General features: G+C 39.8%; 8 protein-coding genes, 1 long non-coding RNA gene and 3 pseudogenes across 37 annotated transcripts in view; 3 read left to right on the top strand and 9 right to left on the bottom strand.

Moving 5' to 3' along the window:
- The window catches only part of FRMD3 (FERM domain containing 3), a 310,077-nt gene extending 240,825 nt beyond the window's left edge, over positions 1-69,252 (bottom strand). The window contains exon 1 of one of the 2 annotated variants that reach the window (XM_059141925.1): positions 68,642-69,252. In XM_059141925.1, the coding sequence (XP_058997908.1) occupies positions 68,642-68,788 (147 nt within the window). In that variant the 5' untranslated portion in view covers positions 68,789-69,252. The remainder of the gene's footprint in view (positions 1-68,641) is intronic. The other variant, XM_059141924.1, reaches the window with a different exon arrangement.
- Positions 69,253-128,824: 59,572 nt separating this feature from the next.
- IDNK (IDNK gluconokinase) lies at positions 128,825-140,858 on the top strand. 4 transcript variants are annotated; one of them, XM_059142230.1, is made up of 5 exons: positions 128,825-128,947; positions 133,103-133,133; positions 133,499-133,585; positions 138,151-138,194; positions 140,176-140,858. In XM_059142230.1, the coding sequence occupies exons 3-5, from the start codon at positions 133,550-133,552 to the stop codon at positions 140,519-140,521; spliced, it is 426 nt and encodes a 141-aa protein (XP_058998213.1). In that variant the 5' UTR covers positions 128,825-128,947; positions 133,103-133,133; positions 133,499-133,549; the 3' UTR covers positions 140,522-140,858. The 4 variants fall into 4 exon arrangements, with proteins under 4 accessions (XP_058998213.1, XP_058998209.1, XP_058998211.1 ...); XM_059142226.1 differs by having other exon boundaries at positions 128,828-128,984; XM_059142228.1 differs by having other exon boundaries at positions 128,888-128,988.
- An 11,511-nt stretch (positions 140,859-152,369) lies between these two features.
- Positions 152,370-204,502, bottom strand: UBQLN1 (ubiquilin 1). Of its 2 annotated transcripts, XM_059141355.1 has the most exons (11): positions 204,321-204,502; positions 177,191-177,342; positions 175,046-175,161; positions 168,619-168,881; positions 167,994-168,152; positions 167,583-167,817; positions 161,283-161,425; positions 157,953-158,036; positions 156,588-156,703; positions 156,187-156,358; positions 152,370-154,373 (listed from the first exon to the last, which is right to left on the bottom strand). In XM_059141355.1, exons 1-11 carry the CDS (start codon positions 204,498-204,500, stop codon positions 154,221-154,223), a joined length of 1,773 nt encoding a protein of 590 aa, XP_058997338.1. In that variant the 5' UTR covers positions 204,501-204,502; the 3' UTR covers positions 152,370-154,220. The 2 variants fall into 2 exon arrangements, with proteins under 2 accessions (XP_058997338.1, XP_058997340.1); XM_059141357.1 differs by lacking the exon at positions 157,953-158,036.
- Positions 204,503-234,672: 30,170 nt separating this feature from the next.
- GKAP1 (G kinase anchoring protein 1) lies at positions 234,673-319,942 on the bottom strand. Of its 4 annotated transcripts, none has more exons than XM_059141212.1 (13): positions 319,588-319,942; positions 318,337-318,470; positions 307,712-307,964; positions 306,126-306,269; positions 295,390-295,467; positions 291,072-291,195; positions 288,512-288,534; positions 262,191-262,344; positions 251,436-251,533; positions 247,922-247,985; positions 244,714-244,784; positions 237,339-237,416; positions 234,673-234,999 (listed from the first exon to the last, which is right to left on the bottom strand). In XM_059141212.1, the coding sequence occupies exons 3-13, from the start codon at positions 307,919-307,921 to the stop codon at positions 234,952-234,954; spliced, it is 1,092 nt and encodes a 363-aa protein (XP_058997195.1). In that variant the 5' UTR covers positions 307,922-307,964; positions 318,337-318,470; positions 319,588-319,942; the 3' UTR covers positions 234,673-234,951. The 4 variants fall into 4 exon arrangements, with proteins under 4 accessions (XP_058997195.1, XP_058997192.1, XP_058997194.1 ...); XM_059141209.1 differs by lacking the exon at positions 319,588-319,942 and adding an exon at positions 318,928-319,228; XM_059141211.1 differs by lacking the exon at positions 319,588-319,942 and adding an exon at positions 318,583-318,735.
- A 918-nt stretch (positions 319,943-320,860) lies between these two features.
- Positions 320,861-384,587, top strand: LOC131812098 (uncharacterized). Of its 4 annotated transcripts, XR_009346274.1 has the most exons (9): positions 320,861-321,157; positions 321,657-321,766; positions 332,526-332,563; positions 348,803-348,894; positions 361,079-361,156; positions 366,900-367,029; positions 372,561-372,664; positions 373,680-373,774; positions 384,459-384,587. It is a non-coding gene; the product is annotated as an uncharacterized LOC131812098 (long non-coding RNA). The 4 variants fall into 4 exon arrangements; XR_009346272.1 differs by lacking the exon at positions 348,803-348,894 and having other exon boundaries at positions 320,890-321,157; XR_009346275.1 differs by lacking the exons at positions 320,861-321,157; positions 321,657-321,766 and adding an exon at positions 329,865-330,006.
- Positions 334,221-427,362, bottom strand: KIF27 (kinesin family member 27). Of its 3 annotated transcripts, none has more exons than XM_059141206.1 (18): positions 427,238-427,362; positions 420,038-420,421; positions 408,564-408,764; positions 404,607-405,565; positions 398,780-398,923; positions 393,097-393,303; positions 384,449-384,618; positions 383,873-383,976; positions 382,004-382,159; positions 379,078-379,283; positions 373,343-373,540; positions 366,079-366,192; positions 359,433-359,609; positions 352,405-352,620; positions 347,606-347,812; positions 345,979-346,177; positions 342,633-342,830; positions 334,221-337,081 (listed from the first exon to the last, which is right to left on the bottom strand). In XM_059141206.1, exons 2-18 carry the CDS (start codon positions 420,333-420,335, stop codon positions 336,597-336,599), a joined length of 4,239 nt encoding a protein of 1,412 aa, XP_058997189.1. In that variant the 5' UTR covers positions 420,336-420,421; positions 427,238-427,362; the 3' UTR covers positions 334,221-336,596. The 3 variants fall into 3 exon arrangements, with proteins under 3 accessions (XP_058997189.1, XP_058997190.1, XP_058997191.1); XM_059141207.1 differs by having other exon boundaries at positions 342,666-342,830; XM_059141208.1 differs by lacking the exon at positions 408,564-408,764.
- Positions 427,363-437,836: 10,474 nt separating this feature from the next.
- QNG1 (Q-nucleotide N-glycosylase 1) lies at positions 437,837-452,810 on the bottom strand. The gene is made up of 4 exons (XM_059142380.1): positions 452,245-452,810; positions 451,478-451,737; positions 442,782-442,977; positions 437,837-438,656 (listed from the first exon to the last, which is right to left on the bottom strand). Exons 1-4 carry the CDS (start codon positions 452,579-452,581, stop codon positions 438,424-438,426), a joined length of 1,026 nt encoding a protein of 341 aa, XP_058998363.1. The 5' UTR covers positions 452,582-452,810; the 3' UTR covers positions 437,837-438,423.
- A 7,208-nt stretch (positions 452,811-460,018) lies between these two features.
- Positions 460,019-461,590, bottom strand: LOC131812153 (phosphoserine aminotransferase-like; annotated as a pseudogene).
- Positions 461,591-468,877: 7,287 nt separating this feature from the next.
- Positions 468,878-480,497, bottom strand: HNRNPK (heterogeneous nuclear ribonucleoprotein K). Of its 7 annotated transcripts, none has more exons than XM_059141144.1 (16): positions 480,340-480,497; positions 478,290-478,364; positions 478,071-478,155; positions 477,570-477,667; positions 476,823-476,879; positions 475,338-475,381; positions 474,390-474,462; positions 473,723-473,794; positions 473,109-473,222; positions 472,647-472,775; positions 471,728-472,035; positions 471,542-471,596; positions 471,128-471,227; positions 470,701-470,783; positions 470,136-470,305; positions 468,878-469,415 (listed from the first exon to the last, which is right to left on the bottom strand). In XM_059141144.1, the coding sequence occupies exons 3-16, from the start codon at positions 478,126-478,128 to the stop codon at positions 469,382-469,384; spliced, it is 1,395 nt and encodes a 464-aa protein (XP_058997127.1). In that variant the 5' UTR covers positions 478,129-478,155; positions 478,290-478,364; positions 480,340-480,497; the 3' UTR covers positions 468,878-469,381. The 7 variants fall into 7 exon arrangements, with proteins under 7 accessions (XP_058997127.1, XP_058997131.1, XP_058997128.1 ...); XM_059141148.1 differs by having other exon boundaries at positions 468,878-469,355; XM_059141145.1 differs by lacking the exon at positions 480,340-480,497 and adding an exon at positions 479,982-480,125.
- A 55-nt stretch (positions 480,498-480,552) lies between these two features.
- RMI1 (RecQ mediated genome instability 1) lies at positions 480,553-504,066 on the top strand. 10 transcript variants are annotated; one of them, XM_059141135.1, is made up of 6 exons: positions 480,553-480,856; positions 483,740-483,907; positions 487,066-487,126; positions 489,745-489,927; positions 495,717-495,805; positions 496,755-504,066. In XM_059141135.1, the coding sequence occupies exon 6, from the start codon at positions 496,762-496,764 to the stop codon at positions 498,664-498,666; it is 1,905 nt and encodes a 634-aa protein (XP_058997118.1). In that variant the 5' UTR covers positions 480,553-480,856; positions 483,740-483,907; positions 487,066-487,126; positions 489,745-489,927; positions 495,717-495,805; positions 496,755-496,761; the 3' UTR covers positions 498,667-504,066. The 10 variants fall into 10 exon arrangements, with proteins under 10 accessions (XP_058997118.1, XP_058997123.1, XP_058997120.1 ...); XM_059141141.1 differs by lacking the exon at positions 489,745-489,927 and having other exon boundaries at positions 480,554-480,856; positions 496,755-497,281; positions 497,492-504,066; XM_059141143.1 differs by having other exon boundaries at positions 480,555-480,856; positions 497,056-504,066.
- LOC131812152 (UDP-N-acetylglucosamine transferase subunit ALG14 homolog) lies at positions 490,638-495,722 on the bottom strand (annotated as a pseudogene).
- A 41,366-nt stretch (positions 504,067-545,432) lies between the features above and the next one.
- LOC131812151 (ATP synthase subunit ATP5MJ, mitochondrial-like) lies at positions 545,433-549,403 on the bottom strand (annotated as a pseudogene).
- Positions 549,404-576,716: the final 27,313 nt, after the last annotated feature.

Genomic DNA, 576,716 nt, shown 5'->3' with positions numbered 1-576,716 from the left:
TCAGAGAGGCAGTTAAACTACTGACAGCTCTTTCTGACGGACACCCTGCTCCTGTGAAATGGGCTTTCACTCCCTTTGAAAAGCCCTCTCCACTTGGGACATTAAAATTGACTGAAGATTAACAAGATTCTTTGGAATAGGACCAGCAGATCCTAGGGACGCTGTTAAGCTCAACTGGCATTTCATTCTTTGTTCTTCATTTTTATACACTTTCCTTTCAGTAGCACAGCTCTCTCCTCCTTAGTGTAGATGCCTCACAAATCTTCCTCCAGGACTTTTTGCTTGATTTTCTTTTGCTTTTCATTTTTCCAGCGTTCTGTAATTTTATGACCCTCTGTGTACCCAAACACCTTGGGATGGGTAAATCTGCACGTATGTCAAATAAGTAAAGATGACATGAAGACAATAGAGGACCCAACAATGGTATCCATCCACAAAGCTGCCCTTTGTCTGCTTGCTACTTTGGCTAAGCTGAAATCGTATCTCTCAGTTTTAAAGTCAGCAGAAGGTGGGAAAGAAAGTACTAGAAACTATTGTCTATTTCCCCCTGAACCAACTGAAGCAGTGTTCAACTCACTTTTTTTTAATTCAAAAGTCTTAATCATGGGCTGTAAACCAACCAAAAAAAAACCTCTCAGGCTCTTGAGATAAATCATAAAATGCCTGAAAAGGCCCATGTATTCAGACCATGCCGGGATTTTCTATAAGAAATGGTTACCACTTAGAAGTCCCTTTTCTCATTCACAGCCACCAACCACTATGACTCAGGCAGTAATCAGTTTCTTCAATATCCTATAACAAGAGGACTGCAAGCATCCAGTCTTAGGAGCTAAAAGAGAGAGAGAGAAAGACACAAGCAGGGCTATCAAGACCCTGTTAGTGAACCTGGCCATTAGTGGCATTCTCTGTAAGTACTATCAGACCTCTGCGGGGAGCAGAGCTACTCTCTCTCAAATCAGCACAACCAGTAGAAATGGGTTTGATTTTTCTGCATTTTATTCCTTTGCAAATTTGCATTTTAGTTTGAGCCATACACCTCCAAAAGACAATACGCTCTTTTTCCAGCAACAGAAGTCACCTACCAAGGTGTATATTAGGTTGCCAGGGCTGACATAATAAAATCCCATAGACTGGTGGCTTAAACCACATTTGTTGCCTCAGTTCTGGAGGCTAGAAGCCCAAGATCAGGGTGTTGGCAGAGTAGGTTTCTTCTGAGGCCTCTCTCCTTGGCTTGTAGATGGTCACTATCTTCCTGTATCTTCCCAAGGTATTTCTTCTGTATGTGTCTATGTCTTAATCTCTATTTTTTTTTTTTTAAGAACACCAGCCATATTGGATTAAGGTAACCTATGACCTATTTTACCTTACTTACCTCTGTAAAAGTTAGTCATTATAAGGTACTAGGTAGGACGTCAACATTTGAATTTTAGGAAGATATAAAGTCAACCCACTAAGAGGGTAGAAAAATTCTTGTAAATTCCTGCTTCGTGCAGAAAGGCTGCAAAGCTGGGTTCTGTGGGGCTCAAAGTACAAGGACTCTGCTATCATGTTTGCTCGCTAAGCATTTCTGAGAAAGGAATCTCAGTATGGTCACCAGGGGAAATAGCAGGTTTCCACACTGTGTGCTGAGCATTTACCTAAACAGAGGCTGCATCCCACCAGGCCACTCTAAGAGCCAACCTTTTTAGGTATCCCAGTTGATAGAAAGATTTGCCCAGTTGGTATGGGCAAATATTGAGAGTTCGAAACAACATCCGGAGGTGTGTCATTTCAAAACAGAACTGTGTCACGTTGAATTGCCAAGTGTGATTCCCCGGGAGCAATTGAGAATAATTCTAACATCTCTCTACACACACAGCTGTGCATGCGTACCAGGCATATATGGGCAATTAACTACAAAATGCCCAGTCGTTCAGTAAATAAGGCAGAAATGGTGAGTGTTTGTGAAAATGTTGAAAATGGAAGAATGTGAGCCACCCAAAACCAAAAAAGATCCTGAAAGTCCAGAAAAAGCACATTCCAACTGCTGATAGACAAGGCTCTGTCTACCTTTTTCTCTCCCTGCTGTGGGTAACTCGTTCCCAGACCTCAATCTGATAAAGAAACCCTAAGACCTGTATTTTAATATCCAACAGGTTCTTAAGCATCTCAAATTTGTTAATCCTTTGGGAAGCCACCAAACTATTTATTGTGAAGAGATCAGGAAATAAAGCTTTGGCGATACAGAGACTTCTTTCACAAGTCATGGATTTAATGGCAGGTGTCACCCAAACCAAAAGATGTCACTTGGCTAATTTTTATCTCCATCTTGACCCCAATGGGAAGCTCTGCAATTGAGTCCCTGTTGTCTGTGCTTGGTCAGGAAACAAACCTCCTTCAGAACTATTCTTACCATAGGAATTTGGAGATGTTTTACTCTGAGAGAAAGAGAATATAACACAGGAATTCTGGCCTGGTTTCTCAAAAGACCACTAAGCAGAATGAGAAGACTCCTCCAAGATACCCGTTGGAAGGTTTCTAAAAGGTCTTCCTGAATTTCACACTCCTTCTAATTTGCTTCAGAAAAATAATGCACAGTAGTCAATGTTAAATAAAAGCATACCTGTACAGATTACACTTTAACAGATGGACATATCCTTTTGAAAGCCGTCCAAGCAAAGTTCCTTTTGCCATGCCAAGACCCGCTGGATTTGTTGGCTGGTGATCGCCCAGCACTCCAGAGTCCCGCCAACTCGTCTATAGTCTCTGGGAGCCCTAGGACTCCATTCAATGTTTCCTCGAGTTTGACTACTGTATTGTTTACTCAGAGATTTCACTGCCACCAAAATCCTATTTCCTGATTTCTGTCACAGTACCAGTTTGGTGGTTTTCTGAAGGATGAACAAACACAAGAAGTTTTTAATCATGCAGGGACCTGTTGGATATTAAGAAGCAAGTCTCACCTTTCCTCCGGCAGACAGCATCAGATGGCTGTGGGTCACACTTAAGACTCAGTTCCAGCCACCATTAAGGGAAAAAAAAAAAAAAATCTTAAAAATTCAGTGGGAACAAAGACATCAGCCAGAAAAACAAAAACAAAAACAAAACACCTACTTCTGAGCCCACCATCAGTAAGACCTCCAGTTAGAAACCAACTGAAAATGACATTGTATAGCACTAAGGCGGTTAGATTCAACATAGGTTTGCAATCATATCAGTAAGAAACTGTAATGTAAGTTTTGGAATCATCTGAATCATTTCTAGAAGAAACTTAAAGACAAACCCAAGACAACTCCTTTGCAGACTTGACTTTAAGAAAACAAGATATGCCTTAAGTCGTTTCTGTTATGTGTCTTTCCCAAGAATATCATCCAACACGGTAACAACCACCTGAAGCTGTTTTCTCAAATTACAGTAAATGAATGCTTACTATATAGCGAGAAGCAACCAATCCAGGACTTTGGTGTGTGCAGAGTTTAGAACCAAAGAATTTTGGAAGCACATGCCCACAGGGTTGCCAAGGGAGGTCAGTACTGTTGATCCAAACTTCAGGTTCTGAAAAGATCCATTTCTTCTATTAGCCATGAGGAATGATGGACTCAGGGCCTGGACAAGTCAAGTCTGGCTGGATTTAGTTCCCAGAGCTACGATCCACCCCACAAATCCCTACTGCTCCTCATTCTTCAGGAAATGTGAGGCTTGGTCAATAGCTCCCACCCTCCCCCACAGCAGGATTAGTAAACGTGGCCATGGAAATCTTTGGATAATTAACAGGAAGGAGAAACACAGCCTGGGCTCCCCAGAATTGGCAGTCCGCTGACCTTTGCTCCAGTTCTGGAACAACAGGGACCTGGGAGGTAAGCCGAGAAGGACAGGGAAACTCCTCTTCAGGGCCAAGCCCATGATACAGCCAAGCAGCCGAGTAGCTGCCATGACGTTGACTTCTAGCAGCCCCCCAAAGCACGAACAGCATGCTGGCCAAGTAAGTCTGTGTTCAAGCCCTCCAGCTTGATAAAAGGCATCAGCACAGAAATGCCCAGGGCTGAGAGGCAGCCACCACCAAAGCTAATCCAGGCAGGTCGCCCCGATCCTTCTACCATGACCAACTACATAGCAGAGCATCCAAAGAAGGTCAAACTAAAACATGACAAGATACGGATGAGAGGAAGGATGAGGAATTGCTTGGTTGGAGTCCATCCAACACCAAGACAATAAGAGCCACCTAAGTCAGAGACAGGCAGATAAAAATTGAGACTCTGGTTTACCCAAAGAGAGCTGGGTAGGGACGCAATCTCACCTCCACAGCTGGTAGACAGAAGTTCACTGCCAAGGGTTAACTACCATCCAGGTCCCTCAAAGGGCTCAACTGTGGCAAAGTGAATCCAATAGAGACTCAGTCAAAACATGCCCCTGGTGGGGGGCCTGAGTGTTTCAACTGATTCAGTGTCCAACTCTTGATTTTGGCTCGGGTCACAATCTCAGGGTTGTGAGATCCAGCCCCGAGTCAGGCTCCACACTCCGCACTGAACATGGAACCTGCTTGAGATTCTCTCTCTCCCTCTGCCTTTGTCCCTCCCGACCCCCTGCTCTCATTCTCTCTCTCTCTCTAAAGAAAAAGAAAAATGTCCCCAGTAAAGCCAGTACTAAGAAAACCAGCACGCTTCTTGGAAAATCTCTAAACAGTGTATCTTTGGATCAAGAGTCTTAAGGATTTCATATGTGTCATGGAGAATGTGAATTTCCACAGGGCAAAATAGCAAAGGCAAGCTAGAGTAAAGGGAGGCAAGAAAGTGTCTGGTGAGAGAAAGGAGTCATATCTTATTTATGAGGCTATCACTGGTGGAAGAGAAACCAAAACCAAATAATCGCACATTCTCAAAGTCATTGACAAAGAAAAAGTGCATAAGCCACCACACTGAAAGCATGGAATCAAGTAAGAACAAACGTATCCTTTTTTCCCCAAAAAAAAAAAAAAGAAGAAGAAGATTAAATTGGAGAAGAGAGAGAGGAGTGAATTCAAAGCCAAGATGGAAATTCAAAACCAATGGCTGTCAGGTAAAGGCTCCATGGTCATACATAATTAAAACTCATATGGCTGGTAACTCCTCAGCCATGGGATGTCTCAGAAAACTAAGATCAGGGTAGGGAGGGAAGCTGGATGAGCACTAATGAGTTAGAAAGGCCAGAATGAGTCATTGAGGGTCCGTCAGTTCTCAAACTCTGATACACACTGGAATCCCCTGGAGCTTTGTAAAAGCAGACATTCCTAGGACAGAGACCTCCAGGGTTAGGACTGGGCAGCTGGACTTTTGAAAGTGCAGCTGGTCCAGGGTGTTGAAACCATTAAGGCTGGCTGAGAGGAGCTATGATCTCATAACCACTTTCAATTTTCAGGAAAAAATGATGCGGCAAGTTTAAAAGATTTTTTTTTTTAATGAAGAAGAGGTTCGACTACCCACAGCCCCCAATTCCAGCCGCCTCAAAGCTCCATTTGCCATTCACCTTCCACCAGAGCACATCTAGAAATGCCCAGAGAAGGCTCTGGAACCTGTGCTACTGCACTTCATATCAGAGACGCCAGTGACAACCCAGCTCTCCAAGTCTGCAGGACACCAGCATATGCCTCAGCCAGAGGAAGATGCTGTTTTGACATCTCAGGAGGGTCTGGATTCATGGATGGGACACGAAGACTAATCTAGGATTTGATATGATGATTCTTGGTGTTCAAGATCATGCATAGTGCCTTGAATTGTGCAGGTGAGCAAGGAATGAAAAGTTGTGGGCTGGGTGGCCCCAAGAAGGCTTGAGGATAACCTGTGAATTGCATTTTAGGGTGATTCTCTTTTTCCCTCACTTTCCATAAAAGTAACTGAAGGAGTCTTAAACAAGCTGGAACATTCTTCCCCATCTGTTTAGTTTCTAAGTCTTTAAAACTAATGAATTGTTACTAAGAGAACATAGAGGCAAACAGTAGTCGAGAGCAACTTTAATGGGCCTGCCTACGTGCTGGAGGAGAACTGCTTACCTCTGACGTCACCCTATAAAGCTCCAACTTTAGGGATAGAAGTACCATCCTCCTGACTCTTTAACAGGTAAGACAAACCTAAGAAGAAAGGATGAACAAGCACTCCCATGATAAGGTCCACTCAGAACAGACCCAGCACTGGCCTTCTGCTCTCCTGGCCAAATGGGGACATGTCCTAAAGAAGCAGGAAAAAAGAAATGGAAACGTTCTGAGCAACTCAGAGTTCCTAGGCCCATCAGAGAATCCAGCAACCTGTCAAGCAGCTGGAAACAGAGGCCATTATCTGCATATCCCTGTGCCATTTCTACATGTCCATGTTTGGGCCTTACATGGTGAGGCTCGGGAGGTGTCTGCACTCCTCTGTGGCCATTTGGAACTAGTATTCCCAATGCGAGGGCAGCAACACATGGCCGTGGGTGGGTGAGTGTGGGTGGGTGGTGCACCAGCTCTGGGAAACTGAAGGAAGTAAGGGAAGGGTGGAAGGAGCAAGGTCCACAAGGGTCCGCGTGGCTCAGTGCCAAAGAAGGGAAGTGTCAGTGGGCGCTTGTCCTCGGGGTCCTCTCCCATGGGGAAAGGTTGAAAAAGAATATTAGAGACTCACCTTTTTCTTCTCTGACCACAGAAAATGAAATCAATCCCTTCTGAAACTATCCAGGATGTGTATTTTACCAGCAGAGGTATTTGTATTTCTCTAAGTGGTAAAGCACGAAAACTCTGTGATGGGACAGCTGCTGTTTTATTGACAGACCCTAAAATCTCACTGGACAGCTAGCAAAGAGGTCCTCGCTTGACTTGGGTTGGTCTGGACTCCAGTTCTGGACCTGCCATTTCCTACTGTGGAGCTTTAGACAAGTGTCCTCACTCATGGAGCTTTGGTCTCTTTAGACCAGCGCCAGAGGGCTGTTGTGAGGTTTGAGTGGGAGAATACATGTAAAGTCCTTGCCAAGTGACAGCACACAGTGGGGGCCTCATAGACCTTCACTTGCTCATTCGCTGATGGGGCTAGGCTGCCATCTGGGAGGCCACCAGGAAGAAATGGCTTTCCCACCCTGGACTTGTACACCTGCATGTTAGTAAGTGTCGTGCAAAAATGGTGTTCCATGGTCAAAGAGTAGAGGAGATAATGGGCTCAACATCATTAAACCATTTTCTTCTCTTGCTCAACTTCTCAGGGCCATTAAATATGCTAATTTGCCCTGGGTTCTCCATATAATACTCAGGGCAGTGAAGAAAATATGCAGCATTTCTCAAACTTAATTATGTAAGAAACTCATTTTCTGACACACACTGACATACCTAGGAGAGCGTTTCATGGCCCACAGCTCAGGCGATGTTCATCCAGAGCAAAGGTCAAAGACACATATGAGACAGAGGCTCACCCAACCACCGTGTGGGGTGTGGTATTTGCTGACTGGCACTTACCCAGACACCATCATGAGGGAAGAGACATTCTGGAGTCACGAATGATGGTAATGCTACCAAAAAAGGAGAGTGCCAGCCAGAGGAACACCACACCATCCCCTGTGAGCCATTACTGTCCATCCATGGGAGGCCAGGCCCATCCCAGCTCCTCCTCAGTAGAGGCTCAACACAACATCCATTAGGGGCCTGTTTTGTTTTGTTTCGTTGTTTTCAGGAGAACATATACTAAATTTATAATGCAATATCAACAGAAAAATCAGACATTCCTTACTGAAAAAAAAAAAAAAAATCACTTTCTGTATGAATGGATCCACTCTGTAAAGTATAGAAATCTGTACCATTAGAGTGGACTATTTGACACAGGTGAGAAGGAACCCTAACATTTAGGGTTATTTGAAAAATTTTCCCATAAAATCACCTTTGTTAATATTTTTATGTTATACTACTTCAAATGCACATAATTTATGTTTGCATAAATGTCAACAGTCTCTACTCCTAGTCAGTCAGTCACCAGTGTTCTTTCAAAAGCATTCTCCAATCTGCCATTTCGTTTTCCTGTTCATGTCACCAACCCTCACCACACTCAGTAGGATCATAGAGAAACCACCCACCCTCCATGCCCACCATATTTCCCCTCCCAAATCATTCTGCATGCTGTTAGTTCAACCTCCCTAAAATAGTCATTACCGCACTCTCCCACTCAGAGACCTTTGATGCCCCCCTTTGCTTATGGGATGTCCAAACCCAACCCAGCAACTGGCATTTGAGGCTCTCCACAAGGGTAATTCAGCCTCTCTGCCCAGGTCTTCCCAGTAATCTTATATGACACTTCCTGAGACTGTAAGCCTGCCTTGCTCCTCTCAATCCCAAGGCTCTGTGCCTCCAGTCTTCCTGGCAAACATGTTAACTCTAAATCCTCAAGAACCCCCAATCCTCAAGTCTGGAAATCTTTCTACATGCCTCTAGTCCAGTCCTTCCCCTAATCAAATTTCTATAGGAGAGTCTTTACTCTCCATTAAGTACTTCATCTTTTATTACCCTCTATGACTATTTAATTTTTTCTATTGATATTTAATTTTTCACATATCTTTGACTTGGTTCCACACAACTAAATTCCAACTTTCTTAGAGACATAAGGCCTATCATCTGCTTTCTTTGTAATCCCACTAAAAATAACAACAATAGGAGGAGGGAGAAATGGTAAAATTCACCCCTCTGAAGGAAAGCATTCACGCCAACCTCCAATCTCCAAAGGACCTGGACTTCTCCTTCACAATTATCACAAGAAATTGCAGCTTGGCCTCCTTTGGGTTCTAGATGCACCACTGGCAGAGAAGGAAACAGAAATAAACAGGGCTAGATGTAGCTATACCAAATAAAACAGCAAAGTGATGAAATCTCAGAGCCATAAACTCCTGCCAAGCTTAGCAATCCTTGGTTTCAATTTGCTCACCTATCCTAGAGGATGAGACTTCAGAGAACTTATATTTTTGCATTCAGTGACATTTTCAGAACAGGAGATACCAAAAAGGGCCTGTGGTATCACATGTGTTCCCATGCACACGTATTACTGAGACACCAACACAAATGCAAAGAAGTAGCATTGAAAATACTTCAAAATATATTATCACACCCTTCAAAACTGAAAGCCCTAAGTACAAAATATAATAAAAATATCAGCATGGTAGGGTACCTGGGTGGCTCAGTCACTCCCCCTTCCCACTCCCCCCACTTGTATTCCCTCTCTTGCTGTCTCTCTCTGTAAAATAAATAAATAAAATCTTTAAAAAAAAAAAAAACTGATGAGCATATTTAAGAAAATAGATGACAAGATCAGACACTCACCAAAGAACTGTATACACACACACACACACACACACACACACACACACATACACACACACACGAATCAGATGGAAATTCTAGAACTGAAAAATATATTGTAACAGAAGAAAGTAAAAATGCTATTGATATCCAGGATCTTCAAAGAACTCCTTAAACTCAACACACACAAAACAGATGATCATGTCAAAAAATGGGCAGAAGGCATGAACAGACACTTCTCCAATGAAGACATACAAATGGCTAACAGACACATGAAAAAATGTTCATCATTGGGGTGCCTTGGTGGCTCAGTGGGTTAAAGCCTCTGCCTTCGGCTCAGGTCATGATCCCAGGGTCCTGGGATCGAGTCCCTAATCAGGCTCTCTGCTTGGCAGGGAGCCTGCTTCCTCTGTTCTCTGCCTGCTTCTCTGCCTACTTGTGCCCTCTGTCTGTCAAATAAATAAATAAAATCTTTTAAAAAAAAATGCTCATCATCATTAGCCATCAGGGAGATTCAAATCAAAATCACAATGAGATACCACCTTACACCAGTTAAAATGGCCAAAATTAGCAAGACAGGAAACGACATGCGTTGGAGAGGATGTGGAGAAAGGGAACCCTCTTACACTGTTGGTGGGAATGCAAGTTGGTGCAGCCACTTTGGAGAACAGTGTGGAGATTCCTTTAGAAATTAAAAATAGAGCTTCCCTATGACCCCTGCAATTGCACTACTTGGTATCTACCCCAAAGATACAGACATTAGTGAAAAGAAGGGCCATCTGCACCCCAATGTTCACAGCAGCAATGGCCACAGTCGCCAAACTATGGAAAGAACCAAGATGCCCTTCAACGGACGAATGGATAAGGAAGATGTGGTCCATATACACTATGGAGTATTATGACTCCATCAGAAAGGATGAATACCCAACTTTTGCATCAACATGGACAGAACTGGAAAAGATTATGCTGAGTGAAATAAGTCAAGCAGAAAGAGTCAATTATCATATGGTTTCACTTATTTGTGGAGCATAAGAAGTAACACAGAAGACATGGAGAGATGGACAGGAGAAGGGAATTGAGGGAAATTGGAGGGAAAGATGAACCATGAGAGACTGTGGACTCTGAGAAAAAATCTGAGGGTTTTGGAGGAGCAGGGGATGGGAGGTTGGGTGAGCCTGTGGTGGGTATCATGGAGGGTACATACTATACTGCATGGAGCACCAGGTGTGGTGCAGAAACAATGAATTCTGGAACACTGAAAAGAAATTTAAAAAATAAATAAATTTTTTTTTTAAAAAAGAATGCTATTGATGGATTTACAGCAGAATAGACCTAGCTGAAGAGAGAATTAGTGGATCTGGAATATGATAGTTCAGTAGAAAGTGTTCAGAGTGGTAAATAGAAAGAAAAAAGAAAAATCTGAAGAAAACCAAAAGAAAGAGTATTTGAATCTGTGAAAAAGGACAAACATTTACTGAATACATACCGCAGGCTAGACACAATTGTTTTCAAGTAACTAAGTCTGCTTTCATAAGACATTCTGATTTGTATTTCACAAATTTGAGGGAAAATATTCAGAACTGATGCTTAAAAGAGTTTATTTTAAATATATATTCATAATAATAACAATGTTGAGAGCACCTTCTGTGAATGAAGTGTGAAGCCTAGTAAAAGAACATAATGATCTTTAAAGTTGGAAAGAACTAGGTTCCAATGCTGCTGTTATATTTACCTGAACATACTGTAGATCTCAATTTCTCTATCTATGAAAGGCAACAATACCTTTTAAAATGCTACTGGAAGGATGGAATACATTAAAGTACATAAAATACATAACAAAATCCCATAGGCTAAGTGAATGTTAATTCCTTCACTCCCCCCCAAGTCTCACTTATTTAAACAGCATTCAGTGAGTTTGTGATTTATCCCACTTAGGTCACCTATGAATCAAACACATGTAATATATACCCTTTTCAGATCCTATGGCAAACCTTAAGCCAAAAACAGTCAAGTCCCTGTCAGTTAAAAGAAGATGCTGGGTTTCACCCAAAGAAATAGTGGTGGCATGTCAGAAATGTGGGGAAATGGGTTTGATGAAGAGAGTTAGGAGTTTGTCCCAGAATATGTTGGATTTTAGGAGCTAACGTGTTCCTAATTGGGAAATGTTCACCAGTAGTTGGAAACCTTAACCCAGAGCTTAGGAGAGAGGCAGAAGTGCAGATTAAGTGAACGAAAGTCAAAGGGTTGGCTGAAACCACCATGGGAAAAATGTACAGCGTCAGGAAGAAAGCATCAGTATACTAAATATAACCAGTGCTCTGGGAAGCTTCAGGAAGAAGTCAGTGATTTCCCACAGCCAGAATGAACATCAGAACACAACACAGGTCTCTTGGGGCTTACTTTACCTCATGAGTCACAATTATGTTCCACTAACTAGATCAAGGCTCCCTATCACATGGTTTCATAGCACCCCGTACTTTTCCTTTGGGGTCCTAATCATAACTGTATTTAAGTAATTCTTGTGAAATAGTTGGTGTATTGCCTCTAATCCTAGATTTTATGATCCTTGAGGGCAGGGATCGCCTCTTTCTTGTTCACCACCACATCCCCGGTACCTAACTAGTAAAGTTTCTTGCAGACAGTACCCTTCAATAAATGTGATGGGTAAAATCAGCTCAGTGGCCATAAGCCTAAAATCCTGCTTCTGAAAGTGTGGTCCAGCAGCACCACCATCACCTGAGTGCTTGTTAGAAATGCAAATTCTAAGATTCACCCAGATCTACAACCCCCAAGTAATTTTTTTTTTTAAGATTTTATTTATTTGTCAGAGAGAGCGAGCACAGGCAGACAGAATGGCAGGCAGAGACAGAGGGAGAAGCAGGCTCCCTGCCGAGGGACTCGATCCCAGGATGCTGGGATCATGACCTGAGCCGAAGGCAGCTGCTTAACCAACTGAGCCACCCAGGCGTCCCCCCCCAAGTAATTTGTATGCACATAAAAGTTTGAAAAGTACTGGCTCAGTGTGGACACTTTTGATAACGAGGCCAAGAAAACCTCCCCTTGAATGAGTGGAGGAAGAGGAGGGAAGTAATTTTGACTCAGTAGCCTGTTTTCAACCAAAATTATTGGGGAACCAATAGTTTTCAAAGACAACTAGGAAGTGTAATGATTACCTAATTGCCTGCCTTCAAATCAGAGGGTCCCATTTTGGCTGCACTTTAGCAACAATGGAGACTTTTAGAAAATACTGATGCCTGGGGGCACATGGGTGGCACAGTTGGTTAAGTATTGGACTTGGTTTTGGCTCAGACCTCAATCTCAAGGTTATGAGATCAAGCCCTCCCTCAGGCTCTGTGTTCAGCATGGAGTCTGCCTGAGATTCTTTCTCCCTCTCCCTCTGCTTCTTTACCCCCCACCATGTGTTATTCATCGATCTATTATCTCTCTCTCTGCCTCCCTCTCTCAAATAAATAAATAAACCTAAAAAGGAAGAAAGGAAGGAAGGAAGGGAGGAAAGGGAAACAGAGGAGGGAAGGAGGGAAGAGAAAGAGGAAAGAAAGAAAATAAATACTAATGCCTTGATCCCACCTCCCCTTCCCAGAGATTCTGATTTATTGAGTCTGGAGGTTGGCTGGGCCACAAGGATTTATAAACCTCAGATGGTTCTGATGTGCAGCCAAGGTTGAGAACCACTGCCCCAGATAATTCCAACTCCTACAACTGGAGCCTCTGAACCAGGTGTGCCCCAGACTGTACCAAGCCTCTCTCTAGTTATGGGTTACGCTGAGCCCCAAGGAAGCAGATGATCAGCTCAACCCTGAGCCAGCTGGCTGCTGATCTCACTCTGAACCCTACTGTTTTCTGATCCACTTCCAAGGAACATGAAGGCTTTGTTGCCAAGCTCTTCAATGACTGAACTTCTCCCAGTCAATTACCAAGACCTTCCCATGTCAAGGTTCTATTACTGATGAAGAAAAGTTCTGTCTCACACACCAACACATTTGATTGAACCTGTAGAGAAAAAAGCATTCTGCTATGCCACAGTACTTCCAGATAGCATCCATGACTCAGTTATTAGCTTCTTGGCCTCGTAGCTTCCATCTCTTTACCATTCCCCTCTCTGCTTTCAGGCTTCCTTGATGCTACCCACCTGGACTCCAATTGTCCACACTATTACCATTCATTTTAGACATTCCAAGCCTTGGACTTTGTTTAGATCTTCCCTTAAAAGAATTCACATATTGGGGCACCTGGGTGCTCAGTGGGTTAAAGCCTCTGCCTTTGGCTCGGATCATGATCTTGATCCCAGGGTCCTGGGATCGAGCCCCACATTGGGCTTTCTGCTCAGCGGGGAGCCTGTTTCCCTCTCTCTCTCTCTGCCTGCCTCTCTGCCTACTTGTGATCTCTGTCTGTCAAATAAATAACTAAAATCTTTAAAAGAAAAAAATATATTTTAAATAAATAAATAAATAAACAAATAAAAATCTTAAAAAAAAAAAAAAAGAATTCACATATTGCTTGTCCTTTCCCACTGTGACTTGAGCTCCCAGTATGAGAAAAGCCATCAGACTCTTACCTCCCCCATGGGTTCATCCCCAAATTCCAAATGTTTGCCCTGCTCTAAAGTTTAGACAAATCTTCCTCATCTAGACCAGAGCCTTACTCATTTTCTCAGAACTGGCCTTCCTTCTTTATCTTCTCCCTCTCACCCCAAAAACTACATCCTGAAGAATGTCTGCTCCTGTGTCCAGAGCTTTTATTTCAATTTATAACTGTCAAATTCTCCCACGTCTTAACAAGTCAAAACCATGCAGTCCATTCTAAGCAATGGCTTAGAGAGAGCTACTAACTATAATATTAAACTTCCTCCAATAGGGTTCTTTTTTTTTTCTTTTTTAAAAAATGATTTATTTATTTTAGAAAAAGAGAGAGTGGGGAGGGACAGAAGGAGAGAGAGAGAGAAGATCCTCAGGTCAACTCCCCACTGAGTGTAAAACCCAACACAGGGCTTGCTCTCACAATCCTGAGACCATGACCTGAGCTGAAATCAAGAGTCAGACACTTAACTGACTGAGCCACCCAGGTGCACTTCCTCTACTAAGGGTTCTAAACCTGGGCCTGAAGCTTCCCTTTATGGGCATCAGGGGGTCTGCACTGGCTTCTCCCTTTGTTGGTAGCAAAATGTGTGTGGTGAACACATGTGCACTTTTCTGTGCAGAAAAGGCCATAATTTTCATAAGAACTTCAAAAGAGTCCTGAAGCACATAAAATTCATCATTTGGAAAATGAAAATCAAAACCACAATGATATACACTTTACACCCATTAGGATGGTTATTATAGGGGAAAAAAGAAAAAAAAACTAAGGTTGGAAAGGATGTGGAGAGATTGGAATCCTTGTGCACTGCTGGTGGGAATGCTGTGGAAAAGAGCATTGTGGTTCCACAAAAAATGAAGCACAGAATTACCATATGACCCAGCAATTCCACGTCCAGGTATATATCCAAAAGAACTACAAGCAGGGACTCAAGCAGCTATTTGTATACCCACATTTATAGCAGTATTCACAATAATCAAAAAGTAGAAATAACCCAAATTTCCATTGATAAATGAATGAATAAACCAGATGTGATATATTTATATAATGAAATATTACTCACCCTTAAAATGGAAAGAAATTCTGATACCTGCTACCACATGAATGAACTCTGAAGGCGTTATTGCTACATGAAATAAGCCAGACACAAAAGGAAAAATATTATATTATTCCACTTATACTAGGTACCTAAAATAGGCAAATTCATAGAGACAAAAAGTAAAATAGAGATTAATAGGGGCTAAAGGGAAGGGTACATTGGGACTTATTGTTTAATAGATACAGCATTTCAGTTTGGGATGATGAGAATGTTCTGGATAGATAGACAGCAGTGATGGTCACACAACATTATGAATGCACTTAATGTCACGAATTGTACGCTTTAAAAATGTTAAATTGGCAATTTATGTTATGTTTTTTACCAGAATAAAAAGTGGCTTAGGGGCGCCTGGGTGGCTCAGTGGGTTAAGCCGCTGCCTTCGGCTCAGGTCATGATCTCAGGGTCCTGGGATCGAGTCCCACATCGGGCTCTCTGCTCAGCGGGGAGCCTGCTTCCCTCTCGCTCTCTGCCTGCCTCTCTGCCTACTTGTGATCTCTCTCTGTCAAATAAATAAATTTTTAAAAAATCTAAAAAAAAAAAAGTGGCTTAAATGGTAAATTTTATATCACATATATGTTACCACAATTAAAAAAAAAAGAGAGAGACCTAAACCCAAAAAAATATATAAGCATCCACCTTGAAGAAGATAGGCCTCAGACCCCTTCACCTGTCACATATATTTGAAAGGTTTGAAACACTCCCCCATTGCCATCCTGCCTCACCGGTTTGGTAAATTACCCTTCAAGACTTGGCTCAAACATCACAGCCTGTGTGAAGCCTCCCCAGGTGCCTTCAAGCAGAAGAAGGTATATCCTCCTCTGAACTCCCCAAGGTCCCTTACATTATATCGGAGAACATGGCCTCATCACTGAATGATAATTGAATGAATTGAATGAGTGGAAGAAGGAACAAACTTATAAGTACTTGCTCCTATAGTTCTCCTTGACAGGGAAAGAGAATAACAAAATTTCCAAGTTGGAAGAGCTCTTAGAAGTCATTTTCCTAAGATACCCAGTGATTTCAGAGAAAAAAGCATGTAACTCAACAAACATTTGTTTTCTGTTTCCTGTCCTCTCTTTCTTCTAATTTTATTTCTCTCACCGTAATCACTCCTAGTCAACGACGTCTTGGAGGTCCTAGCCACCAAAATTACACAACAGCAACAACAGCTACCGGACTCGGAAATGAGGAAATAAAATTGTTATTTTTTTGCAAATGATGTTATCGTCTGCCCAGAACACTGAAAAGGATCTGCAGACAATATATTAAAAATAATAGAAAAGCTTTTAGCACAGTTGCTGGATATAAAAGTAATATACAAATACCAGTTGCATTCCTATTTGACAGGAACAACGAGAAAAAGGAATTAAAAAGAAAACATCATTTACAGTAGCACAAGAGAATAGCAAGCCTCCAGGAATAAAGCTAACAAAACATGGTATGATCTCTGTAGGGAAATGCATAAAGCTTTATTCAGAAATATTAACTTAACATTATGAATATGCCAATCTTCTCCCAAAATGATTTAATGATTCAGTGCAATTCTAATCAAAATTCCAACAGGGTTTTTAATGAAACGTAAGATGACTCCAAAATTTATACAGAAGAGTAAAGGGCGAAGATGAGGCAGAACACAAATGATAGAGAAAAACAGAAAGAAGATACTTGCCCCGTAGGTATCAAAACTTACATTTAAAAGATTTTATTTATTTATTTATTTATTTAAGAGAGAGAGAATTAGCAGAGAGAGCAACAGAGGCAGAGGGAGAAGCAGACTCCCCACTGAGCAGGGAGCCCCATGTGGGACTCGATCCCAGGACTCCAGGATCCAGACCAGAGCCGAAGGCAGACACTTTAACAACTGAGACACTGAGGTGCCCCGAGGTATCAAAACTTATCATGAGCCGCAGTAATGAAAACAATGGGTATTAGCACAGAAATGAACAAAGTGAGCCACGAAATAGAAGGAAGAACCCAGAAACAGACATTTATACATAGGGAATTTGAATATCTGATAGAAATGGCTTATCCTGTCAATAAAGACAAGAGTGATTTTTTTTCACTATACAGAGCTCAGAAAACTAGTTCCCCATAAGAAAAAGTATGAAATTGGATCCCTACCCTATACTACCTAAAAAAAATTAATTCCAGATAGGTCAAAGATTTAAATGTTGCTATAAGCTGATGTTTGTGAATGCCAGTTAAAAAGAAAAAAAAAAAAAGCGAACCAAAATCAGTAGTGCTTAGGGAAATGCAAATCAAGACCACAGTGAGATACAATTTTCAATGATTCAACTGGCAGAGTTTTAAATCCTGATAATACTGAGTGTTGGAGAGATGTGGAGCCACAAGATCTTTTACACACTGCTAGCAAGCATCAAAACTTGCAACTTCTGGGGAAATGGCTGTATATTATTTGCTAACACGGTACGTTTTCACTCCGTCAATGCCACACTCGCACATCTACTTCAAGAGATTATTGTTGAAGTACAACAGAAGAGAAAATCTAGGAATGATCACAGTGTCTATCAACAGCACAGAAGATGAATAAATTGTGGTCTATTCAGACAATTTAACGTTTTTCAGCAGTCAAATCAAATTAATCCAAACAACCACCAATATGACTGAACCATAACAACATAACATTAAGGGGAAAAAGCTAAATTCTAAGAGATGACAGAGCAGAATATCACCATTTTATAATCTGAGAAACAACTAAAATGTTTTTAAACTTTATAGGAAAACATATAAGAAAGAATAACTAAATTCAAAGATTCTTGATAAAAAGAAAAAGAAAGGAATGATGAGCTCAGAAGTCAGGATGGTGGTACCCTCGGTAGAGGGAAGTAGGGAGACAGCGTGAGGAGGGCGCATATAGTTAGAAGTCCCTAACTGTTAAGGTTCCAGGTTTATGGATGCTTATTACATTCTTATAGACAGATTAACAGAGAAGAGGGATCCTATGCAGGCTCCAATCATATGAGTGTGTAGTGAACTAGGGGTTATGATTAATCCAATTCTAGGTATTAGAAGTATTTTAAGGAAAACAAAAAACCAAAGGGGGAAAATGGTTTTTCTCAGGGTATGATAAAAAATGACAGCTATTTTCTTAAGAAAAAGTCTGCTTCCAGATCTTTTAAATTTATCATTGTTTAGAAGGCCATCCGTCCACAAAGTAAATGCTACAATAACACCATTAAAGGAAAAATCAAGTAGCACCAGGGTGGCCCAGTTGGTTAAGCATCTGCCTTTGGCCCATGTCATAATCCAGGATCCCAGGATCGAGCCCTGCATCGGGCTCCCTGATCAGCGAGGAGTCTGCTTCTCCCTCTGCCTCTGTCACTCCACCCACTTGTGCTTCTGTGTTTTCTTGCTCTCTCTCTCAAGTAAATAAATAAAACCTTAAAAAATAATACTAATAGTCATTATTCCCTCTTATGACTCCTAATATTTACTTCGGAAATGTTATTGCGTTTTTTGCTTTTTTGGCTTCTTTATAAAATAAGTTGATGAGGACAGTAAAGGAGAGAAACCTAACAAATGAGTCTACAAAGCAAAGATAACAAAAGTGAAGACGGGGGATGGGGGGGGCTGGGTGGCTCAGTGGGTTAAAGCCTCTGCCTTCGGCTCAGGTCATGGTCCCAGGGTCCTGGGATCAAGCCCCACATAGGGCTTTCTGCTCAGCAAGGAGCCTGCTTCCTCCTCTTTCTCTCTGCCTGCCTCTCCAACTAGTTGAGATCTCTGTCTGCCACTGTGATCATTTAAAAAAAAAAAAAAAAAAGTGAAGATGGCACATCACTTGTACTTGGCCAGGACATCTTTTGTGGCTTGTCGCCGTCTCCAGGATAGCTGCTGGGCCTCAGCCATCGCGGACCAGGCTTGCACAGGAGGAAAGTATTCACTTACACCGAGTTCCACCAGGTATATTTTTGGAGGTAGCACCTCATCTGTTTGAAAACTTAAAAGGATATTTATTTGCTACATTCTCTATGCTATGATTTCAACAGGAAGCTTTTTGCTCTGTGTAAAAAGCTCTGTATGACTCACAAAATACTTGTTTGTTTGTTTTTAAGATTTTATTTATTTATTTGAGAGAGAATGAGAGAGAGCATGAAAGGGGAGAAGGTCAGAGGGAGAAGCAGACTCCCCATAGAGCTGGGAGCCTGATGCAGGACTCTATCCTGGTACTCCAGGATCAAGACCTGAGCTAAAGGCGGTAGCTTAACCAACTGAGCCACCCAGGCATCCCACTCACAAAATAGTAACGGACAAAGAATTTTCTTTTCTAAAGACATCAATAGGTACTACACTCTGTCTGAAAGGAGGTTAACACCATCTAATAAGCCCTTAAAGAGGGCCAGTGTTTGAGAGAAATCAGACTCCATGTTCCATGCACTGTCAGTAGAGCCATTGCTAAAAGTAGTATGGGGGTGCCTCAAAAAATTAAAAAGAGGGACGCCTGGGGGGCTCCGTCAGATAACTGTCTGACTCGGCATGATCTCAGGGTCCTGGGATCCAGCCCTGCACAGGGCTTCGTGCTCAGTAGGAAGTCTGCTTGAGGATTTCTCTCCTTCTCCCTCTTCCTTTGCTCCTCCTTCCATTTGCGTGTGCATGTTCTCTCTGTCAAATAAATAAGTAAGTCTTTTTAAAAAACTGAAAATTGGGGTGCCTGGTTGTGTCTCAGTCAGTTAAGCATCTGTCTGAGCTCAGGTTATGATCCCAGAGTCCTGGGATCGAGCCCCGCAGGGAGCCTGCTTCGCTGTCTCCCTCTGTCCCTCCACCTGCTTGTGCTCCTTCTCTCTCTCTCTCTCTCTCTCTCTCTCTCAAATAAATAAAATCTTAAAAAATAATTTAAAAATTAAAATTAAAAAACTACCATAGAATCCAGAAATCCCAATACTGGGTGTATCTCTAAAGGAAATGAAATGAGTATTTCCGAGACACATGCATTTCCATGTTCATCGCAGCATTATTCACAACAGCCAAGATATAAAAGCAGCCTAAGTGACCATTAACTAATGAATGGATAAATTGTGGTTCAAATACACACACACACACACACACACACACACATGCATACACATACACAAACAGTGGAATATGATTCAGCATCTTAAAAAGGAGAAAATTTGTAATTTTTGACAATAAAAATGAATCTGAAGGACATGATGCTAAGTAAAATAAGCCAAACACAGAAAAATACTGCATGATCTCACTTACATATGAAATCTCAAAAAGTCAAATTCATAGAAACAGAGAGTAGAATGATGGTTAGCCAGGGCAAGGGCTGGGGGTACAAAGTTTCAGTTATTGGAGGAATAATAAGTTCTAGAGATCTAATGCACAGTGCAGTGTCTATTGTTAATAATATGGTGTTTTACACTAGAAGTTGCTAGGAGAGTAACTCTTCGGAGTTCTCACAGAAAAAAAAAATAGTAACTGTGTGAGGTGATGGATACGTTAATTAGCTTGACTATAGTCATCATTTCATAATGCATAGGTCTATGAAAGCATGATGTACAAGTTAAGTATATACAATGGTTAATTTTAAAAGGAAAGTTTTGTAGGACATTATGACATAGGAAAGTTCCTGAAGCCAGAAGCTGTTGAAGATGGACTCCTGAAAGAAGTGAGCCATCTTGGGCTATGGCTCAAATGAAGGGTGATGGTGATGGATCAGGAGGGAAGGCACAAAGGTCCTGTGGTTAGGGGAAGGGCACATGCAGACACACAGGCAGAAAGGAGCACAAATGCCCCCAGCAGACCAATTTGAGTCAGAGAATCCAAGCATGGCCACCCAGCCTGTGCCACGGGAGCCATGTCTGTAAGTGTTTACAGGGTAGCAAGGCAGGAACTGTTCTGGAGCGGGAGCTGTCACAGGGGCACACAGCCTGAGTATGGCAGGAGCAGCAACGCCATCAGCTGTCTGGTTCTGCTGTGTGCTTTGGAGTCGTTCCTGGGAGCTCAGCCCTGCCAGTGGGCCTGGGAGCTACCTACCGCACTTGCTGAATCCTTCAGCAAGTTCACTTGCTGAACTATCGTGAATTCTAATTTTCAGGGTTTAAGAAGAAGTGCCTATTCCTGAACAGAATATGTTTAAAGGCCTTCATCATAATCATAATCAGTATAAAACTCTCCTCCGCAATCCCTACAAACTTTCTGAACGATTTTACTAAGATCACGCAATCCTTGTCTGTTTCCACCCGAACTGTGGGAAGGGGTGTTATGGAAGTCTGAGGCACCCGTGTGAGCGCGTTTCTAAATGACAGTTCTCGCCAATTCAGAATACACATATATGTTGAAATTTCTGCAAGTCATAAAACTCCCCCAGTCGTGGGGAAATGTGGCAAAGGACTAGGCAGTCGTGTGTGTGTGTGTGTGCGCGCGCGTGCACACGCACAAGGGTGTCTACAACATGCTGCCAATTTTTGAGGGAGTAGAAAATGTCAATTCTTAGACAAGCAAACGTCTCTAATCTACCAAAAGGGAACTCATTCAGGTTTGAGAAATATTTTTCCACAACCTAGTAAAATCAAAGCAGTTATAAAAAGAAACCACAGAAAAACGCTCTCTTTGGGGTGCCTGGGTGGCTCAGTGGGTTAAGCCTCTGCCTTCCACTCAGGTCGTGATCTCAGGGCCTGGGATCGAGCCCCACAACTGGCTCTCTGCTTGGCAGGGAGCCTGCTTCCTCTTCTCTCTGTCTGCCTCTCTGCCTACTCTCTCTGTCAAATAAATAAATAAAATCTTTTAAAACAAAACAAAAAAACAACACTCTCTTTTACCATAGAAGGCTAGGGACACAGAGAGTATGATCATTATTTTTTAAAGCAAAATAGAGTCCACTGTTGTGGATACTAACTAAATAAATATATGTCAATGACTTGGCTTCCACGTACGCTGAAGGACTGCTATAATTCTGTCCCTAGGGCCTCAGCCAGAGAAACGAATATCGATGACTGGCTCTGTCTGGGAGTTCACTAATAAATCCTCACGGAGAAAGCAGACAGAGGAACCTAAATCAGAATTCTATGCTCAGGGCCCGGGGAAGATCGTACATAGACAACAAACCTGACTTACGCTGTTTGCTCCCTCGAGTGTAGAATTACATGTACTTACAGTTCACATTTCTGATGTTAAAATGCCCTTCAGTAATCTGATGTGGAAAATCAGCTGGTTTGCCTTCAACATTAACATCCGTCTCATTAGACTGCAAGGTAATTCATAAATAATTTAACAAGCCCATGACTAATTTTCCAGTTCCCTTTTGATCTCTGGGAGATGGGAGCTCTGCAAACAGTGCCTCATTCTTTACTGTAGCAGAGCACTTAATTACATTAAGCAATTTCATTAAATCCGAGAAAAATAATTTAGAAGTATTTAAGTCCTTCATGTCATTAAATTCAGAGCAAGAGAGATGTCACATCTCACATCTAGAGCTGGCTTTCCTGTCGAACCCCTGGGGATGGAGGGCATCCTACCCCAATTTCAGGGAAGTTACGGGACATGCTGTCTTGAATCACTGGGTTGGCTTTCCCACTAGTGGGAGTCCCACCACCCAGATAGGACTCAGGTCAAGCAGAAAAGGGCGAAGAAAGAACAAGCTGGTGTGCAGTAATACAAAGTAATACAAAGAATATGTCAGAAGACTTGTGTTCCGGCTCCCATTTGGGCATTAGTGTACCATATGATACACACACACGTACATGCAAGCACACACGTGCACACACACACGGAGAGAGAAACTACTTCTCTATAAAAATCAGATGAATTTAACCAAGAGAGTTCAAAATACTCTTAGAGGCCAATGATTCTAGAACACCTTCAAAAATGTTTTAAGGGAAGAAAAAAACTCTTTTATCAGTTTCCAATATGTTACGGTATACATTGTATAATATGTAATGCGTTATATATATAATATTATATACAATGTAACATATACTGCATCAAACATGCTAATATATTAATGTATAATCCTACAGCAGAGAATTATCACCTCCTTGCAATGAGCATAGATCATATTGACCAACAGTGAATAACATCTTATGCCTACTTCCACAAACACATAGGCACAAGTCTGAAATCTGAGACCAACCGAGCTAGAAAAACCTACCTTGCCCAGGTCAGGATTCTGAGAGCTCACCAAGGCTGACCATCACCAAGCATGTCTTCCTGGCTATACTGTTTACAAAAGCCTAAGGTGGCCATCAGGGTCTCCACAGTCCCTTGGGAAGTACATTCCACGGCCAGCAGGCAGCAGAGAAATGTCCTTTCCCAAAGGACGACACTCCAGGATGCCTGCCCCTTCGGGGGGCCGACGCTTCCTCAGCCCGTCTCCTCAGCTTTCGCGCGCTTCCAGGTGGGCCCACCTTGTTCCAGCGGCCTCTGAATCTACATCTAAGCCATTTATTAAAACCTGAAACATTATGGGGGCTTACTCTGTGCCTTTGCTTAAAGGCACATTAGTCAAAGTTACAATTTATACACATACACACACACATCCCCACTAAGTCCTTTGATAGCAATCACTGAATATTCAGCTCTATGCCTGAGTTTTAAAACATGAATCATTGAAGTAAACTCTCACATTAACAATGGTATCTTGAACCGACAGGATGCCATAAACTGATTATGAATATTCTCCCAAGAGCCACTGTGAGCGTGTTTTGTCTAAGCATTTGGTTAGCAGGGATCCTCGCAACACAGTTTGCATGGCAAATAGCATCTTGATTTCCCATCTAAGCCTGCCATCCACCTCATCTGACATGCTGCTCATTTTCAGCAGAGTGAGGAAGGGAATATTAATGGTGTCACCCAAGCTATCATCACCAGGAAGCAAAATTTACACCAGTGGTCACAATCCTGTGGGGAAAATACCATTAGCAATGGATCATAGGCAAGGTCACTGAACAGTCACCTTTCAAAATGAATCCAGTGACTTCTGTTAAAAGCACTTCTGCATTTTCTCTTCTGCCTAAAAACCAAGACTTCACTGCCTCCCTCCAACTCCTCACCCCCAAAACCTATCTCAGTCAAGTAAGAGAAAGCTAAAGACCATATGTGGTATATTTCTCTCTACTTGTAAGGAATTTAATTTTAATACAAGCCACTTTTCCTCATCTCAGCAATCTGCTGAAAGACTTCTGAAGGCATCGGTGGGATATAAAAACAGATCTCCGGGCTGCTGCTGGAGTTGAACTTCAAACACCACAGTAGTGGCTAGGCTCTCAACAAACACATTTAACACAACAAATATTTACTGAGCATGAACCAGATGGCAGCCCCAGTCTGCAGACTAAGGAATGCAGTTGTACTGGGAGAGCCCTCAATCGGTGGTCCAGTCGGGGAGAGAGACTTCACCATAGATTACTTTGTGAAAGGAACAGCAAAGAAAATAGAAACTATTTTCTATAGTTATAGAAAGAGGAAAATAGAGAAGAAAACAATTAATTGCCCCAGGGGAGTACGAAGAGACTTCTCAGGACCAACTACACACCACAAAGGTTTTGGGACACAAATAGGGCTGAAGTTTGAAGGGAAAGGATACAGCATTCCCAAAGTGATAAAAATTTCACCAAAATGTCTTCACAAGGAGCTTCTCATGAGTTAACTGTCCATTGCAGTGAGGTAAGGCTAGTTCAGAACAAATTTGTATTCAAGTTCCAATCAAGAACAATACCCAGTGAATTTCACCCAGTGTTGGTTGCTGCCAATTAGAAATAGACCTCAGGGGTGCCTAGGTGGCTCAGCTGTTAAGCATCTGACTTCAGCTCATGTAATGATCAGGTCACGATCTCAGGTTCCTAGGACCAAGCCCTATGCCCAGCTCCATGCTCAGCGGGGAGTCTGCTTGCTCTTCTCCCTGTCCCCTTCCCTCTGTTTCTCCCCTAACTCGAGCTTGCGCTCTTTCTCAAATAAATAAAACCTATATTTGGTTTTATTTATACTCAAATAAATACATATATATATGTCCCAATCTATTAAGTATAAAATCTTTTTCTATCAGCATCACTAGTCATGAGACTGCTTAAACTAAAATATATACTGCTTTTGCTGCCTTTTAAAAGATGCACACTTTAAAAAAAAAATTAAAGAAGCACCCTCAACCATTGAGGCATTCCCACAAGTCTATTTCAGTTACCTAATTTACATACAACTAAATAATTGGCATTTAGGATACACAAACATCTCAGCAATGTGCTCCCCTTCAGCTCAGCTGCTAAAGAAACGTAGCAATGCTCAAGAAGGAAGAACAGAATAAAAGCATGTTGTTTGGAGCCCCACGAAAAACCCCCCTCTGCATCAGTCCTGAGCGAACATTAATTTTGCACAGCTTCATTGACGCAACCATTTTTAAAGGCACATTTAGTCACAGATGCCACCAAAACCCAAGTGGAAATTGATCAACAGTGAAGGAAATGCTCCCCTGCTTGAAAAGGTGCACTAAGACATGGGATTACCAAAGAAGATTAATGGTCAATGAAACCGTAACAGAATGTCTACAATTTGGAAAAGGGGAACCCTGTTTTTTAAAACAAAGTTGGGTGCAATACTTTCACATTCTTGATATATTTCAATCGTCCTCTCCATTGCTTGCCACACTCAAAACTCCCTATTTCCATGAGGACAGCTCTGGCTAATCAGAGATCAACCCACTCGACGGCAAGGTTTTGCAGGCAGGCATCGTCTTCATTGACAAGTCTCCTTCCCTTCCCCAAACCTGATACTGGACATCAGCATCACTCTCACCCAGTGTTTGACCTATGAGTTAAAAGACATGAAAAGCAAATGACCTCAGACATTGTCCATATTACATAATGAAGAAAACCCTACAAGGAAAGTGGGGAAGAAATTAAGTAGGCTACAAGAAATAGTTGATTTTCAAACCATCAGGATGTCTTCTGTTTCCCCCTCAGTGGGAGCTCAGTCACCCAGACATATATGCATTTTTTAAACAACAGGACTCTTATCAGGACTCAGGCCATTTTAACAATGCTCTCAGGTGGCCTTGCTGTGACCCATGGCAGAGACCCACAGGATCTCATATTAAGTAAGCAGAGATGGAAAGAAAGAAAAGTATTCCAGTTGCTGTGCTACGGGAACTCAGCACCATATTTTCAGACCGCTGGAGAGAGAAGCACTTAGAATAATAGACTAATATAAGCTCATCACGAAACTCAGCAAAAGCACCTGGGTGGTCTGACTGCCCACATTACTCTCTGTCTCAGACATTTTGTCACTGAACTTCTATACAGTCCTATTGAATTCATCACTTTTGAAGTTATTATTTGTGATTCAACCTCAAGTAGCCATAGAAAATGATATTAATAGCTGTTGTTAAAATAATACTATTAAAAAGGTTTAAATAAATGCTCTTAAAAAGGTAACAGGGAGCTATCTATCCAGCAGCTATCTACCCGGGTAGATGATTTGTTAATCAGAATCTAAAGGAATATAAAAACCAAGTACAATAAACACAGAGAAACAAGGGGTCTCACGTCTTACACCCCGCCTCCCCATGTCAGACACCCCCAGGCACTGAGATTTCAAAAACAAAAGGGCAGCCAGACCCTGTTCCAATCCTAATAAATATGATTTACATTTCCTGCCCTCCTGCTCTTCAATTCTTCCAATCCTAAAAAGTACATAAACGCCCAACCTGTTTTTTTATATTCTGTCACCTTGCTTTTTTATCTGCTAATTGTGCCTCTTCCCCCAGTCATTACATTACAGGAACTTCCCTGGGCTCTGCTCACCCCAGAAGCTGAAACAACTGCAAATCTGTCAAAAACACTGGATCGTTAGCCGCCAAGTCCATCGGAAGACGGCCGGCCCGGATGCTCCTAGGAAAGCTCGCAATGGAAAAACAAACAGACATTTCTCTAACTTCCTTTTGCAATTCCACATTCTGTAATGGAATTAGCATTTAATCTATCTGGCACAAAAGAGATTTGGAAAAGGTTGGAGACAAATACTAGGAAAACAAAATCCTTTTGGAAAAAAAAAAGGAAAAAAAAAAAAACCTTTAATGAGCTTTCTATATAATTTCCATACTGAAAAGTTTGTAAAAAGATCCGCTTTGTCTGTCTGTTTCTCTCTCTCTCTCTCTCTCTCTCTCTCACACACACACACACACACACACACACACGCACCGTGCACACATACCCACACAGCTCCTTGTTGTTGCCAATACCAGCCATTTAGATAGCAAGTACAATGAAGTAAAAAGTGCATGGAAAGTCAAAGTCCAGTCCAGCAGAACCCAGTGTAACTTGACCCCATTGTTTCACGAGATGCTTCATTTTTCAAAATTCCAGGTCGTATGACTTTGATCATCACCACGTGTATATTTCACTCCCGGAGAACCACAATAAACATTAGCATATCAAAGGCTCTGTGAAGTCCAGCCATTTCTTTAAAAAAAAAGAGGGGGTGGAGGAAATTTATTTAACCCTTATATTCCCATGAAACCCCTTTGCTAGTAGAACACCTAGACGATTTCAGGACATTTGAATGCACTCACTTTGCCCTCTCCTAACTACCCTGATTACCCTGGAGTACAGAAACTTGAGATAAAAGAAACCTTACTGGGGCACCTGGGTGGCTCAGTCAGTTAAGTGTCTGCATTTGGCTCAGGTCATGATCCCAGGGTCCTGGGGTAGAGCCCCACGTCAGATTCAGCACGGAGCCTGCTTCTCCCTCTCCCTCTACCTGCTGCTCCCCCTGCTTGTGCGCTCTCTCTCTCTCTCTCTCTCTCTCTCTGTCAAATAAATAAATAAAAGTTCTTTTTAAGAAAAGAAAAAAGAAACCTTACTAGTTTATTTACTGTTCCACCAGGAGCAACAGGGGAAGGGCTGTGGTAATAAACTGAGCCCCAAACAAGCAAGTGTAACTAGAGATAACATGAAGATGGTGCTGCTGGGTTTCCTCACTCCTGGGACTTTGAATGTTCCCTGCTGGGGTCTGGGGGACATGTATGCCAAGGAGCCTCTGCTAGCAAGAACTTGGCCCTGCCTGAGTGATGAATCTCAGCATGCGGCCAGTGACAACCCGCTCCCCCCTCGCCCCCACACCTCGGAAAGAGATGCCATACACGGCAGAAGGCACCAACCAGCATCTCCAGTCTGTGAGGAGCAGATCCAGCAGGGGCCACTTGCCTGGAAGATTCTGTCACATCGGCAAAAAGCTTTAGCCTTAGTGACCCTTGTCCTTCCATACAAATCTTTGCGGGGCCAGCACAATGGAAAAAGGAAAAGTCAGCCAAGAAAACCTCCTTGGGGAGAGCTCCTGACCCCGACCACTGGTAGGAAAGTGATTGCATTACATCAGTCAGGAAGTGGTATTTTGAGCTCTCGTCTACTTAACTGGATACAGTTGCCTGGAAAAGTTATCCTCCTCAGCGGGAATTAGCATGCAGCTCTAACACCACATTCGGGATGGCTAGTGATGCTGGGAGGGGCAAAGGGAGACAGGGAGCAACAGGTGTCTACAAGGAACTTGTGTCTTTGTGAATATTTTTTAACATACTGGGGCGCCTGGGTGGCTCAGTGGGTTAAGCTGCTGCCTTCGGCTCAGGTCATGATCTCAGGGTCCTGAGATCAAGTCCCGCATCGGGCTCTCTGCTCAGCAGGGAGCCTGCTTCCTCCTCTCTCTCTCTCTGCCTGCCTCTCTGCCTACTTGTGATCTCTCTCTGTCAAATAAATAAATAAAATCTAAAAAAAAAAAAAAAAAAAAAACCTTAGTTTAACATACTGTTCATGCGCTATTTCTCAAGCTGGAGGGTACTGCGTGGTGTTTGTTATCGTCCAATCCTGTATGTATGTGTGAAATACATATCTTCACTTTTAATTTAAAAACATAGATGCATCACACTTTGGGCCCCCAAGGAAAAAAAGTCCCACACACAGGTGTAAGTCAAGAGTTCTGTCATTCTCCTAGGTCACTCCGGGACAATCTAGCTATAAATTAATTACTGCCCTAAATGAAAGATAATTTGATTAAAGCCTCTTCCCACTGGAACCTAAAAGGGATACCCTGAGAGAGTGAAACAGAAAGATAACAACGGCACGGTGAGTTCTCTTCCCTCAAGGAGGGGATATGACAGAGCCCCTGCTCCGATCCATGGAGAGATCTTGTCTCCCGGAGCTGCAAACATGGCATGAGGTTGGGTTGGAGTTTTTTCTCAAAAATTGGCCCCAAATGTGTTGCATCAAACTCTACTTTCCTACTAGGTTCCTTAACATTAACAAAATTCCCTAAATTTCCAGCCATTCCCACATACTAGAACAGGTCCGTATGGGTATTTAAGATACAGTCATGGGGCACCTGGTTGGCTCAGTTGGTTAAGTGTCCAACACTAGATCTCAGTTCGGGTCTTGATCTCAGAGTCATGAGTTCAAGCCCCATGTTGGGCTCCATGGTGTGGAGCTTACTTAAAAAAAAAAAAAAGAAGAAGAAGAAGAAGAAGATACAGTCCTAGTGAGAGTTCAGCCTCCAGCTCAAGTCAAAACCAGTGACTCCAGCAACAGAGTGGAAGGGTTCTTTCCATACCCGACCCTCCTTTCCACCCTGGCTCCTCCAGAGTAGGGGCAGCAAGGAGCCATAGAGGGTGCAGGAAAATGCTGATCTCCCTCCCCCTGACTGGCCACTGAGGCCTCCAGGGGATAGACATCCCAATGCTCAGGCTTAAAGCATTCTTTGAAGGGCTCCCCTGGGATCAGACTCCCCTCCACTCAGTTCCAGGACACAGGAAAAAACAGCTGTGCCCACCTCTCCCACAACCCCCATTAGCCAGAGCCCCTGGCCTCCTGGGGCAGCCCTCCTGGCGGATGGCAGTTGCTAGCTCAAACTCACCCAGTCACCCATTGCCCCTGCCCAAGCTTGCCCTCATCGCAGCACCCCTCCACCCTGTCTATTCCTCTTCTCTGTTAAGGGAGCAGAGAGGTGGGACAGCAAGTTGGCTACAAAACAAGTCTCCCTTCTTGCAGATGCCCTCAACGATCCAGGGGATCCTTCTGGAGTGCCCCCCTTGACTCTGGGGAGGAGAAGCACCTGCTGCCTCTCCCTCCCCATCTCCATGGACACTGCCCTCCCACAAACCTTTCAGCTCAGCCCCCTCCCCCCTAGTCTTATTCCAATCATCTCCTTGCAGTCCCAGGAGGGTGCACTGGGGGCGGGTTGGTAGTGGCAGGGTTACTTTTCTCAGCAAGCCTGCAGGGAGGGTGCTGGCCCCAACTGCTGGCCCCTCTCAGGTCTACAGGATCCTGCCATCCTTGCTTTCCAATTAACACAGTGCTTCTCAAAACCCGCCGCAGGGAACACCAGCTCAACAGATGTATAGCTGATAATGTATAGAGAGGGCGATGTGGCCAAATAGTTTTGGGAAATCCTGAGTTAAACATGGTCACATAGTTAATAATTAGACAGGTTGGTTTGTTGTTGTTGTTGTTGTTGTTGTTGTTTTAACTTCAGGACTTCTCAAAGCTTTTAATATGCCAATGTGACTTGTGAATTTACAAGACAAGGATACAATGCACAGTAGTTATCCAACCTCTTATTCATAGAACACCGAAGTACATCTCAAGGAGCAGACTTGGGAAATGTAGATTTTACCCAATCCCATCATGCTCAGTTCAAGTCCCGCCCCTCCCTGAATCCTCAGGAACCCTCACAGTTTCCCTCCTGAGGCTTTTCCTGTGATGCTGCTGTCATTATCAGTTAAGGCAGGTGTATTACCCTATAACTCTTCTTTTGCACTAAGCTTACTTTGCTGTAATTCAAAAGCCATTCCCAAGGCCCGTCTTCATCATCTTTCACTATAGATGCTGGAAAAACTCAATAGTCACTTTCCTAGCATCCCTCATAGAAGAGTCCATGTGACAACAGTGCTGACAGTGGAGGGGTTCTGGGAAAGGTCTGCAACCTACTCTTCTTCCTGCCTTGACTACTGATGTGATGCCTGCAGCTTTGACAGCCACGTTGTGACCATGAGGAAGAAGTCAAGGGAATTTCAGAGAAACCTTAATTCCCTGCCTTCTGTGAGCCCCTAGATAAACCTGCAGCCATCTACTTCCAGATCCTAGTTCTGTGAGAAAATTAGGCCTGTTTCTGCCTAAGCCACTAAAAATTGTCTATCGTAGCTGATTTCCTTCCTAATACATTCACCAATTAAAATTACAGCTATACTGTGGTGAGAATTACACCATGTATTTCTTTGTGCACTGCATGGCAAACAGGACTCCATCTTTTTCAGGAGTATACTGATTTTTTAAAAAACATCTCGATTCACTCCTCTCTCATTTGAGTTGCATATGTTTGTATATGGTCATAATATTATTATTTTTATTGTCATTAAAATGTAAAATTGGGAAGATAGAGGAAATAATTTAATCGTTCTCAATTCTCTGGAGTGTGGGGAGGGGATGGTATAGTACTTTTTCAATTACTTGCATTAACAAAATGGAGCAAAATATTTTAAAATAAAGGACTTGGAAAATCACATTAAGTTTTCCAAATGTATTTTTCTTCTAACACTAGAACATGAATGTCTTTGATATCCTTGGAATTTGTGACAATGTAAACCAAAAAGACAACATCAAAAGATGTGATTCAAAAAGATCTGGAATGTTTCCCCCTTTGCCATACTGTTCCCTGGAAATCAACTCTCAAGGAAGCAGGTCTTTCTCGGATCTTTACAGGTTTTGCTTTCTTTTTCAAAAATTATTTTCTTTATAATAATAATACATATTCCTTTGGAATTTTTTAGGAAATGGTTAATATTTGTTAAAATTGTTGTGTATTTATACCTGCCTTTTGTCCACACATATACATGCTACACATGTGTCTGTACGTGTACATGTGTGTTTATGTGTACATGATCTTTTATAAAATTGCCTAATTCTATAAACACAGCTGTGTGTCCTACTTGTATTTAAAAGATCAGCGTCGGGGGTGGGGGTGGGGGACACCTGGGTGACTCACTGGGTTAAAGCCTCTGCCTTTGGCTCAGGTCATGGTCCCAGGGTCCTGGGATGGAGTCCTGGGCTCTCTGCTCGGCGGGGGGCCTGCTTCCCCCTCTCTCTCTCTGCATGCCTCTCTGCCTACTTGTGATTTCTCTGTCAAATAAATAAATAAAATCTTTAAAAAATAAATAAATAAAAATTAAAAAAAAATAAAAGATCACTAATGGGCGCCAGGATGCAGTGGGTTAAGCCTTTGCCTTCGGCTCAGGTCATGGTCTCATGGTCCTGGGATTGAGCCCTGCATTGGGCTCTCTGCTCAGCAGGGAGTCTGCTTCCCCCTCTCTCTCTGCCTGCCTCTCTGCCTACTTGTGATCTCAGTCTGTCAAATAAATAAATAAAATCTTTTTTAAAAAAAACACAACATTTCCAATATCATTCATTATTCTTTAAAAAACTGTTTTCCCAAAGGCGCCTGTGTGGCTCAGTGGTTTAAAGCCTCTGCCTTCATCTCAGGTCATGGTCCCGGGGTCCTGGGATCAAGCCTCACATCGGGCTCTCTGCTCAGCAGTGAGCCTGCTTCCCCCCTCTCACTCTGTGTGCCTCTCTGCCTACTTGTGATCTCTCTCTATCAAATAAATAAATAAAATCTTGAAAAAAAAAAAAAAACTGTTTTGCCAGTTCCATTATATGGTCATTTCATGATTTATTTAACCATTCTTCTATCACTTCCAATTGTTTGTTTATAGAAATTATGCTGCAAAACATCCCTCTACATTCATCTTTGTCCTTATCTGTCTTTATCTGAGTCCGATGTAAAGCGGGGGAGAGGGGGAAGACCCAGCCAAAAGGAGTGAGAAGTAGAGGCCCAGAGGCAGTAGGAAATCAAGGTGGGGGAAGAGAGTTCGAGAAGCCACTGGAGAACCGGTTTCCAGGAAGTGAGAGCATCCATCTGTCTCAACAACTGTCCATCAGTCAAGGCAGATGAGCTCTTATATCTGACCACTGTATTAAATAAAGTAGAAGTCACTGATGCCCATGATAAAAGGACAAAAGGATGACCGAAGTAGGTTAAGAAAGCCTGGAGAAGGGACATACCTTTCAAGGAATTTTGTCCTAACAGACAGGAGGTTACTAAGGGGGGAGCAGGAATTAGAGAGGGTGTTAGACTGGTGGTAAATACAAGAAAACCGAAAGGATGTGGCCATCAGTCAAGCTGGAATTATTGCTAGTATTTTAAATTGCCAAAAATACCGACAATCCACCCATTTAAATTTATCTCACAGAATCATCCCCAGAACATAGAAAATGTTCAGTGTCTGAACACAGAGGTACAGATACTTACTTAGTGATATGTACACTGAGGATCGTTTCTGAAATAAAAATCATGGTGGACAAACTTAGTATTTACTACACCAGAAACAAAAATAAACCAGTCCATTTGGAAACAGTATTTTCATGTGTGTAATCACCATAAATAAGCATAGAGATGGGCATACCCACCTAAAGACAGGGTCACACAAATGATTAAATTCACATCGTGACGTGACACCTATTATCAGTTGAACATGTGATAGTGTAAATGTTTTGCTTTGATTAAGGCTCCTACTGATGGCTTCAATGAAATATAAATGCTTGAGTCTTCACAATCACGCTTCTATGTCTCAAGCTTCCATGCTGTAACTCCGTCAACAAACTCATAAGCTGACACTCCTAAGCAAGATACCTTCTTACACTGGAACAATGAGTTACTCTACCTCACATGCCCCAACTATGGTGCAGGCTTCATATGAGCACTTGAATTAACCTGAGGTTGTACACAAACACCTTTTAGTGTTAATGTTGTGATTTCACAGCATAACATTTCCAATTTAAATAAGTCGGTTTTCATAATTGGAAGGAAAATGTAGGTAGCTGTAAAAACGGTATGAAGCCATGAAAAGGTTGTAGAAATGGCGGAGCGAGGACTGAAGTTGGAGAAGCTGATGAACTTCCACCCAACAAGTCAGCTGTTCTTTGGCAAGGGCACTAAGGAGTACTTTGTCATCAGTCTGACTTTCATGACAAAAATCTGATGACCTCCCCTTCCTAAACCTGGTTGGTTGCCTTAAAATAAAGATAAAGCAGCATTCCCAAAATAATGCAAAGAACCATCAAAAAGTATTTATCAAATATACATTCTTAGTTAGACTCTGTCTCAGACCCATTGAAAACAGGGTATTCTGCATTTTTGACAACTGCCTTGTGATCTCTATGAGCAGGGAAATTTGGGGTATAATGACAGAAAGCATGTCTCTATAAGCTCCATGGGATGAAAGAAAAATGGTAAGTTGAGGAGAGAGGAGATTTAGGAAAATGCTTGCCACTTTCAAGCTGGCTGTTGTGAATGAAGGATGCATTTTGCCATGATCCATAGTACACTGAGTTTTGCAAAACTAAAAATAAAGAAAACAAATCACAGGCTGCTTTAAGAATGTCATAGTAATGGCCAAGTTCAGTACAAGCTTGAAGAAATTGCGTATGATACCCTTTCCATTTGTTTCCATTCATACCCCAAAAGATGTGAACTAAAATTGTTCAGCTAGATAGCGAAATCATTACCAAAACTTTTTTTTATGTGCACCTGTGTCCAAAGAATCTCAAAGTGAATAAGCATTGTAAAAGCAAATGTTAAAAAGGTTTAAAAAAGAAGAAGAAGAAGTAGTTGACTTTACGGGTAAGTAAATAAGGTATTCAAGCAAATTCCAAAGAGGAACTGAAGCCCAGAAATAAAATATTCTGTACGACCTCCCAGATTATATCTGATTGACTTGATGGAAATAGTTTACAATTCCAAAATCATTCTAGAGTGCTGGAATTTGTTAAGAGAAAAACATTTGGTATGGAAAAGACATTGACCATCCATCCAATATACATAGGCTCCCCCATATTCCCCAACCTCCTTCCACAGTCAGGTCCATGGTCAAGTGCTGGTCAAGGGAGTGTGAACAGAAGAGACTGTATCATTCTGGGTCTTTACTAATTTGTGAGCTGAAATGGATCCCTCCTGTGCCCTCTGTTTCTCTCCTGCATAAATCCAATGATGGGGAGCAAAATGGAAACAGCCAGGACCCCTGAGTGACTGCATGGGGAACAAATGCCCAAATGCATTTTGGAGGTGTGAGAACTGAGACTTTGCGTGTTAAGGCCCAGAGATTCCAGGGTGAACTTGGTGCCACAGCATAACCTAGCCAATCCGGACTAATATACTTGGCACTCACCTGACTTCTCCAGTTTCCAAATCAGAATTCTCTAAGCAGAAGGAATGCCTTCGATGGCTCTTCCTACATCACATCCACCACAGAAGATAGCTATCTTGAGTGTATCCTCTCTGTGGTTCTCATTATATGTGGGAAACTAAAGCTCAGAATGTCCTGGTCCCTTATCCTGGGTCACAGGGCACACCAACATCAAGACCAGAATGTTGTGTTCCTCAAACCTCCTATGCATCATTTACAAACTTCTTGAGAACCATATAAGGCCCGACTAGACACAGAAAAATCAGGAAGCATTTTTAAGGAGTCACCTCCAATTCCATGATGGATTTTTTCCAGATTAAGTTTTTTCAGATTGAGTTTAGTTACATCTCCCATAAAATCTCTGTAATTCTGGCAGAGGGAAGGATAAGCCACTTGCCAAGCAGTTTCTGCACCGCCCCCCATACATTCCTCAGCCGCTAGCCACAGGGGGGCTCCTTACAGTTACATTTAAATTAATTAAAACTAAATAAAATGAAAAATATATTCCTCAGTCATACTAGCTGCATTTCAAAGGCTCAGTAGGCACATGTGGCTCGTGGCTCCCATCCTGGATGGTGTGGGACATTTCCATCACCAGGCAAGTTTTACTGGGCAGGGTACGAACTAATTGGCCTAGGATACCCTGATAAGATTGACCCCCAGAGACATACCCAGCTGACCCCTGAATAACAGGTTTGATCTGTGTGGTGGCACTTACATGTAGATTCCATCTGATAAATACGATTCTATACTGTAAATGTATGTTCTCTTCCTTATGATTGTCTTCATAACATTTTCTTTTCTCAAGCTTACTTTACTGTAAGAATACAGTGTATGATACATATAACATACAAAGTATATGTAAATTGGCTGTTGAGGCTCTTAGTAAGGCTTCTGGTCGACAGGACGCCATTAGTAATTAAGCTCTGGGAAAGTCAAAAGGTATAGCAGACCCCCCACTCCACAGGGACTGATGCCTCTATCCCTCCCCATGCACCTGCCATGTAAAAACAGTTCTAAGACGAGACTCCCAGCCCCCTCTCCTCACAAATATTATTAATGGGGTAAAACTGAGAAAAGCAGGACTTAGGAGAAATATCCATGACATAACAAAGAAAGGCTTTCCCATGATATCCGCCATGTTAGCTCTTCAAACAGAGGTTGGCGATCAAGCCTGTGTGCAAGGTGGACACGTTATCTCTAACATGGAAATCTCCTTGTAGACTTATGGGGTCTTTGGTTTTTAACACCATGAGGCAAAATGTCTTCCAAAAACAAGTAGAGTTGGTGAAGTTGATGATTATGACCATTGCTGACACCGACACTCGTCAGGGTGCCAAGGCAAACTCAACAGAGCGAGCACCATGGGACTATCTAAGTAAACAAAACCCTGGGTGATGTACTGTCCAAAATGACAGCGGAAGACATCTTACAGCAAGATGCTTCTCCCCTGAGAGCAAATCAGCCGCAAACTCACTGCACTGACAGTAAGATAAAAACCCCAACAGGGCCGCCCCTTTCAAACTGAGGAAGTGTGAAGGAAGTGCCGTAGAAGGAAAGACTCGCCTTGACCAGGGGAGTTGACAGGGGGCCTCCAAGGGCACTCGCCCTATCTGACGCTTGACTGAAAACAGCTATGTTCGTGAGTAACGATGAGGAGGAGGAAAACTATTTTCTGAACCACACAGGCTCAGAATGCATTAGCAGATGCTGCAGCTGTCTACCCCACCCGTCTGTGCAGTGCACCTGTGAGGCGTGCGTGCCGCACATGCTTCACCAGAATCATCCTATGAGGAGGTACCGCCCCACAACCCATTAGCTACAAAACTCCAATGCCGAAGGCACTGGATGCTGGTAGGGGGTGTGGAGCAACAGGAACTCACTCACTATTGGTGGAAATGAGATATGGTAGGCGCTTCGGAAGACAGTTTGCCAGTTTCTACAAACCTAAACCTTACTACGATCCAGCCGTGGTACTCCTTAGTGGTTACTCAAGGGAGCTGAAAACATATCCATATATAAAAACCTGCACACGAGTGTTTCTAGAAGCTTCATTCATAATCGCTACACTTGGGAGCAGCCAAGATATCCTTCAGCAGGTGAACAGATAACCATAGCACATCCGGACAATGAAGTATTGTTCACTGATTAAAAAAAGAAGAAAAAGAAATGAGCTATCAAGCCACAAAAAGACATGGAGAAAACTTAAATGCATTTTGCTGAGCGAAAGAACATATGTATGAATGATTCCAACTATATGACAACCGTGAAAAGGCAACACTATAGAGAGAAGAGTAAAAATATCAGTGGTTGCCAAGGGTCTGGGAAGAGGAAAGGAGGAATGACTAGGCAGGAAATAGGATTTGAACACTATTCTTTATGACACGGGTGGTTTTATGACATTATCCCTGGTCCACACCAAGAGAACTACACAACAGGAAGAGTGAACCCTAACTCAACTATGGCTTCAGTGAACAATAATGTGTCAATATTGGTTCATCGATTGTTACAAATGTACTACAGTTATGCAAAATAACAGGGAAGAGCAGGGACAGAAAACAAAGGGTAGACCTGAACTCCGTACTTCCGGCATAATTTTTCCATATACATAAACCTGCCCTAAAAAATAAGTCTATTAATTTTACTGAAATCATTCTGCATGTCCATTTACTATGTTAGCATATCCCAGGGCCGTCAGCATGTACTCAGTGCTCACACACACACACACACACACACACACACACAAATGTCAATGTTGGGGTAAAACCACGCATTAAGAATAAATGGTCTACAGACTCATTAAAGGTAAGGCTCCACTCTATGACATCACTATCTCAAAGAGGTATGTGCACCTCATGTTAATGGCAGCATTATTCAAAACAGACAAGACATGGAAACAACCTAACTGTCCGTCAACAGATGAGTGGATAAAGAAAATGTGACATAAAGGGAGAGAGAGTATTTTTCAGCCATATAAAAGAAGGAAATCCTGGGGCACCTGGGTGGCTCAGTCATTAAGCCTCTGCCTTCATTTGGCTCAGGTCATGATCCAGGGTCCTGGGATCGAGCCCCGCATTGGGCTCCCTGCTTGGCAGGAAGCCTGCTTCTCCCTCTCCTGCTCCCCCTAATTGTGTTCTCTCTCACTGTGTGTCTCTCTCTATCAAATAAATAAATAAAATCTTAAAAAAGAAGAAGAAGGAAGAAGGAAGAAGGAAGAAGGAAGAAGAAGGAAGAAGAAGGAAGAAGAAGGAAGAAGAAGGAAGAAGAAGGAAGAAGAAGGAAGAAGAAGGAAGAAGAAGGAAGAAGAAGGAAGAAGAAGGAAGAAGAAGAAGAAGAAGAAGAAGAAGAAGAAGAAGAAGAAGAAGAAGGAAATCCTGCCATTTGTGTCAACACAGAGAAAACTTGAGGGCATGACGCTAAGTAAAATAAGCCAGAGAAAGAAAATACTATATGATATCACTCATATGTAGAATCTAAAAAAGCTGAACTCAGAGAAACAGACTGGGGGTTGCTAAGGAGCTGGATTGGGAAGATGTTGGTCCAAGGTTCAAACTTCCAGTTATAAGAGGAATACATTCTGAGCATCTCATGTACAGAATGGTGACTACGGTTAACAATGCTGCGTTTTATACTTCAAAGTTGCTAAGAAAGTAGATCTTAAATGTTCTCCCCACAACAACAACAACAACAAATGTTTAAGATAAGACTGCTGTTTCTTGTGGTGTGTTTTCTTCTCTCCATCTCTAGTGCTGTGATCTAAACAAAGGGAAGGCCCAGGACAGGCTCGCTGGGTGAGTCAATTCCTTAGTCAATGCATTTGGCCAAAAATGTTACCAAATTAATATATTTTTCAGACTCTAACAACGTGCCAAAATCTAGAGACAGCAAAATATGCATTTGGAAGACAGAAGAAGAGTGCAGAATAAAAGTTAGCTTCTCTTTAGCATTTTATAACTTAGAGTTCAGTGCTCTGTAATTATCTGTCAGATAATTATTAGTCACACTTTTGGGAAAGATAACAAATAAAGAATTAAACAACCAACATCCCCTCCTTAGCATGGTTAACTCTATTTTAAAAACCGATTTGCATAATATGTGTGAAATAGGTTATGTCCAGATCAAAGTTGTCGAAAACAAGCTAATCTAGTTTATTCTGATGTTTATCAAACATTATGAGATAATAAATGACTATTTTCTAATTGCTTTCCGGCAGATCTTCTAAGATACAACTAGACATCTTCCTTGAAAATCCTACTTAAAAACTGCACCTCTTCTCTTATCACAGGAATCAGTAAATATCTGTTGAAAGGAAAGATAAGTGCTAGAGGATGAGGCAAGACCCCTTATCGTTCATATAAGGTACTCCATTTATTTTTCAAAGAGCAGAACTACACCCTGAAATTTTTATAAATGTGGAATGTTCTTTCATGGGAGCATTATAATACATTCAGGTTTTATAGAGCTGAGCTCCCAAGCTAGTGGCTATAATTTGCAATTTCTTGCAGATAAAATTACCTACATTTTTCCCATAGAAAAATGAGACCAGTGTGTCGATAACCACATTATACAAAGCCACGCATTTTCAACCAAGCAGTAATGTTCGAATAGTGCAGCAGATACCCATCATGAAGACCCAGATTTGTTGCCTCTAATAAGGTGATTGCTATGTACCCAACAGCAAGGCAATCACATCTATTTTTCTTGGGAGGAATTTCTTATTGTTAGTGGGGGTTCATTTCCAGCTCTGGAACAAGTGCCCGCATCGAGAGAGGCATCTGATTAAATGACTCCCTGCACTTATGAGACAGGAGAAGGAAAACCAATTCCAAGTTTAATGTGATCCTTTTTTCTCTTGTGAAGGATTTACCTCCTCCTTCTCTACGCAGCTCTGAATGAGGGACAATTTAAATCAAGCACCAAAATTTGTTACTTAGGAAAGCACCTTCTCTCAAGTGCCTGAATCATTAACTGGTTTTATTTATCTATTTATGCACCTGGTCCTGGAAAGGATTTAAGACAGAAAGCATTCACTGTTTCCAGGCAGACTGGGGATGGCTCACAAGACTGAACAATGTCTACTGGGAAGACACCTCATTTCCAAAGGAGAGGGCATCAATAAATATTTATTGGTACCTCCTACGGGCGATGACATGTGCTGGGAGCCAGAGAAACGCAGGTGAGTACAACAGGGAAGTTTCCCACATTCGGTAGGTGTGTCCAGCGCCAGAAGTGAACATTATGTGCTGGGTTGCTCGTGACAGCTGGAGTCTAGTTGGGGAAGAGATATTCCAAGACTTGATATCTGCCTCTACACATGTCTGAATAACCATAATTTTTTTGAAGATTTTATTTATTTATTTACTTACTTATTTATTTGACAGAGAGGGACACAGCGAGAGAGGGAACACAAGCAGGGGGAGTGGCAGAGGGAGAAGCAGGCTTTCAGTGGAGCAGGAAGCCCAATGTGGGGCTTGATCCCAGGACCCCGGGATCATGACCTCAGCCGAAGGCAGATGTTTAACAACTGAGCCACCCAGGCACCCTGTGAATAACCATAATTTATAAGAGAAAAGAGTCATTTGGTGTGGCTCTAGGCCATAAATGGTTATGCTGGGTGAAAATCAGAAAGAAGCCAACATGGGCCAAGAATTTTTTAATAAAAAGACCTATCCAAGAACAGAATACACCGCATTATAAGATAATGAGTTCACAATCGTGGGAGCTTCCAGCAGACTTGGTAAGTTATCAGAAAATTGGCTGTGATGGGGATCCCTGGGTGGCTCAGTCATTTAAGCTGCTGCCTTCGGCTCTGGTCATGATCCCAGGGTCCTAGGATCAAGTCCCACATCAGGCTCCTTGCTCAGCAGGGAGCCTGCTTCTCTCTCTGCCTCTGCCTCCTACTCTGCGTCCTACTCTGCCTGCTTGTGCTCTCTCTCTCTCTGACAAATAAATAAATAAGTAAAACCCTTAAAAAAAAGAAAAGAAAGAAGGAAAGAAAATTGGCTGTGATGGATATAAGCAGGTTCACAGGAACATTAGAAGTTACTCATGCTTTATGATTCAGAAGACTCTAATCAAACTCCAAAAGCACCCTATCTCAGGCCTCAAAACATTAGCCTTAACGAGAAGCTGTAATGATCATATAATGACATAATAAGCTGGAATTTCCTGGGTTCCCTGCCATTCAGAGTCAAAAGAAACACTAGGCGCTGAGTTCTGATTGTTAGGTTGGGTTGTGGGGCATTGAGTGGCTTCAGAATGCCAATAGTCTCCCTAAAAAAAGACAGAACTTGAGTCCCAGAAATAAAAGCTCTGTAGTAACTACCAAGTTACACCAGTCATGAGGGCAAGACAGGTACCTGAATACTACTTATACTGAAGCAAAAGAATCTGTCAAGGTAGGCAGAATTTCTAAATTTCCAGTGATGTCCTGCCCAATCCCCAGAACTATATGAGGAGAGTTCACTTCCATATGCGACATGGCGCAGCTGACCTCCAGATGGGGAGACTGTCCTTGGATTAGCCAGGCGAGCCAAACATAATCGCATGAGCCCTAAAAAACAGACAGCTTTCTCCAGCTGGTAACAGAAGAGACTCGAAGAGCAGAGAGATTCGAAGCATGAGAGGGATGTGGTGCACCACTGCCGGCTTGAAGATGGAGGGGGCCACGTGACAATGAATGTGGGTGACCTCTAGAAGCTGAGAGTACCTCCCAGCCAAGAGCCAAGAGCCAAGAAAATGGGGACTTCAGTCCTACACGGACCAAGCAGTGGAGTCTACTGCCAACATGAGTGGCCTTGGAAACAGATTCTTTCTCTGAGCCTGGGGCTAAAAGCCCAGCCCAGCGCAAGCTTGACGAAGGCTTTTTGATTCCCTGAGCACAGAATCCAGATGAGCCCACAAGACTTCTGGCCACCAGAGCTGAGAAAAGGCTGCTGCTTTAAGGCGCTCAGGATGTAGTCGTGTTACATAGCAACAGAGAAGCAATACAGAAACCAAAGGCGCAAGTGAAGCACTGGAAGCTCGACGTAAGGCTTGGAATGGCCAACACCCAGGAGAGACGCCTCCAGCAGCAAAGTGAAACTGGTGAGTCCAGACCCAGAGAAGTCTGAGGAAAGCAGCACCACCATTGACTCCATTGAAGTCATGGCCAGAAACGGCCCAACTCCACCTCACACCTGGTAGAATGGCTATCATAAGAAGACAAGAGGTCACAAGTATCAGCGAGGATGTGGAGAAAAGGGACCCTCGTGCACTTTTGGTGGGAATGCACCTTGGCTCAATCACTATGGAAAACATTATGGAGGCCTGTCCCTCAAAAAATTAAAATAGAGGGGCTCCTGGATGGCTCAGTGGGTTAAGCTTCTGCCTTCGGATCAGGTCATGATCTCAGGGTTTTGGGATTGAGCCCCGCATCGGGCTCTCTGCTCACCAGGGAGCCTGCTTCTTCCTCTCTCTCTGCCTGCCTCTCTGCCTACTTGTGACCTCTCTCTGTGTCAAATAAATAAATAAAATCTTTTTAAAAAAATTAAAATAGAACTATATAGGACCCAGCTTTGGGGCATATATGCAAAGAAAGTGAAAACAAGATATTAAAAGATGTCTGTACTCCCTTGTTTATCGCAGCATTATTCACAACAGCTAAGGTACGGAAACAACCTAAGTGTCCATCAATGGTCGAAAGAATAAAGAAGACAAGGTATATGTATATATACAGTGGGATACTATCCAGCAATGAGAAAGGAGGCATTTGCAACACCATGGATGGAGGATCTTGAGGGCGTCATGCTAAGAGAAATAAGTCAGACACAGAAAAGACATGATATGATATTGCTAATATGTGAAATCTAAAAAAGCTGAGCTCATAAAAACAGAGAGTAGAATGGAGGTTACCAAGGACCAGGAATGGGGAATGGGAGGGATGCTGTTTAAGGATACAAACTTATGACTAGATGATGTAGAAGTTCTGGAGAGCTAAGCCAAACAGAGTGACTAGAGCCAACAATATTGTCTATTACAGACTTCAAAATCGTTAAGAGACTAGATCTTCAATGTTCTCGCCACCAAAAAAATAAATAAATAAATAAAAGAAAGAAATGATAGTTATGTGACATGACAGAGTTGCTAGCTAACTACTATGTAAATGGTGGTAATCATATGGCAATATATAAATGTATCAAATCAACTCAATATGTTGTATACCTAAAATCCACACAATCTTATATGTAAATTATATCTCAATTAAAAAAGAAAGGAGGAAAAGGCCAAAACTTATTTTGGCAAGAAGGAAAAGGAGGAACCCTCGCTTGTGGATGCTTTGTGTGACTACGCTGGGTGAAACTCTCTCACTGCTTAGAGGAGGGGGCTGCTCTGCAGCTGGTGGAGTGAGGGTGAAGGAAAAGGATATACTTGGGGTCCTACTGTAAATTCAGGGGTGCACCAAGGGCTGATGACACCCAGATGCCACACCGCTTTGCTGGAGTTTGTGTTCTGGGTGATGGTCCTCAGAGGGGAAGGGCATAGGAGGCTGCAGCCTAAGGAAGCCCTCACTACCTCTCTCTGCAAAGCCAAGATGGTGTTCATTCCTAGGCTTGAAATTCACACAAAAGTAGAATAGTGTATTCCGGACCACTAAACATTCTGGAAGCCTTGGGTGTTCAAGGCTTCTCGCCACACAAGGGAACGTCTCTCACCTGGAGTTGCACACCAGCCTCCTTACGGGTCTTCCTACTCTTGTTCTGTCCCCCTGAGCCTATCTTCAACATAGCAGCTGAACTATCCTCATAGAAGACATAGGTCTGACCATGCCATCCTCTACCAAAACTTTCCAATGGCTTCTACAACACTTCTGGTGACCTATAAGACCTTCAGTGTCGACCCACCATCACCTCTGGGGACTCCTCTCCCGGCCTCTCCTCTTGATTGCTCTACTCCTTCATGCTCCTTAAACAAACCACACTCTCTTCAGTCTCAAGACCTTTCAAACTCTTTTATTTTCCTGGAATGTTTTTTTTTTTTTTTTTTTTTTTTTCCCCAGATATCCACTTCCCTCTATCCTCACTTCCTTCAGGCCCCGTTCAAATTACCACCTTATCTGGTGAGCGAGATCTTCCCAGACCACTCCGTAAAGAACACTACCTCTTCCTTACTCTACTTCATTCTCTAATCCCCCTTACCCACTTTATTTTCCACATAGAATTCATCATCATCTGTCAAAAAAATTTTTTGTGTAAGTGCTTGGTTATTGTCAGCCTCTCCCCTCTCACATATAATCCCGATGAGCTTATATTATCTTGTTCACGGCTGTTTCCCAAGATCCTCTTGTACTACCTTTCACAGTAAATATTTGATAAATAAATAAACAAGTGAATGAAGGACTAACAGGAAGTCTAGGAGACGTTGAGTTGTCAGACTGAGGCAGTCAAACAACAAGCAATATTGGGTTCAGGAGACCCCAATATAGCTAAACATCAGAGTTACTACAAGACATTCAAAGACATACTCTCCTTACTCATTCTTTCAGCAGACAATTTCCACACGTCCACCCTGTGCCAGGTATCTATTCCTGCCACAAAAATTTCTCCCACATGGAGGAAGGAGAACACCCCTCCCACAATAATGCACCATGAAAGCAGTATTTTACCACAATCCTCATAGTAGCAATGGTACAGTCTTGAAACAGCCTTGTTATTGGGAAAATACAGCATATATCTATAAACAGGTGAGAACACTAGGAATTACAGACTTAGAAGGCTGCCTTCTCTCTTGCTTTCTCTACCCTACTAATTTCCTCAGTCTACCTGCTTGCCTTCTTAGCCTCCTCAGTTTAGAATGAGTCCACAAGGAGGAATGTCCCCCTCCAGCTGAATCGAGAAGTTCTCAAGAAGGACACAGAGACTGCAGAAACCCCATTTGTGTTGGGGTTGTGTTCCAAGGTGAACCAAGGGCTGAGGCCACCAGATGGGAGGCTGAGGTCATGTTGCTGACTGAAAGGATGGCTCGCAGATGGTGGTGGGGAGCACACGCTGGCTGAGCAGAGGGGTGACAGGACGGGTGACCCAAAGGGGCAGGGAGAAATGGGAGAGCCACCAACCTCCTCCTAAAAAAAGCGATCAGATTTCTACCTCATGACTCCACAGCTGCAGAGTACACCTGGTCTGCATTTTCAGCACAAGGACCAAGTTCCCGTAAAGGTCAGTTTCAAAATCATCAAAAAGGGATCTGATCAGGGTAGTAGTACTTGGGCACCTCACGAAGAACACTCTCAAACCTCTTTCCTTCTCTGGGCAGATTCCACCTTGCACTGTCTATGTCCTTACTTGGATGTGGGAAGAGTGTGGCCTAAAAAAATATAGTTTTCCTGCATCATGGGTTTACGGGTGTAAAAGACACAGGTCTCCTTGACCCCATGAACCATGGCCATGGAAGCGGACCCTCCACACAGGAGCCTCGCTCTGGAACAGACAGACAAACATCTGCTGGAGCAATGTCAAAGGGAAAGGTAGAGTGTCCCAGTGATGGCTTAAGGAAACCACGCCAATTCATGACATACGCCCACTGCACAGCTGGGCCTGTGGGCAGCTGCACTGCTGGCCGGCTCTGACCTCTTGAGCTGCCACAGGAAGCCAGCAGCCTCATCCCTGGACAAATCTGGGAATGGTTAGGCCTATCTCATTTCCAACATTTGCAACTGTTTTCCAAACATTCCAAAATCCCCTATTTGGCTAGCTCTGTGACACTTAGGAGTTTATTATTTATTTAAAAGTAAAAAAAAGCTGAAGCTAACAAAGCAGGTTGTGATGGCCCAAAGTGGAAACAACAGTAGGAAAAGTAACTTGGGGCGCCTGGGTGGCTCAGTTAGTTAAACATCCAACTTTTGACTTTGGCTCAGGTCACGATCTCAGGGTCGTAGCAACCAGCTGAGCCCAGAGGTGACTTCAGATTCTCTCGCTCCTTCTCCTTCTGCCCCTCTCCTCTCTCTCTCTCAAATAAATAAATACAAAAAATCTTTTTTTTAAGTAACAAAATAATATCATATTCATACAACTGACTCCCATATGTCAATGACAATTACAGAATTCTAACTATATGCAGCAACAAGGAGGAATCTCAAAAACAGAATGCTAAGCATAAGGGGGGGGACCAGATGCAAGAAGACAGCAGAGTGCGGACCGCACAAGGCTTTTCATGGAAAATTATATGAAATTCAACAATGAGCATGACTAACTTACGGTGTAAGGAGCCAGGATGGCAGTCGTTCTCTAGGAGAAGTGCCTGAGCGGGAGGCCCAGGGAGGGCTCCTGAGGTGCCCCCATGCTGTGTTTCTGGAACTAGGTGCTGTCATCCAAGAGTGCTCACTTTATAAAAGTCTGTCATGCTGTAGATTTATAATTTTGCATACTTCTCTGCATGCATGTCATGCTTCAGTTGTTAAAAAAAAAGTTCAGTGATTAATCTTCTGAACATTCTTAATCAACACGTATTAAGTTTACATTGGCCTACAAAGCCCCATCAGATGGGTCCTACCACCTCTTCCCACCTCATCTACTCTTTTACTTGTTCAGTCAACTCTTACTGTTCTCTCAGGTCAGTCACAAACCTACCTCAGGGCCATTGCACTGGCTGTTGCTTCTGCTTGGAATGTTCTCCCCCACAGATATCCACAGGGCCTACCATATAATCCACTACCTCAAAAAGATACTTGTAACCCCATGCCATTACAGCACTATTCATAAGAACCATGACCTGAAAACAACCTAAGTGTCTATTGACAAGTAAATGAATAAAGAAAATGTGGTATACACTCACACACACACACACAGGAATATAATTCAGCCATGAGAAAGAGGGAAATCCCACCATTTACAACATGAATGGACCTATACTAAGTGAAATAAGACATAGAAAATGACAAATACTGTATGACCTCACTTACATATGGAATCCAAACAAAACAAAACCTCACAGATGAAGAGCACAGTTAATGGTTATTAGAGTTAGCGACCTGGGGGTGGGAGAAATAAGTGAAGGGGGTCAAAAGGTACAAAATTCCATCTTTAAGATAAGTCCTGGGGATACAATTTACAGTATGATATTGTTCTAGAAGAGATATTACATATAATAATTATATTCTAGAGAATATAGGCTCCATGAGGGAGGGATTTCCATGTGTCTGGGTCTCTAAATGCATCCCTAGCACCTCAAGCAGTACCTAACACAGACTTGTAACTTTATAAATATGCACGAATTAATGAGGGCATCACACTTAAATGATATACCAGTATTTCACAGACCAATGTTATCACCTTTAACTCATTTATACTCTTTGCCTCACTGAGAGGATTTTGATTTCCCCCGCGTGCGTAGGTCTAAGTTAAAATGAGATCTTTGGAAGGCTTAATTTCCTTTAAAAGTTCAGCGGATTAGGGGCAGCCGTTGATTCAACATGCTGAAAAGATTCAACATTAGCATCCAACCCTTAAGAACGGGGATGAGAAAGGAGAGATAGTTTTATTAGGTGTGTCCACTTTAAGCCAAAATAAATCGCAAAGCGGAATAGGCTCCGTCAATAAATAACCCCTCCTCGGAGCAGCTCGTTTGAAGGTAGGGTCGTGGGTCCTCGTCCTGGGAAAAGCAGGAAACTGATGGCCGCAGAAATAGTTCGAATTCTTGGCACTCTTCCAGACTTACTTTCCAGTCCCTCAGTAAATCATTTCCTCCCACAGTTAAACAGTTCCAAGGATGGGATCTCTCGGTAATACTTTTCACAACTGGGTATGAATCTACATCTCAAAATGAAGAGCTTAATTTCAAAAAATTACATTAAAAAAAATGAAATACCCTAAGGATTTGGCTCTGCTAACCTATTCATTTCTTAGAAAACACACCCCTTCTTCTGCGCTGTGGGCTTGATGTACAGGGTCTTCAACAAAATGCTGTGACCTTCAAGAATATTGTAACTTCAGTGGTAGATATGACAGGATCACTTCTGCAACTGACTTTAAAAAGCAAATTGCACTTCTTTCATTTGTCTTGTGGATGGTGTGATAGGAAAAATGGCCATAAAGCAGAAGGCCAGCTCTGAAGGTAGCTCACTGAGGGAAGGCGTGGGCCGTGGCTCAGTCACAGACCACCACCCAACAGCTATCCAGGTAGAGATGCTCAAGGGTGAGGGACATCCCATGGACGTGAGGCCACCTGAGGAGAAATGGGCTCCAGAAACAGCCAAGCTATCCTCACCTGTTCAAGGTTAACCCCCAACAGAACGTCTAGCATCCTAGGAAAAATGTATTGTCCAGAGGCTGGTTGATACCATCAGGGAAAGACAAACCCAAGCCAGACTGCAAATCCACTTCACCACCTCACACCCACATGATGACAATGATCAAAAAGTGGAAAAAAAAAAAAAAAGTCAGTAGTAACAGTGTTACTGGTGAGCATGTGGAGTCACTGGAACCCTTGGACACTTCCAGGAGGGAATGTAAAATGGCGCAGTCACTGCGGTTAACTGCCAGTCCCTCAAAAAGGTAAACACAGAGTCACCACACGACCCAGCCATGCTGCTCCGAGGTAAATGAAAACAAATGTCCACATAAAAACTTGAACAATTTTCCTAGCAACATTATCCATACTAACCAAAGCCTGGAGATGACCCAAACGCCCACCCACCAACAAACAGGTAAACAAACAATGGAATACAACTTGGCAATGAACAGAAATGAAGCATGGATACACACTGCAACACGAAGAAGCCAGAAAACGTGCAGCTAACTCAAAGACGCCAGGCCCAAATCATATGATAGAGACAGAGAGGTGATCAGCAGTTGCTTAGGGCTGGGAGAAATGCAGGGGTTGAGGGAGTGACAGCTAAGAGGTCTGGAGTTTCTTCTGGGGGGTGATGAAATGTTCTAAGTTTGAGTCTGGTGATGGCTGTACAATTCTGTGATATATGCTATCACAGAGTTACAAATAAAATGTGTAATCACTTTAAATGGGTGAATTGTAGGACTCCTGGGTGGCTCAGTTGGTTGAGAGTCTGACTACAGGTCTGATCATGATCCCAGGGTCCTGGGATTAAGCCCTGCATCGGATTCCACACTCAGCAGGGAGTCTGCTTCTCCCTCTCCCTCCGCCCCTCCCCCTACGCATTCACACTCATGCTCTCTCTCTCTGTAAAATAAATAAATAAAATAGTTTTTTAAATAAACAAATAAATAAATGGGTAAATTTTATGGTATGTGTATTATATCCCAATGAAGCTGTTTAAAAAAAAAAAAAAATTCATGTGAGAGACAATGAATAGCACTAACCCTCATTAAGGAAAAAAAAAAAGAAGAAAATACGCTTTGTCTCTCTTAAGAAGGTCACCCTGGCCAGGACTAACTCTCTAAGATAACCAGGGGTGTTGGGCCTGGATTCCTCTGAGTTCTCTTCCTTCCCTACTTAGTGACTTATTGAGAAAAAGACCAGTAAAGTGAATATAAAGCATTTTACAAAATATAATGCACTGTACAGATTCATAGCAAGAGGCTCAAGTGACCCTCAAATAGCAGAAGACCCCATGAGGCGGGACGGGACAGCTAGTGAGGCCTGCAGACGGCCCAGCCATGAGGCAGTTCGTTCGCCATGATGAGGGCGCTCATTAGGCCTCTGATCTCTCTCGCATGGCGCTCTCCTGGTAGGAAAATGGATGGAAATGAGCCATCCGTGGCCACCCAGAATGGAGAAAATGACTCTTGGGTATTTTGCTAAATACAACGTAACCAAAATAAAGAGACTCACATGTCCTGTGGGGCCCCTTGAAGAGCCAGGAAAGACTGAGAACAAAGGTGAACCATATGGCTGATGGCTGAAGGGTTGCTTTCTCTCCCCTCATTCATTAACACAAAAATAACTAACCGCTGAATCTCTTGACTTTAATCTCATGCACAGTTCTCATTAGGGTTCAATGCGAGGAACTGTTTCTGCCTCACACCTAAATAATTCACAACTGCTCAGAACATCTACCTGGAACCCCCATCAGGGATCAACCTGCTCCACAGGACCATGTTGGCGGGCTGTGGGGGTGTCTCCATCTAAATCCCGGAGGAGCAGGGGCCTGGTCTGCTTCTGAGCCCCTGGCACCCATCTGGAAGGCAGAAACCTCCTGCTGTGGGCAGGTTTCCCCTTCCTGACGTCTCTGTCCAACACTGACATCTCTGGGGATTATACCTTCATTTACTGAACTTACACAATGAACTTAGGGGTCTTGAACAGGGTTCAAATCCGACCTACCAGGTGTACTGTTGATTTGGGACTGGATGTATCTCAGTGACTCATCTTCCTAACCTTTAAATAATAAGATAAACAAGATAAAAGGTGTTTGACAGAGGGGCTGGCCCACAACCAGTGCTCAACAAATGGTAGCAATCACTGTCTTCTGATTTGGTAAAGAGTGTGTACTTATGTAGTCTTTTAGCTAACCAGTGTTTGTCCTCAGCACTTACAACGTCCCAGGCAGTGGGCATGTTCTAGACACTGGGATACAGCCGCATGCCTCCGCTTGCAGAGCTGCAGACACACACAGCAATGAACAAAGCAATGAACAAATTAATAATCAGCCACAGGTGCTACGACGAATGTGACCAGGAGCAATGTGATTTGGAGTGGCACTTTAGAGAGAAGCCTTAGCTAGTGTGCACGGTGGGGCATGAAAATTCTGTTGCTTTGTTAAAGGTTTCCTGGCTGATCAATGGATCCTTGGGGAGATCTTTCTAGGCCCTCCAAAAACTAAGCACGGGATGCAGCCGGGTCATAGATCCAACCAAACCTTCACGGCAAGACACATTCACACACTATCTGAGAAATCTCTTCCCTTTCTGCTCTCCTCCCAGAGGTCAGGCCTCCTTTCTTCTTGCCCCTCAGGCTCCGGGGTCCTCTGGGATCTAAGTAAGTCACTGCTCTCCGGAAGGAATGTCACGCGTCAGATGTCTTTCAACGTCTCTGACTGTTCTTCACACATCACTGAGGGAGTAGAATTTTAAACAGAACCCTTGGGAGGAAAGGTCCTCTTTCAAGACATCCTAAGTGTGCAGGACAGGGAGGCACACAGAGAAGGGGAAGAACATTTATTCCAGTCACACGACAGAGGAGGGAACTGAGATGACAGGATGGAAAAAGAGGTAAGGACGCTCCAACCCCAGAGGTGACCCTCTACCATCCAGCGCATCCGTGCAAGACCGCCAAAGAGAACAAAGGAGCTTAGAGAAACATAAAGTCGGCTCCAACATTTCTGGAAGCATACAGAGCCTGAGGCAAACAAACAAAAACAAAACCACATTTTACGCTTAGTTCTAGAAGTGTAACCAACGTAGCCCTAGAAAACAATTCTCTAGGTCATGTGGCCCATACAAACTACATCCCCAAAGAGGCTGTATTACTCCTTAATAAAAGGTGGTCAGTGCTGTTTTCTGAAAGGAAACAGAAAATTCTGGAAAGAATCTCTCTGTCAAATAAATATTTTAATTAATTAAAATTTTTTTAATCTCATGAATCAATAAATTCAGCAAAAGCATATGACAATATCCAATAGCACTCATGATACAAAAAAAAAAATTCAGCAAACTAGGAATAGAGGGGAATTTTTTCAACTTGATAAAAAATTTCACAAAAAACCCTACAGCTAACATCATACTCAATGGTGAGAAACGCTTAAGTTTTCCCACTAAGATAGGGACAAGGCAATGATGTCCCCTCTCACAAGTCCTTTTCAACTTGGTACAGGATGTCCTTGCCAATGCAAAAAGACAACAAAAGAAACGGGAAGGAAGTAATAAAACTGTCTTTGTTTGCAGATGACATGACTGTCTATGTAGAAGATCTGAACACATCAACAGAAAAGCAAGATTAACATGCAAAAGTCAACCTCTTTCCCATACATCAGCAATAAACAGTGGAATTTGAACCTAAGGCATTGTATGTCTCTTATTTCTAGGTACAGAGAAAAAAATAGCAACACTGACTGAGCTCAAAGAAACCAGGCCTTATCTCGAAGTCGAAAGAACAATGAAAATGGATCTGGATCTCTGGGCCCCAGCCCTGCTGGTCACTCACTAGGGCAAGTAAGTGTCTTCTTTTCTCTGGGTTTCCTGCACTCCCGAGAAGGGTGTAGTTCTTGAACTAAAAATCAAAACTCTTTCCCAATTTTCTAAGTCCTCTAAGAGAATAAAGGCACACAGATCTTGCTCAAAATGTCTTGTGCTTTTTAAAATTACAAAGCTACAAACCATGGGCTTACCAAAAGTTCAAATGGCACAGAAGTACATAGAGACAAGCAAGAAGGCTTCCAGGCATTGCCCCCCCCCACCGGACTCTCAATTCCTCTCTCCTTCCAGAGTTAGTCACCGCAAAGATGCTAAGCTGTGTCGTCCAATACGATAACCACAAGCACGTTAGCTATCTAGATTGAGATATTTAATGAATACAAATGAAGTAACATCAGAGTTCAGTTTCTCAGGCACATACGTCACATTTTACAAGCTCAACAGCCACGACAGCTAGTGCCCACCAAGTTGGAGGGCATAGACAGAAATCAGTTTCAGCAGCACAAAAGCTCTATTGGACAATGCTTGTCTGAAGTGCAGAAGGAGGGCTTTTTCAAATCATCTCACTTCTGTTCAACACTCACTTCCTAGAACCCCCACAACGATTCCCATCAGGCCCTCCCTGGCTGGGCTCAGGACTACCCTAACAGGGTGAGTTGCCCTGGAAAGGCTGTCAGTTTTCTGATCCCTAATTAAGAAAGACTTGCAGGGCACCTGGGTCGCTCAGCTGTTAGGCGCCTGCCTTAAGCTCAGGCCATGATCCCTGGGTCATGGGGTGGAGCCCCACATCAGGCTCCCTGCTTCCTGCTCAGCGGGAAGCCTGCTTCTCCCTCTCCCACGCCCCCTGCTTATGTCCCCTCTCTGGCTGTGTCTCTCTCTGTCAAATACATAAACAAAATCTTTAAAAAGTAAGGAAGGAAAGAAGGGAGTGAGGGAGGGAAGAAGAAAGAAAGGCAGACTTGCTTTACCACTGGGATTACCATCCCAGTGACACATACAAGTTTAAAACTTTCCCTACGAACTTGAAAACTTCAGCGTTTCTCAGGGTGATGTTTTTCAGGAAGTACTGAAGCCTTCGAAGCCTGTGATAAAGCACCCAGTGTGCCTTTCCTCCAGCTCTAGAAGTAAAGCTAAGCTGCCAAACAGTTCTCCAGGTCATTCTGGCCCAGGCAAACCACGCCCCAACCACTGCCCAGCAAACAGTAGCCATATGGTTTTCTCAACTCCGACTCTCCACCCTAGTGTCTACACCATCTATGCTGGTAACTGTCAACTTTCCACTGCATAGAACACGCCTCTCTGTGGATACATAAAACCACACTGCATTTCCTTTTTTTTTTTTTTTTTTTAGATTTTATTTATTTATTTGACAGAGAGAGCACAAGTAGAGAGGCAGACAGAGAGAGGGAAGCATGCTCCCTGCTGAGCAGAGAGCTCGACACAGGGCTCGATCCCAGGATCCTGAGACCATGACCTGAGCCGAAGGCAGAGGCATAACCCACTGACCACCCAGGCACCCCCATACTGCATTTCTATTAGCTTCCCACAAACACCGTGCCTTTGCCTATGCTCAGTCTTCTGCTAGAATGCCCTTCCTTCCCTAGCGGTACCCCTTCTGAACACAATCCCCCAATTTACTGGCCAGACAATGCCTACCTTTTCTTTAAAACTCATTTGAGACATCATCTCCAGAAAGCCTTCCCTGTCCTTCTCAGGCAAGAAGGAGCCCCGTGGCTACTCCAGAATTTCTGTATGGGGGACACCTGGCAGGTGGAAATCTGGTAAGAAGCAGCAAAGGGAGTTTGTGACTTCTCTTGAAATCACATTTTACAGCAAGGTACAATTTTGGCTGAGATATCTGCGTGAAGAGCCAAGTTCTCAAAGATGTTCTTATTCACAAGTAAATGTGATCCTTTTCTAAGAACATCCTTTGGGGTAGTGACTTTGGAGGAGAGCAAGCAGAGATTAAAGGAAGGACAGACCTTCCTTCCTGTTGGAGTCTAAGGGCTCCAACAATATCCTGGTGTCCTCCTATCAGCTGTACCAACTTGAATCTGTTTATATGTGCATCTTCCCCACTGGGCTGCAAAGGACCACATTTTTATCTAACTCTGTATCTCTAATACTCAGGCCAGTCCTTAATTGGGGTGCTCGATAAATGCTTGTTGGATGGAGGGTAGGTGGCTGAATGGGTAGATACGTTGATAGAAGAATGAACAGATGGGTGGATGCATGGATGGACAGATGGGGCCGGAAAAATGGGAGGAAATGCTTTCTTAATATTCAATTTTACCTTCACACCAAAGTAGTTTCCTAAAGAATAAAGACCTTGAATCTCAAAATCAATGATCTCTCCCACAATTTCTCTCTCTCCCTCTCTGTCTCTCCCTGTCTCTTCTTTTCTCTCCAAGTCTCTCTCTCTTTCTCTTTCTCTCTCTCCATTTCCCACAACACTTTAAAAAAAAAAAAAAAAGTTTTATATTTAACCACCGCTCAATACAAAGGCTGGCATTCTCCATCCAGTGAGTGTATTAAAGAAAGACTGGGGAGAAAGAAGAAAGAAATCTTTAACAATAAATATTGGATCATAGCATTAAAAGCCTCCCTTTCTCTAATGGAGGTACAATTTGGAGATAAACCTAAACCACCTTCCTCTCTGTGGCATATGATTAAAATCTGCTTTGTTCTTCTAATTTGCTCTTCTCAAATTACCACACTGCTGCTAGCGTTGCAAACTCAGACTTCACAGCTGCCCTTGAATCCACTCTACAACTTTTTCTCCTTTTCTTTTTCCTTTTAATCAGCACTGAACCAAGGTGCCACCTACACTTGGAGAAACGATGTCTCCAAACCTGGAGACAAAAGGTGCCTTTCAAGGTGCCCCTACCATCTCCCCTGCGCCATGATGGCCCTCAGCGGAAGTGCCTCTCCTTTGAGGTTTGGGAACCCAAGAGGTGAAGTTACCCTTGACAGGGCTCCAGGTGCTACGGACTATTTCTTCCGCCCGACTCTAGAGCTCTTATTCTGCCTCAGCGTTCAAAACAAAGAGAGCCTGACAAGGATATGGCTCTTGCCTAACTAACAAATGCTTTGTTTTCCTACGTTTCCAGAAGAGCTCTAAATACCATCGTCTGGCATTGCTAAGATCTCAGCTTCCAGAGTCAGTTTCAAAACTAGAAGGTAAATTACCATACAAGACAGAAAGAAAATTCTATTGACATCATCCTTCCTCTTTTTTTTTAACCCCCTTTCAATTTTTAGGAGTTCCTTTGAAATTTCAAACTACAAGCTATGTCTATACCAACATGTGAAGAGAAAGGGAAGGTATCTTTCAATGATCTAATTATGTTACACAGCAATATATGCATAAATACATAATAAGTTGGTCACAATTCTCATGTAGCTATAGGCTGAATGACATGTTGACTAAAAGAAAGTAGAAAAGAACTAAAACTGTGTCCTTGGATGGCAGTTCTAAAGTGTCCATATGCTTTCTGGTCAGTGTATGGTTTTCCCCTTTGCTATTAGGAAAGTTGCCAATGAGGGGCACCTGGGTGGCTCAGGAGGTTGAGCAGCAGACTCTTGATTTTTGGCTCAAGTTATGATCTCAGGGTGGTGAAATCAAGTCCCATGGTAGGCTGTGCTCAGATGGCATCTGCTTGGTATTCTCTACCTCTCCCTCTGCCCCTCCCCTCACTCACATGCTCTCTCCCTAATAAATAAATAAAATCTTAAACAAAAAAGAAAGAAAGAAAGAAAGTTTCCAGTGAAAAAGAATCGCATCATTTAGACTACCAAAGAAGATTCAAAATCAAGATAATAGTATTTAGTATAAGTTTAGGAGCAAACTTAAAATTCAAGACACCAGGTCCCATCTTAATTTTGCTAAGTATGTGACCTCAGGCAAATCACATCACCTCTCTGGATCTCAACTGAATCAACTAGCTAATGCACATTATTAACATACTACTCAAGGATATCAAGAGGCATATGAGGGAAGGGAAAGAATGCTACTAAACAAAGAATAGTAAATACCCAACACCATCACACCATTGCAGATAACACCTACATACACACACAGATCAGATCACAAGGACAAGCGTTATTTTCAGAACAATGAGCAACAACAATACATACACAGACCAGCCCCAAAAAACAACATCAGCTAGTAACATCAAGGAGGAATCATTAGCCAACTTATTAAATAGGCTTTTGTCCCCTCTTCTATTAATAAGTCTCAGTAGTTACTGATAGTTTACACCTGCTTATTTTTATTAATAATCCATTAGTAAATGATACTGTGTTTGAATTTTCAGTTTATATGTCAAGACCCTGGTTCAATCTTTTCTTGAACAATGTGGACCAGCAAGTCCTAGTGTCTTAAAACAAAAATTACACCTGTAAAGGGAGAGATAATAAGCCAGACCCTAATTGGTTAACATACTAATTGCTTTCCCCTGCTACAAAATAATCATACTTCAAACCTTAGCAAGATACATAGATATATATTTTCAGACAAAAACTCTACTGTACACCTAAGATCCAAGTCATTACATTACTCATCATAGATTATTTCTTGGAGTAGTTTTACAGAACTTGAATTCACTTTAATTAAAATTCACAATAATCCCCTGGGAACTAAGTACAAAAAAAATTTTTGCTAAAGGAGCTCTCTAAGATATAAATTAATATTGAATAAAAGATCAATTACAAGTTTACATAACTTGTAAAGTTGCTCCTCATACAACATGTTTACTTTAATTATGTACAAGGTTGAAAAGATTTAAAAATGTATTATCTATTTAATGGTCATGACACCGTCAAGGGTGACTTCTGTAGCGTGCAAATCCTATGCTTTGTAATCAGAAGCTTCCAGCTGAGAGGGGACTTGACTCATTCAATAGTCCAAGCAAAGAAATGAGGATGAAGAGCAGAAAAATGTTTTTCCACCAGTAACTCTGATTTGTGTGGCCTACTTGCAGAAGAAAATGGAGAAGCTCCTACTCTGGTCAAAGTTGCCTTACAAAGTTAAAATGATCAAGTACTCTTGGAGAGAATTCCAGAGCTCAGAATTCATTGGTTTGATCTACAGGGATGTCCCAAGCAGAAAGATAGACAAAAAAGACCCATCCTGATGGTTTCATTCACAAACCCACATGGCTTCTACCACTATTTGCATGAACACAAAGGATCCTCTGGTTGGTGTCTCCATGCCAGACCTCTCTGCTGACTTTCCTGCTTATTTCCAGCTGGGATTTCTCCATTCAGGTGTCCCACAAGCTCTTGGAGTAGTGAAGAGCCCAAAATGAATCTCACCATCACCTCCCCCAACCTGTCTCTCCTTTATTCGATCGTCTCAGGGCCAGCTTCCTGGGTGAATCGCCCATGCTCAAAAGGGCCCTGCACTAGGTTTTCTTGAAATTCTTCATTTTTGAACAAAGGGTTCCATATTTTCCCTTTGCACTGGGCCCCAAAAATTACGTGGCCAGTTCTGCCTCTCCTTCGGGGGTATGGCCATTACCTTTGTTACGGAAACCAAAGCCCCGGGACTTAATCCCAGACCCTCCCTTCATTTCATTTCTGTATCTGATCATGCTGTTTCATGCTCAGGGTTTTATCCCAAGCAAAGGCTCACCTTATTTGAAATGCCTAAATGCCTTTTTCTCCTCCTTCAAAGAATTGATTTCCACTTGTCCTTTAATTATTAATCAAGTTCATCTATACCAGAAATACTTACTGATGCCCGAGCCTGACACAAATGCCCCCTCCTGGTCCTCCACTTGCCCATACCTGTCCCTACGGCTGTGGTTTTGTCCTTGTGCCACACTATCTTATCTCTCTTCCCCCAAATGACTGGGAGCTTCTTAATGGCTGATAATTTTTTCTATTTCTATTTAGTTTCCAGCTCTGTACTTGGCATATGGAAATATTTTTGAAATGCTTATCAGTATTATTTCAAAAAACTTCACTAATTCATTTGGGGGGGGGCGGTGGAAACTGCTTGATCTACGTCATTATTCTTTCCTCTTAGAATAAATTTCACTTATTTTTCTAAAGTATCCCCTCTTTCCCTCCTGAATCTTCAGGGAAAGCCACCAGAACAAACAGCTTCAAAGCTTATGTTACACCTCGAATGTATTTTCCATTGTCCTCCAGGGTCACTGTCCCCTGGGGTCCTTTCGCAAGTGAGGACAGCTGGGTTCCCTATTCCTCCAGGAGCTTCCAGGCACCACTGGCTTATACAAAATGATTTGTTTGTGTCAAGGAGTTGCCAGAGTTTCTCTGCAAGGCCACTGAGAGCCCAGGATACAGGAAAGCAAAAGTGGGACGTGTAGCCCAGAGCAATACGGAGTCTCTTATTAACCCAGGGCCCCTACGTGCTCTCAGATGTTCCATACTTCATCAGATTGGCCATCAAAGGAAATCCTGCTTGAAAAAACAGACTTGTGATTTGCCGGCAGCTGGGAATCAAAAGGAATCATGTCAGCCCCGGGATCAGTGTCTAATCAGTATTTCAGTCTAGCATGATACACGCACCTGGATGGGTTCCTTTATTTATTCATTCGTTCACTTACTCAAACATTCATGGACCATCTACTGAGGGAAATGTGTCGAGTGGAGGGTTATTAAGGGAGATAAGGGCCAAAAGGTCCCCACACTCAAGGAAATTAAGAATTTGATTATGAGGGGCGCCTGGGTGGCTCAGTGGTTTGGGCTGCTGCCTTCGGCTCAGGTCATGATCTCAGGGTCCTGGGATAGAGCCCCGCATCGGGCTCTCTGCTCCGCAGGAAGCCTGCTTCCCTCTCTCTCTCTCTCTCTCTCTCTCTCTGCCTGCCTCTCTGCCTACTTGTGATCTCTGTCTGTCAAATAAATAAATAAAATCTTTAAATAAAAAAAAAAAGAATTTGATTATAAGACAGATAAATTCCTCCAACACCTTACTATTCCAAGTGTGGTACACAGACCAGAAGCAGCATCTAGAATCTTACTAGAATGCTGAATTCCAGGGCCCACCTCAAGACCTCCTGGATCAGAATTTGCATTTTAACAAGAACACAGAAGATCCACATGAATATTAGTGACCAAGAACTATTACACACACACCGCCCCCCCCACCTAAGAGCTGAACACCAACTCCTTTGAATCTGAATTAAATTCAACTCCCAGTTGCAAAACCTGCCCTAATGATTCCTGATAATAATCCCACCTTTCCCCATCTCTAGACTCCAAGTCTGGCTCTCTGCTACTTCACAGAAGCAACTTCAACCCTTCATCACACAGACTGGGAACTAACAGGGAACGGTGCTATGTACCAAATGCCTATCTCTCACGCACATGAATCTCGTATTAGATTCTCTGCAGGACACATTCTGGTAATTCCATCCGGGCAACCTTTGTTTCCCCAGAATGCCTACTTAGAAAAAGAAGGAACAACTTAAGAATGCAAGTGACTAACAGACTGCATTCAAGTAGTTTACATTTTAAATTCTTAACGCATGGTTACTGCACATTTTTCACAATCAAAAGAGGGGTCTCAAGACATGGCTTTTAATTGCCAGAGGTGAAGGATGCAGATTCAGTTGGAAAGCAAGTACCACCGGGAAATGCTTACTCCAACGGAGCCAGGCCCTGTCCTTTGCTCAACACTGCCCCCCCGCCCTCCCCACACACAGGCACTTGGTTATTACTAAGAATTCCAAATATGCATATACACATTTTCCATGTACACGCTGGTGTTCTTGATTTAGTTGATATCATTTCAAATACCTGTAACTTGTCAAGTTGGAGGCCCAAGATGCATTGGGAATTCTATTTTGTTTTATTTGGTCTTTTTTTTTTTTTTTTAAATATTAAATTCAACTCCCAGGGGCACCTGGGTGGCTCAGTGGGTTAAGCCTCTGCCTTTAGATCAGGTCGTGATCTCAGGGTCCTGGGATTGAGCCCCACATCGGGCTCTCTGCTCAGCAAGGAGCCTGCTTCTCCCTCTCTCTCTCTGCCTGCCTCTCTGTCTACTTGTGATCTCTGTCTGTCAAATAAATAAATAAAATATTTATAAATAAATAAATAAATTCAACTCCCAGGTGCAAAACCTGCCCTAATGATTCCTGATAATAATCCCACTTTTCCCCATCTCTAGACTCCAAGTCTTGGACTTGGACTCCAATGTCTTGACATTCAGTAAATTGAGAGTCACCAAAACTGCAATTCTTAATCTTATTGGCCTCAAAACCCCTCACACTGCAGAAGATCTATAGAGTTTTTATTTGGGTTGGGTGTGTCAATTTCCTGAGAATTCTTCTGAATATTCGGTTTTTGACCCATGTAAAGATAATAAAGCCACTGCACATTAACAAAAATTGCATATTGTATTTAAAAAACACCTGTATTTGCAAACTAATAACTGATGGAGTGAGAAAAATAGCACTGTTTTACATTTTTGCAAGTATCTTTAAGGTTTGGCTCAAAAGAAGACAGGTGGATTCTCACATCTGCTTCTGCATTTAATGCATTTCTGTATCACATATCATATAGCCTCTGGAAAAATCCACTGCACACTTGTGAGAGAACAAGAGTGGCAAAGCAAACATCTCAAAAAGGATGATGGGGAAGATAATCGTTCCAAACAATGGTGCTGGAACAGCTGGATATTCACACGCAAAGGAATAAAGGTGGACCCCCTACTTTACACCCTATACAAGAGTTAACTGAAATTGGATCAAAGATGAAGAGTAGCTGTGTGTTACTGTGAATTACAATAAAAAATATATATTTTGTCTTTGTCCTCCCTTCTGGCACAGAGCTCATAAAAACCCTTGCAATTTCTTAAGTGAGGTGAACAATAAATGTGTCTTTTGTCATGTTAATGAGGTGACTTTTGGAAATCCCCTGTGGACTGGGGCTGGTTGCCAGGAGAACCCACCATGTGATTAGAGGGTTGGAACTTTCAGTCCCATCTCCCTGACCTCCAGGGAGGAGCTGGAAATTGGGTTCAACCACAACCAGCCAAGGATTTAACCAATTGTGCCTGTGTAATGATGCCTCCATTAAAACCCAAAAGGACAGGATTTGAAGAGCTTCTGGGTTGAGAGTGTGGTTAGCATGGAGAGGTGCTAGGAGATTGGTACTCCTGGAGAGAGCATGGAAGCTGTACCCCCTTCCTCCCTAACCTTGCCCTATGCATCTCTTCCATCTGGCTGTTCCCTGAGTTACATACTTTTATAATAAACTAGTGATCTGGTAAGTAGAATGTTTCTCTGAGTTCTGGGAGCCACTCCAGCAAATTAATCAAACTCAAGGAGGAGGTCGTGGGAACCTCCACTCTACAGCCAGTCAGTCAGAAGCTTAGATGACAACCTAGCTTCGTGACTGGCTTCTCAAGTGGAGGTAGTCTCTTGGGACTGAGCCTGTAGGATGTGATGTGATCTCCAGGTAGACAGTGTAAAAATGGAGTTGTAGGTGTAAGTGATATCAGAGAATTGTCCGGTATATGAGAGGAACTCCCCTCTTCAAACAGTGGAATTGGAACCGAACACTCTTGGACTGTTAATGGGCACAGGTTTATTCGGGGGACGATGACGGCCTTCAGGAAATAGAGTAGTCATTGTTGCACAACTTTTTGAACATACTAAAATCCACTGAAATGTACACCTTAAAATAGTAAATTTTGTGGTACATAAATGACACATTAATATAACAATGAATCAAAAACCTAAATGTGAAACTATAAAACTGTGAAAACATAGGCATAAGTATTCATGACCTTGAACTATGCAATAGTTCCCAAGCTACGATATCCAAAAACACAAGCAACAAAAGAGAAAAGAAGGTAAATTTCACCAAAATTTTAAAATTTCTGACACCAACAAGAAAGTAAAGAGACAGCCACAGAATAGGAAAAATATTTACAGGTCATGTATTGCATAAGTATTCAGAATATATAAAGAACTCTTGTAACTCAATAACAAAAATTTAAAAATCCAATTTAAAACAGGGCAAAGGATCCAAATAGACAGTTCTCCAGAAAAGATACACATAGGCCCCCTGGCACAAGAAAAGATGCTCAAAGTCATAGGCACCAAGGGAATGAAAATCAAAACCATGATAAGATACCACTTCGCACCCACTGAGCTGGTTATAATCAAACAGACAAATAGCAACAAGTGTTGGCAAAGATATGCAGAAATCAACACCCTTGTGCACTACTGATGGAGACGTAAAATGGCACAGCCACTTTGGAAAACGGTTTGACGGTCAGTCTTCCAAAGGTTAAACATGGATCTAGTAATGTCACTCCCAGGTATAAACCCAAAAGAAATGTGTCCACACAGAAACCTGTAAAGGAATGTTCACTGCAACGTTATTTGCAACAGACAAAAAGTGGAAACAACCCAAATTTTCACCAACTGGGGAAATGATAAAATGTGATCTATCCACACAACGGAATAGACTATAGCAATGAAAAGAGAAGTACTGACTCATGCTGATCTCAGGGACCTCTGGGGTTTGACACAATTTGAGAACCACTGACCCAGACCAAACAGCTAGCATGGGTATCATGGGTAATCTTCCCAGCAGCCATTTCCCTACCCTCCCTCTCAAGAGACCCCTGATTTTTAGGCATTGACCTCCCCCCCCCCCAGGCCAGCCACCTCCTGGAAGGAGGCTAACTCCATGCTGAGTCCCAGGGTCAAGTTCTGCTCACTTTAAGCTAAAAGGTGCATTCCCTCCCACCAGCCAGAGTCACTGGTTCAGGGCAGACCTGTGACTTAGGTCTGATCAGAACGGCTGCAGGACTTTTGTGGGAATGCTTGGATGGAAGTAGTTCCCCTCTGCCTCTGGAGGGTGCCCCATGAAAAGGTGAGGACTGACATTACCATAACCATCTCACGGCCAGTCTGAGGATAAAGCCTTACAGAAGTCAGGAGAGTCCTTGAATGAAGCCCTTAACTCAAGACATCAGGATATAAGAGCCAGTAAATGTCCTCGATGTTCGAGCCAGTCTGAATTAGAATTTTTCAGACGTAGTTACAAGCACCCAGCAGACAGACAGTCCAAAAGAGGGGGAGCCCACAGTGTTACATTCTCTCTGCACTCAATACAATACACTCAATACTCTGCACTCAATACACCCATTACTTTGAGGACATCAAGAGATAAGATCTTAGCAGACCATTGAAATAACATTACTTTTTTTTTCACAATATACTTAATACAAAGAGCTGGCCATGTAATCTAGGCCTAAAAACGTCAGAGCTGGGCCATGGTATTTAACAAAGTGTCTCTCCCTGCTATTCCTTTTGTGTCTGATTTTCAGTGGACTCTGAATGGCATTCTAGGTGAGTTCGACGGAGAAAAGTGTTGGATTGTCCTTATTATCAGAAGAGGTGTGGCTGTGAGCCGGACCCCGATTGGATTTCACCACCTGGATTGACATAGGACCTGATACTCGGCACATATGAACGTTCGCATGTGATATTCAAGTACCTGTTCCAACAGGTAAGAAACTCAAAGAACAGTAAACTACTCTCTTTTTTCCCCCAGCTATTAAAGTGGTGTTCTACATTTGAGTGATGTTTCGACATTTACGATGCGTTTCATTTTACGATGCGTTTCATGTACATCCTCCCAACAACCCAGTGGAGATTGGCAACTGGGAAATTACAGAGGAACAACAGGGACCCAGTGACTTGCTCAAGGTCTTGCACCATCATAAAATGGAATTTAGACTTCAAGACATTAGATTTAAGCCAAAGCCTCCCCACTATTGAGAATTGTCTCAAATATACCTTCACATAATAGAAAGATAACAGTCAACATTGTTTTGGCTCTCACTGTGGGCCAGTTACCAAGCATTACAACAACCCCATGAGGTCTAGGCCATTATTATCCCCACTTTACAGATGAGCAAACTGAGACCCAAACTGGTAAAGTGAGTTGCCCAAAGACACCTGGCTAGTCAGTAGTCAAGCCAGGGTTCAAAGTTCTTGACTTCTTGGTCATAGGGCTTCTTCAACGAGTAGAGCTGTACCAGAGGTGGTTGCTCTATGTCAGATGACTCGGAGCTACCAAGAACCCACCAGTTCAGTAAGGACGGAAGTGATCCTTAACGCAAACAACAAAGGACAATCCGACAATTCTTCTCATTCTGGAATTTGATCACACCAAGATTGCCTATAATAAGCCAGGACTTAGATAACATCTTATTAAACTTTGCTGACAGTTCTATTCTAACAATAATCATAATTGGGAATCAGGAGATGCATGGTTTAATTATGTTACCATTCCCCAAATTGACTTATTTGAAGGACACTACTGCTTGCTTATCCAATAGTTATCCCTTCCTCCCACCACAGGACACACACACACACACACACACACACACACACACTTCTCCACTGCTTCCATAATGCCAAAGCCCTCCTCCCACTATAGAAAGGGAAGAGCATAAAGACCAGAAGCACATTCCTAGACTCTTCTGCAGCTAGAGCACAGGTGTATGATCGAATCCCACCTAACGAGATCTGATGGGAAGACTGATAGGGGCCTCTGGAAAAGATCTTCCTCGTGATAAAAAGAAATGCATACGAAAGTACCACCTCTGCAATGGTAGATACGGTAGCGCCTGACTCACATCCACAACTATGTCCACCACCTTGTAAGAATGACCACTCTAAGCACCACAGCAGATATGCTGAGGTTAACAGTGTGGGAAGATGGAAAGAGCCTGGGTCCATGCAGAACCGCCGAGCAACCCTGTAGCTGGCCGAACTCTGGACTTCTCATTAGGTAAGATAGTTAGTGTACTTATCATTTAATCCACTTTAACTTGACTACTCTCTCACTCTCGCCCAAAACATCCGAACTCTCAAGTCTCAAGAGGCAGCTACTGAGAAGAACTCTGAAATTTTAGTCCAACGACCAGGGTTCTAACCTACCTACATGCCAGATGATCCAAATTGCTTAATCTCTCTGACCCTTACTTCTCCCATCTAAAAAATAAAGGCCACACTCCATAACACAATATCATCAATAAAATGGAGGTATGAAAATCATGGGATAATGTGTATCCAACCACTCTGTTAACAACAGTGTTTCACTCAAATAGTAATTAAATCAGATTTATTAAATTGGAACTAGCCATCTAACCCAACTCCCTTATTTTACAAAAGAGGAAAAGAAACATTGACTCCAAATGTCAACTGACTTGCTCAGTGTCACAAAACCGGTTGATAACATAATTAAACCATGCACCTCCTGATTCCCAAACCAATGTCATCATGTTACTCTCATGATGATAAGTAATGACCTAGATTAGATACTGAGCACTCATTCAATCAACAAGTGTTTGTCGAACAGGATTATATGCCAGGTACTACTCAAGTATTGGGGAATCCTTAATAAACAACCACCACCACCACAAAATGTTCCTACCCTATGGATTTAACAGCCTACGAAGGAAATTAGTCAATCTACATTTATGAGTATTTATTCAATACCTATTATGTATTAAGCACTGGACTAAGATTTCTGTTCAAACACAAATCAAAATTCCCAGCCAATTCCAATAATATCAACCATGTTTACGAGGCTTTGCTAAAGAATGTATAATGTGCAAAGTCTCCATTTTACTCAATAAAAGTCATATTGAAAATGACAAGTTCATTAGAAGGAGCTGTGACTAACCACGCCAGCCTCTGAAGAAAGTGGATAGAGTGGGGAACATGGCTAGAATTCCACCCTACTTGAAGCACCAAGACTGAATAAAGGGGGTTAGAATTAACTCCCTCTATGCTATCCAGACTTCAAAGGTTGGGTCAGTTGGAAAAGCCCAGTAGGGAATATTCAGCCACTCCTTCCATTCCCCAGGCCTCCTTCAGTGCCCCAAACTCTCCTTTTGCTCCCTGATTATTTGGAATTCCTCCTCCTCTGACCTAAACATTCACACCCTAATAACCTGATGGGACAATAACCTAAACTCTTTGGAAAGAGACAGAGCAAGTGACTTTCAGCACTGCCTCTGGAAATGGATCTCAGGCAGCTGAGACTGGGCACTCAGTTGTTTCTTTGTAAGTTTTCTCTGTCAATTATATAATTTGAGACAGAATAATTAAAAGCTGTTGTTTTGTGGGGGAAATTCCATAAGTCCCATTCTGTGCAGGTCATGGCGTGAGGATGTGTGATACTGGATGACGGTCCATACACTTCTTTAACTTTGTGATTCCCTGGAAGAAAGGGGGGAAAGGCAAGCAGGGAAGGAAGAACAGGAAGCTTCCCCAGGGCATGGACGGGTTCCTCCGAGAGGTTCCTTTTTTCAAAATACCATTTTGTTCTAGTGTTAAACACATGGAAGTTTGTTTGTGACCGTGTACCCAGAAATACAATTTCACTTCCTGGGTTTGGATAAGTCTAGGAAAGTAAGTTCCAAAATTAACAATATAGGATCTTTGAATTCCCCCTTATTGGTTAAACAATCATCACCATTTGTGGACAGAAGGAGCCAAAAAGATGGACCACAAAATGAACCATGTGAGTTTGAAACAATTCCAAAAAAATTAACATTTTTTAACACAGCATTTTAACCTCTTTGACCTCAGTTGGGCCACAAAAATTCTAACTTGCCAAACTATTATTAGCCTGGCTACAATTTATTGTTTCTCGGACACCAGACAACAAATACATGCCCTTTGGGGTCTACTTATCTATTCTAAGGAAGACTAAGTTCGGAAAGGGATAAAACCCAGTGGTGTCAACTCCAAGTGGGACAGGACGGGGCACACAGAGGGCTGAGAAAGCAGAGGAAAACTCAGCATCCCTAACTCTCTGCTGCTGATCCCTCCGTTATTTACATATTCGATGCGGGTTAAAGTATCTGTACATCCACTCCAGGACCTAAGGCAAAGTACACCAACAATTACCTCTGGATCACAAGACAGTACATGCCAAAATGTTTCTGTGCAACCCTGTGGCAGGAGGGAAAACTGCCTAGCCTGCTAATCCCTTTATTATTAAGTTTAGCAGCACTGAATCACTAAGAATGAAATTCAAGATCCTCCAGAAAATTCACTGGGCACCTACTCTCCTGGGACATCAGGTGGGGCACCACGTTCCTGCCTGGAAACTTGTCCAACCCTCTGCTTACGAATTAGTTGCCACTGTCTCTGTGTCACAAACTTGCACCGGCAAACAAACAAATGGGAAAGACCTTTCATTCATTGATTCATTGTGGGGTTAACACAGCCTAGAGACCTATTCCTGCCGCTGAGAGACGCTGCCCCCATTCATTTCTCAAGGCAACTATATAGTGTGCTCTCTATTTAAAAAACAGCTCAGTCCTGTAGCCTCAAGACTCAGGAAAGCGAGAAGAGGAAATCCCAGAGAAAAATAAGCAGATAGATTTAAAAGTCAGAAGGTAATCGTGCTGAGCCCTGACACAACCTTTCCAGATTGTGCGTGCCCAGTGGGTCAAAGGAGAGGGCACACATCTGCCTACATATACGCGCACCAAAGGTGCACGTGCGCGCGCGCGCACGCGCGCGCACACACAAACACACACACACACAAACACACACACCCTTGCAGCTCACGCTACATCTCCTGCAAGCTCAAAAGCACTTACTACCCAAGGATGAGGCCGCCAGGAAAGCTACCTTCGCCCAAAGAACTCTTGCTTTCTCCAACTTGAGCAATATTCCACCAATATTCCAAGGGGCGCTTCTTCCCGGGACCCAGGTCCTGCAAGGCTCCCTCCCCGCTGGCTCCACAACCCTTTCCCTTTCTCTAAAGCACAACGACTTCATGATTCCTTTTGGGGTAGCTCCAGTTCCGCGCAGCGCGCGCCCCATCCCTCAAGGCTGGAGCCCAGGTCTGCCCAGCCTCTCTCACTCCCAGGAAACTTCCCCGCCGCACCATGCGGAGTAAAGGCCATCGGTAGGAGGGCGGCAACGAGGGAAAGCGGGTCCCTGGGGCTGAGGGCCCCTTTGGAGCCCGGGCGCCAAGAGAGGAATGAGTGAACCCGAGCTGGTGCATGCCTTCTCCACGTGGAGGAAGGGAGGAAGGAAGAATGGGCGACATGCAGGTGTCCCTCTCGGCTCCCCGAGCTCCCATTTCCTGGCGGGGGAGGGGATCGAGGGGTTAGCCTCTCCCTGCAGGAAGCTGCCCCGCGCCCCCAGCCTAGGCGCGGCGAGACTTGCGCGCACCTTGCAAGCCTGGGAAGGGATCCCGTCGCTGATAACGCGCCCCATCCCTGGGTAGGGCTCCCAGCCTCACAGGGCAGGGAAAGAGAAATCTGGCTTTCTAGCAGGCCCCCGCATGGGTTCTCCCGCCCCTGCCCGCGCACGCCCACCCGCAGAGGCCCCCGCGCCCTCGCCCCGGGCAGCCCGCACCTGGATGTGGCAGGAGATCTCCGAGTCGTCCAGCAGCCGGATGGTGCATTTCATCTCCTGGCTGAGCGATTTGACGCTGGAGCTCCGAAAGTGGATCATTTTCATGGTCCTCCTGCCTCTCGGCACACAGTGGCAAGAGGCGAACATGCACCGCGGCCCGGGGGAGCGAGCGGGAGGCTCGGGGCCGACGTAGCGCTCGCCCGCGCGGACAGACACACTCGCGCACGCACTGTCCCGGACACCCGGGTGCGGCTCAGCCCCGGGACAGCGGCGGCGACGGGCGCCTGCGGCCACACATGCCTGGCGGCCGGGGCGCGGCGGGCGGGTCCCTCCCTTCGCTCGCTCCCCTCCCTCGCCTCCGCCTCTCCGGCTCCTTTCCCCGCCTCCGCCCGTCGCGCGCGCTCCTGCGCCTCCCTCCGCCCGGGCTAGCGTGCAGAGGATGCCCTGGGCCCGTGACCCTGGGCGGGTGCGCGACACACTCACTCCCACGCGCGGGGAGCCGCGGGAGGAGGAGGCGGAGGGGTGGCAGGCGCTGGTGGCCGGGGTGCCCTGGCAGTGGCCTGCTTCGCCGCCGTCGCCGCCGCTGCGTCAGGCTGGGCCCGGCCGCCTCCTCCCTCTCCGGCCGCGATCGCTCCGGCTCCTGGTCACGCTAGTCCCTGCCCCGGCTCCCCCACGCGCCTGACAGCGCCCTGCTCTGCTCGGCCCCAGGGACCTGGCTGCGGGTGGGGGATGGAGGGCGAACCCGACCTGCACCAGCAGGGAGGATTCCACCGCGGGAGAGGATTCTTGGACCAAGGACCAAACCCCCTCCCCCCGAAAGTGACAGGAGGGCCTGGTATGGCTACCCCAGGAAATGGCTAATTGTAACAATCTCTGGGACTCATGGATATTTTTTAAAGCCTTTATTTTATTTAATATTAACTGGGAGTCCATCTCCTTACAAAAAAAAAAATCAGGTATGCCTGCCTGCTTCTGTCAGTAGAGCATATTGCACTTGATCTCGGAGTCGTGAGTTCGAGCCCCACCTTGGGGGTAGCGTGTACTTTAAAAAAAGAAAAAAAAAATTTTTTTTAACAACAGAGCTTTTCTTTTTTTTTTTTTAAAGATTTTTTATTTATTTATGTGACAGAGAGACATCACAAGTAGGCAGAAAGGCAGGCAGAGAGAGAGAGAAGGAAGCAGGCTCCCTGCTGAGCAGAGAGCCCGATGAGGGACTCGATCCCAGGTCCCTGAGATCATGACCTGAGCCAAAGGCAGGAGCTTAACCCACTGAGCCACCCAGGCGCCCCACACCAGAGCTTTTCTTAAGCAATTTCTCGTTTCTAACTCCCAATACCTCAGTATGATTTGTGGTACCTTAGACCTCAGCTAGAGGGTCCCTAGCCTGCACCTCCCCCTTTAGGGACCTTGCTCCTGCCTCCCCTGCATAGAGATGTGTCCTGTCCTGTATTAGACCAATCTCTGGGTACTGGGGACCCTAGAATTCCCTGCCACCACCAGGGTAGTGGGGATAGGGGATCTGCTGCCCCGTGTCTAATCCAGGGTGGATCAAACACCTCTGTGGTGTAGCCATAGGCCCAAGGGGCAGCTGAGGGAGGTCTGTGGAGGCAGGTGTGCAGGGGTTGGATGGGGGTGGGGGGCAGGCATATCCAGGCGCAGGAGGAAAGTCTCTCCTCCTGCTGCCCTTTCCGAGCTGTTCAGCTTGTTCAAGGCAGTATTAAGGAATATTGTTAGAGGAGGGACTTTGCCCAGGGATCACCTCCCGCTGCAGCTGCACAGGTCCCCCTCATCCAAAGGTCCCCTGTCCCCTCAGGGGACTCTACTGGGCTAGATGTCCTCTAGGACATCCCCTGGGGTTGTCTGTTGTTTGGTGACAATTGCACTGGACTTGGACTCCTCCCTCTGCCTGCTTGCTTCCTTCTCATGTTGGTCACTAACGGATATCCCACGGCCAAACTCAGCCTCAGTATCTGCTTCTGGAAATGCCAAATTATGACAGGTGTCAAGATAAGAAGATTTTACTTAACGGTCAGTAGCTTGATTGTTGCTTTTAAAAATGATGATAGTGTGTGGCCCTCCAAGTGTACTCTTGCCCAGGGATGGTGAATATTAGGGCTGGGCCTACCAGGGGTGGGGGGAGCATGAAGGGTCTGGGATGATGAGGATTTGATTCTTGATCCAGCTCCTGGCCAGCCCTGGGGACTTTGGGAAAGTCTTTTCCTTCTTTTCTGAAATTCGAGGAAGAGCACATCTGCCTGCCTCACAGGTGGCTGAGACACTGGGCTGAGGCAAGTCTAGTAGAGGGCAGGTTATAGTCTGTAAAGCCCCACATGCGTGTATGAAGGGGCAGTGATGGGCCCCAAATGCTACTAGGATTGAATCATCTCTCCTAACCCAAAGAACATATCTAAGATAGACTAGAAATCAAAGAAAAGTCACCACCCAACACAGTCCAGGCTTTTCTTTTGAGGCTACCTTCTGGTCCATTCTTATTACCATGACCTTTTGGCTTCGAAAGAGTTCATGCTCAATACCCCAGAACTGTTATCTCAAATTTCAAGAAAGCTGAATGAGACCAGCAAGGACGGTAGGAAAGAGGACAGAAGAAAGATCACCCAAACTAGGTCTGCAAGGAACAGCATTTTGAGAAAATGAGAAGAATCGAGAAGAATCTGGGATTGGTTATCTGACCAGGTTTGGGATGAAGGCTGAGCGTGGCTAGTGTATCCGGAAGCCTTCAGCAGGTGTGGAAAACAACTAGGTAAGTTACCGCATATGTTCACTTGGACTGAAGCATCCACTAAAGACAAGGCTTTGGGAAACCAAGCAGCCATGTTCAAAAAAATAATGTGAAGAGAGAGAGGAATTCAAAGATGAGCTCAAGAGAGGAGTTGAAAACTGGACCCTTAGGGGCATGAGACTGGCTCTTGATGCAACTCCAGAGGAGGCGGTTGTAAGTTCCAGCTCCAGATTGGGTGTAGCGATTACCTCAAAACAAAACAAAAAACCCTGGGCCACTTAAAGCAATGGCACATTCAGAGTCCTAAACTCTCAGCTCAAGACTCAGAAACTATAGTCTTTCTACGGCAGAGCTAAACGAGTTTTTTCATTAATTGAGCTGCAATTGGAAACCAAACTCAAAGTCAATTGAATTAATCCGTCTCACCCAAATTCATGAGTGAGAGGTAATTATCATTGAGAAAAGAGTGGGAATCTGGGACTAAAAATGTGAAAGGGGACCTGGATAATTCCTAGTAACTCAAACTCCCAAAACACAACTGGAAGCAGAAGCAAATCTTCTCCCCTTATATGAGGCTGTGCCTGCCCTGTTTGAAGACCCTGTTCTGATCTCACCTGAGGCAGGTACCTTGGAAATGGAAGCCATCTCATCCCCACCCCTGGCCCCCACCTCTGAATACTCACACTGTTAATACTTGAGTCAGACCCAGGCAGACCGTAGGAAGCCAATTACAAAGTCACCCCCAGGAATAGAAAGAATTGCAAGGTGTTACTAATTTAAATTGAAAAAGCTGTGTGTGATCAAACCTAAATTTGTCAATATGAGTGTACTTTCCAGTGACTCTGGTTTCAGAGTACTGTCTGAATTAATTGACTGATTTGGACCCAGCTAAATGAAAATGAGGAGGAAATATCCTGATTGTTGTTTAGAAAAGAATCCAAAGCATCAAGGAGATGGAAATATTGAAGTGCATTTTCATATGTGGCCAGCTTACCTCTCTTGTCAACTTGTCTCTAGAAGGAGCCTTCACCAAGGCTTTCAAAGAATCACTGGTGAAGGAAGCAGCACCATCTTTGAAAAATACCACAGTAGCTATTCCCTGTGACCAGAGGCTGTGAAAGACATGGCAGTTGAAAGGAGCTCCCTGATTTTATTGGGGACGATGAGAGTCTAGATTAGCAGAGGGCAAATAATTGTACTTACCCTTCAGCGCAAGAAGGACATGAGGACAGACATGAGCAGTTGGACCCAAGTAGACTTCAGAGTGATATGACCAAAGGGATTTGCTAATAGCTAAGCATCCTACTAAGATCCTATCTGGTCTGTAAGACAGACAAATTGTCTAGGTCTAGTGAAAAAAAGTCTGACTACCCCCCCCCTCCTACACACACACACACAGAAAATTCCTCAGTCTGAGTCTGGTCTCACAGACAATCAGAAACACTTGAGTAAAGACAGGTGGGTCTACCTGAAGAATAAGAACATTGGTCATACCAGTGAAGAAATGACAAGGTCTCGTTCTTAATAAAGACATGTCAATGGGAGAGATTGTAATATCTCATGCTCAGTGTATCTTATGCTCTTATAGTATCTTATGCCTCTCCTTGTCCTTCATAACCCATGGGTCACAGCTCTTTGGTGAGCCACAAACAGAAAACAGGTGGTCTGCCACAAGAGATCCATGGTTGTAAATATTGAGCATTGATAGAAAAAAACATTTTAAAACATTTTCACAGCCATCAAAAACTGGTAATTGAGGGCGCCTGGGTGGATCAGTGGGTTAAGCCTCTGCCTTCGGCTCAGGTCATGATCTCAGGGTCCTGGGATCAAGTCCCGCATCAGGCTCTCTGCTCACCAGGGAGCCTGCTTCCCTCTCTCTCGCTGCCTGCCTGTCTACTTGTGATCTCTCTCTGTCACATAAATAAATAAAATCTTTTTTAAAAAACTGGTAATTGAAAAAAGAAAGACCTAGGTATAACTCTAACAAAATATGTACGAGGTTTATCTGGGAAAACCAAAATTGAAGATAGACATCCAAGAACTAAATAAATGGCAAGATATTCCATGTTTGTGGGTGGGAAGGCTCAACACTGTTAAGATGTCAATTCTTCCCAACTTGATCTATGGACTCTGTACAATTCAAATCAAAATACCAGCAAATCATTTTGTGGATACCGACAAACTTTTTCTAAAGTTTATATGGCAAGGCAAAAGACCCAAAATAACCAACACAATAGTGAAGATAAACAAAATCGGAGGACTGATGCTACCTGACTTTAGGATAACATAAAGCTACAGTGATCAAGACAGTGTGGTATTGCAGAAAAAAATTAAAAAGACAAATAAATCAATGGAACAGAATAGAAAGCCCAGAAATAGACACATACACAAAACAGTAAACTGATCCTTAAGAAACAAAATCAACCCAACATAGAAAGGTTAGGGTTTTTACTATTATTACCTTTTTATGTGCTGGAACCGTGGGCATCCACATGCAAAAAAAATTAATCTAAACACAGACCCTGGGGCACCTGGGTGGCTCAGTCTGTTAAGCGTCTATCTTTGGTTCAGGTCTTAATCCCAGAGTCCCAGGATCGAGCCCAATGTCAGATTCCCTGTTCAGTGGTGAGTCTGCTTCTCCCTCTGCCCCTCATCCTGCTTGTGCTCTCTCTCTCTCAAATAAATAAGATCTTTAAAAATAAATAAACACAGACCTTAAGCTGTTTATAAAAATTAACTCAAAATGGGCCACAGACCTAAATGTAAAAGGCAAAACTATAAAACTTCTCAATAAACAATGAATTTTGGATCAGTGAAAAAAATTTTAATTTAATTTTTTAAAATAAACCTATAAACTAGGAAAAAAAAAAGAACTTCTCAAAGATAACATAGGAGAAAATCTAGGTAACCTTGAGTTTGGTGATGACTTTTTCTTTTCTTTTCTTTTCTTTTTTGGTGATGACTTGTTAGATACAACAGCAAAAGCACAAGTAGTTGGACAACATTAAAATTAAAAACTTCAGGAGGGAGGAGTCAAGATGGCGGAGAAGTAGCAAGCTGAGACTGCTTCAGCTAGCCGGAGATCAGCTAGATAGCTTATCTAAAGATTGCAAACACCTGAAAATCCATCGGCAGATCGAAGAGAAGAAGAACAGCAATTCTGGAAACAGAAAAACAACCACTTTCTGAAAGGTAGGACCGGCGGAGAAGTGAATCCAAAGCGACGGGAAGATAGACCCCGGGGGGAGGGGCCGGCTCCCGGCAAGCGGCGGAGCAACCGCGCACAAAATCAGGACTTTTAAAAGTCTGCTCCGCGGAGGGACATCGCTCCAGAGGCTAAACCGGAGCGAAGCCCACGCGGGGTCAGCGTGGCCTCAGGTCCCGCAGGGTCACAGAAGGATCGGGGGTGTCTGAGTGTCGCAGAGCTTGCGGGTATTGGAACGGGAAAGCCGGCTACAGAGACAGAGCCGACAGTAAGCTCGCAGCTCCGTGTTACCTTGAACCGGTCGCAGGCTCGGTGAGCTCGGAGCGCGGCCGGAGGTCAGGCAGACGGGAGTAACTGGGCGCTGTTCTCTGAGGGCGCACTGAGGAGTGGGGCCCTGGGCTCTCGGCTCCTCCGGGCCGGAGACCAGGAGGCCGCCATTTGTATTCCCGTCCTCTGGAACTCTACGGAAAGCGCTCAGGGAACAAAAGCTCCTGAAAGCAAACCCGAGCGGATTACTCACCCCGGCCCCGGGTAAGGGCGGTGTAATTCCGCCTGGGGCAAAGACACTTGAAAATCACTACAACAGGCCCCTCCCCCAGAAGATCAACAAGAAATCCAGCCGAGACCAAGCTCACCTACCAAGGAGTGCGGTTTCAATACCAAGGAGAGCAGCAGAATTCCAGAGGAGGAGAAAGCCAAACACGGAACTCATGGCTTTTTTCCTGTGATTTTTTTTAGTCTTGCAGTTAATTTAATTTTTTCTTTTTCATTTTTTTTTTTTTTCTCGCCTTCGGGTAAAATTTTTTTTTTTTAACTGTTACCTTTTTCTTTTTTAACGATTTTTTACTAGTTTATCTAATATATATATATTTTTTTTTACATTTTTCTTAGGTGTTTTCTTTTTTAAAAAAAAATTCTTTTTTTTTTTTTTTTTTTTTTTTTTTTTCTTTTTTCTTTCTTCCTTTTTGAACCTCTTTTTATCCCCTTTCTCCCCACTCACGATTTTGGATCTCTTCTAATTTGGCTAAAGCATATTTTCCTGGGGTTGTTGCCACCCTTTTAGTATTTTACTTGCCCCTTCATTTACTCTTATCTGGACAAAATGACAAGACGTAAAAATTCACCACAAAAAAAAGAACAAGAGGCAGTACCGAAGGCTAGGGACCTAATCAATACAGACATCGGTAATATGTCAGATCTAGAGTTCAGAATGACAATTCTCAAGGTTCTAGCCGGGCTCGAAAAAGGCATGGAAGATATTAGAGAAACCCTCTCGAGAGATATAAAAGCCCTTTCTGGAGAAATAAAAGAACTAAAATCTAACCAAGTTGAAATCAAAAAAGCTATTAATGAGGTGCAATCAAAAATGGAGGCTCTCACTGCTAGGATAAATGAGGCAGAAGAAAGAATTAGTGATATAGAAGACCAAATGACAGAGAATAAAGAAGCTGATCAAAAGAGGGACAAACAGCTACTGGACCACGAGGGGAGAATTCGAGAAATAAGTGACACCATAAGACGAAACAACATTAGAATAATTGGGATTCCAGAAGAAGAAGAAAGTGAGAGGGGAGCAGAAGGTATACTGGAGAGAATTATTGGGGAGAATTTCCCCAATATGGCAAAGGGAACAAGCATCAAAATTCAGGAGGTTCAGAGAATGCCCCTCAAAATAAATAAGAATAGGCCCACACCCCGTCACATAATAGTAAAATTTACAAGTCTCAGTGACAAAGAGAAAATCCTGAAAGCAGCCCGGGAAAAGAAGTCTGTAACATACAATGGTAAAAATATTAGATTGGCAGCTGACTTATCCACAGAGACCTGGCAGGCCAGAAAGAGCTGGCATGATATTTTCAGAGCACTAAACGAGAAAAACATGCAGCCAAGAATACTATATCCAGCTAGGCTATCATTGAAAATAGAAGGAGAGATTAAAAGCTTCCAGGACAAACAACAACTGAAAGAATTTGCAAATACCAAACCAGCTCTACAGGAAATATTGAAAGGGGTCCTCTAAGCAAAGAGAGAGCCTACAAGTGGTAGATCAGAAAGGAACAGAGACCACATACAGTAACAGTCACCTTACAGGCAATACAATGGCACTAAATTCATATCTCTCAATAGTTACCCTGAATGTGAATGGGCTAAATTCCCCTGTCAAAAGACACAGGGTATCAGAATGGATAAAAAAACAAAGCCCATCTATATGTTGCCTCCAAGAAACACATTTTAAGCCCGAAGACACCTCCAGATTTAAAGTGAGGGGGTGGAAAAGAATTTACCATGCTAATGGACATCAGAAGAAAGCAGGAGTGGCAATCCTTATATCAGATCAATTAGATTTTAAGCCAAAGACTGTAATAAGAGATGAGGAAGGACACTATATCATACTCAAAGGGTCTGTCCAACAAGAAGATTTAACAATTTTAAATATCTATGCCCCCAACGTGGGAGCAGCCAACTATATAAACCAATTAATAACAAAATCAAAGAAACACATAAACAACAATACAATAATAGTAGGGGACTTTAATATTCCCCTCACTGAAATGGACAGGTCATCCAAGCAAAAGATCAGCAAGGAAATAAAGGCCTTAAATGACACACTGGACCAGATGGACATCACAGATATATTCAGAATATTTCATCCCAAAGCAACAGAATACACATTCTTCTCTAGTGCACATGGTACATTCTCCAGAATAGATCACATCCTCGGTCCTAAATCAGGACTCAACCGGTATCAAAAGATTGGGATCATTCCCTGCATATTTTCAGACCACAATGCTCTAAAGCTAGAACTCAACCACAAAAGGAAGTTTGGAAAGAACCCAAATACATGGAGACTAAACAGTATCCTTCTAAAGAATGAATGGGTCAACCGGGAAATTAAAGAAGAATTGAAAAAAATCATGGAAACAAATGATAATGAAAATACAACGGTTCAAAATCTGTGGGACACAACAAAGGCAGTCCTGAGAGGAAAATATATAGCGGTACAAGCCTTTCTCAAGAAACAAGAAAGGTCTCAGGTACACAACCTAACCCTACACCTAAAGGAGCTGGAGAAGGAACAAGAAAGAAACCCTAAGCTCAGCAGGAGAAGAGAAATCATAAAGATCAGAGCAGAAATCAATGAAATAGAAACCAAAAAAACAATAGAACAAATCAACGAAACTAGGAGCTGGTTCTTTGAAAGAATTAATAAAATTGATAAACCCCTGGCCCGACTTATCAAAAAGAAAAGAGAAAGGACCCAAATAAATAAAATAATGAATGAAAGAGGAGAGATCACAACTAACACCAAGGAAATACAAACTATTATAAGAACATACTATGAGCAACTCTACGGCAATAAATTTGACAATCTGGAAGAAATGGATGCATTCCTAGAAACATATAAACTACCACAACTGAACCATGAAGAAATAGAAAGCCTGAACAGACCCATAACCAGTAAGGAGATTGAAACAGTCATTAAAAATCTCCAAACAAACAAAAGCCCAGGGCCAGACGGCTTCCCGGGGGAATTCTACCAAACATTTAAAGAAGAACTAATTCCTATTCTCCTGAAACTGTTCCAAAAAATAGAAATGGAAGGAAAACTTCCAAACTCATTTTATGAGGCCAGCATCACCTTGATCCCAAAACCAGACAAGGATCCCACCAAAAAAGAGAGCTATAGACCGATATCCTTGATGAACACAGATGCGAAAATACTCAACAAAATACTAGCCAATCGGATTCAACAGTACATTAAAAAGATTATTCACCACGACCAAGTGGGATTTATTCCAGGGCTGCAAGGTTGGTTCAACATCCGCAAATCAGTCAATGTGATACAACACATCAATAAAAGTAAGAACAAGAACCATATGATACTCTCAATAGATGCTGAAAAAGCATTTGACAAAGTACAACATCCCTTCCTGATCAAAACTCTTCAAAGTGTAGGGATAGAGGGCACATACCTCAATATCATCAAAGCCATCTATGAAAAACCCACCGCAAATATCATTCTCAATGGAGAAAAACTGAAAGCTTTTCCGCTAAGGTCAGGAACACGGCAGGGATGTCCATTATCACCACTGCTATTCAACATCGTACTAGAGGTCCTAGCCTCAGCAATCAGACAACAAAAGGAAATTAAAGGCATCCAAATCGGCAAAGAAGAAGTCAAATTATCACTCTTCGCAGATGATATGATACTATATGTGGAAAACCCAAAAGACTCCACTCCAAAAGTGCTAGAACTTATACAGGAATTCAGTAAAGTGTCAGGATATAAAATCAATGCACAGAAATCAGTTGCATTTCTCTACACCAACAGCAAGACAGAAGAAAGAGATATTAAGGAGTCAATCCCATTTACAATTGCATCCAAAACCATAAGATACCTAGGAATAAACCTAACCAAAGAGACACAGAATCTATACTCAGAAAACTATAAAGTACTCATGAAAGAAATTGAGGAAGACACAAAGAAATGGAAAAATGTTCCATGCTCCTGGATTGGAAGAATAAATATTGTGAAAATGTCTATGCTACCTAAAGCAATCTACACATTTAATGCAATTCCTATCAAAGTACCATCCATCTTTTTCAAAGAAATGGAACAAATAATTCTAAAATTTATATGGAACCAGAAAAGACCTCGAATAGCCAAAGGGATATTGAAAAAGAAAGCCAACGTTGGTGGCATCACAATTCCGGACTTCAAGCTCTATTACAAAGCTGTCATCATCAAGACAGCATGGTACTGGCACAAAAACAGATACATAGATCAATGGAACAGAATAGAGAGCCCAGAAATAGACCCTCAACTCTATGGTCAACTAATCTTCGACAAAGCAGGAAAGAATGTCCAATGGAAAAAAGACAGCCTTTTCAATAAATGGTGCTGGGAAAATTGGACAGCCACATGCAGAAAAATGAAATTGGACCATTTCCTTACACCACACACAAAAATAGACTCAAAATGGATGAAGGACCTCAATGTACGAAAGGAATCCATCAAAATCCTTGAGGAGAACACGGGCAGCAACCTCTTCGACCTCTGCCGCAGCAACATCTTCCTAGGAACAACGCAAAAGGCAAGGGAAGCAAGGGAAAAAATGAACTACTGGGATTTCATCAAGATCAAAAGCTTTTGCACAGCAAAGGAAACAGTTAACAAAATCAAAAAACAACTGACAGAATGGGAGAAGATATTTGCAAACGACATATCAGATAAAGGACTAGTGTCCAGAATCTATAAAGAACTTAGCAAACTCAACACCCAAAGAACAAATAATCCAATCAAGAAATGGGCAGAAGACATGAACAGACATTTCTGCAAAGAAGACATCCAGATGGCCAACAGACACATGAAAAAGTGCTCCATATCACTTGGCATCAGGGAAATACAAATCAAAACCACAATGAGATATCACCTCACACCAGTCAGAATGGCTAAAATCAACAAGTCAGGAAATGACAGATGCTGGCGAGGATGCGGAGAAAGGGGAACCCTCCTACACTGTTGGTGGGAATGCAAGCTGGTGCAGCCACTCTGGAAAACAGCATGGAGGTTCCTCAAAATGTTGAAAATAGAACTGCCCTATGACCCAGCAATTGCACTATTGGGTATTTACCCTAAAGATACAAATGTAGTGATCCAAAGGGACACATGCACCCGAATGTTTATAGCAGCAATGTCCACAATAGCCAAACTATGGAAAGAACCTAGATGTCCATCAACAGATGAATGGATCAAGAAGATGTGGTATATATACACAATGGAATACTATGCAGCCATCAAAAGAAATGAAATCTTGCCATTTGCAACAACATGGATGGAACTAGAGCGTATCATGCTTAGCGAAATAAGTCAAGCAGAGAAAGACAACTATCATATGATCTCCCTGATATGAGGAAGTGGTGATGCAACATGGAGGCTTAAGTGGGTAGAAGAATAAATGAAACAAGATGGGATTGGGAGGGAGACAAACCATAAGTGACTCTTAATCTCACAAAACAAACTGAGGGTTGCCGGGGGGAGGGGGTTGGGGAGAAGGGGGTGGGATTATGGACATTGGGGAGGGTATGTGATTTGGTGAGTGCTGTGAAGTGTGTAAACCTGGTGATTCACAGACCTGGGGATAAAAATATATGTATATAAAAAATATATGTTTATAAAAAATAAAAAATAAAAAAAAAAAAAAATTAAAAACTTCAACTCTGCAAATGACACTATTAAAAGAATTGGAAGACAAGCCACAGACTGGAAGAAAATATTTGCAAAACACATAGTAGACAAAGGACATCTACCCGAAATACACATACAACTCTTAAAACTCAAAATAACAAAAACAAATAATCCAGTTTTAAAATAGGCAAAGATCTAAACAGATACTTCACCAAAGATACACGGGTGGCAAATTAGCATATGAAAAGATTCTCACTATTACGTCATTAGGGGATTGCAAAATTAACAGTATTGAGACACTACTACACACTTACTAGATAGCTCAAATTCAGAAGAATTTTAGAAAAGCTAAGCTGTTCACTGTCTCCCTGCATGTGAATGCTGAAATTATGCCAGACATACAGCATTTGGGAGACCAATTTACGGCAGAGTAATCAAGATCAAACACTGGAGGATATCAAGGAATCATACATTTTTTGACAGTTCCTAGGAAAACCTGCATAATAATACTTAAGATGTGCCAGATGGCAAGTTGTTGGGCTATTTCTATATTAATAAAAATACTCACAGTTTGTTTTAATCAATAAAAACAAAGGACACTGACTCTCATTTTTTTTAAAAAAATAGTTAAAATTCAAAACACTAATAATACCAAATGCTGGCAAGGATGTAGAGCAACAGAAGGTCTCAATCATCACTGATAGGAATGTAAAATGGTACAGCCACTTTGGAGGACACTTGGGTAGGTTTTGTTTGTTTTGCATTTTGTTGTTGTTTTTATTTATGTAGTTTCAGAGGTAGAATTTAGTAATTCATCAGTTGCATCTAACACCCAATGCTCATTACATCAAGTGCCCTCCTTAATGCCCATAACCCAACTAACCTTTCCCCTGACCCCTTCCCCTATAGCAACCCTCAGTTTTGTTTCTTAGAGGTCAGCATCTCTTATGGTTTGCTTCCCTATCTATTTTCATCTTGTTTTTACTTCCCTTCCCTATGTTCATCTGTTTTGTTTCTTAAATTATACATAGGAGTGAAAACCATATGGTATTTGTCTTTTTCTGACTGATTTATTTTGCTTAGCATAATACTTTAGCTCCATCCACATGGCAAGATTTCATTCTTTTTGATGGCTGAGTAATATTCCTGTGTGTGTGTGTGTGTGTGTGTGTGTGTGTGTGTGTGTGTGCGCGCACACTTCTTTACCCACTTACCAGTTGATAGGCACTTGGGCTCTTTCCCTATTTTGGCTGTTGTTGATAATGCTGCTATAAACACTGGAATATATGCATCTCTTTGAATCTGTATTTTGTATCCTCCAGATAAATAGCTAGTAGTACAATTGTTGGGTTGTAGGGTAGCTCCATTTTTAGCCTCTTGAGGAACTTCCATACTGTTTTCCAGAGTGGCTGCACCAGCTTGCATTCCCACCAACAGTGTAAGAGGGTTCCCCTTTCTCCACATCCTCACCAACATCTGTCATTTCCTGTGTTGTTAATTTTAACCATTCTGACAGGTGTGAGGTGGTATCTGACCATGTTTTTGATTTGTATTTCCCTGATGATGAGTGATGTTGAGCATCTTTTCATGTGTCTGTTAGCCATCTGGAGGTCTTCTTTGAGAAAATGTCTATTCATGTTTTCTACCCATTTCTTAACTGGATTATTTGTGGGGGTTTTTTGAGTGCTGATTTTGTTAACTTCTTTACAGATTTTGGAACTATTCTATAGGCTGCATTTTAGTCTTACTGATTATTGCCTTCATTGTGCAGAAGTTTTTTTTATCTTGATGAAGTCCCAATATCTCATTTTTGCTTTTGTTTCCCTTGCCTCCAGATACCTGAAGTAAGAAGTTGTTCCAGCTGAGGTCAAACAGTTTGCTGCCTATATTGTCTTCGAGGATTATAATGGTTTCCTGTCTCACATTTAGATCTTTCAACCATTTTGAATTTATTTTTGTTAATGGTAGAAGAAAGCAGCCAGTTTCATTCTTCCATATGTTGTCCTCCAGTTTTCCCCATACCATTTGTTGAAGAGACTTTTTCCAATTGGATATTCTTTCCTGCCTTTGTCAAAGATTAATTGACCATAGGGGCACCTGGGTGTCTCAGTCGTCAAGCATCTGCCTTCGGCTCAAGTCATGATTCCAGGGTCCAGGATCAATCCCTGCATCGGGCTCCCTGCTCTGCAGGAAGCCTGCTTTTCCCTCTCTTGCTTCCCCTGCTTATTTTCCTCTCTCTCTCTCTCTCTACCAAATAAGTAAATAAGATCTTTTAAAAAAAAAAAAAAGATTAATTGACATAAAGTTGTGGGTCCATTTCTGGGTTGTCCTTTCTCCATTGAATGGTCTTGGAATCTTTGTCAAAAATAATTTGACCACACATGTAAGTTTATTTCTGGGCTCTCTCTTCTATTAGTCTTTACGTCTGTCTTTATGCCAGTACCACACTGTTTGGATTATTGTAACTTTGTAGCAAGTTTTGAAATCAGGAAGTGTGGGTCCTCCAGTATTGCTCTTTAATAGTGCTTTGGCTATTCAGGATCCCTCGAGATTCTATTTGAATTTTAGAATGGGTTTTTCTATTTCTGCAAAATCCATCATTGGGATTCTGATAGCAATTAAATTGATCTGTGAATTGCCTTGAGCAGCACTGACATCTTAACAATATTAAATCTTCCAATCCATGAACTTGGGATGTGTTTTCATTGATTTATATCTTCGTTATTCCAGCATGAATTGTAGTTTTCAGCACAAGTTTTTTGCCCCTCTGCATAAGTTAATTTTTAACTACATTATACTTTCTGATGCTTTTGTAAATGGAATTATTCTTGTAATTTCCATTGTGGATTGTTCACTGTTTGTGTATAGAGATGCAACTAATTTTGGCATGTTGACTTTGTATCCTGTTACTTTACTGAATGGATTTATTTGTGTGTGTGTGTGTGGAATCTTTAAGGTTTTTACATATAACAACTAGTGGATCAAATAAGAAATTACTAGGAAAACTAGAAAATACTTAGAGATGAATGAAAATGAAAACATACCTATACTTATGGGGCACAGCGAAAGCAGTGTTAAGGGAGAAACTTACAGCTATAAATGCTTACATTAGAAAATGAGAAAGATCTCAAATGAACAAACTAATTTTGCAGATTACAGAACTAGAAAAAGAAGCTAAACACAACAGTAAAATAAAATAGTAAAGATGAGAGAGTGAAATGAAATAGAAAATAGAAAAACATGAGAAAATCAGTGAAACAAACTTGATTCTTTGCAAAGATCAACAAAATTGTTGAATCTTAAAGCAGGAGCGCCTGGGTAGCTCAGTGGGTTAAGCCGCTGCCTTCGGCTCAGGTCATGGTCTCAGGGTCCTGGGATCGAGTCCCGCATCGGACTCTCTGCTCAGCCGGGAGCCTGCTTCCTCCTCTCTCTCTGCGTGCCTCTCTGCGTGCTTCTCTGCCTGTCTCTCTGACTGCTTGTGATCTCCGTCTGTCAAACAAATAAATAAAATCTTAAAAAAAAAGAAGGCCTAAAGCAAAATGCTTGGAGGACCAGTATGTGTTCCACAAGCAAAGTGCCAAATGAAACTACTACAGATGAAACAATTGAGGTAATAAGTATGTGTTTAATAATGTGTGGTCGAAGCACTGCACGTGTCTGTGCACTCAGGATTTTGCTGCAATGTCAGGAAGATGGAGGCCCTTTTCTGAGGATCCCCCATACTGTTTCCACAGTGGAAAAATGAGGGTTCCCTTTTCTCCACATCCTTGCCAACACTTAAGTTGTCTGTGACACTAGCCATTCTGACTGGTGTGAGGGGATAGCTACTTGTGGTGTTGATTTGCATTTCCCTGATGGTCAGTGATGTTGAGCATCTTTTCATGCACCTTTTGTCCATCTGTAGGTCTCCCTTGGGAAAATGTCTATTAAGTCCTCTGCCCTTTTTTTCTTTTTTTAAATTTTTTTATATTTTTATTAACGTATAATGTATTATTTGTTTCAGGGGTACAGGTCTGTGAATCATCAGGTTTACACAATTCCCAGCACTCACCATAGCACACACCCTCCCCAATGTCCATCACCCAGCCGCCTCATCCCTCCTACCTCCCTCCCCTCCAGCAACCCTCAGTTTGTTTCCTGAGATCAAGAGTCTTTTATGGTTTGTCTCACTCTCTGGTTTCATCTTGTTTTATTTGTTCCTCTCTTCCCCTATGATCATCTGCCTTGTTTCTCAAATTCCACCTACCAGTGAGATCATATGATAATCGATACCATCTCACACCAGTCAGAATGGCTAACACTAACAAGTCAGGAAATGACATATGTTGGCAAGGATGCGGAGAAAGGGGAACCTTCCTACAGTGTTGGTGGGAATGAACAGTGCAGCTACCCTGGAAAACAGTATGGAGTTCCCTCAAAAAGTTGAAAATAGAGCTACCCTACAATGTAGCAATTGCATTACTGGGTATTTACTCCAAAGATACAAGTGTAGTGATCTGAAAGGGCACGTGCACCCCAATGTTTAAAGCAGCAATGTCCACAATAGTCAAACTATGGAAAGAGCCCAGATGTCCATCAAGAGATGAAAGGATAAAGATGTGATACACACACACACACACACACACACACACACACACACACACACACAATGGAATATTATGTAGCCATTAAAAATGAAATCTTGCCATTTTTAATGACATGGATGGAACTAGAAGGTATTATACTAAGTGAAGTAAGTAAGTCTTCTGCCCTTTTTAATTGGATTATTTGTTTTGATGTTAAGATTTAGGAGTTCTTCATTTTTTTGGATATTAACCCCTTATCAAGTATACCATTTATAAATATTTTCTCCCTTCAAGTAGGTTGCCTTTTTGTTTGGTTTCCTTCACTATGCAAAAGCTTTTTGGTTTGACATAGTTACATAGTTCCAATAGTTTATTTTTGCTTTTGTTTTCCTTGCCTGAAGAGACGTATCCAGAAAAATGGTCCTAAAGCCAATGTCCAAGAGATTGCTGCCTATGTTTTCTCTTAGGATTTATAGGCCTTTAATCCATTTTGAGCTTGTTTTTGTGTATGGTACAAGAAAGTGGTCCAGTTTTCCCAACACCATTTGTTGCAGTATTATTTACAATAGCCAAGATATGGAAGCAACCCAAGTGTCCATCAGTTGATGAATGAACAAAGATGATGTGGTATACACGTACAATGGAGTATTTCTCAGCCATAAAAAAAGAAATCTTGCCATTCTTGGCAACATAGATGGGACTGAAGGGTATCACACTAAGTGAAATAAGTCTGACAGAAAGACAAATATGATACAGTTTTACTTATATGTGGAATACTAAAAACAAATGAACAAACAACAAAAGAAGCAGACTCATAAATACAAAGAACTGACTATTGATTTCTGGGAGGGGAGGTGAATTAAGTGAAGGGGAAGAGATAAAAATTTCCAGTTACAAAGTCACAGGGATAAAAGTATAGCATGGGGAATATAGTTGTAATATTGTAATAACATTATTTGGTAACATATAGTAACTGCATTTATCATGGTGAGCATAGCATAATGCATAGAATTTGGGGGTCACTGTGTTGGACACCTGAAACTAATATAACGTGGTATATCAACTATACTTTTTTTTAATTTTTTATTTTTTATAAACATATATTTTTATCCCCAGGGGTACAGGTCTGTGAATCACCAGGTTTACACACTTCACAGCACTCAAAAAGCACATACCCTCCCCAATGTCCATAATCCCACTCCCTTCTCCCAAACCCCCTCCCCCCAGCAACCCTCAGTTTGTTTTGTGAGATTAAGAGTCACTTATGGTTTGTCTCCCTCCCAATCCCATCTTGTTTCATTTATTCTTCTCCTACCCACTTAAGCCCCCATGTTGCATCACCACTTCCTCATATCAGGGAGATCATATGATAGTTGTCTTTCTCTGCTTGACTTATTTCGCTAAGCATGATACACTCTAGTTCCATCCATGTTGTCGCAAATGGCAAGATTTCATTTCTTTTGATGGCTGCATAGTATTCCATTGTGTATATATACCACATCTTCTTGATCCATTCATCTGTTGATGGACATCTAGGTTCTTTCCATAGTTTGGCTATTGTGGACATTGCTGCTATAAACATTCGGGTGCACGTGCCCCTTTGGATCACTACGTTTGCATCTTTAGGGTAAATACCCAGTAGTGCTATTGCTGGGTCATAGGGCAGTTCTATTTTCAACATTTTGAGGAACCCCCATGCTGTTTTCCAGAGTGGCTGCACCAGCTTGCATTCCCACCAACAGTGTAGGAGGGTTCCCCTTTCTCCGCATCCTCGCCAGCATCTGTCATTTCCTGACTTGTTGATTTTAGCCATTCTGACTGGTGTGAGGTGATATCTCATTGTGGTTTTGATTTGTATTTCCCTGATGCCCAGTGATATGGAGCACTTTTTCATGTGTCTGTTGGCCATCTGGATGTCTTCTTTGCAGAAATGTCTGTTCATGTCCTCTGCCCATTTCTTGATTGGATTATTTGTTCTTTGGGTGTTGAGTTTGCTAAGTTCTTTATAGATTTTGGACACTAGTCCTTTATCTGATATGTCGCTTGCAAATATCTTCTCCCATTCTGTCAGTTGTCTTTTGATTTTATTAACTGTTTCTTTTGCTGTGCAAAAGCTTTTGATCTTGATGAAATCCCAATAGTTCATTTTTGCCCTTGCTTCCCTTGCCTTTGGCGATGTTCCTAGGAAGATGTTGCTGCGGCTGAGGTCGAAGAGGTTGCTGCCTGTGTTCTCCTCAAGGATTTTGATGGATTCCTTTCGCACATTGAGGTCCTTCATCCATTTTGAGTCTATTTTTGTGTGTGGTGTAAGGAAATGGTCCAATTTCATTTTTCTGCATGTGGCTGTCCAATTTTCCCAGCACCATTTATTGAAGAGGCTGTCTTTTTTCCAACTATACTTTTTTTAAAAAACTGAGTTGAAACAGGGGCGCCTGGGTGGCTCAGTGGGTTAAGCCTCTGCCTTCGGCTCAGGTCATGATCCCAGGGTCCTGGGATCGAGCCCCACATCAGGCTCTCTCCTTGGCGGGGAGCCTGCTTCTCCCTCTCTCTCTGCCTGCCTCTCCACCTACTTGTGATCGATCTTTCTCTCTCTGTGTCAAATAAACAAATAAAATCTTTAAAAAAATAAAAATAAATAAAAATAAAAATAAAAAACTGAGTTGAAATCATAATTTTTTATAAATGAATCTCACTTTGCAGATTTGTTGAGAATATTCCTAACTTAAATAAAATAGCTTACTAACATTTCCATTCATCTGGTTAAAATTGAAATCTGCCAGTTTTTAAAATTTCAAAATGTGTAAAATATAAGGGTGTGTGTGTAAAGTATTACGGATTCAAAAAAAATTGCCAGCTTTGATGCAATGTAAGTTAAAATGGGTCACCTGTGATACTTAGTCAATGTTCTTAGTGAATTGCTAAGATTACAATATTGACATCAATATGTACTGAAAGAAAAAACTTCACCTTTATTCTGAAATACTATCAAACTTTGCCTAATGAAGTATTAGCTTGAACCACAGGAAACTGCCATTTTTGCAGGTCCAGAATGACCTCATACTGACAGTGTCATACAGTTCAATCTATCACTTGAGATCTATCATTGTTGTTGTTATTTTAAAAAATCTCCACAGAACTTGAAAGGAGTTTTTTCAGGTATAAAATTTGATACCTAAAAGTCACTTACCACATTGTCAAAAGTCATCAAATTGTACACTTTAAATAGGTATAGTTTCATACATAAATTATACCTCAATAAAATAATTGGGTTCACAGAAGCAAACTCAAGTTTCTCACATAAAATTGAAAACGTTTTATTTAGACACATTATATTTATTCAGTATATTCTATCTTCCCTGATAGTTTGTATTTCATCTTACCACAAGCTTATACTGAATTTTTTTCACCAAGTCCCCAGTAAATGGCCCCAAATTCCTTCTAATTCATTTCAGTATGCTATACAAATACTATGAATGCCAAAATATGAAAAAGTTAGATTTGGCACAGATTTCTATCTATGCATCAAAATACATTCTTCCCTTAATTCACAGGGTATAGGTTGAATTACTGTTTTTGGCTCTCCATGTTCCCATGTATCAAAATTATACACCCACATCTTTGCTATAGGAGTTCGCAGGATGTCCCGTAGAGTAGACAGTATTTTTCCCATCCTGTTGATGTTGGGCTTGTTCCTGTGACTTGCTTTGACCAATGAAATGTGGGTGAAATTTGACCAATGAATGTAGCACTTCTGGGAAGAGTCTGCCAGGATAGCTGACTAACATACATACTAAGAGTACTACTGCTTGGACACGTGGCTACCTCACTAGACTATAGTCACATGTCTATACCTAACTGCAAGGGACACAATTTCTTTTTTTTTTTAATTAACCTATAATATGTTATTTGTTTCAAGGGTACAGGTCTGTGATTCATCAGTCTCAATTCATAGCGCTCACCACAGCACATACCCTCCCCAAGGGTTCATAATTTTTTTTTTCAGATTTTATGTATTTATTTGACAGAGAGATCACAAGGAGGCAGAGAGGCAGAGAGAGAGACGGGGAAAGCAGGCTCCCTGCTGAGCAGAGAGCCCAATGCGGGGCTCGATCCCAGGACCCTGGGATCATGACCTGAGCTAAAGGCAGAGGCTTAACCCACTGAGCCACCCAGGTGCCCTGGGGTCTTAATTTCCTACCGATGAAACACAGATAGAAGTGTTGGATACCACTTTCAGATTTGGGCAAGACTATGAATGTGCTTCCCCCCTCTTCCCACTGACTAGAACCTGGACATGGAAGCCACTCAGTTTTGATCGTTCATAGGACAACAAAGCCCTAAGGGATAATGGATAGGGTTAACACCCAATGAGACAATGGCTTGCAAGCATTCTGGGTCCCTGGACGACCGCCAACCTAGACCACTCTCCTTGGAACTGTTACATGAAAGAGAAGTAAGTTCTATAGAACTTAAAACTGTTGTATTTTGAGTGTCTTTGTCACAGCCATTTATTTTTACTCTTACTAATGGAGCTGGGAAACACTGCCTTCTCAGAGAATTTCTGTGGTGTTCTTCCTGGAAACCTAGCCCCAAGTCTGCTTCTCTTTCCCACTGCCCCCTCCCCAGTGGTTCTGTGAGCCACCCAATACCCTCTTAATATCACTTCTTTTCTGGCTCATCAGCAGAATCTGCTTCCAAAGCTTGCGTGTGACATAGGCAACAAAGAGAAGACAGAAAGAGAAACAAAAGCACTGTGAGCCTTTCCTGCCAAGTTCATCTGGAAAAGTTCATGGCCACCCTTCTGCTGAACTTCTTCACAAAAGGCCTTCTAGACCCCACTGAACCTCTCTTCCTCACTCTCATTCAAGCCCATCTAATCCCTTCAGCGCTTTAGTCATTCAACAACTTTTAGGGAGCAGCTACTGTGCACCACACACTGGGATACAAAGACAGAAGTACATCAGTCAAAATGTACTAGGGTATGTGGCACTAACCAAGGACCCTGTAACCTCAATAATTTTAAACAATGTATTTCTTGCTTAATCTGAATGACCATCCTTTGTCAGCTCCACTTCAGGTCCCAGACTGACAGAACAGCCCATAATTGCTAGACAGGCCACATTCTGGCTTCTAAATCTTCTGACTCAAAATGATACACATCATCGAATTGGCCAAAAGAAGTTCCATGGCCAAGCCTGACATTAATAGAGGGATGTATATAAACAATAGTAGGGGAGTAACTTTGCCACAGAGAAGAACAGTGTGTATTTGCAAAGAACAGCACAGTCTACCACAAAGAAGACCTCAGTCCCTCTTTTCCTGTGTCTCTGCAGTATCTCTTACTTCTCTGTCTGCCCTTACCTGCGTAGCACCATTAACTGATATGTGACCATCCCTTCTCCAGTATCGTGAGTTCCACATGCCAGGGATCATGTGTTTGTTACGCGCTACCCCAGCCTAGCGCATCTCCTGGTGCCAGGTAGCCAGCATCTACTGGAGATTAAGGGAGTAAGTGAGTGGATGAAATTAAGTGCTCCTGGTCTAGAGAAGGTGTGAGATCTGCAAGTGAACATCCCAGAACAATCTGACTAGATATTAGGAAGTACTAATGGAAGGACCAATTCAATAGGCTTCTTCACCTGGAAGGTTGGAAAAATACCTATAAATGGAGAGAAGAGTAGGCAAGGGATTAGCTTGTCAGAGGGATCATACTTTACTATTTGAGTTTGTTGTCATTCTTTGAAGGAAGGTGGCGGAGAGGGAAGGAGGAGGAAACAGCCCGGACTCTAGTGAAGGCGGGGCAGGCCACACCAGGACCTCCTGGGAAGGAGGAAGAGCAGACTCTGGCCCTCAGCAAGCTGCACTGTGGGGAGACGTTGCAAAACCTTCACAAAAACCACAGCCCAGGCAGGCCACCCCGGGGCATTCAAAAGCAGTGCTCAATGTGACATCAAGCAGAAGCAAACACAGGAACCAAACACCCCACTGCCAAGCTCCTGGACGTGGTTTTTTTCTCGCCTTAGCCTCTTCCACCACAAGGGGCTCCAAATGCCCTTTAGCCATTTCCAAGTATTGAAAACAATCTCTCAGGACAGGAATTTGCGGTCATTGAGCCACAGGTTCTATGAAAAAAGGGTTTTATTTTATCTTCTTTCCTTTTGGGGGGTGGTGGTGTGCCGGGCTGGAAGACAAGAGATCACATCGGACTTGCTGTAATAATAGAATGAATAGAATGACAGAACATCACGATTGCTGGGAACTCACAGACCAATCACGTATATCTCTCACTTTGGAGCTCTGGGCTGGAAGTTTCTAGATGACAGAGCCATGATGGTGGGTACCCAGAGGCCAGTGCAGGATCTGGGCTAGGAATGGTGCTCCAGAAAGTTCACTGAATAAGAGAAGAGTATGAAAATACTTGTTAAGTGAAAAAAAAATTTTTTTAATTAAAAAAAAGTCTGAGAAGGAATGAAGGCATGCGAGCTGCAAACCGAGACTCAAAGCCCTGCAGCCTTGCCCCCAGGGAATGCATGGTAACTTAGAAGCAGGCTTGTGATCACAAACCAGAAGCCCTAGTACTCAGCCAGGGCCTTACCCTGTGTTAACCAGTCCCAGCTCAGGGGCTTCTCTATTGTCCCCCAGCTCCCACCCCTACACTTCCCGGCATAAGTTTGGGGACTTTCCCTTCATTCCCTGGGTGCCTACAGCCCTACCACCACTTCCGTTGGTGTCTGGAGCGAGAGCAGGATGAAGGGACCTGTCCTTACAGTGTAACAATCCTGCTGTGCAGCCTCTGATTAAGGTGCTGGTGGCTGTGGAATTAAAGGCTTTAAAGACCCCCCACAAGACACTGGGTTAGCCTAGCCCCTCGGCTCATACAGAGAACTTGCTCCCGCAGGTGCACACTCACTGGGTTCCCAGGTGGCTCCCAGGTGCTCAAACCAAGCACACCTTGCCCCTCCTGGACCTCAGAGAGGGAAGCCTCCCTCCAGTTCCACTGCCCCTGTGTTCTCTTGGCACCCTGACCCGACCCCAGCCAGGTCCCAGCAGGAACCTCTCCTGGGCTTCCCAACACACCAGCCGAGCCCCAGGCCCCTCCAGCGGGAGAGGGCATGGGCTTTTGATGTGCAAAGCCAGGAGGAAACCTGCTTTTCTCTGCTCTCTGCTAAAGAGGGAAAAAAAAACAAGCAATGGGGAATGACACTGGGGACAGGTCAACATCTCAAACATGACGCTGCACAAAGCACTTGAGAGTCTTCAGAGAACTTTCACTGGCGTTATTTTATCAGAATAAAAACATATCTTCAGAAGGGCACTATTTGAAACAATAACATGTTTCCTTGTATACATTCTGATAGGTTTATTTAAAATTGGTCTCCTGGGGCACCTGGGTGGCTCAGTAGGTTAAGTGTCTACCTTTGGCTCAGGTCATGATCCCAGGGTTCTAGGATAGAGTCCTACATCGGACTCCCTGCTCAGCCAGCAGTCAGCTTCTCCCTTTCCCTCTGCCCCTGTTCCTGCTCGTGCTCACTTTCTCAAATAAATAAAAATTTTTTAGGATTTTTATTTAAATTCAATTAAGTAACATAGTATATTCTTAGTTTCAGAGGTAAGTTCAGTGATTCGTCCATGTGTATGATACCCAGGGCTCATTACGTCACATCCCCTCCCTGATGCCCATCCCCCAGTCAGCCCACGCCCCCACCCACCTCCAGCAACCTTCTTTGTTTCCCAGAGTTAAGCGTCTCTTATGGTTTGTCCCTCTCTGTGATTTCGTCTTTGTCTTTAAACCTTTTTTAAAAAATTGGTCTCCTGACAATATTCCTACCTAGCACTGCCAACTCAGTGTGCTTACCTCAGACAGAACTTCCTCACCACGGGCCCTTCCTTAGTCTTTACCAGTGTAAATTCATGGTCTTGATATTGAAAGCCTCTTGCCAGGAGTCCCAAGGCTGCGTCTCTGTCTGAGCAGTCCACAGGCATCTGGAAGTACAGTGGCCACATCTAAAGTGGAGACCACAAGGTTTGTTAACTGACTTACTGAGAACATTGCAATTCATTCAATTTTCTAAAAAAATAATTGCCAATGCTGTACAGACCTCTAATTTTCTTTACTTACTGCCTAAATATTCCTTTCCAATTTCACTCCACATTAGTATAAGGAAAGGGTAAGAGGGAAGGATTTCTAAATCCCTAGTAAATGCCAAACTCCAAGCGGTCCCAGGAAAGACAGCAGGGGCAGCCCAGCAGTCTGTCTCTCCTTATGTTTGCACATTTGCAAGACGACAAAGTCTCTTACAACCAGACTGTCTAAAACTTGACAACTTAATAAAGCCCAACGGAGAGCGGTATGTGAGTAGAGGGCTGGTTTTCCTAACACCAGGAAACGCAACCCTTTATCCTCTGTGTTTCAAGAAAACAAATCACTCGTCTGCCTCAGTTGTTCAAATATTCCTGTGACCGGGTCTGTGCACAACGGGCCAATGTTGGACCATTTCTAAAAGAGAGAAACATACCCCCTTTCTGTGCTCAAAGCTAGCACTTCAGGCACCAGAGAGTTCTGTCTGCTGGCACAAAATACACAGATTTCCTTAAAAACTTCTGCTTAGCTTACCAAAGGGGGTGTTGGGGAGACGGAAGGAGGTGCAGCCCAGGAACCGGGCAGAGTGGGACGATTTGCTTTTTAACACCAAGCGGCCGGACAGTGGAGCAGGCTGGCCGACGTGGGGGCACAGAGCAGGCCAGAGTTGGGAGATAATCACCTCAGAAGGCAGAGGCAGCAGATGTTGGAAATCTGTTCTCTTTAAGGCTCTGTGGCTGCCCCGGGAGGCACTGGCTGCTTCTCAGGTCATGCACCCAAGCACATTTAACTTCATTTTCCCCATGTAAACACTGTGTGAGCTCACTAATCCAGAGAGCCCATTTCCCGGGAATAATACCAATAATAAGATTTGATTGGGCACACAATTATTCCAGTTGCCTTCCTTACTCCATTACTCTGCTGAAGTATTCCAGAGACCAAGGATGCTATTTTTGAGAAGGAAGCAGCGGGCTGAGACCATTGCCTGCCGCTCCTGCTCCTTCAAGTCCACTCTGCCCCCCATCACCAACCCTCTCCCCTCGCCCCCCAGGACCAAGGCGTGGCAAATGGATGGGAAAATGAAAATGCCCGAGACCGGAGATTTTCTACTGCATCGGAGGTCACTTTGGGTGACTGAAAGCACATGTGATCACTTCAGAAGAGGACAATAAGGAAGAGCCTATTTATTTCCAATAAATAGTCTGACTGAAAAAAAAAATGTCAAAATATACCAAAGCTCATTTTAAATTATACTCAGTGAGAAAAAAAAAAAATCAAAAGAGTATGTATACTATCATTGTAACTCTTTTTAAAGCACCTAAAGATGGATAACATTTGACCCAGTACTGGAAAATGTCAAGAGCTGATCTGAGCAAGGGGTAGGATTATAGACCCAGTTTTGTTTTCTTGAAGGTGTCCACTTAAACACTTTTTTTTCTTTTTACAAAGATAATAATCTTAGAAAAGGAAGGATACAGTCAAAAACATTCTACCCTGAATGTTTCAGAGGTTCTCTGAAGGTAGATCAACTAGATTCTTATGCTCAGGTACTGAATTGTGTCAATGAAACAAACAGAAATTTACTGCCTTTTTTTTTTTAATTTAAAGACTCCCACCATCTTTTTCATGAAGCATGTTTATGTTTGAGAGACCGTGGTAGAACCCCACCTAACATTAGAAGAGAGAGCTCTCCTATTACAGAGGGAACTTTCTAGATAGATAGATTTTCCTGAACACCAATCTAAAGAGCCCTCCCCCCGACCTCCGCCCCTGGTCCTGGGGGCTGAGGTGAGAGTGTGCTGTCCAGCACCAGTCTCTCCTCAGAAGCCTGTGATGTTTTCTTCCTCCGTCCTGCCGTTAGCCTCAAATCAAGGAAGTAAGGAAAGTGGCTATTTGATTGTTGTTGTTTCCACTTCTAATTTGTTCTCTTCCTTTTTTAAGCAGGTGCTACACCCAGCATAGAGTCCAGTGCAGGGCTTGAACTCATGACCCAGAGATCAAGACCTGAGCGGAGATCAGGGGTCCTATACTTAACTGACTGAACCACAGGTGCCTCTCCATTTCTAATTTTCTAAATTTGGCTTGCAGATTTTCTGGCCTGGTCATCTGAGAGTAAAATCCTCTTGAGAATATTCCATGCAAGTTTTTCCTCAATTGTTTATGCTAAATCAAAACCATTTCAACAAAGAATCTAAAACTCCCTAGAATGCTGCTTTCTGGAAAGCAGGTGGGTACAGAACTCCCAGGATTGGTTGGTTGGCTGGTTGTTTTTTTAAGTGCCCACCAGATTTTTTGGGTGAGGTTTTTGTCCAACAAAGTGGTTTAATTCCCACTTCCTCCTCCTATCTCCATTCACTCATGCGACGTTTTACAAACATTTATTGAGTTTCTACTATTTGCCATGCATTCCTCTAAGCACTGGGGATATACAACATGAACAAAACACATAAAAGTGTCTGGCCTACTTATAGTGAGAAATCACAGATAAACAGAAAAATAGTAAAATTGATGGTGATTACATTCTTTGTGGGAAAATAAACAGAGAAAGGAAATTAGGGCTTTGAGAGCAGGAGTGGATGGTGCAAATTATTAGGCAGAACTATAGGAAACTATCTTCTTAGAGGTAGGATAGGATTGACTCCCAGCAATTTTCTATCATGCAATTTGCATTGGTTTTCTGTTGTTGCAAAACAAATTCCCACGAACTTTGTGTTCTTGGCAAGAAGTGCAATGAGTGCAAAGATCCTGAGGCAACTGCCTGGATTAAGGTCTGTGTGGCTGGAATGGAATGAGAGAGCAGGAGAAGCACAGGGCCACAAGTCCGGAAGCACTGTAGCGTAAGTAGATCATGTAGAAACGTCTAGGTAATTGAAAGGATTTTGACTCTTACTCTGCAAATTGGGAAATCAATAAAGGATTTCAAGCACAGAGGGGACATGATGTGACTTAAAAATTAATAGGATCACTTGCTAATGTGTTGAGAACTCAGACTGAGAAAGTCAAGGAAGGAATCAGGGAGACCAATTAGAAATCTGATTCTGTAATCTAGACAAGAGATAATAACGGTGATTTCGAGCTCAGGGGTGGCAAAGGAGATGAACAGGAGTGACTGGATTCTGGATATATTTTGGAAGCAGAGCTGAATTTTTCTTTTCTTTTCTTTTCTTTTCTTTTTAAAGGTTTTATTTATTTGTTGGAGAGAGAAAGAGAGAACACAAGCAGGCAGAGTGGCAGGCAGAGGCAGAGAGACAAGCAGGCTCCCCACTGAGCAAGGAGTCCAATGTGGGACTCTATCCCAGGACCCTGGGATCATGACCTGAGCTGAAGGCAACGGCTTAACCAGCTGAGCCACTCAGGCATCCCAGACCTGAATTTTTCTAATGAACAAAATGTGAGGTAAGAGAAAAAGAGAGATGTCAAAGAGGACTCTGAAGTTTTGACCCAAGCAACCAAAAGGAAGAAACTACCATCATGAAAATAAGGAAAACCAGAGGAAGAGCAGGTTTGTGTGGGAAATATCAGGCAGTTTTAGTCAAAGTGAATTTCAACTTGCTGACCCCCAAACTGAGATTCCATGAAGACAGTGTATATACAAGTCTGGGGTTAGAGAAGACGTCTCACGGAGATAAGAAGGGAGTCTGCAGATAGCAGTTAAAGCCATGAAACTATCATATCACCAGGGAGTAATTTCTGGATCGAAGTCCAAAGACTGAACCCTGGGACGTTCAAGATGTCGGGGAGATGAGAAAGTACTGGCAAAGGAGATGAAGGACAATTAGCCAGTGAGATAAAGAGAGAACCAGGGGTCCAGGGTGTCCTGGACAAAATTCTTTTCTTTGCTTGCTTGCTTTCTTGCTTTCTTCCTTTCTTTTTTTTTTTCTTAAGAATTTTGCTACTTTCTGGTACAAGATGCTCTGGCTCCTCTTCTATTTTCCCCATCCCAGCCCTAAAATCAGCTGTTTCTTCAAGGAGCCCTGGTTCCTTTTATTGGAGAATGGTAATAGAAATAAAATCTAGACCTTGACTGTGCTCATTGCTGCTGGGGCACTCATGACCCCTCCGTGCTCTCAGCAGACAGGGCTAAAACATAGGATGTGTGCTCATCCGTGAATACACACATACCTACAACGGTTTCTGTACCTATCCATATCCGCATATATGGTTATGTTAACTCAACCTGAAGTTCATACCCCTGTCTCCTGACTCTATTCCAGGACCACAGGGATCACTGTAGCCTTCCTGTCTTCCTTCTCTAACTTTCCTCCCTGACAATGAAAAACTTGGCTCCTACCAATGAAGTCATTCTTGACCTTTCCCCAGCAGTTTCTGAGGAATGCAGGGACCTAAACTTGCCTGGACTGTGCTTAAGAGAGAATGAGAAGAGAGGAACTGGAGTCAGCAACTATATGATAAACAGTCGTTCTCAACTCTTAGCCTGCAGCAAGATTACATGGAAGATTTGTTAAAGGACAGATTGCTGAATCCCACTGCCAGAATTTTTATTCATTACATCAGAGGTGGAGCCCAAGAATTTGCATTTCTAGCAAGCTCCCAAGTGATGCCCGTGCTGCATCTCACAGTGCACTTTAGGAAAAAAATGGACTCAAAGCATTCTGCCTGCAAAGGAAGGTAAGAAACTGAGCCATAGGTAGAGGATGAAGTAGGTCAAGAGAAGTCCTTTGGGTGTAGGTGTGACTGTGTGTGTGCATACATGTGTTAAGGAAAGAAGTAATGAATGACACATCTGCAGTCTAAGGAGAAGAGTCCAGTAAAGAAGAAAATAATAAGTGGGGCACCTGGGTGGCTCAGTCGGTGAAGCATCGGACTCTTGATTTCAGCTGAGGTCATGGTCTCAGGGTTGTGAGATCAGCCCATGTCAGGCTCTGCACTGGGCATGGAGCCTGCTTAAGATTCTCTCTCTCTGGCTCCCTCTGCCCCTCCCTATATCTCTAGCTCTCTCTCTCTCTCTCTTTTCTTTTCTTTTTTTTTATTTGAGAGAAAAAAACTTTTTTTTTAAAAAGAAAATAATAGTGATGCAAGAGATGAAGATGATGGGGATGGCAGGGTATTGCTGGTGCAAAATCCTTGAGCTGGTGAGAGAGGGCAGAATTGGTTCCAGGAAAGAGCCAGCCTTAAGGAAGGACACATTTGGCTCATTCATGGTAACAGGAGGAGAGGCAGAGCACATTGGAAGAAGATAAGGAGAGGTGGAATCTTGTAAATTCTCTTCTGTTTGGCTCTCATTGTTCATAAAAGAAAATGCAAGGTCATCAGCTCCGAGAGAGACTGGGGAGACAGTGTTAGAGGCTGGAGGGCCAAGGATGAAATGCTCACCTAGGAGAATAGGAGCATGTGTACATTCAGGAAACAAAGAATGACTGCCGCATAACATCAGGGGCCCTCCTGGGGGTAGTGATCAGGGAGACACAGTCAGAAGTGCAGGAACAAGAATGGTGTAAGAGAAAAATTGGTTTTGAGCAGGATGTAGTTTTGCAAGAGAAGGCAATATAGCAGACAGGAGATTTGCCTTGTTGGTGATGATGAAAGCACTTTCCATTTCTGTTTGCTTTATGAAATATTCAGGATAAATACTTCCTAAATTTATCTTTTCCCATATTGAAGTAATAATAGCAGTTTTGAAGGCTGTGAACATCGTGGAAAGGTAATACATGGTTTTGGGAAAAAAAGTAGAATACAAAAGTAGGTCTGTTCTAGGATTATACTTAAATAAAAATAATGAAAGAATGATGACAAACAGGATGTTAATCTCTTTAACAGAATGCATTGTAAGTAGCAGAGACACTAAGATTACCTAAAGCAAAAAGGCAGATCTGTACAGCATGGTGTCTTCAGGTAATATGGAATTGCATATTTGAAAGTTGCAAAGGGATGCAACCCAATTTCAATAACATGAACAAAACCCAGGGATTTATTTAATCCTAATCAAAACTCCACTTCCAGTCAGCTTCACCAATGCCTCTCACTGAACAAAAGTTTTCTCTCTTTTTCAGGCAATGAGATGGCAAATGTGACTGCCAAGAGCTTCTAGGTTTACATATTACTGGTCTATGTGACTAGAGGGAAAATAGCTCTTTCTCATCTCTGGTCAGATGGACCAATGAAGGGTAACTAGGTAGCCTGAATCACAGCATATGATGTGTGACTAGACTAGACTAGACTAGAGAATTTGGTCACTATAACCAGAGAATGGGAGTGGACAAGTTCCCAGATATACTCGGTCAACAAATATATTAAACTATATTCCAACAAATTTAGATAACTTTAGATGAAATAAATTCCTAGAAAGACACAAACTATAAAACTGACTCAAGAAGAAATAGAAAATCTGAATAAACCTAAAACAAGTAAAGAAGTTGCATTAGCAATTTAAAAACTTCCCACAAAGGAAAGCCCAGGCCCAGATGGCTTCACTCATGAATTCTTCCAAGTGTTTAAGGAAAAAATTGCCAGTTAACAAACTCTTCCAAAAACACAGAAGATAAGGGGACATTTTCCAACCTAATCTACATGGCCTGATTCTAAAGCCCCACAGAGATATTGTAAGAAAATTATAAACCTATAGAATCTTACAAGTATAGCCATAAAAATTCTGAACGAAATACTACCAAACCAAATCCAGCAACACATAAAAAGGATTAGTCACTGTAACCAAGTAGGATTTATCCCAGAAGGCAACATTGGTTTTACAGCCAAAAATCAATGTAACATATCATATCAAAATAATAAAGGACAAACCAAAATAATAATCCTGATATTCTTCTGCATAAAAATGCAGAAAAACCATTTGACCAACTAACAACTTGTCTTAATAAAAATACTTCACAAGCCAGGAAAAAAATGGAAACTTCCTCTGCCTGATAAAAGCGATCTACAAAAAAAGTCCCGCAATTAATGGTCAAAGACTGAATGCTTTTCCTATAAGATCAAGAACAAGACAAGAATGTTCCTTCTGGGGCACCTGGGTGGCTCAGTGGGTTAAAGCCTCTGCCTTCGGCTCAGGTCATGATCCCAGGGTGCTGGGATCGAGCCCCGCATCGGGCTCTCTACTCAGCGGGGAGCCTGCTTCCTCCTCTCTCTCTGCCTACCTCTCTGCCTACTTGTGATCTCTCTGTCCAATAAATAAATAAAATCTTAAAAAAAAAAAAATGTTCCTTCTTACCAATTCTATTCAACATTATATAGGAGATTGTGGCCAAGGTAATTAGGCAAGAAAAAGAAAGAAAAGGCACTGAGACTGGAAAGGAGGAAATAAAACTATCTTGATTTTGAAATGATTTTACATAGAGAAAATATAATGAATTCACAAAAAAGCTATTAGAACTGATGAACAATGGGGCGCCTGGGTGGCTCAGTTGGTTGAGCGACTGCCTTGGGCTCAGGTTATGAGCCCGGACTTCCAGGATCGAGTCCCGCATCGGGCTCCCAGCACCTTGAGGAGTCTGCTTCTCCCACTGACTTCTCCTCTCTCATGCTCTCTCTCACTCATTCTCTCTCAAATAAATAAATAAAATCTTTAAAAAAAAAAAAAAAAAAAAGAACTGATGAACAAGTTCAGCAAGGTTGCAGGACATAAGAACATAAAAAATAATAATAAATCAACTGTATTTTCATATGCTAGCAATGAACAATCTGAAATTTAAAAAATATAACTCCATTTATAATATTACCAAATAAGAAACCTAGGAATAAATTTTTAGAAATGAATATAATCTCTGAAAAGCATAAAACATTTTTGAAAGAAATTCACCTAAGTGAATAGCAAGACCATCTATCCCATGTTGCTGGTAGAAAGAATACTGTTAAGATGGCAACAGTCCTCAAATTGACCTACACATTTACTAGAATCCCCATCAAAATCCCAAATTACTTTTTTTTTTGCATAAATTGACAAACTTCCCCTAAAATTCATTATTTAGAATAGCCAAAACCATCTTGAAAAAAGAACAAAGGTAGGGGCGCCTGGGTGGCTCAGTGGGTTAAAGCCTCTGCCTTCGGCTCAGGTCATGATCCCAGGGTCCTGGGATCGAGCCCCGCGTTGTCGGGCTCTCTGCTCGGCAGGGAGCCTGCTTCCTCCTCTCTCTCTCTCTCTGCCTGCCTCTCTGCCTACTTGTGATCTCTGTCTGTCAAATAAATAAATAAAATCTTTAAAAAAATAAAATAAAATAAAAAATTAAAAAAAGAACAAAGGTAGAGGACTCACACTTGCCAATTTCAAAACTTAACTATAAATCAACAGTAATGAAGACTATAGTAAAGGAAAAAAATGATATGTAAGTCAAAATGGAATAAATCAGAGTCTACACACCAATCTTCATTTATGGACAATTGATTTTCAACAGGGTTGTCAACACAGTTCAATGAGGGCAAGAATTGTCTTTTTAACAAATGGTGCTGGGACAAAGGCTATCTACATACAAAAGTATGATGATGGACCCATTTCTCAAGTCATACATAAAAGCTCCAAATGGGTCATCATTAGATCAGAGACCTAAATGCAAAAGCTGAAACTACAAAACCCTTAGAAATGAAAATAAGGTAAATTTTTGTGAGATTAGGTTAGGCAAATCCTTTTTCAATTAGGAACCACAAGCACAAGCAGCAGTGGAAAAAGTTAATTAGACACTATCAAAATCTTAAAACTTTATGCTTCAATGGAGGCCATTAAAAAAGTGAAGACAATCCACAGAATGGAAAAAAAAATTGCAAAACACATATCTCATAAGAGACTTGCATATAGAAAGTATAAGGAACTCTTACAATAATAAAAAGACAACCCAATTTTTAAAATGGGCAAAGGATCTGAACAGGCAGCTTTCTGAAGATGTACAGTTGACCAATAAGCACACAAAGAGATTTTCAACATTGCTAGTCATCAGGGAAATGTAAATCAAAGCCATAATGATACAGCACTTCACACCCACCCGGATGGCTGTAATCAGGCATAATGTTGGCAAGGGCAGAATCATTGCAACCCTCGTACACTACTAATAAGAATGATAAAGGAGAGGCACCTGGGTGGCTTAGTGGGTTAAGCCACTGCCTTCAGCTCAGGTCATGATCCCAGGGTCATGGGATTGAGTGGAATCGAGCCCCACATCGGGCTCTCTGCTCAGCAGGGAGCCTGGTTCCTCCCCTCTCTCTGCCTGCCTCTCTGCCTGCTTGTCATCTCTCTCTGTCAAATAAATAAATAAATAATCTTTAAAAAAAATTTTTTTTAAAAAAAGAATGTTAAAAAATGCAGACACCTTGGAAAAGAGCTTGTCAGTTTCTCGAAGATTAAACATAAACCTTGTGTTGATACTCAAAATTTTTTGAACATTTAAAAAGTATTAAATTTTTTTTAAATTTTTAAGAATATATTTATTCATTTGAGAGAGAGAGAGAGAGCAAGAGAGGGGAAGGGTCAGAGGGAGAAGCCGAGTCCCTGTCAAGCAGGGAGCCCCATGCAGGACTAGATCCTGGGACTCCAGGATCATGACTTGAGCAGAAGGCAGTCGTTTAACCAACTGAGTCACCCAAGCACCCGAAAATATTAAATCTTTTTAAAAATATATAAAAGGAGCACCTGGGTGGCTGAGCTGGTTAAGCATCTGACTCTTAGTTTCAGCTCAGGTCATGATCTCAGGGTGGTGAGATCAGCTCTATGCCAGGCTCCCCACTCAGAGCAAGGTCTGCCTGAGACTCCCTCTCTCTCTCTGCCTCTTTCCCACTCCCACTTGTTTGCACATACTTTCTCTCTCTCTCTCTGTCTCTCTCTCTCAAGTAAATTAATTTTTAAATAAATATTTAAAATACAATTCAGCAATTTCACTCCTAGGTGAGTACCCAACAGAAGTAGGCCTACATCCCCATAAAAACTTATACACAAATGTTCATAGAAGCATTATTCAAAATAGCCAAAAAGTGGAAACAATCTAAGTGTACATCAGTTGATGGATAGATGAAATATAGTATATTCATACAATGGAATATTATATGGCAGTAAAAATAAAGAAGTGCTGAAACGTGAATTTTGAAAGAAACCAATCACAAAAGACTACATATTGTATGAAGACCACATATTGTATGAATTCATTTATATGAAATAACCAGTATGGGCTGGAAAGAAATGAAAAAGACCACTAATGGGTACAGGGTTTCATTTTGGGGTGATGAAAATGTTCTAACTTGAGTCTGGTGATGATTGCCCAACTCTGTGAAAAACCATTGAAAGGTATGCTTTTGACTGTATAGTATGTGAATTAGAGCTCAATAAAGCTTTTCTTAAAAAATAAAAAACAATATCTTAATCAAGACTAGAGATAAGACCCCGATCAGAAAAAAGTTGAGACTGGAAACATTCCAGGTTTAGTGAAAGGATATCCACTGGATAGTCAAGAAAATTTCCAATTCCTAAATTCAATTACAGTGATATTGCATAACTTATTTTCCCTTAAACTTGCTTTATTAGGGAACTTAGCATTTGTTCAAGCTCGGATATTTTAACAGAGTTGTATTTTTATTTTAAAATTTTAAGAGAGGAAAAGATATTAAGCATCCTTATACTGGGAGACACCCCCAAATCACCTGTTTTCACATTGCTCTAGCAACAAAATTGGAGTTACAGAACTTTCTAGAATGGAACCCGTTAACCCAAAAGAACAAAAACACAACAAAATTTACTCGTGTTATAAGTCATTGATAATAAACTTAAGGTGAGTTAAGTAGTTAAATGAAATGTTGGTGAGATGCTAGGCTCTAAATTCAAGGCCTGTAATTGGAGAGCTTTGGAGAGCTTCCCAACTTGATTTTATAGTGCCAGTCACTTTCTCAAACTTAAGTTTCTTCTATGATTTAGAGTTGACCTTAGCTACAACTAGTAAAGTTTCTCAAACATATCCAGAAAATCAATCTCAAACTGTAAGAGAAATTCCAGTTGAGATAAACCTTTGCCCACAAAAGCTTTGAACAGGGAACACGAACATCCTTAGTCATAACGAAGCAATGTGTTTTAAAAACTGAAATTGTTCCGCTAAACACGAAGTCCTTTTCAGCTGATACTTAGAATCCCCACTTGCCATGACTTAGAGGATTCCTTTCCAGAGCCAAGAGTAATTATTTTCCAGCCTAAATAATTCTGTGACTTTGAAATCTCCTCTATTTTTGAGAAGTCATTTTAGCGAAATTTTTCTTTCCTCCTTTTACTGCCTTTTCTGTCCTTATAAAATTTGGTTTGCTTATACTATTCATCTCCCAAAAAAGAATATGCTGGCTAAGTTTCACTTTGGAAAACATCAGTGTTAAGGATTTAACTTAGTTACACTACTCACACTCGGTCCCCTTAAACATAGAACCGCCATGCCTGATCCCTACCACTAGAGGGAGAAGCACAGGTCCTTTCCAGCCGTACTCTGCAAAGTTTTTATTTTTTTACTCTCAGCAATATTAAAATGCAAAAGCTTTTTCTTCTTCTTCAAAATTTCCCATATTCCTGAGCACATTTCTATTATAGTTTTTCCAAAGGGAAAATACATTTCTATCGTTTTTCTTAAAGAATAATTTAAATCGTGTTACCAGATCCACTGGGCATGCTTTAGTCCACACCTTAGAAGGTTGGCAGCTCCCTTGAAGACTCTCTTTTTTTCTCTTACCTCTCTGGCCACACCTCCTCAGTCTCCTTTGAAAAAGACTTCTCTTCTGACTCTTTGGGACCCCACAGGTCAAGATGGAGCTCTTGACCTTCCTCATAACAACCTTCCTCCTCCACTCTTTCGTGTCTCAATAAATGGCATCTCCACCCGCCTTGGTTTCTTAAAGCAGAAACCGGGATGTCATTCTGAACTCCTCTCTTTCACTTAAGGTCTCCACATCCAACCAATCACCCAGTTCTATCAACCCCTTAATGAATCTGAAATGCATCCATTTTCTCCCCCTCCCCCGCCACCCCCCAGGTCAAAATCATCAGCATCCCAGAACGCCCCAGCCCTAATCCTCCCTCCTTCAGACATCGCATTCTCAAATCTCCAACTCTCAGCCCCTAACTTCAGTTTCCCTCTCTTGCACCCAGTTTCTATTTATTAATAAGTTAGTACAAGTAGTTTCCGGGGTCCCCACACCCAAAACAAGCAACTCTGGGACTCCAGCAGGGTCTCGGGGCATTCAACTCAGTTGTGACCCACTCTACCAGGAGACAGCATCAGATTCCACAGGTGAGCACAGTTAAGGGCTCAGTCCTACAAGATCGCCCCTGACGCCTGGCTTCAGATGCTAATCGCAAGCCCAAGCTATCCCCTGTGCCCTGGCCAAGTCTAAACCAAAAAGTTCCCATGACCTCCTCCTTGGGTACAATGAAATTGCTAGAGCAGCTCACAGAACTCAAAGAAACATGTTACTTACTAGATCAGTGGTTTGTAAAAAGATACTAACTCAGGAGGTGGAAGAGACGCATGGTGCAGGGTGTGGGGGGAGGGGCGCAGATCTTCCACGCCCCCTCCAAGCGCACCAGCTCCCAGCACCGCCCTGCTCCTTTGGCGGTTTCAAGGAGGCTTCACTCCGCAGGCAAAGTTTATTAAGCCACTGGCCGTTGGTGATTGAACTCCATGTCCAGCCCTTCGCCCCGCCCCCAACTGTGGTGCTTTCCAAAAGTCACTAACAGGAGGAAAGACACTTTACCATTCTCAACACTTAGAAAATTCCAAAGGTTCGGGGAGCAGTGAGTCAGAAACAGATAAATCGTAATGAAACAAGGTGGGCTTTTGTTATTGTTTTTTGTTTGATGATTGCTTTTTTCTCTATACCAGCGCTATCCAAGGAAACAGAATGTGAGCCACCTGTGTGAGTTAAAGTGCTTTAGGAGCCACAGGTGAAATTAATTTTAATCCTTCTTTAACTCACTATATTCAAAATACCATTTTACCTTGTAACCAATATGAATATTATTAATGGATACCTTAATTCTACTTATATACTAAATCTTCAAAATTTGTTGTATATTTCACATGTACAGCACTTTTCAGTGTGGGTGAGACAAAATCAAGTTTTCAAATAGTCACTTGTGGCTAAGGGCCACGATATTGGAAACTAGACTGTAGCCTCCCTAAGGACACGAGAAAAAACTAAAGGCCCAAGGTAGGAAGGAAGCCATTCTTGATTTCTAAGTCAACATGCTTGTTCATAAACTTTGTTTAAGCCAAAAGCCTGATTTGTAGCCCACAGTGCAAGCCTTGTATACCTGCTCTGTGAATGAGTGGCCTAAAGGAAAACCATCTTGTCCTTAAGATATCCATCAGTGCTCCTACGCCCTGCCTATCTCCTAATCTACAATCTTTTGAGCCTTTAGAAGATGTAAAAAGGTACATAACCCTCTAAAAACCGTTCATTCTCCGGAGCACTTTCTTCCCTGTGAAAAGGGTTTCCCAGACAGCTGTTCTATCTTGGGCTCCAATAAAATGCATTTTTACTCTCAGAGATTCTAAAACGTTTGTTCATTTTGTGTCAACACCGAGAACAAAGACTATGTCTGCTTTGCTCCCCATAGAAGTTACGGCACTTAGCAAGTACCTGAATATGGTAAGTAGGCGATCAGCATTTATTAGATGAATGAATTAAGTCTCCAAGCACTTCTCTACAGGATTGCTGTCAGTGGAGTGCATGCTAATGTGACATCTTTGACTTTCACCAGAATCCTTCCCAGAAATAACCGTGTTTAATCTCTCCTCTGTATATCAAACTGCTCTCAAAGATACTGTTATCTTCTTGTCAGTATTTCTTGGGGGGAAAAATGTCTATTAAGCTTTTCTAGAACTTTCTTTTAACAGTTGCTCTAAGTCATCCTGATAGCAAGAATTCTATAACCTGGAACTTGAAGAAAAGGATGCTTGGTCACATCAAATGTATTAAACATTTGCCACTGTGTTTTATTCCTCGTTTTAATTATCTTGGTTTTTCTGATTTTTTCCACCTGATTGTTCACATATGTTCCTTCTTGTGAGCCATCTCGTATCTCTCTTTAAAAAGTACTTAGGTCTCAAGTCAATTGTAGAAGAAGAATTTGACTCTTGATTTCAGCTCAGATCATGATCTTGGGGGTCATGAGATCAAGCCCCACATCAGGCTCTGTGCTCAGTGTAGTCAGCTTGGAACTCTCTCCCCCTCCCTCCCCCAGCTCACGCACTCTCGCACTCTCTCTCCTTCCAAAAAAAATAAAATCTTTTGAAAAACTGTTTCAATATAAATTTTTAAGTAAACAATTGTGAAAATTGAGCCATATGCTAGGGTTTGGCTGATTTGTTCCTCATGCCTTCTCCCCTTTTAGGGAAACAGCACCTGTTTGCTTTTGGGAACTCGTCTCTTTATGGGTTCATTAGGGTACCTTGCCCAACCTGAGCCAAAGGGAGGGCACCTGGTCCAAGCTAGGCTAATCAGACACCTTGTCTTTGGGATCAGACCCTTGAGCAAAGGGACAAGACCGACGGAGGAGGGTTGAAATCATTTTCTCTAAGTGCTACCTGAATTTTCCACTGGCTCCTGACCCCACAGCCTTCTGGTTCCTCTCGGTTTCTCAGTCTATTCTTCAGCCACCTGTGGGTACTGTAGGCTTCCAGCCACCCTTCCAGATTTCCTTTGACTTGAGTTCACCAAAAAACTCCAACTTAAATGCATGCCCTGCATATGAAACCTGGAGGACAAAGCTCTCCAGCAGGATCTGGGGGTGGAAGGGTTGCTCAGGCAGAGCCTGCCTACCGGTGCTCTTAGAAGCATTTCAATACTTTAGTAACTGCTGCAACCCTAGAGTTGGGAACCAGCTAGGTATCAGCCCTTGAATATATGCTCAAAGACAGATCCAAAGGAAACACATTTAGACTTTAGCAGCAGGCACCAAGGGGAGAGGAAACTCATTGTATGCGCTACAGAGGCTCATACCAGTTGAATATCTTACACTGAACGTATTCTACTTTGTGTGATTTTTTTCTTTTTTACCCTAGCAAAAATGGCAAAGATTTGCTGCTCTCCATCATCTTCTGGAAGACCATCCCAGGTTCCCAGGAAATTATTAACCAGGCATTGTATAAAATATGAGAGCCACACTTTGACTGCTCCAGATCATAGTAAGAGAGGACTTCAAGTACCCACCTATGTTTTGATCTCAAGTCTGTGATTTCTAATTAACTTCTTCTGTCCAGCTAGTCTCTTAACTCAGGCAAATGATCCCATGGGCAAAGCATCCCCTGATGGGAACTGAACTACCCTCTCAAACAACAGGGACTGCCCTGATGCCAGTAAGATCCCACGTCATTGACCCAAAACAGTGATCCTCTGACCTTCGCTGTGTACCTGCACGTACGTACCCACTGACCTGTGTCCCACATTCTGCTTAGATAAACCTACAGGTATCGTCAGCACTTTGGAGACAGTCGGTGTCCCTGACAAGTTGTCCTCCCTGAAATGAACTCCTTTCTTGTTTCGCCACCACTAGTCTCTGGGTCTTTGGGGTTCAACAGCGGTGAGTGGCCAAACTTGGTCTTTTGGGGACCCCTGGAGCAGGTGCTCTTGCTTCCCTGAGCCCCAGTTACAACAGTATTGATAATGAATAAACAAAGAGAAAGGCAAGTTCTGGGCCAACTAAGTAAGCGCTGAATTCCTGTAACTTAAGCTGAGTGGGAAGATGTTGAAAAAGACGCTTGGAAATTCTCACCCTGGCACCTTTCCTTCCCTTTTCCTCTGGAGAGGTAAAACAGAACATCCACAAAGTTGGACCATGCTCCAGGAATCCCTCGGTCTCCCTGGAATGCCTGTGTGGCTGGAGACAACAGGGACAGCTGGCGGAAGCCCTGAGCCTGGCCACCTGTGGAAGCTGAGCCACGGCTTCAGAAAGTGAGGGCAGCGGCCTGCAGAGCAGTGCTGTTGGGAGCGTGGCCCCTGGACCAGGACAGCACCCTCCCATGGAATTTTCCAGGCTTGTGAATTCTCAGACCCCACACCGGTGGAATCAGCAAGACCAAACGTGGGACAATCTGTGTTTTAACAAGCACCCCCATCCACCCCAGAGCACTCTGATCCTTGCAAGTTTGGGAATCTCTCTATCTTGGGACATCTGCTTTCTTTTAAGGAAATCCATTGCTGGAGGTCCCTTGAATGAAGGAGCCCTCCGTGAGATCCAAGGAGCCTTTGCTCTTGAAGGGCAGGAAGGAATTCTTCTCTACCCTCAAAGTCTTCCAGCTACTAAGAATTAAAGTGACATGAGACAGATTAACAGGAGAAAAAAGTTTTACTACATGTTCGTGGGGGCCCAATAATGCAGATAAGACCTGAACAGATGACCAAGGAAGGCAGCTATTGTGTTTCCTAGACATGGAGACAATAAGCCTGGGAGGAACTGGCAGGACAAAGACAAGTTAACTTTGGGAGCTTCCATTAGTAAGAAACTACACAGAATTTGGGCTGGAGTAGTACATTAGTAAAAAGTAACAGATGAAGGGGCCCTGGTGGCTCAGTCATTAAACGTCTGCCTTCAGCTCAAGTCATGATCCCAGAATCCTGGGATCGAGCCCTGCATCGGGCTCCCTGCTCACCAGGAAGCCTGCTTCACCCTCTCCCACTCCCCCTGCTTGTGTTCCCTCTCTCACTGTGTCTCTCTCTATCAAATAAATAAATAAAATCTTTAAGGGGGGAAAAAAAACAGTAACAGGTGTTGTTTATCCAACTTTCTGGCTCTGAATCTCCCACCTCTGGTGATGAGAATGTCTCTTTACCTCCTGGTACAGGGGTGCACCTTCCACAGGGAGAGATCTTACCTGCTCTCAGGGGGAGCGCCTGAATGTCTGAGTATCTCTTGAGTAACTTTTAAAATAACCAATATGCCAAAGTGGCACATTTTGGGGCAGCCTGCCCTTGGCCCGTATACTTTCTAAGAGGAAATAGGCTTCCCCCTTGAAATCTGGGTGAGAAAGAGTATATTCTGGCTGTGTTGTTTGGGTATTCTGTAACTTGTAACTCAGGGACTTTGAAGCCTTATCATTATGATATACAATAAAGAAAAATACAGGATTTTTTTTTTTTTAACCAGAGAAAAATGTGCCTACAGAAGGGCAAGTAAGAAAGTTGGATCTGAGATTGTAACCGGAGCCCAAGGATGCAAGAGCGTCTGCTCCAGGGGTCCCCAAAAGACCAGGTCTGGCCACTCACCGCGGACAAAACCCAAAGGCCGCGAGACTAGTGGTGGCGAAACAAGAAAAGAATTCATTTCAGCGAAGCCAGCACTGGGAGGGCAGCAGACGAGTGTCTCAAAGACTGTTTCCAAGGTGCAGACGATACCTGTAGGTTTATCTAAGCAGAATATGGGACACAGGACGGTGGGTACGTGCAGGTGGACAGTGAAGGTCAGAGGATCACTGTCTTGGGTCAACGACGCGGGATCTTGCTGGCATCGGGACAGTCCCTGCTGCTTGAGGGGGCAGCTCAGTTCCCATCAGGGGATGCTTTGCCCACAGGGTCATTTGCCCGAGTTAAGAGACTAGCTGGATAGAAGTACTTAATTAGAAAGTACAGACTGAGGTCAAAATGGAAATAGTTGAAGTCCTCTTTCAGAACGATTTAAGAAGGGACTTTCCGAAGAAACAATGTCTACCCGCACAGGCTTCATCCATGCCTACAATTCTATGGTGGGATGCCTGCTCCTTAGGCATGGCCCTCTCAGTGATTGCCAGCCAATGGGCGTGTCCATCTCAGTGATTGCCAGCCAATGGGCGTGTCCACCTCAGAGACTGCCAGCCAATGGGCGAGTCGGCTTCAGTGCCGGTGAGCTAACACCTCTGTGGTGACGAGAGCGTCTGAGAGCCCAGAGCAAGGTCCTCTGAGGAATAAGAGGGGGTGGGCCGAGTGTTGAAAGGGAAGTTGAGACCTGAGACACGTGAAGTACCTCCTTTGCTTTCTCCCTAACTCTGAACCCTCCGATGGGGATGATAGGGTGAACACTAGGAAGGAAGCTAGAAAGTTATGTTGCCCGAAACCAGTATCTTGGGAAATTTCAAGCAAGTTTCCCTTTGCTTTCAAAGTTGTGCCAGAACTCTTCCAGGTTTCCTCGGAGGCAGGATGGAGGAGGACCAGCGATTCTCTCAGGACAGGAGCTCAGGAGTCTGCCACTTACTGGCTGTGTGAGCTCGGGAAGTTCCTTAACTTCTCTGTGCATCAGTTGCCTGGTGTGTGAAATGAGGCAGTAACAGTACAAGCAAGACGCCCAACCTGCAGTAGGGGTCAGCTGTTATCATCGCATCGAGACTTCTGTTACTGAATCAAATGAATCAAGACTTCACAGCAGCCACTGAAAGATAGGGGCAACCTGGGGACAAGTTCACCTCGTGTTTATGTCTCGGGTTTCTCAATCTAGAACCACAAGAGAATCCTGAAAAGATCTTCTTTTCTCATTTGGAGCCTCTCAGGGGCCTGGCAACATCCCAGGTCCTCCCGTGTTATGGTTGGTTATAAGCTCTGTGTGTGGAGGGGTGGGGGGTGGCCTGCCGATCCCCTCACAGGTGAAGGAGACACAAGTCGGGAAACCTACAGTTGGCCACAGGTCAGCCTCATTATATACAAATTGCAGACCTCTCTCACCCACGAGGAGTAAGGTGGTCCCCTCATACAGCAAGATGAGTAGCCCAGGATGGAAAGCCTGAGAGCCAAAAGAACCCAACAAGAAAGGGAGCAGTCTTGAAAGAAATGCCAAATACACATAGTAACAGAAACAGTTATGTATACACCCATAAACAGTGATGACAGTTCCCAGGAGCCTTTGAGGTTGGATGTGGCTAGGCATCTAAATTTTGACCAATGAATGTAAGCAGAAGTGAACTTACACTCTCCTCTTCCCTGCTGCCTGGAATGCAGGCATGATGGCTGGAGCTCCAAGCAGCCATGTTGGACCACGAGGTGATCTTATGTCTGGAAGCCTCTGCTAACACAGACAGGAGCCTGAGTCCCTGATGACTGTGTGAAACTGCCGTCCTTTCCTAAACTGCCTACTTCCAGATTTCTCTTTTTTTTTTTTTTTAAAGATTTTATTTATTTATTTGACAGAGAGAGATCACAAGTAGGCAGAGAGGCAGGCAGAGAGAGAGAGAGAGAGAGAGGAGGAAGCAGGCTCCCTGCTGAGCAGAGAACCCGATGCGGGACTCGATCCCAGGACCCTGAGATCACGACCTGAGCCGAAGGCAGCGGCTTAACCCACTGAGCCACCCAGGCGCCCCCAGATTTCTCTTATATAAGAGAAATAAATTGGCAATTTATTTAATCCACTGTTACTTTTGGCTCTTCTGGTACAGGCAGACACATGTAATCCCAACTATACAGAAAAATTTAACACTGGTAAGTTCTCTAATTAATATTTTTTTAAGTTTATGTGTGAACAACACAAACAGGGAACCTAGATATTGATGCTGGTTTTTGTTGGAAGGGATCGTGAATAACCCAAATGGCATATCAGAAATAGAGAACTTTCATAATAATAAAAGAATAATTTCATCAGGAAGATTTTTTAAAATCTTAAATGTGTATGTACTTCACAGCTTCAAATTAAATAAAACCTGACAGACTACCAGGAGAGAAACAAATCCAGTTTTTAACAATTTCTCCTAGTAACTGATAGAACAAGCAAGCAAGCAAGCAAGCAAACGAAAAAACAAAAGAAATGCAATAATAGGAAGTTTAAATAATCCAGTTCCCTCCTGGGTATATTCCAAAGAAATGAGACCTTCTGTGCTCCCAAAGGCATATTCAAGAATATTCACAGCAGCTTTTTTTTTTTTTTTTTTTTTTTAAGATTTTATCCATTCACTTGACAGAGAGAGATCACAGCAGGAGAGAGGAAGGGAAGAGATCACAGAGAGAGGAAGGGAAGCAGGCCCCCTGCCGAGCAGAGAGCCCGATGTGGGACTCGATCCCAGGACCCTGAGATCATGACCCGAGCCAAAGGCAGCGGCTCAACCACCTGAGCCACCCAGGCGCCCTTCACAGCAGCTTTAATTAGAATAGCCCCCAAACTGAAAAAACCTATATGGTTCTCAGCAGCAGAATGGCTAAATGACTTGTGTTATGTTAATAGAATATTACATAACAAGGAAAGGGCAATACGGTTCAGGTTCCTTCATCAATCACAAAGGTGTGGGGTGAATGAGAGAAATCAGTTACAGAGTGCATATTCTATGATTCTGGGTACATGGAGTTCAAAAATAGACAAAAATGATATATGATGAAACAGGTCAGAATGACATTTAAGCCTTAAGGGGTTAGAAGCAGAGCAAAAGAGTCTCTTGGGATGATGGAATGTTCCGTATCTCTATCTGGTGATAGAGTGATTATATATGGATGTAGATTTGTGTAAAAATTCATCAGATTTATCTGTACACTATACTGTATATAAGCTATGTCTCAATAAATTAAAAAAAAGAAGAGGCATTATTTGGAAGTTTTACACAAGTTAACTATTCCATATCTTCCCAAATGTCTAGGATTTTATTTTCTTATTATAATTATATAATGAAAAAGTAATTTTTTTTCACCAAGCCCCATGCATACACCCTCAAATCCCTCTAGTTAACACTTCAGTGCAATAAAAAGGTTTCATTTCCTCTACATGCCTTGACATGGAAAGGCTTGAAACCCCTGCTCTGGGTAATAAGAAGCCAGTTAAGTTGCAAGAGGACCAGTGACAGAGTGTACTGGGGATTGGACTGGGGAAGCGTAAGCTAAGGGAGGTGTGATGGACAATTTCACGTGTTGGCTTGATTGGGTCACAGGATGCCCCGCCGCATAAACATTATGTCCATGCTCGTCAGTCTGTCAGGAGTGTTTCAGAAGCGATTTGCATTAGAATCAATGGACTTGGTAACAACAGATGGCCCTCACCAAGAGGCGGTGGGCACCACGCAACCCATTAGGGGTCCAAACAGGCAAAGGAAGTTTGAATTCGCTCTCTCTGATTGAATGAGCTTAGTCTTCTGCTGCCGCCTGCTCTGGAGGGATGTTTAGGAAAGAGCCTTGTGAAAACTGCTATTGAACCATCTGTGAAGAAGGAATGGAAGATATGGGCCTCAGCATCTCTCATGGGCCCGTAGGTAAGGACCCAGCAGGAAAACCTCTCTCGGGCGCAGCGATGGGAAAGACTGGGCTCTTTTGAGAAGCTGGTTTGGGTTTACCTTCCGGTAAACTCTTTTCCCCCACTTTGTCCTGGGTGCTAAGGAACTTGCAGGCACAGCAACTAGAGAGGATTTCAGAATGCACCTGTGCGCTCTCCCTCCGGCTAGCGTCACCTTCTTTTCCTGCTGGTGCTTCCCTTTACCCCATTTCCTCAGCGATTTCATTTTGTCTTCTTAGACCTACCTTTGGAGGCTGCCACGACTTTTAGAATAGAGGTAGGGTATAAATAAACAAGAAAGGAGATGGACCAGGAAGAGGGAGGCAGTCCACCCAGACGGAGAAAGGACGAGCAAAGTGAAGGCTAACTGGCCATTACTCCAAAGATGACATACAGCCGCCAGCAAGCATACGGAAGGAAGCCTGACATCACAAATCATTTGGCAAATGCGAACCAGAACCACAACGAGACATAGCCTCATACCCATCATGATGGATCCTATCGAAAAAGAAAGGAAGGGAGGGAGGAAGGATGAAAGGAAGGATATAAGTGTTGGGGAAGATGTGGAGAAAAAACCCTCATGCACTGTCGGTGGGAATTTAAACTGGTACAGCCATTTTGGAAAACTGTACGGAGGTGCCTCAAAAAATTAAAAAATTGAACTACCATGCTATCCAGCAATGCCACTTCTGGGTATATACCAAAAGAAATGAAGGGTAGATTTCCAAGAGATGTGTACACCCATGTTTACAGCAGCATTATTCACAAGAGCCGAGAGGTGGAAGCAACCCAACGGTCCAGCGACAGAAGAATGGACAAACAAATATGATATAGCCATGCCATGGAATATTATTTAACCTTGAAAAGGTTGTCACCTGATACCACATCGATGAAGCCTGAGGACATTACCTAAGTGAAATAAATAAGCCAGTCACAAAAAGACAAATACTGTATGGTTCCACTTATATGAGAGATCTAAAAGTATCAAATTCAGAGACAGAAAGTAGAATGGTGGCTACCAGGGGAGGTGGGGAGGGGCGTTGTTGATGAATGAGTACCGAGTTTCAGCTTGGAAAGACAGAAAGTTCCAGAGATTGGTTGCACAACAATGTGAATGTACCTAAGCTCCTGAACTATACACTTCGAAATGGTTAAAAAGGTCAATTTTACATTGTGTGTCTTCTTTTAATTATGTGTAATTTTTTTTTTTTTTTACAGTCAAGACAAGAGGGGTGGCGCCTGGGTGGCTCAGTCCGTTGTCTGCTCAGGTCATGATCTCAGGGTCCTGGGATCCAGCCCCACATCGGGCTCCTGCTCAGAGGAGAGTCTGCTTCTCATTCTCCCTCTGCGTCTCTCCCTGTTCATGCTCTCTCTCTCTCTCTCTCTCTCTCAAATAAATAAATAAAATGTTTAAAAATAAATAAAAAATAAAGACAAGAAAGACTAGCTGAACTTGTCACAGATTTGCTCAGTGCGCTTCCTGATCTCAAGTTGAAAGAAGCTGGTGGTTTCATTTGGAATCTGCCCATCCATCGCACCCCAACCACTCAGGCGAGAGAGAGATTGAGAGAGAGAGAGAGAGAAGGAATTTGCATGGAGCCTGGGACAGGAAGAGGAAATTCAATCCCCAGGCTTCCATGTCAATAAATCTTCAGGATTTGCATGATAATTCTTCTTAGGTTTCCTTTCTTCCTAAGTAAAATTGCCCAACAGTTGTAACTACTCTCCTGGAATACATAATCAGAACCACGTTTACCAGACAGGATTATTTTTCCCCTTTCTACTTCTCTCTCAACATCTACCCCCTTGTTCTTACTGCACTCATGACAATGTACCTCCCACACACAACTAAAGAAGCACAAAGTTTAAAGAAAGCGTTTTCTATCAGGATCCCCGTTCTTTAACATGGAATCAAAGCGAGCTAATGGAGCGAGCAGAGGAGAATATAGGTCAGTGAGTCAATACCATTCGAGTTCATCTGAGGCCCGGCAGCGCTTCCAGATGATTCATGTTCCATTCACTTTGATTAATTCACGGGTGCTTTACGCTTCCTTCCAACCTACAGGCCCCTCTAGTGCCTGGTCGCCATGCCCTGGCTTTTTGCAGCTTTATATAATGTTAAAACTTGGTAAGTGTGGTTCAGATGTCTGGTCTGAATATCATGTGATAAAAGCCAGAAATCAACAGACACAACCAGAAAAGAACATATAAAATATACTGAGTTTTCTGTAAATTAGAAAAGCAAAAAGCTGTTTGCTCCATCTGACACACAAGTACAGAGACCAAGTTCCATTCAGATGGAAATCACACTTGCTCTGTGACCTTGGGAGCATCTTTGACATTCATCTAATTTCTTCCACCCATAAGGTGATCAGTAATAATATAGACTTCTTTTTTCTTTTTTACAGCTTTTTTTTTTTTTTTTTTTAAGTAGGCTCTAAGTTGGGGCTTAAACTCAGGACTGTGAGATCAAGACCTGAGCCTGGATTAAGAGTCAAACACTAAACTGGCTGAGCCATTCAGGCGCCACAATGATATATACTTCTAACTCAAGACATCCAACTCTGTTTACATTTTTTTTTTTTTTTTGGTCAGAGAAAGTGAGCACAGGCACACAGAGTGGCAGGCAGAGGCAGTGGGAGAAGCAGGCTTCCTGCTGAGCAAGGAGCACCGATGTGGGACTCGATCCCAGGACGCTGGGATCATGACCTGAGCCGAAGGCAGCCGCTTAACCAACTGAGCCACCCAGGCGTCCCCCAACTCTGTTTAAAAAAGAGAGGATGCACCGAGGTTACCAAAAACGTTGAAATTGCTGGACAGGCAGGCAGGTAATGAGTCTTGTTAACCCAGGTTGACAGTCATGGCGGTCAAGATCTTCCCATTTTGTGCCCATGGTGGAGACGGCTTCGGTGGTGCTAATATGGGACCACAAACCCCATCCACATACGTAAGTGGTCTCCAGAGGCCTGTCAAGTGCTCTTTGATAGTGTGGTCATCCCGGAAGGAAGCGAGATCAAACCATTTGGTTACATGGATTGTGGAGACTTGGAATGTAATATTAAACCACAGGTTTTGCAGGCATCCTATTGCCTTTTTTTTTTTTTCTTCAGGTTTTAAAACCTTTTATTGGCAGAGTCAAAGTCATGTGTTCCGATAATTAAGACCATTGGAGCAAAAACAGCAACAAAACGGCACTGATTAAACCGCAGCTTACAGCCTACAGGGCACCTTGGACCAGCTTTGTTTTCACTCTAGATTTCACTGTCATCCCAGAGAAATCCAGACTTCCTTCACCAATGTGCAGGCTCTCTTCCTTCCCTGCCAGCCAGCCAGCAGGTGGGAGAGACAGGCATGGCTCCTTGTTGGTAGTTCCCCACTCTTTGATGTGTAAAGGGGTGAAACAGTCATTTAAACTTGATCCAACCTCTTTGCACAAAATTACAAAGTTAAAAACCACGAAAAGCAGTAAAACACGAAGGCACTGCCTGTGGAAGTTGCAGCGCATGTTGGCAGCGCCCGCTTCATTCCGACTCACCTGCTCGCTTCTCCTGTCTACTGGTTTCTTTTGTGGATAGTGGGTTCTTCTCTTGTTTCTGTCCCCTTCCACTGCCATCTGGCAGATTTCCCAATCTCAGCCATATCAGGTTTTTTAGAGAAGCTTGCAGAGGAAGCAGAATGAGGCGCCCAAGTCAGTGGAGTCCAGTCTGTGCAGTGGCCACCGAATGCTCACCCTACTACACTCTCAACAGTTACATAGCTATTTTTAAAAGATTTTATTTATTTATTTATTTGAGAGAGAGAGAGAGCAGAAGCAGAGGGAGGTGCAGAGGGAGAGGCAGAAGCAGACTCCCTGCTGAGAAGGGGGCCCGAAGCAGGGCTCCATCCCAGGACCCTGGGATCATGACCTGAGCCAAAGGCAGATGCTTAACCGACTGAGCCACCCGAGCATCCCATAATAATTATATTTTTTAGAAAGCTGCTTGTGACGCCTGGGTGGCTCAGTGGATTAAGCGTCTGCCTTCAGCTCAGGTCACAATCCCAGGGTCCTGGGATGTGGGACTCGATCCCAGGACGCTGGGATCATGACGGCAGGATTCTCCCTCAGTGGAGAGCCTGCTTCTCCCTCTGCCTCTGCTCCTTCTCTCTCTCTCCCCCCACACCCAATAAAAAAACAAATCAATAAAACTTTAAAAAAAGAAAAGAAAGTTGTACATACACTTCAAAGGTTTTGTGGTTTAATCGTGGAGTATTGTCACTTCACTAGCATCTTACTCTCAATAAGTAATATAGTGATAGATACTATAAAAATATATAGTAATGTAGCATAGTAACGAAAATAGTATCTATTTCTGTGATATAGTAACACCTAATACGGTAGCTAAGAGAGAAATAGACTTGCATTTGAACAACTTTTTTCTAAATTGTTATCAACTAATAGAAGCTGCCAGCATGTCTACAGCACCTTACAGTTTACAAATGCTTTCAGCTTCACTTCACCAACGCTGCCAAGGAACTCAGCTCCCCAAATTTAAGCAGTGTGCCCAAGCACAATCAAAATTTGAAATATTCCGTCAGCGAATAGAGAACGTAATCTTTTCTTTTCTTTCTTTCTTTCTTTCTTTCTTTTTTTTGAGAGAGAGCAAGTTGGGGGCGGGGAGGAGAAAGAAAGAGAGAATTTTTAACAGACTCCACCCCCAACAGAGTGATGCATGCGGGGACTGGATCTCACAAACCTGAGATCCTGAGATCCTGACCTGAGCCGAAATCAAGAGTCAACTGCTTAACCAACTGAGCCACCCAGCCACCCCAAACCTAACATTCCTTTTACAGAGATGCAGGATGTAGAGAATTTGGGTTTGTTTTCCTTTCAGATCACTTTGTACTGAGGATGAGGAACGATTTTCACTCGAACTGCCTCAAAAAATAATTTTTTTGTTTTATTATACTGTTTGTGAATTAAGCAAGGCATCATATTTTTCAAAGACAAACATTATTTTATGATGCCAATAATGCAAAGTAAGGATTGTTTTTACCATTTCAATTGGCTTGTTTACTAGTCCTCCAGTGAACTGCCTTACCCATTCCTTCAGGTGCAAAATGGCTCAAGTTATAATGCGGCAGGGGCGGAGGGGGGGCAATCAGGAGATCAGCAGAGTAAGGGACAACTGTGCAAGCAACTAATTGTGAAGTTTGGCTCTTTCCCCACATTTGCTGGCTCTTCATTTGTTCAAGAATAAAATCAAGGGCATGTTGCTGGGCATATTTTCACACCATATGCAGATACTTGTGGAACATGAAGAATGACTTTCCAGGACTGAATGAAGCCAGATTGGAGTAGGAACCCTTCTCCATGGCAACATATGTGTGACATGCCGCTTGGATTACTCTCTGAACACAGCTACCAGTGAGCTCTGTCCTTCATTTCCCTGTGATCCAACACCATGTGACAGGCATCCAGCACCTGCTGTCAGCCTGACTCATCACCGCGAATCACTAAATCCATAGAGGTCAAGTCTAAGGAAATAAACCAATAAAGGTATTGAATTTAATGTAGTACTTCAGCTTTTCATCAAGGTATATATAGATACCTCGTGACAGATATCAGTGTAATCCTTCTCATCAGTATGAAACCATTATCACTAATTTTTTTAAAGAGGCTCCACACTGGGCTCTCCTCTGGGCTCCAGGGAGGGGCCTGAACTTAGGACTCCAAGATCAAACCTGAGCTGAAATCAAGAGTCAGACACTTAACCGACTGAGCCACCCAGGTGCTCCAATTATCATTCATTTTTAAAGATTCAGCTTTATGTTTATTATTTTAAAACTTGTGACCAATATACTTTTTAATTAACTGAAAATTTTGGGTCCACATGTCTCCTGAATATCCATCAGAGACCCCACAGAGTAAAAATTCAAAATTATGACATAGAGGTTTGTACTGCATGTTCCCAAGAAACACTCATTTTCCCATGAGATGGACCAACTAAAATCATACAATGACAATTCATATTTTATCAATCCACAGAATTAAAGTAAATTTATGAATAGAATTTTCTCAAGGCTGTATTTTTCTTCCATACGTTTTCTTTCACTTTGGACACATGCTAATCTTGTCTATAAATAAGCATTACCAGTAAATGATTAAAATTATCAACTAATAACAAAATATTTACTAATCTCTTAATTACATAACTTTTCTGATAGGCATCAAACATTTTTCTGCTGGTAAAGTGATTCCTAGTTGATATGACAGAAGTAAATATCAAAATACTGCAGCGTATTATATAAAAGTGCCATGATTTCTAGTTTCACTCAAAAAAAAAATTTCAGGGGTGTCTGGCTGGCTCAGTGGGTTAAAGCCTCTGCCTTGGGCTCAGGTCGTAATCCCAGGGTGCTGGGATCGAGCCCTGCGTGGGACTCTCTGCTTGGCAGGGAGCCTGCTTCCTTCTCTCTCTCTCTGCCTGCTTCTCTGCCTACTTGTGGTCTCTGTCTGTCAAATAAATAAACAAAATCTTAAAAAAAATTTTTTCAGCATATACATTAGATAAAAATCTTGGACTTCACCAGGCCAAAAAGAAAATACTATGAATAAAGTAATAAAAGAAAAAAACAAATTGGAAACTATGTTACAAACATTAAAGGCATTTCCAACACAATAAGGAAAAGACACAGCCAATAAAAGACAGAGGAAGGACACGAATGGGTGTGTAACTCTGAGGAAGAGCTACAAATACAGTCTGTCATTCCTGGCACAGGAAAGAGCGCACAATACAGAGTACTGAACTAGGGCTCATTGGACTCTTCACGGCTTGTGGTAAGTATCTGCTGAGCCCACTCAATACGTTTTTCACTCCGAATCCATGCTCACCAAGAAACTTCTGATTAATGATTTGTTTTGTCAGGTGTTTGGAACCGGAATAGGATGAGCTAAATCATAAATCACGAATGCATAAATTAGCTCTGGGACCGATACATTAGTCTTATAGTAAAAGAAACTAGAACTACTTGAAACTAGCAGGTAAATAATTCCTGGGGATCTCATCACAGTGCAATGATTACAGACAATACCGTATTACAAACTTCGAAGTCGCTAAGAGATAAGATCTTAATTGTTCCCATCACACAGAAGAGATGGCAATTATGTGACATGATAGAGGTGTCAGCTAAGGCTATGGTGATGATCATATTGTAATATGAAAATGTATACCTTAAACTTTTACAATGTTATATGTCAATTACATCTCAATTAAAAAAAAGGAACTAACACTTTGTAACAGATTTATAGCTAACAAAATACCTTCACATTTGTTGCGGACTGTGTTTGCATCAAAATCACTTCTCTGAGCCTAATCAACTCTGGAGCCTGATAGAAATCAATTTTACAGGGATGCCTGGGTGGCTCAGTTGGCAAATCGTCATGATCCCAGGGTCCTGGGACGGAGTCCCGAGTTAGGCTCTCTGCTCAGCAGGGAGCCTGCTTCCCGCCCCCCCACCCCCTGCCTACTAGTGATCTCTGTCTGTCAAATAAATAAATAAAATCTTTAAAAAAAAAGGTAATTAGAACAGAAGCTAACCACCTCATCAGTAGTTAATAATCAACTCTTAAAACAGTTCTCAAAGTAAGGTCCCCAAAACTCTCTGATCCCTTGGGAACTTGACAGCTTCCCAAGATTTAATGACTTTTCTAAATAAACAAAGACATTAACAGACACAACTTCTTTTTTTTCCTTAAAGATTTTATTTATTTGACAGACAGAGATCACAAGTAGGCAGAGAGGCAGGCAGAGAGAGAGGAACAGAAGCAGTGCTCCCTGCTGAGCAGAGAGCCTGATGGAGGCTCCAACCCAGGACCCTGGGATCATGACCTGAGTCGAAGGCAGAGGCTTTAACCCACTGAGCCACCCAGGCATCCCAACAGACACAACTTTCTAAGGAGATCAGTGGTGATATTTAAATATACCCTTTCTAAGGATATCAGTGGTGATGTTTAAATTTGTTGTATCGTGAAGTGTGCTAACATCTGGATCATTTCCATCAGTGAATCCACATTTTCCAAATGATCAATGCACAATGTTACAAAATCGTGGCATGGGTAAAAGATCCATTCGAAGTACAAGGCAGGTGAAGGTATTTTAATGTAATAGAGTACAAAAAGTTCATTTGTATGGTTCCAGATTCCACATTGCAACTAGACTTTAAGAAACCATATATATCAAGTTTCGATATAACAAAGAATATGGGCAACTCTCTTTTTTAAAAAAAGATTTTATTTTATTTATTTGACAGACAGAGATCACAAGTAGGCAGAGAGGCAGGCAGAGAGAGAGGGGGAAGCAGACTCCCTGCTGAGCAGAGCCCAATGCGGGGCTCGATCCCAGGCCCCTGAGATCATGACCTAAGCGGAAGACAAAGGCTTAACCCACTGAGCCACCCAGGTGCCCCAATTGGCAACTCACTTAAAAGACTTGTAAAATAACCCCACTTCGACCCCACCCACCATCTTATTATTTTTTATTTTTTAAAAATGTATTTATCCATTTAAGAGAGAGAGGGAGAAAGCAGGGGGAGGGGCACAGGGAGAGGGAGAGAGTCCCCAAGCAGACTCTGAGATGAGCCCGACACAGGGCTCAATCCCACGGCCCCAAGATCACAACCTGAACTGAAATCAAAAGTTGGTTATTCAATCAACTGAGCCAACCAGGAGCCCCTCACTCACAATTAATTTATTTATTTATTTATTTATTTATTTTTAAGATTTTATTTATTTGGCAGAGAGAGACACTGAGAGAGGGAACACAAGCAGGGAGAGTGGAAGAGGGAGCAGCAGGCTTCCAGCTGAGCAGGGAGCCCAATGCAGGGCTTGATCCCAGGACACTGGGATCACGACCTGAGCCAAAGGCAGACGCTCATCTGACTGAGTCACCCAGGCGCCCCACACTCATCATTTTTAATGCATGTCCATGAGGTGCCATATTTTCTTCATTTATGCCAAACAAGAACAACATTGATCAACCGCAGAAGTAGGTACCTCTTAAATATTCATGTCTGTTAAGCCAGACATGAAAGATGCTCACAAAAATATAAAATAATTCCACTCTTCTCATTAGTAATTATAGTTTTAGAAAACATAGATAATTTTTTAAAAATAGTTTATTTATATTAGTGTGTAATGGGTTTATTATTTTCACTTTTATTTTTATTTTTTTTAAAGATTTTATTTATTTATTTGACAGAGAGAAATTACAAGTACACTGAGAGGCAGGCAGAGAGAGAGAGAGAGAGAGAGAAGGAAGCAGGCTCCCTGCTGAGCAGAGAGCTGGATTCGGGACTCGATCCCAGGACCCTGAGATCATGACCTGAGCTGAAGGCAGCGGCTTAACCCACTGAGCCACCCAGGCGCCCTTATTTTCACTTTTAAACAAATTAATAAATAGTTTTACATTTCTCCATGGTAATCTTTAATACGGTTAATACCAATAGATACCATGCCTTTACACAGAAGTTCTTTGGAGTCCTCCCTAATTTCTAAGAGTGAAAGTGGCCTGAGACCAAAACCTTTCAGTACCTACATCTTAATGGAAGGATGGAAGGAAGCAGAGGTTCTTCTGTCTCCACGGATGGGCAATGGAATTCAGTCTTCTGCGGACTGCAAAGGAGGCTGTGCGTGGAGGGCAACCTGAGATCTGAGAAGAGGCCAGAAAGTTTGAGAAGGTCGCTGTGGACACCAGGAGGGTGCTGGAAATACAGTGTGACGGTGCCCTCAGGCTTCTCTTAGGTGCCTCCTTTTGGACACTTTTTCTGAGGCCAGTGGCATGTGTGCCAGGGCTTTCTTGCCTGAAGAGCTGTTTCTAGATGACCCAAGGCTGCTGGCCCTCCTGTTGTGACAAACCCAGAGCCACGCTGAGAGCCAAGCAGAGGTGGGCAGGGCATCAGTCTTGTTGAGTCTAGTCATCCTAGTGGGCATGAAGTGGTATCTACGGTCATTTTAATTTGCATTTCCTTCATGGCTAATGATGTTGAACATATTTTCATGTATTTATCTCCCATTCATATATCTTCTTCAGAAAGGTCTGTTAAGAGTTTTGTCCACTTTTTAAAATAGTCTTTATTTATTTATTTATTTATTTGAGAGAAAGCGAGCAAGAGAGCAAAAGCAGGGGGAGCCACAGAGGGAGAAGGAAACCCAGGCTGCCTGCTGGGTGGGGAGCCCAACACAGGACTTGATACCAAGACCCTGAGATCATGATTTGAGCTGAAGACAGATGTTTAACTGACTGAGCCACCCAGGTGCCCCTGTTCATGTTTTCACTGGATTACTTGTCTTATTATTGAGTTGTAGTTTCCTTTATATATCCTAAATACAAATCCCTATCAGATAGGCGACCTGCAAAAATTTTACATCGTTCTGTGGGTTGTTTTTTCACTTCCCTAATGGTGCCTTTTCCAGCATAAAGTTTTTAATTGTGATGAAGCCTAACTTGTCACTTTTTTTTCTTTTATGTCTTGTGTTTTTGGTGTCAGATCTAAGAAATCATTGCCTATTCCAAGTTCACAAAGATTTATGATTATGTTTCCTTCTAACAGCTTTGGGGTTTTAGCTCTAACATTTAAGTCTTTGATCCATTTTGATTAAATTTTGTCTATAGTTTAGGTAGGGGTTCAACTTCATATTCATGCGGATATCTGGTTGTCGTGCCATCATCTGTTGAAAAGATGATTCTTTGCACATTGCATTTTCCTGGCAACCTTGTTGAAAATCAGTTTCCCGTGAATGTATGGATTTATTCCTAGATCGTCAGATCTAGCCCATGTGTCTGGATGTGTATCCTTATGCCAGTACCACATTGTTCTTTATAAATATATAGGTATAGCACGTATTGTAATTGAAAACTGTGAGTCCTCCAACTTTGTTCTTTTTCAAGATTGTTTCTAAAAAAAATTATATATTTTTTTGTTTCTATATCCTTTAAATTTCTATAAGAATTTTAGGATCCATTTGTCAATTTCTGTAAAGAAGCCAGCTGTAAAGAAGCCATTTTGATGGAGATTGCACTGAATTTGTAAATCAGTTTGGGGAGTATTGCCATCTTAAAATATTACATCTTCCATACCATGAAAAGGAGATGTCTGTCTACTTATTTAGGTCCTTCATTTTTAAATAATGTTTTATAGTTTTCAGAGTACAAGTTCTATGCTTATTTTATTAAAATTTCCCCTAATTATTTTGCTCTTTTCAATGTTATTGTAAATTTTACTCTCATTTTCAGATTGCTTATTGCTAATATATAGAAATACAATTGATTTTTGTATGTTGATCTTACAGCCTTTGACCTTGCTGAACCCATTTATTAACTTTAATAGTTCCACTGTGCATTCTTTGGAATTCTCTATGTTACAAAATAATGTCATCTGGAATTATAGTTTTATGCATTCTTTTCCAATCTGAATGCCTCTGTTTTTCGTGTCTAACTACGCTGACTACAACCTCTGGTAGAGCATTGAATGGAAATGTGGAAAGCACCCATCTTTGCTTGTTCCTCAACATAGGCGAGACATTCAGTCTACAGCTAAGTGGGATGTTAGCTGTGAGGCTCCATAAATGCTCTTTGTCGGGTTGAGGATTTTGTATTCCTAGTTTGGGGAGTATTTTGATGATGAAGAGATGTTGAATTTTGTCAGATGCTTTTTACTGCATCTACTGAGATAACAGAAATCATTTTGTCATTGTGTAAACTTTGTTTTGGGCCTGTCACGTGACCTATTTAATTATGAAGATGTGAAGCAAATACACAGCCATTATCTCCAGGAGAGCATGTAAAATGCTACTTAGGGGATTAGCTATGATTTGGTCTGTGGAGCTCTCCAATGTATCTATGTGTTTTTTGTTTTAAATATTATATTTATTTATTTGAGGGAGAAGAGAGAGAACATGGCAGGGTAAGGGGCAGAGGGAAAGGGAGAAGCAGACTCCCCACTGAGCAGGGAGCCCAACAAGGGGCTCTACCCCAAGACCCTGGGGTCATGACCTGAGCTGAAGGCAGACAACTGAGCCACCCAAGCACCTCTGCCATGCATCTATCTGAATTCCCCAAATTGAATCAATATCACGGACTCTTCTGGAAGAGAGGAGGTACATATTTCACCTCTTCTTAATGAGATAGGTCAGATTTGTAAAGCACCTTTTATGGGAATATCTGCCCAACCCCTCATCCTATTAGCTGATTTGCTTCCCTGGGAAGTGCCTGTGTGCATTAAGAGAAAGTTTTCCCCACTCCACCCTATCTTTCTCCTGCGTCATGGGCAGCTGCATATAGGAGCTTTTCCACAGCCACTGTTTACTAGACAGTATAGTTGTCCTCAGTATGGGGGTGATCTGGGCTTGGGTCCCTAGGTAACACATGCAGGAAGCCGTTCACCAACGGTCTCCTCCAGTTCCCAGGGCACCATGTGCCTTAGTTAATAAAGCAGTTCCTGCAGTAGACAGGTAGGACATAATACCTGATCGGTGTTCAGCCCATTAGTAACACATGAGAAGCTCTGGACCATTCTCTAGAAGCCAAAACAACAACAAAGAGGTGAAATTCAGCTCTACGGGGCATCTCTGAGTTCTGCCCTGGAAGCAAGCCAGGAGGATTATTTTAAGGACTTGAGAGCAGAAGTGCTGGGGAATCTTTCCTTTGCCCCATCAGATAACTCTCCGCCTCTCTCTTCCCTGCTCTATGCCTGGGAGATGGGTATGCACGAGCCAGCTCAACAGACTCCCTAATTCTGTCTTCCACTTAGATGAGAACAGTGGGGTTTGGTGACTAGCAGAAGATCAGAAGGCAAGAGGAAGGGAGGAGAGGTCATTTATCTCTTGGGTTCCTCCTTTGGGCCAACAAGGGCTATCTACGTCACTCTTCCTAAGGCTATTTTTCCTATCAGTTACTGGGAACAGGATACTTCCCCTCCATGCTTTAACTGACCTTAGCTGCATCTCCATAAGCTGTCCCTTTGTTAAATGCTTTTCAAACAACCCAACTTGAGTGGGCTGCTTCCTACCACCACCCTGACTAGGAAAGCAAATTTGAGGTTCTAGAACATATCTTGGGATGGAAATCGGGGGGGGGGGGGAGTGGGGAACAGACTTTCTACTATTTGTTCTGACTTGAACTTTGAAAGCAATGTGAATTTTTTTTTTTTTTCCAAGCCAAAAGAGCACAAGTTCCAGCATTTGCTCGCTCTGTTCCCTACCTACCTGGCAGCATCTGGAGGGTAATATTCATATTCCGAGTCCTGCGGATGGTAGATGTTCAAGATAGTTTTATCAGCCATAACTGAACCTAAAGAAGATCACCTCCTCTCCAGGCCTCAAATTCTTCATCTGTAAATGCGTATCCAGGAACACCCACTCCAGCTAAGTAGGAATAAAACAAAGTTAGTGCAGGGCTAATTGAAACATTCATTAGGTAAGCGATTTATGTCAGCTTCATTGTTTTCCAGGGCACAGTAATATGAACTTGGGTAACAAGGGAGGTTGGGCAGAATGTCGTTAAAGGTGCTTCTAATCAAATATTTTAAATGACACATAATCAACACACTGTTCTAAAGCAAATGGACCCTTCAAAGGGATAGTCCTCCCCTTTAAGTAATTTACAGAGGACAGAAGCCAGATTAAATAGCAGAGCCATGCAGCCACGACCTGTGCCACTACGGCCCAATCTATATACGACCCAAAAGATGTCCGCCTCCTACTCTTGTAACAAAATGCCAGGTTACGATAGGCTGTCTACAGCATGATCCCAATTTCATCAAGTATTCATGCCCACCTGTCTATACTGGAGGAGGCATCATTTTAAGACGGATGTTTACACTTATTATGACGAAAACCAAATAAATAAAATGATTTTTTTTTTTTTTAAAAAGGATGGATGTTTATGCTGCACGGTGTGGCAAAGTGTGAATTTATTTTCTGCTTATTCTTTCTACAGTTAAAAAAAAAAAAAAAAGCTCCCTCCATTGGTGGAGGAGGACGAGGGCGAGGCTCCCCTGCTGGGGCCTGGGGTAGGAGGACAGTAGGCAGAGACGAGCAGGTGGAGCGCGCGGTAGAGACTTGCTTGCTCCTGCCGCCCACTGGCTCCACTTCCCCGCCACTGCCAGGGAACGGCGAGGAGCGCGTGCGCGGGGCGGGGCGGGGCGCGGGCTGAGGCGGAGCAACGCTGTGGGGCGGGGCGGGGCGCGGGCTGAGGCGGAGCAACGCTGTGGGGCGGGGCGGGGCGCGGGCTGAGGCGGAGCAACGCGGTGAGGGGCGGGGCGAGGCTGTCCGGCTCCCCGCCGCTCGGTGCTCCGCGGCGGAGAAGGCGGGGCGGACGGGCCCGGGAAGCGGGAAGGATCCTGACTCCCGGCCATGGCGGCGCCCGGTGTGCTGCTGGTGATGGGCGTGAGCGGCTCGGGGAAGTAGGTCTGGGAGGGCGGGGGTCGCGGCGGGTCGCGGGGGGCGCCCTGGAGGAGGCGGCGCGCGTAGCGGAGGCAGGAGGCGTCACCGTTCCGGGCCCGCGGGGTACGCAGGGCTCTGGGGAACCTCCGGCCTCCCTTTGCTGATGAGGAAGCTGCGGCTCGGGGGCACCTGCTCTCTCTCCCCACCCTCCAACCTGCTCGCCCCGGGGTGCCGAGATCCGTTACCCTAGAGGCTCAGAGGGGCAGCCCTTTGTGAAGAAGCGCCTGCAGCGGCGCCGCCCGCCGTGGCTCCGTTGGTCCTCAGGGCCGGTGTCTGGGAGCCTCTTGTCAGAACGGGGTGGAAGGGCGCGAGGCCCAAAGCTCAGGGGCGAACCTGTTCCACTCTCCCACACACCTTTGTGAGGCTGGACGGAGGGGCAGCTCCCTCCTGCGAGCTGCAGGACTTGTGCGATGAGATTTCAGAAAGGGCATTTCACCTCTGGTCTGTTTTCTCTGTGCTGTGATCAGCGTTTATCAGCTTTACCTGAAAGTCAGAGTAAATAAATAGAGTTCCAAATCCCCCCAAGGGTTTGCAAGGAGGACCGCCGGGTGCGCCAGAGCCTCTCTGCTCAGCCCAGTCTGGCCAACTTGGGGGCTGGGAGCTAGACTTTGGCTTCCTGATTAGACCAAAAATCTAACCGCGCCCTTTACCCGAAAAGGGAGCCACTGCTTTGATCCGCCACAGGAGGCAAAAGACAAACCTTAATCAAGTGGAATAATTTAAGTTCAAAGACCTGTAGTGCCCTTCTAGAATTTTCTGCGCCACGACTATCTTGTGTGGTCAAGTACGGATTAAAGACTCTTGCTCCAGGTAGGAAGTTTAGGTTTTTAAGATTACTGTGGCATTTTTAGTCTCATCTCTTGAGAAAGTAGAATGATTTGGGGAGCCCTTGAATAAAATTAAAATAAATCATGAAGCGTGAAAATCCCTAGTTGTATGATTTGAAGAAGTTGAATGTAAGACTGCTTCTGTGCTGTGATGTAGTGGAAGTCAAGAGCCCCGGGTCTTGATTGTGCTGCTGCTGCCTGGTTGTGTGAGCTTGAGTAATTCATGTACCCCTCTCTGCTTTGGAGCAGATTGGCGGAGTGTGTGAAACCATGTGGTTTATATGGTTATGGTATTCATGCATTCAGTAACTATTTATAGAGCTTGATCCTGACTCTGTGTCACTGATATATAATGAACAGGATAGATAAAATCCCTACCCTCAATGAGTTTATACCCTAGTATGGGAGGGAAACAAGACAGGGAAGTGGATAAATATATGTACAGGGTGTGGTAGGCAGTGGTGGTGCTCTAGGGGCAAATAAAGGAGAGTAAGTAGAACAAAGAACAGCAGGCAGGATGGTGAGGGAAGGCTCCTCTGAGGCAGTGGTGTGTGGGCAAGACTCACAAGAAGTGAAGGACTAAGCCTGGTGGCCGGCTAGGGAAAGGGCAGTGTAGGCAAAGGGAATAGAGCAAGTGCAAAGGCCCAGAGGCTTTGTTTCATAGTGGCTTACCAGGGAATCCATTGTGGCTGAGTGATGGGAGATGAGGTTAGAGAAACAATGAAGGTGAGAAGTGGTCGTTTGCTGGAGATATTCTGAAGGTAGAACCAGAAAGTTGTGTCGATGGATTGGCTGTGGGGTATGAGTGAGGGAGAAAGGTGTGAAGGATGACTTCGGGATTTTTGGCTTGGGTATCCAGAAGGGAGTTATTATTAACTGACGGAGAAGCAGTAGACAGAGCAGGTTTTGGGAGAAAAAACAGCACAGTCCAATGTGGGATGTGGTGAATTACCCATCAGTCGCCTGAGTGGGTTTGTCAAGTGGTTGATTGGCTATCCAAGTCCAGAGTGTCAGGAGAGGAACTTTGGATATAAATGTAGGAATTCTTGGTGCACAGATACATTTAAAGACATAAGATGTTGAGATAACGGGGGGAGTGAGTGAAGATCAAGAAGCTGGCCAGGAACTGAGCTTGTGCCCTCTGACAGTTAAAGTTCAGAGTCAACTATTGCTGAGGGACTGAGTAATAAAATGAGAATGATTATATAGATCAACGGATATAGAACACTGAGTTCTTCGGTGATTTCTGTGAGCTCTTGTTAGGGCCCTGCAGGATTTTAAATTATACGCCATTATATATGAGAGGGGGAAAAAAATGGCTCAACAGAACAAGTCTCACACCAGAAAGATTGTAGTTAAACCACTATTAAAACAATGTCAAGCATGAATTTTACTTTTTCACTGTTTATTGCCTCCCCCTCTCCTACAAGGGATCTTTTCCTCTCCCCTGCAAGGGATCTTTTCCCTTTTTGTTTACTGCCCTCTCTGTCTAGAACAATGTCTGGCATGTAGTAGGTACTCAAGAAATATTTGCAGACTTAATGGATGAATGAACAAATGAATGAACGGAGCTATGTGAATAGGTGGCAATGTCAGTTTCCTTTATGTTTTAATAGCCTTCGTGAAGCCACCCTCAGGTTCCGGCCTTTTGAATATCTTTTGCTTTTAACCTGGGCCTCAGCCCACCACCACTGCCCTACAGTCCTTTTCAATCTCCATGATCCTGATTTAGACTAACCCGCTTAGAGATCCCTGGGTCCCAGACTGGTTTGTAATCCTTCCTCCAACCAGTCTCCTCCGAGCCGAGCTCTGTGCCAGGCGTCCTTGTCCGAGTCCGTGAGTCCGTGTCAAGTCCTGAGTTCTCTGGCTTAGGAGGTTTGGATAGAGCAGTGGACAGTGGCTTTTCCTTTTCCTTCTGTCTCTTCTTTGCCCCTCTACACCCCAGTCTAGTTAGCTCTTCTTTCAGCTTGTGAGTGGTGGCTGACGTGTTCATCCCTGGCTCATCTAACTTGGGCTTCAGTGTCATTTTGGTCATGCCCAACTCTGGCTTCCCCTGCCCTGGAGTTGGTCACTGGTAGGCTGCAGTGTGTCCCCCTGTGCGAGCATCAGCACGGGGAACCTCATGGGAGAAGTTACAGCCCTTTGCAATCCTTTGGTCACATCGGGGAGCGGGTCTCAGTTGGGAGTACACGTGTGTCTCTAACACGAGGTCTCCTCAAGGCCTTCTTCACAAAAGAGACAGGACCCTTGAATCCAGGTAGAATGTAAGCAGAGTTTTGTTTTTGTTGTTTTTGTTTTCATTATTTTCATCTCCTGGGGACTAGCAGGTGCTCAGTAAGTGCTGGCTGAGTGAAACGAGTAGTGAGTGGGTACGTGGAGCTCGGTTCCCCCATTTTGGAGGTGAGAAAAGAGGTGTAGAGGGAAAGGTGACTGACATGGAAGCAGGTGGCCAGGTAGTGGCCGCACGGAGACTGTAGCCAGCTGTTGGTACTGAGACCCAAGCCCTTTGCAGTGAGTGCCGCCCACTGGGGGACATCATGTCCTCACCACACACGTCACACAGAGCATTTCCCTCCCAGGCTGATTCCTTCATTTTATTTATTTTTTTTAATTTTTTTTAAATATTTTATTTGACAGACAGAGATCACAAGTAGGCAGAGAGGCAGGCAGAGAGAGTGGAGGAAGCAGGCTCCCTGCTGAGCAGAGAGCCCAATGCCGGGCTTGATCCCAGGACCCTGGGATCATGACCTGAGCTGAAGGCAGAGGCTTTAACCCACTGAGCCACCCAGGTGTCCCACTTCATTTAATTTTTTAAGAAGCCCCAAGCAAGGTGGTAATGCTTGTATGAGTTCCTTGAACCTTGTGCTGGGAAGTTAAACTCCCCTGTCCGACCTCCGGCAGTACCCTCAGTAAAATCTCATCTCTCATCAGCTTTTTTCCCCACAAAACATCATGATCTCTAGAACAGGGACCAAAACATTTCAGAAAGTCTTCAGGAGTTTAGTGAGATCTCATATATTGTTTTTTGGGAAAGAAAATTAGTGGTAATTCAGTAACTATTTAAATTCCTGGAGAACACGGACATGTTCTTGACTCTAGGCCTGACAGCATTACTGTCCCTGCTTCAGTATCATGAAATTACTGGGTTTCAACATGGCGGGGTGGCTGCTGTCTCCAGGGCACCCTGCATGGTAGGGGCCACGCAGGGGTTGGGAAGGGCCATCACCTGAACCTCTGTGTCCTCTCCACAGATCAACCGTGGGCGCCCTGCTGGCCTCCGAGGTAACCTGTTCTGATGCCTCCCAATGACGAGTCCCATGGTGCTGTCTCTTTGCTTCTCTCCCTTCGGTGCACTTTCTTTCTGGCCCTTTCTTTCTGGTTTGTAAAACTCACCATGGATGTGGCTTAGGAAAGCCAGTGGGGCAATCTTGGTTTACACCTTGGTGATGACCAAGAGTGATGAATGAAAGGAGCAGCAGCCCAGTGAGCAGGGACGGGGATGTGGCATGACCGCCTCCCTGCTCCCGTGTCGGGGATGGGGAGTGGAGGGAGGGGGACCACAGGGGGAGGGGCAGTCCCCGGGCTGCCCCGTACGTAGTGTCAGTAATGGTGGTTGTCATCTACACCCGTTCACTTTGTTCTTAAAGCTGGGATGGAAATTCTATGATGCGGATGACTATCACCCAGAGGAAAACCGAATGAAGATGGGAAAAGGGATCCCACTGAATGACCAGGTAACATGTGCTGACTGTTTCCAACCCAGACGCTCCAGCTGGGAGCCGCAGGTGGGGCTCTCCCAGCACGTGGTGTAGGACACTTCCTGCCCCCCCAGAGGACTCGTGCACAGCACTCCGAAGCCAGGCACCTGCGGTCCTGCACATGGTCAGCCTTGGCCCTGAAATGCTCTCCGAACACAGAGCTAGGAGTCACCCCGCCCCTGTTTGGGCAGAGCCTGCCAGGACACTTCGCTGCAGGCTTTCAATCTGCAGGACGTAATTCTGGAGATTCTGCCTTCCTCCTCCTCCCCATGCCTTTCAGCTGCCGCCAGCACCTCACCACCACCCCAAAGCTCGAAGGATGGTTACAAATTCAAATCTAGCCCTCTGGAAGTGTCCCATCCATCTCAGGGTCAAGACCAAAGAGCCCAACGCCTCAACATGCCCCACTCCCCTCTCTTCGGGTACCCTCCCTCCCTCTCTCCACCAGAGCCACCCTGGCCCCTGTCAGTCACTCCTGCTGCCCCGCTGCTCCCCACAGGGCCTTTGCATCTGCTGGTCTCACTGTCTGAAGTGCACTTCTGTCCTCTCACTTCTGAAATGCACCCTGCTCCTATCCACAGCTCGGCTCCTGTGCCACTTAGGGAAGTCCCTCTGGGCCTTCTGAAGTAAAACCTCCTATAATAAATTCTCACAGCACCATGGCCCACACAGTTCAGGTCCCAGCTGCAAGTTGGCATTTGATGGTATGAGAATTTGATTAATATTTATCTCTACAACTCGATTCTACTTCTGAAAGAGCAAGAACTGTGGCCTTTCTGATGACCATTATATGCCCCCAGGGCTGGCCGCACAGTCAACATCAGAAGATACCCGTGACTCAGTCGTAAGTGCAGGAATGAACAGCGCCTCACTCCTTATGCACCGTCATGAGGCCACTTCCTAAGGGTCCCTCCCAAAGCACAGGTGCAAACCAGACTCGCTGGGGAGAGGTGAGGGCCAGGGCCCCAGCCAGGCTCACGGGCCGGGGTGTCCAAAGGGCAGGAACAGAGTGGAACTGGCCGAAGACCAATACTGTGGTTGCCACTCTCAGTGACCTCGGTCCCAGCTGTACTGAGCTAGCTCACTCTCGTCCCCTTATCCGGCCTCCAGGGACAGGAGTCCCCCACCATCACTTGGTCTAGTTCTAGGGACTCCGAGCATACACCTGTCTCTGTTTCAGGGAGGATGGCTTGAGCTGGCCAAGATTCAGACTTTGAACCATCAAAATTAAGTTTGCAACATTTGACTTTAGCGGACAGCAGGAGGGAACCACAAAAGAGATACAGAATAGTAAGTGGAGCATAATAATGACATTATGGTAGAGATAAAGACATAGTGCAGATAACCTGGCTCCACCACTAGGCCTGTGTGCCCTTTGGCCAATGGCTTAGTCTCTCTCTGCCTCCTTCTCCTCCTGTGAAGCAGGGATGGAAGAGGACCCATTTCACTGGGTGCTTGAGGGGATTAAATGAGATACTACTAAAAAAAATTATGCACAGTGAAGTACCCAAAGCATTCAGTAAATACAACTTACTGTTGTCGCTTATGTATCTATGCGCACAGGTACGCATCACATAAACTGTTTGTCCTGAGTCTGTAAGTGTGACCGTGCCAGGGTTTTCTCCTTGGTGAGTGCAAATAAAAGTTAAAGAACAAGGTAAAGCAACCCAAATGGATGGAGTTTTCAAATGACCTTTAAACATTCTCCTGTTCACACGCGAGGCTTGTTAACTGGGCAGTCTGGATGGGGGTAGGGGTAGAGTTCAGAAAAGGAATTTATTGTACAGAAGAAAAGGTTATCGGTTACTGGAGGAAACATAATGAGTCACTAAATATATTTAGGAGAAACTCTACAGGTTAGCTGGACTTCAGACTTTCTCCCTTCTGGGGAGAGAAAGAGCTAGAATAGCAGATGGTTGACATTCGTGAGGAGAACTCAGCTAAGAGTGAAGGTGTGGGTCATAGCTGCGCTGGCACTGGGGGCCCCTCTAGCAACCAGTTCTGCGGGCCGCCCCCCCAGGATCCTGTGAGGAGGCCCCTGTGGAAAGTCTGAGGCAGGGGTACTGCCTCCTCTGGGAAAGGCTTGGGGAGGGTTTCGTGCTCAGAGGGCTGAAGTTTGAAGAGAGAACCTGTGCTGAGTATTCCAGGGGCTCCTTCAGGCTATTTAAATGTAAATGAACATAAATTAAACTGTAAACCCCAGTTCTGGTGTTACACAGCCCAAGTGTTCAGTTGCCACACGGGGCCCATGGCTACCACCAGAAGGTGCAGAGAACACGTCCATCATGACAGGAACCTCTAGTGGATACGCCACTCAGGCTGTGAGGGGTTGCTATTCGTGTGATAATGATGATAAAGGATCTGCAAGCTGCCAGTGTGCCCCCCACCCCCCACGCCAGGTCCAAGCTTTCCCAGCAGCCCACAGTGACACTGATGCAGACTTCAGAGTCTGCTAGATGAGGGGGGTTTTGTCAAAAATTTTCCTGATTATCAATGTAACACTTGCCTTGTGTAGAAAACTTGGGAAGTACTGGAAAATGTTTTTACAGAATATATCACTCTTGGCTTTATCTTTTAAAATACCTACAAATTTTAGAGTTTGAATTTTGGAGTTTTTTCCCCTATCTTTTTTGGGGTCTATATTCTTCTTACATGTGTTCTTTCCTCTGTGGTCTCAAGTTCATTTTTGCAGCAGGTAAACAGTGGGCCCTGGCCACTGCTCTTCCCCACCCGCTCCTTCCTTCTGCTGTCTGCCTCCCCTAGCAATGCTGGGCCTACTTGGGCTCCTGTGTTGTTCCTCTGAGCTCCAACTCCCTTCTCCCTTTAACTGTCCCCTTCCAGAAGACACTTCATGTCTCTAGATGTTTCCATCACATCACTAAAACCAGAGGCCCAGGAATCTTTCTCTGCCCTTTTGATGTCCTGATTGAACTCCTGCCAGAACATTTGTTGTGCCCACTACCTCCAAGCACTGGGCTGGGGGCAGGGGATACCCATCAGGAAGGAGATGACCTTGAATGTCAGACCCAGCAGGCAGAGATGCTCATTTGGGTTATGCTGTTTCCTCTTCTCTTTCCCCTAAGTTTCTTTCTGTGTGTTTGACTTTCATAATTTATCCTATCATCTGTAGTAACCACTCACAGAGTTGAGTGAATTTGCTCTAATATCTCCTAGTTCCAATTTCTGCTTTTGTGAAGAAGGAATCTCAGTCACTCCCTTTTGTCACAAATGTGAACACAAAATTGAAGCTCATGCCTCCAAGTCTTAATACCCTTACAGTAAAGCCCAACCTTTCTTAGCAGGTTACTCAAGTTCTTGACCATCTAGTCAAGGCAGATTCTCCTGACCTTCCTCACTGCCAACTCCCACACTGTTCACCAGGGCTATGAAGCATCTGCTTCACACATTTACTCAAGAGTCCCTGTATACTGTCTTTAACACTCCCAGTCTTAGACTGTGTCCTCCTCTCTATTTAGAAACGAACAAGGGGCGCCTGGGTGGCTCAGTGGGTTAAGCCTCTGCCTTTGGCTCAGGTCATGATCTCAGGGTCCTGGGATGGAGCCCCGCATGGGGCTCTCTGCTCAGCAGGGAGCCTGCTTCCCCCCTCTCTCTGCCTGCCTCTCTGCCTACTTGTGATCTCTCTGTCAAATAAATAAATAAAATATTAAAAAAAAAAAAAAAAAAGAAACGTACAACAAAAGTGTTGTCAACCAAAACTTATGGGATGCCTTTGAAACATTACTTAGAAGGAAATCTGACCTCTGGAAGCATTTCCGGAAAAATAACAAGAATGGAAAGTAATGAGCTAAATGTTCAAGTAGGGAAAAACAATAAACAAAAAGGAATATGTAGGAAAAAAGTAGAAATGGATGCTGAAATTAATGGAATATAAGCTGTTTCAAAAAAATAAAAATAAAAATCTAACAAGACTGATCGATCAAGAGTGGAAAGAAAGCACAATTAAGAGTAGGAATGAGAAGAGGGCTCTGAACTGGTGATGTTTGTAAATTTAAAGACTTAAGTTGGACAATTTCTTAGAAAAATATAAATTACTGTGGGGGACATGGGCTTGGATGGCCGTAACTGATGGCAGAGACTACTCCGCTTTTACCCCAAAGGGGAATACAACCCTGCCGATGCTGCATCTGGCTTAAGAAATCAGGAGGGTCCGGAGATCTAACTGTATGTGTGATCTCATCCTGCTCTCTCAGACACCAAAACTGAATCAAGAATAGAAAACCTGAACATAACATAATGCTCTTTAAAAAAAAACTGATTCTGGAATCCAAGACCTCCCTGAAAAAAAGGCCCCAGGCCCAAATGGTGTTTCAGGTGAGTTTGGTCGGCTTGGACCACTGTAACAAAATATCACAGGCTGGGGGCTTAACCAAGAGACATTCAGTTCTCACAATTCTAGAGGCTGGAAGTACAGCCTACTTCTCAAAACCGCTAAGATTTCTCTGGACTGTAATGCTGATGATGTGTTTCTGTACAAATAAACAATACCTGGGGAAGTCACTTTGTGTCTGCTTTAATTTCAGGACAGGATACCATGGCTCTGCAACTTACATGACATTTTACTAAGGTAAGAGAGCATCAGGCCTTCACATAAGCCAATGAGTAAAGAAAATTCATCAGAAAGTAGAGGCAAAAAATACGTTCTTGAAATCACAACTAGCTAATGGTAAAGGATCACAGAAATGGAATGCACTTCTGTCAGGTAACCAACAATGATTTAAATCAGCCAGAACCCGCGTGTAATTCAGTTGGGTTCTGGAAATGAACCTCCTAGACAGCTCCGCAATTATCGTCTGGGAATCTTGGTCAGCCAGTTGGCTTCCATAAGTCTGTTTCTTCATTTGAAAATGGGGGTGTAGTTCCTATTCACAGAATATTGTGAGAATTAGTGAGACGGGATATGGGAGGCACCCAGAATGGTATTGAAAACATCTAAGTGCTGGAAAGATGGTAACCGATGACACTACTGACTGATCTAGTCACATCTTTGTCTCCACCTCTTACCCCAACTCCAAGCTGTGGCAACCAGGGAAGACCTGGGGTCATTTGTAAGTGAACAGATAATTGGTCATCAGAATTGGGAGTCCCAAACCGTCCTGCTCTGTATCGTGCCTCTGAGCAAATGAGGTCCCCTCCACCCATCTGAGGAACTGACCCCTGGGAATCCTGGTTGGGATGTGGAGGAGGATAGAGAAGAGGCAGGGAATGGCTTATAAATCTTGTTTCTAAAATGAGGATGAGCTTTGCGCAGTGGCAGTATCGTAGGTTTATCCAAGGCGATTATTGCTAATTAAAATGAAGATGACATTTCATATTTTTATAAATCTAAAACCTTTACACCATATGCAATTAGAATATACTTAAAATTAAAAATTCAGTTTACTTTTTCACACTGCACTGACATAGCTGGCAACCTTGTCTTTGCATAGGCTTTGAGTTTAGGGTTCAAGGTTTGAGAACTCCTACCCAACTGGGTCTTAACATAAGTAGATTAGATCAAATATACTGACCTGTGATGGAAGCAGAAGTTAAGATCCTCCGGAGAGGAGCTATCAGACATCCAGACCCAGAATAAATGAGCTCTCAACCATGGCCTCTGGGAAGAGCCAGACGGCCCAGGTATGTAAGTTCGCTGCTGCTGATGTGCTCCATCCACTGGATCTCAAGTGTACATTGTCCGTAGATCAAAGGCAGACACCTGCAGAATTCTCAGTTCTAAAACAAACATTCTACCAAGTACCCAAGCCAGGGTTTTACCCTTCACCTCTCACCTCTTTACTGGAGTCCCTTCCCAGCCAGAGCCGGCTGCCTCTCCTGACCATGGACAGGGACACACAGCAGCTGCGTGGGAGAGGGGGCTCACTCACTTGGGCAGTCTCGGAGCACACTGGTTTCCCTTTGTGGTGCCTGGTCATGCTGCCTCTATTTCCGGCTCAGGTTTTTTCTTAGCATATCCCTGGACGCTTCTTATATCTTGTTCCCCTTGACCACAGACAGCCTGATATTCCCCTTTTTGCCTGCTTTCTCCAGCTCTGCACTGGCAAATTCACCAGACTCCCAGCATATTGTAGAGTAGGAAGGGGGAGAAGCCAGTTGTGAGTTTCAAATCACTGAACACCTGTGGAAAATCTGAGCCAAGGTGTGTGGGGCACAGGCACCTACCAGCAGCCACCCATGTCCACATGCAGTGGCCATGTCTACATTTGCAGGAGCAGAGCTGACACCTACCAAGAACTTCCTGTGTACTGGGCATGTTGGTCAACTCTTCCTCACAAGTCTACGGACAGGAGCTCTAAGGGGCCCCATTTAAGAGATGATGAACTGATGCCCAGGGAGGTAAATACCTTGCCCAAGACGGCTCAGTTCACTAGTGCAAGGAAGATCTTTACCTTAAAGCCAGGACTGCCTGATACCTGACCACCATTTTGTAATACCTTCCACTGGGAGAGAAGTAGGACCGGTCTTCAATCTAGAATCAGCACCAGTTATTTCAAAGGTCCGCATTCTTTAGTCCCACTCTCCACCCCCCCCCCTTTTTTTTTCAACAGAGATGTAGCCTCTGGACAGCATGTGGTTCTAGCCTGTTCGGCTCTGAAGAAAGCGTACAGAGACATCTTAATACGAGGAAAAGATGGTGCATCCCCGAAGTGTGATGAGACGGGGAAGGACAAACACCCAGCTGAAGTGAAGCTCCTCGTGGTCCATCTGAGTGGGTCCTTTGAGGTCATCTCTGGGCGTTTACTCAAGAGAAAAGGACACTTTATGCCCCCTGAGTTATTGGAGTCCCAGTTCGAAACTCTGGAGCCCCCATCGGCTCCAGAAAACTTCATCCAAATCAGTGTGGACAAAAATCTTTCAGAGATAATTGCTACAATAGTGGAAACTCTAAAATGAAAATCGCTTCAGATCGGGGGTCCAGAACAATCAGGCAGACATTTCCATCCCATCCCAAACTAGGTCTACTGGTTTTGCCAGTATTCTAATTTCTTGGGGTGAACAAACCCTAGTGTACTGAACTCTACTTGCCTGGGTGTATTTTTAGGCATTTGTGCTCTGGCACATGAGGAGGAGACAGGAGGGCACTTTGAAAGTAAAGCTTCAATAGAAATTCAAATTCCTGTGACCTAATCAGATGATCAGAGGGAATTCTATAATCAATGCTGTAAATCACCTCATTTAGAACATCCTTGATCATGCCTAGATCTGATCAAATAAATGAAACTTGGCTATACTTGGCATCCCCTGGAAATTGGTCACAGGAGTAGAAATGTGTATAATGTGTAAACGTGTGTAAACTGACCACTCACCAGCAAGTCCTAAACCTCTCTCCTTGGATCATCTCAAGATAAATAACAAGTACATATAGTTCATGGATATAAAAAACGGCAAAGGTGGAACTTCAGTGGATGTAGCCTGGGACTCACTGACCCAACTGTCCCACTCATTTTACGGAAACCCCTGAGATCAGGCTGGGGTCAGCCACCAACCTCTCTGCTGCAAAAACCGTCAGCATGGGCTCTGGGATAAGGAAAGAACATGAGAGCTGCTCTGGCCCAAATGTGAAATGAACCTTCCCGCCGGGCAGCAGTGTGCCAGGGGCAGCTGGGCTGGGTGAGGCTGTGCCGGAGGTCGGAGGCCTGGGTTTCAGCCCTTCCCCTGGAGGCTCCAGAAAGAGACTTCCTTATACTTCTATCCTAACCAAAGTCCTGGAATGCAGCTACTCTGCAGGGTCACTGATTTGCCTTGCGCAGAGAGTGGGTTTTGGGACTAATTACCCATTTTTTCCCCACCAGGGCAGGCAGCCTGTCTTGGGAACTACAAAGAGAATACGTGCCAGGGGTGCCAGAGGCGTGAAAGGGCCCTTGTGGGTAGACAGACCTTGCTTAAGGAGACACGAAACCTCAGATTTTCCTCTCTGCCAGATTTGAGAGGCATCTGCTGTCTGGCTTCAGTCTATATCAGCCCTCACTACTCGGGGTCCAAGCCCTCAAGTTGACCAGTCCCACAGACTCAGGCTGGCCGATAGTCACCCCAGACACAGAGGAGGGACTCAGGCCACAGTACTCAGTGAGTCCAGACTGAAAACCACCATGGACACTCTGCAGCGTCTGCGGACCTGTAATGGGACACAGAGCTCCAGCTCTCAGGTGCCTTACGTCGGGGTGGAAGGACAGGGCATCTCACATCCTCTGGCATGGGCTCGAGTTCTTAGCAAAGGCCACTGCTCACAAAAAAACTGAGTTTCACTCCACTGGACTATCCCATAGGACCTGGGGAACAAGCCTGCTTATAATTATAAGAGCACAAGCTATTTTATGCATAAATGAAAATGTTTTTGCAGTTGTAAGATACATGAAGTTTCCAAAAGTACCAAAAAGGAACAATTATATTCTTTTTTAAATTTGCCAGAGTTGTTTACCATTTCAGAGAATCGTGGTGTTCTTTTCTGTCATGAATGTAACACCCCTACACCAACCTGCGCTTGTAAGTCTTCATTCATAGTGATCAGCCCATGGGCACAAGCACCCAGCTGCTCCGTGGTGTTGGTCCAGAGCAACTATGTCTTGAGTGTTAGATACCAAAACTCATTCGTTTATCCCAAGTTACTTTCCCCTTTTCTCCTTTACAGCAAAGGTATCCTATTTACTATTTGCTGGGGTAAATTTTATTAGCCATCAGTTTCACTTCAGGTGGAAGTGGGACATCAGAAAATAGTTGTTAAAAATAGAAGCATCAAATCTCCTGGGGTTGGGAACCACTGCTCAAATCTTCCCAAGATGAACCCGGGGAGGCCAGGGTGTGCACCAGTACTGCCCTCTGGTGGCCCTGGGGAACACTGCAAGTGCGAACGGCTCTCCCAGCCCTCGAGAACACCATCATGCAGGCAGCCAGCCATGGGTTCTGTGCCTGGGTCCCCTGGCAGTGGAACACCCAGTCCTGACCATACCCTTGCTCAGCCTCTATGACCTGTGAAGAAGTGGAGAGTGAGACCTGTTTGCTGTGGCTCAAAATAGATGCCAATGATTCTCTCTTTTCTCCACCCTGCATATACCACTTAACCACCCACTCTGGCAGGAATTCTCCATCTTGCCTCCCACTCCAGTCCCCACCACAGGAGGAAGTTCAAGTTCAACGCTTTTCTTTCCCATAAGACACCGCCCGCCTTGTAAAGTTGTGGCAACTGAGAGAGTACATGCATGGTGAGACCACAACCGATACAACAAATGCAAGCTCTTGTTAAAATTATCACCCTTGGGTGTCTGAGGCGATGTGGTCACAGGACGAACTCCCTCTCCTCTGCCTTCCCGACTGTGGAGATTATGAACCCCGAGCAAGTACATGAATCTTAAGTCTTTGGGCTTTAACAGGTCTTCCTTCTTAACCACTGCCAGTGTGCTTCCATGCCTGTCCAGCCTGGGGGCCTGACCTGACTCAAGACATCTGCTGTCCACCAGCTCTGGAATCAGAAGCTGCAAGATGCTGAGCTCTAGGCACACTGCCACACATTCACAGGGGTAACCATGGGCAGGGAACCACTACGGGATGTCCCCACCAAGTGTTCCAAAGGTCCAGAACTGTCAGGCCAGGCCTCTCTAGAGACTGCTCTGAACAAAGCATCTTTCAGTGGATGGGAGTTCAAGAAGGGAGAAATTAAAACAGGCTGGCCCTAATCAAAGATACCATCAACCAGATTTTAACTTCTGAAACTACCATACAAGTTTATTCTCCCATCACTGAAGAGCAAATCTCTATGTTCAAAAATTATTGAAACTGAAGTATTAGCTCTTATTATGGGCACTATGAATGCCAGCAATTACCAAGGAGCAGACAACTAGATATCTAGCCTACAAGTTGTGTTGGGCCTTAATTTACGGAGGGGTTTTTCAACCCTTACAGAACCTCAGTGTAAAATATGGCCTGTTGCTGATGTCCAGACAATCTTCAATCCCTCCAGTGGAGTTTCCCCCAGTGGCCTTAGATCCTACAGAAACTGAATTTCACTTTCTGGTTTAAAGATGTAAAGTCATGGGTCCTCACTCGGGAGGACCCAAGACCTAATAATGAATATATCTAACACATAGCTCAACTAAGGATCCAGTGAGGGGGAAATGTCCGAAACTCATGACGGTCAGTGGTAGGACCTGCACATTTGAATGCCCAGAGGGCCTAAGCAAAAACAATAATGGTAGGATACAGCAGACATTGGGGAATGGCAAGGACTATGGCACAAAAGAAAATGTATGCATTATCTAAAAAGGGCAGCCACTACTCACCCCTCAGTGATGCAGAAACACATCTCAGCATACAAGCTGGGGTTTATTGCTTGTTGCATAACAGAGAACAGACTTTCAGAACCATGGGGGGGATTTCAGTAAGATGTCACAAAAGGACTTATGTTTTGGACACAGTAGGTGAGTTAAGGGGGGGGCTTCAAGGAAGCTGTGGAGGAAGTAGGGAATGACTGGGTATCTTCATAAGATGAGAGAAGTGAACTGAGGCTAAAAGCTATCATTCATCAAGAAGTGTTCAGAACAGGGAGTGTCCAGGCACAATTACAAAATTCATCTTTTGACTTTGGTCACAGTCTTGGTAGCCATTAGATATTCTGCAAAATTATTCCACAGGACAAAGAGTAGTAGGCCAGCTAGTTCTAGTAGTAGCTACTTCTAGTAGTAGGCCAGCTCCTGGCCCACTTGACAGGCACTGCTTTTCTTCCCTCTAATTGGCAGAAATCACTGTCAACAGGGTCTTTCAGGCCTAGATTTGAAGTAGTTGAGGACACATTTATCTTTAAGACACTAGCAGAGCTTAGAGAGTTTAACTTGAATTTCCATTCTCAAGTGAGAATTTGGTATACTCTGAGGTCAGAGGGTTGAGTAACAGCTAGTGGATTAACCTCTGGGAATCTGTACCACTTCCTTCTGTGGTTGGGGCTCCTGTGGCTAACCTTTGAAAAGACTGCTGAACTGGTTTCCAAGTAGACGTACCATTTTACATTCCCACCAGCAATCTACCCAACACTTGTCACTTCTTTGTGACTACAGTCACCCTAGCAAGTGTGAAGTGACATCTCACTAAGGTTTCCATGTGCATTTCCCTAATGATGTTGAACATCTTTTCAGGTGCTTATTTGGCCATTTGCTTATCATCTTTGGAGAAATGTCTATTCAAATCCTTTGTTGCTTTTTAAATTGGTTTGTTTTTTTCCTCTTTTTAGTGTTCTGTTGTAAGAGTTCTTTACATATCCTGGATACTAGATTCTTTTTTTTTTTTTTAAAGGATTTTATTTATTTGACAGAGAGATCACAAGTAGGCAGAGAGGCAAGCAGAGAGAGAGAGAGAGAGAAAGAGAGAGAAAGAGAGAGGAGGAAGCAGGCTCCCTGCCTAGCAGAGAGCCCGATATGGGACTCGATCCCAGGACCCTGAGATCATGACCTGAGCTGAAGTCAGAGGCTTAACCCACTGAGCCACCCAGGGAGCCCCTGGATACTAGATTCTTAACAGACACATCATCTGCCAATTCTGTGGGGTTTGTTTACTTGATCAACTTTAAAGCACAGAAGTTAAAGTTTGCTGAAGTCCAACTTATTTTTCAATGGTTGCCTTTTCGGTGTCATCTCTGAAAAACTACTGCCCAGTCCAAAGTTATGAAGATTTATACCTTGTTTCTTCTGAGTTTCATAGTTTTAACTCTTACATTTAGGTCTTGGATCCATTCTGAGTTACTTTTTGAGTAAGAATATGCATTTTAACAAGATCCCAGGCTATGCATATGCACAGCCTTAAATGAACAATAAATTTCCATTCCCCTTTAAATCAGTGGTTCTAATGTTGGCAGCACATTACAGTCACTTGAGATTTACAAAATCATGCCTGACTTTACTCAGGTAGAACAATTTCACTTAGTCTGTGGTGGGCTTAGTTTTTAATCTCTTCAGTTGATTCTGATGTGAAGTCAGGGTTGAGAACTATCACCTCTTCACGGATTCTGCATGGATTTTACCCACATGCCTTTGCCAGACTGGTTTGCAGGTACTAGATTCTAACAAAGCCACAGCAAGACTGGGGTCAGTGTTCACGGTTGAGTACAGTACATGAAATTGTAAGCTTCGTGTCTGCAGAGAATACAAATCACACTTTGATGACTAGAAGATGGAGGTCACATTGAATGGTAGTGTATGTAGGCAGAGTGGAGATAAGTATAAGAAGAAATAAAGAACTTTTAAGACTGTTCTGGGAAAACCATAGATCTCAGGTTGGCCAGAAGCATGGTCTACAACTAGCTGTACTTCAACCTCTACCTACCATGCTCTGTTTGAGCCATTATTCGTCCTTGTTCTTTTTTCTTTTTTCTTCAAAGAGAGGGGTGGAAATGGGTTGAACTCTTGTCTTTCCTTTGCAAATGTAGAACCGTAGAAACAATTCAAGCAGGTCAATGACCATATGTAACAGCTAAACTGATAAAATTCTTGGAAGAAAAACAGAGAAGAAATATCCTCACGTCCTTGGATTTGGCAGTGGATTCTTAAATATACCACCAAAAGCAAGAAAAACAAAAGACAAAATAAAAAAGATAAACTGGACTTCATCAAAAATTAAACACTTCTGTGCAAAAGGTATTATCAAGAAAGTAAAAAGACAACCTACAGAAAGGGGAAAATATTTGCAAACCATGTATCTGAGATTAAGCCCCCCTGAGGCTCTGCACTCAGCAGGGAGTCTGCTTGAGATTCTCTCTCTCCCTCTACCCCTTACCGCCCCCCCATTCTCAATTTAAAAACTCCCTCTCTCCCCCCCCGCCCCTCCCCCTGCTTGCTCTCTCTCAAATAATAAATACAGACAGAGGACTTAAACATTTCTCCAAAGACAACACACAAATGGCCAATTTAAAAAGCACAAGAAAGGGACACCTGGATAGGCTCAGTCAGTTAAGGGTCTACCTTCAACTCGGGCATGATCCCAGGGTCCTAGGATGGAGAGCACTGGGCTCCCTGCTCAGCAGGGAACCTGCTTCTCCCTCTGCCTGCCATTCCCCCTACTTGCATGCATGCTCTCTCTCTCCCCTAAACAAATAAAATCTTTAAAAAAAAAAAAAAAAAAAAAGCACAAGAAAAAAAATTCTCATCTTCATTAGTCCTTAGGGCACTGGAAGTATGGAAGTCAAACCGCAATGAGTTACCATTTCACACCAGTAGAATGGTTGTAACTTAAACAAACAAAAGAACTCATGTTGGCGAGGACAGAAAGAAAACTCGAGCCCATGCACTGCTTGTGGGAATGAAAGATGGTGCAGCTGCTGTGGAAAACAAGCAGTTCCTCAAAAAGTTAAAAATTAAAACTACTATATATGACCAAGCAACTGCGCTCTAGGTATGTATCTGAAAGAACTGAGACGCAAACAGATATGCCAATGTTAGAAGCATTATTTGCCAACAACCAAATGGGGAAAGTGTCCATCAACAGATGCATAAAATGTGGTCTCTCTATCCAATGGAACATTATCCAGCCATAACGGAATCAAGTACTGATATATGCTACAACCTGAATAAACCTGGAACACATACCAAGTGAAAGAAGCCAGACACAGGGCACCTGGGTGGCTCAGTGGGTTAAAGCCTCTGCCTTCAGGTTAGGTCATGATTTCAGGGTCCTGGGATTGTGCCCCACATGAGGCTCTCTGCTCAGCAGGGAGCCTCCCCGCCACCCCGGCCTGCCTCTCTGCCTACTTGTGATCTCTGCCAAATAAATAAATAAAATCTTAAAAAAAAAGGGAAGCCAGACACAAAAGCCCACATACTATAGAATTCCACTTAAATGAAATATCCAGAATAGGAAAATCCATGCAGAAAGCAGACTAGTAGTTTCCAGAGTTATGGGGGAAATGGGAAGTGACTGCGTAGTGGCTAAAAGGTTTCGTTTTGGGGTGATGAAGTTCTAGATGATTGTGATGGTTGCACAACACTGAATGTACTTAACACCAGAGAATTATACACTTTAAAATGGTTACAGTATTTTATTACATTACCACAATTTTTAGCAAAGAAAAACAAAACCACAGGCCCTTTCCACAAAGCAGAGCGTATCTCACTAACCTTACTACCATATGCTAGGACATCAGGCTAGAAAAGAGACTCAAGCAAGTGTACTCAGTTCCTTCTACAGTATTCTACAAGTAGGTACATTACTACTTATTCCCAGGGAAGAATAAACATTGGAGAAGAAAAATCTGCTCCTCTAACAGTGTTCCCCTCCTGAGATCATAAGTGTATGGTAGATTAAGACAGTTACAAATTCTCTGACATTCTACGCATCAGTAAGTGGGGTCTATGACCTTTAAGTCTGGCCAAGCTAAGAATGACCATTAAAATATGGGAAAAATGACACTGGACCAATGTGTGGCCCAGATGTTTAAAAACTGAAGAGCATTCATGTTTCCTAAAATACCTGATCTTGAAACCTACCAACCACGTTGTAAAGAAGCACCAACAGCCCTGTGGAAAGGCCCGTGTGCACGGCAACTGACTCCAACCACACTCCCTGATGAGAGCAGAGAGCAATTCATGAGCCACGTGTTCTCTTGAAAGTAAATACTCTAGACCCAGGCAAGTCGTCCAGCAGTATTCACCAAGCCCTGCCAATACCGTGGGTTAGTTTGTAACTAAGCATTGGGTAACACAGCACAGTGGAAATTCCCTTCCCTTTCTTGGAGCAGATAATATGTCTAAACAGCTTTTTAAAAACATCTTTAAAAAATTATATAAAATATTAAAAAATCTAGCTTGAATACACAGCAAGTACTTTAGATCTAGTCTTTTGAGGAAAACTATACTGGGAGTTCTAGTATGTGCCTGGCTGTTGCAGGCATAGAGCAGGCCAAGCAAGACGCACTGGTGCTATGGTCTGGCCAGGTTATGTTATAATCGCGGAGCCTGTAACACAACAAATGTTAACAGGTTTCAAATGGAATTACAGTCTGAGCATGCGCCTCATCGCTGTCCAGCTCTGGAAGAAATCTCAACCTCGTCCTCTTCAATCTCACCAAAGCAAAGATGGCAAAGATGAGTGTGTGTGTGTGAGGGGGGCGGGGTTGCTTCTGCTCCACTTCTGAACAGGCTGCCCATAAAAAATATTCTGGATGGGCTGGGAAGGTTACTACTCCTGCAGCACGGAAAGGCAGCTCTAAGGAAAATGGCTGGAGACGGGAAGAACCCTTTCCCTCACACCTGAGCCTACATAAGGATGGGGTGTGTGCTCGCGTATTTCATTTATAAAACCCATTCCGGGAATCAAAAATATATAACTCTTTTCTCCTTTTACTTTTTGGTAGAAAACAATTATCCCATATTCTCTTCCTAAATCAAGCCCTGCCCTGCGCCTGCGATCTTATTAGAAGAAAATGCTGCAGCACTTCCCACCGAAAAAGAATACAGAAGGTAAACTTCCTCTATACCAGCCCTCGCTGTCCTTACCAGTTACTGCCCTTTTCTCCGATTCTCTTTGCTTCGAAACTGTGTCTCCTGCCATCTCTACAGTCCACTCTCGCCAGAATTTTACCCTCATCGCTCTACAAAACCCCTATCATAGTCAGGAGCGTGGTAGCTCCTGTTACGGATCCAGAGATTAATATTCCAACCATGATAGGTGTATAAAGTAAGAGCACTTAACAGTTCATTTACCATCTTTATCCTCGTGAAAAAGTGCCTTGCTTGCTCCCAGGACCTCCAGTCTACCTCGCTGGTCTCTTCTCCTCCCCCTGGATGGGCAGTAAGAGCAAACCAGGTCTCAATCCTCACAAAATGTGTTTATCAACACTCTCCACAATTCATCTGGTCAAGATTCATCCACTGTAGCGCTGTTCACATTTTGGACCAGATAAATCTTTGCTGTGGGAGCTGCACCGTGCCTCTCACAATGTTTAGCGGCATCCTTGATCTTTACTCACTGGATGCCTGTGGCAGCCCCAATTATATCAAGAGTGTGTCTCCGGGGGCGCGTGGGTGGCTCAGATGGTTGGGCTCAGGTCCTGGGATGCAGCCCGCCTTGGGCTCTCAGCTTGGCAAGTAGTCTGCTTCTCCCTCTCCCTCTGCTTCTCCCCTTGTTTGTACTCTTTTCTCTATCAAATGAATAAATAATATATATTTTTAAATTTATCTGACAGACAGAGATCACAAGTAGGCAGAGAAGTAGGCAGAGAGAGAGGGAGGGGGGAAAGCAGGCTCCCTGCTGAGCAGAGAGCCCGATGCGGGGCTTGATCCTAAGACCCTGGGATCATGACCTGAGCCGAAGGCAGAGGCTTTAACCCACTGGCCACCCAGGCGCCCCGAATAAGTAATATCTTAAAAATGAATGTGTCTCTGGACATTGCCAACAGCCCCTGGGGGGCAAAATCGCTTTGGGGTGAGAACCACTGGCCTAGTTCTTTGGTTTTCCACAAGCAGATACAAGGGCTGGCAGCTGGATATACACTGTATGCACTGGCTCTCCAGTGCCTTCTCGTTATGTCCACTTATTTGTCCTATCAGGTATATCCCATGTAACATGTCAAAACTAAAATTCTGATTTATATTCTGTCCCATGTATATCTGTATCTTGTCACCCTGCTCGATACACCTCTCTTGCTCTTAACCTCACAGTTTTATCCATCGGTAAATCCTACCGGCTCTGCTCTCAAAATATACCCCAAATCTGACTACTACTTAATACCTCCACTGCTGCCAAGCCCAAGCCCATATGGTTCCTCACTGAAATTATGACCTCGGTTCCCTGCTTCCACCCTGGTTCCCCTAGTCCAGTGGTTCTCACCTAGGAACTTGTTACAAATGCAAATTGTCCTCCAAATCTAGTAAATTAAAAACTCTGGGGATAGGACACAAAAACTGAGGTAATGAAGTCCTCCATATCTGAGGCCGCTCTCCTGCCCCCATCTCTCCCCTCATATTCCCTAACTAAAACTTTCTCCCTAGCTCACCTTGTTCAGTCACACTGAACTCCCTGTGTTCTATAAGCAGTCAGATACCTCCCACTACTGGGCCTTCTCAATAATTATCTTTCTTCCTGAAAAGTTACTCATCCTCACAGATAATCCTCAAGTCTCTATTTAAATGTCCCCATGTCAACAAATCCTTCTTGGACTAGCCTACATAAAATAAAAACACCTTCTTCCTGAACTAGCCTCCTTACTCTGCTTAATTTTTCACCAAAGCCATCTGTACTACCTACCCAGGCTATGGGTCTGCTTTGTTTATTACTGTCTTCCTACATTCTACTATGTAAACCCCATATGAACTAGGAAAGATTCTTAAGCCTAGCAGATGTTCATTAAGTGTTACCTTTCTGAGGCAATGGCTGCCTGTGGTCCATTAGAGGAATGATACAAAGAAGTCAAAGAAGAATATTTAATGTTACTTAAGTAACTACCAAGAATATTTCAGGTCGGGGGGGAGGAAAAAAACCCCAAGCAACCCCAAAATGTTGTAAGAAACATACCCCAAACCCAGAGCTGTAAGGCGACGGACAGGGACAGATACAGCAGCTGACAGTAAAGGCTAAGGGATTTCAGAGTATATTAATTACAGGTTCGCAAAGTTTAGGAAGACTTCGGATCTGAGCCCAGAAGGCATGACCAGCCTTCTATAACTAAGGACAACAGATGAAATTATAGGTTAAAGAGGCACTGTGTGCACTACCAGAGAGGTGGAGGCTTGCTGAGGCCAGTCTGCCCAAGATGTGTTCATACAGCACCACCCTGAGGAGCAGTTCAGTAAAAAGGATGGTGGAACACAGGGGAAGGCTGGATTAGACAACTCTAAATAGATTTCTTTAACGCAGGGCTTCTTGGTTAACATGTATAATGTCAATCTCTAAAAAAGAAAGTAGAATATATAGTGTTTCCCTGCCTTAATCACACAATCTTTTGTTTTGCATAGGCACACACACGGAGCCAAGCTTAATGTCTCCTACTGTTGGTGACATTTTTACCCACCTCATTTTGTTGTAATTTGCCTACTAAATTAACACAGAAATAATGTGTCCCCAAACAAAAGACCCCTTTCGTTAGTATATTTAAACCAAGTCTGCAACTCCAATTCTGAACACGCCCAGAGGCCAGCTGTCATTTAATAAGATTGTGCTCAAAATTCACTATACATTGCTTAGTTATCACAGATCTTCCACTTGGGAAATAAAATCCTGAAATTTTATTTTCACCACTCCATTCTTGATTCAATTTGTAATAAATAATACAATATGAGAACAATTTAAGCCTATAGTATTTTAAGTGTCTTTCCAATGCTTTTGAGAATTTTAAGTATTTTGGACTCCTAAGAAGGTATTTAGATCTAAGATAAACATACTAGAATCAAACAACAACAACAACAACAAAATAGTACCACTACAGTAGCTGGAAGGTACTCAAGAGACCACTCAATCCAGTGCGCTGAAAAGTCTCGCCAGCCATGTTACAAGAAATCATGTCTTTACTCAAAGTCAAATAACAAGTCAGGTACCAAAAACATCAAACAGAGCTCAGGTCAGCTGACATCCCAGTTGGTTATCTTTTTAACACACGATACAGTGCATATACAGATCTTAATTGGGGAAACATAAAAACTGATAAAGAATTATCTGAAGTGTGATAAAATAAGGGGTAAATCAACTCCAGTGGTCTTCAAAGGACATGAAAAGAGAAAGTAAACTGAAGACATCCTTTTCTTTCTACAAAAAAGGCAAGACAAACCAAGTGTAAAAGCTAGAGATTTATTGTTATTTTGTGATTAATAAATTGTCAAATTGGTTATGACACTATCCCACACTGTAAACCACCATTTGCCAGTACAAAAGTTTTTGAACCAGACTGAGGCATAAGGCAGAGAGAGCAAAGACACATAAATATCATCCTTAACAACCTCCACTAGTCATGCCTCCACCTTGACCATCACTCATGTTTTCCTGCTGGGGAAAGTGTCAGAACAGTGCACGGGCTGGTGGGCAACCTGGCCTCTTGACCTTTTTTAATAGCAAGCAACTTACAGAAGTAATGGAATTCAACTTGTATTTCCCTTGATTTTATTGGTCTGAACTCATTTTAGGTTACTTTAACATTTTAATTTCCTGTAACTGTACATGAGAGAATATAACGACCTAAGAGAATACTGAACCAGAGTCAGCCATGTATATCACTGACCCCAAAGTTGTGTTTTAATTGGTCCTAAAGGAATGTACCACACACCCCAACAGTTTGAGAATTAAGCAAACAGAACTTCTTTGGGGAGGGAAGAAAAAGGCTGCAGAACAGCCAAATGTACTCAACATTGTTAAAACGGCTCTTTGTTTTCCACCCCTGAACGATACCTCTTTACTATACTATATGCACAGAAATCCTAACAGAATCTTGGTTGCCAGTATTATTTAGGCTGGCCCAATCCAGGAGAGATCCCCACCCCCCGCCCCTAGTTCCCCTTCTCTGAGGCTCTGAAAAGCACAATATTTAACTATTTCTTAATAGAACTACCAAACACTTCAGAAACAAGTGGCTCACAAATCATTTTAAATTCATGTATTGCCTGTGCATGAGAAAACTGATAAACCCAAAAGATAGTTCTATTTTTATACGGCAATTAAAAATAACTGAAACATCAAAACACTTTCAGTGAAAGCAACATTTCAATTACAAATTGTAATGCCTGTTGAACTACCTATGGGAGAAGCTGAGAAGTCCTAGGCAAATGCACTTTTCGGTTATACTACAGTGTTCCTTCAGTCTGCACACGGATGAAGGTAATTTACAGTCAATCTGTGAATGTTGAGACAGTGTAACATTATGTTGTCTGTACAATTAAATGTCCTTAGAGAGATAACCAGAATCAGCTTTTCTATTCTATTTTCAACAAACCTGACTACCGGCACTTTTGCTGAGAGATGTTTGTCAAAGATGCTGTAAGATTCTACACAATCAGGAAATACTCAGCTTTCAAGTATTTCCTTATCTTCACTTTTTTGGTTACAAGGTGCTTTACTTAGATAATCTACTGCAGTTTGTTTCTAGAAATGCAATCCCAACTGTGCATACTACATTGTATACAAATAAAGCAAAAACTGTCAGTAGTATAAATCTTACAGCGTTTTGTCTGCAAAAATACATGCCAAAGTCAAAGTCACAATAAGCAGTACTGTACCACAAATTATAGAGCGCAAATGATTTGCTTCTTTTTAATGCTTTTATTCTACATAAATTACTACCATAGGCTAATGTTTAAAAAGCAAATAAATTGGACAGATGCAGGACAAAAATCTGTTCACCCAACTATAAAAGGTGATGTTTTTTTAAAAATTACAATAAATGCAGAAGTGTTTGATGCATGCAGTAGCCTTAAATGAAAAAGCATTGATTCCCACTGTTTAAAAAAAAAAAAAAGAAAAGAAACACAGAGAAACCCATAAATCTTACTGCACTCCACCTTAAAATGTATCATATTGGGTTTGTTTATAACAGCACAGAATTCCAAGAGTCAAAATGAAATAAAGCAGGTATTTTAAAGATTTTAAGAGCCGTTATCAAAAATAAATTACATTTTTTCAAGATACATAAATGCTGCTATGATGGCTGCGAGCCCAGTAACCTTTCAATAGCAGCATTGATATCACCTCCTGTTGCTATGAGCGCCTGCAAGTTTGCTTCACGGTTCAAAAATCCCATTGCACTGAGCTGTTCCAGTTGTTGCTGAAATCTGACTTCTGGATTCTGTAGCTGTTAAAGGAAGAAAAAAAAAAAAACCACTAACCAAAACTCTAAGGAAAATCAGTCTGTGTCACACCTAGATAACCTCTAAAAGGTTTTAAATGCTCTTTTACAAATATGCTGGTCTACTAAGCTATAAAAACACTGGCCTCTCTTGAAACACAGTCAACATACTTAAAAGCCTATTAGCATTTAATTTTTTATTTTAAATAGTCTAATTTATGCTTAGTCCTGTCACACAGAACACAAAACTCTGCTTTAAAAAAAAATCTTTTGGGGTGATCACTGGATGGCTCAGTCAGTTCAGCATCTGACTCTTGATTTCTGCTCAGGTCACGATCTCAGGGTCACGAGATCAAGTCCAGCGCTACACCGGGGAGTCTGCTTGAGATGCTTTCTCCCCATCCACCTCTAACCCTCCCCACCACTTACACAAGCACTCTTTCTCTCAAAAATTAAATAAAATTTTTGAGAAAATCACATAATAAACCCCATCCGTTACATCAGATATATTTAAGAAACTGGTGAAAATGCAGGAAACCTAAAAGTATATATGCAAGTATTTCAGAACTAATAATTTATTTTGTAGTTATTGACCAATTGGGTAAATATAAAAGCAGAGTTCTCATGTACAAAATTCTAATGTGCATTCAATTTCTGCACTGGCCAGTCATGTCTCCAAGAGAGTTCCAGGCCCACAGAATATGCTCCTGACAATTTAGCCACCTCAAATCTTTCTTCAGAAATGAAGAGAAGACAAAAATAAATAAATGATCAATCAATCCTGGCCAATCTGAAAATAAGGAGGCCTGTACATTGTTCAAATTACATAACAATTCTGTCCAGTACCTAAAATCTTTTTTTCTTATTAATTCTATGAATATTATTTTGATTCTGAAGCTATATTAGTATTGGGACTATAAATACTTGTACAGGATAAAACCCTGCCCTGTTTATTATATTTGATAAGACTTAAAATCAGAAAGCATGCTCTATTTTTTGCCATGCAGAATTACAGGGGCAATCTACCGTAACAGGTTTGACGGGCTATCATCCTCATACAATGGCAGATTCTTAGTAAAGCTAATAAATGTTTCCAGCTGTAAGAACATTATTAGAAGTGCACATTTTTGTGAGGTTTATATATGTAACACAAGCTACCACAGGAAGTAGTAGTGGGCAGGGAGAGACAGGATTTTTTCTTTAAGCCAAAACACAAGGTCTAGGGGCACCTGGGTACCTCAGTTGTTAAGTGACTGCCTTCGGCTCAGGTCATGGTCCTGGGGTCCCGGGATCGAGTCCCACATCAGGCTCCCTGCTCGGCAGAGAGTCTGCTTCTCCCTCTGACCCTCCCCTTCTCATGCTCTCTCTCTCATTTTCTATGTCTCAAGTAAATAAATAAAATCTTTAAAAAGTAAATAAGTAAACAAATAAATAAAATACAAGAACTAGAGAGAACTGTAGTTATAGCTGTTCAGGAGGTATTTGAAATAATCAAGTTTCTATTCCTCCTTAACAAACTTTTATGAAATACAACGCATTTCAAATAATTTCCAAAGAGGGGCTCTAAAAAAATGCATTTTAAAAGGCAACTTCCAAAAGGCAAAATTGTAACATTTCTTCCCTTACAACTGTTTCCTTCAGTGTCTAATAGTACACCGAAGTCTATAATTTTTGTTATGCCTGTTGTTTAAGATTGTGCTTTTCATTATACTCTAAACCCTGAAGGACTGCCTCTTTCTTTCCTTCTTTTTTTTGGTTGTTTGTGGAAATTTCTAAATTTCCAACAAGAAATACAAAATGTGAGCAGAAAAGTCTTCACCTGAGGATTTACTCCAGCAAGAGCCTGCAGCATTTGTTGGATAAACTGCTGGTGTCCCGGCTCAGTGGTTCCCGTCGTCGTGGGACTCGGGGTTTCACTAGGTGCAGAGTTAGAACCATTGCTTCCTGAAGAGCCTCCAGTGCTTCCTAACGCCCCTAGGCCAGGAGTAAACCTAAGGAAGCATGAATTGGTTAATAAACCTAAGCTCCTGCAACAGGAGGCCAGACCAGGCCCCTAATGATAAAACAGTTAACATTTTAATATAGCATTAGCTGTTATCTTCTTAAAATGAACATTTTTCATTTTAAAAACTCAGTTTTGAAAACAATCTCAATAAAAATAGGCAGAATGACATTTAAAAGATAAGTTGCATTTTCATAGTCATCCCCAAATAAGCCTACCCTGGGATCAGGCCGGGAGCTTCCGTTGCTAATGTCTGTAAACCCTGCTGAATCTGTAACAAGGCCTGCATCGCCCTAGGATTTGACATCGCCGATAATGTATCAGGATTCTGCATCTAAGGAAGAAAGAGAACAGGTGGTTAACAAGGGAATTAAAATCAATGAAAGTACAATTTAAATGTTTCTTTGCTACGTTTCTGGAGAAAACCTAAAACCTTACTCCCAGACACTGGTAATCCAGAATTTCTTTCCCCAGATAAACACAAGCACCTCCTCCTTGACAGCAAACCTAGTGTGCAAATCATTAACTGACCTCCTCCCAAGTCCATCAGGAAAGCCACTTTTCATAGTGAAAGACAATCAGGTGCTACTGTGAAAGCCACAACTGCTCCCATTCTCCAACAGAAGACAGAAGTGTAATTTCTAAGAGACAACCTCCAACTGCACAATTTATGTAACGTGGTTACATATGGTAAAAGCCACATATTCCTCCCGACCAAACGTTATCTGTTGCCGATTAAACAATTTTACCAGTAAAATAGACTCTAAAACAATAGTTCCAAATTTGAAGTTAATACGTGTATCCTGAGTTCAGCCTCACTACTTCCAAATATACACCACCTGACTGACCAAAAAAGATTGGCTAACATTAACATCATTATAATATGTCAAGGACAATAACTAACCTTGGATAATGGTTTACAAGCCCAAGAATCATTTGTATAATATTTAAAAGGCCTAGAACTACCAGTTTCAAAACACCAAGACTGACTTTTGTCTTTTTAAATAATAAAATACTATTCTAATCTCAAGTTGGTGTTGTTGTGTTGTTTTTTTTTTTAAATAATAAAACCTTCCGTGTAGGACAACACTGACAATTTTAATTGTGCTAATTCCGAGTCTGAGGAAATGAGATCTACCCCTCAAAAAAGAGACATTCCATTAATTTGTAGGAATTAAAGCATTACAATGAACCAAACCCGTAAAGCAGAACAGGGTAGCTCCTTCCTATTACTCGAGATTAGTTAAACCATAAAGCATAACATGACACAATGAAGCACTTCAAAGTTAGTTAAGTGAAAGGAAATGGTTTATGGTATTAACGAAGCATTCAAAATCCTAAATCCTCAAAAGCAAAAACAAAATGGTCCTTTCCTCAGAATTTATGTTTAAGAAATATAAGCAAAAGGTCAGCAGTGAAATGGGGCTTAGTTAAGATCAAGCTGAATTCTCTGCAAATTGACAGCATTATCAAACTAACTTCTATGGTTTGCTATCAACCAGAGAAGAGTAAGGAAAATGTTTATTATCAAACTTTTTCAAGCAAATCATTACCGAAGATAGCTAGCATCTTTTCTTACTCACTTGTTGGAGGAAAGTTGGGAGCTGTTGTCTCATTTGTTCTTGAAGCTGAGGATTTCCAGCAAATAGGGGATTATTCAGCATCATCTATGGGGCAAGTGTTCAAACAATTTTAACTGGAAATATCTGAAACAAGTAATGTACCTTGTTTAACAGTCTATCTTCCCCAAGTGCCTAACCTGGCACTTAAAGGGAGGAAGGTAGAACATGAATAAAAAAGGAGAAGGGAAGATACTGTCCACAAGAGGGATCTCCAGGGGAAAAAACAAAAACAAAAACAAAATGAGGCACCTTCTCTCTCAATGAGAATGATGATTATGATAATGACATGCAATATCCTAAAAAATAATAACAATCATTTTCTTAGGATTTTCCTTGAGCAAAGGTGAGTATTTGCCCTTAAAAGAAAAAAGGGGGTAACTGGCATTCAGGAGGATACATCTGCTGCTACACTGACAGAATAAACATAAGCATCAATACATGAAACAATACATGGCTTGCTCAGACACCTCAACACACAAGTGGCAAGCACAGAGAAAAATCCAGATCTGGAACCACTCTATATATCTGCCTGCCTACTGCAAAACAGCTAGTATTCGGTCCAGAAAAATAACCAGAACAGCAACCACCTTGACAGAGAAATGGAGCTGCTAGGTGAAAATCCGCCCAGGACTAGCACCAAAGGATCTCTGGGGAGAGTATTAAAATGTGTTAAGACCTGAAAGATGTAAATCCGTTTGAGAACACCAAGATTAGCCTCTGGATTTCACCTCACTACCACCAGAGATAAGAAAACTCGCATGCCTCCGAACATTCACACAGGTGTTAAGAATTAAAGTCAGGGTCAATATTAATGTTAATACCTGAAAACAAGATTATGATACATGATCAGCATAACCAGAAACTAATTCTCAAAGCTTTGAAAAAGATGAAAATTTTATCACTTTCCCCAGAAGGAGCGAAAAGTCAACTGACAATGATTTACTGATCACCTATTTACCAGTCCAAAGTCTGGAGGGTGAAGTAAAATGACCCTTGCCCTCAAGAAGTTAACCATATTTGAGAGCAATTAATTACACGTACAGACTAGAAGTAAACAGAATTCCATTCTCCCTCCTTTGTCTATTGTTACAAAGTGGATTATTTAGTTATATCCAACAAAATAATGAAAGTAGGAGGAAGTCAGTGTTTTGTGAATATATCATATTTGTTTCCAAGTGACCAATAAATTCACAGTACATGAAATAATACCAACTTGAGATCAACAAACCTGCTTCTTTATTGGCTCCAGTAAAGTATTTTTTATTATGAACAGATTAATAAAGTTACCACATTTATCTTTCAAGATTCATGTCATTTGAGACAGCATGGCATCTTAAACTGATTCATTCATTCTCAGAAAAGTATTATCTCATTTCAGGTATTTCTCCTAACTTAACTGACTATACAACAATATGGTTTATATATTCAGACTTTTTTGAGTTTCTAAAAATCAAAATCAGAACAGAAAAACTAAAAACTTTAATCTGCTGATAACCAGAGTATGTTGTAAACATTTCTAAATTGCCTACAATAAAAGACATCCACATATAGCTTTCTTTGTTAACATTTTGCTTTAGAGTGAAAAAAAAAAATATGTCGAAGTGCTCGTCACTTTATAATGTTAATTTAATTAAATGGCTGAGAATGTACTTATTAAAGTCAAAATTTTTATTTATATTTTTTAATTTTATTTTTCAGTGTAAAGTCAAAAAATTTTTTTTAATTTTTTTTTAAATTTCTTTTCAGTGTACCAGAATTCATTGTTTATGCACCACACCCAGTGCTCCATGCAATACATCGCCTCCATAGTACCCACCACAAGGCTGACCCAGCTTCCCACCCCCTGCCCCTTCAAAACCCTTAGATTGTTTTTCAGAGTCCATAGTCTCTCATGGTTCATCTCCCCCTCCAATTTCCCTCAACTACCTTCTCCTCTCCATCTCCCCATGTTATAGCAGTTATAAAACATGCAACTCCTCCGTGTTATTTCTTATGCTCCACAAATAAGTGAAACCATAGGATAGTTGACCTTCTCTGCTTGTAAAGTCAACATTTTTAAATAAGATGCACATTCAGTGCTAATTAATCAAACAGATATTTAAAAACATACAAATACCATCACTCAACATATTTTCCATTTATTTAAAACAAAGGTGCTATGATCACAGTAAGTGGAGCATTTAATACTAATTTTTATATGAATAAAACAAAAATATACACAAATTCACCTAAAAACTTGTTCTTTGTTTCCAATTCCACAAATATTAAGAGGACAGAAGTTACTGCTGAGGATTATAACACAAAGATAACTGCTATATATTTGAATGGTTCCAGACTTCAGAAAATAAAAAACATTTTGTTGACATAAAGAAAAGTAATTAACTTTAAAAGCTTTTAGAATGTTGGAAATGAGAATACACTATAAAGGAAAATATTTATTATCCCTTATATTTTATAGAAGCCATTTTTAATATACAGCAAATTTAAACTACAGGTGATCAAGGTTATTTAATATTCTCCAAGGTTTTTTAAGCCCAGCTGTTCTTAACCTAGGGGAACATCTGAATTGCCCAGGGAACTTCAGGATAGGGGAAATGAGATGTAATTACACCAAAATCTCTCAGGACAGAGAGGTGTTTTTTTTTTTTTTTTTAACTTTAAAATTCCCAAAGAGATCCTAAATGTTCAGCCAGAGTTGAGATCCACTAATTCCCTTAGTTACGGTCTCTTCAAAACAATTAAGAAAATAAATAAATTAATAAAATACCATTATACTAACTTTGAGGGGTGATCTATAATGGAAAGAATGAGAACACTGTTCCCACAAATCTCCCTCTGCCTTTAAAAAATGATTTCAGGATATTTTATAACTGCTATCTTGAACATGACCATTACACAGAATCTATGTGATCTAATAAACATAAGTATTCCAAGAAATGTATTACCACAGCACTTAATCACTTTCAAGATTTACATTTCACTAAAGAACATATCTTCCAAAGGGAAAGTAATCCAAAACTTTATATCCATCTCCTAAATCAATATACATAGATACAGAGTAAACCTACACTTCTTTCTAGCCAATAAATAGCAGAGAAGAAAATGTTCTAATTATATATGAAGAATTAGTCTACTGCAAAGAAACAAAATGTCCAAGATATTGGAAATGCAGTTTACCCAGTTTTGTAGTATGTAACACAACACAACCCAAATGTGCCAAAATCACATTTATTTGATTAGGCTATTTCAATTCACACTGCACAGTCCTTTTTAATGTAATTACAAACTCACCTGTGCAGCAAGGTCAGGGTTCTGACTTAGTGACTGCATCATGCTTCTCATGTAAGGGGCAGACAACATGTTTTGCATAAGTTGTGGGTTTTCAGTTATTTGTTGCAACAAGCTCTGCATTCCTGGTGTGTTGAACATACTAGCTGAAAGTTTGTTAGAAAAAAAAAAAAAAGACACTGTATCAAGGAAAGACCCATAAACAAAAGTGAAAGCTTTAAAATACAATATATACCATATGTAATTTTAGTAACTGCAGATGAGCAAACATATTACTAATCAATTGAACCAAGAAAGAATTTTAAAACTAAGATCTCCACAACTACACACTCAACATATAACAGTAAAGAAGGGTTTATGATGTTAAACATTCTGGATACATTTACAATAAAATCACATCTTACACTAGGTTCTAAAGTCAATTTAAGAAGCAAAAATTAGATATGGTTGAAATTACTATGAAAAATCCCAGGGGCGCCTGGGTGGCTCAGCTGTTAAGCGTGTGCCTTCAACTCAGGTCAGGATCTCAGGGTCCTGGGATTAAGCCCTGCTTCTGGCTCCCTGCTCAGTGGGAGGCCTGTTTCTCCCTCTCCCACACCCCCAGCTTTTGTTCCCTCTCTCGCTATGTCTCTATCAAAAACAAAATATTTTAAAAAAAGAAAATAAAGAAAAATCCCATACAGAGAGTAAGTCTGGGCCAACATCTCCTCTAGGACTGCAGAAGAATCACATCCAGCATTTGATATGCTCCTACTTAAAGAACGTAAGCCCTCTCATACCCAGGAAACCAGATGTAGCCTCCATCCCACTTTCACTCATTACTGACACTCACTCGCCAAAACAGCAGGCACATTTAACATTTCAGAGCAGCGACTAAGAACAGTGACTAGAGTTACCTGGGTTCAAACCTAATCTAACTATGTAAACTTGGGTTAGTTTTTTGGCCTCTTCACCCTTCCAGTTTCCCCAGTCAAATGGAGTTAAGTACTATCTAGTGCAAAGGACAGGTTGTGACAATTAAACTACTTAAGGGCAAAAGTGCTTGTTACTTTATTCTTTCCTTTTTTTTTTTTTTTTTTTTGCTAAGAGCTATAGTTAAATTTATGCAAATTCAACGTTCTCTGAAAACTAATTTGCTCAACACATAACCAGATTTTCACTTGCTGACTACATATACTCAACCTCAAATATATTCTCAAACTCATTATATGCAAACTTAACTCATTAGTTTTTTCATTTCCCTTCTGCTCTCATTCCATCCAGCGTAATTTTATCAGGCTTAAAACACTGACACTTCCTACTTATTTTTCTAACTTATTATAATTCTGCTGGGCGTTTTTTGGTAATCAGTCTTTTTTTCCTATTTCCTCAAGTTGTTTCAATTGGGTTACTTTCTACATCCTGGACTCTATGAATATTCTAACACAAGTGTTGATAAACACAACCTGCAGAGCAAATATGGCCCATGACCTGCTTCTGTACAACCCACAAGGTAAAAATGCTTTTACACCTTTGAATGGTTAAAGATACAAAATTATTCTGTGAAATATGAAAACTATATGCAGTCAAACTTCAGTGTCCATAAATAACATCTTCTTGGAGGGGCGCTTGGGTGGTTCAGTGGGTTAAGCCTCTGCCTTCCGCTGAGGTCATGATCTCAGGGTCCTGGGATCGAGCCCCACGTTGGGCTCTCTGCTCAGCAGGAGGCCTGCTTCCCCCGGTCTCTCTCTGCCTGCCTCTCTGCCTGCTTATGATCTCTGTCAAATAAATAAATAACATCTTAAAAAAAATTTTTTTCTTGGAATACAATCACACGCAGGTGTTAACTGTCAATGGCTGCTTGTGTACCACCATGGCTAAGTAGTCCAATAGAGGCTGTGCACAGCCCTTGATGACTGCTGCAGACCCAGAACGCTGCTCAGTGCACCACACTATTGCTGTAGCATGTTGTTATTTTCTTTTTTTAACTACCAGTAACATACTAGTCTCATAAGAACAAGAAGAAAAAGATAAAGTTGGACTACAAATATTGTGCTTTTAAAGCACAATGGAACATGGATTATTTTATCAATGAGATGGCAAAGCACTGTATTTTTATGCAATGACAATGAAAAAATACAATATACTTCAACATTGCTAGACTAAGCACTCATTGCACTATGCCCAACTCAGAGGCAAGCAACAGTCAGGAAAATACGAAATTTAAAATGCAGCCACCTCATCATAGCCAGATTTCTTTACAAAAATAAAATATGAAAATAAGCCTACAACCAGTTAAGTTTCCAAGTGGCTTATTTGTTAGCCAAAAAGGAAAGCGGTGTATTAGTGGTGATTAATTGGCATGCTTAATGAAATCTTGATTGCAGCAGCCAAATATAAATGTGTCCAGATAAATAAACTCGTTTAAGTCCATTACCCTTTCAAGGAGAACAGTTTCTCAAGAGTTAAGGACATTAGACTCACAGCATCAATATTCAATTTTAAAACAATGCAAGTTATTCTGAGTGGTATTCCTTTGTTTTTAATGAGCTGACAGATGTTTCTGCCCAGTTCTTGTTTGAGAAGTCAATGCCAAGTTTAAAGTGTCTAAAAAATCAGACTTTATAAACAGTCTGCATAGAATTACAGGCAAAACTACTTTCAAAGTCCAGAAAATAATTCAATGCAACCTGAAATAAAATCAGGTTGATTTTATGATTTAAAATGGATTTTATATTTATATATTATATAATATATAAATTTTATATTTTATATTTATATTTACATTATTTATATTTATATTATTTATTTTTATTTTATATATATTATATATTATTTTAAAATATAATATTTTATTTATATTAAAATTATATTTTATTTATAAAATCAGGTTGATTTTATGATTTAAAAATCAGGTTGATATGATGATGATGATGAAAACATATGTGGAGGATTAGCTGAATATAGAAAGCTTATTTAAAAAATACGGTATTTAAAAACTATGGCTATTCATTGTCTTATTCACCAGCAGGTACTCCGGAAAATATTTTGAACTGTCACATTATTCAACGAGCAGGAGTATCAATAGAGAACACCATTTCACTCTTGTGAACTTCGCCATAGTCAATTCCATAGATTTTTGTCTGAAATATCCTGACCTGTCCAACCACACAGCAGCAGTTTGACGGCTTAGCAGAAGTAGTTTTTTTGTAAGATGTAAGGTTTTACTTCAAAATTTTTTTAGATAAAGGCTAAGACTGAAATTCTGAACCACCTAACCAGCATTACCAAACACCAGATGACTCTCAAAATTATCTTTTGCTAGAAACTTGATAATGTTTCCCAATGAATTCTACCCATAATTATAAGACAAACAGCATGCAAACTTGTGGAACTCATACTGTGATAAAGTAATTTTGACAATAACAGAAATTGTTTAAATGACAATATCAAGGTGCTTTATACATTCTCTTGCTGTCAAAAGTTAAAATGAGATCTCCATTGCCATGAATTTACAGATTGTTTTTTTAAGTTCATATTACTGTTCCAGCAGCATTCTTTGGACCTCAATACAAGTGCAAAGGAAATTTCCATATTTCAAAAGTCATTTAATTTTGTAATTGAGGTCCTACCACCTAACCTTCAATTGGAAGTGATTAATCTGCAATGACATATTTAAAGCAAAGAAGAATGTAACAGAATCCTACAAATGCTTCCAACTGATGATGACTATGCTATTAAAATCATATACTTTTGAAATGAGTACATATTTAAGTAAAATCTCATTACACATCTTGACAACAGGAAACACTGTGAACATCAATTAAGTAAATGTCATCCCTAAAAAAGAATTCCATTCCTATCATTAGTATATATATATGAAAAAGTATTACTCAGTTATATTTTTACTTACTGCAATGTATTTTCTCTCATAATATTCTCACTTTACTTTTTTTTTTTTTTTTTAAGATTTTATTTATTTGACAGAGATCACAAGTAGGCAGAGGCAGGCAGAGAGAGAGGAGAAAGCAGGCACTCTGCTAAGCACAGAGCCCAATTCGGGGATTGATCCCAGGACCCTGAGATCATGACCTGAGCTGAAGGCAGAGGCTTTAACCCACTGAGCCACCCAGGTGCCCCTCACTTTGCTCTTGACATGCAAGGCCTAAAGTATTACCTGGCCCCTTGCAAGAAAAATTTGCTAACTCCTGCTCTAAGATTTCCTCATCTTCTAGAATAAGTGCTTACTGGGCAAAAGAGAGTCAAGAGTTTTATCTTTACAGGTATGTGTGTATATTTGTGTATGTGTAACTGCAAAGAGTTGAATAAAAATCTCAACAGTGTATATACTATGCTATGTTAGGCCAGCAGAATCTATTTCCTTTTGCTGTTTTTGGTTCTCCTTTGATGGATACAGTAACATGAAATCTTAAAGTATCAAGCCATTAAGTAATAAATCTGAATAAGAAGTCACAAAACTGATTTTTTGACATAAGTTGTTAATGTAGATAACAATGCTATAGTTAATTAAAAAAAAAAAACAGCAATTCACCTATCAGGAGATTAAGTCTTTGATCTTTCAAATGTGAATAAAGTAGCTCTCTCAAAGATAGTTAAAAATCAAATAAGCAGTAAGTAAAATACAGAAGGGATAATTTTTTTCCTTGATTAAATGATATTATTTCGATGTAACCTAGACTTCCTGTGGTGATCATTTCGGAATATATACAAACACTGAATCATTACATTGTATACCTGAAACTAACACTCTGTCAAATAGGCAATACTTCAGGGGTGCCTCTGCTCAGGTCATGATCCTAGGGTCCTAGGATCGAGCCCCGCATCGGGCTCTTTGCTCGGCAGGGAGCCTGCTCCCCCCACACCCCACCGCCTACTTGTGATCTCTGTCAAATAAATAAATAAAATCTTAAAAAAAAAAAAAGGCAATACTTCAATTTTTATCAACTCCTTACTATATTCAAAAACTTCATGATACCCGCTATAGTCTATAAAGGATTTATACTACAGTGACAACCAATGACTCCCCATTATGACTTCCCTCAGTAATGACCTTTTAAAAAATTCCTCATCCAGCACCTCACCTTTCCACTTCCTCTGCCAAACACCACCATCTTTAATTTTTTTTCTTTTTAAGATTTTATTTATTTATTTGACAGAGATCACAAGTAGGCAGAGAGGCAGGCGGAGAGAGAGAAGCAGGCTCCCCGAGGAGCAGAGAGCCCGATGCGGGGCTTGATCCCAGGACCCTGAGATTATAACCTGAGCCGAAGGCAGAGGCTCAACACACTGAGCCACCCAGGCGCCCCTACCCACCATCTTTTAAAGCACATCTGAGTCCTTTTCACTTTAGGGAAGTGGCCCCATGCTTTCACTTCCTCTCATTTCCATGATAAGCACTAGGACTAAAATCCTAACTCTAGCTTCAGATTTTAGACCTAGCTCTTAGCATCTGAATAGTTGACAAAGGGACTTCCATTTACTGAGTCTAGTCTACAGAGAAATAATCAAAAGTAAATTCCTAACCTGTTCGGATATCAGACTCTCCAGCAGCTTCATACACAGATCTTAAAGCCACTGTAGAAGATTCTTATCCATAAGGTCTGAGGTTAAGACCTGAGAGTCTGATTTCTTTTTTAAGATTTTATTTATTTATTTGCTAGAGAAAGAGACAGCCAGAGAGGGAACACAAGCAGGGGGAGTGGGAGAGGGAGAAGCAGGCTCTCCACTGAGCAGAGAGCCTGACACGGGGCTTGATCCCACAACCCTGGGACCATGACCTGAGCCGAAGGCAGACGCTTAACCAACTGAGCCACCCAGGGGCGCAGAGAATCTGGTTTTTTAACAAACCTGCCAGGTGCTCTGATGCAGCTCATTTAGCCCTAGTCTCACTCAGGACCAGAGTCTGGGAATCCACTGATCTACAATAGAAACTAGACCAAAGCCAAGAAACACATGCTCCAGTAGGAAGTCCACTAGTAATTGTATTCTCTCGGACTTCAGTTTTCCTACGGTTGAAATGAGATGACCACCCACTTCTCCCAAAACCATCTCATGGATGAAGGAGGGGTCATCTCATTAGTAACCCTTTCCACTATAATGCACACAAGTGATTAATACTAATCACTACATATTTAAAACTCCCATTTAAAAAACCTGGAACATGAAAAGATAATTCATAAAAGTTACTTCACACACACACACACACACACACAGAGCACAAAGAGTAACAGTATAAAAAATGTCTTCATTATTCAAAAATGTGAGGATAATAGAGAAAAGTGGTGTGAGCTGTTTGGAGCCTACCTCCTACTCCAGGCCCCAAATTTGGTGCAGATGAACTCTGCCCGGAAGTGCCACTGGCAGCATTAGCACCAGTGCCCCCAACAGTGCTGGTGGTCCCACTGGAAGCTGATGAACTCTGGGAAGCCTGTGGAGCCCATGGATTGGGTAATGGATCTCTATTTTCTGTACGGGAAGGCTGACTACCTTCACCTGAGGATGTATTGCTCACGAGGGAAGCAAATGGATTACCACCAAACTGTAATAAAAGACAAAAAATCATAAAGAATAAGCTTTTGTTTTAAATAACAGATATGGAACTTTCTTTTAATGAAAACTGTATTCCCCATATAAAGGTACCCTTCAATCACACATGTATTTCTGTTAAATCAGGAGCTGCCCTTTGGCCTAAGCCGCAGGGACCTACGTTATCACCTGTTCTTGTGCAGCACTCAGCATTGGTTCCTGAATATCTGTATACATGCGCCGTAAAGCATTGTATCCCCCTGGGATGCTTTCTAGGTTGCTCAAGGCTCGGTCCTGGTTTCTCATCATTTCCTGCATCATTGCTGGATTCCTGGCAAGTTCCAATGTCTAAGAAAAAGATATTCATATAAAAAGGCACCAAGATACAACTGAATTACTTTAACTATTAACAAACACAGTTGATTTGTTTACAAATTTTCTAATGATGAATTAACAGTCTTTAATAATTAAATCAGGAACTTATTTTCAATAATTCCTGCTGTCACCTCAATCTAACATTCAAGTAACACCAAGAAACACTCTGTTATGAATGAATGCCCATCTGCTGAATCAGATTCTTTTCGCTTCTTAAATCTGCAAAATAACCATTTACAGTGATCTTTAAAATACAGCAGAAAGCTCAAATCTCAAACAATCCAAAGTAGTGTGTTGCTGAGTTTTCCCGAATAAATACCAGGACTTCTTTTTGTAGCTTAGCCATCTATAAAAGGCAAGCTCCTTAAGCACAGGAAATTAAGTAAAAACTAAGCATATAATTCTTTAGCTAAATGAACTTAAAGAACTTTCCACATACTTGTCTCATAATATCTGGATTATTCAGCATATGACTAATTTCTGGATTTCTCTGAATCAACTGCTGCATTTGCGGATTGGCCATAATTAACTGCCTCATCAGGTCAGGATTTGACAGCATGCTCTGGACAAAGGGATTCTCCATAATCTGGACCATCATTTCAGGATTGGACATAAGTTGCCGCTGCATCTGGCTTTGTAGTTCGGAGAAGTTAGTAGTATTCAAACCCAAGCTACTCAGACCTGCAAGCCCTCCAAGGCCACCTAAGAAGATAAGGGAAAAGATAAGAGGAAAAGGGAAAAGGGAAAAAGATAAGGGATAAATCAAAGTCAGAAATTTTATCATTAATACTACTGTGCTAAAATATGGAAATGCAATAATAGTGACTCAACAGTCCCATTATGGAAAACCACTATTTTTAAAGATTTGTCTGAGAGAAGAGAGCGGCACAAGGAAGGGTGAGGGGTAGAGGAGAGGGAGAAGTAGACTCCCCACTGAGGAGAGGGGAGAGAGCTTGATGGGGGACTTGATGCCAGGGCCCAGAGATCACGACCGGCTGAGCCACCCAGACGCCCTAAAAAACCATTTTCTTTTTTTTTTTTTTAAAGATTTAATTCATTTATTTGACAGAGAGAGATCACAAGTAGGCAGAGAGGCAGGCAGAGAGAGAGAGAGAGAGGAGGAAGCAGACTCCCTGCTGAGCAGAGAGCCCGATGCGGAACTCCATCCCAGGACCCTGAGATCATGACCTGAGCCAAAGGCAGTGGCTTAACCCACTGAGCCCTAAAAAACCCAGGTGCCCTAAAAAACCATTTTCAATCACACAGAATTCCTATTACTTTTAAAAAGTAATAGTAAAACTGTAACAGTGTAACTAAAAAACTAATAAAACTAAACAATAGTAAAAGTAAAACTCTTCCATTTCTATAACTATTATCAGCCAAAAATCCACTCACTTTGATATTTAAGTTTAAATAATAAAACCAACTAAATATTTCCTGGGTGGCTCAGTCAGTTAAGTGTCTGCCCTCGGCTCAGGTCATGAACCCAGGGTCCTGGGACTGAGTTCTGCATGGGGCTTCTTGCTCAGGATGGAGCCTGCTTCTCCCTCTTTCTGTTGCACACCCTCTTCCTTGTGCTCTCTCACTCTGACAAATACACAAATAAAATCTTTAAAAATATATTTTTTAAATATGTATTTCCTATGTGCAGTATAATACATTTTTGGTCTTTGTCCCAGATTCTGGGCACAGAACTCCTAAAAGCCTTAGAATTTCCAGAATGAAGGGAGTGTCTTTTGTTCTACAATACAAGCCCCTTTGGATCACACTTCATTTATGCCAATTAATTCCTTAGTGTGGGGCACCTAGACAGCCTCAGGATGGGGGAATCACCAAAAAGACAAGTGACAAAAACAGCTGTACTTCTAGCCACCCACCAACCTCCAAAAAGAGGAGGAAAAAGAGCTAGATTGGAGACTGAGCTCTATAAAAATTCTTGAGGAATGAGATTCGGGAAATTTCCACGTTGGTGAACACTTGTAGATCATGGGAACCCTGCACTCTCCCACACCTCCATTTCTTGCTCTATGCTTCTCTTCCATTTGTTTATTTCTAAAGTGTAACCTTTACAATAAACTGGTAAACATAAACATTTTCCTGAATTTTGTAAGCTGTTCCAGAGAATTATCAAAAGTGGAGGGAAACTGTGGGACCCTCCAATAGAACAAAGCTGCTGCTGATAAAGGAGAGAAAAGGTCAGGACTTAAAATGGAAACAGATGTCTCTTTGGAGGAATTAAGTCATGGAAAAACCTAACAGATCAAAGATGACTGAGTGATTATCATAAAATGTTAACTGTAAAAATTACAGAAGCAACCAAATGCATTCATTCAAGGAAGTAACAGGGAATAACTGCATAGAGCAGAGGTATGGAAAGAGATTTAGTGGGTAAGAGGCAGTAATTTAAGTAGTTTAAGAGAAGAGTTTTTGTATTTGTTTTCCTTATTTACTGAGCACTTTCTAATAGGCCAGGGACTGTGCTACCCATGCGGGGAATAACCTGAGAAGAAACAAGTACTACACACAGAACTCAATGTAGTAGGAAGGCAGACAAGGAAAACAAATACAGAATCAGTACCCTTATAGCAGAAATAGCCACAAGATACTATTGTGCTGTAGTACCTAAGTGGAATGGCTGCTTTCCATAAGATGACAATGAGTGTAGAAAATGAACAGGCTGGCAAGGAATGGGAAGAATTGGAAGAAAGATTTAATAATAAACACAACAAACATTATACAGAAAAGCAAAGAGATAAATATGACTACTGATGTGTTCCTGGAATCACAAAAACTTCGTATTTTACTAGAATGGCAAATAGCAGGGCTCACCAAAAATTCTACATGCGGCCTTTTATTTCTTTTGCAGCTGGACAGGCTCATGTGACTAGTTATGACCAAAGGACTGCAAGAAATGTGTCATTTCTGGCAAAAGTAAGAAGGTCCAGCTTGAGACTCTTAGCTATCTCTTCTGCCACGTCCCAAGTGATGGAGCCACACGATGGCAAGATTCCATTAGCCTGAGTCCCTGAGGACTGACCACATAGGTGGGGGCTCACTGCAGACTAAAGAAAAAGCTTTGGATCAAGAAATTAAGATTTGTGGTAAGACGCTACGGAGTTTGAGGTTATCTATTACCAAAAGATAGGTAACCTAATAAAACTGTTGATTAAAACTGTTGACAAAACAGATAATCATGTCCAAAAATGGGCAGAAGATATAAACACAATTCTTCAATGAAGACATACAAATGGCTCTCAGACACATGAAAAAATGTTCATCATCATTAGCCATCAGGGAGATTCAAATTAAAACCATATTGAGATACCACCTTACACCAGTTAGAATGGCCAAAATTAGCAAGACAGGAAACAATGTGTGTTGGAGAGGATGTGGAGAAAGGGAAACCCTCTTACACTGTTGGTGGGAATGCAAGTTGGTGCAGCCTCTTTGGAGAACTGTGCGGAGATCCCTTAAGAAATTAAAAATAGAACTTCCCTATGACCCTGCAATTGCACTACTGGGTATTTACCCCAAAGATACAGATGTAGTGAGAAGAAGGGCCATCTGTACCCCAATGTTTATAGCAGCAATGGCCAAACTGTGGAAAGAACCAAGATGCCCTTCAACAGACGAACGGATAAGGAAGATGTGGTCCATATACACTATGGAGTATTATGCCTCCATCAGAAAGGATGAATACCCAACTTTTGTAGCAACATGGACAGGACTGGAAGAGATTATGCTGAGTGAAATAAGTCAAACAGAGAGAGTCAAGTATCATATGGTTTCACTTATTTGTGGAGCATAACAAATAACATGGAGGACATGGGAAGATGGAGAGGAGAAGGGAGTTGAGGGAATTGGAAGGGGAGGTGAACCATGAGAGACTATGGACTCTGAAAAACAACCTGAGGGTTTTGAAAGGGTGGGGGTGGGAGGTTGGGGGAGCCAGGTGGTGAGTATTATGGAGGGCACGTATTGCATGGAGCACTGTGTGTGGTGCATAAACAAGGAATTCTGTTACGCTGAAAGAAATTTAAAAAATTTTAAAAAAACTGTTGAGCTTTGTTAAGAAATGAGAATGGAGAGGTAGGCAAAAGCTAAATCATAATGCCTTGATAGATTTTAAGCAGAACAGTCACTTCAGATGTTCTTATTCTAATAGTGTGGAAATGACTATAGAGTAAACATTACAGATTTTTTAAAGTGAAGGAGCTGCATCAAGGCAGTAACAACAGGGAGTATTTGCATGGGATGGGACGGAGAAGAGGTGTGGAGAGAATCAGTGGGGAATAGGTAGTACTTTGAGAGGCAAGATAAGTTTCTGCATTTGTTTTCCTTTGCTTTCTGAGGAGACACACAGGCCAAAGTACTAGAGAACATCAAAACATATCAAAGAGGAGAGCAGAACACAGGACATGGAGTTTGTAAATGCTATGGTTGAGGTAAAGACTTGAGAGTCACCGAGATACAGGAGGAAGATAATGTCTTCTTTTTTTTTTTTTAAGATTTCATTTATTTATTTGTCAGAGAGACAAAGAGAGTACAGGCAGGGAGAGTGGCAGGCAGAGGCAGAGGGAGAAGCAGGCTCCCTGCAGAGCACGGAGCCCAATGCAGGACTCAATTCCAGGACGCTGGGATCATGACTTGAGCCGAAGGCAGCCACTTAACCGACTGAGCCACCCAGGCATCCCAGAAAATAATATCTTAACAAGAAGAAAGAAAAGGCAATACTCTGGGGAATACCAATCTGAAGAAAAGAAACCCATAAATGAGACCAAAAAAAGGAAAAAAAAAAAAGCCAGAAAACTAACCAGGGAAAAACAGTAATAGGAGTTAAAGGAAGAATATTTCAAAGATAGACTGGTCAGGACTGAGAAACTTAATTAAAACAAAAATGTGTCCACTAAATTTGGCAAGCCAAGAGGTCAATGGTGACCTTATCAAGTGAATTTTTTTTTTTTAAAGATTTTATTTATTTATTTGTCAGAGACAGAGGGAGAGAGAGCGAGCGAGCACAGGCAGAGAGGCAGGCAGAGGCAGAGGGAGAAGCAGGCTCCCTGCCGAGCAAGGAACCCGATGTGGGACTGGATCTCAGGACCCTGGGATCATGACCTGAGCCGAAGGCTCAACCAACAGAGCCACCCAGGCGTCCCTCAAGTGAATTTTCAATGAAGTGATTGGGGGGAGAGGGAAACCACAGCAAACTTAGTGAAAGGGAAATAAAGACAGAAAAAGTAAAATGTCTCTTCCAAAAACAGCTAAGAAGAGAAGCCAAGGAAAGGGGGGTGGTGGGTCTGTAACTTTTATACATGGGAGAGGCCTTCATGAGAAGAAGCACCAAAAAAGAATAACTATAGGAGGTAAATGGAATAACTGATGAAGAAAAGCAATGGAGATAGGAGGGGATAGGAATGAGACTAGAAATGAAGGAAATGGAGAGATGTATATACAGGCCTCAGACAAATTATAAAAGGCTGTCTGGGCTTCAATTTCTTTGCCTATAAAATGAGGGAAGAGGGAAGACCATTTACTTCAACAATAACTTTCATGACTCTGAACATTTCATACTTATCTCTCTAGACTATTCATGCCAATGATTCTGCCATCTAAAACTTGCCAGAAGAGATACATTTACCCTAAGATCATCCTAGAAAACAAGAGCAGCAAAAATGTAAAAGTTTAAAAAAAAAAAAAAGGAAAAGAAAATGTGAAATCCTGTCATACCCTAAAAGGTAACCAACATAGTTGGCACAGTTGGAGTAAATTACTAAAAAACTTTTTCTGAGGACGCCTGGGTGGCTCAGTTGGTTGAGCAGCTGCCTTCGGCTCGGGTCATGATCCCAGCGTCCTGGGATCGAGTCCCACATCGGGCTCCTTGCTCGGCGGGGAGCCTGCTTCTCCCTCTGCCTGCCATTCTGTCTGCCTGTGCTTGCTCTCTCTCCCCCCCTCTCTGATAAATAAATAAAAATCTTAAAAAAAAAAAAAACTTTTTCTGAAAGTAAGGGAAGGTATGATCCTTGATACGTGAAAAATGTACATATTTTTTTAAATGTCTTTGCAAAGTACTATTATACAACTTAACTGAAAGAGGCATCAAACCATTTAACTATCTAGTTCAGTGTCTGTTAATTTCAGAATAATCTTTTTCCCCAACAAGACCTGCCACAGAATCTCAGTTTAAAACTGATAATAAGAAAAGTGGTTTTGGCTGATGCAGGAGCTCCTTAGCCAATGGACTTGCTCCTAGGCCCCAGCTCTCCACTGAGTTTGAGACACTAAAGGAGGTCTGAGTCCTTCATTTTTAAATCAAGAAAACTACTCAGGGGGTTAGCTTAGCTTATGATCAACAATTAGCTAATTTTCCTTAGATTCAATGATGTGGTAAGTCAGATCAGGTACACATATGCTTACATCTCTTTCATTATTATTGTTTTTTTATGTTTTATTTATTTATGTGGCAGACAGAGACCACAAGTAGGCAGAGAGGCAGACAGAGAGAGAGGAGAAAGCAGGCTCCCCGCTGAGCAGAGAGCCCGATGTGGGGTCGATCCCAAGACCCTGAGATCATGACCTGAGCAGAAGGCAGAGGCTTTAACCCACTGAGCCACCGAGGCGCCTCATATCTCTTTCATTATTTAAAAAAAAGTGCCACCAAGTTATCACTTATTAAATGTAAATGTGAGCTAACAAAGCACATCTGTATTCCCAACTACTTCCTTAATACCTACAATTAAAGAAATAACTTTAGACATAATTGTTGTTATGAAGTGATTTAGTGTTTAATTCTATCATTTTATCCAAAACCACCCTGGGTGAAAAACAGGTTTTTTCCCTATCCCTGTAAAATAACTAAAGACACTTACCTAAACCAAAAGGGTTGCTAGTGGCAGAACCAGATGTGGAGTTAGTACTAGGAGCTGATGATGTGGTAACGTTGCTTCCACTGGTACTTGTTTGCTGAGCTGAATGATCCTGAGGCCTAGGAAAAATAACCAAATCATGGTGTAAAGAGTGGAACTAATTACTTTTAAAAGAACCTCTGAAATTTCCAGAATTCTCAGAAACAAAACTGTAAGTTTTTAGACCAATTCAAATTGTCATAAGGTAAACATCTGAGATAACTAAGCATTAAGAACATAAATATAAAGAAACATAGAAAAACCCTATACAAGTTATACTTTAACTGCTCCCCCCTAGTATAGGTATATAAATATTTCACTACAATCATAATGATAATGTAAGATACAGAGATAGGTCACCCCAAAGAGGAGAAATCAGTGAGTAATCACACCCATTAAAGCTTGACTATATAAGCAAATTTTATCTATTCCCTTCCAAGTTCTTCAGGACTGGGAGGCAGTTCTACTCAGCCCTCCTGAAATTGTTAAAAGTTAAAAATAAAAAGATGTCACCAAAAGGAGACTGAGAAATCAATACTAGTAATAACTTGTATTAATTTAATCCTTCATATTATTTCTAGGTAAAAAAATACACTTTCTGGAAACCCCTTCTATCTGATACCAGTTAAGAGTTCTGAATCTCACTCAATTCTAAGACGTACATTTTTTTCGTCAGAACATTTCTAAAGTCAAGATCTGTCTTACAACTGCTGAGAACCAGTCACCAACTGTCATGCCTATGTATTCTGTAGGACTTCAATTAAATGATTATACCAGACATGCTGTGTTATTTAATAACACATAACATGTCTTCAGGAGAGGCACCCTGGGTGGCTCAGTCAGTTAAGCATCAGCCTTTGGCTCAGGTCATGATCCAGGGTCCTGGGATTGAGTCCCACATTAGGCTCCCCGCTGAGCAGGGAGTCGGCTTCTCCCTCTCCCTCCGCCCACCCCACTAGTGCTTGCTCACTCTCGCACTCTCTCTCTCAAATAAATAAAATCTTAAAAAAAAAACTGTTAAAATGGGTATTCATTTGTGGTTTGCCAAGGAGATGAGACACCTATGAGCTTATCCCCAAATCTCCCTAAAACAAAAAGCATCACTAAAAACACATTAATTTGCTTATTCTGTAATTCAAACAATTCAGAATTATGACTTAATTTAGAAATATGACTTAATACTGATGAACTCCCTAAAATATCAATGTGTAAGCATCAGCATTACTGAATCATTTGTTTTTTTTAACTTGTTATCAACAACAAATAAATTTTAATCTATCTAAATATTAATGGCAGAGAAAGCCATTAAAGCCAAGACTGTTTTTTTTTTCCTTCATTCTTTTAAAAGATCTTATTTATTTATCTGAGAGAGAGGGAGCAGACACCCCATTGAGCAAGGAAGCCCAACATGGGGCTCAATCCCACCCCTGAGCTCATGATCTGAGCAGAAGGCAGATGCTTAAGCAACTGAGTCACCCAGGAGCCCAAGACTGGTTTTTTTTGTTTGTTTTTTAAGAAATACAGCTGACTCTTGAACAACACAGGTCTGAACTACAGATGTCCAATTATACTTCAATTTTTTTTCAATAAACACAGAACAGTACTATAAATGTATTCTCCTTGTGATTTTTTTTTTTAAAGATTGTATTTATTTGTCAGAGAGCGAGAGCGCGCACACACGTGCACAAGCAGGCAGAGGTGAAGAGAGAAGCAGGCTCCCTGCTGAGCAAGGAGCCCAATGCAGAACTCAATCCCAGGACCCTGGGATCATGACCTGAGAGCCGAAGGCAGTGGCTTAACCAAATGAGCCACCCAGGCGTCCCTCTCCTTATGATTTTCTTAATAACATTTTTCTCTAGCTTATAGTATGAAAACAGTATATAATACATGTAACATACAAAATATTTAATCAACTGTTCACATTACCAGCAAGTCTTCCACTCAATAGCAGGCTAGATAAAATTGTGAGGGAGTCAAAAGGTATTCTCAGATTTTTGACTACACGGCGACTGGTGCCCCTAACTCTTCCGGTATTCAAGGGTTAACTGTATAAACAGTATAAACTGTATATACATCACATCTAAAGCTCTAAGTCTTCTAAAAACATACCTGTTTTGTGTTTTTATGACAAGGTGAACGGTAAGCCCATCGTGAATTCCATGCTGACTCAAAGTATCTTGATCTTTTAAAATTTTTCCAGCAAATATCAACACAAGTTGGTCAGTATGTGATTTGAAACGTTTAGAAATTTCTTCCTTGAACTAAGTAAGATAAAAATAAAATAATTATTACAAGTGTTTGCATACCACCACCTAGTCTAGTTTCTACTAGTACTACAAAAAGGCCCCTTTTGACAGATACTGCAACAATTCAAACAATATAAAGATAGATTTTTTCTGCATCAGTATCTTAATCATGGTGGGAAATGAGTATTAACATTTCACTCATCTCCAACACTAAGGTGTTATTGTAAGTACACATGTCCTATATTCAACTTTCTGTTAAGGCCTGACAACTCATTTCTTCCCAATATCCTTGTTCTTTTTGTGTCAGTGGTGTTAACTATAGTTCAAGCCACACATAGCTGCTACCACATTTACAATAATCTAAGCCTCAGCTTTCCATCTCCAGTCCTGCTCCATTCCAGCTGAATACATATACAGTCAACCTCATTTTCTCAGCCTATTATACCAAGTTCCTCCCCACCTTTTCCTTCAGCATTAACAAGAACTATCATCTACACAAACACACATACAGTATTATCGACATGCAAAAATACAGAGCAAAAATCTTTCCTTGAAGGACAGCAATGAAAAGAGTTAGTCAAGTAAACCGCAAAGTACAGAGGCAGCATAAGGGCAATTAAAGGAAGCTTTGCAATGAAACCTAAAGAAAGATTAGGAAGCAACCAAAAAAAACCCGAGGAAAGGGTTTCCAGGGACAATAACATGCAAAAACAGAGAAAAGATCTTCATACTATCTTTTTAAAAACCTTATTTATTTAGATCAGTGTTTTTTTCATATCTATATCACAATCACCTGTACGCTTAGGCTTTACTCCACCCTCCAAATCAGGAAATCTCAGAGTAGGCCAAGGAATCTATGTTAACAGACTACCTTATAGAATCAGTCCAAATTCTGAGAAGAATCACATCCTAAACCACTCTTCCCTATGCCCTACAGAAATGGGTTTCAGTAGATGAAGGCACGATCACCAAGGGAATGTTTTGGAAATAAAAGGGGGTATGTTTGGTAGGAAGTAGGAAGACACATTAAATAATACCTGAGATTTTATAAAATCTTGCAGAAGGCAGGGAAGGGGAAGTGCAGAGGGATATAAATAAAACAAGACAGACTATGTCAATCATTGTTGAAAATGAGAAGTGCATTAAAGGTCATCAGACTCTACCTTTGCGTATGAACACTCAGTGTAACTGTTTTTTAATCAAAAAGATAATTCTAAATTATGTTACAGTAAATATTTTGGAGCTTTTCCATCTGAGCTCACCTTCCTTTACCTGAAAATACATGACCTTTTTACCGAAGATAACAATTTCCAAACAACTAAAGAAATCTTTGTAAAATACTGTTTGATAATATCCTATAGAGGCCAATCAATAATTTAACCATTCTCCTATTACTGACATGTCACTTTTTCCTTTGATAGCTACTAGAAATAGCAACAACGTAATGAGCAGCAGAATACATGGTTTTGTATTTTTCTATTTTCTTTTTTTAAAGATTTTATTTCTTTGAGAGATCGAGAAAGTGAGGATGATAGAGAGGTGAGACAGAGCGGGAAGCAGACTCCCTGTTGACAGGGAGCCCAACTCAAGAGACTGGAAACTAGATCCCACAACACTGAGATCAAGACCTGAGCCAAAGTCAGACTTTTAGCCATCTGAGCCACCCAGGTGCCACAGAACACTAAGGTTTCCCAGGACTGAATGACATGTATGTAAAATGCAAGCATCAAACACATTGAAGGTGGTCAACAAATTGTAGCTACTACAATGCCAGCTCTTTTACTCCTCAATAACTCTGAGGTAGATGGGTTTTAATCCTATTTCAGATACAGAAACAAAGACAGGCTCAATATGTCCCTCTCCATGACAGGCTAATAAACTCCCAGGTTAGGACTTCAAGGACTAATCCACCCAGATAAACTATAATCTGTTTCATATGTAAAACGAGATTAATTTAAATCTAAATGTATTTTCCTAGCCTTAAAGAAAACATTTTCAGAATCTTTAATATCCCTTATATGTCATTCTGAAACAAATGCTTTGTCTAACCCATAATCATATAGCATTTTAGCATATTTTAAGATTTGAAGGTAAAATGCCTTTCTGAAGGTAAATGAAACACATCTACTCTTACATCCTGTTAAATCCCCACTAAAATAGTAAAGGAGTTTTTAAAGTTTTATAGAGGTATAACTCACGTACCATACAATTTGCCCATTTAAAGGATACAGTTCAATCGTTTTCAGTATATTCAGAGATACATGCAATCACCACTAGAATTTTAGAACATTTTCATCTTCTCTAAAAGAAACTAATACCCTTTAGTTATTATCTCCCTATTCCCTCCATAACCCTTAAGAAACCACTAATGTGGGGCACCTGGGTAGCTCACTTATTAAGCATCTGCCTTCGCCTCAAGTCAAAATCCCGGGGTCCTGGGATCAAACCTCGCATTAGGCTCCCTGCTCAGCAGGAAACCCGATTCTTCCTCTCCCACTCCCCCTGTTTGTGTCCCCCTGTCCTCACTGCGTCTCTGTCAAATAAATAAATAAAATCTTTAAAAAGAAAAAAAACCACACTAATCTACTTTCTACCTCAACAAATTTCCCCCAGGCTTGACATTTCACATAAATGCAATTATATAATACGCAGTCTTTGTAACTAGCTTCTTTTACTTAGCATAATGTTTTCAAGGTTCACCCATGCCGTAGCATGTACTAGAACTTCCTTACTTTTTATGGCCAAATACTATTCCATGCATGGACATACACTTTGTTTAGCCATTCATCAACTGATGGATATCTGGTTTGTTTCCACCTTTGGGCTCTTAGAAATAATGCTGTTATAAACATTCATATACAAGTTTTGGTGTGGACATAGGTTTTCATTTCTCTTTAGTATATATCTAGATGTAGAATTACTGGGTCATATGTATCTCTTCATTTAACCATTTGAGGAATCACCAAAGTGTTATTCTAAGTGGCTGGACCACTTAGTGGCTATACAGTCCCAACCACAACAAGTGGTTGTACATTCCCACCAGCAGTATATAATCCACATCCTCACCAATATTTATTATCTGACTTTTTAATTCTAGCCATCCCAGTAGTTTTGATTTGCATTCATTCCTCTGACAGCTCCTGACACTGAACATCTGTTCATATGCTTATTTATGTATCTTCTTTGGAGAATTTTTTATTCAGATTCCTTGCCCTTTTTTATATTGGTTTGTCTTTTTATTACTGAGTTACAAAAATTCTTTTTTTAAAATTTTATTTATTTACGTAATCTCTACACCAATGTGGGGCTTGAACTCACAAACCCAAGATCAAGAATCATGTGCTCTTCTGACTGAGCCAGCCAGGCACCCCTCAAAAATTCTTTATATATTCCAGATACAAATCTATTCCCGAGATAGGATTAGCAAAAAGAGATGACAGAACAAACTGAGACCTTTTAGTCTCAACTGGAACAAAATTTTAAAGCTGGACATCAGGTGGACACCTAAACAATTAATTTAGCAGACCCAAGAGAACTGAATTCTAAACTAGCAATGCAGAACAATAATCACTAATTCAATCCCTGGAATTCCCAGAAGACTGAGGCTGAGGGAAGGGGGTCATGAGTTGAGAGATGCCTAAAGGCTAAAACAAAGAGGACTACTTCCAAGTCTCAGAAGCAGACACACTAAGCAAATACTTGCCCCTCCTCAAACCCGACCAAAGGTCAGAGGATTTTTCTTCTCTGGAAAGGGAACAGAGAGTCTGGAGTCTGTTTTCATTGCATTTCATTGCAAAGTGGAAACAAGAGTGTAATACTAAATGAAGAAAATTAAGTAAACACAGACCTAGCAGATGCTGAGCCTTTTCCTCCTTCACCCCATATCTATCAAACAGAACACTGGCAGGAGGTCTTCACCATCGGGCAGGAAGACCATTAATATTATAGTGTCTCCAAGAGAATCTACCTATCCTAAAAGAAAAATATTTAAAGATATGGACATAAGAGTTTTTCCCAAGCACCCTAGAATAGTGATACCGAATCAGGGTGGGTGCTTCTATCCCCCCTGGGAAGCATCTGGCAAAGTCTGAAGATATTTCTGCTCATCACAACCACTGTCATCTGGTGGGTAGAGACCAGACATGCTGCTATACCTCCTACAATGCATAGGATAGTCCCAACAACAAAGTACTACCCAATTCAAAGTGGCAATATTGACAAGGTTGCAAAACTGCCCTAGAGCTGTACTTTTCAAAGTACCACCCCCAGATGAGCAACATTCACCATTACTAGGTTAACTTGGTAGAAATGCAAATTCTCAGTCCCCAGCCCAGACCAACCAAATCAGAAACCCCAGGGATGGGGCTCCACAATCTATGGTTTTTTAACAAAGCCCCACAGGTAATTTTGCCGCACACTAAAATTAAAGGACCACTGCCTGCTCTAGGTATAACAACAAATGTTCCCCAAAAATGAAGATGATAAAAAAAAAAACCATATTAAATGTCATCAAAAAAATACAACCTCACACACACACAATTCTCAACAAACAAGTTGCTAAGGAGGAAAAAGCAGAGAAGAACCTGTAGATGAAAATGAAATTTTTTTAAGTAGCTCCATGCCCAGCATGGAGCCCAAGGCAGGCCTTCAACTCTTGCCTTGAGATCAAGACCTGAGCTGACATCAAGAGTCTGATGCTTGGGGCGTCTGGGTGGCTCAGTGGGTTAAGGACTCTGCCTTCAGCTCAGGTCATGATCCCAGGGTCCTGGGATCGAGCCCTGCGGGCTCTCTGCTCCACAGGGAGCCTGCTTCCTCCCCTCTCTCTCTGCCTGCCTCTCTGCCTACTTGTGATCTCTGTCAAATAAATAAATAAAATCTTAAAAAAAAAAAAAAAAGAGTCTGATGCTTAACCAACTGAGTCACCCAGGCACCCTGAAAATGAAACTTTTTAAGTACACATGGAACCCTCACCAAGACAGACCATAAACTGGATAACAGAAAAACCTTGGAAATTTAAAATAATGTAAATATATTCCCTGATAATACTGGAATTATATTAAAAATCAGTAACAGAAGATATCGAGAAAATCTGCAAGTTAACAAAATACTTCTAAAGGAAGGATAAAAAGGAAGTCTTGAATAGAAAGAAAGCACTTCCAACTAAATGAAAATGAAGCTAAGGTATGTCAAAATTTGTGAGATTCAGCTAAACCAATGCCTAGGGAAATTTATAATATTAAAGACTTATATTTAAGAAGAAAGATCACAATCTGTAATCTAAGTTTTAACCTTTAAAAAAATCAAAGAGCAAATGAAACTCAAGTGAGGAATTAATATTAAAAAGGCAGAAACCAGGGGTGCTTGAGTGACTCAGTGGGTTAAGCCTCTGCTTTTGGCTCAGGTCATGATCTCAGGGTCCTGGGATTGAGCCCCACATCAGGCTCACTACTCAGCGGGGAGCCTGCTTCCCCCCCCCCTTTCTGCCTGCCTCTCGGCCTACTTGTGATCTCTCTATCAAATAAATAAAATCTTAAAAAGCAGAAATCAACAAAATAAAAACAGAGTAAGAGAAAAATCTTTTAAATATAAGTAAAATTCATTAAAAAAAGAAAATCTAGCTAGATTGACCAAGATAAAACAGCAAGACACAAATTAAGAATATTAGAACAACAGAGGGGAAAGACTACAGATTTCTTGAACAGTAAAAGGATAAGGGACACTCCACACACATATGTATATGACAACTTCGATGAAACAAGTCAATTTCTTCAGAGTCAAGCTACCAGAACTCATTCAATCTCTTTTGAAAATACAAAAGGGAAATGTTCTCAACTCATTTCATGAGGCCAATACCCTGATAACCAAAGCAAGAAAACAAAATAGAAGACAACTACAAACCAAAATCCCTCAGGAAAACAAACGTAGAAAATCTCCACAATCATCCAGCACTATACGGAGAAACAAGAGGCTAAGCCAAATTTGAAAATTAATTTATATCAACAGACAAAGGAAGAAAAACCATACAATCTTATGAGTCAACAGTAAAAAAAGCAAGTGACAACATTCATTCATGATGAAAGTCTCAGCAAATTAGGAATAAAAGGGCACTACTTAGACCTGATAAAGTGCATCAAGGAAATATGTGCAATTAACATCATACTTAATGGTGAATGCTTTCCCACTAAGATCGGGAACAAAGTAATGATATCCACCCCCAGCAAGCCAGCACCACCACTCTACTCAACACAGTATATTCAAAGTCCCAGTCAATTCAACAAGGCAGGAAAAGAAAGAGATAGATAACAGGAAAAGGAAACAAAGAAACAAGAAACTTATCAGTCACTTGCAATGCCTTATCTGCATTCCACTTCAAAAAAATTTTTTTTAATTTATTTTTTATTTTTTTATAAACATATAATGTATTTTTATCCCCAGGGGTACAGGTCTGTGAATCGCCAGGTTTACGCACTTCACAGCACTCACCATAGCACATACCCTCCCCAATGTCCATAACCCCACCCCCCTCTCCTGACCTCCCTCCCCCCAGCAACCCTCAGTTTGTTTTGTGAGATTAAGAGTCACATATGGTTTGTCTCCCTCCTGATCCCATCTTACTTCATTTATTCTTCTCCTACCCCCCCAAACCCTCCATGTTGCATTTCCACTTCCTCATATCAGGGAGATCATATGATAGTTGTCTTTCTCTGACTGACTTATTTCACTAAGCTTGATACCCTCTAGTTCCATCCAGGTCGTCGCAAATGGCAAGATTTCAAAAAAATTAATCTTTTTAAGCAAATGAGAAACAAGCCAGATGGAATGAAAATATTTGCAAAAGACACATCTGATAAGGACTATTATCCAAAATATAGAAAGAAGTGGGGCCCCTGGGTAGCTCAGTTGGTTAAGCAACTGCCTTCAGCTCAGGTCATGATCTCTGGGTCCTAGGATCCAGCCCCTACCTCAGGCTTCCTGCTCAGAGGTTGAGTCTCTTCTCCCTCACCCTCTACCCTTCCCACCTTCCCATGCTCATGCGCGCTCTCTCTCTCGCTCGCTCTCAAATAAATAAAATCTTTAAAAAATATACACAAAGAACACCCAACAATAACAAAATTAAACAACCTGATTTAAAAAATGGGCAAAAGACTTTAACAGACACCTCACCAAAAATGATATACAAAATGCAAACAAGCACATGAAAAGATGCTCCACATCATATGTCTTTAGGGAACTGGGGAAAAAACAAAAACAAAAACAAAAAAAACTAAGGATCACGCTACACTCTTATTACAGAATGTCCGAATCCAAAATACAACACTAGATGCCAGCACGGATGTAGAAAAGGAACTCTTATTCATTGCTGATGAGGCACCATTTGGTATACTTTGGAGGCCAGTTTGACAGTTTTTGATAAAGCTCTTACCACTTGATCCAGCAATCACACTCCCTGCTATTTACCAAAGAACTTAAAAACTTACGTCCATACAAAAGGAGAAAATCAGAAGCTAAGCAGTATTAAACGATAAAAGCTGCAAACTCATGTCCACACAAAAACCTGCACACAGTTATTTATAGCAGTTTTATTCAATATTGTCAAGACTCAGAAGCAAACCAAGATATTCTTCAGTAGGTGAATGAATAAACTGTAGTATATCCAGACAATGGATATACTACATAAAACCATGAGAAAACATCAAGTAATTGTAAATACATATTACTAACTCTGAGGAGCCAATCTGCAGAGTCCACATATTGTATAATTATAACTATATGACATATATGACATTCTGGAAAAAGCAAAACTATGAGATCAGTGGTTGCTAGGGGTTCGGAAAGGATGATGAATAGGCACATGTCATTAAACCTTTGTCAAAACCCAAAGCATGTAAAAACATCAAAAGTGTATCTTAAAGCATGGGGAGCACCTTGGTGGCTTGGTCGGTTGGGTATCTAACTTTGTCTCAGGTCATGATCCCAAGGTCAGCAGAGAGTCTGCTTGTCCCTCTACCTCTGCCCCTCCCCCCACTCAAGCTTTCTCTCAAATAAATTTTTTAAAATCTTTAAAATTTAAAGGGAAGAAGGAGTGAATCTTAAACTATGGACTTCAGGTGATGATGCCCATCAATTATAACACATGCACTATTATGGGGTGGGATGCTGATGGTATGAGAGGGGGGAGCAGGGGATATGGAAATTCTACCCACTGCTCAAATTGCTGTTCTCAAAAAATACAAGTCTTTTTTTGAAAACAAAAACATAAAATAAATTCATACTATTACTATGCTAAAAAAAAATCACTGAGATAACAGAAATTTTGAACTGATGAAATTAAGGAATTATTCACTGCAAAGGCAGGATAATGTATTTTTTTTTAAAAGGTCCTTATTTTTTAGGGCACCTGGGTGGCTCAGTGGGTTAAAACCTCTGCCTTCAGCTCAGGTCATGATCCTAGAATCCTGGGATCGAGTCCCACATCAGGCTCTCTGCTTAGCAGGGAGGATGCTTCCTCCTCTCTCTCTCATTCTGCCTGCCTCTCTGCCTACTTGTGATCTCTGTCAAATAAATAAATAAAATCTTTAAAAAAAAAAAAGTAAATAAAAGGTCCTTATTTTTTAGAGATACATGCTGAAGTACTAAGGGATGAATGGATATAATGCATGAGAGATGCATCAAAATGATGAGGAAGGGCTGGGCGCCTAGGCAGTTCTGCTGGTTAGGCCTCTGCCTTCAGTTCAGGTCATGATCCCAGTGTCCTGGGATCAAGCCCCATAGGGAGCCTGCTTTCCCTTTCCCTCTGCCCCTCCCCCTCTGCTCCGTGCTCTCCACCCTCCTCTCTCAATAAATACATAAAATTTTTAAAACAAAAATGATGAGGAAGAGGGAGGTACCTTAAGGGAAAATATACCTGAAACAAGACTGGCTTTAAGATTAGCTGTCAAAACTGAGTACAGGATTCCTGAGAGTCTAACTTACTATATCTACTCCCTATATACTTTAAATCACCCATAATAAGAAAAAATTTAAAAGAGGGAAGAAAAACTGGCCTAATAATAAAAAAAGAAAGGTTGAAAACTAAAATAAAAAGGGTATTACTAAACAAAGTGAGGCTATTCTAATCAACAAACAGACTTTAACATAAAAGCAACTAGGACATTTCAATGTTCTGAAGTGTTAAATTCACAAGATAAAACTTTAAAAGTATACATACATAATAAAACAGCTTCAAAGTACATAAAATAAAAACAAAACATAACCACAAAGAAGAACAGACAAATCTGAAAGTACAGTAAGATTTTAGCACATTTACCTCAGTACCTGATAGAATAAAACAGGCCAACACACACACACACACACACACACACACACACACACAGACTTGAACATAATTAACAAATGTCCTAATGGAATGTGTAGAAAACTGCACCCAACAACTGCAGAATAAACATTCCTCTTAAGTACATTTATAAAATCAGACCATATGCTATGCCATAAAGCAGGGCAACATATTTCAAATGAAAATCTTACCAAACATGTACTATGACCACATGCAAATTAAATACTACCATGCAATTAAACAGTACCAAAAAGAGAAATCAATAAAATTCTATACAACTGGAAAATTCTGTGTCCTAAGCAGGACATAAAAAGTAACCATTAAGAAAAGGAGGGGGGCACAATAGGGGTGCCTGGGTGGCACAGTTGGTTAAGCATCTGCCTTCATCGGGTCATGATCTCAGGGTCCTGGGAACACACCCCACATAGGGCTCCCTGCTCAGAGGAGAGTCTGTTTGTCCCTTTCTGCCTGCCCCTTCCTCCCCCTTGTGCTCCCACGCATGTTAGCACGTGCTCGCTCAAATAAATAAAATCTTTAACAAAAAAGGCACAATAAATTGAACTATCATTAACAGAGATAAGAGAGAGAAACATCTTAAATACCAACAATCAAGAGAGCCTGAATCCAGATTTTACACAGGATGTGTACAAATATCAAGACAACCCAATTAAAAAACGGTCAAAAGACTAAAACAAGAACTTCACAAAATTAAAGTTAAAGGGCTAGCACAAATGAAAAGCTGCTTTTCAAAACAACAATAACAACAAAAAGCTGCTTTTCCTATTTAATTATCAATCAGATAACTTCAAATTAAAACCAGCGATACACTTACAGAATGGTTCAACTTGAAAGACTAGTAGAGTGTTGTAAATGATGTAGAGCAACCAGAATCCACAAACATTACAGACATAAGTACAGGCTGGTATATTCTGGAAAAATACTTTGAGGCAGAAGCTGAATCAATGCTTACTCTACTGACCCAACAATTCCACTTACAGGATTATATCTAACAAACAAACAGGTCCACAGGTACACCAAAAGATATGTTCAAGGAAGTTCAAACCAGTATTCTTTATTAGCCAAAAACTTGAAACAACTCAATTGTTCTTTAACTGCAGAAGAAACTGTGGTATATTTACTTAATATGATAGTACACATGATGACAACAAATGAACTACAGCCACATGTCACCATGGATCCCTGAATGCAGAGCAAAAGCCAATCACAAATGAAGATAAACTGTGACTTCTCTTCTATAAAGTTTAAGAAAAAAGGGAGGGGCAAAATCCAGAGTGTCAAAGTGAGAATAGTGGTTATCTTTGGGAGGAGGTGGTGATTACAAGGGTGGAACTCTTGATTCGCAGGGGCTTTAGAGCAACTCAAGTATGAGTTCATAGCGCTTCATAGAGCAAGTTGGAAAGCATTATGTCAGAGACAGTGGTAGAGTACAGCTATAGCTCTAGTACTACAGAGAGGAAAATTTTATCATCTGACCACCAATTATAATTCAGTTCTTATAAAAATAAATTTTAAATGTCAAGCCAATCTCAAAATATTTAGATATTAGAACCACTCCCAAACAGAAGACTAATGTAATACTGTAAAAGACTAATGCGATTATTCTGAGTAAATTATCCAAAGCTTGGAACAAACTAGCAAAAAACAAAGGCTTAATTACTCAATTCAGTGGCCCGATACTCCATACACCATACTTTTAATCATACCATATCAAACAAATATGATATGCTTTTCCAAATATGTTGTACTTCAGAAAACTATAATCCAAACATGATCAACATAAACAATGTTATGGTTTTTTAAATTAAATTAACATATAATGTATTGTTTGTTTCAGGGGTAGAGGTCTGTGATTCATCAATCTTACACAATACACAGAGCTCACCAAACACATACCCTCCCCAATGTCCATCACCCAGCCACCCCAACCCTCCCACACCCCTCCAACTCCAGCAACCTTCAGTTTGTTTCCTGAGATTAAAAGTCCTTTATGTTTTGCCTCTCTCTGGTTTCATCTTTTCATTTTTTCCCTCTCTTCCCTCATGATCCTTTGTCTTGTTTCTCAAATTCCACATCAGTGAGATCATATGGTAATTGTCTTTCTCTAACTGACTTATTTCACTTAGCATTAATACCCTCCAGTTCCAACCATGTCATTGCAAATGGTTACGATTTCATGTTTTTTTTTAATTAATTTTTTATTTTTTATAAACATATATTTTTATCCCCAGGGGTACAGGTCTGTGAATCACCAGGTTTACACTTCACAGCACTCACCAAAGCACATACCCTCCCCAATGTCCATAATCCCACCCCCTTCTCCCAAACCCCCTCCCCCAAGCAACCCTCAGTTTTGTTTTTTTTTTTTAAGATTTTATTTATTTATTTGACAGAGAGAAATAACAAGTAGACGGAGAGGCAGGCAGAGAGAGAGAGGAGGAAGCAGGCTCCCTGCTGAGCAGAGAGCCCGATGCGGGACTCTATCCCAGGACCCTGGGATCATGACCTGAGCTGAAGGCAGAGGCTTTAACCCACTGAGCCACCCAGGCGCCCCAAGACTGTCTTTTTTCCACTGGATATTCTTTCCTGCTTTATCAAAGATTAGTTGATGATAGAGTTGAGGGTCCTTTTCTGGGTTTTCTATTCTGTTCCACTGATCCGTGTGTCTGTTTTTGTACCATTAAGTACCAAACTGTCTTAATGGTGACACCTTTGTAATAGAGCTTAAAGTGCAGAATTGTGATGCCATCATCTTCATTTTCTTTTTAAACATTCCTCTGGCTACTTGGAGTCTTTTCTGGTTCCATAAAAATCTTAGTATTATTTGTTCATTTCTGTGAAAAAAGTTGACGGTATTTTGATAGAGACTGTATTAAATGTGTAGATTGCTCTAGGTAGCATACACATTTTCACAATATTTGTTCTTCCAATCCATGAGCATAGAATGTTTTTCCATTTCTTCATGTCTTCCTCAGTTTCTTTCATGAGTACTTTATAGTTTTCTGTTGCTTCTTTGGTTAGATTTATTCCTAGGTATCTTATGGTTTTGGGTACAGTTGTAAGTGGCACTGACTGCTTAATAACTCTATCCCTACACTGTGAAGAGTTTTAATCAAGAAAGGATGCTGTACTTTGTCAAATGTTTTTTCTGCATCTATTGAGAGGATCACATGGTTCCTGTCCTTTCTTTTATTAATGTATTGTATCACACTGATTGATTTGCAGATGTTGAACCAACCTTGAAGCCCAGGAATAAATCCCACTTTGTCATGGTGAATAATCCTTTTAATATACTGTTGGACCCTATTGCTAGTATTTTGGTGAGAAATTTTACATCCATGTTCATCAGGGATATTGATCTGTAATTCTTTTTGGTAGGGTCTTTATCTGGTTTGGGGACCAAGGTAATGCTGGCCTCATTGCTGAAACTCGTAACTGATGAAACTCATAAAATGAGTTTCAAAGTTTTCCTTCCATTTTTTTTGGAAGAGCTTTAGAAGAATAGGTATTAATTCTTTAAATGTTTGGCAGAATTCCCCTAGGAAGCCATCTGGCCTTGGGCTCTTTTTTTGTTAGGAGATTTTTGATTACTGCTTCAGTAAAATCTTTTTAAGATTTTATTTATTTATTTGACAGACCCTTAATGGGTCTGTTCGTGTTTCCTGTTTTTTTCCTGGTTCAGGTTTTGGTAGTTTACATGTCTCTAGGAATGCATCCATTTCTTCCAGATTGTCTAATTTGCTGGCATATAGTACTGCTCATAATATGTTTGTATTTCTTCGGTGTTGGTTGTGATCTCTTCTCTTTCATTCATGATTTTATTAATCTGGGTCCTTTCTCTTTTCTTTTGTTAGTCTGGCCAGGGGTTTATCAATATGATTAATTCTTTCAAAGAACCAGCTCCTAGTTTCATTAATTTGTTCTACTGTTCTTTTGGTTTCTATTTCATTGATTTCTGCTCTGATCTTAGTTATTTCTCTTCTCCTGCAGGGTTCAGGCTTTATTTGCTGTTCTTTCTCCAGCTCCTTTAGATGTAGGGTTAGGCTGTGTACTTGAGACCTTTCTACCTTTCTTGCTTCTTGAGAAAGGCTTTTATTGCAAATACCTCCCTCTTAGGACCGCCTTGCTGCATCCCCAAAATTTTGAAGTTTTATTTTCATTTTCATTTGTTTCCATGAATTTTTTTCAATTATTTAATTTCCCGGTTGACCCATTCATCCTTTAGCCTCCACATATTTGACTTCTTTCCAACTTTCCTCTTCTGGTTGAGTTCGAGTTTCAAAGTGTCGTAGTCCAAAAATATGCAGGGAATGATCCTAATCTTTTGATACTGGTTAAGACCTAATTTGTGATCCAGGATGTAATCTATTCTGGAGAATGTTCCATGTGCTCTAGAGAAGAATGTGCATTCTGTTGTTTTGGGATGGAATGTTCTGAAACTATCTGTGATGTCCATCTGGACCCATGTGTCAATTAAAACTATTTCCCTGCTGATCTTTTGCTTAGGTGATCTGTCCATTTCAGTGACGGGGTGTTTAAGTCCCCTACTAGCACTGTATTACTGTTGATGTGTTTCTTTGATTCTTGTTATTAACTGGCTTATATAAGTGGCTGCCCCCATGTTAGGGACATAAATATTTACTATTGTTAGATCTTCTTGTTGGATAGATCCTTTATGATATGGTGTCCTTCCTCATCTCTTATTAGTCTTCTGGTTTAAAACCTAATTTGTCTGATATAAGGATTGCCACCCCAGCTTTCTTTTGATGTCCATTAGCATGATAAACGGTTTTCTACCCCCTCACTTTAAATTTGGAGGTGTCTTTGGGTCTAAAATGAGTCTCCTGCAGACAGCATATTGATGGGTCTTGTTTTTTCATCCAATCTGATACCCTAAGTCTTTTGATTGGGGCATTCGGTCCATTTACGTTCAGGGTAACTATTGGAAGATACAAATTTAGCACCATTGTATTGCCTATAAGGTGACTATTACTGTATACTGTCTCTGTTCCTTTCTGGTCTATGTTACTTTTGGGCTCTTTCTGCTTAGAGGACCCCTTTCAATATTTCCTGTAGGGCTGGTTTGTTTGTTGCAATTTTTTTTTTTTAGTTTCTCTTTGTCCTGGAAGCTTTTTATTACTCCTTCTATTTTCTTTTTCTTTTTTAAGATTTTATTTATTTATATGACAGAGACACAATGAGAGGGGGAACAAAAGCAGAGGGAGAGGGAGAGGGAGAAGCGACTTCCTGCTGAGCAGGGAGTCTGATGCAGGGCTTGATCCCAGGACCCCAGGATCATGACCTAAGCCAAAGTCAGACACTTAACGACTGAGCTACCCAGGTGCCCCTCCTTCTACTTTCAATGACAGCCTAGCTGGACAAAATATTCTTGGCTGCATATTTTTCTTGTTTAGTACCCAACAATGTTATGTTTTTATAGAAGGACCAAAACTCTACATACTTCAGATTTCCTTAAACTCCTATTCTGCACTCTTCAGGCAGATGGAAGGAGTTTCAGCTACTAGTGGCTTCAAAATATCAAAATTTTCTAACATCTGAACTCTACTTCCATGTCTGTTTTATTTACTACCCTTTTACTGAACACAAAAGAGAAAATCAGAGGCTAAGTAGTGTTGACAAGACAAAAAAAAAAAAAAGAAAAAGAAAAAGAAACCAGCAACCTTGAAAACTATCAAAGAGGTTTTACAAAGCAGTTTTACACAGGGGTTTTACAGCCCACAGATACTATTTCTCTGCAGAAACATAAAACTTATGCAACAAATTATATAAAGTGTTTCCATATACCTAGGGAAGAATCTTAACCACAATGGAAAGGTTTTTATAATTTACTTGTATGTAGACCATCTAGATACTCTTATTTTTGTCCTGAGGCCCATGTTGCCACCACTAACTCAAAATGAAAAATATTTGCTAGAATGGGCCTCTAAGGATCCATGTTTCCTATAAATATATGCTTCCTACTCTGCTCTTGCACTGACAACCTACAGTAATAACCAACGAGCCAAACAGTTGAAAACTTAGAAGTAGTAGACATTTTCCCAATAACCAGAAGAGTCAAAATTCTGAAATACTTCAAATAATTTGAAATTAAACCAGCATGTACAAAACAACTGTCACTAGCCACTTCTCTCAACATCATCCAAAGTTAGGTGTTTCACATTAATGGATTCTCCAGCTAATTTATGTTTACCCTGTATGATTACCAAAATTATTTTCCATTCTACTGAATATAATGTAACTTTTTGAAAAGGCTGAAGTTACTGCTGCACTCGTATCAACTGCTGTCCTGCAATACAATGACACTGTTCCAGACTCTCAGGGTGTCCTGTATCTGCTTTTTTGCCAGACTGAGTTCTTACTTTGATAGTGTATCTCCCCTTCCCCCAAAATTTGCTGTTTTTAATCAGGAGGAAGAGGCAAATAAGTAATCAAGAATTAGAAAACCAGGGGCGCCTTGGTGGCTCAGTGGGTTAAAGCCTCTGCCTTCGGCTCAGGTCATGATCCCAGGGTCCTGGGATTGAGGCCTGCATCGGGGAATCTCTGCTCAGCAGGGAGCCTCCTTCCTCCTCTCTCTCTGGCTGCTTCTCTGTCTACTTGTGATCTCTATCAGTCAAATAAATAAATAAAATCTTAAAAAAAAAAAATTAGAAAACCATATAAAATAGAATGCTGAGATAATCTGAAATGCTCTCCCGACATGAAAACGTGTGATGTAGTATATCAGATTTTATGATACCAATCTCTGCTGTTCAGAGTCCACTTCACTTACTTCCTGTTCTTGACTGACTGGGGGAAGAAAGAGACACACATGCAGGTGGAGTGAGGAGGGAACCAAGTGGTAAGAAAAAAAAAAAAAAAAAAGAATGTTCTTGAGACGTTTAGACCAGAGTTCAAATCTTGGTTTTGCCACTTTCAAACCTTGAGGTTGTTACCTAAGGCTCTCTGACCCTAGGTTCCCTCATCAGTAAAATGGAGGTAATATTTAATCTGCAGGGCTGATGCAAGAATTTAAAGAGGTATGTGAAGTGGCAGAATACTCACACTCATGCAAACACTCAAATATTCTACCCTAATTATGTGAAGATAAACTTTGAATTATAACCACTTTTATAAAATAAAGTTAACCTAAAAAAATAATAAAATAAATACAATTAAATTAATCTGACTTTTAACTTAGCTAAAAGAAATACTGTCATCCTTTACAACTATCCCACAATCCAAACTTGCTTTTAGCTGTCTCTGCTCCTATTAAGTATCTTCAGAAAAAAATATATTTTGCAATCTTTTAAAGATTTTATTTATTTATGTGACAGAGTGAGAGGGATCACAAGTAGGCAGAGAGGCAGGTAGAGGGGGGGCAGGGAAGCAGGCTCCCTGCTGAGCAGAGTCCAATGTGGGACTCAATCCCAGGACTGTGAGATCATGACCTGAGCTAAAGGCAGAGGCTTAACCCACTGAGCCACCCAGGCACCCTTGCAACCTTTTAAAACAAAAGCTCTGAATGTTAAAAGACACATACTAATTGTATTCCTTGCAGAACCACATATGGATAAGCATTTAGCAAGAATTTTCTAAGTAGTTGTCTGAATAATATACTACGTGCTAACATTTGCTATTTTAGTATTTTAAGTCACAAGTCTTTTAATCAGTTCCTCACTCAATATTGCTAATCTCTTCAAACAAATCCATACTCAATAAATCATCCTATGTTATAGTTCATCCAGTTATCACTCTCCAAATAGTGATGTCCAAGTGACCTTAATTAGTATTCTCATAAAAAAAACACCGCATAAATCTAACACAAAGATATTTAGTATGAGACTTAACTAGATACAGGAGCAGCTATACAGGAAAAGGGCACCTTCTTATAAATATAAAATTGAACACTCAGCCATAAACATTATAGTGCATTAGTCATAAAATATACTATTTTTAAAAGTTTCTATGATCTAAACATGACAAAGAACAGAAAACTAAATGTTTATCTATTCACATGCTAGGATACTATTTAAGCTTTCTTCTGCTGCAAAAAATTAAGACTCAATTCACTGGCAAATAAAAGGATGTGGGAGGGAAGAAACCAATACAAGTACAGCAAATAAATGCTGAGCCAGGCACTTTATACATATTATCTCACAAAATCCTCCATACAATCTAGTGAATCAAGTACAAGTATTATATCCAAGTTAAAAATGCTGCCAGTGAGGCTCAAAGGAGTAAAGCACCTTGCTCAAAGATCTCTCCAATTCCAATGTTCATGTTCTCTCCAAAATGTAGATCACATTTCAATATACTTAAATTAATATGCCAACACACACTTCACCTTTCTCAAAATCCTACCAAGACTTTTACAAATAATAAATAAATAATAGTGGAATAAGTTAGTTCCAAATATGCCAATATGAAAGACCACCAACAGGTGAAAGGACAGTAAGCAAAGTGCAGAACAATGACCCATCTGCTAAACATGAATAAACAGAAAGTTACATATGGGTATATAAATACTTTTCTGAACAGAACCGCCAGAAGAGTCTTAAAGGCTATAAAAAATTTTTACCAAAAATCATTATACCCAAGTCTAACTGGAGAAATCTGTAACAGCAGCTCCTTCACCAGTAATAAATAAACCAAGCAGTCTATGTTACATCTGTAAGAAATCAAACTAGCTCATGATGGCATAAGTTTACCTGTAAAGACCAGACTTCATACCTTCTGAGGTAATGAAAATACTTTGCATTAAGTACAGGCACACATATATAATTTTTATCATACCTGTAATGAGTGGAACGTTTTGTATACTAACTCAAAACTTTTTGCATCAAACAGCAGATTTACAGAAGGTAACAACTTTAGTCTCTAAAAAAATTCCAATCCTAATTTTTTTAAAAAGATTTTATTTATCTATTTATTTGACAGAGAGAGAAAGTTCACAAGCAGGGAGAGAGGCAGGCAGAGAAGAGGGGAAGCAGGCTCCCCACTGAACAGAAAGCCCGACGTGGGGCTTGATCCCAGGACCCTGAGATCATGACCCGAGCCGAAGGCAGAGGCTTAACCCACTGAGCCACCCAGGCTCCCCTCCAATCCTAATTTAATGAGATTTTCTTTTTTTTAAATAGTGGAAGCTCCACAGAAAAACAACAGAAATAATGCCATTAGACAATTAAACTAAAAACAAACATCACATTTTTCTAAGTAAATCACTGTTAAAAGTATCCCCCAAATAAGGAAAAGATATTGCAAATAAATCTTTAAAACACCATCTGCTCATTTAATAATACTTGCATTACACAACAGGTGCCAAGCACCATGGGACTGAGGGGTAAGCAAAACAGCCCTTACCCTTGCAAATTCAGTATGGGATGGGAAAGATAAAGTACATATAATCACAAAATGGTATCACAAATTAGAATTGTTGAACTCACTTAGACTGGTAAGTCCAATCAAACTCTGTTAACATTTTTTAATTAACATTTAAATAAACTTGAATCACTAAACTGTATACCTAATTAACATTACACTATAGCTTAACTGGAATTTAAATAAAAACAAACAAATGAGCTTTAAGACAGAAAAACTCAGCCAGAGAAAAGTCAAGGCAGCCTGGAATAGTGGTTAAGTGTGGGGTCCAAAGCTAGTCACTGGATCTGAACACCTAGGCTCTACTATTTAACAGATATCTGAATTTGATCACGTTATTAACCTAATCTGTTTCTTATTTTTAAAGATTTATTTCTTTGAGAGAGACAGAGCAGGTGGAGGGACAGAAGGAGAGGGAGAGAGTATCCTAAGCAGATTCCACACTAAGCACAGCCCCCAATGCAGGGCTTGATCTCATGAGCCTGAGATCAGAACCTGAGCTGAAACCAAGAGTCAGCTGCTTAACTGACTGAGCCACCCAGGTATCCTTTTTTCTTCATTTTAAAAAAGGGTTAATCATACTTTCATCATAAAGCTGTGAAACTTAAAATAATAATAATAATGTATTACACCTTGGTAAGTCTAGAATAAATAATAGCTATTCTATTACTGTCATTAGCAGCACTGGCAAAGGCCCAGAGAGGAAAAGAACTAGTGAGTGGTATCTGGGGGAAACAAGACATATGAATGGCTGAAATGCAGTGAATAATAGAGGAAAGGTAAGTAAGGAGCAAGACTTGAAGACTCTATTAGGTGCTCTATGTAATTCAGAAGTCTGTAGTCACACATAACATTAGTCCAAATTGAGATGTGTTATAATCATAAAATATACTTCAGATCTTGAAGACTTAGAATTTAAAAAAAAAAAAGGAAATGTATCTCACCTTTTTATGTCTACTTACATGTTGAAACGACATTCAGGACATATTGCGTTAAATAAAACATATTATTAAAATTACAATACCCAAAAGGTAAACAATGCAGTGTCCATCACCTGATGAATGGATAAACAAAACGGCAAATACGTGCAACAGAACAGCATTCACCCTTAAAAAAGAAGGAAATTCTGACATCTGCTACAACATGGATGAAACCTGAGGACATTAACTGAAATCAGTCATAAAGGGAACAAATACTTATTCCACTTTTATGCAATACCTGGGTAGTCAAATTCAGAGAAGGAAAGTAGAATGCTTGTAGGGGCTGGTGGGAGGGGAAAGGGTTACTGTTAATAGTTACAGTATCTCAGTTTTGCAAGATGGAAAGAATTCTAGGGATGGCTGAGGGTAATGGTTGCACAACAATGCAAAATGTATCCAATGCCACTGAACTGTACACTTAAGAATGGTTAAGATGGTAAATTTTATGTGTATCTTAAAATTAAAAGTTTTCAATTTTAAGTGAATATGAAACATTTAAATTACATAAGGCTTGCATTAAATTTCTATTATGTAGGGGCGCCTGGGTGGCTCAGCGGGTTAAGGCCTCTGCCTTCGGCTCAGGTCATGGTCCCGGGGTCCTGGGATCGAGCCCCACATCGGGCTGTCTGCTCCGCGGAGAGCCTGCTTCCTCCTCTCTCTCTGCCTGCCTCTCTGCCTGCTTGTGATCTCTGTCTGTCAAGTGAATGAATAAAATCTTTAAAAAAAAAAAAAAAATTCTATTATGTAGCACTGTATTTAAGCCATGGTAAAATTTTCCAGGGAGAATAATTTTGAGTACCCATGTGACAAGATCTAGAACAGTTAGCTCTAATGCCTAAGGCAGAAGTCAGCAAACTTTCTGAAAAGGGCTAAAGAATAAATATTTTCAGTTCTGTGGGCCATATGGTCATTCTTTTTTCTTTTTTAATTTTTAATAAACATATAATATCTTTTTATCCCCAGGGGTACAGGTCTGTGAATCGCCAGGTTTACACACTTCACAGCACTCACCAAAGCACATACCCTCCCCAATGTCCATAACCCCGCCCCCCTTCTCTCAACCCCTCTCCCCCCAGCATATATGGTCATTCTTGAAAGCAGTCACAGATAATCAAGTAAGTGAATGGACATGGTGGATTTGGTCCACTATCATTGGCTGACCCCCACACTAAAGCACTGTAATCAATGACTCCTGTTAGCTGAGACTGCTAGATTTTCAGGAATTTTGTAAGCCAGTTTAATATTGGTAGCTTAATATCTGCCATGGTAAGAGTACACCATGAAAATCACCAAACACTACAAATCAGTGCTATTTTTTCCTGAAAAAGAGGTTGATAAACATTTACCAACACACCACTGACTGTACTTACTTCTTTCCTATGCATTTAATTAGCTGTCTGGGTGCCTGGGTGGGCTCAGTCTGTTAAGCACCCCACTGCTGATTACACGTCAGATCCTGAGTTCCAGCCCTGAGACAGGCTCTGCACTCCGCATGGAGTCTGCTTCAGATTGTCCCCCCTTCCCTACCCCTCACTCACACATATACTTTCTCTCTTAAATAAATAAAATCTTTAAAAAATAAGTAAAAAAATAAGATTATGCTAGTTGTGAACCATCTTTGGAAAAATGGATAGTCATTTAACAGTCATCTGAATAACTGGCAGTTTTTATTAAATACACATTATTGTGCATAATGGTCTAGATTCACCTGTAAACAAATATTTACTGAACCCAAACTATGTGCTATGCTTTGGTAACATAATGATGAACAAAGATCATCTCTAGCAGAAGAAATAAGCATCAATCAAATAATCATTTAAATAATGAATTTAAATTGTGATGAATTATAACCGAAAAACAGAGTGCTCTAAGAAAATACAACAGGGAATCCCAATCTAGTCTAGACAATCAGGGATACTTCTCTGAGAAAGGGACCTTTGCCCTGAGATTTAAGGTACAGGTAGTAAGGTGCAGAGTAGGACGCATTCCAGGTAGCAAGAACAAATGGCAAAGAAGTCCTGAGGCAGGAAAAAAAACTGTAACAACAGGTCAGGGAACTAAAAAGTCAATATGGCAAGACTTAAGTGACCAAGGAGGAAAGAACACATCAGAATGGAGAGAGACGTAGGCAGGCACCGTAAGCACACAGGGCCTCAAAGCAAAGTATGTAAGTCTAAGATCAGTGGGGAGCTATTAGTTTTAAGGATAATATGATCTGATTAACATTCTTTAGAGATTGTTGTAGGAATGAATGTTGGGGGGGAGCAGTGAGGTAGGGAGACTCACCAGCAAGCTCCTATAGTTTCCAAGCAAGAGACAATGGCAACTTAGTGGAGTCAAACCTAAATCTTAAAAGTACCTACTTAATCTATTAAATTCTCAGAGCAATTTTTAGTCTCAGGACACCACTCTTAGAAATTTGAAACCCCAGTTTTTTTTTTTTTTTAAAGATTTTATTTATTTATTTGACAGAGAGAAATCACAAGTAGACTGAGAGGCAGGCAGAGAGAGAGAGGGAAGCAGGCTCCCTGACGAGCAGAGAGCCCGACGCGGGACTCGATCCCAGGACCCTGAGATCATGACCTGAGCCGAAGGCAGCAGCTCAACCCACTGAGCCACCCAGGCGCCCTGAAACCCCAGTTTTTGTTTATGAATGTGTATCTACTGACGTTTTTGCTATATTAAAAATTAAAACTAAAAAAAAAAAAAAAAAAAAAAAAATTAAAACTGAGGCATCTTTAAAAACATGCATTTAAAAATAACAATAAACTCATTACATGTTAATATAAGTAACATTCTTATGAAAAGTAACTATATTTCCCCAGTGTGAAGAGTAGCACTGTTTTAAATTTTTGCACATTACTTTAGTCTAATGTAAGAGAACTGGATTTTCAAATCTGTCTCCATATCTCACATTTTCACATGCTGTTGATTTTTGAGAGAACTAGAAAAACACAATGGAATTATTGTGAAAATAGTTTTGATCTCATGGTCCTCCTTGAAGGGGTTTGGGGACTCCCCCCCCCCAAAAAAAGCCACACTGAGTCATGTAATCACAATGAGATGCACTTTGCAATAACTAGGATGGCAATAATCAAAGACAGACAATAACAAGTGTTCCGGGGAATGTGGAGTAATTGGAATCCTCATGCACTGCTGGTGGGAATTTAAAATGGTGCCGTCACTTTGGAAAATAGTTTGGCAGTTCCTCAAAAAGTTAAACATAGAGTCACCACATGACCCAGCATTTCCACTCATAGGTACAAAGAAATACAAAAGCATATGTCCACATGAAAATTTCTGAGTTATTCACAGAAACATTATTCAGATTGGTCAAAATGAAACAACCCAAATGATTAACAATCCACTGGCTGATGAATGGAGAAATAAAATGAGAAATATATCCATTCAATGGGATATTTTTCAGCAATAAAAAGAGCTGATCCATGCTACAACACAGATGAACCCTGAAAACATTACACTAAGTGAAAGAACATAATCACAGGTTTTCAAAATCCGTATTTTACACTTTCAGCACATTTCAAATCAATCCAACCACATTTTAAGTATTTGACAATCAGCTGTGGCTGGTAGTACCAAAGTGGACAGTGCATTTTAGATCCATCATAAAGTAGAAAGTTAAATGGTGTTGGTGGTAATGATCATGACACACAGCAATCTCCCTTAGCAAGAAAAGGCTCAAATCTATGCAATACAGTATTTGTTATAAGTAAGTATGTTAATACTTTTCTAAAAGTTTCAAGCAATGAAAACATTTTCCGAAATTAGAATGTATGTTGCCTGAATATTTCAGATAACTGTATTTCAAATCTTACACTCTAACCAACAGAGCTATAAAATCCCAGAACAAGCTAGTTAGATATTACCTGGAAGCTCCCTTCTATTCTCTGCACTAATTTTAATGAACAGTGGACACACGCTACACCCCCACCCCAATCCCATTTTGGACTTCATCTCTCTTGTTGACACTTGGAAGTCCTCAAACTGTTTCCCATAGTAGATAATGAATAATTAATAGGGGGAAAAAAAGGTCTCCTACTCAGGGACTCTGTACCAATACACACAACTTATCTGGGTTGTTTTTTTTTTTTAATCTACTTACTTATATTATGAAAAACCCTATTTACAAAATCACCTTGAAACACACACCGTTAAGTTTATATTCTAACCACCCTTAACTAGAAATTTAAACATTACTTAACTGACTGCTCAATCAAATAAATTTCACTTTAACTTCAAAGTGTTGTTATTATCAACTCCAAATAAGCAACACTAAATACCAACTGTATTAAGGTATCCTGTTTCTGCCTATTAGTTATATACACTCAAACAGAACCCGAGGATAAAATAAGAAAATTAGTTACCACCTTACAATGTATTTTATAAATGACCCATCATAAAGTAGAAAGTTAAATGGTGTTGGTGGTAATATAATTATATCCAATTTCATCCAATCGATTATTAGAACATTCATATAAATACTATTTCAGTATAAGGTACTAACAAAATTTACATTATACAGAAACCCATACTGAAAGAGGTTCTTAACTGTAGAATATGGAATTTGCTTATAAAATGTCTAAGCCTTCAGTATTTTCCTTCTCTAAGTCTTTTGCCTACCATACCCTCTTCATCTTAAAATTAGATAAAAATTTTCAGGACCAAATATTTCCCAATTTTTTACTCAGCATTTTTACTGAACATGGAATCTTAAAGTCATTAAATGTATTTTAATGACAGATTTTACTCTGTAACAAATAGTTTAAATCAAACCATTTAATTAAAATTTAAGTTATAAAATGATATAATTTCTTGTGCAAGTCAAATTTACAAATCATCTGCCAATTGCTTTTCATACACTCCTATTTTTCCTGTATGTGTTTCCCTTAACAGACCCCACAGATAGTTCAACTTGTCTTCAGGTTCTTGGTGCTGTGTTACATGTTTTCTTTCTTTTTTTTTTTTTAAATCATGTTTTCTGCTTCAACAGAAAGCATTTTTCAGAATAAAAATTCAACTGCCATTAGAGTAAGTTGCTTTAGAAAAGCTTTAATTTAACAAATTTACTTTGGTTACAAAAGAGTAAGATTAAAACTTCCACAGACTTTAAACCTCTAAGGCCACCATCACAAAAAGCAAAAACAAACCAACCCTCACAGACAGAACATCTTAAAATGACTTAAATGAATTTTTCAACTTACAAAATATTTACTCTTTCTCCCTAATTTTTTACAATAAAGTGCTGAAAAGCAGGTAGGAAAGTAGAGACCTGAATCCTAGAAAGAAGACCCACAGGCTTAAAAGTTAGCATTGCTACACATATACTAGAAGAGCTAAAATGAAAAAAAGACAGACACTATCAAATGCTAGCAGGGATGTGGAGCAACAGGAACTCCCATGCACTAGGTGGAACTTCAAGATGTTAGAATTCTTTTTTAAAACATAGTTTTTTATAGAACTAAGCCTATAGCTATCCTATCACCCAGTCATTGCACTTCCAAGTATTTAATAGGAGAAACACATCTGTCCAACAAAACTGTGTACAACAGTGTTCACAGCAACCAAGTGCAAGAAGCCCAGGTGGTCCTCAACAGGAGTACATTATCTATGGCATATTCATACAGTGGGAACCACAGCAAGAAGAAATTACTGGTATACACAAGAAAGAACCTCAAAAACATTACTCTGAGTGAAAAAACCTTTCCCAAAAGAGTACATACTCTCATCTCATTTATATGAAGTTCCAGAACAGACTAACAGTGAAAAACAAGAAGTCAGTGGTGGATGGAGGGGAGTGGGACTAAATCAACTGGGAAAGGTCAAAGGAGAACTTTCCAGTCAACTATAAAGTTCTGCAACTTGATAAAGCTTTGGATCATACAGGTGCATGTATTTGTGAAAAACATTTAATGGTGGTATTTGCAACTCACTCTGAAATGCCTCCCAAAAAAGGAAACTAATATGTGATTAGTTGCGTGACAGAGCAAATACAGCAAAATGTCAATTGCAGGTGATGCACATGTGAATATTCACTGTACCACTCTTTCAACCTTCCTGTATGTTGGAAAACAAAGATGTTAAAGGAAATTTTTATACAATTGAGAACACCCCCCCAAAATGTGATTCGGAAGGTGGTAAAAGTTTCTCCCGTGATGGTACACTCAATTTACTGCTTCACAAAACACACCACCTTTCAGAACTGAACTATATAAACCAATACTCCATTTACTATTCCTGTTCAAACTTACATGTACCTCTCAGGAATTGTTTCCTCACAGACTTCGCATTATTTTAGATCGTCAGAGATCAATTCAACAATTATGAAAAAATATCCTGGGATGTACATTCAACAATAAGCTAAAGCAAATTTGTTGAATTCTTCAAGATTCTTAACAGCCAAGTCTGTATACCTCAACAGCTTTTAAGTAGTACATTATTTGGTAATATTCTCCATTAACTCTAATTTTGTTCTCTTTTATTCGACTGCAATCGCTAGTATCTGCAAAACGTGGCTACCATCCCTCTAAAATCAAACAAAAACCTTCCCAATGACTGGCACCTCAGAGATGTGAGATAAATATGCGAAAAAGAAAACAGCAAGTCATCAATGAAAGTCGTCATCCACCTTTCCTCAAGCCTAGTACTATTAAGATGCGCCTGAAAACAATTTCTACGTCAGGGTTGTTTTTTTCTTGAAGACTGCAAGGTAGGATAAATTTCAACCATCAAAACGGAAAACTAAATGTACACGTGCTCCTCGCCCCCAAATCTACCTTAACTCGCAAGCAGGTAGAAACAATGAGCAACACCCCCTCCCTTTTTTTTTAATTCATGAGACAAAACCACAGATAGAGGCCAAAGCGAACCCTCGCCCCAGCCCAGCCTCCACCCCGCCCGGAGAGCCGCGGTGGTCCCTTTCCTTTGTGAGCAGCCGGAGGGAGGCGGCGGAGGGGGGGTGGGCGGGGAGCTGGGGGAGGAGGCCGGTGGTCGGCGGACGCGGGAGCAGCAGGAGGGCGCGGAGGGAAGCGGCGTCGCCGCGTCCCACAAACAGGCCGCGGGGCCCCGCCACAAGCCTCTGCGGTGTCCCAAGGAGCACACCCAGGAACTTGGGTGTGATCTAATTCGAGAAGCAACCCGCGAGAGGGGCCGAGGGCACCTCGGGGGACGATCCCTTCCAGGCCCTTCCAAAACCGTCCCTCCTTCCACGGGCGGAGGTCCTGCCGCCACCCCCACCCCGGGCCCGAGGCCAGGGCGGCCCTCACCTGCTGGACGGAGCTATTCTCGGGCACAGCGAACTCCTCCTTCTCCTTCGGGGTCTTCACGGTGACTTTCATGATCTTGGGCTCCGCCGAGGCAGCGGCCGCGGGGGCGCCGGCACCTTCGGCCGCGGCGGCGCTGTCCTGGGAGCTCGGAGGGCCGCCGCTTTCACCACTCTCGGCCATGGCGGCGGCGGCGGTGACTCAGGCGCGCAGGAGGGAGCGGGCGAGCGAGGGGGAGCCAGCAGACGGCAGAGCCGGCCGGCCCGGGCAGCGGAGAATGCGCGGCACGCCGCCTCAGCGACAACGGGTGTAAGGCCGCCCTGGCAGGCGAGGGGCCACGGAGCTCGGTGTGGGCTCCGGCGCAGGCCCGGCTCGGGCGCTCGGCAGCCGCCGTGTGTTCAGACGCCGCTCGGTCGCAGCGACATCCGCAGCCGCCGCCGCTCTTCCTCCTCCCCGCCCCTCCCCCCACGTCCCTCGGCCGGCGCCGCGCAGGGCACGCCGGGTAACTCGGCTGGCGGCGTCGCCGAGTCATGCCCGGCCGGCCCCGCGGCCACCTCCCGCCGCTTTTCTTTCCTTCTCCCGCTCCATTGTTCAGAGGGTGCGCGCAGCCGGAGTGGAGGACTAAAAGCAAAATGGGGCGGGAGAGATCAGTTCATTTCATTTCATCCCCTTCGCGAAAAAAATAAATTAGGGGGTTCTGGGAGGTGCTGTGACGGCGCGCTGTGATGACCTCACGACTAGCGAAATTACTAGAAAGGGGGCTCGACCACTGCGCGCTGCAGCCACCCATGCGCCTGCGCGGTGGTGGTCCAGATCGCGTCCCCCACCCGGTGCAGACCCCGCGGTGGCCTTGCCCTGCCCTTCCGCGCCCTCACGCTCGCGTCGCCTTTGCGAGCGCCCCGTACCCCGACGGCAGGGGAGTGAAAATGCTGGCGAGCTGTGCTGTGGCTTTAACATCCTTCCGTTTGCCTGCTTGTAGGATTTTAAATGGTTGAGCCTATGGTCGGGTGCGCGGGAGTTGGAAGCTAAGTTAATGGAGGAACGATCTTCATCGTAACGAAGGAAAAATGGGCCGCAGACACCCTGCGCGATCCCGCGGAGTCATTGCTCCACGGCCACAGCGTCCCGCCCTCAGGTCAGCCCGGTCTGGTCTGGCGATCAGGCCACCTCTGTTGACAGTGGCCTCTCCTCCCGCTCTGACAGCCTGCGCAGACGTCCCGAATTCTCGGAACACTATCCATTAAAACATGTGGGACAGAAACGGAGAAAAAGAACTGCCCCCCAACCTGGGCCGTTTAATGTAGCCGAGGGGTTCATTTTATCCTCTATCGATCATCAAGTTACTGCCGCAGTTCAGACTTCAGGTGTCATTAAAGGCAGTTAGCTGTTCAAAAGTCGTTTTCAGTAAAGTATGGGCACAAATAAGAAATAAGTTGATTATTTTTCCCCTGACAGTCCTGAATTTGAAATGACGTCATCATTTGCCTTTAAAGATGACTTGCAAGGAATAGAGAACCTAGGACATAAACTTTATTAATCAGTATTGCGCAAATGGGAACTGTGACAGCCCACTGTGACCCAAATATGCAAAGACACAGTCTGTATTTCTGTTTTTAAACAATCCAGACCTGTTCTGGCAAAAAAATATTGTCCCATGAAGACTACTTTTTAGTAGAACCCCTTTGAAATCTGGGTGTAAGAGTTATGAAAGAATAAATTGCAATATAGACATCATTTGACATCAACGAGATTTGTGGCAGCATTGCTCAATAAGGTGACGAGATTACACAAGGTTCTCTGCTGAAGGATACACGTGGCTAAAGGGTGACTACTTGCGTGTGTCTAGCTGTGAGGTAATCACTACTTCTCAAGGTAGAAAGTTCCACCGTTGGACAACCAAGCATTATCTCTAACCCCGTTCTTATGAAATTGCTCTGTAATTATTTATGTCTTTTTTAATTTCTAAAAAAAAAAATGTATGTGCACAATTTATGGCAATACAATTTATCTCTAAGTATACATGGTATATATACCCCTTTTTATTTTTATTTTTTTAAGATTTTTTTTTATGACAGAGACACAAGAGAGGGAACACAGGCACAGGGGAGCTGGAGAGGGAAAAGCAGGCTCCTCACTAAGCAGTGAACTGGATATGGGGCTCTGATCCAGGATGCTGGGATCATAACTTGAGCCTTAGGCAGACGTTTAATGACTGAGATGCCACTTTTTAGAAATAATCCTACCTTTTAAGGAACCGTTGATAGTGGGGGGTCTAGATGGGGATCAACAAATTTCTGGAGAAGTCTAGATGATAAATATGTTAGGCTTTGCAGGGCCTGCATTCTCTATCTCAAATAATCAGCTCTACCACAAACCAACCATAGACTACACATAAATGAATTAGTGGCGGTGTTCCAAAGCCACTTAAAAAACAGGCGTAGGATCTGAATGGAACCCCAGGGTCTACATGTCTACTTAAGGCATCTTCTTCTAAATTTTTTTTTCATTAAATGGTCAGTTGGAGAAAAATTACAGAAGCATATTTCATTCATTCTACAAACATCACTTGAGCACAACCAAAGTCCAAATACTAGTTGAGAATACAAGACAAATAATACTTAGTCCCTGTCCTCAGAAAATCTAGAGGCTCTTTGGATGAGGAGAAGGAGAAGTAAAGGAGAGAGCAGTGACATGCTGGTAAACGTTTAATGATCAGATCCCAGAAAACAAGTTTTGATTCATAGCATTTGCCAATTTCCTTGAGGTAAATACTTGCAAAATAGCCCATCTCAAGCTACCATCTTGTTTACCAGAGTCCTGAAATTTTACCAGTCAGTTCTTACAAGCCAATACGAGCCAGATATCCAAATTTCAAGTACAATGGTAAAAGGTCATTGTTCACAAGGTAGAAGAATTCTTCCTTGACAAAGTGAGGCAATTAATTCAACCAACACGAATTTATTGAGCACATTTTAATGCTGTGTCGAAGAACTTACAAAGCTTCAACACAAGGTATGTACACGTATACTACACGTACACAAAAGTACTACAACACAAGGCAGTATACATGTCATGCCAAACAAGTGGTATAAATAACATTCATTCATCATGTTACTCCCCTACTCAAAATCCATCAGAAGTTCTGTGCTGCCTGGAAAATAAAGACCAACTTTCTTTTTTTTTTTTTTTTTTTTTTTTTTTTTTTTTTTTTTTTTTTTTTTAAAGATTTTATTTATTTATTTGACAGAGAGAAATCACAAGTAGATGGAGAGGCAGGCAGAGAGAGAGAGAGGGAAGCAGGCTCCCTGCTGAGCAGAGAGCCCGATGCGGGACTCGATCCCAGGACCCTGAGATCATGACCTGAGCCGAAGGCAGCGGCTTAACCCACTGAGCCACCCAGGCGCCCCTCTTTTTTTTTTTTTTTTTAAGATTTTATTTATTTATTTGACAGAGAGAGATCACAAGTAGGCAGAGAGGCAGGCAGAGAGAGAGAGAGGAGGAAACAGGCTCCCTGCTGAGCAGAGAGCCCAATGCGGGACTCGATCCCAGGACCCTGAGATCATGACCTGAGCCAAAGGCAGCGGCTTAACTCACTGAGCCACCCAGGCGCCCAAGACCAACTTTCTTAACTAGAAATTCAAGTTCATTCCTGGTCGGACTTGCAAGTTTTATTCCCATTACCCTATAGATACACTCCACCGCAGTCCTACATATTTAGAAGCCCTCATACATTATACTTTCCTCACCTCTGGTCATTCCTTCAAGTCATCACACACACACACACACACACACACACACACACACACACACACAGAGTGCCCATTATTGCTGCCCCCTCTCTAACACACCTTGAACACCCACACCTATGGAATCAATTTTTTTCTTTGATCCCCCGTCATAATTATTAGAACAATTTACCTAACAATTCATCACCTGTAACATAGTTTCTATTATCTAAAACTATTCTTCTGCCACCAGTATAGCTCACACCCTTATTAACTCTGGCCTAGATTACAACCATAACATCCTACAGAAGTTCTTCTGCCTCAGGGTAAAGCCTCCTTCCTCAAAACTGTCTCCTCTTGTTGCCAACTTATCCTTCTATAACTAAGCTTTGGTTATGACACTTAGAAATTTTTCATGAGCTCTCACCAAAGTTTTAGAACAATATCTAAACTTCGGGGTACGGTCTCCAGGCCCTCTCTGAACAAAAGACATTGTTTCTCCTTCTTCTCTTACCCCCAACCAAATGGGTCCCCCAAGCTCTCCAAGCCTATCCTGCACTTTCCTGCCTTAAGTCTTCAATGCAACATTTTCACTACAAGTAGATTCTTTCCTCTCACGTTGACTCCATTGTTTTACCCACCTGTCAAGCTTCACCTAAAATGTGACTTTCCCTAACAATTTTTCCCTGATAACCTTTTTGATCAGAAATTGTCTCGAAACACTCCATATTTTCATATAGCTTTAATTACCTTTTTGGTGTCATGCCTTGTATTACACTTAATTGTGTGCATATCACCTTTGTTAGACAAGGTCCTTGAAAACAGGGATTAAGTCTTAATCATTATATGTATCCCCCAGTGCCCAAACTAACTTGGCATGAGAGCATTTACTTTTGAACTGAAGTGTTGAATTGTCATGTTTCTACTAGAAAGGAAATTCATTTGAATCAATAGATCATTTTATACCCAAGGTTTATGGCATAGTGACAGATAGAAAGATAATGGATTTGTACCTACACCCCTTGAAATTTATTTGCTTTGCAATAAGTTCAGAGGAAGGAAACATTACTTATTCCTGCTTGGGGTGAGGGAGGGGAAGGTGGGTGAGCCAGAGAAGAATTCTTAAGGAAATGATTGGAGCCAGGCTTTACGGAATGGGTATGATTTTGTTAAGCTTGTGAACAGGCAACATCGTGATGCAATGGTGAGAAATAGAAATTCTGCTAGAGACGAGCCTGGGTGGCTCAGTCATTAAGCCTCTGGCTTTGGCTCCAGTTATGATCCCAGGGTCCTGGGATCGAGCCCCACATCAGAATCCCTGCTCAGGGGGAGCCTTCTTCTCCCACTCCCCCTGCTTGTGCATGCGTGCTCTCTCTCTCTCGCTCTCTCTCTCTCTCTCTCTGTCAAATAAATAAGTAAATAAACAAATAAAATCTTAAAAAAAGAAAGAAAAAGAAATTCTGCTAGAGCACTGATCTAAAATGTGGTCCACAGCCTAGGAACAGTCCACAAAGTACCTTTGGGGGTACTTCAAAATCAAAGAGAATAGGCTAAACCATTCAATAAGTTTCTGAGCCTTGGGGCTGTGGAAGAGGTGGTAGTGATGAGAGGAGCTTACCTTATTAATTCACCACCTGAAACTAGACCACTGGATGGAATGCTTCCACCACAAGCTCTGAACAAAGGTTGCAAAGTAGGAGCCCACGGCTCTGCGTGGCGCTGCAGAACATACAAGAGCAAAGAAAGGGCCTGCAGCACACAAAAGAAGGAGATATGGCAAGCCTCTCAAGAATCCACCTGTGATCCTTATTTTGTTCTAGTCTCACTACATTTTTACTTTTTATTTTGAAATAATGATAGCCTCACAGGAAGTTGCACAAATAGTACAGAGACCTAGATACCCTTCACCCAACTTTCCCCAGTGGTGACATCTTAACCTGTTGCCTATGATCAAACTAGGAGATTGACGTCAACTAGACTGCATGCCTTATTCAGTTTGCGCCATGATTTTTAACCTGTATTCATTTGTGTACAGGTGTGTGTTTGTGTGGCTCTCTCCAGTTTAATCCAATGTATAGTTTTGGGTAACCATAACCACAGTCAAGACACAGAATAATTCTACCAACCAGTAGAACTTTCTAAAATTTTAACTTTAATTGTTTTTATTTTAACTTTTTTTTTTTTTTACAGTAATCTCTGTCCCCAATGTGGGGCTCAAACTCATGACTCTGAGGTCAAGAGTTGCATGCTCTACTGACTGAGCCAACCAGGCCCTGTTTCTTAACCTTCTTGTACAGCAGGTTTTCTCAAACTTGACACCACTGACATTTAGGGTCAGATAATGCTTTGTTGTGGGGGCTTCCTGTGCATTTAGCAGCATCTCTGACCTCTACTCACTAAATGCCAGTAGTGCCCCCAGCCCATCCCACCCCTAGCATGAGAATCAAATGACTCTAAATTCTGCCTAATGTCTCCAGGAGATAAGACTGCCCCTGGTTGAGAACCACTGCTGTACAAAGAACCATATTTCACTACAAAGTCTCTTTAATTCTGAGTCACTTTAATAGTCATGATAAACCCTTATGGATTTTCCCCCAATATGGGTAAGTATTTCCAGGATTCCATTATGAACTTGAATTTAACCGCAGTTGTTTCTTTTCACCTACTCAGTTCTTATCAGTAGTCTGTAATTTCCCAGGGCCTTATGAAAATGTCTAAAAATATTCTAGGACTATTCTTCTTTGACCTCTCTTATGAACAGGTACTACTGATATCCTGACTCACCATCCCTAGCGCAAGCATTGACTATCTTACAAAAGTGGTAAGACTGGTTCTCCTGGAAACATATAAATACAACAATAAATATTTTTATAATTAGACAGACTCAAGCTGAGCTTTATTCTGTATAGAATTCCAAGCCCAGTGATTTCTTTTCAGAAGACAACTTTACTCACACATAAAAGTATTTTGAATGGGTTTCCTGACCTTTAGGAGGTTACATTACATGTAGAGTCTGCCCTTGTGTTGCATAAACCAAGTAAAGGAACCATGGGGAAATTTTAGGTGCTCTCTGTAGGTTAAAGTGTGTAAAACCTACTGCATGAAGCAAATAATTTAGGAATTCCAGAGGATAAAATGCTTCTGGGGAACAGAAATTCTTCTGGGTGTTGGAGAGTTTTGTAGCACTCAAGAAGTTAACCTGTTGACAGGCACCTTGATGGCTCAGTTGCTTAAGTGTCTGCCTTTGGCTCAAATCATGATCCTGGAGTTCTGGGGTCAAGCCTTCCTGCTCAGTGGGAAACCTGCTTATCTCCCTGTCCTATGCTCCCCCCCCCCCCCGCAATGCTCTCTCTCTCAAGTAAATAAATAAAATCTTTAAAAAAAAAAAAAAAAAGAAGTTAACCTGTCGAGATATTTTATACAGGAAGCTGAGAGGTGTTTTTTTTTTTTTTAAGTGTATAATCTTCTCATCATTCTATTTCATCCAAATAGTTCTTACAAACTTAGTTTCCAAATGGGTTAAAAGTGAAGACAGAACAACGCTGTGGGTTATCTGAGTTGTTTCTATCATCTATCAAGTACTGTGAACAGTCTGATATTTTTCCCTATTACAAGCTAACAGTTTCAGGAATGCTGGCAAGAAGATATAAGACTCCTAGATCAGAAATAAAATACTTTGTTACTAACAGCAGTAACAGTAGCCAGTGTGTCAGCATTTTCTTGCACCAGTTCCCCAAGCCCTAACTTCTGCAGAAGGATACAGAGGGGGCCAATGACACCTGTGCACACAGTGGGTTGCATTCTAAGAGAGGAACCCCAAACTTGGGGAACTTGGATCTGCTAAGTGGGCAGTAAACCTGCAGACCTTTGCTCTGCGGGGAGATCTGATAGCTTCAAAGATGTTCACTTTGAAAAACAAGTCCAGAACAAAGGCAGTTTTCTATTGTAGCTATGACCAATAACTACAAATTCATGGGTTAAAACAAGAAAGATTTGTTATTTTACAATTCTGGAGGTCAGAAGTCCAAAGCGGATCTTTCTTTTTCTTTTTCTCCCCAGTTTTATTGAGATAGAACTGACATATTGTATAAATTTAAGGTGTAAAACATGGTTTGATGTATGCATATACTGCACAATGACTACCATAAGATTAATACCCTGGTCTCACATAGTTACATTTGTTCTTTTTGATTAGAAGTTTTTTTTTTTTTTAAATTTTATTTATTTGTCAGAGAGAGCGAGCGAGAGTGAGCACAGGCAGACAGAGTGGAAGGCAGAGTCAGACGGAGAAGCAGGCTCCCTGCGGAGCAAGGAGCCCGATGTGGGACTCGATCCCAGGACGCCGGAATCATGACCTGAGCCGAAGGCAGCTGCTTAACCAACTGAGCCACCCAGGCGTCCCTTGATTAGAAGTTTTGAGATATACTCTTAGTAACCTTCACACATTCAATACGGTATTGTTAACTACAGTCATGATGCTGTACCTGACATCCCCAGAGTTTAATCTTACATCTGAAAGTGTGTACCGTTTTGTTTTCATTTTTTGTCATTGTCTTATCTAAATTCAAGCTAGTTAACATATTGTGTATTATTAATTTCAGGGTAGAATATAGTGATTCATCAATTGTATATAATACTCAGTGCTCATTATTACATAAACCAAGCGCCCTCCTTAATGCCCTTCACCCAATTACCCCAGCTCCCCACCCTCCCAAATCCCCTTTCCTCCAAAATGAATCTAAAGGGCAAAAATCAGAGGCTGTGTTCCTTCTGAAGGCTCTAGAAGAGAATCTGTTCCTTGCCGTTTTCAGCCTGTAGAGAGAGTTCCTGTTCTTTGGCTTGGGACCAAGTTTCTCCAATCTCCGCTTCCATTGTCAATCTCTGACTTTCCTGACCCCCTCTCTTACTTATAAGGATGCTTGTGATGACATTGCCCATCCCAGATAATCCAGGATAATTTCCCTATCTCAGGACCCTAACCACAGCTGTAGAATGCCTTTTGTGTTTCAAATGACAGATTCATAGGTTTCAGGGATTAGCATGTGGACATCCTGGGAGAGCCCTTATTCTGCCCACCCCATGCAGCGAGTGCCTATATTCCCAATATGTGCAGAAGTAGGAAAGACCCACGAAGAATTATCTCCTGGGAATATCTAGCTCTTGTTTCTACACTTTCCTGGCTTCTGGCAAACTTTCTCATGAGTATGCCACTCTGTTCATCATTTCTGATTAAACTGCCCACCAGAAGCTGGGGGTAAAACCCATTCAATTTGTTTCATACAGCCCTTAATAAAGCTAATATCAACAGGATTCTAAGTAGCAGGATGAGGCCAGCCGTTAGTAATTGTACTCCTCACGGGTCCAGACCAAATCAACTGAACTAATCCCATAAACCAACAAGGTCTACTTTGGCTGCCTCCTAGATACTTTTCTGTATTGACTTTTCCCCTTGGCCCAAGGTCATTAATCTAGGTAAAGCAGGTGCATAGCAATTGTATGTCCTTCGCTGTGGCCCACAAGGAGGAAATCTAGGGCATTTATATGAATGATAAAGCTTACTTGAATGCCTTCCAGGGCAATGGGAAACATTGATCTCTTCAGCTAAAGTCAGGACAAATTTTATTCCACTGCCTCTAATTGGGTGGTTGGTTCTCATCGTACAAATAACTGCATGCAGGTTGCATACAAACAGCAAGTCATCCCTCGGAGAAACTCATCCAAGTTATTAAGGGCAGCATCATTTGGGAGAGTTCTCCCTGTTATCTCTCTAGGGCTCTGGGATCTACTAATAGTATTTTCTTAAACACTTGAAGTTCTCTTATGACCACGCCCAAGGTGCAAGCCACTGTTGTTTTCAAGAGGAAGCAAGTTAACTCCTTCCTGACTTCCACATAAAAAGCCCAGTCCTGGGTGCTCACAAGCTGCACCTGCCCCCCTCCCAGTTGCGATCTACATCAGTTGGGGGACACAGGTTGACAGTGTCTTCATGGTGGCCTCTCAGCCAGTTGGTAGGCCTTTGGGTTCCTCGATCTGCTTGAATTGAGCCTAGTCCTTATTTACAGAGTCTAGTCGAAACTGTTTGTCCAGGTGGCATTCATTCAGTCCACAGGACTAGTGAAGGCTCCAGGAATGCGAGTGGGAAAGATATCCAGAGATACTGACAATAATTTGCATGAAAGGTTCAGGGGCTGAGCCGTTCCCTGCCATTTTCAATCAGCCTCTTATTAAATCCATGGAGAATGGTGATCAGTTGTGGTCAGAGCTATCTGGTGGGTACAGCAGACCCAACGGTCAATTAAACTTGGCATTCGCTCAGGGGAACCTTACCTGAGTGCTTTCCTTTATGAGGAAAGGTCCAGGGGTAGCTTGGCAATATGGAGGATTATTAATGTCTCTCCCTCTCCTGTGCTTCCCAAGGTCCAAGATGTTCTTTTCCCTGGTGTTGGGATTGCTTACTTCCGCCACCAAAATACCAGTGTTTCCCCTTTGACTTTTTCCCCAGCCATCTCCCACTTACACCCAGACCTAGTGTCCAGATGGTAAGATACAAAAAGGATGAGGACATTTTTCTAGAACTTATGGAGACCCATTATGTTCCATGTGGTCCCTCACGGGCCACTAGAAGGGAACACGGAGAGACTCTGCTCAGCTATGTAGTTATTATCTCTATGCACTAGGTCCTATCAGTCCAACAGGAGAATCCAGGTAGCTGACATAGAATTAACTTTAAATCCCTTAGGCCCCCATCCAGAAGGGGGGCGGTTACCAAGAGGTACCACCAACTTGGTGCCACCAAGAGTGTGTACCAACCAGGCCAGTCTGCAGTTGCCATTAGGGGAAAGGGAAGCGGCAGGCCTAAGAATGCCCCTGGATTTTCAAAGTCCTTGTGTGAACTCCTCACCCCACCCATTTGTCCTTCTTGTAATCTAGGGAGTGGCCAAGAGGAGATGCTTCCTTTCTGTGGACAGCCACATCCAGTGACCAAAATATCCCAGCTAATGTCTATGAACTAGGAGAAGGCGAGGGATAGCGAGTAAGAAATCTTTTTGAGTTGATTTCTGAAGTGAACTGTTCCAACACTCGACACTACCAGATGCCTGTGATTAGCAGAAAGCATGGGAAGTCCATTAAGTACCTTGGCCATTGGCCCGTCATTGAGTGGCTTTTGCAATAAAAAGTACACCATTTTCGGGCTGCAAACAGTCCAGAAAGCCTAACACGTGACACAGATTAGCTTCAAGGACCACATGATGTGAGTTGAGTCAGTCAATTGGACTGGAGCAGTAACACTGAAGCTCAAACAGGTCAAAGGCAGGGAGGCGCCCCTGGTCGCCTGGGGAGAGGATCACAAGGCTAAGAAATCCGGGAGTAGGCAGGGCCACACTCTCGCAGGGTGGCCTCCTTTGCTGAGAAACAAATGTGTCACCTTTTGGCAGGGGTCCTGGTATGGCAGGCAGTGGTAAGGTAGTTTCTCTTTGCATGAGAAACATTAATTCCTATACTCTGCACCCAGTCTATGACTGGTGCAGACTGTGCTCAGCACAGTGACAGATGCAGATGGCAGTGGTGGTCAGGGCAGCACAAAGCTCTGCCAGAAGCTGGACTCTAGGCAGTCTCCTCAAAATGGGCCCTTCCAGGGACATCTCCATGAAAGACGCATGTGGTTGGCTCCACAGCTGTCATTTGTTTCCATAGTTCACGTCCCCAAAGAGGAGGAATCTATTCCATCTGCCAGTCTGTGGCTTTCCAAGTTCAAACCAAAGAGCCAGACCATGGCAACAGCCCAAGAGTCAATAGGGCAGAAATAGAGGGGCCTTGAATTCTGCCCACTGAGGGTCCCACTTTTGGTTCTACACGTTGACTTGACTTGAACGGCTGTTACAGTTCTGAAACTACAGCCAAACCATCAGTGAATCAAACCCAGGCATGCAGGGGGAACTGTGGATCGAGAGTTCCATTGAACCAGTGGTATTGCTTCTAGCAGAGAAGTCAAAGGGAGGAGAAGGCAAGGATAGAGCTTCTCTTAGGGGGTAGCTCCCAGTTGTTCGTAGAAAGCCAAGGTGACACAAGGGCCAGAGCAGGCACAGTCTGGGATATGCCATTTCCATCTGACAAGCAAGACTTACCGAGGCTTTCTCACTTGGACAGTCATTCAATCCAAGCTGACCCACCCCAAAATAGGAGTATCAAGATGCCAGTTGCAAGACCTTTACCAGTCAGGCCCTCAGTTGCAACAAGAGCTCAGTAGCTGCTCTTCAAAAGGGGTGGGGTGTACGCAGTAGCCGGGTTAGGGAGGCTGGGTCCCAAAGCCCTCGCTGGCACCTCTGGCAAGAGGAAGCTCTGATTGGCAAGATCATCAGACCCATGGACTTGTAGCTCAAACTGTGGAGCCTCAAAGGTACTAGCATTTCCCTGAGTGATTGCTCTCCCCAGTCAGGAGAATCTTGCCTGGAACTTACAGGAGAGGAACTCAAGCACCTGCTCATCAATTCCCATAGACATTCAGATGTAAAACTAACGACAATAACACTTTTGAACTGCCTGGAGTGCCCCAGCTGCAGGGTCCTGGTAGTCTCTCTCCCCAGAGGAAGCCTGCCCAGATCCTATTGGCTGAGTCCACATGCCAGGTCTCTGTGGAACTGTTAGAACGGTGGCTTGGGCATGTGTCTCCAGCACAGCCACACGGGGTGAGTTTCTCTCCTCCCCAAAGTTGCCCAGCATACTTGTTGGCTGCATAGACCTTTGGTTCCCCTTGGTGACAGGGCAAACTTGGGGCTCTCCTAATCATCTTTCCCTTAAAGCAGCAGAGGCTGGCACACAGGCAGAAGGAGGGATGTAAGGGGCATGTAAGGAGGGTGACTGCATGCTGGAAGCGAGGTGCCTTGACTGTGGGAAGTGCAGTGGTTGATTGCAGCGTAACCAGACTTCCAATGTTATCCCTGTGGCCCAAGCCCAGTGTTAAGCAGCAGAGCCAGCATTCGCTCACATGATTCCAGCTTCAGGAGCCACTGAAGTGGTCAGGCCACTGCCACGTTTCCCAGCTGTGGCTGGGGTTTGTGTCCCGTGGCAGATGACCTTTTTTGAGAAGTCCTCCTTAATCTGAGGCATCTCCTGCCTGTTATTGAAATAACATCTCTCAAATTCAATGTCAATAGTAGGGGAAATTTTTCCATGATGGAAGGGCAGACTGTAAGAGTTTATCTATGTTTCTTTGGGTCTGTTTCTCAATCTTTGGGGGGTTACCTCATCAGAAGCTTTTGATCTTGATGAAGTCCCAAAAGTTCATTTTCGCTTTTGTTTCCTTTGCCTTTGGAGACATATCTTGAAAGAAGCTGCTGTGGCTGATATCAAAGAGGTTACTGCCTATGTTCTCCTCTAGGATTCTGATGGATTCCTGTCTCACGTTGGGTTACGTCATCAGCATCGTAAACTCAATGTGGGGCGTAGAAAATAGTTAAATTCTTTCCCACAAGAATTAGTTGGCCTCAGAAAAAGCTGAGAGGGCTAACCCTCCTTGTAACAGTTTGGATTGTAAGTATACACACACACACACACACACACACACACACACACAAAACAACAAGAACTCTGACCCTACTGTCTCTGAAAAGATATAAGATTAACATGATAGACTTAAGGGAAAGACAGCTTAGCAGCTGCCTTTTTAAAAAACTTATTTATTTATTCATTCATTCATTCATTTAATAATCTCTATGCCCAGCATGGGCTTCCCAACTCATGACCCCAAGATCAAGAGTCATACTGAGTCCAACTGAGCCAGTCAGGCGTCCCAGCTGGTGCCATTCTTAAGAAGCATTGTAGGCTACTCCCTCATCTCCCAAGCTAATCAGTTGAAGTTCTAAAAATTCTAAAAATTTTCTGGGTTTCTGCCCATAGCAGTTGTGAATCTCCCTTTCATGTTCACTGCTACATGTCTCTGTCACTGCTTTCTGAATCACCCTTCTGAGTCCTACCATCAGGATTTAAAACCTAAGAATTTGCAGAGATGAAGGCAATGTTCAGCTAAATGATGACCAGTAGGTACACCGTCAACACAGCCCAAAACGCACAATCTGGATTTTCTGAATTCTTAGTAAACAAACACTCGCTAGCTCGTTGAAGGGTGCCGTATCCCACAGCCACCTGCGCCTCACTTCAGAAAAGTTAGAGTTTTCGATTTAGTCAAAAGACTGGATAAGTAATACTTTTGAGTCTCTGATTAATATAAAAGCAATAAAACCATAGGAACCTTTATTAAATAGTTCGAGGGAGCCAGGACAAAAAGAAAAAAATTTTCCATTAAATACTGATGACATTAGCCCCCAATAGCCTGATAATTTGAAATAGGGAAACTGCCTCTGTGATTTCACCTCCAAAGATCAGAGGACAGTTTTATTCTCTCCTGGGTGAGCAATTGGAGGTAGAAATCAACTGTTGAGCAAACACAACTGAAGAGGGGGTTATTACTTCAATGATTTTTCTTTTTCCTATTAGCAAAGCTATCAGAAGGGGGCGGGGGCTTGGTTCAATGCATGTCATGTTCTGTTTGTTCTATTTTCCATCCTGCAGTTGCTTGTTTTCTGAGTTTTACTTCAGTTAAATTCTCTTGTTTGAGCTGCTTTCTTGTTTAAGGCTCAGGAGGCACTAGACTGTCTTGACAGAGTTGTTTGTCAAACACATTAGGCTTCCCTAAAGAAAAAGTTAATGAAGAAAGTTTATATTCAGAACTCTCGTTCTGAGAGAGTTCTGAGAGAGAGTGAGAGAGAGAGAAACCTAGTTTCTTCTTAGAAGGATTTTTTAAAAAAAGATTTTATTTATTTATTTGACAGACAGAGATCACAAGTAGGCAGAGAGGCAGGCAGAGAGAGAGAGAGAGAGAGAGGGAAGCAGGTTTCCTGCGGAGCAGAGAGCCCGATGCGGGGCTCGATCCCAGGACCCTGAGATCATGACCTGAGCCGAAGGCAGCAGCCCAAACCACTGAGCCACCCAGGCGCCCCTCTTAGAAGGATTTAAATAGTTATTTTTATTTAAGGGGCTGGGATCTAGGATCCTTTTCATTTTCTTGCATACCATGAACTTCCTTGTGCAGAGTATTTAAACAAGAGATACTTGCAAACAGCATCCGTTTTTTACTAATTTTGTGATACATAATAGTACATATAAAAAGTGCATTATAGGGGCACCTGGGTGGCTCAGTGGGCTAGAGCCTCTGCCTTCAGCTCAGGTCATGATCTCAGGGTCCTGGGATCAAGCCCCGCATTGGGCTCTCTGCTCGGCAGGGAGCCTGCTTCCTCCTCTCTCTGCCTGCCTCTCTGCCTACTTGTGGTCTCTGTCAAATAAATAAATAAAATCTAAAAAAAAAAATCATTAAAAAAAAAGGAAAGTGCAAGTGCATGATATATACATGTATGTGTATATATATGCATATGTGTGTACAAACACACACACACACGTTAACCATATTTACATAGAGATATAATTATATCCAAGATCAGTAAATAGAATATTCTCAGCACCCCGGAAGACTACATTAACTGTGTGTCTTCCTATCATAATCTTCTCCCATCTGCTAGAGATAATAAAGTGACTTTCAGGATAATCATTTGATTTTATGTTTTTATCTCCTAAAATAATATGCAATGAAGTTAATTTTGCCAACTTTCAAATTTCCTTTGCATAAATGCATACTATTTGTATTCTTTTCGGTCTTCCTTCTCTCATTTGGTATTACATTTGTAAGATCCACCCATCATATTGTTCTCTATATGTGGAGGGGCTTGTTAATCCATCTTAGATGGACACGCCCCCCCCCCGTTTTTTTCCTATTATAAACAATGCTCTTGTCAATATCCTTATACATATAAAACATAAGGTTCTCCAAGATATATATACTTATGGGAGGAACTGTTGGGTTATGGGGTCTGTGAGTCTCAGCTTTGCCAAATAACGCCAAAAGATCTTCCAAAGTGATCACGACAATTTACACTCCTACCAGCTTTGTATGAGAACTTCAATTGACCCCAAATTTCACCAACTATTGGTATTATCAGACCTTTACACTTCTGCCATTTTGGTAGTGGAATGGCTTCTCTTTGTGGTTGAAATTGTGGTTGGAATGTAAATTTTCATATTTTTATTGGCCATTTAGATTTCTCTTTATGTAAAGAGCCTGATATTCTTTTTTTTTTTTTTTAAGATTTTATTTATTTATTTGACAGAGAGAAATCACAAGTAGATGGAGAGGCAGGCAGAGAGAGAGAGGGAAGCAGGCTCTCCGCTGAGCAGAGAGCCCGACGCGGGACTCGATCCCAGGACTCTGAGATCATGACCTGAGCCGAAGGTAGCGGCTTAACCCAGTGAGCCATCCAGGCGCCCCAAGAGCCTGATATTCTTTTGCCTATATTTTTCTGTTTGGTTTTAACAATCTGCCGGCTATATAATTGTGATTTCAATTTTTATTTCCCTTATTACTAGTAAAGCTAATCACTTTTTTATATGTTTGCTGGCCATTTGGATTTCCTCTTCTGTGAAGTAGCTGTTCAAGACTCTTGCCTATTTTGAAATCTCAGTCTTTTGTCAGTTATATATATATTTCAAATAGCTTTCCACACTCAGTTGTTTGCTTTTTTACTCTTCATACTATGCGTTCATGAAAAGAGGTACTTTTAATTTTAACTTAAGATAGTTGATCTTTTCCTTTATGACTAGCGCTTTTGCACTTTTTTCAGACTTTGAGGTTATGAAAGTATTCTCTTACATTATGATATTAGTTCCTAGAGCTGCCATAACAAATTGCCACAAGCTGGGTGGCTTTAACCAACAGAAATTCATTTTCCCACAGTTCCGGAGGCGAGAAGACTGAAATTAAGGTGTTGGTAGTGTTGGTTTCTTCCGGAGGCTCTGAAAAGGGAATGTGTCCCATGCTTCCATGCCAGCCAACTCTCGGCTTGCTGTCAGCAGCTCTTGGCGTTCTTTGGCTTCTAGTTCCAGAATTCCAGTCTCTGCCTCCTGCTCACATGGCCTTCTGCCTTGTGCTTCTCCTGTGCATATCTTCTTTCTCATATAAAGACACTCACAGTTGGATTTAAGGTCCACCTTAATCCAGGATAATCTCATCTCATTATCCTAATCTTAATTACATCTGCAAAGACTCTCATGGGGGGCCTGGGTGGCTTAGTTGGTTGAGCAACTCCCTTCAGCTCAAGTCATGATCCTGGAGTCCTGGAATCGAGTCCTGCATCGGGCTCCCTGCTCAGCGGGGAGTCTGCGTCTCCCCCTGACCTCTCCCCTCTCATGTTCTCTCTCTCTCTAATAAATAAATAAAAATTTTTTTAAAAAAAAGACTCTTAATCTCACAAAACAAACTGAGGGTTGTCGGGGGGAGGGGGTTTGGGAGAAGGGGTTGGGATTATGGACATTGGGGAGGGCATGTGATTTGGTGAGTGCTGTGAAGTGTGTAAACCTGGTGATTCACAGACCTGTACCCCTGGGGATAAAAATATATGTTTATAAAAAATTAAAAAAAAAAAAAAGACTCTTTATACCAAAAAGGTCACATTCTGAGGTTCCAGATGAACATTTTATTCAAGCCATTACAGTTCTATTCTAAAAGTTTAGGGTTTTGCCATTCACATATAGTTCTTCAATCTATCCATAATTAATGTATTCCTATGAATGGTATGAGGTAAGAGGGTTTTTTTTAAAGATTTATTTATTATTTTGGAGGCCAGAGAGGGACAGAGGGAGAGGAGTAGAATCTTGAGCAGGTTATTTCAAGTCTATAAATCCACTTGGAGATAATTAAAATCTTTAAAATATAGAACATAGATACATGTATTTATTTAGATCTTTATTGCCTCTCAGTAAACTTTTATACTTTTCTTTTTAGCGGTCTTGCACTCCTTTTTTCAGATTAGTGTTATACACTAATGTTATCTTAAATTGTATCTCTTAAAATTTTCTTTTACTTTTTTTAATGGGATATATAGAAATGAGATACAATTGTGTGTGTGTGTGTGTTTGGCTAAGATGAATTTTAGTTGTTCTCTTTGCTTGTCCAGATTTTTTTAACATGGAACATATACAGTAGGAATTTTTATTTATTTTTTAAATTCTTTCATTTTTTAATAAACATATAATGTATTATTAGCCCCAGGGGTACAGGTCTGTGAATCGCCAGGTTTACACACTTCACAGCACTCCCCATAGCACATACCCTCCCCAGTGTCCATAACCTCAACCCCCTTCTCCCAACCTCCCTCCACCCAGCAAACCTCAGTTTGTTTTGTGAGATTAAGAGTCACTTATGGTTTGTCTCCCTCCCAATCCCATCTTGTTTCATTTATTTTTTTCCTACCCCCCAAACCCCCCACGTTGTATCTCCACTTCCTCATATCAGGGAGATCATATAATAGTTGTCTTTCTCCGATTGACTTATTTTGTACAGCAGAAATTTTTTAATCTACTTTTTTGAGATATCATTTACACACTATAAAACACTCAATTTTGAGTGCATGGTTCTGTGAATCTTAATATGTGTACACCTGTATAACCACAACCACAACCAAGACACAGAACATTTCTATCATCCTGGAAAATTCCTTGAGCTCTTTTCCAATTAATCCCTTTCTCCCACTCACCCCTCACACCATGGGTCCAGGAAACTATTCATCCGTTGACTCCCATTATAGATCATCTTTTTTAGAGTTTCATATAAATTAAATCAGTATGTAATCTTTCATGTCTGGTTTGCTTTATTCAGGAAAATTACTTTAGCAAATTACATGTAACAATACATTAAAGAAATCATTCACCCCAATCAGATGGGATTTATTCTTGGGATGCAAGGATGGTTCCACAGACACCAATCGATGTCACATATATCAACAAAACAAAGGATAAAAATCATGATCATCTCAGTAGATGCCACAAAAACACTTGATAGGATTCAACAACCATTTATGATAAAAACTCAACATAATAAAGGCCATATATATATGAAAACCCATGGCTAACATCATCCTCAGTGATGAAAAACTAAGAACTTTCTTCCTAAGATCAGGAAAAAAACAAGGATGTCCACTCTTACCACTTCTATTCAACAGAGTACTAGAAGTACCAGCCAGAGCAGTCAGATAAGAAAAAGAAATAAAAGCATATTGGTAAGAAGTTAAACTGTTACTACTGACAAATGACATGATACTACACATAGAAAATCCTAAAGACTACACCAAAAAACTACTAGGAGTAACTAATTTAGTAAAGCGGCAGGATACAAAAAGAAATTAGTAGTGTTTCTACACACTAACAAGGAAGTGGCAGAAAGAGAAATTTTAAAAAACAACACTATTTACAATTGCACTTTGGTGCTGTGAAACTATGAAATACCTAGGAATAAACAGGATAAAAGACCTGTTCTCTGAAAATTATAAGACTCTTAGGAAAGAAATTGAAGATGACACACAGAAAAATGGAAACATATTCCATGGTCATGGATTGGAAGAAATAATATTGTAAAATGTCCGTTACCCAAAGCAATCTACAGATTCAATGCAATTCCTATCAAATACCAACAGCATTTTTTGCAAAACTGGAATAATGCTAAAATTTGTACAGAACCCCAGAAGACCTTGAATAACCAAAGCAATCCTGAGAAACAAGAACAAAGCTGGGGGGTATCACAATTCCAGATTTCAAGATACACTACAAAGCTGTAATAATCAAAACAGTATGCTGCTGGCACAAAAATATAGATCAGTGGAACAGGATAGAGACCACAGAAATAAACTCACATTTTTATGGCCAACTAATACATGACAAAGGAAGCAGCAACATACAATGGGGTAAAGACAGTCTTTTTGACAGATGGTGCTGGGAAAACTGGACAGCTCTACGTAAAAGAATGAAACTGGACCACTTTCTAACACCATACACAAAAAAAAACTCAAGATGTATTAATGACCTAAATGTGAAACTTAAAACCATAAAAATCCTAGAAGTGAACCAAGACGGTAACTTCTCTGACATTAGCTATAGCAACATTTTTCTAGCTATGTCTTCTAAGGCAAGGGAAACAAAAGCAAAAATAAACTACTGGGACTACACCTCTGCACAGAGGAAGAAACCATCAACAAAACAAAAAGATAACCTACTGAGTGGGAGAAGATAACTGCAAATGATATACCCAATAAGGAGTTAATAGAAAAAAATATAGGGGCGCCTGGGTGGCTCAGTGGGTTAGGCCGCTGCCTTCGGCTCGGGTTGTGATCTCGGGGTCCTGGGATCGAGCCCCACATCGGGCTCTCTGCTCGGCAGGGAGCCTGCTTCCTCCTCTCTCTCTGCCTGCCTCTCTGCCTGCTTATGATCTCTCTCTGTTAAATAAATAAATAAAATCTTAAAAAAAAAAGAAAGAAAAAAATATATATATGCCCATACAACTCAACACCAAAAAAGCAAACCACCTTATTAAAAAATGGGCCCAAATAGACATTTTTTTCAAAGAGGACAGACAGATGGTCTGCATGAAATGATGCTCAACATCACTCAGCATCAGGAAAATACAAGTCAAAACCAGGTATCACCACACATCTGTCAGAATGGCTAAAATTAACAACACAGGAAACAACAGATATTGGTGAAGATGTGGAGAAAGGGGAACCCTTTTACACTGTCGATGGGAATGCAAACTGGCACAGCCACTCTGGAAAACAGTCTGCAGATTCCTCAAAAAGCAATCTAGCAATTGCACATTTACCTTTAGATCTTAAAATCATTTCAGATATTATGTAAGAAAATTTTCATTTTACAGATAAAGAAATCAAAGTGAAATTGAAGTTTTGTGAACTTAAAATACTTGGGAAGTATTTTGAAAGTTGGCAATAGAAATGACTAGTATGTATACCAGAAAAAGCAAAGGTAATGTGGTGATAAGATGTGTAAGCTTTTCCTGGGGAAGTTTGTTAGAATTTTAGATACCCAGTCCTGCCTCCAGAAATACTGATTCACCACAGCTGGAGTGAAGGCCAAAATTACGTTTTTAACAAATACCACCAGGTAAGTTTAATGCAGCTGATTTGCAGACCACTTTGAGAAATAGTTACAGTGGAATGAAACTGCATTCAGAATTCTAGTTCCTGGCCCCATGATTTGGTCACAGGGTGGCTTTGTGTAAATCACTGTTTAATCTAATTAAAAACTACTGATATCCTGCTTCCACATGAAAGCAGCTTCCCTTTTATTCTTCTAGTGATCCCGTTCATAGAATATAAATTATCCACAGGAAATAATGTTGCCTTCTGTCTCTTCAGTGGGGAGTCTAGATGAAGGTCTCCAGCCAAAGATAAAGAGACCTTCTTGCCATTCCAGGCAGACACAGTACCTTGAAGGTGGGTGGGAAGAGCTGAAGAAGAGTAACTGTTCCATCATCCTGGGGTAGGAGAGGTCCCTCTAGGGAAGTCAGGGAGAAACAGTTTATTTACTGAGTCATAGCATATTTAACACATACTAAGTTATGTGGCCTTCTTAATTCAAGCTGCATAGGAATATAGGCCCTCTATTTTAGGCTCACTGGATGCCCTACTGGCTCTTAGTAAGAACTACTATGTTTGTGGCTTGACTGTGCATTTAAGTCACTCAACTTTTATATTTCTAAAATAGCATGTTTTACTGTATTCAAACCACTGCAGTGTAACCAATTTGCATCACCTTTTTTATTACTGAAGCATTTGGCCTTCTCATGCATACAGGGTCTTGTATGCCAGAGGTGAGTTTGAATTTTATTTTCTGTGTATTGTAAAGGCAATGAGGGGTTTAGACAAAGGAATGGCATAGTCTGATCTACAGTTTTGAAAAGTTGACCTGGTTGTATGTGAATGAATAGTGTGGGCATACGAACAGATGCAGGAAGACCAATTAGGAGGCTTCTGCACTAGTCTGACATAGAGATGATGACTGGGGACACGGTACTGGCAATGAGGCTGGGGAGATATGGGTACATCTGAGATAGATTTGGAAGAGAATTTGACAGCGCTAAGAGATGGCAGGATGAGAGGCAAATATCAATGACAAGAGAAGCATGTGGGTGGATATTTGAATTATTTACTGAGAGAGGAAAAAATTGGTGGGTGATAAAAATAGTTTTGAAATGTGCCTTAAAATATCCAGTAAGGATAAGTACAATTGACCCTTAAACAACACGGGTTTGAACTGCGTGGGTCCACACATGTGGTTTTTTTCAGTATAGTACAGTAGTGTAAATGTAGTGTGAATGTATTTTTCTTCATGATTTTAATAGCATTTTATCTAGCTTAAGAATACACTACATAATACGTAGAACATACAAAATGTGTGTTAACAGTAAGGTTTCCAGTCAACAGCAGGTTATCAGTAGTAGTTAAGTTTCTGGGGAGTCAAAATCATATGCAAATTCTTGACTGTGCATGAGGTCATTGTCCCTAACCCAGGAGTTGTTCAAGGGTCAACTGTAATTGAATACATTATCTGTAGCCAACTAATCTTTGAGAAGCCAGATATAGATATGTAAGTTTGAGAGACTTGAATGTACTACTGGTATTTAAAGCACAGTAATGGATGAACTCACTAAGCAGCATGAGGAAAACAGACAATTCAGAATGAAGTCATGGAGCGCCATAGCATTAAGAAGTCAGACAAGGAAGGTCTTGCAGAGACCATATGGCAAGATAGGAAGGAAATGAGAGTTTGATGATGTAGATGCTTTGCTGATGTACTCTTCCTAGGACTGCCATAACAAATTACCACAAACTTGGTGGCTTAAAATAACAAATTTATTCTCTCATAGTTCTGGAGGCTGAAATCAAAGTGTTGGCAGGGCCATGCCCCCACCGAATGCTTTTGGGAAGAATCCTTCTTAGCCTCTTTTAGTTTCTGGTTGCTCCTGGCAATCTTTCCCATTCCTTGGCTGATAACTGCACCACTCCAATATCTGCCTCTGTTGAAACATGGCCTTCTCCCCTCTGTGTATGTGTCCAACCCCCCTCCCTTTTCTCTTACAAAGATAACAGTCTCTGGATTAGGGCCTAATCTCTCTAATCTCACTCTAATACAGTATGACCTCATCTTAACTTGATTTCATCTGCAAAGACCCTAAGTCTGAGTAAGGTCACGTTCACAGGTCTTGGGGATTAGGACTTAAACAGGTCTTTTGAGGGGGGGTGCACAATTCAACCCATTATGGTTGAATATTATCAATTTGTGATCAGCATCTGCTCTCACTTTCTTCAAAAGGAAAAGGTAGAAACTGTCACTCTCTTAAGGATAGGGATCATTCTGCCATATTCTGTTGGTCCAAGAATACTCTTGAACTACCCAGTTTCAAGGGACAGGGACACAAACCCCTCACCTGTGAGAAAAATATGAAAGAATTAGTAACTATTGCTCTACTACAATCTGCCCTCTGACCATAGAACAAATATACTCATTTACTACCATGACTCCCAAGGTTTCATGTCATTGCAACCTCAACTCCAAGTCCAGGATGTCAGCATCCGAATCAGGCCCAGGTGTAGCTCCTTCTCAATTCCAGTTCTCTGAATAATCGAGAGACAAATTATCTGCCCCCTGCCCACAAACAGGATAATCACAATAGACACTTCTACTCAGAAAGGAGGAAATTATGAGACACTCAACAGTTACTGGTCTACTTAGCAAATCTGAACTCTAGTGAGGCATATGTTGCTAATCCCTTGAGTAGAGCCTAATTCAGTTCTGTCTTTGGCTCATCTCTGAATCATGATTTTTTCTTAAAAAAAAAAGTAGCCCTTATTTATGTTTGGGTAGCTTCCTCAGACTGCTTCCTGCCAGTAGAAGTTTGATGATCCGAAGGTCTTTTATTTTGTACTGTTCCTATCCCCTTCAGTTCAAGCTTTAAATTTTTTGTGCATTTCTTGTAATCAGCTTCACTAGAGAAAAAAACATATCCATACTTGTTTCAGAGACAAAAACTTCTCTACTCTGCTGTCCATTTGGCTGTAGCCCAATGCCCTTAGGATTCTTTGTAGCTCTGCCAGGCACTCCCTAAGTCTCTGAAGTCTTAACCAAGGGTCTTAAACAAGTACACCTTTGAGATCTTTATCCTGGAATCTTTATTGTTATCCCTCTAATTTGATCTTTTCCCTGAAGCCCTTTATTATTTTGAAAATCTTTGGCAGGGAAAGCCCGAGTTTAAGTTTTATTTTTGAATTCCCGACTCCTTTATATTTTCTTTAAATTCTGCTCAAGAACTTGTTGCTTTAGTTCATCATTTTCTTCCTGTATTGTAGCACAAGCAGTTACAAAACACCAGTTGTAACTCTCTATATTGTATGAAAAACCCTCCCAGCCAGACTTACCTTCATGAGATTTTCTATTTTCCATGCTACTGTAGGCAATAATGTTGCCAATCTGTTGTCATTTCAAAACAAGAAGCCCTCTTTTTTTTCCAGTTTAAGCTCTCACCAAAAGTCTCAAGTCCCTTCCACACTTATGAACAAGACCCTTAGGGTCTTTCCACCTTTGGCCAACACCAATATCATATGCATTGAGTTTTATTACAACATTACCATTCTTCTAAGTAACAAATTTTGCCTTGGTTATTTATGGTGCATAACAAACTATTCTCAAACTTAGTATCTTAGAAAAACAATTTGTTATATTTGTTATCTCTCACTGTGCTATGGGTTGTTTGGGCAGTTCTCACTTGACATCTCATGCAATTGCAGTCAGAATGCAGTTCAGGCTAGGGTCATAATGAAGCTTCGACTGGAAGAGATGTCCCAAATGGCTAGCTCACATGGCCTACCATTGCTCCTGGCCATTGGCTAGGCTGTGGTCATCAACCAGAGTCCCTATAGGTGGTCTTCCACGTGACTTGAATTTTTTAAAGCATAGAGATCTCAAAAAAGTTACACATGGTATCTGATTTTCCACACCGGGAGCACTCCAAGAGGGTAGAAGTAGAAGTTGCTAGTGTCTTAAGGCCCAGGCTTAAAACAGGTATAGTGTTATTTCTGCCATATTCTATTGGCTAAAACAGTCACAGAATCTACCCAAATTCAAGAGAAGGAATCATAAAAAGCCACTTCTTGATGGAAGATAGGTCAAATAATTCCTGGCCAAATTAGAGGAAGGAGCAGTCCAGAATATTTGTGTACAATGAATTTCACACTCACAGGTATGCATATGCGTGTGTGCGTGCACGTGCATGCGCACACACACACACACACTTTCCCTGACTCTGTTTTCATTTTAGCCCAGTGGTTTTCAACCTGGCTGGCAGAACTGACAAACATAAAGAAAAGTAGACAAACCCATAATCACAGTCCGATTTAACATATCTCTCATTAACTAATAGGACAGAGGGTAGAATCATTAAGGATATACTAGATATCAAGAAACTTGATCTAATTGGGCATACATAGAAAATAACTACAGAACACACATTCTTTTTAAGCCTACACATAACACTTACTAGGTAGGTCACATACTGGTGCCTAAGGCAAATCTCAAGAAATATCAAAGCATGTTCACTTACCCCATTTATTGTGTGCAGTTGTATGTCAATTATATCTCAATAAGGTTATGTTTTAAAAAACTAATTTTTTTAAAGATTTTATTTATTTATTTGACAGAGAGAGATCACAGTAGACAGAGAGGCAGGCAGAGAGAGAGAGAGGGAAGCAGGCTCCCTGCTGAGCAGAGAGTCCGATGTGGGACTCGATCCCAGGACCCTGAGATCATGACCTGAGCCGAAGGCAGCGGCTTAACCCACTGAGCCACCCAGGTGCCCCTAAAAAACTAATTTTATACAACATGGTACAATCAGTACTCACTATATATATTGAGGTATGGAGAAGAAAATTATCGCTTCCTTAAATTCATGATGAGAAGCATATTATATTTAGTATTTATAAAATTCACATCTTAATTTGTAATATGAATATTTAAAAAGTTAATATTGGAAATGTCACCAGAACAGTATGACATGGTTAATGGCAGTTAAACTTCTAAAATTTTTTAAATGGGAAGTAAAACAGGGAAACATCAAGCTGGTTGGTTAAATTTTACAAGTTTTCTTATAGCCATACATACATTCATATGATTCACAACAGTACCTTCTCTGCACCAGTTCTATTGTAATGAACTGGATTGAAAGATAAAACAAAACTTCTGCATGTCTCTTTAAAAATGTCTCTTAGTATCTCTTAAAAATCAACATAACTCAACTGAACATGTCAATATAAGGGGTAAGTTAATACAACCTACTCCCATAACAGCAAATTACTTAATAAGTAAGTGTTTTTCCTTTTTATTAATTACAAAAAACAGTACATTAGATGAAATTTGGGGGAGAATAAACAATTAGCTCATAATTCCCCATAACCCCATCCCAAAACAAGAAGTCTTTTATTTCAGAATTATTACTTTCCAGTTTGTCCATGTGCACATATATTTTCACATAGCTATAACCAGTGTTCCAAGTTTTTACTTGTTTTTATATTTAAACATCATTTAACACAGTCCATGTTTTTATACAGTCATCCTAATTATAATTTTTTTTAAAGGCTGCAAAATAAAAATTCCCACTGATGTGTTATATTATTTAGTCATTCAATTTGGATCTTGGGTGAGACATTGAAGTTGGACATTTGGGTTACTTCATGGTTCTCTATTATACATACTGTTATACCTGTCTGGATCTTTTATTTTTTTTTAATATTTTATTTATTTATTTGACAGAGGGAGAGAGCTCACAAGTAGGCAGAGCAGCAGGCAGAGGGAGAGGGGGAAGCAGGCTTCCTGTTGAGCAGAGAGCCCAATATGGGGCTCAATCCCAGGACCCTGAGATCATGACCTGGGCTGAAAGCTGAGGCTTAACCCACTGAGCCAGAGCCAGACAGGCACCCCTGTCTGCATCTTTTAAAACTTATTCTTCTCTCAAATTATTTTCTAAGGGTAACTTATCCAATACCAGTCATTTGTGGGTATAAATATTTTTCTGGCTCTTGAAACATTACTATAGTGCTTTTCATAAAGGCAAAAACCAAAGTATAACGCTGCTAATAGTACATATAATGGTACCCCCTTCTTAGCAACCCCACTTGCAGTGGATACTCATGTTAGGTAACATTTTGAATTCAATTAAAAATTTACCCCAGAAAAACTCAGTGTCAGACTTTAAAGAGTCTTAGACTATCTTTCACTTACCATCTTTCTTGTTGCTTCAGTAATTTTTCATTCCCATATTGTACAAAAGCTAAGTCATCAAAGTTTACTAATGTCTGTCTCATTGTTTCTTTTTTAAATCTTTCAGTTCTGCTCAAACATTCTTAAATTGTTATATGGAAAAGGTTATATAATTCCGCTAACAGAGAGCAGCTTAGCTTAGAATTAAACTACAAATTACAGAGGGTTGATAAGGCAACGAAATTGTGTGATGGCAAGAAAATACGTAATTGGTGAGCTCACAAGACCATCCCTCACCCCTACCCCCAATCCCTTTGTTATCTCAACTGGCTCCTTTGTGTTCATGAACTCTGCAAAGTTCTCCTCAGTCCCACAAAAAACAAACCAATCCTCAATCCTTTTAATTGCTAGAAGTGTTAAAGAGTTTAACTTGTTTCTCAATGCCTTGCTCTGTACCACTGAAGAACTACTTTGAAGGTCATTAATGTGTCCTTCAGCTGTCCTATAGTTTTTTCCTTGGGCTTATAAACAGACCTCTCTACAACAATATTCATGACCATGCTACCCAACCTAACTACTACCAATCCCAAAGTCTGTCCTCAGCAATACCTCTCTTCAAAAACTTTTGCCTTTGAGTGTGTCAACTATTCATAGACCTCAATTGTATGAATTACAGTTCATACTGTTAACTCTAGTCTTTTCTCAAAGGACCAGAACTGAATTCCTAACTCGATGGACTTTACTGTTAGATGCTCTGTGGCGAAATTCAATTTAACAAGTCAAAGCCCATTCTGTCCATTATGCTACATTCATTCCACCATCAGTCCACCCTGCTAATGGCACTATCATACTCACTCCTGAGATCCTGTTTACATCTCTGACGCTCTTGTTCATTTTCTCTACACAAGTTTGCTAGATTCCACCTTGGGAATATTTGTTACTCTATTTTCTGACTCCTACTGCCATCTCTCTAGTTCAGATGCTCTTTACCCCCTATTTCTATTATTGGAGCTTCCTTGACATTCTTCCAAACTAAATTCTTCTATAATTTGCTATTACATCATTGCCATTTCAATCTTCTTAAAGGGCAACTTGGATTACATCACTCCTTTGTCCATAAACCTTCCCATGCCTACAGATTATATAGAGATTTCCTAATCTGAAATTTAAGATGAATGATAGCTATCCCCAAAACACCTCTCTGGCTGTCTCATTACTGTCCTATACTCCAAGCAAAATGAAGGCAATCTCCTTCCTCAACACATTCTTTATCTTTCTGTTCCCTGAACACTCCATTGTTGGTTTTTTCCATCTTTTTCCTCTTCCTTTTTCGTTATATGACCTATACACTTAAAAGCTGCCTGCCCTTCAAGAAGCAGTTAAAAAACATTATTTTTTCTACAAATAACATCTGAATTTCCTATCAAATACACTCTCCTTATGGAATCCACTGTATTCTATCTTGAATTTTAGTTACTTATGTGCTGTTTTTTTTTAATTCCTATTAGTCTGAAAATAATTTGAAGGAAGAGATTGCATCTTAGTTTTTTTAACCCAATACTTTCACTAGCTGTTCTCATTTGACACCCAATTTCACTCTGTTCAGTCATTTATGGAATATTCACTATGAGTCAAGGTCATACAACTAATAATAGAAGTGGGACTTCAACATAGTTCTAGTTCCTCTGGCTTTACTAACACACTACAGAAAATGTCAAAAATCCCACAGAGGCAAAAAATATTTGCTGTATTTAATTAATCAGCTATATTGCCATAATCATATTTTAAGAAAGAACTTATTAATGGAGTTTGAAATAATTAAAATAAATTGCCTAAGATAACCCTTTAAAATGGTAAGATGCATTTTTTTTCTGTGCTCCAATAGCAATCTGAATATATGACTATTATTTATTGGAATATTTTATGAGTATTTCTTTAAATTTCTGTTTTCTTCCAATTGACCATGGATATATTTGCATCTCTTGTACTTAGCACAACATCTAGCACATGATAAGCTATCAATAATTTCAATGAACATTCAGGAAATGGAAAAGAATCTAAATAATATTTACTAAAAGAGAATGGCCAAGAAATCAATTTAATGGAAAAGAAACCCCAATGATCACTGATTGTGTTTTCTCTCCCTTACTAGATAAAGCTTTCCTGGATGAAACTAAAGTATCAGACTAGAGGTGATAGATTAAGCCATAGAAGTCGATGTATCAGTCAAAGAAAAAGAATTCAGAGAGAAAAACAGAGCAATGCTTACAGTATCCCAGAGACTATCCAACTCAAAAGAGGATGATCAATGATGTTTACTATGTGCCCACGTGATTTTAAATCAAGATATCCCAGTAGAAAATGGCATACCTGTTCAGCGTTTACTACGTGCCAGGCACTGTGCTAGATGCTAGATAACATACTAAATGGATGATTTGCAGGCATCAAAAGCAGATGATACAGTGTGCTTCAGTAATTCAGTTCCTAAACTATTTGGGTAAATCAGTTATAAATGAAACCATTCAAGTTCTGTCTAGCTTGTTCATATAGGACAACATTAGAAATTTGATTTTGTTCACCAGAGTTGAAAACTATGGCACCATGGAATACAAACATATATATTTAATGAATTAATTAGGTTCTAATAGCACTTATTCTTAAAGGTAATATCAGGAAAAAAAACTATCTAAAAAAGCTTTACCACTTTATTGAACAATTATTCACCATCTATTCTGTACCACACAAAGGATTAAGTGCTGGGTATATATGGAAAATAAGAAGTCACAAATCTTTCCAAGGTTCATGTAACCTCATGAAAGAACCCAGACATAAAAGCAATGATGACATTAAGTATTTTTTTCTTTCAAACACTTACATGAAGTGGAATTTTTCATATAATGCTGGTTTTGGAGGCCAAGGTCAGTATTTATATATTCATTTTTGTTGTAAAACCAAAAAACCCTTTGTATTTTAATGAATCATATTTGTATTTCACTGATTATACTAAAAACAAAGTCAATCCCATATACCACTATTTATTTTAGCTATTGATGAAAACCATGACAAATCTCTCATTCATTCCTCCCCCACTTTAACATTCTTTCTTTTCTCAGTGTGTCATGTTTCTGTCCACAAGACAGACTGTTCTTTAAACGAGTGTTTCGGTACAGATTTTGCTCCTTCTGCCTGGAATGCCTCTCAACAAATTTATAGCAAAGTTATCTACCCCCCTAAAACTACCTCATGCAAGTTTTCTCAATTTCCAAACAATATGCTATCATACTCTAATATGTATGGTAATTATTTTTGCTGTTGTCTTTACACCTCCCCCACTTCTACGTCTCCTGAGCATAAGCTACTTAAACAATCCATCCAATTAATTAATAATACTTTCACATTGTTTCTGAAATTTAAAAAACCAAACATATTAATGGAAGAGTAAATTAATTTTATTGACTGATGAAAAACTAAAGTGATAAGAAGTATGGATAATAAACAATAATCATTGCGTTCTGCTGGAATTCTATTTTTCTTCTTTTCACTTTAAGCCAAAAAGACATAAAATTATAGACTGCCTGTTAGTGAGCTAATCATTTTAAAGTTTCTTCAACAAAAACTGCATAGTTTAGCAGTTGCACAGCATTAAATATATACATTTTGCAAAACCCTGAAAGTTTTAATTTTTGTGTTGACCTGAAAGGCTAATGGAATCACCTACACTGGTCGGATTCAGAGTTTCTTTTCCCTTTTCTGCCACCCTGTAAAGAAAAATAGGGCAAATTATTTAGGAAGTATCATTTTAGGGGCATTTTCATTTTAAGAATAAATGAGACCAAAGGCATTTTGAGTACGAGAAAGAAGCAATTTTTTGAGTTTGCTGCAAATTTGAATGTGCATACCACTGAATTATTTTTACAAGGTTTTTTTTATTATGTTCAGTTAGTCACTGTATAGTACATCACTAGTTTTTGATATAGTGTTCAACTATTCATTAGTTGTATATAACACCCAGTGCTCACCACAACACATGCCCTCCTTTCTACAAATGGTTAAAGCATGTTGTATGAAGCAGTTACTTCTACTTGAATTAGTTTAGACTTAGTAAGATCACCAATATTTTATTTTTTAGAGCTCATTTGGACTGTCTCAGGTTTTTAAAAATATGTAATTTTTGATCAATACTAAAATAAATAATTTGCTTCATTTAATCAGCAAATTTGCTAATTCAGTTCATTACCTTTAAGAATAACTCAATTTCTAATTCGTTAGTCTTATTCATATTAGATAGGATTAGAAATCTGATTTTGTTCATCAGTGGGTTGAAAAGTGGGTTATACTCTTCATATTGCTCAGTGACATTTATGAATCTGTATTTAATTTGCTCCAAATGAAACTCTAACCTATGAGGTAGGAGCATAAAAGATAAGAAGCATTTTACATTTATTACATTTAGCATAAAATTTTCTGACTGATTTAAAAAGCAAATACTCATTATAGAAATACAGAAAGTACGGTACAAAAAAGAAATTGAAATCATCCTTACCCACTCTACCCCCCATTTTAACCGTAAGTAATGGTTTGATGTATTTTTCCTTATAATAACTTTATAGTTTTCTCCTCTATTTTTATAAATTATGGCAACAATACCCAAACTTAGTTGATCAACAGAATCACCTTAATGGTAGTATTTTTCAAATTCTGATGTCTAGATTTTGTCCCAGATCTATTTATTTATAATTACCAGAGTTGAGCTGAACAATCTGTAATTCAAAAAGTTCCCAAGTGATTCTTGGTCACTTTCGTGGTCAGCCAAGTCTGGGAACTAGTACTTGTCTGTGGACGTGCATTTCTTAAAGTGGTTGGTGGTTCTGTCAGGGGCACATGAATCCAGACCCACTTACTAGTGTGGGCAGCTACTCTTTGTTGCTTTCATCTTTGTTCTGCTTATAACTTCCTTCTTGGTGGTCACAAACAATTCTACACCAACATTTTTTATTAAAAAAAAAAAATCAAGTGTAAGAATGGCCTTATTCATTCCTCACCACATTAAAGTTTTGCACAGGTTCATTCAGAGGGAGAAAAAAAAAAGCAGAAGAGTGTATATGGGATCTAAGATGTGTAATGCAATGTACTGAAAACAAAATTTATTTCCCGTAGCAGGAAAACACAAATATATTTACTAAAAACTCTTCTACAAAGTAGATATCCACTATGCGAAGGACCAGTGTTACACAGCTTAAAACTCATGCCTTGTTTTTCAACAAGATTAAAAACAAAAACAAAACAGAACAAAAACCCTGCATGAAATTTAAGGATCCTTTTTGAAGTCTCCCAAGCAAAGAGAATTCTCCTTCCTAGACTGGTAAAAGGTCAAACCTCAGACTGTTCAAACTTCTATGTTCTCCAGGCCAACAGTGGTAGCTTTCAAACCTTTTTGATTACGACTCCCCACATTAATTAACACATTTTTATATCATGACTTAGACACACATACATACATACAAATATATGTGTGTGTGTATACTGAAAAAAATGACTGATTTTTTTTTTTTACTGCTTTGTCCAGAAAAAAATGCTGAATGCCAGCTTGTAAATGCAGAAGAAATAATAGAATTAGAAAAAGTTTCTGTTTTGCAACCACCAAAATAATGACTGATACAAATATCATCAATGGATGCTAAAACCACTGGGTAAAAAGAAAAGGATATTCACACAAACTCAAAGTATCACTTCATATATTTATTAATTATAAAGGAGAAAAGATATCTTTACAATGGAGATATCAACTGCTGTACCCACGTGATCAAATTTATATAGTAGGACAAATGTCATTTATGTACCTTCCCTCACTACGATTCACTGACACATATATCACATCATACCAAGGATTTTACTTTAGTTATTGCTGTATTTACCAATATTTAGAAAAACTCTAACATTTTCTAAAGTGTAAATTATATGACCGATAATAACAAAATTATTAACATGTTTGGCAAACAGATTTTGGACTGAATAAAATAGTGCTTTATTCTCACATAGTATCTATTCTAAAGGTATTACTTGTGATGAGAACACTTTCAAAATTATAAAAGCATACCTGGTATTTGGCTAGCTCTGCTTGTAATACTTTCACTTTAGATCTTTCTTGTTCTAATGCAGCATGAAGTGAAGTCACCTAAAAACCAAATATTCAATTTAAAAGACTTTGTCTCTTTAGGCAAATACTCTTAATTCTTAACATTTACTCACAATGGTGAATTTGACTCAGAGAACCACCTCCCACCCACCAAGCACACACACAATTTCAGTTAAGCATTTTACTCATTTATATATAAAAGACAGATATGAAAAACTCACTATTTTTAAAAAATTTATTTATTTTTTTCAGCATAACAGTATTCACTGTTTTTGCACCACACCCAGTGCTCCATGCAATACGTGCCCTCCATAATACCCACCACCTGGTTCCCCCAACCTCCCACCCCCCGCCCCTTCAAAACCCTCAGATTGTTTTTCAGAGTCCATAGTCTCTCATGGTTCACCTCCCCTTCCAATTTACCCCAACTCCCTTCTCCTCTCTAACTCCCCATGTCCTCCATGCTATTTGTTATGCTCCACTAATAAGTGAAACCATATGATAATTGACTCTTTCTGCTTGACTTATTTCACTCAGCATAATCTCTTCCAGTCCTGTCCATGTTGCTACAAAAGTTGGGTATTCATCAAACTCGCTATTCTAAGAGAAAATGCAGAGTAAGGATGGGAAGGCAAGAAAGTCACATCCATGAATAGGGTAAGTTCTATTTGCCCTTTTTATTTCTATATTAGTCAGCTTCAACTAATATACAACCTTATCTTCCCTTAGGCTTTAGGACATTCCTACCTCCCTCAGCACAGTAAAGAGAACCTTAATTCATTTGCTATTACATGATAATAAAAAGTATAATTTGTTTTACTTTATCACAGTGCTGTTTGTTTAATCGAGTTTCATAATTTAGGACTAAAGAGAAATAGCTTAAGAAAACCAGTCCTGGGGGGAGGAGTCAAGATGGCGGAGAAGTAGCAAGCTGAGACTGCTTCAGCTAGCCGGAGATCAGCTAGATAGCTTATCTAAAGATTGCAAACACCTGAAAATCCATCGGCAGATCGAAGAGAAGAAGAACAGCAATTCTGGAAACAGAAAAACAACCACTTTCTGAAAGGTAGGACCGGCGGAGAAGTGAATCCAAAGCGACGGGAAGATAGACCCCGGGGGGAGGGGCCGGCTCCCGGCAAGCAGCGGAGCAACCGTGCACAAAATCAGGACTTTTAAAAGTCTGTTCCGCTGAGAGACATCGCTCCAGAGGCTAAACCGGGGCGAAACCCACGCGGGGTCAGCGTGGCCTCAGGTCCCGCAGGGTCACAGAAGGATCGGGGGTGTCTGAGTGTCGCAGAGCTTGCGGGTATTGGAACGGGAAAGCCGGCTACAGAGACAGAGCCGACAGTAAGCTCGCAGCTCCGTGTTACCTTGAACCGGTCGCAGGCTCGGTGAGCTCGGAGCGCGGCCGGAGGTCAGGCAGACGGGAGTAACTGGGCGCTGTTCTCTGAGGGCGCACTGAGGAGTGGGGCCCTGGGCTCTCGGCTCCTCCTGGCCGGAGACCAGGAGGCCGCCATTTGTATTCCCGTCCTCCGGAACTCTACGGAAAGCGCTCAGGGAACAAAAGCTCCTGAAAGCAAACCCGAGCGGATTACTCACCCCGGCCCCGGGTAAGGGCGGTGTAATTCCGCCTGGGGCAAAGACACTTGAGAATCACTACAACAGGCCCCTCCCCCAGAAGATCAACAAGAAATCCAGCCGAGACCAAGTTCACCTACCAAGGAGTGCGGTTTCAATACCAAGGAGAGCAGCAGAATTCCAGAGGAGGAGAAAGCCAAACACGGAACTCATGGCTTTTTTCCTGGGATTTTTTTTAGTCTTGCAGTTAATTTGATTTTTTCTTTTTCATTTTTTTTTTTTTTTCTCGCCTTCGGGTAAAATTTTTTTTTTTTTAACTGTTACCTTTTTCTTTTTTAACGATTTTTTACTAGTTTATCTAATATATATATTTTTTCTTTTTTACATTTTTCTTAGGTGTTTTCTTTTTTTAAAAATTCTTTTCTTTTCTTTTCTTTTTTTTTCTTTTTCTTTTTTTTTTTTTTTCTTTCTTCCTTTTTGAACCTCTTTTTATCCCCTTTCTCCCCACTCACGATTTTGGATCTCTTCTAATTTGGTTAAAGCATATTTTCCTGGGGTTGTTGCCACCCTTTTAGTACTTTACTTGCCCCTTCATTTACTCTTATCTGGACAAAATGACAAGACATAAAAATTCAACACAAAAAAAAGAACAAGAGGCAGTACCGAAGGCTAGGGACCTAATCAATACAGACATCGGTAATATGTCAGATCTAGAGTTCAGAATGACAATTCTCAAGGTTCTAGCCGGGCTCGAAAAAGGCATGGAAGATATTAGAGAAACCCTCTCAAGAGATATAAAAGCCCTTTCTGGAGAAATAAAAGAACTAAAATCTAACCAAGGTGAAATCAAAAAAGCTATTAATGAGGTGCAATAAAAAATGGAGGCTCTAACTGCTAGGATAAATGAGGCAGAAGAAAGAATTAGTGATATAGAAGACCAAATGACAGAGAATAAAGAAGGTGAGCAAAAGAGGGACAAACAGCTACTGGACCACGAGGGGAGAATTCGAGAGAGAAGTGACACCATAAGACGAAACAACATTAGAATAATTGGGATTCCAGAAGAAGAAGAAAGTGAGAGGGGAGCAGAAGGTATACTGGAGAGAATTATTGGGGAGAATTTCCCCAATATGGCAAAGGGAACGAGCATCAAAATTCAGGAGGTTCAGAGAACGCCCCTCAAAATCAATAAGAATAGGCCCACACCCCGTCACCTAATAGTAAAATTTACAAGTCTCAGTGACAAAGAGAAAATCCTGAAAGCAGCCCGGGAAAAGAAGTCTGTAACATACAATGGTAAAAATATTAGATTGGCAGCTGACTTATCCACAGAGACCTGGCAGGCCAGAAAGAGCTGGCATGATATTTTCAGAGCACTAAACGAGAAAAACATGCAGCCAAGAATACTATATCCAGCTAGGCTATCATTGAAAATAGAAGGAGAGATTAAAAGCTTCCAGGACAAACAACAACTGAAAGAATTTGCAAATACCAAACCAGCTCTACAGGAAATATTGAAAGGGGTCCTCTAAGCAAAGAGAGAGCCTACAAGTGGTAGATCAGAAAGGAACAGAGACCACATACAGTAACAGTCACCTTACAGGCAATACAATGGCACTAAATTCATATCTCTCAATAGTTACCCTGAATGTGAATGGGCTAAATTCCCCTGTCAAAAGACACAGGGTATCAGAATGGATAAAAAAACAAAGCCCATCTATATGTTGCCTCCAAGAAACACATTTTAAGCCCGAAGACACCTCCAGATTTAAAGTGAGGGGGTGGAAAAGAATTTACCATGCTAATGGACATCAGAAGAAAGCAGGAGTGGCAATCCTTATATCAGATCAATTAGATTTTAAGCCAAAGACTATAATAAGAGATGAGGAAGGACACTATATCATACTCAAAGGGTCTGTCCAACAAGAAGATTTAACAATTTTAAATATCTATGCCCCCAATGTGGGAGCAGCCAACTATATAAACCAATTAATAACAAAATCAAAGAAACACATCAACAATAATACAATAATAGTAGGGGACTTTAACACTCCCCTCACTGAAATGGACAGATCATCCAAGCAAAAGATCAGCAAGGAAATAAAGGCCTTAAACGACACACTGGACCAGATGGACATCACAGATATATTCAGAACATTTCATCCCAAAGCAACAGAATACACATTCTTCTCTAGTGCACATGGAACATTCTCCAGAATAGATCACATCCTCGGTCCTAAATCAGGACTCAACCGGTATCAAAAGATTGGGATCATTCCCTGCATATTTTCAGACCACAATGCTCTAAAGCTAGAACTCAACCACAAAAGGAAGTTTGGAAAGAACCCAAATACATGGAGACTAAACAGTATCCTTCTAAAGAATGAATGGGTCAACCGGGAAATTAAAGAAGAATTGAAAAAAATCATGGAAACAAATGATAATGAAAATACAACGGTTCAAAATCTGTGGGACACAACAAAGGCAGTCCTGAGAGGAAAATATATAGCGGTACAAGCCTTTCTCAAGAAACAAGAAAGGTCTCAGGTACACAACCTAACCCTACACCTAAAGGAGCTGGAGAAAGAACAAGAAAGAAACCCTAAGCCCAGCAGGAGAAGAGAAATCATAAAGATCAGAGCAGAAATCAATGAAATAGAAACCAAAAAAACAATAGAACAAATCAACGAAACTAGGAGCTGGTTCTTTGAAAGAATTAATAAAATTGATAAACCCCTGGCCCGACTTATCAAAAAGAAAAGAGAAAGGACCCAAATAAATAAAATCATGAATGAAAGAGGAGAGATCACAACTAACACCAAAGAAATACAAACTATTATAAGAACATACTATGAGCAACTCTACGGCAATAAATTTGACAATCTGGAAGAAATGGATGCATTCCTAGAAACATATAAACTACCACAACTGAGCCAGGAAGAAATAGAAAGCCTGAACAGACCCATAACCAGTAAGGAGATTGAAACAGTCATTAAAAATCTCCAAACAAACAAAAGCCCAGGGCCAGACGGCTTCCCGGGGGAATTCTACCAAACATTTAAAGAAGAACTAATTCCTATTCTCCTGAAACTGTTCCAAAAAATAGAAATGGAAGGAAAACTTCCAAACTCATTTGGTGAGGCCAGCATCACCTTGATCCCAAAACCAGACAAGGATCCCACCAAAAAAGAGAGCTACAGACCGATATCCTTGATGAACACAGATGCGAAAATACTCAACAAAATACTAGCCAATAAGATTCAACAGTACATTAAAAGGATTATTCACCACGACCAAGTGGGATTTATTCCAGGGCTGCAAGGTTGGTTCAACATCCGCAAATCAGTCAATGTGATACAACACATCAATAAAAGAAAGAACAAGAACCATATGATACTCTCAATAGATGCTGAAAAAGCATTTGACAAAGTACAACATCCCTTCCTGATCAAAACTCTTCAAAGTGTAGGGATAGAGGGCGCATACCTCAATATCATCAAAGCCATCTATGAAAAACCCACCGCAAATATCATTCTCAATGGAGAAAAACTGAAAGCTTTTCCGCTAAGGTCAGGAACACGGCAGGGATGTCCATTATCACCACTGCTATTCAACATCGTACCAGAGGTCCTAGCCTCAGCAATCAGACAACAAAAGGAAATTAAAGGCATCCAAATCGGCAAAGAAGAAGTCAAATTATCACTCTTCGCAGATGATATGATACTATATGTGGAAAACCCAAAAGACTCCACTCCAAAACTGCTAGAACTTATACAGGAATTCAGTAAAGTGTCAGGATATAAAATCAATGCACAGAAATCAGTTGCATTTCTCTACACCAACAGCAAGACAGAAGAAAGAGATATTAAGGAGTCAATCCCATTTACAATTGCATCCAAAACCATAAGATACCTAGGAATAAACCTAACCAAAGAGACACAGAATCTATACTCAGAAAACTATAAAGTACTCATGAAAGAAATTGAGGAAGACACAAAGAAATGGAAAAATGTGCCATGCTCCTGGATTGGAAGAATAAATATTGTGAAAATGTCTATGCTACCTAAAGCAATTTACACATTTAATGCAATTCCTATCAAAGTACCATCCATCTTTTTCAAAGAAATGGAACAAATAATTCTAAAATTTATATGGAACCAGAAAAGACCTCGAATAGCCAAAGGGATATTGAAAAAGAAAGCCAACGTTGGTGGCATCACAATTCCGGACTTCAGGCTCTATTACAAAGCTGTCATCATCAAGACAGCATGGTACTGGCACAAAAACAGACACATAGATCAATGGAACAGAATAGAGAGCCCAGAAATAGACCCTCAAATCTATGGTCAACTAATCTTCGACAAAGCAGGAAAGAATGTCCAATGGAAAAAAGACAGCCTTTTCAATAAATGGTGCTGGGAAAATTGGACAGCCACATGCAGAAAAATGAAAGTGGACCATTTCCTTACACCACACACAAAAATAGACTCAAAATGGATGAAGGACCTCAATGTACGAAAGGAATCCATCAAAATCCTTGAGGAGAACACGGGCAGCAACCTCTTCGACCTCTGCCGCAGCAACATCTTCCTAGGAACAACGCAAAAGGCAAGGGAAGCAAGGGAAAAAATGAACTACTGGGATTTCATCAAGATCAAAAGCTTTTGCACAGCAAAGGAAACAGTTAACAAAATCAAAAGACAACTGACAGAATGGGAGAAGATATTTGCAAACGACATATCAGATAAAGGACTAGTGTCCAGAATCTATAAAGAACTTAGCAAACTCAACACCCAAAGAACAAATAATCCAATCAAGAAATGGGCAGAGGACATGAACAGACATTTCTGCAAAGAAGACATCCAGATGGCCAACAGACACATGAAAAAGTGCTCCATATCACTCGGCATCAGGGAAATACAAATCAAAACCACAATGAGATATCACCTCACACCAGTCAGAATGGCTAAAATCAACAAGTCAGGAAATGACAGATGCTGGCGAGGATGCGGAGAAAGGGGAACCCTCCTACACTGTTGGTGGGAATGCAAGCTGGTGCAGCCACTCTGGAAAACAGCATGGAGGTTCCTCAAAATGTTGAAAATAGAACTGCCCTATGACCCAGCAATTGCACTATTGGGTATTTACCCTAAAGATACAAATGTAGTGATCCAAAGGGGCACATGCACCCGAATGTTTATAGCAGCAATGTCCACAATAGCCAAACTATGGAAAGAACCTAGATGCCCATCAACAGATGAATGGATCAAGAAGATGTGGTATATATACACAATGGAATACTATGCAGCCATCAAAAGAAATGAAATCTTGCCATTTGCAACAACATGGATGGAACTAGAGCGTATCATGCTTAGCGAAATAAGTCAAGCAGAGAAAGACAACTATCATATGATCTCCCTGATATGAGGAAGTGGTGATGCAACATGGAGGCTTAAGTGGGTAGAAGAAGAATCAATGAAACAAGATGGGACTGGGAGGGAGAGAAACCATAAGTGACTCTTAATCTCACAAAACAAACTGAGGGTTGCCGAGGGGAGGGGGTTTGGGAGAAGGGGTTGGGATTATGGACATTGGGGAGGGCATGTGATTTGGTGAGTGCTGTGAAGTGTGTAAACCTGGTGATTCACAGACCTGTACCCCTGGGGATAAAAATATATGTTTATAAAAAATTAAAAAATTATAAAAAAAAAAAAAAAAAAAAGAAAACCAGTCCTGTATATTTCAGAGTTTTTCTTACCTGTATAGTTAGCTCGTTCTTGATACTTTGTGATTCATCAACTTGCAGAAGTATTTCTGCTTTATCTTTCACTGACAAGAAAGGAAAAACAGCAGTATTATCTTTTCAATCACTCAAATATTTGAACAATACTTTAGTGAACCAAGATAGCAGTGCAGTTGGGTGAAGTCTAACTGTCCTTATAGAGAATGGATGTATTTCTTAATTCTATATAGCTCTTATTTTTTTCCACTGGTAAATTCTGATCATCATTATTACTACAGCAGTTTTTCTTGAAAATTTTACATTTTTTTGTGGTGTTAAAATATTAATTGTATAGATATCTTGAAAGATAAATTTTTTCCAGCTATTCTAAAGAGGACAAGGACATAACCAATTTCCCATAGGGATGAAGCAAATATCTTGACTTATCTTAAAACAAGATTTTAAAAACAGGGTAGGATGTTTTTGTTTCGTTTTGTTAAATTGTCAGGGTGAGCAGTACTGTAAGGCCCACAAAAAATGATTTTTAACTGACTGCTCATACCAATAAAGCACTGTCAAGTAAATGTAGCTCATATGATATAACTGATTACATACACCCATGGTCCTTTGTCTAGAGATTTTCCCTCTTTGGGGAAGCAAGAGATCTATCTACATTTCAACCCCTAGGTTTCCTAGGTTTCAAAGATCTCTACAGGGCTATCAACTTCTTTAATCCATGGTAATAGTTATAATGTATGACAAAGTAACTCCTCAATTTTGAAAAAACTAGGAGAGACTGAAGAGGTAAAACTATAATTAGTGAAGGAGGAAAAGATCAAATATATGAGTACTGTTACCACCACAGCTCTACCAATATAACACTGTAATTCAAATTTATCTGTCATAGTTTAATGCAGTAAGGTGAGACAGTGCATCAAGAATCAAATCAGTCTCTCAAGATTCAACTTGGTAACTTGTACATCCCCTCTCCCCAGAATTAGGCATACTCACTGAGAACAAGTGATTTTTAATAATTATGTAACATTTCAATTATAGTCAATTTTCTAGTAACACGCTTGTTTTGAAAACACAAATGTGTTTCATTGAGATTGCTGTATTATGGAAAAACCTGAACAGAACATGAATTTTGCATTTGCTTGAGCATAATTTCACAAATACAGAAAACAGCACCCATGCACACACCTCAAATATCGACCAGCTATCTCTGTCCACTGTTACTAAACCACACCAACTTTCCACTCTTCCATTGCTTCACAGTAACACACAATCTGTGGACCCTCTGAGGCCTATTTCCACAAGCAAACTAAAGGCAGCCTTTCAGGTAAAGTGCCATATTTATTATAGTATTTGTGTTTAATCACTTTAACATGTATAAAACTGTGTTACTGTTTTTATTAGGTTCCCAACTTTTTTTTAAATGTCTCTGATGACTTTTCTTTTTCTTTGAGTGTTGCACCCTCCTAACCCTTTTCCCCATAAACTGTGTGGTTTTAACTGTGTGCTTTTGCAGAGATGGGTGATGTATGTGTTGCGTTATAAGGGAGCTGACTGTATTCACATTCACGTTATCAATGCTAGCATATGTGTGCTCTAATGTACTGTATTTTTCATGTAATGGTTCTACAGAAAATTCTTCCACTTGGATTTTTTTTTAATTTAAATTCAATTAGCCAACATGTAGTACATCATTAGTTTTTGATGTAGTGTTCAATGACCCATTTGTTGTGTGTAACATCCAGTGATCATCACACCACATGTCCTCCTTAATGCCCATCACTGATCTATTTGTATATATATATTTTTAAGTAATCTCTACACCCAACATGGGAACTCATGACCCCAAAATCAAGAGTTGCATGCTTTACCAACTGAGCCAGCCTGGAATCCCTATTTGGATTTTTTTAATAGTATACAGTATGGACAACACTGATGTTATTTACTGGTAGCCATTTTAATGTATATTTGACAGAAAGCTTTTATCAGTTAACTTTCTAACATTTCACAAATGTTTCCCTAAATAGAATATACTTTGTTTTTACATATTTAAAAAATCATGCATCCAATGTCCAATGAACCCCTAATTTCTTCTATTAGAAATAGAGCTTGTAAACAATTTTTTTCATAATTTTGTTCATTAAATGATCCACATGGAAATCTGAAACATGCACAGATCTAAATTAATCTCAGAATGTTGATATCTAATTGTCTAAATAATACCTTTCCCCATTATTCTTTAACTTCCATTTTATCATAGTTAAGCTATATGTTAGATTATAAAAAAATAGTAAAGTTATTAAACAGTAAGTTTGAATCTATTTCAACACCATATATTCTTTTCAGCTGAACATGATTCTTGGTTTTTACTCATATGTTTTGATAACTGTTTTTTAATATGGTTAAAATTTTTATGAACAATTCCACTCCAGTATCTTCAATTTTTGGTATCTTGTTTATTCTGATTCAAGGTGAGTTTCACAATTTCTTGAACACTATACAGTACTCACAAGAGATCTATCTGGGATATCACTGATACTTATTAACAGGGGCTTCATACAACATATACTTTACTAAATGTGATTATCTCTAATCATTTTTTATTGATTTCCTCGACTTCCTGCTGGTGAAATATTGCCAAAGTTTAGAGTGTCTGCAAAAGTATAGTTGGGAAGGGGCACCTGGGTGGCTTAGCTCGGTTAAGTGTCCAACTCTTGGTTTTGGCTCAGGTCATGATCTCAGGATTGTGAGATTGAGCCCTATATTAGGCTCTGTGCTCAGCACAGAATCTGCTTGTCTCCCCCCCTCTGCTCTTCCCCCTGCTCATGTGCACACACACATACACACTCTCTCTCCCACTCTATAATAAATAAATGAATTTTTTTTAAAAAGACTGGGAGGAAGGGAAGAAGGAAAATTTAAAATGATAGGCATTCTCCTTCTAATAATTAAGAGAATCTTAAGCAAGTTCTATTCTTGTTTTCCTGCTGAATGTATTCCAATACTTTATAAGAATTGAAATTTCAAGCTTTCTCTTACCTGACTAGTTGGAAACTTGTGTTATACTAAGGTGCTGTAAGACCAAGTTGTAATAGTAAAATTATCAGCAACAATTCAATCTGAATCCCTCTAGGAAATATTTTTTTATTGAGTTAATTATATATCTTGAAAAATCATCTTCAAATTTTTTAAGGTTACTTTTAATTCCAAAAACAGACAAATCACTTACTTTCACCTTCCTGAAGCATTTTCAATAACTGTGCATTTCTTGCTTTTACTTCTTTATACTTTGCCTAATAGTCAAAGAAAAAAGATTAAATTTTTTAAAGTAAATGGTATAATTAATGACTTAATCTGAATTTATGGAGCTATGAATTTAGGCTTGCTGAAAGAAACTACTTTTGAAAGAAATAGGATGGAGGAAAATGTATTCAGTACTATCTCCTTCTAAATTAATTCCATGGTATAATAATAGAAATTAATACTATAAGTGATTGAAAAATAAAGAAGGAAGATATAAAACTGGAGAAAATTCAGGATAATACTAAATTTTCTTGAAGTTCTTTTTTTTCCCTTAAACAAAAACCCATAAAATATAATTAGATGAAAACAAAGAATGATGATTCATAGCTCTAAATCAAGACAGTCCAGTTCTATGTTAGAACTTTCTGCATCTGTTCTATATCTGCCATTTTCCAATATGTGGCTACTAACTACTGAGAGTGCCTAGGCGCACACACACGCAGTACTTACAGAACTGTACAGCACAGTACTATGTCTCCTCATGTAAGGCTTTATTAATCTCTCATTATTTCATTAACTATACGTTGTTAAAGTAACTTTTCGCTGATATGAATTAATAATTTACTGGAATATCTTTCAATTTCTTTATCCAAATGATTTAGCTTCTTCTCATACATAGATGACATAACTATACGCTTACAAACAAGAGGAAATACCTTCTCACATTAACATCTTTTTTCCAAGGAATTTTCCCCCTACAATATCCTCATTCAACATATCTTAAACAGATTTATTTATAAATATTTAATATATTAATACATTGGGAGAAAACAATACATTAACTACATTGTGGAAAAACAAAAGATCAGAGAAAGAAAGCAGATGAGTATAAGAACTTGTCATTTCTTCTCTTAACACATATGTACATAAGTCAGAAGTTACTGATTTCAAAATCTTTCTTGTAAAATGTATTTAATGTATTTTACATCAAATGCCAGTTAAGATGGCTTTTACTAAACACTATCCAGTAAACTGCTAATAATAAACCAGTAATGACATTCATAATGTTGCAGACAATACCCTGAACAGAAATAAACACCACAGTAAATACAAAGGGAGCAGAACTTCTGAGAAGCTTAGGAATGAATGAAGGAGGTAAGTCAGACAGACACATAAAAATATGAAAGGGAAAATATACATAGTTAACTACAAGTATATACACTATGAAAATTTATCCACTGTGAATATGAAACTTTCTAAGAAATTCTCTAACAGGGCCTCAATCAATGTTAATATCTTGCCAAACTCTATATCCAGCTCAAGCCTTTTGTCCAAGGTACACATCAGTGTCCCTAGAGACCTCTCATAGCAGACTTCAGGTCTAAAATCAGCCCATAAAGCAAAAATTGCAAATGAGGAAAATCACCTATGAAAAATCCTAGGCTGTCCATAAAAATAGCATATATAGTTTTGTATATACAACCAGAATAGCAAATGTATCTATAAAAACAAAACATACTAATGTCATGCATTTTATAAGAACATAAGTGAAATATACAAGACCCTTAATAGTATTTTTAACTTCATGAAAAAGAGAGCACTTAAATTAAATGATACATTGTGACTTTAGCTACATTCTGAACATCTATGCCTACATCTATTGCCCTTTCAAACTTGGCATATACAAAATGAGATACAGGTCCCCTCTGCCCAAACCTGTTCGAAATGTGCTTTTCCTCTCACACTCCACACCTGTTCATTGCTTTACTACAGTGTCTTCACTTCAGGCCTCATGCATATATGTATATATATCTTATATACATCTTATAAATATATCTATATACATCTTATATTTCAGCCAAATTTTTAGATAAGAATTGAAGTATATATTCATTTAGCACCAGTCCAATGGTTCTCGTTGTGGTTCTTTTTTTTCTGCCTACAATTTATGAAGCTTTAGGTTTATTTATTTAATTCTATTTTCTTCATCATGATAAGAGTACTCTTTAATCCCCATCACCTATTTCTCCCCATCCCTCCCCACACCTCCCCTCTGGTAACCATCAGTTTGTTCTCTATAGTTAAGAGTCTGTGTCTTGGTTTGTCTCTCTTTTTCTCCCCTTTTGTTTTGTTTCATTTGTCAAATTCCACATATGAGTGAGATCATATGGTGTTTGTCTTTCTCTAACTTATTTCACTTAGCGTTATATGCTCTAGATCCATCATTGTTGCAAATGGCAAGATTTCATTCTTTTTATGGCTGAATAATATTCCATCTCTCTCTCTCTCTCTCTCTCACACACACACACACACACACGCAGGCTGCATCTTCATCATCTTTGTTGTGCCCAACAAAAGAAAAGGGAAATATAAATCACAAAGAAAAAGCCAAGGGAGATGGGTGGATATAGTCCAAAAAGGCTTTAGCAAGGATGATACTTAAAGGCATGTGTAGCAGAGAAAGGAAAATATCATTAGAGCTGGGACTTGATTTATCATTTTTTTCACTACTACATTGTGTGGGGCCCAGAAAAGTACTTGACACATTATAGGCACTCAATAAATAACTGTTGGGTGAATAAATATTAATCAAAAAAGAATGACAAAAAAGATGAATAAGAGATTTTTTGAAAAGCCTAAGAAGTGCGTAGAAGAGTAACATGTAGGTTTTGGTTTTAAAAAATTTTATAAATAACAAGTGTTGGCGAGGATGTAGAGAAATTGGAACCTTTGTGCATTGATCATGGGAATGTGAAATGGTGCATGTGCTATGGAAAACAGTCTGACAATTTTTCTAAAAGTTAAACACAGAAGTACTTTATGATCCAGAAATCCCACTTTTAGGTATATACCCAAAAGAACTGAAAGCAGGAACTCAGATACTGGTATACTAATGTTCATGGCAGGAATTGTTCAAAATAGTGAAATGGTGGAAACAATGCAAGTGTCCATAAACAGAACAAACAAATTGTAGCATATATATACAACGGACTATAAAAAGAATGGAATTCTGATACATGCAAAAACATGGATGAAACTTGAAAACGTTACACTAAGTGAAATAATTCAGACACACAATGACAAATACATGATTCCACTTACATGAGGGATCCAGAATAAAGCAAATTCATTGGGATTAGAGGTCACAGGGGGGGGGGTGAAAGAAAAGGAAAATGGGGAGCTATTTAATGGTACAGAATTTGGGTTGATGAAAAAGTTCGGGAAATAAATAGTGGTGATAACTACACAACACTGTGAAGATAATTAATGCCAATGAATTATACACCTAAAAATGGTTGAAATGGCAAGTTTAATGTTATATGCATATTCACATGATTAAAAAATCATATTGCAATTCATATTTTATATTAGTGAGAGTTTAAAAACCTAAACTGCAGAAATATTTCTATTAATCAAATATTATATATATATTGACATATAGGAAAAACAGAAAAGTGTGATTTTATAGAATTAGTTCACAGCAGTAAATAATTACAAACCTCCCATTGAGTGATCACATTTTTCAGCTTCTGGATTTCAGCATCCTTCCTTTCAAGTTCCAACTTTAGTCTTTCAATTCTTCCATCTTTCAGAACTACTTCCTATGGGAGAAAAACACTATTTTAGAATTAAGATAGTTCTGGGGTACCTGGCTGGCTCAGTCAGTATAGCATGTGACTCTTGATCTCAGGGTTTTCAGTTTGAGCCTCACTTTTGGTATAGAGATTACTTAAAAAAATAGTATTTTAAGGAAAAAAAAAACTAAGATAGTTTTTGAAATTAGTTTTTGGAATAGTTTTGGAAAACCAATTCTGGTTTACAATATTCCTCCTCTGTGGAAAGTTTAACAGGAAAACAATTCTGATTTTCCTGATTTCAGTTCATTTTCTAGAGCAACCTTAAACTACTGACTACATTTCTACTTCTACTCAAATATATAATTGTAATTATTACAGCGAAAGCAAATAAGATATTTATGATTAATCTCAAACTACAAACATAACAGCATAATATCAAAGCTTCAAAATATTTTTTTATTTTTTTAAAGATTTTTATTTATTCATTTGACAGAGAGAGAGAGATCACAAGTAGGCAGAGAAACAGGCAGAGAGAGAGGAGGAAGCAGGCTCCCTGCTGAGCAGAGAGCCCGATCCGGGGCTCGATCCCAGGACCCTGGGATCATGACCTAAGCCAAAGGTAGAGGCTTTAACCCACTGAGCCACCCAGGCGCCCCAAAAGCTTCAAAATATTTCTATACTGGAATAAACATTAAAAGTACTGTTAGAAGTTGTTCTTAGTCTATCTTTAGAACCCAAAAGAATTTAAAACTTATGAGAAAAAATAAACAGTAGCAAGTTTTTATAATTATAATTATAAAAAGTAAATAACAAAAAACAAACCGCAAAATTAAGAACTTTTCTCTAAATCAGCAATTAGCAGACAGAAAATACAACTAGAAAAACCATTCCCCCCAAGTTTCTATAAAAAAATCCCTAAAAATATAATTCAGAAAGTTTTAGGATCTATAAAGAAATTTGTAAAATATTGAAAAGGACATGGAACAAATTATGTTTGTAGATGGGAAGACTAATTGTTACTTTGTAAATTTAATAAAATTTCAATTGAAATTCCAGTCAAAACTTCATCTGGAAGAACGCAGGATAGAAACAAAAAGTTAAAGCAATGAAGGAGAATTTGCCTACCAAATAACTGTACACCAAACAGCAAAAATGGCTACAATAGTATGGTCAGGGCACTTGAGTTGACAGAGCAGTGTACCAGAAAACAAAGTCCAGAAAGAGATTTAAGATACAAGAATTTATTGTAATATAATTATGGTATTTTAAAGACACGAGAAAAGGCTGAATTACAGAATAAATGTAGGTTATAGGATAAGTGGCTAACAGGGAAAAAAAATCAGGTTAAATAAATCCTTGACATCTTGTACCACACACCCAGATAATTTTAAATGCAAAAAAATCATTCCAAAGTCAAATGAGAATATAAATTGGTTCTATTTATCTAATGAGTGATGTGGCAACATTAACTTATTCTAAAGATACTCTCTGAGCACTAGCTACTAGGTATTGCATGTACTATGGTGAAGAGAACTGAAAAGACACTCCCTCTCATGGGACTTGTCCTGGAGGGGAAGCAGATATAAACATAAATGCTGCAATTAGAAAGCGAGGTTTAAGCTATGAAGAAAAGCAGCATGAAGAAAAGTGAGCTCTCTCTGATGTAGTGACATTTAAAATGGACTCTGAGTGATGGGAAGGAACTGGCTAAGCAAAACCTGGCTAAGCAAAAAGAGATTTCCAAGTAAAAAGAACCATATGTTTAAAGGCTCCAAGGCAGGAAGGAGCTTAGAGAATTGGAAGAAAAAGAGGCCAATATGGTTGGAGTTTAGGGAGGGGGTAGATAGGGTAGGACAGAGGACTCATCTTGGAGGGTCTTGTGAAACCATGAAGGAATTTGAGCAGACTATCAGCTTTCTATTCATGCTACATTTATGTTTTTAAGGGATCACTTTGGTTGCCGTGGGAAATGCATCAGAGTTGATAAAAGAGGTGGAAAACACCTTTAATTGCTACTGCAAGCCCACGTCAGTGAAGATTATGCCGAGATCAGAAGCAGTTTAGATGGAAAGAAATGTATCTTGCGATAAATTATTTGAGAGCAGAATCTACAGTATTTTATTAGCAGTTGAATGTGGCAGGTGAGGATGATCACTTCAAGATTCTAGTTTAAGGGATAAGGAGGGGGTGGATCCAGATTAGAAACACATATAATATTAGGCCCAAGAATTTCACTACTAGGAATTTACCTTAAATAGATAAGTGAGGTGGGGGCGGATATCTATTTGTGTTCACTGCAGATGTATTACAAAAAACTAGGCATCAATTTAAATGGCTAACAATAGGATATATACTAAACATATGGTAAATTTATAAAACTGAAAACTCTGAAATCACTAAAAATGATATAGAACTATAAATATATTCACATGGTCTCAATATTATGACACTATATGCAAAGGAAAAATTCTGGAAGGACATACATTAAAAATTTACTAACTCTTAGGAGATTTATTTTTGTGAGATTATGGAAATTTCACCTTATTGTTTAAAAAATTCCTTTGATCAAAATTGTTTTATACTGAGTATAGAATCACTGAGTAATATAAAATATTATTCTAATTTTGAAAAAACAGAAACACATAAGTATTAAAATAAAATCTACATGAATAAGAATATCATCTTTGAGTAGGAAAGCCCTTCTGAACATAATAGGAAAGCCCTTCTGAACATAATACCAAATGGAGGACACTAAAAGGAAAAGCCAATATATTTAACTTGATGAATAATCTCCTTATTATTATTATTTAGTACTTACAAAGTACTAAAACAAAATCTAAAGATAAATGAAACCCTTATGGTTTGCCTCCCTCTCTGTTTTTATCTTATTTTATTTAAACTGGAAAAAACAGCCACAACCATATGAAAGGCATATAACCAATAAACATGAAATATACAATCTCAGTAGTAAACAAAGAAATGTTACAACAAACTGGTACATTTAAAATATTTTTTTCTCGGGGCGCCTGTGTGGCTCAGTGGGTTAAGCTGCTACCTTCAGCTCGGGTCATGATCTCAGGGTCCTGGGACCGAGTCCCGCATCAGGCTCTTGGCTCAGCAGGGAGCCTGCTTCCCTCTCCCTCTCTGCCTACTTGTGATCTCTGTCAAATAAAAAATTTAAAAAAAACCAAACCTTTAAAAAGATAAAAATAAAATATTTTTTTCTCATTTTGGGGTACTGGAAAGCAATTTAGTTATTAAAAATCTCAATTACTTCATGTTGTAAGAATTATTACTCAAAATGCTCACAATCTTTAACTAAAAAGTGGTCCATTTAACAGTTTCTACATTATTTGGGGGGAAAAAAGTATATATCTAAAGAAAAGTAGGACCAAAACAAACTATCAATAGTTTTCTCCAAGTGAATAAATTTAAGGTCCTTTTTCCCACTGCATCTACAAACTGGGGACAGTATCTACCAACTTCATAGCTAACTGTGCAAATTAAATGAAATAACCATTTTAAGTACTTAATATAGTATCTGGCAAATATATAGTAAAACCCTCAAAGATTAATTTTTGCCATTATCATTTCTCTACATATCAGTAGTTCCCAAAATTTCTTTAACAAAGATTACTTTCTGGGATGCCTGGATGGCTCAGTTGGTTAAGTTTCTGTGTTCAGCTCAGGTCATGATCCCAGAATCCTGGGATTGAGTCCTGCCTGGGGCTCCTTGTTCAGTAGGGAGCCTGCTTCTCCCTCTGCCTCCTGCTCCCCCTGCTTGTGCTCTGACAAATAAATAAAATTTAAAAGAAAAAAAGAGATGGTTTTCCAGGGGCGCCTGGGTGGCTAAGTTGGTTAAGCATCCAATTCTTGGTTTTGGCTCAGGTCATGATCTCAGGGTTCTGGGATTGAGCCCTGCGTCAGGGTCTGTGCGCAGTGGAGAGTCTGCTGGAGATTTTTTTCTTTCCCTCTCCCTCTGTCCCTCACCACTGCTTGCACACTCTCTCTCTTAAAAATAAATAAATCTTAAAAAAATAAAGATCACTTTTTTTTTTTTAAAGATTTTATTTATTTATTTGACAGACAGAGATCACAAGTAGGCAGAGAGGCAGGCAGAGAGAGAGAGAGAAAGGGAAGCAGGCTCCCTGTGGAGCAGAGAGCCCGATGCGGGACTCGATCCCAGGACGCTGAGATCATGACCTGAGCCGAAGGCAGCGGCTTAACCCACTGAGCCACCCAGGAGCCCCTAAAGATCACTTTTTAAAAAACAAAACCATACTGTTTAAATGTGCATTCATATTTTTATTAACATATAATTTATTATTTGTTTCAGGGGTACAGGTCTGTGAATCATCAGTCCTACACACTTCACAGCACTCACCATAGCACATACCCTCCTCAATATCTATCACCCAGCCACCCTATCCCCCTCCCCAGCAGCCCCTAGTTTGTTTCCTGAGATCGAGTCTCTTCTGGTTTGTCTCCCTCCCTGGTCCCATCCTTTTTCATGTGCATTCATTGCTATTAAGTCTTATATTTCAATTAATAAATTTTAGAAATATTTTCTAAGTAGAAAATGTTATACACTAAAATGAGGATACAAGGATGTACAAGATAAAGTTCATGTCCACAAAGGATGTGTAATCGGTTAAGAATGATAATAAAAATGTACTTGTGAAATGTGCCATAAGAAAAACAAAATGCTGTGAGGTAAAAAAGGAAGGAAAGATCACATCCAGATTTTCTGTTTTTGGTGTGTGGGGTAGAGCAGTGAGAGAAAGCTTCAGGGAGATGACAAGCGACATGAATCTTGAGCAAAGCCAGGGAGGATAGAGCATTCTGTAATAGGTGTGCTTTGCTCTGGCTAGGAGAAAATCTGGGAAATAATATGGCTGAAGTTTAATTAGGTTGAAACTATACCATAGAACAATGATTTTATACTTATTTGACAGTGATCCACATTAAGGAATGTTTTAGATCATGACCCAGGATACACACGGGTCGGTGCATGAATATGTACTTAAGTGTGTATGCTGTGTATGTATACGTAGACACACAGAAACAAATTTTGTAAAATACGAATAGATATCATATATTCTTGGTATTTTTCTTTTTTTCCCTATTATCTACTGTATTTTTCTACTACCTATCTATAAACCTACTAAATTGATTTCTGGATGGGTTAAATGAGGGGGAAGTCTCAGTTTGAAAAGCACAGCCTGAGGACTTTACATATCAGGGCAAGGATACTATACTTGATTCAGAAGACACTGAAGTTTAAGGACTTGGTGTGGCATGGCAGAAGTCATGCTTTTTAAAAAGTCATTTGGTTGCAGTGTAGAAGAGAAATTACTCCTAGCGTTAGAAGGCAGGAGGCAGAAAGAGTTGTTAAAACTTACTGAAATAATACCAGTAAGAGAGAGAGAACCTAAAATAGAAACGTGCTCATGAAAATGGAAGAGAAGATAGATTTGAAAAATATGTCATCGATTAAAAAACTCCCAGACCTTCAAAAACAGAAAAGTGAAAAAGGAAGTTTAGAGCCTATGTATCTGGATAAAATGACAGAACAAAAAACAAAAATGATGTAAGTCAAGCCAAATGCTTAGTTTGGAGTAAACTATGGACATGAGTTTGGACACAGTGAGTATAGGTATCAACAGAGCAAAAGAGCAAGATACACAAAGACAATGAATAAAACAGCTCTGAAGTCCATAAGATGAGCAGTGGATGATCTACCCAATGCTGGTAAAGTCGTGGACAATGTAGTAAGCTCATAGCCTACTTCTAGAAGACAATGTTGATAAGAAGATGTTTATATCCTTTGATTCAATTACTATCTTTTTTTCCTTTTCCTTTTTCTTTTCTTTTTTGTTTTCTTAAAAAAAAATTTTTTTTAAATTTCTTTCCAGTGGTCCAGAATTCATTGTTTATCCACCACACCCAGCACTCCATGCATACGTGCCCTCCATAACACCCACCATCATGCTCACTCAACTTCCCACCCCCTTCCCCTCCAAAACCCTCAATTACTATCTTTTAAGAATTTTTTCAAGGAGCACCTGGGTAGCTCAGTCAGTTAAGTGTCTGATGTTTGCTAGGGTCATGATCTTGGGTCATGGGACTGAGCCCCATGTCAGGCTCTACACTCAGTGGGGAGTTTGCTTGAGATTCTCTTTCCCCTGTCCCTCTGCCCCTCCCCCCCACTCATGCACACTCCCCCCACAAAATAAATAAATCTTTTAAAAAATTTTATTTTAAGGAGACGTACTTAGCTGGCTCAGTGGGTAGAGCATGTAACTCTTGATCTTGGGGTTATGGGTTTAAGCTCTACACTGGGTAAAAATCACTTAAAAATATAAAATTTTTTTTAATTAAAAATATAAAATCTTAAATTGGGGATGTCTGAGTGGCTCAGTCAATTAAGTGTTCGCCTTCAGCTCAGGTTATGATCTCAAGGTCGTGGGATCAAGTCCCATATCGGGCTCCTTGTTCAGTGAGGAATCTTATCCCTCTGCCCCTGCTCGTGCTCTCTCTCTCTGACAAATAAATAAATAAATCTTTAAGAAAAAAATGAATTTGTTTCAAGAAAATAATTCATAGAAAAATTAAACATAGGAAGATGTTCAATGAATATCAAGTGACCAATTCCATACAACCTAAATATTCAATAATAGGGCAATGAATGACCAAGTGAATTATAATATTGACTTGACAATATAATGCATGGTTTATAAAAGGGGCTATAAAACTAATTGCTTATTATTATAATTATTTTCAAAATACCTATGCATGTGACATTTTCCTTTAAAATCAGCATTCAAAAATGAAACCATATGTTAAGAATGGGTGAATTAGAGTTGATTTATTTTGTACCTTTAACAATTCCTGAGTATATTAATGTATAGTAAAAGGGGATTTACGGGTGTCTGGGTGGCTCAGTTGGTTAAGCAACTGCCTTTGGCTCAGGTCATGATCCTGGAGTCCCAGGATTGAGTCCCACACTGCTTCTCCAGCTGACCTCCCTCCTCTCATGCTCTCTCTCTCTCATTCTCTCTCTCTCTCAAACAAATAAATAAAATCTTAAAAAAGAAAAAGGATTTAACCATGGCAGAAAGAAGAGCTTGATTTCTTTGAAAAAGGAGTATAATGGAGAAAGGAAGGAGATAAAGAAAGAGAGAAATATTTTCCTAAATGGTCTCAATCTTTTCCTTTTCCCCATTACACTCAATGATACTGGGAAAATCCTAACTGTTTAATTATGAAAGATTTTGCATACACAATAGAAATATATAATGACACATGAAGGTAAAAAGAAAATAACCCAATAGGTAGATTAAGAATTTGAACATTACAGGGCACCTGGGTGGCTCAGTGGGTTAATCTAGGGTAGAATTTCTAGAACATATGGTCTTCCCATCATCTTCAACTTGAAAAGTTAATACCAGTTGCTAGATTCTGGCGCACAACAAGGGAGAGGCCAGTAAAATGGTCCAAACTCTCAGCTATAAGATGAATCAGGTCGGAGAACTAATGTACGCCATAGTGACTATGGTTGATAACACTGCATTGCATAATTGATGTTTTAAGAGGCTAGAACTTAAACATTCTTTAAAAAAAAAAAAGATAAATATGTGAGATGGTAAATGTGTTTAAATAGATGGGAGGAAACGTTTCACAATGTTTATGTATATCAAATCATCATGACACGATTTTATTTTTTATGATGTATATTTTAAGTATCTTACTATTTTATATCTCAATTATACCTCAATAAAGCTGAAAAAAAACTGTTGCACCTTTACACACACAAAAAATAAAAACTTTATACCAAACTGTTTTCCAAAATGGTTATACTAATTTACACTATACCAGCGGCAGTATGCTACTGTTGTTCTATACCTTTAACAATACCAAGCACTGTCAAATTCTTAACACTAGTCTTCAACTTCATTCAGTTTTTCCTAGGCACTGCAATGAAATTATCATCATAAAAACTTTGTTCTCTGCTTTAAAACCTTCAAAAATTCTTTAGTGTCTACTAACTAAACCATAAATCAGGCCTTTGATCCTCCACAATCTTTTCCAACCTAACTTGCCAAACACACTATTCTCCTCAAAGGTCCTTCTGTTTTAATTAGGTTGGCTTATACTTCACTGCCTCCATACTCACAGCATTCTAGTTTCTTCTCCCTCACCTGTGCATATTCAAATTCTACTGTTCTGTACATTCCAATTCAAAAGCCATTTTTTCCTAAGAAAGCCATCTCTGATCTCCATTCCTGTGAATTACCATGGCACTTTACCAATATATCTTTTTTGAGACACAACATTTTCTACCGTGTACAAAAACAATTATATATTGAGTACTATGTACAACATACTCTGATAAAAATTTAAAATCTTAACTACTAATTAATTGCAACTCCTAACAATAGTACATGAGAGGCAAGTAATTTCTTCCCAATAGAAAAGAACTGATAAGCTACTGAAGCTGTATTTTGTGTTATTAGGTTTGATTGATTTCAAAGTCTTTGTTTTTGGTTTTGCTTTGGTTTTATTAGATCATTAACATTACTTGACTGAATTTTTATATGCCCAGATTTGTCCTACGAAGGATTTGAGACACCTATTTGCTGAAATACACAAATATAATTCTTTCTTCTTTTTTTTTTTAATCTTTTTTTTTTTTTTTAAGATTTTATTTATTTGTCAGAGAGAGAGATGGAGAGAGAGCGAGCATAGGCAGACAGAATGGCAGGCAGAGACAGAGCGAGAAGCAGGCTCCCTGCTGAGCAAGGAGCCCGATGCGGGACTCGATCCCAGGACGCCGGGATCATGACCCGAGCCGAAGGCAGCTGCTTAACCAACTGAGCCACCCAGGCGTCCCCAAATATAATTCTTTCTATCCAAAAATAATGAGATGGTTTAAAAAAATAAAAAAGATATGGACCACAAAGAGAAGAATCATAGTCGATGAAAAAAGAAGCAGCACATATCCTAACCATAAATGCTAACCTTGTTGCATGGATCATACATAAAATTTGACAGTCAAGGCAAAACTTCAAAACATTAAATTTAATTCAATGTTAGAAAGGAAAAAGTTCACAAGTACTTCTTGTACAGGCAAGGATTTCCTGCCACTAAGTTGAAAATAGATTTCCATGCAGAATTATGTTAGTGTTATTTATAAACCCATCTTACTGTTGCATTAGAATAAAAAGGGTCTGACTTCTTTTGTGTCCTATATAACACAACACAGTTGGGTGTTTAATTCGTTGAGTGACTGAATTTATCAATCTTAATGAAACAAAGAGCTCATGTCCACTGGAGAATAGGAGGATGGGAAATGGGCTTTTAGATTTTGGAACAGCCACTCTAGGAATCTGTCAAAGTCAAATTGTACAGAATTGCTGAATCATTTATATTGTACATCTGAAACTGTAGGTTTATTATAGTTTGATTTAAAAAAAAAAAAAAGAAAAGAAAAGAAAGGTGAACCAAAGGACTGTTATGTGGAAATGAAGACCTGGCAAAAGTTACATTGCACTGATTTTTGGAACAGAACAGTAGCATTGTCTTAAAATATGTATGTATTTTCCAGCAACACCTGGCAGCCCAGGAATTAAATCAGAATAGGGAAAGTGGGCAATAATGCGAAAACCAGTGCTGTGCACCTACAGGGGAAGAAGAGAAAACCAAGGAGGTAAAGGGAAAGCACTACTGCTGAACACCACTGAAACTGCTCACTACAAATTTCAGGCTGAGAAGTTATTGATGGATTGGAGGTCAATACATGGTAAAGAAAACGTACAAGCTTAAGAATAAGTTAGACCCAAAAAGGGGGGGTAAATAAAACAGAAGACTAGCAGTTGTGGTGAGAAAAATAAATGCAGACTTATAGGTCTCTTTTGATGAGATCTTTTCTTTCTTTTTAGTTTTTGAGTAATGTATTTAAAATGTGAATACCATTTTTAGCTTGCGGACAAGAGCTTACAACCCCTGGTCTACAGATTAAAATTCCAACTTCTTTGTTCCCCTTAAAAAGACCTTCATAATCTAAACCCAAGCTATTTCCCTGGCCCTGTCACCCCAGCCTCACACTCTGTGCATCTCAGTGCAGAACCTTCTATTTCCTGAATATTCAGTCTAAGGCTTGTGCAGCTCTTGACCTCTGCTCTTGCACTTCCCATAGAGTCCCTCCATTTCTCTGCTTACAGTTTATTCATCATTCAATGTGTATCCCAAATGTCAATTCTTCAGACACCTTTCACAATTCACAACTAGGAGGGAGCTAGTACCTTCTCTATTCAAAACCTCATTTGTATTGTTAATCTCTCTCTCCAGCCTTCATCATGCTGAATGATTTCTCTATAGGACTGCCTCCTCTTATCCCCACTGCTCTGAGTATCTAAGTGAAGGGCAGTCTCACCCATCTCAGTTTTCCCACTCCCCTATACTGGTGCCTAACAGTACACAGCACACACTTGATAAATATTCAATGAATGGGGTACCTCATACTTGTTAGTAGAAGTATCTATGCATGATAATGACTAATATCCTAAAACTGTAGCATCATATCATCATAATTGGATTCTACTGTTTTAAGTTTTTTTAAAAAAGGAAAATTGCATTTTAATTTCACTATGATTTTAAGAGAATTTTCTATTTTACATGCCTGGTTGTGTTCATGAGCTGCGCAATTATCTGTTCCATTATATTCTGTAAGCTGTTCTCTTCTTTTTTCTCTAATAAGAATTTTATGAACATCATCTTCCAGTCTATTGAAGAATCCTCCATCATGTGATAAAGTCTGAGAACTCAATTCCTGTCAAAAATGAATTATGATTTACTATGATTCAACACAAAAGTATATTCATTTAATAAACCTAGTCAGCCACCAGAAGGTTGGAGAATGAAAGAAAAATGGTAACTAGGAGACAATCAACCATCTGATTCTTCTCTATCTCCAGAAGAAAAACATTAGAGACACATTCTTAAATGTCCTTTTCTTCTTATTCTTTTTTTTTTTTTAGGTTGGGTATTGCTTGATTTAAAAAAATTTTTTTTATCCATCTACTGTATAATTTGCCCATTTAACAAGCACATTTCCATGGCTTTTAATATATCCAGAGTTGTGCAACCTTTTATCAGCCCCCAAAACAAGCCCTGAACTTTTAGCAGTCATTCTCCATTTCTTCCTAATACCTACCCCCCTCAGTTTCCCCTGCACAACACTTATCTACAGTCTGTCTGTATAGATCTGCCTTTTCTGGACATCTGATATAAATGAAACCATATAATATGTGGTCTTTTGTGACTAGTTTCTTTTACTTAGTACAATGTTTTCAAAGTTCACCTATATTATAGCATGTATCAGTACTTCAGTTCTGCAAATAATATCTCAATGATGGATACATGATATTTTACATCTCCATTCATTGGTTGATGCACATTTGGGTGGTTTCCACTTTTGGACTACTATGAATAATGCTACTATAAACATTCAAGAACAAGTTTTTGTGTGGCTATGTTTTCAGTTCTCTTGGGTATATATGTATAAGTACAACTGCTGGAACATATGGTAACTCTGTGTTTAATTTTTTGAGGAATTGCCAGATAGTTTTCCAAAGTGGCTGCACCATTTTACAGTCCTATCAGTAGCATAGGAAGGTTCTAATTTCTTCACATTCTCACCAACACTTGCCTTTATCTATCTTTATTGATCACAGCCATCCAAGTGAGGGTCAAGTGGTATCTCACTGTGGCTTTTAGCTGCATTTCCCTATGGCTAATGGTGCTGAGCATCTTTTCATGTGCTTATTGGATATTTTTATATCTTTTTGGGAAAATGTCTACTGAGATCCTTTGCCCACTTTTTAACTGGATTTGTTTTCTACTTTTGACTTTTAAGAGTGCTTTATATATTCTAGATACAAGTCTCTTATCAAATATATGATTGGGAAATATTTTCTCCCACTCTGTGGGTTTTCCTTTCATGTTCCTTTTTTTTTTTTTTTTAAAGATTTTATCTATTTATTTGAGGGAGAGAGAGAGTTCCAGCATGAGCAGGGGAGGGAGAGAGAGAGGGAGAAGGAGAAATAGACGCCCCACTGAGCAGGAAGCCTGATGTGGACTCTGGGATCACGACCTGAGCCAAAGGCAGGCACTTAACCGACTGACCCACCCAGGTGTCCCATCCTTTCACATTCTTGGTAGTATCCTTTGTATTACAAAATTTCTGAATGTTGACAATGTCCAATTTATGCAAGAAACTACTACTTTACTCAAGGTTCTGAAAATTTACTCTTATAATTTCTTCTAAGAGCTTTATCATTTTAGCTCTTTTAGACATTCAGGTCTATAATCCACTTTGAGTAATTTTTTTGTGTGTTTGGGGTGAACAAAGGATCCAAACTTATTCTTCAGCATGTGGATATCCAGCATTATTTGTTGAGAAGATTATTTCTTCCCCACCAAGTTGTCTTGGCATTCTTGTACAAGATCAACTGACCATAAATTTAAGAGTTTCTTTCTGGATTCAATTCGGTTCTGTCAACCTACAGGTCTACTCTTATGCCATACCACACTGCCTTGACTAATGTAGTTCTGTATTGCTCCATCTTGCACATTACATTTAAAAAATATTTTCTACATAAATTCTACATATTCATTATAAAGAGATAAGATTTTATCACAATCTACTCAATTACATTAAATTAGATATTGTACATGTTCTCAATTAAGGTAGCATTTCTTCTCCAACTTTTTATCATAGAGAGAATGAAAGGGGTGCCTGGGTGCAGTCAGTTAAGTGTCTGACTCTTGGTTTCAGCTCAGGTCATGATCTCAGAGTTGTAAGACTGAGCCCAGTGCTGGGCTCTGTGCTTAGCAGAGTCTGCTTGAGATAGTCTCTCTCCCTCTCCCCCATATCCATTCTCTCTCTCAAATAAATCTTTTAAAAAAAATAGAGAGACTGAAGAAAATACTCTTCTTACTCTCATTAGTTTCATATATGTCCAACAGTCTTGAACTATAACACTCAAACTTTACCCATTTTAACTGTATTTGTAAGCAAATAACCCAAAAGTTCAAATTCGTTTCCCTATATATTATCTTAGAAAGTATTTGAAAGAAACAAAAATGTGGATCACTTCTTAATAAACAAATATTAAAAATATTTGTGCAGCACATTGTATTTTACAAAGCACTCATGTAAAGCATCACTTTGACTCTAACATCATAAGAGATTGATAGTGCAAGAATTATTATTATTCACTAAAGTTAAATAACTTGCCCATGAGTTAATCCATTGCTAAGTGCTACACATACAACTCAAAGTCTACTGCTTCATAAAATATGGCCAGTACATTCTAGTAAGATTTCACTTTAAATAATAACTACAACAATGCTTAAAACAGTGCTAAGCTTCTACTCCTGGGTATTTACTCCCAAAGATACAGATGTAGTGAAAAGAAGGGCCATCTGTACCCCAATGTTTATAGCAGCAATGGCCACGGTCGCCAAACTGTGGAAAGAACCAAGATGACCTTCAAAGGACGAATGGATAAGGAAGATGTGGTCCATATATGCTATGGAGTATTATGCCTCCATCAGAAAGGATGAATACCCAACTTTTGTAGCAACATGGATGGGACTGGAGGAGATTGTGCTGAGTGAAATAAGTCAAGCAGAGAGAGTCAATTATCATATGGTTTCACTTATTTGTGAAGCATAACAAATAGCATGGAGACATGGGGAGCTAGAGAGGAGAAGGGAGTTGGGGGACATTGGAAGGGGAGGTGAATCATGAGAGACTATGGACTCTGAAAAACAATCTGAGGAGTTTGAAGGGGTGGGGGGGTGGGAGGTCGGGGTACCAGGTGATTCTTATTATAGAGGGCACGGATTGCACGGAGCACTGGGTGTGGTGAAAAAATAATGAATACTGTTATGCTGAAAATAAATAAAAAATAAATTAAAAAAAAAAAAAAAAAACCACAGTGCTAAGCTTCTATGGAAGGAATAAAAGGATGGCAACTAACTGGCCTCTGGATTTCACTTCTTTAAAGAGTGCAATTCCGGCCAGTGTCCTCTGTTATGTGATTGACACTACCATCACCAGCATGCCCATCCCAAAGGTACTCCGCCCTTGGGTATTTTTCAGCGAGGCAGAAAATTTCTTTATAGAGTAAGAACAGAATTTTTCAAAAGACAGTTTGATGAGAAACTAGGGAGAAAAGCAGCAAAAACAAATTACCCACAATTCCCCCTAAAACACCCACCCCCAAAAAGACAAAAAAGTGGCAAATGTAAGAACACATGTTCTTTAAAAAGTTGGGCCAATTCAATTTCAATATAATTCAAATACTGAACATCTATTATGTGCCAAGTAAACAGCAAAAAAGACAGTATGGTATTTGTTTAAGTATAGCCTTACAGATTACTGGAACATAATTGAGAGTTTAGACATAAGCCTGCACATCTATGGTCAGTTTTTCCCCCCAAAGATTGTACTTATTTATTTGAGAAAGAGAGAGCATGAGCAGGGGAAAAGGACAGAGGGAGAGAGAAAAGCAGGCTCCCCATTCAACATGGGGCCTGATTGCAGGACCCTTAGTCCATGACCTGAGCCGAAGGCAGACATTTAACTGACTAAGCCACCCAGGTGCCCCTGCTCAGTTTACTTTTTACAAATGAATAAAGTACTTCATTAAGGAAACAAGAGTGTTTTCAACAAGTTGTGCTAGGAGAACTGGATATACACATTTCAAAAAGTGAATGTGGCCTCTTTTTTCACACCATACACAAAAATTAACTCAAAAAAGAATCAAAGAAGATTCTGAGAAGATTGAGAAAGAAGCACCAGGAATCTGTCTCCTCATCTAGACAACAATTGCACTGGCAGAATCTCTGAGATGTGACTGCTTTAGAACTTTGAAATCTGTTGAAGGCTTGCGACTTTCAGGACAAGATGGGAATGGTAAACGAACGTTAATTTTGGTTAACGTTGGTTAATTTTAGCTTTTAGCACAGTAGCAGCTACTCATTCCCCAAACTCAGCCACATGGCAGACCACTATGTGAATGTTTGTAGAGCAGCTTGCACAGTTTATGGGAACTAGGGTATTCAAAAAGGACCCTGTCCTCCAAACAAAGGGAAGGTGCTCTCGTTACTGATTGCGCTCTGACCGCAGAAGTGCGAAGAGACAAAGAGGCAGGCAACCATTGTAATCATACCTCTTCAAATAGTAGCAAGCCTGACTCCCTCCAGCTGAATTGACTTCTACTGGATTTAGAGCATTAGTGCCCTTTTTTCCTACCTTCATTTTTTACATTTTCACTTTAGGGACCCAGACATTAAAAACTAGGTCATCGTGGGGTGCCTGGGTAGCTCAGTCGTTGAGTGTCTGTCTTGGGCCCAGGTCACGACCCCAGGGTTCTGGGATCGAGCTCTGCATCAGGCTCTCTGCTTGGTGGGAAGCCTGCGTCTCCCTCTCCCACTTGGCTCTGCTTTGTGTTTCCTCTCTCACTGTCAAATAAATAAATAAAATCTTTTAAAAAACAAAAACTAGGTCATCTGAAAACGAATGCCTATAAGGGGATAATTAGAAAGTAACTGTGCGTGTCCATGGAAAAGGGCTCAGAAAAGACCGAAGAAATTAAGTATACACCTTATCTTCATACCTGGAACACAGACCACCTATAACAATCATAAAAACAAAAATAATTAAAAAACACCACTCCCTGAGGAAGGAGGAGACTTTGATCTCCAGAGTTTCCACATTATTAGGTTAAAATATCTAGCATTTGACAAAAAAAAAAAAATCACAATGTACTCAAAGAAATAGAGAAGTATGGCCCATTGAGAGGCATAAAATAAATCAACAGAAACTGTCCCTGAAAAAGACTTCTGCAGTTATGTGAGACAAAGGCTTTAAAACAACTGTCATAAAGATGCTCAAAGAACAAAAGGAAGTTGTGGAGAAAAACAAACAAAATAATGTGTGAACAAAATGGAAATATCAAGAGACAGAAAACCTAAAAAGATTTTTAAAAAATCCTGGATTTGAAAAGTACAACTACTAAAATGACAAAGGCAGAGTTGAGTAAGCAGAAGAAAGAATCAGTGAACCTAAAGACAGGACAATGAAAATTATGTAGGCAGAAAAATAAATGAAGAAAAGCAAACAGAGTCTAGGATACCATCAAGGAACCAACATGCACAGTGAGGGGATCTCAGAAGGAGATGAGAGAAAAGAGCATAGAGAGTATTTTAAGAAATAGTGGCTCAGGCACCTGGGTGGCTTAGTGGGTTAGGCCCTCTGCCTTTGGCTCAGGTCATGGTCCTGAGGGTCCTGGGATGGAGCCCTGCATCAGGCTCTCTGCTCAGCAAGGAGCCTGCTTCCCCTTCTCTTTCTGCCTGCCTCTCTGCCTACTTGTGATCTCTGTCTGTCAAATAAATAAAAATAAATTAAAAAGAAATAGTGGCTCAACTTTTTTTACACCACACACAACAATAAATTCAAAATGGATGAAAGACAGAAATATCCACAGGAAACCATCAAAATCCTAAAGGACAGCACAGGCAGCAACCTCTCTGACCTTGGCCACAGCAACTTCTTACTAGACATATATCCACAGTCAAGGAAAACAAAAGCAAAAATGAAATACTGGGGCTTTATTAAGATAGAAAGCTTCTGCATAAGAAGGAAACAATGAACAAAACTAAAAGGCAACTGACAAAATGGGAGAAGATATTTGCAAATGACATATCAGATAAAGGGCTAGTACCCAGAATCTATAAAGAACTCATCAAACTCAACATTCAAAAAATAAATAATCCAGGGTATCTGGGTGGCTCAGTGGGTTAAGCCTCTGCCTTCCGCTCAGCTCATGGTCTCAGGGTCCTTGGATCAAGGCCCACATTGGGCTCTCTACTCAGCAGGGAGCCTGCTTCCCCCTCTCTCTCTGCCTGCTGCTCTGCCTACTTGTGATCTCTCTCTCTCTCTCTGTGTCAAATAAATAAAATCTTAAAAAATCATAAAATAAAAAATGAAAAAATAAATAATCCAGTTATGAAAATGGGCAGAAGGCATGAACTAACATTTCTCCAAAGAATACATAAAAATGGCTAACAGACCATATAAAAATGCTCAGTGTCACTCATCAAGGAAATACAAATCAAAACCATGGTAAGATACCATCTCATACCTGTCAGAATGGCTAAAATTAACAACTCGGGAAAACAACAGAGGTTGGCAAGGATGTGGAGAAAGAGAAGAAAAGTCTTAGTAAGAAAGTTTTACACTATTGGTGGGAATGCAAACTGGTGCAGCCACTGTAGAGAACAGTATGGAGGTTCCTCAAAAAGTTAAATATAGAACTGCACTGCAACCCAGCAATTGCACTATGAGGTATTTATCTAAATACAAAAGTGCTAATTCGAATGGGCACATGCACCCCAGTGTTTACAGCAGCACTATCAACAATAGCCAAATTATGGAAAGAGCCCAAATGCCCAACAACTGATGAATCAATAAAGAAAAGAATATGTGGTGTGTATGTGTGCGTGTGTGTGTGTATATATGAATGTATATGTGTGTATGTGTATGGATATTACTTGGCCATCAAAAAGAATGAAATCTTGGGGCACCTGGGTGGCTCAGTGGGTTAAAGCCTCGGCCTTCGGCTCAGGCTTTAACCCACTGAGTCCGGGGATCAAGCCCCACATTGGGCTCTCTGCTCAGCGGGGAGCCTGCTTCCCTTCCTCTCTCTGCCTGCCTGTCTACTTGTAATCTGTCTGTCAAATAAATAAATGAAATCTTAAAAAAAAAAAAAAATGAATGAAATCTTGCCATTTGCAACAACATGGATGGAACTAGAGTATATCATGCTAAGCAAAATAAGTCAATTAGAGAAAGACAAATACCATATGATTTCACTCATATATGATATTTTAGAAACAAAACAGATGAATACAGAAGGGAAGAAAAATAAAATAAGATAAAAATCGAGGGGCCCCTGGGTGGGTCTGTGGTTAAGTGTCAGATTCCTGGTTTTGGCTCAGGTCCTAATCTCAGGGTCAAGGGATTGAGCCCCACATTGGGCTCTGCACTCAATGTGGAGTCTGCTTGAGATTTTCTCCCTCCCTCTCCCTTTGCCCCTCCCCCTACTCACCCTTTTTGTCAATAAATAAAATCTTAAAAAAAAAAAAAGATAAAAACAGACAGGGAGGCAAACCATAAAAGACTCTTGACTGGGGCACCTGGGTGGCTTAGGTTAAGTTTCTGCCTTTGGCTCAGGTCATGATCTCAGCGGCCTGGGATTGAGCCCTATGTTGGGTTCCCTGATCAGTGGGGAGTCTGCTTCTCCCTCTGCCCCTCCCCCTGCTCATGTACTCCCCCCTCAAATAAAATAATAAAATAAAATAGACTCTTAATTATAGAGAACAAACTGAGGGTTGCTGGAAATGAGGCAGGTGGGGGGATGGGCTAAATGGTCAATGAGCATTAAGGAGGGCACTTGTGATGACCACTGGGTGTTACATGTAAGTGATGAATAACTAAATTTTGCTCCTGAAACCAATACTACACAATATGTTAACTAATTTGAATTTAAATGAAATGGGAAAAATGTAGCAGAAAACTTCCCAAATTTGATGAAACACATGAGTATAAACATTTAAGAAGCTCAAAGAAGCTTCCACATTAAGATGAACTGAGAGAAAGCCATGCCAAGACCCATTATAAACAAACCTGCAAGGGCCACCTTGGTGGCTCAGTCAGTTGAGTGTCAGACTCTTGGTTTCAGCTCAGATCATGATCTCATGGGCTGTGGGACTGAGCCCTGCATTGAGCTCTGAGATCAGCAGGTAGTCTGCTTGAGATTCTCTCCCTCTGTCCCTTCCCAGCTCTCCCCCCTCTCTCTAATAAGTAACTCTCAAAAAACAAGACAACTTTTCAAAAGACAAACACAAAGAAAAAAATCAGTGAAAAGAAGTGAATTATCACATACAAGGGATATTTACTAAGACCATTAGCAGATTTCTCTTCAGAAACTTTGGCTCCCAGAAGACATGGGCCAATATATTTGAATGCTAAAAGATAAAAACCTTTGAACCAATTATTTTATACGTGGGAAAACTGTCCTTCAAAAATGGAGGGGTGCCTGTGTGGCTCAGTCAGTTAAATGTCTGACTTCCCTAAGGTCATGATCTTGTGGTCTTAGGATGGAGCCCTGCACCTGGCTCCACACTCAGTGCGGAGTCTGCTTGAAATGCTCTCTCTCTTTTACCCTTGCCCCGCCCCTGCTCATGCTCTCTCTAATAAAAAAATATAATCTTTAAAAAAATTGAAGGAGAAATTGAGACATTCCCAGATAAGTAAAAACTGATATTGTGAACACCAGAATTGCTCTGCAAGAAATGGCCAAGGGAGTCCTGGCAAAGTGGGAAGGACAGATATTAGACAGTAACTCAGAGCCATAGAGAGAAATATACATCTATATAAAGGTAAATATATGGGCAGTTATAAAAGTTGATATTACCACAACAATGACATTTAATCATATTTTTTGTTTTTGACATGATTTAAAAGATTAATACATTTAATGAAAAAAATTAGTGTAAAAGGTAGTATTACTATAACTTTGGCTTGTAACTCCAAATCTTGTTTCCTATATAATTTAGGAGACTAATGCACTTAAAATAACCATTAGTTTATGTTTTGGGGCATACAATGTATGAAGATGTTATTTTGTAACATCAACAACTGAAAGGGCTAGGAATGGCAGTGTAAAGGAGCAGAGTTTTGTATGTTAATGAAGTTATGCTGCTGTAAATTCAAATTAGAGTGTTATAATTCAGGATATTAAATTTAATCCTCATGGTAATCACAAAGAAAATAACCAAAGAATATACACAAAAGGAAACAAGAAAGGAATTTAAACATTTCACTACAAAAAATCAACTACACACAAAAGAAAACAGTAATGCAGGAAATGAGGGATAACAAAGCTATAGGGCATTTAAAAAGCAAACAGCACACTGATAGAAGTTCCTCATTAGCCATAATTACTTTAAATGTAAAATGGATTAAACTCCCTAATCAAAAGACATAGATTGGCAGAATGAATAAAAACAAACATCCAACTATATGGTCTCTACCAGAGACTTACGTGGGATCAAAAGACACAAACAGGTTGAAAGTGAGGAGTGGAAAAAGATATTCTGTGCAAATATTAACCAAAAGAAAGCTGGAGTGACTATACTAATATTAGTCAAGAGAGACTTTAAAATCAAAAAAGGTTACAAGAGACAAAGACAGACATTACATTTTAATAAAGGGTTTAACACAGCAAGAAAATATAACAATTATTAATATTTACATATGCAATGACAGACCATAAAGATACATTAAGAAAAACCTGACAGAATTGGAGAAATAGGCAGTTCAATAGTAGTAGAAACTTAAATACCCCACTCAAAATAATGAAGAGAATAACTGGGCAGAAGTAAGGAAATAAAGAATTTAATACAGTAAATCAACGAGATCTATCAAATACATACAGAACACTTCTCAACCATAATAATATACACATTCTTTTCAAGGGCACTTGGGATATTTTCCAGAAGAGCCCACATATAGGACCACACATGAAGTCTCCACAGATTTTAGAAGGTATTATACAAAGTATATTCTCTGACAATGGGAAAGAGTTAGAAACCAACAACATTAGGTGGATAATTTACAAAATTACAGAAATTAAACAACATAGTTTTAAACAACCAATGGATCAAGAACAAAATCACAAGGGAAATTAGAAAAATACTTAGGGACAAATGAAAACCCAAAGACACCACACTAAAACTTACAGAATGCAGCAAAAGCAGTGCTAAGGGAAATCAAAGCAACAACTCAACTTTACAACTTAAGGAACTAGAAAAAGAAGAAAAAACTAAACCCAAAGCTAGCAGAAGAAAGGAAATGATAAAAATTAGAACAGGTACACAAGACAGAGAATAGAAAAATATCAGAGAAAATTAAAGAAACCAAAAGTTGGTTCTTCAAAGAGGTTAACAAAATTGACAAATCTTGAGCTAGAAGCATGAAGAAAAGACTCAAATTACTAAAGTCACAAATGAAAATGGGAACATTACCACTGGTTCTACAGAAATAGGATAAGAAAGTACTATAAACAACTGCATGCCAAATAAACTGGATAACCTAGATGAAACAGACAAATACCTAGAAACAAAAACCTACCAAGACTAAATCATGAAAATAGAAAATCTGAATAGGCCTATAACTACTACAGAGATTTTATCAGTAATCAAAACTCTACTAACAAAGAGCCCTGGACCCGACTGTTTCACTGGTGAATTCTACCAAATATTTAAAGAGCTAGTATCAATGCTTCTTAAACTCTTCCCCCAAAAATGAAGAAAACATTTCCTAACTCATTTTTAAAGGCAGCATAACCCTGATACCCAAGCTAGATAATGACACTACATGAAAACTATAGACCAATGTCTCCTAAAAATATAAATGCAAAAATCCTCAATCAAATACTAGCAAACAGAATTCAACAGCTAATTGAATTACACACCATGACCAAGTCAACCCATGGAAAGAAAAAAAAAATTGCAAACCATATATCTGATAAGGGATTAGTATTCAGAATTTATAGAGAACACCTAAAATTCAATAATAATAACAACAAAGGGGCACTTGTGTGGCTCCGTCAGTTAAGTGTCCGCTCTGGCTCAGTTCATGATCTCAGGGTCCTGGGCTCAAGTCCTATATCAGGCTCTCTATTCAGCAGGGAGTCTGCTTCTCCCTCTCCCTCTGCCCCTCCCCCATGCTCTTGCTCTCTTGCTCATTCTCTGTCAAATAAATAAAGTCTTAAAAAAAAAAAAAAACCCAGTAACAACAACAAAAAAGTAATAATAACCCAATTTTTAAAAGGGCAAAGGAGGGCGCCTGGGTGGCTCAGTGGGTTAAGCCGCTGCCTTCGGCTCAGGTCATGATCTCAGGGTCCTGGGATCGAGTCCCGCATCGGGCTCTCTGCTCGGCAGGGAGCCTGCTTCCTCCTCTCTCTCTCTGCCTGCCTCTCTGCCTACTTGTAATCTCTCTGTGTCAAATAAATAAATAAATAAATCTTTAAAAAAAAAAAAAAAAAAAAAAAAAAAAAATAAAAGGGCAAAGGACTCAAATATACATTCCTTCTAAGGAGATATATGAATGCCAATAAGCACATGAAAAAATGTTTAACATCACTAATGATTAGGGAAACGCAAACCAAAATTACAACGAGGGGCACACGGGTGGCTCAATGAATTAAGCATCCATCTCTTGATTCAGCTCAGATCATGACCTCAGGGCCCTAAAATTGAGCCTCATATACAGAGCCCACTTAAGATTCTCTCCCTCCCTCCCTCTGCCCTATCCCGGGCCTGAATATGCACGTGCACTTTCTCTCAAAAACAAACAACAACAACAACAACAAAAACCCACTATAATAAGTTACCACGTCATATGCATTAGAATGGTGCTGTTCAGAAAACAAGTGCAGGCAAGGATGTGGAGAAATCTGAACTTTTGCACACTGTTCCTGGGAATATAGTACAGCCACTGTGTAAAACAGCATGACTATTCCTCAAAAAATTAAAAGTAGAATTTCCACATGATCCAGCAACTCCACTTCTGGGTGTATTCCCAAGACAACTAGAAGCAGGGTCACAGAGATATTTGTACAGCCATGTTCACACAGCACCATTCACGAGCTAGAACACGGAAGCAATCCAAGTGACCACTAACAGATGAATGGATAAGCAAAAGTATACAATGGAATATTATTCAGCCTTAAAAAGGAAATTCTGCAATAATGTGTAACATGGGAGAAACTTGAAGATGTTATACTAAGTGAAATAAGTCAGTCACAAAAAGACAAATACTGTATATGATTCTACTTATATGAGGTACTTAGAGTAGTTAGTCATAGAGACAGAATAGAATGGTGGTTGTCATGGGCTGTGGAGACAGAAGAATGGGGAGTTATTATTTATAAGATGCAAAGAGTTACAGGGATGGATGGTGATGCTGCTGCACAACAGTATGAATGCAGTTAATATCACTGAACTATACACTTAAAAATGGTCAAGATGGTAAGCTTTATGTTAGGAGTATTTTGCCACAATAAAAAAAATGGATCATAGACTTTAAAGGAATAACTAAAACTATAAAACTTCTAGGATAAATCATTGTGGACCTGGGTAAGGCAAGTGCTATTAAACGAATACCAAAAGCACAATCCCTAAAAGAAAAAAAAATGATAATCTAGACTTCATCAGAATTGGAAACTTTTATGTTTCAAAAGACAACATTAAGAAAATAAAAAGGCGGGGCACCTGGGTGGCTCAGTGGGTTAAGCGTCTGCCTTTGGCTCAGGTCATCATCTTGGGGTCCTAGCATCAAGCCCCACATTGGGCTCCCGGCTCAGTGGGAATTCTGCTTCTCAGTCTCCCTCTGCCCCTCCCCCCTCACCTGTGTGAGCACGTACTCTCAAATAAATAAAATCTTAAAAAAAAAAAGGCAAATCCCATCCTGTGAAAGAATATTTACAACTCATATATTTGGTAAAGAACATGTATCCAGGGGCGCCTGGGTGGCTCAGTGTGTTAAAAGACTGCCTTCAGCTCAGGTCATGGTCTCAAGGTCCTGGGATCGGGCCCCACATTGGGCTCTCTGCTCAGCAGGGAGCCTGCTTCCCCTTCTCTCTCTGCCTGCCTCTCTGCCTACTTGTGATCTTTCTCTGTCAAAATAAATAAATAAAATTTAAAAAAAAAAAAGAACTTGTATCCAGAATGTGTAAAGGAATCTCAAAAAAAAAAAAAAAAAAGATGACACACTTTAAAAATGGGACAAAATATGTGAATAGACATTTCACCAAAGAAGACATAAAGACTGGCCGATGAGTGCATGAAAAGATGGCTCAAAATCACTAGTCATAGGAAAATGCAAATTAAAACGAGATACACTACGTACCCACTAGTATGACTATAATCAAAACAAGAAACAATATCAAGTGTTAGCAGGGATGTGGAGAAACTGGAACCCTCATACATCACTTTTGGGAATGAAAAATGGTACACTCTGGAAAACAGCTTGACCATACAATGCAGCAATTTCACTAAGTATCCACCTAAGAGAAATGAAACAAGTATCTACACAAAGACATGTATGAAATATTCACAGCAAATCCCACCACTTATTGAATTAACATTCACACAATGAAATGCTATTCAGCAATGAAGTGAGATGGACTACTGACACATACTATAATGTAACATGGACAAATCTTAAAAATGGACTATGGTTATGGTTGCAGTTTTTCAAATTCATTATAAGCTACTATATTGAATTATACACTTAACAAAGGGTGAATTTTATAGTATGTAAGTTATAACTCAATAAGACTTTTTTTTAAAAGAACATCCATGATAGCACCATTTTACTTAAAAACTAGAACATTACTAGGACCTTGTGCCCTACTGTAAGAGTAACTGTTAACATGAATTTAGTGTTTACTATTTCCATATTTTATTGGTTTTATTAGATGTCACTAAACAATATACATTTTTATTTTAATTTAATTTTTTCAGTGTTCCAAGATTCATTGTTTATGCACCATACCCAGTGCTGCATGCAATATGTGCCCTCCTTAATACCTACCACCAGGCTCACGCAAACCCCCAACCCCTTCTCCTCCAAAACGCTGTTTGTTTCTCAGATTCCACAGTCTCTCATAGTTCGTCTCCCCCTCCAATTTCCCTCAATTCACTCTTCCTTTCCTTCTATCCCTCAGAAGGATGAATACCCAACTTTTGTATCAACATAGACAGGACTAGGGGAGATTATGTTGAGTGAAATAAGTCAAGCAGAGAAGATTAATTATTATATGGTTTCACTTACTTGTGGAAAAACAGTCATTTCGCATGAGTTTTGGAGATTTTTTTAAATTTAAAAAATTATTTATAAAAAAATTTTACTTACAAAGTTAGACATTTTTATGGTTTTTGAAAAATGCTTGATTTTGTAAAATGCTTGATGTCTCTTAACTACATTTAAAATTTTCTATCCTTTGAGACAGCAAGAAAACAAGACAACCACCTTTTTTAAAAAAGATTTTATTTATTTATTCGATAGAGACACAGCAAGAGAGGAACACAAGCAGGGGGAGTGAGAGAAGGAGAAGCAGGCTTCCCGCCAAGCAGGGAGCCTGATGTGGGGCTCAATCCCAGAACCCTGGGATGAGCCACCCAGGTACCCCCAACCATCTCCTTTTTAACCATGTGATAGGCGTTCTTTCTGTGTTTGAATAATAATATGAGTTGTGTTTTGAAAATATGTTCTCTCAATTGTGCCTCTTTTTACATTCTTATTGATATTGCATAATATTTTGATTCTGCCCAACAATTTTTTCATTTAAAAAAAATCCCTACCCCTGGTGATTCACAGACCTGTACCCCTGGGGATAAAAATATATGTTTATAAAAAATAAAAAATTAATAAATTCACAAAAAAATTTAAAAAAAAAAACTGTTTTTGAGAAAAAAAAATCCCTACCTAGACCTACAAATAAATTTTGTATTTTCTAGTTCTAAGGGCTGTACAATTGCCTTTCACACAGCAGTATTTAATCTAGTGGAACAGATTTGAATGTGTGATGAAAGACTGAGATCCAATTTGGTTTTTCCCAATATGACTAACAACTGTCCCTTGCTTTTCCACGTATAAGACATGATGTTAAGTAATAAGCACACTATGGAATTAGCACAGGAAAAAATCAGCCACTGAAAAATACAGAGAGATTGATGAATCTTGATGGATGAGGGAAATTGAGGAATCTTGATGAATGAGAGGTAATATATTAAATATGGGTTCTTCTTTAGGAGCTCTTCACTATTTTTTAGCCTTTGTTCTTCTATATTAGTAATTTGCTGAGTTCTTGGCGGGGGGAAGCTTTTAGGATTTTCATTGGAAATGCAAAAACAATTTGGGGAAAACTGTTACTTTCATTATAATAAAGCTTCTTATCCATACAAACAGCATGTCTTTGTATCTATGTAGGTCATCTTTGTCTTTCAATAAAATTTTACAATCTGTTCCATTAAGTTTCTGCATAACTTCTGTTAGATCTTTAGGTACCTTATAATATTTTGTTGCTTCTGTAAATAGCACCCTTTTAAGAAATAACTTTTCTTTCAACTTGCATAAAGAAAGCCCAATTCTAAGTTTTTGTTGTTTGAATTTTTAAATTGAGTATATTTGACACGCAACTATTGATTCAGGTGTACAACATAGTGATTCAACTTCTCTACGTGTAATGCTATGCTTACAAGTGTAGCTACCATCTGTCAACATACATTACTATTAGTGTATCATTGGCTATATTCCCTATGCTGTGCCTTTTATTCCTGTGACTTATTCATTCCATAAGTAGAAGCCTGTATCTCCCACTGCCCTTCACCCACTTTGCCCATCTCTCCACCCCACTCTCCTCTGGCAAACATCAGTTTGTTCTCTGTATTTGCAGGTCTGATTCTGCTTTTTGTTTGTTTCTTTATTCATTTGTTTTATTAAGTTCCACATACGAGTGAAATCATATTTGTCTTTCCCAGTCTGACTTATTTCACTTAACATAATATCCTTAGATCTATCCATGTTGAGAACATACAAAGCATATATACAGCCTGAAGAATAATTATGAAATGACATGCTTATAAGTTACTATCAAGGTAACAGAACTCTGCTAGCACCCGAGGATTCCATGCTTTTCTTTTCTTCATTAGAGATGTGATTATTTGAACTTTTTGTGATAATCTCTTTGATTTTATTGCCTGTCAAGGTATGCATGTATCTCTAAATGCATTTAATATTGCTTGTTTTTGAACTTTATATGGAATCATGTTGTTCCTGATAACAGTAAATTAGTCACTTTCAATGCTGATTAGTATTCCATTGACTAAATTTGCCATAGTTTGTTGTTCATTTCATGGTTGATGGACATTTAGATTCTTTATTTGTTTTGATCTTAATGAACAATGATGTTTTAAAGTCTTATATATGTACAGTGGTCCACATAAGCACATATTACCACAGAGCATGTACTCAGGAGTAAAAATACCAGGTTATGGGTTATGGGCATCTTCAATTTTATATGGTTTGGAAAACTAATGTTTCATGAAAATTTTTAAAATTTAATTTTTAATTATTTTTTTATCGTGGTGTAATTGACATAGAGCATATTAGTTTCAGGTGTCTAACAATTCATTGTAAATACTGCAAAATGATCACCACAGTAACTCTAATTAACATCTGTCACCATACAGTTACACAATTTTTTTTCAGTGATGGGAACATTTAACATTTCAAACATGCAATACAGTATTAACTGTAGTAACTATGCTATATTACATCTCTATGATTTATTCTGCAACTGGATATCTATACCTTTTGATTCCCTCCACCCATTTTGCCTACTCCTTCATCCGTAACTATGAGCTGGTTTTAAGGGCTCTGTAACTATGAGCGTGGTGTTAAAGGTTTTTGTTTTTTGTTTTTTTTTTAGATTCTGCATGTAAGTGAGATCATACATTATTTGTCTTTGACTTATCTCACTTAGCACAATGCCAAAGTCCATCCATGTTCTCATAAATGGCAAGATTTCATTCTTTTCTATGACTGAATATTTCATTGTACATACATATACTACAATTTCTTTATCCATTTTATCCACTCATCCATTGGTAAAACTTGTTTCTACATCCTGGCTCTTATAAATAATGCTGCACTGAACATGTGGGTGCATATACCTTCTCCAATTAGTGTTTTGTTCTCTTCAGATAAATAAACACAAATGGAATTGCTGGATCATATGGTAGTTCTACTTTTAATTTTTGGGGGAACCTCCATACTGTGTTCTATAGTGGCTGTACCAATTGATATTCCCATCAATGACGCCTGAGGGTTCCCTTTTCTCCACACCCTCACCAACATTTGTCATCTCTTGTCCTTTTGATGATAGCTCTTCTAACAGGTGTGAGGTGATGTCTTATTGTGGTTTTGATTTGCATTTTCCTGATGATCAGTAATGTTGAGCATCTTTTCATATACCTGTTGGCCATTTGTATGTCTTCTTTGGAAAAATATCTACTCATATCCTCTGCCCATTTCTTGGTGAATTGTTTGGGTTTTTTGCTACTGAGTTGTACAACTTCTTTGTATTTTTTGAACATTAACTCCTTATTAGATCTATGATTTGCAAATATTTTCTTCCATTCAGTAGATTACCTTTTCATTTTGATGATGGTTTCCTTTGGCATGCAGAAGTTCTTAGTTTGATGGCGCCCCAGTTGTTTATTTTTGCATTTATTGCCTCTGCTTTTGGGGTCAAATCCAAAAACTCATTGCCAACGGCAATGTAAAGTTTACCACCTATGTTTTCTCATTGGAATTTTTTTTTAAGTTGTAGCTGACATACAGTGCTACATTTGTTTCAGGTGTACAACACAGTGATTCAACAGTTCTATGTGTTTCACAATGTTCACCACAAAAGTGCAGTCACCATTCAGTGTTATATTATTGACTATATCCCCTATGCTGTACTTTTTATTCCTGTAACTTACTTATTTTATAACCGGAAGTTTGTACTTCAGTTTGTCCCATTTTTCTACCACCCTCCCATCTGGCAACTGCTAAGTTGTTCTCTGTTATGAATCTTCTATTTATGAGTTTTATTTGCTCATATTTTTAGATTTCACATATAAGTTAAATCATATGGTATTTGTCTTCCTTTGTCTGACTTATTTTACTTAGCATAACACCCACTAAGTTCATCATGTTACCACACTTGGCAAGATTTCACTGTGGTTTTTGTTTGTTTTTTGCTAACTCTTCTAGGAGTTTTAGGGTTTGGGGTCTTAGATTCAAGTATTTAATCCATTTTAAGTTAATTTTTGTGTATTGTATAAGATAGTGGTCCACTTTTCCCAGTACCATTTATTGAAGAGACTGTCCTTTCCCGATTGTATATTCTTGCTTCCTTTGTCATAAATTCACTGACCATTAGAACAAAATAGCCCAGAAACAGGCCAACCACCCAACCACGAGTGTAACCTTGATCTATAAGAAAGTGATGTGGAATAGTACTGGGTAAAGGATGAACTTTTTTAAAATACATGGTTTTGGGCAATTGAGTATTTTTATGGAAAAAAGATTAGATTATTTCTTCATATCATACATAAAAATTCACTCACAGTGGATTAAAGCCCTAAAAGTCAAAGGCTCTGTTAACAAAGCTTATAGGTGCTAATACAGGAATATTTTTATGACTTTAGGGCAGGAAAGACACAAAACCCACTAGCTTTAAATTTATAAATTGACTTCTTTCCATCAGAATATATTAGATAAATGAAAGGATGATCTTCAGAGTAGGCAAAGATTTTTTTCTAAAATAAGTCATTGAAAAATCTATAGAAAAGCAAGTACTCAGAAAAGAGGATATTTATATGGCTTAAAAATATATAAAAAGATGTTCAACCTCATTAGTAATCATGGAAATGCAAATTAAAACCACAAAGAGAATATTACTTAACCTCCAGTTTAGCCAAAATCCAAGCATCTGATGACTTGTGTGTGTTATGAAGAGGTAACTTGTTACAACCAGTTTTGTTCAACATAGTATTGGAAGTCCTAGCCAGGGCAATTAGGTGAGAAAAAGAAATAAAAGGCATCCAAATCAGAAAGTAAAACTGTCACTATTTGTAGATGGCATGATATTGGGTTTAGAAAAGGCCCAATAAAGACTCTACCAAAATACCATTAGAACTAATAAATTAATTCATTAACTTGCAGAATATGAAAGCAATATACAAAAATCGGTTGCATTTCTATATACTAATAATAACCTATCAGAGAAATTAAGAGAGCAATTCTTTCACAGTTGCATCAAAAAGAATAAAATACCTAGGCATAAGTTTAACAGAGGAGTTGAAAGACATGTAGACTCAAAACTATAAGACATTGATGAAAGAAGTTGAGGAAAACACAAATAAATGGAAAAATATCCCATGCTTATGGAGTGGAAGAATTAATATTGTTAATGTCCATACTACCCAAAGCAGATAAATGGTCTATTTATCTATCATTATGCCTATACCTTAGTGTATTAATTATTAATTTTCTAAGAAAATCTTGATATATGATTGGGCAAATTCTCCTTTTTCGTCATGAATGTTTTGATTATTTTTGGTCCTTTGCACTTGTACATTAATTTTTTTTTAGTTTAAAAACTAAATTGTCGGGGCACCTGGGTGTGGCTCAGTGGATTAAGCCGCTGCCTTCGGCTCAGGTCATGATCCCAGTGTCCTGGGATTGAGCCCCAAGCCCCGCATCGGGCTCTCTGCTCAGCAGGGAGCCTGCTTCCCCTTCTCTCTCTGCCTAACACTCTGCCTACTTGTGATCTCTCTCTGTCAAATAAATAAATAAAATCTTAAAAAAAAAAACAACTACTGGGTCATAGGGCAGTTCTATTTTCAACATTTTGAGGAACCTCCATGCTGTTTTCCAGAGTAGCTGCCCTATGACCCAGCAATTGCACTATTGGGTATTTACCCTAAAGATACAAACGTAGTGATCCAAAGGGGCATGTGCACCTGAATGTTTATAGCAGCAATGTCCACAATAGCCAAACTATGGAAAGAACCTAGATGTCCATCAACAGATGAATGGATCAAGAAGATGTGGTATATATACACAATGGAATACTATGCAGCCATCAAAAGAAATGAAAGCTTGCCATTTGCGACAACATGGATGGAACTAGAGCATATCATGCTTAGCGAAATAAGTCAAGCAGAGAAAGACAACTATCATATGATCTCCCTGATATGAGGAAGTGGTGATGCAACATGGGGGCTTAAGTGGGTAGGAGAAGAATAAATGAAACAAGATGGGATTGGGAGGGAGACAAACCATAAGTGACTCTTAATCTCACAAAACAAACTGAGGGTTGCTGGGGGGAGGGGGTTTGGGAGAAGGGGGTGGGATTATGGACATTGGGGAGGGTATGTGCTTTGGTGAGTGCTGTGAAGTGTATAAACCTGGTGATTCACAGACCTGTACCCCTGGGGATAAAAATATATGTATATAAAAAATTAAAAATTAAAAAAAAAAACTAAATTGTCAAAATGAAACAGAAACAGACTCAAATACAGAGAACTGGTGGTTGTGAGGGGGTGGGTGCATAAAATACATTAAGGAGATTAAGATGTACAAGCTACCAGTTATAAAATAAGTCATGGGGATTTAAATTACAGCATAGCGAACATTTTCAATAATATTGTAATAACTTTGTATAGTGACAGATTGTAACTTTACTTATTGTAGTAAGCATTTTGTAATGTGTACAAATATTGAATCATCTTATACTAATATAAAATATGTATTATCTTATATATCTTATATATATAGATATATCGTATACATCTTATATATAATATATTAATATATCATTATATATTATCTTGTACTAATATAAAACTAATATAATCTTGCAGGTGAACTTCACTAGTTAAAACTGCACTGATTTTACAGATTAATTTGAGAAAAAGTGATACCTTTATAATAATAAGTCAAGGTATATTCCTCTACCTGCTTGCAATAAAAGTTTTGTAATTTTCCCAATATAGGTCTTACACATTTTTATGAAGTTTATTCCTAGGTATCATTATATTACTGTAAAAAGCATTTTGATTTTAATTACAGTTAGTGGCATACAAAAATACAAATAATTACTGAAACTGTTTCTTCATCTATAGAGAAAGGAACTAAAGCAGGATAATAAAAAACCTTTTGTCAACCTTTGTACCAGGAATGCAAAAATAACTTCTCTTGTTTCACAAACTCTTATACCTCTAACAAGTCTAAAATGGTATATCCACTTTGGAAAATTCTTCAGTAGTTCCTTACAGTTAAACATAGATCCAGAGAATAAAAGACACAGCATAAGGAATATAGCCAATGATACTGTAACAGCATTGTATGGTGACAGATAGTAGCTTACACTTGTGGTGAACATATAACATATACCTTGTCAAATCACTATATAACCGAAACTAATGTAACATTGTGTGTCGACTATATTCAAATTTTTAAAAATGAAAGAAAAACAAATAAGCAAACATACATCTACCCCATGACATAACAATTTCATTCTTAAGTTTCTACCTAAGAGAAATTAAACATGTAAAGACTTGTACATGGATGTTCATAGCAGCATTATTCATAATTTAAAAAGTGGAAACAACCGGGGCACCTGGGTGGCTCAGTCGGTTAAGCATCTGACTCCTGATTTCAGCTCAGGTCTTGATCTCAGGGTTGTGAGTACAAGCCCTGCATTGGGTTCTAACACTGTGCAAGGAGGGTAGTTTAAAAAAAAAAAAAAAGGTGGACCGCCTTTGCTGCATCTCATAGGTTTTGGACTAAAGTGGAAACACCCCAAATATCCAAGTGATTAATGTGTAAATAAAATAAAATACAATGGAATACTATTAGTGATAAAAAGGGGGCACCTGGGTGGCTCAGTGAGTTAAGCCTCTGCCTTCGGCTCAGGTCATGGTCTCCGAGTTCTGGGACCTGCTCGGCAGGGAGCCTGCTTCCTCCTCTCTCTCTCTCTCTCTCTCTCTCTACTTTCTCTCTCTCTGTGCCTACTTGTCATTTCTCTCTGTCAAATAAATACAATCTTTAAAAAAAAAAAAAGGAATGAAGTACCAATAGATGTTACAATATGAATGAACTTAAAAAAAAAATCAGGCTTAATGTAAGAAATCTCAAAAACCACATTCTTGTGATTCCATTATTTTTTTAAAATATTTTATTTATTTATTTGACAGAGAGAGATCACAAGTAGGCATAGAAGCAGGCAGAGAGTGTGAGAGGGAAGCAGGCTCCCTGCTGAGCAGAGAGCCCAATGTGGGACTCGATCCCAGGACCCTAAGATCATGACCTGAGCCAAAGGCAACAGCTTAACCCACTGAGTCACCCAGGCGCCCCTTATGATTTCATTATATTAAATGTCCAGAACAGGCAAATCAATACAGATGATATAGCAGTTACCTAAGTTGGGGGAGGGGGTTAGGACAGAAGAGGTATGGGCAATAATTGATAAGAAGTATGAGGTTTGTTATGGGAATGACAGAATTATTCTAAAACTAGATTACAGTAATGGCTGTACAATTCTGTAAATATACTAAAATCAGCTGAACTATACACTTTAATGGATAACTTTGAAGTATGTAAACTACATCTAAATAAAGCTGTGTTTTTAAAATATTTTATTTGTTTAAGTCATCTTTACACCCAACATGGGACTCAAACTCATGACCCCAAGTTCAAGAGTCACATGCTCTACCAATTAAGCCAGCCAGGTGCCCCTAAATAAAGCTGTTTTTTAAAAAAATCTTCTAATAGCCTTACTCAAAATGGCAAAAAAACAAAAACAAACAAACAAACAAACAAAAAACCCACGAAATGTCTATCAACAGGAAAATAAACAAACACATTATGACATCATGGAATACAATTTAACAATGAAAAGGTACGCACAACAACATCAGTGAACCTTCAACATTCTGGGAGGGAAAGAGCCAGACCAAATAATAACATACTGTATGCTTTATTTCAAATAAAGAGGCTCTTGCCCTATCCTCCTTCCTGGTTTGTTATGCCAACCAAATAAGCATCTTTTTCTTGCTTATGCTGGATTGAGTAGGGTTTCTCTTACTTACAATAAAAGAGAGAGGGTTAATAAGTATACAAGACCAGTGCTCTAACCCCTGAGCTATGAAGCCAGGGTTAACAACACAAATAAGGGAAGTATAATCAAGACAAATAAGGGAAGGCGTGGGAACAAGAATGAGTTCAGGACATTGAAGAGTAGGAAACAGGTTGAGTTGCTTAGATAAAGCCAGATTTTAGGTGAAATTTTTAAAAACTATGTAGAATTTATTTGCTTTTAAATTTTAATGGGCTATTATTGCTGTTCTCCTGTGTTTCGGTAGTGTTAACTGTAGGGTTCAATTTTTAGCATCTAATATTTAATCACACATTGATCACTTATCATAATTTTAGAAACCAACAGAGTCAACTGTACTTTTCAGCTAATATAGTTAGGACCTAAAATGAATAAATTATTCATCCAAGCTCATATATCTAAGATAGACATGCAGGAAGCACTGTGCAACAAAAAGGAAATAGGGTATGGAGCCAGATAAGACCAGGTTTGTTCCCTATTCCCTCTCTCACCCAGTGCTTTTTATTTTTGATGTAATTTTTAAATACACAGACAGACTAGAAAACAAAATTTACATTGTGAAAAGCCTTTCTCCTATCCCAATAAGCCCTCCTTCCCCAACCCTTTGACAACCACTGTTACAACTTCTTGGGTACTCTTCTAGAGACAGTCTATTCGAGCATATTGAAGACTTGACCTTTAAGACTTTAAGACAGATGATGGCCACTAAAAAATTTAAAGCTACTAAATGGTACTAGAAGGACTGGGGCTGGGAAAGCAAGATAAGAGGGGAGCTAAAGAGAAGCCCTGCAGCACCAGTATTTAAAAAGGCAACATGTGAAAATTAAAAACACCTTTAAGGATCAAATAATGCTCCTCAAAAAGCATGATTCCTTAAGGCTTCTAAGAGGTATATACAAGCACCTATTTTTTATTTATTCTGCTTGTCTAGAATTCTTATGGGATGCTCTTGACTATACTGAAGAACGGATAGAGGAGTGGTGTAGCAGTGGCAACCAGCATTTCATGGTCATTTAAGGAAGAAAAATTAATTGTTCCCATCCTCTACTCCTACAAATGCCAATTTTCTAATCATTTCAAGGTGAGAAAGATTACAAAGAAAGCACTGAGATTAATAACGTCATCAAGATGGATGGAGAAAGAAAAAGGAGAATGATGAAATCAACCTGAGAACAAGTTTAGTCAGCAGTTAGAAGAATATACAGAAGTTCAAGTACTCCTCATCACCAAGCAATAAAGTAAAAAAAACCCTTTTCTCTTTTGAATTTTATCCAGTAAACACCTGACTTAAGAAGAAATGGATGAGATGCACACTGTTCTCAACAGAGGTTAGGAATTTTAAAGTTCCCATGGAGGGATGGAATCTCTTGGCATATGTAACAAATTACAGATGGAAAGAATAAGTCAATTATTGAGCATACATATAACAAAGACTTGTATATTTTTAGGAGTAGAAAGCAGATCTCATTTTAGACTTGAAATCAGACATTTTTCAGATTTATTTTTGAACTCTGAAAAAATTCTTCTAGATTCCTAGATTCATGGCATAAATGCTACAAAGCCTAAATATTCAAGTCCCAAGAAAGTGAGTAATAACTCTAATGAAATGGAATAGAAGTTTGGTATATTTTTAACAAGTATCAAGGAGAATGTGAATTACATGTTCTTGTGACCAATTTCTTAAAATAGTTAACATAGGAAATAAATTAGAATTAGATAGCATTTACAAAAGTAGAAAATGTCTTAATCATTAGAATTATTCAGAGTGAATTTTATTACATATCAAATTATTTATCAACAGAAGACAATCAGAACACAGCTCTAAAACTACAATGAAAGACAAAATATATGCTTTAACACCTATCTATGCTTGTTTAAATACAACACAGACTGAATACATTAAATACATGAGCTCCTGTCAGTTCGATTTTTTTTCCTCTTTCAAATCAGGAAAGAAGAAAAACCATGGCACAGTTTATAAAAATTATTTTTCCCTCCACAAACAGTTGCTGGCAGTCTCTTAGAAATAGGTGTACCATTTGAATATGCTTTCTTGTTTACACAAAGCTATCCTCCAAATAAGTCAATGGATTAAAAAAAATGGAATCAGTCCAAAAGTACATGTTTTTCACTTTCAAACATAAAATGAATACTCAGACTCTATTTGTGGTCATTTAAATTTTAATCTAAAAAATGGTGACAGTGGTTTTCAAATAAAAAGAATTTCCACCATCCATTTTAACATATTGATTTTGTGCTTCTGTTCATAGTTAAGGACTGTAATTTTAACATAGTGACAATTATTTAGATGTGGTTTTCTAGAGATGATTTCATTTCCCTAACCTGTCAAGTAAATACTTGAAACAGATTCAAAAATGGCCAAAAATCATACATGTATTATAAAGTAAAAACAAGAAACATCTCTGACCATTCAAAGAATCAACTGATGGAATTACTAACAAGAATACATATGTAACAGAACAGTGAAATTTTCAGATTAGTAGTCAAAATAACTCCCAACATTTTTTTATATCTTCCTCAATATTAGAAGATATTATAGTAGCTCCCAATTCTAAAAGGTTTGTAGGATCTGGTACTGGAGTCTTAAAAATAAAAGTGATCAATAGCCCTAGGAAGTTATGTGTAGGCTGCACTACCCTCTAATGGTGAATGTTAAAAGTAGTAAATGATCCATAGCTATAAACTACAGAATCACATCTTACCTCACAATTTCCATAATTCCAAAATATCCTGAGACATTGTTTCAGGATATCAGGATATTTTTAATAAAGACTGGAGTGTTACATCACTTTTCCCTAAAATTTTAAGCTTACATGTGTAACCTTTTGGTGTGGGTGGGTGTTTACACACTCACAAATTAGGGTACTAAAGCCAAATAATATTATACCTCCTTCATGTGAATAATATTTTTATTCTACTGTAACGTATTTTATAACTTTATAATGGCCAGATCAACATGACTGAATTCATCCACAACAAATCTATGGGCTATCCTTTATACGGCTAAGTCTCAAAAAAGACTTACGGCCAAATAGTGAAGTATTATTCTTAAAATCATCAAATGTTTTCTAGAATAAAGATAGTTACAATAACACTTACCTCAGTCTTTTTACTAATGGGATCTGTAAATGAAAAAAAATGATGAAAGTTCATTGAAGAAAATTACCATTAATATTTTATTAGTATTAATAATCATTAATACCCAATAGGTAAAAATATTTAAAGTAATTGAGAAGAATTTAAAAATCATAGTAAGGGGCGCCTGGGTGGCTCAGTGGGTTAAGCCGCTGCCTTCGGCTCAGGTCATGATCTCAGGGTCCTGGGATCGAGTCCCGCATCGGGCTCTCTGCTCAGCAGGGAGCCTGCTTCCTTCTCTCTCTCTCTCTGCCTGCCTCTCAGTGTACTTGTAATTTCTCTCTGTCAAATAAATAAATAAAATCTTTAAAAAAAAAAAAAAAAAAAAAAATAAAAAAATAAAAAAAAATAAAAATCATAGTAAGAGTTACAAAAGTCCCTTGGGGGTTGTCTAAGATATTGGATTTCCCTCTCTAGGTATAAGATGTTAAATTTCAACATATAATTACTAATTTGCTCAGCTTAGGGACCGTATCTTGTAACTCAGTTAAATGCCACCCATACCACAGAGTATTATTAAATTTTAAACATCTGAACTCCAAATAATTTGGTCTTTGGCTTCACATAATTTTGGGGGGACGAAAAGGGAATCAAATATGTCTAAGATGAAATCTCAAGGTAATACAACTGCAAAATTGTATAGAACACTACCTTTGTGGGGAAAAAAAAGCAGAATAGTATTTGTCATTTAAACCTCTTAAGTTTATTTTAAAAATATACATCATAGTGTTTTGATAATACTGTAAAAAAATCTTAAAAATTGATGTATATTTATAAAATGAATAAAAGAAAGAAGGTAATATGAAATATACCCAGATTAAGCAAATCATTGATTCTGTAACAACACAGCATTTCTGGAAAGGGATTACAGAATGATAAAACTAAGACAAGGGAATCCACACAGATTCAAGGTTGAAACTAAACTACACAGAGGGAGCAAGTGTTCTTACTTAAATTAGAGATGACTGGGATATCTAATATTTAACATTGCTTCTTGTACATAGAAGAAAATTTATATTCTCAAGGACTAACAATAATTTAATAGAATAGCAATCTTATGACTGAGAATTTAAAACAGCTCTCTAAACCATCTGTTGATCAGAATAGGATCTATAAGTATAATAAATGTCCAAATCACAGGTTTCAGCTCAAACTACAAAATCCTATTTATTCCTAATTTCCTCTTTATTCCTAACATCATAGCCATTCTTCTAGTGTGTTTTACTTAGCATACAACGTGATGCCAGAACCTGAGAATCACGACTGCTTTAACCATATCTTGAAATAGTCGTCTACCTTTCTTTTAACAGTACTATACTGATGTCCTTCTTATTCTAATAAATTTACATAGCACGTATAATCAAACATATGAGAAATGAAGTTTTTAAAAGCATTCTTTTCATGTTTCTGCCTAGTTTTTAATTATATTTTATATAAAATTTTTCTTGCCAAAATTGAAAACGCTAATATACATCTGACCGTTTTTTAACCTCAAATAAGAAACTTAGTAAGAGAGGCAGACTAGAGGAAAAACAATCCTGATCCTTAAACCAAAGCAACATAATGCTCTAAATTTATTCCTAATTTCACAGATAGGCTTGCTTCTGAAAAGAGTAAAGTATTTCACTGTGGGTTTTTTTTTTAATTATTGCTACAGTATTATTAATTCTCACAGAATAAATGCCCAGTGTATTAAGGCTAAATTCATATGAGTCAAATAGATCAATCTGTCAATGAACAAAGTTAATTTTGTCAGCAACTATTCTGACTGGCGTAAGCACAATGCTGTCCAAAAAAATTTTCTGTAAGGTATGTTCCATACCTGTGCTGTCTAATGTAGAAGCTACCAGCCACACGTAGCTGAGCATTTGAAATGTGGCTAATGTAACTAATGAATTTGTTTTTATTTTAGTTCATCTTAATTAATTTATATTTAAATTGCCACACATGAATAGTGGCTACCATATTTTACAGCACAGACAGGGTTTTCATGATTCCTCACATCAAAAACAATGTACTTTATGGTCTGTCTTCAAAAGTTTGGAGGATGGTGTAGTTTCCTTGTCTTCTCTGTTCAATAAAAAAAATACAAATGAGATTATAAAGTTACAAAATTTGCATTTTAATTTTCTAAGGTGTAGTTCCAGATAATTTGAAGAGGTTGACCAAAAATGGGTGAAATACTATTCTTGGTCTAGTGCAAGTCCATTTACTTTATAACGGCAATAATCATGTTTCAAGATGACTCAAAAACTACAATTTTTACTTTCAGTGAATTTTAGAAAATGGACAAATTCAGATACAAAAAGATAATTTGTACTGAAATTTTATGGGGATTTAATGACTGTTTTTAAAATACCCCCCCACATTCTTTCTTTCTAAACAGGTCTACATTTTTCACAATCTCAGTAACACATCACCAAAACAATTTTTACTTATTTTAAAAATTAGCAAGGAACTTAAAACTTAAGTATACAAACTTAAAATAGTCTCTCTAGCATAATAGATTTTGTACATAAATTACCTTCAGATTGAAAATCTTTTAGTGATACTGTGAGAGGTTTGTCTTTTCCCTGATGAGTCTTTCTTTTATCTTTTTTATTCATAACCTTTGACTGAGTTGAAGCATTTTCAGCATTTTCATACTCCTAAAAAGAATTACCAATGATAATTAAGCTTGGTTTACCACTGGTAAAAAATCAATATACCATTATAGGTAATATATTAAAGTTTTATTTTTTTTAAAGATAAACTGCAAATTTAAAAAATCAATACATGAAGCTAGCCAAATTGTATAAAAGGATAGTTCTTTTTTTTTTTTTTTTAAGAGAGAAAGCACACATGCCAGTGGGGAAGGGCAAAGGGAAAGGGAAAGAGAGGATCTTAAGCAGGTGCCACTCTCAACACAGAGTCCGATGCAAGGCTGGATCTCATGACCCTGAAACGATGACCTGAGCTGAAATCAAGAGTCAGACACTTAACTGACAGAACCACCCAGGCACCAGCCCCAGGGATAGCTCTTTTTTATTTATATACTCAATCTCTTGCCTCTTAAACATTAAAATAAAAACAAAAAGCTATACTTTGTGGCTTATGACTTCTCCTAGTTGCCACCTCTTCTTTATTTCAGGACCAAACTTAAGACAATCATTTATAGTCAATTTCCTTTCTCACCACCTCTGCCAAATCTGGCTCCCCCGGTTCTCTGCCACTAAAATTAAGGTCAACCTCCCCCACAATGCCAGATCCAAAGACGTTATTTTTTCAAACACCTCTTGGTTTTCTCAATACACTCTGAATACTCCTTAGTCTCCTTCACTGGCTTCTCATTTCCTAACTCTTCTCAACATTATTCCATTCTTAAGATATTCTTTTGCTTTATACCCATTGTTCCTTGAAGTTTAAAGTTCTACCTATACACTGATTTTTATATGTACAGACAACTCAGCTGCACTGTTCAGTAAGCACAGCCCAACTAAATATGTTCACCCTGCCTGCCCTCCTGGATCCTCCAGTAAGTACCTTGTTTAATGCCACCATCATCTATACAACTGTGTAGACTAGAAACCTAAGTCACCTGTGTCTGCTTCCTGCAGACTTTATATACAAATCAGTCACAAGCTCTTGTGGAGTTTATCTCCTAAAGATCTCTTATATCTGTTCTGTTCTCTTCAGCCCTTCTGTCATTTCCTTATCTTCTTTTGCTGGACACTGCAACACCCTCTAATTTTAGCCCCTCAATTCATCTTCACGGCTACAGCATAAGTTTCTAAAACGAAAACCTGAAATCAATCTAAAAATTAAAAATATTCAATAGTTCTCAGCCAACAGATTTATAAAGCCCAATCTCCTTAGCCTGGGGCATGAGATTCTTTATATCCTATCCTTCAGAAAGTGTCTTTAGCAACTTCAAATCAAAGATGCTATACTCTTCCCATGCACGTATCCTGTACGTATCCCTGACAATGCCTACTTTCTCTGGCCTACACTTGACCTTTTAATAAACCTAGTTAAGACTCCTCTTTAATAATCCTTCTCTAAAACCCATCCCCATCAAAGGCAAAGAAAAGTCTTCCATATTTCTGAATTCACACTGCACTGGGACCATGTCTTTATCTTTCTATGACGTGCTTTGCACATTTTGGCTATTCAAAAAAATATTTAGCAAATGAGTAATAGAACAGAAAACAAATATGCCATCACAGGGGTGCCTGGGTGGCTCATCAGGTTAAGCATCCAACTCTTAATTTCTGACACAGGTCCATAATCTCAGGGTCATGAGGCTCAGCCCCACATTGGGCTCCACACTCAGTGAGGAGTGTGCTTGAGATTCTTTCCCTCTGCTCCTCCTCTCCATGTGCACTCTCTATTCTAAAGTAAGCAAAGAAAAAAAGAAAAAAAGATGGGGTGCCTGGGTGGCTCAGTGGGTTAAGCCTCTGCCTTCGACTCAGGTCATGATCTCAGGGTCCTGGGATCGAGTCCCGCATCAGGCTCTCTACTTGGCAGGGAGCCTGCTTCCCCCTCTCTCTCTGCCTCCTTGTGGTCTCTGTCAAATAAATAAATAAAATATTTTTTAAAAAATGAAAGAAAATGCCATCCCAAACTTTAGTTCCTAAAAAAAAATGCACTGAAAGAATTATAGTTATTTTATTGGAATACTGACTTAAAATTCAATTACTACATTAATGCAATCACATCAAACTAACCACTGCATACAATAAGAGTTCCTCCCTTTTCTGAAAGTCATTAATGTCTGATAGAACCAATGCTTTTGGGTAACAGACCTATGACCATGCTAAGAAATCTGGCTGGGAGCATATTTTATCAGCACCATCTACATAAAGCAATATAGATCTAAAGATATAGTTAGTTCTTTTAGCTTTAGAATCTAGACATATATCTCATAACAATAAATTATGTGATAGTGCTCTATTTGATAAATTTTATCTCTGAATTAAGCAAGTCAGAAGAACTTTTTTTTATACTTTTCCAGTGTAACTTGAAAGTCCATTTTTTAAAAAGATTTTATTTATTTGATAGACAGAGATCACAAGTGGGCAGAGAAGGAGAAAGGGGGAAGCAGGCTCCCCGCTGAGCAGAGAGCCCAATGCGGGACTTGATCCTAGGACCCTAAGATCATGACCTGAGCCAAAGGCAGAAGCTTAACCTACTGAGCCACCCAGGCGCCCTGAAAGTCCATTTTAATAATTAAATAATACAAAAGCTCACTGTATTCATTTTTCTAATTGCCAGTTTTGTGTTTAAATGGGCAACTAACAATAAGGATCATAGTTACTCTTGATTATTCAGGATAACACGAATAGGGACACTGAAAATGAAATGAACACATATTATATACAAAGTCTTTCATCCTTTTCCCTTGAAATACAAATAAAAAGCAAAAGCACCTGCTATAAATTTTAATTCCTCTCTTCCCTTCATCTTAAGTGAAGGAGCTAGTGTAAAGGCCTTTAAGCATGACCAGGGTCACTTATGACTACAATCACAAACTGAATATATTTTACAGACCAAAACAATTTCCAATGCATATAAAGAACTAAAATGTCAAATTTAGTTAATGAGGGACGCCTGGGTGGCTCAGTTGGTTAAGCAGCTGCCTTCGGCTCAGGTCATGATCCCAGCGTCCTGGGATCGAGTCCCACATCGGGCTCCTTGCTCCGCAGGGAGCCTGCTTCTCCCTCTGCCTCTGCCTGCCACTCTGTCTGCCTGTGCTCGCTCTCACTCTCTCTCTTACAAATAAATAAATAAAATCTTTAAAAAAAAAATTTAGTTAATGAAAATAATAAATGCTCAATTTAAATATAGAAACTGGAAGCCAACACTACCTTTTACTTAAACATTCCTATAGTTTTGAGCTGTATAATGCACTTCAGCACACAGCCCAATATTACAGTTTAGATAAAATTCAGAGTTCACAAAGTCAAAACATCAGGAATGGCCTCCCATTTAATTATCAGGTTATCTCCGGCAGAGAGTCTCTTAGTGGATGCCCATGTACTTATACTTACTTGGATTTTTAAATCTACTTATTTCCTGTGTTTTAAAAAAAAATTTAAATAAATCATCTGCTATTAATTTCATTTCCCCTCTTCTCTTCATCTTGGGTGGATGAATTTAAGGAAATATTTCAAATCACCAAAGTTCAGTTTGTTGCCTCTCAAAATCTAGGGAATAGTCTTATTACAAAAAAATCTTGGAACACTGAAAATAATAAAATAAAATAAAGATGTTTAAAAAAATAAAAAATAAAAAGGCTCCAATCCACTGGGTATTGTACATAAACAATGAATCTTGGGGGGGGGGGGGACTGTAACAGGGCACCTGGGCAGTGCAGTCAGTTGAGCACCCAACTCTTGGTTTCCATGTGGGTCATGGTCTTGGTGTCATGGGATCAAGTCCCATGTTGGGCTCCATGCTCAGCACAGAGTCTGGTTGGGACTCTTTCTCCCTAGTGTCCTCCTCCCCACCCCTGCTCTCTCTCAAATAAATAGATACTTCTTTTTTTTAAAAGATTTTATTTATTTATTTGACAGATATCACAAGTAGGCAGAGAGAGAGGAGGAAAGCTGGCTCCCCACTCAAATCACGGGATCATAACCTGAGCTGAAGGCAGAGGCTTTAACCCACTAAGCCACCAACCACCTCTAAATAAATCTTTTAAAAAATTATTTTTAAAAAACTTCTTAATAATAATTTGTTACAGTGGTGAATTTTTAGGATAAACTTTAATGGAGAACTCTTATACAATCTTTAGAAAGGTTGGTCCTAACCTCTGAACACTTAAACTTCTAAAATATCTAAATTAATAAATGTGTAAATACCTTTTTGTGTTCTTCATATTCTAATTTACTTAGCAACAATGCCTTCTCAAGATCTGCTTCAAACATTTCAGATGTCAGCTAGAACAAAAAGAAAGTTTCACGATTATGCCACACTAGCCAAATAACCATGACAATATATACAGGAAAGGGAAACAAACACATTAAAAAACAATCTGGGTTCTCCAAATTTATCTGTCCACGCCAAAGTAGAGAACCTTGTAGTTTTCAGAAGATACAAAAGCAAACTTCCAATTTTGAGGTTTCTATTTCCCTATTCACTGTCAATGATATATTACACATCACATTATTTTTTTCTTTAGTAAAAAAAATTTTACAAAGAAATTGACACTATATTAGAGGTCAATGATGGTGTCCAGTTTAGGACACAGAAAATTATATTAGTGACCTCCACTCAAAAATGTAACTGAAAAATAATAAACATTATAAAACATACCATTCCCTTAGTATAAGTAATCCACAGAGGTACAGAAACTTTAAATAAGGTGACCAAATGTTCTGGTAGATCTCTGATGTTACAGAATAATTTATAGTGTGCCTTTCTACCTCCATCCTTTTATATGATTGTCCAAACTTTAAGGTCATCTAATACAATAAAAAATAATTCTTTAATTTGTGATCTTTTGGTTCCTCTTTCCCACTACTCAAAATCATCTTAATTTCTTACAATCTAGCTCCTACTATCAACTGATCAAATTACTCTCCAAAATTACGAGACAGAATCGCTATGGTAGCTGAATGAAATTTTGGTTTCTACCATTGGAGACAAGGTTATAACTGCAGCTGACTACAGGAGAGTTGCCACATGACAGGAGTAAACTTCCTAGATTTGTGTACATGGATGTGTCAACCTAACTAAATACTAAAGGCAAAAATTTAGTGGACATGTCTAGTGTTTGTCCAGAATCCCTTCCTTTTTTCCTGTGAATAGCTATACTTCACCCCAATGCCCTGTGATTCTAGTAGGACAGCCAACCACATAACCCTGTATACCACCCATCACCAAACCCACAAAAACATCCAAACTACCATCATCAAGGACAGGGTGGTGGCAAGGAATTCAACACTTTTTTGATGTACTAGGAATTAAATTTTGAGAACAAATACAAAGCAAGTGGTGTTTGATTATCTGATGTGACAGCCTCTATAAGTGAGCATACTAGTTCTACTGGTTCACATCTCTAAGCACTCCAGAATGTTTAAGCTTCCATCTCCCCCAAGGCACACTTTAGTTCTTAATTCAAATCGGTGAATCCTTTCAACAAATTACTTCAGCCAACAGTAATCGGAATTATTTCTATTGCTTAATGACAAAAAAATCTAAACTAAAACAGAAACTGACTCCAAAAAGGAATGATTTATTTCCAAGGAATAACTTAAAAATTAGAAAAATGTAAACACTGGATACCATGAACTAAAGTTTTGTTTTGTTTTTTTAAGATTTTATTTATTTACTTGACAGAGGGAGATCACAAGTAGGCAGAGAGGCAGGCAGAAAGCGAGGGGGAAGCAGGCTCCCCGCTGAGCAGACAGCCCAGTGCGGGGCTCGATCCCAGGACCCCGGAATCATGACCTGAGCCGAAGGCAGAGGCTTTAACCCACTGAGCCACCCAGGTGCACCTGAACTAAAGTTTTTATTCCTAAATTATCTCTTTGAAAGCATCTCATCTAAACCTACACTAAGACAACAAAAAGAAAGGGGAAAGATTACATTTATCACAGAAAAAACTAATCTAACTCAGAGAAAAATGCAATTCGAATTAAAATGGTAAATAAGGCTATACAGCACTAGAAAATATGGTTAAACCCAGAGTAAACTGTACGTATTTCTATAAAACTAAAATGAATTGAAGAATTAACCCAAGTTAGTAATCATCAAGAAAAAGTAATAACCTTCCAAATATTTATAATACAAGAGATATTCAAAAACAGTATGTTATAAAGTAAAAAAGAATTGGATTCATCTTAGCATTATACAAAAAATTTTACATCAGGGGTGCCTGAGTGGTGCAGTCCACTGAGCATCAGACTCTTGGGTTTCAGCTCAGGTTGTGATCTCAGGGTCATGGCACTGGGCCCTCATCAGACTCCACAATCAGCGCAGAGTCTGCTTAGGATTCTCTCCCTTTCCCTCAGGTCCTCCCCCCACCCCTGCACACTCTCTCTCTAAATAAATAAATCTTTAAAAAAAAGTAAAGTTGACATTAATTTCTCCTAAACTTAAAGCAAACAGAGTATAAAATATTTCTTTGTAAGTAAAGTCAAGAAGTCATCCCAACACAGATAAAGTAACAAAACTATTTGTTTATTCTGATCAAAGCCAGTTCAATTTACCACTGAACTTTTAATCCATATTAATGACATTTTACATTTATAGAAAGGGAATTTAATATTATTTCCAATATGTTAGATATTCTGACTGATATTCCAAAAATTAGTTAATAAGCAGGAGAACAGATTAAAGAGTTGGGAGTCAACTAGAAGATATCAGTATTCTTTTTCCTATTAACTCAGGAACTTAAATATTAAAGTAGCTGATTGTAATAGCATGAAAAAAACTGAATGAAACTTTTAAAGTGAAAAGTCTCCTTAACATTTGGTTCCAAATGCAGCAGTTCAGAGCTTTTAATTTTTAACACAAACTAGTATACAAGGAAACACAAGTAGGCAAAAATGATTTAAGTTTCAATTAAATCTTTAAAAGCTAGAACAAATTTTCCAAAAATGTCCATATGATCAATCAACTAATAAGATAACAGACAACCTTCTACATGCCTTGCTTGTAGGGCTTTAAAGCAACTTCTGCCCTCAAAGAGTTTCTGCTCCAGTTGTGGACAGAACACTAACACATATGAAGCACAGGAAATAGAATAAAATATTGAAAATGCTACAAAAGTGGAGGAAAAAAACATACATGACAAATAAAATTCAGAGAGGCATACAGAAAATACACTGTTTATCCATAAATGGTAGATATAATTTGGAGAGGTAGAAAAAGGAATAGAAGAATTTCAGAAGAGCCAAATGATACTATTATTAAAAATATGATATTAAAAATAGATGCATTATGGGATACACCAAAGAAAGGGGATACCTGATAAAGTGTGAATTCAACAGAGAGAAATGTAGACAAAACCTAGGCTTTGGGAGAACACTTAGGTAGATCATTTAAATTCCAATTCCATGTATGTTAACTGACCTTGGGCAAATTACATGATTTCTATAAATATGAGTTTCTTCATATATAAAAAGGAAATAGAAATATCAATGTACAGGGCAGTTTTAAAGATTTAAAGCTATTAATACATGTTAAGTGCCTAACCCAGTGCCTGCCTGTCACAAGACGCACATACAGTACATTGGAATTCCCCTCCTCTACAATGGAGAATAGTGGAAAATGAGGTTGCTTAGGTAGGGCAGAATTAGACTCTGGCACTCCCTAAAAAGTAGGGACTCAGGACAGATGAAAGAGAATTGCTGATGAAAGTAATTTTAAAGAATTAAACTGGAACATCAGAAAAACAAAGGCTTAGAATCATGTGTTTGGCTAAGCATCTGTAATCTCAGCATACAGAAACTTGAACCAGAACACAAAAGTGCAGAAAATAAAGAAAGCTATATCCTAGAAAAGAATGACCAAGTTTTAGAACACTGACTGAATATGAAATATGAAAAAAGAATCAAAGATAAGATTTGTGATCCTAGATAAGAAAATGATAGCACAACACAAAACAATAAGAGAAAACATGATTCTAAATTCTCTAAACATATCTCACAGTGTTAATCATAAGACTACTATAAATATAGTTGTCAACCTAATTCATCAGTACATGTACAGACAGAATTGAGAGGGGGGACAGTCTGAGCCTAAAAGACAAATACCAGGGCAAGAAAATGCAAAACCACCATGATTTTTTAAAAAGTATCTTCTATTAAGTCTGCAGATTGAGATTTCCGCAGCACTTGCGGGGAGGAGGAAAGGAAGACAAAGAAGAAATAGTAGGCACTGCAATGCCTACAAGACTGAAGAAGAGAAGTGCCCAAGAAGGAGCACTTCAGATCCTTCTTCAGTTGGCTTCCTTCATTGCCTACTCCCACTCCCCATCTAGCAGTAAAACATGTTTTTTCTATTTAAACAAACCTATAGCTCAAGGGCTTATGATCAGTTAATATGAAGAACCAATGAAAAATGGGAAGGCCAGCAAGTCTTTTGGAACTAGATCTAAAAAAATTAATTTGTAAGTCTAAGTTCCATAACAATTTTACCCATTTTACATCCAAGCAAAACAAATTCCAAATGAAGAGTTACTCCTCATTTCCCACAGGCATCATGGGAACAGGATTTTGTAACACAACACAGACACCATTCTGAAGACAATCTAATGCATACAGCCAATTGCTTCTTTAGCCACAACAGCAGCACTGCCCTGTGGTCCTCTAACTCCATTAGCTTCAGAGTGTGGACCACATATCTTTCACTAATTGAGAAGGCAGAATTATTTTCCCAAAAATCTTCTAATATTCTTATTGAACATTACAATTTTTTTTTAAAGATTTTATTTATTTATTTGACAGAGAGATCACAAGTAGGCAGAGAGGCAGGCAGAGAGAGAGAGAGGAGGAAGCAGGCTCCCTGCTGAGCAGAGAGCCCGATGCGGGACTCGATCCCAGGACCCTGAGATCATGACCTGAGCCGAAGGCAGTGGCTTAACCCACTGAGCCACCCAGGCGCCCTTGAACATTACAATTTTAAAGGCTGTCAACATTCTACAAAAACTGGATCTGCGTGTACACACTAATTATTAGGTTCAGCTTATTTTGATAAAGTATCTTCATGTCTTCTAAGTGTTGTTCACATTTTTTAAATCTGCATATTTGTTGTATGCTTTATTACGCCACCCAAGTAACAAAAATGGTTTAATGATTTACTGAAGGATTAAAAGTAGGAAGGAAAACAGAACTGTAAATAATGCTACTTATAGAAACACCATGAATTGTTAAGTGAACAGAACTCTAACACAGTGAATATAGAACATAAATCTGTATGTGTCAGACTATACATTATAAGTAGAAATTTATGATAGTGAGCATTTGAAATTATGATAGTGAGCATTTGAAATTTTGATTTATTGAGTCAATATATTTGTTCCTAGCTGCCTGCTATGAAACATGGTCAGACCAGTGGCCTGAAGACACCATATTTTTGTTTCACTTTCGAAGCACAATAACTTGTATAAGTCTTTCCAGAACAAGCACCACATAATGCTTTTTCCAGAACAAAGGTGATGAACTTTTTTGCTAAAGAAAGAGCCAAAAAATACAGAGGATTTATGAACTTGCACTCCTTATAGGGAAACAAGCACAAGTTAAAAAATTGCCAAGGGACTTCTTATACCAGCCATGAGGTTAATGACAAATATCACAAATCACAAACAAACAAAAAACATAACAAGCTATTGGCAAAACACCTTTATCAGATGGACCGGAGGTTTCACTGTACAAGAACAATTACGATTGTGCACATGCTAGCTGATACTTCACTTTAGAGCTGGACAAAACCAGTTTCAATAGGATATTGAATCAATAAGAGGAAGAAATATACAATGATACTTTATCAGTTTATCACTAAAAAATCCGTGAGTAGAAATTTTTCTATTCAGTTAATTTGCTTTTGAGCCATGATGCGGACTTAACATAAAGTACACCAGAATCAGCAATACCAATGTATCATGAATAAAGGAAAACAACATCTACACAGAGGTTTATTCCCAGGCAACAGATACTGGTGAAGAGGACATTTCTTGATCTTAATTGATTTTTTTTAAAGATTTATTTATTTGACAGAGATCACAAGTAGGGAGAGAGGCAGGCGGAGAGAGAGATTGGAGGAAGCAGGCTCCCTGCTGAGCAGAGAACCTGACATGGGGCTTGATCCCACGACCCTGGGATCATGACCTAAGCCAAAGACACTTTAACCCACTGAGCCACTCAGGTGTCAGATGTCCCTTAACTGAGTATTAAAAGAAGAAGCAAAAATTATAAATATAACTAAATCAAAGCCACGAACTATTCATCTTTTTAAAAAATGGCTTTACTGAGATATAATTGACGTATTTCATATATCACATAAAATTCACCCATTTCAAGTGTGAAGCAAGTACCACTTTTGATGCATACAACTCTGCAAAGAAAAAGGAAATATAAGACTATCTTTCCATGCTGAAGTACACTGGGACACATACAAGTCTGTGAGAGGGAAAATGAGATAGAAACAGTTCTTTAAACACTAATAGTGCTTTAAAGATTATCTCTACAATTTCCAGCAGTTTCATAGCATACCTCAGCAAAACACACAGTATCCTGAATAGCCTGAATCTATCCTTTCAGGGTTAATGTGTCACAATTTTTTTTTTAATTTTTTTAAAAGATTTTATTTATTTATTTGACAGAGAGAGATCACAAGTAGGCAGAGAGGCAGGCAGAGAGAGAGAGAGGAGGAAGCAGACTTCCTGCTGAGCAGAGAGCCCGACGCGGGACTCGATCCCAGGACCCTGAGATCATGACCTGAGCCGAAGGCAGCGGCTTAACCCACTGAGCCACCCAGGCGCCCGTCACAATTTTTAATGTTAAGGAAAACATAAAAATTAAGATCAAAATGTGGTCCAGGCAGTTGGTCTACATTGGTCTTTTAATGAGTAAATTCAACTATTTACATTTATTAAATGAAATGTCTATTATTGTTTTTATACCTTATTTCAAAGGCTTCCTTGCATATTCCTGGGCTTTGTCACTTTGCTTATCTGGACGAGGTTTAGCTTTTTTTCTTCAACTGACTTTAAGCTCATAGAATGAAAAATTGTTCTCTTTAAAATATAAAAAAAAGGGCGCCTGGGTGGCTCAGTGGGTTAAGCCGCTGCCTTTGGCTCAGGTCATGATCTCAGGGTCCTGGGATCGAGTCCCGCATCGGGCTCTCTGCTCAGCAGGGAGCCTGCTTCCCCCTCTCTCTCTCTGCCTGCCTCTCCATCTACTTGTGATTTCTCTCTGTCAAATAAATAAAATAAAATCTTTAAAAAATAAAAATAAAAAAATAAAATAAAATATATAAAAAAAATCACACTTGGAACTATCAATCTTGTACCCATTTTGAAAAATTTTAAATATCCACTGGCTTCTCCAACCAATTTCCTTCCTAATTTTCGTATTCACTTTAGACAAATTTTTCACGTGAGTCGATTTCTCTTTAACAAGCATTTACAATCATAACTTAGAGTTAATTCTGCACTAAATTGGTTTCAATGCTTGCCACTGGTGTTTTCCAATTGTTGTGCTCTTTATTTAGATTTGCCTTTTAATTGGCAGGAGCATATTTCAGAAGAGTTTGCAGAAAGGATACTGGCAGTATGCCTCCTTAGCCCTTTCATATCTAGAAATGTATTTCTTTAGCCTTCACAAAAATGACACCTTGGCCAGATATGGAACTTTTGGTCCTAGCATTTCAATTCTGGCATTTAAAGTAGCCAGCCTGATTTTTCATCTTGTTTTCTCCCATGTGTAGGTATATATACATACAGAGTATATATATGTATGTATACACACATATATACACACACATATGTACACACATATATATATATACACAGAATACTATTTTTTCTCTCATTCTTGAAATTAGAATCTTTTTAAAAGTCTTTTTTAAAGTTTTCCCAAAAAAGTCTTTTAAAAAGGCTTAAATTCTTTCAAGCTCAGACTGGAGAACTTTACTTAGCTTAGGAAAATTTCTATCAGTATTATCTTTGTTTTTTTTTAATTATTTATTTTTAGTTTATTAACATATAATGTATTATTCGTTCCAGGGATACAGGTCTGTGACTCGTCAGTCTTAACACAATTCACAGCACTCCATATCCATAGCACAATCCATAGCACATACCCTCCCCAATGTCCATCACCCAGTATCAATATTATCTTTAATGACTGCCTCTATTCTGATTGTTGTGGGGACACTAATTATGCCTCTGTTGGATTTCACTTCTGTGTTCCAATCTATCATGCTGATTATATTGGCAAAATATAGCTCAAATTTCCTCCATACAACTGACTCAATCTTCTTCAGTGTATAGTCTGTTCTAATGAATGTTCTAATGAAACTTTTAATTCTGCTATGATTTTATTTCCCTAATTTTTTATTTCACCCACTTCCCTCCCTTTCAATTTCTCTTGTCCACTTTTCATCTCAGTCTATCACCTCACCTTGCTTTATAACATTACTAACCTCCTTGACTTTTACAAGATGTTCTAGCCCCTGGGTTTTTATTAAGGCAAAAGAACAGGTAGTGTCTACAATCAACTTTCGCTTCCTGTAATAAATTTTTTTCAAAGTATACTTTCACTTTGGACACTAAGTACAATGTTCTTTTCCTTTCGTGGGGCACAAACTGCTTCAGTTGATGTGAGATCAACTAAGATCCAGTGTTTGCTTACATGGAGAAGGAATGGATGCTTCATTACTGTCCACCTAGCTGCTATTTAACACCAACTCTCAGATTTTATGCTCAAGCTTAAATGATGTCAACTTACCTTATTGCCTTGATGATTTAAGAGTAGGAAAGTTTGTCTTAGTAAAATTTCTCTTTTGTGTTTGAAATAAGTAGTCACATAACAAACAAGCTTTCTATAGCCATCTCTCTGTCTTATCTCCCTCAATACTGTAATTTCTCATTGTGTTATTCCTTTACTGTGTCAGGGAGAACACCCACCATACTATGTGCTTTCTGCCTAGTCTAGTCACTCCCTGGTTCCTACTTTTAAAATCTGTTATGCCACATAGTAAAATAGATTCCAAATGGTTTACTATCCATCTGTTCCAAAGCCTGCCCTTACCTATTCTTTACTTACCAATATAATTATCTGAGGATCTACTCTATCTCCCAAGACCTTGATTATTTTCCTGCAAGTGAGAATTCCAAATATGGTATCAGGTTTTCCTAAGTGACCCATCAAGAGTATACCCAGCAGAAATCCTCTGAAGTTCCTGAGCCTGGGATAACATTCTTGTACAGGGTAAGAGCCAAGTCAACTATTTCCTTTTCATAATTACCTGGTCATTTTGGCAGCATTCAGAGGGGGCAGGAAGAAGGGCAATCAAATATCTGTGCTCAAGTTCCCACATTACATGAAATTTATTTTGGTGCAAATTTGAGTAGTTTTCCTTCATTAATTTTCCAGTGCCCAAAGTGAGAGAAATTCTCTCTGGTGAAGATACTGGTCAATTCTATTACTGTCTAAACAAGTAGATCATTACATTTATACTTATAAACCGGAAGAATCTGTCATAATGAATGCTACAGAAGGAAAAAAGAAATAATCAAATAAAAACTAGAGGTTCTGGGTGCCTGGTGGCTCAGTGGGTTTAGCCGCTGCCTTCGGCTCAGGTCATGATCCCCGGGTCCTGGGATCAAGTCCCGCATCGAGCTCTCTGCTCAGCAGGGATCCTGCTTCCCTCTCTCTCTGCCTGCCTCTCTGTCTACTTGTGATCTCTCTCTCTGTCAAATAAATAAATAAATAAAATCTTTAAAAAAAAAAACTAGAGGTTTTAACACAAGATGATTTATCCAGTATACCACTGTATGGAAATATCTTTTAAGCAGCATTTTTGCACAGGTCTCGTGTAATAATTGACACTATTGATGATGCACCTAAGGCATTACAAAACCCTAACAAAAATGTTATAACTAATATAGTTTTTGTCTTAAGAGTGCAGTTTAGTATGTTCTAATTCTTTCAAAACTGGTAACCAAAGCATGATGGGTATAGTACTCTACTAAACCAAACATCTGTTAGAACAATACCTATTCCCAACATATCAACTGCCAGTTTCACAGGTAAGCAAATAAATTACTATTCATTTCCCATACATACAGCATCTCCTAGAGTACATTCCAGGGTTAGTATGTTATTTTCCTGAACAGCACACACACCAGAACTGATTGATCTTAAAAATCATCTATTTTGTTTTGTTATTAATAATATTTATTTAACAGAAGCACAATGTGTCATGTAAATAGGTTAAAGAAACTAACAAATGCCATAAACTATTGTACATCAAAGTTGAAAACAAGGGGGCGGCCTCGGTGGTTCAGCAGCTTAAACATCTGTCTTTATGATCCCAGGGTCCAGGGATAAAGCCCTGCATCGGGCTCCCTGCTCAGCGGGGAGTTTCCTTCTCCCTCTCCCTCTGCTCCTCTCCTCTGCTCATGCTTTCTTTCTCTCAAATAAACAAATAAATAAATTTTTCCCAAAAAAGTTGAAAAGGAAATCTTCCCCTTTAAAGTCTTCCTTTTTGAAGCAAAATTGTAACTGAGTATTTTTAACAAGAGACCTTGGACCCTACAAATACTGATTTTTTTTTTACCTGAAATAATTTAATCCTGCTTTTTTACCTTCCCAATCTCTCCCCCATTTGTAAAAAGGCAGATGAAGTGAAAACTCACAAAATAACCGCTTTGAATTACCAAAGGTAACAAAATAATAAATGTATCAATTTTTTCTTAGTGGATGAAAAACAGAACCTCTTATTAAAAGTACAAAGATGTGTGAATTAATCCAATATAAAATGCTCCTCAGAACAGTGGTGTCATGGACTCAGATGCACTAACATTTTAAAAATGCATAAATTCACTGAAATACAAAGCAAAATAATCCGATTTACTTAACTGTACCTGCTCATCTCTTTGCCTCCACTCTTGCCAATTTTCTTCTCGTGAATCCTTCTGCACTGGGTTTGGTAATGAAAGCTCATGTTGAGCATTACAAATGGCATGGGAGGATTTCTGGGGAATTTTCTTAAAAGCAAGATTCCTGAGCTACGAAACAAACAAAAAGCATATTAAAGTCAGTCTACCAATTCTGGAATACTAATGATTTTTTTGGTAAGTTAAAAAAATTTTTATATTCCAAATACTATTCCATTCATTATGTTCTCAGAATCACTGTGTTCTTAATCTTTGTAAAATATTAATTTCATCGTATTTAGATAACATTGGTGGGTTTGAAAATGGATTGTATTCTATTATACCATCATTTTAATGATTCTGATTTACTTAAGAAGTTTATAGGAGTAGAAAACAGTATAACAAGTGTGCTTTTGGGGCACCTGGGTGGCTCAGTGGGTTAAGCCGCTGCCTTCGGCTCAGGTCATGATCTCAGGGTCCTGGGGTCGAGTCCCGCATCGGGCTCTCTGCTCAGCGGGGAGCCTGCTTCCCCTCTCTCTCTCTGTCTGCCTCTCCATCTACTTGTGATTTCTCTCTATCAAATAAATAAAATCTTTAAAAAAAAAAAAAAAAAAAAAAAAAACAAGTGTGCTTTTGACTATGCAGTACACCTGAAACTAATATGGCATTGTAAGATTTGTGGTAAGCATAGTATAATGGATAAATTTGTTGAATCACTATATTACACACTTGAAATTAACATAGCATTGTGTCAACTACCCTCAAATAAAAGAAAAAAAATTTTAATGGGATAATGATAATATAATTTAATGCACCAATTACCTTAAAGGATTGTTGTGAGGAATAAAGGACTCAATAAAGGCAGAGTGCTTAAAATATGCCTTTCTTATAATTAACATTATAAATTTAAGATAGATATATATATATACAACATATATCAACTCTACTTAAAAAAAAGGCAATATCATGGATTAAAAAAGATTCAAGTTTAATGGCTTACAAATTTTACAGTTTAAATAGTGAGAGAAAGTACTTTGGTAGTCCTTAAAAATACAGGGCCTAGTTCACAAAGTAACATAATGAGCTAAAACTGGACCAGCCAAACCACTCCCAACAAAGTGTCATCATCATCACCATCATGATCTGAGATGCAGTAGTTCGAACGGTGCGAGGTTATTATGGATTGCATTGTAATCCCCCAAAAGATTTATCTTAGGCCTGAAAAAAGCAGGGTTTCTGTGAATGTGACATTATTTGGAAAATGAGATCTCACAGATGTCATCAAGGTACCTCATGAGGGGTTACACTGAATGAGAGTGGGCCTAATCCAATACAACAGTTGTCCCTATAAGAAGAGGTGAAGACAGAGATACACAAACAACGCCAAGTAAAAGCAAAGGCAAAGACTGAAGTGACACAGCCATGAGCCAAGGAATGCCAAGGACTGACAGCCACAAGGAGTAGGAAGAGCCCAGGAAGACCACACAGTCTCACAGACAGCCTGGTCCTTGCAGACTCCTTGGTTTGGACTTCTGCTTACAGCGGGAAAGTAGACATAAAGTTATAATTTTTACCTCATTTGCTTCACTCTGTTGCTGTTCCTTCTTTTTTCTTCTTTTTTCTCTCTTTTTCTCATTTGTAGTTGATTTGCTTGCTTGAGACTTTCCAGTATTCCGACCTTTGCCTTTTCCAGGCTCAGAATCAGAACCACTGCCACTATCTACTTGCAATAGGGCAAAACGAGAAGCAGTAGTGGGAACAGAACTAAGTACTGCTGAGGCCATTGTAAAGATTTCTATTTTAAGATATTTCTATCAAGAATAATTCCTGTGGGGAGGGAAAAGAAGGGCCAGATGAGTAAACATAATCAGTAAAATATGTTCTAGATTCTAGAACAGTGTTAAACACACACACACACACACACACACACACACACACACACTTCCCCTGACACTGGATTTAGTCATATTTGGATTCATACCCACCTACTGGCAATAACATTCTTTATTGAGTAAACAATATAAAATTGTATAATATAAAATAGAAAAAAGGAGACTGAGATTTCACAGACTACTGCAAGACTACCACAAATAAAATGTATTCATTTTTCCAAATATGGTTTTTTAAAACTCATTATTTTCTTCTTTTAAATATACTGCTAATAATATATACATATTTACAGAGAACACCCTAAATCAATATGGAGTGGTAGGAATATTTTTCACTGCACACAGAGGCCCTTAGTCCAACTCCATGTTCATCTCTAACTTTCAAGAGGGGGAAAAAGGAATAAAAAAGGAAGAACACTCTTATCATACACAAAATATTGCCTTAAGTTTGATTCTGGAAACTACTACTAAGTCACAGAACTGACAGCAGAACAGAGAACCTCTATTTCCTCAACCAAAGGATACTTAGCAAAATCACGTTCCACATTATCTTCTGCTTCATTAGTTTCAGTGTACCCTGAGAGACCTTTTAGACTCAGGGTATTAAAGGTCCTACAGTAATATCTCACCCAAATCATTAATTTAGTTTTACAGAGGAGGCAACTGGTGCTTGGACTGGATAAGTGACTTGCTTAAGGTCATTCTGCAAGTTAGAGGCAGAGTCATGACCTAAACCTAGGTTTGTTGAACTCTGCTCTCCAAGTTCAAAGTAAGAGGCCCTATAACTACTAGAAGACTCTGTGCTCTTTCCATTCAAAAAGAAACAGATTGTGAAACTCAGAAATTGGTTAATTTTATTTTGAAATGTATCAAGTACACAACCGAATAAAAATTGTTTGTAAATAAATGAACACTCCAAGATCCCAGCACTAAAATTAAGAAAATTTTAACCATTTTGGAGGGGGGGATGTTGGGAGGGCCTGGTGGTGGTTATTAAGGAGGGCACATATTGTATGGAGCACTGGGTGTGGTGCATAAACAATGAATCTTGGAACACTGAAAAAATAAAATTAAATTTAAAAAAATAAAAGAAAAATTTAACCCACCCTGTGCCTCTCACCAACAGCGTCCCAACTGCCCTGGCCAGAGATAACTATTACCCTGATTTTTGTGTTAATCATTTCCTTTTCTCTATAGTTTTAACATATCTATCTCAAGCCACAGCACCCCTATCCAAACTAACTACTGTCACTTCTAAAATATCCTCGTTTACACAGATTACACCATTCAATGTGATATGGGACTATGCAAAAGTAAAAATGCTAGAAATGAGAGTCATTGGGGTCCATTCTGAAAGCTAACCACATACTACAGTTTGTTTGTTTTTAGGAGGGAACAAAAAAGAAAAGGAATCTTCCATTTTAACTGAAAAAAATCCAGAAAATTATTTGGAAATCCTTGAGTTTCCTGTTAAAATTAAAGAAAATAAGAGCTGATATTTGAAGATACCACCTAGTAGTTATTAAAGTATTTTTATTATAAATATCATGTTAAGACCTATTGCGCCTATGTTCAAAAATACACAAAATAAGATAAATACCATAACATATAGAAATGACTTCATACTGACAAATTATGACATATTTTTAGGCTTAAATCTTTGCTGCAAGCATGAGAATTAAGACTTTATAAGTTCCTACAAGGGAGAAGACATGAAAAAATAAAAAAGTTCAAGACTCAAAAGCATTATGGAGGGGCGCCTGGGTGGCTCAGTGGGTTAAGCCTCTGCCTTCAGCTCAGGTCATGATCTCAGGGTCCTGGGATCGAGCCCCACATCAGGCTCTCTGCTCAGCAGGGAGCCTGCTTCCCACTCTCTCTCCTCTCTGCCCACTTGTCATCTCTCCTTCTGTCAAATAAATAAATAATCTTAAAAAAGAAAATTCACTTAAAAAAAAAACATTATGTAAAGTATTAACTCTACTTCAACATGCCACGTGAAAAATTCCTTTAAGTTTTAGCTGCTTTGAGTCCTTTAAATACAATGATCCTACACAGTTGCTCAACAACTATTAGTACATTTAATTTTAACTATTGGGACTATAACCTGCATGGGTTAGACATTCACAAATATTCACTGACCCTCCCTGAAGGAGAATTATGCACCACTCTCTTACTGAATGGAGACATGACCATGTGAGTTACTTTGGCCAGTGAAATATAAGCTTCAAAACCTTTAAAAGTCAGAATATGGTTCCTGCTTCTGTGATTGTTGAAATATAGGTTGAGATGGGAGTCTCCACTGGTCAGGTCTGTTGGGTCTGAAATTATAATGAATAAAGTCTCTTATTTACCTGAAATGGATACACAGCTTAAGCAAGACAGCAACTTTGCTGCTTTAAGATGCAGAAATTTTGGGGATGTTGTTACAGTATAACTAGCTTTATCATGACTGATATCTTACACAAATTTCTTTTCCATTCTAGGATTGATATCAAAACCATGAATGTCACATTTAGACTGCTCTACTTGTGTTAAAGGTTTGCATATGTCAAACACATCTCCACAAAGCTCACAGAATTTTCTTTCTGTGGCACAGCTTCCTTACCAATGTATCCTCCAATAAAGTTTCCCTTAGACCTTTGGGCACCTAAGAAAACTCTGGAGCATTCAGAGATGCTGGGCAGGCCACCACCAGATGCAAGCAGCCTCATCAGGTGCCCCGAAGGGGGCAGTGCCTGCACATGCTGTGCTGTGGTTACCCGTCAGCTGTGAAGAGGGAAGTACGTGAGGCCCTGGAAATCTGTTTCATCAGACCAGCACAGGATGCACTTATGCCTGTCAGGGTAGGCAGGCCCAGGAAACTGTTGGGAAAGTTTGTGCTCTAGCTACCCCAAATGCAACACATGCAGTACAGGGAACAGCAGCTGCTGTCAGGAGTGGGAAAGTACAACATCTCCTAGTAAGCAAGGTTCCAAGCAATGGCCTGAAAGCTCTCCATTCACAAGGTGCAGATACTTCCTCTCACTTGTCAGTGGTACGCCTTTTTAATGGCATAAAGTGTAGCTGCAAGGTGACTGCTCAAACAATGCATATGCTTTCTGAAAATAAGAGCTCGGTTATTTTAAACACTTGAAGTTAGAAAGTCCAATTGAATCTGAACTCCTTTCATTTTATCACAAGAAATTCTTACTACAAAAAAATTTAAGAAATTCTTTATTACATTTTCTATGAGAAAAACTTTTAGATTCTTTAAAAATAATTTCAACTGTTATAAATGATTGAATACTTATTAAAAATGATTTATTTTTATTACCTACTCATCCAAATAAAATTTCAGTGGGAAAGTCTGGATCAGGAATTGTATGTTCTTATTTCAGGGACAAAACTGTTATTTATTTATTCTATTTAAGATTTTATTTATTTGACAGAGATCACAAGCAGGCAGAGAGGCAGACAGAGAGAGAGGAAGGGAAGCAGGCTCCCCGCTGAGCAGAGAGCCCAATGTGGGGCTCAATTCCAGGACCTTGGGATCATGACCCAAGCCAAAGGCAGAGGCTTTAACCCACTGAGCTACCCAGGCACCCACAAATCTGTTATTTAAAAACTTCTGTTCATGGAAGCAAGCAACAATTTTCTCATGCGTAACCCTGAAAAGATTCTAAAGTTTTACACAAACTCAGCATTTAGTATCTTTCCTAATACTTTATATTTTGTTTTACTTATCCTAATCATATCCTATAAAGCAAACGTAACACGTTTTTTCCAGCCCGCTCCACATAGACACAGAGGATCCCTTCCCAGTTTGGGGGCAGTGAGATGCTCTGGTCTTTCATGGTTGTAATGCAGAAATCAAACGGCAGAAAAGCACTAGCCTATGATGCCAACCTGGAACAAGAATCCCTAGTCAAACCTGGTCAACCTGCTGCTTATTGAGAGCTCCCGAGCAACCCATCTGATCTCTCAGTTTCCTCATCTGTGAAATGGGGACAAGAATGCATATTTCACTGTGATGCTGTAAAGATTAAATAATCTATGTTATGTGCTTAGAACAGTTGCCAGAACAGCAGAAGCACTCAAATGTAGATGGCTGCTGGTGTTCTTAATACAATTACTAACCAAAGCGTGACTTGAGGTCCTATGAGGCACAGGAGAACCGGCACAAGCTATTTAAAAATTTGGCTAAGCATGTCTGACTTGAGTGCAAAAAGTGATTGGAAACTTAAATCAACATCTAGCCATTCTCAAAGTTAAGATTTTAACCTATGAAATGAAGGGAAAAAGTGTTTAGGCCCTGAGAAGTAGGGATCAAGCAGTCAACCACTGAAAAGAGAAGATTATACCTAACAAACGGCAGAGGGAAACACCAATCTACCTGAAACCCCAAAATCACAGAAGGGACTATGTTTTAAACAGTAGACACACAGCAGACAGACAATAAACAATTCCTGAATGAATGAAAAGAAGTAATAAAAGAATGATAAACTGAAAAGAAAGCATGAGAACAAAGAGTATTAAATGAGAAACAGTAAAAAACCAAAAAACATTTTTCTGAGGAGGCAGCTACCTATGATACACCTCAGCAACCTGAGTGTCAAAATACTTTAACTCAAGAAATGGTAGACAGAAAGAAGGAAATGTTCACCTATAATGATCCCTTGTTTAGTCTGGGGCAGGGCTACATAACAGAACAGAATAGTGGCCACCCCTTGCACTACACATAACAACTGAGGGAGTAAGGAAATGGGACAACTGGAAGAGCTTCATCATCTATGCTACATACTATACTTTAAAAGGCAGGGGGTAGGGGGGTGCCTGGGTGATTCAGTGGGTTAAGTGTACGACTCTTGGTTTTGGCTCAGGTAATGATCTCATGGGTCCTGGACTGGCTCCATGCTTAGCACTGGGTCTGCTTGAAAGATTGTCTCCTTCTGTCTTCCCCCCATTCACATGCACACATGTGGCCACATGCTCTCTCTCAAATAAATAAAAATCTTAAAAAATATATATATAATAGCTAACACATCATCCACCTTAACAGCCAAGAAAGAAATTGATGCAGCAAGTAAAAGGCACACTAACCAGTACTTCAGAAGTGTGGCGAGGTGGGCGGGGGGTAGTAAATTTTAACTGAAAGGAGGAAATAAAAATATTAAAAAATCCCAAATTTGTAAATATGTATATAGCTTTCATACATACCAAAAAGAAGGAAATGCACAGGACTGTGCATTATGCTTATTTCCTTTTCAGTAGTTTTCACTCTTTCCCCAAATATTCTATAATAACCATATTTCTTCTATAAGAAAAAAAGTCATTTTGGAAAGGGCAAATGGCTATCTATACCTAAATTCAAAAAGATAAACATAATGTACTCAATGCAATATTGACTTCTCTGTCCTTGATGCTCTGGTCCTTCCTGTTAATGATGCACAAAAGACAGAGAACAATTATGAAAGACTGCTTGGTGCATGCCTTTAAGAGAACATTACCTTCATTAACAAATTGTTCAGAATTTGCAAAAAGATGGTTATCTTATACAATCCAGGGATTTATTTGAAACTTTTTTGGTAAACGCTGGAGAGAAAAGGGGATACAAAGGCAGACCATGAAAACACCAGGCTTTTTTATTTTTAAAGACACTATTTCAGGGAATGGCTAGGGTTAATATACCTTCAGAATACTACTCCTTCAGTCTTGTGTCCTAAACTTCTGCATCTCCACCTACCGTCATAGCTAAGAGATATTAGCATGAGTAGGTTTATATAGAGCACTTCTCATCCTCCTTACCATTTTCCTTTTCTTTCTGTCTCATGTGGTCTTTAAAATACAAATACTCAAATACTCAGATGTTTATATACCCTTACGTGATATAGACATAATTAAGATATACAAAAACTACATAGCAGACATCTTGTAAGCTACCAACATTGGTCAGTGTATGAATGTGGTGGCTAGTGCTATAAATTAAATAGGCCTTTACATATTACTAAGATTCTATACAAATCAGGTTTTTAGTCCAGAAATATAATGATTACTCTTTAAGCTTCCCCTCTTCCCTTTGAGTCCCTTTTTAAACATAAGTTAAAGGCAAAGAACAAAGCTGGAGATATCACGCTTCTAATTTCAAGCTATATTACAAAGCCATAGTAATCGAAACTGAATGGTACTGCTATAAAGATAGACACATAAACCAATAGAACAGAATAGAGCCCAGAAAACTGATCCCAAACAAGGTTATTTAATTTACAACAGAGGAAGAAAAAATACACAATGAGAAAAGGACACTCTCTTCAATAAATGGTGCTGGGAAAACCATTGTTTTATGCAAAACAATGAAACTGTACCACATTATATTATACACAAAAATTAACTCAAAATGGATTAAACACCTAAATGTGAGACCAGAAACCATAAAACTCCTATGGGAAAACAGGCTGGGACAACTGGGTGGCTCAATCATTTAAGTGACTGCCTTTGGCTCAGGTCATGCTCCCAGGGTCCTGGGACAGAGTCCCACATTGGGCTCCCTGCTCAGCAGGGAGCCTGCCACTCCTTTGCTTGTGTGCGTTCTCCCTCTTTCTCTCTGACAAATAAGTAAAATCTTTAAAAAAAAAAAAAAAAAAAGAAAGAAAAAAAGAAAAAGAAAAGGAAACACAGGCAGTAAGCTACTTGACGTCACTCTTGCTAATATTTTTGGATCTGATGCCAAAGGCAATGGCAACAAAAGCAAAAATAAACAAGACTACATCAAATTAAAACACTTTTGTACAGAAAAAAAAAACAACACCATCATCAAGACAAAAAGACACCCTATTGAACAGAAGATATTTGCAAATCACGTATCTGATAAGGAGCTACTATCCAAAATATATAAAGAACTCACACAACTCAGTGACCAAAAAATTCAATTAGAAATGGGCATAAGATCTGAATGATGCTTATCCAAAGACATACAGATGGCCAAAAGGCATATGAAAAAAATGCTCAACATCACTAATCATCAGGGAAAGTAAAGTCAAAACCATAATGAGATGTCATCACACACCTATCAGAATGCCCATTATCAAATAAGAGAAGAAGTAACAAGTGTTGGAGTGGTTGTGGAGAAAAGGGAACCCTTTCATACTGTTGGCAGGCCACTATGAAAAAACAGTATGGAGAGTCCTCAAAAAATTTAAAACAGAACTACTATATGATCCAGCAATTCCACTAGTAGGTATTTACCCAAAGAAAACAAAAACACTAATTTGAAAAAATATAAGCACCCCTATCTTCACTGCAGTATTGTTTTTAACAGCCAAAATAAGGAAACAATCTAAGTATCCACTGATGTCTGAATAGATAAAGAAAATGCGGTATATATACATAATAGACTACTACTCAGCCACGTAAGGAAATCTTGCCATTTGTGACAAAAAGGAATGGACCTTGAGGGCATAATGCAAAATGAAATAATTCACAGAGAGAAAGATTCCACCATATATGTGAAATCTAAAAAGCAAAACAAAAGAACAAATAAAACTCACAGATACAGAGAACAGACTGGTGGTTATCAGAAGGGAAAGGGGTTGGGAGATAGGTGAAAAGGGTAAAGGGGGTCAATTGTATTGCAACAGATAGCAGATAACTAGACTTACGATGATGATCACTTTGTAGTATATATAAATATAAAATTATTATGCTGTACACCTAAAACTAATGTTATATACCAATTTTACTTCATAACAAAATAAAAATAACTTAGAAGTACTTAGAGAAGGACAGAAGAAAATTCCCAAAGATAATTTTAAAACAACTGTTTTAGGGGCACATGGTGGCTCAGTTGGTTAAGCGTCCAACTCTTGGTTTCAGCTAAGGTCATGATCTCAGGATTGTGGAATGAAGCCCCATGTCAGGCTCCACATTCCGTGGGGAGTCTCCTGGAGATTCTCTCTCCCCCTTTCCTTCAACCCCCACTTGCATTTTCTCTCTCCCTCTCTCACTCTTTCTAAAAAAAAAAAGTTTTAAATGTAAAGACAATTGTTTCAGGTCAAAATACACAAGAATTAAAAAGAAGTTCACAAATATAAATATGCAGGCAGCTCATAACATTGAAGTACAATATTCTATAATTTATTAATGACTACCATAAGTAAAAACTATTAATTTCTCTATAATCAAATCTCTAAAATCTCTGAGATCACAGTAATATCAAATTATAGTGAATCTCCATTTTAATATATACTCAATACTAAAAAAATCCAATTATTTGACTTATCAAATATTATAGCACATCTTAGGGCTTCCTACAGTAACTGTCCTTCCTTAGATGTTGTACTATAGCAAAATAAACTACGTAAAATTTCCTGACCATGCATTTAGTTTTACTTGTTCATATCTTTTTTTCTGTTGCCTCTGGCTAAAATGCCCTCCTTCTTTTCGACATAAAACTTCTATTCACTCTTCAAAATTCTGCTCAGGGGCTAGCATCTCTATGAAGCTTTCTCTGACCTGCCCCTCAACTTAATCATTCCCTTCTCTGTAATATGTCTGTACTTTTATATTTATTATTAAGTGGATTCCATTAAAATTATGTTTGTTCTTGTGCCTAGCCACCTACAATCAGGAATTCAACATTCTGAAAGTCAATCCCTAACAAAACCACAGGACTAAGCACCCAAAAGATAAATATATTGAAGTTTAAAAATATACTTGTATTCCTCAAGTACACAGCTATCTATGCATTGACATACATACTTTAATATGGAATGTACAGCAAAAGAAAATGTAAAAGTACACTACAGATAATCCTCAATTCCCATAATGTAAATGCGAGTTAACAATGCTTATTAGCAGTTCACATTTGTTTCATTAGAAGTGCCATGCTACTAAGTGATCACCACAGATAATTTTGTTTAGGAGACATATTTGCTTAAGAAACATAACTGGTTTTAAAGTGTTGATTTAAAAAAAATTAGGATACATCAGGTGAACTCTAAAAACAAATGGCCTAAATGGTGAAGGGCAGGATTTCTAAATGGCTGGTATTCTTGAACTCCCCCACCAAGATTCTGAGGACCACTGCCACTATGACCTCATCCTGCCAGACTATGACCTCTGTAGGGTCAAGAAAAATGGCAGCAGTAGCCATACCTCAGTCTAGAGCAACCAGATATATTCCTTTAGTAAAATGATAGTCATCTTCCATTAACCATCAACCAGTTTGGCCTAATCAAACAATAAATTAATATGACGTAGATATAATTAGTGTGGCCTCCTAGAAATGTAACTTAGATTTAAAAAGACAGATTGAGCATAAAATGAAATGGCACTGAGTATCAGTAATTTAGTACCTGGTGAAACTTTAACAAATATATTATTTCATGTTTCGTGTTCCTCAAATAACACAACTAAACAATATCTTTCACTTTGGCTTTTTATAAAGTTCACAACCAACAACTGCCAAGTGCAGACCAAAACCACGCTCCCAACACACTTATGTCCTAAATTACATTTTTTTCTTCATAGTTAAGTACTGCTGCCCTAATCCTTCTGCACTTAATTTCTGGAGGCTGAAAAATCAAAAAGTACAAGCAGGTATTGAGTGAAGATCTAAAGGATTCTCCCACAGATAAAATACGTGTATTTTCATTTGCCCCAATGTTCTTTTGGTCAATTCCAGGTTTTTGCTCTTAGTCCACAGGGTGAAGCTACTAAATTGGTATTGTACAGATAAGTCTGTTGTAACCCTTTATGACAATTAAGAATATCTCCCATTAATGAGGATTTGACTAACACCAAGTATAGTCACGAACCTGTCGAGAAACAAAATCTAAACTTCCATAGACTGAGCATTTTTAATTTTTCAATTTCCCATGAAGTTTCTCTAATATTCTCATGGCTCCAGGTCAAATGAATTAAGCTGATGATTCAGGCTACAATCACAAGCACAGTTACTACATAAAGAAATAAATAATACTGAACGATGTAGAAAAAAATTCATGGGCTTTTCCGTTTAAAAAAAAAAAAAAAAAAGTGAGCTTTCATTAGTGCCTCTGGTGAAAGCCGTAGCACCCACTCAACCGTAAAATCTAAGGTAAGAATGAAAAATCTAAAAGAAGCTGGAGAGAAAAGACAATGTAATAAGCCATTTTTGTCATTACTGTTCCGTATCTACTAAGCCCCCTACATGCTAGAGATCTGACAAAAATTCTCAAAGACTGCTGTTCCCAAGAATAACGGCAAGTAACAACATTCAAAACCCCTCTCATTTACTTTTCAACAGCTAGCGGGGAGGAGGAGGAGCACTTTATTCAAAAAGTAATCCACCATACCTCATTCATGAATGAAAGCCAAATTTCACCCATAGGCTGTCAACCGATGCTCCAAAACTTACTCGCACAAAGTATACGGAGAAAGAAATAGGGCTGGGCGAACCCTAACTCGGGCAGAGAAGCGGCTTCCAAACCTGAAAGGGAGAAAACAGCGAGTCAGGTCGTGGCTCCAGAAATTTCTGAGCGCCCGGCTCCGGCTCCGGGCGAAGGAGCGCGCTGCCCGCGGCGGGGAGGGGGCGACGGCACCTGTCACTCGGCGGCCCCGCCACCACCGTAGCCCCCCCACGGGCCCGGGCCCCGCGGAGTCTCGGGAGGCTCAGCCACGGCCCGGGCACCGGGGCCTGGGGAGGCGCGGGTCCCTCTCCTCCGCCCCGAGCCCTGCGCCGAGCGGCGGGGCCGCGGCCCTTCCCGAGGAGCGGCCCTCCCGCGCCCTCTGCCCAGCGGCTCCGGCCAGCGGGGCCCGTCGCCTCAGGCCGAGTCCTCAACCGCCGAGCCCGAGGCGCACGGAGCGGCGCGGCCGAGGAGCAGCCTCCGCCTCAGGGGCGCCGGAGCGGGCCCCCCGCGAGGCGGGCCCGCCCTCCGCGTACTCACCGGGCCTCCCCGGCCGCCGGCTCGGCCCTCCTCTCCCTCCTCCCCCCGCCGCCGCCGCTCCCGCGGCTCCCGGGGCGGCCGCACTGGGCGTTGGGACTAGGCTGGGTCAAGGGGCGGGGGCGGGCTCGCGCCGGGCAGGGGTCGCGCGGCGGCCCCGCGAGCGGGCGCCGGGCACTAACGGGCCCCGCGAGCGGGCGCCGGGCTGGGAGGGCTGGAAGGGCTAGGCGGCCCGCGGCGGGGAGCGCGGCTGCAGGCTGCGGTGAGGGGCGGGGAGAGCGCGGCTGCGAGGCGAGGGCGGGAGGGAAGTCCCGGCGGAGGGGGCGGTGTGAGAGCCGCGGGGCGGAGCGGGGGCGGGGCCAGGCGCGCCCGCCGCCGCGCGCGGAGGTTTGTTTATTTTCTCGGTTGGTTGCGGCGCTGGCGCGTGGGTAGAGGTTTGCGGATGACGTGAGCACCCGGAGTTGGGGGAGAGGACCAGAACCACCTGCTGGAGAAGGGGAGCTACGGGGGCCGGGCAGGGTCCAAACGGCTCGCGTAGGCGGCGGCGCTGCGGTCCTTCGGGTTACCGGGAAGAGAAGGGCTTTCCCTGGGCGTGTGGAAGGAGGGAGGCCTCCCGAGAGAATAGGGCGCCCGGCCATCCCCCCCTCAGTTCGGCGGTCTCACCTGCGTCGCCGAGAGCAGTCTGGGGACTGTGGAGTGGAAGAGGGCCGTGGGGTCTGGTGGCCTGGGTTCGACCTCCAGTTAATGAAGTAGGGATAGTCCTGAAAGTCAAGACTGCATCAGCTCTTCGTAAGATAAATAATCAGCGTTGCTCCGTTCTCCGTAGAGTTACACGGTCCATCACGGTTATCTCCCTAGGTGCTCCGTCAGGGAGAAGGATTCTCATTTCACGAGCCAAGTAACTCACCCAAAGCCTCACCGCTAATAAATGTCAGAACCAGAACCCAGCTGTACTCACTTCACATTCTGTACTGCTTACCACTGATCACAGCATCTCCCTAAAACACTTCGATTTAACTCATAGACATAAGCTCCCATAGGTAACGCCGGCAGGGGTACGGACGGTAAAGACGTTAACCTTGTCTTCGGAGAGTAAGGAATAAAGATAAAACCGTTCTAATAAAAGACAAACCGTGCTCGGTGCCGTTTGAAAAACACAAAGTACTGAAGATCAAAAAACTGCTCATATCTATCTGGGGGATCTGGAAAGAAAGGCGGCACGGAGGAGGAGCCATTTGAAATGGACCCTGAAGGAGATGGGGACGTTTTTATAGCAAGAAGGGGTAGCATGAGAACATTTATGAAGATCAATCAATGAAAGTCATGGTCAGGAAAAAGTAAATGGTTAAATTCCAGGGCATGTCGAGAAGTAGCAGAGACAAAAGGGAATGGGTTCCTATGCCAAGAGGGAGAATTTGTATTTAACACAGTACTTTGAGTTTTCCTGGTTTAAAAGTTTTGGGCCTCTCTGTGAATGGATACGGAAATCAGAGGTGAGAAAAACTCCAGACAGACCTGCAATAGGCCAGATGAGAGGTATTGATGAGTCTAAGCTAAAGGTAGGGCAGGAAGATGATGTGGAAGCGAAATCTACAAAATTTGGCAATCAATTGGTTTTACAAGAAGAAGGGATAACATGAGAATATATATGAAGGTGGAAGCAAAGAACTGAAGATAGTGGAGGTTCTGAGTGTGTAGGTAATTATAGAAGAGACAGAAGTAGGAACTGCTTTTGGGGAGTTCAGTTTAGATTTGGACACTAAGAATTTGAAAGATCATTGAGACATCCAGCTAGAGGTGGATATTAAGAAGTTAGAAATAAAAAATTTGAAATATAGGAAAGATGGTTGAGCTGGAAAATAGATTAGTAAGTTAACAGCCTAATGGTAGTATTACTGTGAGAGAAAAGAAGAAAACAAAGGTCAGAACCTTGGAGAACATCTTCTTTAGAACTTTGCTACTTAGAAGTGTGGCCAATGACCCAGCAGCCTTGCCAGGGGGTTAGAATGGTAGAATTTCAGGCCCCTCAACCCTGAAACATGCTAAATCAGCACCCTCAATTTAACAAGAACTCTAAGTGATTTGTATTACATCATAGTTTGAGAAACTCTGACCTAGATAAGAGAAGCCAACAAATAAAGAAGGGATCTAATCTAGATGAGGGAAACCAGGAAAGAAAGAGGGAAGAGGAAGTAAGAGGAGAACCAGGGTAATGCAAAATCACCAAAGCAAGGTAAGTTGGAGTTTCACAAAAGCAGGAGCAGGAAAGAGTGTTTATCGTCACTATCTAATATCACAAAGGTTAAGGAGCGCAAAGAAAAAGAGTGTGTTTGAATTTTGTAATAGGGTGGTATGATCACACGACCATGTTTTAATTGAAAACTTGGCAACTACTCCTTTGTGATGGGGACAACCTAGAAATATAATCCCCCCCTACTCCCCCACCCCCATGTATATGGGACATATGGAAGTAGGCTTGTGGATTTGATAGAAATTCTTTTCTAGTTGCTTCTATTTTCTCAGTGAACTAAGAAGCAAGATCATTTTGGCAGACTGCTAGTTGTCCATCACAATCTCTTCTTCCCTTCCTCTTGGGCACACGGACTATTTTTCTCAGCTTTTCTTCCAGTTAGTATGGTCAAGTATTAAGTTACTGCTAGTGGAATGTGAGCACAAATGATGTCTGCCACGGCCAGGCCAGTGTGTCTCCATGCACTTTTCCTTCTTGCCAGGTGGATTATCAAGATGACTACAAGGCCCTGGTGTTGATAGAGCCACAAAAAAGAAGGTGTCCAGATGGAGAGTTGCCCGCTGATCTGGAACCCCCACCGTCAATTATTATGTGAGCAAGATCCTAAATTTCTCTGTTAGGTTGGAGCTTTAACGTTTTGGGGTCTACATTAGCCTTACTCTATTTAATGTAATCAGTGACTGATGGGGGCCTTGGGAGAGGGAGAAGGGAGGAGAGGTGAAAAAACATTCTGACTGTGGGAGAGAGACTGACTAGGGAAGCATAGCAGGGTTTCCAGGCACTAGGAAGTGCCTGCCTAAGGGAGCGGTCATGAACTTACAGTCAGACCAGTCAATATGTTTGTGCATTTTCCCCTAGCCATATTCCGTTGTTTATGTGCAAACACTGAGTAGGTGGTTTGGGATTAACCAGGACTGAGTAGAATGGGGAGCAAGGGGCAAAGTGGCTGAGGGTAGAAACAAAGGAGGCACCATAATTTCAGAGGAGGTAAGAGGTAAGGCTGTGAGAGGGGTGGGGAATAGGGCAAAGATGGTAGGGCAAATAGATTGGTGATTCTGAGCAGGTTGAAGAAGAGTTGGAGTTTTGTTACTATAAAAAGTTACTTGGAAAGATAAGAGGTAGGTTGGAGAGTAGGAGGCTTGAAAGCAAAATGAAAAGTGGGACTATAGTTGGTAGTGATGTCAAAGTGTAGGGAATGATCACGAGAGTGGAGTGTTGAGATAGCTGCGGGTATAAGATCATTTGAAGAGGACTGGTCAGGGAATTGAGAGTGTTTGAAAGATATGATATATATGTCTCCGTCTCACAGAGAATTACCAAAGGACTGTTAATAATGTTGGAGTGGCAAGTAGCCTTGGAGACCGTGGTAATGAGCCTGGTACTAAAGTCTTCAAAGACTGAGGGGTTGAATTCTCTGAATTAGTGTTTCAAGGCCATCAGTGCCTCTCTGTGTTAAACTCTTACTGAGATCATGTTTCATTTAAACAGGCGCTTTTAAGTATTGTGTTACTAATGTGGGATTTGTAATTGCTTCTCTTTGACCTCTCCGATTACAGATGGTAACTGCTTTCTTTAAGAGGAAATGCCCATCTGTCTGTATTATAAAACAAACACATGCCAGGCTTCCCAATTTAAATGACTGTGCTTTAAAATTTATCATAAACTACTCTGTTCTACCTCCAACATGTATCCTCAAGGAGATCCATCCAATGTGATGCTCGCTATGCTATGTCAAATAATGGGCTGTAATGTTCAAAATCTGTGTGAAAAACCTTAAGTATAACTTAAGTCAACCATAAATAGGGATTGACTAGAGACCTGACAAATTGAAAATGAAAAGATTGCTTATAATTTAGAAAATCATCTACCACGTTGTATACATAGGGACTCTGGAGTCAGATTGCTGGGGGTTGAACATAACACCCGTCTAAGGGGTTATTGTGAGGATGAGATATGTAATATATACAATAAAGATGAGCATTTAAAAGACTGCTTAGCACATATAAGCCCATGATAAAAGTTATAGTTATTCTATTACTGTACCATAATTCTTATAGAATTGCCTATAACAATATTTTAGCCTTTTCTACTTAGAAAATATGTTCATTACATCTATCCATATTAAGACCTATTAATAGGGAGATTTCTGGTTAAATGTGGTGCATCAAACACACCTTTTTCTCCACTTACTCCAAATACCCATTAAAAGGACAGCTGGCTCAGTCAGTACAACGTGCAACTCTGGATTTCAGGGTTGTAAGTTGGAGTCCCACATTGGATATAGAGATTACTTAAAAATAAAATCTTTAAAAATAAAAAAATAAAGTGAGAGGGGCACCTGGGTGGTTCAGTCGGTTGAGCATCTAACTCAGTTTTGTCTCAGATCTTGATCTTATGTTTATGAGTTTGGGCCCCTATTGAGCTTCATGGCCAGCACACCCAGCGTGGAGCCCATTTAAGAAAACAGTAATAATTGGGGCACCTGGGTGGCTCAGTCGTTAGACATCTGCCTTTGGCTTGGGTCGTGATCCTGGGGTCCTGGGATCAAGCCCCACTTCGGGCTCCCTGCTCAGAGTTCCCTCTGAAGCCTGCTTCTCCCTCTCCCACTCCTCCTGCTTGTAGTCCCTCTCTTGCTGTCTCTCTCCATGTCAAATAAATAAATAAAATTTTTAAAATAATAAAATAAAATGAAATGATAGTGAAGCAATAAAAAAGGTATAAAACCATAACGTGAAGCAAAGAGGAAAATATCCCTGCTAAAGAAGGATGTCAGCAAACCTTAGGAACATGGAAAGCAGATGAATGAGTGACAAGTGACTTACCAAAACCCAGAAAGTTATGCCTTTGGGAGGGGTAGAGCCAGCCAGAGTGGATCCATTCACAACACAGACTCTATATGGGAAGGCTCTGAAACTAGAGCTGCTATAACTCTGAAAGCAGAGGTGAAATAGGACTAGAAACTGGAATTCATTATGAAGTTGTATAAAGACTAGTGGGATACTTCCTTCCCCTGAATCCCTACCCCTTCCGTGCTGCTCTACCTCAGTAGAAGATGGGATGTTTACTTTCCGAAGAGGTTGAGTCAGAGCTCCCCTGGACACCAGGCAGGGCTGAGGATAGGGGTGACTCATTCCACAGAAAAGCAGAATTAAATGAAGTTTTGCATGTTGAATCACAAGACATATCCTTCCTGATTTATTCCCCAATTCAGGTTCTAGCTATTTGAAGAAACCTCACAGGAAAGTGCCTCAAATGAACTAAGAAAAGAAAGAAAGAGAGAGGAGAGAGAGGGAGGTGGGAGGGAGGAGGGAGGAGGGAGGGAAAAAAGAAGAAATAGAGGAAATAGAGCTAATGCAGGGAACAGAAAAGGATGTCAAAATGAAAAAAAAAAATCTCAAAAGTTCTAACTCGGGGCACCTGGGTGGCTCAGTGGTTTAAGCCTCTGCCTTCGGCTCAGGTCATGATCTCAGGGTCTTGGAAATGAGCTCTGCCTCGGGCTCTGCTCAGCGGGGAACCCATTTCCCCCTTTCTCTGCCTGCCTCTTTGCGTACTTGTGAGCTCTCTGTCAAATAAATAAATAAAATCTTTAGAAAAAATGTTCTAACTCAGAAATTCTAACTCACATATGCTCAGGTGGCTACTGAAGGGAGGTACCTCACCAAAGTCAGGGTATAAACCAAGACACAGAAACACAGAGGACCTGATAAAACAAGAGCTCTGACAAAGGGAGAAAACAGAGAATTCCTAAGATGAAGGTGAAGAGAAGGTCCAGGTCGACACCTGTGTGGCAGCCTGGGGAGCAACCAGTCCATTTCAACACTGGAGGATGGAGGGCTCTAGAGGGGATGTCACCAAAAAGCACAAAAACAAAAACACGGAACCAATCCATTACCTAATGTGTTCAAGCCTTATGAACAAAATCTCAAAGTTCAGATGGAACATAGATGAAATGGTGACAAGGATGGAGAACCGTAAGCAACCCCAGGAAGAGGGGAATATAAACTCCAGGGGAAACCAAAGATTTGTGGTGGACTGTGTAGTGGTTTAAGAATTTTTGATGTTGGGGTGCCTGAGTGGCTCAGTGGGTTAAGCCTCTGCCTTCGGCTCAGGTCATGATCCCAGGGTCCTGGGATTGAGCCCCACATTGGGCTCTCTGCTTGGCGGGGACCCTACTTCCCTCTCTCTGTCTCTGCCTCTGCCTACTTGTGATCTCTGTCTGTCAAATAAATAAATAAAATCTTTAAAAAATATATTCAATATAATTCTCCCTGGAGGAGAATTATACTTCCCTGCCCCACCATGAATTGCAGTGACCACTGAAGTAGGGGTACAAGTGAATATGTCACTGCCAGCCCGAAGCTTCAGGAGCCATGTCTCTGCCTCTGCCACAAGACAGGCACTGTTCAGAGGCTGCCTCTGGCCATCTAAGTCCTGAGTGAAGACGCATGGCCCCAAACTCCAACTGACCTGCCATTGGCTGGGCAGCATCAGTGAGAAGCCAACCTTTATTGTTGTAGGCCACTGAGGGTTTGGTGGTAGTTTGTTAACGCAGCATAATTAACCACTCCCGACACCACACGGAGCAATGTGGCAACATATAATAGGCATTACAATATATACAATAAACACCCAACAATATGATAGAAACGTATTAGGCAATTAGTAAATGGCACAAGGTGTCTAAAACTGAAAAACTAAGATGTGGCCGTAGAAATAAGATCTTTAGAAATGTGGAATAAAGTAGCAAGACAACTTTTTTGCGGGGGAAGCAGGCATCAGGGAGCAGGGACTTCTGTTTGTAGTCATTTGACTTTTGAACCGTATGCATTGTCACTTGGGGAGAAAATTAAAAATACATTTATTTTTTAAACTGGGTGGTAAGTGAAAGGAGAGGAAGGTTGTATTATTGTCTTTGACTCAGCCAGTTTAATAAACTGACCATTAATCATCCCAACAGTAATAATAGGATTGTAATCAGAACCTAATTCTTTTCTTTTTTTAAAGATTTTATTTATTTATTTGACAGAGAGAAATCACAAGTAGATAGAGAGGCAGGCAGAGAGAGAGAGAGGGAAGCAGGCTCCCCGCTGAGCAGAGAGCCCGATGCGGGACTCAATCCCAGGACTCCGAGATCATGACCTGAGCCGAAGGCAGCGGCTTAACCCACTGAGCCACCCAGGCACCCAGAACCTAATTCTTGATAGTACTTTAAAAATAACTTTTTTTCCCCATGAATACTGAATAAATTGAATCACCAAAAGCTAAACTTTTTCATTCTACCGTCACACTGTCCTCTGCAAATAGAAATGTTCATGTTGCTTTCCTAGTATTTTGACTCAGCTACCTCCTTCCCTTGCCCTTACAGTGGTGTTATTTACAGTATACTATCTATATGAAGTCTAATGTCACTAACTTGAATTTGAAAAATTACCTTCATGTATATGGAATTATCTTGTGAAAAACTATTTTATACTTTAAAAAATGATTATTTTTTCAAAGATTTTATTTATTTGACACAGAGAGAGAGACATCCAGAGAGGGAACACAAGCAGATGGAGTGAGAAAAGTAGAAGCAGGCCTCCCACCGAGCAGGGAGCCCAGTACGGGGTTGGATCCCAGGATTAGGACCCAAGCTGGAGCAGATGCTTAATGACTGAGCCACCCAGGTGCCCCTAAAAAATGATTATTTTAAAAAATATCCTCTTACACGAGACCAGAAAATTTTTTTCCTCAGATGGCTTGCAGTGATTAAAATTGATGTTATGGTGCTTTGTTTGTATGGTATTTTGTATGCCATTTTGTCTATGCCTAAAGGATCTGGAGCAGCAAAAGTAGACTAGTCCAACTGCCATATAATTTGGACAGAATAAATGAAGCAGGCTTTCCATAGCCTTTGGACACTTTAGTGTAGCCCCTTTCTGATATGAGCTCTCTTCCTTCTTTTTCTTTTCTTTTTTTTTTTTTTTTTTAAGATTTTATTTATTTATTTGACAGAGAGAGAGAGCAAGAGAGAGAAGCACAAGCAGGAAAAGCAGGCTTTCTGCCGAGCAAGGAGCCTGATGTAGAATGGATCCCAGAACCTTGGAATCATGCATGACTGGAGCTGAAGGCAGACACTTAACGACTGAGCCGCCCAGGTGCCCCATAAACTCTCTTCCTATCCTCATTCCTAGCCATCCCCTATAGCCAGCACTAATTCAGTCACCCAGTAGATATTTATTTGGGGTCTCCAGTGTACTGCTATGCAGTTCCCAGAGTATATGATGTTGTCTCTCACTTCTTTTATTTTTTTTTTAAGATTTATTTATTTATTTGACAGACAGAGATCACAAGTCGGCAGAGAGGCAGGCAGAGAGAGGGGTAGGGGAAGCAGACATCCCGCTGAGCAGAGAGCCTGATGCGGGACTCAATCTTAGGACCCTGGGATCATGACCCGAGCTGAAGGCAGAGGCCACTGAGCCACCCAGGCGCCCCAGATCCCATTTCTTAATCTTTGCAGAGGAGTTTCCTGATCTAAAATGTTATTTCCCCCCATTCCTATACCTTCAAAAAGCCAATCTGTCCATTAAGACACAAGGGGCACCTTCCTGGGGAAGCCTTCCCTTAATCCTAAAAGTTAAAAGCCCTTCCTCCCTACTCCCATAGCACCCTCTGTATTTTTCCTAGAGCCATTATATTCTCCTTTATATCTTGAGCCCCATTAAAGCAAGAACCTCGCTGGTTTTACTCACCGGTATGTCACTGCTGTGCCAGGCTCACTGTATATATTAGAATGGGCAAAATGTTATTGTCTGTTTGTCCTCAACAGACCATATACTCCTGGATGGATGGGTCTGTGATTTATTCACCTTTGTTTCTTTTAGCCTTTAGCACTTGGCACAAGACCTAGCACCCAGAAATTTGTTAAAAATTTGTTAAATAAATTAGCTCTCTCTGCATTATCGTTAATCTTTAATATATATGCATTGAGGGAGGTAGCTCAATTGTTAAGTGTCTGCCTCCAGCTCAGGTCATGAACTCAGGATCCTGGGATTGAGCTCCTCAGCCTGCTCCCTGCTCAGCAGGGGTCCTGTTTCTCCCTCTCTCTGCCCCTACCCATGCTTGTGTGTGCTCTCTGTCTCAAAAAATAAAATACTTAAAAATATATGTATGCATTGAGGAATATATAGAAAGTAAAAAAGTATCCTCATGATCAGAGTGATCAGGTGATGAGGATTATGCCGTTTATATTTTACTTAAATAGGAAAAGTACAGTACATGTGAAAGACCCAAGACTGAAACCCCAAATGCCAAATGACCCAGCTGTGCTGTATGATCTTACCACCTGTACTCTAGATAAGAAATAATTCTTAAAGGGATAATCTTAAAATAACCAGCCAAAAGTGTATCAACAACAGCAACAATGAATTGGAATTTCTACTCATTTAGTCAGTTTGTATGAGTAAACATTGTCTGCATTTCTTGGTTCGCGGTATGGCATATTTCTAACCCAATTTACTATCAATCAAAGCCAAATTATTATCAATATACAAAAATCAGTTGTATTTCTATCCACTGGCAACGAACAATCCGAAAATGAAATTAAGAGAACGAGTCCGGAATAAACAATGAATCTTGGAACACTGAAAAAATTAAATTTAAAAAAAGAAAAAAAGTCCACATATGATAGCATCAAAAGGAATAAAATATTAAGAATCAAATTTAACCAAAGAAACATAGGACTTATGCACTGAAAACTATGAAACATAGTTGAAAGAAATTAAATAAGACCTAAAGAAATGGAAAGTCAGCCGATGTTCATGGATTGGAAGACAATATTGTTAAGACAGTGAGTCACAACTTAGTTTTTACAGCTTTATGGTATGCCTGACTCAGGACCATTTCCATCTAAAAAAGCCTCCTTGATTCCCTACTCCTTTAATCTGCTTTATTTTCCCCATAATGCTTACCATTGAAATGTAGTTCCTTAGGTGACAGGGCTTTTCTTTATTTTTTTTAAAGACTTTATATACTTATTTGAGACCGAGATAGAGAGCACAGGCAGAGGGAGAGGAAGAAGCAGACTCCCTGCTGAGCTGGGAGCCTGACGAGTTGGGGCTTAGAGAAGGACCTGGAGATCATGATCTGAGCCAAAGGCAGATGCTTAATCGACTGAGCCACCCAGACATCCCGGTGACAGGGCATTTAGTTCTCGGCTCCATCCTCAGTAATAAACGGTTAATAGACAACATAAAGCAGAAAGAAAGCTTTATTTATAAAATAAATATCGAAATTTTCAATCCATTGTGTATAGATGCCCTTTTTGTTATGTTCTCAGAATGCAAGTAATTTAAGTTGCCAGCTCACCCTTTGGAAGAGGCATATATTCTTCCCCTCACAAGAGCTAAGTCCCAACTCACTGGCCCTGACTACAAAGGGTGTTTTGGTTTGCTGTGGCCTTGCCAAGTAAACTCACACAAGCTGGTCCTTATGTCTAGTTTCCCTTCTCTTTACTGGGAGATAGTAAACTTTGTAAAACAAACAAACAAACAAAAACAAAAAACAAAAAACCTTACTGAGAATACCTCAGTACCCCCGAAGGTAACTCGTCCGGGAAGAATATCCATTAGTATTCTTCCTTTCTGATATATTTGTCACAATCCACTAGAATACTTCTGATTGGAGGTTCCATTACTCTTTAAGTCTTGGCCTGTTCTTTGGTTATTTGGCTGGGCAGGTCATGGGTGCTCTGATCTAAACAGAGACAAAATATTCTGTAACATTGACAAGATGCTTGTAAAGTGAGGGGAATGAGCTTCCCTCAAAATGCTTATAAAGGAAAGACCACCATGGTAATGTCAGATTTCATTCTAATACACTTCTTGTATATAGTTGCTAAGAGTATCAAATGCTGAAGAATGAAAGGCTTTGCTGTTACTTTGATCACATGTTTATACATGTCCCCCAAATTAACTATTTTACAGCTTCCTTGAGAGAAAAAAATTAAGTTTAAAACATCTTTGTGACTAGCACATGGAAACCATTCCTCTCAGCCTTAAGAAGTTATTTTCTACCAGAATTCATCAATAACTCACAAATGTAATTGTTGCTAAAGAAATAAGGAACAAATAGGCAAAAACTGGTGGTTAAAAACCCAGTAAAACATACTCTTTAATTCACAACTCAAATAGTCATGAAGCACTTCTTATGCTTATAAAACACTCAGCCAAGTCTTTATTTTCTTAAATTTCACATGAAACTTCTCCAGAGAGTACTGTTATTCCCACTGTTGCTAACAAATATAACTAAAACTCAGAATTTGTTTAAAAATGTTTTAGGATATATGTATAAAATAAGCAACCACATTTGTGCTAAAATATTATCCCATTTTGACAGCCAACTCTATGGAAAATCTACTTAAAATTCCATCATAAACATATATGATGCATTCATTTGGTAAAGTAACAGACTATTTGCCTTATAGAAAAATTAGCAATTTCCCTCCCAATTAATTTATTAAATAATTACTTTTAGTTGCATTTGAAAGATAAGATTTTTATTTAAAACGTAAGGAAGTGGGGACACCCGGGTGGCTGAGTTGGTTAAGCATCCAACTCTTTTTTTTTTTTTTTTTTAAGATTTATTTGAGAGAATGAGAGAGAGAGAGAGAGAGAGCCAGCGCGAGCATAAGCAAGTACAAGCAGGGGGAGGGGCAAAGGGAGAAGCAGGCACCCACTGAGCAAGAAGCCCAGGACCCTGGGATCATGACCTGAGCCAAAAGCAGACCCTTAACAGACTGTGCCACTCAGGCATCCCAGCGTCCAACTCTGGATCTCAGTTCAGGTCTTGATCTCAGGGTTGTGAATTTAAGCCCTGCCGTGCCCAGCATAGAACCAATTTTAAAAGAAAATTGGAGGGGAGCGCCTGGGTGGCTCAGTCAGTTAAGCATCTGACTCTTGATCTCTGCTCAGGTCATGATCTCAGGGTGTAAGATGGAGACCCATGTGGGGCTCTGGGCTGGACATGGAGCATGCTTAAGACTCTCTCTCTTCTGGGGTGCCTGGGTGGCTCAGTGGGTTAAGCCTCTGCCTTCGGCTTGGGTCATGATCCCAGGGTCCTGAAATCAAGCCCCACATCAGACGCTCTGCTCCAAGGGGAGCCTGCTTCCTCCTCTCCCTCTGCCTGCCTCTCTGCCTACTTGTGATCTCTGTCAAATAAATAAATAAAATCTTAAAAAAAAAATTCTCTTTCTCTGTCTCTCCCCCTTCCCCTAAATTTAAAAAAAAAAATCATATAAAGTGCAAGGGAATGATTCATAAATTGCTTTTTTTTCTTTTTGAAAGGAAAGGCTGTTGTTTCGAAAAATAGCATTATTTAATGTACTCCCATTAAGATTATACCCTGGCTCATTCTGGTCATGTTGTGATCATGTTTTACAACTGGTGACACCTGGTGCCCGCTGGGAAAATGTCCAGTGAAACAGATCGGCTTAGTTCCATTCCAGGCTTCACCTGTAACAATTCAGATGCTGCCCACACCCTAGGTGAGGGGCATTTCAAAAGGAGATTGGCCTCTCGTTACACAAATATGTTGCCCTGTTCCTGTTCTTCCCATCTAGGGAAAAAAGAGAAATCATGCTAGAAAGTAAAAACAAAATTTTGACCATTTTAATACTTAAGCATTATTACATGAATCTGCCAAATTCAGATTAACTCCTCACTCCTTTTTACGGTGGACAGTGAAACGGCACTGCAGGCCACACACAAAAATGAATAGCATCAGTTCAGTCTCTCAGGCAGGCCAGTTGCTGCTGGTTTGTAATCATGTAAGGAAGTCTTTCATCCAGGGGTTTTTCAGTAGAAAACTTGGGGGTGGGTATTTTAGCAGAGAGAAAAATTAAGCAAAATGGTTATGTATTATATAAAGATAAATCCTGGCAATTTTGCCTACAGTGTTTGTTTGGGCATACTATTCATGGCTCTTCAATGGTAAAATCTCTTGTTTTATTTTCTTTGGTTTATGTCTTGGTTGTTGGAATCTATCCAAAACTACTGTTTCTTGTAAGTCTCTATTGAATAGCTCCTCAATTTCCATTCTAATTCTATCTAGGGTGGCTTCTTTTCATAGAATTGTGAATTTAGCAATCCTAGAAAAAGGACCGGTATTAAAACTGGGATGTGTATTTTCAAATGGCAAATTCAGGAGTAACTAGGAGTGTTCTTCCGGGTTTAGAGATAGCCAAAGATTGAAGTTAAGTTTTAGTGTTGTTGCCAGAGAAATAAAACATATTCCCTCAAAGTATTTTTGAAAATTCTTGGCTGGTTTATAGAATGCTTTAAAATAACCCTTTTTTATCTCCTGTTCTTATCAGAGCTATTTGAATCCTGGAACTTTGTGGGGAATGAGGGGGTAAGTAAGCCATAATTGTCATGTAATTTGTTGTTGGTAATTGGGGAGGAGTGGGTAGGGTCCAAGAAGTGTTCTTTTAAAAGACCTGTCTTACCAATTTGGACTTCAAAAATTATACCTCTTTTTGTATATACTGTAGTAAACTTGAAAACACAATACAGTATAGTTGTTTTTAAAATATATTTCTTTGGTGTTACTTTAATTACACAAGTATTAACTAAAAATTGGAATTTTAAATTTCCAGCAACCTTAAGTATGAATTTTTAAAAAATATTTAGTTTTCTACTCTTCTGTGTGAATGATCTGTTCCTTGGTCATCTAAGGATCTTGCTCATTGTAAGTCTATGAGATTGTTGTATTTTTCTTTTGAAGTAATGTAGAGATAATTTAGTAGAAGTGTGTGTAATAATTTACCTGTAGAACCTAAGACTTATAAGTCAATACATTTAGGTTTAATCATATTGTACCACTAGCATTTCACATACTGGCTATCCTCTTAATTCACTGTGGAAATTCCTAGGGAAAAAATATTTAAAGGGACAAATAAGTATGGAAAATATCAAAAGTCAAGTTTTTCTGAGCTTTCTTTTCATAATTTTTCTCATTCTAATTACCTCCATGTTGGGGTATTGTTGGAATAGTTATAAAAATCAAACACCATTCTTGTCGTATTTGGTGCTGTGCATTCCCCACAATTTAAGAGCAAGGAATGGAAGCAGTCACTCCTGCTGCAGGAGGTAAAGGGGTGCATTGTTTGTGGAAGACTTAAAACACCAAAACTTATCAAAAGTCTGCTTTTTATTGTCAGCATCAAGGTAAACAATGAGAGTAACAAAATATTCCTCCCCCTTGGGAAGATGTTCCTACTACTCTGCAAACACTATTGCCATACAAGCTCAGAAATATCACAAAATCAGTGCACTTGAGATGGTTATTGTGGAAGGATCTCCTTTCTACCTTCATTTCCATCTGTCGAAAATATAAACGTAGATGAATGTGTTAGTACCAATGAAGGCAGCCTGAGGCCTGTTATAAATTTAGATGTAAAATATACATAATTAATACTCTTTAATATTCCAGCGAAGTTGAGAGAAGAATGGTGAACAAGTGGATACTGAACTTTCAGATACTGAAAGATACTCCAGTGTTTTAAACAGTCACAGATATGTCCCTAAGGAAATAACTGAGACCCAAACACGCCATTCTTGCATTTGATGCATGAGAATTTATGGTAACTATAGACTCAAACTCCCACTCAGCATCTGACTCCCTTAGACTTAGTGTAAGACCTTTATTAACCTCTTCCATTTAAGACATCAGTTCTTAAATGAGCACTCACCATGCTGTTGACCTAAAAAAATACCTATTAGGAGAAGAAAACAAACATTAAAGCCCCAAATCACCTTCACTGATACTCTTCCCACCCATAGTTCCCATATTTATATAATTTTCCCACCCTGTTATCTTCAACACTCTGAATTTAGGGAAGGAACTAGTACTTCACAGAGGCAAATATGTTTCCTTCCAAATGCTCTTTTGTAAGTGGGGGGAAAAAAAACCCATAATGAACCACAAAAAAAAGAAAACCACAGACATATATCATTTGCATACAAAAAGGCAAACATGATGACAAAATGATTAGACTAAGGAAAGCATGTGAAGCAGAGTAAAATTTATTACTAGTATAAGTAAAAAAAAAATTTTTACTTGACTTGGGCAGGGTGCCTTAATTTTTCTTTCCTTTGTGAGGGCACTAAACTAGAAAGATGAGAGGTTCACTTCCAGAATGTATTTGTTATTCAGGACATTATTTGTATTTATATGTATGTGTTACTGTATGTACATGAAATCTATCATTGTATATGGATATATGTGTAACCAAAAGGAAGAAAAAAATTGTACCTTTCTTATTTAGGAGTCCATTCACATTTGCATTATTAAATCTAATCACTGTTGATTTGATATAAATTTTCTTGCTTTGTGAGTGCGAGCGCTTTGGCTTTTAGAAAGTATGTTTCTATTTCCACAGGTAAAACAAGTATGGGCCAATTTCTGAGGCAAACTAAGATTCCAGGGTTAGAATATATTCTTATTCTAAATTATTACTTAATCTTATAAGGAATTTACACTTAGGACCTTCATTAATAGATATATCATTATACTTGGTTAAGGTACTGACCTTTGTCATATCTATAGATAGTATATACACACATTGCATATGATATATATTAAGTATATATCATATAAACTGAGGCAAAAAGAAGAGACTAGCTTAAAACCAGAATCTGACTTGAAATAGTCTCTGCTAAAAAGGTATTTTCCAAATTAGTTCGTAATTCCCTGTTGAAAGCAGTTTCTCACTGGGCCAATGCTGTGTAATGTGGTTCAATTCCCAGCTAAGTGCATGGCAGTCTATCTCACCCACAACTTAAATGAATTTCAGTACCATGCTTAAGAGATACAGAACTATTCGCCGATTTAGAAGTTTGTTTTGTTTGGGTTTTCTTCTCTAGGAACTGGTTTTTAGCAATGAGAACAAGGAGGCCTACTCCCTAGGCACTAGAAATCAGAAAAGGAAACCATAAGTATGTGAGCACAGAGTGACAGTTGGGGTCTTTGGTAAGATGGGCAGGGTCATAACAACAAAGGAAAAGGACCAAAAAAATATCAGTAGCAGCATCACCTTAGAAACACTGGAGTCAGCAAGAACTGAGTAGACATCCATAAGTCAGGGCAGCTTGACCACTGTCCCACCCAAACAGTAGTTAGTTTAAGAAACAACTTTATTTTACAAATGGAAATTTCGAAAAGTAACAAAAATAACAACAAAATACCTCTGGTCATTATAATGTTTTCTGTGATTAAAAAGTATGATGAAAAGGTACTAAGTATTTGTTGGGAAAATCAGTATTTTCATTCTTAATTCCAAACTGAAGTTTATATTATATAATAAGATTTAGACTGAAAAAATCTTGATGAAAAATTTCATTTACATATTTACAGCCCCAGTGCAGTCTGGCCTGCCTGTGTGCAAGACCCGAGTAAGCAGGCTGTAGAGGAAAGTCTCTGATGAGGCCCATCAGCTTCTTAGCTGAAGAGCCTCTGGTGAGACTTCAAGCTTTACAGGCACACTCGTGTGACCAAATAACTTTTCCTGGAAATGCTAAAATGCTTTACCGTTATTCTGTCTGTTTCCCTGTGGCATAGGACTGAATCCTTTTCCCCCAATCTTATAGCCTAGGGACAGACATGTTGAGTATACAGGGTAGGAGCAAGATAAAACTTAGATTTCATAATATAAGCAAAATAGCAATATGACATTCTAAAGACAATTCTAGAAAAAGAGCAGAGAACTGTCTTTAGAAAGTCAAGATTGATCACTCAAGCTCTCTGAACTCGGAGGATCATAAATTAACTTCAACCCATCAACCTAGTCAAGTTGCCTTAAACCCACAGACTGTATTTTGGCACAGATTTTTCAGCTGTGCCAAAAGATAGGCTGTATGTAACTCCCTCTCTCATACAAGCAATATTTAACTGTAACTCTTCAAAATAACAAATACATTTGAGAATAACAATATTATAAACTTATAAAGTGTAATTCATGTATTATAACATACTTTTATATTATACAGCAATATTACTATTCCAGTCTTTTTCTTCTTTATATAAGCTTGGATTTTAAGCAAATTTTTAAGTGGAAATAAATTTAAATATTTAATTATTTAAATTAAATTTGAATAGTTAATTAAATTCAAATAAATAAATATTTAAATATGTAAAATTTTAAATTTTCCATTACTTGACAGTATTAGAGAACATGTTCATTTGCTAATTACAATTATTGCTAATTGTCTGCAAATAATTAAAACTTCCCAAACATACCATAGAAGATACATACATCTATAGTATACAAGATGATTCCTTCCTCCCCTTCTTCCTATATCCTGAAGGAAGAGCTTTAATTTCTAACAGGTTAGACAAAGGAATCTAATACCTCCTATTGAAAGTTAAAAGTTCTGTTACTAAAGGCCTAAGTTTTTAAGTCACTCGGTTTCCTAGCTACTTCAATGGAATCAGCAGTCATAGATCCAACCCCAGCTCCAAGAGTGGAACGTCGTAATGATAGTTCCAAGGCAGAAATCTGACGTAACTCTTTACGACACAGTTTTACAGATGTGACACCATGAAGCTGTCCCACATTACCCACCAGCTGGATTTGGGGTGATGGTCGGCTATGAGATTTTGTGAAATGATTTTCATCTCCTTCTATTTTATCCTCATTGTTTAACAAATGTCCACTAGTAGGTGCTAAAGAGCTACAGATCAAAGGCAATTCTGGGCCCTCTTCCCAGAGTTTCAGAGGATTTGGTTGTGTTCTTAAACTGCTTGTTGAATTGTCCAGTTCTCTTTCTCTTCCACTTAATCTCATATTTTCAGTTCTGGATGCCCACTTTAATTCTTCTGGAACCATGCCTGCTTCATCAGGGTTCAGAACTCTATCCCCAGCATCATGATCTTAAAATAATACAAAAAGCAAAAAAATTAGAGATTTCTTCAAAAACAAGTATTTTGATCATGATATCCTAACATAATTATATTACTATCACTCAATATAAAGATATCTTTCAGCTTTTTTTCTTTGTTAGGTGACTTAGACAAACAGAAGTTTCACCTGCAGGCATTCTATATGTGAATAACTGATAACTTTTAATTCATAGAACAAAGTTGGGAAAATAGTCATCTAGTGATTCTGTTTTTCCCTGGAAACACAAGAATGCTTTGGGCCTCTCTGGTCTCCTACACCTGTCCTCCACTGCCTTGCCACTGGTGAACCACAGTCCACACCTTGGCTAAGTGAAGCAGCACCGGAGAATACTGGCTGTATGTCTGGGGGAGCTTTTGGGATGTGGCATCGTGTATGTGAAAGTCTAGTCTTGGTTAGAACTCCCAGCATGATAGCAGGGCTGAGCTCCTTAAAAATATTCTGGGGATCCACCATTAAAATAGAGAGGACAGCACACCCGCTCAGTGGGTTACCCTCCTGGAATGAGTGAAGGACTGAGTGGAAAGATCAAAGCTTGAAGTCTTCAAATCCTAGAATTATCTAATATCAAAGACAAAAATGTACTTGAGAAAAGCCCATCTAGGCCCGAGACCTAATACAATAAAGAATGCCAATGTTAACATATATTGACACATGATTAGTACACTTCTAATCCTACGAATACCAAGTTTAAAAACAGAAGTTGCACACTGGCAGTCCCTAGCCAAATCTGGCCCATAGACACATTTTACTTGCCTATGAAATAACACGGGATCCCAGTTTTTTGGGGACACCCAATTTTTTAATTGGGAACTTTCATATGAAAATAGAGATTCCGTCTTTTCTAGAAAAAAATGAGAACTACTGATTTCTGCCTGGCCACAGAAGCTGGAGCAGAGCTGGCCCTGCCTGTTGAGACAGCTGCTACCTTCCCTGCTGCTCCCTTTGGCTCCCTGCATCCTGAAGGCATTTCAGTTTTTTACCCCTGGTTGAAAACATAGTTGTTTTTCTAACTTTTAAAGTAATCTCACAAACAAACCAGCTGAACTAACAAATGACACAGATTCGCACATGGAACTAGCAGATATTCACCAAGATAATGGTAGACAGTGGCTCCCAAACTTTGCCACATGTCAGTCACTGGAAGCTTTTAAAAAAAAATGATGCTCAGGTCCCGATGTCTGGGAAAGGGAGCCAGGCATCTTATTTTTGAAAAAGCATATGTGAAAGAGCAGAGATGGGCTTGCTGGAGAAGCTCACTTCTTGCCCAACTTGGATATTTCACAGTGGAAAGTTTCCCTCTTCCAGAATTTTACCAGTAGGGAACAAACCAGAAAAAGATTAGTTCACCTGAGGTCACAGAGTGAGGAAAACAAGTTAGGTTCCAGCCCAACTCTTCTGACTCAAGTATCCTCACACAGAGTTTTATAGTGATTTAAACTGATAAAAGGATAGAGTTTTAAATACTTAAATAAGTACATCAACTGCATGTCCATATAAACTGATCATATTCTTACAGATTTTATCCTCATACCCTAATATATTTGTTAGAAAATAGATGCACTGTAACAGAGGCATGACTAAGAGGTAACCAAGATATTTTAGACCAAGATTAATTTTTCTGCACTTGAAAATGCTAAAAATGCCATTTACAAGATAAATGTAAGTGTTGTATGCAGACACTGAAAAGACTACTATCAAAAAACAATGACTCACGAAACAAACAGGGTTGCTGGGTGGTGGCGGGGTAGGGATAGGGTGATGGACATGGGGAGGGTGTGCGCTTTGGTGAGTGCTGTGAAATGTGTAAGCCTGATGAGTCACAGACCTGTACCCCTGGGGCAAATAATACATTATATGTTAATAGAAGAAATTCAGAAAGCAAACAAATAAACAAACTAATGAACTGAATACCAAGACAGTTAAATATTAAGATCACTGATTGTGAAGTGCCTAATAATTTTTAGGGAACTCAGAATTTGATATATATAAACTGCTATATTTATAATTCAAACAAATTTTGTTTAATATTATTTTAGAATAGCATTTTGTATATAGATATAGTACAAGCTTTATCTCTAATATGATTCTAATTTTTTTAAAGCATGGGGACAATACTGAAAAGAATTATGCTAAATGTTAATAGTTGTGGGTAGAATTATGATTTTTTTCCAGCTCTTTTTCTATATTTTCAAATTTTCCTACAATGACTATTAGTTTTCTTACTTTTTATAGATGTATCTAGGTGGAATAGCAAGCTAGCTGAAGTAGTTTCTTCAACATTAGTATCGAGACTAGATTTCCTGGGGTCCCTGGCTGGTTTAGTCGGTAGAGCATGCAACTCTTGATCTCAGGGTTGTGAGTTCGAGTCCCATGTTGGTGGTAAAGTTTACTTAAAAACAAACAAGACCAAAAAAAAAAAAAAAAGACTAGATTCCCAAGTAAGTTAGTCAGACAGATTCAGAGCTTTATGATAACTCCAAGATTACTTAACTTGTTCAGTTTCCTGCATTTGTCTCATTAAAGAGCAGGATGAAGGTGCAGAACGAGGGTGAAACCTCTATATTCCCACACCACACTAGCATTTTAAAAGATGTCTTGTTGACTCGCAATATAAACATGGACCATTTAAACACTAGGTATTGGGTGCCTGGGTGGCTCAGTGGGTTAAAGCCTCTGCCTTCGGCTTAGGTCATGATCTCAGGGTCCTGGGATGGAGCCCTGCATTGGGTTCTCCACTCAGCAGGGAGCCTGCTTCCCTCCTCCCCTGCCTGCCTCTCTGCCTACTTGTGATCTCTGCCAATCAAATAAATAAATAAAATCTTAAAAAAAACCCCAAAAACTTAAAAAAAAACAAACAAACTAGGTATCTAATGTTAGATGTCTCAAGTTTGAAAGTGGATTTTTTAAAGCTAGAACAGTCTCTTTTTTTAATAAAGATTTTATTTATTTGACAGAGAGAGAGAGAGATCACAAGTAGGCAGAGAGGCAGGCAGAGAGAGAGAGGGGAGCAGATTCCCCGCTGCACAGAGAACCCAATGCGGGGCTCAATCCCAAGACCCTGACACCATGACCTGAGTCGAAGGCAGAGGCTTAACCAGGTGTCCCAAAGCTAAAATGGTCTTATGCTGATTGTTCTGTTTGCTACTTAACGTTTGTTTACTTTTTAATTTTTTATGGCGTGTTTCTTTTTTTTTTTTTTTTTTAAAGATTTTATTTATTTATTTGACAGAGAGAGATCACAAGCAGGCAGAGAGGCAGGCAGAGAGAGAGGAGGAAGCAGGCTCCCTGCTGAGCAGAGAGCCCGATGTGGGACTCGATCCCAGGACCCTGAGATCATGACCTGAGCCGAAGGCAGCAGCCCAACCACTGAGCCACCCAGGCGCCCCTATGGCGTGTTTCAAGTAAAAGGTGCAGCTATATAATGCAGGCAGTATTTCAAGTAAATATTCTAGTTACATTAGCACCTCTGCATTACTACATTGAAAATCAGAAAACGTAGTCTCTCTGGCAGGATCTGTCTGTCTGTGTCACATCTCTGTCCTAAGACAACTTTTATTGTAGAATGTTAAACCAGGAATCATAAGATGAAGGACCTGAGACCATGTTCTAATTACTGTTGTGTTTTTAAGTTACTTGACCTAGGTTTCGATTCTTTTTTTTGAAAATGGCATTAGCTGACACTGACCCACCTAACTACTTGTGAAAATAACTATAAATTACAAATATCATAACCATAAGGTAGCATTAGAACTAATTTTCTAGGGCCGCCTGGGTGGCTCAGTCATCAAGCTTCTGCCTTCAGCTCAGGTCATGATCCCAAGGTCCTGGGATCAAGCTCCGCATCGGGCTCCCTGCTCTGCTGGAAGCCTGCTTCTCCCTCTCCCACTCCCCCTGCTGTGTTCCCTCTCTTGCTGTGTCTCTCCCTATCAAAAAAATAAATAAATAAAATCTTCAAAAAAAAAAAAAGAACTACTTTTCTAAGATATTACTGTTTTAAACTTTAATGCTATGTTAATTCTTCTTACATTATATATTCAGCATGTATCTTTTCCTTATGCGTAGATATAGTTTCCACTGGTCTCTTTACAGTCTTGTTGTACCCATCTTTAAGTGGTGGTCTTTACAGATACAGAACAGGTCTGTGTTCCTAAAATGTTGTCAAGTCAACTATGCATAAGCCATACTTGACTTAGTAGAATAACTTCTCTAAAGGCAGGCTCATTCTTTTATAAAATGTAAAATATATTAGGACTCCTGGGTGTCTCAGTTTGTTACGCGTCTGCCTTCCGGTCAGGTTACGATCGCAGGGTCCTGGGATGAAGCCCTGCTTTGTGCTCCCTGCTCAGCAGAGAGCCTGCTGCTCCTCTCTCCACCCCTCCTCCCTGCTTGTAGTCTCTTTCTCCCTCTCTCTCTCTCAAATAAATAAGTAAAATCTTTGAAAAAATGTAAAATATGTTATTCTAGAAATATTGATTCTTCTCTAATTGGGAGACTTCAAAAGGGTGTATTTTAATCATGGCACTTTCTCGTTTAGTTATGTCATGTTTTAGGGTGAGGGTCAGGCAGACAAGTATTTTTTTTTTTGGTTTATAGAGAAAAACACAAGTTCAATCTCTAATTCTAAACAACCAAATCAAACCAAATTTGTTTTGTTTCTTATATTCCACTTAGGAGTGAGATCATATGGTATTTGTCTCTCTCTGACTCACTTCACTTAGCATTATACCCTCTAGATCCATCCCTGTCCTTGCAAATGGCAAGGTTTCATTCTCTTTATGGCTGAATTAATATTCCATTGTTTGTATACACCACATTTTCTTTACCCATTCATCTATCAGACATTTGGGTGTTCCATAATTTGGCTATTATAAATAATGCTACAATAAACATAGGGATGCTCATATCTTTTCAAATTAGTGTTTTCATATTCTTTGGGTAAACCCCCACTAGTGGAATTACTGAACCATACAGTAATTCTGTTTTTTTTTTTTTTTTAAGATTTTATTTATTTATTTGACAGAGATCACAAACAGGCAGAGAGGCAGGTAGAGAGAGAGAGGAGGAAGCAGGCTCCCCACCGAGCAGAGAGCCCGACGCCGGGCTCGATCCCAGGACCCTGGGATCATGACCTGAGCCGAAGGCAGAGGCTCAACCCACTGAGCCACCCAGGCGCCCCAACAGTAATTCTGTTTTTAATCTGAGGATCCTCCATACTGTTTTCCAGAGTGGCTACACCAGTTTGCATTCCCACCGACAGTGCACGAGGGCTCCTTTTTCTCCACATCCTCACCAACACTTGTTTTTTCCTGTGTTGTTGGTTTCAGCCATTTTGACAGGTGGAAGGTGATATCACATTGTGGTTTTGATTTGCATTTCCCTGGTGATTAGGACTAGAAAACTATTTTTGTTTACAGAGACAAATACAAGTTCAATATCTAATTCTAAATAACCAAATCAATTGGGAAAGGCTAAACTGTTAAGGCAGGCACAACTTCACTGAATATTAGATACATCACATACCGTTAGCATGACAAGTGACATGAAAAGTCTTACGTTCAGATGCTGCTAGCTGCCGCCGAACTGCTTCCCCTACCAGTTCCTTAAGTTTCTTCTTAAGATCTCTGCTGGTTTTCTTATAGAAATAAAGATCTTTTTCCAGCTGTTGGATTTTATCTTCATATGTTTTTAACATTTCCACGAGGCCTTCACCATCTTGCTCTATGAAACAGAGATTTATATTTAAAATCAGTTTAAACTAAATGACTAAAAATTATGTTCTAACACAGTCTCCAGACTGTATTTAAAGGGTCAGAATTATGTTACATGTATCTGTTACCTGAATGGATTTGCTTTCAGATACAGTTCGGATTCTTCTGCCCTTAGTCACCATCTCCGTCCAACCCCCTACCAACTACCGCAACTTCATGATTCATAAGCACTTTTTGAGTAACATTAACTAGATTTATCCTTGAAACAGCAGAAATAAGGTGTTCCCTATAAAAAATTCACATCTGGAACTCTATCAGTTGCATCAATATTTTATTTAAAGTTCATATCAGGGGGCGCCTGGGTGGCTCAATCGATTACGCATCTGCCTTCAGCTCAGGTCATGATCCAAGGGTCCCGGAAATCAAGTCCCAAATCAGGCTTCCTGCTCAGGGGGAGCCTGCTTCTCCCTCTCCCTCTGCAGCTCCCCCTCTTTGTGCTCACACACTCTTTCTCTGTCAAATAAATAAAATCTTAAAAGTTAAAAAATAAAAAAATAAAGTTCATATCAGGAACTGTGGATATATGGAAAATCAGAGGCCCAGGTTTATAAGCCTAAGAAATCTATAAACAAAAAAAACCCCCAAAACCAAAAACCTGCCAAAAGAGGCTAGAGAGATTAAATTACAAAAGAAAACACCCATACAAAAAAGAGGGGAAACAGAAATAAGTTGTAGCTTATGCTACAATATAACTTAAAGCTTCTACTTAATATTTATGAATCTATAAAACTGTCCCTATTGGGTATGTTTTAGAACCGGTAAAACCTAGTTTATTGACCTTCTGCAAATACATACTCTTGGACCTATTCTTTCCTAGTGGTATATTTATAAGATGATCCTACTGGGTTTTTTCTTTTTAATTTTTGATTTTTTATTTAAATTCAGTTAGCCAATCTATAGTACATCATTAGTTTTTATGTAGCTTAATGATTCATTAATTGCATATAACATGATCCTACTGGTTTTAATGTTTTTTTTTTTTTAAAGATTTTATTAATTTATTTGACAGAGAGAAAGATCACAAGTAGGCGGAGAGTCAGGCAGAGAGAGAGGAGGAAGCAGGCTCCCGCTGAGCAAAGAGCCCGATGCGGGGCTCGATCCCAGGACACTGAGATCATGACCTGAGCCGAAGGCAGCGGCTTAATCCACTGAGCCACCCAGGCGCCCCTATGTTGTTTTTTTTTTTTTTTGTAACTGGCTGTTTTGAAAAATTTGATCTAAGTATATTGGATATTCTAAATTAACCCATTATCTGTTTTTTTAAAATATTTTATTTATTTACTTGACACAGAGAGAGATCACAAGTAGACAGAGAGGCAGGCAGAGAGAGAGGAGAAGCAGGATCCCTGTTGAGCAGAGAGCCCAATGTGGGGCTCGATCCCAGGACCCTAAGATCATGACTTGAGCTAAAGGCAGAGGCTTAACCCACTGAGCCACCTAGGTGCCCCCCATTATCTTGTATTTAAAAATAAAACTTTAAGGGGTGCATGAGTGGCTCAATCAGTTAAGCATCAGGCTCTTGATTTTGGCTAGGTCATGATTTTGGCTAGGGTTGTGGGATCAAGCCCTGTGTTGGGCTCTGCGCTCAGTGGTGTGTTTCCCTGAGTTTTCTCCCTCTTATTCTGCCCCTCCCCACCAACTCTGTCTCTTCTCTCTAAAATAAATAAATCTTTAAAAAAATAAATAAATACTTTAATAACACCAAAACTCAGAATCCCTATAAAGAATATAATCTATTTCAGGGCGCCTGGGTTGCTCAGTGGTTAAGCCTCTACCTTCAGCTCAGGTCATGATCTCAGGGTCCTGGGACTGAGCCCCGCTTCCGGCTCTCTGATCAGCAGGGAGCCTGCTTCCCCCTCTCTCTCTGCCTACTTGTGATGTGTCTCTCTGTCAAATAAATAAATAAAATCTTAAAAAAAAAAAGAATATCATCTATGTCAACTGAATTTTATACAACATAGTCAGTTGAAATTAGAAAGTTCATAAATTATCATTTTTAGCTACAACTTTGTTAGAAAAACTAATCCCAGGTATAGAAATGAATGATTTTTAAAATGTCCTCATTTGGCTATAGCATGAGCTTTTGTGATACAATGCCAATCACTTGAAAAATACATTAAAAAGTCTATGAAAATATCACTTTATAGAGACGTTAAGATAGAACTAAAAATAAGGAAAGGAGAGCATGTTTGAATGAAGCAACATGTAGGATCCTGTCATCAGGCAACTGGTTGTTAATCGACTGGTTATTGAATTAACTTAGGGGCAAATTGCCTCAATACTCAAATTTATATATTTTCTAATTTTCTGCTTACTCAGATTGTTTCTCCAGATCCTTTCTAACCCATTTCCAGCTATAGATTCACAAGAATCAAGGCTAAGCAGCTAAGCAGCCTGGACTGAAGCATTACCAGTGCTGCCAGGCAGTGATTTTGTTGCCATAGCAACTCTTTGTGTACTGGCCAAATGCCCAGGTAACATGAGGACCAACTGCTGTGACAGCTCTTTCCACACCAGAGTTGACGGCTGAACTACTGTGCACTGATAACAGTACGTGTCCAATGGTGGTAGGCTAATTTTGACCTAAGATATAACCTTTATGCATAAAATTTACAATCAACTGAAAATTATAACAAGAAACATAACTAGAAATCTGACGGGGTGCCTATCACGTTAATTATGTAAAGGGAAAGTAATTTAAATATCAAAGTACTCCCTCCTTGAGAGAGCGACACTTTTCAACTGTACACCGGAAGCCAGGATTGCCGCAGTTGTACATAAAAAAAAGACCAACAACAGATGGGTGGGAGTTCTTATGTGTGGCCCTGGGGACAGACAGAGGGAGGGCATTTCAAGCACCAAGAGCCCTACATCCCAGTCCCCTCTCCCCATGTGCAGGAACCCAGACATGTGAAGCTCAAAACCAAATATAAGTAGGAACTATTTATTATGTGACAAGCTTCTGTTCCTGGCTTCCCCTCCGAGCCCCTCCGACACACAGCCTTCCGTTCGGTTTCTCGCAAATGGACCACCTAGCAAAGACATTTTTTGACCTTCTAAGTGTGTCTTCCATAGCAGCGGACCAGAAGGGGCAGTACCTTGGAAATGCTGTAACAGCAGCTGCATCTTTTGCTCATGCTCCTTCTGCTGAAGGGTCAGTCTCCGGTCACACTGTAGTTTCAAATGCTCAAGGGCAGACTCCAGTTCACGAACCATATTATCCCGTTCCAGAACCTTCATTTTCATTTCTTCATTCTGTAACTGGAGCTTCCGTTCGGTTTCTCGCAAATGGACCACCTAGCAAAGACATTTTTTGACCTTCTAAGTGTGTCTTCCATAGCCTTGTAATAGCCTACTTCTCTTAGGCTACATGAACAACTTCCTTAGCCACTGTGGTGTAACTAAGCAAATGCTCTGTAACATACTCAACAAAATAACCTAAGAGCCCATTGAGTTTGCTGGGATTCTGAACTGGTAACAACTTTACTTTTAATATCATGTGGCTCTAACTATCACCCCTCCATCATCTCTCAGTCATGGTCATTGCAATTTACAGTGACAATCATCTAAATCCATTTCTTTGGTCTTAAGAAGAGAATGGGGGGGGGGGAGAGAATGGGAACTTAGAGACTCTTGTAACATCTAGATACTGCCCAGTGTTAACTCCAAAATGCATGTTATAAATAAGTAACAGACTTTTAAAAACTATATGGAGTTCAGTCTCAGATTGTGCATTTAGTGCAATGGGTTCTTCTCTGCATGGCTATGGAGTGAATATACTTCAATGTATGTGTCACTTGCTAATGTAATGACCTTCTCTCTAGAAAAATACTAATTTCTACAAAGGGTACCCAGGGTCAGAAAATCCACTGACCTTGGCCTGCGTGGTTTGGATTAAGAACCTTTTCTCTATAAGAGCACCAGAAAAGAATTCTATCAAAGCTTCCAACAGCACCGCACCATTTTTTCTGCCCTCCACACATGTGATGGGATGCGCTCTTATCAGTAATAGTAGCTCACTACTGACAGTCATTACCCAAGAGGAGGGCTGTGCCTATCATTTCCATTCATTTCTTCATCTTTATTTCACTTGTCTAACAGAACTGGAACTTTATTTTCAAACTCCAATGTTTTATTTTTCATTAATGGTCTGATACTCCCTTAAACGGAAGATACTTTTCAGAGAAAAGAGCTATTATTTGCTTAACACTTCATAATATATGCCTTAAGAGAAGACATTATTCAAGCTAATGTGAAAATCTATTATTATCTTTGCCACTGATGCACCACTTCATTTTCATTTCAGTTCATAGGTATGATGATAAAGTACACGTAACCCGACCCTATAGCAATAAAAGAAAGGAAGCCTGATTTTGGAGGGCCCTTGATTTTTCATGAATGCTGAGTAGTAACAACCAAATCTTGAAAATATCCAAGAAATAGTGATTGAGGAATACAACTTGAATTCTTGGGTTTTTAAGCCTATTTGAAAAAGCCTTTCTTTCAAAAGGCCCATCCCACGTTAAGAACCTCCCAAAGTGAGGCACGCATACTTGGATAAGCACACAGCTTTCAGAGGACCACATTCAGTAGTGCCAGGAGAAATCACGCTTAAATCTGTAGTTACACCACCAAAGCTTTATGCCTTTTAATTTCTGGAACCTGACGTGTAACCATCCACCTTGGCCCCCATACAAGAAAATCCTCTGTCCTTCCGAAACAAACCTTATTGAAATATCTGAAAAGAATAGCTCTCATCTCTACAGGACTCAGGCAAATGAGTTTTTCCAAGACATTTGCTTCACTATGAGAGAGGTTTTGGAGTGAGGCTCTGAGTGAGTTCTGGCGACTCTGAATACTTTCATTCTTGTATTCAATTGCAGCTTCCAAAGCTTCAATCCCTTCTTCAAGTTGGAAAAGAACATGTTCTTCCTAGATAAAATAGAAATCGCTCAGTGTAAAGGAAATAATTAACTTGGACTTCATGTCATACACTAAGATCTCACTCTGCTATCTGAGTCTAACGGACTTACCATTTGTCTACTAAATCTGAAGAAAATGTTTATTGTGTACACACACATATATAAAACATACAGTCACTGAATCCTCGTACTAAACCTCATGTATGAAAGATCCTGGTCACACAGCAAATGCGGATAACCAAGGAACACACTGGAACAAAGCCTCAGCCCCCAGGACCAGGACTAGAGCCATGTATCTCCCCTCCACAGCTCCACAAGTGCACAGTATGTGTTAGATCTGGAGACTCCCGGTGTCCCCTCAGGGATCTATCGAAACGATAGACTGCCGGGAGGGAAAGAAGAAATAGACTTAGAATAAATTATTAAGAATGAGTCATCAAAGAGAGTCTCTAGGGAAAAAAGAGTATGACATTAAAAAAAAGTAGGGAGGATCTAAGGACATGAAACATTTCATGAAATTCCTATGAGATGCCATTAAAGGGCAAACAAAGGCATTAAAAATGTGGATGATGGAACACTTTTTTCATAAGCTAGAGAAGATTTCCTTTGTAGGGGACCAAAAACAACCAACCAAACAAACAAACAAAAACAACCAAAAAAACCGTGATGAATCCCTGTCAGAAAGACCAGCAGTTCTTCGAACTATCCAAACATCTTATTTGAGGGTATTCAAATTTCTGGTAAGAAATTATTTCAGACCAAGTGAGACTTGGGTAGATATTTCTGTATTACCTATATGTGTGGTGGAGGCTATCACGACTTTAGGTTCCTTGACCATCTTGTCCATACTCATGTCCTTACTGCCTAGTACAGTATATATCACACAGTTTAAACTCAATTAAGTTATCTGCTGAATGGGTTTATGAGGGAAAAGGAGAAAAAAATATTTTCATATGTCTGATTAGATGACCCAAATATTTCTCTCCACTCCTTCCTCCAGCACTTTAAAGGAAAAGGAGGTTAAATTTCCAATCTATCTAAAGAATAGTTAATGTGACTTCCAGAACTCCTGTTTTGGAATTCAGGGGAAAGGTATGTAATAACCTATTCCAGTGGGAGGTTGAATAATACTTATTTTTAAAAGCTACTTTCTGGGGTGCCTGGGTGGCTCAGTGGGTTAAGGCTCTGCCTTTGGCTCAGGTTGTGATCTCAGGGTCCTAGGATTGAGTCCCGCATCGGGCTCTCTGCTTGGCGGGGAGTCGGCTTCCCCCCTCTCTCTGCCTGCCTCTCTGCCTACTTGTGATCTCTCTCTGTCAGATAAATAAGTAAAATCTTAAAAAAATAAAATAAAATAAAAGCCACTTTATAAAAATCTTCTGAAAGAGCCTTTTTGAAAAAATATATTTAACGGCTATTTTGCTTCTCTGGGCAATCACTAATCATCAAGAATTTGATGATTTGATCATCACTCCATCTGGAAGAAAATAATATTCAACTTTTTAAGAAAAACAAACTTAAGCCCTGAAAGTTACATCAGTGAATGGGTAAGAGGAACCAGAAAATAAAAGTGGGTTATCCAAAGAACATATTTGACTTCTGAATAATGCATACTATGATATTTTGCCAAAAACAAATGTGGAAAGAGTTTGCCTTTATATATGTCTGAGAACAACTTAGCAGAAATTTAGTTTCTATAGTTTTGGACCTAAGTTAGGGAAGTACTATGAATGGCAATGAGAAACTGGCCCAGGATAAAAAATTTGCCTCATGACAAACAACAGATTATGGGGTTGACTATGCTTTATGAGAGAGCACTGCTTTACACACAGGCACCAGGGATCTTGTTAAAATGCAGATTTCTCATTCAGCAGGTCTAGAGGGGCTCACCCCCCAGCCCCCCTCCCACACTGAGGCTCCTGCTGTTGATAGAGACCTCACACTGTGAGCAACAAGGACCTAACTCAGGTTTCCCAACAGTTTAGGTCACACACCCCCATCAGTAAAACAAACAAACAAGCAAGCAAACAGAGCAAAACCTTTTAAGAAAGCCCTGCATATTTGCATATTTCTCCATAAATTATATGCATGTTCTAATGTTAAAACATGATATTGAAAGTGTATTAGATGAAATAAACATAGATATAATAGTTCTTATGTTTTCTTCCTATATCCCACTTACTGAGCAATTAGAACCACTTTCTAATGCTCTGCATTAGAAAAATGGAGCCACTTTTTTTTTTTTTAATTTCTTTATGGAGTTTTCCCCAAAAAGTAAGTATTTGTTTTTATTAAATTGTTGGGTAATCCTGTACTAGTATAGTGATTTAAAATCAGTCCCTTCTCATTAAGCAGTACGATTATGAAAATAATTTAATTTATTGTGGAAAGAAAAAATAATCCTAAACTAGTTAAAAGAGTTAGAAGCAGCAGACTGTTCCACCCAGATGTTACTGATGTCTTGTGTTGCATCAGAATCTCACGTGGCCGATCATCTGTCACTAGCAGATCTATCCAGTAAGAGTAATCTTGGCTTTAAGGAAACAGTGGTGAGAGCAGAGCCCACCTCAGAGTGGTGCTCAGAAGAACCAGCCCTGTGGAAGGATGCTGCTCAGAAGCTCACATGGCTACTGGAACCCCATGGTGGCAGGGGGCTCATCATTCCCTCAAACCAATCCCAGATGAGATGCTAAACAGATATTACTCATGGTTTTCACCACAAACTCTACATCAAGATTTGTAGTCACAGAATTCCATGTGAAACAGAAAAGTCAATGTTTCTTGAAGACAACGGGCCCTCAACCCTTCTGCAAACATCATTTGCTCATTCCCTTCTCCATGCCTTACTTAATGGTGTTCTAGCTACAAAGTCTTTCTTTCTTATATCCACCAGTATCATGGTTTTCATAATACAGCTCGAGAGTCCAACCCACCAAAGCTGCCTCAATGAATCTTCCCCCGTAAATGACCACTGCATCGTTTTGTATAAATAATGTAACAAGTATAGTTTTAGTATATTGTTATCACTTGCTTTTTTAAATGTTCTTCAGGGTATAGAGTTTTCTTGTATCTGTCACTTTCCCCAGATAGAGTATGAATTTCTCAAAGGAAGCATAATGCATTTTATAGTTTCTTTGGTTTCTTTCATAGGGCCCAGTAACAGTCCTGGGCAGGCAAGAAATCCTTAAATATTCCTACTTTGCGCTATTTAAGGATCTTACAACCCTCAAATCTACAAGGCCAGGCTCTAATTTAACACCCTCAGGAGGACAGTCTGCTTCTGTGATCCTATGCACAAACTCAGACTATGAAACAGGGCAATGAGGTTTATGATGCCACCTTACCCCCGATCCAGTCTTCAATTCCTTTCATCCATGCAGTGAACAACAATCTTTTTATGAAACCCTTGCTCCTGTTCCTTCTTTTTTTTGAAGATTTTATTTATTTGACAGAAAGAGAGATCACAAGTAGGCAGAGAGAGAGCGGGAAGCAGGCTCCCCCTGAGCAGAGAGCCCCATGTGGGGTTCGATCCCAGGACCCTGAGATCATGACCCGAGCCAAAGGCAGAGGGCTAACCCACTGAGCCACCCAGGTGCCCTGCTCCTGTTCCTTCTTAACCAGCCCCCTTAACAGTCTCTTTGGCTTGCTCCATTCTAACACTATACAAGATTCAGCAAGGTATGGGGTTCCCAACTACTCACTTTCTCTTCGCAATTTTTTCTTGCTTTGATCATGACAGGACATCAACAATAAACATTTGCAGAGAAAATTCAGGTTCAAAAATTCATACTTGGCCTGATAAAGTAAGGGACGGGACTGCCAATTGATGTAAAATTTTGAAAATAGGCAGTCTGGGGGAATTTCACAACCATAAATATATTTTTACATAGTTTAAAAAAAGAAAGGTGAGAGGAGCCATATGCTCCTCATAAACGAAGATTCACACTCAGAGGTTTTCGATTTTTATGTTGTTTTTATATTTTTTCTTTTTTTAAAATCTAAATTCAATTAGCCAACTTATAGTACATCATTTATTTCAGATGTAGTGTTCAATAATCTAACTGTAACTGATAAATTATCAAAGCTATTTTTACTGGGATTTGAATTCCATGCATCTACTGGCTGGAACATGCTCTCAAAGGTTGGGACTTTCTGGAAGAATTAACCATTAGTGCCCTAGCCATCCATAGTACGAGACGGGTTACTGAGGATTGTTCGAGAAAGAAGCATAGAGAGATGGTAGGTGCTCTCTTTGAAAGAACTGAGGAAAAGATTCCCTTCGAATCATCTTCTATATTCTGTGATGTCGATGACAAACCCCAGCTGAGAAAGGCCCTACTCGAAGGGAAGCATTAGTGTCCCAGTCCCTGGCAATGCCGGAAAGGAGCCACGTCATGGACCTGTTTGTGAGGGTATCACAGTCTCTAGTCAAGCATGGTTTATGGCATGGAATAGGAACCCCGTAAACTGGTTACATCTGACAAAGTCTCAAGGAAACAAAGTTTATCAGATTTCTCATTTTTATGTTTAAGTTAACAGAGACAAAGGAAATCATTCAAGTGACCCATCATAGAGCACTTCCAGTTCTAAAGCATACTGACTTACTTCAGGTGATAACACACTACCATTTTTAAGTTTCTCATCCACACTGTTCCTTCGTCTCTGTAGCTGATCCTTTTCTTTCTGGAGGGCTTGAACTCGTTCTGAAATCTTTATTTTCTCCTCAGCTGTGCTGTGTTGAAGCTCTACATTCTTTTCAGACAACTCTTGGTCCAACAAGTTCAGGCGAGTTGATATTTTCAAACTATCTGTGCTTAAGACCTAAAAGACACAATCACCAAACACCCCCAAAACAGTTATTTGAAATTCAGGTGGCATACAAACTAGAAAAATAGAGAAAATTATTAACTGAGTATATTTTTAGCTCCCACAGTGTTGTTTTTCCGTGGGGTTTTTGTTGAGGGGCAGGGTTCATTTTCTAAAATCTTAAGTTGAATGTCTTTTTTTTAAAAAATGGAGATTCGGAATGCCTGGGTGGCACAGTTGGTTCAGCATCTGCCTTCAGCTCAGGTTACGGTCCCAGGGTTCTAGTATCGAGTCCCACATCAGGCTCTCTGCTCAGAGGGGAGCCTGCTTCTCCCTCTGCCTGCAGCTCCCACTGCTTGTGTGAGCTCTCTCTCTGACCAAAAAAAAAACCAAAAAAATAAAAATAAAAACAAAAATAAAAATAAAAATAAACACACCTTAAAAAAATAGAGAGATTCAAGGGGCACCTGGATGGCATAATCAGTTAAGTGTGTGACTCTTGATTTCAGCTCAGGTCATGATCTCAAGGTAGTAAGATCAAGTCCCATGTTAGGTTCTGCATGGGTGTGAAGTCTGCTTGAAATTCTCTCTGCCTCTCTCCTTCCTCCTGCACTCCATTCATATTCTCTTGCCCCCCCCCAACCCCCCCAAAAAAGGAGATTTAAATGTTGAATTTATTGTCAGGCATTGCTTGGCTGCACCAGACTACAGAATATTGGTTTTGAGAGGTAGTATTTTTCTTTTTTATTATCTCCTAAGTTAAACTTTCCTTCCTTGGTCTGTTACATGGTTTTATGGCTTATAACTATATTATAATTCCCCTAAAGGTTGAGATTTGGTTTGTCGCTGCTTAAATATGTATTTTGTTTCTATTCTTATTTCATTCTGGTCAGAAAATATGGTCAGTTACAGTAATGGAGATTCTCATTATGGTCTAACCTAAGAGGATTTTAAAAATAGCTTTGCATCTAAGTAATTATATGTACATATAATTAAAAATTATAAATTTTTTTAATTTAATTTTTTTCAGTGTTCCAAAATTCATTGTTTATGCACCATACCCAGTGCTCCATGCAATACGTGCCCCCCTTAATACCCACCACCAGGCTCACCCAGCTTCCACTCTCTCCCCTCCCAAACCCTCAGTTTGTCTCTCAGAGTCCACAGTCTCTCATGGTTTGTCTCCCCATCCGATACCACAAGTTTACTATTATTTTTTTTAAAGCAGCCCCTTACCTCACCCTTTTACCTGAGTCCCACTCCCCAGAAGCAATCATCTTCAACCTTTCTAGTCGTTTCTCCTGGTGTTAATGTCCATGTTCCTAAATAACATGACCCATTTCAGATATTGTCTATTGACTGACTATTATGGAAGACAAAGTCTTGGCACCATTATGCTTCCTCTACTTCCCACTCCTCTAGTCTCCCAAAATAAGGTATATTGCAATTTTATGTTAAATCAATACTCTGTTGGGACACCCGGTTGGTTCAATAGATTAAGTATCTGCCTTTGGCTCAGGTCATGATCCCAGGGTCCTGGGATGGAGCCCCGCATCGGGCTCCCTGCTCAGCAGGGAGACTGCTTCTCTCTCTCTCTCCCTCTAACCCTCCCCCAACTTGTGCTCTATCTCGCTCACTGACTCTCTCAAATAAATGAGTAGAATCTTTAAAAATAAATCAATACTCAGTTTACATGGCTTTGTGAATATTACTCACATCTGAACTATCTAGTATAAAATGACCCTTTTCCATAGGATACAACTTTTGGTACCATTTACTGATTCTTCCCCTAAAAGAAAATACATTTCCTCCAATACTGTTTTTTTTCACTTGACCAAACTTAAATCAGGGAGTCTGTCTGTTTCACACTTTTCTGGAAGCATTTAGTCTGAAGTCTCCATCCTCCTGGTCCAAACTGGTTGTTCCAGGACCTCCTTTCGGTGTTACCCTGGGAATTTCCATGTTGGATCACACTTTCAGGACCCTGAGTCTTCTTTCTTCACAATTGATGCCCTCACGTTTGTGGAGCACATCCTCTAGTATTTTCCGGAAAGACTAAGTCGGAAATCATTTTTTTACCTGAAAATGTCCTTATTCTGCCTTCATACTTGATTCAGAATTAGGCTCAAGAGAGAAGCCTTGATTGGAAATCACTTTCATTCTGCAGTTTGAAGACGGCTGTAAGTCCCTTAGTTTCTACTGAAGAAGGTAAAGAAATCCAGTGCCATTCTGATTGTTGAGATTTGCAAGTGACTCATCTCTTCCATTTGGTAGCTTTTGGGATCTTTTCCTTAGTGTACTCAACACTTCACAATGATAGACCTTTGGCACTCATTTTGTCAGGCCCTCGATAACCTATTTCAATCTAGAGTCTCATGTCCTCGGAGTTGGGAAAAATTTTTATATTATCTTTGATAATCCCCTCTCCCATTTTCTCTGTTATATCTTTCCAAAATTCCTATTTCTTGGATGTTGGACTTTCCAGATTTATCTGCCAACTAAATTTTTTCCCCCATTTTCTGTATGTAAAATTTCCAGCAGTTCCCATTTTTTTTTCCAGCAGTTCCCATTTAATGGATAGAGCATCACCTTTCACCACCTTGACGAATATTAAGGATTTGTTGGAAGCTTTTTCAGCTCCTTCGCCTATCTCTAATGTCTCTGAGCTTTTTTTTTTTTTATTCTCAGTCTCTGTCTTCCATGTTAGTAACATTCCTGAAATGGTTGCCCCATGTAAGAGTCAGGTATGAAAATGCTGATATCCTGTGTGGTGGGTATGCTTTGTTACCATAGTGTATATCTGGGGTCTGGCCACTTAGTTGGGGGTGTCCTAGGGTGTTTGGTGTTTGTAGGCCTTCTTTTCATGGACTGTTTCAGAAAATCCACCAATGTCCCGCCTGGGAGGTATAAATCTGGGTGCCAGCATTCTGGGATCCAAGCAGGGTTAAGAAATGGCTGTCTCAGGATTCATAATGTAGACTGGCCTTTCATTCGTTCCCTGCTGAGTATTCTGATTTACCCAAACCTCTATTGTACCTGGTTCAACATTCAGAAGATAAACTGTCTAGATTCAGAGTGGGAAAGAATGACTTCCTCATGATTCTCTGTTTTTATCCTTATGCCTCACTCCTGCCTTCTGAAAATCTCGGTACCTTCATTTCTGAGTCTTTTTTTTTTTTTTTAAGATTTTACTTATTCATTTATTTAGATGAAGAGAACATGTGCATGAGTGGAGGTGGTGGAGGTGGGGGGCAGAGGGAGTGGGAGAGGGAGAGTGAATCCCAGGCCCCACATGGGGCTCAATCTCACGACTGAGATCACTACCTGAGCAGAAATCAGAGTCAGACGCTTAATGAACTGAGCCACCAGGTGCATCTCTGAGTCTTTTTAAATTTTATCTATGTGAATTCTATTTTATAAAGATGTTATTATCTTAAAAAAAAAAAAGACTAATGCTATAGCTATGGCTCTTACTGATGTCCCTCTCAAGGCGCTTGGATTGCAGCCTCTTTTTTTTTTTTATTATCTTTGATAATCCCTTTGATAATTTTTTTTTCAAAAAACTACTTATTTGTTGCTTTCCATTTTATATTTCTTGGTAATCTTTTGTCTTCTGTTGTCTTATCTTTTTTTTCCCTTTATGGATATATAGTTTTTGCGTAATAGCTTTATTGAGAGATAATTCACATATCATAGAGTTCAACTACTTATTTTATTGATCAAGATTTTATTTTTTAAGCAATCTCTATACCCAATGTGGGGCTCAAACTCACAAGACCAAGATCAAGAGTCATATACTCCACCAATGGAGCCAGCCAGGAGCCCCTAACTCACCTATTTAAAGTGTATAATTCAATGGTTTTTAGTATATTCAGCATTGCACAACCATCACCACAATCAATTTTAGAACGTTTTCACCCTCCCCAAAAATGAAACCCCATGCCCATTTGCAGTCATTCCTTTCTTCCCAACCCACAGCCCAGCCCTAAATAACCACTACTCTACTTTCTGTCTCTATGGAATTGCCTCATCTGCACATTGATATAAATGGAGTCATAAATCCGTGTTCTTTTGTGGCTGGCCCCTTTCCCTTAACACAACATTTTGGGGTTCATCCATGTGGTAGCATGGATCAGAACTTCATTCCTTTCTCTTGCTGAGTAATATCCAATGGTACGGATATATCACTTTCTGTTTATCCATTCATCAGCTGATGGACATTTGAGTTTTTTCCATTGGGGTCTATTATGAGTAATGCTGTAATGCACTTTCATGCACAGGTTATTGTGTGGACACGTGTTTTCACTTCTCTTGGATGGATACTAGGAGTGGCACCACTGGGTGGTGCAGTAACTCTATGTTTAACCTTTTGAGGAACTGCAAATGGTCATCCCAGGCAACTGCACCAATCCCACAGATAGCGTAGGAAAAGTCCAATTCCTTCATATCATCACCAACACTTCTCATCTAGTTTTCTGACCAGAGCCGTCCTATTTTTTTTAATTTTTAAAAATTTTTTAAAGATTTTTATTTATTCATTTGACAGAGAGAGATCACAAGTAGGCAGAGAGGCAGGCAGAGAGAGAGACATGAGGGAAGCAGGCTCCCCGCTGAGCAGAGAGCCCGATGCGGGACTCGATCCCAGGACCCTGAGATCATGACCTGAGCCAAAGGCAGAGGCTTTAACCCACTGAGCCACCCAGGCGTCCCCACAGCTGTCCTCTAAGTGTAAAGTAGGAGCACATCTACGTTTTGATTTGCATTTCCCTGATGGCTAGTGATGTTGAGCATCCTTTCATGTTTATTGGCCATTTGAATCTCTTTTTCGAGAAATGTCTATTAGATCCTTAGTCCATTTTTAAACTCAGTTGTCTTTTTATTTTTAATACTTCTTTATATATTCTAGATACAAGACCTTTATCAGGTACATGATATGCAAATATTTTCACCCATTCTGTGGGTTGTCTTTTCAACACCCACTTTCTTGATGGTGGCCTTTGCATAACAAATGTTTTTAATTATGACTAAGACCAATTTATCTAATATTTATTTATTGCTTGTGTTTCAGGTGTAATATCAAAGAAACCACTGCTTAACCCAAGGTCACAAAGATTTACACCTTGGTTTTCTTCTAAGAGTTTTATAGTTTTATTTTACATTTAGGTCTTTAACTTATTTTGAGTTGAAATTGTATATGGTATGAAAATATTTTTTAGTATCACACTCCTTGTCCGAAATGCATAGAATTGAATCTTGTATTTCTTAAACACTGAAAAAAGATGTAATCTATTTACATTTTGTTCAGAAAAGAACCCAGCAATGTAACAGTTTCCAATTTTTCTTCTGTTTCATTAAAACAATCTTCAAAGAATCCATTTCACTTTGCTCTGCTGGGGGTTTCATTTATTTGTATGTCTCTACCTATCTCAGTATGTTCTTGCTCTTAAATTTTACATTGTGGTTGAAAGGGGAAAACTTCCCGTTTTATTCCCTTGGATCATGAAGTAAACTTATTTCAGAAAAAATATTTTCCTCCTTATTCCTTTTTATTTTTTCATTTTTATTTCTTTTGTGATACATAACATATCATAAAAGTCCCAGTTTATTTTCTTCTATTTACTTACGTGGATATTTTGATTTGCTCATCTCCTTTGCTATTGTTGACATGTTTTGAGGGCTAGCTCTTAAAACTTGACCCTGACAGCCAGCGTGAGCAAGCTACCTGGATACAGCACCAGCAACTAAGCTGGTTGGAGGGGCTGTCCCTACCCCTGTGTCCCACAGCCTGGTGCTACTAGCTATTGAACAGGACTGAGGAATGGAGGACGGGGAAGAGGTAAGTGCAGGTCTCCATGCTTGTCTACCTGACATCCTGAGGAGGGGAGGTTGAGAACACGCCACCACCATCTCAGATCCGACTGGTCTAGACACTAGCTGAAAGGCAGATCTAATAGAGGGAGGTCACGGATTCTCTCTGTTCCATTACTCTGTGTCCTCGGCCTGCTGGGTAAAAAGTCCTTTTCAAGTCTGGGGCAAGACAGCTTCATTTTCAGAAGCCATTGGTGCTACTGTTGAAAATATCTACAGCTACATCCAAAAAAGCTATTGCCTGGTTCTCCTACTCCCACCACAATCATTCCTTTTGCAGAACTTGAAATTGAGGCAAACTCCTTCATAAAAATCCCTTTTTTGGGCTTATAAAACCCGAGTTCTCCAGCAAAAGTTCTTGTAAAGGCCCCCACGTCATTATAATCTGAAAAATGAACATATCTTCATTACATAAAGTCTTTCTTCTAAAGGAACCCTGCAAACCCCTAACTTTGGGTAGTTTAGATCATTTTTAAGACTATTTTTCCAAATTACCAGTGTTCTCTCTACGGCATCAAACGGTACAATTTATTTCTTAAATAGAGGTTGCCAGGGGAAATGAAGAGTTGTGGCTTCATGGTTACAGACTTTCTATTTGAGGTAATAAAATGTTTTGGAAATAGGGTGATGGTAGTATAACCTTGTACATGTGATTAATGCCGTTGAATCATACACTTAAAAATGGTCAAAATGGAAAATTTTATGCTATGTATATTTTACCATAATTTTTCAATGCCAAAAAAAGTTAATCATACTTGGCAGAACATGGAACATTTGATGTTAAAATTGCGATAGATTTTAGTGGTCATTAAATAAGCACTAACATGCAAAATACACTGAAAACCAGAACAGATTTTCTTGCAGTTTCGAATTTCACAGTGGTCTGCCTTACTTCCTAGGAAAAAAATCCTCCTTCACTGGCTTACAACCACAGTCAAAGAGCATAACAGAGAGAATACCTGACTTGATCTCAGTTTCTTATTTTCTAGGTGGCTCTTCTCCTGTAACAGGGCCTCCTTCTTACAAACGATGGCCTCTCGCTTCTTTAAGTCTTCTTCCAGCTGCTCCAGTTCTTGACGTTGGTTCAGGACTTTCTCTACTTCTTCATCTAGCCATTTCTTTCGCTCATCCATTTTCTACATTAAAATTCCAAAGAAAAGTTACATCACTTGTTTTTCTTCTGCCATAAGATGTATAGGGATAACAGAACTTCTGATTGCCTAAAACACCCTAAATGAACATTTCTAAACTACCTGAAACACCTTAAGTGAACACTTAAAAACTCCCAGCGAGGATAGTAAAACTGTTCCTGTCTAAACCCATCAAGAATGGCTCCAGTTAACATCTTGCTGTGTCTTATAAGGAATTAAGGTGTCTTCCCCAAATATGTTCAAGTCTGGCATTGTCTAGGCTGACAAAGAAAGGGCTGACAGTTTTCCCCATAGATATGAAGGGTCAGTTGTGAGAACATCCTGGGATCTTCTCGGTCACAGAGGAGCGCACCTTCCTCGTAGCACTTAGGCTGCCAGCTGCTCTACAGTCTCTCTCCTCTTCTTGAGTTCCTCGATGGACTGCAGAGACTGTCTTTTCTGCCTCTCTATCCCCCATGCCTGGTATACTTCCAGCCCATGACTGGCTTCAGGAAAATGTCAAATGACTGACTGAATGAATGCCTGATTCCATCAGTCAACGAAGTGAATAAATGAACCCACCCCGTGGAAGACACATATGGTGGAGCACGGGAATGCACTCTGCACGGTAGCCTGTCAACATCAAGTAGTTATAAAATAAACAGAGCTGAAAAGATTCCTGAAACAAGCATCTTAGTATTCTCTTGAATCGAGGACACCCAGAAACAAAGAGAACAGAAATATGAATGGAATATGCCTACCCAAGATGAACTCTACCAAGTGCCCATCTGTACTGCAGACATAGCAACACCAAGCTAAACAACAAATAATGGGAAAACAAATCAATACAGCACTATTTTCCAGTTCTTCTCCAGCTTAAAAATGGTGCCTAGAAATCTATATTAAAACAATGAGATACAGTTGGTTGAGTGTCTGCCTTCAGCTTAGATCATGAGTCTGCTTCTGCTTCTCCCTCTGCTCCTCCCCTCACTGGCTCACTCTTCCTCCCAAATAAATAAAAATCTTTATTTTAAAAAAAAGGGTTGAAAAAAAATGAGATAGTGAATACGCATTAGAAAAAGAGAGCAAGATGGCCAAAGCAAAGAAGATCCAGAGCTATGTAGACCTCCATCCAGACCTACCTAGCAGGTTTTACAAGCGCTATCACATCCAAATATAACTGAAGCCTAAAATAGTAGCTCATTCATAAGAAACAACCATAAGAAACAGGAAGGCTATCCCAGAGCAGCTACAGAAATACTTTAGTTTTGTTATATCTGGTTCTACCTTAGAAACTCTGTATATGAGACCCTATGAAGTCTACCAATTAGATAAAATGCTCTATAAACACTCCTTGACTGTATGTGGAGTTTGAAAGATGAATAACAGGTATTTTGTAAGGTCCATTCCAACAGGAGGGAGACCTGAAAAACTCTGATTATTGATAATAAATTCTATATACACCTAACTCCTAGGTACCGTGTCAGCAAAAATGGAGGCAGAGATTGGCTCTGCCTGGGAAATGGAAGAAATGTCAGTGCTGGCCTCACAGAGTAAGTAATATTTTAATAGTGCTTTGAAAAATAGGTAGGAGTCCACGTAATACAAGTTTTTTAGGGAAACAATAATAAATGAATAGATTTTTCTGCATTTGAATAATAAAGGTTATGATTTGTATAATTCACTGTATCTTAGTAAGTTTTCTGAAAATTTCTTGATTTGTTTTTCTCTTTTTATAGCAAAGGTTCCTATCACACAGTCCCAATTTTAAATGCTTTCTTATAAAGGAGCTTCATTACAAATCAATGTCCTACTCTAAGCTCTTTGGATACTCGTATGGATTACCTTATAATCTTGTTCTTGTTTACAGTCCAATCCTAGAAAGTGCATTTTTGTTTTACAATATTAAAAAAACATGAAGTTTCATTTTTGTTTTATTAATATATTTAATCTACAGAGTGCAAGCTGTGGGAATCTTCTGGTTATCGTATTCATTTAAAATTTAGATCCTTAACATTTTGAAAAACAGGTCTCACTATTCTTTGCATTCCTATCTCTCCTACTCCCAGCATACCCTGTCTGCCCAGACATACTATTACCAAGCAGCATGGAATGTCAGGGTGATAGCACTTTAACCAGTGTCTAACACACACCAGTAAAATAAATAACTGGAGGGGCGCCTGGGTGGCTCAGTCGGTTAAGTGTCTCATCTGCCTGTGGCTTGGGTCATGATCCGGGGGTCCTGGGATCAAGTCCCACGTTGGGCTCTCTGCTCAGTGGGAAGCCTGCTTCTCCCTCTCCCTCAGTTCTCCCTCCTCTGGTGCTCATTCTCCCTCTCTCTCTCATAAATACATAAAATCTTTTAAAAATGAACAAATAAATTGGAAATACATTCAGGTACTAAATCTTATTATTAAAATCAACGAAACTAGGAGCTGGTTCTTTGAAAGAATTAATAAAATTGATAAACCCCTGGCCCGACTTATCAAAAAGAAAAGAGAAAGGACCCAAATAAATAAAATCATGAATGAAAGAGGAGAGATCACAACTAACACCAAGGAAATATAAACTATTATAAGAACATACTATGAGCAACTCTACGGCAATAAATTTGACAATCTGGAAGAAATGGATGCATTCCTAGAAACATATAAACTACCACAACTGAACCATGAAGAAATAGAAAGCCTGAACAGACCCATAACCAATAAGGAGATTGAAACAGTCATTAAAAATCTCCAAACAAACAAAAGCCCAGGGCCAGACGGCTTCCCGGGGGAATTCTACCAAACATTTAAAGAAGAACTAATTCCTATTCTCCTGAAACTGTTCCAAAAAATAGAAATGGAAGGAAAACTTCCAAACTCATTTTATGAGGCCAGCATCACCTTGATCCCAAAACCAGACAAGGATCCCACCAAAAAAGAGAGCTATAGACCGATATCCTTGATGAACACAGATGCGAAAATACTCAACAAAATACTAGCCAATCGGATTCAACAGTACATTAAAAAGATTATTCACCACGACCAAGTGGGATTTATTCCAGGGCTGCAAGGTTGGTTCAACATCCGCAAATCAGTCAATGTGATACAACACATCAATAAAAGTAAGAACAAGAACCATATGATACTCTCAATAGATGCTGAAAAAGCATTTGACAAAGTACAACATCCCTTCCTGATCAAAACTCTTCAAAGTGTAGGGATAGAGGGCACATACCTCAATATCATCAAAGCCATCTATGAAAAACCCACCGCAAATATCATTCTCAATGGAGAAAAACTGAAAGCTTTTCCGCTAAGGTCAGGAACACGGCAGGGATGTCCATTATCACCACTGCTATTCAACATCGTACTAGAGGTCCTAGCCTCAGCAATCAGACAACAAAAGGAAATTAAAGGCATCCAAATCGGCAAAGAAGAAGTCAAATTATCACTCTTCGCAGATGATATGATACTATATGTGGAAAACCCAAAAGACTCCACTCCAAAACTGCTAGAACTTATACAGGAATTCAGTAAAGTGTCAGGATATAAAATCAATGCACAGAAATCAGTTGCATTTCTCTACACCAACAGCAAGACAGAAGAAAGAGATATTAAGGAGTCAATCCCATTTACAATTGCATCCAAAACCATAAGATACCTAGGAATAAACCTAACCAAAGAGACACAGAATCTATACTCAGAAAACTATAAAGTACTCATGAAAGAAATTGAGGAAGACACAAAGAAATGGAAAAATGTGCCATGCTCCTGGATTGGAAGAATAAATATTGTGAAAATGTCTATGCTACCTAAAGCAATCTACACATTTAATGCAATTCCTATCAAAGTACCATCCATCTTTTTCAAAGAAATGGAACAAATAATTCTAAAATTTATATGGAACCAGAAAAGACCTCGAAGAGCCAAAGGGATATTGAAAAAGAAAGCCAACGTTGGTGGCATCACAATTCCGGACTTCAAGCTCTATTACAAAGCTGTCATCATCAAGACAGCATGGTACTGGCACAAAAACAGACACATAGATCAATGGAACAGAATAGAGAGCCCAGAAATAGACCCTCAAATCTATGGTCAACTAATCTTCGACAAAGCAGGAAAGAATGTCCAATGGAAAAAAGACAGCCTTTTCAATAAATGGTGCTGGGAAAATTGGACAGCCACATGCAGAAAAATGAAATTGGACCATTTCCTTACACCACACACAAAAATAGACTCAAAATGGATGAAGGACCTCAATGTACGAAAGGAATCCATCAAAATCCTTGAGGAGAACACGGGCAGCAACCTCTTCGACCTCTGCCGCAGCAACATCTTCCTAGGAACAACGCAAAAGGCAAGGGAAGCAAGGGAAAAAATGAACTACTGGGATTTCATCAAGATCAAAAGCTTTTGCACAGCAAAGGAAACAGTTAACAAAATCAAAAGACAACTGACAGAATGGGAGAAGATATTTGCAAACGACATATCAGATAAAGGACTAGTGTCCAGAATCTATAAAGAACTTAGCAAACTCAACACCCAAAGAACAAATAATCCAATCAAGAAATGGGCAGAAGACATGAACAGACATTTCTGCAAAGAAGACATCCAGATGGCCAACAGACACATGAAAAAGTGCTCCATATCACTCGGCATCAGGGAAATACAAATCAAAACCACAATGAGATATCACCTCACACCAGTCAGAATGGCTAAAATCAACAAGTCAGGAAATGACAGATGCTGGCGAGGATGCGGAGAAAGGGGAACCCTCCTACACTGTTGGTGGGAATGCAAGCTGGTGCAGCCACTCTGGAAAACAGCATGGAGGTTCCTCAAAATGTTGAAAATAGAACTGCCCTATGACCCAGCAATTGCACTATTGGGTATTTACCCTAAAGATACAAATGTAGTGATCCAAAGGGACACATGCACCCGAATGTTTATAGCAGCAATGTCCACAATAGCCAAACTATGGAAAGAACCTAGATGTCCATCAACAGATGAATGGATCAAGAAGATGTGGTATATATACACAATGGAATACTATGCAGCCATCAAAAGAAATGAAATCTTGCCATTTGCAACAACGTGGATGGAACTAGAGCGTATCATGCTTAGCGAAATAAGTGAAGCAGAGAAAGACAACTATCATATGATCTCCCTGATATGAGGAAGTGGTGATGCAACATGGAGGCTTAAGTGGGTAGAAGAATAAATGAAACAAGATGGGATTGGGAGGGAGACAAACCATAAGTGACTCTTAATCTCACAAAACAAACTGAGGGTTGCCGGGGGGAGGGGGTTGGGGAGAAGGGGGTGGGATTATGGACATTGGGGAGGGTATGTGATTTGGTGAGTGCTGTGAAGTGTGTAAACCCGGTGATTCACAGACCTGGGGATAAAAATATATGTATATAAAAATATACGTTTAGGGCGCCTGGGTGGCTCAGTGGGTTAAGCCGCTGCCTTCGGCTAGGGTCATGATCTCAGGGTCCTGGGATCGAGTCCCGCATCGGGCTCTCTGCTCAGCGGGGAGCCTGCTTCTCTCTCTCTCTCTCTGCCTGCCTCTCTATCTACTTGTGATTTCTCTCTGTCAAATAAATAAATAAAATCTTAAAAAAAAAAAATATATATATATATATGTTTATAAAAAATAAAAAATTAAAAAAAAAAAAGATACATAAAATTTAAAAAAACAAATTTTTCAGCATTAAGGTGACATATTAGCATTTAAGCATAATTACAGTTTTCAGTGCATTATTTTTTTCAGTAACATTTTTAGAATTGCCATTTTGAATTTACATAAAACAAAGATGTTGTTTCTTTGAACTTTGAGATTAGTTTACGGTTTTCTTTCTTTCTTTCTTTTTTAAAGAGAGAGAGAGAGAGAGAGCTGAGGAGGGGCAGAGGGGGAGGGAGAGAGAATGAATCCCAAGCAGGCTCCCAACATGGGGCTCAATCTCTTGACTCTGAAATCATGACTTGAGCGGAAATGAAGAGTCAGATGTTTAACTGACTGAGCCACCCAGGTGCCCCTGGATTTCATTTTTTAAATGTGGCACTAAAACAAAAACTTTTTAATTCATCATATGTGGTACATATGTAATTTAGTTACATAGGAATCGGAGGGAGGGCTCTGATCCTTAGACATATATTGTTTCCGTGGGAATAAGCCAGGCTTTATTTGAATATCAAGACTGGTTTAGTCCCTTGGAAACAATCTAGTGAACATGGATTTCATGTTTACATTCTACAACATTCAAATAAATCCATTTCTACTAAAATAAGAACACAGCACATTTCTGGATGAGAGAGTAATTTTTTAATGAGAGACACATTTCAGAGAAATACCAGAAAATTTGTATTCAAGTGGCAAGGTCTAGTGTTTGCAGATTTTATTCAGAGTCCACCATTTTATACCTCCATTTAGACCATCATCGGAGCAAATAGAAAGCAGGAAACACTGAATAGGACAGACAAACCTGGAGCTGGTCTGTTCTTCCAAACGAACCTTTTCTCTTTTTCATCTTAAATGCATCAAGCTCCTCAGCTCTCAGTTTCAGAGCTTCTTCCTGTTCCGATTTTAACTTTAGTTCCTGCAGAGAACAGAAATTGAAAACATCTTATTGCTTTTACTACCTGGCTATCATTGAATATTTATCTAATACTTTATTAAATATTTTTGTAAAAAGAAAGAGAATGAGTAGATGAAAGCTGGAGCTATTTGAGAAGAAAACAATGTCAGCCCCTCACCAAAGCAAAAACCAGGAGATATTAACAAAACTAGGGTTTTTTTCCCCATGGTTTACCAATGTCACAAATCAGTGTAACAGGGATAAGAGTCTGAAAATTACAAAGGTGCTTTTCTTTTTTTTTTTTTCTTCTAGATTTTATTTATTTATTTGACAGAGAGAAATCACAAGTAGATGGAGAGGCAGGCAGAGAGAGAGAGGGAAGCAGGCTCTCCGCTGAGCAGAGAGCCCGATGCGGGACTCGATCCCAGGACTCTGAGATCATGACCTGAGCCAAAGGCAGCGGCTTAACCCACTGAGCCACCCAGGCGCCCCCAAAGGTGCTTTTCTATTCTGCCTTTCTGAACTCATGTCCTTTAGTTGGGCTATCCAAGGTACCTATCTGCCATAGGGATATTAGAATTTATGACAGTAGAAATATGAAAAGAAGTATTCCATTTATGGCATTCAGAAACAGGATTTTGCAGCATGTGAACAGCCTTCCAAGATAGATCATGGTCCTATGAAGAGTATTTTCAAAATTTCTTCCATTTTCATCCACATCTTAATAGGCCCTGGATGCTCTCCTGGGGTTTAGAGAAGATGCTACTACCCACCACTAACGCTTAGCAGGAATAAGGAAGGAGGCCAGGAACCAAAGTGGGTTGGTCCACATTACCGTCTCCTACTGGTCCCTGATGGGTAAGTATAGAAACTGAAAGTGTTTAGAAACCTTTAAAACAATGGTACAGAGTAATTTTATGTCTGTTGAATATTAATAGCTATAATAATGAAAAGATGGACTTTTATTTGTATTTTAATTTTTTATTTCATTTTATGACCAGTTCATGTTTTACAAAAGTACTGGGCTGTGACGAACTAATAACAACAGGAAAACTGCACCTTCTCCACAGATAATTTCAGAAGTACTGATATAAAGAAAGTAGAAGGAAACTCTTTCATTTTCCAGCCTTGGGAAGGGCAGAAAGGAGAAAAGAGGTGGTAATAAAGATGTGTGTCCCTGGCCTCGTGCGTTTTGGCCCCGAAAGGGGGAGAATAAGGTATCACTGAGGGCAGAGGGAGAGAAGGCAGACCGCAGCGCAGAGGTCCCACACCCACGTGGGCCTGCCCGGGTTCGCTGACGGAGTGGGAAGTAGAGTCAGCAAAGACAGACTGATGATAGATTCCATGGCCTCAAGTGACATGGAACCTGACAGCCAATGGGAGTCAGTTGTCATGGGGCCCTGACCCCAACACTGAAGATGAGGACTGGGCTAGGAAGCTAGACAGAAGACCCAGCTGCCTCCACGGGGACTTACAATGCCATTAGGAGATGAAATGAAGCCAAAGTGCCTAGGAGCTCTAAATTGAAAGCAAGACCAGACTACATGTTACACCAGCTCTGGGCTTCATCATCAGGGCAAAGAAAGGCAGACAAGGGACAGCGGTCACAGTCACTCCCAGGGACCAACTGAAATTCAGTTGGTTGAAATTCCCTTCCACGCCATGCGATGCAGTGAAAGCTATATACCCAACCACCACATAAACTGCACTCTCTTCAGGGAGAGAAGCACAGGGTGGACGATGGGAGAGACTAAGAAACTGCATATTCTCATTCAAGAGAGCTGGGAATTTAAAGAAAATGGCCAAATTACCAGAACAAAGTCTGAACAGGTTGACATGTGGTTAGTTCCTGTATTTCCAGCAATTATCATGATAAGGGCTGGGCAGAACAAGAGGGGTGCAGGTATTATAAAGAACAGAGGGCTTCTATTGACTAAATAACACATTTCTACTTGGTCTGTTCATCTGCACTGTATTACAAGTGAATTTGACCCCATTATATTGACCCACTAGTTTTCTAGCCCAGGCTCTGGTCCGTAGTTATAACTTAGCCCCAGTCACAGTCACAACAACTCCAAGATGTAGAAATAAAGACACCTTATGGGCACTGGGAGCAAACTGTCTGCTATGCGTCTCCCTCCATCAACGCTTTAAAAGTAACTGCAGTAGGTCCTACCCTCTCTGCTACATGTTGCTCTGGATATTACTGCCTTTATCTTATAATCTAATCCCTGTTGTAATACTAAAGTAGCTGTGCACTGGTTATGATGCTAGGCTTCTCACAGCTACTTAATTATGCCACTTAATCCTCACAGTCATCTTACGAGACAGAGACTATCGAAAACTCCATGGTGTAGAAGGGGAAACTGGTACTTAGAGAAGTAAAAAGCTCAAGATCACACGATGGTCCACAGTTTCAGGGGTTCCCATGCCTTTTCTTTATTGTTCCTCCACAGATTTCCGGTAAGAACTGCTGCTCTAACGAGAACCTGTGCAGAAATCCTAGTATTCTCTGGAAGCTATTTAGTCAAATAGCTATAAACAGAGGTCTCTGAGCAAAGTTAGCTCCCGACAGAGGACTGTGAGCAGGTTTTCTATTTTTGCGTGAAGTAGTGGAAACTTCAATAGATCTTTGGGGCAGACCGTTCCTTTTCCTGGATACTCATTCTACCTTTAAATAGGGTCGTTTCCCTGGAATGAGAGATATGGCCAAAAGAAGCAAAACTGCCCTAGATAAAAATGTAAAAAGTTTAAGTTACAGGCAGATTTGCATTTCAGCACACTATGCACTATACACTGCTTAGGGAAAAGAAAAAAAAAAAAACACCTCTTATTTTGAGATTTAGAGACTGCTGTGTTTTGTTGGTTTAAACTATGGTCTAGGAGAGAGGAGAAGCTGAGACCAAAGATCACGTGACTGACAGGCAGGCCTAATCTTCACAATGGAGGAACGACCATAACACAGAAACTAGGTTGTTGGCAGTAATTATGAGAAATGAACAGATCCAAGATATTCAGAAACAGCATCTACAGGCCTTAGTGGTTCATGGGTTATAAGGAAGAAGACAGAGGCAAGGATGACTGTTAGTTTACCTATCTGAATGGATCGAAATGTCTGGAAAAGCACATGGAAAACTTCGTATTCTTCCCTGATGGAACAGGGAGGGGGAATTGTGGGGAGAGATGTAAGGAAGGTCATGAATTCATCTATAAAACAACCTCATGAAGAGGTCAGTGGCCAGACACAGGAATCCAGAGGTCAAAGGCAAATCCGGGATTAAGGATTAAATTTGGAAGTTGTCAGAGTTGAACTGTAGCGATGGAAAAAGATGAAGTACCTAAGACAGAGTACAGAAGAGGCATAAAGCTAGAACTCTGAGGAATTCTTTTATGTGAAGGGCTGATAGTGTAGGGTGAATTAGCAAAGACAGAGAAAAACCAAGGGGAAGGACAAGGGGGAAATATTTCAAGATGGAGTGGTGAACTATGCTGGATACAGCTGAGGTTTTATAAGGACTTCAGTGACAGAGAGAGCACTAGTGAATTTCTCCAGAGCTTTGGAGTGGATGGTAGAGCCAGGAGCCAGATGCCAGACTGCAGAGGATGAGAAAATGAATGGAAGCACAAGAGCTAGAAACAGGTCCAGTCAACTTTCTAATCAACAAGTTTGGTCATTAAGGGGATAAGAAAGAGAAAAGTATTAGGTTTAAAGAGAATAATTTTATTTATTTTTTTAAAATTTTTATTTATTTGTTTGACGGAGAGAGAAAGAGAGGCAGAGAGGCAGGCAGAGAGAGAGAGAGGCGGAAACAGGCTCCCTCCTGAGCAGAGAGCCTGATGTGGGGCTGGATCCCAGGACCCTGGGATCATGGCCTGAGCAAAAGTCAGAGGCTTAACCCACTGAGCCACTCGGGTGCCCCTAACGAGGATAATTTTAAAATGAGAAAAATCTAAGATGTTAAGAAAGAATCTAGGAGGAAAAAAATTTGAAAATACTGGAGGAAAAAAAGAATTAAATGAGATACAAAGCACATAAGTGCTTAGAATAGTACTGACTGAAGATAAATGTTAACTACTGGTATAATAACTATTACATTATTAAGAATGAGTAGCTCAAGAAAATTAAGATAATAATTATATTTATAATAACATCTAAAAGAATAAAATATCTGGAAATAAATTTAAGCAAGGAGGTAAAAGTCTGTGCACTGAAAATTATAAAAGATTGCTGAAAGAGATTAAAGAAGACCTAAATAAAAGACAGCCCATGCTCATGAGTAGGAAGACCTAATATTGTCATGATGTCAATACACCCTAAGAACTCTGGGATTCAGTGCAATACATATCAAAATTCCAATGGCCTTCTTTGCAGAAATGGAAAGGCTGATTCTTTAATTCATACGAAATTGCAAGGGGTCTCAAATGATCAAAACCATCTTGAAAAAGAACAACAAAGTTTAAGGACTTATGTCCATTTCAAAACTAACTGCAAAGCCAATAATCAAAACAGTGTGGTGCTAGCATAAGGACAGACACACAGACAAATGGAACAGAACTGAGTTTAGACATAAATCCATAAGGCTACAGCCAACTGATCTTTAACAAGGGTACCAAGTCCATTCTACAGGGAAAGAATAATCTCTTTAACAGATGGCACTGGCACAACTAGATTTCCACATGCGAAAGAATGAAGTTTGACCTCAACATCAATCAACAACCTAAACATGAGCTAGAACCATAAAACTCTTAGAAGAAAACAAAGGGGTAAATCTTTGTGAATTCACATTTGGCAGTGAATCTTTGAAAGGCACCAAAAGCACAGACAACCAAAGAAAAAATAGATAAATCATAACAATCTTGCTCCATCAAAGAATATTATCAAGAAACTTTAAAGGGACACCTGGGTGACTAAGTTGATTAAGCATCTGACTCTTGATTTTGGCTCAGATCATGATTTCACGGTTGTGAGATCGAGCCCTCTGTCAGGTTCCATACTGGGAGCGGAGCCTGCTTAAGATTCTCTTGGGGCACCTGGGTGGCTCAGTCGGTTAAGTATCTAACTCTTGATTTCGGCTCAGGTCATGGTATCAGGGTTGTGAGATTGAGCCCCACGTCAGGCGCTATACTGATCCGAGACTGTGCTGAAGATTTCCTCTCTCCCTCTCCTTCTGCACCCCCCCACTCAAATGCTCACTCTTTCTAAAGCAAATAAATCATTAAAAAAAAAAAAAAAAGATTCTTTCTCCCTCTCTTTCTGCCCATAAACCCCCTAAAAAAAAAAAAAAAAAAGTTTAAAGACAACCTACAGAAATGGGAAAAATATATGGAAGTAATGTATATGAGAGTTTAATGTCTGGAGTACATAAAGAACACCTTTGAGTTAATTAAAAAGATAATCCATTTGAAAAGCAGACAAAGAACTTGAAAGACATTTCTCCATAGAAGATATTCAAATGGCCTATAATGATGTTCAACATCATTAGTCATTAGGGAAATGCAAATCAGAACCACAATGAGATACCACTTCACACATGCTTGGACGACTGTAATGGAAAGAAAATAATGTGTGTTGGCAAAAATATAGAGAAATTAAAACCCTCATACATTGTTGGTCGGAATGTAAAATGACTCTGTTCTCTACCAAAAAACAGTTGGTGATTCCTGAAAAAATGAAACATAGAATTATATGTCCCAGAGATTCCACTCCTAGGACTTGAATAGTTAACCTGTAGCCAATTTTTACCACAATATTACTTATAGTAACTAAAAGTTGGAAGCAACCTGTGTGTCTACCAACAGATGAATGGATGGACCAAATGTGGTCTAGACACACAACGGAGTACTACTTGGCCACAAAAAATAATGAAATTCTGATACATGCTACAACACGGATGAACACTGAAATATTATACGAAGTGAAAGAAGCCAGGCACAGGATAAATATTTTAAGATTCCACTTTTTGAAATAGCTAGAATAGGAAAATTCGGAGAGACAGAATTAGATTAGAAGTTACCAGAGGCTGGAGGGGAAGGGGGAAATGGGAAATTACTGCTTAACGTTTTGTTCTGAGTGTCTGTTTTGAGTGATGAAAAAGTTTTGAAGATAGCTAGTGGTCTCAGTTGTCCAACACTGTAAATGTAACCAATGTCATGGAACTGTACATTTAAACTTGATTAAAATGGAAAATTTTGTATTTATTTTACCAAAATTTACAAAAGTAATGTAATATGCCCAAACCCACTGAACTGTATATTTTACGTGAGTGAACTGTATGGCATAGGAAGGATATCTCAATACAGCTGTTAAAAAAAAGAATCAGTAACTAGGCTTAAATGTTATTTAACCTTTTGTTGCATCACTAAATTGTGTGTGTGTGTTTTTTTTTAAGGTCTAAAAATAGATTATATTCCAAAGTTAAAAATCTTGAAATCAATTATGTCCCAATGTTCAGCTTAACATTTCAACAGAAAAGAGCCTGGAAGCTACTGCCAGGTAAGCGTTTCTTATTGCTGTTGTCATGACCATTATCGTCGTCCTCTTTTCAAAAGAGCCCTGTGAGGTAGGCATGATTAAGGCCATTTTCGAGGACAATAAACAGACTCAGAGAGGGTAAGCGATTTTCTCAGTAAATGACCTGAGAAGGCTGGGATCTGAACCCATGGTAGTCTGGCCCCAGAGCCCAGGCAGATAACCTTAGTTCCTCCCCAGACTAATGCAGTCTACAGAACTGCTGGACAGAGAGGTCTGATCATTCTTCTGCTCATTAGGAATGAAATGGTACCATTTTTACCTCGTGCTTTTCCCCACGCTGTCACATGGACAGTCCATGTCGAAACACTTTGGAAATGGGAAATCCTACCAAATGTTAGATATTTTTTTCGAAAGTCAGCTTTATATGTTTTTGACAGTCTCAAGTAAAGGTCCTTGTTAGAGAAACGGTCATCACTGTACCTTCTTTTATGAAGTCAAAGCCTTCAAGACAGTACTCAGAATTCAATAAATAGGTTTTACTATGTAGATGAACAAAGTTTTAAGTGAATGAGGACAGCAGCTGAGGTCAGGCCAAGGTGAGATCCCTCAGAAGCCAAGTAAATGGAGACCTTGGCTTCGTCAGCCCTGAGCCATTTAACATTTCCTATTAGGCTTAGCAGGAAAGTATGACAGTATTACTTTGATTTTTTGTTGATCCCGCTTGATATCTGCATCCAGTTGCTTCCTTTTTTCATTTTCTTCTCGAAGTCTTTTTTGCAGCTGTACCTTTTGATATTTCATGTGATCTACATTCTGCTCTAGTTCAGTAGCACGTTTCTCATTTTGGATCGACAGTGATGCCAATTTCTTACTGTTTTGTTGCTTCTTCTGTAAGACCTGCGGATCATATGGAATATTTCAAAATGAAAAATTGCATCAAACCTCCAGTAAACTTAAACTTTTCATTCTATGACAAAGGTAAGCATTTTGCCTAGATTTTCATTATTTCTGACAGGCTCTTAATTGTTTCCTACAGGTCTACTTTGACAATTGGGTCACCATCGTAATCTTCACCAGATTTCATGAATGATGAGCCTCCCTGATACTTATCAGCCAAACAGAACAAAACTGGTATCTTTGCTTTTTTATTGTTTTTTTAAAAATGATAAAAATTAAAATATAAAACCGTACTTCTATTTTAAAAGACTTATCTCAGACCTCAAATCTACTGTTCTGTTTCCCAACACCAAATTACCAATTTCTTAATTATTCTTCCAGAAATAATTAATATGCATGCAAATAACTTCATATATATTCTAAATAGACTATTTTTTCACCTCACTTTTTCTCTATTCATCTTAGAGATCTTTTCACAGAAATTTGTTCCATGTGATTGCAAAGTAGTCCACTGGGCTCCTCTTTTTTATCCAGCTATACCTGAATAATTAATCCCTGAGTTAAGATAATCAGAACTGATACCATTTGCCTTACAGTGACTAACCGTTACAATTACCATTTTAACTCTCTTAAAGCTTCTCCTCATCTTGCTAAAATTATTGATGAGTAGCATAAAATATGTGTGAATGTTTGCAGAGTTTATACTACTAATAGAAAATATCAGTGTTCCAATTTAATCCTCATCAAACAAACATATATTTTAAACCTGTACTATGTGCTTTAACATTGCACTAAGTACCTCTCATATGACATAAAAAGGGTGAAATCATTTGTAAACTATGCAGACTACAGTTATTTCCCTTATCTTCGCAATAAATTGTTGGCAAAAACAGCTTTTGTTTTCATTTAACTAGGCATTCACAGAGGCTTTGTCGCTTAGAGCAGCACCAGTACTGGTCACAGATTGTTCTCAGCTTGCATACTGTTGGGTTCACCTGACATTGTCTGCATTGAGACCTTTTTGATACAGGGAGCTGTGCCCCTATGTGCCTTTCTCTCATCATAGATGGATAACGAATGAGCTGCAGGTGACTCTGAGCACCACTAGCCTGAAGGCCACAGGACTCTGTAGTTTCCCATCCCTAGATTTGGACACTGGCTTTGTAACTTACTTTTGATAGTAAGCAGCTTTAAAGCATTAACACACTATATACTCTCTGCATATATGTAGACATAAAGAATACAGATTTTAGATTTTTTAAATAAAAGAATTTAAGTTTTCAAAACTTAAAAAAAACTTTATTGTACCAATAAAAACACTAGTATTTCAATATTGTAAAATGGCACGAGATGTTAGAGTACTGAAAAGTATTAGTCACTTCAATTATGTGACTCTGAATGAGTTACTTTACCTTTCTAAACCTCAGTTTTCTCCTTTGTAAAACACAGTAAAAATACTCTCTAAAGGGTTAAATAATGATTAAATAATACATATAAAACATCTGGTATGTAGACGCTTAACGGGTAACTACCATCCTCCTCCCCAGCCCTGCCACCATCCACTTCCCCGCTGGGTGTGCATGAATAGGTCAAAGGCACAGCCATTTCTAAAACTATACGGGAATCCTGTGTCAGTCCCATGCTGTGTGGAATGTTTCTTTTGAGCTTAATTATGTTCTGTGTCTTCTTTCCTTATCAATCCCCTTAGCAGAAAAGGATATGCAACAAGAAACATAGTAAACAAAAAACCATGATAATTCTCAGACCCTAATAGTAAGCTTTTTTTAATCTTTTAGTTAATCATTGTAGCTGTGTTAAATATAGAACATATAAAAACTTTTGCTAATTCAGGTCTTCCTCAAAGCAAGAAAATTCTCAAATATACAACCTAAACTTACCTAAAGGATCTGGGAAGAGAAGAGCAAATAAAGCCTAAAACCAGCAGAAGAAGGGAAATAATAAAGATAAGAGAAGAAATAAATGATACAGAAATTAAAAAAAAAAAAAGTAGATCAAACAAACTTGAAGTCCTAGCCTCAGCAAACAACAAAAAGAAATAAAGGGCATTCAAATTGGCAAGGAAGAAGTCAAACTTTCACTCTTCCAGATGACATGATACTCTATGCAGAAAACTCAGAAGACTCTACCAAAAAATTGCTAGATCCGAAACGTGAATTCAGCAAAGCTGCAGGATATAAAATCAACATATAGAAATTTGTTGCATTTCTATGCACCAATAATGAAGCAGAAAGAGAAATCAAGGAATTGATTCAATTTACAATTCCACCAAAAAACATTAGATACCTAGGAATAAACCTAACCAAAGAGGTAAAAGAAAGGAAAGTTTTCCTTCAGAAACCTATACAACACTTATGAAATTGAAGAAGAGACGAACAAGTGGAAAAACATTCCATGCTCATGGATGAGAAAAGCAAATATTGCTCAAATGTCTGTATTACCCAAAGCAATCTAAACATTCAATACAATGCCTATCAAAAGACCACAAGCATTTTTCACACAGCTAGAACAAACAGTCCTAAAATTTGTATGAAACCAGAAAAGACCCTAAATAGCCAAAGCAATGTGGAAAAAGAAAAGCAAAGCAGGAGGCATCATGATTTCCGGACTTCAAGCTCTGTTACAAAGCTGTCATCATCAAGACAGTATGGTACTGGCACAAAAACAGACACAGAGACCAATGGAACAGAATAGAGAGCCCAGAGATGGACCCACAACTGTATGGCCAATTAATCTTTGACAAAGCAGGAAAGAATACTCATTGACAAAAAGAAGAGTCCCTTCAACAAATGGTGTTGGGAAAACTAGACAACAACATGTAGAGGAATGAAACTGGACCACTTTCTTATGCCATACAAAAAAATAAATTCAAAATAGATGAAAAACCTAAATGTGAGACAGGGAACCAACATAATCCTAGAGGAGAACACAAGTAGCAACCTCTTTGACCTCAGCCATAGCAACTTCTTCCTAGATACATCACCAGAGGCAAGAGAAACGAAAGCAAAAATGAACTACTGGGACTTCATCAAGATAAAAACTTCTGCACAGCAAACGCAACAGTCGACAAAACCAAAAGACAGCCAACAGAATGGGAGAAGATATTTGCAAATGACATATCTGATAAAGGGTTAGTATCCTTTCTAACAGAACTTAGTTAGCATCCTTTCAACAAAACAAATATATACAGAACTTACCAAACTCAATACCCCCAAAATAAATAATTCGATTAAGAAATGGGTAGAAGACATGAACAAACATTTTCCCAAGAAAGACATCCAGATGGCTAATAGACACATGAAAAGACACTCAATGCTGTGAAGTGTGTAAACCTGGCAATTCACAGACCTGTACCCCTGGGGCTAAAAATAGATTATATGTTTATTTTTTAAAAATTAGCTATCCAAAATAAATAAATAAATAAAACCACTCAACATCACTTGGCATCAAGGAAATACAAATCAAAACCACGATGAGGTACCACCTCACACCTGTCAGAATGGCTAAAATTCACACAGGAAACAGATGTGGCTGGGGTACAGAGAAAGGGGAACCCTCTTACTGTTGGTGGGAATGCAAGCTTGTATAGTCACTCTTGAAAACAGTATGGAGGTTCCTCAAAGTTAAAATTAGAACTACCCTACAACCCAGCAACTGCACTACTAGGTATTTACCTAAAGGCTACAAAAATACAGATTCAAGGGGCACATGCACCCTGATGTTTATAGCAGCATTATCAACCAGAGCCAAACTATGGAAAGAGCCTAACTGTCCATCAACTGATGAATGGATAATGAAGATGTGAGAGATATATGTATATAAAACAAAATATGACTCAGCCATCAAAAAAAATGCAATCTTCCCATTTGCAACAATGTGGATGAAACTAGAGGGTATTATGCTAAGCGAAATAAATCAGTTAGAAAAAGAAAAATACCATATGGTTTCACTCATATGTTGAATTTAAGAAACAAAACAGATGATCATACGGGAAGGGAAGGAAAAATAAGATAAGGAGAGAGAGAGGCAAACCGTAAGAGACTCTTAACTAGAGAGAACAAACTAAGGGTTGATGGAGAGGTGGGGGGGTGGAGGGGAAGGGCTAAATGCGTGTTGGGTATTAAGGAGGGCACTCGTCATGTGACCCCTGGGTGCTATAAGTGATGAATGACTAAATTCTACTCCTGAAAGCAATACAATTCTATATGTTAACTAACTTGAATTTAAATAAAAACTTGGGGAAAAAATCTTTGCTAAATCCACAAATAAGGCTTAAACCACAGGTGTGTATATATGATCAACAACCTCCTTAGAAAAATAATCATTTTGATTAATACTGAAAATAAAAATTACAATCAGAACTAAAGTTTGAAAACTATGAAATTATAAGTAAAATTTCATAATAAACACAAAGGAAAGAGCTTAATTTTTTTGTTCTACTAATGTTCTGTTAACATGAGCACTTTGTTAGACACTGTAGTCCCAATTTTAAGGACTGAAAAGTGAAAAAGAACTGATCCCAAGACTCTCTGAGGTGAAGTGCTAAACGAAAACATGTATTCCTGAAATAAGTATTATGAAAGAAAGTAGGACAGGTGACATATACCACTACCATGTCCTTCTCTAAGCAATTCATATATTAAGTCCTACTATGCTAGCTCTGTGTTGACAGGCTACTTAGGTAAAAAAAAAAAAAAAAAAAAAAAAAAAAAAATTGGGGGGGAAGGGCCAGATGTTTGAGGTGGAACTTGGTGTTTGGTCTGCTCATATGCAGTGGACACTGACCTTGCTGAGAGAAAATAATTGTGGCACAGTTCCAAAAATAAACTGATCATGTTCTGAACAGGTGAACTACAATTCCACTCTCCCCACAGTGGAAACAACAGGAAAGTAATAGGTCATGAATGAAAAAAATGGAGATAGCATTCTAGCAAATTCATTAGAATCGGACTGACAAAGCACTCTGATCATCCCCCAAACCATTTGAAAATGGCTTCATTATACACAAAAACACTCCATTACAGGGAGATTTTTGTGTATAGTTTCTCATAGATAATGACATTGTTAATGGTAGCTATTTCTGAGGTCATAGCTAAATCCAGTGCTAGGAAATCAAGAATGAGATGTCAGTTACGAACCTTTCCTAAAGCAATCAGTGACAGCTTCAGAAAACGGTCTGAAATAATAGCATTTGCTGAGTGTGTGCACAAAATGCCCTATGCCTACCAGATGTTCTCTATGTATGACTAAATCATCAATCTTTTATCCCTCAGAAAAGAACACAGTTCTGTGATTATCTTTTTCTCACCATTGGTTTTTGATAAAAACTTTAATATACTTCTCAAATGAAGAATATAGGTCCCAGATTGAAAGGAGGCAAACTTGCCAGCATACCAGGAAAGAAGAGCTGCCATCGCATTTCTCTTGCTGGTGAAAACCGAATCCTACTTCTTTCCTAACCAGCTACAAAAGCAGTAAGCCTTAAGTAAGTTTGCACACAATTACATTTTGAAAATTACCTGGACTCTTAGCTTTGCGGCATCCATCTTTTTACGGAACTCCTTCTGTAATTTTACCTTCAAAGCAACATCAGAAAGATCTTTGTTTTCTAGCTCTTGCAGCTGCTTCTCTGTTTCAGTTAATTCCACCTTCGCCCGTTCTGCTTCGTGTTCAAGTTTGGTTACTTTCAGAGAATACTGTTTGCTTACCGACTTGGCATCGTTACCTTCACCACAGTAATAATAGTAACAATTATAAATTACGTTTAAAAAAATAAACGAAGTAAAATATCAAAACCTCAAAAATTCTCTATTCTGCAAAATCTGGTTGGGCGTGTTGCTCTTTAAGACCCAGCAGCATGAGCCCAGCTGTCCTCGCTCACCCCCATCAAATACAACTTGCCACCTGGGCTCTTAATAATCAGCTGCTTACTGACTGTTCGCACCTAGTGCCAGTTCAGCCTCTCACAGGCTCATCTTTGAGTGTTTCTGATTTTCTGAATTTGGGGTATTAGCTTTGCTGGCATCAGACTCCAGGTAAGAAAAATACTTGGGGTGATTCTTTGGCTTTTTGCTTACTACACTTTGGCTTCTCGGTACCTGTAATCTTGTCTTCTCTACTATGAAAAATTCCCAACATAGCAAAAGTAAAAAAATAATCTGATGAACCCCCATCACTGAGATTCGAGAGTTCACAAGATTTTGCCATAGTTGGCTTCATCTATGCCTGTCTTCCCTTAATTTGCTGAAGAACTATAAAACAATCAGATGTCCTGTCATGGCGACCTACAACACTGCAATAAACATCTATTCCAAATATGGACATAGCCAAAAATTCTGTTACACCTCACAATATTAATCCCTACCTGACCCTATTCACACCTGCCCAATTGTCTCAAAATGTCTTTTACAATTGGTTTATTGTAATCACCATCCAAAAAAGCCCTAGAATACACCGATTTTGTCTCTTACAAATCTTTCATTCATCTCCTCTTTTTCCATTCGGTTGAACTTGTCAAAGATGAATTTTTTCAATCATTTTCTAGTATTTGGAGCATAGAGAAAAACAGAAATACAAATATTTCTGCATCTCTTTTCATCCTAAACTCAGCTACTGACCCTAAGAACTTGGTTTTGATTTGTTCTGAACAGCCAACTTATCCCTGAACTAAACTAGCAAACTCGTGGCAATGGAAGAGTCCAAAGCTTGTGGGATGACTTATCCCCAGGGGAATTGTGTTCTAATGCTGTACTGAAAAATCTCCATTTTTTAATAAAAAGCAATGACGGAACTCAATGTACTGTGAGTTGTCTTCTGGCTCTAGAACTCTCTGGTTATATCTAACTTTAAAATACACATGGCTACTATATTTGAATGAATTTAAGACCCCTTATATTGTTCAACACACCAGTACTTTGTGAGTCACTAAGAAGAAAAGGAGAGTGCCATTTACACCAGGTACATGACAAAATGCCCGGATGCCACGCAGAGTAAGGTGCATCCTGATTTCAAAGATATGAAAATGTAAAAGAAATGATGAGAAATGATGAAATACAGGTGGTCATCACTTATTGTTGGCTGAGATCACTGCTCTTTGGGGGAAGACACGGTGACCCTTTTGTGAGTCACCATCTCTAAGGAAAGCTCCAAAGTGCCCTTGGTTCGAATGAGTAAGAAGAGGAGCCCCTCTGTGCAAGTTCAAGTATCCTCTACCTTAAGGCAACAAGGATGAGTACCCCGGGGCTACAAAAGTGTGCTTGTTTAGGGAGAGATCCCACAGCGGCCTCACCTATCAAAAAGAAAATCGTTTGTTCCAGAAGGGCACGTAGCCTTAACTTCCACAGGCTGTACCCTGGTGGAGAAGCTATTTACACTCCTAAATCAGTTCCTCATCGCTCCTGAGAGAGATTTACTGGCATTGATCCTGCCTGTGAAGGAGCGGCGTGGTCAAGCTCAGTTAAACATCTGGGACACCAGGAGCTAGAATGATGCACACAGAGCACATTCGTCACCAGGACTGAGGAAGGGAAATGCGTTGGGACAGTGGTTAGGGAGAGGAGGGTGAGAAAAGAGGCAGCCAGCCAGAAAAAAAGCTTGCCAGAAAGAGGAAGGAAGTGGGAAGGCAGATTGCCCCTTGCTGGCAGAGGAGCTGGGAGCCACCATCATTCATGTAATCGGAGCATGATTATAGCCTCGGGCTTAAAGGAAAAAAAGGTAACATTTCCTTCAGTTCCCTTAAATGTGACCCATGTTTCACTGAAGCTGAAAAAAGAAATGCTGTGGTTTATTATTTATTATCCTTTCACTTCCTTACTGAATTTCAAAGTAGTCAAAGCTCACCCTTTGAGTCTATTAGGTGCAAAAACCCCAAAAGACTGAGACATGATTTTCAAGACCAGCCTAATGATGTAGCTAAAGGGGGAGGAGAGGATGCGGTACATACACCCAAGCAGGCAGAAGCTGAAACTAAGGGGAAGAGCTAAAAGCTCAGCTCACTAAGAGAATAGCTCTCAAGGATAAATCCTTACATCTTCAGAGAAATTAAAATGATCTACATTTGAAATGTTAATCAACAATGTTGAAAACAAACTATCCAAAAGAATAAGGACTAGTAATTTAATATTAAAGTGAGTTAGAAAAATAGCTGACATATTCCTAGATACCTAGTATAATGTTTCTTAAAAAGTGGCAAAAAAAACATTAAGTACCCCTAGAGTTTCAGCATAACACAGAGTTCCCAGTGGTAGAACCATTCAATAGCTGAAATCCCAGTGGAACAATGTTCTTCTGAGAACTAATGTCCACCTATTGGCTATGAAACATACCTTGTTATGCCAAGTTCCAAGCTACAGTGGACAGAGCTCAGGGTAAAAAACTAAAATAACATCAGAAGCAATTTTAGAAGATTTTCTTTCTCATATAAGCTTGTTCACAGGACAGTATTACCTGTTTTTATTAATTCTTTAATTAGATCTTCCTTCATCTTGATGTTAATTGTAAGTTCTCTCATTTTTTGTTTAGCTTCAGTAAGTATGAGTTCTGAATTCCTTAACTTTTGCAAATTCATATCTTGACTCTCCTGAAGACATTCAATCTTTAAATCTTTAAAGAAAAAGAAGCAAAACTGAGAAAACTACAAGCTCATAAACTATTCAATAGCAGTGGAATTAAATAAGAGAAACAGACAGAGAAACAGTCTAGAGGTAGCATAGGAAGAGACAAACAGCAAGGGAAAGAAAGAAAAAAAAAAAACACATGTAATTGGGACTTTAATATTCTAGCTTATGGTGAGCTTCAGTCATATCCTGTGGGTTCTAATACATAATATTTCATTGCCCTTAGAAACGTGATTTACAAGTTTCTTTAATCTGAGTTATTTTTTAAAAAGGTGTAAGATTGGGGCACCTGGATGGCTCAGTTAAGCGACTGCCTTCGGCTCAGGTCATGATCCTGGAGTCACAGGATCGAGTTCTGCATCGGGCTCCCTGCTCAGCGGGGAGTCTGCTTCTCCCTCTGACCTTCTCTCCTCTCATGTTCTCGCTCTCTCTCATTCTCTCTCACATAAATAAATAAAATCTTAAAAAAAAAAAAAAAAAAAAGGTATAAGATCTCCAGGGTGGGTAGAGGGTTGAAATTTTTTCCCATTAACTTCTACTTTTATTGTAATCGGAGAATGCGGTCTACACCAGACTACTCAAAGCACAGTCCAGCACTGTGGCTACTGGAATGTAAGTCAGCTATGTCACTACTGTTTTAAATCAGCTAACTTCTTTTCTTTTCTTCCTTTCTTCCTTCCTTCCTTCCTTCCTTCCTTCTTTCTTTCTTTCTTTTTTTTCCCCACAGAAAGACTTCCTCAGTTAAGAAGCTAGTGCACTAATTTAAATTCTGGAATAAATTTCTTACCTGATTGTAAACCAGTACCGAACTGGTCAAGGATGACTACTTGAGTAGGCACTATTTAAACATTTGTAGCACTATCTACATATACATTTTTAAATGTTTGTGATATAATCATTTTTGTTAATATTACATACATAAGCTCTCGAAGTTAAGAGACTCTATTTTCATAGTGTAGGACTTATCTATTATATAATTGATATTCCCTATGCTCTTTCTTTTTGTGTTTTGACCACTCATAGGCCAAGAGAAATGAGTTAAAAATCACCATAAGTTTTGGCAACACAAACGTTTTGATGCTCATCAGTTGTATACTGGAACATTCTGAGCACTCAGCAGACTAATTTGGCTCTAATGTTGCATGCATCACTACCAATAGGCAGGTGCACCACTGAAGCAGTAGACAACTAGTACATTACTTTCTCTCTTTTTTAAGATTTTATTTGAGAGAGAGAGAACAAGCAGGGGGTGGGGCAGAGGGAGATGCAGGCTCCCCACCAAGCAGGGAGCCCAATGTGGGCTGATCTCAGGACCCTGGGATCATGACCTGAGCCAAAGGCAGACACTTAACCCACTAAGCCACCCAGGCACCCTAGTAAATTACTTAAACTGTATTTTAAAGTAGTCCAGAGTACAATGCAAATATCAACTCAAGTTTGGATATAAGTTCCCCATTCTGAGACATTTAGTCTATAACTCTAGTCAGAATTGATTTTTGGGAAAATTTTTTTATTAAGCAGTACAGAGTGAAAAATTAGAGATAGAACAGAGAACATAAAGGAAGTTCCACCAACCAGGAAAGCACACTTACCAAGTTCCCATCTTTCAGAACTCCTAGATACTTCTTATATTAATGACTAAAGAAAAAGAGAAGTGTTGTAAACATTAAATCTAAATAACTTGAGAAAGTCTGTGTACCTTCATTCCCCAAACTTGACTTCTGTGTTTGATCCTGAATGTCATTCGATTCAACAAGAGAACAAACAGAGTCTGGCTTTTGAATCCATGAGCGACTTCTACATCTAAAAAAAAAAGATCAGGATCAAAGGTAACTTGTTTGTTAGTGTCTTCTCATCTGCCCTCAAACTGGTTTCCCCAAAACTGACAGTAATATTTAAAAATTATTAATTATATAAACAGAATTTTACTAGTATTCCTCAAAACAAAAGGCTATCTCCCCCAAGCTGAACTCAGTGGGAAACGTATTATGTTTGTTGCCACCGTGGCAGCAAAATCAAGAAATCCAAAAATACTCTCTCTGAAAATTAAAATCCAACAACTACAAAAGCCCTACATGCAAAATTATTTTTCAATTTTAAGACGGATAACTTGTGTTCAAACACTGGTTTCATAACACATTAGGAGACAACACATTTAGCAAAAACTACCTACTCTTATATTAAATGGTAAAGTTACATGTTAATGAAAAAAAGACCTACACCTATATTGATTGCATCATACGTTTATTAAATTAATCGACTTTTTTTAACATACCTAATTTCAGATTTCTCTTGGCCTTCAGATTCTTCATCATCACTGTTGTCAGAAAATTGGCAGTGGAGGACTTCATCTTGTTCTTCTAAGTGACCCAGTAGCATCTGACTCCGTGTTCGAAATCCGGCAACTACTCGATCCAGAGAGTACACAGAAGCGCTTGTGTAGACCTTACAAGTACCCCAGCCAATAAAAAAAGGGATTTTTAAAAAATGTTTATTTTTCTCTTATCACTCAAGATGTTTTTGAAGAGGTTTTTAGATACTTGTGCTTAAAATGGCCAATTACTGGAAATATACAAAAGTCAAAATAAATTTCACAGTACCGTTGTGCCCCATGGACACATACATCTTTTAGAATCTACACAGCTCTTCCTTCTAGAAAGCTCCCTATCAATTCAAAAATGAAACCAAAGAGAGGCAGGACTGAAAACATCACAGCTCTTAAACACAGCACAGGCACTCCCCAACCATGTAAAAGCCATATACAGTGTGATAAGAGGCAATGACACGTTGTGTACTACGCTGCAGGAAATCCAAATGGATTTACTCATACTTTACATGTGGTGGTGAGGGATAGCCAACTTAATGCTCTAAGTGACACAGTTAACATGTATCATGGATAAATAGATTTTCATGGCCCAGCCTGGGAACTTTCTATATTATAACATGCTTCTACTAGCAATGCACCTTAAGCTCTCAAAAAACGACCTTGGAGGGGCGCCTGAGTGGTGTGGTCAGTTAAGCATCTGATTCTTTTTTTTTTTTTTCCTTTTTTAAGATTTTATTTATTTATTCGACAAACAGAGATCACAAGCAGGCAGAGAAACTGGCAGAGAGAGAAAGGAGGAAGCAGGCTCCCTGCTGAGCAGAGAGCCCGACTCGGGGCTCCATCCCAGGATCCTGGGATCATGACCTGAGCTGAAGGCAGAGGCTTTAACCCACTGAGCCACCCAGGTGCCCCAGCATCTGACTCTGGATATTGGCTCAGGTCATGATCTCAGGGTTGTGGGATCAAGCCCTACATCAGGCTCTACGCTCAGCAGGGAGTCTGCTGGAGATTCTTTCTCTCCCTCTGTCCCCACCCCATGCTTGCTCACATACTTGCCCCCCCAAAAATAATAAATAAAATTTTTTTTTAAGATTTTATTTATTTATTTGACAGAGAGAAATCACAAGTAGGCAGAGAGGCAGACAGAGAGAGAGAGAGGAAGCAGGCTCCCTGCCGAGCAGAGAGCCCGATGCGGGACTCAATCCCAGGACCCCGAGATCATGACCTGAGCCGAAGGCAGCGGCTTAACCACTGAGCCACCCAGGCGCCCCGTAAATAAAATTTTTTTAAATGACCTTGGAAAAAACAACAAAAATTAGAAACTGCCTTTATTCGTTTATTCTAGTTTAAGTCACCAGATATTTCCTTTTTCACCACCTCTTTGTAACCAGACCTCAGAGTTTTTCTCAAAAAAGCCAAATGAAATATTAGAGGAAACATTCGATTTATTACCAGAAATAATTATAAGCTATTAAAATTTTAACTTAGAGTAGAATATGTATAACACAGATTCAAGTGATTTAAGTCTCTTACATAATCCCTCCCAGAAAAGCCTTCCTAATGCTAAAGATTCCTTGCTATCTGACTTTTGTAGCTCTGCTGTTGGCCACCTAATAAGACCATCTGTCATACTGGTACCATGACGGATGCAGAATAAAGTTTCTAGGTGGATTTCCCATCCTGGCGTGTGAGGGAGTAGGGAGGGGAATTACTTACAGAAGAACCAACTCAGAAGTATTTATTTAACAAGCACAGGTTCATTTTGCCCCCACAACAAACAGGCATAGGGGTTTCTCTTTGTCACAGGAATAGGAATTAATTTCAGGAGCAAATAAAATCTTTTATTCAGAGTCAAATTTTGTTCTCTAGAATTCTAACTTGCTTTTAAAATTTCTGTCTACAAAGAAAACCAAATGATCCAGCTTTATAATGAAGACCAAATAAATCCCACAATAATTAATGATATTTAGCAAATTAATTCCTTAACAGTCATCCCACCCAAGACAAGGTATTCTTTGCCTCTTGCGGGCTCATAAAGGGTTTTAAATGATTTTTTTTTAAGTCTTTACTTATTTATTTGACAGACAAGAGATCACAAGTAGGCAGAGAGGCAGGCAGAGAGAGGAGGAGGCAGGCTCCCTGCTGAGCAGAGAGCCCAATGTGGGGCTCGATCCCAGGACCCCGAGACCATGACCCCAACTGAAGGCAAAGGCCTTAATCCACTGAGCCACCAGGCGCCCCCATAAAAGGTCTTATAACCTGGGCCCTTCCCACCTAAGTACTGGGTCCTGCTTCCCCTGAATTGCTTCTGTATTCCATAGCTCCCCACTTGAGCACTTTCAACCATAACCCCAAATAGTACTGATCACTACGTAAGTACTCAAATAAGCTGACTAATAACTTAGATAACTGAGGTGTCTACAACTAGAAGCCAATATTTTATTCTAATCATTTTTTCCTAGAATTATACAGCCACAAGGCTAGAGAGAACTTTAAAGCTTACTGAGAGTTCAACTATTCACCCCATATCTGACTCTCATCTATAACGTAACTTCTGCTGAAACATTGGTTGCAGGGGCCCTCACAAGCCCTGGGGCCTCGAAAATCATCTCTGGCAGTTTTCACTGATTAAGCTTTCTTTACATTCCCATAGACTTCTCTGTAGTCCTACTTGTAGAGACAAATATAACAATAACGATAAGCCTTCAATTTTTTTAAAAATTTTTATTTATTTATTTGAGAGGAGAGAGAGCATGAGCAGGGAGAGAGAGAACAGACTCCCCGCTGAGCTTAGAGGCTGACACAGGGCTCGATCCCAGCTCCCTGAGATCATGACCTGAGCCAAAGGCAGATGCTTAACTGACTAAGCCACCCCAGCGCCCAAAGCCTTCAAATATTTGAAAACAGGCATCATGTCCCCTCTGAATCAGAGTAAGTCCAGAGTTACTTCAGATGTTCACCAAGGTCCTTAAACTACCTGGTTCTCTGAAAATAATCTAATTTGACTTAAAATGTTGTACCCAGACCTGAACTTGATGTTTCACATCATCATACAGAAAGATAATCTCCTACTAGTGATGCATTCGATTTGGATTCATCAGATACGCTACAACATTGCTCAAGTAATTCACCATACACTGTACAAATTTTGTACAAAATTTCAATCAACAATTCCACAAAGGTTTATGACATATAATTTGTCACTTTGCTACTGTGACGCTGGTGTATCCTGCTGGAACAAGCTGCACAGCAAAGGAACCTAGTCTAAGCTAGGCAGACACATCTTCTCTGTGTTCTGCTGTGTTCATTCTTCACCCTGAGCAACTATGTATGCAACGAATTAAAAAGGAAAGCAAAACAAAAATGAAATATCACAAGCCTTCCTGTGAGGTAAAATCTTAGTGAAACTGTTAACATGTAGTGTGGGGTTATGCACAGGAACTTTGTGACACAAGAATGTAATTCATTGGGACGCCTGGGTGGCTCAGTTGGTTAAGCAGCTGCCTTCGGCTCAGGTCATGATCCCAGCGTCCTGGGATCGAGTCCCACATTGGGCTCCTTGCTCCGCAGGGAGCCTGTTTCTCCCTCTGACTCTGCCTTCCACTCTGTCTGCCTGTGCTTGCTCTCGCTCGCTCTCTCTCTCTGACAAATAAATAAATAAAATCTTAAAAAAAAAAAAAAAAAAGAATGTAATTCATTCAGGAAAAAGCAAGATTTTACAGATATTTCCACTTTATTTCCACTTTTGTGAAGTTGGAGATTGCAGCAGATTTTTAAAATATATACGTCAAGAATACTTTGGTTGGGGTGCCTGGGTGGCTCAGTGGGTTAAGCGTCTGTCTTTGGCTCAGGTCATGATCCCAGGGTCCTGGGATCGAGTTCCACATCAGGTTCCTTCCTCTACAAGGAGCCTGCTTCTCCCTTTCCCTTTGTCCACCCCTCCCCCTGCCTGTGCTTACTCTCTCTCTGTCAAATAAATACAATCTTTTAAAAAGAGTACTTTGGTTGGTTTTCTTAGCATACAATTAAGTGAAGTACCAAAAGTGATATTAGGGATGCCTGAGTGGCTCAGTTGGTTAAGCCTCTGCCTTCAGCTCAGGTCATGATCCCAGGATCCTGGGATCGGGTCCCTCATTGGTCTCCCTGCTCAGTGGGAAGCCTGCTTTTCCCGCTACCCACCATTCCTCCTGCTTGTGATCTCTTTCTCTGACAAATAAATAAAATCTTTTTTTTAAAAAAGTGTATTAGTTTACCCATTGCTTTTTTCTTTTTTCTTTTCAGCGTAACAGAATTCACTGTTTCTGCACTACACCCAGTGCTCCAGGCAATGAGTGCCCTCCATAGTACCCACCACCTGGCTCCCCCAATATCCAATGCTTTTATTTCTGGTTTATATCATATTTTATCAAATCTGAAATGCTATCAATTGTAAGACACACCATTATTTTTATTCTATCGAGAAAGGAAAAAACGCCGTCAAACCATGACATGCCATCAATTATAAAACATACCCTGCCATCAAAGATGATAAACTGTGAAAAAAATGTATGTATTACGATCAGTGAAACAAGCCAGGTTTTCATCAGCATTTGTGATATTATATTATACCTAAGCACTGATTGGGACCACCTCTAATTTTTTTTTTAAAATTTTTTATTTTTTATAAACATATATTTTTATCCCCAGGGGTACAGGTCTGTGAATCACCAGGTTTACACACTTCACAGCACTCACCAAAGCACATACCCTCCCCAATGTCCATATTCCCACCCCCTTCTCCCAAACACCCTCCCCACAGCAACCCTCAGTTTGTTTTGTGAGATTAAAAGTTATTTATGGTTTGTCTCCCTCCCAATCCCATCTTGTTTCATTGATTCTTCTCCTACCCACTTAAGCCCCCATGTTGCATCACCACTTCCTCATAGCAGGGAGATCATATGATAGTTGTCTTTTTCTCTGCTTGACTTATTTCACTAAGCATGATACGCTCTAGTTCCATCCATGTTGTCGCAAATGGCAAGATTTCATTTCTTTTGATGGCTGCTTTTCTTTCCAAAGTGCCCTGCATATGTATAATACTGGCTCTTGGTTTCAAGTGTATCATATTTATCATGTTAAGAAAGTAGAAACCTGGGGCGCCTGGGTGGCTCAGTGGGTTAATCCTCTGCCTTTGGTCCAGGTCATGATCTCAGGGTCCTGGGATTGAGCCCCACATTGGGCTCTCTGCTCGGCAAGAGAGCTTGCTTCTCCCTCTCTCTCTGCCTGCCTCTCTGCCTACTTATGATCTCTCTCTGTCAAATAAATAAATAAATAAATAAATAAAATAAAAAAAGAAAAAGAAAGTAGAAACCTGTTGTATTTTTTTCTTTAAGCTTAAATCAAGATTCAATAGATAAGTTTTTGGTACTACTGAGACAGAGGTGTTTTTTCTCTTTTTTCCTGTTAATTTGATAAATAATTTGGAAACTTTTTCTTTTATTTACCTGTAAACTGGTAAATCTGCAAACAGATTTCATTAGAAATTCTGCATAAGTAGATATATCCTATAATTCCATTTTCAGATTAGGAAATAATTGAAAACAAATGTGTAATGATAGGAAAAGGTACACAACTGTATGCCCCTAGGATAACTATTATTCAGCTACTAAAAATCATGATGTCATAAGAGAATACTTAATGACTGTCAAATGTTCATGATATGTTGAGAAAAGCCAGTAATGAAAGTATATCCATAAATATAACAAATAATACTTTTAAAATTAAATAAGAGCTTTTTGCTCTTTCCCTCCAATATGAGTAAACAAGCATAGAAGAAATATTTCCTTTAAAAAAATACATTTCTGGGGCATCTGGGTGGCTCAGTAGGTTAAGCCTCTGCCCTCGGCTTAGGTCATGCACCATCTCAGGGTCCTGGGATTGAGCCCCGCATGGGGCTCTCTGCTTACCGGGGAGCCGCTTCCCCCTCTCTCTTTCTGCCTGTCTCTCTCCCTACTTGTGATCTCTGTCAAATAAATAAATAAAATCTTAAAAAAAAAATACATTTCCAATGAAGAACAGAACAAAAGAAATATTTCCTCATATGAGGACTACTTGCACTTCAAGAAAATATCAGAGCTAATGAACTCTAAAAGAAATTAGCAGAGCTAGAAAATATTAGCTAGACTTCTACCAAGGAAGCAAAACTCCAGGGAGAAAATAAAGTGGCATTTCAGATGTCCTCTTCACTGTAATTCAGTTAGTTCTGGTAATCAGTACGAAACCCTCGCCTCACTCTTAGAACAATGGAATAGTAAGCAGGACAGGGCTGGCCATACAATGTGTCTTCCCATGCAACCCTGCCTTCTCTCTCTGCTGCAGCAACCAGCCCAAACAAGAGAGGTGGCCTGGATTCCTGGAAACACGCCAGGAGAAAGAGAACCACCCCCATCCCCCAAGCTGCTGATCCTATAGCTTTTGTATTTTCTTCCTTTCCCCACCTTTTAGTGGCTAACAGGGCTCTTTCGGGGTGGAAAGAAAATTTTAGAAAAACAAAACAAAACTAAGGATTTTGCTCTTCTGAAACTATAACCATGGAACTCGTTACTCCAGTCATGTCTGTTTCAAGTCTATTCAAACAGCTGGAGGTAAGAACCCCTAAGGGCCTAACCTTTTTCAAAAGCCCACAGAGGTCTATCTCCTCAAAGACTATATGCGCGTGTACATGTGTATGTATGAATGTCGTAAAAAAAGAAAAAGACTGAGAAAGCTTAAGTATGTATGACTTTTGTAATCAGGGGGAAGAACACCCAAATGTTATTTTTAAAAAACAAAAGAATAGAAGAAACGGAAAATTCTTTCCCATTACTTGCCAATAGTTAATTAATTACAGAAGATATATAATTTTTTTAAAGATCTTATTTATTTGACAGAGATCAGAAGTAAGCAGAGCAGCAGGCAGAGAGAGAAGGGGAAGCAGGCTCCCCGCTGAGCAGAGAGCCCTATGTGGGGCTCGATCCCAGGACCCTGAGATCATGACCTGAGCCGAAGGCAGAGGCTTAACCCACTGAGCCACCCAGGTGCCCCAGAAGATATATAATTTTAAAGTTGAATTAAGTTATCAAATTTGTATCCTGCAAAGAATGTGCCCTTTGTCATGTTCCATGAAAATTTATCATGTATTTAGCCATAAAGAACATGTCAATAACTCTACAAAGTAAAGCTGAGATTAATAATAACAGTGACTTCGGGCGCCTGGGTGGCTCAGTTGGTTAAGCGTCTTTTGCCTCAGGTCACGATCGCAGGGTACTAGGGTCAAGTCCCACATCAGGCTCCCTACTCTGTGGGAAGCCTGCTTCTCCCTCACCCACTCCCTCTGCTGTGTTCCCTCTCTTGCTGTGTCTCTCTCTGTCAAATAAATAAAATCTTAAAAAATAATAATAGTGATTTAAATGTTAAAACCCAATCACTCAGAATAGGTGAGTATTCTCAGGTAAGAGGAGCATCTGTTCTGCTTGCTCTGAGGCCCGAGCCTGGGACACAAGGGATGCAACCTGAGTGCATGTGCCAGAGACGCAGTGTGCCAGTTTCCAATTCACTATCTCATGTAAATCCTCTACACCCTCCTTAAATCTCCCCCAGTCTGACAGAAAAGGACCCTGGGGCTCACACAGGTTTAGACATATGTACTGCAGGCCTATGCACAGAGCTGCTCACACACCAGCCTGCCTGAGGGCACAGCCTCTGACACCTCTCCTACTACTCATCCCTTTAACTGTAACCCTCAGAGACCCAAACAAGTCATTTCCCTTCATAAAACTAATCAATAGAAACCAAAATTCATGAATCTGCTACTTAATCTTTTTCCATTAGAGATTTCTATTGCCCTAGAGATTTGTTTTCCTTTTTTTCTTTTTTAAGATTTTATTTATTTATTTGTCAGAGAAAAAGAGCACAAGCAGCGGGAACAGCAGGCAGAGGGAGAGGCAGATTCTTCACTGAGCACTGCGGGACTCAATCCCAGGATCCTGAGATCATGACCTGAACTGAAGGCAGGGTGTTTAACCAACTGAGCCACCCAGGCGTCCTGAGATTCCTTGCTTTTCAAGAAAAATCTGTGTGCATGTATTTACCACCCATGCAAATATTTATAAACAAAAATTAAAATGAAACTTCATACTAATCCTCAGAGACTTGATTATGTTAGCTTGGCAAGTCCAAATAACAGATAAATGTCACTTTAAAAATAATAAAACAGGCCAAATAAATCAAAATAAATACCCTCCAATCTTCCCACAACCTTGGTGTGGCTAAAGAAAAAAAAAATTCATGAAGCTATCAGACTAAAGCGTGTCAGAAAATATGATGGCAAAGGATAGCTTTTTCTCCTTGGTGAATAAAGACATCATCTTCAACTATTTCTTACAAATATAACTATAGATTCTCCTATTTATTAATTTATTATTTAAAAGAAGCCTGATGAAAAAAGAAAGAATATGCATAAAAGTCCATGAAATCAAACAGAAAAAAAACCCTGCTGAGATCATGCAAATACACTGTGATATCATAAAGAATATTTTTTAAATCTCAAAATCAGAAAGAGATCAATGTCTCGACATTACCTTCCTGGAACCTGGTCTGGCTGGAATATAAATGTAATGTCCCAGACGAGAATCAAAGGGTACAGTGCATGGCCTCTTCGTGGCTGTCCTGGTGTCTGGTCCATCTCCACAAGGTTCCGTAGCTGAAGAGGTCATTGACAGGTTAAGTTTTGATAGTTCTTCGCTCAGTTGATCCACAAGAAGTTGTTGTTCTATTATTTTTTCATTCTTTGTAGAAAAGAGATGCACATTTTTAAAATAGAGAACCTCTGTATGTGTGTAATGGTTAAAAATAAATTGTACATTGCCCCAAACCACAACTACCTTAACAGTACCAAAAACTCTCATTTCTCCACTGGTGAGTCTTCTGACGCGATGCTCATCAGCATCCAGGGCCGTTCTGAAGGCTAAAAACTTTTGAAAAGGAAGCAACAAGAGACAGAGAGCCTGAAGAGATAACTACTCAAAGAAAATGCCCCACACACTGTGATTGGTTGGTTTGTCATCCTGAAGCACTCTGATTTGTTGGTCTTTATAAACGGTTGGCCTTTCTGAGGGAAATCCAAGTGGTAACAAGAGAGAAGAAAGTTGCAAGTGGACAAAGAATTGCAAATGGCTGAGGTGGCAGCAAAGGAGACGAGCTGGTGACAGGTAGGGTGAACTTTTGAAAGCCTTCCCTCAGTGCCAAAGAAAGCCCAAGCACAAAGAGATAAAAGATAGGTAACTGATAATCCTGGGAGAAAAAAGAACTTGGAAATCAAAAGCTGAACAAATTGTGTATCAGGAATGTGTGTGTGTGTGTGTGTGCGCGCGCGCGCGTGCACATGCACACGCATGTATGGCTTAGCTCTCTATGTGTCCTCTAAAGAAACTTTTTTTCAGGTATAACCAGCCCAGCAAGCTTTAACATCAATTTTTGTTTTATCAGTACAAAGTTATGTAAATAAGAAATTGCCATTCATCTTAATACTTCACATGTACTACAATGTTCAAATGCGGGGGGGATAACCTAAAAGTTTCACAGTGCTAATGCTAAGCTATAAAAAGTCGACCTTATAAAAAATTCACGCATTCAGATAATTAAAGTATATGCCAATGGCATATATTGGAGTGTTTGTATTTTCCGGGAAAGGGTAAAATACCAATTATATTAGACTTCATTCAATCAAGAACGTATGGTATACACTCCAGGAAAACCACCAAAACCATAAAGAATACAAGTGTAAAACCTGAGCTCATGAAGTAAAAACAGAAAAATTAAAAACGTACAATGAATCCAAAAGAAGATAAGAAAAGAGAAAAAAAGAACATAGAGCAGGATAAGTAAAGGGACAATGATGGAATTACAACCAAAATATGAGTCATTAAATTCATAAGTGAACTAAGTAATCCAATTAAAATATTATAATTCATCAGAGAGGATTATAAAATTATATAACTTGCTGCTTACTAAGAAACACCACTAAAATAGACACACAAAGATGAAAAATAAGATGGAGAAAGACACATTATGTAATATTAATCAAAAGAAAGCTAGTAGGGCTATGTGAATACCCAAGTAGGATTTTAAGGCAAAAACCACTGGAAAAGGTAAAAAATATTAAAAAGGGGGACTGGGTGGCTCTGTGGTTTAAAGCCTCTGCCTTTGGCCCAGATCATGATCCGAGGGTCCTGGGATCCAACCCTGCATAGGGCTCCCTGCTCAGCAGGGAGCCTGCTCCCCCCCCCATCTGCCTCTCTGCCTACTTGTGATCTCTCTCTCTGTCAAATAAATAAATAAAATCTTTAAAAGAATATTAAAAAGTTGAATTCACCAGGATGATGTAACAATCATGCATTTCTATGTACTTAATAACATATCTTCAATATGTAGAATGCAAAAACTGTCAGAACTATAACAAAAAGACCCCAAGAATTAGTAAAAATATAGATGTGAAGGGGCACCTGGATGGCTCAGTTGGTTAAGCATCCAACTCTTGATTTTTTTTTTATGATTTTAATTTTTTATTTTTTTTATAAACATATATTTTTATCCCCAGGGGTACAGGTCTGTGAATCACCAGGTTTACACACTTCACAGCACTCACCAAAGCACATACCCTCCCCAATGTCCATAATGCCACCCCCTTCCCCCAAACCCCCTCCCCCCAGCAACCCTCAGTTTGTTTTGTGAGATTAAGAGTCACTTATGGTTTGTCTCCCTCCCAATCCCATCTTGTTTCATTTATTCTTCTCGTACCCACTTAAGCCCCCATGTTGCATCACAACTTCCTCATATCAGGGAGATCATATGATCCAACTCTTGATTTTTGACTCAGGTCACGATCTCAAGGTCATGAGATCCAGCCCTGCGTGAGGCTCTGCACTCAGTGCGGAATCTGACTAAGATCCTCTCTCTCCATTATGAGGCAAAAAAAAAAAAAAAAAAGATTCTCTCTCTGCTCCCTCAGCCCCCTGCCCCCACTCATGCATGCACTCTCTCTCAAATAAATAAATAAAATCTTTAAGAAAAAAAAGGAGAAAATGTCCATCACCAAAAAAGTCCATCAATAGTAGAATAGAGTCAAGCAGAGTCAATTATCATATGGTTTCACTTACTTGTAGAGCACAAGGAATAACACAGAGGACATGGGGAGATGGGGAGAAGTGAGTTGGGGGAAATCCTAGGGGAGATTGTGAGAGACTGTAGACTCTGCGAAACAAACTGAGAGTTTTGGAGAGGAGGGGGTGGGGGATGGGTGAGATTGGTGGTGGATATTAAGGAGGGTACATATTGCATGGGAGCACTGGGTGTGGTGCATAAACAATGAATCTTGAACACTGAAAAAATAAAATAAAAATTTTTAAAAATAGTAGAATAGAAATATAAATTGCAATATATTTATACAATGAAATCCTGTATAGCTATAAACTGTAACAAGCTATAGTTACTTTGTGGATGAATCAGAACAAAAAGATATTCAATAAAAGCAACTAGATACTAAAGAATATACATACTGAATGATTAAATTTATAAAAATTCCAAACTGTAGTGTTCAGGGATACATAGTAAAACCACAAAGCAAAGCAAAGAAAGCATTACTCTGAAGTAAGGAACGTGACTCTCTCTGAGCAGGACGAACTAAGGACTTCTGAGGGGCTGACAGTTTACTATTTTTTTTTTTAATTTATGTTTTTAAGTTTTTATTTAAATTCCGGTTAGTTAACATACAGGGTAATATTAGTTTCAGGTGTACAACAGAGTGACTCAACACCTGCATACAATAGCCGGAGCTCATCACAACAGGTGCATACCTTAATCCCCATCACCTGTTTCCTCCGTTCCCCCCCCACCTCCTCGCTGGTAACCATCAGTTTGTTCTCTATAATTAACAGTCTGTTTCTTGGTTTGCCTCTCTCACTCTTTTTTCCCCTATGCTTATTTGTTTTGTTTCCTAAATAGGAGGCTAAGACAGAAAAGTTGACAGATTTAACCAAAGTTAAAGAGCAAATCACTAATGGGAGCAGGAAGGGATGATCTAATAAATTTTAAAGTTTGTGTCTACCTTCCAGCTCTTATCACCATCACATTGCCTGTTACGTTGGCAAACAAGAGAATAGAAAGACACAGAGAAAGTGCAACCATCATACAGTGTGCAAATTAAGTTCCTGGATATCATCTTCCTATTTGTGAAGGATAAATCAGGGTAACAATAAAAATGTTTTCCCCTTACACCGATTTACGGCGAAAACTCATAACACTTTTAGTTGCCTGAAACTGCAACTGAAACCTATTTTTGTAAACACTCCCAATTATCATTTAAAATGCTCCTGTTACAGAGTAGAGAGCCCAGATATGGGCCCTCAACTCTATGGTCAAATAATCTTCGACAAAGCAGGAAAAAATATAAACAGTGGAAAAAAGACAGTCTCTTCAATAAATGGTGCTGGGAAAATTGGACAGCTATATGTCGAAGAATGAAACTCGACCATTCTCTTACACCATACACAAAGATAAACTCGAAATGGATAAAAGACCTCAATGTGAGACGGGAATCCATCAGAATCTTAGAGAACATTGGCAGTAATCTCTTCAATATCAGCCACAGCAACTTCTTTCAAGATATGCCTCCAAAGGCAAAGGAAACAAAAGTGAAAATGTACTTTTGGGACTTCATCAAGATCAAAAGCTTCTGCACAGCAAAGGAAACAGTCAACAAAACAAAGAGGCAACCCACGGGATGGGAGAAGATATTTGCAAATGACAGTACAGACAAAAGGTTGATATCCAGGATCTATAAAGAACTTCTAAAACTCAACACACACAAAACAGATAATCATATAAAAAAATGGGCAGAAGATATGAAAAGACACTTCTCCAATGAAGACATACAAATGGTTATCAGACACATGAAAAAATGTTCACTAGCCATCAGGGAGATTCAAATTAAAACCATGTTGAGATACCACACCTTACACCAGTCAGAATGGCCAAAATTAGCAAGACAGGAAACAACGTGCATTGGAGAGGATGTGGAGAAAGGGGAACACTTTTACACTGTTGGTGGGAATGCAAGTTGGTGCAGCCACTTTGGAGAACAGTGTGGAGATTCCTTAAGAAATTAAAAACAGGGCGCCTGGGTGGCTCAGTGGGTTAAGCTGCTGCCTTCGGCTCAGGTCATGATCTCAGGGTCATGGGATCGAGTCCCACATCGGGCTCTCTGCTAGGCAGGGAGCCTGCTTCCTTCTCTCTCTCTCTGCCTGCCTCTCAGTGTACTTGTAATTTCTCTCTGTCAAATAAATAAATAAAATCTTTAAAAAAAAAAAAAAAAAAAAAAAAAAAGAGAAAGAAATTAAAAACAGAGCTTCCCTATGACCCTGCAATTGCACTACTGGGTATTTACCCCAAAGATACAGATGTAGTGAAAAGAAGGGCCATCTGTACCCGAATGTTTATAACAGCAATGGCCGCAGTCGCCAAACTGTGGAAAGAACCAAGATGCCCTTCAACGGACGAACGGATAAGGAAGATGTGGTCCATATACACTATGGAGTATTATGTCTCCATCAGAAAGGACGAATACCCAACTTTTGTAGCAACATGGACGGGACTGGAAGAGATTATACTGAGTGAAATAAGTCAAGCAGAGAGAGTCAATTATCATATGGTTTCACTTATTTGTGGAGCATAACAAAAAGCATGGAGGACATGGGGAGTTAGAGAGAAGGGGGTTGGGGTAAATTGGAAGGGGAGGTGAATCATGAGAGACTTTGGACTCTGAAAAACAATCTGAGGGTTTTGAAGGGGAGGGGGGTGGGAGGTTGGAGGAGCCAGGAGGTGAGTATGGAGGAGGGCACGGATTGCATGGAGCACTGGGTGTGGTGCAAAAACAATGAATTCTGTTATGCTGAAAAGAAATTTTAAAAAAAGAAAATACCATTTAATAGATTATTTATTTTACTTTTCTGTGTTCTTTGCATCATCTTTGAATATTGTATCTCATATATAGTGGCTACAAAAAATGTTTTGTGTCTTATTATTCACTTAAAAATAAATAAAGGTTTTGTCAAAATAAACAAAAACAAAAACAAAAAACAATGAATTGTTACACTGAAAATAAATAAATTTAAAAAAATTTTTTTTAATAAATAAATAAAATGCTCCTGTTTAGTGAAGTACTAGTTCAACTAAATCTACTGCTTTAGATAGGATAAGAAACTCTACCTGTAATCTATTCACTTTCTGTGCTTCTTTCAAAGATACCACGTGGCCTTTGTTTTCCTGGACCATCATTTGCACTTGGTTCTTTAGTTCCTTCACCTCCAGTTCTCTCTGATGAAACACAACTTCATCAGCAGCCAGCGCACACTGGAAGGAGGGAAAGAGAGCACAAGAGATTCACCATGGAAAATATTCAGAAACTGGGGATATGGGGGGCCTGGGTGGCTCAGTGGGTTAAGGCCTCTGCCTTTGGCTGGAGTCATGATCCTGGGGTCCTGGGATTGAGCCCCGCATCAGGCTCTCTGCTCAGCAGGGAGCCTGCTTCCCCCTCTCTCTCTGCCTGCCTCTCTGCCTGCTTGTGATCTGTGTCTGTCAAATAAATAAATAAATAATATTTAAAAAACAACAACAACTGGGGATTTATTAACGATTTGACGTTTCTTGAAATTTTTCTTATCCTATTCACTTTCAACATTTTTCTCTCCTCGTTAGGAGAAAGAAACAGTGTCGAGGACCTAGCATGACTATAACCTAAGAATTAATTACTGTAATGATAGAAAATTTTTCCTGGTTTTAGTTCCTGATTTTTATTTTTATTTTTATTTTTTTAAAGAAAATCCAGGGCGCCTGGGTGGCTCAGTGGCTTAAGCTGCTGCCTTCGGCTCAGGTCATGATCTCAGGGTCCTGGGATCGAGTCCCACATTGGGCTCTCTGCTCAGCAGGGAGCCTGCTTCCTCCTCTCTCTCTCTGCCTGCCTCTCTGCCTACTTGTGATCTCTCTCTGTCAAATAAATAAATAAAATCTTTAAAAAAAAAAAAAAAAGAAAATCCACATTTGGCCAGTAGTGTTTTCTTTTCTTTTTTTTTTTTTTTAAAGATTTCATTTATTTATTTGACAGAGAGATCACAAGTAGGCAGAGAGGAAGGCAGAGAGAGAGAGAGAGAGGAGGAAGCAGGCTCGCCGCTGAGCAGAGAGCCCGATACGGGACTCAATCCCAGGACCCTGAGATCATGACCTGAGCCGAAGGCAGAGGCTTTAACCCACTGAGCCACCCAGGCGTCCCTAGTTCCTGATTTTTTTTTTTTTAATTTTATTTATTTGACAGAGAGATCACAAGTAGTCAGAGAGGCAGGCAGAGAGAGAGAGAGGAGGAAGCAGGCCCCCTGCTGAGCAGAGAGCCCAATGCGGGGCTCGATCCCAGGACCCTGGGATCACGACCTGAGCCGAAGGCAGAGGCTTTAACCCACTGAGCCACCCAGGCACCCCATATTGCTAATTTTATGCACTTTCCCTATGAAGAGATATTTTGAAGAGGTCTAAAAATATGGTTAAACAAAGGGTTTTCTTAATTTCGAGTGAATTATGCCTGTTTTCAAATAAACCTGGGATATGCAAATAATAGTTTAAAACAATTTTTAAATTAAATAAACAGAAAGAAACGTAACATTTGTCAAGAATCTATTCTATGCTAGATAATGACTTGACATTATAAAAATATCTCACTGAATAGACAGGGTTCCTTTTTCATGAAGAAATTAAGAGATTAAGGCCTCTCCCCCAAGATGACACAGTAGATAAACTAAACGCCTGATCTTCTAGTCCAGGGCCTATCTGGATCCAAAGCCCATGCCCTTTCTTCTAAGCTATAGGAAAAGACAACAACAAGTAGCTGATTTGTAAAAATGAGTATTCACTTTACATAAGATTTCATTCACAGAAACAAGCTATGTATGTGACTTCTCAAGCAATGGCATCAGGGTAGATGGACCCCCGCAGTGAGAACCCACAGCCTGAGGCCTGCCTTGATTTTGCCAGAGCCTCATGGTAGCACTTAGCGTAAGGCCCTTCTTTGCTCTGCTTAGGAACCTCAAATGACCAAACAAGGAAAGGACACATGACCCTGTTAGTCCTTATGACTCCACATGTGTATAGGACCTATGTGACTTCTTTCATAAAATAAGCTGTAACTGGGGTGCCTGGGTGGCTCAGTGGGTTATGCCTCTGCCTTCAGCTCAGGTCGTGATCTCAGGGTCCTGGGATTGAGTCCTGCATTGGGCCCTCTGCTCAGTAGGGAGCCTGCTTCCCCCTCTCTCTCTGCCTGCCTCTCTGCCACCTTGTGATCTCCCTCTCTGTCAAATAAACAAATAAAATATTAAAAATAAATAAATAAATAAAATCTTAAAAAAAATAAAAACAAAAAAATAAAATTGGGAAATACTGAACATTCTGTCTCTCACTTGAAGATTAATAGCATCCACTAGCACTCTCAAGGTCCTGAGAAGTCTTGGGTTCTCTCTAATCTAGCTAGCATTCCCGAAAATCATTTGTTCCTGATCCCCTTTTTCACCAAGACTGTTAATATCTTTGGAAAGTCTTAATCTTGAACGCATCATCTCGAGCAAGTGTAATTCAGGATTTCTAACAGATGGAGAGAAAAAGTTAGTACCCACCCCAACCTCAACCAAGGGGTTTTATGGGTTTCCACTTTCAGGCACCTTAGTAGCAGGAAGGAAAAACACTTCCTACTGCTAACTCCTACGGTGCCCCAAAGTTCAAGCTTCCCATCAACCATACTTCCCGTTCTGCCAGTGTCTTATACCAAGGAGGAAGGGCCAGGCCTACCCTATCTACAAGGAAGGAAGGGCAGAGTCACTACTTTAAAAAAAAAAAAATCCATAATTTTAGAGGTATTACTTTAAATGCTTATATTTAAATATCAGAAGCTCTGAGATAGAACCAGCAGTCCTCATAGGATATTCAGCAAAGACCCTTTTGGCATGTCCTTTAGGTGCTTTCAGGGCATCCAAGAGATCAAAACTATTTTCCTAATAATATTAAGGCAATATTTTCCCTTTACCATGCTGACATTTGCACTGAAGGTACATAAGGGTGGGTAAAACTGCTGACTCCTAGCGTGAATAGGGGACATGTCACTAGACTGTAACCAGGAGTCACTGTCTTCCTCGCTGTCATGCACTCACAATACAAACAAATGCCAGCCTCACTTAAGAATATCTTGATGGGGTCACCTGGGTGGCTCAGTGGGTTAAAGCCTCTGCCTTCGGCTCAGGTCATGATCCCAGGACCCTGGGATCGAGCCCCACATTGGGCTCTCTGCTCAGCAGGGAGCCTGCTTCCTCCTCTCTCTCTCTCTGCCTGCCTCTATGCCTACTTGTGATCTCTCTCTGTCAAATAAATAAATAAAATCTTTAAAAAAAAAAAAAAAAAGAATATCTTGATGGGGTCACCTGGGTTGCTCAGTAGGTTAAAGCCACTGCCTTCGGCTCAGGTCATGATCCCAGGGTCCTGGGATCTAGCCCCACATTGGGCTCTCTGCTCAGCAGGGAGCCTGCTTCCTCCTCTCTCTCTGCCTGCTTCTCTGCCTACTTGTGATCTCTGTCAAATAAATAAATAAAATCTATTAAAAAAAAACAAAAAGGAAAACCATCATTTGGGACACCTGGGTGGCTCAGTCATTAAGTGTCTGCCTTTGGCTCAAGTCATGATCCCAGGGTCCTGGGTTTGAGCCCTGCATCAGGCTCCCTGCTTAGTGGGAAGCCTGCTTCTCCCTCTCCCACTTGCCCTGCTTGTGTTCCCTCTCTCACTGTGTGTCTCTCTGTCAAATAAATAAATAAATAATCCTTTTTAAAAAAGAAAGAAAACCATCATTTCAAGGGAAATAACAATATTTGCTGCAAATGATAAAATTGAAGTTTCATGCAAAAATTAGAATTTTGGAATACATTTCCGCTGCAAGTCTGACAAGTTCCAATACTTAAAGACCCTGCTGGTAAGATCAGTAGGTAAGATTAGTGAATGTAATTACTTGATACTGTCTAATGATAGGCATCAACATTTGGAAGATCTGCATAATTTAGTAAACAAATATTTTCCACATGACCAATAAGTGACAATTTAGAATCATGTGATAAAAGATCCAAAGTACAAGATACAGTGAATTTTAAGGTATAAATATTAATGTAACAAAGACAGTTTCAAATTCCACATGGCCAGTAACCATTAGGAAATCTCTACTGGTTGAGTTTCGGTGTAATAGCAAAGTCAAAATATCCATAAATTATCTGAAAAAGCCATTAAAAGAGTCCTCGCTTCCAACTACAAATCTATATGAAGCTGGTTTTTCTTCATGTACTTCAACTAAAACAACATATTGCAGTGAACCAAAAGCTGAAGCAGATATGAAAATCTGCCTGCCTTCTATTAAGCCAGACATGTAAAGTGTGAAACAATTCCACTCTTACTAACTTCTTTTGTTTTGGAAAATAGTTATCCTTCATGAAAAAAGGTTATTTATTTAACATATAATCAGGCTATTATTGTTAGTTTTGAGCAAGTTAATTGTTTACATTTTTGTGTTTTAATTCTAATGTGGTAAATATTAATAGATACAGTCCTCATAAACAAAAGCTCTTTAGAGGACCTCATTTTACTTTATCTTATTTTTTTTTAAAGATTTTATTTATTTATTTGACAGCAAGAGATCACAAGTAGGCAGAGGGGTGGGGGGAAGCAGGCTACCCGCAGAGCATAGAGCCCTATGCGAAGCTCCATCCCAGGACGCTGGGATCATGACCTGAGCCAAAGGCAGAGGCTTTAACCCACTGAGCCACCCAGGCGCCCCTAGAGGACCTCATCTTAAAATTGTAAAGAAATCTTGTGAACAGGGCTCCTGGGTGGCTCAGATGCCCTGTTTTCAGCTCAGGTCATGATCCCAGGCCCTGGGATCGAGTTCCGCATCAGGCTCCCTGCTCAACGGGAGCCTGCTTCTCCCTCTCCTGCTCCCCATGTTTGTGCTCTCTTTCTCTTTCTCTGTCAAATAAATAAAATCTTTAAAAAGAAAAAAAAAAAATCTTGTGACCAAAAAGTTCAAGAGCTGCTATAAAAGAGGTTTCTTTCTAATACATATAAAAAGGTCTTGAGGAAAGATTTCTAACCAGAAAACTATGTTTTTAACTATACATTTTCCTATTTTCAAAAACTGGCAGAATATCCATTTGTGTACCAGACCCCCATGTAAGGAGGACTGGATGTATCTTGTTTCCCATGATTTCCCCAGTGACTTAAAATCTTCCCATACTGTGTCTGAATGGAAGGTGAGAAGCGTAACTCTGAACTCAACGTACGTTTATATAATATGAATACGTATACCTACCTCCCTTAAATACTGTCAAATAAGATGATTTCTTTGCTTGTTCAAAAAACCCAGCCTTCCACACTCAAGGGATGAAGTATTTTTTTCCTTCTAGAACCACTGACCCAAAGAGGAATAAAGACTCACTAACGTACAACTTCACTTTGTTTTCTGAAATTGTGTTTCTCTTCATCCTCTAAATCAATGAGCAGGTCCACAAGATTCTGCTTCATAAATATACCAAGTGAAGATATTAAAAGAGAAATGAGAAGGAGCTGAGAAGGTGTGAAGTAAGCGGACAAAGCGGTAGGAAAAGGGAAGTAACTGAGCAAAGGCAAATGAGATTTCACACATAATCCTTTCGAAAAACTTCTGAAGTGGGCGCCTGGGTGGCTCAGTGGGTTAAGCCGCTGCCTTCGGCTCAGGTCATGATCTCGGGGTCCTGGGATCAAGTCCCGCATCGGGCTCTCTGCTCAGCAGGAGCCTGCTTCCTCCTCTCTCTCTCTCTGCCTGCCTCTCTGCCTACTCGTGATCTCTCTCTGTCAAATAAATAAATAAAATATTTAAAAAAAAAAAAAAAAAAAAAAAAAAAAAGAAAAACTTCTGAAGTTCCAAAATGACCCTTGCCCCAGTAAAAGGAGTCGTCCAACAAGCCACCAACAAAAGGCATCCACGTACCTGGCATTTCTTCAGCTCTCGCTTCAGCTGGAGGACCGTAACGTGCTGAGGCCCTTCTCCCAGGCTGCCGAGGCCGTGGCTCCCTCTGAAGAAGGTGAACACCGCCTTCTTGACCTCCTGAGTCATGTTCAGCCACTCCTGCAGTTTGTGCAGCTGCTTTGGGTTCAGTTGGACGGCCTCCTTTAGGTCCACCAGGAAGGTAACGGCCTCCTCCACGCAGTTCTGGTAACTCAGACATTCGCCTTGCAGCTGGGCCACCTGCTCCTCCAGAGAATGGATCCTGTTTCTCTCGGGAGTCTCCTCTGGATGGATCTGGCTGGTTTGGCTGATGCTAGCCTGTTGGCTTTGCAAAGCTTCTCGAAGCAACTTGATTTCAAACTCCATTTCGTCCATTCGGTCTGACTCGGGGCTGAAGTTTAAGGTGGGCTTGTTTCTAATGTTGCGGGCTCGGTTGGCATATTTGAGGGAATTTAAGGACTCATCAAAATCTGAGGAGGATGGGCTGACACAAGTGATCATGACAGTCTTGGCGCTGCCTCCCAGGGAATCTTTCAGAAGCCGGGTAATTTTCGCGTCCCTATATGGAATATGTGAACTCTTCCTGCGGGGGTCCCCGAGAGCGCTGATGACGTTGCCTAAAGCCAGCAACCCGCTGTTGATCTGAATGGATTCTTTGAACCGTTCGCCAGTATTCCCTGTTTTGGTTACTCTTTCGGAGCCAGCCAAGTCCACAAAGTGGAACTTTGAGACAATCTGCCGATGGGAGTACCACAATCCGTCTTCACCTGCCTCTCTGTTTTTCTCCACTTGACAGATGCTGATTGTAAAAATCGCATGTGATCTACTGGAGTGCTCGTTCATTTGCGTGGTCCCTGTACGCCTGGCTGCATTCCCCATCTCCAGGAGACTCATCACCTCATCTGCGCTCTCCACCTGGCATTCTTTGGCCCCAACAATCACTTAAAACAGCAACAGCAAGTTTTTAAACCAAATTTTAATCAAAACCCAATTATAACAGTTAATATTGCCTGAACTGCCCAGGCTAAGAAAAGCTCTTAAAAATAAAAAAATCAATAGCACTTCAAACAATAGTGACATCAGCAACTTCATTAAGTAATTTTAGATAATCTCCCAAAGGAATGATTTTAATAGCATTCACTTTGATGCTTACATTCTAAAAGAAGTAATATATACATATATTTTAAACAATCTGGTTTCTTTGGAGTCACACTCAATTCTTTAAGATGGCTGACTAAAGAAAAACTCTTTATTCCAGTATTTTGACTTGTAGAGTCTAATGGACTTACTAAAAAAAAAAATAGATCAAACAGAAAACTCAAAAGAATTAATCAGTAGTAGATTAATGAAGAGAAATTCATGTCTTTTGAGTTTTGTTAATATTCAAGTCATCCTTAGGCTTATGGTTTTTGGTATTGTGTGGTCATGACCAATGATAAATGACAACTTCAGTGTAAACAAAATTGGTTATTCATCTTAAAAATAGGTATGCCCTATTTAATAGCAGAGTACAACGTAAACAAATGTGATGGCAATTAAAAAAAAAAAGTTTCTATTTCAAGAACAGCGGAATAAGAGCTGCAAATAAGCCAAAGCTTACTGCCCACATTATTTGTTTATATTCAAACATATTTCAAAAAGCAGCAGGCAGATTTGGGATTTGAATCAGAGCAGTAAAGCTCCTGATTCTGTGCTTGAATCAGTGTCTCGTTTCCTCTTTATACAGACCCTGTCATGTCACTGTCTTCTTGAAAAATGATCATTTTGGGGGCGCCTGAGTGGCTCAGTGGGTTAAGCCTCTGCCTTCGGCTCGGGTCATGATCTCAGGGTCCTGGGATCGAGCCCCACATCGGGCTCTCTGCGGCAGGGAGCCTGCTTCCCCCCTCTCTCTCTGCCTCCTTGTGATCTCTCTCTATATATATGTCAAATAAATAAATAAAATCTTTAAAAAAAATGATCATTTTGCTTTCATTATTTCTAACATGATACCTTAACAACTGAGAACATTTAAAGTTCTAGTACCTATACTACAAATGGGGAATGCTAAAAGATCAGCAATTATAAAATATGACAATGTAACTGTAAAGCAAAAAGTAACTTTCATAAATTTTTCCCGTTAGGCTACAGCTTAGCACTATCTCTGGTCCTCAAACCCAGCTGCAAATCACCTGGAAGTTTTATAAAAGAGAAAGTAGCAAGGCTCAGGCCCCATTCCAAACAAATTCATGAGAATTTCTGAAAAGTGGGGCCCGAAAGACAGTATTTCTTAAAAAGCTTCCACGATGATACTGATGGTGCAGCATCCCAGGCTGGATACGAAACATTGCTTCACACACAGGAAGTAAATAAATATGTCAAACAAATACACTTTGGTAGTGAATGGAACATTACATAAGACAGATGCCCTTTGGTCTTAAGACAATTTGTTGCATCTTCCCCAAACTTTTGCAGAACTGCTATTAGCTATTAAGTTTATCAGGAGGGATAGTGTATACTTCTGCATTATTTGACTCTTCTACAATAAACATGTGTCATATCTGTTATCTTCTTAAGAGAAGATAAAAACACTCAATAATTCTATTTTATATGATACAGAAGCTCAAAATGTTGGTCTGAAGTCTGTCCAGAAAAGAGAAACTATACTGAATTATCTACTAAGACCATAAACTACTATGTCTGCTTTCTTTCTAAAAATAACAAAACAAAAACCATTCTCTCCAAACATCGAGGAATGCCAGGGCTGCCAAGACAAGGCCAATTAAGAGATTAATTAATTAATTAAGAGATCACTGCCCCCTGCAGGCACTCTGAATGATCTTACTTTCCTAACTGCTAGGAAATTTCCTCAAGGAGTCAGTGACTCCTCAGGTGGGATCCTTTATCTCCAAGAAGGGTTCTACCTAAGTATCTTTTCTAAGACGGAAACACAGCCAAGTCAGTATTATTAATAATAGTGAAAATCTAGAAACAGCTTAAATGTCCAAGAATGAAACAATAATTTTAAAAAGCATAATACGTTCCAAAGACAAAATTACCACATGACCACGAAGAGTCATAAGTTTGAAACGGTGTGTGAAAATGCCCACAATATAAATATTAAGTGAAAAAATAAGGAACAATGTTACACATCAGGTTCTAAGTATATTTTTAAAAAATTTATATGTGCACAGAAAAAGAAATCTAGAAGGAAACACACCAAAAACAGAAGTTGTTCTTTCTGGGTTCTGGGATTAAAGATGATCTTCAACTTTCTTCCTTAAACTTTCCTATGTTTTCAAAGTGTTCTATGCTGAACATATTACCCTTTAAATCAGAAAAGCAGAAAGTGTTATTCTTTAAAATACTTACATTTTGACCCAACTAACCTTCTCCTATTTCCAGACAAATGGATATTTAATGAAATTAACAGGTTGTTAGCATAGAAATTCAGACCAGAAGAAGCACAACGATGGACAGTGTCAATATGGAGAAGAAAACATGTAAACAGTGCAAATTTTAAAAAGAGAGAGAGAAAGAGGGAGGAGGCGACAGAGGTGGTGGGACAAAATCAAAGAGGAAGAAAGGAGAATTTTGGAACAACTTGGACAAACACCAAAGGAAGAAGCCATCCCCACTCTGGGGAAAACTCTGGGAGGAAAAAAAAAAAAAAAGCACGAAAACTAATTTAGCCTATTTCAAAGTCTTGCTGGAGATCAACTCAGAGCAGGGGCAATTATAGAAAATAAGTACCTTGAATTACATCTTATTAACTTAGTGAACTATGTTTCACCTGGGTGATTTAATAGATATTGGTAATCAAAAAGTTACCCAATTTTAAAGTAAAAACAAATGCATTTTGCTTCGATGTCTGTTTTAAAGATTCTTTGGAATACATCCCGAAATTCAATTCAATCACATCTATTTGCTAATGAAGGCTATCAGTTAAGTAGGCTACTTTACCTGTGTTTCCTTTTTCGTCTTCTCGAATATGAAGATCCTTCATTGATGTTTCCAATTCTAGAAGATCTCTTAGGTCTTCCTTATATACTTCGATATAAGACACTTTAATACTAAAATCAATGCTAGGGTTCTCAGAGATGTTTTGAAATATTTCTTGGATAGCTCGAGGAATGATACCCTTTTGTCCTTCCACAACTGAAGCTAAAAATTTAAAGAAAGGACATGTGAAAATTAAAATATAAGAAAGGCTAGGGCGCCTGGGTGGCTCAGTGGGTTAAGCCGCTGCCTTCGGCTCAGGTCATGATCTCAGGGTCCTTGGATTGAGCCCCACATCGGGCTCTCTGCTCAGCAGGGAGTCTGCTTCCCTCTCTCTCTCTCTCTGCCTGCCTCTCCATCTACTTGTGATTTCTCTCTGTAAAATAAATAAATAAAATCTTTAAAAAAAAAAAAAGGCTAAAACCCTACATTTACAACATATTTTTATATAACTATATTATAAATTTTTAAAACCATAACTTCAAAATTCATGTGTAAAAGTTTCCACAATTTTTAAAGCAGTTTTAAAAATTTTAAATAAGCAGAAAAATAAATTGAGACTTAAGGTTAAATATGTTAAGCCAATTTAGAAACCTACCCACCATTTGTAGCATCGTTCCATGGGAAATACATTCCAAGATACAAAAAGCTGGCTTTCAAATGAACCTTAAAAACAGCTTCCAGGTTGAAAATTACCAATGTTTAGATCTTGGGCAGAATCCTGAAAATCTGAACCTCTCTATTAACTTGGACTGCCTTTCACCTAATTTAAGATGCAAGACTGCCATCATGTGGCAAGTAAAGGAAGCTACAGGTTTTTCTAATACAAAGGAAAAAATGAAGATTGAAGATTCTTTCCTTTTTTAAAAGATTTATTTTACTTATTTTAGAGACAGTGTGTGTCATACACAAACACTGAATCATAGAACACTACATCAAAAACTAATGATGTACTGTATGGTGACTAACATGTCATAAAAAAGAATAAATAAAATGGAATCATACCCCCAAAAAATTGTTTTAAAGAGAATCCGTGTGTATGTGCAAGTGGGGAGAGACTCCCACCTGAGTGTGGATCCAAGAGGATCCCAGGACCCTGAGATCATGATCTGAGCAGAAATCAAGAGTTGGTCACTTCACCCACTGAGCCCCCCAGGCAACCCTAAAGATCCCTTTTTTTTTTTTTTTTTTTTTAAAGATTTTATTTATTTATTTGACAGAGAGAGATCACAAGCAGGCAGAGAGGCAGGCAGAGAGAGAGGAGGAAGCAGGCTCCCTGCTGAGCAGAGAGCCCGATGTGGGACTCGATCCCAGGACCCTGAGATCATGACCTGAGCCGAAGGCAGCGGCTTAACCCACTGAGCCACCCAGGCGCCCCTAAAGATCCCTTTTTGAGAGTTTCCAAGAACTAGCCAACAGCATTATGTATAAATTACAGTGCAAAACATGTTTTGTAGATTAGCCAGAATGTAAGGCTGATTTGAAATAGCTCATTCATTCCCTATGTCAACAGATAACAAAGCACAGTAATTTAAAAAAACTTACCAGAATGCTGATTTTCAAATAATATAATAAAGTTTCAATATGTATTTCAGTAAGCTAAATATCACACTTTTCAATGTTATACTTACATTCCTGAGACAGACTGTTTCAAGAGAGAGAACTTGTAAAGTTTCATATCTCAACAGCCATTATTTAGCTATTATGTTATTTATAGAACACACAAGTGTTTCTAGAGAATGTATGCCTGGTACAAGTCAGTAAATCCAAGGTTCTGAGAAGTAGGAAAATGAATATTAGTAAATAAGCACCATATTGAAAAATAAGAGATTATTATTCTGCCACAGTGCCTAGCATGGTACCCCAGACACACTACAAATGCTTGACAAATTATTTATTGGAGAAAAAAAACCAGAATTATTAAAAAATCAAACAGCAGATGATTGATCAAGAACTGGGAGTCCTTAAAAGCCTGGGAAATTAAAAAATGCTTAACGATTTCACCAATATACCAAGAAATGTAACTTCAAACAACAAAGTATAATTTTTCACCTATCAGATGACCAAAAAAATATTTTGGATTTATAATATCCAATAAGTGACAAGGATACAAGCAAATGGCTTTCATATATTGGTGGTAGGAATTACAGGAATTTGGAAGCTGATTTGTCAGTATCTATTTCCCTTTAAATGTGCATTCACTTTAACTAAAAAAATCCACTTCTTTTATCTGTTTTATACAAATACTAACACATGGTGCAAAGTTAAATATACAAAGATATATACTGCAACTTTTTTATGATAGTATAAATCATAAATAACCTAAATAAATGTCTATTAATACTGGAATGGAGGAACTATGATCCATTCAAACTATGGAATATTATATAGTCCAAAAAATGAGATGAAATTCTATGACCTATACAGGAAGTAATGGAATATTTTATATTGTCAAATGCAAAAATAAAGTTATAGAATCAGAGGTATAATAATTCATTAAACAAATAAAACAAGAAAAAAAACTACATGTGTATTTCTAAAATGCCTAGAAAAACATCTAGAGAGAGACCCATATAAAATTTCTAATGGAAAGGGAGAAATAAGAAACAACACCACAGATAGACAAACAAACATAACAGAATACTATGAAAACCTGTATGACAACAAACTGGACAACTTAGAAGGAATGGATAAATTCCTAGAAACATATAACCTACCAAAACCAAAACAGGAAGCAATAGAAAATTTGAACAGACCAATCACTAGCAATGAAATTGAATCAGTAAGCCAAAAACTCACAAAAAACAAAAATGCAGGACTAAACGGCTTCACAGAAGAATTCGACCAAACATTTCAAGAGTTAATACCCATTCTTCTCAGGGCACCTGGGTGGCTCAGTTGGTTAAGCATCTGGCTCTTAATTTCAGCTCAGGTCATGATCTTAGGGTATCAGGCTCTCCACCCAACAGAGTCTGCTTGTCTCCCTCTCTCTCTCGCTCTCATTCTCTCTCTAAAATGAATAAAGAAATCTTCGGAAAAAAGTTAATACCCACTCTTCCCAAACCATTCAAAAAAACCAAAATACAAGAGGAAAGAAAACTTCCAAATTCAAGCTTTAAAGCCAGTATCACCCTGATAGCAAAACCAGATAAAGACACCCCCCCAAAAAGAGAACTAAAGGCCAATATCTCTCATGAATATAGATGCAAAAAATCCTCAACAAAAGACTAGTCAATTGAATCCAATGATAAAATTTAAAAAATCATACCACCATCAAGTGGGATTTATCCCACAATCCCAGTGTTCTTTAATATTTGCAAAACTATCAATGTCATACATCATATCAATAACAGAAAGGATAGGGACACCTGAGTGGCTCTGTTGGTTAAGCAACTGCCTTCGGCTCAGCTCATAATTCTAGGGTCCTGGGATCCTGCTTCTCCCTCTGCCTGCCTCTCTCCTTGCTTGTGCTTGCGTGCTCTCTTTCTCTCTGACAAATAAGCAAATAAAATCTTAAAAAAAAAAAAATAACAGGGGCACCTGGGTGGCTCAGTGGGTTAAGCCACTGCCTTCGGCTCAGGTCATGATCTCAGGATCCTGGGATCGAGCCCCGCTTCGGGGGTCTCTGCTCCGCAGGGGGCCTGCTTCCCTTCCTTTCTCTCTGCCTGCCTCTCTGCCTACTTGTGATTTCTGTCAAATAAATAAATAAAATCTTTTAAATAAATAAATAAATAACAGTAAGGATAAAACCACAGGCTCATTCAATAAATGCAGAAAAAGCATTTGACAAAGTGTAACATCCATTCATGATTTAAAAAAAAAAAAAAAAAAACCTTCTGCAAAGTAGGTCCAGAAGGAATATATGTCAACATAATAAAAGCCATCTATGAAAAGCCCACAGCCAACATCATAGTCAACAGTGAAAAACTGAGAGTTTTCCCCCTAGGGTCAGGAATAAAACAAGGATGTCCATTCTCACTACTTTTTTCAACATAGTACTACAAGTCCTAGCCTCAGCAATTAGACAACATAAAGAAAAAAAGGGCATCCAAACTGATAAGGAAAAAGTAAAACTCTCACTATTTGCAGACAACATGATACCATATATAGAAAACCCTAAAGATTGTACAAAAAAATTACTAAAACAGATAAATGAATTCAGTAAAGCCTCAGGATACAAAATCAATGTTCAGAAATCTGTTGCATTCCTATGCACTAATTATGAAGCAGCAGGAAAAAAATTAAATAATCCCATTTAAAAATCCCATTTAAAATCCCACCAAAACCAATAAAATATCTAAGAATAAACTTAACCAAAGAGGGGAAAGACCTATACTCTGAAAATTATAAAACACTGATGAAAGAAACTGAAGATGACACAAAGAAATGGAAAGACACTCCATGCTTATGGACTGAAAGAAGAAATACTGTTAAAATACCCACATTACCAAAAGCAATCTACACATTCAATGCAATACTATCAAAATACCACCAGCATTTTTCACGGAACTAGAAAAAACAATTCTAAAATTTGTATGGAACCACAAAAGACCCTGAAGAGCCAAAGCAGTCTTGAGAAAGAAAAACAAAACTCTAGGGTATCACAATTCCAGTTATATTCAAGTTATATTAAAAAATTTCAGCAATCTGGGGAAAAACTGAGAGCTTTTCCTCTTAGGTAAGGAAGACAGCAGAGCTGTCCACTACCACCAATACTGTCCAACATAGTACTAAAAGTCTTAGCCTCAGGAGTGAGACAACAAAAAGAATTAAAGGCATCTGAATCAGCAAAGAAGTCAAACTCCCACTCTTTGCAAATGATATGACGTTTTACATGGAAAACCGAAAAGACTCCACCCCAAACTGCCAGAACTCATACAGAAATTCAGTGACATGTCAGGATATAAAATCAATGCACCGAAATCAGCTGCATTTCTATACACCAATAACAAGACAGAAGAGAAATTAAGGAGTCAGTTCCATTTACAGTTGCACCCAAAACCGTAAGATACCTAGGAATAAACCTAACCAAAGAGGCAAAGAATCTGTACTCAGAAAACTATAGAGACTCATGAAAGAAATTGAGGAAGACACAAAGAAATGGAAAAAGTTCCAGGCTTATGGATTGGAAGAACAAATATTGTGAAAATGTCTATGCTACCTAAAGCAACCTACACATTTAATACAATCCCTGATCAAAATACCATCAACTTTTTTCACAGAACTAGAACAAATAATCCTAAAATTTATATGGAACCAGAAAAGACCCTGAATAGCCACAGAAATGTTGCAAAAGAAAACCAAAGCTGGTAGCATCACAGTTTCGGACTTCAAGCTCTATTACGAAGCTGTCACCATCAAGACAGTGTGGTACTGGCACAAAAACACACACATAGATCAATGGAACAGAATAAAGAACCCAGAAATGGACCCTCAACTTTATGGTCAACTAATCTTTGACAAAGCAGGAAAGAATATCTGATGGAAAAAAGACAGTCTCTTCGGGAAGCCTGGGTGGCCCAGTGGGTTAAGTCTCTGCCTTCCACTCAGGTCATGATCTCAGGTTCCTGGGATCGAGACCCACATCAGGCTCTCTGCTCAGCAGGAAGACTGTTTCCCCCCACCTCCCTGTCTGCCTCTCTGTCTACTTGTGATCTCTGTCAAATGAATAAATAAAATCTTAAAAAACAAACAAACAAAAAAAAAACAGTGTCTTCAACAACAAACACTGTTGGGAAAACTGGATAATCACATGCAGAAGAACAAAACTGGATCACTTCCTTACACCATACAGAAAAATGACTCAAAATGGATGAAAGACCTGAATGTGAGAGAGGAATCGATCAAAATCCTAGAGGAGAACACAGGCGTCAACCTCTTTGACCTTAGTCAGAGCAGCTTCTTACTAGACATGTTTCCAAAGGCAAGGGAAACAAAGGCAAAAATGATCTATTGGAACTTCATCAAGATCAAAAGCTTTTGGGGAGAGGGGGAAGAAAGATAAAAAGTTTTTGCACAGCAAAGGAAAACAGTCAACAAAACCAAAAAACAACTGACAGAATGGGAAAAGATATTTGCAAATGACATATCAGATAAAGGGCTAGTATCCAAAATCTATAAAGAACTTAACAGGGCGCCTGGGTGGCTCAGTTGGTTAAGCGACTGCCTTCGGCTCAGGTCATGATCCTGGAGTCCTGGGATTGAGTTCCATATCCGGATCTTCGCTCAGCAGGGAGTCTGCTTCTCCAGACTCTGACCTCTCTCCTCTCATGCTTTCTCTTATTCTCTCTCTCTCTCTCTCTCAAATAAATAAAACCTTATAAAAAAGAAAAGAACTTCCCAAACGCAATACCCAAAGAACAAATAACCCAATCAAAAAATAGGCAGAAGCGGGGCGCCTGGGTGGCTCAGTGGGTTAAGCCGCTGCCTTCGGCTCAGGTCATGATCTCAGAGTCCTGGGATCGAGCCCCACATCGGGCTCTCTGCCTGCCTCTCTGCCTGCTTGTGATCTCTGTCAAATAAATAAATAAAATCTTTAAAAAAAAAAATAGGCAGAAGAACATGAACAGACATTTCTCCAAAGGTATCCAGGTGGCCAACAGACCCATGAAAAGATGCTCAACATCACTCAGCATCAGGGAAATACAAATCAAAGCCACAATGAGATGATATCCCCTTACACTAATGGCTAAAATTAACAAGTCAGGAAAGGACAGATGCTGGCTAGGATGTGGAGAAAGGGGAACCCTCCTACACTGTTGGTGGGAATGCAAGCTGGTGCAGCCACTCTGGAAAACAGTATGGCGGTTCCTCCAAAGTTGAAAATTGAGCTAACCTACGACCCAGCAATTGCACTACTGGGAATTTACCCCAAAGATACAAATATAGTGATCTGAAGGCTCACCTGCACCCCAATATTTATAGCAGCAATGTCCACAAGAGCCAAACTTTGGGAAAACCCCAGATGTCCACCAACAGATGGATGGATCAAGAAGACATATATATATATATATATATATATATATATATATATATATATATATATTGCAGCCTTCAAAAAATGAAATCTTGCCATTTAAGAAACGGGGCAGAGGATCATACAGGAAGAGAGGAAAAAACAAAACAAGATGAAACCAGAGAGGGAGACAAACCATAGGACTCTTAATTATAGGAAACAAACTGAGGGTTGCTGGAGGGGTGGGGTGGGGGTGGAGGGCTGGGATGATGGGGTGATGGACATTGGGGAGGGTACGTGTTGTAATGAGCACTGGGTATAAGACTGATGACTCACAGACCTGTACCCCAGAAACAAATAATACATCATATGTTAATTAATTGAATTTAAATGTAAAAAAACTGCAGTAATCAAAACAGTATGGCACTGGCATAAAAACAGACACAGACACAGACACACAAATAGAACAGAACAGAAAACCCAGAAATAAACCCATAATTATATGGTCAATTAATCTTAGGCAAAGGAAGAATGATTATACAATGTGAAAAAGACAATCTCTTCAACAAATGGCGTTGGGAAAATCAGACAGCTGCATGCAAAAGAATGAAACCGGAACACCCTCTTCTACAATACACAAAAATAAATTAAAAATGGATTGAAGACCTAAATGTGAGACCTGAAATCATAAAAACCCTTGAAAAGAGCACAGGCAATAATCTCTCTGACATCAGCTGTAGCAACATTTTTTAGATATGTCTCCTGAGGCTAAGGAAACAAAAGCCAAAGTAATAAAAAGCTTCTGCACAGCTGAGGAAATAATCAACAAAACTAAAAGGCAGCCTACTGAATAGGAAAAACTATTTGCAAATAACACCAATAAAGGGTTAGTATCCAAAAATATATAAAGAACTGATACAACTCAACACCCAAAGACAAATAATCCAATCCAAAAATGGGCAGAAGACATGAACAGACATTTCTCCAAAGGAGATATTCAGGTGGCCAACAGACCCAAGAAAAGATGCTCAACGTCGTCATCATGGAAAACCAAATCAAGACTACAATGAGATACCACCTCACACCTGTCAGAATGGCTAACATCAACAACACAAAAAACAGCAGGTATTGGCAAAGATATGGAGAAAAAGGAACCTTCTTGCACTATTGGTGGGAATGCATACGGTGTAGGCACGAAGGAAGAATATGGAGGTTCTTCAAAACTTTAAAAAGAGAACTACCCTCTGATCTAGTAATTGCACTACTGGATATTTACCCAAACTATGAGAGCAACCGAAGTGTCCATCAATAGATAAATGGATAAAGAAGATGTAGCGCGCGCGCGCGCACACACACACACACACACACACACACACACGACAGAATTATTCAGCCATAAAAAAGAATGAAATCTTTCCATTTGCAAAGACACGGACAGAGCTACAGAATATAATACTGAGCAGGATAAGTCAGTCATAGAATGGCAGATACCATATGATTTCACTCATATGCAGAATTTAAGGAACAAAACAAACAAGCAAAGGAAAAAAAGAAAAAGAAAGAAAGAGACAAATGAAACAGGCTCTTAACTAAGGAGAATAAATGGATGGTTAATGGATGGAAGGTGAATGCGGTAATGGGGAAATAGGGGATGGGGATTAAAGAGCAAAGTTATCATGATGAAAAAATATAAAATGATTATTTATTTATTTATTTATTTGACAGACAGAGATCACAAGTAGGCAGAGAGGCAGGCAGAGAGAGAGAGAGAGGGAGGGAAGCAGGCCTCAATCCCAAGACCCTGAGATCATGACCCGAGCCGAAGGCATCAGCCCAAACCACTGAACCACCCAGGCGCCCCATAAAATGATTTTTTAAAAAAGAATAAAAAGCTAGAGGAAAAAAGTAAAAAATTGCTTCTCATGGTGTTCTCAAGTATAAAGTATTTTAGAGCAGTTAAAATATTCTAGGATAATAGGTAAACAATAACTTTTTCACTTAAGGTATTAAAATTGTATGTATGGTTTCTTAATAAAAGCAATATAGCTATAATTAAGTAACCAAGCTCTAAGCATTTTATAACTCTCACTAGTAAAAGAACATACTGAGTCTTAAGGATCATAAAACATTTTTCCATTAAAAAAAGAAGCTATGGGGGCGCCTGGGTGGCTCAGTGGGTTAAGCCACTGCCTTCGGCTCGGGTCATGATCTTGGGGTCCTGGGATGGAGTCCCGCATGGGGCTCTCTGCTCAGCAGGGGGCCTGCTTCCCTTCCTCTCTCTCTGCCTGCTTCTCTGCCTGCTTGTGATCTTTCTCTGTCAAATAAATAAATAAAATCTTTTAAAAAAAAATTAATTAATTAAAAAAAAAGAAGCTATGATCCTAAAAAAAAAACACAACTTCTAGTAGAAAAATTGAATTTTTATTTTGAGACCCTAAAATAATCTAGTATCTTTAATATCCCAAATCCTTCATAACGCTGATTCTAAAAAATGGTCGTGAGGGGCATGGGGGATATTGGGTACTTATGGACCTTCCATTTAGTCTTTGCAATCAGGGCCTCCTCAAACCACACAGCCAGCCTCCAACTCTCCCATCCAATCCCTACATGCAATGAGAAATGTTTCTGAAAATCACATATTCCATATTTGAAGAGCATGAAAGTAGAAAATACATTGAGAGTCATTACACATATACAGAATACTAGCAATAATGTTAGATAATAATACATATATATGTATAATACTCAGAAGTTTGTCTTTAGTAGAAAAATACCAATACAGTAAGCAACCTCAACAGAGGACCCAGCTTTCAATCCCAGCTGTCACTAGCCCTCTAACTGAATAAGTCCTTCACTGATCACGCCATAGCCGGAGCTCCACAGTTATAAACAAAGAAAAATGATTCTCAAGTTTCCTTCCAGCTCTACAGGAAATCCTAAGCAGGAGAAACTATAGCCTAAAATATTTAGTATTTAAAATAGAAATCCAGGGGTGCCGGGGTGGCTCATTCGGTGGTGCGTCTGCCTTCAGCTCAGGTCACGATCCCAGGGTTCTGGGATGGAGCTCCACGTTGGGCTCCCTGCTCAGCAGGGAGTCTGCTTCTCCCTCTGCCCCTCACCCGACCTGTGCTTCTCTCTCTCAAATAAATAAAGTCTTTAAAAATAAATAGAAATCTGTATTTACACGTGAGGTGATGGATGTGTTAACTAGATTGGAGGAATCCTTTGACAACATATACATTCATCAAATCATGACGATGTACACTTTAAATATTGTACCATTTTATTTACCAATTGTACCTCGATAAAGCGGAAAAAGCAAAATAAAAATTTAACTTAAAAATGGGGAAAAAAGGGTGCCTGGGTGGCTCAGTGGGTTAAGCCTCTGCCTTCGGCTCAGGTCATGATCTTAGGGTCCTGGGATCGAGCCCCATATCGGGTTCTCTGCTCGGCGGGGAGCCTGCTTTCCTCCCTCTCTCTCTGCCTGCCTCTCTGCCTACTTGTGATCTCTGTCAAATAAATAAATAAAATCTTTAAAAAAAAATGGGGAAGAAAGACCCTTAAACCACATAATAAATTCTTCTTATTGAATAAATTCTTGGAAGTTCTGGTTGCAGGACTCTTGATATTTACAAGTGGACTATGTTAAAAGATCAAAATCTGGTCATGTTAACTCATTTATTTCTACTTTACAAAGGGCTGTCAGAGGCAGGGAGTGGTGGAAATGGGTGAAGGTAGTCAAAACATAAAAACAGTTATAAGTACGCTCTGAGGATGTAATGTACAGCATGGTGACTGTAGTTACTAATACTGTATTGTGTACTTGAAAGCTGTTAAAAGATTAGATCTTAAAAGTTCTTGGGCACCTGGGTGGCTCAGCCGGTTAAGCATCCACGGACATGATTGTAGGGTCCAGGGATCAGGCCCTTGCATCAAGCTCCCTGCTTGGTGGGAACCCTATTTCTCCCTCTGCCCTTCACCCTGCTTGTGCTCTCTCTCCCCCAAATAAATAATAAATAAATCTTTTTTAGAAGTTCTTATCACAAGAAAAGATTTGTAACTGTGATGTGACTGGTATTAACTAAACCTACTGTGGTAATCATTTTGTAATATCTACGTATACCAAATCATTATATGTACACCTTGGACTAATACAAAGTCGTAGGTCAACTGTATCTCAATAAAACTGGGGGAAAAATGGCAAAGGGCTGAACAACAAACACTGTATTAAACTTGTTTCCTTAATCAAATATAATCACAAATTAAATTGTTGAATGAAACTTCAACATTTAAAAATACATCTTTCAAAGATGATGATCTTATACTTGATTCAAAGATTATACAGGATATATACAGGATATAATATAGGATTATATATTATTTCATTCAATTAATATGCTGAGCACCTTCTATGTTTCAAATAGTCATATTTTAGGTTTATTCCAGCATCTCAAACAAAAGTCAAAGAATATGAGAATCTTACCAACATGGCCTCCTCCAATGGTGTAGGTCTTCCCAGATCCAGTTTGTCCGTAGGCAAAAACAGTTGCATTATAGCCCTCAATGAGAGACAATACTAGTGGCTTTATACATGTATTATAAACTTCATCTTGAGTGGAATTTTTGCCAAAAACAAAATCAAAAGTAAAGACTCTATCTCTCCCAATGATAATTTGCTGGGTGTTTGGAATAACTCTCACACAAGCTTGATGATTATGAAGAACTTCTTTGCACAGCAGAGGTCGGATTCTTACAGCAACTTTTACTGGTATTTCTTCCATAGCAGCTTAGATTTTACTAAATAACTTTCTACTTAATATTCAGTATCTACTGTGAGAATTATCCATTTTATGTAAGATCTGGACTCCTGTGTATCAAAATAAAAACAAAATTCAATTATGGACTTCTCTATCCTAATAAACTAACCATCTTCCAAAACAAAGTCAATTAAAGCACGTTTTATTCCAATATGAGGTAATTAAAACAAGTAAACATGTCTTAACAAAAATATACCTATAATTCACAGATGAAATGATATGAAATGTCTGGATTTGCTGCAAAACAGTCTAAAGGGTAAGGTCCATGAGTTGGTAAATGATGAAGCATGGGATTCCATCATGCCATTCTTTCTGTAGCAGTAATATGTTTCCCAGTTCACTAATCTAAATATTGAATAACCAGGGACTTAAAAAAATTAAGGCAACGGGACGCCTGGGTGGCTCAGTTGGTTAAGCAGCTGCCTTCGGCTCAGGTCATGATCCCAGCATCCTGGGATCGAGTCCCACATCGGGCTCCTTGCTCCGCAGGGAGCCTGCTTCTCCCTCTGACTCTGCCTGCCACTCTGCCTGTGCTTGCTCTTGCTCTCTCTCTCTGACAAATAAATAAATAAAATCTTTAAAAAAAAAAATTAAGGCAAGGAAATTACTGAGTAACTGTACACTTGTGTTGAAAGCAAACCCTTTATTAGATTTTATAGCTATATCTCTTTGCCACAAATATTAGAAATAAATCCAGGAAAATAGTTTTAAGAGTTTCTATAATATAACTTTAAATAATTTCTTTTCAAAAATAATCAAAACTAACTGAAAAATGGCTTTTCCACTCCTACTTATGTTGCACTCGTTTCTGAAAATCGCTGGTAGAATTAATACATTAAAAATTAAATTGGTTAAAAAAAAAAATTAAATTGGTGTCAGGGCGCCTGGGTGGCTCAATCGTTGAGCATCTGCCTTCAGTTCAGATCATGATCCCAGTGTCCTGAGACTGAGTCCCACATGGGCTCCCTGCTCAGCCGGGAGTCTGCTTCTCCCTCTTCGGCTCCCCAGTGTTTGTATTCCCTCTCTCACTATCTCTCTCTGTCACAAATAAATAAAATCTTTAAAAAAATTAAATTGGTGTCAATACTTACAATGAACCTGTAAAATAAATTAAGAAAACAATTCCATTATAGTAGCATCAGAAAGGATAAAATACTTAGAAAGAAATTAAATAAAAGACATATAAAACATACTCTGAAGACTATAAAATATTGTTAAAGAAAGTAAAGATCTAAATACATGGAGAAACACCTCATGTTTATGGGTTGAAAGACTTAACACTGTTAAGATCACAATATTCCATGGGGCACCTGGGTGGCTCAGTGGGTTAAGCCTCTGCCTTTGGCTCAGATCATGATGTCAGGGCCCTGCAGATAGAGCCCTCCATCGGGCTCTCTGCTCAGCGGGGAGTCTGTTTCCCTCTCTCTCTGCCTGTCTCTCTGCCTACTTGTGATCTCTGTCAAATAAATAAAATATTTTTTTAAAAAATCATAAAAAAAGATCACGATATTCCCCAAATTTATTTACAGATTCAATGCAACCCCTATCAAAATCCCAGCTGAATTCTTCGCAGAAATTGACAAGCTGATCTTAAAATTCTTTTTTTTTAAGATTTTATTTATTGACTGATCCTAAAATTTGTGTGGAAATTCAAGGGACACAGAAGAGCTAAAATAATATTGAAAAAGAACAAAGTCAGAGGACACACTTCCCCAGTTCCAAAACTAAACAACAGAAATCAAGACAGTGTGGTACTGGTATAAGACAAACTTAAAGATCAATGGAAAAGAACTGAGAATCCAGAAATAAATCCTCATACTTTTTTGAAAGATTTTATTTATTTGTCAGAGAGAGAGAGAAAAGGAGAGATTACAAGCAGGGGGAGTGGCAGGCAGAGGGAGAAGCAGACTCCCTGTCAAGCAAGAAGCCCGATGCAGGACTGTGACCTGAGCCGAAAGCAGATGCTTAACCAAATAAACCACCCAGGTGTCCCAATAAATCCTCATATATTTATGGGCAAATGATTCTTGACAAGAGTGCCAAGACAATTCAATGGGGAAAGAACAGACTCTTCAACAAATGGTTAACACAACTGGATATCCACATGCATAAGAATGAAATTGGACTCCTGCTTCACATCATATACAAAAGTTGATTCAAAATCGTTTGCCTAACCATAAGAGCTAAAACTCATAATATTCTTAGAAGAAAATATAGGGGTAACTCTTGATAACCTTGGGTTTGGCAATGGTTTCTCAAGTAAAACACCAAAAGCAAAAGCAATAAGCTTTACAAAGATGAACAGATGAAATGGATTTAATCAAATTTAAAAGTTTTGTTCCTCAAAGATATGAAAAATGGCTAATAAGCACAGTCAAAGATACTCAACATCATCAGCCAGCAGGGAAATAGAATCAAACCTACAATGAGGTATCACTTCACACCTGTCAGAATGGCTAGAATCAAAAAGACAAGAAATAGCAAAGAAGACATCCAGATGGCCAACAGACACATGAAAAAGTGCTCCACATCACTCGGCATCAGGGAAATACAAATCAAAACCACACACCAGTCAGAATGGCTAAAATTAACAAGTCAGGAAATGACAGATGTTGGCAAGGATGTAGAGAAAGGGGAACCCTCCTACAATGTTGGTGGGAATGCAAGCTGGTGCAGCCTCTGGAAAACAGCATGGAGGTTCCTCAAAAAGCTGAAAATAGAGCTACCCTATGACCCAGCAATTGCACCAATGGGTATTTACCCTAAAGATACAAACATAGTGATCTGAAGGGGCACATGCACCCAAATGTTTATAGCAGCAATGTCCACAATAGCCAAACTATGGAAAGAACCTAGATGTCCATCAACAGATGAATGGATAAAGAAGATGTGGTATATATACAGAATGGAATACTATGCAGCCATCAAAAGAAAGGAAATCTTGCCATTTGTGACGATGTGGATGGAACTAGAGGGTATCATGCTTAGTGACATAAGTCAATCAGAGAAAGACAACTATCATATGCCCTCCCTGATATGAGGAAATGGAGTTGCAATTTGGGGGATTTGGGGGGTAGGAAAAGAATAAATGACACAAGATGGGATCAGGAGGAAGACAAACCATAAGAGACTCTTAATCTCACAAAACAAACTGAGGGTTGCTGTACCCCTGGGGCTAATAATACATTATATGTTTATAAAAAAATTTTTAAAATTATAAAAAAAAAAAAAGACAAGAAATAACAAGTGTTTGCAAGAATGGAGAAAAAGGAACCCTCAACCATGATCGGTGGGAATGTGAACTAGTGCAGCCACTCTGGAAAACGGTATGGAGCTTCCTCAAAACATTAAAAACAGAACTAACCTATGATTCTCTAATTGTACTACTGGGTATTTTACCAACGAATACAAAAACACTAATTCAAAAAGATGTATGTACCACTATGTTTACTATCATTATTTACAAGAGCCTAGATATGGAGGCAACCCAAGCATCCATCAATAAGTGAATGGATAAAGAAGATGTGGTGTATATATATGCAATGGAATATTACTCAGCCATAAAAATGAATGAAATCTTGCCATTTGCAAAACATGGATGGACCTAGAGGGTATTATGCTAAGTGAAACAAGTCAGACAGAGAGAGACAAATACTATATAATTTTTTCCTTTCTGTTTAATATTTATTTATGTATTTATTTTTAAGTAATCTCTGCACCCAATGTGGGGCTCAAATCTCACATATGAGACTAAGGATTATATACTCAATGGACTGAGCCAGCCAGGTGTGCCCCATATAACTTCCCTTATATGTGGAATCTACAAAACAAAACAAACTAATAAAAAGCAGAATCAGACACATAAATACAGAGATCTGATGGTGGCCAGACGGTAGCAGGTTGGAGAAATGGGCAAGATGGGTGAAGGAGAGTGGGAGTACAGCCTTCCAGTTATGAAATGAATGAGTCAAGGGATAAAAATTATAGCATAGAGTCAATGATATTGTAATAGCACTGAATGGTGACAGATGATAGCTGCATTGTGGTGAGCATAGTATACCACATACACTTGTCTGTACACCAGAAACTAACAGAACGGTGTTATGTCTAATGCACTTCAATTTTTTAAAAAATGGATATTAATGTATCAAAAAAAAATTTTTTTTTTTAAAGATTTTATTTATTTGACAGACAGAGATCACAAGAAGGCAGAGAGGCAGGCAGAGAGAGAGGAGGAAGCAGGCTCCCTGCTGAGCAGAGAGCCCGATGTGCGGCTCGATCCCAGAACTCTGGGATCATGACCTGAGCTGGAGGCAGAGGCTTTAACCCACTGAGCCACCCAGGCGCCCCTCAAAAAATTTTTGAACAGATCAAAATACATGTTGGTGAGGGGCACCTGGGTGGCTCAACTGCTTGGGCATCTGCGTTCAGTTTAGGTCACAATCCTGGAGTCCCAGGATCCAGCCCCTCATAGGCCTCCCTGCTCAGCAGGGAGCCTGCTTCTCCCTCTCCCTCTGTTCCTCCCTCATGCTTGTGCTCTCCCTCTCCCACACTCTTTCAAATAAATAAATAAATAAATTTTTAAAAAATATTTTATTTATTTATTTGACAGAGAGAGATCACAAGTAGACAGAGAGGCAGAAAGAGAGAGAGAGGGAAGCAGGCTCCCCGCTGAGCAGAGAGCCCGATGCGGGGCTTGATCCCAGGTCCCTGAGATCATGACCTGAGCTGAAGGCAGCGGCTTAACCCACTGAGCCACCCAGGGGCCCCAAATAATTAATTTTTAAAAAGATTTTATTTATTTATTTGACAGAGAGAGAGCACAAACAGAGGAAATGGCAGGCAGAGGGAGAGGAAGAAGCAGGCTCCTGTTGAGCAGAGAGCCTGATGTGGGATTTGATCCCAGGATCCTGGAACCATGACCTGAGCTGAAGGCAGAGGCTTTAACCCTCTGAGCCACCCAGGCACCGCCAAAAATAATTTTTTTTTAAATGACAAAAACAAGTGTCAGTGAGAACATACAGAATATGGAAGGAACCTTCACATACTCCAGAGGGAAACATAAAATGATGCACTCAACTTTGGAAAAGAGTCTGGCAGTTCCTCAGAAAGTTAAAACATACTTATCATTTGACCCAACAACTCTCATTAAGTAACCTAGTAGACTACTAGTAGTAGACTATTAACTAGTAGCAGACTATTAACCTAGTAGACTATTAATAGACTAAAATGACATCTTCAGCTCTACTTGCTATGGAAATGTTAATAAAGACATATTTAATATTCACTAGCCTTTAAAAAACTCTGCAGCAGTACTGTGCATTATAATTCTGTGAGTGGATAGTCTGAAAAGGATCACAATAACAAATACATCACTCTACTAAAAGCCCACTGAGAGTAAAAAAATATCAGCTCCCTTGGGCTGCAAAACCCCAAAAGAGAGTCAACATGCTGTATTTAATGGCCACAATAAAAAGATGTACCTACCTTGGCAGTTTTTAACCATTCTAGTTAAAATCAGTTGTGAAAAAATACTCATATGTACAATATATCTTTTCTTGGATCCTAAAGGACTCCATGATTACTTGGTACTGGAAAACTTTCCAAATAAACCATAAGGATGCTGTATGAGATGTTTCTTCCAAATGTCTCTAAATATCTACATTTGAAGTTTTTATTATATAGATTTTTTTAAAATTTATACCATCACATTAAAACAGAAGTCATGGTCTGTGTTAAGCCAAACCTAAGTATTTCCAAAAAAACTGCTAATAAAAGGTGCAGTGTAATTGGGATATTTTCACTGTCTAGGTTTTTACAATGGGAAAGTTTTGCTACAAGCACAAAAGAAATTCTATCTCTTTATTTTAATAAATAAGGGCCCTAAATCTATGGCTTGCCAAAGATTAATATCCAAGAATTTAAGTATTAAAAAATTCAGTACTTAAATCAGCACTTAAAGTTTAGATTCTGATCAATTGCAGTCATCAGAACCATATGTATCATGTCACTAATAGATGTAATGAAAGGTGAAATCTGATTGGCTAGTGATATTTAGGCATACTCCATGGAGTTTTGAAATCAGAGAAAGGCAAGAGAATCTTTGATCACTGACGCCATGTCACTGACTAAAAAGAAGTGTCTCCAAATACTGTTGCCATCCAGTGCCCGTGGTTTTTCAGAAGTAGTGGTTGTCTAAATATTTTGGTTTGCTAATATTTCCGTAAGAAACATCCCAGCAAATGAACAATGAATCCCAAGTATCTCAGAAAAGGTCCCAAATGCATAATAACTAAGAGAATAGAGAAAGTAAAGTAGAAAAACAAAGATCTGCAAACTTGGAGGGAGCGAGGGTGTTATTTAAAAGGTGTTTCAAATAAAGAACTTGGGCACTGTTCTTTCTCAACGAAACCTGCCTCTGAGGGAGGAGGCTTTGAGACTCCTACAGCGCTCGAGTTGCACCCAAGTTTCAACATCCGCCGGGCGACAAAACGAAACGCCCACGAGGATGGGCCTTCCCATCCTCTTCGGCTCCCGCAGCTGCAAGCACCAGCGCCAGAAACAGGATCTGACTTAGTGGGGTTCCGTCTGGCGTTCCCGCGCGTCCCTAATTCCCCGGCCCTTCTACCTCCAGGGGGACCCCACTTCCCCCCGGCCGTTCGGCGGAGTTCCCAGCACCGACCCCAGCCCCCTCCGGCGCCGTCCTCGGCTTTGCAGGCGCCCCAACCGCCCTCCACCCGCGAGCCATCTCGCAGCGGCCCCCGAACCCCTCACCCCTAGGAGGCGCCCCCTCCCCTCAACAGCGAGCCGGAGCGCGGGCGCCACACCGCACCCGGCCCCGCCAGGCCGGCCCTCCATTCACTGACCAGCTCGAGAAAGCCCCGGTCTCCGGCGGCGAGCACAGCGCAGGACTACCCAGCTTCGCTCCTCCAGGCCGCCGCCGCCCCCACCGCCGCTCCGGCCTTTTGTTGTCGCGGGTTCTCCGGGCAACCGGCGAAGCCAGTCCGGGACGCGCCCCCTCCTGGCCGGGCGCTCCGCCGCGCCCCAGACCCCGCCCCCGACCAGGCCCGTCCCGGCAAGCCCCGCCCCACGAGCCCCGCCCCATGGACAGAGGCCCGCTCCCGGCGTGGCTACGGAGCCAGCTCTCCCGGACCTCTCAGAAGGCTGAACCAGAGTAACTAACCGGTGTGCAAAATGAATGTGAGAAAGACTCACGTTGTTTCAGTATTTAGCTGCCAATTCCATTTCTTTATATTGAAGTAAAGTTCGTATAACATACATCAAACCGTTTTAAGGTGTATATTAGGCATCCACAAAGTTATGCAACCATCACCTCTGCTTCCAAAATATTTTGCCCACCCCGAAAGGAAATTCCCTTGTCGGTGAGCAGTCACTCCCCTTGCCCTCTTCCACAGACCCTGGCAACCACCAGTCTGCTTTCTCTGTATCGATTTACCTATTTGGGGCATTTTGGATTCACCCAGTCATACTGTTTGTGACCTTTTGTGTCTGGCTTCTTTTGCTAAACAGGGTTTTTCTTCGTCCATCCATGTTGTAGCATATATCAGTAATTGCATTCCTTTTTATGCTGAATAATATCCCCTTGTGTGGGCATACCATGTGTTATTTATGAATTCATCATTTGATGGACATGGAGGCCGTTTCCACTTTTTGACTAATGTGAATGATGCTGTTAGGAATTTTCATGTACGAGTATTTGTTTAGTATCTGTTTTCAGTTCTTTTGCTACAGATTTAGGAATGGGATTGCCAGATTATATGGTAATTCTGTGTTTAACTTTTCCAATTTAGTTTGAAATGCCTTAATGCCTTCCATTTTTAATAGTACCATCCAAGCATTTTCTTCCAAGAGATTTTTTTTTTCCTTAAAAAAAAAAAAAGATTTTATTTATTTATTTGACAGAGAGAGATCACAAGTAGGCAGAGCAGCAGGGAGAGAGGAGGGGGATTCCCACTCCCTGCTGAGCAGAATGCCCAATGAGGGGCTGGATTCCAGGACCCTGAGCTCATGACCAGAGCCAAGGCAGAGGCTTAACCCTCGGATCCAGCCAGGCACCCCTCTTTTTTTTTTTTTTTTAAGTAACTTTCAAAAAGCATCTCTTCTCTCATGAAACTTAGAAATGAAGATGGGGGGGAAACTCCTTAGTTATTAACTGAATTACAAGTATCGCCTGCTTTTCAAAGTTCACACTCTGCCTCTTGGTTGAAAGACCTACATTACTTTTTCCTAACTGGAAGAAATCCAAAGAGAATTTTCACTTCTATGATAAAAGTTAAAAGCCCAATTAAGATTCAGTATTTGTTTTGCCTCCAACCCTTACAGAGGCAGTGGGCACATAAGGGGAGGAGAGTGGCCCCAACAACCCCCTTCAGGGAACTAGACTCAGCACCTGGGCTTCAAACCCCCATAGTTTTCAATGTGTCTGTGAATATCTTGATTTATTTTGTGGATAAATAGATACATGGATAAAGAATCACATGCTGGGGGTGCCTAGGTGGCTCAGTTGGTTAAGCAACTGACTTTGTCTCAGGTCGTAATAATCTCAGGGTCCTGGAATTGAGCTCACATGATGCTCCCTGCTCAGCAGGGAGTCTGCTTTTCCCTCTCCTCCCACCCCTCCCCTCTGTCACTCATTCTCTCTCTCAAATAAATAAAATCTTAAAAAAAAAAATAAGAATCATGTGCAAGAATGTTTATTATACTATTTATAATAGCAAAAACTTGGAAATGACATAAAAGTTCAATGGAAGGGATTGATAAATTAATGGTACATTTATAAAATAATATTATCAACTCACTGAAACTCATGTTTACAAAAAGTTGGGGGGTGCCTGGGTGGCTCAGTGGATTAAAGCCTCTGCCTTTGGCTCAGGTCATGATCTTAGGGTCCTAGGTTCGAGCCCCATATTGGGCTCTCCGCTCAGCAGGGAGCCTGCTTCCCTTCTTCTCTCTCTCTACTTGCCTCTCTGCCTACTTGTGATCTCTGTCAAATAAATAAAATCTTAAAAAAAAAATTTTTGTATAGGAAAATGTTTACAAATAAGGATACAAAATAACATCAAGTTTTTTCACCTGAAGAACTGGAATAAAACTCATCCCTACTTCATAGGGTTGTTGTGAGGTTTGAAAGTAGGAATAATTATTCAAAAATTGTTAGGTAGTTAGAACAACAACAAGTTTTTCAATTTTGTTCAGGGGAGAAATTCACAGAAAAACACAAGATATTAAAAATACTCAACAAAATTCACCAAAATGATAACCATCAGCAATACTGGGTTAAAGGTCATTTTTATGGTTGAATCAATGGTCTTGGTTCCATGGCACAGAAACCAACTCTGGGTTACTTAAGAAAAAACTTGGTTGAGGGGCGCCTGGGTGGCTCAGTGGTTTAAGCCACTGCCTTCAGCTCGGGTCATGATCTCAGGGTGCTGGGATCGAGTTCCGCATCGGGCTCTCTGCTCAGCGGGGAGCCTGCTTCCCTCTGTCTCTCTCTGTCTGCCTCTCCATCTACTTGTGATTTCTCTCTGTCAAATAAATAAATAAATAAATGAAATCTTTAAAAAAAAAAAAAAAAAAAACTTGGTTGAAAAGTTTACCATTAGGGGCACCTGGGTGGCTCAATGGGTTAAACCCTCTGCCTTTGGCTCAGGTCATGATCTTAGGGTCCTAGGTTCGAGCCCCATATTGGGCTCTCCGCTCAGCAGGGAGCCTGCTTCCCTTCTTCTCTCTCTCTACTTGCCTCTCTGCCTACTTGTGATCTCTGTCAAATAAATAAAATCTTAAAAAAAAAAATTTTGTATAGGAAAATGTTTACAAATAAGGATACAAAATAACATCAAGTTTTTTCACCTGAAGAACTGGAATAAAACTCATCCCTACTTCATAGGGTTGTTGTGAGGTTTGAAAGTAGGAATAATTATTCAAAAATTGTTAGGTAGTTAGAACAACAACAAGTTTTTCAATTTTGTTCAGGGGAGAAATTCACAGAAAAACACAAGATATTAAAAATACTCAACAAAATTCACCAAAATGATAACCATCAGCAATACTGGGTTAAAGGTCATTTTTATGGTTGAATCAATGGTCTTGGTTCCATGGCACAGAAACCAACTCTGGGTTACTTAAGAAAAAACTTGGTTGAGGGGCGCCTGGGTGGCTCAGTGGTTTAAGCCACTGCCTTCAGCTCGGGTCATGATCTCAGGGTGCTGGGATCGAGTTCCGCATCGGGCTCTCTGCTCAGCGGGGAGCCTGCTTCCCTCTGTCTCTCTCTGTCTGCCTCTCCATCTACTTGTGATTTCTCTCTGTCAAATAAATAAATAAATAAATGAAATCTTTAAAAAAAAAAAAAAAAACTTGGTTGAAAAGTTTACCATTAGGGGCACCTGGGTGGCTCAATGGGTTAAACCCTCTGCCTTTGGCTCAGGTCATGATCCCAGAGTCTTGGGATGGAGCCCTGTATCAGGCTCTCTGCTCAGCAGGGAGCCTGTTTCCCCCTCTCTCTGCCTGCCTCTCTGCCTACTTGTGATATCTCTCTCTGTGTCAAATAAATAAATAAAATCTTTAAAAAAAAAAGAAAGAAAGAAAAGTTTACCATTAGTGTGCTTTATATTATAAGTAATAGAAACCTCAAGTTAGATTATCTTGAATAAAAAAATATATTTCATATAAGTTCATGCAGTTCATACAAGTTGAAGTGAAATGTGAAAAAAATTGTCTTAGAATCAATGAAATAGGACAAATTCCCACATATTCATAGGCTTATTTGAGGGGTTCTTTATTCTCTTACATTGACCAATTCTCCAGCATCAGAAGAGACCATGTTTTTTTAACTTATGTTTATGTCCACATTGTTGAGCATAGTCAGTGTTTAATAATAGTAAATATTAAGTTCATTGCCCAGATTCAGCAAGTACTTACAGAACTTAAAAAATTAAAAACAGAAAACAAGTAATTTGCTCAATGCTACATTGTTGGTAAGTGGCAAAGTCAAGACTGCAGTCAATGTGTGTCAGATGACAAAGTCAAGCCTGCCTCCCCCCAAACTGAGCTGAGCTGTGGTTTTCTGCATAATGCCTCACTCTCCCTTGCTCACTCTCAAAGAGTTTATCTGCGCAAATCAGGATCCAAACATGGTCCACATGTAGCATTTAGTTGATATGGCCCTTGATTCTCTCATAATCAGTAACAATTACCTTCTGCCTTTTTCATAATTGTGGTAAAATATACAATACAGGGTGCCTGGGTGGCTCCGTGGGTTAAGCCTCTGCTTTCAGCTCAGGTCCTGATCTCAGGGTCCTGGGATTGAGCCCCATGTCTGGCTCTCTGCTCAGTGGCAAGCGTGCTTCTCCCTTTCTCTCTCTGCCTGCCTCTCTGCCTACTTGTGATCTCTCTCTCTCTCTACCTCTCTGTCAAATAAATAAATAAAATCTTTTAAAAAATACACATTACATGAAATTTTTCATCTTAACCATTTAAGTGTACGGTTCAGTAGTGCTGAGTACATTCATGTTATTGTGCAACCAATCTCCAGAACTCTATTCCCATTAAACAACAACTCAAGGTTCTCAAGATTCATCCATGTTGTAGCAAGTGTCAGAACATGCTTCCTTTTTAAGGCTGAGTAATAGTCTAGTGTATGGATAGGCCACATTTTGTTTGTCTATCCATCTCCCACTGGACACTTAGGTTGTTCCCAACTTTTGCCTATTGTGAGTAATGTTGCTATGAACAAGAGTGTGTACATATTTTTTCAAGATCCCTCTTTCAAGTTTTTTGGATATACACTCCAAGTGTCATTGTTGCCTCATTTAGTAATCTTATTTTTAATTTTTTGTCGGACTGCCATACTGTTTCCAGAGTGGCTGCGCCCATTTACATTCTGACAAACAGTGAACAAGGGTTCCCTTTGCTACACATCTTTGCCAATTCCCGCCTTTAAAAAACAAACAAACAAACAAAAGGATCTATTTAAGAAACAGTTCTTATTTGTCCTTCAGAACAAATATTCTTGTGGTTTTCTACATAATGCATCGCTCTCCGCTCTCCCTTGCTCACTCTCAAAGAGTTTATCTGCTCAAATAGGATCCAAACATGGTCCACAAAGATGAATGCCACAATTGCATCTTTGTGTTTTCACTTCATTTTACCTTGTTCCTGTATTTCCTACATTTCCTAAAAACTAGTATTTAGATCTAGATTCCTGATTAGATTCAGGTTCAATTTTTCTGGCAAGAATAATTCATACACAGGACTGTGTACTTCCTATTGCAACACACCAGGAGGAACATAGTGTCTGCATATCCCACTTTTAGTGTTGTTAAAATTACAAGTTTAGGGCGCCTGGGTGGCTCAGTGGGTTAAGCCGCTGCCTTCGGCTCAGGTCGTGATCTCAGGGTCCTGGGATCGAGTCTCGCATCGGGCTCTCTGCTCGGCAGGGAGCCTGCTTCCCTCCCTCTCTCTCGCTGCCTGCCTCTCCATCTACTTGTGATTTCTCTCTGTCAAATAAATAAATAAAATCTAAAAAAAAAAAAAATTACAAGTTTAGGGACGCCTGGGTGGCTCAGTTGGTTAAGCAGCTGCCTTCGGCTCAGGTCATGATCCCAGCGTCCTGGGATCGAGTCCCACATCGGGCTCCTTGCTTAGCAGGGAGCCTGCCTCTCCCTCTGCCTCTGTCTGCCTGTGCTCGTGCTCTCTCTCTCTCTCTCTCTCCCTCTCTCTCTCTAATAAATAAATAAATAAAATCTTAAAAAAAAAATTACGAGTTTAGATGCCTCCAGCGTGATCCATCTCTTTAAAAAAAGTTTCCCATTAACATTTTACCTAATGGATTTAACAGACATTGATGATCATTTTCTGGATGTAGTATTTTATTAGGGCTTCCAAAATGGTAATGTTATAATTCTAATATTCTTTTCTGCATTTATTAGCTGGAATTATTTTATGAAGAAGAGCTTTCCTTCTATCAGGTTATCCTGAAAATAGTAAGGCAGTTAGGAATGACAGGATACATATTTGATTTTTTTCCTTTACCTTTCATTAATTGATCTTGAGAACAATGAATAGTTGATCTCAAGTCAACCAACTGGGTTTCTTTTCTGAAGTGGGGGCAGGGTGATTATGAACTCATAGGTTTTCATATTTTGTACTTGCTGTCCAAAGACCATTTTCACCACTCCTCAAGGTATTTCTAGACTTCTTATTAAACACCATTGGGAGCTATTGTTTCTTTTCATTTTAACTAAGGCTTTGTCGAGGTTATTGAGCCTTAACAATTGAATTTCATTTCCCCATAACCAAAGAATACTAACTAATTCATCTGCCAACCAATCCTCAGTCTGTCCTGAGAATATTAAAATCAGAATAGCGAAGGAAGGGAGTTTCCCACCTCCAGAGAGGAAATTGGACTAGTTCTTTCCTTGGATCCATTCAGAATGCAGCCCTACCCTTTTCCTAGCTCTTCCTCAGCAGTTCCCAACTTGAAATGATCCTCATCTGCCAAAGAATTCTGAACAAACAACAGTTTAGAAAGCAAGGTTTTGAGCTGCCCACCCTTCGTCTTCCTTCCTATAAGCAGACCTCCTCTCTTATTTCTTCAGGAACTGCACGGTTCCACCCGGTAGGCCAGCCAATCAACTGGCCTTTGCCCCAGGCCTCAGGAACCTGGACTCAAGCCAGGCTCCTCAGCCAAGCCCTGGATTTTTGCTTGTGCTATTGGCGAAGATTTGCACTCTGTGGTCCAGAATCACTAGCTATTAGAGTGATCTCTTACAACAGAGCAAAAAGAAATACAAGATGTGGTCTTTGTGCATTTTAATTCCTGGACCATAACTGGGCGTGGCGAAGGCCAGCTCTTTCCCTGGACTTACCTGGGTTGTTTTTTTTTTTCTTTAATTATTATATTTCCTTTTTCACTAAGCTAGTTTCAGTCTAGTTTCTTTCACTTGAAACTAAAATATACTAAACCCAGTGGGATAAATCAAAGCGGAAAGGAAAAGAATAAGAAAGTATGTAGTTTATAGGAAAAACAGAAACAGAGGAATGCCACAATAATGTGTTTCTTCAGACTTCCAATGGCTTGAGTCAGTGAATTTTATACATGAAAGAACTCTTGCAAATGATTTAGTCCCACCATGCATTTATTAATTTTTTATTTTATATTTAATATAAAAGTTATTTTGGCACATTACTTATTCATACCTGTATTAGGATTCTCCAGAGAAACAGTACCAATAGAATATACAGAGATAAAGATAGGCATAGATATATAATCTGTATCATTTATCCATCCATCAATTCATCTAAAGAGAGAAAAAGTGAGATTTATTTTAAGGAATTGGCTGGAAGCTGGCAAGTCCAAAATCTGGTGGGCAAGCTAGCAAACTGGATACTCAATTAAGAACTGATGTTATAGGGGCCCCTGGGTGGCTCAGAGGGGTAAAGCCTCTGCCTTCGGCTCAGGTTGTGATCCCAGGGTGCTGGGATCAAGCCCCGCATTGGGCTCTCTGCTCAGCAGGGACACTGCTTCCTCCTCTCTCTCTGCCTAATAAATAAATAAATAAATAAAATCTCTCTCTCTGTCAAATAAACAAATAAAATCTTAAAAAAAAAAAAAAAGAATTGATGTTATAGTCTTCAGTTTAAAACAGAGGAAAAAGAAATACAAGATGTGGTCTTTGTGCATTTTAAACCCTGGCCCATAATTGGGTGTGGTGAAGACCAGCTCTTTCCCTGGACTTACCTGGGTTTTGTCTTTGTTTTGTTTTGTTTTTTAATCATTATATTTCTATTTTCACTAAGCTAGTTTCAGTTTGGTTTCTTTCACTTGAAACTAAAATATACTAAACCCAGTGGGATAAATCAAAGCGGAAAGGAAAAGGAAAAGAAGGAATGTGGTTTATAGGAAAAAGAGAAGCTTAGATGAATGCCACAATAATGTGTTTCTTCAGACTTCCAATGGCTTGAGTCAGTGAATTTTTTTTTAAGATTTATTTATTTGACAGACAGAGATTATAAGTAGACAAGAGAGGCAGGCAGAGAGAGGGAGGAGGAAGCAGGCTCCTTGCTGAGCAGAGAGCCCGACGCTGGGCTCGATCCCAGGACCCTGAGATCATGACCTGAACTGAAGGCAGAGGCTTAACCCACTGAGCCACTCAGGCGGCCCAAGTCAGTGAATTTTATGTGTGAAAGGAATCTTGCAAATGCTTTAGTCCCCCCATGCGTTTATTAGTTTTTTATTTTATAGTCAATATTTTTGAGTTAGACAGCTTTTGACTCTTTCTCATGTCTCCCTTGTTCACAAGGCCAAACACAGATCTTTCCCTTTTTGCCTAAACCTGCTAACACAGCCCTGCCTGTCCAATCCCTCATTCTTTGTGTTGTTAATGATTAGCTGGGATTAGAACCCTCTGTCTCCCTGAAATCAGCTAGACAGGGAGATAAGCACTTGCAAATCCTGTTCAATGCAGTGAGCCTTCCAACTGCAAAACACCCCACCTATAAAACCCCACCACCTGTCATGTGTCTACTCCTCCCTAGAAAAGGCTAAGGCAACACCGCCCTACCAAGAGACTCCATTCTTTGGATCTGGGGTGTTTTTCATGGTACAATATGCTGAACAAGATAACCTCCTTACTTGAGCAGGTTTTGTCTTGACAGTGATATCCACTGAACAGCTAAGAGTCAAAAACCAAATTAAAAAAAAAAAAAAGGAAACAGTTATCTAAGTACACTGAGAGAGACAGGTCACAGACTCACAAGGAAAAAGAAGGTGAAGTTGCCTCAAGGCTGCAGGGGTTCATTCAACCTTTACCTCCTCAACCAGATTATTAAACCATGACCCATTGAGCTTCAGGGGAGGGAGGGCGGTGAAGGACCTCAATAAATGAGTTCCTAATTATATCAAATGATATCTATTCCTTTCTTTAGTGCTAGGCAGGGGGAAGTTAGAGGTTGTGAAAGGAACAAATGCAACCTGTGGGAAAGCTGTCCACACAGACACACACACCCCTACACACACACACACACACACACACACACACACAGCACTGCGTGGTAGGCTTCTGCTGAAGAGAGTCTCACAGAACACCAATATCAAGACCACGATAAAGTGAGTTGAAGTAAGGCTGCTTGTTGTCCAGGCACAGACAAAAACAAGGCCATTGTGCCGCACACACAGTATCAAACATCCTTCTATCTTGGCTAAACTGGGTGGCAACTGCTGAAGGGCTTCCACTTCATCCTTACTCTAAACCACCCTCTTCATAGCCAAAGGTCCAACTGCCCCTGTCTTCTGACGGCATCCAATATAGAGAGAGCTGCATCTTTAAACTCTCCCCGAAACCGTCCTCTTACTGAGCGACCTCATACACACACACACAAGTCATTAGCCCAACCTGTTTGCTTCCGTTGGAGGGAACTGACTTGGTCCCATGGCCACCTTACTTGGATTTATAGAGAGACAAATCATCAGGGAGCTGCTGAAGAACTTAGGAAGTATGGAAAAAAAAAAAAAAAAAGCCAAAAAGTTTTTGAACTCGTTACAGAGCAAAAGCTTTATTAAAGGAAATTGAGTCACAAAGAAATAAGAACAAATGTTGCATGATTTCTTTTCTCTTAGTGCCAGAAGTTCTTGGTCACGTGGCTACAAAGAATGAAGAGGTAGACCACGTGAAGAGTGGTGGGCAGCAAAGCAAAGTTTATTCAGGAATAGTACAGAGCCCCCAAAATGAAGAAACCTTTTCCCAGAAGCTTCCCCCGCAGACTTCCTCTCCAATGTCATTGGCCAGGAGATTATATACGTACCCCTTACTAAAGTAATCACAGGCAGAAGGATAGAATTATCATCAATAAACCTTTCATATTGAGTCAGTCTGCCTTTTGAGATGAAGATGGGATCACCTTCCCTGAGTCATATACGGGAGGGATAAAGACAAAGCTACTTAGGTGGTGGTGGTGCTAGCTGCGCAGTACGCATGGGTGCCGGGGGGAGCAGAGGAGTGGGTAGATGTGTTCACTATTAGTCATTGTCATTTGTAAGGTTAGTATGATAAATTTTCAGCAGATGGCAGTAAAGTGCTTGGGGAAATGATGCCTTTCCCATTCACACAGTCACAGTGAGCTGACAAGGTTGGTAGCTAACAAAAATCAAGATTATGTTAGAAGGAAGGTGGGGGCGACGGTGGGAAATGAGTGCTTGGTAGGTAACGAGATTTTGACAACATAAAGCAAATAATGAAATTTTGTTAAACCTTGTTTTTTTTAAAGTAGGCTCTATGCTCAGTGTGGGGCCCAACAGCAGGGCTTAAACTCACAACACTGAGATCAGACCTAAGCTGAGATCAAGAGTTAGGATGCTTAACTGACTGAGCCACCCAGGCACCCCTCACTGTAAGCCTTTTAAAATTAAATGTGGTAAATTCTATTTTAATGAAAAAATTCAATCCAGGTTTAAGAAAAAATTTTAAAACCTTTATTCAATTTCAATATAGTTACACTGAAGAAAAAAAAAGAATATTAGATAGCTTTCCTAAACTGAAAATCACTATGTACAAAAACCATTGTCCATACCAATGAGAAGCTTAAAATAAGCATCAAGATTGATTTGTACAAAAGCCGCAGCATTCATATAGCAAAGACCCTACCCCGCATATCAAAGGATTAAGGTATATAAGAAACTGGTACACCTTAAGAAAAGATTCCAATTGAGTGGATGAAATATTATCACTGATGACTAATCACATTATAAGGCATGATTAATTTTAAGAGATGTGAGATTTAAAGAAAGCATTACAGTTCCTTCATTATTCCTGTCATGTGCCCACAGAAAGGGAAAATGTGATCAAAACTCAACAAGCAGACAAAAGTTGGGCATGCAGAGTAACAGGTCAGGAAACATTTTTTAAGTGAGACTGGGTAATCACATTTCTTGTTGCTCTCACGCCTACTACCTTCTCTTAATATCAAGGCAAAACTGTAGAAATGATTATGTGATACAAAAATGCCAAGTTTTCTTTGGATCTGTTTGTACTTTGGGTCAATAATAGATGCAGCGTGTGTGATGAAAGGGAATTCCCTTCATATCTGCCCTGTGGTCACGGGCATAGTCCCACAAGTAATAATCCAGAAGAACAGAATTGATCTCTCTGCTAGTTTTTTCACCCTTTTTTTCAATCAGCTCCAGAAGACAATCCCGGATCAGCTCAACACACCAAAGCGAGCAGCCTCTGATTTCTACCTCTTGCCTATCTCCATATGAGAGCATTTCTCCTGCAAGCGGGGAAAAAACAGAGCAAGAAGTACATTAATGACATAAAATCTACACAGACCTGATTTGGGGTCATTTAAACCACTTCTAAACTCAGGCATTAATTTAAAATCACACATTCCACAAGGAGAGGGTTGCGTCCATATTCCCACGAAGAGCAGAGTACCTTGCACATACAGCTCCCCAATAAACAGTTGCTAAGTGCACATGGGCTCACCAGAAACTTAAAAATATGACAGCAAGATTATCAAATTCTTGAAAACAAAGGATTTAAAAACTGGATCTGGGGATGCCTGGGTGGCTCAGTTGGTTAAGCAGCTGCCTTCAGCTCAGGTCATGATCCCAGCGTCCTGGGATCGAGTCCCACATCGGGCTCCTTGCTCCGCAGGGAGCCTGCTTCTCCCTCTGACTCTGCCTTCCACTCTGTCTGCCTGTGCTCGATCTCGCTCGCTTCCTCTCTGACAAATAAATAAATAAAATCTTTTAAAAAATTAATAAATAAAAATAAAAAAATAAAATAAAAAAAATAAAAATTGGATCTGATGCCGGGGGGGGGGGGGGTAAACATTGCAAAACTTGGAGGACACCAAGGGGGCAAAAGAAGGAATACCTTCTTTTCGCATTTGAAAAAACTGAACATCGTCTTAGGTACATCCTAAGTGCACCAAGGAGAACCTAGGAAATCAAAGTTGTTCACCTGAGCAAGGAAGACCCTGATTGCTCTTTGGGTTCAGGATCCTCCAGACAAGCCCTCCCTGAGTATGTAGCTGTGAGCTCCACAGGCCCTGATGTCTTCGGTGCCCACCTCCAGAGTGAGCTGATCCTGCAAGATGGGCACTGGCTACGCTTTGCCACTGAGACTAGAACTGGGCTCATCAACTCAGCTGCCTATAGGATCAAGGAGACAGAGTAAGTGAATGCCACAGCCAGATGCTGGGATCTTAAATAGCATTACTTACATTCCCTCCATCCAATAAGTAACTGTAGTACTATACTGTGTCCTCCAAGAAGTCACATTCAAGTCCTAACTCCTGGTACAGGTGCACTGTGGCCTTACTTATAACTAGGATCTTTGCAGATGCAATCAAGTTAAAATAAGGTAATACTGGATTAGGGTGGGCCTTCAATACCATGGTTGGTGTCCGTCCTAGAATCCCAGTGAAGAATCTAAATTTAGCCAAACTGGATGGGCAGTATATATAATTGGCTAAAAATACGCCTTTGGTGAAGAGATGGGTTAAAGATAAAACAGAAAAAACATCTGACTTCATACTAAAATAAAGTGAAAGAACTGTATTTACTCCCCCCCTCCAAAAAAAAAAGATAAAATGGACAGAAATCTGGGTAGTCTTCCAAGGGCTGGCCTGGAGATAATTCAGAAGAGAAGAGAGGGAAAAATACACTAAGTGCAGCTCATCATCAAATTTGAAAGATGTATCACTGAAGGCCAGTTAAGGAAGGTTTTATCTCATCTAGTCAAGCTACCTGGTTCTAGATCCCACTTAAGATAGTTTTCAAAACCTAGTGTGCTAGACTTGTGTGTACTACTTTACGTTTACAGTTTTTGTTTCTCCTCTAGTTTGCTAGTGAAGCACTTTTTGAAAAAAGTCCAACTTTGCTTAAATAAACTAAGAAGCAAAGCAATCAGTTCACACTCTGGACATAACAGAGGCAGTCACAACAGCTACAGCTGGACAGCTGGACAAGGGCCTCTGCAGTTGCAATAGATGGCAGAAGAAAATGCAGACCAGGGGCACCTGGGTGGCTCAGTTGATTAAGCCTCTGCTTTCAGATCAGGTCATGATCTCAGGGTCCTGGAATCGAGTCCCACATCAAGGCTCTCTGCTCAGCCTGCCTTCCTTCCTCCTCTCTCTGCATGCTTCTCTGCCTACTTGTGATCTCTCTCTCTCTCTGTGCCAAATAAATAAAATCTTAAAAAAAAAAAAAATAAGAAAATGCAAACCACTTTGTACGCTATGGTGCATGATCCCTTCTCAGCAGGGTTTTCCTCACAGTAGCAGAAACAACTGCGTGCTACAAACATTCAGAAGGAGAAGATGCACAAATCATGAAAAGCTGCGAAAAGCTATGTGGGGGAGGTAGCATCTGAGCTAAGGCCTTGTGGATGTGTAGGATTTGAACTGGAAAAAAAAAAATTTGGGGTGAGGGAAACCAGGAAAGGGAATGTTTACGGGTAGGAACAAGCAGTGTATACACGGGCCAAAAAAAGATCAGTTGCACGTGGCTACATGGGAAAGAAGCCCGGAATGCTTAAATATTTAAGGTATCCAACAATTAATGACCCACCACATGAGCATTACAACATAAGACAGCTTGTTATTTTTCAACTGAAGAAACAGAGGGACAAAAGAATTGCCCAAGGCAGCATAAAAACGAGTTAGAAGCAACCACAGCTAATGGTATCTTCATATTCTGTGTTATTCTTATTTTGGGTGATTGAAACCTATTTCACAACAGAAAGTTATTCAGTCATAAAAACTACTTGCTTTGGGGCACCTGGGTGGCTCAATTAGTTAAGCATACGTGTTTGATCTGAGGGTTCTGGGATTGAGCCCCACATCGGGTTCCTGGCTCAGCAGGGAGTCTGCTTCTCCCTCTTCCTCTGCCCCTTACCCTGCTCATGTGCACACTCACTCTCTCGCTCTCTCTTCCTCAAATAGATAAATAAAATCCTAAAAGAAAAAAAAACTACATGGGGCGCCTGGGTGGCTCAGTGGGTTAAGCCGCTGCCTTCGGCTCAGGTCATGATCTCAGGGTCCTGGGATCGAGTCCCGCATCGGGCTCTCTGCTCGGCAGGGAGCCTGCTTCTCTCTCTCTCTGCCTGCCTCTCCGTCTACTTGTGATTTCTCTCTGTCAAATAAATAAATAAAATCTTTAAAAAAAAAAAAAAAGAAAAAAAAACTACTTGTTTCTAAAAGTAAAAAAAAAAAAAAAAAAAAGGCTGAAAATACTGCACCCAAGAGAGAAATTAACATGAAAATTATGCAATTATTTTTCTCATACAGACATGTTTAAAAAAGAAAAAGCTAAATATTAAATCCTACTCCTGACACCGATATTACACTCTAAATTAACTCATTAGAATTTAAATTAAGGGGCGCCTGGGTGGCTCAGTGGGTTAAGCCGCTGCCTTCGGCTCAGGTCATGATCTCAGGGTCCTGGGATCGAGTCCCGCATCGGGCTCTCTGCTCAGCAGGGGGCCTGCTTCCCTCTCTCTCTCTCTGCCTGCCTCTCCGACTACTTGTGATTTCTCTCTGTCAAATAAATAAATAAAATCTTTAAAAAAAAAAAAAAAAGAATTTAAATTAAAACTTTTTAAAAAAAGCTAATTTTCACACAAACAGAATTTTCTATGCTCATCTATTAACCAAGGCTCCTGCTCTTGAGAATCAATAACTGAATCCAATAATGGTAAATAAATGAGCCTAGAAAATCAAGTGACTTGGGTGCCTGGGTGGCTCAGTGGGTTAAAGCCTCTGCCTTCGGCTCTGGTCATGGTCCCAAGGTCTTGGGATCCAGCCCGGCATTGGGCTCTCTGCTCGGCAAGGACCCTGCTTCCTCCTCTCTCTCTGCCTGCCTCTCTGCCTACTTGTGATCTCTGTCTGTCAAATAAACAAACCCCTAAAAAAAAAAAGAAAAGAAAAGAAAAGAAAGTGACTCCTGCAAGGTAACCCAGTAGCAGACCTTAGAGCCTCCTGACTTGAAACGCACTGCATGTTACCCATATCTCAGGCCACCTTTTACTTCATAGGGTAGTGTGCTCTTCACTGCTTAATTAATACTCTTCTAACACTACACCAGAAGGACCTAGCGTCCATCACACACCTTCAGGTAACAGAGACTTCGGTTTCATTTTATTATGAGGTTCTGAAACTATAATGACCAAATAGTGTAATTTCCTATATTCTACAGTGTAAACAACAACAAAAAGCAATTTTCTCTTATTTCAATTGCCCCTGCATTTTTCTTTACATGTGCTTTTAACAATAAACAGTACTTTTTTTTTTTTTTTTTTTAGGAAAGGACAACTCATGTGAAAGAAACCAGACAGAGACTCAACCACAATTCATAGTATTACAAAGAATGTCTTAATTAAGCTGGCAAACCTTTGAGTAGCTTTTCCAGTAGTTCCTTGGAGTACTTCAGGGCTCCCAGGTGAACAAGAACCTGAGGTAATCTATAGTCGGCAAACATGGTGATACTGGAGATGTCTTTAAAGCAGCCGTCTCCTTTCCCCTCTAATACACTCCACGTATCCGCCACAAGGATTTGGGCCCGTTTGTAAAAAGAAATTCTTTTCCCCTGATGAGTGAAGAGAACATAAATGTCACCTGGGTATCTGCTAGCTTTTATGTACGCTATTAAAAAAGGGCACACATTGAAAACATTTCTCAAGGGTGCGATAATTTTAGTGTTGGTAAGAATTTATGGACCTTTTACAGGAAAAAAAAAGGGAGTCTAATAAATATTAAATTATCTTTTTCACTCCAAATTTACTTCCTGTATTTTTTAAGGCACATCAAATACAACTGTGGTAATTGTGGTTATTATTGAATGTTCTTTTTTAATGACATTACCTCATATATATATTCCTGTGTCATTATAACCCACCTGCATATTCTTTTTAATGACTCAGTATTTCTTTAGAAAGCTTCTTAAATTTTTCTGACTGCAACATAATTCATGTTAATTGTATAAAATACAGAAGAATATAAAGAAGAAAACAAAAATTCTTAAATTCATTTCTGAAGAGAATCACAATATTCAATTTTTAACTGCTGCCATTCAGATAATATGATAAACATATTCCAGAGATGAAGACATAACTGATCAATAGCCAGAATTTATCAACTTTACCTTTTTGGAAACGGTCAAAATCAATATGTAAACCCACATAACAAAATACACTTTAATTATATTTATACAACAAAGCAGCAAATTTAACCAGGCATTATAGGATAGTGGGTATAATTTAACTCAAAAATTCTCTACAAAACTATGAATGCAGATCAGCATAAACTCTGGAAAGATAGGATAGTTACAATCTAATCCTAATTCTAAAGGTAATAATCTCAAATCATTGTTTATAGCTGCTTGTCTGCAACCATGCTAAAAGAGAATCATCATTATTACTGGCTCCTCAAATTTATCCTGACCACCTTGGAGAATGTTTTAATAAGTAAATGACATAAGTAATTAAATAAAAAATGAAATTAAATCCTTCAAGGAAAGGTTCCATGTGAAAATTCCTTAAGATGATAACATAGATTCCTTTATTTACTTAAAAAAACTCCAATGATACTCTGTCCTAATGAGAAACAACCTAATATTGCCTAACCTTAAGATGTACCTATTGCAATCAATCCAGAACTACTTTTACTAAGTAAATTGCCTAAGATCACCTTTAAGAAATTCAGTATCTTGTTTTCAAGAGTAAACACACACGCTCATTTTCTGACATGATGTAATGTCTATAAATTAGAGTGGGGGTTGGCAGGAACAAATCACCATTAAGTATCCCTAGGGGCTCCTGGGTGGCTCAGTCAACTTAAGTGTCTGACTTTGCCTCAGGTCATGATCTCAGGCTTTATATTCAGCAGGGAGTCTGCTAGTCCCTCTGCCCCTCCCCCCACTCCTGCAGGCTCGCTTTCTCTTTCTCTCCCTCTCACATAAATAAAACCATAAAAAAAAGTAACCCTACATCATCTGGGAATAGTCTATAGTTCCAAACCTAATAAAATATGCTAACCTGGCAATTGTTGGACTGGAAACTACATGGTAGTTTCCTGGTATAAACCTGGTAACTAGGTTTATATTCAATATAAACTAGGTTTATATTCAAGTCTAATGTATTAAAGGTAAGATATAAAACTTAATATAAAAAATAAAATTGTATTATTCTATCATGTTAATGTAATACATAGAAGGTATTATCTCCTGTTTTTAATAAGATCCAAAGATCAAACTGGAAAAATACAGGAACCAGACTTATGTAACAAAATCAGTGCTAGCATCTAACAAAACATAAATTGTCACATCATGACCACCGTTTCCATGGTAGCCAATGAGTATATCACAAAGATTAGATTATAATACCCTTGAAAAACACAAAACAAAAAATAAGATTTAAGTGAGGACTCTAAAAATAAATTCAAGTCAAGTATAAAACATTTTCTTCACAAGTTGACATGGTTTTAGTAATCAAATGATTTTAGTAATCAAATTCTTCATCTCTAAAATATTAACTGATATCACTGAAAATACCAGCAAATTCCAAAATAACAATTCCCTACATGTCCCATAATATTGCTTGGTGAATAAAATATTTTCAAAGGAGTACCTTCAAAGATTTTTATTTATTTATTTATTTGACAGAGAGAGAGGCAGACAGACAGACAGACAGCAAGAGAGGGAACACAAGCAAGGGGAGTGGGAGAAAGAGAAGCAGGCTCCCTGTCGTGCAGGGAGCCCAATGAGGGCCTTGATCCCAGGACCCGGGATCATGACCTGAGCCAAAGGCAGACGCTTAATGATTGAGCCACCAAGGTGCCCCAATAGAGTACCTTTATAAAATAATTATTAGCAATGAAAAAAAAATCCATGACCATGAGTTGATTATCTTCAACACATTTATCATGAACAAATTAAGAAAGGTCAAGAATTACAAATGCTTGGGGCACCTGCATGGCTCAGTTGTTAGTGTCTGCCTTTGGCTCGGGTTATGATCCCAGGGTCCTGGGATGGAACCCAGCGTCAGGCTCCCTGCTCGGTGGGAGGCCTGCTTCTCCCTCTCCCTCTGCTTGAGTTCTCTCTCACACTGCCTCTCTCTCTGTCAAATAAATAAAATCTTTAAAAAATTACAAAGGCTTAAAAGTAACATAAAATGTTGATTAAAATATCAAAAAAGGGGCTGCCAGGGTGGCTCCGTCAGTTAAATGGCTACTTTCCGCTCAGATCATGATCCCAGGGTCCTAGGATTGAGTCTCGCAAGGGCTCCTTACTCAGTGAGGGGCCTGCTTCTCCCTCTGCCTGCTGCTCCCCCTGCTTGTACTCTAGCTCACTCTCTCTCTCATGTGTGCTCTCTCTCTAGCAAATAAATTAATAAAAATCTTAAAAAAAAAAAAAGTAGCAAAAAAGACCATACATGCACATTTATCGGTATGTCAGAGTAAAGACAATAGCCTGAGGGAAGCTGATTTCTTCATTAGGACTTTTGCATTGCTACTACATGCTCCAAATCAGAGTTGCTTTAGAAATACATCTGAATTTTGGGACGCCTGAAGGGCTCAGTTGGTTAAGCAGCTGCCTTCGGCTCAGGTCATGATCCCAGGGTCCTGGGATCGAGTCCCGCGTCGGGATCCTTGCTTGGCAGGGAGCCTGCTTCTCCCTCTGCCTCTGCCTGCCTCTCTGTCTGCCTGTGCTCACTCGCTCTCTCTCCCTCTGTCTCTGACAAATAAATAAATAAAATCTTAAAAAAAAAAAAAAAAAAGAAATATATCTGAATTTTAAAGCTTTCTGACTGATTCTGGAGTACACCAGGTTGAGAAATCACTGATTTAAAGTCTGTCTGAGGGCGCCTGGGTGGCTCAGTGGGTTAAGCCGCTGCCTTCGGCTCAGGTCATGATCTCAGGGTCCTGGGATCGAGTCCCGCATCGGGCTCTCTGCTCAGCAGGGAGCCTGCTTCCTTCTCTCTCTCTCTCTGCCTGCCTCTCAGTGTACTTGTAATTTCTCTCTGTCAAATAAATAAATAAAATCTTTAAAAAAAAAAAAAAAAAAAAAAAAAAAAAATAAAGTCTGTCTGAATTAAAATTTTCTAAGTTTATCAATTTGTTTAGAATATTTAAAAACAGGTGATAATCTCAGTAAATAGATATATGTTAAAAAGCAATTATGACTATTTTATGCAACTTGTTAAATATTAAAAAATACAGCAACCAATACCATCACCATGTCATGAAGGGGCTGGAAAAAGAGCACTCTCCTTTGCTGCTGCTGACTATCTTTGTTCCCTTTCTGGAGAACCGTTAGCACTTTTCTGCATTATAAGCCTGAGAATCCAGGCCATGCTCTGACTCAGCAATTTCACTACTATGATTCCATTCTAAGAAAATAATTACAAGTATTGAACGATTGTGCAGTACTGCTTATTATCACATAAAACCGAAAACATGACATAAAATTCAATTTAAAAAATAAAACTATATCAAACATAATTACTGCAATAAAATAGTTGGGCAAATAATTATGGGACTGTACATCCATATAGTAGAATACTGTGAAGTCATTAAAAATGGTACTATGAAAAAAAATTGTGCTGTGAGAGAGTTGTTATTACTTTTTAATGGGGCACCTGGGTGGCTCAGTCAGTTAAGCATCTGACTCTTGGTTTTGACTCAGGTCATGATCTTGGGGTCCTGGAATCAATCCCTAGGTGGGGCTCCCTGTACAGAGGGGAGTCTGCTTGTTGCCTGTCTTCCCCTATCCTGCTTCATGCTTTTTCTTAAATCTTAAAGATTTAAGTAAAGAAATCTTAAAACAAAAACAAAAACAAAAACAAAAAACATACACTTGATTTTAACACCTTCTCAACTTCAAAAGCAGTCCTAAAAGGCTCAGAATTCCTCTTGATTTGGAGTTAATTGCCCAAAGTAATTTATGTATATTTTATTTCATTTAAAAATATTTTATTTTTAAGCAATCTCTACACCCAACATGGGGCTTGAATTTACAACCCCAAGATTATGAGTCACTTGCTGTACAGAATAAACTAGCCAGGCCACCCTTCCTTATTTACATATATTTTAAAGGAGTATGCAAAGATAACTGTAAATTGACTAACAAAGCAACCACTCTGTGGTCAGTGCTATGTTAGGATGTTTAGGAATCATGGGAACTATCTCACTTTTGTCTAACACCAATGATAATCTTTTGAAAAAATAAGTGAAAAAATATAATATTCCTTTAACAAAGTGTCAAAATCCATAAGTATGATTTTTGTTACATTTTGGGGATTTTCCTTTTTTTTTTTTTTAAGATTTTCTTTATTTAGGGGTGCCTGGGTGGCTCAGTGGGTTAAAGCCTCTGCCTTCGGCTCAGGTCATGATCCCAGAGTCCTGGGATCGAGCCCCACATCGGGCTCTCTGCTCAGTGGTGAGTCTGCTTCCCCCTCTCTCTCTGCCTGCCTCTCTGACTACTTGTGATCTCTCTCTGTCAAATAAATAAAGAAAATCTTTAAAAAAAAAAAAAAAAGATTTTCTTTTTCCCACATCGGGTTCCCTGCTCAGTGGAAGCCTGCTTCTCTCTCTCCCTCTGCTGCTCCTCCTGCTTGCGTTCTCTCTCTCTCTCAAATAAATAAAATCTTAAAAAAAAAATTGAGGGGCACCTGAGTGGCTCAGTGGGTTAAAGCCTTTGCCTTCGGCTCAGGTCATGATCTCTGGGTCCTGGGATCGAGCCCCGCATCGAGCTCTCTGCTCAGCAGGGAGCCTGCCCCTCCTTTCTCTGCCTGCCTCTCTGCCTACTTATGATCTCTCTCTCTGTCAAATAAATAAAATCTTTTTAAAAAATTGAATTTTTCAACAAAGCAAATCAAAAGCACTGTGCTATAATAAAACAGAAACTCAGCAAATTACTTACTAAATTGGTATTATCATCTACAAAAGAAGAAGAAGTTCATTCTTTCTTCCACAAAAACAAAAACTCTGGACTACTTCTAAGCAAACAAACCACACAGCGTCATGAATTTATTCCATCCTGAAGTCATCCTAAATTTACTCTCAGTCCTTCTTCTGCTATAACCAATGCTGATTCTGGAATACACGGATTCTTAGCCTCATGAATGACAATCTGAGTTTTTCATACACTAATACACTGATGGCCTGAATGATGAACCAAGGAACATAATCCAGAATTTCCTTTAAAAAGGCCGTAATGACATACTTTAAAGACAAAGATAGAGGCATCTGGGTGGCTCAGTGGGCTCGGGTCCCGATTCCTGGGATGGAGCCCCATATCAGGCTCCCTGCTCAATGGGGAGTTGGCTTCTCCCTCAGCCACTCCCCCTCTTCGTGCTCTCCAGCCCCTACCCCACCCCACCTCATCTCACACACTCTCTAATAAATAAAATCTTAAAAACAAAATAAAACAAAGATAAATCTCAAAGTAACCTCTGTATTAGCAAAACAGTTAATCAGAACAAAATGAAATTTGGCACCGGCCTAGGGCCTCTTTTCTAGGAATGCCTTTGCCCCATCCAGATGATCAGAATCAGCCAGGAATTTTATAATGGTACCTGAGAGGATGTCTACCTCTCTCCCCAACCCCCCACAGTGGTTGAAGCAATAAGATGCAAAATTCATCAACACCTTCTACTTCAGGGAGAAAGCTAGTCTGCAGTCACGAGAAATACAGAGCCAACAGAAGCAAAGAGGAGACAAGGAGACACTGAATCCTGATGGCACTGAGTCCTTGATCCTAGATGTTCCTATCCCCCAAATTCTTCATTTTGCTTAAGGTTTTTCTAGTTTTGTGTCTGTCACTTGCAATTAAAAGAATTTTTTTTTAAGATTTTATTTATTTATTTGACAGACAGAGATCACAAATAGGCTAGAGAGGTTGGGGGGGGGGCAAGAGGCGGGGAGCAGGCTCCCTGCTGAGCAGAGAGCCCAATGTGGGGCTCAATCTCAGGACCCTGGGATCATGACCTGAGCTGAAGGCAGAGGCTGTAACCCACTGAGCCACCCAGGTGCCCCGCAATTAAAAGAATCTTAACAGGGGTCCCTAGGTGGCTCAGATGGTTAAGCATCTGCCTTTGGTTCAAGTCATGATCTCCAGGTCCTGGACAGAGCCCCACATTAGGCTCCCTGCTCAGCGGGGAATCTGTTTCTCCCTCTGCCTCTCCCCCATGCTCATGCTCGCTCTCGCTCTCAAATGAATAAAACTTTTAAAAGATAAAAGAAAAGAATCTTCTGATCCTTAGATTTCAGAACTCTGTTCCAACATGGCCTAAGAGACCTTTCCAAAAAAGACCATAGTGATGAATCAAGAGACACAGACACACCAAATTCACAGATCAACTGAAAATCCCCATCAAGTCATTTTACCAAAATCCTTCCCAAGGTTACGCTATCCAACAAAGACTTGCTTTAGAAGTCAACACCGATGAGTCTAGAATCCAGACTTGGTTTCAGAATTGAAGAGCTAGGCACCAGTGCCAGAAAAAACACAGAACCGGATGAGGACTTAGAATCAAGCCAAGATCAAGATCACTCTGAAGAGGAGATTGAAAGTGGAGAAGACAGATGGTGCTATTCCAGCTATACTTTCTCATAACTACACACCCTCATCGAGGTATTTACAAACAACCCTTATCCTGGCATTGATATAAGAGAGCAACTTGTTAAAGTAATTGGCATTCCAGAGTCAGGAGTCCAAGTAGGCGATGAAGAATTTGACTGCTCCATCTCACAGGGATGGAGACTATGGGAAGGGGAGCCATGTGGACATGACAGACACATTCCCACTCCAGGACCTTTCCACAAGCTGTTCTCTCCATCTGGTAGGTTCTAGCCCAGGTTCCCTCAAGACAGTTCTCATCCCCTTCAGTTCTTTTTCGTTGTAATCAATAGTTTTGTTTTGTTTTAGTCATCTTTTTACTGCACTTATTGCTAATATTTTAAAAATTTTAAAAAATATAACCATAACATACAAAATCGGGCCTCTCTCACTTTACAGAGTTCAAAAGCTAGCTATTTATTTCCTGACTAAATGACGTATGATAAACCAGTTAACCTTTCTCTCTAGACTTTGGATCCTGGTCTGCAAACAGGACAATAATAATCCTTGTCCTTAGGCCCCACAGAGCTCTTCCGTGGATCTAATGAGAATGTACTTGCAAACACCTTGTAAATAATAAAAAGCGATTTAAACAATATTACTGGTAATTTCTGTTAGTTGTTGCATTGTGATTTCAAAAGCGCAGGTTAAAAATTTCAATATGGGGGCACCTGGGTGGCTCAGTGGGTTAAGCCGCTGCCTTCTGCTCAGGTCATAATCTCAGGGTCCTGGGATCGAGTCCCGCATTGGGCTCTCTGCTCAGCAGGGAACCTGCTTTCCTCTCTCTCTCTGCCTGCCTCACTGTCTACTTGTGATCTCTCTCTGTCAAATAAATAAATAAAATCTTTAAAAAAAATTTTCAATATGATTTAAGCACCTATTCAATAGATTTATATTGTGATTCCTCTGAAGGTGCTTTCAATTTTTTGTCACAGTTAAAATACACAATGATAACGAATTCTCAAAGAATTTTATAAAAACAGAACCCAGTTATACAGTGGGAAGGTATACCAAATGTTTACCACTTTATAAGTACATCTGTTTAAAGAAAAAGAAAATAACATTGTTCAAGTATTCCATGTGTGAAAAATATATATATACACGTTAGAGCCTCAAAAAATACTTATTAGAGAATTTAGAAACACATTCTGATTTTCATTCAATGAAGTAAATATTTTGAAGTTGTTCAAGGACCTCAATGTCCCTGAGTTGCATCATACTGAAGGTTCAGTGTTTTGTAGGTCTGAAACATTTTAAAAGGACAAAGAAGAAAGAATAAAGGAAACACATTAAAAAGAAAACTAAGAAAAGTAACGTCTTTGAAACCCTACTTAACAATCTTGTTACTGTTCCTTGTCCACAAGGAAGGAACTTCAAACCTTAAGTTTTTATTCTCAAAAGGAATTCCGGAAGTAAAAAAGTCAACTACGAGAGGACCATTAATTCTAAATCCCCAACAGAAGCAGCTCACCTCAAACTGAGTCACATCTCTGTAAGAAGGAAAGCTTTCAACTACCAGGTGCATTAACTTCTGTGCACTTTTTTCACTTTTTCGAACACAATTAAGAAAAGAGCCTTCAAACTTCTCAAGCAGAATTTTCCCGGTTTCATTAAGAATCCGATGCCTCTCTTCGATCAAAGGCATCGGAACGTCCGTGTCAGAACGGAATATATGCTGAACCTGTTCTAGGGTCACTGTGGCATAGTAGGAGGCACTGGTTATAGGTATCCCTTAGGGAAAAAAGAACAATATCATACTTTTATATTCATCAGATCCTTACTTTTACAACATGAGAAAGCAAATGAGTGTTACAGGAATGCACTAAAAGGGGATGAAGAATTCCCAAGATCAGAAGCATACCCTTCATTTTCTATTGACTCGTCTGTACTTACTCATCCGTTTCTAGCAATTGTTATATTACATCAAATATATTTTGACTGCATAAAATGCGTTGTATTTGTCCCTTTGTTCTTCAGATGTCATCAAAGTGGCATTCTTTAGAAATCTTGTATGCTTAGCTGCCATGATGACAAGTATTAGGATCATTTCTCACTAAGGACTTAACTCCTGCCTCTTCTCACATTTGTATTGTAAGCACGTAAGAGCTGCTACTTGAAGCAATGAAGAACTTCAAGTTCGCCTTATTAACATATGCCATTTCCCGACTCCTTCCTCGGGACCCTCCCGGTAAACCGAAACCTCAGTTTGTGGGGTCTGACCTGGAGAAGGGCACCAACCTTCATCGAGGGCTCTGTTGACCGCGGCGCACAGGGACCAGTACCCGCTGTACGTTTTCCCCCTATAGCCCACCAGACATTTGTGCTCTTCGTGCTCCGACCAGAAAGAGAAGTTGAGCGTGTCTGTCACGAACACCCAGTTGACTGCGGCCTCGTCGGCGGCCCTGGGATTCAGCTCGTGAAGTGCCTTCCAGCTCCCCAGGTCCAGCTCGGGGCCCGAGACCTTGGCGAGCAAGAGCTCGGCCACCCTCCGCACGCCTCCGCCGTCGATGAACACATCCCGACTATTCTCTGCAATGAATTTTGCGGACTCTCTGGGAGTTAGGGGCCCGTCCATCTCACCCTTCCCTTTAGGACTGGAGAACCGCGCTTTCACTAGCGGGCTGGCCAAACCAGCTTCCCTCTCTGAGAGGCGCAACAGTACGGGTCCTGCAGCTCTCCCTCCCTAGCCACCTTGGGATCACCGCCCTCCCGGGACCGCACTGAAACCCCACAGCGCGGCCAACTTCCGGGTTCCCTCCCTCCACCGGGCACTCCTAGGGAGCGACCGAAGCCGCGGGATCTTCCGCCTGGCCAAGACCTGAGGCACTTCCGGGAGAGCAGCCCCGCCCACTCCTGCCCGGGAGCGCGATTAGCACCCATTTCCGGTTCCGAAAGTACGGAAACTGGCCGGAGAGTCCGACGAGAGCCTGCCGGCAATTGCGCTCCCTCCGGCCCAGGCGTGGAGCTCCGCCATTTTGTGCACGTTTCCACCCACGCCCCCCTTCGGGCACGTGGTTCTGTGGCGCGCCGCGGTGGCGGGAATCGCGACGACTCCAAGCGGTGTGCGGCGCTGCCCTCCCTTGGTTCCCGCCCCTCCCCTTCCCCTAGGGGGCAAAATGTGGGCAATTTGGCCTCGGCGACGCCCGCTTCCGGGTTCCTGGGCCGCGACGAGCCCGAAAGCGCCCATTCCGGTGATGGGGAGCTCATTGGCCCCCAGGCTGTGGCACGGGTTGGACGGTCTTCCACAACCCCATCTCCCAGGCAGGTCTCTTGTGCTAAATTACTGACCTATTCGGAGGGCGTATGGACGTTTAAGATTAACTGAGACGTTCGGATGAAGAAACAAATGTATTGAATTGTTAAATTAACATTGTGTGCCTGGAATTGTGCTTTTCGTGCTGAATCTCATATAGGCCCGGCTGTGGCAACAGCCGGCGGTTGTACTCCCGGTTTTGCAAGACAACCTGTATGGTTTCAGCGGTTAGCCCTGGTCACAGCAGTGGTCTGGGTTGGGATTCAAACCCTTGTTTATCAGTCCTCAAGTCTGGGGCACTTTCTGTGAACCAAACTCACCCATGCCAGCCATTCTGGTAAGTAGTGACTAAATTAGTGGCCCTAGAGGAAATAAGCATCACCTTACAGCCCCAAACTATTTTTGTTGTTTTTAAGTAATCTCTGTATACCCAACATGGGGCTCAAACTCCCCAAACTTCAAAAAAAAGTATTTTTTAATGGGATGAGGAGAGAGGTACCCTAGTCAATTACTGATGATCCAAATTTGCCTACTGAAATTTTAGTATAGAAGCAATGTACTTGCTCTCTGTCAGAGACTTAAATCTCCATGGATAATACGAAATGTTCGTGCCTTTCTGAAAACCCACTATTAAAAGTAACAGTAGTCATCCCTCATTATTGACAGTAAAGAATCTTGGAATTAAGAGAATTTTTGGAGGATTTGGAATTTTTTTTAAGTTTGACAACTGTGCCCCCAGAGAAGCAGAACATCATCTTCATCTCTACAGTTTCTTCATTTTGGTAAGAAAAAGAAATTTTTAAGAATTTCATTATAGGGGCGCCTGGGTTGCTCAGTGGGTTAAGCCGCTGTCTTTGGCTCAGGTCATGATCTCAGGGTCCTGGGATCAAGCCCCACATTGGGCTCTCTGCTCAGCGGGGAGCCTGCTTCCCTCTCTCTCTCTCTCTGCCTGCCTCTCCATCTACTTGTGATTTCTCTCTGTCAAATAAATAAATAAAACCTTAAAAAAAAATCTTAAAAAAAAAAAAAGAATTTCATTATAGGGGCGCCTGGGTGGCTCAGTGGGTTGAGCCACTGCTTTCGGCTCAGGTCATGATCTCAGGGTCCTGGGATCAAGTCCTACATCAGGCTCTCTGCTCAGCAGGAAGCCTGCTTACATTCCCCTCTCTCTGCTTACTTGTGATCTCTCTCTGTCAAATAAATAAATAAAATCTTTAAAGAAAAAAAAAAAGGAATTTCATTATAATTTGCTTTCCCAGAAGAAGTCACTAGTACATTAATACATTACTGTTATTGTAATTTGGGATTACAATTGGGATTGTTGACTTGGGATTTTTCTGTCTACCCCAGCATCTCTAAGCTTTGGGAGTCAAAGTCATTAGTAAAAGGGGTGCCTGGGTGATAGCTGATTAAGCATCTGCCTTTGGGTCAAGTCATGATCTCCATGTCCTGGGATCCTGATCCCCCTATGGGGCTACCTGCTCAACAGGAAGTCTGCTTCTTCCTCTCGGTCTGCCCTTTTGCTCCGTGACCGCCAACCCCACTCATGCTTGCTTTCTCTCTCGCTCTCATCTCTCAAATAAATAAAAGCTTCTAAAAAAAATTGATTAGCAAGAAAATCTGGCAATCTACAAAAGAATTCAGGAGGTTATATAATTTAGGCCATTTTTCTCTCACGGAGACTTACTGACAGAGAAGGAAAACCAACAACTTAGATCCTAGTGTGTGCAGGATATTGAGTCAGACACTAGTAGTAGGATAAATAAGAAAAGCTTCCTTCTCTCAACTTATTGTTGAGAAAAGCATAAATTTTGCATCATAGGTGGGCTTATTTTTTTAATATGTGGTCAAGATGTTAGGAATACAAAAAGGGAGTTCTTTACCTACTCAATATCCTTTCCCTCCTTCCTTCCCGACAGAATCCTGATGTTGTTCAGGAATCCCTCTTATCCACAGGTGGTATAGCTCAGCATCTTGAGCTCCAGGAGTGGTCTGGACTTGCTTAAGGTAATATCACCCTCTTGCAAGGGACAGGGTTAGGATCATTTATGTTCCCCATTCACCTCAGTGAATCGCAAAGATAGGTTTGTAGGATACTTCCAGAAAGAGATGCTTTTCAGAAGAACTTCCAGAAGAGATTCATGTTCTCTCTAGACATGATTGAGCATGGATATGAGGTGTGAAATTGTTACCATCCTTTTGACGGCAACCTGTGTACAAGGTCAACACATGGGGGAAGCCAAAAGAATAGCAGAGAAATGGAGCTAGAATAATGGGATTATGTCAGCTCTTAAGTCTGTCCCACTTTTGGATCTCATTATGTGAGTTAATAAACTTCCTTATAATTTAAAGCAATTTTGAGTTGGGTTTTCTGTAACTTGCTATGAAAGCTACCTATCTTGCACAGGTGGCAAATACAGACATGGTCCCTGACACCTTGTGATCTAGTGAGGAAGGCAGACAGTCGAATGGGTAGTATTATACTTCAAGCAACAGAAAACTACATTATAGTGACTAAATACAAAGGGGATTGTTTTTCTCATATAATAAGTCCATAGTCGGTGTGCCTGTGTGAAAATGCCAGCAAGAAACTAGGCTCCTTGCTTTCTGTATCACTAGGGATACCTAGAGATACCTTTTTGTTTTTTGTTTTTTGTTTTTTTGGTCGATATGATTGTAGGATGGCTCTACCCTTATGGGCATTGTGTTCACAGAAAGAAGGATGAAATTAAAAGGGGCAAAGAGCCAAAGGAACATGCCTGATGAGTTTTTTTTCTTTTGAAAATCTTTGCCGGAAGCTCTGCCCTGCAGACATAGGCTTTTGAAGAGATCAAGATGACCTCTATATAGTCCCTAAACTTGTATTTTCAGGGTTAACAAAGGGAAGGGGCATAATAAATGATGTTGTGTCCCTATCACTTTTCCCCCTCCTACACAGTATCCAACTTAGATTATTCCAGTCATCAAGAAACCCATCATTCTGAATAGCTAAATTAAATGTCAAGCATTGGCAACGATCACTGCTACATCTGCTGTTTTCTGTCATGATGGGCTATGGCAGAAACTTAAAGAAAGAGTGGATTAAGAGGTATTCTTAAAGTTGGCAAGAGCAATGGTTGGACAGTAAACATTGCTAGAGAGACGGCTGTCATTTTTCATATATGCGGAAGGAGGAAAGCAGAGAAGTAAAATGGATTTTTGAAGATAGGACCTCTCAGTTATTTTCATTTCCCCCAACTCTCCTAAAGTGATCAAGGGACTAAAGCCCCAAGAAGGCTTAACAGAAAAGAGATAAGGTTCGCTACTGGGTAGCAATTTTCCTCTGTTCCTTTTCTCCTTGATTTATCCATTTATAGCATTTAAAATTGACAACTTCCTTGAAATTCACTCTTGGCTTTTGGGGTATTATATTATCCTGGTTTTATTAGTACCTTTGGAAGCTCTTTCTCTTCCTCCTCTCATCTTACTGTGTGTAAAATGTTCCATCTACAGGGTTTGGCTTAAGGATAGAATGGACTCTTTCTTTCTGGTGAAAACTCCCAGTCTTAAAATAATTTCTGTTTTAAAATATTTAGTTATAACAGAATAAATATATTATCTCCATTATATTTCATTAACATTATTACTACATTCAAAATCAATTGGAATTTATGAACAATAGTTTACCTTTAGTGAAATTAATATTTCCTACTTGGGAGAAAGAACTAAATATCATAAAAACCAGAGCAGAGTTTCCAGTTTGATGAACACTTAGAGATTTGGGGAGAATGACATGCTCAGCATCGGAGCATGCCCCTTCCCAGGTAACTTACCCTATCCTCTCTCTATCTGGTTGTTCCTGAGTTATATCCTTTTATAATAAACCAGTAATCTATTTGTTTTCCTTGCTATCTAAAAAACACAACAGAGTTGTGGAACAAACTACACAGTCCTTGAGAGGTTCTCTGAGTCCCATTAATGTTCCTTTGTAGGTCATGCATTTAAGTAAATGTCATTGAAGAGGTGATGTTGAAACTCCTCAGTGCCTGCCTGACAGATTCTCTTCACCACAATGCAGACTTGGTGCATGCATTGCTTTCCAAATGGGATCTCTTTGAACAACCTTGAACTCACCACTTCAGGATATAATGCAAAAATACTGATGTGGTAACTACCTTCTTTCGCTCGTGGTTGCTAGAAGCTGAGGCTGAGCTGTTTGTGGAATGAATCCTAGAAATTATCAAGCAAGGGGTTCTTGCACAGACAGGCTGAAGAAATTTCTAGAACTGAAATTCAAATATGTAGAAGAGGGGCAGGCCTTCTGGTTATTTTATTTTACTTCTGGGAGGCAGAACTGGACAGAATGCCCCGTGTATCTTCTATTAAAGAGGATCATACAAGTGTATTTCCCTTGCATACTTTGATTTGGAGAATTGGTGCCAGCTGGCAATAGATCACCCAGCTAGACTATAGTGCAAAAAGTGAGGGAGGGGGACACAACAATAGTAAATGGAAAAACCTGCTTGAAAAAAAAAAGTACGGGGGTGCCTGCCTGTCTGTCAGTAGAGCACATGACTCATGATCTCAGGGTTGTGAGTTCAAGCCCCATGCTGGGTGTAGAGATTACTTTAAAAATAAGATCTTAAAAAAAAGTACAGGGGTGCCCAGGTGGCTCAGTTGGTTAAGCATCTGCCATTGGCTCAGGTCATGATCCCAGAGTCTTGAGATCAAGTCCTGCATGGGCTTCCTGCTCAGTGGGGAATCTGTTTCTCCCTCTCCCTCTGCCTACTTGTGCTCTCTGTCAAATAAACAAATAAAATCTTTTTTTTAAAAAGTACAAAAAGTAAACAGATAAAGAGGAATATTTACCTTGAAGAGGGGCAGGGATTTATTTGAGGCGGGGGTTAAGTGCTGATGTTTTATCTGTGAGGTGCCTTCTGAGGACATGGACAGTGAAGGAAAGGGAAAAAGAAGGTTCAGATGGAAAGTAATACAAGGGGATGTGATACTGTACTAGCCACTGCTTCCTAGCAAGCCTTGAAGAGATAGCTAGTCACAGGGTAGGAGTTACACTGGACAAACTATACAGAGAAGCTGCCTTAGAGCAGTTTGAGAGGAAATTCTCTTCTCTTTCTGTCTGTTTCTGTCTCTCTCTCTCTCTCTTTTTAGATATTTTAGGTTTTTAATGTCCTTCACATATCCAACATAACACACATGGATAAACAACAGGAGAAAAGAATCTTCAGCAAAGATCTTCCAGAGCTCATAGCATCAATTGGTCAAACACTATAAAGAGAACCGTCAAATGAACAAAGGATAAGGAAATTTGACAGAGAATTTTAGTTCAACAGCTTACCAAAAAAAAAAAATAAAATAAAGAAAGAACCAAACCTACAGCCTTCTCTTTTCTACCTGTTGGAAAGAAAGCAAAAGTGAATTAGAACTATATCTTTTTTGTGAAACAGCTTAAAAGAGGGGCGGGAAGGTGGGATGGGGAACACAGCTGTTGCTAATGTTATAATGCACAAAGTCAAGGATTCTGAGAACTGCATTACTAGAAATATAAAGGCATAAAGACATAAACTGGTATTTAAAACAGACATTGCTATATAAACACGTAGTATGTCACTTTTATCTCTTTATGAAAATAACAGGATCTGGGGCACCTGGATGGCTCAGAGGATTGAGCCTCTGCCTTCAGCTCGGGTCATGGTCTCAGTGTCCTGGGATTGAGCCCCAAATGGGGCTCTTTGCTTAGTGGAGAGTTTGCTTCCCTCTCTCTCTGCCTGCCTCTCTGCCTACTTGTGATCTCGCTCTGTGTCAAATAAAATCTTGCCAAAAAAGAAAAAGAAAGATCCCCCAGCATACCCTTGAGCCTGGAACCCCTAAACACCACACAGGCAGTGTGGACTTGAATTAGCAGATGTAGGACCCAGGAGAACCTAATGCTGTCATTTTGGAAAGGATCAAGATTCAGCATTCAGAGGACCCCATTTGCCCTCCATGCTGTGTGTTTGTGTATCTCCAGAAGCAATTAGCTACAATTTGCATAATTAAGTTCACAGACAAGTTTGAATACTGAGATCTAGCTAGAAAAAGTAGCAAAAAAGACATTAAAAAAAAAAAAAAAAAAAAAGGAAAGACGCCATAAGCTAGAATTTGTTAGGAAAGCAAAAGGAAGACTTTTTAAAAATATTTCCAGTTCAAGTCAGAATTAAGGTATCTGTTCGGATGCCTGGTTGGCTCAGTCAAAAGAACATGTGACTTGATATCGGGGTTGTGAACTTGAGCCCCATGTTGGGTGTAGAGATTAAAAATATAAAAACTTAGGGGTGCCTTGGTGGCTCAGTGGGTTGTGTCTGACTCCTGATTTCTGCTCAGGTTGTGATCTCAGGGTCATGGGATCAAGCCCTGTGATGGCTCTGTGCTGGGTGTGGAGCCTGTTTAAGATTTTTTTTTCTCCCTCCCTTTCGAACCCTCTCTGCCCAGTTCTCTTCTTTTTTAAAAAACCAACCAACCGACCAAACAAACAAACAAACAAAACACACAAAAAACCCCACTTAATTAAAAATCTCAAAAAAATAAAGGAATTAAGGTGTCTATTAAAGTCTCACCACCTTTGCAGAGTTGTGAATGTTTTGCTGTTGTTCTTTGAAAAAAGAAGAATCTATAATTAAGTGTTCATTCAAGAATACCGTGTTTGTTGTTCTGTAGCCATTCCCAAGTTATTTAAGTTTTGTACATTGTTCAGGGGCAGAATACATATTGGTTGAGGTGCATTCATAGCTGATGCATCTCCAAAGAGTTTTTCATAGATGCTGCTAGATTCCAAACATCTTCTATCCCATCAGCATTACACAGAGAAGCCAGATGACTCCCACAGACCTACTCCCTTTCAAGGAGATCATATTGAGTTCAAGAGCTTTAGCAAGTAATCTTTTTTCCTAAAGCATCATCTGCTTTGGCACTGCCATTGAAGAATGGGATATTCGGGGCGCCTGGGTGGCTCAGTGGGTTAAGCCGCTGCCTTCGGCTCAGGTCATGATCTCGGGGTCCCGGGATCGAGTCCCGCATCGGGCTCTCTGCTCAGCAGGGAGCCTGCTTCCCTCTCTCTCTCTCTCTGCCTGCCTCTCCATCTACTTGTGATTTCTCTCTGTCAATAAAAAAAAAAAAAAAAAAAAAAAAAAAAAAAAAAAAAAAATGGGATATTCGTCTTGCTTCTATTCTGGGATCCACTGGATATACGTCGAACCCTTGAGAATTATCATAAATCATAAATTATTTGTGCTTTGATAGAGTTGAGCTTCTCCAGTGGCCGTACTGCCTTGTTCTTAATCCATTTTGGGATCGAGCCCATGTCATAGATGCTGAAATACGGAGGTGTGTTGTTCGAGGAGTAGTTTGGGGCTTATACTTTGTATTCCGGGATTGAGGGGGTACTCTCTGAGAGCAAACCCCAGGAGGTCATCACCAATGATCATGAATGTGATCCCTGCAGAGCCAGCATTCTTCCAAGCACCAGCAAAAATCACACCAACCTAGGAAACATCCATTGGCTTGGATAGGAAGTTGGAGGGCATGGGGCAAACCATCACTGCTTCCATAACGTCAGAAATAAAGGTGAAGGGGCGCCTGGGTGGCTCAGTGGGTTAAAGCCTCTGCCTTCAGCTCAGGTCATGATCTGAGGGTCCTGCGATTGAGCCCCACATCGGGCTCTCTGCTCAGCAGGGAGCCTACTTCTTCCTCTTTCTCTGCCTACTTGTGATCTCTGTCAAACAAATAAACAATAAATCTTTATTAAAAAAAAGAAATAAAGGTGAAATCTGCTCTGTGCCCAGTTTCATTGGCCCAGTAATGCACATGGGAGGTGTCTGGGCTGAGCTTCCAGGCGCTTGAATCTGGAATTTTTGCATGACTCCCAAGTTTAGGGTAGACGATATTCACATTCCCAAACGTCAACGCTCCTGTTGCCTTGACTAACCAAGCTCCTGTCATCTTGCATGTAGCACACCTTCTTGCTTTTAGGCCAATCAGGTTTAAGAGGACAACAGGGTACTGGCCTTGACACATTCTCTGTGCACAAAAGTCACCTTGTAGTTGTCTGGAACAGCTGGCAATTTCTGCCCAAGATTGTCTATGTTGTCAATCATCTTAGCAAAAGCTGACAGCCTGTGGTTCATTTCAAGAACATTACTGCCAAGTCTTATTGTAATCTAATAATTCTTTCTGTATCTCTTAAAAACACCAAGCATTTTTAGACAGCGTGGTGGCCTTGGCCAAACCAACAGCCTGCCCAGGCATCCAGGGCAGGCCGGGCTAGTTGGCGGGAGGGGACTGCTCACCCAGCGGCATGTCTCTCCCCCTGCTTTTTTATTTCCCTTCGGTCAAAGTTTTCCCATCCAGAACTGACTCCTCTTTCCTTCCAAATGGCATCATCCAGCCCCTTTGGTAGCTGCTCCAGAAGTCAGTCCTCTTCTCTGTGAGGTGTGGCATTTTATTCAAGTCAAAGTGGAGGCAAAAGCCAGAAACTTGAGGCATGTTGCTGGTTGCCTTTGATGCTCAGTGGCAGCCTTGAGATAGGGCCTGGCAGTCCCCCAGAAAATGATTTATGCCCCAGATGGCCTAACTGTGAAGGTCCAAGTGACACTGGTTGGCAGCAATGGCAGCTGACGTGGAGCGAGCAGCTGCCACCCAGACTGTCGTCCGCCCTGAAATCAGAAATGCCGATTGGCCCAGAGAGGGCTCGGATTAAAGGACTGCGGAGAACAGCAAGGGACTGGCTAATTAGTTTAAGCAGAAAGAACTTTTTGAAAAGTTATGAGAAAGCTCTCTGGATAGAAGGAAAGGCTCGGAACAAGACTTCTACTAAACAGCAATTGGGCAGTTCTAGAAACTGCCCAAAGTTTTCTTCTACTAGTGCTGCTAAAAAAAATAATAACAAAAAACAAAAACTTAACTGTGATCATTGTAACTTGCCTGCAATCATTCTGCTCAAGATTCAAATTCCTGGGGCGCCTGGGTGGCTCAGTGGGTTAAAGTCTCTGCCTTCAGCTCAGGTTATGATCCCAGGGTGCTGGGATGGAGCCCCGCATTGGGCTCTCTGCTCAGCAGGGAGCCTGCTTCCTCCTCTCTCTCTGCCTGCCTCTCTGCCTACTTGCGATCTCTGTCAAATTAATAAATAAATCTTTAAAAAAAAAAAAAGATTCAAATTCCTGGGACAAAGTTGTAGGTAAGGCAAGCCTGGGGTAAATGCCTACTCTCTTGGTGTGAGGAGGACTCTCCCAGGACTAGGATTTCTATCTTAGCAAGTCTACATACAGCTGAGAAAGAAAAATTGCAGAAGCCAAGCTGGGTACTATTAGAAAGGGCAAAGTAAAGCTGTGTTGTTTAACAAAAGAGACAATTATAACCCACCCCCTGGCTATTTTGTTCACATACATATACTTTATTTTTTTAAAGATTTTATTTATTTGACAGACACATAGCAAGAGAGGGAACAGAAGCAGGTGGAGTGGGAGAGGGAGAAGCAGGCTTCCCACTGAGCAGGGAGCTGGACGTGGGGCTCGATCCCAGGACCCCAGCATCAGGACCTGAGCTGAAGGCAGACACTTAATCACTGAGCCACCCAGGTGCCCCGACATAACATATACTTTAAAAAATACTGCCTAGGGGCACCTGGGTGGCTCAGTGGGTTAAAGCCTCTGCCTTTGGCTCAGGTCATGATCTCAGGGTCCTGGGATCGAGCCCCACATCGGGCTCTCTGCTCGGCGGGGAGCCTGGTTCCCCCTCTCTCTCTGCCTGCCTCTCTGCCTACTTCTGATCTCTCTCTCTCTCTCTCTCTCTGTCAAGTAAATAAATGAAATCTTAAAAAAAAAATACTGCCTAACAGAATGCAGCTATAAAATTTTATATCCATAAAATGAAAAACTCTCACCCCTTCCTCAGAAGGAGATAACTCTATGTCTTGTTACTTCATCAAAATCTAAGTCAAGAATGTCTGGGTGATGTAAATCTCTGTTCTAGCTGCAGCTCAATTGTCTTAGATCGTGTCCCTAAAAGCAGAGTCACAGCCAGGGATTCTTGTGCAAGTGATTCACTAGAGGAATGGTCTCAAGTGAAAGGAAGCCAAGGAAGCAGGATAGGCAGGCAGTGAGTGAAGCCATGATTTGGTCACAACTGGAGATTAGTGTTAGCCTGATAGCACATTGTTCTGGAGTCTGAACTGTACAAAGAATTGATGCCAATCTGAAACACAGATACGAATAAACAATCTAGATTAAAAAAGCTACCTGATCTACCAAATGAAGACCCCAAGCCAACTGGGGCCGCCTCCACCTAGAACTTATGATATGGTTGTATTTGCCTCAACTTTCTTGCCTTTATGGGGAATTCTAGAGCTCTCAGATACCTATATATCTTTCTCTTTCTCGTTAAGTTCCCAATCCAGTGGTGGTAGAAAAAAACACATACACTTGCCAAGTAAAACCAAGTTGGTCTTTTCCATTTTTAAATGGTCTAATTTAAGGGAATTAATTATTCAGCCCCCTTGGGCACCTGGGTTGCTCAGTTGGTTAAACCATTGCCTTTGGCTCAGGTCATGGTGCTGGAGTCTTGGGATCGAGTCCCGCGTTAGGCTCCCAGCTCTGTGGGGTGTCTGCTTCTCCCTCTGACCTTCTCCCCTCTCATGCTCTCACTCTCTCTCGTCTCTTTAAAAAAAAAAAAAGAAAGAAAGAAAGAAAGAAAAGGTCAGACCCCTTATTAGGGCTGTTTTTTCAAAAAGGCCTTTCACTTCCACCTTTCTGAGACCAGCAAGGTTACTACATTGCTGGGCTATCTACCCTACAACCGTGGAGCGAGCAGTAACCTTCCCCTTTGCCATGGCGAGCTCATTAGCAGTAACCTTCCCCTTTGCCATGGCAAGCTCATTAGCACTCAATTGGTGTCCCTCTTATGCCATATAGGATCAAGGAAATCCTGTGGGATGTGTGTGCATAAAATCTCAGGGTCTTTCTATTTCAAAACATGATATGCCTCAATTTCTGCTGTGCTTTACTAGCCCATGTGGTCATAGGTATGCTTTGCAGGGTTCCAAATCGAAGTGAGGCTTAAGCCTTCTCTGCTTTTAACTTACTTGGAGTTCCTGCTCTCACTTATCATCCTCTACTTGTCCAGCCTCAGGTTGAACCCTAGGGAGGTCTCTGAGGGACCTAGCTGGTACCTTCTATTCTACTCTGTTCCTAATTTCTTGGTGTCAAAATGACTTCTTCCCATTTACTCAAGCAGCAGTCATATGTGCCCCCCTATGCCCCCAGACTGTTTTAGGTGAATTGACCCTTCCCTTCCATGAAGCCTATCCTTAAAGATAGTAGGAATTCAGGGATAAAAGGGGCAAGGGGGATAGGATGATCAAAGGGTAAAATACTTCTGAAAGGATTCTAAGGTTTGAAGTTCTGCTACATCTCTCACAATTACAGGGCTGGGCATTACATGTCTAAGTTTGGGGGAGTAGGTGGAATGGGTGTAGAGGTATTGAGTGGGAGGACACATTCTGGGCAGAAAATGAGGTGGCTAGGAAGGCTAGGAAAGTTTGAGGTCACAGGATAGCTGGTGTTTCCATTAACAACAACCCTGTTGCCAGTGCTCTGCTGCTCAGTTGGCAAACAGGAACCCAAGCCTATAGATTATTTGCCTTTTAGATTTTCCAATGTTCTCGACTCAGAGTAACTCCCCATTTTAAATATAGACGAATGTAAAGTTCTTTATTTTCTAGGTATTACTTTTTCCCCTCAGGTCAGATTTCTCCCCTGGTTGGGGCAAATGATGGCTACCTGTGTACACAAGCTGTCTTTATTTTTTTCATCTGCTAAGAGGAGCAGGGGACAGACTTTTGGGTCAAAATGAAGATTTTCTGAGCTTTACTCTACAATGTTTTAAACGTGCTTGTGAATGTGTGTACCTGTAGGTACACCCACATTGGTTTCTTCTTTCCTAAACACATCTCCCAACACTGGCTTCTTTTCTCATTGTTACTGGATTGTCTCTCCAAATGAGATTCCTAACCCTGCATCCTTAGGGCCTACCACTGCACCTGTACACCAGGGGAACGAAGTATGGATGAATTAACGAAAAGGTATGGTAACATACTTGTTTTAGGGTTATTTATTTGAGAGAGCAAGTGAGCACATGAGTAGGGGGTGAGGGTCAGGGGAGAGTGAGAAGCAGACTTCCCGCTCAGCAGGGAGCCCAACACCAGGCTCAATCCCAGGACCCCATGATCATGACCTGAGCCAAAGGCAGCAGACTCTCAACTGGCTGAGCCACCAAGGCATCCCCATACCTGTTTTTTACTACATATTGCTGTACTGAATTAGGGTTTAGACTATTGAGTTTGGGGTACCTGGGTAACTCAGTCGGTAGAGCACCCACCCCTTGATTTCGGCTTGGGTCATGAAAGGAGACCAAGCCCTGTGATGGGGCTCCTTGCTTAACCGAGTCTGTTTGTCCCTCTACAACTGTTCCTCCCACTGCTCATGTGCCCCCTCTCAAATAAAATCTTAAACAGACACCACCATTAACTCAAGTTTGTACAATATGCAGATTCTTGGTACCTCCTAGAGATTGTGGTTCAAACAGGTATGGTTGATATTTTCGTGTTTAACCAGCACCACTGATTTTAAATGTGGTCCTAGGATAGTTTTGAGAAAACAGTGCTAAGTTCTCCATTACGTTCAGTGCTCCATAAACCGAGTCCATTTCACCTGGAACTTGTCAGCAATGAGCAACCCTTGGTAATAAACGGGAGATGCATAGTGTATATTTTAGTTTACATTTAGCTGCAATCAAGACTGAATCCCTTTCCAAAAAACTGATGGCATTAAACACTTGAAAAAAACACAAGCCAACCCAACTTTGCAAACAAAAACATTTTCACTGGCCAAGAGTAAAAGTAAAATATCTCTTTAGCCAGCAGCAATCTTAAACAAATTACCTTCCAGTAATTCCATTCTGAGTACTAACAGAAGACATTATAAATAAGCCATTAAAAGGATTTTTGAGAAAAACTAACCTCTTCAATCTCCATGCATTCCATTAGAATCAGGGATTAGATCTAGGGGTAAACTACTGCATTGTTCAATAAAAATATTTTGTAGATTCTTTTTAGAGTAGAAGTGAGTGAGCATAAGTGGGCGAGGAGGGAGAATCTTAAGCAGCTTCTGTGCTGAGCAGAGCCTGACGTGGAACTCAAACTCCAGACCCTGAGATCATGAGCTGAGCTAAAACAGCTCGGACGCTTAACCAACTGAGGCCACTCAGGGACCCCTGTAGTCTCATTTTATTTTTTAAAGATTTTATTTATTTGACAGACAGAGATCACAAGTAGGCAGAAGAGAGAGAGAGAGGAGGAAGCAGGCTCCCCGCGGAGCAGAGAGCCCGACGCGGGGCTCGATCCCAGGACCCTGGGATCATGACCTGAGCCGAAGGCAGAGGCTTTAACCCACTGAGCCACCCAGGCGCCCCCCCTGTAGTCTCATTTTAAAGCCAAATTAAAAAATTTTGAATAGCTCAGGTTTTAAAATTTTCATTCCTAAAAAAAAACCTGGTGCAACCTGGTTTTTAGCACATCTGTTGGCATTTCAAAGTTAAGCTTAAAACCTTTTAGAACTGCACATTTGTTTAAATTTGAGGCTTCCATAGATGAGGACATGTATCAGTTGCTTCTTATAAAATTGGTTCAATGTTCCATATAGTGAATTTTGAGTACGTTTTACTGAAAATTTCCAGCTCATAGTCTAACACCATTCACCAATAGTGGCAACACAAAAGGCCTCTCCCTTCACAAGTGGTACACCCAATTTTTCAGTGCCAGATATTCTCGAGTCTAATTTCTAGTAGGTTACATTCAAGGCAAAAATAAAAACCCTTCCAGCTAATAAATCTATGTATTTAACATAACTAGTTTTTTAATGGCCTATGCCTGCTTGAAAGCCAGTGTTATCTCTAGGAATGCCTTACTGCCAGTCTAAGTTTAACTAAAGCCTTATCATTTACTTCTTCTCTAGCAGAAAGGCTCATTTCTACAGAAGTTGGTTATACTGCCCTAAGCCACTCCAGCTCAGCCATACTTAATATACCCAAGGGGGATACTTAAGTAAAACTCATGTGGCAACACAGCCTAATTCCTCCTTCTGGGAAACTATACCACACCACTATTTCCCCCTCTGGGAAACTATACCAGAGGTATCATTCAAAGTTTTAAATCCTATTGTGGCAATTTTTCATTTTGAAGAACTTTCTCCCCAAACTAAAAGGGGAGTTTCACCAAAATTCTGCCTTTAAATCAGGTTTCCCTGCATGTTACTTACGTATACTCCCAAAAAACCACCTACTTCATCTTCTACTACATCCAAGTCTTTTTTCTAAACTTAAAAAAGGAGAATTGCATTAAGTGTTTTCCATACAACTGAGCTGTTCTCATGCTTACTAGACAGCTGGAGATTAATAGGTAGAAATTTTAGGAACTCATGAGCCAGGAACCTACTCTGCAGTTGTTTTATTTATCAGTCATTACTTTTTCAAACATCAAACTAGGACTATCCTAAAGATAAAAACCTAAGAAACCCACAATTTCTCTTAGGTAATTATGTTATTAAAGATTTGGATAATGACTCCAGCTCTCATCATTCTAGACTCCCCCTTTAACAAATAAAGAGCTTAGTGATTGGGATTTTATATTTACCACCCTTACCAGACTTATAAATTCTAGAAACACAGTTCACACGGGGGGGGGGGGGGGGGGGGAGGAGTAAAGATTACTCTATTTCCTTCTAAGAGGAACGTTTGAACGAATTTTACAGGTAGTTAACTCTTGTTCACATTGGGCACACATCAAATCTAGCATTATGGGAGTTTTATTTATTTGGAAGTGAACTTTTAACTATCAATACAAATGCCAAAATACTACACAAAACATCCACAGGAACTTTTTTTCATCGTTTTTTGAATTGTTCACAAACATTTCCTACATAATCCAACATATAACAGAGAAATGGTACATCTTTTTCCTTCAATTTGCATACAATGGAAAAAAAACAAGAATATATATATATATATTACAAAGTTTAACTAATAGACACTAGCAGGCTGACAGTTTGTCTATAGGTGAGAAATCATCTAATAAAAAATAATAAGAATTTATTTAGCATCAGTCACTTCCATAACCAAGTATTATTCTGATTAATAAAACTTGCTGCCATTAGGCTTCTGGCATATACTTATACCATTACTCAATTTATAGTATTGCTCCCCACCTTGGTTCTCCTTTATAATTACTAACATAGAAAACTGCTGCAGAGTAGGGGCAAGCATTTGCAAACAAACAAACAAACAAACAAAAAATCCCCAGCTTATTATAAGCATAAATGTGTATGACGGAATTTCTTCCCAAGCAATGGACTTTCAAATCAAGAAATCACCAGAATGGATTTAGCCAAGATATTATGCCTATTTCCAAGAGATACATTTATTTATATCCAACAGAGGAGCTGAAAATCAAACTTAGTGTTTAGTTTGGGGTGGGTTGAGGATCCAGCCATTTGAAAAATGACCGTCTTAAAAAAAAAAAAAAAAGACCACCAAAAATAGGTTCACTAAATTTATTTTAAAAATCATAAAACGTTTCTTACAAAAGAGCATTACATTCTGCACACTGCTCTGAATAGATGCCAGGGACAAATGGACTATTGTTACTTTTCCTCCCTGTCCCACCCCCCAAAATGTTACAGTGACCACAAAGCAAAGTGTTCACAATAATTACATGGGGGGAATTTTTTCTTTTAAACCACCAACAATGAACAAAAATTAAAATTCACTCACTCTGCTGCTGTTTCAAAATTTCAATGTTAGTTTTTGCACGCCCTTCCCCCCCCCACCCTGTTTTTAAGGAACTAAAACATTACATCTGGTGAACAGCAAAGATTTCACTACACCTCAAATGCAGAACACCTATGAAGCAGAGGAATGTTGGCTTTTTAAACAGAAGCAGATAAAAAAAAAAAGATGCAGGACTCCTTCAGTTCTTCACTAGTCTTAGAAAAACTTTCCAGAATACTGCTTCACACTATAAAAAAGAAAAAATATCTTGCATTAGAATCCTTCAACATCTGCATACTGCTTCACACTATAAAAGAAAAGAAAAAAAAGTACGAATTAGAATTTTTGTTCGTAACATCTTAATCAACATTAAGACAATTTCAATGCTAAATTCAAATGATAAACATGTCCATTACAATTAGAAATAAGAATTAAAACATTAGCAATTAAAAAATTAGAGCAATGTAAAATTCCAGAAAAATGATTAATAGTAAATCAGACATTAGTAGAGCAGAATTAGGAAAATGAAATTAAAAGTTGTTAATACTTGGTAGAAAAGACAAAGAAATGCCAGTAAGGTGTGAAATGCTGCATTTTACAGCACCAATCATTTGTCCTGTAGAGGCATGGCCTGTGCCATATGGCAGACTGTGATTTGTTGTCGATTTAGTTATCTAAAAACAACAAAATCACTAGTCTTCCACACAGAACTAGACCAACATCCACTGAATCTTCTATATTTTCTACAGGCTCTGTATAATTTATAACAAGTGGTTTTGGCAGCAGTTTTCACCAGAGAAATGAGAAGTTTGCTTGGTTAAGGCTTCTTCCAGCAAGATTAGTATTGAATGTCTTCATTTTTAGTAAGAAAGCAGAAGAAAATTAAAGCAAAGCTATTAGGATGTTTAGAAGTTAGGTCCCCAAAAGGTTGAGACACCATGGCTTCTAAAAGAAAAATCAATTGAGAAGAAAAGCTTTTTAAAGTTTTAGTATGGGTATGCTAACATAAAGCTAAACTCAAACTGACCTGTTCTGCAGCAAATACTGTGCATTCTGTATCTGGTCCTGTGTTCCTGTAATGGTAATGATCCGATCTTCAGACCCTTCTAGAGGTTCATCAATTTTGATCGAAGCTCCTGACTCATGACGGATTTGTTTAATCCGCTGACCACCTTTGCCAATAATAGATCCAGCCAACTGAAAGATTTTTAAAAACAAGTGTTTATGATATACTTTAAAAATAACCGTATTACTGGTATTTTCAGTGAATATCAAGTATTAACAATACACAGTCCATTCTAGGATTAAAGACCTCCAACCCATCAAGGATTGAATTAAAATAATTCAATAATTTATGCTGCACATCCACGTTTCCTTTCATAAGCAAATCAGGGGCTCAGAACCCTCTGCTTCAAAAATAGTACAAGAGTCAAACCAGAGAAAGACACCTCACTGAAGTCTGTAAAACACAATTTTAATCCTAACATAAAATTTTAAGACCTTTTAGTTAAGTGTCAGGGAATTTAAAGAAAATGATTCATTAAACATTCCTTGTAACATTGCAAGAATGTAAAAATTTAAAGAATACTTACATCTTTGGGAATAGTTACTTGTGTAGTAATAATAGGTCCACCAAGATCACCATATGAGCCACGACCCCCTGCATAGGAATAATCTGATTTAAATAATGAGCATTAAGTTCATTTAGAAAGCATGAAATAATGTTTTCATTTTACAAAGGAAAAAACTTACCATATCCAGAGCCACCCTAAAAACAGAAAGAAAAAATAAAAAATTACTTTGCCTTCAAAACTATTCTCTAGGTCTTTTAATATTCCTAAAGTCTTAGTTTAGGAAACTAAAGTCCTCCCACATTCTCCCTAGTACGTTCTGGAAGACAATCCTTAGGGGAAGAAAACCCTTCAGGTACATAGCACAGAAGCAAGAACATTACATGAAGGGAAGTCAACACTTACTGGCAAGTAGGGAAGCATTTGTTACTGATATGAATACAAAAACACCTGTGATACTCAACCTGTGGTTCATAAGCCATCTGCCATTCTGATGGGCTCCATGTATCTATTGCAGAGTCCCAAGTTTCATCCGCACTGAAACCAACCTGTGTCAAAGATAGAACTATCAACATAACCCGCACTGTTTTGGCCACTGAGCTACCGATTTTTCTGTCTGATTTCTACTTTCCATCATTAAAATATTGGCAGAAATCAAATACTCTCCAAAAACAAACAAAAAAAGGGCTAAATGAAGTCTTAATATTCCAGCTAACAACTGAAATGACTTAACTAGCTGTCTATGAAATTCATTTGTAAAGCAAACATTCCAATTAATAATCATCTTCAACAAAATGTCAGCTATGTGACATTAGACTCCTAGAAGCTTTCATGTATACACTGATAAATGAGATGTTCTTACCATGCCGTCGTAGCGGTCTCCGGGTCTTCCTCTTCTGTCATAGGCCATTAGATCTCTGCAAGCATAGTACTTGTTGTAATTTCAGTTTGCTTACATGTCACACACACCTAAAAAAAACCTACTCTAACTACCCATAAAGTGAAGCCTCTTACAGATCAGCAATGTGTGTCAATGGAATAAACTTACCCTCCTCTAGGTGGTGGTGGTGGAGGAAGAGGAAGATTCCGAGCTCTGCTACCACCCCGGCCACCTCGTCCAGGAGGAGGTGGTGGAGGTCCCCGACGAGGGCTCATATCGTCATAATCTCTTCTAGATGGAGGCATAGGACGCCCACCCCGGCCAGGAGGCATTCTGTCAAAACCACCTCTTCCCCGCATGGGAAATCCCACAGGGCGCCCACGGCGGTCATCAAACATCATTGTAAAACCACCATAATCGTAGGTTTCATCGTAAAAATTGGGATCATAAGGCTGTGCACGTCCTTTGATGGGAGACTAAAACAAAAATATAACAATGTTACAGACTGAAGGAAAAGAGCCTTGTTTCATATCAAATGATAACAAGCCAAACATTTCAAGTCCTGTATTTCTCCTGGGAGGTACTTATGTCAGGAAAAGGAATGCAGGCAAAGGTTAAAAGTAGGAAGAAAAGAATTTTAAAAAATTCATTATTTTTGCTGAGTCCCAAACAAAGTTTTAGCAGCCTGCTTTTACGGATCCATCTCAAGAGACTAGAAACGCCGTTCACACATTTCACAATGGGGTCTATAAAGAACTTTTCCCCATCTCAAGGACTGGAGCTATCACTATCTTATTTAAGCATATAACTCATACTGAAGCATATCGGTTGGGAAGCTGTGCAATGTGGTACTTCTAGAAAAACTACAAAACTACACAAAACTTCATTTGAAGGATCAAAGGCTATTAAAAATCCTCACCAATGATCAAATGACCACTCTCCCAAAGAATTTTTAAATTACAGTAATAACTAAACAACTAGCTAAGGACAAATAAAAACCATGTCTCAACATCGTGAAACTAAGTTAAAATAAAATATTTGTCTGTTTCACGGAATTAAAATAATAAGTATAATATTCCAAAGGTACCTCTGATATAAGATCAAGGATGATCTTGATGCACTCTACAACCCTATCAGGTTTTCCTCCAATAAGCACGACTCTGTCAGTGGAATGAGGACAGCATTCCTGGAAAAGCTTGATTGTTGTCTGTGTGTTCTGTGGTAAGTTATGAAAAAGAGAAGCATTAATCAGAGGGGAAAAAACAAAGTTTCCTGGTTCACATTCAGAAACCTGCCCCCACTCCCAACATAAAAACCCTATTAGGAACTCCAGGACTTTACCATGGTAGGTTAGGACAAGATCGAACTTGTCCTAACATGCCCAGGCCTTTCTGTTATATTTTAAAAGTGAACTAGATAAATATAAGTGATTAAGATTTTAGGGAAAGAACTCAAAAAGGGGGAATGAGAACACCACTGACCCAGCTCTATAGGAAACACTACTGTCTAGTAATATAGCAAATAAAACAAAACAAAAAACTGCCTTTACCTCTCGAAGTTCTTTGATTTTAGCACCTTTGACCCCAATAATTCCTCCTGCCAGACTCTGATGAATCAGCAGTCTCAACTCGCAGTCAAAGTCACTTCCTTTATAGTGTTGGTACTGCAGAGGGAGAATTATAAAATTTTAGTTCCGTATCAAGGAATCCCCAATAATACACTTATCTGCTATAAGCATGACAATATACTGTTGCAGTGAGCAACCTGAATTTATATTTCAATAACTTTACCAGTTATGTGCTTATTATCCTCAATAGCCAGGCCCAAAAAGGACATTCTGCACCACCTTAAAAAACTATTTTATTTTCAGGTCCTGCAACACCATACCCACACTGCAGCCATTTAGCATGTCGCTGTTACCACAAAATTATTAATAACATTCAAATAACACCATAATAAAAATGACTGCAAAGCACTTTGCAAATGTAGTTAATTCCCACTGCAGCATGGAGCAGGGTCAACAGTGAGTTGTAAGACCATTCACTTATCATGTTTTTAAGCCTTTTTCTATAGAGACGGGAAAAGTACACTATGTTAAAAATAAAATTGATCCTATGGGCCAGGCTCCATACTTCAGTGGGGTTCAATGGCACTATGACATACATTTAAGCATTCCACAGCATCAGATTCGAGCGGGAGCTGGCTGGTTGCAGTGGGTGATGGCAACTGCAGGCCCTGAAAGTAGAAAAATAAGAGTAATAGGTTAAGTGTCTAGTGTGATCAGGCTATTGTCGCATATATTGGTAAAGCTACTACAACATATTTATCTATATCTATACCATAAAATGGAAAACTACTTATCTACTCTTAAGAATCAACACGTAACCTTTTCCTATATACCCAGTAATTACAGGATTACACAGAATTAAAACAATCCTTGAACTAGATCATAGTCCTCTCCAACACAGCCCCACAACCAATATTCTAATAATAAAAAAAACCCCACACCCCCCCAAAACAGAAAAACAAAAAAAAAACCCAAGCCCTCCCCTGTAACCACAGCCCATAAAATACCTGCTAAACCCATGTGCATGACCACAGAGATAGTTCAGATTTACTCTGGAGTGGCCAGGCTACATTAAAAAACTTTTTTAAAAAAATATGTTTTAAAACAAATGATGGAATTGTAACCATGCACATTATGTAGTGCAAGATGTTGCTGCTACAAACTGTTACAGTCACTGTCTCTCCACCCATATTAAGCCCAATAAAACACTTCCAACCATCCCCCTCAATTGCCAAATACATTAAGAACAAAAAGAGAGCCTACCTCTTCCAAGGTAGGGATGATTTTCTTCAGAATTTCTCCAATTGTTTCAATATCAGCACTGATACTCAATATGCTGTCAAACATCACAAATACCAGATAGTACAAAAAAGGTGGAAAAGAAAAATGAGTTTTGTGTTCATCATTAGTCATACAAACTTTTACAGAGAAGTAACATACAATTATTTAATCTCCCCATTTAAAGTAGCCTATTTATAGATTTTTCACATGCATTTTGTTTTATGCCCAATACAGACATGGTAACAGTATTAGGAGACTTGCAGAGAGACAGAGAGAATGGGCTCTTGGAAGGGCTCAGATTAAGTGGGCAATAAATTGACCAGAACTGAAGCAGAGTTGAATATTTATGTTCCCCGCCACCACTAAGTTAATTAAGGATACCCTCGCTGTTACATTGGTAAAACTGGCACACCTTCTCTTAGGCAAAAGTGGGGGAATATGCAAGTGGTGAACATTATATCTGGAGTAAGGTTATGGATACCAGTTAGAAATTAGATCACTAATGGGCTCTGCAAGAAAACAAATACAAATGCGAGACAAAACAAAGACAACACAAATGAGAAGTGAAAGAAAGTGAACCAGAGTTAGCATTTCATCAGAAAAAATTATGAACAGGCAATGTTGGGAAGCAAGGTGGGCCACAAAGACAGAGCGAGAGACTATTTTGGTAACAATCTGATTTACAATGCAGCAAATATGCAACACTTGAAGCTGTGCTCCTTCCATCGAAATAAAATTAGTGGATCGTTTGGGTGGGCAACTCACGGTAAAAGTTCAGTGACAAAAAGACTTAATGGGGAAAATAAGACAGAAACTTGAAAAACAATACACCGTCTAAAGGGGATACTATTTAATTATATAAAAGGCAGGTAATAAAATACATTTCTCTCTTTCTAATCAGGCAGTGAGGCATAAACTGTTGGGACATACCGCTCGGGGCCACTGCTGTCTGGGACTGAAACACTGGCATTGTACTGCATTGGTCATTGGCGTTCGTGGATGTTGGCATTGGGCATGGGCATTCAATCAGAAGTTGTCAAGTATGGTACCCGTTTGGCAACGAGCACATTTTTGGGCATAGCCAACCAGGGTTTTCACATGGGCGTTCAGGGGCGGATGGGCCAACGTCATGGTGGGCAACGCAGGGGTAAGTCGATCCAGTACATGGGCAACGGAGATATATGGCCAAAAAAACAAGGAGAGGGAAAAGGGGGAAAAGCAATAAATTTTAATTTAATACAAACTATACTCATACTCTCAATTAATGAAACAAGCTTAAGTTGTTCTGAAGACTAACACAATAATGGACTTCTCTATATCTGACTGTGGCTTAACATTTAAGGACCTTAAATGATGGTACTAGCTATTTTTTTTTTTAAACAAACGATGTTTCAGTAGCAGGCTGGCTCATGAGGGTAGACACAAAACCTGTCATGACTCAGTTTACTGAAATTCTTGAGGAAATGGGGAAATTAATAACCCAGATAATTATATAAAACATCTGGATTAAGAGGAAAGAGGTTTATAAAAGACAAAACAAAAATTCCCACACCACCAAAAACCCTAACTCTTAAAAAAGACCAGTTTGGTTTCCTGGAGGTTTAAAACGCATTCCTAGATCCTAGCAAGGCAAGTAAAATTTTAAACAAAATTTCAAGTTCAGTTTACAAGAGGAACATACAAAGATCTGCGACCAAGAGAGAAATGAAATACTATCAAATAAGTATTCAACACAAAGTTATTATTTGCCTCAACTTCAGCAAGGAAACATTAAAAGAGTGTACACTATGAGAAAAAAAAATTTAGGAATTTGGGTGTAGCCAAGTCCTAGAAATATGCTCACTTCTGGTGATACCAACATTTAGTGTGTCTAATCACAAGAGTCAACCCACTATAAAATATGAAGACTCAAACAAATCATTGGCATTGACAAATGGTTTCCCATGTCTACTCTATTCTTTACCCATATTTAAATCATGCAACCTCAACATTAATCTGTGTTGCATGTGCAAGCTGTTAAACAGATGGACGGATTAAAAAAAGAAAATAAAAATTTGAGTTTAATCAGCCACCTGCAATGTTTTTGATATACTGTAATTGACTCACACACAGTAAATGGTGCTATTAAGGGTTTTTACACTGTTATTTTCTAATTAAAATGTTATCTTGAAGTGAACAATTTGGTGGAAAGTTATCAGAAAGTGAAGAGGTTTAATATAGACCCTTCCCTCCCCAAACTCAATCTGGGCTTTGTTAAATCAGAATGGCAAACCTTGAAATCATCTATGTAATCGAATATTACAAATGGCTCGTATCTAGGCTATTAAATGATTTCTATGACACAAAATCTTTAAATTTCTACACACACATAAACTGAAGCTGCTCCAGTAGTAGTTTAAACTTGTTAATACTTACGTCTGTACGGAGAGCCTTAATATTCTTGCCTCCTTTTCCAATCACTGCCCCAGCATTCTGGAGGAGAGAAAAAGACAATAAGCTTACCTTCCCCTTTCCCTATGTTAAATGTCTTCCTACGCAAAACAAAAACAAAAACAAAAACCCTAAACTAAAAACGAAAACCCCTAACCTCTCTTTTTTGGGTCATAAAGCTAAAGATCAGAAATGATAAACTCAAAAAACCATCAGGTCAAAAAAAAAAAGAAAGAAAGAAAAAAAAACGAAAAACCAGGGAATTTGTGCTTTGGGGATTAAACATTTAAGATAACTCTGGGATATTCAGCATGGGGAGAAGTGCATGGAGCATGAAAGTTAAGCACTGATTAAATTTAGTTTCCTTCTGAGAAACAACTTAAAACCTATCAGTTATCTTTACAAGGTGACATGTGATGGGATCCATCAAGTAAGCAGCCAACTAGATGTTTTCCCCACAATGCAATCAAGGTATAAACTTTTATCCATCAATGCTTTAAACATTACCTACACCCTCTCTGCTACTTTGACCTGCAATGACTCACTGTATTAAGTACTTTCATTTGATCAAAACAACCTGGCCTACAAATCTGTTTTGAAAGAGCCACACAAACCTTTTTAAACTCTTCAATCTGTAAGACTTAGAATGCTTCCCAGAGGGCCAAATCAGAACTCACTTTAATTTCTACCTTAGTTAAGAACCCCTTTAAAATTTAAGAATAAAATTTATACCTTGCTCTGAAGCAAAATGCGCAATTCAACCATCTCATCAGTGTTTCTAGATCTTTTAAAAGCTTGTTCCTCTTCCATATCTTCTGCAGGGCGTTTACCTAGAAATTAACAGTTCAGATTTCTGAGCAAGCACCCATTAACAAGAAAAAACACCTTTAATTAAATTACATTTTAGTTTCAACCCTTAGGTCAGAGGAAGTTAACTGTTGTTTGGAGATTTGTTGCTAAGTCAATTAGAGCATGTTCCCTTCTAATAATACTTTCTAAACACAAAACAATGTGACAAGATGCTTGCAAGGATTGAACTTATTAAAATGCAAAGAAACAATATATTTACTGTCAAGATATCTTAAGTTTAGAGTCACCAATGCAAATTAGTTATCTCTAGTTCATAAATGAAAGTAGAGAAAGCTGACAAGGATGTCAGACTAAACAGTTCCAAACAACGAAAGTAACAAAACAGAAAATCCAGAAATTGTTAAAATTAAAATGTCTTCTCACCAAATTCACCATTGGTTTCGGTGTTGGGGAAGGTTTCCTCTGGCTGTTCAGTTTCCATTTTCTTGTATTAAATAGACACACCAATCTGTTGAAAGATAAAGAGACTAGTACATTTGGTTTACTGGAAAGTAAGCTTTGTGTCTTGCTAATAAAAAAAAAAAAAAAGAAAAAAAAAAGAAAAGAAAAGTCAAGGAAAATGACTCTGCTTCTAGAACGTACCAGGTATTATATATCCTTGCAGAGCAGAACTGAAGTTCTGGGCGGGACCAACTGACACCCTAGTGTTGCAGTAGCCTATAAAAACCAACATAAATTGAGTTTTTGTTTTTTGGTTGCTTATTACTGAATAGTAATTTAACAGTGATGTAAATACAAACTAAACATCTCTAAAACTGGGTCTTACACTCTCAAACGACTGCTTTAGGAAAAACAAAAAACGAAAGGACCTATCTGATTTTTTGCAAAAAGAAAACCATGCAGTTTTTAGCCACTGGACGGAGTGCCCACCATGATAATTAATTGTTTTCTACAATACAATACAGACCAAAGGTCTGTAAAACATACATATGCCCCAAAGCCTTCAATTTTGTCCTTAAAGGTACACATTTATAGATGTATAAAATTATACTGATTTTTAAATTGCGTGTGGGCTTCCTGCCGTTGGACTTGAAATGCCATTCTCTGAAATCTCTAGAAAGTTCACAAACATGAAGGCAAATTCAAGCTATATACAACAATAAGGTCAATGTACTTAAGATTAAATCGTAAAACCTCATACAGGAGCAGACCCCAACTGCCAAACATACCCGATTATTCCAACAGAGCTAATGAAGCCCTAGAATGCTAATACTGCCACCAAAAGAATATTTTAAGCTAGAAGTCTATAACCTAACAATTATACCTTTAACGCCGGAGTAATGGGACTGCAAACAGCCTTTCACCAGCCCTTACAGGTCTAGCAGAAAGAGCAGACAAGTGGCCTTTGGTAGGCAGATGACGGGAGAGCTACACAGCCCAGAGCTACCTTTATGGCCCTCGTTCTTCCGTAACGTCTGTCGATAAACCTTTTAACGACTAACTGAAACGCTACCTCACCGCCCATCACTCAGCTAAACGATTCAGGTAAATAACTTGAAGACAGCGGGCTCGGCTTTTAAGGAAAACGTTGCCGCGGTTCCCCGTTCAGGTCCTTTGGTCACCATTCCTCAAATCGCTAAATATGGGAGAGCAGCGGAACGCACACATGCCTCACCCCCCCCCCCCCCCGCCACGGTACCAGGGATCAGCAACAGCCGAATAACAAGAGCGGAAAAGCCGAAGGAGAGCAGAAGCGCCGCGCCGCGCCGCTCCTCACCCGGACCCGACAGGAAATGGCGGCCCGCGTAATGGCGACTACGTGCTACTAGGCGGAGCCGAGCGCGGACCCCCCCTCCCCCACCCACCACGCGGTCCCGAGATCTCATCCCCCGCACCCTCCCCCCACCGCGGGAGAGACAAAGCAACGGAGGCAGCCTCGACCATTCCATCTGCTCCGCTCTACCTCCGCTCCCGGGCCGGGAGGCCCCAAGTGCAGCGGGACCCAAACAAAGAGAGCGGCGGCGTTCTCCGCTGCCCTCGGGTCCCGCCCGCCGGCCGCTTCTCCTTCGTACACCAGGCGTCTAGTTCTGAAGACTACAGAACTACTGATCATCCTACAGTCCCACACCTCGCAATTACCCGAAGCCTCTAGCACCACAACGCGGACTGCGGATATACGCTCAGGGAAATGGCGGAGGTGGGGGGAGGGGAAACCGGGCAACGTTCCCTGAGAATCCGCCAACCACCAAGCAGCCCCCAAACGCCTCCCTCAAGCGGCAAACTTCGTCTCTGACCCTCGCCCCCACGCGCCGTTCATCCAGCCCCACTCCTCACCCCGCGAATCCGCCGTCTCCGTGCCGCCGCGCCGCCTCAGCCGGTCACAGCTAGACAGAGAACGAGCGCAGGCCCCCGCCGCCTTCCCCCGCCTCCCCGCACTCTCCTACCCCGCCGCCGAGCCCAATTGGTTGCCCGGGGTTTAGCGGTGGCGCGAGGGCAAAGCGATTGGCCCAAGGCCGCGTCAATCAAAGCGCCGAAGGAGGCGACGCCACGCCTCGCGCCGGCGCCTCCCTTCAGATTGTGAGGCCGCTAAGGGCCTGAGAAAAGCCGGGCTTGATAGAAGTCAAGGCAGCCTTTAGGGAGGCCAAACCCATGCCTGAATCTATAGTATCCTAGCGCCGAAAACCCCAATTACCTATAGGCCGCAAGAAAGCGGGACGTAGGTAAGACGTCGAGGTTGCAGCAGCAGAGAAACAGAGGATAATGGCGTCTGCAGCTCTTTCGCCTGAAGCGCCCTCCTCCTTTCTCGTTCGCGCACTCACTAGCGGCAGAGGGGAGGGAGGGGAAAAACCTCTCGCGAGAACTGAAGGCTACCCCGTTCACGCGCACGGGGAGGGGGCGGGGAAGGGGCGTTTTCAGGGCCGAGAGAGTCTTTTAGGTTAGGTTTGGAGGAGGGGCGTCAGCGCGCGGGAAATCGGGCGGGAAGAGGCAAAAAAAAAAAAAAAAAAAAAAGAAAAGGATTTGGGCGCGCAGCGGGGCGGTTCCCGTTCTTACAGTCGCGTGGCCCAGGAACCGCTGTTGCGCGAGGGAAGGCGGGACGCCCAGGTTGGTGCTAGGTCCAAAGGAATACCCCGTTTCCTCAGTCCACAACTCGCATCTCCCTCTCGCCCCACCTCGCTTCCCGCCGGGCCTGCGGGGCGAGCTGCGCGTCGGTGAGTGCAGCCCGGCGGGGAAACCCGCTGTTTGTAACGGGTGGCAGCGCCCATCAGGCGCGGCCCGGGTTCGGGGCGCAGCTGGCAATTTGCAGCCCGCCATCCTCCGTCGGCTCGGGCAGGATCCCGGGAAACGCGGGCCGGTCCGCTGGCCTGTGGCGGGTCCGTCTCGGAGCCTAGAGAACTGTACCCCTTGTTTCCGACCCTCACCCGGCGCTTCCTGGAGATCCCAAGCGTCTTCACCGGCGTTCTGAGGAGACTACTCTTTTTTTTTTTGGTCTCTTTTCCTTCTTCTCCCCCCTCCTCACCCCCATTTTTGTTAATGGGGCCTAGGAGAAGAGTGCCTTGTAGTGTTGTCGCTGCATTTTATCTGTGAAAAATTTTCCGAAAGTGTTGCATTCAGTCTCCTCAAATGAATGCAAATCGCACAAGTTGTAGACGTCCGCGTTCTGTTCATTCAGCTGTCTGAAGCTCCGACCGAGTGAGTCGGTATTCGGCAGTGATGAAAACAGACCCAAAACCTCGTCCTCAAATACCTTACTGCTGTAGCGCGATCAAGTTTGTACTTGCTTTGCGTTCGGTTCCTTCAGAGGCCCTTGTGCCAAGCTTTGATGATTTCTTTTGTTAAGGCCCTTAAGGTCGCTTCGAATCGGTGACGACCCTGGGAAAGCGCCTGGCCTGGTAGTAGCCCGTATCCAGGTCCTTCCTCTTCGACCCTCTAGCCTGCGCTCACACCCCTAGAAACGTGTTTGAAGCATAAAGATGTTACAATTTACATAGAAAGCGAAGTCCACCATTAGCACAACACACATACATAATATATCTTGTAATGATGAATTTGTGCTGATTCATCCTATTGTAACTTGAATAATTCGGAAAATGGATGTAACCAGCATCGGTTATTGTATGATTGCGTTCATCCATTATATTTTACTTGCCTAATTAGGAAGAAACTCTTGTTCGAGGGAACTGAAGACTTCAGGAAGTGTGAACATTTACTGCCTAGGAGAGTTAAATACTCTAGCACCTGGGATTGTGGAGTTTGTAGGTGCCTTTAAGTGACAATGTAATTTTTGGCGAATGTCCCCCTCCATGAAGAGTGTATCTCATCAAGAGTCTTGTTAGGAGGTAAAGCTTAGTTTATGTTTTGGTTCTGTGTTACATGGTTGGGGTCTTTATTAAATATTCAACCAAGAATTGATGCCTGTAGGTAAGGGGGAATACTTGGATTATAGAGATTTAATATGCAAGTCCGGATTTGGAACATTTAATTGCTGTTTAAAACATGAGACATTTTACTAACACTAACAGGCACATATGGGATATTGTACTATGCTTTCTTTCAAGCTAGTACTTCTGGTATAGCCATCACTTTCTACCTTGTTAAAGGGTAGAGAAGGAATACAAAGTAAACAGCCCTAAGAACTTCCTCCTTCCAGTTTTGCATTCTTCTGACTGGACCTTACCTGGTGAAAGCAGTTATGACCTTTTTTTAGATGCCAGGGCTGATAGGGTGGTTTTTTATTTTTCTTTTTCCTTTTTCCATGTGTTTCTTCCTTAACCTGTTTTAATTTACTTTTTTAGGGTTACTCTTTAAATAACAGGAAAGTCTATCTTTTCAACATATTTTTCATCTGTTGTTTTCAGCTAAACTATCAAATTGCACTTTTGCTTATTCAAGGACTTGCCAACCTGATGAATACATTTAGTGGCTCCTGTCTTGTATAATTAATTTTATGGTCATTTTGAACTCTCAGTGAATTTAGAGCTAGTATTTACTTAACTTTAGATAAGCTAACGTAATTGAGATTGCACACTAGCCAGCTGGATGTTTCAAAATATAACTACTATTTCCTGAGTTCCAAACTATGTGTTCTACCTTGTACTGGCAGTTTAATGCTTATTATAGTTCTGTGAGTAAGTTATGGTTATCTTTGTTTTATGGATAAGAAAATTAAGATTGAGAAGTTAAAGAATGTGTCTGAAGTTACATAGCAGAGGTGGGATTCAAGCTCCTAAACCTTTTTCTGTTTTTTCCTTATAATAGGTTATGGGGGATCCATAAACAGCCCTACTGATAACTTCGTTCTAATTTCAGTCATTAAATATAACTTTCCCCTCTAATTTTCAGAGAATTCTGTCTCAGAATTTTGAAGTTATTTTCAATGAGTTACGACACACTTTTTAGATAAAGCTAGTATGAACATGGAATGATTATGATTTCAATATTTGTTAATGCTTTTAAATCTCAGCTGTTTGTTGAATGCCACATACAATGTCCAAAAGGATGGTACTTTTACCATTTGTTCAGTTTTTTAGAAATGGAATAGGTAAGGCTTATTGAAAACTAACTTACAAATCCACCATGTCAGTGTGTCTTTGTGGTGAATGATAGGATTTTCCTACTTAATTCTTTCCTGGTCGGTTCCTGCAGTCAAGAAATTTAAGTGTAGATTATCTTGTTAATTTTTGTGTGTATAAAATCAGTTTTTTAGAAAACATTTTTTTCATGATTATGAAATTAATGGGGATTAAGATGTGTGTAATTTTGTATCTGGCCTTTTTCCTAACAAAGTAAAATGTGAACATATTTTCATGTTATTAAATAGGGTTTTAGGAATTTTTTTTAAAGACCATAACCTTTCATTTCATGGATCCAATGTAGTGTAATCTACCCCCGCCACCGTTGTTGAACATTTAGTTTGTTTCTCTTTTTTTTCCATACTATACATACAAGCAGTGATAAACACTTTGGGTGCATAGATCTTTGTCCTCCTTGTTTTCTTAAGATTCATTTTGGAGAGTAAAAGAAGTGATGGTACGAACATTTCTTAATGTTCAATTTAAAAAACATTTCTATATATTTTTTCTTTTCTTGGGCAGTGATGTTCATGAGAATCGGGCTGTTCATTTTGTATGAGCAGTTGGGAAATAGTGCTCTCCAGCTCACACCTCCCCTGTAAGTTATTTCTGCCTGCAGTGACTGTGATTGCTCAATTTCTCCAGAAAGAGAGGAAGGAAAACCTTAAGAATTCTCAGGAGTAGATGCAGGTAATACAGTTTATTAAATTATTAAGGGACTTGGTTATTGAAACCCAGTCTTGAACTTCATAATAAATACAGATCTCATGTGATAATACCTTTTCCATTTAATCAAATGTTTATTTATTTTTAAAAAATATTTTATTTATTTATTTGTCAGAGAGAGAGAAAGAGAGAGTGCACAAGCATGGGGAATGGCAGGCAGAGGGCGAAGCAGGTTCCCTGTTGAGCAAGGAGCCCGATGTGGGACTAGATCTCAGGACCCTGGGATTATGACCAGAACTGAAGGCAGATGCTTAACCGACTGTTAGCACTGACACCATCCAGGTGTCCCTCCATTTGGTTAAATTTTAAAATAAAATTTTCTTTCTAACCTGCAGAAGAAAACCCATTTTATATATATAGAATCATCTTTTTATTCTATTTGTTATAACATGCAGTTGTGGGGGGTATACTCTGCAGTATACTCTGATCAGTATAACCCTACACTTAATTTGCTTTTAAATGAAGAATTTTGTGTAACAATGTTCATTTAGTAGTCATTTTTTTCCCCCAAAGTTCTTTTTTTTTTTTAAGATTTTATTTATTTATTTGACAGAGATCACAGGTAGTCAGAGAGGCAGGCAGATAGAGAAGGAAGCAGGCTCCCTGCTGAGCAGAGAGCCTTATGCAGGGCTCAATCCCAGGACCCTGGGATCATGACCTGAGCCACCCAGATGCCCCTCCCCCAAAGTTCTTGACTGTTTTGGTAAAATATTTGAAATTAGCTATATTTGAGTGCTTGGCCCAATGTTAAGTATCTTTTATCACATTTACTTGTGTTTTAAATATGTCTTGGTTATCTTTTGGGGTTTTAGTCAGAGTTTTTTCCTTTGCCTACTTATGGTAACATCATAAAATTATACTATCTCAGTTAGCTTGAGAAGTGGAGATTTAAATCCTAGAAGATAGCACTTGGAGAGAATTACTAATTAGGACTGCCAAACATTAATAGAAACAATTTAGTTGTGCTTCACTGAGCAGTGTTTCTCAGAATTTGTCCCAACTGTCATTGGAAAGGAGTTGTTACTTGTCATGTTAACAGCAATAACAAGGAAGTGCATATTTGAAGTTAAGGAAAAAAAAAAGGATAAATGTTTTAAAATATTTGTTTGTAATTTTTAAAAAATTTGAAATTGTTTTATGTGGTATTTTTGCAGAGTTATAGCAGAGGAAAAGTAGTAATTAACGTGGCACTATTGTTTTGAAGCTGTTACAGATAGATGCAGTGGGTGATGTTAAGTTTTTCTTTCACTTGACATTGCAAATGAAATAATTTAGAATGCACTAGATGAGCTTATTTAAATGAGATCTGAGAAAAGTCTGTTCATTATAATAGCAGTGTAGTGCTCTTGTAGAATGACTTTTTATGATTGCCTTTTGTATGTAAGTGGGTTTTGTATGTAAATGAGGGACTGGCTATACTTCCTCTTTTCAGAGAAGTCTGCCGGATCTAGCCGAAGGCCTAGGAATGGATATTAGAAGAACTTACGTTCCAGTCCTGGGTCTGTTACTACATATGATCTTTATGTTTTAATCTTCAAACCTTAGTTTTATTATCTTAAATAGATGACAATACTTATTCTTTCATGTTACTATTTTGAGGTTTAGGTGTAATATTACAGATGTACAAGTATTTTGAAAAAAGCTAAAAATCTTACAGATAAAAAGTTTTGTTTTTATTTTCAGCAAACCCTTATCTCCATCTCTTGTTTATACAGCTGTACCTGCTGGGATATAGGATGGGTATCTCTGAAACTCATCCTCGTTTATTTCATTTTCTGTCTAGCCTTGACCTTTTCAATTCACAGTTGATCTTTCTTCCTTTCTCATTTGTTCCTTTCTCCTCCTAGAAGTATCCATGGTGTTGTCTCCTAGTATTTAACAGATACAGCTAGAAAGTAACATTTGTATTTATGTGGCTGCATGTCATAATTTTAGGTATATATACTGTATCCAGAGTGATTTATAGTACAGAACATTCTGCAACAACTTAATTGTAATTGTGGCATTTACACTTGATAATTTACTTAAACAGTTTATAATTCAACTGAAAGTACGCTTTGTCCTAATTTCCGTTTACTTAATGACTGTCATTATATTCCTACCACACCTTTGCAAATTATACTAGGTCCATCTGCTAATGGATTTACATTTTAGTGAAGAATATAGGTAACTTACTGAATGAACACACCTAGGAGCCATGGATCTGGCTTAATTTTTGAGATTAAAAAAATGACAACAGATGCAGTAAAACAGCACTTTGTAATCTTAGGTTATGTAAGTATAATTGACCTTGAACAGAGCTGGGGTTAGGGATGCTGACCCCACGTTGTTGAAAATCCCCTTATAACTTTTTTTTTTTTTTAAAGATTTTATTTATTCATTTGACAGAGAGAGATCACAAGTAGGCAGAGAGGCAGGCAGAGAGAGAGAGAGGAGGAAGCAGGCTCCCCGCCGAGCAGAGAGCCCGATGCGGGACTCGATCCCAGGACCCTGAGATCATGACCTGAGCCGAAGGCAGCGAGCCACCCAGGCGTCCCCCTTATAACTTTTGACTCATGTAACTAATAATAGCTTACTATTGATCAGAAGCTTTGCTGATAACATAAGTAGGCAATTAGCACATATTTTGTGTTACATGTACTACATACTGTATTTTTTTTTTTTTTTTTTTACATTTTCTTTATCTGAGATGGAGAGAGAGAGCATGAGGAGAGGTGTAGGTGAGGTGGAGAAGAGGGAGCGGGAGAAGCAGGCACCTCACTGAGTAGGGAGCCTGTCATGGGGCCAGATCCCAGGACCCTGAGATCTTGACCTTAGCCAAAGGCAGACACTTAACTGACAGAGCCACCCAGGCTCCCATATATATTGTATTCTTACAATAAAGGAAGACGGTAAAAATACTAAGAAAATCATAAGAGAAGTACATTTACAGTACTATAATTATTGAAAAAAATCTGCATAAAAGTGGGCCTGTGCAGTTCAAACCTGTGTTTAGGAGTCAACTGTACAGATCTTTTAGTCTTGAGGATAAAATGTCACTAAACTATGGTTTCTTGGAATCTTGCTTGGAAGTTTTAACATGCTTTTAATTAATTTCATATTTGATGTTATTTTTGTTTTAGGTCTATCTTTTAACCATACAGCTGGGTTTGGTTTATTCATTTTGAGAGTATCTCTTAACAGGTGAGTTAATCTATATTCATTATGATTGCTGATCTATTTAGACATGTTTCTACAATTTTATTGTTTCTATTTATAGTAGTTGGCCGTTGCTTTGTGCCTTCTTTTGGGTTGTTTTCTTTATTTGTTTTCCTTAGCTAGTTTGGAAATTATGACATATCTGTTCTTTTGATGTTAACCTTCAGTTTTTTTATTGAGATATAATTTATATACAGTAACATTCATGGTTTTCTTGGTGTATAGCTCTTTGTGTTTTAGCAAACACAGCTGTGTCACTATTACCACCACCATCATGATATAGAAGAGTTTCATCATCCCCTCCTCCCCAATTTCCTTATGCTCCTGTAGTCAGTCCCTCTTATATTGACAACCATTGAACTGTTTTTCATTGCTAATTTTGCTTTTTCTAGAATGTCATGTAAATGGAATTTTGCAGTCTTTGTCTTGTCTGGCCTCTTTCACTTCAAATACTACAATTGACATTTGTCTTAGTCTAGTTCAAGCTGCCGTAACAAAATACCATAAGTTGGGTGGCTTAGAAACAACAGAAATTTACTTCATAGAGGCTGGTAAGTCCAAGATCAGGATGTCAGCAGTTTCAGTGTTTGGTGAGGAGGACCTATTTCTGTGTTCGTGGATGGCCATCTTTTCACTGTAATCTCCCAAGGTAGCTCTGAGTTGGTGGTGATGATGGTGGTGGGGTTTCTTATAAAAGCCATAATCTCTTTCATCAGAGTTCCCACCTCATCATCTAAGCATATCCCAAAAGTCCTACTCCTAACACCATCACATTGGGCATTAGGATTTCAACATATGAATTTTGGGAGAGTTATATTCTAGTAGCATTCACCCAGGTTTTTGTTTCTGTTAGTAGTTCATTCATTTTTATTACTAAATGCTGTTCCATTATAATGAAGTACCATAATTTATTTATCCATTCACCAGTTGAAGGACATCTGGCTTGTTTTTGGCGATTATGAGTAAAGCTACTATAAGCATTCATAGAAAAGGTTTTTAATTAGTGTAGGTTTTCATTTCTCTGGAGTAATTGCTTGGTAATGCAATTGTTGGGTTGTTAAGTTTATGTTTTTCTTTCTAAGAAACTGTGTATCTGTTTTCCAAAGTGGCTGTGCCATTTTGTATTCCTACCAGCAATGTATGAAAATTCTGATATTTGGTGTTCTCAGCTATTTTTTATTTTAGCTATGCTAATAGATGTGTAGTGCCACACTGTGATTTTAATTATGCATTTCCTTAAGGTCTGATAATATTGAGCATCTTTTAATGTATTTATTTGCCATCTGCATATCTTATTTGGTGAAGTGCCTATTCAGATGTTTTATTCATGTTATAATAAGTTTGTTTTCTTATTGAATTTTAAGTATAGATTCTTTGTGTATTCTGGATAGAAGTCTTTTATCAATTTCTCTCAGTCTGTGGTATGTCTGTGTGCGCGCATGCGCGTCTTTATATTCTTTATAGTGTCTTTAACAGTGCAGAATTTAAAAATTTGTTTAAGTCCAGTTTATTTCTTTCTTTTTGATAGTTTTTTTGATTATAGTTTTTTTTTAAAGATTTTATTTATGTATTTATTTATTTATTTGACAGAGAGAGAGAGAGAGAGACATCACAAGTAGGCAGAGAGAGAGAGAGGAGGAAGCAGGCTCCCCGCAGAGCAGAGAACCCGATGCGGGGCTTGATGCCAGGACCCTGGGATCATGACCTGAGCTGAAGCAGAGGCTCAACCCACTGAGCCACCCAGGCGCCCCTTGATTATAGTTTTGATGTTGTTCCTAGGAAAACTTTTAAGAAACCAAGGTTACAAAGATTTTTCTCTTAACTTTTCTTACAGCTTTAATATAGTTGCAGTTTTCACATTTAGGTCTATGATTCATTTAGAGTTAATTTTTATAAAAGGTATGAGGTATTGGTTCAGGTTCATGTTTTGCAAAAGAATGTCCAGTTGTTTCAGCACCATTTGTTCAAGACTGTCCTGTTTCCATTGAATTGCAACTTTGTATAAGTTGAATCTGCAACTTTGTAGAAAATCAGTTGGTTATATTATGTGTGGGTCTATTTCTAAGCTGTCTTCTCTTTCCATTGATTTACATGATAATCCGTTTATTTTGTTTTTTTAAAGATATGATTTGACAGAGATCACAAGTAGGCAGAGAGACAGGCGGGGGCGCGGGGGGGGGGGGAAGCAGTTTCCCTGCTGAGCAGAGAGCCCAATGTGGAGCTCGATCCCAGGACCCTAAGACCATGATCCGAGCTGAAGGCAGAGGCTTTAACCCACTGAGCTACCCAGGCACCCCTTATATGTTAATCCTTTTGCCAATACCTCATTCTCCTGATTGTGAAATTTTATTTTTATTTTATTTTATTTTTAAAAAATATTTTATTTATTTGACAGAGGGAGAGATCACAAGTAGGTAGAGAGGCAGGTAGAGTGATGGGAGAAGCAGGCTCCCAGCTGAGCAGAGAGCCCTATCCCAGGACCCTGAGGTCATAACCTGAGCCAAAGAGGCTTAACCCACTGAGCCACTCAGGTGCTCTTGATTGTGAAATTTTATACCAAGTCTTTTTTTTTTTTTTAAAGATTTTATTTATTTATTTGACAGAGAGAGATCACAAGTAGGCAGAGAGGCAGGCAGAGAGAGAGGAGGAAGCAGGCTCCCCGCTGAGCTGAGAGCCCGATGCAGGACTCGATCCCAGGATCCTGAGATCATGACCTGAGCCGAAGGCAGCGGCCCAACCCATTGAGCCACCCAGGCGCCCTATACCAAGTCTTGAAGTCAGATAGTGTGAGTCCTTTAACTTTGTATTTTGCTTTCGAAATTACTGTGACTATTCCAGTTCCTTTGCCTTTCCTTATAAATTTTATTGTTACTTTATAATTTTTTCCTTATAAATTATTTTTAATAATCTTGTCATTTTTTATGAGAAACAGATTGCTGGGATTTTGAATGGAATTGCATTAAATCTATATATCAGCTGGGGAGAACTGAAACCTTAAGAGTCTTCAACACAGCAGGTCTCTTCTTTTTTTTTTTTTCCCCCTCTTCATTTGTTTCAGTCATCTTTGATTTCTGAGTCTGACTTTTTTTTTTTTAAAGATTTTTATTTATTTATTTGATAGACAGAGATCACAAGTAGGCAGAGAGGCAGGCAAAGAGAGAGGAAGGGAAGCAGGCTCCCTGCTGAGCAGAGAGCCTGATGCGGGGCTCGATCCCAGGACCCTGGGATCATGACTTGAGCCGAAGGCAGAGGCTTAACCCACTGAGCCACCCAGGCGCCCCTCTGAGTCTGACTCTTAACCAACTGAGCCACCCAGGTACCCTTTAATGTTTGTTTTACAAGAGCACCTTTATTTTCCTTACTGGATTATTTACACATTTTTTTACTCTTCACCACCAATAATTCTGAGGACCTGCAGAAGCCTTTGGAATAAACATGTAGTTTTTTCTACTAAATATGGTTGACTGCAAAATTCTAGAGAATAAGTTGAAATTCATTAACCAATTTGCCTGAGGTACACCAACTTGGGATGCTTCTCTTTAAGAGCCAGCCACTGAAAAATGAAGTAATCGGAGACATAAAACAGAATCTTTCTGGATAGGGATAAATGTTCTACTTTTCATGCTTTCAACATAGATAGTGATTACTTTCTTTATTCCTACTATCCCAATAGAGAAGGGCAGATATGCAGTTAGGAGCACATGTTCCTGGTTCATTACACAACACCAAATCCAGCTTCATTCTGTGAGTCAGCGGAAAGGAGAGCCACATGGAGTACGGGTGGCAAGCACTGTGGAGAGCAAGGACTGCTGAACCTTCTGGCTTCTGGGAATGCAGTGAATGTAGTACTGGGGTCTCTGTCAGCTCGATTTAGTTCAAAAGAATTTATTTTATGGGCACTCATTTCATCAGTATCAGCAATGATAATGTCTAGGAGAGTAAGCAATGGACAGGTTCTCAAGTAGCCTCAGGATCTCAGTGGTGTGCCCACGGGACCCAGCCAACACCAAGAGACTGAGAGACTGATGGGAGTACCAGGACCCAAGAAGCACCAGGAGCACTACCCACAGCTGCAGTGCCAGCAGCATGGCCACCGCAGCTCCTGCTGCTGCTAGGAGGAGGACGCTAGCCCTGCAAAGAAACAAAGCATGTGTACTATCCCCACCCCAGAAACCATCATAGTTCAAGAAGTACAGGCACTGCGGAGATGGAGATGCAGACTCGCAGTGTTTGTCTTTTGTGATTAGCTTGTTTCACTGAGCATAATGTACTTAAAGTTCATGCATGTTATAGCATATCATGTGATCCCCCCCTTTATTAGGCCAATTAATATTCCTTCCTACTTATGTACCACATTTTCTTTATCTTTTCATCTGTTGTTGAACAACTAGGTTGCTTCTCTATCTTGTCAATTGTAAATAATGCCACAATGAATATGGGTTTGTAAATACCTCTTGGAGATTCCATTTTCAATTCTTTGGGGTATATACCTAGAACTTGGTTTGCTGGATCATATAGTAGTTCTATTTTTCATTTTTTTGAAGTACCTCCGTACTGTTTTCCGTAGCTACTGCATCATTTTATAATCCCACCAACAGTGGGTAGGTGTTCCAATTTCTCGACACCTCACCAATACTTGTTATTTTCTTTGGTTTTGGTTTTGCCCATTGTAAGGGGTCTGAAGTGGTATCTCATTATAGGTCTTTTTTGTTTTTGTTTTTGTTTTTAAAGGTTTTACTTATTTCTTTGACAGAGAGAGAGAGAGATCACAAGTAGGCAGAGAGAGGGGGGAAGCAGGCTTCCTGCTGAGCAGAGAGCCTGATGCGGGGCTCAATCCAAGGACCCTGAGATCATGACCTGAGCCGAAGGCAGAGGCTTAACCCCCTGAGACACCCAGGTGCCCCCTCATTGCAGTTTTGTTTTGTTTTTTAAATATTTAATTTATTTATTTGACAGAGAGAAATCACAAGTAGACGGAGAGGCAGGCAGAGAGAGAGAGAGAGAGAGGGAAGCAGGCTCCCTCCTTAGCAGAGAGCCCGATGTGTGACTTGATCCCAGGACCCTGAGATCATGACCTGACCTGAAGGCAGCAAGCGGCTTAACCCACTGAGCCACCCAGACGCCCCCCTCATTGCAGTTTTGATTTGCATTTGTCATGATGATGATGGTGGGCATCTTTTCTTTTTTTTAAAGATTTTATTTGTTTATTTAACAGAGATCACAAGTAAGCAGAGAGGCAGGCAGTGGGGTGGGGCGGAAGCAGGCTCCCTGCCATGCAGAGAGCCCCATGTAGGGCTCAATCCCAGGACTCTGGGATCATGACCTGAGGTGAACGCAGAGGCTTTAACCTGCTGAGCCACCCAGGCACCCCACCCAGGCACCCCAGTGGTGGGCATCTTTTCATATGCTTATTTGCCATTGGTATATCTTTAGAAAAACATGTGTTTTTTGCCCATTAAAATTTCTTTTATTATTGAGTTGAGTTCATATATTCTGAATATTAATCCCTTATCAGATAATGGTTTGCAAATGTTTCTCCCATATTCTAGGTTGCTTTTTCACTCTTTTGTTTCCTTTGCTGTCTTTCGTTTTTTACTATCATTTTTAAATTTCTAAGAGTTGTTTTTTATCCTATAAATATTTCTTGTTATAGAATCCTTTTCTTACTACACAGATATTATCTTTTTACGATAATAATGATAGCTTTTTTGAAGTTCTTGTCTTTCTCCATAGTTGCTTCATTGCATTTTTTTTTTGTTTGTTTGCTTGCTGTGCCTTATTGTTAGAAGCTTTTCTCATGTATCTTGTTATAGTAAAGAGAGGGGAAATAGAACTAGAAAGCTGGTTGAAACTCTGAGTCTCTGTCTGCAGTCTTAAATGGGCAGTTTAATTGGAGAAACTCTTGGGTTAATAATATCTTTAGGTCTTTTCTGTTAAGGTAGTAAGATTTCTCAGAGAAAGATTTTCTAGTCTTCTTTCTGGAAGAGTATAGGCCTAGTTGTTGGTATTTCTGGGTGCTTTATAGGGGAAGAGAATAGTATTTGTTCAGCATTTAGGAATTAGGAATTTATATGTTGCCCCTATTTTCAGTATGTTATCTCCATTTCAGCTGTACTCTGGTATCCCTCAGTCCAGAGATTTTTTTTTGCCTTCTCTAGAAGCAGTCTCTCTGAGATGCAATAGGGGTGCCATAGTCTTAAATGTCTTAAAGAGTCTTTTGATCAATCTTTATGTGGTCAGTTTTCATCACAATGGGCCAGGGACCTTTCCTACCTTTGAAATTTTATATTGTTTTTTGTATACAATCAAAAAACCATATATCTGTATTCTTATTTTTTTCACTCTGAAAATTCAGGAGTTCTGTAATTATAATGACCTTCTTAGCCCCTCCTTTAAAATGTTATTCATGTAAAACTCACAACTATAACTTCTTTAAATTGTAACCATTTGTTAAATTAATATTGTGATCACTTGTTTAGGGTCACAAAGTTTATTAAGTGTGAGACAGTTTGGCAGTTATACTCTGAACTCCACTAGATTATATACTGGCCCTCCTGTTTTGTTTTGTTTGTTTTGTTTTATTTTTGTGCATGATAGTCTTAACTTTTAAATGATTATCAGTATACCCAGTAATAACATGTAATAACATGTAACCAGTTCTTGAATTCTGTCATCTAGTAATTTTTATTAAGAGGAACTTAAAGCAGCCCAAACAATTATACTAGTATGTATGTATGTATGTATGCATTTTAGAGAGAGAGAGAGAGAGAGCGAGCATGCATGTGTGCAAGGGGAGAGGGAGAGAGAGAATCCCAAGCAGACGCTACACACACATTATGGAGCCCAAGGCGGGCTCAGTCCCGTGACCACAAGATCACCACCTGAGCCAAAATCAAGAGTCAGGTCCTCAACTGACTGAGCCACCCAGATGCCCTTATTGTTCTAACCCACAGCCAGAAAAGACTATTTTAAGGCTGTCTGCTGCTTAACACAGTTTACAAATATTTATTTACTACTTTCTCATAGATAAAGCCACAGAACCTCAAGAAAGCTTTAGGGGGAATAAAACCCATTTAATCCCTCTTTTTTCAGAACATTTATTTTACATCTAATAAATAAAAAGTCACTCTTGATATATATGTTGTAGAGTTAAAAGATGGGGAACCCATTAAATTTCTAAGAAATACAAGGTAAAAAAATGAAATCTTTAGGTAGGTTCTTTTTTTTGGTGTTATTAAAAAATTGAGGTATAATTGATATATAGCATTCTAATAGTTTCAGTGGTTCAACATAGTGATTTGATATTTGTATACATTGTGGAATGATGACCACAAGAAGTCTAGTTAACATTCATCACCATATATAGTCACAGAATTTTTTTTCTTGTGATAAGAACTTTTAAGATTTGCTCTTGTAGCAGTTTTCAAGTAAGAAGTACAGTATTATTAGCTATAGACTGCATGTACATGAGGATAAGTTTTTTTTTTTTTAAAGATTTTATTTGTTTATTTGACAAGAGTGAGAGATCACAGGTAGGCAGAGAGGCAGGCAGAGAGAGAAGGGGAAGCAGGCTCCCTCCTGAGCAAAGAGCCCAATGTGGGGCTCGATCCTAGGACCCTGAGACAATGACCTGACAGGCTTAACCCACTGAGCCACCCAGGTACCCCTAGGATAAGTTTTAAGTTCAGACAAAGAAGGTAGATTTGTTATTCTCCAAAAAGTGAAAGGACCTACTGTATAATACAGAAATAATTTACTGCCTTTTCACAAGGATATAATTCAAGGTTTACTAAAATTTCATATTCCATGAAGGCATCTAAAATTCTAAGCCTTGGAACAGGCACTTCTTTCTTCTTCCCGTGTCCACTTATGTGGTACTTTTTATGGATTTCTGGTTGATGTCTCAAAGTCCAAGAGGTTATCTAGGACTTAATCCCTGTTTACTGGAATTAGGTCTGAAGGATGGTCATTATCTCTCGAGTCTCCTCCATTTCAGTACTGCCCCTGCCATGGGATCTCAGGGCTGCAGTTTCATCAAGCTTGGACACTTTTTTCACTTTGTAGATTGTACTATTCTATTTCTGCTTGAGCTGCTATGGCCTGCTTCAGCTTCCATTTCTTTTTGCATGTGGACCTTGGACACTTTCTGGGTACCCACTTCTTAGTCTACAGAAGCTGCTGTAAACCCTGTGACTGACTGGCCATGGTGGTGGGGTTGCTGAGGCTAGCTGGATCACCCCCTTGGGTCACCTGACCCAGCTGCCCAAAATATGTGCCTGTGCTAGTGTCTTGTGGGCCATCCTCTCTCCTATATTTTTAAACTTTGACCAGTAATCCTATGAGGTTAAGCATATAGACAAGGAAACACACTTAAGAGGGACTGTATAAATTTCTCATGGTCCCTTGCTTCTGTTTAGCTCACTCCAAACCTCAAGTTTTTATTTTACCTCCACTCTGCCCTGATTGATAATAGGAACTCCCAAAACCATACCACCAAACTCTTAACACTCATGCAAGTAGACCAGTGAGTCTTTCTGCAGCTTTGCCTTGTAACCCTTACCGCTTCTTGTCCCAGGGCCATTTCTGAACAATAGAGGTAACAGTGACTCCACTGAACAACCAGTTCCAAATCCTGTCATCAAATCTATGTTCCTGTTCCAAATGGTAAGTTTTCTTGTGGTCATATTAAAACTTTTATGTATTTTAACTTTAGATATTTTCATCTGTGGGAGGAAAAAATAAACTTATGAACACAGGGTTAATTAGTATTTAGTGTTTTGAGACCACTTTTATATGGAGGGAATCAGAGGTATAGGACTGTTGAGATTTATTTAGCCAAACAAAAAAGATACTGTACATCAGCTCAGATTCTATTGTTATTTGTTATATTTTTATCATAGGCCATGTATTTATTTATTAAAGATTTTATTTATTTGACAGAGAGAGATCACAAGTAGGCAGAGAGGTAGGCAGAGTGAGGAGGAAGCAGGCACCCTGCCAAGCAGAGAGCCCTGAGGTCATGACCTGAGCTGAAGGCAGAGGCTTAACCCACTGAGCCACCCAGGTGCCCAGGGCCACATATTTAAGTGCTAGACAGACAAACACAGTTGTAAAAGTTTTAATAGAATATGAATTATGATATGAAGAGAATCTTATTGACTACTTTTTTTGGACTAACTTTTAAGTGACTTAATCTGATTATTAATTAAACAATAACTGTCATATACCAACTGTCTTTCATAGGTTTGACATTAAGCTTCACGAATGTTAATCATATAATCTTGAAAATAACCCTTGAATGTATATTAGTGGTATTGACACTTTACAGTTGAAAAAACTGGGTTAGAGAGGTTAAGAAATTTATATTAGGTCACAGAGCTTGTAATTTGACAGTTCGCTTTCAAACCTGAATATATCTGTCTCAAACCTTTTGCTTTTCTCATTGTATCTGATGACTTGTGGTATTTGAATTTTGGCCATGTAGAAAGTCAAAGAATTTTAAGATGCTAAAGAGAGAAAAATCTAATGGGTGTGGTTATGCCTGTGGATTGTAGAAAATTGTAGAAACTATATTTAAATGTACTGAACTATTATAATTTTTTTTTGTTTTCAGGTAATACATGCATATTATTTCTTTTATTTTAAAAGAAATGAGTGTAACTAATATTGCATTAAGAGTTGAAACCTGGCTTTTAGCTACATGGCATGTTAAAGTACCTCTAATGTGGCTGGAAGCTTGTATTAACTGGATCCAAGAAGAAAATGGTAATGTTAATTTGAGTCAGGCACAAATGAATAAACAAGTGTTTGAGCAATGGCTTCTTACTGATTTGAGAGATTTGGAACATCCTCTTTTACCTGATGGCATTTTAGAAGTTCCAAAAGGAGAACTGAATGGATTTTTTGCTCTGCAGATTAATTCATTGGTTGATGTCAGTCAACCTGCGTATTCCCAGATACAGAAGTTGAGAGGAAAGAATACAACAAATGAGTTAATTACAGCTGAAACACAAGTAACCCCAAAACCTTGGGAAGCAAAGCCGTCACGAATGTTGATGCTGCAGCTAACTGATGGAATTGTACAAATGCAGGGAATGGAATATCAGTCTATTCCAGCTCTTCATAGTGATCTTCCCCCAGGTACAAAAATTTTGATTTATGGAAACATTTCTTTCCGTCTTGGTGTTCTCTTACTGAAACCAGAAAATGTAAAGGTGTTGGGAGGGGAAGTAGATGCTCTCTTAGAGGAATATGCCCAAGAGAAAGTACTTGCAAGATTAATTGGGGAACCTGATCCTATAGTTTCAGTAATACCAAATAATTCTAATCAGAGCATCCCTGGAATTACAGATGTTCTAGATTCTGCATTAGGACCTTCTGATGAAGAACTCTTGGCAAGTCTTGATGAAAATGTTGAACTTATAGCAAATAGTGACACCTCCTTAGAAAGAAGATGTTTCAATACAGGTAGTTCCTCAAATACTGTTCCCACAAAGCAGTCAAGTTTTGAACCACAACAAATTATTTCTCCAAAACCAAAGGAGGAAGCACCAGATCAATCTATGTATTTCAGTGATGGGGAATTAGATGACTTTTCACTGGAGGAGGCTTTGCTTTTAGAAGAAACTGTCCAGAAAGAACAAATAAAGCCTAAAGAATTGCAGCCATTGACTTTGAACAGAACCCCAGATGAAAGTATAGAGAGATTTTCACATAAACCTAATGCTAAGGATAATTTTTCTTTGATATGCAAAAATGGAAACAATATTTGGAATGAGAACAATTTATCTGAACAAATGACTAATGAAGGCAAATCTTGTCCATCTGCCGGAGACCAAGACAGTAGTATTTTTTCAGTTCATAATGTACCCCTTCCCCATGACTTTACAAATAAAGACTCAGAGACAGATAATAAAACAGAACAAACCTTCAGTAGTGCCGATGGACATTCCTTAAATAATAAAATGTCAATATCAAATGGAGAGCTGGTAAATTATTTACCAAAAAGGAGTTCACACATTTCTAATGAAAATGATCACCATTTACAGACTTGTTCTTTAAGATCATCAGAGAACAGCACCAACCTTTCTATTGCCATGGATTTATATTCTCCACCCTTTATCTATTTGTCTGTTTTAATGGCCAGCAAACCAAAGGAAGTTACAATAGTGAAGGTCAAAGCATTTATTGTAACTTTAACTGGAAATCTTTCAAGTTCTGGTGGCATTTGGAGTATAACAGCAAAGATTTCCGATGGCACTGCATATCTAGATGTAGACTTTGTGGATGAAATACTTACTAGTTTGATAGGGTTTTCAGTACCAGAAATGAAACAGTTAAAAAAGGATCCTCTTCAGTACCAAAAGTTCCTGGATGGTTTGCAGAAGTGTCAGAGAGATTTAATAGATTTGTGCTGTCTAATGACTATTTCATTTAATCCCTCCTTGTCTAAAGCAACGGTACTGGCATTACAAGATGTTGAAATGGAGCACCTTGAGAACCTGAAGAAGCGACTGAATAAATAATTTACCAAAATTGTATTAGAAAATAATTAACCAAGAAAATATTTAGAATTAAATTTAACCTTTTATGTTTGAAACTTTTTTGTAAAAAGGAAAAAGGAAGTCTTATACCTTATTTTGGTTTAATTTTAAACTGTTTAACTATGTTTGTATATTTAGGTTTTTCTAATAAAATTTTTTATTGTAACGGTTAGACGAAAGAATTTGGTGACCCATTGTTATCGAGAATTTTGTTTTCTGTTTGTCATTCCACATAAGACTATTGCTAAAGTATTGTGTTGGTGTTTACTGATGAGTCATATTGTTGGAAGTTAGCAATTATAAATAGGTAGTTGTACTTCTCATATGTTGAGTTACTCAGAAGGATTTTTTTTTATATTATTATACTTAGGAAAAAATCTAAATCCAGTGGATCAGAATGTCAGGCTTTCAGATGCAAAAATGCTTTCGGTTTTTATTTTACTGATAGTAAATATTTGGTATACTTTTTAAAAAAATTTTTTATTTTTTATAAATATATATTTTTATCCCCAGGGGTACAGGTCTGTGAATCGCCAGGTTTACACACTTCACAGCACTCACCAAAGCACATACCCTCCCCAATGTTGTTTGGTATACTTAAGGCACATATAATGTCATCCTGATATGTTTCAGAGATTATATTGAATGGTTTAATTATTTTCAAGGATAGTTTATTTCAAATAGCATATTGAAAACTTGAATATAAAATTCAGTAAATACTTTTTTTTGGATCAATAAAGAAGTTTTGTTCATATCTTAGGTATTATGTCCCCCTTTCCCCCTTCTAAAAAAGATTTTATTTATTTATGACAGCACAAACAGGGGGAGCAACAGGCATAAGGAGAGGGAGGAGCAGGCTCCCTGCTGAGCAGGAAGCCTGATGGGGGCTCAGTCCCAGCCCTGGTATCATGACCTGAGCTGAAGGCAGATACTTACTTGACTGAGACATCCAGGTGACCCTATCCCCTTCTGAATTAGTTCTACATGTAGACCTACCTTTAGTTTTGTTGGGAGTACTGATTTTTTTTTTTTAATGGAGACTGTTTACCACTTTTCCGCTTTGCTGTTAAAAAGTCACATTTGAAAGGTAAAGTTACTTTTATTAATCTTTTGCCTTTAGAAATTTAGAGTGTCTTAATTTTTTTTTTTAAAGATTTTATTTATTTATTTGACAGACAGAGATCACAAGTAGGCAGAGAGGCAGGCAGAGACAGAGAGAGAGGGAAGCAGGCTCCCTGCTGAGCAGAGAGCCCGATGTGGGGCTCCATCCCAGGACCCTGGGATCATGACCTGAGCCGAAGGCAGAGGTTTTCACTGAGCCACCCAGGCACCCCATTTTTTTTTTTTTTTTAATGTAACTTCTACAGCCGATGTGGGGCTTGGACTCCTGACCCATGAGATCAGGAGTTGTATGCTCTATGGACTGAGCCAGACACGTGCCCTAAAGTATCTTAAGTTTTTAAACCATTACAAAAATACTTAAGTAAGAGAAGACATGGTGTTTTCTTTGAGTTAAAGTAACAACAGGAAAATATCTGGACGAGAAATACATATTTACAATTATAGATGTAAAAAATATTTTAAAAATCTTTGCCATTGTGTTTGAAGGATGATGATCAGAATTCAAGGTACAACACAGATTTTACTTCTGTATACTTGCATAATTCTTTTACTACAAGAGATCTAGGTGAGATGGCATTATCTTTTGTGATCTTTTAAATGTTCTTTACCTCTGTGACTAGTGATTGAAAGCTGGGATTGGACCTTATTTTCTCTTCATATTCAGTCACTGAAGACTGGGTATATCCTTCTATATTGGTGCTGTGATTCTGGCTCTGGTCTTCTTTGGCCTCGATTATTCCAGTAGGTTTACTTATTGATCTGTGACTTATTTTGTCCTGAAAATTTTGCCCATAATTCTGCCTGAATGGTCTTTCTAGAATGAATTTATTGTTTTCTCTTTGTTAAATTTTTTTTTTAAGATTTTATTTATTTATTTGACAGAGATCACAAGTAGCCAGAGAGGTAGGCAGAGAGAGAAGGGGAAGCAGGGTTCCCGCCGAGCAGAGAGCCCGAGGAGGGCCTTGATTCCAGGACCCTTGATTCCAGGAACCTGAGCTGAAGGCAGAGGCTTAACCCACTGAGCCACCCAGGCGCCCTCTCTTTGTTAATCTTTAAATTAACCTCCTCCTTCCCCCTACTTACAAAGTGAAGTACAAACTCTTCATCTAGTGTGTAAGGTCTTTTGTGATCTGGCTCTTGCCTTATTTTTCGGCTTCATCTTGCTCCGTTACTCTGCACCCACCTAGTCTGTCCTGAAATTTTAGTCATATCAATTAGAAATTCCCCAAACACGGGGGAATATATCTTATATTTTCATACTGAAGCTCATAGTGATCCCCCTCCCTCCCAGATTCATTCATACGGATTTCGAGCTCAATGTAAGCTTTAGTTGCCCATTAAAATATTTCCCTGTTTACTTTCATGCTGTTTTATACATTGTACAGAATAATATTATGTATGTTTTGCTGTACGTATTTGCTTCTCTCATTCTGTTAAATTTTTGAACAAAATTCAGTAGGAAGGGGCACCTGGGTGGCTCAGTGGGTTAAGCCGCTGCCTTCGGCTCAGGTCATGATCTCAGGGTCCTGGGATCAAGTCCCGCATCGGGCTCTCTGCTCAGCAGGGAGCCTGCTTCCTTCCTCCTCTCTCTCTGCCTGCCTTTCCATCTACTTGTGATTTCTCTCTGTCAAATAAATAAATAAAATCTTAAAAAAAATTAAACAAAAAAATTCAGTAGGAAATTAGGAATTTAAAAATAAAAAAAATGCTAAAATTAAGAATTTAGTGAATGAGTTTAACATCAGGTGAACTATAGCTGTAGGAATAGTGAATTGAGTTTGGTCAGAAGAAAAAAATTCAGAATGATAGAGAATCCAAAGGATGGAAAAGAACCAGAAAAGAATATAACAGAGAGATGGGCTATTAATGTAACTGTAGTCCCAGAAAGAGAAGAAAGAATATTTGTGGAGTTACTGCTTAAGAAATAGCTAAAATTTTTGAAAATCATCAAGCTGCAGGTTTTGGAAGTCCCACAAACCTCAAACAAAATATATTCAGAAAATCATACTTATGCAAATATTACTATTATTGAAAACTAGAAAAAGAAAAAAGTCTAGAGCAGTGAAAGGAAGAAAGCATGTTTCAAAAGACTAAATATTTGGCAGCTAACTGCTCAGTAAAAAGCAATGGCAATCAGAAGACAATGGAATGGGCTCTTCAAAGTGATGGAATAAAATAACTGCTAATCTAGAATTCTTAACAAAGCAAAAATGTCCTTAATAAGAGTTGGAAAAGTAAAATTAAGAAATGTCACACAAAAATAATTGTTTCCCAAAAAACTACACAAGAATGAAGTCATTAAGCAGAAGGCAAATGATAACTAGGTAGAAGCTTGGAGATGTGAGAAGAAATGAACAACAGGATAAATACCGGGATTTAAGGTAATAGTGATTTTGAAACAAAAATTTTTAAAGAGTCGAGGACTAAAGTACATGAAAGCAATTGCATGTAAGTTGAGAGGGGGATAAATGGGAAAGTGTTTTAAGGCCTTTATGCCTAAGGAAAGGTTAAGCTGTCACTTTATATTAAACTTGAATATTCAGAGTTGTATGTTGTAATATTTAGGGGGTTACCACACTAAAAGATTTGTAAAAGTGTATTACTATATACTAATGGTGTAAAATGGAACAACAGGAAAAAAAAGGTATTCAACCTAAAAGAAAGGACAGAAAAAAGGGAAAAGTGACAGGGAAAACAATTGGCAAGGTGGTACATTTTAAATTCAAATGGATCAGAAATTGCAGTAAGTGTAAATAGGGTAAGATCCTCCAATAAAAGACATTTTCAGATAGTGATACAATGCAGTTATATACAAGAGAGACAAAATGTAAGGATACAGAAAGGTAAAAAGTGAAAGGACGTAGAAAGATACATAAACAGTAAGTGAAAGATACTGAATGTGGCTATATTAATAACATCAGTTTGAGGCAAAAAAAACTAGTAGTAAAGAGAGACAGTTGATAATGAGAAAAGGTCTAATTCACCAGTAACGTTTAGCAATTTTAAATTTTATAGAAGTCAGTAGCTTCTAAATTTATAAGAAAACAAGGAGAAATAGAGAAATGCACAATCATAGACAATTACAGTAAAAAAAGTAGTTGGTAGAGTTATAGAAAATACAATAGATCTAACCACTATGTAGAGGCTACTGTACTTGGGGCGCCTGGGTGGCTCAGTGGGTTAAGCCGCTGCCTTCGGCTCGGGTCATGATCTCGGGGTCCTGGGATCGAGTCCCGCGTCGGGCTCTCTGCTCAGCAGGGAGCCTGCTTCCTTCTCTCCCTCCCTCTTTCTCTCTCTCTCTCTGCCTGCCTCTCTGCCTCCTTGTGATCTCTCTGTCAAATAAATAAATAAAATCTTTAAAAAAAAATAGAGGTTACTGTACTCAATCAATACATAATACATGTTTTTCTCATGTACATGTTGGATATTTCAAAAGTTGGCCACATGCTTAATAGAAAGCAAATCTAAAGTGTCAAAAAATTATTAACCATACAGAGTATATTCTGTGACCATAAATAAATGGTAGGGGAGGGGTTGCCTGGATCCATCAGTAGAGCATGGGATTCACTATCTCAGGGTTGTAAGTTTAAGTTCCATGTTGGGCATAAAGCTTACTTTAAGAAAAAAAAAAAAAAAAGGAAAATAAGCTAGGAAAAAAAGTTTTTTAAAAAACCCTCATGTTTAGAAACTACAAAACATACTCCAAAGTAACTTTGGGTTAAGGAAGAAATCACAGTGGAAGTTAGAAAAAATTTTATTATGAAAATAGGACATCAAATGTTGCGAGGAATAGATGAAGCTGTGGTAGAGGGGACTTAATATTTTAATTTATTAGAAAAGAATAAGGCTAAAAATGAATTTATCTCAAGTTATAAAAACCAAGACAAAAAAATAAAGAGCTTAATTTATTGGAATAGAAAGCAAACATGATAGGATTAACAAAGAATTGCTTCTTTGAGAAAACAAATCTCCAGTAAGACAAATGAAGAAAGTGTGCAGGCACAAATACTACAAATGAAATGGAGACCTTATGCATTTGTTAAAAATCTTTCAAGAAGGTATTATGAATAACTTCATGCTAATGCATTTGAAGTTTTAGATGAAGTGGGGTGCCTAGGTGGCTCATTTGGTTAATCATCTGTCTTCTGCTCAGGTCATGATCTGGAGATGTGGGATTGAGCCCTGCATGGGACTCCCTGCTCAGTGTGGAGCCTGCTTTTCCCTCTCCCTCTGTCTTCTGCTCTCCTTGCTTGTGCTGTCTGTCAAATAAACAAAATCTTAAAAAAAATTTTTTTTTTTAGGTGAAGTGGTCAAATACCTGAAGAAATGCAGCTATAAGAAGAAAAAAATCCTGGGGTACCTATCTGGCTCAGTCAGAAGAGCATGTGACTCTTGATCTAGGGTTGTGAGTTTGAGCCTCCAGGTTGGGTGTAGGGATTACTTAAGGGAAAAAAAGGGGGAAGATGAAGGGGAAGAGAATAGAAATCTGAATAGTTCCATATTTGTTAAAGTAGTCGCATCTATTTGATGAGCAGAAATAATAGTCTTTTTAATAAATGGGGTTGGGACAACTGCATAGCCACATGCCAAAGAATGAACTTGAACCCCTACCTCACACTTTATCCAAAAATTTACTCAAAATGGATCAAATACCTAAGTGTAAGAGCTATAACCATAAAACTCTGGAAGAAAACTGTTGTAAGTAGTCTTTGTGACCCTGGGTGAGGCAGTCATCTAGATATGTCATGTGAAGTACAAGCAACCAAATAAAAAATAGATAAATTGGATTTTATCAAAATTTTAAAAAGTTGTGCTTCAAAAGACAAGAAAGTGAAAAGACAGCCTTCAGAATGGGAGACAAAGAATGGAGCAATGGGAGCAAGTCACATATATGTAAGAAACTAGTATCTGGAATATATAAACAAGTCTTCAGCTCAACAGTAAAAAGACAATGTAAAAACAGGCAAAATATCTGAGTAGATAAAGATATCTTTCCAAAGGAGATATACAAATTGCCAATAAATACATGATATGATGCTCAACATCATTAGTCATTAGGGAAATACAAGTGAAACCACAATATGATACTATTTCATACCCACTAGGATGACTGTAATTGAAAAGACAGACAATGGCAGTTGTTGGCAAGGGTGTAGGGAAATTGGAACCCTCGTGTTACTGATGGGACTGTAAAATGGTACAGCCACTTTGGCAAACAGTCTGGCAGTTCCTTAAAAAGTTAAACATAGTTACCATATGACTTGGCAATTCCATTCATATCCAAGAAATTGAAAGCATATGTGTTCACGCACATGTTTGTACAGGAACATAACAACGTTAGTCATAATAACCCCCAAATCGAAACATCCCAAATGTCTATCAACTGATGAATGGATAAACAAAATGTGTGTGTGTGTGTGTGTGTGTGTGTGTATTATATACATATGCATCACATATGTATGTAAAACATATAATGGAATGTTGTTCATCCATAACAAGGAATAAAGTTCTGATACATTCAACAATGTGGATGAATCTTGAAAAACCTTATTCTGAGTGAAAGAAGCAACACAAAAGACCACATAGTTTATGGTCCCACTTACATGAAATAATCCGTAATAGTTAAATCCATAGAGACCGAAAGTAACTGGTGGTTAGCAGGGGTAGGAAGGAAGATATTTGGTGAGTAACTGCTAATGGATATAGAGTTTCTTTTTGGGATGATTTAACTGTTCTAGACTTAGTGGCGATTGTATAATTTAATAAATATACCAAGTGCCACACAATTTTACATTTTAAAAGGGTGAATTTTATAGTATGTGAAAATATCTAAAAAAGTAATCAAATCTGTTATTTAAAATCTTCCCACTAATTCCAGGCCTTGATGGCATCCCCACTGAATTCTTCTTAAAATGTACGAAGTCTACATAAATTCTTCTGGAGATTAGACAGTGAGAGAACATTTCCTAACTTTACCAGGCTGACATAACTTTGAACATACATTGGAGATTAAAAGAAAGAATTACAGGGGTGCCTGGGTGGCTCAGTTGGTTAAGCCTCTTTCTTTGGCTCAGGTCATGATCTCAGGGTCCTAGGATCGAGTCCCACATGGGGCTCTCTGCTCAGCAAGGAGCTGCTTCTGCTGTTCCTCTCTCTCTGCCTGGCTCTCTGCCTACTTGTGATCTCTGTCAAATGAATAAATAAAATCTTAAAAAAAAATTAAAAGAATTACAGACCAACCCTTTCATGAATATAATTTCAAAATACAAGTTTAACCTAAATACAACATTAGTAAATTAAATACAAAAATATGAAAATGTGAATACATGACAAAGTGGGGTTTTTGTCAGGAAGGCAGGGATAGTTTAACCAATCAATGTAATTCACATCAAAAGAAAAAAGCTGTATGGTCATACCAATAGGTACAGAAAAAACATTTTGTAAAATTTATTTTTTGTAAAATTATAAAGGATAATTTATTCTAATTAAGAGTGTCTACATAAAACCTGCAGCGGACATCAGACTTGAGATTGGGAATAAGATCAGGATGTCTGCTATTACTCTTTCTATTCAATACTCTTCTGAAGGTCCTAGCCATAGGGAATGGCAAGAAAAAACAAAAAACAAACAAGCATTGTTGAGGAAGAAAAAAACCTCCTTATTTGTAAATGACAAGAGTGTGTATGTAGAAAATTAAAATCTATAAACTATTAGAAGTATTCGGTGTACTTGGCAAGGTTCCTATATATAGAATAATATAGAAAGAGTTGTGCTTTAAAAAGTGGTGCATCTGGGTGGCTTAGTCCTTAAGTGTCTTCCTCCGGCTCAGGTCATGATCACAGGGTCCTGGGATCAAGCCCCAACAGAGTAAGGCTCCCTGCTTAGCAGGGAGTCTGGTTCTTCCTCTACCCCTCTCCCTGCTCATGCTTGCTTGCTCTCTCTATCACAAATAAATCTTTAAAAAATTTTTTTAGGAAAGTTGTGTTTTTATATACCAACAACAAAAATGAAAAGAGAAACTACTATTTATAGCCTCATTAAAAAAAATCAAGCTTTGGAATAGGTATAGTGAAAGATATTCAAGGCTTATACACGAAAAACTACCAAACACTGAAAAGCACTAACAATCTGAGTAAATTCAGTTATGCACTGAATACTCAATTGGAATACTTAATATTTTAAAGATGTCAGTTCTCCCCAAATTGATGTATAGATTCAAAGCAATATCAAATTCTCAGCAGGAGGTTTTAGTGTATATCAAACTGATTCTAAAATTTATATGGAAATGTAAACTCAAGTTATGTTACCTTCAAATTGTTTAGCAGGCGCTTCAGTTATAATAAATGTACATAATCAGAATAGCACCATCAAAATCAGGAAATACTGTTATTGCCATTTAACTCTCAGACTTCTTTCCAGTTTTTTTTTAAGATTTTTTTTTTTTTTTTCATTTATTAGAGCAAAGTGAGCAAGAACATGAGCAGGGTGGGAGGCTGGGGAGAGGCAGAGCAAGAGGAAGAAGCAGGCTCCTTGCTCTACCAGGATTGTTCAGGGCTCAATCCCAGGACTCTGGGATCATGATCCTAGTTTAAGGCAGACACTTAACCGACTGAGTCACCCAGGTGCTCCAGACATCATTCCAGTTTTGCTAGATGTTTCAATAATGGGATTTTTGTTTTTTGAGTTTTTTTTTTTTTTTTTTTTTGTAGCATATAGATCCTTCCCTAGTTAAGCCTCAAATGCAACAAGCCCTGACCAGCATCTTGATTGCAGTCTTATGACTCTAAGCATAGAACACAGCTAATCTGTGCTTTACTCTTCACCCATAGAGATGGTGGGATAATAAATGTGTTTTTTTAAGTCACTAAGTTTAAGTGTTAATTTGTTACAGAATAGAAAATTAATACTTATCTCTTTCCAATTGATTTTAGTGTTGTTTTTAAAGTTTATTTATTTTAGTAATCTCTACACCCAACATGGGGATCGAATTTAGAACCCCAAGATCAAGAGTCATGCTTTTCCAATTTAGCCAGCCAGGCACCCAGATTTTAATTGGGTCATTACTTCCTGTCTTGGTCCCTCTAGCCCCAAGGTTAAAGCTTCCTGCTTTCTTTGCTCATCTCTGGGTTGCCTCACGATTCCCTCAGGCTTGTCAGCATTTTTAACTCCTTTGTAACAAAGTTTTCCGTATTTGAGTTTTTCTGATGAATTACCTGCCTTGAATTTTGTTTTCTTGATCAGTTTTGACTAATACCTGTGGTTAGAATTGCTATTCTCTTGGGGTGCCTGGGTGGTCAGTCAGTTGAGCACCCAACTCTTGATTTTTGGCTTAGGTCATGATCTCAGAGTTGTGAGATCAAGCCCTGTTTTGGGCTCTGTGCTGGGTGTGGAGCTTGCTTAAGATTTTTTCTCTCTCCCTCTGCCACCCCTAACTATACCCCCACCCCTGTTTGTGCTCTCACTCTCTCTCTCTCTCTCAAAAAAAAAAAAAAAAAATTGCTATTCTCTTACCACAATTAAAAGTTTAAAAGTGGGGAAGGGAGGGAGGAATAGTATTATCTGCATATCTCTACTAGTGGTTTGATAATAGGCAATATTCTTTTAAGTTTTACCTCTAGAACACAGCTCTAATATATTTACTGTTCTCCACGTTTGAATCATTCTAATCCTAAACCATCATTATCTCTTGATCAGAGATGCTCAGGTAATGGTCTTCTAACAGATGTTCTCTTCACCTTGTCCTTTGCTAGTCTGTTCTTTCTCAGCCAGTACAATGATGCCAAGTAACGTGGAAGGGTTTGGAGAGAGGTATAGAATTTTAAATATTCTGTGTTGGATATGCTTCATTTAATTCAGTTACTGGTACAGACCTGTCTTTATATAATAGATTAAAATTCTTTTTGACTATGTTGACGAATGGTGCGTTTTAATTATTTAATGAGTATGAACTATAATATCAGTTTATTTCCAAGATCAGTTGTAGCTCAGAGAAGAAATTAAAGTAGAATACAGACTGAACTATATCCTAAAGGGATAACAGAACTAGTAAGAACAACCTGTGATTCTATTCTCTAGTGTTGATTACCTTAAGTCAATTTCAATTAGCTCTTTCTAGGACTTATTTTTTACATCAACATATTTACATATGTTGCTGATATAAATCTTTATAAACTCAGAGATACAAGAAATCTTACACTTACTACTTTCTGTGAAAAGATAATTTTTTAAAAAGTAAATTCAGGCTCCCTCAGATATAAAATTGGACACTTTATAGATTATTTAACTCAAGCAATGAAGGAACCAGGCAGATGGTATAACTGGTTGAGAGGAAAAGTTAGAAAAAAAGCACAGATTTATATGTAGTTAAAGAATGGTGGAATTAAGGTACAAATGGAAGCAACACTGATCTTCCCACAGTGCAGGAGGAGGGGGAATGCATCTGAACTTCTTTCAGGGAGGACAGAATTTGGCAGGTCTGTAGACAAGAATTATTTTGCATTGCTATCAGTTATCTACAACTTATAGGCTTGTAAAATAGCTTCTACAAAATGATCATTATCATAACAAGGAGGGGTGTTCTCCAAACAAGTCAATTTTCTATTGTTGCACACATTTCTCCTATATCTTTAATTTGAGTTTAAGCCCCTGTCCTTGAGCTGGTAGAAGACTCAAACACAGATAATAGTTGGATTTCCATTCCTTTAATTCATGTGGCATTTCCAGATGGCTTTAGAAAGAGCTGAATGCTTGGTGAGACCCTCCTAGGCCCTTATACTGTTTACTGCTGATATATTTATGGTAAATCCAAATGATTCCTTTTGTGCTCTGTGAGTTACATCCGGGTTTGCCAAGGATAGAAGCTCCAGCAATAGCTTAGGACATATCACTGGTGCAGGAAGATGAAGGAGAATGTAGTGGTTTTTGTTTTCACCAGAATTTTTAAAGTCTTGCTTTTTTTCAGCTTCCCCACAGATTGGCCATTATGCTGTTTGATCCTGTACTCTGGTTTCTTTAGGTGTTTGAGCCCACTGTCAAGTCCAACTTTCCTAGGTGGTCCAAGCAGTCATTGTTCTTGAGTCCTATCACCTCTTAGGGCAGGAAGGGGCACATTGTCTCATTATCTGGGGTTCCGTAGCCCACCACCTGCTTTCCAGTCTCCGGGGATTCTCCTCCTCCCCTTTCCAATTTCTCGTTGCTCTCCTCAACTTCCCTCTAACCGAATTCTCTGAATGATTCCAGGCACACACTTAACAAAAACTAGGAAGGGAAGCTGAAGCAAGGGAAAGCTTTCCTGGTTACTCAGGGGATCAAAAAGAGGAAAAATGCAGAAAACAAAATAAAATTATTATTTCATTTTTAAAATTCTTTAACAAGAGTATCTTTCTACCATATATCCTCATTTATTCACTCAAACATTTAGCATTTATTGAACATTTCCTGTATTAGCTGCTGGAATTATAATGAATGCTTCATCTAGGGATCTTATAGTCTGGGAGATAGTCAAAGGAGTAATCAAAGTGACAATGCAATATTTAAAAATAGACATACAGTAAGATCATTGTAAGGAAATTTAGCTGTTTAAGAGTTAAAAGTATAATTACAAACGTGACAAAGTCCGTTTATATCACAGAATCTCTCCTATCTGGGTAGGTTATAAATAAGTTCAAACCTAATTCCTAAGACCAGTTTGTCATTTTTTAAAAAAAGATTTTATTTATTTATTTGACAGACAGAGATCACAAGTAGGCAGAGAGGCAGGCAGAGAGAGAGGGGGAAGCAGGCTCCCTGCTGAGTAGAGAGCCGATGTGGGCCTCGATCCCAGGACCCTGAGATCATGACCTGAGCCAAAGGCAGAGGCTTAACCCACTGAGCCACCCAGGTGCCCCCAATTTGTCATTTTTTAAAGAGACAACCCAAGTTCTAGTTTTGTATTAATATAATTTTGGACAAAACTCCCACTTGTTGCAGGTATGAATCTTACTCTACAAACGTGAGTGTGTGAGATGTCACATTTTTGTGTGTTGTTGAAATCAAATTAAATTTTGACTGTGAACCTAGCAAAGTCAACTACATGAGTGTGTGACTACCGAGCAGGGCTCCCTCCACACTTGGTTCAGTGCTCTGCTGTTGCTGTCTTGAAATTCGTGATAATTTTATCTTTGGACTTGTGCTTTGTAACTGAATCCAACAGGACTGCAGAGTGTGTGCTGGAACAGAGGGGATAGGCACAATACACGTATCTGATGCTGTTCCTTGCTGCCCTGTTGGCACATAGCATTTGTGTGCATTGAGGTGCCCGTGAATTCCATTGGACACACAATGCATGAGTCAGCAAGTCTCAAAGGAGTACAAAGAGTGTTTGGTCTCGCTGAGTCAGAGGTGAGGTGGGGTGGCTGACAGTTCTAGAGCCCATGCTTTCTTTTTGAACCAGTACTTCCTTGGCAGAAAGAAGATATAGTAAACACAAATAACCTAGGAATGCTATCATCCTTTCTTACTTGTGTCACTTCCCTATTTTAGGGAAGTGACAATTCCCTAAAACCACTTACCCTGAGAAAGATGGTACAGAAGGAGAGGGAAAGATAGGGCAACCGTAATTTTTTTTTCTATCAGTTCTTCCTTATTCAAGCAGTAAACTGAGGGTAAAGTATTGATAGAATGTGTGCATATTGAATGAAATAAAAACCATTTGCAGTGTTTCCACTGTTCTGGTAAGAATAAAGTACATATACATCAATGAGCTACAAAATAAGGACTCAGTAATTTTGGTGATTCCACAGATGAGTTGCATGTTCTTATATTTGCATTTAAAACTGTCCTTGAGGACACCCGTGTTGTTCAACTGGTTAAGCGTCTGCCTTCGGCTCAGGTCATGATCCTGGGGTCCTGGGATGGGGCCCCACATGGGGCCTGTTGCCCAGTGAGAAATCGATTCTCCCTTTCCCTCTGCTGCTTCCCCCTGCTCCTGTCATTCCCCTCTCCACCCTGCTTGTGCTCTCTCTCTCTAATAAATAAAATCTTTACTAAAAAAAGTAAGAGAAGTTGAAAGGAAACAGCTTTGTATTTTAGTACCATTGACAGTATGACCAGCACTTTTTCTCCTGCATTTTCATTTCTTACTGAGCCCCAGCGAAAGGTCCTTTGAGCAGAATATTTGGAAGAGTTGGTTAACAGAATATACTCTATTGCTCCAACGTAGAGGTAGGTAGGATTTGAAGATTTTGTGCCGCACTGTATGTATGAAGAATACATACAAGAAAATTTGCCCAGGCTGAAAGCTCCTTGCTGAATGCCCGGCACTGTGCTGAATGCTTTACAAAGATTATTACATTAAAAGCTTTTCAGAACATTACCAATCCTTTTACTAAGGTAGTACATAAACATATTTAACAAAATTACATGGTATAGAAAGACCCATAATGAAAATCAACAATCCTAATTTTCATTCTTTTCCACCCCCAGTCCCTTCAATTTCCTCACTCCTAAACTCTGTTTTTAGTATATCTGTTGATTTTTCCCTACTCCGTAAATAATATGAGATTTTCCACCATTTAGACATCTATCTAGGATATTCCAACTCTGATGAAGTTTTAACTTATTTGAGTTCCCAATCTCCCCCTCCCTCCCTCCGTATAACTGTTATCTATCACTATTAGTTTCTCAGTTGGTTATTGTCGGGGAGGAAAAACTTCTCCCCTCCTAGGTAACGTGGCTGGGGCTCAGAATTAAACTGACATTAGACAGATTAACAGGAGAAAACCATACAAATTTTGTTTAATATTTTTAATGTGTACCCAGGAATCTTCTAAAGGAAAATGAAGACCTGAAGAAGCTGTTAGGCTGCAAAGCTTATATACCTTTTTTTAAAAAAATTTATTTTTTATTTTCAGCATAACAGTATTCATTATTTTTGCACCACACCCAGTGCTCCATGCAATCCATGGCCTCTATAATACCCACCACCTGATACCCCGACCTCCCACCCCCCCGCCTTCAAAACGCTCAGATTATTTTTCAGAGTCCATAGTCTCTCATGGTTCACCTCCCCTTCCAATTTCCCTCAACTCAGAAGTGACACAAATCATTTCTGTTTACAACTGCAATTAGACCCCATGGACTTTTGAATTTAAATTATCAACTAAATTTAAATTTAAATTATAAACTAAAATCATGAGTACATTTAATACTAGCTCAACCAATAGTTCCTTACTGAAGCTGTCTTGTAGAATAGTGAACCAGGTATAGTTTTGCTGAATTTCGAAGAAGAAAATAGAATACTTCAGTTCATGAGTTGGAAGGCCAAGCCAAAGACTGAGAAGCACAATTTAACATTATAGTCAGAAGATATCCCATATTGTAGTAGCAACATTAAAACTGTGACTATAGCTTCTAAAAGCCTCACAGTTTTTAGACAAGCCCTAAACCTTGATATAATTTAGTATGAGTTGTTACATTCACCCTCACTTTACATTTCTTCCCTATTCTTAATGATTAGCTATATCCATGGTTCCCAAATTGTTTGCTGAAATATGCCAGGCATTCCGTTGAACTAATGTTGAGAATATTTTACATTTTCAAGATGGACACAATTTATCTGTGGGGATTCCACACAAACTATGATATTAAGTTCTGAGCCTAACAATAGTAAACAGTAATTGTTGGGTATTTCTTTTAACCTGTGATGATTAGTTATGTTGAGCATCTTTTCTTGTGCCTGTTGGCCATTTGTACATCTTCTTCAGAGAAATGTCTATTCAAGTCCTTTGTTGATTTTAATTTGGGTTTCGTTGTTGTCGTTGAATTGCTGAGTTCTTTATATATCCTGGATATTAATCTCTTATTAGATATGTGATTTCTAAGTACTTTCTCCCTTTTTGTGGGTTGCCTTTTCACTTTATTGGTTGTGTCCTTTGATGCCCTGAAGTTTTTAATTTTGATGTAGTCCCATTTATTTTTTTCTTCTGTTGCCCGTGTTTCTGGTGTCATATCTAAGAAATCATTCTTGAACTCCAATAATGTTTTCTTTTAAGATGTTACATTTAGGTCTTTGATCTAAATTTTTCCATATGGTATGTATGTATGGTATATGAGGGTCCAACTTCATTCTTTTGCATGTGAATATCTGTTTTCTTTCTTTTAAGATTTTATTTATTTATTTTAGAGAGAGCACAAGTGGGAGGGAGAGGTATAGGGGGAGGGAAAGAGACAAACAAACTCTGTGCTGAGCTCAGAGCACCAGGTGGGGCTCACTCCCAGGACCCTGAGATCAGGACCTGAGCAGAGGCCAAGAGATAGACTCTTCACCAACTGAGCCACTGAGGCACCCCACCTGGTTTTCTCAACACCATTTATTGGAACAGTGCTGAATGGTCTTTGGCACTCTTGTCAAAAATCATTTGACTATGTATACAAGTGGGCAGAGAGGCAGAGAGAGAGACAGGAAGAAGCAGGCTCCCCACTGAGCAGAGAGAGCCCGATGCGGGACTCGATCCCAGGACCCCGAGATCATGACCTGAGCCGAAGGCAGCGGCTTAACCCACTGAGCCACCCAGGCGCCCCTGCAAGGGGTTGTTTCTGAGCTGTTTATTCTGTGCCATTGTTCTACATGTCTATCTTTATGACCATACCACTCTGTTTTGGTTACTGCAGCTTGGTAATAAATTTTGAAATCAGGAACTGTGAAACTGTGAAACCTCTGATTTTTCAAGATTATTTTGGCTATTTGGGGTCTTTTGAAATTCCAAATGAATTTTAGGATGGATTTTTCTCTTTCCACAAAAACGCCATTGGGATTTTAATAGAACAGTTCCTGGAATATTATAAATGTTAACTGCAATTATTACTGTCATTGTTACTATTATTAAGTTTAAAACTAATCTGGTGACCTGGAATTCCTATATACAGAACTTGAGGAAAAAATTACTGAAACAAACAAATAAATAAAATATATGACTTAAGCTCTTGTAAACTTTTTAAAAACTTAATTTTATTGAAGAATAATGTATGGTATATGTACATTATTATGTACAGAATATGTACAGTAAGTTGCATTCTTTTAAAGGATAATTTGTTGAGTTTATATAGTTATATATACCTGTGAAAACACCACATAATTAAGATACTGAACATTTACATCATCACCCTTCCCCTTAAATTTCCTCATGCCTCTGTGTGGTCTATCCCTCCTGCTCCTGGCTTCAGGTAATCACTGGTCTGTTTTACGTCACTATATAGTAGTGTGCATTCTCTTGCATTTTATGTAAATGGCATCATAATGTGTTCTCTTTTTTGTGTCTGGCTTCTTTTACTCAGCATAATAGTTTGGAGGTTTATCCATGTTCTTTATCCAGACATATATTGAGATTTCATTAATTTTTGTTGTGAACATTTGAAGAGTATTCTTCTTGCCTTTTTTATACCTATACTGTTTTAAATAAAAGTTATACTATATGTAGTATATTTTGCCTTTACCACTTAACATGGGACTTTTTGTTTTAGTAAGTATAGAGTTACACCATTATTTTAGACAGCTATATAGTATTCTGTTGCATTAATGCACAATACACTGAAACTGGCCATTTAGCTTTAGGTGGTTTCCACTTTTGCTTTTTATGATTAATAGTACAGTGGACATTATTGTTCTAGTATCATTACACATTTCTCTAGTTATTTCTTTATGATAAACTCCAAGGAAAATTGCTGGCTCTTAAAAAAAACTAAGTTTTAAAGACTTTTGATACTTGTTGCCAAATCGCCTTCTAGCTCTTTTTTGTTTGTTTGTTTGTTTTACCAACTTTGTTTCTTAGGCATGTTACTTACACTGTTTGAACACCAGTTTCGTCATCCATTAGATGGAGATAATGTGAAATATATTATTTTAAAACAGCTACTACTGGAAAAAGAAAAGTTTTTCCAGTTCATGTTCCTACCTGGAGTGTTTAAGAGTTTGTGGCTTCTCAACCTCTATGAGAGGTTATGCTTACATAAATTACTCCCATTAACGAAAGTCTTTGCTGATCAATCTGATCAAAAGAAAAAATACATCTTTCCTGAACTGTCTTTCATGATTATGGTCTTAAATAGTTTTCAAACACTGGCATGAACGATAGGACACCAAGTTTTTAGAGCATACTCTAAGAATTAGAAGTGAAAGACAGGTGATTATGAGAAGTAAATTCAATAAATTTGGTATATCTTTCTTTATGTATCTGAGAATTCATGCTGTTGGTATTCATTGTAACTTTGAAATTCAGGGCATCAGAGTCACTGTATTTAAAAGATACAACACAAATCAAGTTTAAAGATGTATTTTGCCATTTTTATTTTTCCATAATGGCCTGGCTCTTTATGGAACCTGGATGCTAATGAAGTGAAGCTGAGTTGCAGAAGCCAGATTTATTTAATCTGTGTGTGTGTGTGTGTGTGTGTGTGTGTGTGTGTGTGTCTGTGTTCGCGCGCACAGAGCTAAGATGTTTTCATTAGGTTATATTTCCAGGAAATACACATTGTCAGATGGCCCCTGGTAATTTTACATTATCAGCATCACTAAATGTAATCAAGCTATTTACTCAAGAGCTTTTAAACATTTTAACACTTAACTATGAATGGAGGTAGGGGAAGTAGGAGTAGAAGGTGGAAAGAGAATGGGAAAGAAGTGTATTGAGTGTTCTGTTTTGGCTTTATTCTTGGAGTTCAAAGACTTTCTGAAGGGAGAACGAGTTCCTGACTCCTCTCTTCCTGTGATGGAATAGAAATGGGTACCATTTCCCTGTTGGGGCACCAAGAAGGAAGCTCCGGGCTATCTTCATCTTACCCCACCATCATGTATGTGACAAAAACAAAACAAAACAAAACAAAATAAAACAAAACAAAACAAAAACAAAAAGCAATCCTTCTCTCTCCTCCGCCATTCTGCAGACTTAAGAAGTTGTTCTATTAAAATGCCTTTACATCTTAATGTGAGTGACAGTAATAAGGCATTCAATTTTCAACTCCTTAATAAAGTTGTTTACTGACTGGTGACCCAGTACTGATAAATATTCTTTTGAAAGAGGAAAAGTCTGATTCAGTGTCACAGGGGAGAGAGAACTTTGAGCTTTGAAGTGGTAGTATTAGAGCATGTGTCCTTGGCAATTCTCCAATGTCTTTGATCCCCAGTTTTCCCATATATATTACATATATATATGTTTATTTATGAATTTTACTTAAGAAAGAGATGCATTGCACACAGTTTATAAATTATAATAAAATAAAAATACTCTTAAAAATACTCTTTTTTTTTTTTTAAGATTTTATTTATTTGACAGAGAGAAATCACAAGTAGATGGAGAGACAGGCAGAGAGAGAGAGGGAAGCAGGCTCTCTGCCGAGCAGAGAGCCCGATGCGGGACCCGATCCCAGGACCCTGAGATCATGACCTGAGCCGAAGGCAGCGGCTTAAACCACTGAGCCACCCAGGCGCCCTTAAAAATACTCTTAAAAAAGATTTTATTTATTTATTAGAGAAAGAGAGGTTTAAAAAAAAGATTGTATTTATTCATTGGGGAGAGAGAGGTTGGGGGTGGTGCAGAGGGAGAGGGAGAAGCAGACCCTCCACTGAGCAGGGATCCTGATATCAGGCTCCATCCCAGGACCCTGGTAACATAACCTGAGCCAAAGGCAGATGCTTAACTGACTGAGCCACCCAGGTGCCCCAGAAAATACTCTTTATTTATTTATTTATTTATTTATTTATTTATTTATTTTTTAAAGATTTTATTTATTTATTTGACAGAGATCACAGTAGGAGAAAGGAAGGGAAGAGATCACAGAGAGAGAGGAAGGGAAGCAGGCCCCCTGCTGAGCAGAGAGCCCGATGTGGGACTTGATCCCAGGACCCTGAGATCATGACCTGAGCCGAAGGCAGCGGCTTAACCCACTGAGCCACCCAGGCGCCCCAATACTCTTTATTTAAATTCCTTATAGCCAACTGATTCTCACAAGATGCTGATTTTTGTTAAATGCATGCATCCATAACCAACCTATGGTTGCAACTCAACCATGATTTGACAATTTTTGTGCTATTTGTAATCTAACAGCTACAGATAGATATGACACACTTTTAAGTCTAGTCTGTGTTTTTAACATTTTATACAACACTTCTAAATTCTAGACAGACAACAAACACAATAAGGACAGACCTGATTTGCCAGTTTCCATGGTTTAAATATTTTCATTGTGGTTCATTTAAGCTGCTGACATGATGGCACTGAATATGGAATTGGGAAGGGATATAAAAGAGTACACTATATTGTTTTTAGCAAACAGATAAAATAGATATAAATAACTTCCCAAAGCATAGATAATAGTAAAAATAATTAGGAATTGAAGAGTTTTGGATCTTTGTTATTTTTATTTTTAAATATAATTTTATTTTAAATTTTATTTATTTATTTGACAGAGATCACAAGTAGGCAGAGAGAGAGTGAGAGAGGGAAGCAGGCTCCCTGCCGAGCAGAGAGCCCAACGTGGGACTTGATCCCAGGACCCTGAGATCATGACCTGAGCCGAAGGCAGTGGCTCAACCCACTGAGCCACCCAGGCGCCCCTATTTTTAAATATAATTTAACTGTAAATTTATATAAATTAACTTTTTAAAAGATATTATTTATTTTAGAGAGAGAGGGAGAAGGGGGAAAGAGTACAGGAGCAGGAAATGGGGCAGAGGGAAGGAGAGAGAATCTCAAGCAGACTCCTCGCTGAGCTCAGAGCCTGACATGGGGCTCGATCTCATGACTCTGAGATCATGACCTTGGTTGAAACCAAGAGTTCTTCCTTTAAACAACTAAGCCACCCAGGCATCCCTATATAAATTAATTTTTAATAATGGTATGTTAAATAACTGGCTTATAATATTCCTGAAAGTTACAATGAGCTCTTGTGAGCTGGTAGGAGATAGCAAACCACTGACTCCTTCCCAGAGGCCTCCATGTTCTTGCTCCAGTCTGGACTGGTTGATTTCTAGGATTACTGCAGGGTTATCATTTCAGGATTTCCCTTTTTAATATTCTTCTTATTTTCCTTTTTGCTTTATTACTTCCTCATCTTGCTGGAGAACACCTGCAAGTAACTTGCAAAGAAGTTACCTTTACATATGAAGTGGTTAAATTTTCTGAGTCCTTGCATGCTTGCTGACATCCTTATTTTCTTCTCATATATATATATATATATATATATATATATATTTTAAATTATTTTATTTGTTTATTTATTTGACAGACAGACATCACAGGTAGGCAGAGAGTCAGGCACAGAGAGAGGAGGAAGCAGGCTCCCTGCTGAGCAGAGAGCCTGATATGGGGCTCGATCCCAGGAGCCTGGGATCAGGACCTGAGCCTAAGGCAGAGGCTTTAACCCACTGAGCCACCCAGGTGCCCCTATTTTCTCCCCTTATATTTAATTGAAAGTTTCAGTTGAAAATAATTTTCCCTCAAAAATTTGAAGGGCTTGCCCTGTTGACTTTTAGAAGGTTGGGCTGCTGTTAAGCAAATGGGTGCATACTTTCTCGCACTCTGGAAGATTTTAGGATCTTTTCTTCATCTTGGCGTTCTGAAATTACATAGAGATGTGTGTAGGCCTATGTCTTTTTTCATTTATTTTGTAAGATACTTGGTGGGGCTTTTCAAAATGAAGATCAATGTCCCTCTTTTTACATAGGATCTTTGATAATCTTCTCTCCTCTGTTTTTCTCTTTTTTTCCCAGAGCCTTATCAATCAATCAACCAAATGTGAGGCTTCTCAGATTGACTCTCTCTCTCTCTTTTACACGTCTCACATTTGTTCTATATTGTCTTTTGTTCTTGATCCTGGGAGATTTTCCTCAACGTACCTTCTCTCTCTCTTTTTTTTTTTTTAAAGATTTTATTTATTTATCAGAGAGGGGGGGGGGGGAGAGAGCAAGCACAGGCAGGCAGAATGGCAGGCAGAAGCAGAGGGAGAAGCAGGCTCCTTGCCGAGCAAGGAGCCCGATGTGGGACTCGATCCCAGGACGCTGGGATCATGACCTGAGTTGAAGGCAGCTGCTTAACCAACTGAGCCACCCAGGCGTCCCCTCAACGTACCTTCTAACTCGCTACTAAATTTCAGTGTAGTTTCATTTCCAAAGTGATTTCTTATTTATAAATTGTTTTCTTCTCACAGCATCTTTTTCTTTTCTTTTCTTGTCTTTCCTTTTCTCTTCTTTTTTCCTTTTCTTTTCTTAGCATCCTTTTATTTTATGGACCCAATATTTTCTGAAATCTCTCTAAGAATATGATTATAACTCTAAAAGCTTTTTTCATCCTTGAAAAAAGGAGGAAAAACTGATTGAAAAAGAAATCACTTGTCTTTATATTTCCCAAGGCCAATTTTTCTTCTTTATTTTGATTTTTTCTTCACATTTCTAAACTTGTGATTTTTTCCTCACATTTCTAAACTTGATAGTATATTGATTTCTACTTTGTGTAATTAATAAAATAATATAATTGGACTAGTGACAAAATATGTATATTTAAGGATATTCACACAGTTTTATTTTTAGTAATAATGATAGCCAGTATATATTGAACACTTTTTATGTGCCAGGCATATGTTTATGAGCTCTAGAGCTCATATATTTGTGCATTCTACATTTTTATTTATTTATTTATTTATTTATTGCACTCTACATTTTTAACCTCAATTGTCACAACAAACATTTGAAGTGGATATTATTATATTCCCATTTTTTAGATGAGGAGACAGATCCAGTGAGGTTAAGCAACTTGCCCTTGATTGCGCAATTAGTAGGTGGCAAGATTCTGACTCAGGCTGGGATTCAGAATGAGTGTGTGGGGTTTTTTTGTTTTGTTTTTATTTTTATTTATTTATTTACTTTTTAAAAAAAAAAGTTTTTATTTATTTGACAGAGAGAGATCACAAGTAGGAAGAGAGGCAGGCAGAGAGAGAAGAGGAAGCAGGCTTCCTGCCGAGCAAAGAGCCTGATGCTGGCCTTGATCCCAGGACCCTGAGACCATGACCGGAGCTGAAGGCAGAGGCTTTAACCCACTGAGCTACCTAGGCACCCTTCGTTTTTTTTTTTTTTTTTTTTTTAAGTAGGCTCCATTCCTACTATGGAGCCCAGTGCAGGATTTGAACTCACAACCCTGAGATCAAGACCTGAGCTGAGATCAAGAGTCAGAAGCTGACTGAGTCACCCAGGTGCTTAACCATGTTAAGTGTTCTTTTTTTTTTTTTTTTTTTTTAAGATTTTATTTATTTATTTGTCAGAGAGAGAGCGAGCGAAAGCAAGCACAGGCAGACAGAGTGGAAGGCAGAGTCAGAGGGAGAAGCAGGCTCCCCGTGGAGCAAGGAGCCCGATGTGGGACTCGATCCCAGGACGCTGGGATCATGACCTGAGCCGAAGGCAGCTGCTCAACCAACTGAGCCACCCAGGCGTCCCATGTTAAGTGTTCTTAACCACGAATAATGCTTCTTTGCCTCTTGCCTCTCATATTTAATATTCTCTCATAATGATAATAATATTATCCCCACTTCTCCCTATGCTTTTTTATGTTTTTGTGTTTTTTCTTTTTCTTAATCAAACCTATTAAGTGTTATTATTTAATTATTTTCTTTAAAAGACAAACTTTTGTTTTTATTTTTTTGATCTGCTCTATCATAGACTTTTATTTTCCATAAATTCAACATTTATGTTTATTTAGTTCTTTATCTTTTATATTTTAGATTTGTCTTACTGGTTTCTAGCTTTTAAAATTATGCAACAAGTTCACTTAGTTTTAGGCTTTTTTATTTTCTTATAATTGTACCTTGAGTGTTCTGTTTTGCTGTACTCCATATGAGATATTATATTCTATGTTCTGTATAGTTTTCTCATTGTTGTTAATTTCAAAATTATTTTTATTCAAATTCTTTATATTCATATTTTTAATTTTTAAAAATATTTATTTATTTATCTGACAGAGAGAGAGAGAGAGAGAGCACAAGCAGGCAGGGAGAGGCAGAGTGAGATGGAGAAGCAGTCTCTTTCCTAAGCAGGGAGCCCAATGCAGGTCTTGATACCAGATCCCAGGACCCTGGGATCATGACCTGAGCCAAACCCAGGTGCCCCATATTCATACTTGAAAAAAATATATATTTATTTATTTATTTGAGAGACAGCAAGAGCAAGAGTGGGAGCAGAGAAGAGGGAGAGAATCTTAAGTAGATTCCATGCTGAGTGTAGAGCCCGATGTGGGGCTTGATCTCAGGACCCTGAGATCATGACCTGAGCTGAAATCAAGAGTCAGATACTTAACTTACTGAGCCACTTGGCCACTCCATTCATATTCATACTTCTAAAGTTACATATTTTGTATAATAATTTCTGAGATAGATCAATTAAAAGTCCTCAGCTATGATTGGGATTTATCTATTCCCTTATATTTTTGTTGATTAGGTTTTTTTTTTTTTTTAAGATTTTATTTATTTATTTGCTAGAGAGAGATACAGTGAGAGAGGGAACACAGTAGGGGGAGTGGAAGAGGGAGAAGCAGGCTTCCTGCTGGGCAGGGAGCCAGTGCAGGGCTCAATCCCAGGACCCTGGGATTATGACCTGAGCCGGAAGGCAGACGCTTAACGACTGAGCCACCCAGGCGCCCCACACTTTTAGTTTTTTTTTTTTTTTAAAGATTTTATTTATTTATTTGACAGACAGAGATCACAAGTAGGCAGAGAGAGGAAGGGAAGCAGGCTCCCTGCTGAGCAGAGAGTCCGATGTGGGGCTCGATCCCATGACCCTGGGATCATGACCTGAGCCGAAGGCAGAGGCTTTAACCCACTGAGCCACCCAGGCTCCCCACGTTTTTAGTTTTTAAAAGTTAGATTACTAAGTACAAAAAGATTGGTGACATAATTTCTTCTTAGAATTTTCAAATGATTATGTAGTAGCCCTTTTTTATTAAGTTTGATGTTTTTTCCTTTGAGTGTTATTTTGTCTGACTTTAATAGTGCTGTATCTGCTTTCTCTTTGATAGCATTTTATTCTTTAATCCTTTTAAAATATTTACTTTGAAATATTTGTAGACTTGCAGATAAGTTGTAAAAGAATTAAAAAAATTTCCTCACAGTTGACCCTTGAGCAATATGGGTTTGAATGGCATGGGTTCACTTATATGTAAATTTTTTTATGTATACATATATATATATAGTACAGTACACTAATGTATTTTCTTCTATAATTTTCTTATAATATTTTCTTTTGTGTCACCTACTCTATTGTAAGAATACAGTATATAATACATGCAATGTACAAAACACATAATGCATTAATCAACTACTTATGTTATTGGTAAGGCTTCTGGTCAACATAGGCTATTAGTATCTGAGTCTTCGGGGAGTCAAAAGTTACACACAGATTTTCAAGTGCACAAGGGTTCAGTGCCCCAGCCCTTGAGTTGTTCAAAGGTCAACTGTATACTCTTTACCCAGAATCTCCAAATGTTAATTAGCATTTTACCATTGCTTTATCCTTGCATGTGTGGGGTAAAGACAAATACTTTTCCCCCCTGAAATTTGGAAGAGTATGTTGTGGACATGATGCCCTTTTATGCCTAAATAATTCTTTATTTATTTCTTAAAAAACAAAGACAAAAAGTACAATTATCAAAATAAGGAAATTAATATTGGTATAAAAATTATTCTCTAATCTGTAAATTTTATTGATGTTTCACCAATGTTTTCATTAATATTATTTAGCAAAGAAAATAACCTTTTCTCTGATAAAGGATCTGGTCCAAGTTTACCTGCTGTAGTTAGCTGTCATTTCCATTACTTTTTTCTTTTTTCTTTTTTTTTAAGATTTTATTTATTTATTTGACAGAGAGAGAGTCAGCGAGAGAGGGAATACAAGCAGGGGGAGTGGGCAGAGGTAGAAGCCGGCTTCCTGCAGAGCAGGGAGCCTGATGCAGGGCTCCATCCCAGGACCCTGGGATCAGGACCTGAGCCCAAGGCAGCCGCTTAAAGACTGAGCCACCCAGGCAACCCTACTTTTCGTCTTTTTACATGATTTTGTTTTAGATGTGTCTCCCGTGAGTAGAATAGAGCTGGATTAATTTTTTTAACTCACCCTAAAATCCTTGAATTTTATTATGATAATGTAACCCATTCACATTATTGCTGTTACTAATTGATTTGTATTTTCCCTGACATCATTTATATTTTCTGCTTATTTAATGTTATCTTATTGTTTCTTTCCTTCTTTGTTTCTCTTTTCTATCTCTTCTGAGTTAATATGTTTTCTTTGTTCAATTTTTTTTTTAGTTATTTGAAGATTGAGTATTCTTGTTCTATTCTTATAATGGTTACCCTTAATTCTTTAACATATATACTTAAATTTTTATTTTTTTTTCTTGGAACCCAGGATTTATAATTATCTACATTTCCCCCTTAACAAGATAATGGTTCTAGCAAGCCCTGTCTTACTTTTTCCATCCTTTTCTGCTATCTCTGATATTGAATTCACTTAAGATTTTTATTTCCAGATTGTCATTTAAGAAACAATTAATAAATCATTAAGTTTATACTTTTTAATACTTAACTGGTTTTTTGCTCACCCTTGTTTCATATATCCATGTTTGTATTCTTCATTTTGTTAGACTTGGCCTCCAAGTAATTCATTCTGTAATAATCTGATGTTGTTAGCTTTTCTAAGTTCCTGAATATGTGAAAATGGTTCTCATCACTCCCCCCCCCCATTCATACTGAATGCTAATTTTGTTGGGTATATAATTCTAGATTAAAAATTTCCTTGAGATGGGGCGCCTGGGTGGCTCAGCGGGTTGGGCCGCTGCCTTCGGCTCAGGTCATGAGCTCTGAGTCCTCGGATCGAGCCCCGCATCGGGTTCTCTGCTCAGCGGGGATCCTGCTTCCTCCTCTCTCTCTGCCTGCCTCTCTGCCTCCTTGTGATCTCTCTCAATAAATCTCTCTCAAATAAATAAATAAAATCTTTAAAAAAAAATTTCCTTGAGAAGTCTGTCTTCTAGCATCCAGATGGCTAATGAGAAGTCTTACTTCAATCTGATTTTTGCTCCTTTGTAAGCGAAGTGTTTTTTCACTCTTTTACTTGGTGTTCTACAGTTTCACCATGGTGAGTTTGAATATGGGTCTTAAAAAAGTCATCTTTTGGGCACTTGTCAATTTCAGTTTGAAGACTTGTACCTTCCTTCAGCAGTTGGAAATAGTTTGAACCACCAGGAACTTCCTATTACTTAGAATATCATTATATGTAGTCTCCTAACTAACCTCTTTCATCTGTTTATGTTCTCCACAAAACAGCTAAAGTGCCTTAGAAAAAAAATCTTTATTATGGAAAATTTCAAACACATAAAAGTGGAGAGAATGGCATGATCAATCTCCATGATCCCATTATCCAGTTGCAACAGTTATCAACTCAAAACAGTTTTATTTCACCTTTATCTTCCTTTCTTACCCATCTGATTATTGTGAAGCAAATCCCAGATATCACATCATTTCATATGTATATATTTCTCTGTTTTGAAAAATATAACCAGAATGCTATTAATACATTTAAAAATGATATAGTCAGATATCCAGCTAGTAATTAAATTTTTCTACTTGCCCCATTTAAAAAAAATATATTCAAATCAGTGTCCAACTAAGATCCATACATACAAATGGTCAATATGTTCCTTTGTTCTGCTTTAATCCATATGACTTGATCCTCTCCTCCCCCATATTTTTTTAAGTTTGTTGACTGAATAAATCAGGGTATTTATTATATAGAGTGTTTTATATTTTATAGAATAGGTTTGTGATTCATGATGATTTCTTAGATCCATTAATTCATTAGGGTTGCAAAAATGATATTTCATTTCTATAATTCCTCCTTTTTATTAGCTAGAATACTTCTGTAAAAGAAACTTTTTTGTACTCATTAACTATTTAGTTACACTGAGATACAAATTATATAGGAAAGACAGGATAAATGCTTGTTTTTTTTCTCTTTTATTTTTCTATCAGTTTCAAAATAATGAACTGTCTTCCTAACATCCTTCAGTGACTGGTGAGCTATTTTTCATTTTTAAATTATTTTCTGTTATCATTATAAACTTAATGGATTTGAATGTGTGATGTATTCCAATCCACAGTAGTTATTCTTATTGAAATGCAAATTGTTCCATCTTTGACCAGCACCCTTCTTTTTAGAATGGCTCCTGAACCATTTATTTATTGATGAAATCTGTGTGTGTGTGTGTGTGTGTTTTAAAGATTTGTATATTTATTTTGGAGAGACAGGGGGCTTGAACAGGGAGGGGGCGGAGGAAGAGGGAGAGGGACAGAAGCATATATTCTCTGCTGAGCAGAGAACCTGATGCAGGGCTTGATCCTAGGACCCTGAGATCATGACCTGAGCTGAAATCAAGAGTCAGTCACTTAACAGATTGAGCCACCCATTTGTCCCCAGGGTGGTTCTTATGCACTTTTGATATGACTCTAGTAGACTTTGACAGCTTTGGTAACAAGATATTCCAGGCTCATCTTGTATCTTCATTGTCTTAGACCTGGAATAACCATTACTATCAGAAGCCCTTGCTTCTTTTAGTGGAAAATGGTATCTAGTGACCATCATCAGGGCACCAGGAGCACTCTGCTATAGAGTTTATTAATTTTTCAAGTATTGTCAAGTTCAAGACCAGGAAAATTTAATACCTTTTTTTGTAAGATAAAATACATTATGAGTGGTGGTGAGCACTGAGTGTTGTATGAGACTGATGAATCACAGATCTGTACTCATGAAGCAAATAATATATTACATGTTAATAATAAAAAATACATCAGCATGTTTGCAATTTAAATTTAGGACACAGGCTTTTCATTAATCTCTTGTGTTTTACTACTGTATATATTTTCTCCATGCCTCAAAAATCCCAGTTCCCATTGGCATCTCACCAATATAATAATTCAGTTGTATTATTCCACAACATACACACAAGAGTCTCAATGTAACAATACCAAAACAACCACTGACAAAATAATTACTGAGAACAGTTTAAGACTTTAAATTTTGCTTAATTCTGTTTTCTTTCCAGTATATTGTACTAATGATCTATATTTTATTTTATTTTATTTTATTTTTTTGGTTAAAATACATTTTAAAGCACTTGCAAATGTTCTTTCCTGTGTGGTCATGCCACAAACTCAGTACGTAGATAAATTTATTTTATTTTGCTTTCAATTTTTAGAGGTTGGTTTTTAAATTAAATTTTATTTTATAGTTATGAAATACATTTACATAATATCAAGGTTAAGTTAATAAAATAAGATGTATTTAAAAAGTCTTCTTTTCTTTTTTTTAAATAGTTTTTTTTCTTTTTAAGATTTTATTTATTTATTTATTTGACACAGAGAGAGAGAGAGAGAGATCACAAGTAGGCAGAGTGGCAGGAAAGAGAGAAGGGGGAAGCCGACTCCCTGCTGAACAGAGAGCCGGATGTGGTGCTTGATCCCAGGACCCTGGGATCATGACCTGAGTCAAAAGCAGAGGCTTAACCCACTGAGCCACCCTGGTGCTCCAAAAAAGTCTTAGATTCTAAACTTGTTTCCTCCATCACCCTGTTCTCTCCCTCCCCATGTAGATAACCATTTTTAAAAATGTATCCTTCCATTAAAAAATAAATATGTATTATATATACTTAGCTTTGAAATAATATGTATACTGACATATATACATATATATGCATGTATGTATGCAAATACAGATAAGATTTCTAGGTTCATCTATTAGATAAGTGGTAGCATATATATGCATACCTTGATCTTCTAGAAGTGTCAATATAGTTATGTTACTCACTCCTTGTTCTAGAACTGTTCAATAAGTTTTCATTGTTCTTAGGGTTAAAAAAAAATCTTCAAATGGTCTTCATGGCCTGGCATCTGTTTACTTGACTACTTCATTTTAAACCAAGCAACTTTCTTTACTCTGTGTACTGTAGCCACTTGAGGTTTCTTTCAGCTCCTTGAACATTCTCTGTTCTTTTTTGCATTAAGAAGCTTTCACATGATGTTCTCTCTATTTGGAAGGTTTTTTTCCCCCTCTCCCATCCAATTTAGATAATTTCTACTTATTCTTCAAATTTAAATTTAAAAGTCACTACTTCAGAGAAACTTTGTCTGCCTCATCAGATTAGAAATAGGTCCTCACTGTTATAAATTTTCTTAATATTTCATAGTTTCCCACAGTATTTATCATAATTACAATTTTAAAATATTAATGAAAATTCAAACTTAGAAAAAGGTTGAGAGAATAGTATAATGGATCCCTGCGTTTATATCACTGAATTTTAACAATTGACTCAATTTCAGGCTTGTACGAACTATATACCATCCTCTGATTATTTTGAAGGAAATCTTAGACACCATAAAATTTAATTACTAAAATTTTGGCCTTATAATTATCATCTGATAACTAACTGTGAGCTCTGTTGTTCACTGACCAAATTCCCTGAGTTCAGGGATTTGATTGTCTTGTTCTAGCTCAATGCTGTGAATGAGTGGATTGTTACAGATTATTGGAGAAAACAGGAATATGCATTTAGCATATTGAGAATTCAGCACAGCATCTGTCATGTTCTCCCACAGAATCTTGGATTGTCTAGAATTAAGAACAATTAAGTGGATCCATTTCTTGCTGATTGATTACAGCCAAATGGATTAATGAAATTATGGTTTTTAGTGGTGCATTCTCCCCATGGTCTGCTCCTGTTCTATATATACGGATACATATATTCCATATCTATATATATTTGATCAGTGACTTGGATAAGTAGTAGAGAGGACAATTTTCTCAAATATGGGAGGCATTTTCCAATACTGGAAAACAGAATCAGAACCGAGAAATGATTTTGACAGCCCGAGGTGACAGACAAAACCAGTAAGAGAAATTTAGTATTAGTAACTTCATAGTCTTGTACTTAGGACCAAGAGACATAGTTGCAGGGGCTTATGGTGGGGAACATGTGGCTTAGCAGCAGCATGTGTTAAAAATACCCAGAGTCCACACTGTAGTCACTCTGGTGAGAAGATAATTCAGACTGGATTTTCAGCATCATAAGGGTAGTGCGACAGTTCTAGCCTTCCCACTTCCATTGGGTCCTGTGCTGACACTGTACTGAATGCAGAGCCCTACACCCCTCAAAAGTTTTTTTTTTTTAAACATTTTTTTTTCTTAAGATTTTATTTATTTACTTGAGAGAGAGACAGTGAGAGAGAGCACATGAGCGAGGAGAAGGTCAGAGAGAGAAGCAGACTCCCCATGGAGCTGGGAGCCTGATGTGGGACTCGATCCGGGGACTCCAAGATCATGACCTGAGCTGAAGGCAGTCGTCCAACCAACTGAGCCACCCAGGCGCCCACCCCTCAAAAGTTTTAAGACCACTTAAATTCACTCCAGTTATTTTATTTTATTTCATTTTTTAAAAAGATTTTATTTATTTATTTGACAGACAGAGATCACAAATAGGCAGAGAGGCAGGCAGAGAGAGAGAGAGGAGGAAGCAGGCTCCCCGCTGAGCAGAGAGCCTGATGTGGGGCTCGATCCCAAGACCCTGCGATCATGACCTGAGCCGAAGGCAGGGCTTAACTCACTGAGCCACGCAGGCGCCCCGGTTATTATTATTTTAAATTTTCTCATACATTTTTGTTGGGGGCAACACCTATTAAAAAAGAAAATGAATTTGCTCTAATAATTTCATTTACAGTATTTTGTCCTACAGATATACCTGCACAAGTTTGCAGACACGCACACACGTGACTAGTCATTATCACATTGCTTTTAAAGCAGAAAAACCGGGAACAACTTAATGTCTGCAATAGAGAATGCATCCATGCAGGGTTATATTATACAGTCCTTAAAAAATGAATAAGATGTATTTTGTAAGAAATAAATTCCAAAAACATATTTGTTAAGCCAACAAAAGCAATTTGGAGAATAATGTGTAGAACATACTACCGTTTCAGTGTGCTGGAATTCTTGAGGGGCATTGGTACATATGTATACATATACTCGCACATGCATAGGGTATTTCTGGGGAGAGATATATCCAACTAATAACACTCATTGCTTCTGAGAAAGGGAATTGTAGGTAAAGGGTCAGGGGTGGGAAGTCAACCTACCTTTTGCTGTATATAATATACTATTTTGTATTTTTTGGTTATTCTTCAATGATACTTTAGATAATTATAGTAACAATAAAGATAATCATACTTTAGAATTAATTACTTTATAAAAATATGCATTAAGAGGCGCCTGGGTGGGTCAGTCGGTTAAGCAGCTGCCTTTGTCTTGGGTCATGATCCTGGGGTCCTGACATGGAGCCCCGCATCAGGTTTCCTGCTCAGCGGGATGTCTGCTTCTCCCTCTCCCTCTGCTCCTCTCTCCCCTGCTCATGTTCTCTCACATGTTTGCTCTCTTTCCCAAGTAAATAAACAAAATCTTAAAAAAGAAAGTATGCATTAATTTTGAAAACATTTATTTTGAAAAATATGAAAAAAGGAAACATTTATTTTGAAAACAAAATAAAATAAATCCTATTAAATATTACACCTCCCATGATTATTATTTGGTTTCTGTAGCTTTGGACATTTGCAAATTTACCTTGTGAATTTTTTCCCACAATGATCGAGAGAGTAGTAATTACAGTAAAATAAATAGGTATGGATGAAAAGGAAAGATGCCTGTATTTTGAGTATATTGAGTTTGAGATGTCAGTAGGACAGTAGATGGAAATGTCCTCTAGGCAGTTGGAAATGTGGACTGGAGCAAGTCAGGACTGAAGACGGATATGAAAGATTAATAAAATTCCCAAAAGAAAGAAGGTAGAGAGGAGAGAAGTGGGCAGTGGGCAAAACCAATGGGAGTACTTACATTCGGGGTCAGAAAGATAAAGAGAAGCAGAGAACGAGAGGTAGATGTAGAGAGTGAACAGTATTATAAAACATCAGGGGAGATAATCATCTGAAGCAACAGGAGTTGCTGGTGGTGGCTTGCTGCGGACAGTCCTAGGGGGATGGAAAGTGAGAACAGGCTGTTTGCTAGGATTCTTCAGTGGTTACCAGGATTTCTTTTGCATGAGTAGATGGTGAGGAAATGGAGGTTTTGAGAAAGGAACTCGCTTGTGAAGGGAAAGAAGGGGTAGCAGCAATGTAGTTCAAGGAGTAGCCTGGTGAGTGGAGGCGGGCTGTGTGTCTATGCATTTTAAGGTGGGGGGTGCCTCAAAATATTTATTACATTGGCAGGAAATAGTCACACAAGAAAGAATGAGTATCTAATGAAATCCAGCTCAGGTTGGGGGAATTATTGATGGAGTAAGACCTCCAAGAATGGATGAGAATGAGGGCCACAAAGGGAGTTTTCTACCTTCAAACAGAGACAGTTCATCTCTTTTATTTATTTATTTATTTATTTATTTATTTATTTATTTATTTTGATACCAATCACTTTTATTTATTTCAGGACGTAAGATACTATTTAGACTCATGGATGATACTATGTTATAACCCTGTTTAAGTGTCTGTAGGATATTTTATTTTGCAAAGATAGGTTTTAAACAAATCATGAAACTGGACAGATTAATGATACATCACATATCAAAGAGACTCAAATGTAGGTCATGGCTCCCATTCATTTAGTCCTACTGTTAAAGATGTTACAAAGATACATATTTAGAACACCACCCTGCTCTTCTCTCTTGGGGAGGCTATATTCAAGTTGAGAAGAAGTACCCCAATATTTATAGGTACAGCTGTTAACAAAGGGATCTTTCCCTGATTTTAGCAAGGAGAAATAGTCAAATCTTATTTATTTATTTATTTATTTGGCAAGCTTTTTTTTTTTTTTTAAAGATTTTATTTATTTATTTGACAGAGATCACAAGTAGGCAGAGAGGCAGGTAGAGAGAGGGGTGGGGGGAACCAGGTTCCCTGCGGAGCAGAGAGCCCGAAGCGGGGCTTGATCCCAGGACCCTGAGATCATGACCTGAGCCAAAGGCAGAAACTTTAGCCCACTGAGCCACCCAGGTTCCCCTCAAATTTTATTTTTTATGACTACTGACATGATTTATCTATGTCACTTAGGCACATGGTCTTACTATTTCTCCCACTATGGCAAATTCCAGTTGTCTCAAGTCTTTTGCCTCAACCTTTCTGGAAATTAGCTTAAATATCATATATTTCAAACCTTCAAACTAAAATGTTATCTTTATATATACATGTACCAGGTTGATATATTTACATATATCCTTTCCAATTTCAAGCTAAGCAAAGACATGCATTTAGAGCTATATTAATGTATCCTAGCAAAGGATAACTCAGCTTAGTATCAAAAGTAAGTTTGTCATGTTTGATAGAGAAAACATTGATTTTGACACATTATCTTAACTTATTGAGATAGCAGTCTAGTCACAGTGGTTCCAAGAACACTCAAATAATAAACAAATATAATCAGATGTTAATGATTGGGCTTTGAACATTATAGCCAATGACGCCATGCATGCCTATGATCTTGCTGATACAAAAGTACATCCATACCTTAGGGGCCACCAGATCATTCAGCACAGCTTCCTTACTGTGAACCTTTTTTTTGTTTTTTAAAGATTTTATTTCTTTATTTGAGTAGATCACAAGTAGGCGGAGAGGCAGGCAGAGAGAGAGAGAGAGAGAAGGAAGCAGGCTCCCTGCTGAGCAGAGAGCCAGATGCAGGGCTTGATCCCGGATCATGTCCTGAGCCAAAGGCAGAGGCTTTAACCCACTGAGCCACCCAGGCACCTCGACTGTGAACTCTTTGGAGCTGCCAATCTGAATACTAGTGATGATTTTTTTTTTTTTTTTTTACAGCTCTGAGTATTCCTAGGGATCTCAGCGGGAATCAGAGAGACCAGGTCCACCCTAAGATGGATGGAGCTGCCATAATATGGCCAGTCTAGGCTTTGAGTCACAGCAGCTTTTCCCAGGAGTGGACGCTTCTCCATGAGGTTATGAACACACTGGGTGGTGGTTCTAGCATGGAAGTTTGTTACCCGGAACTAGAGGGTCCCTTCTCTCTTTGTGACTCTAGTGAGGGAAGGGAGGATGGGCAAGAGACAAAGAATGATGTTAGTGAGGAATCACCTCTACATATTGAATAAAAGAATGAATGTGATCATCTACAGGGAATAAGATGATGGGATGGAAGGGATTTTACATTTATTGAACAGTCTTGTAAATTTTATAATTTGAAAAGATGCAGGAGGGTTCTTCTTAATTTAGCAAGGCACGTGGTATGCAGCAGCCTGATGTAATGGAAGAACATTAACTTTGTAGCCAGAAAGACCTGTGTTTGAGTCCTGGCTTTATTCCTTTTTAACAAGTTACCAAATTTACCTTTCTCAGTTTCTTCATAGTAAAATGGGGACAAGAGTACTTACTTTGTCAAGTAGTTATACACATTCCATCATAGAACATGTAAGTTAGTTTCAGTTCCAACATCCACTTATTAATCTTTTACTGTGTGCCGATATTCCATTATATCTTTATCCTCAAGGAGTTTGATGTCTAGGAAGGAATTCTCTTCTTCATTCTCATTTGGGACAAGAAAACCCCTGAACACCCAACTTTTGCAGACTTGTCAGAGGACTTGCTGACTACTTTCCTGTCTGTGTTCTTTCAGATACTAGATCAGATCCTATGTGCAAGTGTCATTCCGGTCCGCCTGGAGTTAGCCACTAATGCTGGGCAAGCCACTTCTCTAAGGCAGGGTGCCATGAATGTGACCCCTTGACCTCTGGCCAATGGGCTTGGCAGAGGGAGCCCTTTGCAGCTGCCAGTCATGAGGCACGAGGGGCCTTGGACTCCTGACTCCAATAGTGATTCAGCCTGTCTCATCATCATCTCTTAATAAACTCTTCTCTTTGTTATTGTTATTGTTTGCAGCTAAACATAGGATTGTTTAACTTTCAAATAGTCTCCCAGAGGGCAATGGTCCCAGACTGAGAACCCGAGAGCCCTGTGCTGAGTGACTAAGAACCCTAGAGCCCTGTGCTGAGTGAGTGACTTTCTTCTAAGCATTATCAAACAGTCATGAACAGTAATGACATTTGTCTACTTACTATTCCCATTACTTTTAGAGAGAATAAGTGGAGACATGCGTCCTTGATTAGGGAGACTGGAATTAATTGTGATGATTGGACTTGGAGTGTGAGTCCAGAGAAATGTTAAATTAAATTCTAACGGGAATGCTTTGGCAAAAGGATTGTAAATTAAAGCTTTAATATGTGTACTCTAGTTGCTTAAGTGATTGTCACATCATTTAAGCATTTAACGGCAGTGAAATTGTTCCTGTGTTATCTGTAATTTGTGATGAAGATCAGCACGTCCAGATCAGATTTGGGCTAATTGGAGCTCATCACCAAGGAAAGGACAAAACATTCTGACCAATACCTGGATTGTATAATAGACCTCGTTCCCTTCTTCAGTCTTTTTTCAATGCAGCAGAACATTTAGAAGGATCAGTAGGGATGAAGTCAGCTCCATTTCTAGGACTCTGTAAATATGAATCTTTCAAAGTTGGTGATTGACAGTTCATAGATGTATCTATTTCATACATGTGACCACTCTGTTCTCCAGGCAGGCCAGTCTGTCTTCTGCAGGGCTGATCTATGGTCCTCCTTGTCAGCCTTGCACAAGAATTATCGCAGTGTCACAGGCATCAGTAGAATATTCCAGCTGACCTCTGTTAGGCCTTTGAGAAAAGATGGAAAACAAAAATAAAAACAAAGCAAAAATTGACAAGTGCCAAGGTACCTTCGGTGATTAACAATTTTCTTTAGACACTTTGTGATTCTATTAAAATAGAAGCAGACCAGACAGAGATTAGCTAGCTTTGAGTAAGATAATGCGTAGAAGAAAGTCACTCACTCAGCACAGGGCAGTGGTCAATAAATGCAAGCTCTTATTACCTTTCTCGTTATTTTTTTGGAATGAATGTCACCTAATCCCCTACCTTCTCCCACTTTGGTCCTCAGGAATATCTGCCCTTTTCCTCTGAGCCTCAGTGGTATGAAGGTAAAAAACATTCATTCTCTTTCTAAGGACATTCTGCCCTGATGTTGAAGGTGACAGGACATAGTCAGTGGCCCTGGAAGCCCTCCTCCAGTTTCCAGGTAATTTTGCTGGGTCAGCATAGCCTGCAAATTGGCAGCTAGCTGGAAGATTGAGGTCATGTTCTGTGCTGGCCTACACTGGGGAATTGCTGTGTACAGCCAACGATCTTGCCTGGCAGTGAGCAGTTAAGAACAGCCCCGGACCCCACCTCGCAGCATTCCTTTCAACTGTGCACTCATCAACCAGCACTCAGATGCCCCACTAAGGGAGCCGGTCTTTGGATAGTCAAGGGCATTCTGTCCAAACATCATTATTCAGGCTAAACCAGAATTGCTATGTAGCTGCTTCTGTTCAACTCATTTTATAGATTGAAGAGGAGAATGTGGAACTTCTGTAGCTTCTAAATCAAATCTTATTTCAATGCCGATGACTCCTTATTCTAAATAGTATCATTTATATTCTATGCTTCAGACTTGACAGTTCTTTCTTTCTTTCTTTTAAGATGCTATTTATTAATTTGAGAGAGCAAGAGAGAAGGAGAGTGAGAGAGAGCATGAGCAGGTGGGGGGCAGAGGGAGAGGGAGAAGCAGGCTGGCCACTGAGCAGGGAGCCTACTGTGGGACTCGATCTCAGGACCCTGAGATCATGATCCAAGCTTAAGGCAGATGCTTAACCGACTGAACCACCCAGGTGCCCTAACATTTCTAGTAACGACCATTCCTGGTTTCTACCTTTCGTAAAGAAAGACATATGAAAGAAGGTGACTGGGGGTGGTTGTGGAAGCAGCCAGGCTACAGTGACTGAGACATGTTAGTGGTTACTGCTGCTGTTCTTCTGGTTCCTTGGGTTAGAGACGTGGGAGTTATTTTTCCCTCCCCGTTTCTTCTCCAACAAGCACTCAGGCACTAAGTTTGGGGATTCCTCCTGCTCAGTGCATTCCATGCCCACCCCTTCTATGCCCTTTGTACTATTCCTAATGTTTGTGGTTTTTATCTCATGCATGGAAGAATGTAGCAGTTTTGTTTTGTCCTGTTGACCTCATTTGTTCTGTTCTGTTGATCTCCATTTTGCCCGCTAGTAGATGAATCTTCATCAAACACCTCTGTCATGCCACTTTCTTGTCCTAGATCCCTCAATCCCTCCCTATTGTCTAGGGTAGTGATTCTTTTTTTTCTTTTACCCTGGAAGACTAAATTTTATTAAAATGTTGTTACCCCTAAATTAGTTTAAATCAATTATTAAATTGATGAAACAATTGTTTAAAATAATTACAAAATGTAACTCCAATCCAGAATCAATCTGAATATTTTTAAATACTCAATAACTTTACTCCAAAATTAATAGGGAAGAAATTTCCCTATTATTGCCAATATCTTAATTTTGAAAAGGAAGAACAAAGAGGAGAGTTATCCATTCAGATATTAAGGCAGACTACAAAGCCATAGCAAGAAAAATATATGTGATACTGGTCTAAGAATAAATAGATCAATGGAATGGAACAGAGAATTTAGAAACAGACTTTGTATGCATGAGAATTTAATGTATGATCAAATGGCCCCATAAATCAATGGGAAAAAGAGAGAGCGTACTGGAAAAACAAGCTCACTATGTGGAGAAAAAGAAAACTGGGTCCCTACCAAGTATCATGTTCAAAAGGAGACTTCAGGTATATAAAATAATTAAAAGTGAAAGATAAAGCTATAAAATTAAACTAAGATAATGCTGGAGACTCGAGTCCACAGGGAATGGGACTTCTTAAATCTCCAAAGCAAAAACAAAAACAGAGGGTAGGGGGGAGAGAGAGGGAGAGAGAGAAGATTGATTATATAAAAATTAAGGATTTCTGGGGTGCCTGGGTGGCTCAAAGGGTTAAGCCTCTGCCTTTGGCTCAGGTCATGATCTCAGAGTCCAGGGATTGAGCCCCATATGGGCTCTCTGCTCAGCAGGGAGCCTGCTTCCCCCTCCCCCTCTGCCTGCCTCTCTGCCTGTCTGTGATCTCTCTCTCTCTCTGTCAAATAAATAAATAAAATCTTAAAAAAAAAATTAAAGATTTCTGTCCAATGAAGAAAATGTGGGCAAAGTAAACAGATGATAAACCAGAAGAAAATATTTGCAGTGTTAAACTACAAGGAACTCCTGCAAATGATACTCTAGTAGAAAAAAATGCGAAGGGAAAAGAAGAAGCAATTCACAGAAGGAAGCAAATGACTATATCAGATATATAAACATATGCTCCAAATCATTAGTAATTAGTAATTAGTAAATGCAAAATAAAAGAAATAAAATAAAATAAAAATAATAAAATATTTAATAAATAAATACTAAAAATAAAATAAAATAAAAGGAACGTCATTTTGCACTTATCACTTCGGCAAGCATCAAAAGAGTGGAAAGCACAGCCTGTGGGAGAATAGGAACCATCATACATCGCTGGAGGGGGTATGGGGTATAGATTGCTACAGCTCTTCTAGGGAGAAATAACGGCAGTTTTTGACCAAATTAGAAATCTACATACATTACGACCAGAAGTTCCGCTCTTGGCTCTGTGTCCCAGGGCGTTCTCATGGAGGTCTTTGAGGTGGTTGCATTCAGACTTGCTCATCACAGCGTTATTTGTGGGAGTGGGGATGAGGACGTCATCCAGATGCGCACCCCTGGAGAAGGGCTGATCACATGTCAAGGGTGCGACTTGTGGAATCCCGTGCAGTCATCAGAAACATCTGACCAGTTGCACACAGTTACACAGATAACTTAAAAACATAGTGCGGAGGGAGAAGGAAAACCTGGGGGCACGTGTGTGAGAATGAGGAATGAGACTGAAAGAATAAACACATAGAATACAACAAGAGCAGGACCCTTGCATGGACCAACAATGACAACACATCACAGAGAGGATAATTAGCTCAACCCTGTACCATGCAACGTCGTTCGCTGGATGCCCACTGTCATCTTCTCTCAGCCTCACGGACACTGTGGTTATGCTGAGCTTTTGCTGGGAAAAGTCTCTTTGAAAGGTCCTTGCTTTTGCCTGTACTGTAAAAGGTTAGGATTTCCTTCACTCCCGAGCTATTTTGGGTGGAACTGTCAGGCTGATCCAATTGAATTTATAGCTAGATATTTCTTTTCTGGTCTGTTGCTGACATCTGGTAGTGATTCTCATCCCTCAGGGTACAACAGAATCATCTGGGAGGTTGGTTAAAAATTAGATGTCTCTTATAAGCAGGTGCTGAGGTTACAAAATAATCTATGCTCAAGGCCCACAGTGTAATGGGAAAGACAGGTAAAATAATGATAATCAAGGTTATTGCTGTTTATTTTCTATGCCAGTTATTCGGCACATCAAATGTATTGCTTTAGAGGAGATCCATTTTAGTTATCTTTTCATGTATATATAAAGACTTCTCTTTCAGTAGCTCAGAAATTCCTTGAAGGCAGAGATTATATAATATCACTCTGTTGCTCTCCTTAACCCTAAAACATTCAACAAAAAACTTGTTGGGTAAGTCAGTAGCATACATATGAGATACTCACTGGGAGCTTAAAAACACAGGACAGATCCATCAAAAACACTGGAAAACCTTAGAGACACAAGACTGGGTAAAGAAATTTTCTATCAGATTAGATACATAGTTTGAAGCGATAGAATCAACCATCCTGGTGCACCCAGGAATGAGGGGTGTCCTACGAGATAGGACTTACAAGGTTAAAACCAGGACAGTCATAGGCTCCATTGAGATGCACTGGTTGCCCTAGGATGTAGTAGAAAGATTCGGAGTTAAGGGGCCCGGGTTAAATTCCAGGTTAAGTTCCTGATCACGGACAAATCTCTTAATGCTGATGGCTGCTTTAGCCATGAGAACATAAGTGTGTCCCTGGAAGCTAAAACAACATCCAGCATGCAGATTCAGAATGAGGATCTTGTCACAAACTACTGGGCTTGTCTTGTCCCCTAGTTGGGCCAAGTCAACATAAGCATATGTTCTTTATTAGACCAAAAATGGAAAGAATATATTTAACAACTTTTTAAAAAATTAAATTTGTATTATTTACTAAATTCTTATCAAAGAAACTCCTTGAGTTTTTTATTCTAAAAAACTAAATCCTTACTATTTTATATTCTTACTTTTTATTTTTTATTTAAATTCAATTAATTAACATATAATGTATTCTTAGTTTCAGAGGTAGAGTTCAGTGATTCATCAATCTTATATAATACCTAATAATACAACCCATGCCCACCTTAATGTCCATCACCCTGTTACTCCATCCCTCCACCCCACTCCCCTCCAGTAACCCTCAGTTTGTTTCCTATGATTAAGAGTCTCTTATGGTTTGTCTCCTTTCCTGATTTCATCTTGTTTCCCCCCCCCTTCTCTTCTTCTATCATCCTCTGCTTTGTTTCTTAAATTCTACCTATGAGTGAGATCATATGATAATTGTCTTTCTCTGATTGACTTACTGTGCTTAGCGTAATACCCTCTAGTTCCACCCACGTCATTGCAAATGTCAAGATTTCATTTTTCTTTTGATGGCTGAGTAGTATTCTATTGTGTATATATACACCACATCTTCTTGATCCATTCATCTGTTGATGGACATCTAGCTTCTTTCCGTACTTTGGCTATTGTGCACATTGCTGCTATAAACATTCAGGTGCACGTGCCCCTTTGGATCACTACATTTGTATCTTTGGGATAATTACCTAGTAGTGCGATTGCTGGGTTGTAGGGTAGCTCTATTTTCAACTTTTTGAGGACTCTCCATACTGTTTCCTAGAGATATTTAACAACTTTTAGATCAGCCTCCTGATTTTTATTGGCTCCATGAGGCTGGTTCCACTTGTCAGAGAGCTGGGTACGGATCGTAGCTTTGTCACTTACTAGCTACGTGATCTTAGGTAAAGACTTTGTTTTTCTCATCTGAAGCATGTGATAAGGCTTATTGTAATGTTTAAATGAGTACATATGAATATATGTCATGAAACAGAGACTATTTTGTTTATTCAAAACTTTTCCAATGAGGAAACTGAACCACAGGGAGGTGAAGCGCCTTGTTCCGGTATACAGCCAGGACTGAAGTACCCGTGGTCGACCCATTCATGCTCTTAATTGCTGCTCTCTCCCTGTTGCCTCCTGAACTTGGGGGCCTATGGCTTGGGGAGATGGTAGGGCCTCAGAGGGCAAAGGCTGGATACATAGCAAGACTGGATCCTGAGTACTTAGGACTCTAGAATTTAGGCCCCAGGTCTAGCAGGGAAGCTGTCTATCTTTGAGCAGCTGGACCTGGAGATATAAAAACAAATGAGCACAATGGTCTGAGGGTTAGGCCTGTTCATGTTTTCTTAGTCTCTTACAAGTCCTTATGATTCTTGGGCAACCTAAGGAAAAGGTTCTAGGATTGATTGAGATTACATTTACTAGCACAGGGGTTCTTATTTAAATTGAATTAAAGAAAATAAGGAAATTGATGTTTTCTTTATATTTCAGTTTGTCATTTTAACATCATTTCTACTACACATAGAAAACAACCCTAAAAGACATACACATTAGGGTTTTTTGTTTTGTTTTGTTTTCTTTCGTTTTCCTTCGGAGGAGTTTGGAGTTTGGAGTTTGGATGAGAGGAACTCACACATTTTGACTTCATACATTTACTCATTTTTGGGGCTTGGTTATAATGGGCTGTTATGGGCTGAATTGTATCTTACCACCCTGTCTTTCATTCATATGTTGAAGTCCTAACCCCCAGTATGGTAGATAAGGCCTGTAAAGAGGTAATTAAGTTAAATGAGGTCATTTGAGCAGGCCTAATCCAGGGAGACTGATATCCTTTAAGAAGAGGAGATTGGGGGGGGGGCACCTGGGTGGCTCAGTGGGTTAAAGCCTCTGCTTCGGCTCAGGTCATGATCTCAGGATCCTGGGGTCGAGCCCCGCATCAGGCTCTCTGCCCAGTGGGGAGCCTGCTTTCTCCTTTCTCTCTGCCTACTTGTGATCTGTCAAATAAATAAATAAAAATCTGAAAAAAAAAAAAGAAAAGAAGAAGAGATTAGAACAGGCACCCACAGAAGAAGGACCACATGAAGACACCAGGAGAAGACAGCAATCTATAAGCCAAGGAAAGAGACATCAGAAGAAACCAATGCTGCCCACACTGATCTCAGACTTTTAGTCTCCAGAACTGTAAGAAGATACATTTGTGTTGTTTAAGGCACCCAGTCTGTGATACTTTGTTATGGTAGTCTGAGCTGACTAGGACATGGGCATTATCTTGGTTTGGGCTTCCCCAGATGCATACGGGCATTTATACACCAGTAGTTTATTTAGTAGGTAATCCCAGGAAGCCTCAACTGGGAGAGAGGATGTGAGAGAGAACGGAAGGACACCAATCCGGAGCTGCTGGGGACAACTGAGGCCAAGTGCCCCTGTAGGCCTCAGAAGGCTGTGTAGAGCACACAGTCCAAGATGGTGCCCCAGAGGCCTGAGGAACTGGGTTGTGGCCCTGCCCCCCATCTCTTATTTGCCTGGAGCAGTGGTTGGCCCACTTCCCCAGCTCTGGCCTGCCTTATGTAGTGGTGAGCTCATTCCTGCAGTGAGAGAAAGCCCGCAGGCAAAGGTCTGGGAGATTTTGAGATGGAGAGTTGCAGGTGTGCACAGCAACGGTGAGCGCACACTTCGTTTGCTTTTGCAATAAAAATCAAGATTAAGGGGGTGGGATTATGGACATTGGGGAGGGTATATGCTTTGGTGAGTGCTGTGAAGTGTGTAAACCTGGTGATTCACAGACCTGTACCCCTGGGGATAAAAATATATGTTTATAAAAAATAAAAATTAAAAAAAAAAAGCAGCTCAATAAAGCCTAAAAAAAAAAAATCAAGATTTAGAAAACAAGAAATAGATTGAATTAGGTGGAACAGTTTTATTTAATTTTAACATTTTAATGAAACAAATGCTAAGTTTAGACTCTGGAGCTTGGCCTTGGAAGAAAGATTGCCTTCTGCAGGCAGGTGTGAGGTGTGATAAGAGCCATCTGCTCTCAGTGCTCCTGCATCAGGCCCACAGTGCCAGCCTTGCTGTCCTACCTGAATCCCTAGGAACTGGGCTTTGTTTCTGCCAAAGGTCTTTAAAGTTTCCTTTAAATCAGTGACATACTGATTAAATAAGTAGTGGGACTCTCCCTCTCTTACTTAAGCTAGCTGAAGGCAAACAGCGAAATTTACTTTTCTCGTAGCAAAATTAAAATAGAGCTCTCAGTGTTGTGGGGCAGCTAGAGATCCAACTTCCCACCTTTTCCTATAATAAATGAGACAGTAACTACTCCATACCTTCACCTATAAGGACTAAAACAAAGAATGCAGGTAAAGTTCTCAGCAAAGGGTCTGGCTAGTAACCCAAACATCAAAGCAAATTGATAATACTGGTAATTTGTGTATTTGTGTCTGGTAACCAGAAATCTCTGTGTTACATTAACAAAACAAATCGTGTCCTTAGATACTGTTTCACCGGTGAGCAGGGCAGAATTTGACCGTTGCTCTTTTGTCCTGGCTTAAGTATCTCCAGGTTGAACTATGGGGGAAGATTGAGTTGAAGTAAAATATCCTAGGAGAACTGGGGGCTGGCCCTGAAGGTATGGAGGCGAGGAATGGGGAGGGAGAAGTAGGCAACTAGGCCCCAAGCCTTGGTGGCCGGGGAGTGGGGGGTGGGTGTGGGCGGTGCTGGAGGGTGGTGGTGGGGAGGGGGTGGGAGTGTTGGGGGGAGGGGTGGACTCCTCCCTGCTTGTGCTGCCTTCCCCAATTGCCCCTCCCATGCTCTCTGCCAGTTGTCCCTGTGACTTTGACAGACTGCTGGGGCAAATATAAATGACTAGTGATATAACAAAAGTTGCTTGCCTTCATTATAAGCCAGAACATGGGAATTAAAACAACGGTTAGATAATTGACTGTGGGTGTAAGGAGGGGAGGTACATAGTTCAGAAACTTTATAAATGAATGCTTCCCGATTGGAGTCATTATTTATTTGTTCTTAAAAATATTTTATTTATTAATTTGAGAGAGAGACATAGAGTGTGCACAAGCAATGAGGGGTGGAGGTGGGAGGGGGGAGGCTGGAGGGGCAGAGGCAGAGAAAGAAGCAGACTTCCTGCTGAGCAGGGACCCTGACAGGGGCTCAATCCCAGCACTGGAATCAGGACCTGAGCTGAAGGCAGATGCTTAATGGACTGAGCCACCCAGGCACCCCCAGAATCATTATTTTAAGGCAGCATATTGTTTTCTGGATTAATCACAGAATGAAATTTTGGATTAAAGAAAAGCACTAAAATAACTTTGTAGCAGCAACAGAAAGCCATGTGTTTCAGCTCCACAAAAACATAGTATATAATGCTGAAAAGTCATACTATACAGCACTAGCTGCAGTGTCCACAGATGCTACTTATGATTATGATTATTGCCACCCAGTAAGCCTCTATCCCATGCAGGGTCTCACCCCGCCCGGCAGAGAGTTCCCCCGCATGGGAGAGTAACCAGTGGTAGAGACTCTACAGGGAAGGAGGAGATTGGCTGTCAGGCTCACAACGCACACCCATATCAAGTGACTCTAGCTGCCCCTTGAACAAGTCTCTTCTCCAAAATCCCTTTCTCCTCCAGGCTGTCTCTCCCCTTCTGTTCTGAAAACATAGCTTTGCTCTCAACTGGCTTAGGGATTTCCCCCTGTGCCCTCTTTAAATTCCTATCCGTGAAGATCACAAAAATTCACCTCAGGTCATTAAAGTGTGGTGGAGGAGATATAAACAAACATGCATTGGAATATGAGGTTGGTCACTGATATACCAGATGTATGAACAACAGGGGTTCAGAGGAGGAAGCTCTCCTGGGGGAGTGATGTTGGCCCTGGCCTCTAAGGGTGGATTGGATTTTTTTGTCTGAGAACAATGGAAGGGTATTCTTGTTGGAAGAACAGCTTCAACAAAGGCACAAATGCGGCCCCGCCCAGGGTCTGATCTTCCCAGGTAAGGAAAGTAGTAGGCTAGGAAGTGGGGGGCTGATCCAGATTTCAGAAGATCTTGAATACCAAACTAAGAGATTTAGGCTTTATTCCACAGGTCAGATTTTGGAGCAGCTCATCGAAGCAGTGCTGGGGGTATTAGTCTTGGAGTGGTTGTCCTGAGCGGATGGAGTAGGGCAGGGACAGAATGCAGGAAGTCGATGAAGAGGGTCTTCCTGGTCTTCCCATCATTCTTCAAGGACACACAGCCTTTCCTCGATGCAGGGGAGTGGACAAGGTCTTCTGTGCTTTCTCTCATAAGGACTCTCATCCAATGGATCAGCGACCCATACTTTCAACTTCATTTAACCTTCCTTGGAAGCCCATCTCCCAACATTGCCACATTGCGTGTTAGACCTTTAACGTCTGAATCTTCAGGGCTTACACATATTCAGTCCATAATAGTCTCCTGTGATAACAACACCTACCATCCTTGAAGTGCCTGTTATGTTCTAGGCCATGCAAAGTCTCTACATATATTATTTCATTTAATGTGCACGAGAACTGTATGAAGTAGATAGTTTGTTGTCTATATCTTACAAATGAGAACACTGAGTCTTGGGGAAGATAAATAATCTGTTCATAGCCATATGACCTTTAGGAGTGGAGGCAGGATTTGAAGGAGAGCTGCCTGACCTGGTGCTCTCGCCTTTTAAAAGACTTTCCCCCCATTCCTGGTGCTGCCACATTTAGCTGCTGCTCTGTCCCTTTCACCCCATTCTCCAGTCCCACTAGGTGACCCATTGTTCTCCCCACATGACATACTTCCTAATCCCTAGCATTTGCTTATGCTGTTTTCTCAGACAGAAATGTATTTTTTTCTTCTTTTTATTTATTGTTCAAATTTCACCTCAAGGAGCAATGGCTCCATGAAACCTTCCTATATATCTTTTCTGTTGAATCATATATGTGAAACTTTCCTATATATTCAATTCTCTTTCATTTGGACTTATATTCTAATTACTGTCTAAATGTCTGTATTTCCCTACTCTACTACCAGATCATAATTATTTGGAGTATTTTCAGTATTACACAGGTCTGTATTCTACACCCTGCCCAGCATATAGTCAGTGCTTTAATAAACACTGAATGAATGTCCAGGTGAGAGGTGATGAAGGCATGAACTAGAGAAGTGACAATGGAAATGGAAAAGGTGGATATGGGGACTGAGGGAGGGGTAAGAGGCAAGGATGTCTTGAAGTTTTTTTTTTTCAGGAGGAATGACATTGTGATTATGGTAGCCAGGAAAGAGAGCATTAATGGGGCAGTAGTATTTTGTGTGTGTGTGTGCGGTGCACTTCACAGGCACATTTATTTATGCCACAGAGGGAACAATACATCTACAAGTATACAGCGATGCTCCATGTTCCCATCTAATCGAGCTTGCTGAAATTTAGAGAGAGACTGATATGCCCTCTGATGTGTACACCCAATTAAACCTAGTTAACACTGATCATGACCAGGTGCAAGGCTCAAAGTTTTCAAAGTTTCATCTTTCTTATCAGCTCTCCTGACTTTATAAATGATGAAACCCATCAACCCCATTTCTATCCAAATCTCCTAGTAAACATGGGTATAGTAGGGCTTCACAAGGACCCAAGGTCTTTTTCTTTCTTTCTTTCTTTGAGAGAGAGAGAGAGAAAGAGAGAGCTTAGTCGCATGAGTTGGGGAGGAGAGGAGCAGAGGAAGAGAGATAATCTTTTTTTTTTTTTTAAAGATTTATTTATTTATTTATTAGACAGAGATCACAAGTAGGCAGAGAGGCAGGCAGAGAGAGAGGAGGAAGCAGGCAGCCTGCTGAGCAGAGAGCCTGATGAGGGGCTCGATCCCAAGACCCCGAGATCATGACCTGAGCCGAAGGCAGAGGCTTAACCCACTGAGCCACCCAGATGCTCCAAAGAGAGAGAATCTTAAGCAGACTCTATGTTTCACACAGAGCCACTGTGGGGCTGGGTCTCACCACCCTGAGATCATGACCTGAACTGAAATTGGGTCAGACGCTTAACTGAATGAACCACCCAGGCGCCCTGGGACTCAGGTATTAATAAGGCTTTGAAGCATCTCAGTGCAGGACACCCTACTCACCATTAGGCCACCCTGACCTGGATGGCCAGTGACTCAGAAATGCCAGTCAGGGCTTGCTTCTCCCCTTTCCTTTCTCTCCTCTTGGGTGGTGGAGTCTGTTTAGCAGAAGCTCACACAGCTTTTAGCTTGGGTCCATATATAACCTTGGCCAAGGAGAATCCCAGAAAAACTAAGAGATGCCATCTCTTCTGCTTCTTTGGTGTAGGCAGGGGAGAAAATGTCCTAATACATCTTGTCATAGTCACCTGTAAACAGGCATCTCCATCAGTAGCAGCACCATCAACTCCTACTGTAAATGAGGTGGGGTATGCAACTTTGTGGAGGAAGAAAGCCAAGACTCAGGGTCAGTGAAGTGAGCACATATGCCTAATAACACAACAGCTCCGGTACTGGGAATAAAGCTTCACACTGGGAGGCCTGGGTGGCTCAGTCGGTTAAGTGCCTGTCTTCAGCTCAGGTCATTAACCCAGAGTCCTGGGATCGAGTCCTGCACTGGGCTCCCTACTCAGTGGGGAGCCTGCTTCTCCCTCTCCCTCTGTTTGCCTCTCTCTCTGCTTGTGCTCTCTTTCCTACTCTAATAAAGAAAATCTTCAGAAACAAATAAAAGCTTCACGTTTGTCAATGCCAATACTTAGGTTAGCTCTGTATCTTGGAGAAAAAAGAGTGAGCTAACAGGAAATGCAAAACAGGAGCACATTTTGCAGAATTCTATAGACAAAACCCTCACTGGGTTCAACATGATTGTATTTTAAGATTTTATGCTCAAAAGACATTAATTAGGCCTTATGAGTAGAAGAAGCGATCAAAACGGTTTGATAGAAACAGGGGGAGGAGCTATAGCAGAGTGCAGCAAGCAGTGATGGGAGAGTTAGGGGCTAGGTCTTTTCCCAAAATGTCGTAATAGCTTGGACCTCTTTTTTCTGGCAACATAAAGGGAGAAGGGAGGATTGTGTATATTAATATTGTATTTCTGTGACATGAAGTGGAAATGGGTAGCAGATTTCCACTGTATCACCATGTTCACGAGGTCAGCATCAAAGGGACTCACTCACATAAATGCTCAGAAATAATTTGTACAGATGAAGGCAGTAGAGCAACAGAACACAGCAGATTTTTAAAGAATAAAGTAATTGGAAGGCCTTGTTTCCTAGATTGCATGGTCAGTTTTCTTTTAGCTTTGTAATTTTATAAGAAGGTATGGATGTTCTTAGTTTAACATGTATCAGTCCCATATTCAGAAGAAGACAGCTTTCCTGTATTGGAAAATAATTTGCCATTTTTCCTGATTATCCTGCCCTGCAGTTTGACAGCATTTTGATTGCTTTTATATTTTAATAATTTTCAATGAAGTATATTAATTTTGATTATAAATGTCCCCACACACATGCCTGCTGGTGGTAATATTATATGTTTACCTACTCGTTTGTACAGTTTTAGGGGATAATGCATTCTGATAACTTATTAGGATACATGGCTGGAAAATTCTCATTTTAAAGTAGAATAGTTGTGAAGCAACATTAAAATTTAATTAGAACTGTTCACTGCATTTCATTACGAGGTTAGTCTGTAATTACTAAGCAAGTCCTGGTGTTTACTAATACAGAAGTGACAGCACATAATACTGCTGAATTATTGCCACATTGCTAGAGAAGACAATTGGAAAATGAGGAGCAGATAAAGGCATTGTTTAAAGAGCCTCAGGAGAAAAACACAACCTTAGAGCATAATCTTTATTTCCTTTAACCTTCCTTTTCCCTTGTCCATCTAGGGCAATAAAGGCACATAGACCTCTTCTGTCATATATTAAGTAGCCTACATATAATGCCTCCAGTTGCAATTTTCTCATTTTGCATGAAACCCTCCTCCTGCAAGAGTAGGTGTGAAGTGGGCCTTGGTAGTTACAGTTCTGCGCTGCTCAGATGCCTTGTATGTGGGGAGAAAATACACCTTCAAGTGACTGCCATCCACTGAGGTTTCTAAGAAACTTTAGTCTTTTAAAATAATCATCATTTATTCCTCTTTAATTAAGATATAAATATTGCATGATGGGAGAGTAACAATGTAAGAAAGCTCTATCAAATGTAACCTGATCCTCCACATCTTGACCAGGGATGTGAGGGTTACAATTTTCGTATACGGGCACACTGAAAAGTTTTTTGAAATTTCCTTTGCACAGACCTCATAATCTTGCTGTTAATTTGATTCCCTGCACCCTTTTCTCCTTCTGCCCAAGACCGCCTCTGTACCTTCACAGTGAATTGAGGCAACCATTTTGGTAATTTGGATGAAAATTAGTTTTGTTTTTTTAAGAGATTTTGTTTATTTATTTGAGAGAGAGAGAGAGAGCCCATGAAAGGAGGTGAGGAGCAGAGGGAGAGGGAAAAGCAGACTAACTGCTGAGGAGGGAGCCTGATGTGGGGCACAATCAATCCTGGGACTCCAGGATCATGACCTGAGCTAAAGGCAGACACTGAACCGACTGAGACACCCACGCGCCCTTGAAAATTACTGTTAATGAAGTCACTCAAACAGTGGGTTTGATTTGTGTGTGTATGCGTGTGTAGTTGGTGCTGGAGCTGGTCTGGTGGGGAGCATTGAGGTGTGGGAATGAGGTAACACCTATGGACTGGATTATCTTGATAAATCACTGAACTGTCCTTTTCATATACCTCTTCACAGGAGAGGGAGAGAGCAGACATTCTTGCCTTGTTTTTGATCTGGGGAGCGTCGGGGTGAGGGAACACGTAATCTTTCATCCTTAACTATGATGTTAGCTGTAGGTGCCTGTATTATTTTGTAGATCGTTGTATCAGTTGGCTAGGGGTGCCGTAACAAAGTACCACAGACTTTATTTTATTTTTTTAAAGTTTTAATGTATTTGTTTGAGTGAGTGGGAAGGAGAGGGAGAGAGAATCTGAAGCAGACTCTGGGCTGAGCCTAAACCAAGAGTGACTCAACTGGGAAATCATGACCTGAGCCTAAACCGAGTTTAGGTTAGCCGCTTAACCCACGGAGCCACCCAGGCGCCCCAGTACCATAGACTTGAAACAGAAATTTATTTCTCGCATTTCTGGAAGGTGGAAGACAGATATCAGGGTATCAGCTTATTTGGTTTCTTCTGAGGCCTCTCCTCTTGGCTTGTACACGGCGACCTTCTCTCTATGTCCTCACCTGCTCTTTCTCTGTGCACGTCTCTGGTATCCTTGTGTCCAAATTTTCTCTTAAGAACTCTATTAGGATTGGATTAGGGCCCATCCTTATGGTCTCATCTTAATTTAATCACTTTTATAAAAAGACCCTATCTCCAAATACAGTCAGGACTTCAACATATGAATTTGGAGGGATGCAGTTCAGCCTATAACATTACCTTCTACCAGGTTAAGGAAGTTCTATTTCAGTTTATGCGGAGTTTTTGTCATGAATGAGTACTGAGTTACATCAAGTGATTTTTTGGGCATAGATTAATAGGATCATGTGGATTTTTTTCTTTAGACTGTTATCATAATGATTACATTGATTTTTGCATAGTAAACTAGTCATGATGTATTACACTTTTTATATCTTGTTGGATTTCATTTTGTAATGTTTTTCATTTTTGCAAAAATACTTATTAAGGTATATTGTTTTCTTTTCTTGTAATGTTTTTGTCTGGTTTTGATATCATGGTAATACCTCATCAATAAGCTGAGAAGTATTTCCTCCTCTTTTATGCAAAACACTATGCAGATTTTGTTATCTCTTCTTTAATTGTTTGGTAGAATTCATCAGTGAAATACTATGAGCCTGGAGATTTCTCTTTCAGAAGGTTTTAAATTACTAATTCAATTTCTTTGAATAGTTATAGGATTTTTCTGGTTATCTCTTTACCTTGAGTGAGATTTGGTAGTTTATGGTTTTTGCAGAAGTGCTTATTTCATCTACATTATTGAATGTATATGTGTAGAGTTATTTGTAGTCTCTTCTTATTCTTCTAATTTCTTAGAATTTGTAGTAATATCCCCCACTTCAGTCCTGATATTGGTAATTTATGAATTCTCTGCTTTTTTCTTTTTTGCACTTGCTAGAGATTTATCAATTATATTGATCTTTTTAAAAGAGCTACCTCTTTGTGTCATTGATACTGTTTCTGTTTTTTATTTCATTGATTACTGATCTTATGTTTATTATTCCCTACCCTGTGCTCACATTGGATTTATTTTTCTCCAGGTGGAGGCTTAGGTTACTAATTAGAGACTTCTTTTTTTTTTTTTTTTTTCTTTTCTTTATTTGGCAGAGAGAAATCACAAGTTGTCGGAGAGGCAGGCAGAGAGAGAGAGAGGGAAGCTGAGCAGAGAGCCCGACGCGGGACTTGATCCCAGGACCCTGAGATCATGACCCGAGCCGAAAGGCAGTGGCTCAACCCACTGAGCCACGCAGGCGCCCCGAGACTTCTTTTCTAATACGAGTTTTAACTCTTTAAATTTCTAAGTACTGCTTTAGATTCATCTTACAGATTTTGATTTTTTTTTCTTTCAGTTGAAAATATTTTAAAATTTCCTTTGAGACCTCTTTCACCCATGCATTATTTAGAAGTATATTGTTTTATTTCCAAGTATCTGTAGATTTTACTGTTACCTTTGTTATTTTTTTCTAGCTTCATTTCATATTGTCAGAGAACATATTTTGTATAATTCAGTTCTTTGAAATTTACTAAGGTTTGTTTTATGACCCATGATATTCTCTGTCTTGGTGAATGTTCAATAATTATGTGAAAGGAATGTATAGTCTGCTGTTGGATGGACTGTTCTATAAACATCAATTAGATTTAGTTGTTTGATGTTGTTCACTTCTTTTATTTTCTTGCTGATTTTATGTCTACTAGTTCTATCGATTACTGAGAGAGTAGTATTGAAGTCTCCATGGATTTTTCTATTTCTCCTTTCAATTCTTTCAGTTTTTGTTGCATGAAGTGTTATTAGATGGATATACATTTGTGGTTGTTATGTGTTCTTGGTGAATTGATCTTTTTATCATTGTGTAATGTCTCTCTTTATCCCTTGTAATTTTCTTTGCTCTGAAGTTTACTTTATTGTTAAAATAGCTATGCTAGCTTTCTTTTATTTAGTGTTTGCATGGTATATTCTTTCTATCTTTTTGCTTTATCCTATCTATATCATTATATTTGAGGTGAATTTGTTATAGACAGCATATGGTCTCATGTTTTTTTATTCTAAAACCATTCATATGTATCTGGAAATCTCTGTCTTTTAATTGGTATATTTAGAACATTTACTCTTATTATAATTATTGACACATTTGGATTGGGTGTACCATTTTATTATTTGTGTTCTATGTTTCCCTTCTAATTTTTACTTGTCTTTTTCCTTTTCCTTTCTTCTTTTGAGCTATTTGAACATATTCTATTAGATTTATATATTGTGTCTTTAGCTATGTATTTTATGTATATTTTTAGTAATTGATCTCAGAATTCTAAAACACATATGTAACTTGCCATATCAGACATTATTCCTTTACAGTTCTCTGGCCTCCTTTTAGTTTTTCTAGCCAGAAATAAGGGGCTTTAGTTATCACAGTCTGCCACACAATTCTCATAATTTACCCACATCTGGGGCCAAACAGCAGGAGGACAGAAAGAGAAAAAACTCAACAAGATTTATCCATTTTCTTGGGAGCACAGCTCCTCTGATAGCAGAGAAAATTTTCCATTCTACAGAATTTCAGGTGTTTGTGGGCCCTGCTGCTGCTGCCACCACCAGCACTGCCACCAATGTGGAATTGCCTGGGGATTGGGACGAGATAGAGCAGAATTTGGAAAAGATAAAAAGGAAAGTAGGAGATTCCTCCCACTCTCCCTGAGTATTAGAAGTCCCTCATTTCATTCCTTGAGCCAATCCTAAAGGGTTTTCCTAGAGAAGTATTTGTTTATTCTTTGGTGTCCACTTCTGGTTTTTGTCTGGATTGTATCTGGGCTGAGAGGTATTCATGGAAATCTCCTCCCACCAGTCCCCCTGCTGGGCTGGTTGGTCCTTCAAACTCTGCTCTTCTTTCCCAATCTGCCTGCTACTATTGACTTTTCAGAGTCCTCAAATAGCTGCTCCATGCATTCTCTCCAGGTTTTATATATCCATTCTGTGGCAGAGACAGAATGGAGTGAGCTTATTTCATTTTATTCAGAACTAGAACTTTTATATGTAACTTTTCAGTTTGATCTACAAGGTTCCAGGGTAGGTAATTTATTGCCACAGCGGTCTTTATGGTAAATATATGAAATACATTTGACCTACTGTTTTTGTTCCAATGGTAATAGAAGCCTTGGTGGTTACAGAAACAATTCAGAAAGGAGACAACGCTTACTCCTTCCCTTCCCACCCAACTATATTTGCACTTTGACAATACCTGCCAAAGATGCCCTTTGTGAGTGGTGTTATGAGTCTTTGGGGACAAATAGATTCCAGGTAAACTTGGGAAGTTGGTCAAAGATGTCATGAAGGTCCCAGCCTCTCCTCTCTGCAGACTTTGCCACCTTTAGTGGCCCTATGACACTCACTTCTTCATGCAGAATTTTTTAAATTTCTGGAATGGATAAATTGGGTCCAATCACATGTGTCAACTCTTATGAATGTGCTGTGTTGAGAGTATTATGTCTAAGTTCAGAAGGAAATTGTGTAGGGTTCTGTTGTGATGCCTGTAAGGGTCTGTGAAAGGTAATGATGTTCTGTTGTGTTATCTGTTAACCTTCTTCTCACATGAAATCTTCTTTGCAATAAGATGTGCTATTGTCAGATATATTTTTTGTATACATCTAGGATCATTAACTTCCTTTATCTCACATCTTTTCTATTATTGTTCCACTCTCTGATAGTGGAGTGAAGCCCTGGTCATCTGTTAAAGGGATTTCTTTTTTTTTTTTTCCCTCAAATTTATTTGACACAGAGAGAGAGAGAGACAACACAAGTAGGCAGAGAGGCAGGCAGAGGGGGAGGAGGAAGCAGGCTCTCGGCAGAGCAGAGAGCCTGATGTGGGGCTGGATCCCAGGACCCTGAGATCAGGACCTGAGCTGAAGGCAGAGGCTTAACCCACTGAGCCACACAGGCGCCCCTATTAAAGGGATTTCTAAGACTAGTGAGCAGTTGTAGGTAATTTTCAGGGAGAGGAAATTAATGGGTATTGGTGAGAAGTTCTTCCCTTGACTCCTGTCATGATTCCTTGTACATCCAATATGGCTAGTCACGGCGATCTGAGTGTAATAACAAGTGAGCCTTCCCTGATGGGAAGAGATGGACAGGCTCAAAGGATGGGGCAGGCAAATGATGTAGTGTTAGCTATGTCTTAGGAGGGTCAATGGCTGCTGTTTCTTTCTTCTTTCAAAAATTTTCCTTTGAAAAAGACCCACATCTTGCTAGTGCAGTCTAAGGAGACTTAACCTTTATGCAGGCAGGGGAAAAGCTTCTGACTGGCGAGAGCCTAACTGACATGGCTATAGGTGAGCCAGCTTAGAAGAGTGACTTAAACTAACTTTGGAATAACACACGTCTGGCTTTGAATCTTGGATTTACAACTTACCAGTTGTGAGGCTGAGAGTAAGCTGCTACCTCTCTGAGCCTCAGTTTCCTCAACTGCAAAATACAATAATAATGTTTACCCACTTCCCTCTCTGTGTGATTATAGAGACCAACTGATATAATCTGAAGGAAAAAATGCCTGGCATTGGCAGAAGGTCCTCAGCAAATGTTAGCTTTTTATTATTCTTAGATTGTGTTGTGGATGTCAAAGAGTCATTGCTCACCTTGGTTCTCCTGTCTAATGGGGTGCAAGCAGGGACAAAATCATGGGTGTGACCTTTCTTGGATAGGCAGAGGAGTCATCATGTTTTTCATATTGAAACTTAATCAGTCTATTAAGTCAAATGTTACCAGAGCTAACAATGATATACTTTTTTAGCAACTGCCATGACATTCAGAACAACTTTTAATTGTGAGTCTTTTTCTTTAAAACAAAAATTCATATAAGCAAATGCTACTATTTCAAGGAAATCCTTCGAGGGACTTTAATTGACACATGTAAATGCTGTAGTTCAATTTGCATTTAAATAGGAATTCTTAATATTTCTTTTAAAATGGGTTTTTTTCACTCTTATAAAACTAAAAATTGATTTTTTTCTTTTTAGAAAAATGGGTACCTACTAGGGTTCATGGTTAAGCAGTGTGGTGCAGCTGTTCTTTTATTTCTCCCACTCAGTGTGGAAATAGCCTTACCAGAGCAAGGCAGAAGTGAACAATAGAAATAATATTTTTTAAAAATGTGCTTCTGCACAGGATTGATCAGTAGTTTAGCAAAGATTGACATCAGCATGGCATTCTTTCCATAAATGAACAAGACTGCACAGAAAAATCCTCCCTATTTACAAGTACAGTCAACTTCCATCTTTGATTTCTCCTTAATACCATAGTAACTCTCTTAAAATGCACTGCAGGGATGGTCTTTCTTTGCCTTTCTTCCCTCTAAAGAGGGATCAGAGTGTTCCCTAAAAAAGACTCTGGTAATGGAGCTTGGGAGGTAGAATTCTCATCTGGAAATTATTACCGAAGTAGCCTCGAACAGGTGTTTGGCACATGTTCCCAGGCGCCTAAGAAGGGGAATCAGAGTGTGGAGTTTGGAATTTATTGAGGTTCCTTACTCAAGTCTGACTCTAGGTCTGCTAATGGTCAGCAGCAGGAAATACTAGGTGCTCACCCAAATCATTCTGGGCACATAGCTAGACTACAGTTTCCTGCCTGCCTTGTAGTTCAGTGTGGTTGCATTTCTAAGTTTTATCCAAAATTTAGAAGTCCTACTTCCAAACTTGGTCCATATAAGCCTTCTACATGGTCTTTGCTCTTTTCTCCTTCTGGCTGCTTAGAGCGAAGTGACTCTCAGGGCAACCTTGGCAGCCATGTGTTGAAGATGGCAGCACCTCCATAAGCTTGGGCTTCCCAAACAACTCTTCTGCCAACCTTTTCACTTGCTCAGTACTGTTTTATGCTCAAGAAATAAACGTCTGTTGAGATTGAGCCATTATACATGTGGGGATTTATTTGTTATAGCAGTTAACCTATCCTAATTCTAACTTACTCTTTTTCTACAGTTTAAGTTACTGTACATGTTTAAACATGGGCTATGAATTCTGCTCACACAGAACCAGTACTCCATTAAGCATATAGTGTAATAGTTAGTCCTCCTGCAACCCCTTCCTTGGGAATGTGAGGTCTAGAATATTGTCCAGTAATGCTAACGTAATTCTTTCTCAGAATATCTGGCATTTCGGAGCGCCTGGGTGGCTCGGTGGGTTAAAGCCTCTGCCTTCAGCTCAGGTCATAGTCCTGAGGTCCTGGGATTGAGCCCCGTGTCGGGCTCTCTGCTCAGCCAGGGAGCCTGCTTCCTCCTCTTTCTCCTCTCTCTCTGCTTGCCTCTCTGCCTCCTTGTGATCTTTGTCTGTCAAATAAATAAAAAAAATAAAAATCTTTAAGAATATCTGGCATTTCTATCCCACCAAATCACTTTAAGGGCTTTTCTCTTCTTGAAAACAGTCACAATTTATTCAACCACCCATTCATTTTTATCACTTGATGAATAAATCTCCCATTTGTTTATCTGTTCTCAAAAATGTTCCAGACAAGGAAGACAGTTTACAAGATGAATAAAACACAACAAAATGTTCTGGAACACTGAAAAGGAATTAAAAAAAATAAAAAATTTAAAAAATGCAACAAAATGGCCTACAAAAACCAGGAGTGAAGTTAGAAAGGAAAATAAGGGTAAAATCAACAAAATAGAGTTAGGAATATTGCTAACATACTTAACGATTGTGAACATAGTTGACCTCACTAGCTCCTGCCTCTCTGACATCTTCCTCATGAAGCTGCTTCTGGCTGCTTTCTTTCTTCTCCTTTAAAAATCCTAATTTCTTGGGAGAACCATTTCTTTAAACATTTCCTGGTGGCCCCAAGTTTCCATCTTCCCCTATGGGATCTTCGAGGGCTTCTTATGCCCTTAGATTTCCTTTAAGCAGTCGGACAATTGGATGTGGGAAGACTTAACTTGGGAGGTCATTTTTCTTTTCTTTCCTTTTAAAAAAAGATTTATTTATTTATTTGAGAGAGAGAGAGAGAGAGAGAGAGAACATGAGCAGGAGGGGCATAGGGAGAGGGAGAGAGAGAATCTCAAGCAGACTCCACACTGAGTGCAGAGACCAGGGTGAGGCTTGATCTCATGATCCTGAGATTATGACCTGAGTTGGAACCAAGAGTTGGATGCTTAAACAACTGTGCCATTCAGGTGCCCCAGGAAGTCATTTTTCTTATCACTTGTGAGGCTGGTTATTTTTTCATATATTGTACTTATTTTCCATTTATATTTCTTCCTTTGTGAGTTTTATTTTATTTTTATTTATTTTTAAAAAAGATTTTATTTATTTATGTGACAGAGAGAGATCACAAGTAGGCAGAGAGAGAGAGAGAGAGAGAGAGAGAGGAGGAAGCAGGCTCCTTGCCAAGCAGAGAGCCCAGTGTGGGACGTGATCCCAGGACCCTGAGATCATGACCAGAGACGAAGGCAGAGGCTTAACCCACTGAGCCACCCAGGTGCCCCACTTTGTGAGTTTTAACTTCTAATCTATTAAGATTTTTCTATTAGATCTCTTTTTTAAAAAAAAAATTGATGTACAGGATTTGCATGTGAGCAATATTAATCATGTTTTTAATATTTATGTTACAAATATTTTTCCCATGATGTATATAAGTTACATATTTGAATTTCTTTTCTTTTCTTTAAATCTTTATTTTTTTGAGCAGTTATAGGTTAACTGAAAAATTGAGGGAAAGGTACAGAGATTTCTCATAAACCCCCCTGCTCTCATATATGTATTGTCTCCCTCATTACCAAAGTGGTACATTTATTACATTGATGAACCAACATTGACATTGATACATCATTATCACTTCAATTCCATGGTTTACATTAGGTTTCACTCTTGGTGTTGTACATGGCTTTTAACAAATGTGCCGTGACATGTATCCATCATTTTATTATCATGCAGAGTATTTTCAGTGCACTAAAAATCCTCTGTGCTCTGCCTACTCATCCCACTTCTCCCAGACCCTTGCAACCATTGATCTTTATACTGTCTCCATAGTTTTTTCCTTTTCCAGAATGTCATATAGTTGGAATCATACAGTATGTAGCCTTCCCAGGTTAGCTATTTTCACTTATGAATATACATTTAAAGTTTCTTCCATGTCTGTTCATGTCTTGATAGCTCGCTTCTTTTAGTCCTGAGTAATATTCTGCTGTCTGGATGTACCAGTTTATTTATCCATTCACCTACTGAAGGACATCTTGGTTGCTTCCAAGTTTTGGCAATATGAATAAAGCTGCGATAAACATCCATGTGATGATTTTTGTGCAACATGTTTTCAGCTCTTTTGGGTAAACACCAAGGAGGATGATTGCTGGATCATATGGTAAAAGTATGTTTAGTTTTGTAAGAAACTGCCAACCTGTCTTCCAAAGTGACTGTACCATTTTGCATTTTCCAGCAATGTATGAGAGTTTTTGTACTCTAATCCTTGCCAGCATTTGGTGTTGTCAGTATTCTGGATTTTGTCCATTCTAATAGAGATATAGTGGTATTTTATTGATTTTTAAGTTTGCATTTTCCTAATGTCATCTTTTCATATGCTTATTTGTCACCCATGTATTTTCTTTGGTGAGAGAAAATTTCTGTTAAAGTCTTTGGCTCGTTTTTAAATTGGGTTTTTGTTTTATACTACTGAATTTGAAATGGTCTTCATATTTTTGGATAAGTCCTTTATGAAATGTATCTTTTGCAAATATTTTCTCCAGACTATACCTTGTCATTTCATTTTCTTGACATTGTCTTTTACAGAACAGACATTTTCAATTTTAATGAAGTCCAGCTTATCAAGTATTTCTTTCACAGATTGTTGGTGCTGAATCTAAAGAGGCAGCATAGTACCAAAGGTCATTTAGGCTTTCTCCTATGTTATCTTCTGGGAGCTTTATAGTTTTGCCTTTTACATTTAGGTTTATGCCTGTTTTAAGTTAAATTTTTAAACAAAATATTTATTTATTTATTTTGGAGAGAGAGAGAAAAAAAACAGGTGTGCATTTGAACTGGGGAAGGAGGAGAGGGAGAGGGAGAATCTCAAGTAGACTCTCCCACTGAGTGTTGCGCCTATCCAGGGCTCGATCTCAAGACCCTGAGATCATGACCTGAGCCAAAATCAAGAGTCTGACATGTAACTGACTGAGCCACCAGGCACCCAAGTTTATAATTTTTATTATTTTTTTTTTTGGCAAGTGGATATCCAATTTTCCCAGCACCCCTTGTTGAAAAGCTTATCTTTGCTTCATTGTATAACTTCTCTCTCTTTCTCAAAGATCAGTTGACTATATTTGTGTGGCTCTATTTCTGGGCTCTTTATTCTGTTTCATTAATCAATTTTCCTATTCCTTTGCCAATACCACACGTCTTGATTATTATGACTTTATAGTAAGTCTTGGAATTGGGTAATGTCAGTCCTCCAGCTTTGCTTTTCTCCTTCTTTATTGATTTGGCTATTATGGATCTTTTACCTCTCCTCATACACTTTGGAATGATCATATTTTGCGCACTATAGGTAAGGTGTTTTTCTCCCCCCTGGTTTCTTTTAGGACTTCTTCAACTTTGATTTGGGCTGGAGTTGGATATTTCCCTTTCCTCAGGAAAGAGGTGATGATATTCCAGGCTAGATTCTTGTTAAGTTTCTCCTGAGGGCAAGCATGGTTGAGATGAGAGTACTCTGGCCCATTTCAGGGGTTCCTTTTCCCTTTCCCCTACCGGAAGCACGAGGGGATTTCTCTTTGATATTTACTGTGAGAATCTGGTCAAACTTCTAGAGGTAGATCTCACAAAACTGTGGGGGTACCCCCTATGACTGGGTCCCCTGCTGTTTTACCTTCAGATCTTGCACACTGAGCCTCCAGAAATTTGTCAATTACAGTTCAGATTTTCTTACTTTGGGACTGTTTCCCATGATGGTTTCCACTTGTGAGCCTGCTCTCTCAAGCCATGACTTCTTGTGTTCCTCAGCCTGTGTCTCCAATCTTGGTGACAATGGTTTGTTCTGTGTTCTCATCGCTCTTAGGGATCTTGTAAGTCATTATTTTTTCAGGGGTGCCTGGGTGGCTCAGTGGGTTAAGCCTCTGCCTTCAGGTTGGGTCATGATCTCAGGGTCCTGCGGTCGAGCCCCATGTCAGGCTCTCTGCTTGGTGGGGAGCCTGCTTCCCCCTCTCTCTCTGCCTTCTTGTGATCTCTCTCTCTCTGTCAAATAAATAAATGAAATCTTAAAAAAAAAAAAAGTCATTATTTTTTCAGTTCGTTCTGCTTTTTTTTGTTGTTAGGATGGAGTAGGGACTTCCAGACTCCTTACATGCAGAACCAGAAACCAGAAGTCAAGTTGTTATTTATACTTCCTAAAAAATTACTTCACATTTCTTATTTGTACAGGTGATACATTATATATTCCTATAAAAATTAAAAGAATACAATTACATAAGGAAAGTACTCCCTTTTAACCTTCCTTCCTAGGTTGTCATTTCATTTCCCTCCTTGGGGGAAAAAACCACTTATCTATTGTGTTGGTGTGTATCCTTTGAGATATTTAATTTTCTACACACTCACATTTAAATGTTTGTATAGGAATTGCATAAGTATATATGCAAAAAGAGGATCAGGTTGTATGTATTATCCTGTTACTTACTCTTTCACTTAATGTATGTTTGGAGAATCTTCCATGTTGTATATCGAGATATACCTAAAAAAATTGCTACACAATATTCCATTACATTGATATATTAGAGTTTACTTAACCATCCTTTTCTTTATTGTTGCTTTGGTTGTTTCTAATTTTTTGTTGTTATAAGTGATACTACAAAATATTCTTCATTCTACTTTGAACAGTTTGGGAAGCATTTCTGTAAGGTAAATATCCAGAAGAGGAATTGCTGGGTATTTTAAACATTTAAATTTTTTTTTTTTTTACAAATCTGATGGGTAAAAAAATGCCCCTATGTTGTTTTAACATACATTTCATTAATTCCTAGTGAGATTGAGCATTTTTCAAATATTTATTGGCCATTTGTAATTTTTGGATTCTGTAATATTGATCTTTTGCTTTATGTGTTATGAATATTTTCCTTCTGTGTCTTTGTTTATGGTGTCTTTTATGGTTAGGTTTTTCTGTTTTATGAAACCAGGTCTGCCAATTTTTCATTTTTTTCACTTTTGGCTTAAGAAAATCTTCCTTACCAGGGTGACTTGGTAGTTCAGTTGGTTCAACATCTGCCTTCAGATCAGGTCATGATCCCATTGTCCTGGGATCGAGTCCGCATGGGGCTCCATTGTCAGTGGGGGGCCTGCTTCTCCCTCTGCCTCTCCCCTCTTGCTTGTGCTCTCTCTCCCTTGCTTTCTCTCTCTCAAATAAATAAATAGTCTTTTAAAAAAATGTTAAAAAAGGAGAAAATCTTCCTTACCCTTAGCCTACAAATATATTCTCTTAGTTTTCTTCCAAATAAAAATGTTTAAGAGAGGCAGAAATGACTAACTGTTCAGTAAACTCTTTTCCTTTTCCTCCTGAGCGCTCAGCCAGACTATATCCCAACCTTCCTTGAGACTGGGTGTGGTCATGCTATTGAGATCTGCCTAATGGAATGTGGACAAAGTACCATCTTCTTCCACCAACCTGTGTGATCTTTTATGCTCTTTTATTTTTTGGTTGGCTGCAATGGACACAGTCCTCAGGGAGAAATGGGGAGCTATGTATTAAAGGCAGTGAAACCACTATATGGAAGTTGCCTGGATCTGAATCACTCCTTGAAGAAGAGCTAGTTGATCAAAAACACTTGTTTTGACTTTTATGTGAATTTTAAGCCACTGAGATTTGGGGATCTATCTGTTACAGCCACTCACTTATCTTAACTAATGTATATTTGTATATATTTCTAATATGGTCTTCTTTTTTTAAAAGTTTTTTTAATTTTTCAAAGATTTTATTTATTTATTTGGCTGACAAAGACACAGTGAGAGGGCGAACATAAGCAAGGGGAGTGTGAGAGGGAGAAACAGGCTTCCCACTGAGCAGGGAGCCTGTTGTGGGGCTTGGTCCCAGGACCCTGGGATCATGACTTGCCAAAGGCAGAGGCTTAACCAACTGAGCCACCCAGGCACTCCTAATATGTTCTTCTTTAATACACATGATAAATAATTGTTATGTTTGGTATGAGATAAGGATCTGAGTTCTCCCTTCTCCAAATGGATAGTCAGCTTTGAGGGATTCTTTGTCTTTTCTCTATCTATATAAAATGTTATCATTGAGCATGTATTTGACTGCACTATATATTATTTACAATTTTCAACCAGTTATGACCTCTAAAAACAGTTTAACAGGAATCAGTTTAATATTTGATCCTCTTAAACATATTGGACTTTTTATTCTTGCCTGTCAATCTATGTTTCTTTATCGGTAGAATACTGTTTTAATTACTGTAGCTTTATAGTATATTTTTACATCAGGTAAGACAAGATGAGCTTAAAATCATTGGTCAAGTTCTATAAAAAGTCCTGGTGGGATTTTGAGGAGAATTACATTAAATTTACATAGATTAATTTTTTTTTTTGAGAATCAATACCTCTATAATAATAGTTTGCTAATAGGAGTGTGAATATAAATAAGCCAGATAAAACTTGTTCACAAATAATTAGAAATGTGTAAATCAGAGCTCTAGGGAAGCCAGAGGTTTAATGGCCACTGTTTATATCTTTCTAAACTATGGGCATTAAGGGCAATTTACCCACCATGGCATCCTAAACTTTAAGCTGTACCTGATCTCCTATGGTGTCTGTAAGGGAGAAAGAGAGCTGTGGTACATTTATTTTATTAATTTTCTGTGTTTCTCCACTAGACTATAAGTACCGTAAAGTTAGGACTTTGCCTTCTTTATTCATTGTGGTATCTCCAGTGGATAGGTCAGACCCTATCCTTAATAAGGACCCAGATCCTTAATAAGGAATCCTACCAAAAGAAGGAAATAATGAATATGAAGATCTGAGTCCTTAATGAAGATGGTGGTTTACACGTGATACATAAAATATAGGTCATAGCATAAGGGTATCTATTTCTTCTGGCTCGTACTATGTTTTCATAGCTCTGTCTACTGAGCCATGCCGGTTTGTTAGGGAAAATGGTGTATACATGGCAGTGATGATTAAAACATTTGCAAGCATAGCCTTAGAATAAATATTGTAACAAGCACACAAGGTTACTCATTGCAACATTGTTTGCAGTAGCAAAAGACTGAAAAGAGCCTAAATGTAAGACTACTGAAATGGTTAAAAAATCCAAACAACTATGGCATATGCATACTATGGAATACCATGCAGCTGTTACAAAACAAAAACAAAAGAAGAACTGATATGGAAAGATCTCTATTATAAACTACATTGTTAAGTTAAAAAAAAGTGCAGAGCAGACTATATAATATACAATCTTTTTTTTAGTATATGTGCTGCCGAAGCGAGCACTAATATACAATCTTTTATGGAAAAAAGGGGAAGAAATAAAAATACATATATACATTTGTTTCTAGATGCATTAAAAAAAAAACCTTAGGAGAATTAAAAGAAAATAAAAGAAATTACCGGTTGGAGCAGTGATAGGAACTGGGGTGAGTGTGACACTCTTCACTGTTTATTTTTATATATTTTTTGATTCTTGAACCAGGTGAATATATTACCACTTAAAAATGAAATAAAATATCACATAAGAAAAATAAATGAGAAGGATAATGATCATATTTCATCTAAGAAGTTCTATCCATTTGTTGGTACAACAAAGAAATGAAAATTACTTTGGATTTGTCCATGGAGGAACTGCACTTAAAGAAATGGGAGTCTTTGGTTTAGCTGTCAGGTATTTGCAGGAATAACGCAGAAGGCGGGAGTGGCAGCGGTGGAGGGGGTGGTGGCCACAGCAGCCAGATCAGATGTACATTTCCCTTGTTGGGTCCCTCTCATTTGGGAAGTTGTTCTGTACCAGGCTGTTCGGGTCAAAGTGCTTTTGTTCTTCAGTTCAGACTATAAAGCTCAGTGTACATCAAATCATTTTAGCAAAGCTTCTGTTTTGATGCAGTGTTTCAGCCTCTCCTCTTGGTCTAAGTTGGATCAACTAAATATCTCTTAAAAATTTCAAGGCAAATTGGCTTCAGATGACTAATGAGTGACTTGCCCACAGCTCACTTATTCACCAAAATAATTAAATTTGTTAACAAATTATGGAATTGCAAATATGAACAGTCTCGCTGCCTTGGCCTGGTTCAGTCAACTTCCTCATTAATTTTGAGCATCCTTCTGATGTGGTTGTAAATCATTGTCTTTTAAATTAATTTGTGGATGGAGTTAATAAGCCTCATTTATAGTGCTTGCTTTTTCTTTTTTAAACAGCTTCCTCATTCTAAAAAAAAGACATCATTATCAGAAAGTATTATTTGTTATGAACTGTATCAAGAGAATTTATATTAATTCAGCCAATATCTTTTTTAAAAATATTTTATTTATTTATTTGACAGAGATCACAAGTAGGCAGAGAGGCAGGCAGAGAGAGAGGAGGAAGCAGGCTCCCCGCTGAGTAGGGAGCCTGATGCGGGGCTCGATCCCAGGACTCTGAGATCATGACCTGAGCAGAGGCTTTAAGGCACTGAGCCACCCAGGCACCCCAGCCAATATCTTTTAAATTACAGTGAAAGATTTAATTTAAAACCAAAGCTACATAATGTAGATTCAATACTAATTGTGAAAGTTCTCTGAAGTGCCTCATACAAGTGAATGGTATTGTTATTTATTTATTTATTTATTTTGCCATGCATTGAAATATAAAAAATATTTTAAAAAGGTAGAAAATGACATAGAAGATAAATGGGCAATTCAGGTTGAGGAAGATGGATGAAAGTAGTTCTAATAGACATAATCAGCTTTTAGCTAGGTAGAAAGGCACCACAGACATTCGGGTTATTAACTGACACCAACCACTTGGTAATCATGCTTCTAATGAGAGTGAGCACTAATGGCTCAAGGAACTGTGAGTCAAATTATGAAGTTTTATTAAAATGTTTTCCCCATTTGTCTTCAATTATTTAGATCCAATCTAATTTTCCTTCAAAATTAAAGTCTGGGGTTCAAGCTAATTTATGTGACTGGACATTTAAAAATAGATGTCCTTTCTACTTGTCTGTAAGGTCACCGAAAAACAGTTTGGTACGTTTCCACAGAATTGCTGTTGAAACACAACCATTTCCCCCCCTAAACTTATGAAAATAACATGCAATAGAAGAAGCATAATTGAAGGTTTGTCCCTGAACACCAAAATTTAGAGAGCCTCCAAATGACCTTTTCCTCACTCTCCTACCCCACCTGCTATTCTAATTACTCTAATTACTTCTTAGTAGCTATAGCAAGCTCCCTTTCACTTTTACTCTAACCCTTTGCCCATTGGACACAGACAAAGCCAAGAACCAAGGTCAGAGTCTGGGTGAATAAGATATTCAGGGTCCAGAGGAAAAATACATATCCAGCATTTTGGGTAATTATCACAGAACTATCCCTAAATCTCAGGGGCCATTCAAGAAATGACCCCTTCCTGGGATCTGGACGTTGGTGACTTATTTTATTTTGATGTGCAGCCCCTGGATATCATTCAGCATTGTTCAGGAGACTGGTACGGCTGCTTGTAAAAGGATGTGTGGTGAAGAGCTTGCTCTCTTTCCCGGCTGGAGTACCTGACGACCAGCTAGCCTTCCTTACCTTTTCCTTTTCTTCTACTGTTCCTTTCATCTATGCCTCTGACCTTCTTTCCCTCTCTGTCTTTATTTTTCTATCCAAAATTTACCTTTCCTTTAAGGTCCCAGTTGTATATCATCTTACTGGGAGGGAAAAAGTCATTTTGATATAATTGGTACTCAGGAATTTAATAAATTATTAATGGAGATGCCGCAGGTTGAAGTAGTTATGAGTATTTCAGGTGGAGTGACTTTTTTCTTAAAGGTAGGTATTGTCTCATTTGACTGGATAAAATACAGATTATAATTCCTACACGTCTATGCTGGTATAGTGTGCAGTGATTCCTCAATTATCTGTGTAAGAGTATTGGCCTAATGAAAAATTTGAAAGTATTTGTCTTTAGAATGCATGATAAATTTTTTTTCTCCCAGAAGCTTATTTTACCTATTATTACTGATTTGGTTTGGACTCATATTAAAATAAATACTTCTCTAGAGTACATACCAAACTGCTTCAAAGGAGAGGCATTTTAGAAATAGTTGGGACATAGGCAGAAGCCAAAGGGAAATGAAAAATATTCAGAATCAGAAGACTCAACATTCAGTCAATTATTTATTATACATTGCTATATTCCAAGAAAGATTTTGAGGTGTAATAGTAGTTGTGCCTCATGCTGGGAGCATTACGCCTTTTTTTTTTTTTTTTTAAGATTTTACTCATTTATTTGACAGAGATCACAAGTAGGCAGAGAGGCAGGCAGAGAGAGAAGGGGAAGCAGGCTCCCCGCTGAGCAGAGAGCCCGATGAGGGGCTCGATCCGAGGATCCTGGGATCATGACCTGAGCCAAAGGCAGAGGCTTTAACCCACTGAGCCACCCAGGCACCCCGCATTATGCCTTTTGAGGCCCAAATACAAGATTCCAGCTCTTTGTCTATTTTAGCATTTTGCTGTCTGATAATAACAACAGTAATCATTCCTGACTGGCCTATGGTGTCAAGTACTGTGCTGAATACTTAATATGGTTTATCTTTTTTTTTTTTAAGATTTTATTTATTTATTTGACACAGAGAGAGAGAGATCACAAGTAGGCAGAGAGGCAGGAAGATAGAGAGGGGGAAGCAGGCTCCCTGCTGAGCAGAGAGCCTGATGTGGTGCTCCATCCCAGGACCCTGAGATCATGACCTGAGCCGAAGGCAGAGGCTTAACCCACTGAGCCACCTAGGTGCCCCAATATGGTTTATCTTTTTAATTTTTTAAAAAGGATTTTATTTATTTATTTGACAAACAGAACTCAAGTAGGCAGAGAGGAGGAAGAAGGCTCCCTGCTGAGCAGTGAGCCCCATGTGGGGCTCGATCCCAGGACCCTGGGATCATGACCTGAGCTGAAGGCAGAGGCTTTATCCCACTGAGCCATCCAGGCACCCCATGGTTTATTTTAATTAATCCTCAGATTACTTGCTGCATCATTTTACAGATGAAGCTCAGAGAAGTTAACTACCTTGCCCCAAGTCACACAGCAAGTACCTGGCAGAAATAACCACTTGGAACCCCAATGTTCTTAATACCTTCACTGGGAACACCTGCCAGTGTTCCTAATACCTTCACCCCCTTGCCTGTGTTTCTGTTGATGAAGACAGCAGTGCATCAAAGCTGCTATTTAGAAAAAGACAACTGGGTATTTTTTAAAAAGGGGGGAGTGGGAGAGGGAGAAGCAGGCTTCCTGCTGAGAAGGGAGTCCGATGTGGGGCTCGATCCTAGGACCCTGAGCTCAAGACAGACGCTTAACTGACTGCCACCCAGGCATCCCTCAACTGGGCATTTTTAAAGTGAATCTCAGAACCCGAAGTCCTATCTGTGTGAATGTGAAGGGAGTGGGTTTTGTTAATGTCAGATTATCCTAGCTGAAAAAGAGATTGTGTTCATTTTACCAGGACAGTTCTGAGAAAACAAATGGAACCCCAAACCTTCAACGATTGTCCAGACTCACTAGTTCCAGACCAGTGTAAAGTCTTAAGATCCCTTTATGAACAAGTGTTCTTAGGCTTAACCAAAGGAACTGGCTGTGAAACTCCTTACCCAGCATTGCCCCTTCTTGTTTGCCATTACATTCCTTGCCTTGTACTATCCCCTGCTAAATAATTTCCCTCAAATATGGGTCTTTAATCAACCATGTGCTGTACCTGAGCCGTATGATGGGAAGTACCACTTGGTGGGTGTTAAAACCCACTCTCTCCCTAGGCTCAGCTGTCCAGATGGTAGCAATTGTCTTTGTCCTCTTAGTTCAACAGCTGAACTTACTTGCTACTCATCCTCCCCAGTTACAGTTGCTGAGAACTCAGAGGTGTTCAAGTCTCTGAGTGGTCTTTGGCACAATCTCAGCCTAAGTGTCCCCTCCCAGAGGAAGTCTCCTCAGTGGAAGTTTTTTCCCTGCACCTCTCTTTCCCGGCCTGCTGCCTACCCTCCACCACTGTCCTGGATCTTAATATAGTCATAATCGAAGATCAATGAATATTAAATTTTAGTTTTTAACTGGTAAGTATCAATGCTTCTTATAGTGGTGAAGTTTTTGGTAGTTACTCAAACTGTTAGATTAAATTAGATGCAGTTTTGTTTTTTAATGGGGGGAGAGAAAACCCAGAACCTGTTGTAACATGAATCTTCCTAAGCACGCACTCACCCACCTTGTGGAAATTACTTTGCAGAAACAATGCACAGTATCTAAATCATGTCAGCGCAAATCATTACTTTGTCAAAAAGCAGGGACTTAATGCTTGTGTTATTTTAAAATTGTTTTCAGCGCAAGATTGGCATACCTAATTGCTTTTTAAATACACTTGTTAAAGCATCAAGGATATTGCTGATGGTATTTAAACGCCTTTGGGTGGGCTGCTGTCATTAAGAAGCAAGGTTGGCATTTTCTTCTCTAACCTCGAACTTGATGGTTTTAATATCTAGGCTATTAAGTTTATACCAGGAAGAACTCTGGCAGATAAATCTTTTTACCAAAGCAATTTAAGTAAACAACAAAAATAAAGGGTAAAGCATTTAGCTTTCAGATAACATGTTCTCCAAGGACAGTCCTCGATTTTTGTGGCCATGCACAGACTTATTTGAGGCTGAAGATGCCACGTTGGAGATTGACTTTTTTTTGGAATCAGCTTCAGAATTCAACCCCAAAGCTCATGTTTTGGCTTTAAGTGTGGTGTTAATAAATTCCTGAAGAAATTTCAAGGGGAAGTAAAAATCCTAAATTCTCTTCTATTATTTCATTTTTTGAAGGTGAAAAGTTAACTCCTTTGGAGGGGGGGGAAGAAAACAAGATAAAACTGATTAACTTGGCTTCATTTAAAAATACTACTTTGGTCTTCTCCCACCCCCCAAATCCAAGGGTCCTTCATTCAGAAAGTATTTACCAGTCGTCTGCTAGATTCCCTGTCCCAGGAAGCATAGTGACCATTTCCCAAGAAAACATGTCCTGAGAGCATCTCTGTACCACTTTGAGGATGACTTAACCTGGAGAAACCCAGGGTGAGACTAACGTGTCTTAGGAGAGTTGTGAAAAATAAAAGTACAGAGTTTTGTTTTGTTTTTTTTCTTTTCTGATATGCATTTCTATATGAATTCTATTAGTAGCTGCTTTTTCATTTCTTTCTGATAAAATATATAACAAAGGAGCCCCTGCTGTTTTTAGAGAACTTGCCGGCTTCCCATTGTTGAGAGAAAGTCTTCTGTGAAGTAAAAGCACTCTGCAAGGCTGGGACCATGGGTGATAAGGGCTGTTATTTGTGATAGAGGAAAGACGCTCTTTCCCCCTCCTCTGGTATGATGTGCATTTATCAGAGCATGTATCAAATAATTTGGTTTTCTAATACATTATCAGGAATTAGTGAGATTGGTTATGGACTTAATTATGCTTTTCTCAAAAATGTTTTTAGTCTGCTCTCGAACATTTTGAAGTGGACCTTTATTATAGTTACCAAATTGTATGAAAGCACATTGCCCTCATCGCATAAGGGTCACAGGTGGAACATAGCAGGGCTGAAAATGAAGGGTAATGGAAAAATCCAGTACTTGTGTTTGCTACTTAAATGTCATGGCTGGGTAAATGGATTTCTGTACTTCCTAGGACTCGGCTTCTACTACATTAGCCTGGCAAATTAGAGAGGAGAGGTTGCTCTGCAAATTGGCTTGGCGAACCATGTAGTTCATCTTTTTATTGTGCAAAACAGAAAAAATTGCTTTTAATCAATCCACTTCAACTTTTAGTCTAAAAATTATTTACCATCCCATCAGCTGAAAGTACCTATGAAATGGTCTATTTGAATTAACTGAAGGGAAGAGGTATTTGTATCAATAAGCTGATTACAATTATGGGGGCACAGTCTTACTATGGAAGCAATAAAGAGACTGCATTATTATTGAGGTGTCCTCGCCAAATTGATTAATGCTTTTAGGAGAATTAATCTACATTTCAAATATAATTGGACTCTTATTAACTGAATCAGAAATGTACCACTTCATGACTGTGATGCTCAAAAGAGAGAGATTTTTCCTTCCGAATAGAACATGATTACTTCTGGACTTTTTGTAATCTTTGCATTTGAGTCACATGATTGGTCAGTCTCTCTGCTTTGTAACCTTGTAACTGCCGTAGGATGCAACATTGGGGGGGTGCTTAGATGAAAGTTTATTATTCTTAAATTTTGCAAAGCATAAATTAACAGAAAACTGATGTGAGGTACAGGGAAATTTCCGCTTTGCCAATTATTACACTCAATGATTTAAAAAAAATGAATGAATGAATTACACTTCTAAATAAAGTGTAATAATGAATTTGAGGTAGTGCAGATTACAAGAATAGACTCTTTGAAACTGTGCCTTAACACAGCTGGCTTCACTGGGAAAACACCGAAGACCAGGAGGCAGGGCTGCCTAGGAGGACAGACAAGAAAGGAAGAACGGAGGGGCACAGGAGCAGTCTGAAGGCAGTGGATTTGTGAGATTAAGGCAGTCCGTGCTGGGGGCTGGGGGATTATAGCCTGAGAAACCCTGGGCTCTTTGGAGAAGGAACTTCATTCACAGTTCCAGGTATATACTGTTTGGCTTCTCAAAAGTCAAAGATGTCTTATGCATCAAGAGTCCAAATTTCTGAACAACAACAACAACAATCTTAGCAGAGAGGACCAAAGAGTGCTGAAACCGCCCCCCCAATTTTTTTAATGAATTCTAATTCTTCTGACTAGACCCAAATCATCTCAATCTACAAAAGTATTTTTATTTATTTTTCAACGTAACAGTATTTAATGGAAAAAAGTATTTTTTGAGGAGTTGATTCTTTAAAGAGAAAACTCCCCTCTTTGAGGTGAATGTTAATTACATGCTGGCTTATTAGGTAATATCTACAGATAATGTCGTGCCTTATTTTGAATAGAGATTTAAATTCTAGCCTCCCGTTTCAAAAGAATCTCTTTAACCTTTGTAAAAAAAAAAAAAAAAAAAAAAAAAAGAAAAAAAAAAAGAAAAAAGAAAAAAAAAGCTCTGTTGGAGAAGTGTCCCCTTTTGTGCTCTCTGACATCCCCGCGCCTGCCTCCCAACTGGGGCTGCTTCTGTGCTGAGAGAGAGGAAGGGGCAGCTGGCTTTTGCTTTGATTTGAGCTCCATTCTCCTTTCTCAGTTCCCCTCTCATTACTGGGGCCACATATGTTATTAACACTCAAATAAAGCTTCCTACCTCCTGCAAGTGAGGAGGGTTTAGCTGAAGTGGACTCTGTACATTTGGTGCATATGGGGCTGCTGGCGGGGGTGGGGGGGCAGAACCCTATTGCTTTAGTCCTCCACTCCCCCCCAGCAGATGTGCCTCATTAGAAAACTGAAGGGCTAGTATTGGGCGGGCAGGTGGGAGGGACGGGAGAGACTCCTAAATGCACTGCTTCATGCAGTGGACTTAGGGCTCTTGAGTGCCTGGGTCTCTGTGAAGGAGAGCTGCTTAGAGGATTTTGACATGGTGATCCCACTGCTTGCTGGTTAGACCTGAATGCAGACTTCCAGGCTTTACATGTCGTCAAGAGCTGTTTATGTCTTTTTTTTTTTTATATAAGATTTTTATGCATTCATTTGACAGACAGAGATTATAAGTAGACAGAAAGCAGGCTCCCTGCTGAGCAGACAGCCCGATTTGGGGCTCGATTCCAGGACCCTGGGACCATGACCCCAGCCGAAGGCAAAAGCTTTAACCCACTGAGCCACCCAGGCACCCCCAAGAGCTGTTTATGTTTTTTGAATTTAGTTCCACATGACAACATTTCAGGCCTCTGTTCCCTGATTGCAAAGACAAGAAAGCTGACTCAATGGGTGACCTCCTGGGTCCCTTCTAGTGCTAACTCTTAATGAAATAATCTTGCAAATACTCCCCACCAATGTGTTCAATGAATTCAAGAAAACATAATCAAGAATAAAAAGGTCCCAAATTCATCTATACTGGAATAGTATATTTTTTCTTTAACATTCTCTTTCTGAGCCTGTGTACACACTGAGTTAAAATTTTATTTGCATCCAATTCAGTCCTGCCCAAAGATCTGGTTATCTCTCATCAAAATATTTCAGACTCAACCAGCCCCCAGGGCAAGGATGTACTGAGTATGTTCATAAATATGGGTTTCCCACATTAAGATATCATTCTCATATCCTTGCTCAGATGTTTTGTTTACTTCAAACTGGGCTGTGGGCTGGGTGGGTAGTAGTGATAGTGGTGTATAGCATTTCATGGGAAAATTGTAAAAATACAAAACAAAGATTTTTGTGCTATTCATCTTCTAAGAGAGACTACAACTAACTTCTATTTGTTGTGGGAGTTCCTTCCTTCCTTTTTTCCAGAAAAAAAACCTTTGGCAGCAAAGCTTAGGCACCTCTAGAGTCAGAACCTTGGTGCAGATCATGGAAAAAAGGGATGGATAATATTTGCCTTGAGAATTAACTCCCTCTCTCACTCCCAGGTCTGCTTTATTTTGGACTTATCCTGGGTTAATTAAAAAATAAGAATAGGTAGCAAAATTATTGTCTAGCTCCTTCTCCCACACCAACAGGAAAGAGCTAGGTGGTGGGGAGGGTGATTGATTTGACATTACAGTTGGCCACAGAGCACTGAAACTTCATGAGGTAAAGTGGAAGGGTCTCTTGGGTGGTGAGATGTGTAAATCTCTAACAAGACGGGAAGCGAGGCGCCCAGGGAAACTGACAGCTTGTTTCCCAGCATGCCTGCACCGGGCAGGTCCCCTTAAGCCCCTCTGAGGAGGGCGACGATGTGTGAGCTTGGAAAGGCGCACGACCCAACCCGTGGGTAGCACTGGGAAACACTGCGGTTTCGGGTTCCTGAGGGCAAAGCAACGTGTGCAGTCGTCGTCAACTTAGAGAGCTTCTATTTTCCTGCCCTTTCTGAGCCCAAGTCAACGTACTCTGCCTGTGCACAATGCAGGTGACTCTGGGCTGGCCTCCCACTGACACTTTCCACCGTGATCTTTAGCTACCTCGGCTCAAAAAGAGAAGTGCCCGGGGATGGTATGCACGAGGGGAGACCCTTGTACTATTTACCCCCCACCCACCCCCTTTTTTTCTGATGTTACAGACAGTGAAGAGGGGAAGAAGGAGGGAGAAGCGTCCGCTCTTCTCTGGGGGCGCGCGCATGCCCCGACACTTACCCAACCTCTTCCATAGGTTAAAAAAAAAATGTTTTTGTTTAGCGAATGCAGACAGGGTGTGGGATTGGGTTTGCTTGCCTGGGAGGAAGGGGAGAGAGCTTTTTTAGGAAGCTGTGACAACCTGAGATTTACGGATCAGCGGTTTTTGCGCGCCTTTTTGCAAAGCCGGTTCAGAGCCCTCCTCCCCTTTTTGTTCCGTTGACACGATTTCAGCTGTTTTTGTGTGATTTTAGAAGAGGAACAAAACCACAACAAAATCCACATATAAAGTATAAATAAATGTTACACAGCATATTAAATTTCATTAAAAACCGGATAACATTTTTCAAGTTTCACGATGGCAGCAGTTGCAAGATTTTAACCTATATTCAACCTAGCAAAATGCTGGGATGCTTGTTGGGGGTGGTTTCTCTTTTGAAAAAAATTCTTTTTTCCCATTTGGTAGAAAATTTCTCGGTGTTTATGAATGAGCTTAATGCTAAAGATGGAAAATTCTGTTGAGTTTGAAATAATATAGCACTTTATTACACGTTTGGAACCAATGAAAATTTATACTGTACCTTTATCTGTATGTTGCATCTATCTATATGAATTAATAAAACCTTAGAGTTGGAGAATATTAGGACCAACAGTGGCCTTTGTCCCCAAAGCGTAGCCCAACTCACTCACTTGACAGATGGCTGACCTCACAAAACAATTCTTTGTCTTCTTTTGGAGAAGTAGCGCTTTTCTGTTCTTTTTGCAGTGGAGTGTTTTCTAAGAATTACTTCATGTCAAATTAATTTGATGACACACCAGAAGCATGCACACACACACACACACACACACCAAACCCAATCCTAGGTTCAGAATTTACTTGCAGGCAGTATTAACTAAACAGGTGCAATGAATTTTCTAATTTAAGGATTCTTTTATTCCTGTTCTTACCCTATATCTCCAGACAGGACACACTGGAGTTGGATGGGCTGTAGGCTCTTTCCAAATGTCAATGACGCATTGTAGACTGTATGGGTTTGTGATGGTGGTGGTGGGAAGGGGCTATTTACTGAGAGGAAATCCGCAGTGAGCTCAAAGCTTTCTGAGGTTTCTCATTTCTTGGCAATTGCTGAGCAAGCACCAGCTACCATTTCCGCCTTTGACTCTGGGGACCACGAAGGGCTTTTTTTGGGAAGGGAATCTTAATGCATGCACTCATCATATTTCTCCAGGTATTATAAAGATAGGGTAATGCTGAGATTTATACACATGTCAGGGAAGATGATGAGCATTCAGAATTCCTAAATATAATTACAAGTTTAAAATACCACTCCGCTCCTCTTTTTTTTTTTTTTTTTTAAATGCTTTTATGCCAGCGGATAAAGCTGTGATGTTGTCAAATACCCCTCACTTTCCTGGGCAGCCCCTGTACCTGACTGTCAACATTAATAGGAATAATAATGGTACAACTTACTGAGTACACAGTCTGTTCCAGACATGGCACTAAGTACTTCATATGCATTATTTCATTTCGTATTTACAACAATCCTATGAAGCTCATTGCAAATGAGCAAGGTGAGGTTCAACAAGGTGAAAGAATTGCCCCAGATCCCACGGTAATATGAACCAGAACTGGGACTCAAACTGATGTGTTTCTGACTCCAGAAACTGAGTTCTCAGTCTTTGTTAAATCACGCAATTCTAGCTCTCATCTATTTGGTCAAATTAGAGCAATAGGTCTTCGTTCTCAGTTGTGTTCTAACACAATTTCTTCTTGTTTCGAGATAGTTCTAACATTTGAAGAAAAACAACTTATTTTCATAATAACAGACATTTACGTAGCACTTAGTTTCCCAAGGCCCTGTTCTGCCCTTGTTTTCACTAATTCTGACATCCGTGTTACAAGGCAGTGTGTAAAAAAGATGATCCTTGGATTACCAGCATCAGATTTAGAATTTAGAAGCAGGGTGCTAGTTTAAAATTCAGTCTTCTGTATACCTTATGGACTGGGATGAGATTCAGTTGGATGAGATTCAGGAAACTGTCTTTTAATCAGCTCATTGACTATCTGAATGATCAGAAAGAGAAACAGGAATTCTGGAATCAAACCTTGATTTCTACCCCAGTTTTTGTTCTTTTTAATTGTAGGACCTTAGGCAAGTGTGAAGATTAAATTAGATAGTGTGTGTCAAAACAGTGAAGTTTAAGAGTGCTAATAGTGATGGAAGCTAATACTTTTTGAACACTTACTCTGTGCCACATGTTGTGCTGAAAACTTTGCATGTATCAGTTTACTGAAGCTCTACAGCACCCACGTAAGGGAGGGCTGCCATTATTCCTAATTTACAGAAGGGGGGTGGGCAGAAAGCACAGGGATTAAGCCGAGCCAGAATCTGGTGGCAGGGGTCTGGAACCTAGAGCTTTGCCTCTAACCTCTGTACCTGCTGTCTCTCATAGTATGTATTTACTGATTACTGCTTCCTTCTGAACCATCTTATAAAAACAACAGCAACAAGAATGGGTAAAAATTCTGGATGGGACATATAAGAGCTTTGATTTTTCTTTTGACCCAGAACATGTAAGCACAACGTGATACATTTCTCTTTAAGATTGGTGCAGGCAGGGCATTGGCGGTGCATGGGCAAATCTCTCTTGCTGGAGCTGAGATGGGGCAGAGGGGTTGCCCGCAAGGTGAAAAACTGACTAGGGGCTTGGAGGATAAAGAGCCGTGCGCTAGAGAGAGAAGGTTAATAGAAGCTTACTGAAAAATTTGGGCCATCTTCCTTTAAGGGTAGGATAACAGTAGTTATGAGGACTTTGCAATCACAACAAGATTTAGTGGAGGAACTACTTTTTATTGGCTTCATATAGCACTACACTGTGTTTATGGAATCTAGATGCAGGAGATAATTCAAAGTGTAGAGGAGAAGAACCCAACTTATAACTAATGGTCGGTTATGGCAAATCAATGAAGACTTCCTGGAGGAGGAAGTCAGATACCCAGAGATGAATCTGAAAAGATGGGTATAAATTACATAGAAAAAAAAATGTTTTGCAGACAGAAAGGACAGCTGGGTCAAATGGCAGTGCTTCCCGACTCTTAGCAAGTGGTGACTTTTGAGAAAAAGGTAACATTGGCAAGGTACTCTGGGGTCTTGCAACCCATGGCTGGCAGCCAGGCTGGTACTCTCTGGTTTAAGGGGTGTAAGCCATTCACAGTAACCATAGTGCCTAAGACAAGGCTGAGGGAGGCCTGGAGAGCTGGGAGTGGGAGAGGTGGCAAACATCAGCTCTCCAGGAATTAATTTAATGTATAAAATGAGATTCAAACTCCACTTCAAAGGAAATTAAATTTTTTCTTAGCCAAAGAAAAATTTTACAAAGCATTGGGAGACATCTGGCTTCTCCTCTAACAGGAAAGGTGCTGGAAAGATTCTACTCTTGTTCCTTGGGTTGTGTCAAGAAAAGAGATTTTCACCTCCCTTTGGATCTAGAGGGGTGGCTGTGTTTTGTTGCAATCAGAAGGTGAGAGTCCAGAGGTGGGAGCGCTGGTGTGGTTTCCATAGACGAAGACGGTTCTGCTATTCATTTTCTCTGTGGAGGATGTCAGATCTTTCTCCACTGAAAATACCTTTGATCAAACTCTCTTGGACTTTCTTTCCTTTTAGGAGCCAGGCATTCTGGGAAGCAGAATGGATACAGATTTAAATATAAATCTCATCTAAAAGCTATTTCAGGAGAACCGTGTAACAAATATTTCTATTTATTTCCCCATACAGGTCTCTTCTCTTAGAATCAAAACTTTCAGTTACATTTTATAGGGACACTCCATGTGCCCAAAAAAGAACACTGGGACTTCGGCCACTGGATAATTTCCTCTGCCTCTCTTCTCCTGCTGGAGATTTATTTTACAAATCTGTGCAGGGAGAGCAGAAGCAGCAGGAGACGCTGTGAGATTTATATTAGAAAAGCTTTAAAAAGGAGAAGTTTTTGTTTGGGATTTGAGAGCTGCCATTGTTGGGGAAGGATATGACAGGAATGGGGAGAACAGATACTAAAGATGTTTTACTGTTCCTCAGAATTTATTCTCCTTCATTCCTGGGAC

Source organism: Mustela lutreola, chromosome 12 (assembly GCF_030435805.1).
Source record: "Mustela lutreola isolate mMusLut2 chromosome 12, mMusLut2.pri, whole genome shotgun sequence".
NCBI classification, from domain to species: domain Eukaryota; kingdom Metazoa; phylum Chordata; class Mammalia; order Carnivora; family Mustelidae; genus Mustela; species Mustela lutreola.
Note: the sequence above shows the minus strand (reverse complement) of the source record. Positions and strands in the feature narration are given on the sequence as shown.

Excerpts from the sequence above, each read along its gene's own strand:
- HNRNPK (XM_059141144.1), bottom strand. The coding sequence starts at position 478,128 with ATGGAAACTGAACAGCCAGAGGAAACCTTCCCCAACACCGAAACCAAT. Across the intron at positions 474,463-475,337 it reads GACAGCAGTGGCCCCGAGCG|CATATTGAGTATCAGTGCTG; the intron begins GTATGTCCCAAC and ends GATGTTTGACAG. Across the intron at positions 472,776-473,108 it reads AAATCAAAGAACTTCGAGAG|AACACACAGACAACAATCAA; the intron begins GTAAAGGCAGTT and ends AACTTACCACAG.
- RMI1 (XM_059141139.1), top strand. The coding sequence starts at position 496,762 with ATGCATATTATTTCTTTTATTTTAAAAGAAATGAGTGTAACTAATATT.
- IDNK (XM_059142226.1), top strand. The coding sequence starts at position 128,935 with ATGGCGGCGCCCGGTGTGCTGCTGGTGATGGGCGTGAGCGGCTCGGGG. Across the intron at positions 128,985-133,102 it reads GGCGTGAGCGGCTCGGGGAA|ATCAACCGTGGGCGCCCTGC; the intron begins GTAGGTCTGGGA and ends TCCTCTCCACAG. Across the intron at positions 138,195-140,175 it reads TTACATGACATTTTACTAAG|AGATGTAGCCTCTGGACAGC; the intron begins GTAAGAGAGCAT and ends TTTTTTCAACAG.
- KIF27 (XM_059141206.1), bottom strand. The coding sequence starts at position 420,335 with ATGGAAGAAATACCAGTAAAAGTTGCTGTAAGAATCCGACCTCTGCTG. Across the intron at positions 405,566-408,563 it reads AGACGAAAAAGGAAACACAG|TGATTGTTGGGGCCAAAGAA; the intron begins GTAAAGTAGCCT and ends TGCTGTTTTAAG. Across the intron at positions 342,831-345,978 it reads GCTGTTACAGCATTTCCAAG|AGCAAGATGGTGAAGGCCTC; the intron begins GTACTGCCCCTT and ends TCTGTTTCATAG.
- UBQLN1 (XM_059141355.1), bottom strand. The coding sequence starts at position 204,500 with ATGGCCGAGAGTGGTGAAAGCGGCGGCCCTCCGAGCTCCCAGGACAGC. Across the intron at positions 168,882-175,045 it reads TAGCAACCCTTTTGGTTTAG|GTGGCCTTGGAGGGCTTGCA; the intron begins GTAAGTGTCTTT and ends TTATCTTCTTAG. Across the intron at positions 156,704-157,952 it reads TCCCAACTTTCCTCCAACAA|ATGCAGAATCCTGATACATT; the intron begins GTGAGTAAGAAA and ends TTTCTTCCTTAG.
- GKAP1 (XM_059141212.1), bottom strand. The coding sequence starts at position 307,921 with ATGGCCTCAGCAGTACTTAGTTCTGTTCCCACTACTGCTTCTCGTTTT. Across the intron at positions 295,468-306,125 it reads GGAGGCAAAGAGATGAGCAG|CTGACATCTGAAATGTTTGA; the intron begins GTACAGTTAAGT and ends TTTTTGTTCTAG. Across the intron at positions 251,534-262,190 it reads TCATGAACACAACCAGGCAT|TAGTTCTGAAAGATGGAAGA; the intron begins GTAAAATAGAAA and ends TCCCATAGGAAG.
- QNG1 (XM_059142380.1), bottom strand. The coding sequence starts at position 452,581 with ATGGACGGGCCCCTAACTCCCAGAGAGTCCGCAAAATTCATTGCAGAG. Across the intron at positions 451,738-452,244 it reads CAACAGAGCCCTCGATGAAG|GGATACCTATAACCAGTGCC; the intron begins GTTGGTGCCCTT and ends TTTTTCCCTAAG. Across the intron at positions 438,657-442,781 it reads ACTGGAAAAGCTACTCAAAG|GAGAAATGCTCTCATATGGA; the intron begins GTTTGCCAGCTT and ends CCCCGCTTGCAG.